We start from the raw sequence: 576,716 nt of genomic DNA, 5'->3' as shown, positions 1-576,716 counted from the left end.
AAGCGTAGAAAGGCTAGAAAGCTTAAACGCGATGAAATTGACTATAAAAATGGCTGTATCTTTTCTTTCGCAAGGCGCTTTGTCAGAAAAGAAAAAGGAAGATTCTTCAATAGCAGTGAAGCTAGCACCTCAACAAGTAATATTTCGAGCAGTGAAAGTGAGGATCCTGGCGAGGGCCCCTCTAATCAGACAACTGAGAATAGTTTTTTAAAGGCGGTCCGCCGGATAAGAATGGGAAATCGAGAGAGGGGTAGAAGATAACTTGATATAGGGGCACAAAGATGAGAAGAGGAGCCAGGGGGAAAAGGAACAACTAAACGAAAAAAACGGGGGATGCTGACAGTCTCATGGAAAAAAACAATAGGCTGTAATACTTTCTAGATGTCGAAAGAAATTGATGTGATCAATTTGTCTAATGTTGTATTGACAGCAGATATCATTTCGGTTTTGAAAAGAGGTTTAGGATTCTGTCCTATGACAGCAAATGACTGTTATGTAACAAAGGTTGACTTGTGAGACTGTTGAAACTAAAAAGTTTTTTTTGCAACAAATCCTCTTAAAACAACTCGCTGTGAGACTATACCTGAGTAACTTAACCATACAAGATGTTTATGATGCTAAGACTTTGTTATCATTAACTGAAAATGATCCACAGACTATGACCAAGCTCCTTGAGGACTTCAAATTGAGCACTGATCTGAGTACCGAAAGTCGCTTAAGAAATAAATCTAAATGGACTCCCCAACTAACATCTGGGAATAATATTGATGTTTTCTTTATCGCCATGAACCATGAAATAGATAACATCATAACCAGTAATACGACTAGAGGGGTGTATCCAGGGTGTGATAACCCTACTATAGCTGAGAGACCGGCACTGAAGAAGTTGATGAATAACCAGGATGTGATAATAAGTATGGCCGATAAAGGTGGGAACATCGTGGTAATGAACAGAACAGATTATAATGACTAGGTTCTATCTCAATTGAATGATGGCCAATACTATGGGAGATTAAACAGTAATCCTATTCGGGGACTGATGGATAAGATTAATAAGGAACTCAAGATATGGTTGTGACAGGGGCTTGATTAATCAAGATGAATACTTCTATCTGTTAGTTGACCACCCAAGGTTCCCCTGTTTATATACCTTTTTTTTTCTTTTAAAAAAACCTTTATTTAAGGTCCAACAACGTTATACATCAATGCTTACTGCCTACAACCGCTGTGCGGCTGGCATAGCGTTGTCAGTGTAATCATCGGGCAGGTTATCGATTGTGTAAGCAGGAAGGTTTGAGTACACAGCATGTCGCCTACAACCCCTCAGCGCCGGCTGCGTAGGTGGAGTGTAGCGGAGTGTGGTGGTGAATATATCTTAACATACGCTTACAGAGATGATAACGTTAAAACAACAACTAAGGCACCTGGTAAATGCAGTAATCTATTTCCTCTGGCACATTTCCCCTGTTTATATACCTTACCGAAGATTCACAAGAACCCCACTAGTCCACCAGGCAGACCAATAATATCAGGAATAGGGGGCCCCACAGAAAAATTGTCACAATTTATTGATACATTTCTGAGACCTTATCGGACTAATTTGCCATCACACATACAGGACACGAAACACATTTTAAATTTGATGAACAACGTGACCTGGGAGCTTGGCATGATCTTGGGGACTCTAGACGTCGTTTCATTGTACACCAACATACATCACCATTTAGGAATCATGGCATTAAAATAATATCTTAATAAACGGCCTGTTGAATATTTCGAGCATACTGAGATGTTATTGAATATGACAAAATTGGTACGGGAAAGCAAGTTCCTCTTTTACAATAAGTGGTATAGAAAGATACTAGGGACTGCTATGGGTTCCAGATTCACTCCGTCCTTTGCGAACCTGTTCATGGGTTGGTTTGAGGCGGAGCGTATCTGGGACCCACAAGGAGGACGTTGGATTAATAACATTTATTATTGGGGAAGGTTTATTGAAGATCGCCTATTACTATGAACCCGGACTGTTGCCGAACTTGAGGATTTTTTTTGCTTATTTCAATGATGAGTACAATTTGAGGTTTACAACACATTATGATTCACAACACATTGTTTTTCTTTTCCTTTTTTTTTTAAAGGACTTTTATTGGCATTTTCAAATGTTCTACATGTATAACATCAATGGCACCATATCAATATGACCATCAATTTACCCAGTGACCACGGTAGGGTAAGGCTATGACACACCCCATAACGGCCATAAGGCAAACTCAACAATAATATCAGCGGATATCGTACAGTCCAGAAACACAGAAGGCGTCATGCCAGCCAATACCCATCCCGTACCTGCCACCCCAAGGTTCTGTCCGTGTTCCCTAGTACATGTTTCACCAGAGTTTGTCCTCAATAATTGACATATGAGAGTGTCTACCAACATGTTGAGGTATACGTAGGAGTGTCGTAATTGTCGAAATGCTACTTCATTTGTTTAAGAACAACCATACAAACCAAAAAGAGAAAAAAATGAAGAAAAAGCAGTTCAACGTAAAAAATAACGAAGCAAAATGGTCATGTCTGAGTCATGGACAGACGATGGGTCAGGATCAGACCTGATAAAAGCTACACCCCCGGGTTACACCTGCCACACATTAAATAGGCTGGTTAAAAAGGGAGGGGGTCTAGCAGTGATATATTTACAAACACTGAAGGCAAATTTTAGCCTATCTCCTAACTTGGAATGTGTGGCATTAGACTTCAGTTTCTCGTTGTCTCACCATTCCACATTTAAAGACACATTGATTTATAGACCGCTGGGACCCAGGAACCGGTTTATATCACAAGCAGGTACCTGGCTAGAAAAAGGGATAAGCGCTAGCTCATACACCATCTTAGGGGACTTTAATTTTCACCTAGAAATGGATAACGGCGGAGACACATCCAATCTGATAGATCTAATGAATTCGTTAGACCTATATCAACTGGTCACTGAGGCCACACACATAGCTGGACACACACTTGATGGCATCTTTTCCAATAACAGCTATCTGAGGTCCACAAATACGCTCCTGGTTATCTGGTCCGATCACAGGATAGTGTTTTTTGAGGTGGCATCATTAGTTCAAGATATTTTGAAACCAGGGCTGAAACAAACAACCACCAGAGCATGGGGTCGAATAAATGCCAATAAATTACAAGATCAACTAGTCTCTACTGCCCCTCTGTTACCAGGAGACTTAGATGAGGCCACGTCGGCCCATACTACCAGGTTAGAAGCAGCGACAAACAAGCTAGCCCCAATGAAAATTGTCCATAACAAGAGGGAACGGCCAAGCTCTCCGTTGTACTCCCTGGACCTAAGAGAAAGTAAACTTCTCTGTAAACATCAAGAAAGGGTATGGAGGAAGAAGTATGCTGCCAAGGAAAAAAACAAATATTAACTCTGCCTATCAGACTATAAGAAAATACTGCATAAATCAAAACAAGATTTTTTTGTAAAGAAAATACGGTCTGCAAAACTCCACCAAAGAATTATTTAAAACAGTTACAGCCCTAGCCCACCCCCTTTAAATCCCGTTATAGCCAGTCAAGAGCTGTGCGATGAGATAGCCAACTTCTTCTTTAAGAAAGTTGAGGACATCTATGTCACATTTACAGGAGATATAAATCACACCCCTCAAATAAAGAAGGCCAATGGGGAAGAAGTTGGGAACACTATGCCTCAGCTCTGTAACTTCACACCTACTACAGCAGCAGATGTCCACACTATCCTGGTAAAAGTTAAATCAGGATCCCCAACGGACCCCTGTCCTCCCTCCATATTGAAGTTGGTACCCAAACCAATCATATCAATCTTGACAGTGATTATCAATAAGATTTTTTTAGAGGGATATTTTCCAAAAGCCTGGAAGACAGCGTTGATTCTTCCCTTGTTAAAAAAAAGTCCAAGCAGGATCCTATGGACTCAAATAATTTTAGACCAATCTGTAGATTACAGTTCCCTGCAAAAATCACTGAAAAATTAATGGACACCGAACTTAGTCGATTTCTAGAGGATGGACATATACTTGATCCCACGCAGTATGGTTTTAGAGGGAGCCATAGCACTGAGTCGGCTCTTATCAAATCTACCGAAAAAATCAGGGCCACTCTAGATCAAGGAGGGAATGGAGCCTTGATCATGTTGGACCTCTCTGCGGCGTTTGACACGGTCCATCACAATCTGTTGATGGACCGGCTGCATGAGATTGGTATCACAGGCAGGGCATGGAAACTGATCAAATCATTTTTAGCAGATAGAGTGCAGACAGTTATTTTTGGCAACTTCTCTGCAAAGTCATTTTCCCTCCCCTGTGGAGTCACGCAGGGATCATCTATGAGCCCCACTCTTTTTAATGTTTATGTCGCCCAGCTTGCCCCCCTCATTGGATCCTTTGGGATCAAGCTTACCTCGTACGCCGATGACACCCAGATTGTGTTCTCTATGCTTCCTAATGAAACTCAGGAGCCAGCACGTCGTTTCCACAACTGTATGACAGCTGTCATATGGATACTTCGTTACATATATTGCGTTAAGTTGGCATGAGTGTATTACATGTTTAAACAGCCGTTTTTCCTTTGGCTTCAGTTTTGCACACGACACCTACTTGTTGTCGCTTTCACCCTAGAAGCGGTGAGGTGGTTTATTTGGAATAATATGTTATTTCTATGCTATCAGCTTTGCCTGGTACACTTGGTACAACTGTCTGCACACTGAGAGCTGAACAGTCTAAGATTAACCTAACACAAGGTTGCTGGAAGGCCTGATCCTCGCACCACATTAGACATAATACAAATAATGTTGATGCCAACATTTTGGGCTCTACGCGGGTTTAAGATAGAGTTACACGGAATGAAACACACACTTGGTGCTGCGCATGAAGAGAGCTGGTAGCTGTTGATGTGATCTACTCCTACTGACATTTAGAGGTATGGGGCCGCCCTGCTAAAGCCCGAATGAGACCTTCATATATATAAAATAATATGATAAATAGGGTGCGCGAAATATAGGTGATATAGATTTCTATAGATTTTGCATTATAACATGCTATCACCATTTGCTTACTATGGATTAGTGACTATGCTGCTGACTCTGATTTTTATAATCTGCATTTTGGTATTATACAAGATACTGCGTTTGAGAACTTTGCATTGAATAATAAATATTTCAAACTTGCACTTGTGTTCTTTGACTCTCCGTTTTGGTTTGAAATGATTATATAACGAAAGAGTGTTCATGTGTTCCACGATTCCTGAGGTATTCTAAAGTTCATGTTCTGGTTTGTCTAAGACATGGATCATTCCATAATGAGCCATGAGACACTGTAGCTAGCTAGGTAAGGGGATTTCTGACACTGAGATGAGTTTTGGATCATCCTAACTCACTGAGGTTCTAGATCTTTATGCACAGTTCTGTGAGAGAACGGAAACCCTGCTACATGGCGCCCGTACGTTGTTGGCCTTAAACATGACACTCGAGTAGTATATCATTCAAACCTTGACACCTTCATTCCCGTTTCCGGTAAACGGTGGTGTCGGAAAAACCTACCTATTTTTTAAATAGGTCTTTTCAAGCTTGAATTCTTCTAAAAACGGTTTCTTTGAATTACTACCCAGTTGTGCTACAAAGTGTTCTTTGTCTTTTTTCTCTTCCTGTGCTACCATGGCCGTGGACATACCGCAGCATAGCCGCGTCGCGGTTCGCGACCACTTGCGGGCATATACTGTCCCTGCGGAAGGCTTGGCTGTGGTTCTAGTGGTGAGTGCGGAACATGCGTACCCGTACGAATTGTTTTATTCCTGGGTGACATTTCCGGCAGTGGACGCTAATTCGGGTGTCTTCCATTCATACACTGCCTCGGCTGTACCGGCGGCTTATGCTCCGTACAGGGCACTGGAAGTACCTATCGACGCTTGGCAGCACGGAGTTTGGTTTGGTGGCGCCCTACCCCATTCTTTAACGGCTCCGAGGTTAGGTCCTTTGTCCATTCCGGGCACAAATTGGCCCGCTTTGGGTGGATTTACTCCTCATCCTAATCGCGCCACTTGTAATGTGGGTGACCTGCGGCGTCTTCATGAAGTCGCGGTTGGAGTGATTAGGGCGCTTGTTCATTACATTGGTCGTAATGTTCATGGCACAGCCCCCGCAGGTGCGCAGCTTCGAGCGGAACAGGCTGGTTTGAAAATCAGTCCTGTCTTGGTGAATTCCGTTATGGGCAAGAAGCCCCAGGATAAGGATGATTTTCCTTACTGGCTTGCCGAGAAATTCGACCAGCTGGAGGCTGTGTTTCCTAATACGACTCCGGGTGAAAAACACCGGATTCTTACGCTCAGTTTACCGAAAGATTTAGCCCCTGAACTTGCTGACTGTGAAACTTGGGGTAAGACTTTTGCAGCGGTTTACTCGAGGTGCTATGGCACCCCGTCTGTGTCAAACCTTTCTGCGGTCCTTAAACGTGTTCAGGATGATCACGGACCGGAGTCGGCGGTTGAATTAGGTATGCGCCTGAGCGGCTCGTTTGAGACGGTTTGCGGTCTTATCCTTGCGAATGTCAAGGGGGATGCAGTGAACTTTCAGGTGGCCAATGCTCTGGCGTTAATTCCCGATGCCGAGAAACCCCGTCAGCTGGCAAGAATAATTGTGGCGGCTTATAAAATGGTTGGCCGCACTTTTAAGGGTTTAAAGGCTTTTTCTGAAAAAGAGAAGAAGCAGCCCCAGGGACAGTCTTCGGAAACGGGTGGACAACCCAAGTCCAAAAAACAAAATTGGCCTAAAAAGCAGAATCAGGGTAAGCAACAACAACAGCAGACACAGGTTTCTAGTCCTACGCCTTCGCAGCCTGCGCAGTCAGATCGAGTTTATGATTTGCGCGATCGCGCGACGATTAAATCGCCTGAGAGATTTCAGGCTTCTGACCAACGCTCTCCTCGTTCCTTTCAGGACTCATCGGCTCCGTCAACCGGTGGTGGAGGGGGCGGCAGGGGCAGGGGTGGCCAGCAAGGACGTGGCCAGCCCCGCACGCGAAGTGAAGGGGATCAGCGGGACGACTCTACGCCAAAGAGACCGCAGTTTGCCAAGAAGAAAGTCGCAGCCTTAACGGCGCATCGATATGCCCCAGATAGTGAGAACGCGGCTTCGGAATCTGACGTGGGCTCTGACCTTGCTGGACAGCGCGGCGGAGATTACCATAGTGAGAGAGGCCCTCCGTCCACTGTTGAAGGTGACAGCGACTGAAACTTTTATTGTGATTGAAACGGCTGATACACATGTTGCTCCCCCTGAAAGACTTTTTGAAATTGTCCTGTTAATTGAAGGTGACATGCAGCGAACTGTAAAAGGGGTATTTTGGGAAAATCTTTCGGATACGTATGACATTTTGCTTTCGGAGGCTGACTGGCCCCCACCTTTTGTTCTCGCAGCTGCGCGAGGGGAGGAGGTGATCCTCCCCAGTTTCGCGCACACTGTATCGAGAGTGGAAGCGCTGCATTTTGCAGAAGAGTGGGCTCTGGCGCTTGCGCCGGCTGTGTACCGAAATCAGTGTGGCTGGGATAAATTGTCCCCTAGCCATGAGATTCCTTTACGGTCACAGCCGCAGCCACAACCCCAGTATCCCATACGGCGTGAAGCTAAAGCTTCGGTCGCGGCTATCCTTGAACAATTGGAATATCAAGGTGTAATTGAAACGTGTGTGTCACCAATGAATAATCCCCTTTTTACTGTTAACAAGCCGGACGGCTCATATCGTCTGGTTTTGGATTACCGGCATTTGAACTCGCATTGCCGTAACTGTGCGGTACAGAATACTCACGGCTCTGCCCTAGTGAATAGTCTTGAGCGCAAACGGTTCAAAACCACGCTTGACATTTCCAATGGTTTTAATGCACATAGATTAGATGGTCTAAGTTCCCAATGGAACAGTTTTACGTGCGGCGGCGTACAAAAAATGTTTAAACGACTCCCAATGGGATATAAGAATAGTCCTGGAGTGTTTTCCGCCCGCATAGTCTCTCTTTTGGAGAGCTTCGATCCAGTTGCATGTTCGTATGTGGATGACATTTATCTCACAGACGACGAACTTTGGGTGCATCTGTGTCGAGTAAATAGCATAATTTGTAACTTTGCAGACATGGGTTACAAGTTTAACTTTGCAAAATCACACATTGCGGAGTACACAGTGTTGTTTCTGGGTTATGAACTTAACCACGAAGGAAAGGGGTTGGCTCCTCACTTCCTGGAGAAATGCGCGCAGTTGCGCTCTCCGACAACACTGAAAAAATTACAGTCTTTACTGGGTTTTTTAAATTTCGGGAGGACATACATTCCGGAATATGCCCAGCGTATCAAGCCTTTATATGCCTTGGTACAACCATCTTTTTCCAAATCATGCTGGCTGCCTGAGCATTCAGCCATTCTACAATCTTTGCAGGCTGATTTGCTCGCTTCTGACTACTTACAGACTCGTGATAACCAGACCAACCTGGTGATAAGAATTATCCCTGGGACGGTGGGTTTCACGTACCTGACTTTTAATGAAGGGGATACTGTACCTATTGCTTACAAGTCACACTTGTACACTTCGGCTGAACTGCGTTTTTCCACGGTGGAGAAAGTTTTAACGGCTGTGCAGATGGCAATTCTTAAGGAACGTGCCCTGTCGCAGGGAAAGCGCATGTTGGTTGTTACCCCGTGTCCTGCCTTGGAGGCGGTCACGAAAGCCAGTGTACCGAATTCTAAAGCTTTGCACCCTCGGTGGATTCAGTGGGCTACATCCTTGACATCCCAGGATGTCACGTTTATTTTTGACGCCGCTTTACGGTCGCAGGAGTATTTACAGTATGAATTTGTTCATCCTGCTCCTTTAGCGATGCGGCCGTTGGAGGATTTCCATTGTATCATTTACACTGATGGTTCGGCGCAGGTTGCGCATGGCTCTAAACATGCCTACGTTTCCGCTTGCGCCATTGTAGTCGGTGCCATGGTGAACGATGAGTTCAAGTCCAGTGTTGTGCACACGCAAACACTAGGGGACTGCACCGCACAATTAGCAGAGCTTCGTGCTCTTATGCTCGCATTGGAGTACGCTGATCCTTGTGTGACGACTTTAATCGTAAGTGATTCTTACTACTGTGTCTAGTCTTACAATGAGAACTTGTTCTTTTGGATTCAGAATGATTTTCGTGATTCCAAAGGTAGCACAATAAAACATAAAATGATCTGGGTCCGAGTGGCGGAACTTAAAGAGAAACTGCCGCTCGTGTTTGTGATTCATACTCTCGGCCACCAGCGCGTGGGGGTCCACGCTGTTGGTAATTCGCTTGCTGATGAGGCAGCGAAGTCTGCGGTATCGAAATACTTGGTTGCAGCGGTCACGAGGTCCAAAAGCAAAATAGATGATGACATCTTGGCGGCTGTTGCTGCCACGGAGAAGGGAGGTAAATATCCTGCGGGGTTCCCTTCGAAGTACACATACCACTTAAGTCCCGATAAGGTTCCTTATGTGAAAATTCCTGAAGTTGGAGAGCGTCTAGTTCCCAACTCGGATCGCAGAGCTTCTCTGATTACAGCGGCTCATGAAGGTGTGGCGTCTGCGCATGCGGGCGTCTCGGCCACTGTAACTCAGCTACAACAGAGGTTCTGGTGGCGGGGACTGTACAAACAGACGCGCGAATATGCCCTTATGTGTGACATTTGTCAGCAGATCAAGCCTTCTACTGCTGCGCGTCCGCCTCAGACACAGTTGTACATCTCTAATAAACCGCTTGGTTGCGTTTATTTGGATCACTGCGGTCCTTTTTCTTCTGATACTGCGTTTAAATACATCTTAGTAGCAGTTGACTCATGCACACGCTTTGTGTGGGTATGGCCGCATCGAAGCGCTGATTCGCGAACTGTCATTAAGGATTTGCGTGTCTTTGTGGGAATCTTTGCTTGTGGTGCTTTCCATTCGGACCAGGGTCCGGCTTTCGCCTCTAAGGCGTATAAGGATGCTATGGTTTCATTGGGAGTACAGGTGAAGTTTTCAAGTCCCTACAGGCCTGAGGGCAATTCTGTAGTAGAAAGAATGAACCGCGACTTAAAGCAATCTTTGACAGCCCGTGTTATAGGCACTGGTAGAAACTGGCTGACCCACCTCTATGGCGTGCAGCGTGCGCTTAATAATCTCCCTAGAAGGTCTCTGGGTGGGCGGACCCCGTACGAAATGCTCTTTGGTATCAAGATGTACGTCCCTGACCTCGATGGTGCAGACTGCCAGGCCCAGGCCGCGGCCTTTGACGTAGATGAACATTGCAATGTTTTACAGGATCTACAAAAGACCAGAGACAGTCTTGCAAAGGAACACTTGCCCTCCACGTCGGATGATGCGTTGCAGATCCCGGTAGTTGGCTGGCTACCCCAAGTTGGAGAACTGGTTCGAGAGAAGATCGATAACAAGAAAGAGTTTGGTCCCTCGTATCGAGCACCGGTTCGAGTTCTTGGAGTGAAGGGCACAAGAACAGTAATTTTACCACCACTTCCAGGTCGTAAAGAAAACAGATTTATTTCTATTGACAATGTCAAGACACACAGGGTGGCCGATTCTTCATAGCATGACACCGGCTGTATCCTGTCCTTCCATGGTGAGGCACTCTGTGCTGGCTATTACATCTGGTGCAGATCAGGAGGTGTCCCTCGAGATGCCTGCTATGTCCAGTCCTTTATTAAATACTATTCCTGTTACTAACATTGATGAGCTGACCTATGCAGATCCTGCTGATTTATCTATGTCCGATTTACAAGCTTGTTTGGCTAACCAGTCCAGATTCTCTTTTGATTCTGTTTCGGAACTTTCAAAGAAACCATCGAATATTGCAAAATATGCCACGTTGTTTAAAAAACATTTTTTGATTCCACCTTGGACATACGTTTGGCTGATACTATTTTCATTTTATCTTTTTATGTCAATTGGTTTTGTGTTTTATTTTTTCCGCCTGATCGATGGCCATTATGTGAAAGAAAGAACAGGAATTCGGTACCTTAATGGAACATTGGCCCCTCTTTCCTCCTCACATTCAGCACACAGACTAAAAAGAGACTTAAATACAGTAGAGATTACTGCTTGGCCTGTCCTTGATGGGATTGTGTGGGATGCGGTTAAGTTTCAGATACATGGGCCCACAGAAGTTATTAATGTTCCTAATGTGCTTAGAGTAAACATGGGAGATGTGATTAAGCAAAATATTCGTTCTGATGATTGGGATATTCAGGCCGTAGAAGCATTGTTCTCTGATTTGAAATATTATGCGGCCTTTGATGCTGAGGATTTGTACTTGGATTCTGTTAATTATGGTGATTTGTTTTGCTATCAACATTATGGAAATCATTTCTTACACAAAACAAGTTCCGGGAGGGTTCCGGTGAACTACACACAGTGGGAACATTGTCCTGCGCCTTTGCAAGGGAGCTCGAGTACATTTCTGGGAAAATACTTATATTTTACAGATTTTAATCAATCAAATCCTGAGTCGTTTTATTTTAAAGTGAAACAGAAATTCATGTCCAAAGTCAGACTTACCGATACAAAATTGCTGTATTCAAAGTCCTTTCTTGACAGGTTAGCTGTAGATGGCTATGAGTTATGGAAGGAAGCTATTGACCTTAAATCGGTTTGGGGTACCAAAGATTGGCAGGTACAAGGCACTGAGGCTTTGCATCGTGCATGTCTCATCCCGAATCACATGTTGTTTTTAAATACCACTATTTCCCAGACAACATGTTTTGGATTGGCTACATCTAAAAAATTAAATGCACCAACTATCCCTGATTTGGAAGAATATTCAGGTTGGAATAATTTCACTACATTGTCCATAAGTGAGATGCGAGACCTTTTGCACAATTCCTCCTTTAATATTTCCAGTTTTGATCCAGAGGGGTGGCTTTTGTGGCAAAGAAGCTCTGATTCTTGCCAACGTCGTTTTTTGGGTTTGTCTGAAGGTTTTAAACACATCAGGCCGGATCCCCGTTTTGAAACAGATCACACGGTTACTACTTATTCAGTAGGCAAATTGTGTCAGAACTGGTTACAACATTCCACTTTGGCTGCAGTAAAACTGCATCTGTCACGTCTGAATGAGAATATTGAACTGAATGATTTTATAAAGGGCCCAGCTAGGGGTAGATCTAAACGCTTTCTTTATGCTGTATACAATGAAATTTGGAAATTTTCACAAGTTGAGGCAGCTAAACGTCTGAGGGCTATTGATCAGGCAAATTTGGAAAAAGTGCTTGCAGTGGTCGATAACAGTATTAACATGCTTTCTTCCAGGATTTACACATTGGATAATATTGTTACTTCTGTTGTTGATATTGTACATGATGAAGTGTCCACGTTATACCATGGTCAAAATCAATTGCGTTCTGTAATGCAGTTTGCCTGGACCCTACAGACACTTAAGGCTGGTCGAGTTCCCTGGACCTCATTGAACGTTTCATCCCTTTTCGCCCCTTTTAATCTGACTGAAAAACAGCGCATGCTTTCAATGCGTGATGCTTCATTTTCTATGTTACATATTGAGAAGCTAGAATCCTTACCTTTCTCTGTTGCTGAAACCACTACTGCCACGTGGCTTATTCATGGATTAATTACATTACCATTTCCCTTATACAAATTTACTAACTGTATGCGGTATATTGCTATAGGACGTTATGAACCACTAGGCAATGCATTTCTACATGAGGCATGGTCATTACCATACACATACAGATGTCTGAAGGATGGAAAAGAAGTGAATCTTAATGGTGAGGAATGCACACAGTCACCTGACCATTCATTGATATGCAGACACATTCAGTTACACGGTTCTTGTAATCAGGACCGCCCAAATTTAGCATGTGTTTTAAAAGGCACGCCAGTTCCAGCAGTGGTTCCCACATTTACATTATTGGCTAATGGTAGTTATTTGCTTTTAAACAACGAGTTATGTTGTGGGTTATTAATTGGTGTGGCTTATGTGGTAACTGTATCAGAGCGTGTGGTGTGTTGCAAGAATGTTCTATACCCACCCACGCATGGGTCTTCAGATGTCTCCATCTGGCCACGGATTCCAACCTTGGAAGCGAAGTTCAATGGTTTAAGCAGAATAAGGGCCCTTTTGTCTCAAAAACAAGTGACCCTGAGTTCGGCCCGGGAAACTTATGTCCTTCACATAGCTAACACCCGCACAGAGGTGCAGGCGCTTTTAAATACTGATTTGCCGTTTCATTTCTGTGAGTTGGTGCACCAGATTTTTAATGCTGCTTCGACGACTGGGCTTGCACATTTTTTTAAATTGGTAAGCAGTGGCCTCGTGACTACGTTTGAAAAAGTTTTTGGTATCATTCCCACGTTTTTCCACTCTATTTTTTCGAGTTTGTTTGGTGGACTACCTGTGTTGCTGGCTGTAGCCGCTGGCATTCTGTTGGTGTTTTTCTTCATAAAACATGGATGCCCATCCTGCGCAAGAAGCCGTTCAACGCCTCCTGACACTGTGCCGTAATCGGATGCTCAATTACTATGGAACTTTGCCGCTTGCAGCATTAAGCACGGCCTATAGATTGTCATTTCGGTTCACCGACTTCACGTGTGTCCAACCTGTGTTTCACTGCCTGAGCTGCGAGTTCGATTGGGCCATTGATTTATGCCTATGCTTAAGGACTGCTCCTGACGTCGATTTTGATCAGCTAATGCGTCCCGTGGTGGCTCACGAGCTGATTTGTTCTGGCGAAAGAGTTATGGCCTTGGCAGCGATGAATGGAATATTGGGCCAATGGGAGATCTCTGCAGCGGCAAATGCCTTTCTGACACACAGCGTTCTGGTGAACCCACCGAGTTGTCCTCTGACGTTACAGGAGGATCCGATGCTGGAAGAGCACGTATGTTCTTTCCCATTGCTGAATTGGATTGCTGAACTATTTTCGGAGGATGGCAGTGATTTCTTGCTGGAGGCTGTTGCAACTTACTTTGCATATACTGTCCAATCGTGAGAGACCTGGGAGGATTGTTTTGTTATGGAATATGACTTTCCCATTGCTGAATTGGAGGAGTGAACTGTACTCAAATGATGGAGAGTTCAATCACGTGATGTCGCTGAAGATAACGTCGATATGGCACATGACTTTGGATATCGGATAAGTGCCTTGTTCTTTTCTCATACAGACATTTGAATTAATGAGCCCTGGTCCTATATTCTATGATTTTGAGACCTAGCGGATGACTTTTTGGTTCGAAAGTTTATTTTTTAATTTTTGATTTGAGGCCACTGTAGGCATTCATACATATTCATTCATACATATTTTTTAGCTTATTTTAGCTCAAAATTATTGAACTTTGCTTTCATTTTGTGTATCTTGTTTATGATTGCCTTTTCCCTTATGTTTGACGGTGCTCGGATCAATGGGGGGGTGTCATATGGATACTTCGTTACATATATTGCGTTAAGTTGGCATGAGTGTATTACATGTTTAAACAGCCGTTTTTCCTTTGGCTTCAGTTTTGCACACGACACCTACTTGTTGTTGTCGCTTTCACCCTAGAAGCGGTGAGGTGGTTTATTTGGAATAATATGTTATTTCTATGCTATCAGCTTTGCCTGGTACACTTGGTACAACTGTCTGCACACTGAGAGCTGAACAGTCTAAGATTAACCTAACACAAGGTTGCTGGAAGGCCTGATCCTCGCACCACATTAGACATAATACAAATAATGTTGATGCCAACATTTTGGGCTCCACGCGGGTTTAAGATAGAGTTACACGGAATGAAACACACACTTGGTGCTGCGCATGAAGAGAGCTGGTAGCTGTTGATGTGATCTACTCCTACTGACATTTAGAGGTATGGGGCCGCCCTGCTAAAGCCCGAATGAGACCTTCATATATATAAAATAATATGATAAATAGGGTGCGCGAAATATAGGTGATATAGATTTCTATAGATTTTGCATTATAACATGCTATCACCATTTGCTTACTATGGATTAGTGACTATGCTGCTGACTGATTTTTATAATCTGCATTTTGGTATTATACAAGATACTGCGTTTGAGAACTTTGCATTGAATAATAAATATTTCAAACTTGCACTTGTGTTCTTTGACTCTCCGTTTTGGTTTGAAATGATTATATAACGAAAGAGTGTTCATGTGTTCCACGATTCCTGAGGTATTCTAAAGTTCATGTTCTGGTTTGTCTAAGACATGGATCATTCCATAATGAGCCATGAGACACTGTAGCTAGCTAGGTAAGGGGATTTCTGACACTGAGATGAGTTTTGGATCATCCTAACTCACTGAGGTTCTAGATCTTTATGCACAGTTCTGTGAGAGAACGGAAACCCTGCTACACAGCTGTGGGTGGCTGGATGGCCCGGAATTGTTTAAAGCTCAACTCTGCCAAAACAGAGGTGATACTGTTTGGAAACAACCCCCAATTTTGGACCCCAGCATGGTGGCCAGACTCTCTGGGCCCTCTTCCAACACCAGTCAGGAAAGTGAAAAACTTAGGGTTCATAATTGATAACAAGTTGTCCCACAAAGTTCAAGTAAACTCAGTTGTTTCAAGCACCTCTTACATTTTAAAATCATGCAAAAAAATATTTGCCTATCTTCCTACAGAAAGTCAGAAGACAGTTGTCATGGCCTTAGCTATGTCCAGGTTGGACTATTGCAATGGCCTATATGTTAACGCGCAGGAAGGTCTTTTAAGGAAACTACAACTCGTACAGAATCCAGCAGCTAGACTGCTGTCAGGCACTCCAAAACATGAAATTATTTCGGCAGAAATTAGATAGCTACTTTGGCTGCCTGTTAAGAAGCGAGTTTTGTTTAAGGCCTTATGCATTACTCATAGATCACTCCATTCCACGGGTCCAAACCATCTGATCCAAAACATCAGCTGGTATGTTCCTACAAGATCCTTGCGCTCTTCAGAAGCCAGACTCATTCGCATTCCATTGGCAAAAAAAGCCAACTGGGGTGGCAGGAGTTTTTTTGTAGGCGCCGCCAAAGCATGGAATTGCCTTCCTCTCTCTCTCTGTCAGAGGCATAACAGAGTTGATTATTTTTAGGAACGCCCTGAAAACCTGGTTGTTCAACTCATAATGCTCAAAGTAACTCCGTGACCAGGCCTTAGGTGGACATCTTACATAGCGCCAGGACGCCCTTGGATAGCAGCGCGCTTTATAAATGTCATTAACATTAACATGTGCAGAGGGGTGAAGCATATCACAGTGTCCATAACTTGTGTGAAGGGGGGCATAGCATAATGTAGATCCCCAGGGGAAGGCTAGGAACACAAGGGACGCAGGGAGGTGGGGGAAAGGGGGCCTCCAAATGCAGTCAACACCGCCCCACCATAATAGCAAACTTTTGGGGTACAACCCCTATACAGTATTCAATAGTTTACGGGTCGGCTCCCAGCACCACCCAAAAGGAGCAGCGGGCATTGCAGTTTAAATCTTTTCAGGGCAAGGCCCCTGCCTAGAGTCTGAACCCGTTCCGGTAGTCACTGGCCCCTCCGGGTTCTCCCAAGTTGCCATCACCTCCCTCCATTGGCCGGCAATCGGGTGCTTTCTCATGCCCTTGGATTCCTCCCAACGGGGTGCCCTACCTTCTGCTCCAGCCCACATGATGACGTTCCAGTTCCAGGTCTCAAACACTGGTCCACTCTGGGATTTCCATTCCATTGCAATGAGACGTTTGGCCAGTCCCAGTGCAAGATCCACTAATCTGTTCCCAACTTAACACTTTGGTGGCCTGCGGAAGAGACCCAAAAGACACGTCTGCACTGTGGCAGGCAACACTCTGCCCAGCATCGCAGCAAGTTTACCGAGCACCGCCCCCCAAAAATATTGCAGGCCTGGATGAATCCCAAGTCATGTGGCCAAAATCTGCATCAGGGTATAAGCACTGGGGACAGCACAAACCTCTCCCCCATAGGACACATTAAGGCAGTGAGGTGTCATGTAAGCCATGTGAATGTAATTGAACTGTATATATTTAAGGCGTGAGTTACAGGAGATCTTCTTAGGGTAGTGCAAAACCCTACGCCATTCCGCATCCGTGAGGGCTCTATCTCCGATCCTATCCCACTTTACCCAAAGCCTGTCTAAGGTACGTATGGACGCTGATTGCAGGGCCACATAAAACCATTTCAGCAGGTGCCCGGCCATCCCGAGCGTGAACAGGGCATGCAGTACTGGATGAGTCTCCGGCTCGTCTCTCCCCTTATGCCACAGCTGGGCAAACGTACGCACCAAAGCCTCATATCACAGGAATTGACCCAGGGGTAAACCACAGTCTTCCCTCAACCCGTCGAATGGGAGCAGAGATTTATCCAGGAAGCAATCCCCAACGTTATCAAGCCCAGCCTCTGTCCAGGGGGCCAATTGTTCAGTCGTAAAGACAGACTGTGGATCGCCATGTGGCAAGCCCACAAGGGGCAACGTAGGGGTGTACTTAACAAGACGCCGGTCTCTGCCCTGGCCGTGCCTCCAGGCCTGAAAGGCAGTGTGCTGAAGAAAGGAGCAGTAGGGGGTGGGTCTCAATGGTATCAGCAATCTCTCCACTATTAAGTTAGGGAGAGAATCCGGATACAACAGGTCGAGCCATCCTCGTTCACACCCTCTATCCATTGTGCCAGTCATTGCAATTTACCACCCAACATATAATGTTCAAAATTCAGTACTCCCAGGCCACCCTCAGAAGGGGGGCGTTGCAAAGTTGTAAGAGACACCTTAGGGTGCCCGTCACCCCACACCAGGTCACGTAGCAAAGTATTCAAGGGGCGAAACCAACTGCTAGGCATGAGTACCAGCAGATTGACAAAGAAGTACAATAAGCGCTGGAGCATCACCGTTTTAGACAGGGAGACCTGGGACATCATAGGTAACTGCAATGTACGGCAAAAGTGGACACATGCACCTAACGACCACAACACTCTACCCAGGTTGCCCTCCTTTAAGTCATCGAACAAATGGAATACATTAATGCCCAGGTACTTAAACGTATTCTGAGCCCACAGTATGCCGACCCCCAACGTATCCGGCCTAGAGATATGGCCCGCAACTGGGAAAACATATGTCTTTGCTTTGTTGACCCATAGTCCCGAGGGGCCTGCAAGTAGTCCAGAATACACAGAGCCATTGAGGTGCCCTCGACTGCATCCAACAGATATAGTAAAAGGTCGTCCGCATAAAGTGAAACCTGGTGCGTTCGCCCTCCGACATCAAGTCCGATCCCTTAACCACCCTGGCGAAGCCTCTCAGCGAGAGGTTCAATTGCCAAGGCGAATAGAAGGGGAGAAAGGGGGCACCTCTGTTTAGTACCCCAGGAGACCTTATACTCTCTGGAAACTGTCCTGCCCGTTCTGACCCATGCAGTAGGCGCTGTGTACAGTAGCCACACCCACCGCACCCAAGGTTCTCCCAAACCCATGCGAATCATAACTTCGCACAGGTAGTCCCACCCTACTGTGTCAAAAGCTTTTTCCAGGTCAACGGAGAGCACTGCGGCCTGGAGTTTGGACGGGGTCTCAGTGTGGTAGAGAACTGAGTAGGGTCTGCGCAGATTATAAGAGTTGTTGCGGGATGGAATAAGCCCATTCTGATCAGAGTGTATTAACGTCTTCATGTGCGGTATCAGCCTACCTGCCAGCACTTTACTTAAAATCCATGTTGAGCATGGAAAGGGGCATATACTCTTTGACCCCACTCCTGATGTCTTAGATTTCGGAAGGGGGATCACCAAGGCTGCCTGTGTGGAACTAGGCAACTCCCAGCTTCATACGAGTCTGCATACATTCGAACCATGTGTGGCGTGAGCAATTCAGCAAAACGTTGGTAGAATTCAGCCGGAAGGCCATCCGACCCCAGGGTCTTGCCAGGCGCCAACACATGGATGGCAGCTTTAATATCCTACAGGTTTATGGGTTTCCCCAGTTCATCCTGGTCTTCCTCCTCCAATACACGCAGGGGCAGAAGCTCCAGAAATTCCCTTAACATTGATCGAGGGGCCAAAGTCGAGCCGCATATAGCTGTTCATAAAATGCAAGGAAGGCATAATTGATCGCATCCGGGTCGTACACCACCCCACCGGTGTCCAAGGTGATTTGTGTGATGGGGGATCCCCCTAGTTCTGGCTTAATTAACCGTGCCAGCAGACGGCCCGCCTTACCTTCCTCCCGCTACACCATGTCCAAGTACTCCCTGTGATTATAGCATAGTCGCCGATAGCATCATTATATTTTGCTCTCGCGTCCTGCAATGCGACCTGGGCAGCGTCCCCAGTACCCGGGGCATTATCTAGGCTGCGGATGTTCCCTTCCAGATCCAGTAGTTTCCGGCAGAGTTCTCTATAGGAACCCGCTGCCTGCCCCATGCAGTGGCCCCGCACTACCACGTTGAATGCCTCCCACTCAACCTGTACGGAGGAAGCGGTGTTGGCGTTAATGGGAAACATGTATCTAGGAGTGTGTGCAATGAGGTGCGGAAAGGATCATCCTCAAGTAATGCCGGGTTAAGCCTCCAGGTAGGAATCAGGGGGCATCGTCGCAGGGGTCGAAGGGTCATTACCAACGGGCTGCGATCTGACAGGGTACGACCTAGGTATTTAGTAGTATCAAAGGCAGGTGAACACAAAAACAGATCTAGTCAAGTATGCACTTGATGAACCGGGTAGAAGAAGGAGAACTCACGGTGGGCCCTGTGTTGCAGCCTCCACGTGTCTTCGAGTCCCCAGTGTGCGAGCCAAACGCACTAAATCCCATCGCTGTATGGCAAGTCTGAGACCCCATTAAGGGAGCGTGTGACTGGTCTGTGACAATTTCAGCCGCAGAGTTAAACTCCCCCCAAAGAATCAGGTTGCCCCTCACACTATCTGCCAATACAGATGAGAAAGAGTTGAGGAAGCAGACTTGATCCTGGTTAGGTGCATAGATGTTCCCTAGGGTGACCGCCTGTCCCTCCAGCCTCCCTACAACCAGTGCATATCGGCCTCCCGCATCCAGCCACGATCTCTCAACAGCAAAGGGGACCCCCGGCTTAACCCAGATCAACACCCCCGCAAGCAAAGGCCGAATGGGTAGTTGCGAACACCTGGCCCCTCCACCTCCGTTTTAATCTCCCAGCCTCCTCGCTACTCAAGTGTTTCTCCTGCAGGAACACTATATGAATGTCCCTGAGTCTCAGGTACAAATAAATGTTATGGCGCTTTTCCATAGACCCCATCCCCCTAATGTTCCACGTTAGGAACCATATTACACTTTGGGCCCCTGCCATTCCCACAGAATATTAGTGAGCAACACTGCGAAGGGCCCCCCCCACCCCAATGCCCTCACTTATCTCATAGGTTCCCACCCCTCTGCAAGCATAAAGGACCAAGTAATCCAACAATAATACCCTTAAGATGGTCAACTCCCCAACCCCAGGGCAGTCCGACAACGGTCAGCCACCCAAACATCATGTGAAACAATCAGCACTGGCCTTACCTATTACGGCTTTCAACGGGGGTGGGCCAAACAAATTTAGCAAGGGACGTCCCACTTGTAGGAGTGCACCAGCACCATGGGTAAGGAAGCAACTCAGTGTCTAGAACCAGCTAACCTCAATCAATAGCCCTCTAAGAGACACAACCGCCTAAACTAACCAAGTGCATCAAATAATATACTCAGTGGTATTAGACCTCACCACTGGGAGCTTCACACTGTCACTGTGGGAGTTGTCTGTTCCTCTGCCATGTGTCTCTCAGAGGAGCCGATCACCGCATTCAGGGCAGAACTCCAACTCCGCATTAGTTCCGCCACTGCCTGCAGCGCCTCCGCTCTCTCCTTCTCCGTCTGTGATGAGTACGGTTTCTTTAACGTCCCCCCACCAAGGTCGACGTCTCGTACACTTCCTGCATTCTACCACCCTCCGTTCGAGGACACCAGCACTCCTGTTCTGCGGAGTCCCACCTTTATAGGTTTTCAGCCAGTCCCATGCATCCTTACGGCAATCGAAGTAATGGGTGTTTCCCTCCAACATGATGCGCAGTCTGGAACATCAGAGTACTGGAGGCCCTCTTCTCTCAACGCCCTCTTGACCTCTAAGAGGCCCGTTTCTGCTGCACCTCCAGCGTGTTATCCGGAAAGAGAGAGACCTTGCTGTTGTCAACAGTGAAGGGGCCATCCACTTGAGCCCCTTGCGGTAGGAGGTCCCTGTCTCAGAAGTGGAGCAGACGGGCCACCACCGGGCGAGGGGGCCTCCCAGGTGCCAAAGGCTTAGTTGGCACTCTATGAGCCCTCTCCAGCGTGTAAAAGGAGGATAGGCCCTCCGTCGCCACTGTACTCCTGAGACAGCCCTCTAGAAAGGATACCATGTCGTCACCCTCCGTCTCCTCTGGCAGGCCAAGAATTCTGATGTTATTCCTTCTATTGCACCCTTTGGCATCTTCCGCTCTGCGCTAAAACCAACATCTGTTGCTCCAACACCTTGTGGGCTGGCGTCAGCTCCACAACATAAGACTCAGTCTCTTTGACCCTCTCCGACAACTTCTTATGCTCCTCTCACAGCAAGCAGAGTCCCACCGCAACATTGCTGATGTCCTGATGGAGTGTAGCTTTCGTCTCCGCTATAGCCTTAAATATTTTGCTAAGCTGCTGCTGTGCCGTATCATCCGGGGGAGGATGCAACTGTTCCTGTGCATTGTGCTCTGGAACACACAACCAGGCGTTCCAATATGAAGTCACTCTGGACCGCGTCTGTCCCTCTGTGCAGGCCCCAGCCCGACCTCCACCAAGGTGCAGCCTCCACGTAGCCCTGGCACTATCTCGTGGCAAACAGGCACCATACCAGTTGTGTACCAAGCCTTCATAAAATTGCTCCGCCAATAGTGTTCCCTTGCAGAGCCACAGTCAGATCTGGGCTCACTGCAGGTTAAAATCTCCACTGAGCACGTGTGTGGGTCCCCTCCTCTCTCTCTTTTAATGGACCCCCAGGTACGGCTCGAGGCGCAGTGGCTGACACTCACGCCAGTCAAGCCACTCCGGCCACTTAACAGGTAGGGGCCTCCCAGCAGCCCACCAGACTCACCACAGTGACCCAGCACTGGTCACTCTCCTGGGGCCCACTCGCAGGTGACCGAGGTCCGTTTGATGGGGCACAGGGCCCGGCCAGAGACGCCCCCATTCCGGCCCCCGCTACAGGCTCCACTGCTCGGGTGGGGTAGCCTCATCCAGGCCATCGGCGCTCCTCACAGCCACAATGGTTGTCACACCAATTCGGGGCTGGCAGGGCCTCCGCCGCCCTGCCCCCACGGGGCATGCCGACAGGGCTTCACAAGTCTCATAGCCCCCGGGCCCAGCCATGCACCTCAGACTGCAGCTAGCCGCCTCCGGACGGGATCCCGGTTATGTCCGCCCCACACCACAGCCGGAACACGAGCCGGGGGGGGCCACCCAGGACCAGCGAGGCACACCAGTGCGGTCGTCCAGATGAGCGCTACCCACGCCCTCTCGCCACTGTTCTCCCGTTGCTTCCACCGGTTGTGGAGAGGGGCTCACCTGGCGCGCTTCAGCCACGCCCAGGGCTCCCCTCCAGCTGCGTCTCCCTGCTCCCGGCACTGATCCCGGGGTCTCCCGTCCCCTCAATTGCCCCAGCTCCTTAGGGCATGCCAGATATCTCGGGGGGTAGCAGAAATCATCCCCTCAGGAGCCGGTTCCACATCCGGAGCGGCACCCGTGTTCTGTGGAAACCATCGCAGCCGCCATTGATGCAGCCTCAGTACCTCGCTGCACACTGCAATCCACAGCTCCCAGGTTTCTGCGCCGGCAGCCTTCGTTTCATGACCAGGTGTGCACCTCAGCACCCAGGCCCCCACGAGGGCTCCATGGACGTGCTAGTCGACCCCGGCTGCAAAGTTCAAGCGGATAAAACATACAGGCTGATGCGGAGCTCACAGCTCACGCATCCGCCATTGTCCTTGGCCAAGCCACGCCCCAACGAATTGTTTTTCTTGATGTTGAATTATATATTGTGGAGGATATGTAGCAGAATGTATTGAAAGAGTACTAGTTGTAATGCTTTACTTCATGCAGAAAGCTGTCATCCTAAATGTCAAATTAACTCTATTCGATACGGGGAAATGCTAAGGGCCCATAGAAATTGTTTTTAACAGATTGATTTGGAGGAGACTATTCGGGATATTAATATCAGATTGGAAGCGAGGGGCTATGACCATTATGTTGTGGAGAATGCTGCTAGCAAAGCACAGACGTTACACAGGAGTAATACATTGAAACCGGCTACTAAAAAGAAGCACGCATATGGCACCAATAACATCAGACTAGTAACTAATTATAGTAGTGAGTAATAAACTGTATAGGGCACTAAAAAAGCATTATTACATACTGAGGTCAGATAAATTCTTACTGCCATACCTTTCAATGGCACCGAGCATTACATTTAGAAAAGAAACAACAATTGCTAACATGGCTAGTCCAAGCTATACCCGGCCACCAGTTATGGGGAATTGGCTGAGTGATCATTTAAAGGGCTTCTACAATTGTGGACGATGCAGCACATGTATGTGGGCGATTGACAAAATTATCCCGTTTAACTATAATACTGGAGACTACTCAATAAGGATGTTCATTAACCCCGACACAAAGTTTGTGATTTATATTATTAGATGTACATGTAAAAATATTTACATTGGAAGCACAACGTGAACGAATTGCTGAGCACTTTAGGGCACTGAAAAATGGTGACACCAGATATCCAATTGTGTCCCGCATTGTACAGAATGAGGAGAACTAACAGAGTTACAAATTTAGTTTTCATGGGATTGATCATGTGAAAAATGATCCATGAGGTGGTCACAGGGAATTACAATTTAGGTGCAGAGAAGAGCTGTGGATTATGAGATTGAAAGAGGTTGAACTTGGTTTAACTGTAGATAGCGAACTACAGTAATTTCTTGGCCATTGAGTTCATGTGTACCTATGTGTTATTATTTGAACCATCTCTTGAAAGGATTTACTGTGATAATATTAATAACATTTATATGTTATAACTGTATCTGAAGATGTAATACTGATAATGATGAAATGAAGATATGAGACTGAGAAATTAATCTGTAGATATTGTATTATCTTTGCTCTAACGTGCAAACAATTTATATGGTTGTTTAATGAATTTGGTAACTGTAAGATATCTTAGATGTGACATGAGGAACTGACTTTAAAGTGGGTCATATATATAACTACAATGTATTACAATGATTTGTAGAGTCAAAGCTAGTTTGGGTAATGGTTTTAAACTTTTGCAGCAAAGATATTTCAGTGTAATTTTAGATATGCCGGTGTTCTGCCTTTTTTTTTTGATAATTAAATTTATTTGCATTTGAAAGAAACAAACAGAGGACATCATGTGGTTACACAGTACGCCAAAGTCCATCTCAGGCATACAGCAAGATTCCCAATCATGATTTAGAACTTGCAAGTTAGTCCCTTCATTCAAAAAACAATATAGCGATATAAAAGATAGAACAAGCGCAAAAATCAAGGCAGCAGATTTTGCCATTTGCCCCATATCCTGTAAAATTTCTCAGAACATCCCTGGGCCTCAAAGAGGGGTTCTTCTTGAGGCGCACACCAATCCACACCTCGTTGCCACTTTCATACGGTGGGGGGTTTGGGCTGAGCCCAGGCCGCTGCAATGTCTTGCTTGGCCACCGCCACTGCCGTGCCCAGGAACTGTTTGTCAACTCTGGAGCCGTCCAGGCCATCAAAAACTCCAAAAAGAAGGCATATGGGATCATGAGGGACAAGCCAACCCAGAGTCTGTGTAAGCTCCAGGTCCACACCCGACCAAAATGAAGCAAAGGTAGGGCATAACCATACCATGTGACAGAAGTCAGCTGGGGCTTGTCTGCCTCATGTGCATTCTAGGGAGGAGCGCAGCCCTGCCCTATATAAGCGCGCAGGAGTGAGATAAGCCATGTGAAGGTAATAGAGTTGGATGAGACATAGTTTAGAGGAAATCGTCAGAGTTTTAGGGGCCATAAGAGCCTTGCGCCAGTCCGCCTCTTCCAAGGGACCCACCCAAGCCTCCTATCGGGCACATATCGGGTCCAAGGTGGCAGGGCCATTGTTCATGAGTATATCCGGGACGCCCCTCCTCTGCCCAAGTTCCCCATCATCACCTGAGCCTCTAGCGGGCTGAACTCAGGGAGCCAAGAGATCCCCTTGGGGATGATTTGTGCGCGCTTCAAATGACCTAAATAAGAAAAAGTGCCTGGGGGATGTGCACAGTGATGGCGTGGCGGAGTTGTAGATACCTGTAAAATTGGCTGGTGTGAAGAGTGAAGCTGTTGCAGGTCGGGGAAGGCCCTAACGTGATCATTCACCCAAACGTCTCCAAGTAAAGAGATCCCAACCTGATCCCATTGGCGAAAGCCCCCGAGGGACGCTGTTTCCCGCAACCCCGTGCCGTGCCACAGAGGTGTGTGTTGGGTAAGTTTTTGGTCCCTTCTCGTGTAACGCAGGGCGGAGCGCCAGGCCTTCAGGACAGCTCTAATGACAGGTGGAATAGTTGTCGGAATGGGAACTGTATAAGTAGGCCTAGATTTGCCGGAAGTCCATCATGTGAAGCTCGGTCCAGTAGGCCTTGTCAGACCAGCCGCCAGTGAACCAATCATGGACAACAATAATCCTGGAATTGTCATGCCCATGTCTCCATTGAAGGGAGGAATCCAGCAGCGGGCTAAGGCTATGGGTGGTCTCCCTCTTCCCCACAAGAACCTGGTAAGTACCCCATCAAAGTCTTGGAACCAACTGCCCAGAAGGTGAAAGGTGACGTTCTGCAATATGTATAGGAAACGGGGAGAATCATCATTTTAAAGAGCGCCCCTCTTCCAAGAGTGTTGAGGGGGGGAGATTGCCATTGTTTGAGGTCGTTTGGCTTTCGTGATCAGGGGTGTAATGTTAAGGGCCCATTCCAAGTCCGGGAGCAGAGCCACCCAAATCCCGAGATGTTTGAAAGACTGCCTCCTTAAAGGGATGCTAGACTGCCAGTCTAAGCAAGCCCTTGAGGAATGGAGGGAATCCAAAGTGGACTTCTTCGGGTTGAGCCACAGCCCCGAGGCATTCTCAAAGGCTTGAAGCACTTCCAGGCTACGCGGACCGGAATTTTCGGGATCAGCCAGGAAAAGGAGGACATCATCCGCATACAGGGTGATCTTATCCAACTGGTGGGGGTCCCAAGACCATCCTCGGATTTGGGGATCGGTACATATGAGGCAGGCCAGGGGCTCCATTGCCAGCACGAAATGAAGCGGCGAGAGAGAACACCTCTGACGCGTGCCTTTCCGAATTGGAAATGCCTCCGAGAGGACACCGTTGGGCAAAACTCTGGCCTTGGGATCCGAGTATAGGACATGGACAAGGCTTTGGAAGTGAGGGCCAAAACCCATCATGACAAGAACATCCTCCAGAACATCCTCCAGAAGCCCGGGTGGTAAATTTAAATTACCTATACTTAATTTATGCGGTAAAGTTCAATAAGAATAACTCAGTCAAGAAAATGAGAGGCAGAGTCCGTGGCATCTGAGTTTATAAGGGTTTTATTCCTTAAAAAGGAATTGGTTCGAACCAGGTATCATGTTCCATCACCACGAGGGTTCAGGAAGGGAATCACAACGCTTTATTAACAGTACATCATATATATAGTCAATGCATTACAGTGGTGATGGGTCCAGAAGGCGTAACAGCTGAAAGAAACGATATAAGAACACACATGCGTAACAGAAGGCGTGCACGAGGGCGTACACGGAGGTGTGTGCTAGAAACGTCATAGAGAAGTGTCGCAAGTGGGCGGATCCCTAGAGGAATCCTGCAGTGTCAGCAGAATTATGTGACAGAGATGCGCGCGCAGCAGCATGACGTGTGATTGACGTGTAACTGGAGGGTGAAGGGGACTTGACATTTAGCTTTACATGTGGAGACAGAAGTCTGGCGTGTCAGAACAACCTAATCCCAATCATATCTGGTATCTTGTGTTTGAGGAACTATATTATCTAGAAGGAAAGGTCTCTCGGGCAGAGGCTATTCTATACTGACTGCTAGTGCATGCATATGTGTCTACGTGTAAAGCAAGGGGGCCATGGGCCTACCATGGTAACGGGAGCTATGAATTACTTGCACGGAGACAGAAAGGCCGGGCCCTTTGCTCTGCAGCTGGGAAGGATGTTTACCTAAACTACTAGACAGGAATGTATTTTCGAGGAGCGGAGCAGATAACTTGAAGGCAAAATACAGTCTTGGCAGGCAAGCAGGCCGAGCCAGGCACCGCTAGCCGCGCAGGGAGTAAGGTAAAGGTTATGGATACAGATGCAGGTCCAAGCTGCAGCTTCCAGAGGCAGAAAGCAGAAAAAGGCTTGAATGGCAGAAAACAGGGCCTAACTCGCCAGAGCCAGGAAAACGTGAAAAGTACACCATGTAAAGACGGTGGCAAGGCATACTTAGGAACTGAATATTCGACCCATTCATGGTGGATCTGAAAGAGGACATGTTAACGTTGGACGCAAATGTATTTGCGTCTTTATAGCTGGAAGTGGAGGGAACATACATGTACTTGAAGCACGTACATGGAGCCGTTGGGGTCTACGATAGGGGACACAATTGACCATAAAAATCCATATTACCTCATTCCCTCCTTGTCCCCTACGGACCCTTCATGATATATCAATCCTCATTAATCTATCAATTTGTTCATGTAACATCATTTGCTCTTCTTTCTTCCGACGTGATTTTGAATGTGGACTTGAATGAGGAATACATGATGTGGCGCACAAGCCGCAAATCGCTGGCCCACATTGCAGATATAGGCAACAACTGAATACTATGAGAAGGGCTATTCCTAGGAAGGATAGGACTTTCCATCCCCAGGCTGACAACGTGGTCCAGAACCAACCGGACCAAGTCCAGGTGCCTGGATTCTGGTGTATCTGACTTGCAATTTTGTGAAGACGGGTTATGGCTCTATATACTGATGGCGCGTTTTCTGGAATGAAAACACAGCAGCTCGATCCGATGACTCTACAAGCTCCGCCCCTATCGGCCAGGATGACGTCAAGGACAAGACGATTTTGAAGAACGACAAGTCTCATAGCGGACTGTTCCTCTGTTAAGTTGCCCAGGGCGGAAGTAGTTTCATTCACTACAGCTTCAAGGGTTCTGGTTAATTTACGTATCAGTTTACTATTAAAGACAGCACCTAAGTAGGGAAAGAAACCTTTATTGAAGTCTGTGTATTGCTCCCATGCTGTTTCAGTGTAGTCGACAATCGGGAGATCTCTTGGATCTGTTGTGTACTAGATGGGAATCCCTATGATATTCAGGAGGGGCTAGGAAAACAGGTGGCAGGAGGAATGCAATGTAACAAGTGCCATCCCAATCTAGAGGTAAGCGTATATATGCGGTATGACCACAAATGAAATAGGAATGTCGGGAAGCCTTGAATGTAGACTTGCCTTTATCACTGAATTCGATCACAGTAGTACATGTACTATGGCCTAGGTGTACGGAACCATTCTTTCTGACACATAATTCACCTTTAACTGGCAATACAGACATAGCGGGTAAGACTGAATCAGCTTCGGACTGGACATTCAGAATCATGAGGTTAAGTGTAAAGTTACCTAATCCATATACTTCATTTTCTAGATCAGTTCCTGTCCTTTTGGGAAGACCCTCCTTGTCAGGGAAACATACTTTATGCAGAACTGTGTTCAAATTTCCCCATACCCAGTTGCCCTGGTAAACTACGGAATTGGAATCTAAAGAGTTCATTAGACTAAACCATGCACCACAGGAACCATTGTGTGTGAACGGGTACGGAAAGAGGGGCAGAACTCCCTTGTATTTCTGATAGGGAGGGAGTCGGCCACATATCCAACAATTGGTAGCATTGCTGGTCTGATGGGAATGGTGTAACATACTAATGAATGTAGTCGGTAAGTCGGTAAGACAACTCATGCGGAGGCAGTTCACTAAAAGTGTGTTCGACAGTTTCATTGGCAGAAGAATGTGCACGTCTGAAAATAGGATAATATAAGTGTAACAGTATACTTGCAGCAATAATCAAAAGACTCAGAAAAAACATAATCAGTAACGTCACAATACAGTGACTACGCAGGGATTTACAATATTCACGTTTCTTGAGCTGTTTCTGTCTATCTCTCTCTCTATTGGGGTCTAGGGGATACATGTCAGAAACTTGTCTAACCGATTCACCTAGGGGAGGACTTAAACAATTAAACTGTCTGACTTGCTAGACCTCAATTTCAGTTTATACTCCTGAGAAGAAGTTTTCTCTACCAGGGGGAGTTTTGAGTCAGTCTGTGGAGGAGGGCCGGGCTGGGAGTCTAGATCTGGCGGCAGTCCATGGTATTTTTTGACATGACTCGAGTGAAGCCAGCCCTTGCGGCCCTCCACTTTGATTGCAGTCCTTGTAGTCAGCAGTACTAGCTTCGGCGCCTGCCAACGGGGCTCCAGCGGACTCCTCCTGTCGAAGTTCCTCACGAATACAAGGTCCCCCGGAACGACCTCATGTGGCTTCACCTCGGTGTTGTCGGGAAAGGCTGCAGCAACCTGTGAACGACATGATTGTAGTGCAGACATCAAGGAGGCAAGGTAATCTGTCAGCATATTACAATCAACATCGGTAATTTTTCTCGGCAGAGGCGTCCCCCACATATTCGGTGGCCTACCAAAGACCACCTCGTACGGGGATAGCCCTGTTCTGGATTGAGCTACCATTCTCATATAAAAGAGTGCAACTGGCAAAGCTACTATCCAGTCGACACCTTGCTCTCTACAGATCTTAGCAAGACGAATTTTCAGAGTCTGATTATGGCGTTCCACGAGACCTGCTGCCTCGGGATGTCGGACACAGTGGAACTTCCACTGATAGCCTAGCAGGAGTGATACCTGCTTCATAAGCTCGGACGAGAATGGCTGACCGTTATCTGAGTATACGATACGGGGCAAACCATACCTGGGGAAGAATTCACGAACCAGCTGCTTGGCAGTGGTCGGAGCAGTGTAATCTGGGACTGGATATGCTTCTGTCCAACGGGAGAGTGCACATACAACTACGAGGACATATTTGAATCCTCGACAGCGTTCCATCTGGATATAATCCATCTGGAGGACTTCAAAAGGGTGATCGGGAGGATGAAATCCACCTTGCTCTACAGGAATGCTTTTACCTGGATTGAACTGACAACAAATCATGCAAGTACGCACTTTCTGTTTGGCTGCTGCTCGTAAATGTTTATTGAACCGAAGATTTTGAATACTGTCTAACATGGCTTTTTCTCCTAAATGTGCTGGACTATGTACTGTGTTAATGATAACTTGAACCATAGAGTCGGGGAGAAACCATGTAGATTTTCCCTTCGTCATCCATCCCTGTTCTGTCTGGATCCCTCCTAGTTCAGTCCATTTCTTGATTTCGTCTGGTGTAGCATGTGTCTGTATGTCAATTACATCTAGGGCGGGATCCTTAATTGTCATGCAATGTGTCGGTGTCGCGACTATTGGCTTTGTCAGGTCAGTTGTGTGAGTCTGATTCTGGGCTGTATGCTTGGCTGTTCGGTCTGCCAGGTCGTTACCCTGGGAAATAGTATCTGTGACTTTCATATGTGCCTTGCACTTCATGATAGATATGGCTGTAGGCAAATGTATTGCTTCTAACAGAGCTTGAATGAGGGATCCGTGCTGAATTTTGGCACCGTGAGAAGTCAAAAAACCTCTCTCTCGCCAGAGTACTCCGAAGTCGTGTACAACTCCGAAGGCATAACGGGAATCTGTGTATATATTAACTCTCTTGTTCTTGGCTTGAATACAGGCTTGTGTCAGAGCGATGAGCTCTGCTGCTTGAGCTGACAGAGTGTCAATACAATTCGTTTCTATGACTTCAGTTTCTGTCGTGACTGCATATGCGGCCACTAACTCTCCTGTACTTGTTCTCATGCATGAACCATCCACATAAATTGTCAGGTCTGGATCTGGTAATGCGGTGTCTGTCAAGTCTTGTCTGGGTTTCGTTGTGATGGTAATGACTTCAATGCAATCATGTGCCAATGGGTCTGTTTCAGTTAATGGCAGAAGTGTAGCAGGGTTCAATGTATTGCAACGTCTGATTTCTAGGTGTGGCTGAAACAATGTCAATTCATAACCTGTCAGTCGTGCTATAGTCAAGTGTTGAGTCTGTGTTCGGTTTAAAAGAACTTCCACGGAGTGTGGAACTTGTACTGTCAATTGATGTCCTAACACTATGGAATCACTTTGTCTGATTGCTAGAGCTGTTGCTGCAACTGATTTCAAGCACGCAGGTAACGCCTGGGCTACTGGATCCAATGTACTAGAAAAGTAAGCACACGGTTTGTGTGAACCTGCTTGATCCTGAGTGAGTACTGACAATGCAGTACCTTCGCGTTCTGTGACAAAAAGCGTAAAAGGCTTGCTGTAACATGGTGTCGCTAAACCTGGTGCTTGACATAAGGCTTTCTTTAAGTCGTAAAAAGCTTGTGTATGTTCCTGAGTCCATGGGAGGACAGTCGAAGACGCTGCCTCCTGTGTTGTCAACTGTATGAGTGGCTTGGCTAGAAATGCATACTGAGGGATCCATTGTCTACAGTAAGAAGTGAGGCCTATAAAAGCCCGTACCTCCTTTTGTGTCTTGGGTGGTGACATGTTTACAATTAACTGGATGCGGTCAGGTGTTAGCTGTCTCCCCCCTTTGGACAGCAAGTGCCCAAGGTAAACCACTTGCTGAACACAGAATTGCAGCTTCGAAGGGGACACCTTGTGTCCCTTGTCAGCCAGGAAATGCAAAACCGTCAGTGATGCTTGTTCACATTCATATTCACTTCGAGCGGTGATCAATAGATCATCGACATACTGAAGTAGAGCAGTGTTGTCAGGCATGTGAATACTGTCGAGTTGTCTTTTCAGTGCTTGGCTATAGATGCTGGGGCTTTCTGTGAATCCTTGAGGTGTGCGTGCAAATTTGAAGCTTCGACCATTTAAACAGAACCCGAAGAGATATTGGCTCTCCGGATCAATTGGGACACTAAAGAAGGCGTTCTTCAGATCAATTACAGTAAAGAACGTTGCCTCAGAATCAATAGCTGTCAATAGAGATGAGATATCTGGGACCACAGGGTACTGCGGTACAATGCATTTATTCAATTCGCGCAAATCGATAACTAATCGATAAACTGGGGGTGCATTTGGATCAGTGCGTTTAAGAATTGGAATGATAGGAGAATTACATAAATTTGAGTCAGTTTCTACAACCACTCCTTGTGCAATGAGCTCGTCAATGATTTTCAGTAAAGCCACTACAGCATCTGGGGGTAACTTGTATTGTCGGATTCGTGGTAATACCACTCCTGGCTTGAGTGTGACACGATATGGAGTAATGTGCATACAACCTACATCAGTGGGGCCTTGTGCCCATAAATGTGCAGGTACATTCTGTAATCTGGGATCAATATCTCTCAACACATAGTGACCCTTGAAGTCACGTAAAAACAGTCTAACTCCTTCCGGAGAACAGCAAATGACAGCTCCTAGAGCTTTCAATGTCTTGATACCTAACAAGTTTTCTGGACATGATTTCGTTAATAACAAATCTGTAGTGCGAGACAATGGACCAACTAAAAGAGGTACTGGTTTCGATACTTCATTTACAATAGGCTTGCCTGAAAATCCAAGGGAAACATTCTGGGAGCCTGAGAGGGGTGCCCCTGGAACCTCGTCGTGACTTATCGTTGTTCTGCTTGCCCCTGTGTCAATCAAAAACTTTCTATCTTTTCCTAATACTTGACTATGAACGTAAGGACCCTCTTGATCTACAGGAACCTCAATAAGAGGCAAGCCAACTTCCCTCTCTAGACTGTTTCATGTGTATCGCTGATAATCGGGGTAATCAGTTTGGGCATACTGGTACATCTGCTGAGTTGCATGTTGTGTTGCGGCAATCGGTTGTGGCTGTGGTACCGCTACGGTCTGTACTGTCTGTTGTGAAGCCTGCATAGGCTGTGCATTCTGTGGTACTGGATGTTGGACCTGGTCCTGTCTAGGAGGACGCGGTCTTTCTTTAGTTTTACCTGTAGCTATATTGTGTTTCAAAACTGCGCAATCGTTTATATAGTGACCTGGCTGTTTACAATAGTTGCATGTCCCTTTAACAGGAGCTGCTGAATTATTGGACTGTGTCATGCCCTTTTTCTGACCGTCAGCTGGGACTGACTGAGCAACTAACATTTTCATTTTCGTGTCTTTCATACGTCTCTGTTCGTGATCATGTTCTTCTCTAATTCTGTTCTGGTGATACTGTAACATTTGTAACATTTGTGAAGGCGTATTTGCTTGCCAGGTGCTCTCGACTTTCAGTACACGATTTTTAACTTGGGGCAGGGAATTCTCGACTAACTTGGATACAAAAAGGTGTGGATATGACTCGCTGCTTGTTTTCAGGCCACTATTAATGATAAAACATTTCTCAAACCGGGAATAAAAATCACTAGTGTCTTCATCGGGTTTCTGTTTACAGGCTGAGATTGCATCCCAGTCCTCCTTTTTCGTTGCTAATAAACGTGGCAAAACTTGTACTAACAATCCTGGTAACGCTTTAGTTTTGTCCCCAAGCCCTAGGCCTGGGGTTCGAGTGTTTTCTTCGTTCTCTAATGCAGCCCAATCAATCTTTTGCTCTCCCACCTCCCAATTTTTTTTCTTTGAGTTTCTCGTAAATACCGGCAGGCAATAATACTTTCAATATTTTCATGATGTCGGGATAGGTATAATCACCCATAAGTAACATGTCTTTTATTTCACGGTGGAAACCTGCAGGGTCTTTATCGTGACTGGGCACTAGTTTCTTCATTTCCAATAGTTCCATTTTAGTTATGGGCGTGTACACAAACACGCGTCTAAAGGTATTATCATCATTCCTGACTGGATGTACTTCTCGCAAGGGATTTTGTCTGTCTATGTAAAACATTTTTCTTTCTGGGGGTGGAGCTGAAACAAACTGTGGATTCAGGAAAGCACTATATCTGTGTCGATGTTCTAGAATTACTTTAATTAAGTCGGTTCCCAGGCCCCTCCATCTATTCATGAGTAGTTCTATTAATACTTCGGGTAAGGGACCTGGATCAGAATGTTGGCTCTTATACAATATAAGGAGGTGTTGTATCATATACATACTAGCTAGTCGCTGTTCGTCTGGAGAAAGATTCAAAAAGGTCTGCGCTAATGCATCATCACTATATTTATCAGAATTGTCAGCCCATTGTACTGCTGACCTGGCTAATTCTTGTTCATCCATGGAATCGAGTACATGGTACCCCATTCGTTCTTGAAGTATTTTATCGGTAGCCTGAAATAGATGTTCAGGAGTCTTTGGGTTTGACATAGCAGAGTGAAAAAGTCTCTTGCTTTCTAGACGTATCGGTTTATTAAAGGATCTACCCTTTCCTACATATGCTATCGTTCCTCTATCTTCTGTCTCCGTCTCTGGCTCATCCTCTGAGGATTTATTCTCGTCTGATTTTGCTTCCCTTTCAGCTTTCTCTTTTGCATGGAATACTACTACTTCTTTACGAATTTTTCTGTACATGCTCTCTATACAATTTTGTTTATCATGTTTTCCGTCTGAAATATTCTGACTCCATGCAGTTAATACCTTCATCTCTTCTTCATTTACACCAGGCCGGTCTCGTTCTCTTATGAAACAGTTTATGAGGAATCTCAATAGTAGGCTCTGAATGTCTACTTTCTGATGCGCCATGGCCTCGTGAACACATTCCGGACCCTCCCCGTCTGAACAAAATGATATATCCTGTCTAGATTAGCTTTTATTCCTGGAAACAGGACTAAAAAGTCTGCAGCACGTCTTATACGTATTGAGGCTAATAACATGCAACCATCTTTGCCTGGTATGGGGTCATATCTACAGTATGTGATAAGTTCTTTCGCTTTTTCATTGGTAATCGGTTTGGGAGTACGTTGCATTGCTAGTTCTTTAGTATTTAATCGATGTACTGGTGGCGGGGTCTGGAAACCTCCTGATGCACCTCCTGAAGCGGAGGCTTGAACATGATCTGTCGGTAGGGCCGTATCAGGCCCAAAAGGGTTAAGCGGATTGATAGGGTTAATGGGGGGTGCAGGAAGTGGTGGAGGAGTGGCCTGTCGTTGGGGATGACGGTCATTAGTGGGTGGTATAGGTGCAGGTGGAACATTGGTGTATGCGGGTGCTACATCGTCTAAATAAGAAGAAAGGAAAATTTGTGCTGCGGTCTTGTGACGTAGTTTAGTCGGAACCAATGGAGGGGGCAGATCTTTCGGTATTTCCGGGGTCGCCTTGGGCAGGCCCTCGGCCAGGACTGGATACAATCCTGTCATAAGTGCACTTCTTTGTCTGTCGTGTTGTTCCATTTTGACTCGTTCTCCTTCCTCTAGTAGTTCATTTTCTCTAGCTTTTTCGGAATCCTCTCTACTCTTCTCTGCTTTTCTGAGTGCTTTCTCTGTACGTCTGTGCGATTCTTTACGCCATAGTTCAATGGCATCTTTCTGCGACTGTCTGGCTTTCTTTTTCCATAACGCTTCTTCTACTCTCATGATGCACTCGGCATCCCATGTCCCTGTAACGGGCCATCTTTGATTCTCTGCCAAATCTTTGGTGTAGTCCACCCATAAGTCGAGATATAATACGGCATCCAAGCCATGCTTGTGGTACATAAAATACCCTGGAGTGTCCCTGGGTGGGATGGGAACAGCTTCCTCGAGTATCCCTTTCCTAGTTCCTATCTGTTTCAGTTTAGAAAACAGCGGCATTTTTCAGCCGTGTTACTTGGTACTTGATACTTACTCGTATTTGGACACCACTAATACAATAGACACAGTAATGAAAATCAGACAATCACTCATACCACGACATTAAAACACATTTAAACAATTTGAAAACGAACAACAATAACTAGAATAAAACTAGCTACCTGCATACTGGATATACTGCTAAAACAGTACAGATACACCGCCAAACAGTGCAGACCGGGTCTGTGTACCCAAACCCGTCTTGACCGGACACAAACTAATGCACCCGTCTAGATGCGTCCCCAGCAACGGTACTCACCGGGAAGCACGGAAACGGAAGGCCTCAGAAACTCGACACTGGACTGGACCCTGGACTCGACTGGACTGGACTCGACTCAACTCGCGACGTAGGTACTTCGGAATTTCGGAACTGGTGGGCCTCTGAATACCTCGGACCTTGCTCTCTCGGCTGGGCTCTGGTCGGGATCCTCCGCACTCCTCACCGCCTCGTCTGGGTGTCGATCGCAGCCTCAGTCACCTCCGTTGGCCTGAGGAAGATACAGGAAATCCTGCGGGTACGCGTCGTTGTCCGTCACGGCTGTGGCAGGGGACCGGGCCTGCAACGCACCGCCGGCGCGTAAGGTGGGGGAGGGGTCCCTGTTCGGGCGCCAATTATGTGGTAAATTTAAATTACCTATACTTAATTTATGCGGTAAAGTTCAATAAGAATAACTCAGTCAAGAAAATGAGAGGCAGAGTCCGTGGCATCTGAGTTTATAAGGGTTTTATTCCTTAAAAAGGAATTGGTTCGAACCAGGTATCATGTTCCATCACCACGAGGGTTCAGGAAGGGAATCACAACGCTTTATTAACAGTACATCATATATATAGTCAATGCATTACAGTGGTGATGGGTCCAGAAGGCGTAACAGCTGAAAGAAACGAGATAAGAACACACATGCGTAACAGAAGGCGTGCACGAGGGCGTACACGGAGGTGTGTGCTAGAAACGTCATAGAGAAGTGTCGCAAGTGGGCGGATCCCTAGAGGAATCCTGCAGTGTCAGCAGAATTATGTGACAGAGATGCGCGTGCAGCAGCATGACGTGTGATTGACGTGTAACTGGAGGGTGAAGGGGACTTGACATTTAGCTTTACATGTGGAGACAGAAGTCTGGCGTGTCAGAACAACCTAATCCCAATCATATCTGGTATCTTGTGTTTGAGGAACTATATTATCTAGAAGGAAAAATCTCTCGGGCAGAGGCTATTCTATACTGACTGCTAGTGCGTGCATATGTGTCTACGTGTAAAGCAAGGGGGCCATGGGCCTACCATGGTAACGGGAGCTATGAATTACTTGCACAGAGACAGAAAGGCCGGGCCCTTTGCTCTGCAGCTGGGAAGGATGTTTACCTAAACTACTAGACAGGAATGTATTTTCGAGGAGCGGAGCAGATAACTTGAAGGCAAAATACAGTCTTGGCAGGCAAGCAGGCCGAGCCAGGCACCGCTAGCCGCGCAGGGAGTAAGGTAAAGGTTATGGATACAGATGCAGGTCCAAGCTGCAGCTTCCAGAGGCAGAAAGCAGAAAAAGGCTTGAATGGCAGAAAACAGGGCCTAACTCGCCAGAGCCAGGAAAACGTGAAAAGTACACCATGTAAAGACGGTGGCAAGGCATACTTAGGAACTGAATATTCGACCCATTCATGGTGGATCTGAAAGAGGACATGTTAACGTTGGACGCAAATGTATTTGCGTCTTTATAGCTGGAAGTGGAGGGAACATACATGTACTTGAAGCACGTACATGGAGCCGTTGGGGTCTACGATAGGGGACACAATTGACCATAAAAATCCATATTACCTCAGGAAGTCCATCATGTGAAGCTCGGTCCAGTAGGCCTTGTCAGACCAGCCGCCAGTGAACCAATCATGGACAACAATAATCCTGGAATTGTCATGCCCATGTCTCCATTGAAGGGAGGAATCCAGCAGCGGGCTAAGGCTATGGGTGGTCTCCCTCTTCCCCACAAGAACCTGGTAAGTACCCCATCAAAGTCTTGGAACCAACTGCCCAGAAGGTGAAAGGTGACGTTCTGCAATATGTATAGGAAACGGGGAGAATCATCATTTTAAAGAGCGCCCCTCTTCCAAGAGTGTTGAGGGGGGGGAGATTGCCATTGTTTGAGGTCGTTTGGCTTTCGTGATCAGGGGTGTAATGTTAAGGGCCCATTCCAAGTCCGGGAGCAGAGCCACCCAAATCCCGAGATGTTTGAAAGACTGCCTCCTTAAAGGGATGCTAGACTGCCAGTCTAAGCAAGCCCTTGAGGAATGGAGGGAATCCAAAGTGGACTTCTTTGGGTTGAGCCACAGCCCCGAGGCATTCTCAAAGGCTTGAAGCACTTCCAGGCTACGCGGACCGGAATTTTCGGGATCAGCCAGGAAAAGGAGGACATCATCCGCATACAGGGTGATCTTATCCAACTGGTGGGGGTCCCAAGACCATCCTCGGATTTGGGGATCGGTACATATGAGGCAGGCCAGGGGCTCCATTGCCAGCACGAAATGAAGCGGCGAGAGAGAACACCTCTGACGCGTGCCTTTCCGAATTGGAAATGCCTCCGAGAGGACACCGTTGGGCAAAACTCTGGCCTTGGGATCCGAGTATAGGACATGGACAAGGCTTTGGAAGTGAGGGCCAAAACCCATCATGACAAGAACATCCTCCAGAAGCCCCAATCCACCGAAATCAATAAACAGCAAGGCCAGGTACGAGGTGTGGAGGTGGCGGTGGGCCAAGACGAAGTGACGATGTTGTATACAATGCCGAGTACCTCGATCCGGCATGAAGCCACATTGGTCTGGATTAATCAAGTTTTGAAACAATGGAATGATGACAATGGGCCAGGACTGTAGCAAAGATTATCATTTCGGTGTTAATTAAAGAAATCAGACGATAGTACGCACAGGAAGAAGAGGGCGGCTGGGTCTTGGGGATGACCACTATAGTGGCCTATCGGTCTCTGAGGGGAAGGCACCTCTCTTGATCACACGCTGGAAGAGATCAACCAGGTGGGGCACCAAAAGTCTCGATATGTCGCATAGTACTCTTGTGGGAAGCCATCCGGCCCTGGCGTCTTCCCAGAGTGCAATAGAGAAATAGCTCCGTGTATCTCCTCCGGGGTAAGGGGGAGATCCAGGTCTGCCGATTCGGCTGAGCGAGGCGGGGCATCTGGACCCTAGCGGTCCAACAACCCAGCCAAAGGGGGCCAGGCAGAATAGAGCTGTGCGTAATAGGCCGCGTAAGCCTGAGCAATGGCCCAGAAAGTACAGTGATGGGTCCTGTCAGCATCTTGGATTTCAGTGATAACTCTATTAGTCTTAGGGTAGAATACCAAGTTATGAAGCAATTTCCCATTCTTGTCGCTCCATCTGTAGACACGGGCCACCGAGGAACACCATAACATCTTGGCCGACTCCAGAGAGATCTGACGGATCTCGTCCCGGAGCATCGCCAACTGCCTGGTGAGGTGAGCATCATCCGTTCCTGCGAGGATCACTTCCAGCTGCAGGGCCCGTGCCTCAAGCCGGGTCAGGTGCTCAGTCTGTGCCACCCGCTTTGCGTGCACAAGGCCTCTGGCTATGCCCCGTCAGGTAGCCTTACCGGCCTCCCATAGTGTGCCCGAGTAAGGGACCGAACCCTGGTTAGCAAGAAAGTAGTGCTGCAACTCTACTTCATTTTTGTTACAAGTATAATGTTTCAGAAGACAGTGGTCCCAAACATTAGCAAGGATAGGACAATCCAAATGAATATAGACCAAAATTGAAATCTATATTTTGCTGCCCAGTCGGACAGATTTTAATAGCATAAATAGTTATATATATCCAAGTTGTAAAGCAATTACCAAGCGGGACACAGCCTGTGTCCAGCTATCACATATGTGAAAACATATGACATACATATAAGGCAAAAGAAAGGGCAGTCTGTAAATACTTCAAAATTTATAACAGACGATGATAAAAATACACTTTTTGTGATCTTTTCAATACAATATATAAATCATCAAGTGTATATTGTCGACAGCGTTTCGATCCCTGTTTAGTATGGGATCATCATCAGGACTTATAAATGCATGCCTCGATGTAAAGCAAAAAGGACAGGGTCGTCTAAAATAACATGGTCCGGAGACTGTTTCATATGAGGACCTAATGTAGAAAAGGGGGGGTAATTAAATTCCGATCTTATTAGTGGTTTAGGCGTAACCATTACGCGTAGTGAGGCTTACCACTTGAACGTTCCGCGGATGAGGAACAGGTCCCAAAATCCGGTCTGTAGCCAGTCGGGGTAACTGATTGTACCGGCAATTTAACAGGAGTCCACCTCAATGGGGGTCTGTAAAGTTGGACGAGTCAACTCTACTTCAAGCGCGTCCCTAAAGTCCACGTCCTGCAGAAACCATGCGTTAATTCGCCAGACTGTTCGCACTCCTTCAGTGGTGCTTCTCAAGCGGAGGGAGATGGCAGAGTGGTCTGAGATACCACGTGGAGAATACAGATGTTAGAGACTTGTTGACAATCTGTGGTAGGCAGTTGGACCAATTTGATTCAAGAGTGGGTATGGTGGGCCGCTGAGGTGTGAGTGTACTGTTTAGCTTGAGGGTTTCAAACGCTCCAAGCATCGCAGAGACCAAGGGCAGCCGACCAATCGGATAGTTGCTTGGAACCGGTGCAATGCGAAGAAGAAGGATCCCCTGTTGTGTCAAGTGATGGCTGCATGACCGTGTTCAAGTCCCCTCCCACTATAGTCTGGCCATGGGGAAGGGCGGAGATTACCTCTGTAAGATGGTAGAGAGTGGAGGGAAGTGTGGCAGGGGGGATGTATGTTGATAACAGGTTCAGGACACTACCCTCAAGCTTACCGGACATGGCAACGTAGCTACCCTGCATGTCGGTCGTCACATGGATAGGGGTGAAGAGGAGACCTATCCGGGTCAATGTAGCCACCCCGCGAGAACCCCGCATGAAGCCAGAGTGCCACACCCTATCGAACCCATATCGTGCGAGGAAGGAGCAGAGGGCTCCCAGAAGATGAGTCTCCTAAAGGAGGAGCACGTCCGGCGCATTACGTTGGGCACATTTAAGGACCGCCGCACGTTTGATGCGGTCCAATAAGCCATTTACATTCCACCATAGGACGTGAAGAGATCTACCATGAGTGGGCATCTGGGTGGCTGGTGACGTAGGGGCACGGGGGACCAAGGGCGCATGGATCCCAGAGAAAGGGACACATTGCAGCTAGGGTTGAAAGATGTGGCATTGGAAGGGTGGTAGCATGTCGGTGGCGGTAGTGTGTGCAAACAGTATGCTGTCATCCAAAACATAAAACAGTGGCTCGCACGAAACCAGAACCTACGATCCGGAGGGCAACAGCCCTCCCCCCAACCCCTCCCAACTCCCCGCAACCCATACTTCCTAAATTGAAGCATCTGTCGCCCTGAAAGAGAAAAAATTAACAATAACAACAACAAAGAGTTAAGCTAAAACGTTTAGCAGGGCAGTTTGTGGCAATGATGGACCCCTCCTTATCCGGAAGTTATAGTATCAGCAACTAAAGATCAACATAGGGAACTTAAGAAGTGTCTCTCATTTCCAGAACCGTGGACTTCCACGGTCAGATTCCCGCATCATCTCCGGATCCTTGGAGCGCAGGGCTGCGAGATAAGTCAGAGTCGGATATGGCGGGGCGGAATGTCTCAGAGGACTCCGGGCTGTGATGTAGGCAATCAGAGAACTGGCTCAGCTGCGGTCCTCGAAGGCTGGAGGAATTTCAAAGATCAACAACGGAGTCCGCACCCGGTGAGCTTGATGCCCCTCTCCGCTGGTCCCCCCTCCTGCGAGACATATTGTGGCGTCGCTGTGGCTTGGGAGGAGGCGGGTGCGACCGCATAGGTCCCACTTGGATAGGGGGGAGGTGGGGCGAATCTTGAGGAAATTGCTTTACCTTGAAAAACAACTCTGAGGCGAGCCGGGAAGAGGAGACCATAGCGCACCCCTTAATTGCGGAGCTTTTGCCTGACTTCTGTATATGTACGCCATTGGGCCTGTACTTCTCTTGTATAGTCCGGGAAAAGCATAATCGTGTTATTTTGATATTTCTAGGGACCATGAGCCTGTGCCGCTCTAAGGATAGCGTCTATCTTGGAAGTTTAGGATTCTAATGACGGGACGAGGTGGAGCTCAGGGGCGTTAGGCTGGGCACCAGGGAGCGGTGGGTGTGCTCAATCACGAACCACGCAGAAAGAGCGTCCTTGGGTATCCATGACTTCACCCGTCTCCACAAAGGTGTCCGCCTGTCCCTGCTCCACTTCCTCGGGGAAACCTATGAGGTGTAGGTTGTTTCGCCTCGATCTGTTCTCCGCATCTTCGGCCCGACTATGAAGTTCCAAGGTCTGGGTCTGTAGGGGAGCCACCCGGGTCTTACTAGCCCAGTTCGTTCCTGGCCGCGGAGAGGCGCTATTCTGCCTCCGAAATCCTCGCTGTGTCGTTGCGCAGGTCTAGGTGGATAAGGGCGATATCCACGCATACTTCGCCGATCTTGCCCTCCACCGAAGCCTGGGAGGTGCCAATGCCCTGCAGGATGGTTGACAGGTCCCCTCTGGCAAGAAAGGAGCTGCCCGATGCACCTTCCATTGGATTTCGGTCAGCGGTGGTGTATTGGTCCATTTTGGTATGAGTCTGTGGAGCGGGCGTCTTCAGGGTGCAGTCTCTACAGGTCTCGTCCATGAAGACGGGGCCTGGACGTCCAGCCACAGGCGGGAGGGAACCAGCGTCCAAGCTGTCAATACTCAGGCCCGGGCACCGAACCCCCCTCCACCCGGACCCCCGACCCTGAGGAATCCTCCAGAGCAAGTCGGGGGACCTCCCTCCCTTCCATCTGAAATGACGGCCGAAGCTGGGGGGAGCTTTACTTTCCTGGCCCGAAGTGGGTGCCGCCGGGCCTGGTGGAGGAGAAGGAGCAGCGGGAGGGACCAGCCCCTGCCCCTCAATACTCGCCGGATGTGGCAGGAAACGTCTCACCCTGCGTGGACCTCGCAAGGAGCAGGGAGCCTTTGGGACAGCAAGCGGAGAGGCAGAGTAACAGGGCCCAGCGCTGCTCAATATGCGCGGCCAAAATCAGGCGACGGTCCCTAGCCTCCCAGGCAAACAAGGGTCAGGGCACAGAACAGGGAGCACCAGGGGGGTCCACAACCAGGGCCCCATGCCGCCCAACATGTGCGGCTGAGACCACCTTCCCGTCAGAGATCTGTCTAGTGCAAAGTCCCCACCCCAGGCTACGAAGAAAGGGGCACAAGTCTGTGCAGCCAGGTTCTGGAAATGGCCTCCAGCATCAAACTGCAGAAGATGTAGGCACCCCAAGGCAGAGGAGGGGGGCGACATCGCAAGCCAGGCCCCGGGCACCAAGGACCATAATGTTGGAGTGGGGCCACCATGGGACAAGGATGACTTCGTAGGCCCCGCACCCCCAGTCACATATACAGGCAGGAACCCACCTCCATGCACAGTCGTAGATCGTCAGCAGGGCCGCGGGTACTGCCAGGCGAATCAGTTGTCAGGCTGCAGGACCCCAATCAGACCAGGGTTCAGGCATCCACCAGGGCGGCCGCAGGCCCCAGAGCAGCCGATCGCCAACAAGGGGGAGGGGGCAGGAGCTCAGTTTGCGCGTCCGCAACGGGAGCCCAGCCAGCCGCAAGGCACGAGTCCAACCCCAGGGAAGTCAAATCAACAGCTTTGAGGGTAGGCCTCGGCGATCCCTCCCCTCAGTCCCCAGGCGTCAGCACTATCCAGAACTCCCAGCAACAGCCAGGTGGAGCTCACGGCAACAGGCCTAGGAGCACTCGTAGGTGGGAGGTCAGGCTTCCCGATCCAGCGCCTGAACCATCTTCCAGCGGGGCACACCTCCACAGGTCTTCCCTCTGGGTCAGCGGCGTCAGCAGGTCCAGATAGGCAGGGGGAAGCACTCCTCATGCAGGGCAGCGGGAGTGTTCGCGGGGGGCCAGGCAGATCGGAAGATTCAGGACCCTCAGCAGGCAGTGCCCCCTCACTAGGCATCACCGCATACAGAGGCCCCCCGGGACGGCACCACCATCTTAGGCCAGGACAGGCCAGGGCACTCCAGAACAAAGTGGAAGAAAAAGCCTCCGTCTGGTAGTAAATCAGCCACAATCACCCAGCCGGGTAGCGTAGATCCACGCGGAGGCCACGGAATTGAAGGAGAGGATCGGTAAAGGGCTGATGGTGGTGGATCTTGTCGCGGATGACAGAGGGGTCTTTAGCACTCTTAGAATGTGACCGCCATCTTGACACGTCAAGCCACGCCCCTGTTCTGCCTTTTTTAAGCCATAAGTTTGAAACCTACACTGTTTTAGGATGTTAGTGGCCTGTTTTTATTCTACTCTACCACACCACTTGAATGACCTATCTGATCTTTTTTCTCTATTCCTCTTTGGGTGCTTTGAATAATTAGTTTATTACTATGAGCATTACAGTGTGAAACGTTGATTCTGCTGACCTCTGGACAACGTAATAGATGAATCTGAAATTGGAATACCCAATATACTCATATTGATCTCTATTGACACTATTAGTATTTGGTTAATTATGAATCTGATGTCTGTATACTGGCTGGTATGCTAAGCGCATTTTTGTCTTGTTACTGCGTTTACGAACTAATATGTTCGAACTTCATATCCCTTTCCAAGATAGCAGGGTCTATAGTTAGATTGAGTACAAGAGCACTAAGTTAGACTGTGCACACTTTATGCTACAAGTATTTGAAGCTCGTCAATTTTATTTTTGTTAACACGATTGGGATTGAGTTTGGGGTACTTTACGATAGCGATGAGGGAAGGTCTTTTTATATGACTATATACTACACTGTTCTAAAGGATTTCCTTGAATAGATTTTTAGGCGAACAAACGTTGTTTGTTATAATAGAGCTGACCCCAAAACGAAGGGAGTACAATGTCATTCCAAGATGGCAGATACATTTTTGTTAGATAACGTGTGGAACCTTAACATGTGACTTAGTGAGTTTCGAATGGAACATACTGTAGTACGAGAGTACTAAGTTAGATTGTGAGTGCTTTACATTACGGGTGCTTGAATTTCATCCAGTTTACTTATGCTTACACAATTGTGATTTAGTCTGGGGTACTTTACATTAGCGATGTTGGAGACATGCTATATGACCATGTTGGATACCGCTCTACGGAGAGTCACTGAACACTATTTTACAGGCGAACATACGTGGTTTGTTTCAATTAAGAATAGGGTTGATACAAGAACGAAGAGAGTTCTATAGCATTTCAAGATGGCGGATACCTTTTGTGAGTAACGCGTGGAGTTTATCATGTGACTTAGTGGTTTGTAGTCAGTATAAGTAAGACTATCCCTTGGCTCAGTTAGATAGTTATTGAAGCCCAAATACTAGTCTTGGACACAAGCAGCTACAAGTACAATCATAAACATAGCAACAATATTTGTATGAAAATATAAAATATATTTTATTAAAACAATTGACAATCCAGGTTTGTGTAAGCGCAACACTTGATAAAAATAGAGTTAAACAACTCTATGCAGAAATAATAAAAACAACATCACATAAATGTATTAAAAAGCATCAATGAAACATGTATATGCAAAATTACTAACCAATTAATTGAAAAACAGACCTATTCAAGTTGTATAAAAACATATAGGACAGACATTTGGTGGGAGAGAAAATAAACAAACACAGACAGTCACAATTTGTCATTGAAGTATGCACATTAACTATTCAATCTAACTCAAACCAAAACCCGACTTCTTCTCGATGTTCTTGGGGCGAGTTTGGTAGTTTAATTATGCACTAGTATGCGTCGACGCGTTTCGATGGCCTTTTTAGATGATTGCCATCTTTATCAAGACTTGTAATCTTGTTTATGACTCTCCTACAATGGCACTGGATGGTTGCCTTTATGTATGGATCCTTAAATCATCATTCTTGAGTGGTTTGAAGCTCTAAGCATTATATATTGATGGATGGTGTTGTGAGACTGTCTTGGCCTGGATGTAGTATCCCCTTTCAAAAATGAATATCCTGATGGAACATTCTTGTTCCTGATCTGAACGATCTGCTGGCATGGATTCAATCACACCTGACGCAATGTTATCCTCAGCTTGGTATTTTTGTTCCTTTCCGCTCTGCTGTTCTGACAGGGGACACCCTCCGTTTACTTTGTGTCCTATTAATCACAGATAGAGGGTCTTAGGGATCGGGCGGTTGTGTCAGGGTACCTGGTTCCCTCTTGGAGATGCCTAGCGTACCTGTATCTCCGTGTTCGATCTCGTTCCGCCCGTCCGTGTAACTTCTGGCTTGTTCTCCGTCTGCCGTCTCCCGAGAAAATGCTTAGTGGTTTGTATACATTCCTACTCCAAGATGGTGCCCGCCAGCTGGAGACACTTCCTGAACGGTGAACTCTCACAGATACGGTAAGACGGTACACTTGCCTGTGGATAATTTTTGGCTAAATATTAGAGAGGGTTAGATGCTAATGATGGGGAAAGACCTGGTTTGTTAATATTTGGGTTTAGAAATAAAATCCCGTTGTACTCAGTATAACAAAGATTTGTCATATTCCCAATTGGAATCTTTTACCGCACTGACATGAGTAACACTGCGTCAGTGAGGTAGGGAATCTTAGATATTTAACTGGTCCATTCCACACGATGTTACATCTTCAAAATGACAAAGCAAAATAGCAATGCGTACTATTATTTCAGGGATTATAGCTACACATGCTTTTTAATAAATCAAAGCTGTTGATCTCAGGAAATCCTATCCTAGGTCATGTGTCAGAGGAGGAGGCGCACCGAGTGGCGAGAGCGGAGGCAAAGGCAGCGGACCCCGCCGGTGGACGCCCGGGGTTTTCCCGCGATTCCAGCATTTACTAGCTGGAGAGAAGTGGCCGCATCTCCGTCCGTCCGTCCGGCAGGCGAGGGAGGTGAGAGCTGTGCCAACCGATGCGTGGGCGCTCGAGGGACGGAGGCAGAGACCCGAGCGCGGCTACCGATAGAGGCAACCGCGAAGTAAGAGCCCGGGGAGTTGACCGAAGAGGCAGTCTGACTAGGTCTGATTTTCCTGCGGTCCCCCCAGTGAGCTCCGCTCGCTGCTAGTACCCCCGTGAGCTCCACTTACCGCTCATCTTGACAGTAGTTTGCAGAGCCATTGGCACCGTATCTGCCCCCACCATTGCTGTCTCATTCAAGTTCCATCCCGCTTTAGAGGCTTAGCGGCTTAGCTCCGGAGGCTTGTAGGTCCATCAATTCGCCCTATCTCTCCTGTAGCCGGCAGGAGTTACAGAAAACTACAGAAAACTACAGTCTTCAATATGCAGGTACCAAGTTCAATCTTATCGGCAAGTATGATCATACATTTGGACGTACCAGAAGGGAATGGAGGTAGCCAACAGCTTAAAGCACACTGGGGGAACGCGTTAAGTTAATTGGATCAAGCCATAAGGGCACTTAACTATAATTCTGACAAAATGAAGGTCCAAATTGACCTTGTAAACATTATTGCAGAGCACATTACAAATATTAGCTCCAAGACAGACTCCATAATGTCCTTACTGGCAAACAAAGGAAGCAAGGATCATATCCCAAACAAAGACAAACACAATTAAGGAAATACGGATCAACTCACAAAGACAAACAAAGCAACTGTGAGTGCGGGAGTATAATTGAGAAACTATCTTAAAAGACATTCTCGGAATAGTAAAGACAGCGAGCAAGCGGAAGAGTAATCAAGACTCCCCAGAGAAAAAATCCAGTAAAGATAGATCAAATGTCCCAAACCTTCAAACAAAACAAAAGTACAGCAACGAGGGGGGACGGAAAATTTGACCCAGTCGACTACAAAGAGGCTCAAAAGGCGGAAATGGTAAGCCACTAAGTTCAAATAAAAGAACATCAGGTCAAGTCTGACTCTCAGCCTCAAGACAAATTAACAAAAAGACAAAGGAAACGAGCAAGGAAGGCAAGGCCCAAATTAAAAAGTAAACAACCAACGGCTACAGAACATTTCTTCTCAATATACACGAAGAACATGAGACAAGATTCAGAAACGATAAATCATTCTCCGAACGTCTCCACTAACAGACTGGAAGTATTAGATTTGGAACGGGTAAGTTACTCTTTAGAAAAATCGATATCGATGGAACCCACTCAAGAACCAGATTCATCAACACTCGAGGGACCGAATCAGAGTCCACAACAAGCTACAGGTACAACTAACCTAAAGAGGCCAAATAAACTAACAACGACCCAGAGAACATCGGGGGGAAGGTCCCCGACAAAAACAACTAGAAAAAGATTCATCATCTCTAAGTGACACATGTGCAACCACAGAGGACGGTCAGACCCTAAAGTACTCGAGTAAAGAGAGAGCACGAAAGTACGCCCACGGGCTCTCGGACAAAAATACAAGCAAGCAAAAACATGAGAAAAAAAATCTGTGCAGCTAGCGACAGATCAGACCCCCAATTAAGATCACTAAAAACGGAAATGACCGGCGATGTATTGCACAAAGTAAAATCCGAGAACAAGCAGAAACTAAACAAAGCACTCAAGGAGGACAGGTAAAGATTAGGGAAATGAGAGAAGAGGGCCACATGGGACATGAAATAGTCAAAAACACAATCAACTCAGTAAGCAGAAATGAAGTTCTCCAACCGGTCTCTCAAGGAAATCAAAAAAACGCCCTGGACGACATCGAACCAGTACTGTCATTTATACCAGAATATGTAACAAAGGGCAGGCACGACATTTTAAACAGAGGGAATCTGACAAAACTAATTAAGGCAATACCAGAATTAACGGTAATAGTCTCTCGAGACATTGTAGCAGTGGAGTTTCTTCAAAACAAAGACAACACAGATATTAGCGGCCAAGATCTTCGCTAATAGATTATCATTCGAGAGCTGGGGAATAACCCTGAAGCAACACGTGCGCCCAAGATATCCATATCCCCTCTCGAAAAGTCCATCTTACCCAAAGGGGGAAGAACCAACAAGTCGCAAGCAAACATTGTGCCTCCGTGGAGCCCGAGCGACATCCCAGGAAAAATATCTTGGAACAATGGACAACCAAACAAAACAGACAAACAAAGGAGGGCCCCTTAGGGTTGATCAGGACTGGTCGTGGATCCCAATGGCATTAAGCCAAAAGAGCTCCTAGAACTGACACAAATTTACCATTAAGTAAAAACAACCAGGACCATTACACGGAAAAAAGTTACCTGGCAAAGATCAATATGTGTTCATGGAATATACATGGATTCAGCGGTACGGACCAGGACCATGAAACTAAATCCTTCTTTCAAAATCAAGACATAATTCTCTTACAACAAACTTGGAACTTGACTTATCCCGCAATTCCGGGATTCACCGAACACCACATACTAGCAGAGAGATTGTCCAACTATGGGCACCCACATGGAGGGCTATCAATGTATGTGTCACAAAAATTTAGCTGGCAAACAGAGGAACAGGGCTGAGTTGGGTCCAAGCAATAAAAATCACTATAAAGCCCCTGCAGCAACTGCTTATAATAAATGTTTACATTCATCCTGATCAAGTAGCTAAAAATGAAAAAATGGCCACACTCACTAAACTAATCAAAGCCTTACAAAAATCAAATATTCAATGCCCATTGATAATATCAGGGGACTTTAACTGCAATTTAATGAGTGATGGTAAGAGCAGTCATAATCGGGACAAAGGTTGAGCAGAAGGGCATAAATTTGTCTCATTGAGCAAATTAGAAACATTGGGATTAACAATTTTGAAAAACAGTAAAAAAGGCGACTCAACGCTGGTACCAACTTACACGCGTGGTAAAGTTATGTCAACTATTGACTTTACAATAATAAGTGACAGCCTAAAACATGCCATTGAGGACTACACCATAGTCCAGCGTATAGAAAGTGACAATTTTCCCCAAACTATACGAATGAACATTGCAGTAACTTGTGCTGAAAAAATAACCTCCTTGTTGCAACAACCTGAGAAATTTAACCTCCGAAAAATAAGATGGAGGGGAGGTGAAACGAAAGACATCCAGGCAACAAAGTAATTTCATGACAAAACTCGGCCACCAAAAAGACGGAGAACATGTAAAAAACTGGGAAAACCTGGTAGAGGACTTTATCTAAAAGCACTCCGCGCCCCTCCAGCAACACAACGAGGCACAAAAGTGCTGAGAGAACCCTGGTATAACCGCGACTTAAGACAAGAAAAGAGAAAAAAAGCCCGGGAGTTACGGATGCAACGGAGAAAGAAAAAACAGGGAATCAATCCAAACTATAACATCAGGAGATTCAGAAAAAATTACCGGAAAATGTTGTGGACCGCAAAGGCCAGGTACAAAGAATCTATTTGGGCAAAACTCCTATTCGCAAGTAAAAAGCAAAACTCTCTGGACTTTTGGAGCATCATTAGTAACCGAAACAAAGGTGAAGCACAGCACCAGGACCCCGGAATTGGTGGCGGCGGCGGTTGGGAAGACCACGTGAGGAACCTTTATTTAAGAAAGAAACCTCACTCAAACGAATAGATCCAAGGAACAACAAATGATGCGGAACTAAGCAATCTAGCAGCTACCCAGGTTAGTGAAACAAAGCCCTAAGACCTGGATAGCGAAAAAGGAGTTAACGAATAACCCACTTTGATTAGTTGCAACCGCTTAAAAAAATGAATACAATAGCTCAAATCAGAGGGTGCCCCAGGACCAAACGGTCTCCCTACTGCAGTATTTAAATTCAATGTGGACTTTTGGTCCAAACATCTAACAGCGCTGTTTAACCAAGTTTTCATACAAGGTCAAATGCCAGCATCTTGGAAAGGAAACACCATCCACCCGATCTACAAAAAAGGAGACAGAAGAAACCTGGGGAACTACAGGTTGATCTCTTTAATAGACGTGGAAGAAAAACTTTATGCCTCATGTCTTTTGGAGCAGATGCAAGAATGGGCGGAAAACAACAACTTAATTCCCAGTTTTCAAATTGGATTCAGACAGGGGATGGGGACAACAAATAAAAATATGACAATCCTGGCACTATTAATGGAGAATGCTGAAATTAAGAACCAACGTTTATATGGGAGCTTTGTTGACATAAAAGCAGCCTTCAACCGAGTGAGCAGGTCCAGACTATGGGGAAAGGTAAAAGAGTGGGGGTTGCCCCAGTCTTTTAAACGCAATAATAGGTTGGTACAGCGACAAACGAGCAAGGGTAAAACAAGGACAAGGGTCCAGTTTAACATCCAAAATCGAAACCTAGGAAGGCCTAAAACAAGGTTGTGTTTTAGCCCCCTGTCTATTCAACTTATATCTGGCAGACATAGGCAGAAACTTAGAAAAAATCAAAACTCACGCCCCTAAACTGGGCAACGCCTCAATTCCAATTCTGCAGTACGCAGACGACATTGTCCTATTAAGTAAAACGCCAATAGGCTTACAACGTTTAATAAACATGCTACTATCCCATTTAGACCAAGAAAAACTGGAACTGAACAAGGAAAAAGCAAAAGTGCTCCGGCTAGTGGAGCAAAAGAAAATCAAATTTAAATGGACAATTAATGAGTCAGTGCTAGAAGAACAGAAATCTTACAAGTACCTTGAAGTAACTCTCGGACAAGGTAACTCAAACAAGGAGCATACCTTGGAATCAAAAGCGAAGTCACAAACACTAATTTATGCGTATAGACAATTACAACTAAAAATGGGTGGCCTGAATTGCACTCATCTCCTAAAAGTAATGGTCGCTCAAATCCTACCAACGCTGTCATATGGCCTAGTTACGTGGCTTGGAAGAGAGGCGAAAATACTAAACGAATTACAAAATAAAATATACAAAGTGGTGTTTAAACTGCCACAACCAGCCTCTCCAGCACAAGTCTGCCTTGAATTTGTCCTACAAAACCAAAAATTTCGGTCTATGACAAGCTTCCTTAAACTATGTCACAAACTCCGCTCAGCCCCAACTGAGTCAATGGCCAACATCTGTTGGAAAGAAATAAAATATCAGGACAGTCAGCCTCCTACAAACTCGTGGGGAATCTGTTCGAGTACCGGTCTGTCCGAACTGGAAATATTAGAAGAATGGAAAAAAGTAATGGACCATGTATACTTTAGCAAAGTAGCTAACGGTGCAGCAAAAAGAAAATCACTGCTAGAGGACAAAAAAACACTGACTAAACGACGCCATGCCTGGACAGTAATCTCCTCCTACAATCAACAAAAACCGCAGGAATACTTAGTCACTCATTTTAGTCAACACTTAAAAAAGATTTATATAGACTACCAATTGGGTCAGCACTATTCTAAGGACTTAAAACCATCTTGGAAATATCAAAAAGAAAGTCCCCACTGCAGACTGTGCGGATACCACAACGAAACTAACGCACTTGCTATGTGTATGTCCGACACTTATGGTTTTAAGAAGACAGTACTTACGAGATATCTTCGTCACTCTGAACATAAACTCATGTCAGCAAGCAGTAATAAGCTAGCTGGGAGGTACTTCTTCCATCCTGGCCTGTCGGGGACTTAAATTCATGATTGAGGTAAAAAAAACAGCTGCAGGAAACTTAATGGAAAAATTGTAGTCAATGCTGAGAACAAGGTTCTGACAGTGGCCGTAATATCATTGAGGCACATATAATTGCAATAAACCTTTGACCAAGAACTTGAACTAAAAAAAAAAAGTACTGTCCATGGAGGAAATAAAGATCGCCTTTTTAAACTGTACAGGGAAGTTTAACAATGAAAGAACGGTTTTACAGTATGTAATTTTTTACTTTTTATTTCGAATGAAGATAGTAACGATTTTTATTAATCATGCAATAAAATTGAACTTAACTTGACTAACTGTTGTACTTTTCAGCAAGGCTGGGGTGTATTCCCTTAGATACGGATTATATGTGCATAGATTAGAGTATGGATTGAGTTGATATTGACACTGGTATCGTTTTCTTCTTCGTAGGTCATGAACTTGTGATCTGTTTCATATTATTTACTTCTTTACCTTGATGCTTACGATTTACACTATTCAGCATATACTTGGTGCTATGCTATGTACACCACAAGGTGAGCATACAGGCTCTAAATATAATACATCATTTATAGGTTTGAATAAATCCTGGAACTACGCAATGGCTCCTATACTAATGTTAGCCCGGGTAGCTGTATGTATATATTTTTCTCTTTTTTCTCTTAATGATAGCAAGTAGAAGACTTGATACAGTAAAAATAGTTTGAAGAGCATCATATAACTACCTTACTTGCAAGGATTAATTCAGCAAGTTAGAAGGTGATTATTTCTGTTGGATATGATATATATTTTTTGTTATAACCTTTCAATGGAACTGGATAACGGGTTGTATTTATACTTGCAGGATCTCATATACTCTTCTTTTTATTACGGCGACCTATCAAGATTGTATGGGATAATGAATTGGCAAACTTAACAGGTGATAATTTATAGACTGTCAATGGTCTCTGAGACTTGGGTACTTTATAGGCTTTTTAATTTTCCATTGATTTCCATCTTTTCTATTCCTCACCACATACTTGGTGCGATGTTTGTTCCGCTTTCTTTTTGGTCCCACCTTCTTCATGCTTTGGGTGATGAACACCTTTCGAAGTTTATTCGCGGGTGTTGGACAACCTTATTCCCTGAGATAGAAGCGTTTAGTATTTGTTTTTTTTTTTTGGGAGTTCACAGTCCTTAAGAAGTCATGGGTGTGTTACGAAACCATGAAACACGTGTTGGCTGGTTTTGTGAATGTACCATTGCAGCAAGCTGTGTTTAGAAAATACTACTTGATTGATTGACAAATTCAAGATACTTGAATATAGAATCGGAACTTGGAACAACACATAAGGACTTACTCTAATATATTGTATTAAGAACATTAATTCATTGTGTGCTCAAGGAAGAACCTTGTTTTCTATATCCCCTCTGCTGTGGGGTCTATGAGGCTGTATTGGTAACCAGCCCCTCTACACTTGGAGCACCAACAATTACAAATTCTTGCATTTTGTACATTGCCCTATATTCTAGTAGAGCGCCTGGTTTCTTGGTTTCTAGCCTGGTTACTAATCCGCATTTACAACATTTAGAATCATGGTCCTGAGTCATCGTTGGAAAGGCGTTAAGGTTGACTCTGCTGGTGGATGCCTGAACCACCATATGTTCTGGCGTATGGTGTTGGGTCAAGGAGTCAGGATCTCTTGGTGCTGGTCTCGGACAGTGAGCTACCTGCCCGTTGACTGGTAGCCCAGAGCATGCCCTTGCCTAAGCGGGTATCCGTTAACATCCTTAAATGCCAATAGAGGTTCAGTAGGCGCCTGGCTAGGATGAAGAATCTTCCCCAGAACATTTGTTTCGACCACCACTGCAGGGAAGCTGCAGGTCAAGGCCTTCAGCAGTGCGTCTCACAGCCATAGCAAAAAGGCACTCTTACTTGTGGCAAGACCAAGGGAAGAGACAAGTGCAGTGTCTGGGAAGGTGTGTCCAGACCACTGGCATCCTGAAATTCAGCTTCTCAGTTGTCTTCACATGCTCATATTGTGGGACGAATTTCTCCCCCTCATCATACTAGTTATTGTCAGAATCTGTGCCAAAGAGCGGATGTAAAATATGAGGCCTGCTGTCTAGTAAAGGCAATGTATCAGAGTCAGAAAGATTGACTACAGGCTGCATTCTGGTGGGATCGGACTTTGGCCTCAGTCGAGATGAGGGTTGAGGGTGTCTCACATTAAAAAAACACTATAGAGGGTCATCATAGGCCTTGATGTTAGGTGAACTGGAGTAGGAAGTGGTGCCAGAACCAAAGTTGGCACCGTAGCTAGTGCAAACCTCGAAGCAGGTTCAAGATGTACAGATGATGTAAAGGGCAAACTCAATGGTGGGACCCGGAGTGGAGGCCTCTGGGGATCCTTGGGCCCCAAAGGTACACCAGAGCGAGCTGGAGACATGGCAAATATGTGCAGCCTAATCTCTCTAAAGAGCTTGATCTGCTGTGAGACTCCAGAATTGGCTCATCAGGAGTTTGGGAGCGAGAACGAAAAATACATTGATACCCTTGTAGTGTTACCAAAACGTTTAGGTTTATTGGATTGTATTAAGAATTTCGGTTTGTCACTATATATCTCGTTGGTTCTAATAAACAAGCCCTAGAAACAGTAATTTTCTGTCAACAACTGCTCGACCGAATGGTCACTAATAACAGGCCCCAGGAACTACACATCAATGGGTTCCAATGTTATAACATTGTGGCTCCTACCCCTAAGTTTAGTCGCCTTTCAGGGGGCCTATCTATTTGGATCAATATAGCTGCCGCCGGCCTTATTATGGTTCTACCAACCAACAGTTGTAACTTCCAAGCCTTACTTTATAAAAGGAGAGTTTCTTTTTACTTGATTAATTTTTATAATAATGACTTTCATTCAATTCCCAATGGGAATTTTATTAAGCTTTTTGATTTTATTTCTAACTTAGACTGTCAACAAGAATCAGCTAAAACCATTGTTATCTTTTTGGGTGGTGATTTTAATGCAAAACTAATAGACATACCACATAGCATAGGGCTCCGCAATTCCGACCCAACTTGTCGTAGGGGCTCAGAGCTGGCTGCATTTTTGAACACACACAACTTCACCAATGTCATGGAAACTGGGAGTAACACACACCAATAACCACCCTGAGCCAACATTCAGAGGGAGGGGATGCTCTTCCACCATTGATTTTGTCTACTTACCCCCCCTTCTCGTAGACTAATTAATGAAAGCAGAGGTTATCGCAACGAGTTATGGAGACCATAATCTCATTAAAACAGCATTGCGATTAGCCCCCCTGCCTATGTTTATCGCTGAATGTGGGGCCAGGAATTTGATGCCATCCATCGATAATTTAAGATTTACCTGGCGGGTATCAATAATAATGAATTGTTTCAGACATTGGCAAAGGCCAATATGCATCTCATAAACTCATGTTTATCAGCCCAGGATCCACATCCCGTTATAAGGCAGAACTGTTGACATGTAAGGAACATAGCCATGGAGATGTTTTAAAAGACTGTGCAATAGTAGCCATCGTATTCAAGGGAGTCTTTAGTTCTAGCGGCCTTTAGGACCTTGTTTGCACTAGTAGTCATTGAACTTGGCCTGTAGATCCTGTGGTCTTCTCATTTCTTCTGGACGTTGTGGACTGATTCCGTGTACTCGATCAGGTTGGAGTTTTGAGATGCCTAGATCGCCACTGATGCAACAAGACCTGGCCGCGCGCACAATGTTATCCTATAGGAAAACGCTGCGCGCGGCCAGGTCTTGTCTCACTTCGTCGTCTTCAAACTGCTGAGACGCCGACAATAGTTCTCTGGCGAGAACGTGCTTTCAGCGCGTTTCTAGCCGAGACCTAAAAAGGGATTGAATGTGCTTAACTGCACCAGGCTCTTCTATGCCCTCTCTAAGGCCCCTAACATGAGATAGGAGCAGTTTTCCATATCTTTGATCTTCCATGCTGTGACGGTTTTGTGCGTGGAGGGTAGTACATTCATCTATCAGCGTTATGATTTGGGCCTGGAAGGCTTCTAATTGAGTTTCAACAACCATCACTGTAGAGCCAGCGGAGTTCACAGCTGATTGTAGAGCAGCAATTTTTATTCACCCAAATCTGATCGCAGTTGAGAGATTTCCACTTTAAGATGGTAAGCTAGACAGTAGATCCGACTTCGTGAGACCCAGTTATGATGGCCTTTCTTTGACTTGGATCCCCATGTGGGCCTTGACAGGCACCCCTTACGAAGTCTGGGCTATAGCGAAGAAGCCAGTCACCTTATTCTGTGTCTGTTTCTTGGGGGGGCATAGATTGTGCGAGTCTCATACAGGGAGGAATACAGACATCAAGGAGAAAGGGTTTGCACCGCCGGTTTGCACAAATTCAATATATCCCAATTGAGCTAACAGTGCTCTGCTCCAATAGAGCCAAAAAGAAATGAGGGGACACCAACCAGCAATTGGTTATGTCCTAGTGCCCATTCCTGATCTAGAAGTGTCTCCTCATGCAGCGAAGGCAAGTATCAGGCCCGTGGGCCGTCCCAAGTTGTTTGTGGGCACAGTGGAGGCTGATCCACCAAGTGATAGCCCACAGCTTACACTATTCATTTCTGGTGCTGCACTGCACTGAGAGGCGACCGATGCAGCCTTCCAGTCTGTTGGCCCAAGGAAGGATGGTTTTAGGTGCTTTTCAGAGGTGGGGGGAGGGGCAGGCCTTAATCAGTGGTGTGTGGGTTGACAGCTGGCAAAAACACCACTCATGCCTGTGTATGTCAGTGGCAGGGCCTCTCCGGCCGATAACACTGAGGCACTGTGGGTCTTCCACCTCATACAGGTGGCACCAAGTTGGTTTGATCTCAGGTCAGCCATGTAGCAATCCTCTACCCATTTGCTGGCCACCCACTGATGACTGGGAGTGTCAGGACAAAGTCATAATCCCAAAGTGTGTGTGTGTGTGTTGACCCGCGCTTGCCTTCGTAATCTGCTCCCACACGGGTCACTTTAGCGGAGCAGTTCCTGAGCACACCCATGTTGGGTTACGCTAAAGTTCCGCCTCCTAGTGGACATCTCTTAGGATAGGAGTTCCTCCACCGACCACCAAGAAGTCCACTGTAGTGTCCTGGGAGATCACAATGGTGTCTGACAGATTTTCACCTTGTTGGAACCTGCGTAGGCACCACTGGAGAGCCCTCATGTGCCAGTGTATGTGCATAACCAGGCAGATGCAGGAACACATAACCAGCTGGATGCAGGAAGCCCTGAAAAACGTGAATGCAAAATGGTCCAAATCCGTGTGAAAGATGAAAAGCTTAAAGTAAACTTAAAGTAAAACCCCTATGAACAAGAGGCACTGAGAGGGCTGTAGGTGTGACTTGGGCACGTAAATAGAAAAGCTCAAGTTGAAGAGAAGAGATGCTATTGCCTGCAGGTGGTACACCCTCTGTTGGGAAACTGCTTTGAAGAGCCAATCATCCAGATATGGGAAGAGATACTCCTGACCACTTGGGATGAACGACTACTGCCATTACCTTTGTACAAACTTGAGATGCTGATGTGAAACTGAATGAGGGGACCACAAACTTATAGTGAACACAACCACAAGTACCTCATGTGTGCGACTGCAGGATCAGTATGTGGACCTATGAGTCTAAGGACACTATCAATTCTCCTGCTTCCAGCATCTTGAACTTTTCCTTGTGGAGGCAAAAGTTCAAAAGGCTGAGGTCTAGGATTGGACAGAAACCTCTGGTATCCTTGGGAATGAGAAAGTACAGAGAACAGACCCCATGCCAATGTTCTGCTTTGGCACCAGTTACACAGCTGTTTCTGTGGGACGGTTGCCACCTCCTGCTGAAAGATATAAAGGTTGTTTCAGGTGGAGGGTACTATTCAGGGGTAAGGGAAGGAATTGTGGTGAGGACTGTTAGAAAGGCAAGACAGGAGAGAAGATGAGGCGGGCTGATGGCCCTTACCTTTGCCTCTGACCCTATATTGTTTAAAGAGCTGGTTCTGTTGCTGGGGATGCTGTGAGGGATGACTAAAATTAAACTCTATTGAAAATCCCCAAAATATTCCAAATTGGCTCTAAACTTGGACAGGGATTGAAGGCCTAAAGATATTTCACTGTGCACGCCTTGAAGAGTTTATGTACAGAATCCGAATGGTTTACAAAAGACCTTATCTTCAAACAGTACATACATAAAAGCTGACTAAACATCTCCAGGAACTCCAGTCAACCAGTCATGCATGCCTCCTGAGATCTACATAAAAGCCATGGCCCTGGCAACGGATTCTGTTGTATCAAGGCCTCCTCTAATGACCTGCCTAGAGGCATTCTGGCCATCCAAAACCACATCAGAGAAGTGGCCCTGGAGGTGATGAAGTAAGTTACGGACCACCATTTGAGGCATGTCCCATAAGATGTGGGGGTAACTTCCCAGCAAACAGGGTGCATCTAGAAAGTGCATGGCCAGGCTGCCCAAAGACACTCAACGAAGTACTCACCTTCAAAAAAGCAATTCTGAAGGACATTTCGGCTAACACAGCCAGGCGCCCATTTAATAACATGTCCAATGAGGAAGGGACCCTACTAAAGGCCATCACTGAAGACAACAGCATTGTCTTCAAACCAGCCGACAAAGGCGGTGCCACAGTCATCCAGGATGTGGGCACATATGATGCGGAGTGCCGCCGCCAACTTACCGACACCAAGTACTACCTGCCCTTTGAGGAAGACCCTATGCCTCGGCTGACAGCCAGGAACAAGAACCTAGTCAATGAAGCAGAAACCGAAGATTGGATCTCCTCACCGTAAGCAGCAGTTCTCATCAATGACGATCCTAGGATCCCTTACTACTACACTCTACCGAAGATCCACAAGGGGACCAACCCCCCCTCCAGGACGCCCTATTGTGTCTGGGATCGACTCACTGCTGGAACCACTAAGCAAGTTCTGCGACTTCTACCTCTGCCCAATTGTCACTAAAACTCAAACCTATCTCAGGGACACTACTGAAGTCCTTAACCTGATCGAGAACTTCAACAAACCTGAAACTATCAACTTCTTGGTCCCTCTGGATGTGGAGGCACTCTACACGAACATCCCCAAAGATGCCACTTTGGAAGTGTTGGAATCGAAACTGCAGAACATTGAACCGTGGCCCCATGAGACACCTATCTCATTCATCTGTGAATGTGCCTCCTTAGGCCTGAAAGAAAATGTATTCACCTTTCAAAAACCGCTCTACCATCAGATCAAAGGCACCAGAATGGGGAGCACCTTTGCTCCGAGTCAGGCTTGCCTGTATATGAGGTACCAAAAAGAGAGGTAGGGAGAGTATCTGACACTCTTGTTCCCCGGTCAAGTATCAATCAACAAAAAAAGGGTGTCTGGGAGAGATATGAACCAAAATTGGAGCACAATAACAACCCCACTAGGGTGTATAGGAAGGCCCTCACTCACCACCTAGTGATGACATGCTTCATCATTGGGCCCCACCAAAGAGACCGAATGTCTCTTTGGTGTGCTGCAACGCCAGAACTACTGCGGAGCTGGTTGGTGAGTTTAGGGCGTGTTGGGTGGAAATGAACAAAATAGTGAGTGATGAGGGTATTTTAAAATTGTCAGTAGTGTATCTGAAATATCTTTATTAATTGATCACTAAAGACAAAGGGTATAAAATATGTGAGGATCCAGTCCACTATAAATTGAGTGAGGGGATCCTAGAGAGTTGTCAACATGTTTCTTGCCATTGAAACGGTGTTAATTTACCTGGCAATTCTTCAGGACTGGGGTGTACTAAACCCTGGCGGTATGGGCACTCTAAGGCCCACCCTTACCTAGGGACGTGAAGTGTGAAAATTATAAAAGGTGAAAAAAGTGCAAAAAAATTAGGAATATAAAGTGATTCCTAATTACTCCTGGTTTAGGAGGCTTCTACTGACCGTTTCTGCACCTGTAAGATAAGGGACAGAGACACATAGAGGGTACAAGACAAACATTTAGAATTTTCGTTTGTAGTCATCAGTTTAGTGGTGAAATAGTGCTCCAAACGTGAAAGGCACTCTAGCTGTGGACAAAATAGCATTATATTTAACACCACCTGATAGCCCTGGGTTCGAAAGAGCTAGGGAAAGTGTGGTGTACTATTGGTGTCACAGGCTAGTAGTGACTAGGGAAAGAAAAAAGTGAAGGTCTTTAAAAAGACCATCAGTATTGCGATCAAGTTAAAATATATACACATGGTAATAAAGTTAAAATTGTCTCACTTTAGAGGTGTTGAAAATAAACACCATGGGTCTCAGGAGGGGGGTGGGAGCGTATTTGGCACACCCTAAATCATGGCATCACATAAGGAAAACAAACACCAGCGTCAGAATCATTCTTACCCCATATGGCAAGTAGAGCGCGATCGATACTTAGCTTGTGGCAGGCAAATTGCCCCTACTTACGCCCTCGACGCTCGGCACCCGTAGTGTACCTACGTCGCCCTCGAACCGGACCCTGAAGATGAATGAGCGGGTTCGGTTCGGTGTTTTAAATGTTGGGTAGCGAGGCGGCAAATACTTCCGGGTGGGCGTGGCCTGAATGACGTTGTGCAGCAACATGGAGGCGTTGCTCAGCGTGCGTGTTCCATTGGTGTTGCTGAGAAATGGTCCGCCTCGTAGGAGTGGACGCGCTGTTAAGTTACCTTGGTAACCGGGAAGCGTTCGCGTCAGCTGCGATGTGGCTGCTTCCCGGCGGGCGTTGTCAATTGGCGTTGCGTACGTCAAAGTAGCGTAGCTGCGCCAGGTCAGATTACCTTGGTAACCGGGAGGCATTGGGGTCTATTGCTTCCCGACGGGCGTTGTCAGATAGTGACTGGCACGTCCTAGGGGCGTGGCTATGCCGGGGTGTGTTTAAGGCTATGGACGGCCGAAAATGATAGTCGGAAAGCGTTTGAAGTTGCCTCGAAAATCGAAAGGCCTTGGGACAAATCGATTTGCCTTAATAGAGTATCAAGGGACTGATTTTAAACGTGATTTAGGGTTTTATATTATTATGATTAACTGACATCTGAAATAGAAAGACCTGTTATCAAACAGACTCAGACCTATTTGATCACTGTACTCCAGGGAATATCGTCATTCAAGCCTGTGAGATGGGTACCCAGTCTATACACCCACCTTTGTTCTTTTTCAAACAGGACGTTTGTAGTGTTTCTCATGCCACTTACGTGCTCAATCACAGTCCAATGCATGTCGTTGGGGGTGTGGTTATGTTCCAGAAAGTGGCGACTAAGTTTTGTAGTGAGTTTTTTGCACCTGATATTGGAGCGGTGTTCACATATTCTTTGTTTCACTTTGCGTGTCGTCATTCCTACGTAACGTAGGTCGCAGGAGCAGGTGATGAGGTAGATAACATTATCCGTATTGCAGTTTGTATGGCATTTTTGTGTCCATACTTTCCCAGGTTCAAGTTCAAGGGTTTTTGTGTGTGTGGTGAGGTGACACACACAGCAGTTGGCACAAGGAAAGTGTCCGGTAACTTGGGGGAGCCCCCACATTTCTGTGATTGATCTTTCCCCGGTCGGATTCTCAGTCCTGGGTCGTGTGTGTACAAGGGTGTCCCTCAAGCTGCGCCCTTTTCTAAAGGAGAACAGTGGTCTCTCCCAATCAGTTTTGATGCTTGAAATGATGCGCCAATTTTTGTTAATGGATTTCTTCATGTAGTTAGACATGGCATTATATGTGGTTACACAGGTCAGTGGGATGGTTTGGTTGTTGGTAACCTTGTCTTCCAGAAGGGACTCCCGTGGTTGATTGCGGGCCCGTTTGTAACCTTTGTTTAGTATTTGTGTGGGGTAGCCACGAGATTTGAGTGATCTCTGTTTTACTCAGCTCAGAGGTGAATTTAAGGTTGGTGTCTAATGTGTTTAACCAACCCAGGAACGCTTTGGACTCCGAGGAGTGGGATTATCAAACCTCCAAAACCTTTATTCTGGATTGTGCCTCCATAGCCCTCAAAGAAAACTTTTTTGCCTACAAAGACAAACTGTACCTTCAAACAACGGGGACTTCTATGGGCAGTACCTTTGCCCCCAGTGTGGCGGGTTTGTATGTCGCTGACTTTGAAGCAAGACACATAACACAACCCAACAGCCCCTGGACTTCCTCCATTAAAATATGGAGGCGGTATATTGACGACGTCCTGGTGATATGGACAGGCAGTGATGAACAATTACAAGCGTTCCTGGGTTGGTTAAACACATTAGACACCAACCTTAAATTCACCTCTGAGCTGAGTAAAACAGAGATCACCTTTCTAGACGTCAGGATCCAGATCTGTGGCTCTAAACTATCAACAAAAACCTATCAGAAACCCACAGCACGCAATAATTTACTCGAATTTACAAGTTTCCACCCGAGACCCCTGAAAGAAAACCTCCCATATGGACAATACTTGCGAATCAGGCGCAACTGTTCAGAACTCCAAGACTTCAAAACCCAGTCTGCAGATTTAACAGCCAAACTCAAATCTCGTGGCTACCCCACACAAATACTAAACAAAGGTTACAAACGGGCCCGCAATCAACCACGGGAGTCCCTTCTGGAAGACAAGGTTACCAACAACCAAACCATCCCACTGACCTGTGTAACCACATATAATGCCATGTCTAACTACATGAAGAAATCCATTAACAAAAATTGGCGCATCATTTCAAGCATCAAAACTGATTGGGAGAGACCACTGTTCTCCTTTAGAAAAGGGCGCAGCTTGAGGGACACCCTTGTACACACACGACCCAGGACTGAGAATCCGACCGGGGAAAGATCAATCACAGAAATGTGGGGGCTCCCCCAAGTTACCGGACACTTTCCTTGTGCCAACTGCTGTGTGTGTCACCTCACCACACACACAAAAACCCTTGAACTTGAACCTGGGAAAGTATGGACACAAAAATGCCATACAAACTGCAATACGGATAATGTTATCTACCTCATCACCTGCTCCTGCGACCTACGTTACGTAGGAATGACGACACGCAAAGTGAAACAAAGAATATGTGAACACCGCTCCAATATCAGGTGCAAAAAACTCACTACAAAACTTAGTCGCCACTTTCTGGAACATAACCACACCCCCAACGACATGCATTGGACTGTGATTGAGCACGTAAGTGGCATGAGAAACACTACAAACGTCCTGTTTGAAAAAGAACAAAGGTGGGTGTATAGACTGGGTACCCATCTCACAGGCTTGAATGACGATATTCCCTGGAGTACAGTGATCAAATAGGTCTGAGTCTGTTTGATAACAGGTCTTTCTATTTCAGATGTCAGTTAATCATAATAATATAAAACCCTAAATCACGTTTAAAATCAGTCCCTTGATACTCTATTAAGGCAAATCGATTTGTCCCAAGGCCTTTCGATTTTCGAGGCAACTTCAAACGCTTTCCGACTATCATTTTCGGCCGTCCATAGCCTTAAACACACCCCGGCATAGCCACGCCCCTAGGACGTGCCAGTCACTATCTGACAACGCCCGTCGGGAAGCAATAGACCCCAATGCCTCCCGGTTACCAAGGTAATCTGACCTGGCGCAGCTACGCTACTTTGACGTACGCAACGCCAATTGACAACGCCCGCCGGGAAGCAGCCACATCGCAGCTGACGCGAACGCTTCCCGGTTACCAAGGTAACTTAACAGCGCGTCCACTCCTACGAGGCGGACCATTTCTCAGCAACACCAATGGAACACGCACGCTGAGCAACGCCTCCATGTTGCTGCACAACGTCATTCAGGCCACGCCCACCCGGAAGTATTTGCCGCCTCGCTACCCAACATTTAAAACACCGAACCGAACCCGCTCATTCATCTTCAGGGTCCGGTTCGAGGGCGACGTAGGTACACTACGGGTGCCGAGCGTCGAGGGCGTAAGTAGGGGCAATTTGCCTGCCACAAGCTAAGTATCGATCGCGCTCTACTTGCCATATGGGGTAAGAATGATTCTGACGCTGGTGTTTGTTTTCCTTATGTGATGCCATGATTTAGGGTGTGCCAAATACGCTCCCACCCCCCTCCTGAGACCCATGGTGTTTATTTTCAACACCTCTAAAGTGAGACAATTTTAACTTTATTACCATGTGTATATATTTTAACTTGATCGCAATACTGATGGTCTTTTTAAAGACCTTCACTTTTTTCTTTCCCTAGTCACTACTAGCCTGTGACACCAATAGTACACCACACTTTCCCTAGCTCTTTCGAACCCAGGGCTATCAGGTGGTGTTAAATATAATGCTATTTTGTCCACAGCTAGAGTGCCTTTCACGTTTGGAGCACTATTTCACCACTAAACTGATGACTACAAACGAAAATTCTAAATGTTTGTCTTGTACCCTCTATGTGTCTCTGTCCCTTATCTTACAGGTGCAGAAACGGTCAGTAGAAGCCTCCTAAACCAGGAGTAATTAGGAATCACTTTATATTCCTAATTTTTTTGCACTTTTTTCACCTTTTATAATTTTCACACTTCACGTCCCTAGGTAAGGGTGGGCCTTAGAGTGCCCATACCGCCAGGGTTTAGTACACCCCAGTCCTGAAGAATTGCCAGGTAAATTAACACCGTTTCAATGGCAAGAAACATGTTGACAACTCTCTAGGATCCCCTCACTCAATTTATAGTGGACTGGATCCTCACATATTTTATACCCTTTGTCTTTAGTGATCAATTAATAAAGATATTTCAGATACACTACTGACAATTTTAAAATACCCTCATCACTCACTATTTTGTTCATTTCCACCCAACACGCCCTAAACTCACCAACCAGCTCCGCAGTAGTTCTGGCGTTGCAGCACACCAAAGAGACATTCGGTCTCTTTGGTGGGGCCCAATGATGAAGCATGTCATCACTAGGTGGTGAGTGAGGGCCTTCCTATACACCCTAGTGGGGTTGTTATTGTGCTCCAATTTTGGTTCATATCTCTCCCAGACACCCTTTTTTTGTTGATTGTTGCCTGTATATGGCCAACTTTGAGGATAAATGTATCTTAGGGGATAACAATCCCTTCAGGACCAACACTGTAATGTGGCGACGCTACATCGACGATATCTCCTCTTCTGGAGGGGCAACGAAGAACAGTGTGTGGCGTTCTGTGAATGGATCAATACTCTGGACCCATTTCTCAAGTTTTCCGGAACCAGATCACAAGAAAGCATCCCGTTTCTGGACCTCGGAACCTCCTTACACGAAGGGGCCCTCCAAACAACTAACTATAAAAAAACCTACAGATAAGAACAGTCTCCTTATATATGAAAGCCATCACCAGAAAGCAACAGCCATCCAATGGGACAATTTTTACACCTCCGCAGGAACTGCGACACCTTAAGTGAGTTTGAGAAACAATCTACAATTCTGTCAGCCAATCTATCCGAACAACATTATCCCAAGACAATACGTCAGGCACAGAAACGGGCTATGTACAACCATAGGGAAGCCCTCCTGGAGGTTAGACCTAAGACAGAAACAATCATATGTGTGACCACATTCACTCCTAATTCCAACACAATCCAGAAAGTGGTTAGAAAGCATTGGGGCGATGGATAGCGTTGCCTCTATCCATGGCAGGACGAATCTCATTGATAAAAAGTATACTGCTGCCCAAGTTTCTCTACCTTTTCACTAACATACCCTACAACCCGGGGAAACCCTTTTTCAGCACACTTAAAACGCAAACCATCCCTCTGGTATGGGGTGGTAAACAAGCTAGGCTTTGCTGGGAAACATTGACGCTACCTTTTTCACAGGGTGGATACAAGGTCCCGGATTTTGAACTCTACTATCACTGTGCACAGGCACACTACGCCGCATACTCGTAGGACACCCCGCGCCACACGGCCACCAGCTGTAGAGTGTGCTCCCCCGCCTGCCGCTGCCTCTCAGCCTCGCTGAGCCAGCCTGCCCGATGACCACGCCCCCCGCCGTCGCTTGCGGTGGGGTCCTGCGCTACTGTGTTTGCTTAGGTGCTTGGGCTGCCTTGTAGCCTTTTTCTATGCTTTTGCCCCCTTTTTCGGATTTCTGTGCCCTCTTGTGCCGTGTTCCCCTGCCGTTTTTCCCCTGTGCCCTCCCGCCCCGCTCCCCGCCGTGTCTAAGGACACGCCCACTTTGCCTTCTGTGCCCTCCCCGCTCCCGCCTCCCAGCTGCTCCTCCTCCCTCCCACTTCGCCATAAATGGCGACCGTGCGCACGCGCAGCGGGCGCGCCTATTGTGCGCCGAAGGTGAGCCAAAGGTAAGCCCGTCCGCGCCTGGACCGCGCCCAGCGCCAGGACCCCTGGCCCCCGCAGACACCAGCCCACCCGCCGGACCTACGACGCCACCGAGCTCAACGCACTCAACGCCGGCCGGATCTCGGGGTGCTACCGAGCCACCCCGAGACGCACCCCCGGACCTTTCTGCTGCCACTCCTGCAAGTTCACCTGCATCCGGACCTGCACTACACCAGCACCGACCAAGACTAGCACCAGCAGCAGCCACCTGAAGTGCATCCTGCTCAACACCCGCTCCGTCCACAGACACGCCGTCGAGCTCTGGAACCTGCTCGATACCACAGCCCCTGACGTCGCCTTCCTCACGGAAACCTGGATGAACGCCTCCTCAGCGCCCGACATTGCCATCGCCATCCCGGACGGTTACAAGATCATCCGGAGGGACCGCGTCAACCAGACAAGAGGAGGCATCGCCATCATCCACAGGAACACCATCCGCATCACGACCAACACCGACGACAACCTCGCACCCGCCGAACACCTGCACTTCCAGATCCACATCAACCCCAAGACCACCCTCAGAGGCACCCTCATCTACAGACCCCCGGGACCACGCACACAATTCAGCGAAGACATCGCCGACTTCATCAGCCCGCACGCCCTCCCCTTCGCTGACTGCATCCTCCTCGGGGACCTCAACTTCCACCTGGAGAACAACAACGACCGCAACACCACCACCCTGCTGGACAACCTCGCAAACCTCGGACTCAAGCAGCTGGTGACCACCCCCACCCACTACGCCGGACACACACTCGACCCCATGGTCTCATCCAGCAAGGACATCACCTTCAGCCACGCCACCGGACTCCACTGGACAGACCACAGCTGCGTCCACTTCAGCTTCAGAAGGACCACGCTCCACCACCACCAGCAACAGGTTGCACGCAGAAGCTGGAACAAGATCACAGCCGACCAGCTCGCGACTTCCCTGAGCAAGAACCCTCCCACCGGCGCAACGAACCCCAGCCAGGCGGCCACCAACCTCACTCAGTGGATCAGCAACTGCGCAGACGACCTCGCCCCTCTGAAGACCCCGCCTAGCAAACCCGGCAGCAAGAAAGCCCCATGGTTCACCGACGAACTCAAGGGCTCCAAGAGGAACTGCTGAGCCCTCGAGAAAGCCTGGCGCAGAGACCCAACACCGGACAACATGACTGCCCTCAAGCTCGCCACCCGAAAACACCACCAACTGATTCACGCCACCAAGAAAACTGCATTCAAGGAACGACTGGAAAACAACGCACACAACAGCAAGGAACTCTTCAACATCGTTAAAGAGCTCTCCAACCCCAACGCCGGAAACAACGACATCACCCCTTCACAAGACCTCTGCAACTCCCTCGCCTCCTACTTCTACAACAAGATCGCGGACATACACAACAGCTTCAACACTCAACCGACGCACGCCACGACCGAACCACCGCCCCCCACCACCACCCTCCGCGCCTGGACCCCGATCAGCACCGAAGACACCGTCCGCACGATGAACTCCATCCACTCCGGATCTCCGACCGACCCCTGCCCTCACCACATCTTCAACAAGGCCGACGCTGTCATCGCACTCCACCTGCGGGACATCATCAACACCTCCTTCGACACCGCTACCTTCCCGGAGAGCTGGAAGCACGCCAAAATCAGCGCTCTACTAAAGAAGCCATCAGCCGACCCCACCGACCTCAAGAACTACCGCCCCATCTCGCTGCTCCCGTTTCCTGCAAAAGTCATCGAGAAGACCGTCAACAAGCAGCTGGCCGCCTTCCTCGAGACGAACGGATCCCTCGACCTCTCGCAGTCTGGCTTCCGGGCCAACCACAGCACGAGACCGCCCTGATCGCAGCCACCGATGACATCCGAGCCCTGCTCGACAACGGAGAAACAGCGGCCCTCATCCTCCTAGACCTCTCCGCGGCTTTCGACACTGTCTGCCACCGTACCCTAGTGCAGCGCCTCAGCAACGTCGGAATCCAGGAGAAGGCACTGGAGTGGATCATCTGCTTCCTCGTCGGAAGGACACAGAGAGTCCGCCTCCCCCCGTTCAGATCAGAAGCCACCGAAGTCATCTGCGGCGTTCCTCAAGGCTCCTCGCTCAGCCCAACCCTCTTTAACGTCTACATGAGCCCCCTCGCAGCCACCGCACGCCAGCACAACCTCAACATCATCTCCTACGCCGACGACACCCAGCTGATCCTCTCCCTCACCAACGACCCCGCCACCGCCAGAGCCAACCTACACGAAGGGATGACAGACGTAGCCAAGTGGATGATGAACAGCCGCCTGAAACTGAACTCGGACAAGACGGAAGTCCTCATCCTGGGATCTTCTCCCTCCGCCTGGGACGACTCCTGGTGGCCCCCCGCCCTGGGCAGCGCACCCAAACCAACAGACCACGCACGCAACCTGGGCTTCATCCTGGACTCCTCCCTCTCCATGACCAGACAAATCAACGCCGTCTCCTCGTCGTGCTTCAACATCCTGCGCATGCTACGCAAGATCTTCCGGTGGATCCCCACCGAGACCAGGAAGACGGTCACCCAGGCCCTCGTCACCAGCCGTCTGGACTACGGCAACTCCCTCTACGCCGGTACCACCGCCAAACTCCAGAAGAGACTCCAGCGGATCCAGAACGCCTCAGCACGACTCATCCTGGACATCCCCCGTCGCAGCCACATCTCCGGACACCTGAGAGACCTGCACTGGCTCCCGGTCAACAAGAGAATCACCTTCCGTCTCCTCACCCACGCACACAAAGCCCTACACAACCAAGGCCCAGGATACCTCAACAGCCGCCTCAACTTCTACGCTCCCGCACGCCAGCTTCGATCGACCGGCCACGCCCTCGCCGCCGTCCCCCCCTTCCGAAGAGCCACCAGAAGGGGAAGGTCCTTCTCCTACCTGGCCGCCTAGACTTGGAACTCCCCCCCGACTCACCTCCGCCTGACCCAGGACCACCTCGCCTTCAGGAAGCAGCTCAAGACCTGGCTGTTCGAGCAGTAGCGGACCCCCCCCCCCTAGCGCCTTGAGACCCTCCGGGTGAGTAGTGCGCTATATAAATGCTTTGATTGATTGATTGATTGATACTGGTTTCACCCGCCCCCTTTCATGCCACACCTGGCAGTAGAGATGAGTTACATGGCTCCGGTCCCGCCCTCAGGCTTCCTAACAGCCCCCTCTAAGGAACGAGATCAAGACCCCACTATAGTTGCATGCACCACTACAGCTTGGAGAAAGATCGCCACTAATTAGGAAAAACAATGCTACACTCTCCCAAGTTACCGCTTCGTTTCCACCCAGAGCTTCAGGTTACTTACGAGCGGCAATGCAGATCAATGTTGGAAAAAACCCAGATTAGCTCATGGAGGACCTATATGTAGATGGGCACTTTCGTTCCAGGGAGCAATTCTTCTGTGCCATCACACCCACCTCCATGGACTTTTCATGTTTGTTCGACTTCGACAAAGCGTGAAGGTTGACACGCCGATATTTCCGCTTGAACCACCGACATTTCCGCTTGAACCACCTACACTCCCACCGCTTCAACACTCCTGCACACGAGTCGCCCCAGCACGTTACCTCACTCATTTATCACCACACACGAAAGGCAATCCCAACACACGCACTTAAGGCCCGTTCGGACTGGGAGACTGAGCTAGAAATACAACTGACGGATTAACAATGTGAGTTCTGCTGCACGCAGACAGAGGCCCTCATAGCAACTAAAGGCTAAGATTAATTCATTATAAGTTTCTACATCGGTTATACTATACCCAGGCCAAACTCTATATATTTACACTCAGGGAAGATGACAGATGAGCCAGGTGCGGCTGTGAGGGGGCCAGATTCCTCCACTTGGCAAGGCAATGCCCGTAAATGTTTGACTATTGGCAACAAGTGTTTGAGGGTATGGTACGGATGATTGACACGCCGTTACAAATATCTCCTGCTATGGCCTTACTGGGGTACACGTATGAAGTAGAAACTGTATATAAGAAATTCCTAGCGCTGGGGTTCCTGATTGCTAAGCGCAGAATCGCCTTCAGATGGAGAGGGGGTCATGCCCCAAAATTCAAGGACTGGCTGCATTACCTTACCACTTGGCAAGAACAGTCCTTCAATTATGCAGAACTTCTACCGTCTGCCTCCAGACCAAGGGACATATGGGGCCCCCTGAAGTCGTACCTCCTTTCCACGATGGCAGAAGGTACCCCAAATGGGTCAGAGTGTCGAGGTGGGGGAGGGTGAAGGCGAGTTAGGGGTCTACCCCCAATATGTGCTACTAAACAATCCTACTGCTTGGCAGGTACACTATTTCACATCTAGGATCCACTTCGGATTTCTATTTGACCCCATGCACACTGTGCATAACGTATACAGGTTCAAATTGATGAGATACCATATCCACAATTATACTACATCCCGGACCGGTACAGTAGCCTTCCGATTGAGAATATGCACCCCCCAGTTGGAGTGACTTCAAGTACCACTGCTCGTAGATGACATCTAGGGACTGTATGAGTAGGGTTTGCTATCCTATGGTCACCCCAAATTTTTGCTTTTTGCTTCACTGGTTTATGACTTAATGTGGCTGTGGGCCTGCTAATCAGACCCACAGCCTGCTGTTCTCTCTCTAAATTAATGCCAATGTACTCTAGGTGCATTACGAATTGGAACTGGTTCACCTTATAGGCCCCTGTAACCAGGGGCTGCAGCATGTATTATGCCACCCCTGGCCTGGCCTCCATATTTGACACAACTGGCTGATCAATCAGCTGGGGTAAGTTGGTGTAATCACCTCTTACTTAGATATAGTATACCTATATCTAACCTAACTGGAGACATGGTAACCTATAAGCCACTCCTATGGAAGGCCTCGACAATCCTGGAGGCAGAGTGCTTGGTTTCATGTGAGATGCTGCTCTGGCACGAGCTGAGCCCGTCTGCAGCCGTCGGGAACAACTCCCTTAGCTGTTCCGGGATATTGCCATACCATATACTCTTAAGTGTATTATAATCCTCGCGGTTACTTGCTAACTTTGGTTTGGCTTTATCAAAACATGTCGAGTAAGGTGTCATACGAATTGGGATACTACCCCCTCGCCAATTCTGGCGACGGGGGTAGCATTCCACCCTTCTAGAGGGACACGACATGTACATAACCTGAACCCCGGTTAAAGTTAAACTCGAGCCTCAGCATCACAAAATGGATGCTGCCACCACAGACACAAGTCTGACCTCCTGCTGCTGGGAGTCCTTCCAGCGAGGGAGGCTTGGACAAAGGGTTTCCTGCCTTGGGAGGTGCGAGCACCACCCCAGACAGGATTTTGTGTATTGGGTAGGACAGGGCTGAATAGAAAGAGACATGCCTGGGGCACACAAGGTGTCCCCGTGCATAAGCCAGTCCAAACCGGTGCTGGGGCTTTCCAGCCCCAGTCCTGGCACGGAGCTGGACAAAGGAAAGAGGGTGTAACCGCCCCCCTTCCTGGTCCCACCCAGAGGAGGGACCTAGCAGGTGATCCGGCCCCCAGATTGAGAATAAGAGTAGGAGCTGTGTCCCAAGACTTCAGATCATCCTGAACTCGACTTGAAACTAAGAAGAAAACTGGACTTCGACATTCTGCTGCACAGAAGACTGAAGAGCATCTCCCTTGTGGCCAAGGAGTGTCCACCCTGTGAATACAGGCACCATCCAGCAACTCGACATCTGCTTTGCCGCGCCTCCCGCCGGAGCCGGAGCCCAGAGGCCGACAAGACCCAGACTCCCAGACATCTCAGAGCCCGATCCACAGTCCCTGAAAAGAAGAGACCCGTGGAGGCACCGAGAGACGTGGGACCGGCCATCTTGAAAGACTCACGAGAAGCTGACTGCGCAGCACCCGAGGCTCCCTCGACGCTGTGCATTGGGGGTTGAGAAGCCCCACCACCGAGCAGCATCTGCACCGAAGATCAGCCCCCCAGCATCTCCACGATCTGCGTGGGGCCCTTTTGCATTTTGCCACTCGACGCGCCATCCCGGTTACTGGCCCGTTGGCTAGTGGCCATCTTGGTGACGAAATCCGAAATCAACACCGCTAGTCTGGTTGCTCCAGACTGGCCCTCGCTCCTGTAAAAAGGAGAACCCCCTCTGACCTTGCTGGTCCGAGTGAGAAGCTTGCATCGTTTCCTGCGTGGCTTGCATTAGCCAAGGCCTGTTTACTCCGATCAAGAAGCAGACACCGCCATCAGCTAGAGCCTTCATAGGGGACAGCTCGTGACCAACGCCTGGACGTCCTCGATCTCTTCGTGTCCACGTGGCTGCAGAGACAATCTTCACTTCTTCGCCTGTTTGCACCCGACATCGCCTGGTTCCAGCCTGGTTCCACGGTAGTCACTGGCTAGTGACTTTGAACATTGTCCCCTCTGCTTTCAGGTCTTCACCTCTTCAGATCCACCCTTGGATCCACCGGAACTCTCCTCGACGACCCGCCTGCAGCATCTTCATCTACAGGCTCCATAGACCAGTGCGACGAAACCCGACACACTTTGAGACATATGCACCCGCTTCCTGTGGGTGAGGTAACCCTGCCACTCCGGTGCTCCTGTGTAGCAATACACCTCTAGTGTCTATGTTCCAAGTTGCTAGGTTCTAGGTCATCCGGAAGGTTCCCTTTTCAGTAACTTTGTAACTTTTAAGCACCATTGACTTTGCATTGGTGTATTGTGTGCTTTAAGCGCTGCACCCGAGTCCCGCTGGCCTTTCCCGACTTAGTTACTGCTAGTCCTGATCAGCTCCAGCGATTCCCCAGGCTCTAGGCCTATTCCTTTCCGATTGGTGGTACTTTTACCACTATTTTAGTATATGGTTTAGGTGGCCCCTAGGGCTCATCCATATTGTGCAGCTTTTGTATATTTAAACTGTGTTTTCTTTTAACGCATTTGCTTCTGTGCTCATTAAGAGTATAGGGGATATTTGTAGTAAATAAATATATATATATTTTCAATATATATCTGTGTGGTGTCCTTTCATTTGGTATTCAAGGGGATTGTGTATGGTAAAACAGCTTGCTTCACATGCCTATACAGAGTTTAGCCTAAGACTGCTTTGTCCACGCTACTAGGATAGCTGGTCTATAAGGTTGACTTACAACCAATCATCATAAGGGTTGCTTGGCATATGGTACAAGGTGATCACTAGAACTAGTGAGCATCATATACCAGGCCAACTTCTCACAGGGACAGCCAACAATAGGCACTTTACCGCTTATTTTGAGCCCTGGGGGCACTCAGTTCTTACTTCTGTTGCCAACATAGACTAGTAACTACCTCTCCCATTCCTATGCATAACAACAGTCTCCCAGATGGTACATGGTCAATCACATAGTACTATGTACATCACACCACTAACGACTCACACCAGCTGTCATTCGATAGCGACGGCAACTTCCATCCTTTGTTACATCGGGCATAACACTACTTGCAATGAGCAGGGATACCCTCCCAATATGGCCACCACTGTTGCAGGTAAACACAGGGCAGGGCTACGTACGTTATCCACACGTACTGATCCATAAACTCAACACGCCCCTCTGAATGTAATTTCTGCCTAAGGTCCGACTCGCCTCTATATCCTGACGAGCCGGCTCCGCTCATACTACCGGCGATCCACAAGCAGAGGAACAGGTAATGGACTTCCTGAGAAGTGATTTACTATATTCATCCTCATTTCCGCTATGATTGCCGGCGAGGTCAACCATTCTAAATTGAGGGGTAGGCGGTTTCGCGTCTTTACGAGTGGTGGATGTGTTGTACAGTGTTCTATTTTTTCACCACTGAAACTGTGTATCTGATTCTACTGATACGCTCGTAACATTCAGATTAACACATGTTAAGGCTAACAGACTGCCGCGAGCACCATGGCAGCGATGCCTTGATTTTTCTGACAGTTTCTGATATCAACCTCGCAACCATGGGGTTCACTATTAAGATATTTATATATGTGGGGTGTGGCCAAGATGGCGACGGAGTGAGACGCTCTTTCGTGTCCCTCCGGCGCCAAACCCAGCTAAGCATTGCTATAGCGGCTGAAGAGGCTTGATTCTCGTCTGTTTGGGCCCTGCGTGGCCCCTGGAACTGGAATTTATGACTGAACGCTTCACCTCCATTAAAGAAGATATCTCCGAGCTGCGGGCCCAGCTGGCTTCGGATCTCCGAGAGGTACGGAGAGATGTCGATGGCATCGGGGAGAGGGTCGCAATATTGGAGGATCATGATCTGAGTGTGGCGAACGATGTCCACCAGTTGCAGCAGGACATCATCCGGCTCACGGAACAAAATCTTGACCTCCAGACTCACACGGAAGACTTGGAGAACCGTTCCCGGCGGAACAACATCCGTATTCGCGCTGTGCCGTGGGATGGTGAAGCAGGGGACCTGCGTGGATATGTCCAGGCGCTCTTCCTACAGATCTTGGATGAAGAGGAGGTGCAGGACATTCGGATGGATAGAGTGCATAGAGTCGGCCTGCCCAGGCGCGGAGGGTCCCCCCCGGACATTCTTGTCTGTGTCCATGACTTCCAATTGAAGGAACGCATCCTACGGAAGGCCAGAGCCATCCCATCCTTACAATTCAGAGAGCATCGTCCGCAACTCTACCAGGATCTGGCGGCGTCGACCCTCCAGAAGCGGCGTGAATTCCGCCCCGTGACCTCCTTCCTGCGTGAACACAATATCTCCTACTCCTGGGGTCATCCCTTCCGCATCATCTTCCGGTGGCAGAACAGGCTGGCGCAGATTCACTCCCTTCAAGTGGCAAAGGATCTTCTGGGTCTGGAGGACGACACACCAGCACAAGAGGCGAATGTTTCACAGTCGCGGAGCCGTCGCCGGTCCTCCTCATGGCATAGAGTGGGTCCATCACCGGACCGGGTGCGGCAGGACCGCACTGCCAGTCTGCAGGAGAGGGGAGATGCAGTGGCATCAGTGGCATCGGCCACGCTGGCGGACTCCCAGCAAAGCTCTGGGGCAGCCTGAGCCCTGATTCATGGTTGGTTTGGTGCCGGAGGGGCACGAGTCCTGGGATTCTTCGGGGCTGATTGTACTTTGGGAGAAGACACCCCGGATCATGGTCCTGGGGGACACCACTTCGGTCCCCCAGCCCCTTTCCCCGTCCGAGGGGATCCTTGCGGACTATGGACTACTGGTGCTGCAGTATGCAAGGTCCAGGTTCAGTGCTCTGTGTTTTTTCTTCATGTTTCTCTTGTTCTTCTGTTTACAGGGGGGGGGTGAGAGGGGGGCGACGAGGGGTGGGACTGCATGGGGGGGGGGGGGTTGGAGAGCTGGGGGGGGGGGGGGAGTTGGGTTGCTAGGTGGTGGCGTCTGGAATGATTGCGAAGTTTACCTTGAGCCATTTTCACATGTGTGGATTATATTCATGACTGCTGCGCTCCTGGGAGGGCTCATTGTCTGGATGGGTGTTGTCTTTGACCCTGGGGTTTTAGGCCAGGGGAGGTGCGGGGGGAGCGGTGAAGACTTGGTGCAAATTGGAATCTGGGGATCTTCTTGGCTGCTATTGGGGGGAGGGGAGTGTGGGCAGTTTATGAAGGGATACATGCAGGGGAGGGGTTTGATTCATTTCCATGCCAGTTAGTGTGGGGACTTGGAATGTGAAGGGCCTCAATTCACCCCAGAAACGTCAAAAAATTTGGAAATATATCGCTGATCACCACTTAAACATTGTGGGTCTCCAGGAGACTCACTTAGCACTCAAGGATGAGCTTTGGTTACGACACAGACACTTCCCGCTCATTTATAGGTCCTCAGCAGCTACTAAACATAGGGGGGTGGCACTTATGTTTAGGGCGTCCCTTCAATTCCAACCTACAGGGGTCAGCAGCGATAAGGAGGGGCATTGGTTGATGGTCAAGGGGGCACTTCATGGCACTAGTTGTACATTTGTGGTGGTGTATGTCCCTAATTCGGGGCAGAATGGATTTCTCTGGGATCTGCTGGACAGAGCGGGGGATTTTGTTGAGGGGCATATGATACTTATGGGGGATTTTAACATGGTATGGGACGAAGGCTTGGACTGTTCTGGAACTAGGAGGGCGGGCACGGGGATTTTTTCTGGGGACACTCAGGGCGCGGTTGGTGACCTTGGATTGTTTGACAGCTGGCGCTTTCTGCATCCCCACACACGGGACTACACATTTTATTCCCATGTACATCATACCTATTCCCGTCTAGACCACATCTTTGTCAGCCAGGCCCTCAAAGGGGATGTCCGCGACGCTAGCGTTTTCCCTTTGTCAGTGTCTGATCATAGCCTGCTGGTGTTGGGACTCCATTGGCCAACGGGAGGAGATGGGACGAGGAGATGGTATTTCCCGCCGGCGCTTGTCCGGGATGACACCTCCTGTAGGGCACTGCAGAAGGCAATTGGGGACTTCTTGGCTCTCAACCCGGCGTCGGATACCTCCCTTTTTAATACCTGGGATGCGTGCAAGGCCTCCTTGCGAGGCACCTGCCTAAGTCTTAATGCCAACCTCAACCGCTTGCGGAGGAAGGAGCGGGAAGACTTGGAAACGGAACTAATGGCCCTGGAACAAGCTCACAAGGTCAATCCGTCTAGGTTGACCCTCAGACCCCTGACGGCTGTAAGGGGTAAACTTAAGGCCCATTATAACAATCGTGCAGAATTTACCCTCCTTCGGCTTCGGCGTACCTCCTACTCACAATGGAATAAAATAGGCAAACACTTGGCTCGCCAACTGCGGGACAAGAGGGAGAGAGACTACATTGGGGGCATTCGGGACCCAGGGGGGACGTTACACCATAGAGATAAGGATAAAGCCGCTGTCTTTGGCCGTTTCTATGAGGCGCTATATAAGGGTGATTCCTTGGACTCAGTGGCTCAGGACCGCTTCTTAGCGGACCTCCCCATCCCACGGGTATCGAAGGAGTGGAATGACCATCTGGCTGCCCCCATCACCAGATCGGAGGTGTTGGAGGCTATTGGGGACCTGAAGCTCCACAAGGCGCCGGGACCCGATGGATACACGGCGTTGTTCTATAAATCATTCGCGTCGGAACTCTGTGACATCTTGGTGCCCCTCTTCAATGAAATGGCGACCTCGGGCCGAACGACGGGCTCCGTGGCGGAGGCGGTGATCACTGTGCTCCCAAAGCCAGGTAAGGACATGTCCCAATGCTCTTCATATCGCCCAATAGCTCTCCTCAATGTTGATGCTAAACTATACTCCACCGTTCTTGCGCGCAGGCTGCAGGACTTGATGCCGGCGATAATTCACCCGGACCAATCGGGATTTATTAAGGGCCGCCAGACCCATGACAACTTGAGAAGAGTAATACATTTTGTAGAAAAGGCCTCTCGGTTTCATATTCCGGCGGTACTGGTGGGACTGGATGCAGAGAAGGCCTTTGACCGGGTGGATTGGGGTTTCCTGTTCCGCACTCTGGAGGCATTTGGTTTTTCGCGAAAAGTTATTACCATGCTGCGTGCAAATTACAGCTCTCCTACCTCCAGGGTTGTTGTTAATGGGCACCGCTCCGCCGGCTTCGCCCATTCCCGGGGAACCAGGCAGGGCTGTCCTCTATCGCCCCTCCTCTTTGCCTTGAGCATTGAACCTCTGGCCCTGGCGGTGCGGGAGAGGGAACAGATACAGGGAATCCCCTTCACGGGGGAGCAGCATAAGATCTCCCTTTTTGCAGATGATGTTTTGTTGTCGCTAGGGGACCCGGCCCAATCCCTCCCACACGTTCAGTCATTACTTTCTGAATATGAGAAAGTAGCCGGATTCAAAGTCAATTTTGGCAAATCGTATATTCTGAACCTGACGCTCGCGCCGGTCGAGATGGAGCGATTTCGCCCACTCACGCCGTTGGCATGGGCGTCCGCCTCCCTGCTCTACCTGGGGGTGCACTTGACACCATCCATTGGGTCCTTATTCACGGCAAATTTCCCTGCTATGCTTTTGGCGGTGCGTAGAGAGTTGGAACGCTGGAAGCCGAAATACATCTCCTGGCTGGGCCGGATCCATGCCATTAAGATGGTTCTACTTCCCAAGTTCCTCTACCTTTTCCAGGCGCTCCCCATACCTATAGAGATGGACTTTTTCCGTCGCCTTAAGACCCTACTGCTGAAGTTCATCTGGCAGGGCGGACGGGCGCGCCTTTCTTATGCAACACTGCGGCGCCCGAGGGAGGAGGGGGGGGTGGGTCTCCCTGACATGCACCTGTACTATAAGGCGACACAGCTGCGGGTACTAGTGGAGTGGTCGCAACAAGAGTCGGAGAAACACTGGCTGCATATGGACAGGAGTGTGGCGGGAAGGTCAATTTGGGATCTGGCCTGGAAACCAAAAGTGGACAGACCCAGAAACGCCTATATTAGCACGCCCATGAGCACTGTCCTGAAGGTGTGGGACACAGTGACGGGGGATGATCGCTGGACGACATTCCCCTCGCCCTTTACTCCTCTGCATTTCAATCCAGCCTTTCCACCAGCGCTGCAGGAGGGGCCGTTTCGACTCTGGAGAGAGGGTGGCTGTAGAGCTCTTACACACCTGTTTCACGGCTCGGAGCCGCTCTCATTTACTAACTGCATGCGTGACTATGGCCTGCCGCCTTCGGAGCATTTTCGGTATGCCCAACTGATCCACTGGGCCACCTCGGCGGGCGTACGGGAAGCGGCAACTAGACCGCCCTCACAATTTGAGGCCTTTCTCCTACGGACGGCCACGATGAAGGGAACAATTTCCTTCATATATAAACTCTTGCTTCGTACTACGATCTCTCCTCGTCCGCGTTATATGGACCACTGGGAGGGGCTTTTGGGGCGGCACATTGCGGAGGAAGAATGGAAGGGTCTCTGACGTGACATTAAGGCTCACAATCACTCAGTGGACTTGCGGGAAGCTCACTTAAAAACTATGTTTGACTGGTACCTGTACCCCTCCAAATTACATCGCATATTCCCGGCATCATCCGATCGCTGCTGGAGGGGCTGTGGTTTGTTGGGAGATTTCAGCCACATGGTGGGACTGCCCAGTTATACGGCCCTTCTGGACAGAAATCTTGTCACATATCAAAGACATGCTGGGGTATCCGATCCCGGAGTCCATGGCCTTTGTTATCTTAGGCCTTCGGGACCCACTACTGGCATACCAGACAAAGGCGGACAAACTAATAATGTGGCTATGTCTAGGAGCGGCTAAACTTACTTTGGCTGCGGCCTGGAAGAAACCCGCGGCACCGGCACTTTCTTTGCGGCACGCAAGGCTGTGGAAGCTGATAAGCATGGAGAGATTGGCAGACATCTTCCTGGGCAATTTTAAGAACTATGTTTCGATGGGGGCCTCTGGTCCGATTCTTATCGTGAGGGTTGCCATCAGCGGTCTGCCCATCGGCCCTCCGAGCCCTTCACCTTTTTCAGATTTAAGTGACTAGAGTGTATGAGGGACTGCGAATGAGTATGTGTGGTGGCGCCACCACCTTGGGGGGAGGGACAGTTTGGGGGGATGGGAGGGGGGGAGTTTGGGGGGGGGGGGGTTCTGTATTGTTGCGGCGTTTCATAAGATGCGGGGAGCGGTAGCGTCCCCTGGGGGCTGTCGTGATTAGTGGACTCGCTGGAGTGACATTTTCCTTTGAGGAGGCGACTGAGGCTTCCGGAACCTTTGAACTATCAGCTCGTGCACTATTGCTGGACTTCCTAGCGCCAGGAAGAGCTAGTTGCTGGACATTATCATAGCAGTGGTGCCTCTCGGGGTCTGTGCCCAGACCAGCATATGCATTATTGAGCTATTGCCGCTCACTTTCTTCTCTTTCTCTCTCTATATTTCTTCCTTTTTGTTTACTATGCAATAAATAAAACTTTAAAAAAAAAAAGATATTTATATATGCATGATACTGGTCACCTCTGGCAATGTTCTGCCAATGGAGGGTGACTCTTCACCTGTGTTTGCTTCACCACACAGGTTGAAATAGCGTGCAGCACTCTGTCACAAATGAATACATGGCAGCATGTTTATAAGGGCATTTTACATACAGCATGCCCACTACAATGCCCTAGGATGTGAATTGCAATCTTTACCTCTTTCTAGTACCAGTGATTGCTGTTATTAACATGCGACTCACATGTTTGTTTGTATTTCTGTGTATCTTTTTCTTTTCTTTTATTTAATTCTTTTCACCAGTTTGGGTAATGGAACTCGATTCAGACATTCCAACTAGTGCCTAGACGCATTGATGAACAAGTTACTTACCTTCGGTAACAATAAATCTGTAAGAAACATTAGTAGTGATAGATTCCTTACCTTAGAATTAGCCCCAGGTGTCAGACTGGATCCGAAAAGTTTGTCAACAGTACCCCTGCGCGTCCGAAGGTGGCGTTGTGCGGCTCCGCGTCCGTCGTAGGCGTCGTGATCGCCGGGCTGACGTTGAAGCGCGGACATCAGTTCTGTACACGACTTTCGGAGCCAGGAACGCAGAGCCATGCAAGATACTGACCACTGGTGCCTTGAAACTAGGGCCCTGAAAGGGATGACCTTAACTCTAGAAGTCAGTTCACAGAACGGGGAGGATGGGTGGGGCAGTAAGGAATCTATCACTACTAATATTTCTTAAAGATATATAGTTACCATAGGTAAGTAACTTGTGCATCTGAAAGAAATACGTAGTGATAGATTCCTTACCTTAGAATAGATACCCCAGCAATACCAACCCCGGTGGTGGGTCTACAAACCAAAATCACACCAGAAAGTCCTGGAGAAAAGAATGGCCAAAGAAGCAGTCTCTCCGGCTTGGCTGTCCAGGCAGTAATGCTAGGTAAACGTGTGCAGCGAGGCCCACCAATGTGCCTGACAGATGTCATGCAAGGGAACTCCCCGTCCCAAAGCACTCGTGGCTGCTGTTGCCCTGGTAGAATGGGAGCGTAGCCCAACTGGAGGCTCCTTTTTAGCCAAAGAGTAACAAGCCTTGATGTACAGAATGTCCCACCGAGAGATGGTCCACTTGTGAATGGCCCAACCTCTCTTGGCACCCACGTAGCCAACAAAGAGCTGATCATCCACCCGGAATTGTGGTGTGCGGTTCAGATAGAATGAAAGCGCATGTTTTGGGTCCAGACGGTGGAGCCTCTCCTCCTCTTTTGAGGGATGCGGAGACGGAAAGAAGGAAGGCAAAGTGATGGCCTGCCCGATGTGAAAGGCAGGGACAAACTTTGGCAGAAAAGACGGACGTGTTCTTAAGACAAATTTGTCCGGATGGACAGAAAGAAAAGGAGGTTTATAAGAAAGAGCCCAGAGCTCACTCACTCACTCTTCTGGCAGAAGTGATTGCAACCAGGAAAGCAGGCTTTAAAGTGAGAAGACGAAGAGGACAGTTGTGAAGTGGCTCAAAAGGAGCACACATCAGATAAGTCAAAACACGATTCAAGTCTTACTGAGGCATCTCGAAAGGGACAGGAGGGAACATGTGCGTAATGCCTTTCAAGAATCTATTTACAACAGGGGACTTGGAAAGAGAAGGCTGATCAGGAAGCCTTAGAAAGACTGAAATGGCCGAAAGATAGCCCTTGATAGTGCCCAAAGCAGAGCCCTGCTGGGCCAAAGAAAGAAGGAACAGAAAAACCTCTGAAAAAGGGGCAGACATGGGATCCGCAGTCTTTGCTGTGCACCATGCCACAAATGTATTCCACCTGCAGGCGTATACCGTTTTAGTGGATGGACGCCTGGCTGCCAGAATGACATCACAGACTTCGGGAGGAAGGTCGAAAGACGTCAACTGCCGCCGCTCAATCTCCACACATGGAGGTAGAGGCTGGACAGGTTCATGTGGAGGACCGTCCCCTGCTGCTGCAACAGAAGATCCTCCCGAAGAGGCAGTAGGATCGGGGATTCGATGTCCATGCTGAGTAGCTCGGGATACCAGTATTTTTGTGCCCAATCCGGAGCCACAAGGATCACTTGGGCCTGGTTGCGCCTGATCTTCTTCAGCACTGGGCAGAAGTGGTATAGGCGGAAAGGCGTACAACAGACCACACCTCCACTCGTGACTAAAAGCGCAGCTGAGTGAGTGCTGCCTTGGAAATTCCAACGTGCAAAACTGCTGACATTGCGCGTTCTCTTCGGTGGCGAATAGATCTAATCAAGGCTCTCCCCATTACTGAAAGAGACCTTGTGCCTCGTTAGAGTGCAGATGCCATTCGTGATCCATCATGAACAGACGGCTGAGTTTATCCGCCCTGGTGTTTAGAGAACCTGCCAGGTGTTGAACCACCAAGGGAATGCCCTGATGTTCCAGCCATGACCAGAGGAGCAGAGCCTCCTGACATAGGGTCAGAGACCCCACCCCACCCTGTTTGTTGCAGTACCACATGGCAGTGGTGTTGTCCGTGAACACCTGCACTACACTTTCCCAGACAGAGGGAAGGAATGCCTTCAGTGCAAGTCGGATTGCCAAAGCTCCAAAAGGTTGCTGTGGAGCCGGGACTCTGCCAGAGAGCAGAGGCCTCTGATCTCTGCCTCTCCCATGTGTCCAGCCCATCCCAGAAGGGACGTGTACGTCACTACTGTGTGCTCCGGTTGGGGAAGGAGGGATCTGCCATTGACCCAATCGGAATTCGTGAGCCACCACTGCAATTGTTGTGCACTGCCCTCCGAGATCTGGACGTGATCAGACAGGTTGCACTGATGCTGTGCCCACTGGGACTTCAGGTTCCACTGAGGTGCCATCTGGCATGATTTACCAACAGGATGCAGGAGCTCATCAGGCCCAACAGCCGGAGGGTCATCCTGACCGAAACCCGGGAAGAAGGCTGAAAGATCGGAATCATAGCCTGAATATCCTGGACTCTCTGTTTGGGCAGATAAACCAGGAACTACGTTGAGTCCAGAACCGCCCCGATGAAAGGGAGCTTCTGGGAGTGAACCAGGTGCAACTTCGGCATGTTGATGGAGAACCCCAGCAAATGCAGGAGGTCTGCCGTAGTCTGGAGGTGGGAGACGACTGTCTGGGGAAAGCCCGCCTTCAACAACCAGTCGTCGAGATAGGGGAAGACTGGAACCCCTGATCTGCGCAGATGGGCTGCAACCACTGTCATCACTTTAGTGAACACCTGAGGGCAGTGATAAGGCCAAATGCTCGTGGCTTACCGTGAACCGCAGCTAACGCCGGTGGGCCGGCAGGACTGGGATGAGGAAATATGCATCCTGCAAGTCCAACGCTACCACCCAATCTCCAGGGTTGAGAGCAAATAAGACCTGAGCCAGCATCAAAATCTTGAACTTCTCCTTCTGGAGGAAGCGGTTGACATTCCTGAGGTCCAAGATAGGACGAAGGCCCTGGTCCTTCTTAGGATACCAGAAAGTAGTGGGAATAGCAACCACGACCTACTGCCGGCACAGGAATGCGTATGATGAGGGCCATAACTTCCTCTTGAAGAAGTTGCAGATGATCCCCAGACATGCTGTGGTACTGGGGTGGCATGGCTGGAGGGGTAGTCTCGAAAGGGAGGGAGTTGCCCCTTCGGACAATTTGCAGCACGCACCCGTCCGATGTGATGGTGTCAGGGCTATTATAGCTTTCTTGACAGCACAGGAGCTGAACGACGCTAGTTCCCAACTCTCCTCTTAATACATTCCTGCTAGGTTTGATTAATCCTTCACAGGTAGGTAACAAGGGGGGAAAGTGGAGTGGGATAGAGAAGAGACTGCCCGTTGATATCTTCTGTTAGCCTCTGCCTCATCTTCTTCTTTCTTCTCAAGAGACTGTTAACAAGTACATTTCTAAATAACTCTTAATATTTACAGTACAGGTATGCATAAATTAGATAACTTATCTTACCAGGAACCTTTCATGGACTTGCTTCTCTTCTAGTTTCTCTTGTGTTAGTTAACAATATTCATTGGTGAGAAGTTTTATTTATTGCTTCTTATGTCTCTTACAGGATGTGCCTGGACTCTTCTTTTGCGGTTTCTCAATACAGAGGAAGCATAAGGTAAGTCTTTATCTACGATAACATTTGTGCGAGCTCACTTATATTTAATCCTCTTCTTTAGTTCTTTAAAATGTGTAAGGACAATAGGCTATCTTATTGTAGTACAGCTGGTTCTTAACAGTAGGACCTAACTGAATCATATCTACACTAAACTATTTTTTAAATCCTTGAGTCTGTGTACAGAGTCGAGTGATAACTTCTCACACGCACTACAGCCAAGACTCGATTCCCTTGTTACTCTCTTTATACTTAGGGTTTTAATGCAAACTCTATTCCTCCGTAAACGTGCAACTTTTGGGCTTGAAGAGTTGCGTGAGGATTTTGTTCGCATTTGCCCTCTAGATACTGCTGCTGTGATTGGAACACTACTCTTGTTCCTTAACAAGGGGATCGCGGAAATACACTACGTAAAGTAAGTGTCTCAGTAGAGAAACGCTATCTTCCAAGACTTGTGCACAGCTTACAGACAAGCCGTCTGAGCATGTGTCTTCCAAAACCACTAACCTGAAGTTCAGGGTGTTTGGACAACTGACTTCGATGAACCCGACGTCCAGGAAACGCCTCCTAACTTCAACACAACTCTGGAGAGGTAAGTTTGGAACAGGGGAAAACGCTTGGTGAAGTGCGCCATAGAACATTGGTGCGCGCTTCACCTGAGCTTTACTTGCTGAGGGGAAAAAAGTAGACTGCTAAACCAGCAGGCATGCTGGCGGGCATGTTGGATGTCCAGCATCGCCAGCATACTCGCCAACTAAAGGCACAGCAAGTTTTAGGTGTGAAATGGGGGTTTGAAGGGGCAGACATAAGGGCTACAACAGGGTCACGAAGAGGAAACCTCCTGTGAACCCTGACAGACGGTGTGCCGGTGGGTGCGTAGATGGCCAATCCTGCCTCCTACTGGTGTTTGATGGGCCTGAAAGCTCAAACGAGGAAGGCTTTGAGGCGGATGCTGCAGGGGTGGTGGTGGACTGAAAAGCAGAGTCACCTGGAGCTGGGCGGTGGTGCCTGGCAACGTTCCTATCCACAGGAGCCCCTCTGGTGGGCCTGGATCAAGTGCCCATAAGAACGTCAGTTAGTGCTTCATTGAACGGCAGCAGAGGCTCCGAAGAGCTTACTGCCTGCTGGAGCACCTCAGTGTGGAGGTTAGTCCTCAGGGCCATCGTAGGGAGTTCGAGGTCAAGGGCCTCGGCTGCCCTACGCAATCCCCTTACTCTTTTGCCTAGTCCTGATCCAACTCACACTGCTGTGTGAGAGGATCCTCAGCCCCCTCCCAGTCCTCCCACCATTCCTCCATGGCCTGAGGAACAGGTTGAAAAGATGGAGGCTGAATATAGGGATAGAAATCCCCCATCTGCGTCGGAATTGGCATCGAACTAAGCCGTACTGGCGCTGTGTTAAGTTTGGTGCTGAAACCGGGGAAGACGTCGTCCGAGGGACCGGCAGACGTCACAGGCGGTACTGGGGGAGTCGACGCGGGCGGAGGAGTCGTAAGGTCAACCTGCATCGACCGGGATCCAGGCTTGGATCCTAGGGGGTCCTGCAACGTCTGGACCGAAGTCGGCTGCAGCGGCGCCGAGGCCAAAGCCGCTGGCAGCATAGAGCAAGGACCCCCAGTCGGGCCCGTGGGGCCTGAAGGCTGCCGACGGCCCAAATTGGGCAGCCATGGCTGCAAGAAAGTCTTGCACCTGGGCCGGAGTTGCTCCCGGACCTGGAAAGGTTGGGTAGGCCAGGGTCGACTGTGCAGGCTCTGCTGGAGCCACGGGGGTGGTACCGCCCGCACCCTCAGCCGCGACGGGAAGCCGGAGAACGATGACGCTTCTTCAAGGGCCTAGACTTACCTGACCCCGAGCGCAAGGAGTTGGAACCCGGAAAATGGCGATGGTGGCTCCGCGGCCGGTCCCTCGACTTCCTCCTCGACCGGGATCTTGAAGGAAACGGAGCAGACTGCCAGGCTTCCAGCAACTTTCGGGACTGCTCCCGCAAAGTTTTTTTGCACCATGGCACAACAGAGTACGAGTAACCTCACTTTTTTCACGGATTTGAGAGCAGCAGGAACACACTCATTCCTCCTCTACATTTGTTTCAAGGAGGTGTTCCCTCATTTTTTTAACCTTATCTTCCGGACCCCTGAATAAAACTTGGTTCTAGGTACTGTGAAGGTAATCTTAACTCACCCACTCACTTCTCCAGACCCACATGCACTACTGCGGCGTCTCCTTAACAGATCTCCGATAAAGAGCCCTCTCGCAAGGCCCGTGGAGGACAGCAGTGCCCCCCCACGAGGAGCAACTCCAGATGAAGCATGACACTTGTAAGGGCATGTGAGGGCACTAAGTCAAAAAGGAGGAATTCCCCCACCTTCATTCATACCCAACTTTATTGAGAGAACACCCTCACACTTTTTCTCAACCACAATAGTTTGCCTGGTCTTCTCTTTTTTAGAAACAGCTACCCCTCAGTGAGTATTGTCCAAAGAAAAGACCACTGTGCTGCCTACATTTTCTTTGACTCCCTATCCAGGAGAATTTCTGAGGATCTAGGATTCTGCATAGCACTGGAGGAGGTTTGAACAATTAAGCTCTCTGGGGATGGGTGGTCCAACAAAACTGGGCCCCTTGGTGCTGGTCTATACTATCCTATTCTGATAAGACTGGGAGATTTAGGGCTTCATTAAAAGGAAGTAAAGACTGAGAGATGTTAGAAATAGGTTGACAGACCTCTGTCCAGATGTTGGCCTTAATCTTGATGGTAGGCAAAGGAAGTTTGAGGAAATCAGCTGCTTTCCTTAGCACCGCATAAAATGATGCAAGGGGAGAGGGTCCTGAGAAGCTGTACATTACTACCTCCAGAAAGGTATCCAGACCATTAGCCTGCGGCAGGACCAAGAATGGTGCTGTAACAGATGATGAAGATGGTAGATGTTTGGCTGCCTCGTTGCTAGTGTCTGTGTTGTGCTAGCATCTGAATTGGGTCTGAGTCAGGGCCAAATAGGTCACTCATAGTCTGGGAGTACCCCTTCGGAGAAGCTTCTACCTGCTCTTCCCTGTGTCGTTGCTCCTAAGGTATGTATGACTTCCCTCCAGGTCCCTGCCATTATTGCTTTGGTCTTGGGAATAAGCTGCTCTTTAGGCGAGGGTGGAGTTAGTGCCAAGTCTCTTGTGATTGGCACTTGTATTGGAGTAATGTCAACCAGTAAATGACTTGGCTGAGATGGCACCAGAGATGTTCCGAGACGAATTAGGAGGAGAAATGGTGCAGAGGGAGAACCCACCACTACCTCGAACTGACCCAAAAGGTGTAATGGGGTGAGGCGACACTGCAGAGGGGACTGCTGCATAATTAACTAGGTCCAAGATGGAGTGCAAGAAAAAAAAGCTTCCAATGCCAGGAAGTCCGGGCAAGACTGAGGCAGCGCTGGTGTGGGACCCAGCGGTGCCAGTGCACAGCCTAGACCTTGTGGAGCTACAGGAGAATCCATGGTAGGGTCTGCCCAGGTGGAGTCATCTCTACCAATTGTGGTTCAAAGACTTTTGAGGGAACTTGCAGTTGAATTAGAGCGATGTTTTGGAGACTAGTGTCTGTCTTCTCTTCTTATGATTTATTCTCCAGCCTTTTGAAGATTTTGAAGAGGTGCAGACCTAGACTGAGACCTGGATCCAAAATCCTTGTAGCAGGTGCAAGCTATAAATAACTTGGCTTAGCACCTCTTGATGGCCTTAGGATTCATAATGAAATAAAGGTCATAGGACTTTGAGTCATGCCTCAGAACCAAGCACCACAAGCAAACCTCATGTGTTTCAGTGTTTAACATTTGTCAGTCATATTTGAGACAGGGCTTGAACCATGACCTTTTAGATAGTGACATCCATAGGCAGTGTGCTGAAATTTGGCAGAAATTCACTGAGGAAAACATTGAAAGATTTAGAGAGAGTGCTCCATCGAAGGGTGCGGAAAAAAGGGGAGTGACTGTGTCTGGATGGGTGCTTTATGGCTTTAGTGCTTCATTGCCAAATGTCAGTGTCCAACAGGATGCTGAAAAGTCTGAATCCTAATATCAGTGGCCTTGTTGACCCTACAAAGTCACGCTCTTCTCTGAGCTTCTTCTGATGATTTAGCGGTACAAAAGGGGCTGGTGATGGACGGAGCATCTGAATCAATCAAACACTCACACCCAGTCAAAAGATCTGGGTTTAATCCATCACAGTTCTTTAGCCCACTCTGCCACCCCAGTTCAGACATGGCTATATGCAAATCAGTCTGACCCTGTGCCTCATGGGAACAGTCCAGCCCGAACTGCCAAGCCATGTCTTCCCTGGACCGGAAACAAGCTTCCGAGGACCGGTTTCTGGCATTCCAGCCGTCTTCAGCCCGGCTTGCTTGAATCCAGTGGCAAAGTGAGCAAGGGACTCACGTCTGAGCATACCCTGCCACACTTATGGCGGCCAAAAGCGGTACAAAAGGGGGTGGTGATGGACAGAGCATCTGAATCAATCAAACACTCACACCCAGTCAAAAGATCTGGGTTTAATCCATCACCGTTCTTTACCCCACTCTGCCACCCCAGTTCAGACATGGCGATATGCAAATCAGTCTGACCCTGTGCCTCATGGGAACAGTCCAGCCTGAACTGCCAAGCCATGTCTTCCCTGGACCGGAAACAAGCTTCCGAGGACCGGTTTCTGGCATTCCAGCCGTCTTCAGCCCGGCTTGCTTGAATCCAGTGGCAAAGTGAGCAAGGGACTCACGTCTGAGCATACCCTGCCACACTTATGGAGGCCAAAAGCGGTACAAAAGGGGGTGGTGATGGACAGAGCATCTGAATCAATCAAACAATCACACCCAGTCAAAAGATCTGGGTTTAATCCATCACCGTTCTTTAGCCCACTCTGCCACCCCAGTTCATGAGGCACAGGGTCAAGGCTGATTTGCATATAGCCATTGTCTGACCTAGGGTGGTGTGGAGTGCAAAAAAACGATGGATTTAGGCCCAGATCTTTGTACTGGGGTGAATGTAAGACATTGTTCTGCATTCTGTCCATCAACTGTGTTTTTTGCAATTTTCACCCCGAGTGGGCTGGGTATGCTCAGACGTGAGTCCCAGGCACTCCACACTGGACTAATTAGAAATATCCTAGAGAATACGATCAACAGCAGACACTGCCCCGGTCAGTACAACAACAAGGCCATTATTACCGGACCTAACAGTGAGTATTTCCGGTAATCACTTATTTCCCTGCGGCGTTCATTGAGACGCTCGTGAGAAACCCGTTTCCGGGTGAGGACCTGAAAGGGAACTGCACTAAAATCCCGCCAGGATACGCCCACCAGAGACTTGTCCTCCAACACAACGCAGCGGACAGATAGCCTTCCATGCAAATAGAGTTGCTTGGTAGTAGCGCGCTCTCATTGGCGACCATGCCAGCCGTTTTACACCCAATCACTACTAAGCAGGGTGTATTTGAGAAGAGGCGGGTCACCACTCGCAATCTCTCATTTGAAAAACAGACACCCGTAGTGAAGCCACGCTACAGCCTAAACAGGTAAGAATCATTCGGGTAGGGAGCATTTTAATGGGCTAGACTTAAATATCCTTTACAAATTTGGTACTAATTAGGACTTAATTCTTGCCTTCTCAGGGGATACGACTATCTCAATGATCTGAAATACCCCAGGCTATAACCAAGACAAGGCAGCACACCGCGCCTTCACAAACAATCTTGAAATCGAGTTGTCCCCATATATTGGTAAGAATTCGTTAGAGACTTAACTTATGCCCATGTGTTTTTGATGTAGCACCCAAGTTAACAACATAGACCTTTAGTCTTAAATAGTTTTCGTCTATTCTCTTCTTTTATTGTAGAATGGTTTACTTAGGCTAATGCCAGAATCGGTTCAGAAGTGCAGCCCGACGCATGCTAGTCACAGCGGTCGGCTAGTCATATAAAAGTGTCCACAGATTGACGGACTTGAACCAATTCCTCAAATTGTTACTGTATAGGAATGACACTAATAATCCACAGGTAGGTTTTTTGCAAGATAGATCTAGAATCTAAAGGTTTGGAATATATGTTAACACAGAGTTAATTAAGTGGGTATATATGCTTCCCCTTGTAGATGGTAAAAATCTGACAACCTGACAACCACAGCCACTACAATTTATAGGAAGTTTCATGTACAGGAAACCTACAGGTATGCAAAGATAAATAGGTTTAAAGGAAATGATATATAGATATGAAGTTTTTCAATAATTTTCCCCACAATAGAGCTCAAATAACACCTCCAGTTTACCGATTAGATATACAACCCAAAACAGGGCACTTAATTTAAACTGAGCTCCCACAATCGGTCAAAACAAGGTTGTTTATAACTTTAATGCGGAGAGAACCTCTAAGCTCTAAGTAGAAATAAATGAAGTATTCATTCACTCCCCATAAAGCATTGTTTGTTTACATTACAGACAGATTAGAATCGCTGTACTAGACTGAGTTACCCTGTATTGAAAATTAGATATCTAATTTCATGTATATCCATTTTAGGAGATTTATGAGGATCCAACTGTATGACAGACAACGAAAATAACAGTCTTGATAAAGGTGGCACCGAATTACACGCAAACCCACCGAAACGCGTCGACGCAAGTTCAAGTACAATTCATGTCTTTCCTCCCCGATGTATATAAGATTGTGAGGTTATAACACCAGGGCTGTTTGAAACTTTTTCTGTGAATGTACGCTTTGTAATTTTCAAGTCCCATGTTTTACAATTTAGGTTTGTCTGTCTCACACTTTTGTGCAGGTCACAAAAATATAAATTTGTTTTTAATTGTGCTTTCATATTATTTTATAAGTGTACTGTATGCTATTTTAATGTTTCAATAAACTGTTATGTACTCTTAATGTTGTTTACATTTTTAACTTGAGGAGTTTAATTTTACTTTGTTATAGCTAATTTTCTAGCTTTTCTTGTACACAACCCAAGGGAATCAATTTGTCTTTGACTCCACACTGGAGTCAAGCTATCCAGGCTGAAGAAGGCTGATAGCCGGAAACCGGTCCTTGGATGCTTGATTCCGGTCTAGGAAAGACATGGCTTGGTAGTTCGGGCTGGACTGTTACCATGAGGCACAGGGTCAAGGCTGATTTGCATATAGCCATTGTCTGACCTAGGGTGGTGTGGAGTGCAAAAAAACGATGGATTTAGGCCCAGATCTTTGTACTGGGGTGAATGTAAGACATTGTTCTGCATTCTGTCCATCAACTGTGTTTTCTGATGATTTAGCAGCAGCAATCTCCGAGATAGCCCTAAACACCGTGAAGGGCATTGTCCCTTTGAGTCCTAAGCAAATCAGAGTACTTAAAAAACATTGAGGGCTTTATGGGACCAGACTCTTACAACCATTGTCTGGCCAGAGTCTCTTGCAGCGGGTGCATCTGCAGAAGAGCATCTGGTACTTTTGCAAGAATTGCTGGTAATGAATGGCAGTTTCATTATCATTCTTGCGGTCAGAGAAAATTATGTTTGTTAAAGGGGAAGTAGCCTTTGAAATGCAACACACTCTACCTAGGGTATGCTTTGTCTTTCAATGTAGCCAAAACTGGCTCCAATAAATGTTAGGGGTTGGGGTGACATTTTGGCAATGATCATGAAGCTTATTTGTAAAGAAGTGAACACTATCTGTTTGAGTGTGTGCTAGGCATTGCTGTTGACTGCACAGGTGCGTTGCAACCACTGCTTGACACTTGGGAAATAACTGCAAGGCTGTTGTGCCCAGGAAGGCAGTACTTTGAGCTGATCGTGCTTTCAACCTACCATAAATCTGAGGTACTGGTAGTGAACCGGGTGGATTGTGATGTGGAAGTAGGCACTCATTCCTGTCCAATCCCTGAAGCAGAGACGCTTGATGACCTCTTGCAGAGCAGTCATCGTTAAATGTTACGACACGATGCAGCTGTATAATGGTGCGAGATCTAGTACTGGCCACAGTGTTCCTCCCTGTTATGAATTAGGAAGTTTAGGGAATATACTCCTTGTGCCCTTAGATATAGTGGAACAATGCCTTCAGCTCCTCTTGCAACAACCTTTGAGACTACAGATAATACTATTCTAGTGAGGTGGCATGTTTGGTGGTGTGGAATGAAATTCCAAGCTGCTTCCTTGGGTGACGATGGACAAGACCCAGAAGTCTGAGATTAATGCTTCCCTCTGAGGAGAAACCAACTTATCCTTACTCCAAAAGATGTTGTGTGATTTTTGGGGATTGCGTGGGGGGTGATGGAGGGCCAGTTACTGCTCTGGGGCAGCAGGACACTCACCTTGGGCCTTTCCTAAGGCTGTTGCACCGGAATCCTACTTTATCATAGGGCTTGACCTTCCTCAAAGGCCTGTTACAGCTGAAAAGCAGGGTACTGTGGTGGGGCTAAAGTCTTTGGTTCTCGTCTTGTCCGTTGGTACCAAAGACCAGACACGCCAGATTGAGTTTGTAGTGCCCCCACAACCTTGGCTATTCTTTTTTCTTTTAATAGCATTGTGCCCACCTGCTACCCAAATAGGTTTTCTCTGTTTGAGGGGACATTTAGTAGATGCTGTTGGAATTCAAGGTAAAATCCAGACATCATGACTCCTGTGCAGGATCTCTTAACACACCTACATGGATGCACCTCAAGTGCATCAGATGTTGATACTTAGAGGATTTTCCCTTATGGTAACAACTTCCTGACTCTTCTGCCAAACTGTTGGCAGGAGTTTGCCCAGCTGTTCCATCTCTTCCTAATGCTACCTTTCTTATCCAGGCAACAGGCTCACTGAATTGGTGAGGTGGCATTGAACAGTTGCAATAAAAGCTACTGTCACCAGTTGCATACATTTTCCAGTTTCTTTTTTATTTTTATGGTGATGGGGCATTTCGGTGCCCTACGCTAAGACACACTTCCTGACAGTATGAACAAACACGGAATGTGGTGCTACATGTTCATTAACGGACAAGGGATATTATGATGCTGCCTTGTACTACTCATCTCGCTGGATGAAAACCCTTGTTTTTACTGGATCCTTAAAGTTTTCTAATGCACACTTAATCATGCTTTTTAGAACTGGAAGAAACTGGATGGAGTGTCTGTCTTTGAGAGTGTCTCCAATACAAAGTCCAAGTCCTCCTCACCACACACAGTTTTCCTTTGTGGCGGTCAGCTGCACTTTAGATAACTGCATGGGATGCAGCAGTGTCATCCAATGAGGAAGGGTTTACTTGATATGTCTCCAGAAAGAAGGTCTACTCCGGGTTTATGCTATAGTCATGCTGGGGGTAATCACTGTTGTCGGAGGTGATAATTTCTTCGGATCTATAATGTGTAAAAGGAAATGCTTATTGTTAAGAGTCCTTGTGCAGTAAACGTGCTGGTGATTGAGGCGGTGGTGGCGGGCTAGGGTCTCTAGGCAATGTCTTTTAAGAATTGGGAAAGATCAGAGTTCTAAACCAGAAACGCGGAGGTAGGGTCCACTTGGGGTCCCTGCTCCTGGTGAGGGAAGCGAGACCTTAAATAAATAGGGAACAAAAAAAGACAAGTGGATATCCCCTGCTAAAATAGATGCTTTCCTTGTGAGAGAGAAAACAACTCCCAATATCAGAAAAAACAGGGGGAAATGATTTTCCTTTTGATAGACCCTCACCCACTGTAGTAGTGGCATGCCTCATCATTGGGTCTCATCCTAAACCCGACCAACCAGCAAGAGCCTGACCATATTTCAAGGAGCATTCTGGATATTTTCACTGCAGGGGTACCTAAAAAAATAAAAATACCTCAAACCAACATTGGTTTTCCTTATTAACGGATGTTTGGGCGTGGTGACAAGAAATCTCAATTGGGGGTAAGGATTTTATGGTCCTCTTACCCCAACAACTTGTCGACATATTTCACCCCCTAAACTAAGGACACTTGGGTCCAGGGCATTCATCAGGACATCGCATACACACTGCCCAGATACACAATCACTCCACCAAAATCATGCAGCACTATCTTGAATGCAAGGTGAAATATCTCTCGTATTTCAGTAGCTGTAATAGTCTTGATTCCTATCGTAAAGCAACATATGAAGAACCAAACTCTTGCCAGCAACAAGGTACCTTTGGAAAAACAGTGAATCGTGTTTGTTCGTGATCTTTCACCAATGGTAATACTCAACAATTATATTTCACTCTGTCAATCCTTCAATAAAACTATTGTACATCCAGTCGTGCAGACATGCAATATCCGTGCAAATATTGTTCTGTGAATACCATGAGCCACACACATCTTTGTCTTGTAATAATGCTCGGTTTTACTTCTGAAACGCTTGCAACGCTTACCTTATTGAGAGATGACATAGCATTTTACATCTTAGTAGGCAAGACACAATTTGACAAATAAATTGTGCCTATGCGAAGCCTTTTTCATCATTTAATCCGTGATTCTTATAAAATGTATGTTCAGAACTCACTAAGGGCTCCGGAAAAATAGCACTGGTGAATGATTGAGATGAATCACTTAAACATAGCCCACGCACTGATTACCTTGTTTTAGTTTATTCTAAAGGTTCAGGGATTCGTGTGATTGAAAAAGTGATGGTTGAACAACCAGTCGTGTCAGTATACTTTTGTAACAGTATTTGTCACTGAAATATTGAGCTTAGTCTGTTTTTTGACAATTACAGCTTCATTATAATAGAAAGCCTTTCGAAGGCAGCATCAACACCTAAACGTGGGTTTAGTATTTTTTTTTTAAATATTACCCTTTTACATTCAAATTAGAGTACATTTTTTGAAGGCATCATCGTGTTTATTATAATACACAAAGCCTCTGCCTCATACAGTCTTATCAAGTACATGTGTTGGGCTTTGAACCAAAACGAATATACATTGCAAAATGAGACGACGAGGGACTACAATTCCCATCATGCTGCGGATGTTACTTCTGCATTGTGTATGCTCTGTGGTCCACTTCCAGAAGCGGCTGGAGAGGCAGAAATACAAGATTCCAGACACACTGGTACGGCGAGCCAGGTGAAAAGTGGGTCTTCCAAATAGGTAAAAGAGCTGCGTGTTACCTTGGACGAAGTAAGTGCGGCTCTCCCCACGTCTCGTGGAATTTTTATTCTTGAACCAGGTGATTCTGTGTTCTAATGTCTATCTCACTTTACTTTTATCTATACTACTATTATTATAAAGGAAGAACTTTGAGGCTTTGAGGCGGGTAAACTCGGGAACCACAGCGTCAATCCACACATCCGATACATCGTTGTAATCCTCAGGGTGTGCAGATGGACATAGGCTATATAAAGTTAAAAAATACGTTATATTAAAAAAATTTACATTATAAAAAAAGTAGTCCCCTCGAAGTAGCGCCGGCCGCGCCCTGATGCTGACGTCAGGAGCACGGGGAGGTGCGGTGGACATGGCGCGGGGGAGGAGCGGTAACGAGCAGCGGACATGGCGCGGAGGAGGAGGTGAGGAGCAGCGGACCGGCGGGAGGAGCGGTGACCAGCGGCGAGGAGCAGTGAACTGAGAAGCGGCAGCTGAGGTAAGGCTCCGGGGGACAATGTAGGGCAGGCGGGGGTCGGGGCAGGCGGGGGACGGGGACTTACACCAAAACAGGAGGAGCGGTGAACTGAGGAGCGGCGGCTGAGGTAAGGCTCCGGGGGACAATGTCTGGCAGGCGGGGGACAGGGACTTACACCAAAACAGAAGGATAGAATTTATATCGGCTGAGGTAAGGCTCCGGGGGACAATGACGGCAGGCGGGGCTCGGGGCAGGCGGGCGACGGGGAGTTACAACAAAACAGAAGGGTACAATTTACATGGGCTGAGGAAAGGCTCCGGGGGACAATGTCGGGGCAGGCGGGGGACGGAGACTTACAGCATCTGCCATGGAGATTTATGCAGAGCGCCTCAACACTGGGCCTTTGTGACATCCGGGGGACAATGTCGGGGCCGGTGGGGGTCAGGGCAGGCAGGGGACGGAGCAGCCGGGCTGCTGGGCAATGTCGGGGCAGGCGGGAGTCGGGGAAGCCTGATTGCTCCCGGACAAGGTCGGGACGGGCTGCTAGTCTTGCAATATTCAGTCTCCAGTACATTCTCCTGCAAATGATGCAAAACCTTTTCTAGAGTGTGACTACAGGGGTTTGTCGTAGTCTGGAGGTGGGAGACAATCGCTTGGGACGAGCCCACCTTTAACAACCAGTAGTCAAGATAGGGGAAGCCTGGAATGCCTGATCTTCGCAGATGGGCTGCGACCACCGCCATCACAATTGTGAACACCAGAGGGAAGATGATGAGGTCGAAAGGGAGCACCGCAAACTGAAAGTGCTTGTGGCCCAGAGAAAACCGCAGGTAGCAACGATGGGCAGGCAGGATGGGGATATGAAAATAGGCATCCTGCAAGTTGAGTGCTACCATCCAATCTTCCGGGTCCAGGGCAGAAAGGACCTGAGGTAGGGTGAGCATCTTGAACCTCTCCTTTTTGAGGAATTGGTTGAGGGCTCTGAGGTCGAGAATAGGACAAAGGCCTCTATTCTCCTTTGGGACCATAAAATAGTGTGAATAAGAGTCAGCCGTTTCTGGCCCGGGAATCCTCTCTATAGCGCCCTTGGCCAAAAGAGTTTTGACTTCCTCGCAGAACAAGGTAATCCTCAGTCAGTCGGTCATATACTGGAGGCATAGATGGAGGGGTAATCTCGAAGGTGAGGGAGTAGCCCCTTTAGACTATTTGCCATACCAACCTGTCTGGAGTGATATTTGGCCAGTGGTGGAGATGACGGCATATTCTGCAACCGATTGGACGTAAACGATACTGGGGGGTAAGACGTGGAAGGTTTTGCTGTGGAGAAGGGGATCGTGGCTAGGCTCGACTTCTGGCCTCCGGACCCATGGGGTCGGGGTGAACCACGTCCACTGCCCCGCAGAGGCTACTGAGCTTGCAGGGCCCTCTGGCTGGAATTAGGTTGGCACGCTTGGTAACCCCTTCTGTAGCCACGAAAGGAGTGAAAAGCAGACAGGCCGGGATGTTGTGGTGAGGCCCAAGGACTTTGCTGTAGCTCGCGAGTCCTTGAAATGCTCAAGGGTGGAATCTGTTTTGTCTCAGAAGAGACAGGAGCCATAAGGGCATGTCCATAGGGTTAGCTTTACTATCCCCTGAAAAACCAGATGTCAGCCAGGCGTGGGGAAATATGGTCACCACCGAGGAAATCGCTATGCCCAGGGAAGTCTTGTGTCCAAGCCACATCTTTTGGCAAACATTGCTGCATCTCTCCCATCTGAGGCAGCACCTACGCGACAGTGTCCCACGTCACATGGGAATAATGGCTCAAAAGGCATGCAGTGTTCAGACCACAATGCCAGAATGGTGCAAGTACAAAAATTTGTCCCAAAGCTTTCCTGTAGTTTGGAATTCCTGTCCGGGTTGTGCGGATGGGAACGCGCCATGGGGAATAGATGCTTGGACAAACACGCTTTGTGGGGTGGACGGTGAGGAAAACTGGGTCGCCCGGGGCAGAGCGATGGCAGTGGGCAATCGTCCTATTCATAGGAGCCCCTGTGCTGGGCTTGGAATAGGTGCCCAGAAGAACGTCCGTTAAGGCCTCATTGAAAGGCAGCAAGGGTTCCGGGCTGGAGAAACCAGGCTGCAGGACCTCTGTCAAGATGTTAGTCTTGACGGCCACCGTAGGGAACTACAGGTCCAAGACCTCCGCAGCCCTACGTACCACCATAGCAAACTATGCTCCCTCCAATGTAGCCAGGTTAGGTGGAGACAACATGCCAGAATATGGGGAGGTGTCCAGACCACTTGCATCACCCAGTTCCTCATACCAGTCCATGTCTTGTGGGATTTCTAAGGGATCCTTCTCCCCTTCCCAATCCTCCTCATTCATCGCTAACCCTTTTGAATAGGGCAGGTTGAACAGCATGGAGCCGTAAGGCTCAGTTGGCACCTGTCCCGGCATAGGACGCCCAACCAGCTCCATGCCATCAATGAGGATTGGGGAAGCGCAGCCGGTGGGTGGTGGCAATACTGAGGACCTTGGCAGTGGACACGGAGCCGGGGAAGGTTGCTGCAGATGTTCGACTGGCGTCCGGTCCGGGCCTGAAGAACAGGTCCAGTTGGAGGCCAAGGTCTGAGCAAAAGGTGTGGGACTCAAAGGGACGACTATCATCAGGGCCTCCTGGGCCTGAAGGCGCGCTGCAGGGTCAGGCCGCCCAAATATAGCACAAATGGCATCATAAAACTCCTTAACCTGGGTGGGGGTCGCTCCCGGACGCGGAAAGGGAACGCGGAGAAGACCAATGCACCCGCTCAGCGGAGGGGGTCCTCGGACGCTCTGGCTCCTCTGCCTTGTCACAAGACAGACAGGGCGAAGTTGAAGCATGCGTCTATTTCTTGTGGTACCTCTTATTTGACGAAGAGGACTTCGATTCACCAGAGCAGTGCTCAGACCTTCTTCTTGACCGGGATCTAGACCGACTAGGCGACCGCCGTGATGCCGGACCGCAATTAGCTTCAAGGATCGCTCTCTAAAAGCCAGCGGTACCATGGCCCGGCAATCTGAGCACGACCTCCTGTCGTGGTCGTGCTCCAGACACCAGAGACACACTAAGTGGGGGTGCATGACCGGCAAGGCACAGTGACAGGCACTGCACGGTTTGAACCCAGAGAGCTTTCCACTGGACATCCTACAGACCAAAAGGAGTCAACAAAAAGGTTGAAAAAGTCTGCCAAAAATTTACATGGGGTAGCTCTCAACGGTCCTGCACTGGCTGGCGTGGAAAGAAAAGAACAGACGTCAGCGCGCCAGAGTGGCGGTTATATTGACGAGGCAGGCATCACCATGACGACTACCACGACGCCGACAAAGTCGCACGGAGTTGACCGACGCCACCCACCAGCGCACAGGGGTGCTGCTAAGAAAAATCTTCCAGATCCATCCTGACGCCTGGAAGTTCAAAGGTAAAGAATCTGCGGCTAGATGGCTTTGTCAGAATTTTAAAATGCAACTACCACCGAGCATGGAATTCGGACAGAATTTTAGGTATGTAACAAGAAAGCACACATTATGTGGCACATGTGGCATTCACACAACAACATTTGCATAGATATTGCATGTTTGCATGACTGACTGCATATAGAATAGTTGTACTGACACAGTGAAATGTAATTGTTGATCATCATCATTGGTAAAAGATCAAGAACAAACATGATTTACTGCTTTTCCAAAGATACCTTGTATCTGACAAGAGTTGAATTCTCAATATGCTTTTTTACCATAGGAATCAAGACCTATTACGGCTCCTGAAAGGCGAGAAATATCTCACCTTGCATGCAAGATAGCGCTAATAAAAGTAGCATGGAAGCCCAAAAAACAAACTAGACTACAAATATAAATTTTCAAAATTACTACATGAACAACTAAAAGACATTTATGGTCACATGATTATGTAAACAAAAGGAAATGCATAACAAATACAATAAATAAAAAGAAAGAAATCACATTAAACCTGATTGTTACTCTGTAGTAATAATTAGAATGCCCAAAGATAGGAATTCCTCGAATATTAGTTTCCTAATAACTTTCCAACCATTTGACAAATCACCACAAACCTTTCTAGACCTAGAGGGGGTCCAAAAACGAGTTTTCTACCAATTCATTTTCCATAGAATATTGTACTCTATGTAACACGAAACGGCTGATTGGAATTAACAAGAAATTTGGCAGGAGTATACATTGTAGTGAGATTGATGCATTTTGGGTACTGCAGTTAAGTAGGGTATTTTTTAAGTTATAAGGATTTAAACGTAGCTATATCTGTCACTGCAGTACCTTCACTGAACTAAAAGAAAAATTGCGAAACTACAGCGGTACATGACAGTAAACTTATTTATGTTATGTGTTCAAATATATTAAGAAATTAAGTTACCTATTACCACTTTAATTAAGTGGTAATGGGTAGGGACCTACTACTTACCTATCTCGAAGGCCCTGACACTGAACACAGCCAAAGTAAAGTAAAATCAATATGGCTGGCTTTTCATTCTCTAAAAACAGCCATTATCCAATTATACTTGCTTGCCATTGCCATGGACCACGATACACTGCAAAGTTATTACAGTATACCACAGCCCAGAATACAACTAAGGCCTAGCTGTATTACTGAATTGTGCTACCCTTGTGTTACTCGTGGTGTTGCATGGACAATGCAGATGTACATGACAGGCCACCATGTGTGGCCCTGCATTGATTGGTAAATCTGGGGAAAAGCAAGGCAGTGCAATTCACTGTTTTGCGTTACTCTGCACGCCATAATCTACATTGTTGTTAACTTTCACATACATCCGTATGTCACGCCACTGAAGCCACTCAACTATAGGCTATTTCACTCTACACCACTCCACTAAAAGCTATTACACTGTACGACACTCCACTGGACGCTAGTTCACTATACACTATTCAACTCTACTCTATTCCACTGAATATCACTCCACTGTACGCTACTCCATTGTATGCCACACACAATGTATGTCACTCCACTCTACACTTAATTCTATGCCATTCGATTGTACCCCACTCCAATGTACACCACTCCATAGTATGCTATTACGCTCTACCCCACGCCACTTGTCTACACCACTCCACTGTATGCTACTTCACTACACACTATTACACTCTACTGAACATTCCGCTCTATGCTACTACACTGTACACAGCTCCACTCTATGCCAGTCCACTGTTCGCTATTACACTGTATGCCACTCGGCTAAATGCTACTCCAGTATAAACTATTCCACTGTCTGCCACTCCACTCTTATGCCACTCCAGTGTATGGCACGCCACTTCATTAAACTTTATTCGAGTGGACCCCACTTCAATGTACTACACTTCACTCGATGCCATTACACTCTACCCTACGCCACTGTATGCCATTCCATTATACGCCACTCGACTGTACGCTACTCCCCTATACACTATTACACTCTACGCAACTCCACTGTACAACACTCTGTTTTACACAGTTCCACTCCATGCTGTTACACTGTACACAACTCCACTCTACGCTATTACACTATATGCAACTCCACTCTACGCTACTCTAGTATATGCTATTCCACCCTACGCTATTCCATTGTATGCCCCTCCACTCTGCCCCACTTCCTTCTTCGCATTTCATTGGACACCATTCCACTATGTTATTACATTCTACCCCATTCCAAGTGTGGGCCACTCAAGTTACACCACTGCACTGTACGCAAATCCACTATACGCTATTAACTTTATGCCTCTCCATGCTACACCGTACGTAACTCCACTCCACTATTCCACTTTATGCCAGTTCAGTGTGCTCTCCTCTCCTCCACTCTACAAAACTCTACTAGACTACTCTATCCCCATACACTTCACTCTATGCCCGTACACACTATTGTACAACACCCAACAACAGTTTCCAACACTGTCCAACAGCACTCCACTCTACTGTGTGAAACACCACACCAATATATAACAGATTCCTTGATTTTACATTACGTCAATGTATGCCACCCCACTCTACATGAATCCATTGTACACTGCTACCCTATGCCACTCCACTCTTTTACCCTCCACTGTAAGCTATTCCATTTTAAGGTAATCCATTCTACACCACTACAGTCTACACCACTTCACTCTGTGCTGCTCCACTGTATAACACCATCCTCCACTCTATAAAAGTCTACCATAATTCATGGCACTTTATGACATTCTACTTCACTCTATCCCCGTACACTCCATTGTCCAACTCTATACTCTAATCTATGCCTCTACACTCCAATGTACAACACTATTCGCCATTCTACTGTACGAGACCCCACCCGAATGTATAACAGTGTATTACTTGCACTACGCAACAAAACTCCACACCACACCAATAAACTCAAATCAAAGAACTTTATTTGGTTACATTACACGAAATAACCATAAAAGTACAGTAATAAAATAGTTAATACAAATTACATTACAATAGTAAATAAAAAGACAAATTCATATCCTAAGTGAGTTGCGAGATTTAAAAATGTTTTTTAAAAAAGCAATGACAGATGCGATAGTAAAAACATTGTCTAAATTTTGTATCGCCAAAAATGCAATACGGCACCGTCTTAATTGAAATCTTTTTAAAATGGGGACGATCCACCTTTTTCTTGGTATGGAGTAAAATTTACAAAAGAACATGATCTGCATGGACGACTGGATTGAAATATCATTACATGGGCAGTTACAAAATGATCTTGACCAGTCATTTACCTCCGGAAAACTTAAAATTCTGTGCAAGATATTAAGCCTAAGGCGAGTCAACATAAATATTTCAAAGTCCTTCATAGACAACAAGATGTACGGCTGTGTGTTAACAGTAATCAAGGTAAGCTGATGTGCCACCACCAAAGGTTTGGTAATTTCACTTGTAATTCTAGACTCGCGCAGGTATGACATACATATATTTTTAAGATCATTTCTTAGCAGCCGACACATAGAAGGTGGGTGGCTAAAATATTCCTTGTGGCCTATTTGAGTGAGAAACATCTCAACATAATTTAGCCATCTTATCTTTTTTACCCCATCAATACTTGTGACATCCTTTAAAATGTGGCGGTTAAATACAGATTCTTCAGTGGTCCAGACCCTGTGCCATAACAGTACAGGCTGTATCTTAATCACATCTTCAAGATAAGGTATACCCAGTTCAGTATGGCAAATAAGTGTGGAAGTACTTTCCGGTACTGCTAGTAGGTATCTGAGGAAGATGTTTTCTGCAACTTGAAGTGAATTAACATTAACAAACCCCCAGATACCTGCCCCATAAGTAGCAATTGCCACACATTTTGCCCTATAAATATTCAACAATTCCCTTGGTGGAAGTCTACTGATTTTTCTGCTAAAATTAGTTAGTGCCATTAATGATTTACAAAATAAAAGTCTTTGCGCCTTAGTTGCTCTACACCAGGAGCCTGTCTGTTCAAATAAAAATCCTAGATCTAAAAATATGTTAGTTTTCTCAATTGGTTTTGTACCAATGAAAATAGGGCTTTTCTTCTTACTTGACCCTAGCCCGCAACTCATAGAAAAGGTTTTGGAGCAATTTATAGTTAAGTCCAGGTTTGTCATAAACTGTGTAAAGGAGGATACTACCCTTTGCAGTGCAATGGACGTACGGGCCATAAGGACTGCATCAGCTGCATAAAGGAGTGCAGGGATTGGACGTGTAGCTGCCATTGGCATATCCCTGCACTCCTTGATTAGGGTACTTTCGAGTTTGTTTATATACAACATGAATAGGAATGGGGCAAGGACACAGCCTTGCAGCACCCCTTTCATGATTGGAAAGTTTCTAGTACAGTCCCTGTCCTGTCCAAAACGGACCTTGGCCCTGGCCCCTGAATAAAGCTGCCTAAGAAATAAAACTATAGAGTCATCCACCGCCAAACCTTCCAGAATTGCCCAGAGCTTCTCATGCACAACACAATCAAAGGCAGAGGTTAGATCAACAAATGTTAAAAACAGTCTTTCCCTTTTAGCCTTTGTGTAATTTTCAAGGAGAATATGAAGGTTTAGGCCCTGGTCAATGGTACCTAAACCCTTACGGAAACCATATTGTACATCACTTATAATGGACTGGTCCTCCGTCAATGTTTGAAGTCTGTCTAAAATCACATGCCCTATAATTTTTACTGTAGAATCCAATAATGAAACAGGGCGATAGCAGGCTGGATTTGCCTTATTGCCCTTCTTAAAAATGGGTACAATATGGGATTCATACCAGGACGTTCAAAACCCTGTGGAGCAACAGGCGTTAAATAGCTGAGTTGAGAGCGGTCCCCATAAGTCTTCATTGTTTTTATACAGGTCAACCGGGACACCGTCCGGGCCCAGTGCCTTACCGCCCAGGCTAGATTGCATGGCCCTAGTCACCTCATTTATGGTGAAATCCATACTAAGTTTACATTGGGCGGGAGAAAACTCTGCCTCGACCTCAAGCCTCTCGCTTGTATGCTCAACTGCAATTGGAGTGGAATATAGTTTCGAATAATGTGACACCCACTCCTCCTCCGAAATAGCAATTTCAATAGTTGCTTTCGATTTATCTATAAAGAAAGGTGCATTGACCGCCTTCCAGAAGGCAGCAGGGTCATGATTTAATGACGCCTCATGCAAAGCGTCCCAAGCTTCCTGTTTTAGCGCATTTTTCCTTACTGCTTGTGCCCTCTTGTAGCCCCTTCTGGCGTCCCTAATAAGATCATAGTCCTTTATTTTGGCTTTTAAGGCATATTGCAGTTTGGTATGGGCTTGGTGCAAGTAGAATCAAACCACCTCTCACTACATTTGTTGTGTTTTTTTTGCTTTAATCCAGAGGGTTTGTTTAATAAAAGCTAAAATGACTTTAAAACTTTCTGCTATTGATGTGTAGTAAGAGTTCTCATCAAGACATACATGGAAACTCTGTTCACACTTCCTCACTAATTTTGTGAGGAAATGTTCTGGATTCACCCTAGTCCACTTAAATGCATACCCATTTTGGCTACTCAACTCGATATTATTTACAAATTCCCCTGTTTTACCTCTACTATTAAAGTCTTGATTAGACACCAAAATGTCAATGCTTAACTGAAAGTGGTCACTTTGGGCTATATCGTGTGTGGTAAAATTCTTAACTCTAGAACAGTGTCTACATGATATCAAGATATAATCAATTATTGAGAAGACACCTCGAACATTAAAGGTTGGGCTGAATAGGACCTCCGGTGAACAAAGGGTATTTGCAAACCCCATGTCACTGGTGAATACAATGTCATTCAAAAGATCACCCTGCAATAGGCGAGAAAAATGTGGCAAGCTACTATCTTTACCATCATTAATCCCACAGACTCCTTTATCCCCCTTGTGACATAAAAGACAATTGAAGTCCCCACCCCAGATAATAAAAACATCATTGGTGTTGACTTTGAAACCTATTCACATCCCTACCCAAATTTACAAGCAAATCCTCCATCCTTCCTGGGGGGACATTATTATAAAAATTCACTATACACAAACCTAATTCCTGCTCCACATGGATATTAACAATATGATATTAGCTATTACTGACCACAAAGTCAATTTTCATGAGTTTTAGATAATTAGAGATATAGGTACAAAGTCCCCCTTTTGCTCTACAATCGGATAACCTAATTGCAGGGGTATGAAATGTGTTATAACCACACAGAGGCAGTCCAGGTTCCTCAGTCCAGGTTTCTTGTACACAGACTCTCTCGAAAATATTCACAAAATCCACTCACACTTTGTTGGTCACTTTTGTTTTCAAACCTGCCACATTCCAGAACATAATCTCACATTTATTTTTATTTACTTCACTGGCTGTTGTACCACCAGTACCCACATTGATCCGAGAAGTAGAAATGAGTTCATTATTAAATATGGGAATCTGAACAGTAACCTCTAGTTTATTCACAAATTTATTACACGCACAGGCCAATGCCTCATGGTCAGGTTGTACGGCCATGTTACAATCAGAGCTAGATGGCAAGACTCCCTTGTGACTTAGTCAGTCTACTTCATTAAGGAGGGCTAAACTATCAAACCGATTTTGCAGGGGGATGTTAAACTGTCTCCTGCAAAGGGGAGTAGGATTTTCCCAGTTTAACCTAGGCAGATTCCAAGTTCGAGGCTGATAAAAATAACCTAAGGGAACTACGCTAATATGTGAGTTTCCTAAGAAGCTATCTCCCACTCTACTCAGGAATAGTCTTACAAAATGTGGGGTTTTAAATGACACCACCACACAATCCCCCTTCTGGTTTTTTTTTACCCTTACCTAGCCATCCCACTCTCCTTGCCATCTTTATTTATTTTGAAAGTTTTATATAGCGCGAACAAGATCTTTGCAGATATCAGATCGCTTTACAGAGCAGGGGATACAATCAGGAGAGTGAATAACAGGCCATTAGGTATAGCGTAATTGTAGGTAATAGGCACAGTAAAACAGATACATCACCAATGCAAGTAGTACAAGTAAGTGTGAGCATAGACAGTCAGGTAAGTCAACAATACAAATAATACAGATAATCGCAGGGATCGAACAGATAATACAGATCGGTGTAGAGACTTTAAAAATCCACGTTAATAGTTCAAGTGTATTTAGCCATGAGGATAGCTTTTACTTCTTTTTTAAAGAGTGTGATGGAGGAGATAAGCCTGGTTTCAGGAGGGAGTGAGTTCCAGATCCTGGGTGCCATTCCTGAGAAGGAGCGTTTATAAGTTTTTTCCTTCCGGAATCTTCAAGGTTTTAGCAGAAGATTGTTTGTGCCTCTAGTGTTTCTAGAGCCGCCAGAGATTGTCAGCTTCTGGGTGGGGTATCCTAGTACCTTAAACTCTTCAAATAGCTTCTCAGTTAGGCCAGTCCTCAAACCCAGCCACTGGAGTGATTTGTTCCTTAGATTTTCCCATGATTCTCCCGCATCATCTTCCAATTTAGGAACGTTGACTAAAATCAGTACATACGGTGTGGTAGCTGGAGGTAGATCTAAGCGTATACTACAGTCTGCCCCCTGATTCTGATCTAGAATGCTTGGGTTTGGTACAGTAGTTACAGGGTTAGCCACAGCCGGGGCGATACTAACTGAATGACCATTGGTTTTATTTATAAAAGGTTTTTCTAATGCATTAGAATGTGGGTGAATTGGAGGATAGCTAGGGATATTAGGAGTAATTCTGGTATCACCTGGATGAGTACTACCTAAGTTAGTACCTTGATAGGCTTCCTTGGTAGTATGGGATGGCAAACTCGTTCTGCCTGATACTGCCTAGACAGTCCCTAATCAAGGTGTCCATGTCATCCAGTTTTACTTTTAATTTTCCTACCTCACTCTTCATGCACATATTGGTACTATCGATTTCCCCAGTTATCGGTTTTATTCACTAAAGTAGACTTTGTCCTTTTAGCATGTTTTTTACGCCTTTTGGGTGAGAGCCTCTCTGGTACAGTGTTATCTATACCTCATCCTCAGTGGTAATGTGACATTCACTCTGGTTTCATGCACGCTTGTTTGGTGCTTAAAGCTGCAACTCAAAGTCCTGTTCGCTACAAGATAAATGATCCGATATATTAACCACACAGCCATTTTTATCCTGTTTTCTGCTCTGTACAACATAGGTATCAGAACTCACTTTCCCTATAATAGTTTCATCTGCCTCTGGTTTTAGAGCTTCTTCAGCTGTTGTAATCTGACGCTCTATCGAGCCTACGGCTCCAGTCAAATAACTAAGTAATGACTGGCGTGAATGTTCTCCATTCTTAATCGGCTTCTTAGTCTGTGCGGACATTGTTTTCCTTTTCCCCATACTTGGGCAATCTCGTACTAATCGCAGGCGCCACAAATTTTATATATGGCAGAATGAGAAATACTTATGACTATTTACGAAGCAGCAATATTAATTCTTAACAATACTTGACCTTCACAATAAGTCCAAGATACAGTCTAGGTCAATGTCAATGATACTTGGCTTCAGCGTTACATCCAGATATAAAGAAACCCTCAATATATTTCACAATATCCTTAATCCTTAGTAGCACAGTACCTTGATAGTAATTTTTAGAGATGTGGCAAGCCCGGCCTCTGTCGGTCTATGACGGGCGCAGACGGGCCCGCCCTTGGCCCGGGCGCAGCCCGGTGTCAGTGGCTCAGAGGGCGTGCGGCGCCTCCAGGCGCAAGAGCTGCTGGGAATGATAGTTCTCCCCCACGCGGCAGAATAAAGTGTTCAGTGCAAGTTTCCTGGAAGGCGACCCTTCCTCTCTTCTTCACTCCTAGGTAAATAGTGCAAGGCTCCCGCCCGCGGGACCCTGCGGCCGCTTAAGAGCGTTGTCAGGGGCACAGAGGGCATGCTGCATGTGGCGCCTCCAGGCGCAAGGGCTGCTGGGAATGGTAGTTCTCCCCCATACGGCGGAAAAACGAGCTCAGTGCTCCGTGCAAGTTTCCTGGAAGGCGACCCTTCCTCTCTCCTCCACTCCTGGGCAAATAGTGCAAGGCTTCACTCAATTGTACTTTACTTCACACTACGTTACACCACTCCACTGTCCAAGACTTTACCTCACTCTAACCTACTACACAACAATCCACTATGTAGCTCCACTGTTAAACACACTTATGTACTCTATGCAACTACTCTCTACAACACTCTACCACACTGTATGCCAATCTCCAACATTTAACTCCTGACTGTACTCCTTCACTCCACTGTACAACACTCTACGATACTCTAGTCCACTACACAACATTGTACGCAACTCTTTGTATGTAACTGCACACCTTTTTATTCCATTCTACTCCGGAACAGTGCTCCACTCTACGCCACTCAGTGCCATTGTACTATATAACACTGTGCTAATCCACTCTACCACACTCTACTATACACAACTCATTGATCATTGCCGGCAATGGGTGAGAAGATAGAGCCTTGAGGGACACCTGCTTTTGTGAAATATGGTTTAGATGAGAAAGGGGGAGTATGGATGACATTTATCTTGTTTTGAAGGTAGGATGTGATGCAGTCTCATCAACGCCAGCTTCGTAGATTCTTTAGATTAGTGTTTGTAATGTTCAGCTGTGTCGAAGGCAGTCAAGAGGTCCAAGAGAAATTGTGCAGTGACCCTGTTCTGGTCTACTGTGTTTTTAAAGTCATGGCAGATGGCGATGAGGGCATATTCTGTGCCTCTTCCTGGACGGAATCCTGCTTGGAAGTCAGAAAGTATGGAATTATCTTCAATGAACTGTGCCCAGAAAAGGTCCGTTTGCAATTGGTCTATAGTTGTTGGGGTCATGCGGGTCCAGCTTGGTTTTCTTTAATAATGGGTGTATGTAGGCCTTTTTTAAGGCTTCTGGAATGATTCCTGTATTTTAGGAATGATTGACTATTCTTAATAGTGTGGCAGCCGAGCTAGTTAACCCCTTCGCCGCTAGGCCACCCCCGTGCTAAGCCTTTTTTGGCTATTTGGGGTAGTTCGCGCTTAGACCCCTGTAACTATCTACGCCAATTTTGCAACCTTTTCTTCCAACAACCTGGGGATTCTGATGGTACCCAGGGTTTGTGGATTCCTCCAGAGGGGACCTAGAAATTAGCCAAAATACGGCTAAATTTTGTTTTTGGGGGAAAAAAGTGCTGCAAATTAAAACGTCTAGGTGTTTCCCTACAAATGGCATCAAAAAAGGGTTTGTGGGGCTGAAATCACAATTTTTCCAGCTTTTAGGGAAGGACAGACTTTTGTCAGAAAACCTAAACTTTTTACATAGTTTTGGCATTTTTCTGGGACGTAGCCTATTTTTGTGCTTTCAACCTCCTTCCAGTTAATGGTAGACATGGGTATGAAAGCAATAATGGAAACTGGAAAGCTATACATTTTTGAAAAGTAGACAAAATTCTGAATTCAGCAAGGTGTCATTTGTGTAGATCCTTCAAGGTTTTTTTTATAGAAACTAACCGTTAACTATAGAAAAAATTGAAAATTAGTTGAAAAAACAGCTTTTTTTTCACCTGTAACTTCTTCTACATAGGACAGCTCTATGAAAGCAATATACTGTTACATCCGCTGGACCTTACTGGTTGAGGGGATATATAGGAATTGTAGGTTCACCAATAACTCGACGAACCAAGAGCCAAAAACTGAGCAGCGACTTGCAATGGTTTTTTATTATGTACCGGGTATGTAGCAATTATTCTGGGAAAATGTATACATGGAAAAATTGGTATTAAAGACACCTATGTATTTCTGAAATGGGAACTAAATATAGAGTTTAGAAGCAGTAGATATTTGCACAATTCCGAAATTGGGAATACTCATACTAGCATGAGAATTATCGATCATTTTTCAAAATGACTTTTTTTTACAAATTGTCTTTCATTTGGAAGGCAGAAATGCATCGAAAGTCAATAGGTATTAACAGTTGCTTTACAAATCTGAATTACCCCAAATCTTCCGATAAAAATGGTACCTCACTTGTTTGGGTAGGCATAGTGCCCACAACAGGAAACGGCTCAAAACGCAACGTGACCACATCACATTTTCACAATGAAAAATTACCCTTTTTTGCAAAGTGCCTAGCTGTAGTTTTTTAACCCTAGCTCTGCCGGCACCTAGGGAAACCTAGCAAACCTATACATTTTTGAAAACCAGATACCCAGGGGAATCCAGAGTGGGATGACTTCACTGGCTCTCACCAGGTTCTGTTACCCAGAATCCCTTGCAAACCTAAAAAAATGTTTAAAAAACAAATTTCTCACATTTGTTTTGGAAAGTTCTGGAATCTGCGTGGATCCACATATTTCCACCCTCCCCGCGTTTCCCAAAGTCTTCTGAGAAAAATAGTACCTCTCTTGCATGGGTAGGTCGAGTGCCCGCAACAGGAAACCGCGCAAAACGCAAGGTGGACACACCACAATTTCACAGTGAAAAATGAGCACAGGGCCAAAAACCCAGGTATCCCCCCCCCCCCCTTGCAAAACTAAGTTGTTTGGTGATAGGCAATTTTGATGTCGCCTCCATACGTTTTGGGCCCTGCCTGTTGCTAGTACTTGGGCCTCCCACACGAGTGAGGCATCATTTTTATCGGGAGACCTGGGGGAACGCTGGGTGGTAGGAAATTTGTGTCAGCCCGGTGATAACACAACTTTCCCACACAAAAATGTGTGGAAAAAGTGATTTTTTTCAGATAAATTTGAGGTGTGCAGGGGATTCTGGGTAAGAAAACATTGGGGGATCCATACAAGCCATACCTCCCTGGAATCCCCCAGGTGTCTAGTTTTCAGAAATGTGTGAGTTCGGTAGATTTTCCTAGATGGCCGCCGAACCCGAGCCAAAAACTCATGGGTCCCCCCTTGAAAACCAGGTTGGTTTGTGATAAGTAATTTTGATGTCGCCTCACTAGATTTTGGGCCCTTGCCTGTTGCGTGTACTTGACCCACCCACACAAGTGAGGTACCATTTTTATCGGGAGACCTGGGGGAATGCGGTTTAGACGGAAATTTGTGGATCCACGCAGATTCCAGAACTTTCCCACAACAGAATTGAGAGGAAAATGTTTTTTTTCTTTTTACAAAGTTTGAGGTTTGCAAGGGATTCTGGGTAGCAGAACCTAGTGAGAGCCAGACAAGAGACCCCATCCTGGATTTCCCTTGGTGTCTAGTTTTTAAAAATGGTTTTCTAGGTTTCCCTACGTGCCAGCTGCGCTAGTGCCCAAAATCCACAGGTAGGCACATTGCTAAAAAAAAAGTTGGAGCCTAGTGGGATTTCTACCGCCCTGAGGGTTCGCCCAGATATGCCCCCAAGGGGGGCAGAAAGACTGTGGCTATGACAGCCCCCACCCCTAAAAAAGGCCTGCGTAATCGCTGGTGCCTATTGGGCTTTCTACCCCCCCAGGGGGAAGACCAGGGGCCACTGCCCCATCTGCCCTCCCGGGGGGCAGAACTACTTTAATTTCTCTGGGGGTGGGGGTATTGTCCTGCCCATTTTGGCCAGACCCTACACGAATAAAAAAAAATCCCTGGCATTTAGTGGGCTTTCTGTCCCCCCGGGGGCAGATTGGGGGCTACGGCCCCATCTGCCCCCCAGGGGGGGCAGAAAGGCTGTAATGGTGGCGGGCGTGGGGACATTGGCGTGCCGGTTTCGGGCAGACCCCACCCAAAATAAATTGTGCAAAAAAAATCCCTGGCGTCAAGTGGGATTTCTGCCCCTGAAGGGGCAGATTAGGGGCAATGCCCCATCAGCCCCCCCATGGGGGGGCAGAATGGCTGTAATGGTGGCAGGGGGTGGGGGCATTATCGTCCCCATTTCGGGCAGCCCCACCCTAAAAAAAATGCTGCAAAATAATCCCTGGCGTTTAGTGGGCTGAGATTGGCGTTTAGTGGGCAGTGGGCTGAGATTGCACCCTGAGCACGTATAAAGGGAAACTGAAATGAGCATCTTGGCTCATTTCAGTTTCACTGAAATGACATTGGCGCGACTATCGTCATTCCATGGAAACCAGGGGGGTTGCGACTTCGGGAGCTGGGGTAGCTGTTGCCCAGCTCCAGAGGCTCTTAGGGTGTAAAGGGAATCCCTCAGGTGCCCGCACCAGAGGGATTTTCGGGGCCATGTGTCATGACAGCCGGGAGCAGTCATGAGCACAAGCCCACCGTGTCTCATGACTAAAAGAATGCTCTTGAAGATTTATGGTGAATAAGGGTCAGAAGGGAAGTCAGCTGGTCTGCTTCCTTTGACAAGATCCATAAATTCACTTTACCATAGCTGTTTGAAGAAACACAGAGGTTACGTTAGCCTTCAATGGAGGGGATTGTTTGAAATGAGTTGGTGCTGGTGGTTTTCCTTCGTTTTAAATAGGATCCAACATGTCTGCTTTGGTTGTGAAATGATTTGCTGATTTGTCCGTAAATTCTTAAGAAATTGGAAGAGCTCCTTCTGTACATTTAGGTTTACGAAATTTGGCGAGATTCTATAAACTTGCACTTTTAGCATGTTGAATTCTGTCTGAATAAGATTTTTTTTTTTACCAGTTTTTAGGTCTCGCGACCTATCGATGTGCGCAAGCGCATCGAGCGGAGCGAGAATTCAAGTGGCGAAAACATCGTGAAACCAAAGGGCTTCAGCCCCGTGGTTTTCATGCAGTTCCCGTGTACATGCACGCGCATCGCATGCAAGCCCAGCCTCTCGCATTCCCAGGCTCTCCCGCCCCCATCCGGCATCAGGCTTCTCCTCCCCTAGCAGCACTCCTCCCACACCAGCAACTCCCCCCTCCCACACCAGCACCTCCCCTCTCTCTCCCCGCAAACACAGCCTTGCCGTAGCAGCACTCCTCCCACACCAGCACCTCCCCCTCCCACACCAGCACCTCCCCTCCCTCCCCGCAAACACAGCCTTGCCCTAGCAGCACTCCTCCCACACCAGCACCTCCCCTCTCTCTCCCCGCAACAGCACTCCTCCCACAACACAGCCTTGCCCTAGCAGCACTCCTCCCACACCAGCACCTCCCCCCTCCCACACCAGCACCTCCCCTCTCTCTCCCCGCAACAGCACTCCTCCCACACCACACGGAGGATTCAGCAGCCGCTCTCACCAGCTTGTGGCTCTTGCAGGCAGTCTCCTCTAATCAGGCCCGGCCGATGCACCACGCTCCTGATTCAGCCGTATTGCAGGCCTCACCCGGGCCTCATGTTGTCTGCCGCAGAGAGCTATCGGCACTCCGCATGTTCCACCCAATGCAGGGCGGCAGCAGATCCAGATCACCAGGGCGAGCCAGTCATCTCATCCCCAGTCCCCAGCAAACCGGTGGAGTTTCCGGGGTGCCGCACCAGGGGGCGCCCTCTCAGCCAGGCACTCAGAGTGAAGGCCAAGAGCCGGGTCGGCACTCCCAGGTTTGTGTGTGACCCCAGCCGCCGCCTCCCAAGCCACACCACACCAAGGATACAGCAGCCGCTCTCACCAGCTTGTGGCTGTTGCAGGCAGTCTCCTCTAATCAGGCCCGGCCGATGCACCACGCTCCTGATTCAGCCGTATTGCAGGCCTCACCCGGGCCTCATGTTGTCTGCCGCAGAGAGCTATCGGCACTTTGCAGGCAGTCTCCTCTAATCAGGCCCGGCCGATGCACCACGCTCCTGATTCAGCCGTAATATGTACAGTATCAAATCCCACTTTATCCAGGGTATGAATGCGCTGGTGAAATACACTGGATTTACAAGTGAAGATGCAATCACATGAGGTATCAGCTAGTAAAATGCAACTTTTCTTTACAGTGACACGCCACAAGACCCTAAAAGTAGACCGCAATCAGCTTTCACTAGAATAGTAAATTTAAAAACAAGTATGCATGATGTTATGCAAAGCAACAGAAGCAAGCACTCCGGTAGCAGTGTGCTATCCCTGGGCCTTTGCAGCAATATTAATAAAAATTAAGCAAGTGTGGGAAGCGGACATGCGGGGATCATGACGAGTGGCGAAGCAAGTGACCCAGTAATAGTCTTTCAGACACGCAACGCCACTCACACCCACGCAAGCCCACTATCACCCACGCAACGCCACTCACCCAAGCAACACCACTCACACACGCAACACAACTCACCACACGCAAACCCACTCACACGCAACGCCACTCACCCACGCAGAGCCACTCATCCACGCAACGCCACTCATCCACGCAACGCCACTCATCCACGCAACGCTACTCATCCACGCAACGCCACTCATCCATGCAACGCCACTCATCCACGCAACGCCACTCACACATGCAACGCCACTCACACACGCAACGCCACTCACACACGCAACACCACTCACGTTGCCAATAGGTCTCGCAGTAGGAAAGTTGGAGCCATTACAATTGCAAATAACAATGCCTTTTATTTTTTTTTCATTTTAAAAACATAAAGGGCTTTGTCATTTACAAAACCAATAGCTCCAACTTTCCTACTGCGAGACCTATTGGCAACGCCAGTGCTTGTTGTTTGTTGACTTGTATATTCTTTTCAGTTTCTGTACGTGAAGTTGATCTTGATTGCTGTTTGTTTCGAGTCAGGTGTGTTGCAATTTGTTGTTTGATCTTTTTTAGTTCTCCATTCCTCCTAGGTGCTGAATCCTGTTTTGTTGTTCTTAGTGGTTATAAGATAGCAAAAGTTTCCTGGAGCCACTCAAAGTATTTTAACAGAATGTATTGTGTTTAGATCGGAGTTGGGTTTTGGTTGCGTTTCCAAGTATTCAAATTTGACTTTTTTACACGGTCGGAAGGTGGATGCTTGTAAGGTGGCCTTAGGTGTGTTGATTTGTGTATTTTTTGTGCTGGAAAGCTACCGGATGGTAGTCTGACCGTGTGACTGGAGTAATTGTTTGAAAATTAACTAGTTCAGCATTTGCAAAAATTACACCTAGGATGTTTCTAGCAATGTATGTTGGTTTGTTGACGATCTGATGTAGGCGTAGTGTGTCTAGACCAGTGATGACAGTTTTTGGATGGAATATATTGGGTTTGTCAAACCATATATTTAGGTCACCAAGAATGCATAGGTTGGAGAGTAGTGTCAACGTTTGAAACGTTGTCTGGGAATGTTGCATTGCTAGGCGGTGGTCTGTAAAAGAGGAGGAAATTACATGAGAAAGTTGGTTGTTGGGTTACACATCAGGTGATGAGGGCCTCACAACCTTTGTATGAAAATATCATCATCTTTGGTAACATTTATTGTTTCCTTAAATATAACAGCTAGTCCACCTCTTTTGCTAATGCCATTTTGTGGGACAGTTTGATAGTCTGGGAAAACGGCTTCACACAACACTGGAGCCATGTCCTCTCCCAACCATGATTAAATATGAAGTGTAAGTCAGGTTGTGTGTCAGTGAGCAGGTCGTAGATGTGGTGCTTTTTTTATAGAGATATCTAGCATTTATCAGTAGGCAGTCTAGATATTGTGTTTTGGTGGTAGTGTGTTTCATAGAACAGTGGGTAATAAGGGCTCCATGAAATATGGTCAAACCCATCCTGGTTTTTAGGTACCAGGATGAGACCCAATGATGAAGCATGTTGCAACTAGAATGGGTGAGGATTATACAAAAGGAAAATTAATTTTCTCTTTTTTTCAGATATTGGCAGGGTATTTATTTCAAGGAAAGACTATTTTAAGAAAGATCAGAGTTCTTTTTTTCTTTGGCTGTCCACTGATGTTCGCTGTGGGAGACTTGCAAGTATGTGTCCTCTGACAGGATCCCATGTGACTAATAATCTAACATCGGGCAACTCATGTTTTTGTGATGGGTTAGGCTCAAGTAGGTTACAAGGTTGATTTGAAAGCCGGTTTTGAAGCAGACTTAGGCATCAACCTCTGCTACGAAAAAGGATGGCTCGAGATCTATGCCAAGGGACCGTTTCTTGGCATTGAGGCTTGACTGGCTGGTGTGAAGGCCTTTCTAGAGCAGAGATCTGTTTCCGAGGCCAAACAATCTCATGGACATCGGTTGTTGCAGACTACTAAGGTCTTTTCACAACCATCTCCGAGCTCGAAGCCCCACTATCTTGATGCCAACTCTTGCCCAGGAGTCAAGACTTCTTTTAAATTGGAACCCCCAATGGAAGATCATCAGACACTGTGGACGGTTTAGGCCCAGTATTCGGTTTGGGCTTCACGAAGGCCCTGAAGTTAGTTGTTCTACATATTATGAGTCCTCGGAGGACACGTATTCCAGAACCCACAATGTTTGGCCTCCTGGGATACTGAGTGGGCCTTCACCTCTCTCAGTTGGAATATGTACCCTCGACAACCTAGCTCAAGACAGTGGCACTGCATCTTCTAATGTACCCACTGACTTTCCTTCCTGTAACAGAAAGCTTTCTTATTTAAAGGCCTGACATTCCAAACAGCTTGAGTCCTTGTGGTCCTTTGGTAAGCAAAGGCTACAGACCCTGTGCTGGTCGGACCACAGGAACTTGCGGTTTCATTTACGGAAAAATATAAAGGACATGCTCTCCAAACTCACCTTCGAATAAGTCATTATGATAGAGCCAGATTTCAAAAGAACAGTCCTGGTCAATTCCGAAGCAGCCAACAGCAGTACAGTATCTTCTTATCGCTTAGGAGGGGATTCCAGTTCTAGGAGTCGAACGAGCTCTGAAAAAACACGCCTTAACCAAATGGCGGGGATAAAAATAATTCTAAGATGGAATCATCGTCCTGGTGTATTGTGGATTTCGGGGGTCAATCAAGAGTCGCCTGGAAGCCAAAACCTCTATTTCGAAGAAAAACAACTTGTAATATCTGATCCCAACAGGAGGAGGCAGGAGTTTGCAGAGCATGTGATCAAATAACAGCCACATATGCTGCAATTGTGTTACACCTCCTAACCTGTGTGATTTGTTAAGAGAAGCCTTCAAAGTCCAAAAATTAAAGGAATTAGAGAACTGGATACTTCATGGTGCTTTCAAAGCAAGACTGGTGTGAAACTTGATGGGCCAAAACCTTTTCTTTCACACACTTTAAAAAGGGGGAAAAAGGCAGAAGGAATGGTAAAGTTAAGAAGCAGACAGCAATAGGGTAAACTATGTACTGGCGTAGAAAGAGTAATGTAAGACGGTAGGAGAAGGAAGAAAGGCAGGAGTGAGGGGAAGGTAAGATAGGAGACTCACTGTATAGTCTTGTAATACATCTCAATGCATCTGCCGTAAATAGTCACAAAGGAAACACTTTTCTTCCCAGGGTGCCATTAGCGCTATAAACACACCCAAAACATCCCATGACAGAAATAAAATGTTTGACAAGACCGTCTTCAAGAGGAGTTTATTTCTTTCGAAAAACAATCGTAGTATGTGTTTAAGCTTCTGGTTCAAACAATTCAGAAAACAGGAAATGTAAGAAATTAATTTATTGTTTTCAAAACATACTACTTGCAGCGGTCAAATATGTTACAAGCTGTACTGCCTTGAGGACAAGGCCCTTTGAACTGTCATATGGGGCTGTTCTTTAAAATGTTATTCAAATTTTTGAATTATGGTGATAGATTTCCCTTAGAAAAGCTCTATATATTAGATGATGGTGCCAAGAAAGCTGCATACAAATCTCTTGGGATTTCTCCAGCTTGTTCTGCTTTATTCCTCGACACGTGGCAAACATGGTCTAACATTTTAGACAACATTGCAACTGCGAGCATACATCTTCACTTTTGTTTGCTGAATTAGTCGTCGTCAACTGTTGGCTTGATAGTCACTCCTCTTCTAATCTGCCCCCAACCAATTAAACTAAAAAAAAAACAAAGACAAGAAAATATGGATGAGAGCATAACTATGCATTAAATGTTACTTCAGGCAGTAATAAGGAAAATGCTACTTACCAGAATGCATCTGTTCTTGGCATGTAGGGCTGCAGAGCCACACACTAGTGTATAGATCGCCATCTGTTGGTGGGCCCGGATGATTACACTATGTTGTTGTCTTGGAAGAGTCTTTGTCTGTTGGATGGCGACTCCTGTAGATCGTAGTGCACATGGGCATCGACTTCATCATCAGATTGTTTTTCGCCATTGGGGAAATGGAGTTGTACGAGTACAGAAAAGGATGTCCATGTCTTGTGTATCTAATTAAGATATTACTGGAACAGATATAGGTAGACGAGGAGGAGGTTGGGCGTGTGTGGCTTGGCAGCCCTACATGCCAAGAACAGATGCATACTGGTAAGTAGCATTTTCCGTTCGAGGCATATGGGCTGCAGACCACACACTATTGCATTGATTGCATAGCAGTTTTTCTCCCTTGGCGGCGACCACCGGTATCTGTTGCATTAGTTTGAAATAATGTCTTGAGTACAGCCTGGCCCACACTTGCTTGTTGTTTTGCCTGCACATCTACACAATAGTGTTTTGTAAATGTGCACGTTGTAGACCATGTAGCTGCTTTTCAGATATAATCTAGGGGTATATTTCCTAGGAAGGCCATAGATGCCCCTAATAAACGGGTGGAATGAGCCCTAGGGGGAATGGATAGTGCGTTCTGCTTTTTGGTAACCGATTTGAAAGCACTTAACAACCCACCTTGCAATCCCAGATTTTGAAATGGGATTACCTTTATGTGGAGGAGAAAAGGACACAAACAATTGTTTTGTTTTACAAAATGGTTATGTCCTATCAATGTAGTAGAGGAGCGCTCTTTTTACATCTAATGTATGTAGAGCTCTTTCCGCAACTGTTTGTGGTTGAGAAAAGAATACTGGCAACTCAATAGATTGGTTGAGGTGGAACGGTGAAATGACTTTTTGAAGGAATTTCGGGTTTGTTTTAAGAACCACTTGTTGTGATGGAGTTGTATGAATGGTTCTTGAATTGATAATGCCTGGATCTCACTTACCCTTCTGAGTGAGGTAATAGCAACTAAAAAAGCAACTTTTCATGTAAGGAACTGTAATTCACACTTATGCAATGGTTCAAATGGAGGACCCATAAGTCTAGTGAGAACAATATTTAAATTCCATACTGGGGAGGGTTGTATTCTGGGAGGAATTATTCTTTTGAGTCCTTCCATAAACGCTTTGATGGCAGGTACTCTAAATAATGACAAATGTTGTCTGTTTTGAAGGTAGGCTGCTATAGCAGCAAGATGTAACCTGATTGAGGAGTACACTAAATTACATCTTTGTAGATGGAGCAGGTAGCATATGATGTTTTGGATGTAAACATCTAATGGGTCAATGTTGTTATTTGTGCAATACACAACAAACCTTTTCCACTTGGCTGCATAGCATGCTCTAGTGGTGGGGCGTCTCGCTTCTTTTATAACATTCATGTAATCAGACGGAAGATTGAGGTATCCAAATTCTAAGACCTCAGGAGCCAAATTGCTGGGTTGAGCTGCATGGGGTCTGGATTCATTATCTCTCCATGGTTCTGTGTCAGTAGTTGTGGAGGGAGTTTTTATGTTTTATGTGGTACTACTGAGAGCTCTAGTATTGTGGTGTACCACGGTTATCTTGCCCACGTTGGTGCTATGAAAATCAATGTGAGGGAATGTTGCTGTAGCTTGCGTACCACTAACGGAATTAGTGGGAGAGGTGGAAAAGCGTAGGCAAATTTGTTTGACCAACTCATCCATACCGCATTGCCTTTGGACAATGGGTGTGGGTATCTGGCGGCGAAGCTTGGGCATTTGGAGTTGCGATGTGTGGCGAACAGATCTATCTCTTGTTGGCCCCACTTGTGAAAGAAAGGTTGAAGAACTTGAGGATCAAGTTCCCACTCGTGTATCTGTTGTCTTTGATGACTTAACAGATCCGCAACTTGATTGTGAACTTCTGGTAGATCTGCTAACAAAGATTTTTTGAGGAATGGCTCACCTCCATATGCTCTGCACTAGCCGGGAGAGCTGTAAGGAGTGTGTTCCTCCCTATTTTTGGATGTAATACATGGCTGTCATATTGTCGGTGCGGACTAATACAGCCTTGCCTGATAAGTAATGTTGAAACTATTTTAGAGCTAGAAAAATTGCTAGCAACTCCAGATGATTTATGTAGAGTAGCTTTTGTTGCGGTGTTCATGTATCCTGTACCGTGTTTTTTTCCAAATGCGCTCCCCATCCTGTGAGAGATGCGTCTGTGGTTAGCACTACTTGTGGAACAGGCTCTATGAACGGCCGGCCCTTGGAAAGGTTTTTGGTGTTCCACCACTGCAGAGAGCGATGGTCCGGTCGTCCACCACCACCAGATCTGTTATTTGTTGCTGAGCCCGATTCCACTGACTTGCTAAGCACTCTTGTATGTGGCACATTTGTAGTCTTGCGTGTGGTACTATGAAAATGCAAGATGTCATCATTCCGATTAATTGCATGAACACTCGAGCTGGTAGTGAGTGTTGTGGCTGGAATTTTTGTATAAAAGCTTGCATACTTTGCATCCTTGTTGGATTGGGGGATGCAATTGCTTTGGAGGTTTCTATTGTGGCACTTAGATACTGTTGAGATAGGCACGGTTGGAGATGTGACTTCTTTTGATTTACTGTGAATCCTAGCTTGTGTAACAGGCAGATGGTCTGATGTGTGTGCTGTAAACATTGGTGGTATGATTTGGATTTTATTAGCCAGTCGTCTAGGTATGGAAGACATGAATGTTGTCCCTTCTTAAGTGTGCTGCTACTACTGCTAGACACTTTGTGAAAACTTGAGGTGCTGTAGTTACTCCGAAAGGGAGTACTTTGAATTGGTAATGTTGACCTTCTAGTACGAATTGAAGGTACTTTCTTTGAGATTGATGGATAGGAATGTGGAAGTAGGTGTCCTTGAGATCTAATGTGGCAAGGAAGTCGCCTTGTTTTAACAGTGGCAAAACCTGCTGTAATGTGACCATATGGAAGTGGTCGGATTGTGTGTAAAGGTTTAGAGGCCTTAGATCTCGTATAGGTCTGAGGGAACATTCCTTTTTGGGTATCAGAAAGTATAGGGAGTAAACGCCTGTGTTTTGATGGTGTTTTGGGACTGGTTCTATTGCATTCTTTTGCAGTAGAGATGCAACCTCTTGTTTTAGGAGTGTGGGATGCTCCTGTGACATGGGACGTTGTCTGGGTGGTATTGTTGGAGGAGTGGAAGTGAGCTCCAGGCAATAACCTGACTGAACTATTTGTCTTACCCACCTGTCTGTGGTGATGGAGTTCGAGACAGATTTATTGCTCTAGAGGCTGTGTCGGCAGCATCTAATGCACAGTGGATTGAGGTATTGGTAATAACCTTGCCTTCTTATATCAAATGGATGGTGCACCAAAATAAGAAGTAAGCAGCAGGTGTAGTAATTAGAACAAGTTCCTTTATTATTGTGAATCTTTAAAAGGCCTCAGCCAATGCGTTTCATTCCCGTAGGAACTTCGTCAGGGCTATATTATTTAGCAGCCTCCAATGGAGTAGCCAAGGAAACGCAAGTCACAAATAGCATCCACGTTGTGGGCAAGTAAACCTCTAGATCTTCTAGCTATTGAAAGAGACGTGGTCAGTCAGGTAGCAGCAAATCAAAATTGCATCAAATACGGGTAGAAGTAGTCACAGTCCGAGTAGGTGAAGAGAAATAATATTCTAAAGCAGCTAGTCATTAAATCAAGATTGCAGGTAGGTTGATCAGTGGGCCATATATTGAAGGCACAACTGCTGTATGGTAACTTGGATACTCAGCATGGACTGCGACCATATCAAACATGAAAGGATTAGAACAATAAAACAGAGGTAAGCACTGCAAATAAACATAGATCAAAGTGAGATAAGGCATGTATAACTCCTTATCACCACATCAGTAAGGTCCTCCCCGTCTTGTAGGTATTTACTAGTTTCTACGTGGTCACGTCCGGAAAAGCGGTAATTCGAATTACGATGAGGTCTGGTGTCGATGAAGAGGACTGTGCTATGACTGAGTTTGACGGTCTCTGATGGTTTTCTTGGACCGGACGAAGCGCAGGCCTTGCAATCTCGACTCTCGTGCTCCGGGGACAAGCACAGATTGCAAACCTCATGAAGATCAGTTTGAGGAAATGTGTCCACACTGAGGGCACTTCTTGAAAGGTGTTCTTTCCATGAGCTAAAGGCCCAATGGTGCAGTTGGGCCCTGACGAACGCTGGAATCGAGAAGCGCAAGCCTTCCTTCGGCGCGGGTAACTGGAATTACTGTCGAAGACGATACCGATGGTATGATGTAGGACTGGAAGTCAAAAAGTGGTCGGTAACGGGACCGAACGATAAACACATCCGAGCCTGATGGCGGAAAAAAACAATCGGACGATGGAGTCGATGCCCATGCGCACTACGATCTACAGGAGTGTTATCCAACAGACAAAGACTATTCCAAGACAACAACAAAGTGTAATCATCCGGGCCCACCACCAGATGGCGATCTATGCAATAGTGTGTGGTCTGCAGCCCATATGCTTGAACACATTATTACAAAAACAAAGCATTTTGATCTTACACTCTGTGACCTATTTCCATGTGGGAAGAAACTACAAAAAGTTTGCTTACCTATGCTTCTAAAGAGAGAGGAAAGACTTACAGCCATTAGCTAGAAAGACCTCCAAATTAGATCCTGCTAATAGTAAATGGCTGATATTTTTCCATTCAGCACCAGGAAAGAACTCAATAGGCTCTGTTGCTCGGATAAATATATCTGTTTTTTTCATTTTGAAGAATAAATTACTTACCTTTGGTAATGATATATCTGCAACAAACATTAGTTAGTGACAGATTCCTTACCTTAGAATTACCCCCCAGGCGTCAGACTGGATCTGGAAAGTTTGTCAGCAGTACCCCTGCGCGTCGATAAGCGTCATCGTGCGGCTCCGCGTACATAGCTGGCGTCATCGTCGCCGAGATTTCGCTGCTGGAGCTACTTAGATGCGCCTATGCGCACCGACGTCAGCTCTGTACACGACTTTCTGCGCCAGGAATGCAGAGCTATGCAAGATACTGACCACTTGTGTATTGAAACTAGGGCCCTAAAAGGGATGACCTTAACCCTAGAAATCATTACGCAGAACGGGGTGGATGGGTGGGGCGTGAAGGAATCTATAACTAACTAATGTTTCTTACAGATATATCATTACCGAAGGTAAGTATCTTCTTCATCTGAAAGAAACAAGTTAGTGATAGATTCCTTACCTTAGAATAGATACCCCAGCAATACCAACCCCGGTGGTGGGTCTGATAACTAAGATCACACCAGAAAGCCACAGAGAACAGAACGGCCAAAGAAGCAGTTTCTCCGGACTAGATTGTCAAGGCAATAATGCTTAGTAAAAGTGTGCAGCGAGGCCCACGTGGCTGCCTGAAAGATGTCTTGCAGGGGGACACCACGTCCCAATGCAGTAGTAGCTGCCATCGCCCTGGTAGAATGGGCAAGCAACCCCACCGGAGGTTCCTTTTTAGCCAGAGAATAACAGGCTTTGATACACAAGGCGACCCAGCGGGAGATAGTCCTCTTGTGTACAGCCCGACCTTCCTTGGCGCCTACGTAGCCAACACAGAGCTGGTCATTCACCCAGAACTGTTGTGTGCGATTTAGGTAAAATGAGAGCGCACTTTTTGGGTCCAGACGGTGGAGCCTCTCTTCCTCTCTTGAAGAGTGCGAAGGCGGAAAGAAAGTGGGCAAGGTGATAGTTTTCCCGATGGAAGGCAGTAACAACCTTTGGCAAGAAGGAAGGACAAGTGCGAAGCACAACATTGTCGGGATGAACAGAGAAAGAAGGTTACAGGAAAGAGCCTGGGTCTCACTCATGCGCCTAGCGGAGGTGATGGCAACCACGAAAGAAGTCTTCAAAGTAAATAAACGAAGAGGACAGTTTTGAAGCGGCTCAAAAGGAGCACACATCAGATAAGTAAGAACCAGATTCAAGTCCAACTGCAGCATTACAAACGGAATAGGAGGAAAAAGGTGAGTAATGTCTTTAAGAAATCTATTAACAACGGGGGACCTGAAAAGAGAGGGCTGATCAGGAACCCTGAGAAAGGCTGAAATCGCAGAAAGGTAGCCCTTAATAGTCCCCAGAGCGGAGCCCTGCTGGGCCAGAAAAAGAAGGAATAAAAGAACTTCTGAAAGAGAGGCAGAAAGGGGATCTCCAGCCTTTGCTGTGCACCATGCCACAAATTTGTTCCACCTGCAGGCGTATACCGATTTAGTGGAGGGACGACTGGCTGCCAGAATGAGATCACAGATTAAAGGAGACAAGTCAAATGAAATCAGCTGTCGCCGTTCAATCTCCACGCATGTAGGTGGAGGCTGGACAGGTTCGGGTGGAGGATTGTCCCTTGCTGCTGTGACAGAAGATCCTCCAGAGGAGGCAGACCAATCGGGGGATCCACACTCATAATGAGTAGCTCGGGGTACCAAACTCTTCGAGCCCAGTCGGGGGCCACAAGAACGACTTGGGCCCGGTCGCGCCTGATCTTCAGCACTCTTGGTAGAAGTGGTATGGGCGGAAAGGCGTACAATAGACTGCAACTCCACTCGTGACGAAAAGCAGCGCAGAGCAAGTGACGCCTTGGAAATTCCAGCGTGCAGAACTGATGACATTGCACGTTCTCTTCGGTGGCGAATAGATCTAACCAAGGCTCTCCCCACTATTGAAAGAGACCTTGCGGCACCTCCGAGTGAAGAAGCCATTCGTGATCTATCATGCACCTGTGGCTGAGTTCGTCCACTCTGGCGTTCAAAGAACCTGCCAAGTGTTGAACCATCAAGGAAATGCCTTGACGTTCCAGCCATGTCCAGAGACAAAGAGCCTCCTGGCACAGGGTCCACGACCCCACCCCGCCTTGTTTGTTGCAATACCACATGGAGGTGGTGTTGTCTGTGAACACCTGCACTACACTCCCCTTGACAGAGGGAAGGAATGCCTTCAGTGCAAGTCGGATCGCCCAGAGCTCCAGAAAGTTGATATGGAGCCTGGACTCCAACGGAGACCAGAAGCCTCTGATCTCCGCCTCTCCCATGTGGCCGCCCCATCCCAGGAGGGACATATCAGTCACCACTGTGTGTTCCGGTTAGGGAAGGGAGAGGGATCTGCTGCTGACCCAATTTTGGTTCATGAGCAACCACTGCAATTGTTGTGCAGTGCCCTCCGAGATCTGGACGAACTCGGACAGGTTACCTATATGCTACGCCCACTGGAACTTCACATCCCACTGCAGAGCCCGCACGTGCCATATGGCATGATTGGTCAGCACGATGCTGGCTGCCATGAGGCCCAGCAGCCTCAAGGTCCTCCTGATCAAAACCCAGGACAAGGGCTGAAAGATCGGAATCATAGCCCGAATGTCCTGGACTCGCAGCTCGAGAGGATAGACCCGAAACTGCACCGTGTCCAGAACCGCTCCCATGAAGAGGAGCTTCTGAGAGGGGATAATGTGTGATTGATGGAGAACCCCAGCAAATGCAGGAGGTCTGCTATAGTCTGGAGGTGGGAGACGTGCCTGGGGCAAGCCCGCCTTCAACAGCCAGTCGTCGAGATAGGGGAAGTCTGAAACTCCCCATCTGCGCAGATGAGCTGCGACCACCGCCATGACTTTCGTGAACACCCGAGGGGCGCTGGTAAAGCCAAAAGGGAGCACGGTGAACTGAATGTGCTCATGGCCTACCGTGAACCGCAGGTAACGCCAGTGGGCCGGCAGGACGGGAATATGGAAGTAAGCGTCCTGCAAGTCTAACGCTACCATCCAGTCTTACGGGTATAGGGCAGACAAGATCTGAGCAAGGGTGAGCATCTTGAACTTCTCCTTCCGGAGGAAGCGATTGACGTTCCGAAGTCCCTTGTCTTTCTTCGGAACCAGGAAGTAGTGGGAGTAACAACCACAAACTACCTCTGGCGTCAAACGCGCTCGATTGCCCCCTTGACCAAGAGGGCCGCAACTTCCTGCTGGAGAAGTGCCAAGTGATCCCCAGACATGCAGTGGTATAGAGGTGGCATGGCTGGAGGGGTAGTCTTGAAGGGGAGAGAGTAGCCCCTTTGGACTAAATGTAAAACCCACCTGTCCGAAGTGACGGTGCGCCAGTGGTGGAGGTGATGGCGAATCCTGCCACCCACTGGTGTTTAGTGGGCCTGAAACACGGGACTAGGAAGGTTTGAAGGCAGTGGCGGTAGGGGACCGACCCAACCGCTGGCCCTGCGACACACCTCTAAGGGTCTCACGTCCACGGCTGCGTTGAGACTGTTGCTGCGCAGGCCTGTGGCTCTGAAACAAAACTTGTTTGGGCACCCCGTCCTTGGCCACGAAAGGAGCGAAAAGCAGAAGTGCACGTGGCTGAAAGGTTTAAGGACTTATCCGTAGCCCGCGAGTCCTTAAAACGCTCCAAAGCAGTATCTGCCTTGTCGCTAAAAAGGCGAGTGCCAATAAAGGGCATGTCCATCAGTGTTCTGGACATCCCCGGAAAAGCCAGTTGCCCTCAGCCAGGCGTGGCGGCGTAGCGCCACCGTCGTGGAAATCGATTCCCAAACTGCTCCAGTTTCTTGGATTCCCTATCCGGTGGTGCGGAAGAGAATGCACTTGGGGACGCGGAAACTTGGACAACCAAGCTCTCAGGGGTAGGGTGTTGGGAGAGGAAAATGGGGTCGCCCGGGACCGGGCGATGGTGTCGGGCCACGTTCCTATCCACAGGAGCCCCTGTGTTGGACCTGGACCAGGTGCCCAAAAGGACATCCGAAAGTGCATCGTTGAACGGCAACAGCAGCTCCGTAGATGAAGACGCCGGCCAAAGCACCTCTGTCAGGAGGTTAGTCCGGACAGCCACCGTAGGGAGCTTGAGGTGGAGAGCCTCGGCTGCTTTACGCAACAACACAGAATATGTACCACCCTCCTCCGTAACCACAGTAGACAGTGCGCCAGGTTCTGGAGTAAAATCCAGCTCACCTGTGTCCTCCAAATCCTCTTCCCAGTTCAGGTCTAACTCGCATTGGGCTGCGAGAGGGTCTTTAGACCCCTCCTAGTCCTCCCAACCTGCCGGGCAGGCGGAAAAGAGGGAGGTGGATGAGAAAGGGATAGAAATTACCCACTGGCATCGATCGATGCCGGTCCGGTGCAGTCTCCCCATCGGGGTGGAAGCTGGAGACGGCGTCGGTCAGGGGGCCTGCCAATGCCGGTGCCGTAGACGTCGATGGTCGTATGAGGCCACGCATGGATCCATGGGGGTCTTAAGACGTCAAGACCGGAGGCGTAGATGACGTCGGGGCCGGAGCCGGCGACGAAGAAGAGGAGCGAGGACTCCCAGTCGGACCCGTGGGGCCCGAAGGCATGCAGTCGGGGCCCGATGGGCCAAAAAGGCCGGCCGTGGCTGATAGAAAGCCATGTAGCTGGGCCGGAGTCGCCGACTGACCCGGGAAGGGCGGGTAGGCCGTCGGCAACTGCACAGGCTCTGCTGGAGCCGCGGGGGTGGCACCACCCGCACCCTCAGCCGTGTTGTGCGACAACGCTTCTGCGACTTCTTGTGCTTTGCCTTACCTGACTCCGAGTGAGAAGACTTTGTCGAACGATGGTGGCAGTGTCTCCGCAACCGGTCCTTGGACCTCTCATGGGACCGGGACCTTGAATGGCGCAAGCCTCTAGCAACTTTCGGGACCGCTCCAGCAACGTTTTTGGAGTAGAGACGCTCTCTCCGGACCTGCGCTTGCTGGCGCTGAAAAAGAAAGAACAGACGTCAGTGCGCATGGGCTCGTCTAAGTAGCTCCAGCGATGATGTCTCGGCGAATACGACGCCAGAGACGTCCGCGGAGCGCACGACGACGCCTATCGATGCGCAGGAGTACTGCTGACGAAAACTGTCCGGATCCAGTCTGACGCCTGGGGTAATTCTAAGGTAAGGAATCTACCACTTACATATTTCTTTCAGATCAGGGGTGCAAAGTGACATTTTACAACACTTACCTTTAGACCACTGATAAATGAAACATGCTGGCAGAGTGTTTCCAAGGCCAATGAAGCAGTCGTCACAAAACATCTCATAGAAGGATGTTTGCAGTGGCTCCTTGTTCTTACTTAAGGCTGCATGCCAGTTCATTTTTTTTTTTTGCAAGTATAAGGTGGTGTTTTTCGAATGGTGCTGTACCAGGGAGTGGAAGGGCCATCCGGAATCAACCACCCGCTTCGGACCCAGCTTACTTCCAGTGGCAGAGCGGGTACGAGGCCAAAGTCTCAGTTAAGGAAGAATACAAAAAAGTGATTGATGGAATGTTTGAACTAATCAAACCCACTAGCAATTACTCTGGGCTATATCCCAGTCCATCGATTTTTTTTACTGTACTTGCTACCTCACATTAGATTCAGCCATATGCAAATCAATCTTGGTCCTCAGTGTGTTGCTTTAAGTACGACTGGTATGTTAAGATGTGGCTCCCATGCTCACTGTACCAATGGAACCAAGCTAAAACTGACCCAATTTGGTGGAAATTATTCTTGGGTTGCTTGTATTCCTGTACACAGAGGACCTTGCTTGGCAGTTCGGGCTGAACTGTTTCTATGGAGCAGGGCCAAGACTGTTTTGCATATGGCTGGGTCTAAAGCAAGGTGGCATGGTGTGGAAAATGACAGTGGACTGGGATGCGACATGAGTAATTACCAGTAGCTGAGATTACATTAAAGCATTTCGTTCATCACTTTGCTTTCCTGGTTACTATTTAGGACACAATGGATGAGCCACTGGATCAGAGAATCTGGAGTGGAGCTAATTTTATCCAGATTGTCCCCACATTTCCTGGCAGACACCATTTAATGACATTGCACTCTACATCAGCGCATATCTACTCACTTGTATGCTCAGCAGTAAAACTATGTTACCAAAGGTCAGGAAATGGGGGCGGGAGCACCCTGCTTGTCATCTCAGCGCTGTTAGACCCTGTTTCATCTTGGTAAACGCAGTAAATTCGCACATTCAAGTCGCTGTAGTTTTCAACCATTGTTGGTTCTGGCAGTGCAGATATCTCTGGACACTAGTGTTTCAGGGTTTAGCCCATCGTCAGTAGAGAGCATATATTATTTCAGAAGCATGGAAAAAGTCTTTGGGGGTTGCTGAGAAGGAGCCCAGGTCGTCGCAGGTCACAGTACCTATCCAAGGCACACAGGTGCTACACCGGAGAGCTCGTCAACTCAAAGCCGAAGAAAACAGGAAATGGGGGCGGGAGCACCCTGCTTGTCATCTCAGCTCTGTTAGACCCCGTTGCATCTTGGTAAACGCAGTAAATTCGCACATTCAAGTCACTGTAGTTTTCAACCATTGTTGGTTCTGGCAGTGCAGATATCTCTAGAGACTAGTGTTTCAGGGATTAGCCCATCGTCAGTAGAGAGCAACCCCCAAAGACTTTTTCCATGTTTCTATAATATAGCATGATTATGGAAAATGAAATTAAAATACAGCTCAACCTTTTGTTTTGAGAACCGTATTTTTTTATGCTACCTCTCTGTCTGCAAGTGTACAAATGTCTATTGAGTGATCAGATCACAAAAGGAGCGGTGGTGGCAGAGATGGGAGAAAACGAAATGGTTACTCACCAGTAGAAGTAGTTTTGCAGCCTGAAGAGTTTTCTGGATTCACATGCTGTGCAATTATTCTGCCATATAGTGGTTGGGTCCCTAATCATGTTTTGTCCTAATCCTGTTTTTTTTCTTTATGGGAGTCCATCCCATGTTTGACGTCAGATGACCCCACACCCCCCCCGCCCGAAGTTCCTGAGAGTCAACGCCATTTCAGGTTCTTTTTTTTCCTTTCCTTGAAACTCCTCTTTACTAGTCTATTCGCTTTTCCCTCTTTCTGGGTAGGTGTGAAATTTGCTTGTAAATCCAGAAAACTATCCAGGTTGCAAAACTACTCCTACTGGTAAGTAACTATTTGGTTATGCAGCACAAAACGTTTTATGGATTCACATGCTGTGCATCTGATTACGTAGCAGTGTTTGGTTCTCTAGGAAGGATAGGTTGCAAAGAGAATGGATTGGCAAACAGGTGTCGTAGTACTCTCCGTCCCACCTGTGCTTCCTTGTTCAGATGGATGTCCACAGAGTAGTGTTTTGCGAAGGTGTGTGGAGATTCCCCGTTGCAGCCGTGCAGATGTCGGCCAACAGTACTTTTTGCCAGGAACGTTAGGGTTGCGCCCTTCTTCCTGATTAAGTGTGCCCTAGGACATGTGGGTGAGGTCGTCCCTGCCCTTGCATAGCATATTTTTAGTCTCCACTATCCAACGTGCAATTGTCACTATGGTTACTGGTGTACCAAGGCTAGCCCCAGCGAAGGAAATGAGAGTTGTTTCCCCTTACAGATGTATAGATGTATAGGCATTTATATAGCGCACTACTTACCCGGAGGGTCCCAAGGCGCTTCGACCGCTGCGAAACCCTTCCTGGCTTCCCTGAGAGATGGTCCCTTAATGGGTATCTCCAGGGTGAGACCAGGCATCCCCGGCGGTCTGGTGGGGCCGTTAGTGAAGATGAGGCAAGCTAATGCCCAGAGTTGCCGAGTGTGATCGCTGATCAGAGTGGGCACCGAGGCGAGAGAATTATCGAGTCCGCTGACCCTGGTCCAGAAACCTGCCGCGCCGGGAATCGAACCCTGGTCCCGGGCCGTCCTCTGCTCTCGGGTCTGCCGCCTCTAACCAGTGAGCGGCAGACACTACTACTTACAGATTGTTCTAGTCTCTTGTAGGTAGCACATGGGTGCCTCTGCACATCCATGTATGAAATGCCTCTCAGCTTGAGTCCTTGGGTCCTGAAAAAAGGTTGGCAGTTGGGTACTATGGTTGACATGGAAAAGTCATACCACTTTTGGTAGTAACCGTGAATTCGTTCTCAGGATAACCTTCACCTTTTCTGCTGCTCTGTTTTCTTGCCTCTCTCTGAATTTCCATTGTACCAAGGGGGCTGTTGAAGATGCCAAATTTCTAGGTCAAGGGCCTGGGAAAATGTTTGAAGCCCATGTTCTAGGTATTCAGGAGCCTCGCCACTATGTTGCGTGTGGCTGGCTCCAGGTGGAACACTTTTCCGTTTTGCATAGTTAACAGGCCCTGAGTTGCCTTGATTAGCATGATTTGTCCCTTGGACATCTTTTATAGATCCGAGTGCCATGTTTGTCATTTGTATGAGTAACGTTTCTTGTTGTCTGGTCTTGTCCAGAACTCTTGAGATCAGGGGAATCTGTGTAAAGGCGTGGGCAAATCTCCTTGACCTATTTATGGACAGGGCATTCCCCTCGGACTAGTGAAGAAGAAACCTGGACGCAAAATGCAGACATTTTGTATTTTTCAGAGTTGCGAACAGGTCTATGCTTGGTGTTCCCCTCTGCTTGAACACACTGTCCAGCACTTCCTGCTTCATCTCCCATTCGCGGGAGGTGTTCTCTTGTCTGCTCAGTCTGTCCGCTTCTGTGTTCTGCTACCTGTGAAAGTGTATTGTTACTAGGGTCTTGTTCTGTTGAAAAGCCCACTTCCATATTTCCTGCACTAGTTGTGATGGCGGGAGCAACTTTGTTCCTCTCGGTTGTTGAGATAAAACACATTAGTTGTATTGTCAGTCTGTATAAGCACTGTCTGACCCTCACATGCACCTAAAACGCCTTCAGCGCTAGGAAGACCGTATTCTGTACCAGGTGGTTTGGTAGACGTGGGTCCTGTGCTCACTACACCACTATATTCAAGCAGGCCTGGCTGAGGAAGGGTGATGCCCTGAAACTGGTCCCAGGATGCTTGTTCCGGTCCAGGGAGGACCTGGCTTGGCAGATCGGGCTGGACTGTTCCCATAAGAACAGGGTTAAGACTGATTTGCATATGGCTGGGTCCAAGCCGAGGTGGTGTGGCGAGCAAAAGAATGATGGATTAAACCCAGATCCTTGTGACTGGGGGTGAATGTTTGCATTGTCCAGCATTCTGTCCATCAATTGTTTCTTTTGCCTTTTCTCCATTATGACATACTCTGCACTTATGCATAAACATTTATTTAACAGATAAAGACTCTGCAATTCATCTGGCTATACAAACTGAAAATGTATTCATGCTCTGGATATCGCCTCGTGAAAATTGCAGTTGGCAGTAATTTGGCTAAGCAGTGGTGCCATATGAGGGAGAATTGTTACTCGGTGCAAACAGATTTAGTCAAACATCAGAATCCATCTAATTGTAACATACAAAATACAGAAACCCAAATAATTTCTCAAGCATAGGCTATGAATGGGTTACTGTTCGAAGACTTCAATCAAACAATATGTGGCGCAGGAAGGGAGGCTATGATTTTGCCTTTCAGCCAATCAAAACAAAAAATAAAATTCTGCCCACGAAAGGGAAACAGTAGAAGTGTGCACTGTATAAATAGGGGTGTAGGACAGGAGAAGCAGAAGCGCAAGTTCTTTCTTGAAAGGTGAAAAGATGTGGTACGGGTACATATTAGGACTGTAGTGCTAGAAGGATACAGATTTTTTTTCATACCCAAGTATTATGAAATTGTGTTAGCAAGAGCAAAAATAATTTTAAGTTACAGAAAAAACAGAAAATGCATTTTTCAGTCTGCCATAAAATAGATAAGATTTGGCAGGCAATAACACTTTTAAAGCATATTAGTGGTTTATTGTTCATATATTTGAATTCCTATTTCTTGGCTGATTAAGTACTATTGACACATCTGCATTGTCAAGGCTTTTAAGAGCAAGAAAAAAAAGAAAACAAAAAAAAACAGTCACTTGGTTACTAATTAACTATCAGGTCACTTACCGCCAGTGTTTCTCAACCCTTCGACTAAGGGCAATTTTTTCACCAACTTCTGTGCACACAGGGTTTGTCAGCACTATTTTGCCCAAATCGGCTTTCACTGCACTTACTCTTCCTCCAGTTGACAAAGAACCTATATTTACCATCAGGACCTCATTTTTAGATAGCTTTTGCACCTGAAAGACAATTGAATTATGGTATCAATACACAAATAACATTAGTCATGGAATATATATTTTTCATAACAAAAGCTATAACTATCTAGCATTGAGTGAAATCATGCATCACCTCCCAAGTTTGCTGAGGAAGGAAGCATGGCATTCTAAGGTTGAAGACTTTAGAAAAGCAAAACTTACCTTCTTGATAACTCTGATACTCTTAGCTCTGGCTCTACCATCTTTTATACTTGGCTGGATCCAATGATCAATGCTTATAAAAACAAGCATTTGCAATGCAATAGGTCTCGGATTATTAAAGTTTGAGCTATTGGCATTGCTAAATAATGCAACACCAATAGCTCAACCTTTAATAATGCGAGACCTATTGTATTGCAAATTCTTGTTTGACTTGCAATAGAGATAGAATAATTATTGAAATGATGACCAGTTTGGAATGCCTTGGTATTTTTTGAGAATTTCTTGTATATTTGTTGTATCTTTTCAAATTAATTTATTTTTGCAGGGGTGGCTAAGCTGGGAACTTCTGATTATTGTGAAGGGTTACCCGCAAAGGTCAATAATTTGGATAAGTGCCCTAGGATGGTTTACAGGCACATTGATCAGTCTTTTGAAGTAGTTATCCTTAGCAAGTAGAGCTTACTCATTGAGAATTTTTCTTTGCCTTTTTATTGGCTTGTTGAGTTTGTGTTGTTTTCCTCATCTTTTCTAATGCTCTCATTGCCCTTTTACTAGTATGGTTTTCTCTGGTATGCCAAGGGGCACAGTTCAATAAGGATTTCTACTGACTTGTTACAGCATTTGGAGATGAGGAGTATCATGGTTACGGCTACTGCTTGAGGTCTTAAGAGTTACTGGCTAGAGATATTTTTTAGTCTTCTTCTTATGAACAAAAACGTTTCAAAATGTTCTTTATTGTAGACTTCTAACTAAGTAGTGTGTCCCTGTATAGCAAAATGATCCAACCAGTCAGGAATAAAGGGTTTAATAGGGTGATGATACTGGAAGGGGCGATTAGGAAGCTCAAAGTGTTACTGTGTGTGTTAGAAAAGTGAGAGGGCTCATTCCATAAATATATTTCTGTAATTTATATGGCATCATGATTCGTTGATGTTCCACAGGATACTGATTCTCTTTGAGAATGTTGGCATAGTACGTTTTCATTGAAGTGAGAAATTTCTTACGTTTTCCAGAAATTATGTCAGTACAAGAAATGCAATAGGATTTATTTCGTGTTGAACTGATTAGACCCGAGGAGGGGAGGATAGCTTGGATAAATCTAGGTGAAAGGAGTCCACCTGCACACAAGTGTAGCCCATATGTGGCCAATGGTTAGGGAAGGGCCATGAACGGATTTGTGAAACGGGTGGGGTTATTATAAAGGTGGGCAGTGATCTGCCTCCACCCCATATGCAAGACACAGCACCATACTCTTCTTACAGCAACTCTGCCTTTAAGCTCAAGTTTAGATAGTTGGTGCATTTTGCTCCATAAAGTAGACCTCTCTAAGGTTAAATACCTTTAAAATATTTAAATTCTGGGCGGATCACTAATAATAATAATAGAGAATCTTATAAAGCGCCAGGTTACGCCATAACGGCGTCTCCCCGTGCTAGAATGAGTGAGAGGCAGAACCACCAAACCTAGAGCAACGACAGAGCAAACCTATTAGTGTGAGAGAACAGGTAGGTTTTAAGATCCCTCCTAAACTTCATTTCATATGATTCCAACCGGAGCTCAGGAGGGAGTTTATTCCAGCTCTGGGCCGCCAGAAGCCGAAAGGACCTACCACCCATCCTGGCCTTCTTAACCTTGGGGACTAACAGGCCAGTCCCACTAGATCTAAGAGGCCGTATAGGAGGTAAGTAGACTCCGCAGGTACACAGGGACAGTGCCCTTGATGATGTGGTGGCACGTACAAAGAGCCTTGAACATCACTCTCTTCATAACTGGAAGCCAGTGTAGGGTGTTCAAGGCACTTTTGGAGGCAGCCCTCCTGGGTTGCATGAGGACCAGCCGTGCCGCTGCATTTTGCAGAACCTGAAGTCTGTTTAAACATTTAGCAGTGGCGCACAAATATAGTATGTTGCCATATTCTAAACGAGAAGTAACAAGTGCATGCACTAGCGTCTTCCTGGCCTCTATAGGGAGGAGATCCATAGCTTTCCGTAGGCCCTTAAGGACACCAAAACACGTCCCTACTACACGTCTAGTGTGAGGTTCAAACGTGAGATTAGAATCCACCCCTACCCCCAGGTTCTTCGCCTGGGTGCATGGTATAGGAATGGAACCCAGGCTTGACGGCCACCATGCCAATGACCACACTGACGGACCCCCTCCTACCACAAGCACCTGTTTTACTTCCGTTAAGTTTCAGGCAGTTGTTTACCATCCAGGAGGCAAGCTCCTGCATGCATGCCCTGAAATTGAAAGCAGCCGAATCTGGTACCTGTAATAGCGAGATCACCAGTTGAGTGTCGTCGGCGTACGACAACCCTGATTCCAAAGCCCTCCACTATTACTGTCAAAGAGGATACGTACAGATTAAATAGGGTGGAACTCAGGGCAGATCCCGGAGGCCCACCCTGTTCCAATTTAATAGCCTTGGAATAAAAGGCGCCCTGCATGACCTGAAAACTACGCTCTACCATGAAGGATTGTAGCCATTTTAGAGCCGGACCTGAGACACCGCCCATGTTCAGACACTGCAGTAAGGTGTAATGAGCCACAGTATCAAAAGCGGCGCTCAGGTCCAGGAGAATTAGAGCCATTGTTTGTCCATCATCTACTCCCTGTCTGATGGTCTCCGTGGCCATAAGTAGAGCTGACTCTGTAGAATGTAGAGCCCAGAATCCAAATTGAGAGGGATGCAGGAGACCGGCTTCCTCCACATATGTCATAAGCTGTTGATTTACTACCTTCTCTGCCACTTTCGCCAGGTTCCTATGTGGTTGGAAATGGCTGGGACGAGATAGCTTTCCAGAAGGTTATTCAATATAATTCAATTCGGAGTCATCATCTGTCCCACGCTGGTCATGGAGGTGCGTGGCTAAACTCACCGACCCGGTGGTATCTAATCTGCACCGTGGTGTCCGCCTTGCTCTGACGGCAGCCGCTGGAAGTCTGAGCTCACCGGGTCCCAGCCATTTCCAACCACATAGGAACCAAGGAAGGTCCTATCGATACGGCCATTGATCTGGCCGCATGTAAAGCGCTCCTGCTTCTTTCGTGTCCTGAGGAAGACCCCACCATGAGGTTCCCAACAACCATAACCACAGGGGTCGAAACGTAGACAATTAGCCCATGGCATTTATCTGAGCATAGGAACAATCAATGGATAAGTACAGATCCTGTGCTTAAGACCTATACGGAACCACCGATCTAACCCAGACTGTAAAGGCTATATTGAATCTCACTGTGATTGTCTGCAAGTCACAACACCTTTACCCGGTCCCCACCTTTATCCATCACACCCATCCCCTCTAACTAATCCTTTTCCTGTTCACCTATGAGCGCGTTGATATACCATAATGTAAATGACTATTATTGAAGAGCACATTTGTTTCTCTTAATTTGCATTTTTTAATCTCTCCTTGACCTAATGAAGCAATTGATTTGTTTTGAGTGTTGATTTTTTCATACCTCACCATTTAGAGATTGATCCCCAGTATTCTATGATGTGCTTAAATAAAATATGCACTGCACTTATGGACTCTTAACTGTATAGTTTTGAAATGTGATATTTATTGACATTTGTTGTCTATGAAAGCAATCGACTCTGGCCACTTCCATATGTACCTGTTTGACTGACCCCGGTCAGAGAGTTCTTAGGGTTTACCCCGTTAGAACTCATTCCCCTGGAAACAGGCCATGGTCAAAGCCCTCCTTAAAAAATCCAACTTAGATCCAAACAACCAAGGAAATTACCGACCAATCTCCCTACTATCCTGGCTAAGCAAGATCCTTGAGAAACACGTCAACAAGGCGCTGATGGAGTTCCTAGAGATCAAACACCTGCTCGACCCCTCCCAGACAGGATTACGACCCATGCATGGGACTGAGTCCGCCCTCGTTGCTGTGACAGAGGAGGCAAGGAAGATCATGGATCAAGGAGGCACTGCAGCTATTATACTCCTTGACCTAAGTGCCGCCTTCAACACTGTAAATCAGAACATCTTACTGCAAAGACTTACCAATCTAGGAGTCTCAACGAAAGCAATCACCTGGTTTGAGTCTTTCTTGTCTGATCGCTCCTTCCAAGTCTCTGAGGGCAAAATCACCTCCCCCAGCAAACCTCTTGGCTGCGGTGTGCCGCAGGGCTCTTCTTTGAGCCCTACGCTCTTCAATATTTACATGAGCCCCCTAGCTGAGATTGTTCGCCCCTTCGGGATAAAAATCATCACCTATGCAGACGATACTCAGCTAGTGGTGGCTCTAAACCAACTTCACACCGAGCCCACTAACCTGAGGGATTGCTTAGAAACGGTGACCTCATGGATGAAATCGTCTTGTCTCAAGTTAAACGGAGACAAGACCGAGCTGATGCTCCCAGGTAACTCCCCTAATCCTACTATTGACTCCCTGTGGCCTATTGTCTTGGGCCCGCCACCATACTCAAGGACATAATTAAGAGCCTAGCCATCTGGCTGGACAAGTCTTTTAATTTTAACTACCAAGCAAGTAAACTTTCAGCCACCTGCTTCGGTATACTTAGGCTTGTCCGGAAAATCCTTCCCTTACTACCCTTCAAGGCTAGGCAGATTATGATTCAGGGTCTCATTCTGTCTCGCTTGGACTTTGGGAATGCCCTTTACCTAGGGGCCACCCTACGCAAGCTCCAGGTCATCCAGAACTTTGCAGCACGAACCCTCCTTCAGATCCCTCGCCGCCTCCCTGTCAAAACCAAACTTAAGAATCTTCATTGGCCCCCAGTCAGGGAACGAATTGAATTCAAGGGCCTGTGTATCGCTCACCGAGCCTTCTGGAAAACGGGCGCCACTAATTATCATTCTCTGATCACCCCTTACCACCCCAATAGACTGCTCTGATCAGCCTCTTCCTTCCTTGTTACAGTACCCAGGATCATGAGAGCCAGATGTGGGGGCCGTTCGTTCTCCTATAACTCGGCCAAACTCAAGAACTCCCTTCCCCTCCACCTGCGATCAAAGCACAATCTACTGTCTTTCCGCAAACAGTTAAAAATTCTGCTGTATAACAAATCATACTAGGTTCCAACTGTTCATCCACATGCGCTTGTCCGCAGCGGTAGGACGTCTCAGGGTAGCTATCGCGCTATACAAATGATCTTTTCATTTCATTTTATTTCATTTGGGTTCACGCGGTGCTGAAAGAATGAGTACATTTCAGCTGCAGGAAAGGATAGTGTTGGGTGGTGGAAGGGCGTGTAAGAACAAGAATAAATGTTTCTAAAATGTCAACTCTGGAGCATTGACAAGAGAGGACGACCTGAACAATCAATCTAGGGTGTCAAACGACTCACGGTGCAAAATAATTTAATACAAAAACAGAATCGAAAACGCCCAAGCTAATCAACTAACCCTTGCCTATGATATCACGGCACGCTAAAAAAGATACTTTATAATTTATGAAAATTGAGCCTATAAAATGCAGAGAAGGAGACACGTGTTCCCAGAATATCCAGCTATGAAGGATAGGAGGAAAGGGCTGCCAAGTTTAGCAATGGGTCACACTGCAATCAGTTTCAAAGTTGTCAAGATGCTGCAGCTTGACTTGTTGACCAAAGGGGGTTCATCTATCTAACACTAATATGACTATACTGGATCATTGTCGGAAACGTGTTGCGTTATAACGGAAGTGGCAGGAGGTTTATCATTTGGCAATTACAAAACACTAATTCATTTATTGATTTCTGGGGCAACGCAGCACAGGACAAAGGAGGCAAGACAGGCAAAGAATAATGTGTAAATGGTGTTTTATAACAACAGCAGGGCAGAGTGTCATTAATCCGAGAAGTCTGCTCCAGAGCTAAAGTTCTGAAACAGAGGAATAACACGGAAGTGTAATGAATTCTGAGGTAAGAGGGCTAGCAACAATGGTTGCAGTCAAAAATGCCTCTGGGAATATAACGACTACATTTTTTTTTATAGAAAAGTTGGGTTGTTTGTCAGCTTTTTTGTGGGTCAGCCAGCCATAAATTTGCCCAGATTCATATTCAGCCTCTGTGTGTAGGGTCTATTAGCAGATAACCAATTAGTATTCCAGGTGCGTTCTACCCCTTCTGGAGCAATTAAATCTGGTTTTCACATGGCACGATAAATGACGCAGTGCATGTAGCAATCAATTCGAAATCCAGCTCCTGAAACGATTTTGAAAATGTAACGGACCTTAAAACTTTGATCTTAAATCTCAGCAGCTTTCAAACTGAATGAATGGAACAATACAAAATCCCATAACAAGCACGTGGTCAAAATGAGTCGTTCGCTACGAAGGGGCACAATGATGCTTACAATGAATGTACCTGGCAACAGTCACTTTCACGTGAAAAAATAACCACTTAGCGTTATCTGACCTGTGCTAATTAACACGTCGCTGGTGAATCAGTCAAACGCTACAGCGTTTATAACGACCCCTAAAATCAAGAACCACACTTTGCAGAAATAAAGCAAATTTCTTCCCTTCTATACGACTTTTTTCACTTTTGAAAGAGTGACATGTTTTAAGTACAATAACATGCCCTTATAATTGGACTAACTTGAGATATCAATAACGCTAATGTACGTGACAAACACAACAAGCGGCACTGAAAGTGATCGCGAAAGCGATCGCTATTGTAAAAAAAAAAACTAAAAAAAAACCACACCCGCGAGTGGTGCTCGAGCGCCACTGCGAGCCATATGTTTTCAATTATCGCACCCGTGTCTGGGTAAGATAATTGAAACATATGGGCTTTGGTGCGTGTAACAGATACCAATAGGCCATGGGCGGAGCAATGCGCTCGCCTTTGGCCTACTGCGTGCTCTGTTTTAAAAAAACACGCACAGAAAGCCCAATAGCGGAACCTAAAAGGAAAAGCACAAGCGTGTGCGATTCCGGGGTCCGTTTTCAAACCCGGGACAAAAGGGCTCTCGCCTGCGCGTGCAATGCTACGCACTGCAACGCAGGGCGCGAGCCCTAAAAAGTACATTGAGGGTGGCCAAACAGCTAGCCAAAACATTTCAAATTCTTTAAGTCAGTAAATGTTGTGTTAAAGCTAGTGATGCTGAATTACCTCTGGTATAATGAGTTTGAAGTCCTGGAGATAGGTGAACTACTTGTGTCCTAATCTTTAATATCATTCATGTCACATTCATAGTAGTTGCAGCTTTGCTGACACAAGTGAGGCCGATCACAAGTTATGAAAAGATAGTATAACTTTCAAAGAGGAAAATCTCATGGGCATTGGAAACAATCAGGTTATGTGGCACTTACTTATCCTCATAGACCACGACGCTGCCTGAACCATAGTTTCGGGGCACCATTCGTAAGTTACATAACACACTGCACCGGCCCACACCGCAACCTTGGCCTACGGACGCCATTGACTGGTTCGTCCGCAGACTAAAGCACTTCCGCAGCGATGACGCCGGCCTTTCACCGTGACCTGCCAGCACTGTGACGCACCGCAGCCCTGGTCTCACCAACGCCGCTGGACGACCGTCATCGAGCTGTCTGTATCGTGACCTGGGGGAACCGCACGCTGTACTGCTGCACTTCATTGCAGCCCCGATGTCGGAGCTCCCGACTTCTACCACACGAAGTTCGATGTACAATGCTTGTGACTTAAAGAGCCTGACGACTCCTGCACCCCTTCGGAACCCAATTCGGAGCTCACTGTGAGGTCCCCAACACCCTACATCTCCAAAGGTATTGTTTTGTGGGTCTTTACGACACTGTAGCTCACCCATGATGCCACGATCAGCCAGAATGGTTTGGATTTGTGTGTTCACAACGCCGTGATAGCCCCGGACGGAGTAATCGACTTCAAGAAACTGTGTTTTAAGTCTACTCTTGCTTACTGATATTCCTAAGAACTATATAGTGGATTGTTACTGTTTTTGGGCTTGATTGCACTGATAAATATTGGATATTTTTCTAAATCTATTGTGGTGTCATTTTGTAGTGTTTTCATTGTATTACAGCTGGTTATGTGCAAATGCTTTACACACTGCCTCGGAGATCAGCCTGACTGCTCGTACCAAACTACCAAAGGGGTGAGCAGGGGTTATTTTAGAAGTGTATCCCCTAACCCGGACTAGATGGAAGGGTCCCTACTTGGACAAAGGTGCCAACCACTGCCAACTAGAGGGCCCCCATTTCGAACACTTCCCATTTATCTCACAAGGAAAATTGAGAGGTGGTACGTGGTCAACTTGCCAAACCGTCAGAGGCCAAATTATAGAAGACCTAAGAAAGAGGCAGACCTTATTTATTCAATGGCTAGGACCAAACCAAGTCTTAAAAATAAAAGTCCTAATATACCTTTTCTAGTCGCTGCATGTTCTGATCCCCCATCGCCGCTACTCTATTTCCAGGATAGAATAATTACGTTAATATGGGCTAAAAGAAAAGCAAGGGTCAAGTAAAAGGTTCTAATAGCACTAAACGAGAGAAAAGACTTGGCAAGCCCCGACATCAGACAGCACATTTCCAGGATGATGCGGAGCAGGCATTATAGGGAAACTTATAAAAGACACATCATAATGGATCAGGCAGTTGGTTGGAAAAACTTTATGGGACCTGGCATGACTGGAGCGGGGGCTTTGGTGAATAGTTTGCAAGCCTGGTAAAACTATTAAGGAGAATTGGGATAGGGCATCTAAATGAAGAGGCCACACATTCTTCCCACACCCAACACACCCCACCCTTATAAACCATGCCTTAATCCCAGCATTGCTCAAACAAGAGAAGCCTTCACAAAGTGGAAGAACAGGGAATGCACAATGCTTTCAGATCTCTATTTGCAGGGCCAGATCAGGTGAATCGAAGAATGTAAGTCTGACTTTGGTGTAAAAGAATTTATAAGAATGCAATACATATAGACACTATCATCAACAAACAGGGAAACAAGCAAATATTCATAACGCAGTTTGAGATGCTTTCGAAAGTATGATGTCCCTTCAGGCTTTACATCAAAAATACAATATTCTGCAAGACTCAGCCAGAGGAGATATATATATATATATATATAGATATATATATATATATATATATATATATATATAGCCTCACAACTTGCCTCGTCGCAGGGGGAGCACTCAGGAGCTGGTGCCATCGCCGGGATCAAGGCAGTATCCCGTTTCAATATAACACACAGGTTCGAATTTCGAAATTGATGGCACTCCACTCAGGGAATTTTCAACAGCGTTTTATTTCACAACTGTGATCGCCTACGCGTTTCGAACGTAGCGTTCTTGATCACGGCAAGTTTTCAAACAGTAAGTCCCTCTTCACTTTTGCATTATATACACATGCGACACACTTTGCATTATGGTCATTGTAGTTAAATTCATATCATTTAACCAAGGTGCATTTGCAAACATTTTCTATAATGTACATTGTTATGTGTCGATTATATCGAAATAAATGCATCAATACAGTTTGGAGATCAATACTGATCAGTGTTAACCGGACTTAGTGCCCTTTGGTTGCCAAGCATGTGGTGTCTATGTTATGAGTCTAAGTGTAAGTGAGGGTCATTACTTCCAGTTTTGTTGTGGTAGAGCGGTGGTGAGCAGTCCCCTCCACGCTTATTTGTCTATGTGCAATGTTATATATGAACAGAGGTTCCGTGTTTGTGACATAACTACAACAATGATTTATCTTGTTTGAAATACTTTGTGATAGGCGCTATATCGCCCCTCAAAAGGAGGCGACAGGGAATCACTTCTAAGACAGCTGGAAACCAAGATGATCCTAGAGCTCGATACACGTTGGCCGAATGGTTTGAACAATATTGATGAGATGCATCACTTTTTGTAATATATTGTTCTTATGCCATAATAGTGAATACATCATTTAGACCCAGACTATTATGTTCCCTCCCTCTTAGTTAGGTTCCCTATTTCGAGGTTGAGGTCGGGTCTCATTTCTGTTGCTCACTCATATATCCATCTTAATCGGTTGCGTGATATAGTATATATTGGTTGAAGCATAACTACTTCGACGTGTGTATATATATATTTATTGGTTATTCTATTTGATGTCATTCTTGCATTTTTTCCTTGATGTAGAGTGGTGTGTATATAGACATTTATAATTTTATATATGTATCTATGTGCATCTCTATTTTTCTACACGGTTTTCTACTTTTGTACTTTGACGGACGTCAAATTTATTCACATGAATTGTCATATTAATTATTGGTTTTATTGTTCATACTGAGTGTATATATATGCAATTATATATCTATTTGTATATATTTGTACACGCATACCACAAGTTTAGGTGTATTTATTGGATTTTATAATACTATTTTTTATTGAGTGACAAATCATTTTCATGAATTTTGAGATATTTACTCGTTTCCAGGGATCTGTGAAACTTATATATGCCATGATATTTTCCGTCTCTTGCTTAATGAATGGTATTGCACAGAACTTCCTAGCTCTCTCTTGTACTTTCTCTTTCTTTGCACTTTATTTCACTCTCACATAGCACTTTATTAGCTGCCCCTGTTAGAAGATCAGACCAGCTTTATGAACAATACATTGAATGTATGAATGTCTCTAAGGCAGACAAGTAATCTGTATTTATACAGGTAGACTGTGTTCTTATGTTAAACGTTTAATTGTGATAAGTTTATTTACCTTCAGTATTGCACATACAAGAACCTGGGATTTATCCAGTTACTGATTGTTTGTTTGTACAAAAAATGATTAACTGCGGCAGTATGTTTTCACTGTTTGTCACATGACACATCACGTCACTGTGAGGGGGTGTTCCCTTTGAACTTTGCATTTAAAAAAAGCATTATGTCTTTAGTACATGTTGCAGCGTGATCAAGGGCATACCTTGCCAGAAACGCGTATCTCCCTTCTGTTTGATATATATATATATATATATATATATATATATATATATATATATATATATATATATATATATATATATATATATATATATATTTTACCTACTGGCGATAGCCAGTAGGTATATATAGTTAGGATTTTTTCTCTATGGAACTTTTGAAAATTCTATGTCTAATAACTTTGGCGTTTGTGGACGGAATCGGCTGACATATTCAGGAAAATGGCACATTTTGTTTCTGAGCAGCCCCTGAAAATTTGGGGGGGGTTCCGTCAAGGGGGGGCCGAGAAAAAAGGGGGGTCCCAAAACGCGTTTTTCCCATTCATTTTTCCATAGGGCCTTTGGCCTCACTTTTAGCTCGAACGGCTGAATGGATTTACACGAAACTTGGCAAAATTATAGGGACTGTTAGCCCGATGTGCCTTTGCTGGGTCTCAATAAATGTGCTCCAGTGGATTTTGAGAAATTAACGTTTAAAAAAACAGATATATCTGTGACAGCGTCCCAGATAGCGCACCAGATCGCGTACTTTTCGCGTAACGGAGCTTTGCGTAGCGAAGCTGATTGGCTCTCCGGTGTCTGTCAACATTCTAAACAGTCCGGTGCGGCCGCCATCTTGTCTCTCGGTAGGATCGAGAGACAAGAGGAGGAGAAAAACGAAGGGGGAATTTAATGAAAGGGGGCAAGGTAGATCCCTCTTGACCCCCTAGGAATGATGTTGGGGTTATTAAAGGGTCCCGTGGGGCAAATAATAAAAATTTGATTTTTCGCGGTAGAAGCGCTTCTCGGTTCGCGAACCGGGTCGCAAACTGGTAGCGAAACGTGAATTCGCCATTTTGTGTTTCGATTTAATTAAATTACTAGGTATAAGGAGGTACGGGAGACGTAGCCTGACCCCTTATGTTTTCTGAGGGTGGCTGAGGAGGCTCATATATGTTGATACATGTCTTCCAGCGGCTGTGCGTGAGCGTTTTTTTTTTTTTTTGCTGCGTGACGTCTGTTAACGTTCGATTCGATGGAAATCAGGAACTGTTGACCGCCATTTTGTCACTGCGAGTAAATATTTTGTTAAAAATAATTGTTATAAATTAATCCTTATTGATAAACATTGTCTGCGCCATCTTGCCTTTTTTGCAATGCCACACTTTTGTTGAGCACGGCAGCCATTTTAGATGCCTTGACCAGACCCACTCTCTGCACGCCGCCGATCCTCAGCATGGCTCCCCACCCTCACAAGCATCTCCCCCACGCACTGGTCACCCCCGCTCTCTCTCTCATGCATGGGCCAGAAACCTCCTCCCATCTGCGCTGTTCTTCTCTGAGAATCACACCCTGTGCCCGCCCGACACCTCCCTTTCACCCTATTCACTACCGCACCCTCTGACACTCTTCTTCCTCTGTGTCCAATTGTCCAGGCCGGTCCCAGGCTATCACCTAGCCCTGCAGATGTAGTTTATGGCCCCAGCTGTATAGAATCACCCCTCTTCAAAGGAGTTACAGTAGATCAAGGCCCCCACCCGATGAGATCCGTCACACCACACGCGTTCCTACTATCTGATAACCATCCTGTATTGTGCTTGGGGAGGGGATTCTCACTGTGAGGGTGTGTGGGTCCGAGCCTGAAGCGGAAGATTCCAGGGATGCCTCTTTGTACATCAAAGTTTTTACAATTATGTGTCACATTAAAAATATATAGCACTCCAACAAAGTAGTAGGATTATAACACTTTAATAACTTATAAATATATACAACGCAACAAAAACAGTAAATACATTTAAACATTTTTTTTAAAAAAGAAGCAACAATGGTCAGTAGCTGTGTTTTGTGCGAATAGTCCCAAGGCAGCACAACGTGCTGAGTTCTGGACGGCACCCAGGTGATGTTACCTGGGTGCCGCACTGGTTTTTGGTATCCTACAATGCAGCTCCGAAAAACGGCGTGGGGCGTCCCGGGGGGTGCGGGTGGAGGCCTCGTCAGTAGCGGTCTGTTGTGCGAATAGTCCCAAGGCAGCAGAACGCGCTGAGATGTGGATGGCACCCAGGTGATGTCCAGTAAGTTGCCGCACTGGTTTTGGCATCCTACAATGCTGCTCCGAAAAACGGCGTGGGGCGCCCCGGGGGGGGGGGGGGGGGGGGGGTAACTGGCGTGAACGGGCCTCCCCAGGTGGAGGCTCGTCTGCTGTACTGGGGCGCCCCTTTACCGTTTCAGTTGCCATTCCGCCCGCTTTTGCTACACTGTGCCTCATCCTCCATTCAGCTGTTTATCACCCGCTCTTGCGGCTACAGCGTCTCGCTCACCATGTAGTTGAGTTGCGCCCACTCTTGCGGTGCAACGATAGGCGGCTGCCACAGGACTCTTAAAATGGCGGACGGCTCTTCGGATTTGGGCCTGGTCCACTAAAATGGCCCTGGGACACCTTGGAACTCGGGTGTCCCCTGAGCCTTGAAGATTTTACAAAAGTCTTTGGGGCCCCCGACTCCTGCAGGCTTCCGGTGGGGAGCGGCTGCCATGATTGCTCGCGGAATTACCACGACGGAGCCACGAGATGGTGGTGCTCTCATGCTGACGCCAGCTTCAGTCTGAAACATCCAGAAACAAGGTGGGGCTTTCATCGTTTGGGAAAAAAAAAATGTTTTAATCCAATGAAAAGTGTTATTTTTAGGTCATATGATCAAGCCTTCCATCATTAGGAAACCAAAAGTAAAATGAACCAATGAAAAGTTTTATAAACAAGTCACATGACCTGTTACGCTTACGTTACGCGCTGCTATAAAAAGCGTAGAAAATCCGTTGGCATGTGAGGCGGCGTCAGTAGCGGACCGATGTGCGAATAGGCCGAAGGCAGCACAACGCGCCAAGATCCGGATGGCACCGAGGTGGTGTTCAGCAAGTTGCCGCACTGGTGTGGCCATCCTACCATGCTGCGCCGAAAGTCGGCGTGGGGCGCCCCGTTGACCTGTGAGGTCGCGTCAGTCAGTGGGGGCTGTTTGAGGATCTGACTGCATTGGAAAGCAATGTGATGCTGTGCGTCGCCCCCAAGATGGAGGCTCCTCGGCTGCAGTGGGGCGCCCCTTGGTGTTTCACTCGCTATCCAGCTGAGTTGCGTCCGCACTTGCGGCTACAGTAGGCCGAAGGCAGCACAACGCGCCGAGATCTGGATGGCACCGAGGTGGTGTCTAGCAAGTTGCCGCACTGGTGTGGCCATCCTACAATGCTGCGCCGAAAGTCGGCGTGGGGTGCCCCGTTGGCCTATGAGGTGGTGTCAGTAGCGGACCGATGTGTGAATAGGCCGGAACCAGCACAAGGCGCCAAGATCCGGATGGCACGGAGGTGGTGTCATAGTTGAGAGTTCTGAGCAGCGCTTGTAACACTGTCTGAAGATTATTTGCACCTGCTGCAGCTTCACTATTGCCCTGGTGTGGCCAAAGATCGCCCATGACATAGGCGGCCGGCTCCCGGGGTCCGGCGGAACTTTTTTCCTTTTCCTTTCTGCATCTTGTCTCACAATCCGTTTCACCTGAAGACACGACCAGGTCCCTGAATGTGTGCAGGGGGACGCTATTGATTGAATCAAAATGGCGGCTTCACACAAAGCTGACTCAAGCGTTGCTGCTGATGCTATACAGACAAAAACTGGTTTTCAGTTTGTACATTCTTCAGGATTTTTCCATCCAAGGCTGGTTGAGAGTTTGTAGAACAATGGCTTCAGATCTTGCCCTCCCCTCTTTTGACTGATGGTTCTTGTTGCCTATCTCTTCTGTTGTCATTTAACGGAACCTTTTTTGACTGCCGAAAGGGGTTCTGGTCCGACCGCTGGTTGGTGGAGACATTTTGACTATATCCTGGACCTGCCCGGCCTCGCCCAAAATGGCGCCGGTATAAATGGGACTCGTAACTCCTTGTTGTGTACTGGTTGCTCAACCTTGATATCACGAGATACGTATGCAGTTTTGAAGCACATGGCGGGCGGGGACGAGAATTGATTGAATATTTCGACATCCTTATTGATATTAAGTTCTGATGTGTTATTGATTACTGTACTATTGAAAGTTCGAATTAACGTCACCCATGGTACTTGCCCGCAAATGTATATCTAGAAAATTTTATTGTAAGTGGCCCGGTCGTATTTTAATTACAAAATGTACGTCCACCGATTCCGCAACTGTTAGACACCTTAGTTCTTGCAACCTAATGGCCCGCTCGTTACGTTCCTCTACAGTGTAAATGTCTCCTCATCATATACGATTCCAGTTTGCTCCGAGGCCGGCCCACGTGGTTATAGGCCCGTATTTGTATACTGACATTTTCTCAATAAAGGTTTTTAAAACAAAACATGGTAGTAGTATTTACATTGGTAAAGTTTTTAATTTTAGTCACTGTTTTCGAATCAGTAAAAGGCAAGTGAAATAAAGCAGTCCAATTACATGACGGATAAAAGGTATAATACGCAGGAACGCAGTAAAGATAAATGGTCTAGGGCTGTTGTGTTTTCTACTCCTGCAACATAAAGTGATCGATAAGAATCTGATATTCAGGCGTATCGGCGACTAAGACAGCAGGCCGAGCATCTTTTGCTCAACGGCTCCGTCATGGGACGAAGAAACGCCCTTTTGCTAGAAAAAGGAATATATTTTACTTGCAGGACAGTTGTAAATTTTACGGGAAAGTACATTAGCCTGGAACATTATAACATATATGTTTAAGAAAAAATAATGTTCGAAAGCAATAAAAAGCGTAATTTTTAGGTCATATGACCAAGCCTTTCATCATTAGAATAACAAAAGTAAAATGAACCAATGAAAAGTTTTATTAACAAGTCACATGACCTGTTATGCTTACGTTACGCGCTGCGCGCCGCGCCCCGCATCGCTTCCGGGAAGCTGCGCTTCGCACACCGGAGCACTTCCGGGTGCGCTAACGCGGCGTGTCATATAACGCATTACGCGACAACGTAGGTCCAGAATATAGTCAAAATGTCTCCACCAACCAGCGGTCGGAACACAACCCCTTTCAGCAGTCTAAAAAGTTCTGTTAAATGACAACAGAAGGGACAGGCAACAAGAACCATCAGTCAAAGAGGGGAGGGCAAGTTCTTCCCTACCGGGTCACGTTGGGGCGCTACCGGAACTGATCGAATTGGTAGTCTACAGTGTTTCTGGATGTTTCAGACTGAAGCTGGCGTCAGCATGTTGTAACTGTTATAATTGCTATTATGCACAGCATGAGAGCACCATCATCTCGTAGCTCAGTCGTGGCCATTCCACGAGCAATCATGGCAGCCGCTCCCCACCAGAAGCCTGCGGGAGTCGGGGGCCCCCAAGACTTTTGTAGAATCTTCAAGGCTCAGTGGACGCTTTCGAGAATGGGGCCCAAGCCCTAGCAGACAAGCGTCCGAGTTCCAAGGTGTCCCAGGGCCATTTTAGTGGACCAGGCCCAAATCTGAAGAGCCGGCCGCCATTTTGAGACTCCTGTGGCAGCCGCCTATCGCTGCATCGCAAGAGCGGGAGCAACTCAACTACATGGTGAGCGAGACGCTGTAGTCGCAAGAGCGGGCGGTAAACAGCTGAATGGCGGAAGAGGCACAGTGTAGCAAAAGCGGGCGGAATGCCAACTGAAACGGTAAAGGGGCGCCCCTACTACAGCGTGTCTTCAGGTCAAACGGATTGTGGGACAAGGTCCAAAATGGAAGAGTCATCAAAAGGCAAAAAGTTCCGCCGGACCCCGGGAGTCGGCCGCCTATGTCGGGGGCGATCTTAGGCCACACCAGGGCAACATGACTTGGGGAGGGGGCAGGAGCCAAGCGCCCCCTCCCAGTCGGCGCCACCACACCGTATGTTGAAAATCTGAAGCCATCGTTCTACAAACTCTCAACCAGCCTTGGATGGAAAAATCTTGAAGAATGTACAAACTGAAAACCAGTTTTTGTCTGCATAGCATCAGCAGCAACGCTTGCTATCAGAGTGCATGAGTTTCATGCTCGATCAATTGAGCTAGCCGGATCAGGCAACAAAAAGTATAAAATAGTTATGTAAATAGTTATTTAATAAAATGTTTTACCCTGTTACTTTGCTGGTGTGTTGTATATATTTATAATATTTGCATAGAGTTTATCGTTATTTTGGGCGGGGTGGGTGGCGGAGCCGAGCTGTCTTGCAGCCATCATGGTGTGGAGCTCAGTTCATCTCACTAGTTTCGTATTTCTCATGAAGGGTTGTTCCTAATGTTTCTATTTTAGCGAGGTCAAAAAGAGATCCCATTAGTGGCCTACTGATTTTGCTCGATTACTTTTGTTTTTTTACACGATTTTTCACTATCTGCAAAGACTAAACAGAGTATTGCGACTTTGTGCTGGTTTGTAAATAGAGAATGAACCAAAGAGAATCAATTCTAAAACAGTAAATGCTTGGATAACAATCAATCAAATGGAGAGACAAGCAGGCACGACGGATTACAACGGGGGCAAAGGCCTGCGTTAACTACCCTTCACTATCTGCAAAGAGAGAGTACTACTAAGAGAAAAGAGGGGGGGGGGGGGCAGCGTTCAAAGCACATCAGCGTGCATAAACACGAAAATGTTTTTACCTATCACGTACTTGACATTTGACAGCTTTTGATATTTGCTATTAAAAAACCATTGAAATTCACTGAAAAAACATCGGTTTTAGCCCATATATAGTTAGGGATTAGCATTTACAAAACCTTCATTTACTCGCACAAAACCATAGAAATTCGCATATATAGTTAGATGCAATAACTATATATCGCGCACCCGCAACCCACTGCTGATGATGTCACATATTACATCATTCATGACATGGTCAGTGACATCACTGATGACATCTCAAATGACATCACTGATGACATCTCAAATGACATCACTGATGACATCTCAAATGACAACATCCAGCGACTGTATGTTTCTGTAAAGTTAAAATATGTCTTACATATTGAAGAATGAGTGGATGTATAAGTGTTTGGATGAAGGATTTAGTAGGTGCATGACTGACTGTATGAGAGAATGATTAAATGTGTCTCAATGAGTGTATGGGTTAGTGACTAAACTGTCTTAATTTGTGCATCATTATTACTGTAGTTCTGTAAACTGCTGCATGTGTTGATCAGTAGCTATATGAGTAACTATATGGGTTATTGATTGGTTGCCCATATATTTGTATGGGAGAGTGAGTGTGTGTGTGGGGGTGGCTGGGAGGTGTGTGACTCTGTGCATAGATGTGTGAGCAGTTGATTCAGTAGATGTATGGGTTCAAAAGTGCATGTGGAAACAGCTGTATGGGCGGTTGACTATCTGCATGAGTGCATTGGTGAGTAATTGGATTTCCCAGTGCTACATGTCAAAGTAAGTACATATGTAAAACACAGTACATGTAAGAGTTGACATATATAAATAACTGTGCATAAGAGCCAGTGAATGTGTGAGTGGCTGTATGGATCATTGTGAACTTGTATCAGGGATTGTATAAGAGAGTAAATATGTGTTAGTATATGTTTGATTAAGTAAGGTGTGTATAACTGTATAGTTGAGGAAATGGAGGTGTGATTGATTCTTTGCATGACTGACTAGGTGTGTGAGTAACTCCATGGATGAGTGACAGTCTGTGAGAGTCTGTTTACACTGATTGTATCTAAGGGTATATTAGAGTCTGAAGAGGTTGATCGTATTATCACATGAATGATATCATCAGTGATGTGATCAGTAATGACAAATGAGATGTTATCAGTGATTTTATCAGTGATGTCATTTGAGATGTCATTTGAGATGTCATCAGTGATGTCATTTGAGATGTCATCAGTGATGTCACTGACCATGTCATGAATGATGTAATATGTGACATCATCAGCAGTGGGTTGCGGGTGCGCGATATATAGTTATTGCATCTAACTATATATGCGAATTTCTATGGTTTTGTGCGAGTAAATTAAGGTTTTGTAAATGCTAATCCCTAACTATATATGGGCTAAAACCTATGGTTTTTCCAGTGAATATATATATATATATATATATATATATATATATATATATATATATATATATATATATATATATATATATATATATATATATACATTGGGAGATACCCTAAAGAAGTCACCAGCTGAGAAGAAATTCTTCTCTTTGTGCATCTATTCAGACTTTCTGGAAAGAGGTGTTTAGAGGAATCAAGGGAGTCATTGGCTTCCAGATGCTACAGTATCCGTAGATTAGACTGCTGGGGATAAAGGCTCCCCAATTAGAGAACATGAGTAGGTCAGACTGGGCAATGCTCGTGCAGATGTTATATGCAGCAAGGATAACAATCGCCCTCCATGGATAAATGCAGAAATGCCAGGGATCCACAGACTCTGACAGAGGCTAGGAATGGAAACAATTCAACACAAGTTGCCAGGATCAATGATTATGGAATGTCTTCAACCTTTATTGTGCAAAACTTCAATAAACAGAATTTACAATACAAAAGCGTGCTTTTGGAGTGAAGTTCTACTTGCATGCCAAGTTTTGTTTTTTTGCTTTAGCAGGAGTAACATTTACGATGGGTACTTTAATTTCAAGTTCATGTTTTTACACCCCTGTCGCTTCTATCTTTTCTTTCCCTGTTTGGATCCGCATGAAAACTGCCATGCTGAATCTTGGTTGGGGTGAGAAAGTCTCTTGACATTCTCAGCCCGCCACTTTTGGTCTGGAAAATAATGTGGGTTCAATTGTAGTGAACAGGGTCCCTGCCAACCAGGTTCCCTGTGCCAGTGCTTTTTCCCTAAAACTACAACATGATTGTTAACTTCAGCACCCCTGGTAAGTCCCTAGTAAATGGTACCCCCATTACCTAGGGCAAAGGAACTGAAGAGGTGTAGGTAAGTCACCCCTCTAGCAGGCCTTACAAGCCCTAAAGCATGGTACACTATATTTCAGGTGTGGGCAGATCTGCATCAGTGTGTATGCCCCACCACTATTTACGTACATTCCTTAATATTAAGTGCCAGGGAAGCCATAGGGAGTATATGGACTGTAAACTTGACAACTCGAGTTCCCCAGCACCACTGAGCCCAGAAGTGTTTGGTACCAAACAATTCCTCCTAATAAACCCACACTGTGTTGGGCACATCCTGGGCAGAGTACTCCAGAGGGAAGTTTCAAAGGCCTGACACCTTTTTAATGCGACCCCAGCCTCTGCTGCTAGCTGCAGATGGCAGCCTCTGGTTCAAACCTCCACTTTTGGCTGGAGAACCGATGGGAACATTTAGGAAGAATTGGGCCCCCCCTCCCTTTCCCCCGCCAACTTCACCCCTCAGGTGCTGGAGGAAAAGTATAGCACATTTATTTTGCCCCAATCATCTTGAAGATGGTGGGACTTATCCAATCACAGCTATGCCCTCCCCCAACAGAGGGGGGTATAATTGTGGGAGTAGCACTCAAGGTAAGGAACCCATTGGTCCCTACTGGTTACTCTCCTAAATCTAGTATTGAGGTGGCTCCTCCAGGCTCTTCACTCAGATCTACGACGGCCTAAGAAGCCTGGACACTGAAGAACCGCACCAGCACGAGAAAGGACCAGTGACTGACTCTGCGACAGCCCTGTCTGTCTGCTCTCTGCCTTTCACCTCTGCTACAAAAAGAAGACTCTTCCTGCAGGCCCAGCAAACTCCATAGCCCAGGGAGGACTCCATGCCTTCGATAAAGACTCTAAATTTTGTGTAGAAAACAGAGCTGTCCAGAAGAAACCATCTACAAAGAAGAGAACTCTGCCCTGAGGAACCATGAATTCACCTCCTGATCCACCTTTGCACCAGACGCCCACAGCCCGAGTCCAAGTGGCCCACTGGTCCGGTGAAGGTTCCCCTGCACTTCTGAGCATTAGTCCACCATGGGCTGAACCCTGCCAGACTCCATCTCAATGCCTGCAGCCTCAACTCGAAGACTCCCCCTGACCACGACCTGCCCAGTAAGCTGTTTCCGACATTTAAGGACACCCCTGCACACAAAGCCCCTGGGCCTTGGGGATGAAGACCGATGGTGTCCCTACGTCTTCTAGCATCTCTACTTATCTGCACCGTTGTGAGTTTACTTCATCCGGCCTCCTGGCCCGGGCATACAGCTTCTTTCTACAACCTTGATCTCCCCCTCATTGAATTGTATTGGGCCCCCAATGCTGTGTTGGCACTCTGACCTGGCCGTCCCTGTGCTGCTGAGGGTGTAGGTTTGGTGCTCCCTTGTGCCCCCCCTGTACTTACCTTAACTACAGGAGATCGAACCCTTACACTGCTTCACTCACCTGTGAGCAGTGCATCTTCAAGAACCCCAAGTCTCTAATGATTATCACTGGGTAGACCCTGAATCAGACATCTGCACCTGGCCATCCATGTGCCGCTGGTTGTGCAGTTTTGGTGCCAATATGAACCTTGCCTGGAGTCGACCTGAAACCCCAAAGACTAGAAGTGTAAGTAATGTACTTACCTGAAAAAACACATTCTTGTTTTCCTCTATAGGAAAACATTGCAAACCTTGAAAATAGCAGTGTCCACTTTTTAAAGTATTTTTCCTGAAAAAAGTACTTACTCTTTTGCGAACATCATGGTCTTAAAACGAATCTTGAAAGAAGCTGGTTTAAAAAAAAAATTGTGTGGACCTCCCTTTTGAGCCGTATGTCAATTAATCACTGTGTGCATAACAAATGTCTTACACTTCTCTGTGTTAGGCCTACGCCTGCTCACCCACAGTACCACAAACAGGTTTACATTGGGCCTTGTATACTTCTGGGGCAATCTCTGGACTCTGCACAGTAGAACCACTTTGTGGTATACCATATACAGAGCCATCTTCCTACAGTTGGTTTTGCCAATGGCATGTAAAATCCAGTGCAGATTCCTTAAATGGCATCACAGTTATTAGCATTAAAAAAATATTTGTGTATGGAAAGTGTGACAATCATACCAATAGAGTCGCTATCGCGGACTGTAATGAATTCACAGAATAAACAACAAATTTAAAGTTGATCCATGGTTCTGACTCTAAATTGAGTCGCCCACCAAGTCGTTCTCTTGAAATATCTAGTTTCTGTGCTAAGAAATTGGGTGTTGTACACGTGATGCTTGGCAAGAGTTATGACGCATGTTGTATACTTGATTACCAAATCGGGCAAATTTCAGTAGTTTAACACAATTAAGCCAGAACCGTAACTCTTTTTAACTGTGGTGTTTGAGTGAATTTTGTAGCTTTTTAAAAAATTATGTATTTAATTTCCAGTCCCTGGTGCACACGGCCAGAGGCAGAGGCTGTGGGCAGTGCGGTTGGGCACAGGGCAGTCTGTGGCCTGGTCCTGTACCAACACCCGAAGCACAATGCCTCTGGTTGTGCTTAGTGGGAGGTAGGCGAAGTCCTGGCCAGCAGAGGCTGGCTGTAAGGTCTGTCCTTTGCCTAACCTGCCATTAACCAGCTCTGTATAGCCTAGGTTGGGCACTGAGACTACCTCTCCTTTGCTCTCCTGCCGTCAATCCCACAAAACACAACCAGGCTCCACATCCACCCACTCAGACACTCACAGGGGCCTTTTCACAAACTGCATTTTGTAGGACGTATCAAGGTACTACTCATGTTTTATAAAAAAAGCAGTTTACAATCTAATTGCGGAGATCTCTGCCTTGCCTATTTTTTCTATGCAGTGATTTCCTCCCAGACCGCTGAGAACTTCACATACTCCAGTCTACATTTTAGTATCAAAAGTGGGTAAGCCAAAGAGTCATAGCTAGAAAATCGGGAATACGAACTATTAAATGAGATGGATTTATGGAGGAGTAAGAAGGGGGTTAAGGAAGACCAATATGAGCTTAGGGAGGGATAGACACCCGTCCACAAAAGAATAAGCACATTTGTATGCACAAACTGCACTTCTAAAACTATTATAGCCAAAAAGGTCCCAAAACAGTTGTAAGTGTACTCCAGCTTCTACCTGGTTTAAGTCCAGCAGCATAGTCAACCACTGGAACTGCACCAGTATTGCAATAGAAAATAATGGACGCAGGGACTTGAAATAAAACCCCACAGTAAATAATTCTAAAATAAATTGACTTAGTAGACTTTAAAAAAATATAAAGATTTTACTCAATGTTAGAGCGTTCGATATAACTAAATCTAAATGTTATTATAATTTTTAAATAAGCTCTTAAAATGTAAAAATGTCAACATAATTCAGTGAAAAGAAATAATTAAAAGCTCTATACATAAATAATGTTTAATACATAAAAAATATTTTACTGCAGGTGGAATTTGTTTTAAATATACCTTGAAATAATTATACATTAATTAAAAAAAATATTTTTCGAAATACTTAAGATAATAGTGGAGTACCCTTTTTCTAGTTTTAAAAATATGTATCCAAATATTTAAATTTAATATTAAAATATGTATATATATATATATATATATATATATATATATATATATATATATATATATATATATATATATATATATATATATATATATATATATATATATTTTTTATACGTTTAATAAATCTTTCCTATACTTTACCAGAGGGAGATTTCCGCATCAGTGGCAGGGACTCCGCTTCAGGTGGAAAGTTATTAGTAGTAACTTTACACTCCTAAATTAGGCTCTATTGTCTAGTTTTACACGGTGGGAACATGCAAGTCTATCCTTCGAAATGTTGCATATCCTGAAGGAATAAAGTTACTCCAATTGTAAGAAAAAATGTACAGTAGTGTCTAGCTTTGTTAGGGCTTTTTTTGAACATGCCAAAAACTTGCGAGTACAGAAGCAATTCACTAGTCTCTCGCAAAATGTAAGTAGATTCCAGCACCTAAGTCACAAGTTACTACTTGTGTAACGATATATCTGTAAGAGACATTATTTAGTGATAGATTCCTTATCTTAGAATATCCCCAGGCGTCAGACTTGATCCGGAAAGTTTGTCAGCAGTAACCCTGCTCGTCAGAAGGTGGCGTCGTGCGGCTCTGTGTCTATCGCTGGCGTCGTAGGCACCGAGATGACGTCACAGAGACTACTTAGGCGCCACCCATGCGCGCTGACGTCAGTTCTGTACATGACTTTCTGCGCCAGGAACGCAGAGCCATGCAAGAAACTGACCACTGGTGCCATGAAACAAAGGCCCTGAAAGGGATGACCTTAACCCTAGAAATCAGTTCGCAGAATGGTGGAGGATAGGTGGGGCGGTTAAAGGAAGCTATCACTAACTAATGTCCCTTACAGATATATCGTTACTCAAGTAGTAACTTGTGCATCTGAAAGACACATTAGTGATAGATTCCTTATCTTAGAATAAATACCTCAGCAATACCAACCCCGGTGGAGGGTCTGCGAACAAGACTATACCAGAAAGTCACGGAGAACAGAACGGCCAAAGAAGCAGTCTCTCCGGACTTGACTGTCAAGGATATAATGCTTTGTAAACGTGTGCAGCGAGGCCCACGTAGCTGCCTGACAAATGTTCTGCGAGGGTACGCCGCGTCCCAAGGCAGTAGCGGCTGCCGTTGCCCTGATAGAATGGGCAACCAGCTTCACAGGAGGCTCCTTCTTAGCCAAAGAGTAACATGCTGTGATGTATAGAACGACCCACCGTGAGATGGTTCGTTTGTGCACGGTACGACCTTTTTTGGCGCACCGGTAGCGAACAAAAAGTTGGTCATCCACAGGAAACTGTTGTGTGTGCTTCAGATAGAACGAGAGCGCATGTTTTGGGTCCAGACGGTGGAGCCTCTCTTCCTCTTTAGAAGGATGCAGAGGCAGAAAGGAGATGGGCAAAGTGATGGTCTGCCCGATGTGTAAGGGCATGACAACCTTCGGCAAGAAAGAATGACGAGTCCTTTAAACCACCTTGTCCTGATGAAGAGAAAGGAGGTAAAGAAGAAAGAGCCTGGAGCTCACTCACTCTTCTGGCAGAGGCGATAGCTACTCCTAAAAGCCGTCTTGAAAGTGAGAAGACGTAAGGGACAGTTATGAATGGGCTCAAAGGGAGCGCACATCAGATAGGTCAAGACAAGATTTAAGTCTCATTGAGGCATTATGAAAGGCATGGGAAGAAACATGTGTGTAATGCCTTTGAGGAAGCGATTAACAACGCGGGACTTTAAAAGAGAAGGCTGATCAGGAAGCCTCAGAAAGGCAGAGATGGCCGAAAGATAGCCCTTGATAGTGCCCAGAGCAGAGCCATGCTGGATCAAAGAAAGAAGGAACAGAAGAACCTCCGAAAGAGGGGCATAAAGAGGATCCGCAGCCTTTCCTGTGCACCATGCCACAAATTTATTCCACCTGCAGGCGTATACTGTTTTAGTGAAGGGACGCCTGGCTGCCAGAATGACATCACAGACTTCGGGAGGAAGGTCGAAAGACGCCAACAGCCGCCGCTCAATCTCTACGCATGGAGGTGGAGGCTGGACAGGTTTGGGTGGAGGACTGTCCCCTGCTGCTGCGACAGAAGATCCTCCCGAAGAGGCAGTCGGATTGGAGGATCAATGGTCATGCTGAGTAGCTCGGTATGTGTTGTAAAGACACGGGTGAACCCAGCAAGTCCCTGGGACCTGGGTGAATGGTTAGTGCAGACAAAATGGTCCCAGAAAGTAAGATAAGCAAAATTACTTCAATGAATTCAATGAAAGTTATAGCAACATTGTTTTTTAATCACAACGTGTCATATAAAATTGTTCATAAAAGTAGATACACAATTCAATCATATACAATGCCCCTAGAGGGTAGGACAGGGAAGGGTAGTGGTGGGATAGTGAAGATATAGGAATTATAATACAAGTCAATTGGATCTAAATAAACCAAACATCATAATTGGTGAACACAATAGCAACAAATTCATCAGTCAGTTAAATGAACATGCCTCAAAAACACTAAAATCACAAATGATATATCTGGGAAGAGGCTGAACAAAGGAGGGAGTGTCGACGTTTCGACCCAAATGGATGCAGGTGTGATTTTAACCTTGCTAGAGGGTCTTCATCAGGACGGTGGAACGAAGAGGATGGGGCAAGGAAACTGGGATTAAATAAACAGGCGTCTTGATCGGGTGGGGTTCCGGTGCAAGAGTCACTGGCAGTAAAGCGTTGCCGTGGCGGAATGAATCGGCAGACGTAATGCGGAAGGGTCTGTTAGTGCTAAAGTAAATGAAGTGGCTGAGAGCGGGAGTCCTCAGTGAGGGCAGACGCCATACACAGTGTATGGCGTCTGCCCTCACTGAGGACTCCCGCTCTCAGCCACTTCATTTACTTTAGCACTAACAGACCCTTCCGCATTACGTCTGCCGATTCATTCAGCCACGGCAACGCTTTACTGCCAGTGACTCTTGCACCGGAACCCCACCCGATCAAGACGCCTGTTTATTTAATCCCAGTTTCCTTGCCCCATCCTCTTCGTTCCACCGTCCTGATGAAGACCCTCTAGCAAGGTCAAAATCACACCTGCATCCATTTGGGTCGAAACGTCGACACTCCCTCCTTTGTTCAGCCTCTTCCCAGATATATCATTTGTGATTTTAGTGTTTTTGAGGCATGTTCATTTAACTGACTGATGAATTTGTTGCTATTGTGTTCACCAATTATGATGTTTGGTTTATTTAGATCCAATTGACTTGTATTATAATTCCTATATCTTCACTATCCCACCACTACCCTTCCCTGTCCTACCCTCTAGGGGCATTGTATATGATTGAATTGAGTATCTACTTTTATGAACAATTTTATATGACACGTTGTGATTAAAAAACAATGTTGCTATAACTTTCATTGAATTCATTGAAGTAATTTTGCTTATCTTACTTTCTGGGACCATTTTGTCTGCACTAAGAGTAGCTCGGTATACCAGTATCTTCGTGCTCAAACCGGAGCCACAAGGATGACTTGGGCCTGGTCGCGCCTGATCTTCTTTCGCACTCTGGGCAGAAGTGGTATAGGCGGAAAGGCGTACAACAGACAGCAACTCGACTTGAGACGAAAAGCGTCACTGAGAGAGTGTTGCCTTGGAAATTCCAACATGCAGAACTGATGACATTGTGTGTTCTCTTTGGTGGCGAATAGATCTGACCAAGGCTCTCCCCACTGTTGAAAGAGACCTTGCGCCACCTCTGAGTGAAGACGCCATTCGTAATCCATCATGCACCAGCGGCTGAGTTTACTCGCCCTGGCGTTCAAAGAACCTGCCAAGTGTTGAACCATCAAGGAAATGCCTTGACGTTCCAGCCAGAGCCAGACGCTGAGCCTTCTGACACAGGGTCCACGACCCCACCCTGCCTTGTTTGTTGCAATACCACATGGAGGTGATGTTGTCTGTGAACACCTGCACTACACCCCCCTTGATAGAGGTAACAAATGCCTTCAGTGCAAGTCGGATCGCCCAAAGCTCCAAAAGGTTTATGGTGGGCCAGGAGTCCGCCGGAGACCAGAGGCCTCTGATCTCCGCCTCTCCCATGTGGCCACCCCATCCCAGAAGGGACGCATCCATCACTACTGTGTGCTCCGGTTGGGTAAAGGAGAGGGATCTGCCGTTGACCCAATCGCGAATCGTGAGTCACCACTGCAATTGTCGTGCAGTGCCCTTCGAGATCTGGACGTGATCGGACAGGTTGCCCTGATGCAGAGTCCACTGGGACTTAAGGTCCCACTCCAGAGCCAGCGCATGCCATCTGGCATGATTTACCAACAGGATGCAGGAGGCCATGAGGCCCAACAGCCGGAGGGTCATCCTGACCGAAACTCAGGATAGAGGCTGAAAGATCTGAATCATAGTCTGAATACCCCGGACTCGCTGTTCGGCAGGATAAACCCGAAACTGTGTAGAGTCCAGAACAGCCGGATGAAAGGGAGCTTCTGGGAGGGAACCAGATGCGACTTCGGCACGTTGATGGAGAACCCCAGCAAATGCAGTAGGTCAGCGGTAGTCTGGAGGTGGGAGACGACTGTCTGGGGCGAGCCCGCTTTAACAACCAGTCGTCGAGATAGGGGAAGACTGGAACCCCTGATCTGTGCAGATGGGCTGCGACCACCGCCATCACTTTCGTGATCACCAGAGGGGCACTGATTAGGCCAAAGAAGAGAATGGTTAACTGAAAATGCTCGTGGCCTACCGTGAACCGTAGGTAACGCCGGTGGGCCGGCAGGACGGGGCTTGGTAAATATGCGTTCACAAAGTCCAACACTACCATCCAGTCTCCAGGGTCGAGAGCAGATAAGACCTGAGCCAGCGTCAACATCTTGAACTTCTCCTTCCGGAGGAAGCGGTTAATGTTCCTGAGGTCCAAGATAGGACACAAGCCCTTGTCCTTTTTGGGTACCAGAAAGTAGTGGGAATAGCAACCACATCCTACTTCCGGCACAGGAACGCGCTCAATGGCCCAATTGCCCAAGAGGGCCGTAACTGATGGAGTTGCAGATGATCTTCCGACATGCGGTGGTACTTGGGTGGCATGGCTGGAGGGGTAGCCTGGAAGGGGGAGGAGTAGCCCCTTCGGACAATTTGCAGCACCTACCTGTCCGATGTGAAGGTGCGCCAGTGGGGGAGGTGATGGCGAATCCTGCCGCCCACTGGCATTTGATGGGCCTAAAAGCTTGGACTAGGAAGGCTTGGAGGCGGATGCTGCAGGGTGGAGGTGGACTGACCCGCCCTCTGGCCCCCGCCCGGCCATGGCAGGGCCCACGTCCGTGGCTGCCTCTAGGTTGGGTCTGCGTCTTGTGGCTGAACGAACGTGTCGGGGCACCCCTTCCGTGGCCACGTAAGGGACGAAAAGGTGAAGTGGCCGTGCGCTTAGTGGAAAGGCCCAAGCACTTGGCTGAGCCCGGGAGTCCTTAACGCACTCCAGTGCATGATCTGCTTTGTCGCCAAAAAGGCAACAGCCATCAAAAGGCATGTCCATAAGGGAGTTTTGGACATCCCACAAAAAGCCAGTGGACCGCAGCCAGGCGTGGTGGTGGAGCGCCACCATCGTGGAAATCACTCTGCCCAGCCAGTCCGTGGTATCCAGTCCACCTAGTATGGCAAACTTTGCTGCATCCCTCCCCTCAGCAATAGCCTGGGAGAGCAGTGTCCGGGCCTCCTGCGGACACTGAGGCAGCACTTGCGCAAGCGTATCCCACACAGAGTGAGAATAACAGCCCAAGAGGCATGCGGTGTTCACTGACCCCAGCGCTAAGCTGGCAGATGAAAACAGTTTATCACCAAACTGCTCCAGCTTCTTGTATTACCTATCCCGAGGGGCGGTAGGGAATGCGCTCTGGGAAGTAGATTCTTGGATAACCAGACTCTCTGGGGTGGGGTGGATGCACGGAAAAGCAGGGTCGCCGGGCGGTGGCGTCTGGCCACGTTCCTATCCACAGGAGCCCCTGTGGTGGGCCTGGACCAAGTGCCCATATGAACTTCAGTTAGTGCTTCATTGACGGCAGCAGAGGCTCCGAAGAGCTTACTTCCTGCTGGAACACCTCAGTGAGGATGTTAGTCCTCAGGGGCACCGTAGGGAGTTCGAGGTCAAGGGCTTCGGCTGCCCAACGCAAAACCACACTAAGTCTCTCCCTCCTCCGAAGCCACCGAGGGAGGGGACATGAAGCCAAGGTCAGGCAATTGATCAAGACCACTGTGTAAGAAAGTAGCTCTGTATATACTGGACCAAAGTAAAGTACAGTGTGTACAGAGGTTTGGCAGAGGCTAAAGTTAGATATAACCTTACTCTCTAAAGTGGTAGCTTGGTCGAGCAGTAAAGCAGTATCAGAGGACAGTGTAAAGCATTTGCTGTACACACTCAGTCAGCAAATGGTCTCACACACTCAAGAACTGAACTTTAGGCCAATTGTTTTATATCAAAATATATATTTGTTTTATTTTAGAACCACAAGGTATCAAAATATACTTTCTCAGAACTTTTTGATTACAATAGTTACAGTCTTTGCAAGAGGCAACAATTTCAAACACAATGCAACATTGAGCTCAATTGGAATTTCTAGATAAATGCAATTAGTTACTTTATGGATTACGTTTCTAACCACAGGACTGGATCATAGATTCAGTCCTGGGACATCTCCTGAAAACAGTTAAGTAAAAGTGTTTTGGTTACAGTACTGATTTTTAAGGAATATTATTGTATTTTAAAAGTTGACAAACTTTTTCAAATAGAATCAACAACCAATGTTATCCTATGGGATGAAATTCACTTAGCAGGCAAGTAGTGTTATTACTTTTTAGGTCTCGCCTGTCGATGCGCATGCGCATCGAGCAAGGCAAGAGTATTGGCACTTATCCGCTCTTTATCCACACTGCAAGGAATCGTGGCGATTCCTTGCAGTGCACGAGAAATTTAAGCTCAATGCGCATGCGCATTGAGCTTAAATGCGCGTGCACATGCCCCCAGCCGCCTGCCTTGCCTACTCTCTTCCACAGCCTCCCCCAGCTCCGCCCCCTCACTACTTGATTGCACGGCCGCTAGGCCGTGCCTCCCCTACTCTCCTCCCCCCTCCTCCTCTCCTCCCCTGCCTGCCTGCCGCTAGCCTTGCCTCCCCTACTCTCCTCCCCCTCCTCCTCCTACTCTCCTCCCCTGCCTGCCTGCCGTGTCGCACCTCTCCCCTCTCCGCCCCCTCCCCTGCCCGCCGTGTTACGGTGAAAGCACATGGTTATTGGTGTGTCTAGGCTCTAAAACAAACATGGTCCGCTGAAGGCATTTTTTTAAAACACAAAGGCATTCACTTTTCCTTTTAATTTTCAATGGGGAGAGCTGATACCGAGAACCCGTCCACACTCTGTTAATACTGAACAGGAAGGTATTAGAGACTAGATGCAGCTTTCCATTGTCACCGCTAGCTTCAGCCTCCCCTTTTGCGCTCCTCCTCCCTCAGATTCATTTGCTCCAGAGCCAAAACACCGGCCAGGAAAGCAGATCACCACTTCCTGGAGAAGTCCTGGCTCCAGCATTCAGAGTCCCCTCCCACCGAAGCTAGTTCTCCCTCCCATTGTTTGACTGGCTTTGGGCTTCTCCAGAGCGCCCTTCCTGCAGCTCCAATGAAGGTAGGCATGGTATAAGCAGCTGCCTTAAAGTCACAACAATGCACTGCAAAAAAGGGCGCACATAGAGCCAGGAACACATATACTCCAGCCTGACCGGAGGAACCATGTGCTGCACGCAAACACACTGTGTAGAGCGCCTCGCCAGCCGCCCAATAATCATTACCAGCAGTGCAGCGCGTGAGTCAGAGTTGAGGGGTTGGTGTGTTGTATTTTATTGTTATCGTTGATTTGGAGTGAGTTGTTCGGCACTCTTCTTAAGGGCAGCTTCTAAGTCACAGGTATGCTTAGCTGACTAGAGAGTCGGCTTTTTGTGGCAGGTGATATCTGTATGTTTAAACTATTCTGTGTTTTTAGTCGGTTTTCACATGATGTTTACTTCTTTTTCTATGTTTTCTATGTACCTGAGCTCGAGTGGAAGCTATTGAAGGATTTTACAAAAGCAACACTTATATAATAGAAGGGCACGTTCATTTTGCTTTAGGCACGGGGAAATTAAGTGACTTGCCCAGAATCTCAGGTTTTGAACAGACGCAAGGACTAAAGCCTGGTTCCACAGTTCCAAAAAACGGCAGCTGTAGCCCTTCCTACAACTGCTCAATACGTCAGTTGCAGCATCTCACCCTCACATTATCCAGTGCAGCATCTCACCCTCCCATTATCCAGTACATGATCTCACCCTCACGTTACTCTTTCTACGTGTTCTTCACCCATCACCTATGTTCCTTCCCCCTCCCGTGCCCTCATATGGTTTTACAAAATGCCGTCTCTGATTCCTTACAACCCCCACATTGTTATTGCTCTCTCCTCCCGCTCCACAGTTTTGTTTTTCTATACCAGTCAAACTCAAACCAGCAAGCAAAATCTTTTTTATTTAAAACTGCCTGTGTGTAGGTGCATGCATGCTTGGTGCTTGCGCCTACAAATTACAAAGCCGACTGCTTGTACCCTTTTTCCTGTTATAAAAAAAAAAAGCAGCGCTGTACAAAATCGGGATGCTGTACGACAGGGCTTACAATCTTAGCAACGTCAATTGGGGCAAGGGCGAGATATATTGACTTTGCCAAGAGCGGTTTTTGTACTAATATCCCCTTCTCTGACATCTCAGACATGCCCAATAATCCCTATAAAATCTCTCACTTATCAGCAAATCTCATGTTGAGGCGATTACTATTAGGTCTTCTCTCTGGGACTTTGCTTATCACACATGTTGGTGTTACAGAGAGAGCCTTCAGTGTCTCTGTTTCACTTTACAGTTGTTTTCACTTCACCCTGTGATGTTTTTTCACATGTTCATACTGGGGACCCAAATGTTTGGGTTATGCTTTACAAGGGTTTCACTACGCTCTGATTAGTTGTTTTTTTAAAATAATTAACAGACGTTTTTACTATCTCATGTGTTTTATTTAACATGTTCACATTGGGGATTTTGGGAATTCCACTTTAAAAAGGTTTACTACACCTTAAGGTCTTAATACTCCTTATGATGTGTTTAACCTACTTGTTTTTGTGCAACTGCGGATTCCAGTCCTTACATTTTACATTTTAGAGGTTTTGTTTCGCACCCACCACTGTCAACAAAATGCGTCTGTCTTCTATTTCTGCAAATCGCAATGCCGAGAGCATTTCCCAGCCGGCCGACTTACTGCTTCCTTCCTTTCCATTTCTTTTCACGGTTTCTTTCATTCGCCCATCTCTCACTTTTTAATTAGTGCTCTGTTTTCTTCATTATTTTTCTTTATTTTAATATTTCCCTTTAAATTACCTTTCTTCTCTCTGATCCTCATTGTAACCTCTATTCGCTCTGTGTGTCGTCCCTTTCGCAGGAATCCCACCCCCTCCCTCTCCAGCGCCTGCCTTCTCTCTGCCCACGCATCACTCTCTCACGTTCCATTATTCTCCAGCTGCCTCAGTCTGCCTCGTCTTCCTCATCCTCCCTATGACAGTCCTTCTCTCACTTCAGGGCTTACTTCTTCTTTCCCTGTACTCCACAGTTTCCTTCTCTCAATGCGTAATTCTTTTTCTTCCTTCTTTTTTCCCTTTAAATTACCTTTCTTACGACTCTGAAACAACGCACAAGGAACAGTCGCACGGGCAATTGTTTAACTCACAATCACCACAAGAAGCCTTCCATCCGTTTCTAAAAAACACGAAAGACCCAAAACTGTAGCAAATGCAGACATACCGAATTTGTGTACTAAACTCACCAACAAACATTGACATGCGTATAAAACAATACAAGACAACACTGAAGGATTAAAGAAGAAAGTTAATCCACCCGAAAACTAACTGACAATCAGAAACATAACTAAACGTGCGACACTGGTTATAGCAGTGTATATTGAACTAAATGCAGAAAAACAGCCTACACTTTAACTGTAATAATACTAAGAAAATAGAGACTAATTTATTTTATATGTGCACATAAACCCAGCTGCTCATTTTATCGACCGCAGAAACATGAGAGGCTGCGTCGGCCCTAAGGGTCTCCAGCGTGTTAACTGCATATCACAGGTAGATCGGTCGTCAGCGCTTTAACCCTCTGAGCTAGCTTTATTAATCCAGCTATCAGCAAACAACAAATTGCACATTCATGAACTGTACATATATTGTGGGAGTAACCCAACATCATTTCTTGGCCTTTCATCATGTATAATTTACGTGTAATCTGGGGTCATTTGAGCACGAACACTAGTACAGATGAGTGGAAATAAATAAAAAAGCCCTCTGCTTGCATGCTACTTTCGCGGCTCCTTTGATGTGCGTCCATTTGCCACCAGCCACTTAGCCACTTAGCCAATTTGTGTGCAGGCGCCGCCTCTGCTGGCGCGCGCCGCCTCTGCTGCCAGGCTTCAGCACACCAGGCTGCACACCCCTCACCCCCCAGTCACTTCATCCGCGCCCACTTCACACGCGCTCTGCAGGTCATAAACAGGACCATCTGCTCCACTCCCAGCACTGCATGACCATCTTCAAAGCAAGCTTGTAACACGAGCTGCCCTCAGACGTTCCAAGACACACACTTTTAATGCTTCTGAGGTCGATAACATGAGCCCCGTTGCATTGACACACACTGCCCTCACACACACAAGTTACTGTCACACACACACCCTCAACCCCTCACCCTCACTCACCCTCAACACCTCACCCTCACTCACCCTCAACCCCTCACTCACCCTCACTCTCACTCATCCTCACTCACCCTCAACCCCTCACCCTCACTCACCCTCAACCCCTCACCCTCAACCCCTCACCCTCACTCACCCTCGACCCCTCCCCCTCGACCCCTCCCCCTCCCTCACTCACCCTCACTCACCCCCTCACCCTCACTCACCCCCTCACCCTCACCCTCACTCACCCTCAACCCCTCAACCCCTCACCCTCAACCCCTCACCCTCACTCACCCTCACTCACCCTCAACCCCTCACCCTCACTCACCCTCAACCCCTCACCCACCCTCAACCCCTCACCCTCACTCACCCTCAACCCCTCACCCTCACTCACCCTCAACCCCTCACTCACCCTCAACCCCTCACCCTCAACCCCTCACCCTCAACCCCTCACTCACCCTCACTCACCCTCAACCCCTCACCCTCACTCACCCTCAACCCCTCACCCTCACTCACCCTCAACCCCTCACCCTCACTCACCCTCAACCCCTCACCCTCACTCACCCTCAACCCCTCACCCTCACTCACCCTCAACCCCTTACCCTCCCTCACCCTCAACCCCTCACCCTCACTCACCCTCAACCCCTCTCCCTCACTCACCATCAACCACTCACCCTCAACCCCTCACCCTCAACCCCTCACCCTCACTCACCATCAACCACTCACCCTCAACCCCTCACCCTCAACCCCTCACCCTCAACCCCTCACCCTCACTCACCCTCAACCCCTCACCCTCACTCACCCTCAACCCCTCACCCTCACTCACCCTCAACCCCTCACCCTCACTCACCCTCAACCTCACTCACCCTCAACCCCCAACCCCTCACCCTCAACCCCTCACCCTCAACCCCTCACTCACCCTCACTCTCACTCACCCTCACCCCCACTCACCCTCACTCACTCACCCTCACTCACCCTCACTCACCCTCAACCCCTCACTCACCCTCAACCCCTCACCCTCACTCACCCTCAACCCCTCACCCTCACTCACCCTCAACCCCTCACCCTCAACCCCTCACCCTCACTCACCCTCAACCCCTCACCCTCACTCACCCTCAACCCCTCACCCTCACTCACCCTCAACCCCTCACTCACCCTCAACCCCTTACCCTCCCTCACCCTCAACCCCTTACCCTCCCTCACCCTCAACCCCTCACCCTCAACCCCTCACCCTCACTCTCACTCTCCCTCACTCACCCTCAACACCTCACTCACCCTCAACACCTCACCCTCAACCTCAACCCCTCACCCTCACTCACCCTCACCCTCCCTCACCCTCAACCCCTCACTCACCCTCACTCAACCCCTCACCCTCACTCACCCTCACTCAACCCCTCACCCTCACTCACCCTCACTCACCCTCACCCTCACTCACCCTCAACCACTCACCCTCAACCACTCACCCTCAACCACTCACCCTCAACCACTCACCCTCAACCACTCACCCTCAACCACTCACCCTCAACCACTCACCCTCACCCACCCTTACCCTCACCCACCCTTACCCTCCCTCACCCTCCCTCACCCTCACTCACCCTCCCTCACCCTCAACCCCTCACCCTCACTCACACTCAACCCCTCACCCTCACTCACCCTCAACCCCTCACCCTCACTCACCCTCACACAGTGCAATAGGTCTCAGACCATTTCAGTTACAGCTTTAAGAAATGTTTATGGCTTTTTTTATTTGTAATTCTTTAGCATTGGCTACAGGAAACAAAAATGCTAAACATTTACAAAAAAAACCCATAAACAATTCTAAAAGCACTAACTCTAATGGTGCGAGACCTATTGCATTTCCAATGCTTGTTCTTACTCAGGGTTTGATCCTAGATCCAGCTCTGGTGCACCTACTGTAAACAATTGAAAGAATGCGTTTAAGTCATACAGGCGATTTTTAAGGAACATTTGTAGTTTTTGAAAATCGACACTTAGAATCTTTTCTGGTGAAAACCATACAATGGATTCCTATGGAAGGAAATTCAAGTTACTGGTAAGTACGGTTAACCTCTTAAGTGCTTCGAACGTTCGGCGGCCGACGGCACCACTACCTCAGGAGTGCTGCCGTCGGCCGTTGAATTCGAACCTCATAGCTGAAATGGAACGTCCAGCACTGGAGCTGGACGTTCCATAGCCGTTATGAGGCTAAAATTAATTTTCAGGGTCAGCGCTGGGCTACAAGATGCAGCTCTCTCCTGATAACAGGTGAGTAAATTGGAATTTGTTGTTCAGCTGATTTTAGATGAATATTTTAAAGTTTAAAAACTCCACACTTCGAAGAATTTCCAAGTGAAACCAGTCAATGTTACCCTATGGAAGAAAAGTGAGTTATCGGCTTTTGGGTAAGTACTCGGCTGGCAGAGTTGAGCTTCTGGGCATAGACTCGGGGGTCTCCCAGAGTCAGGTAGGTACAGTTGGTACACCCTCAGCGGCAGAGGGGCAGCCGGGTGCGGAGGTAGTTAGGCCCAATGTTATACAATGAGAGGCAGGGGGCCTTCCGTTGGTGGCTGCTGGCAAGCAGGCCACACGGCTGTGGGAGCTGGGCTCCTGGTCACTTGCTCAGGGCAAATGGGGGAGTAGATTAAGACAAAGGTTGCACTGCCAGGGGCACTCGGGCGGCTGGGTGCAGGGTACTTTTGAGGCGTTAGGCGCTCAATGTTATTCAATAGAGATCTGGGGAGATTAACAAAGGCTGCAGGCTCAGGGACGGAGATTCTTCAGGAGCGACCAACACTTCGAGAGGTAAGTTGGGATCTTGGAGGATAGGTAGGCACCCAGGAGTTGGGCACAGGGGGCCATGGGGCGCTGTGGTGTCTTTTGACGTCGGAAAATCTTACCCTCTGCTGGTCGCGGTTGGAGGGGTCCCTTGCTGTGAGGCTGCAGGCGTCGTCTGGGTTGTCGAGGAGGGTCCTTGGAGACTGGATTCCAGGTCACAATTGCCAGGAGGATGTCCTTAGGATCTTTGTCCACTCAGGCACAGGCGGGGCTCGGCAGGTGCAGAGTTCTGGATTCGCGGTTTCTGGCTGGCACAAGGAGTATTGCTGTTTGAGCATAACCACTGCTCATGGGAGTCCCAGTCTTTAAGAGGTTCAAGGCAGGCAGGTCCTCCGGGGTGTTCAAGGTTGCTGTCCGCAGGAGACGCCGGGATTTAGCAGGAGCAGGTTCAAGGATCAACAGGCCTGTTGGGCTGGGGACAAGACAGTTAGTGTCGTCCTCTTGTTTACAGCTGCACAGCAGGTCTTGATCTTCTTGATCTTCTTTCTTGTTTTCAAATCGGGAACTGAGGAAGGAAGGTTCAGGGTGCCCCTAAATACTACATTTAGGGGTGTTACAGGTAGGGTAAGGGCAGGGACTAATGGGTCCCTGTCCTGTGGTGAGTCCACCCCCTATTCTGCTCCTCTCCTGTGGGAGGGGGGCAGGAGCCTATCTCTGATTGGGTATGGCTCCCCATCTTCAAGATGGCGAGAGCCCGGAGATGTGATTCGCCTCGCCTCCCCTACCTGAGGGGCGGGTTTGGCAGAGGCTGGCACACCCCGTACCTCCCTTAAGGTTTCCCGCCAGAGTGGGGGTCAGAACCGGTGGGGGTCAGTTGCTGAGTACAGCAAGTGGCCTGGAGAAGCTCACAAAGGCGGCATGCCTTTGAAGCTTCCCCCTGTCCATCCTGGGGGAGGAGATCTAACACCTCGCCCAGGATGGGCATTGTTGCAGGCCCAGGAGAGCAGAGGGCTCTCTACCCAGGGGTCCAGCAACATATCTGCAGTGTGGCAGCCTAGGCATCCTCTCAGACAAGAACTGGATTGTAGGTTAGGTTTCAGGGGGCTTCTCCAAGATGCCCTCTGTAGTGCATTTTACATTAAATCCCACATTGGCATCAGTGTGGGTTTAATGTGCTGAGAAGTTGAATATCAAACTTTTCAGTCTTCAGTGTAGCCATCATGGTGCTGTTGAGTTTGTAATTACAACCTCCCAGCACCATACACTCATTGGCATCACTGCACTTTGTGTCCAGGAATGGCTCTGGGTACTGTAGCGAAACAACAAAACTGGGTCCTGGCTCTTAACCAGCAAGGCTAAGCCAAATACAACTAAACTAACAACACAACTGCCAGTACTGGGCTCACTTAATTTTTAATGGCCAGAGATCTGTTATGAACAAAACATATCAGTCTGATGTAACATTTTTTACTGGTTTATTTAAATCATTTTTTCTGATTATTTTTCATTTTTTCAAAAAACCTTTCTTGTGCATATACAAAATATATACAAAATATGTACAAATAGATACAGATTTTACAAAACAGATCATACAACACTAAGCGACACATCCACACTGAATCATTCTCACTACAGACAGACCATTCACATTCACTAGAACAAAACAACATATACCTCTGAGGTATAGGTCCGTGTCAATATGAACATTTCATTAAGCCAAAAAGATAAAATACAGTCTACATTGTCATTTATGATTTTGAAAACATCAAATTCAATCAGAATAGATCGTATTTTGTCTTAGGTAAGTTTTTTTTTATTTTTATGGCTGACACTGGACCTACAGGGTCGACGCGTTTCGAACCCCCTATTGCGGAGTTCTTCTCAGGACCAAAAGAGATTTCTACAAAACAAAAAACACAATTGTGCCAGATTAAATAACTACCCTATCTGAAAACATGTTTGAGTTTACACACAGCCACCATCCGGCTTAGAACCGCCTACCTTAGTTCTCCTGTGTGAGATGCCACAAAAAGACAGGTGTGAGGTATTTTCATTAGTCTACACAGTGAAAAAATAAAATTAAAAACAATGACGCACATGACATGCTATTTTTGCCACTAACCATCATTTGGTGTAGAAAAAAGCTCACCTTCCCACTCTGTGGTGTTGTCTTGGTGTGCCTAAACAAGAAAATAGGAATGGAAGATCTTTTGTTGGATTCACATTAAACTAAGTTTAACTTGTAAAGGCAATCTAGCTCTTAAATGCTTACCCAGTCTTAGCGTGATATTAGCTTAGCCGGGCTTTCTATGTGTGTGGCGAAGGACGAGTCCTTGCTTCAGCTGTCACATTAATCAAAGGTGCCCTCGGTTGAGCTGCAGGAAGAATGTAAAATTACTCGTACTGCATTTGCCCTGTTCGTGTGCAATTGCACAGGAATATTTAGTTCTTGGAAAGCAGACTTACTTCATCTTCCAAACGTTTTCTTGCAAAGGCAGGGCAGCGCGTTGCCGGTCTTTCAAATGAGCTTACTTCCTGAATCTTACAAAAGTCATGTGATAACGCAAATTTAAAGTGACATGCGCCTTTAGAATATCTCAAAAACTTTTTAGGATCGTTCCATTCACATAAAGCCAAATAGACATCGATCTGGCAGTAGACAAGGGTTTCATATTAATTTAGACTGCCAGAAAAACTGAAATGGGTAATTGCTTCCAAAATGGTCATAGAGGTAGCTACTGCTTGCGCAAAGCATTGTGGTTGTAACAGTCCCCACTTCTTATGCCTGGCTTAATGTAATTAAAGTCCAGGTATACCAAATGATGGACCCTGCGGGGGTAGACCAGATATTTAGTAAAGAGGGAGGATTTTTCAACACTTTAACCAAGAGTCCCTTTGTAAATTTCTGAGATTTCATTCAGCCCTGATATGGCAGTGTTATATTTCATTATGAGAAATGCTTCCCGCTGTGCTAGTTTTAATTCCATATCTCCTCCTCGTAGGTCATGTTCAATTTTGGAAATGATCGTCCAGCGTAGGTCACTTTCTTTGTGTTCATGTGAACTCCAATGTTGGACCAGAGGTGCATTCGGTACTTGTTTTCTGATTCTTGACTTATGCTGGGTAATTCTCTGACTTGCCTCCTGCGTAGTTTTTCCAATATATAATTTTGGACATGGGCACCAAATCCCATAGACTACGTTTTTTGTTAGGCAATTGGTGAAAGTCAAATGTTTCCAGTATATTCTGTCAAAGCTGAAGACTGTGCCTTCCTCCGTTGATTCACAACAGGAACAGTTCCCGCATCTGTGGTGTCCAACCACTGGGGGTAATCCCATCATTCCTCTTAGGGTCAACTTCGGTTCACGTGGTAAAGCTGCCCTCACAATATGATTCGCCACGCTTTTCTCTTCTTTGTATGCAAAAAGATGGTGGTCCAGTAACTCGCAGTGTAGGTTTTTTACCAAATGCCAAGTTTGCAAGACCAACCTACGTAGTTGGTGTGTGTTGGAACCGAAAGTTGTCACACAAACAATCCTTTTCAATTCCTGTCGTGTTTTCTTTTCCAACAAAGTCTCTCTCGGGACCCACCATGCCCTTCTTAAGGAGTGTTTTAAGAGTTTTTGGTGGGTACCCTCTTTCGAGTAGCCGTTCCATTAACCCATTAGCATGTGTGAAATATTCCTCCTTACTGGAATAATTTCTCTGAATTCTTAAAAACTGTCCGAAGGGTAAGTTTTGTTTGATGCTCCTAGGGTGGTGGCTGGTAAAATGTAATGCTTTATTTCTGTCAGTGGGTTTCCGAAATAAAGTTGTCCCGAGTGTGCCCTCTGTTGCATACACTTGGACATCCAAAAACGTGATGTTCTTATTAGATGCAGTGTGGCTAAATTTAATGTCCTCTGTTCTCATGTTGAGCCATGTCATGAATTCAGTTAATTTATCCTGTGTTCCCGACCAGATGAAAACAAATTCGTCAATATACCGCATATATTTTGTCTGGGTACTGTAGGGCACAGGGCTCATGCACATGTGCCCTCACCACTGGCATAGTGCACCCAGCTAGAGGGGTGACTGATATATGCCAGGGCAGTGTGTTTGTGGGCATCCTCTCAGACAAGACCTGGATTGTAGGTTAGGTTTCAGGGGGCATCTCTAAGATGCCCTCTGTAGTGCATTTTACATTAAATCCCACATTGGCATCAGTGTGGGTTTAATGTGCTGAGAAGTTGAATATCAAACTTTTCAGTCTTCAGTGTAGCCATCATGGTGCTGTGGAGTTTGTAAATACAACCTCCAGCACCATACACTCTTAATGGCATTACTGCACTTCGTGTCCAGGAATGGCTCTGGGTACTGTAGGGCACAGGGCTCATGCACATGTGCCCTCACCACTGGCATAGTGCACCCAGCTAGAGGGGTGACTGAGGTATGCCAGGGCAGTGTGTTTGTGGGCATGGCACACAGGGATGTGTGCCATGTCGACTCTGTTTAGTTCTGCACCAGGAAATTTAGCCTGCAAGGGCAGTGTGTGAGTATCAGGGTACAGGGCCCCTAAGGGTGGCACAATAAGTGCTGCAGCCCTTAGGGGTCTTCTCTGGTCACAATGCCCTGGGTAACTAGGATACCATTTACCAGGGACTGACAGGTGGCCAGAGATGCCAATGGGGTTTTAGTTCAACACAGTTTTAGGGAAGGAACACACACCCTGGGCAACTGATTAGCAGGAGCCCAGGGCACACTCAGTCAAAGCACATCAGCAAAAAGTGGGGGCATACCATGCAAGAAAGACGGCACTTTCTCACACAACACCCCCCCAAACGAAAGGTGATGAGACTAACCTTGGCCTAGGGAGTCTTCATTGTGGAAGAACCTGGAAAGTACATCTGCATTGGGTTCGAAATGGATGAGGGACATCCCGGGGGCTGACGGGAAGGGTTGGCTTTCTTGTGTTCGGCCTTTTCATGCCTGGTCTGAGCTGATAAAGCACCGAGCTGAGTAGTAAAAGGATAATTATGTACTGAAACCACAGTGTCCTGGATACGATATGGCAAAGATATGAACCAGGAAAGGATTTGGGCAGTAGAAAGAGAAGCTTTGCAGGTAGGATGCAAATCACTGGGCAGCATTTACAGTTTTGGGCCCGTATCCGGATATCCTGCCCCCAGAAAAGAATAAAGGTGCTAATACTTTGCAGAGGAGAGATACCAGGTTAGTACAAGATGTGTGGCTCAAATAAATAAAACACTTGCAAGGTCTCATACCGGTTTGAATAAATCAGGGTTGGGATATGTGTCAGTCTAGAAGGGCCGATCCATGAAAAACATTCAGGACATCCATCTTGGCTGGGCTTAACCACATTCAATCTGATCGGAAGTTCTACGTAATACATATAAAGTAAAGCCTCTGCCCTCCTGGGCCGAGGCTGGACATCCCGGTCATAAAATCTCAAAAGGATAACCCAGTAAAAATAGGACTTTAACAGGGAAGGTGTGCTACTAAACCTTGAGAAAGAGTGAGTACCCACTTCCCCATTCTGTAAGCTCTTGTGGGTGAAAGCAGTATGCGATGAAGAGAGCTCACCCAAAGCCCCTCTACGTTGTAGGTGTATGGGTATATTCTTCTAATTGTGTATTTTTTGTTCGGATCTGGCTTGTGAAATAACTAAAGTTGTCTCCAGACCATAATCCGAATTCCCCAAACAGAGCTCCAAATCAGGAGTAGTGCATTAGCCCAACTCGCACAGGTGCTATTTCAGGTTAGCAGAAACGGCGGTTCTTTGAAACTGCAGAACGCTGCGTTGTTGATTTATCGGGATCAAACCTTTTAGGTGACTACCGGTTTAATATCCATTGCTCGGGACTGTGGAACACGGAAAATATACAGTGTACCATATAGGACGGACCCGTACTCTTAAGATCTTTACAACTAGATAAAGAATTGCTTTGAAACTAACTGGGTCTAAGCAAAATGATTAATATGCGAGTTGGGCTAATGCACTACTCCTGATTTGGAGCTCTGTTTGGGGAATTCAGATTATAAGGAACAAAAAGGATTATAAGGATACAAAGGACATTCCCCTCTATGTGACTGGATATTATCGTGCTTTGGAACAACCATTTCGCCCTGAAGAAGTTCTGTTCTCAGAACGAAACGCGTTGGCTGTTTTTTTTCCCTAAAACGGATCATTAAACAAGCATTGAAAATTTATACCAAGACTCAGCGTCTGTATATGAAGACACTAAGAGAGTTGTCTAGTTTTTTCCACTTGGATTGGATTGATTTACAAAGCAGTGCTTTTTTCAAATTGGACAAAAAACTTAAAACAGTTTGCGTGATGTCCTGGAGTGAGTGCCCCCCCTCCCTCACTCCCGCCCACCCTCCCCACCAAACACCCAGCGACTGACCCGTCTATTCATTTATGAATTAGAAAAGAAATCAGAGGCGGAGGGAAACTGACAGTTTGAGGATGTGGTGTGAAGAGGCGGGAGGAGAAATACACACACAATTTACAACGCACCTAGCATTTCCATTGCGGAAAACTGTTATAATGAACACGCGTTTCCGTGTGTAACAACTTTCAGCCCCGAAGACTTCACAACCCCGTCCTGTCCAGCCAGCAATAGAAAACAAGGATAAACCAAGAGTAGTGCACTTAAGATCAGCAGAGCTGAGCATATTATAATGGTTCAGACTGGTGGAAAATTTACAGTAGCCCCCACCACCCACAGCCATCTCTCCCATCCTCCCTCTTGCATAGTAGGATTGCTACGGAAACGTGTTAAGGAGCCCCGAGAAGACACCCCTAGCTAACTGCCCGGCTTCGGTCACTACGCCGACTACGTATGCAGGGCGCAACGGTAAAGTCCAAACAAGTCACAAACAATTCTCGCGCTACTGTACAATCAACTGACACCATTCCCCTTACCTAGTGCCGATCCAGAAAGTCGCAACAGAAAAAACAAGCATGCTGCCTTCCGTGAAGCCGGCCAGGAAGAGAGCAGTCATCGGCGCGCGGCGGAGACACTGGTGCCGTGAGAGTGCACGCGACCAAATCCGCGCGTGGCCAGCTCTTGTCGCCCCCTCTCCCATAGAGAATGCTGGGCGCATGCACAGCAGTTGTCTCGTTTGCTGGCAGAAACGATTGCAATAGTTCTCTGCCGAGAACGCGCGTCTCTAGGCCGAGACCTAAAAATCGTACCAAATACTGAAACGTAAATACTTACCTGTCTTAAGTAGAAGTCCCAGTGCTTAACCTAGGAGTCCAGCGCGCATTACAATAAAATATGTCAGAAATGACTTTAAAATCGGCAGCCCTAATGCTATTGCCAACCGTGTGGATTAATGAGAAAGTAAGCTTTAATAGAGAGGTTATAGAGTACTGTCTGAACTACGAGCATGGCCACACAATCCCATGGTTTAACCATATCAGGCAGTTGGCTATTAAACTTGAAAGACCCACTTTGTTTCCAGAGTCCACAAAATACTAAGAATCATAACAAGCACTGGCGTTGCCAATAGGTCTCGCAGTAGGAAAGTTGGAGCTATTACAATTGCAAATAACAATGCCTTTTATTTTTGTTTTCATTTTAAAAACATAAAGGCCTTTGTCATTTACAAAACCAATAGCTCCAACTTTCCTACTGCAAGACCTATTGTGCACTGCACAGTGTGGGTGAAAGTGGCACTGCGTGTGTGTGAGTGGCTTTGAGTGAGTGACGTTGCGTGTGTGAGAGTGGGCTTGCGTGGGTGTGAGTGGCATTGTGTGTCTGAAAGTGGCGTTGCGCGGGTGAGTGGCGTTGTGTGTCTGAAAGTGGCGTTGCGCGGGTGAGTGGCGTTGCGTGGGTGAGTGGCGTTGCGCGGGTGAGTGGCGATGCGCGGGTGAGTGGCGATGCGCGGGTGAGTGGCGATGCGCGGGTGAGTGGCGATGCGCGGGTGAGTGGCGTTGCGCGGGTGAGTGGCGTTGCGCGGGTGAGTGGCGTTGCGCGGGTGAGTGGCGTTGCGTGGGTGAGTGGCGTTGCGTGGGTGAGTGGCGTTGCGTGGGTGAGTGGCGTTGCGTGGGTGAGTGGCGTTGCGTGGGTGAGTGGCGTTGCGTGGGTGAGTGGCGTTGCGTGGGTGAGTGGCGTTGCGTGGGTGAGTGGCGTTGCGTGGGTGAGTGGCGTTGCGTGGGTGAGTGGTGTTGCTTGGGTGAGTGGTGTTGCTTGGGTGAGTGGTGTTGCTTGGGTGAGTGGTGTTGCTTGGGTGAGTGGTGTTGCTTGGGTGAGTGTGGCATTGCGTGGGTGATAGTGGGCTTGCGTGGGTGTGAGTGGCGTTGCGTGTCTGAAAGCGGTGCTGTGTGGGTGTGAGTGGCTTTGCGTGAGTGAGTGAGTGAGTGGCGTTGCGTTGGTGAGTGTGGTGTTGCGTGGATGATAGTTGGCTTGCGTGGGTGTGAGTGGCGCTGCGTGTCTGTAAGTGTTGCTGTGTGGGTGAAAGTGGCACAGAGCCTTTGATGTGGCCTGGCGCAGGAGAAATGCTGCTGCTGCTAATTATATATAAAAAGTGTTTAGGGACTCACGGCTGCCGAGAATAACAAGGCAGTGCTGGGAGGGGGGCTGCACACCAACTGAAGTGCTCTGGTTGCATGGCCTGCGGCCGGCCGTGTGAAGTGATAAGCCTTTGAAGTACACAGGCATGCTGTGACGGAGGTGTGAGAGGTCTGGCAGGGAACAGATGGCCTGGCTGTGAAGCAGGGGGTGGGGCAGCACTGGGGAAGCCTGTGGGAGGGTGATTGATGCCTTTGATGTGGGGAGGGAGGAGAGCCTTTTGCAAGCCTGCAGGAGAAATGCTGCCGATGCGCGTGCATGTTTAATGACGTGATTCACGTGAACTTAAAGAAAACCGCAGCTGAAAGCCCGTGGTTTGAAGTGGATTTTGCCGACTTGAATTCTCCCCATTTCCCATTCCTGTGGAATGGTAAAGGCGAGACCTAAAAATGAGTAAAGAAACCATACTGGGGGAAAGGTGGTGAAGGTAGGAGAAAATGTTGAACTGATGCATACTGGTAAGTAGCATTTTCCGTTCGAGGTATGTGAGCTGCAGATTACACACTGTTGCATAGATTATACAGCAGTACCCCCACTTAGCGGCGACCACCAGTATGTGTTGCAGTAGTTTGAAATAATGTCTTGAGTACAGGCTGGCCCACAGTAGCTTGTTGTTTAGTTTGCACATATACACAATAGTGTTTTATGAATGTGTGCGGTGTAGACCATGTAGCTGCTTTGCAGATGTCATCTAAGGGAATGCTCCCTAAAAATGCCATTGAAGCCCAATCTTTTTTGTAGAGTGGGCTTTAGGAGGAACAGATATGGTACGTTTAGTTTTCTGGTAGCAAATTTGTATACATTTGACAATCCATCTAGCAAACCCAGATTTTGATATAGGGTTGCCTTTGTGTGATGGTGAGAAAGACACGAAAAGTTGTTTGGTGTTACGAAAAGGTTGTGTTATTTCAATGTAGTATACCAATGCTCTTTTGACATCTAAAGTATGACTAGCTCTTTCTGCGACTGTTTGTGGCTGCGAGAAAAAAACGGGCAGTTCCACAGACTGATTGAGGTGGAAGGGAGAAAGGACTTTTGGAAGGAATTTAGGATTAGTACGGAGAACAGCCTTATTGTGATGCATCTGCAAGAAAGGTTCTTGAATGGTTAGTGCTTGTAGTTCACTAACAACCCACAGAGAAGTAATAGCTACTAAGAACGCAACCTTCCAGGTTAAGAATTGTAGTTCACATTTATGTAAAGGTTCGAAGGGAGGTTCCATTAGCCATGTGAGAACAATGTTTAAGTTCCACACCGGTGAAGGTGGTGGTCTGGGAGGAATTATTCTTGTAAGTCCTTCCATAAAGGCTTTTATAGCAGGCACTCTAAAGATTGATAGATGCCGTCTATTTTGTAGGTATGCCGCTATGGCAGCAAGATGCAGTCTAATAGACGTGTAAGCTAAGTTACATCTTTGGAGGTGTAATAAGGAGCCTATGATGTGTTGAATAGACACATCTAGAGGATTGATATTGTTGTTGCGACAATATATTACAAAATGTTTCCACTTAGCAGCATAGCATGCTCTAGTGGTTGGGCATCTAGCTTCTTTAATGACGTTCATACAGTCAGGAGGAAGGTTATGGTAACCGAATTCTAGGACCTCAGGAGCCAGATCGCAAGGTTGAGCTGAGCTGGGTCCGGGTGTCTGATCTCTCCATGGTTCTGGGTTAAGAGGCTTGGAGATAGGTATAATTTTTGGTGTGGTACTACAGAAAGTTCCAGCAGTGTGGTGTACCACGGTTGTCTGGCCCACCCTGGAGCAACTAGAATGAGGGTTAGAGAATGCTGCTGCAGTTTACGTACTACTAGTGGCATGAGTGGGAGAGATGGAAAAACATACGCAAATCTGCCTGACCAGTTCATCCATTTCGCATTGCCTTTGGACAGTGGGTGTGGACATCTGGTCGCGAAGCTTGGGCATTTGGCGTTTTCGTGGGTGGCAAAGAAGTCTGAGGTTGGCCACACATCTGAAAGAATGGTTGAAGAACTTGTGGATGAAGTTCCCACTAGTGGATCTGTTGTGTTTGACGGCTCAACAGATCTGCCATGGTGTTCTGTACCCCTGGAACATGTTGGGCTAAGAGGAATATGTTTTGAGGTATAGCCCACTGCCATATGTTTTGTGCTAGTTGAGAGTTGCAGGGAGTGTGTTCTGCCCTGTTTCTGTATGTAATACATGGCGGTCATGTTGTTCGTGCGGACTAATACAGTCTTGCCTGATGTTTGCTTTTGGAATGCTTTTAAGGCTAGGAATATGGCTAGTAACTCCAGGTGGTTGATGTGGAGTAACTTTTGTTGTGGTGTTCACCTGCCCTGCATGGTCTGTTGCAGAAGGTGAGCTCCCCAGCAGGACAGCGATGCGTCCGCTGTCAAGAATATCTGAGGAACTGGCTCGAGGAACGGTCACCCTTTGCAAAGGTTTTTGGTGTTCCACCACTGCAGAGAGTGACGAGTACGACCGTCCGCCAACACTAGATCTGTCAACTGACCTTGAGCCTGGTTCCATTGGCGTGCTAAGCACTCTTGAAGAGGACCCATTTGTAGTCTTGCATGGGGCACAATAAAAATGCAAGAGGCCATCATCCCTATGAGCTGCATGAACACTCGGGCTGGAAGGGAGTGTTCTGGTTGAAATTTTGTGAGAAGAGCTTGCATGTTTGCTATTCTGAAAGGAGAGGGATAGGCTAGTGCTTATGATGTGTCTATTGTGGCACTGAGGTATTGTTGTATGTGGGACGGTTGCAGATGGGACTTGGTGTGGTTTATTGTGAACCCCAAGTTGTGAAGTAGCTGGATAGTGGCGTGAGTGTGTTGTACATATGGTTGTAAGAGCTGGCTTTTATAAGCCAGTCATCCAGATATGGGAAGACGTGAATGTGCTGTCTTCTTAAGTGCGCTGTCACTATTGCTAAGCATTTAGTGAACACCCTTGGTGCTGTTGTGACTCCGAATGGGAGTACTTTGAATTGATAATGCTGACCGTCTATTACAAATCTGAGATATTTTCTGTGAGCGGTGTGAATAGGAATGGGGAAGTAGGCATCCTTGAGATCTAGAGTAGCAAGGAAGTTGTTTTGTGAAAGAAGAGAAAGGACCTGCTGGAGTGTGACCATGTGGAAATGGTCTGACTGTATGTATATGTTTAGGGGTCTGAGGTCTAGAATAGGCATTAGAAAGCTGTCCTTCTTTGGGATAAGAAAGTACAGGAAGTAAACTCCCTTGTTCTGTTGGTGCAGAGGAACTGGTTCTATTGCACTTTTTCTAGGAGGGATATTACCTCTTGCTTTAGCAGTAATAGATGCTCTTGTGACATTGGACGCTGTCTGGGTGGTATGTTTGGGGGGTAGATGTTAGTTCGAGACAGTAGCCTGATTGAATAATTTGTCGCACCCACCTGTCTGATGTGATTTTGGTCCAGACAGGAAGGAATTGTTGTACTCCCCCCCCCCCCCCCCCCCCACTGGAGTGGAATGGTGAGGGGGAAGTGGAGGAAAGTCATTGGGTAGGGGTGGAGGCAGAGCGGGATTTGTTAGTTTTGCCACTACCTTTGTTATTGTTACCCCTGTAATCCCCTCTTTGGTAGCCCCTAGCGAAGGTGGATTGGCTAGGGGTTTTGTAAGAAGTAGAGGGGCTATCCGAGGAGTAGCCTTTGATGTTGCCTCTGTAGGATGAGCGACGAAAGGAGCGTCTGGGAGCTTGCGACTGAAAGCCTCCCATAGACTTAGCTGTGTCGTATCCCTTAAAAGGATGAAAAAGGATACCATCAACATTAGGGCCAAAAAGGTGATTCTCATCGAATGGTTGATTGAGAATGGAACTCTGGAATTCAGGTTTGAAACCTGAAATACATAGCCAGGCATGCCTACGTAAAAAGGACGCTGGTGTTAATTGCCCTTGAAGCAGTATCTGCCACATCTAGGGCACAACGGATGGAGGTATTAGTGATAGTTTTACCTTCTTGAATTAGTTCATTGACCCTATTTTTATATTTATCTGGGAGATGCTGGATTATAGATTCCAGCTCATCATAATGTGCCCAGTCGTACCTTGCTAACAGCGCTTGGGTATTGGCGATACGCCACATGTTCGCTGCCTGTGACGTCGTTCGTTTAACAGAGGCGTCAAGGAGTTTAGACTCCTTATTTGGTGGTGGGGCCTCACCTGATCTTTGGGAATTGGCCCTTTTCCGTGCATTTGAGACTACAAGGAAGTTTAAAGGTGCAGGGCCCCTAATATAGACTGGATCTGTAGGGGCAGCCTTATATTTCTCAATTCGGGGGTTGAGGACCCGGGCCCTGACTGGATCTTTAAATATCTCTGGTGCATGCTTAATGACCCTCTTAAGCATGGGTAGAAATGAAGTGGACCTTTGTGTGGTGTCGAAAGTGTCCATTAAGAAATCTTCCTCCGCAGTGTCTGTGTGTAGGTCAACCCCATGGTATCGTGCAGCCCTATAGACAAGTAGGTTAAAGCCTATAGTGTCCTCTGGGGGGAAGGTCTGGAGGAATAGATATCATCTTGGGGAATATAAGGGACGTCCGAGGTGTTATAAACATCCCATGGGTTAGGGGAGTGAGGAGGACTAGTATTCCCTAATTTATCATCCGCACCCCCCCCGTATCATCATCAGAATCTGTATCCACATCATCATCACGTCCTACTTGGGTAGGGGATGGTGTAGAAGAGTGATGTGGTGGGGGAGGAGGTGGAGGAGGAGGTGAAGAAGGGATCCTTAATGGAGATGTTGCAATGTCTCTCTTTTTAGGAGGAGGAGCCGGTGAAGGCGCATCTAGTGGTCGCTTCTTGGAGCTAAGAGCCAATTGACCAGTTTTAGGATTCTTTACAAGAGTCTTTTGAGTAGGATCTGGTGTAAAAAGATCCTCTGTTAAGGCAGATTCTTCGGTGTCGAAGTTCTCGGTTCTGGAGGCTTTTTCGGCACCGATTCGGTAGCTGTTCTAAGTTCTTTTGGCTTGGAACCGTGACCTTTTGGAATGTCCTTGGCCGGCGGAACTTGTATTTTTCAGTTCCAAGGCCTTTTTCGGCTCCGACGCATGGGAGTCGGCCCTTAGGTGGCAGTTTTTTGCTCGGCTCTGAGTGCGGTTTCGGCGTCGATGAGTCGGTGCCAGTCTTCGGCGCAGAGTGCTTGGATGTGGAAGCAGCGGTCGGCGTAGATGAGGAAGAAGATGACTTCTTTTCGGTGTCGGTTGTGTGTCGGCACTGGAAGTAGGCTGACTCGAGCCCGAGTCGCCTGAAGTCTTAGTAGGCTTCTTTGTCGAGCCCGAAGGTGGGTCATGGGAAGCAGTCTCTCGGTGTGCACCCGGGCCCTAAGACGAGGGTCTGACCGAAGCCTTTTTGGAGGCTGTTGAGGAAGGGTCGGGGCCAACGTATGTACTTACGACCCGCTGTGCTGGAGGGATGTCCTCGACATCTGAGTGTTCGGAGTAGCTGGCGCTTTCTTCGGCCCGCAGCGGTTCTGGCACATCGACGCCTTCTTCAAAGATGTCGTCAGGGATAGAAGCTGACGAGCGAGCCATTCTCCTTCTGGCTCGTCGGTCCTGAATTGTCTTCTTGGAGAGGAAAGAGGCACAAGCTGAACAGTCCCTGGCCTCGTGCTCTGGTGAGAAGCAAAGGTTGCACACCTCATGGAGATCGGTGTGGGGAAACTTCGACCCACATTGAGGACACTTCTTGAATGACGTCCTTTCCATGAGCGAGAACATAAGGTCTAGGTAGGCCCGAAGGCCTTTGTCTATGACCGGAATCAATAGCTTTGAAATTGTCCAGACTCGCGTTGAGATGGGAAGCACGTTCAAGACAATACCATCGGAAACGGGTGAGGGATTGCGTGCCGAAAACAACTTGGTTCCAAACCGGAGCGCTGGAAACACATCCGAGCCCGATGGCGGAAAAAAACGATCTGAGGATGGAGCCGATGCCCATGCGCAATGTGATCCAAAGGAGGAGTCACCTATCTCGTGACTTCCAAAGAACTTTTCAGGACAAAAACAAGTGCAAACATCCGGGCCCAACACTAGATGGCGATCTATGCAACAGTGTGTAATCTGCAGCTCATATGCCTTGAACATAAGATTCCTCTGTGGTTTAATTTGCGCATGTGACAAAGTTTCAACTCAAACAGTACTGCACTTTGTTTTCTTTTGTGGATATGATAAACAATTTACATTATGTTATTTGGTACTAGTGTTGAAATGGTATGGATTTTATAAATGTAGGCCAGCCCTCTTTTTAAGTCTTGGAGACCTAGTGCTGGAGTCTAGGTCTGCAAGATCATCAATACGCTTTCCGAAGGGGACTTGAAGCCCGCTCATCTTTTTGATTGGGTAGCGTCATCCTCCATGCTAAACGCTGGCTTCTGATTGAAAAGGAGGCTTCTTAGTCCCTCCTTGTTACCGTCCTGTCCAGTTTTTGCCCCGCCCACCCGGACTGGATCTTTTACTTGCGGCGTAGACAGTGTCTTAATTAGTGGATAAGCACTTTTTTATTCCATTCCGCAGCTGCAGACGGGAGGCAGTGTGTTTGAGTACACTAGTTTTTCTTTACTATTGCACAGTGCTTTCAGTTTCACATTTATTTCCTCGTTCTTACAGCACTCCATCCATATTCCTCATGCCGAGTACTGGGGAACATATTTTACTGTAAGATTACTGCACAATCCGTCTTTTATGCTGAGACAATAGTTCAAATATCCTGTTCAACTGAAAGCTTCAAGTAGTGTAGTGGTTCGTGCAAGGTAAGTTTCACTGGAGTTCATGTCGCTTTACTTGTCTCACTTGCTGTGCCTTACCTAGCAAAATTTCAGGACGCTGTCTCATACCTGCCAGCTGTCCCTATTAAGGGTAATTTCAGAGGTGACATTTACACCAATAGGAGTCACATTCCTAGAAAATTCTATAGGTCGCTCTGCGGTGGGAGGGGGTTCTCTGGAGACCTGTTTCTGAAGCTCGGTGGCAGCCCACCTGTCCCATTCCCTCCAGCTTCCCGAGATTTACGTCAACAACTGGCTCAGTGTAAGAAGAGAAAGAGAGAATCATTGGAAACAGCGAGGTTATCAGCACTGCTTTCGCTTCTAAGAAACCTGCTTTTATGCGCAACCCGGAAACAGCTGTTGTCCTTGGGGAAAAAAACATGCCGTGGGTCGGACGTTACTATCACGTGATTAGAGTGCAACGCTGGAACCGCCTAAACGATTGTCTACGCCAGCAGTTGCTGTATTCCTAGATGTGTCCACACTGCTTGATCTTGAAAGGTGCAAGACACAGGACTACAGGAACTTTCTTTAATTCTAATGCCTGTTACATGTTTTAGCCCTATGGGCACGCTATCACTTGAAGTGAGGTGAGCCAGTGGGCAAAGGGAGGTGACTCGGAGGAGCTACGACACCAACCAAGATGGCTGCATAGTCTCCCGGCTCCGCTGACCTCCGTCCTTCACTCTATTATCCTGTTGCTTATCCTGCTTACCTGCACCGGATCCGTGTGTGTGATCCGACCCGCATTCCAGGGGAGCAATCCCGGAGTTTCTCCGCCGTTGTGGAGCGGAGCTACGTCGAGTGTCGCATTGAGGCCTAATCCAGCAGGGAAGCCGGGGTCTCGAGTGCTGGCTCTGCCGGGTCCGAGTTGAATAACAACGGAATGCTGAATGTGGTTGGGTCCGGTCTCTGGAGCACTTAGACTTTTTTGATTGTTTCGCTACCATCAGCTGCCTGGTGCCCTACAGTAGGTGAGGTGACGAGTGACACACGGTGCTGTGTGGGGGGTCCCTGACCGGGGGCTCGGCATTTACATCGCCGATTCCCCCGGGTCGGTGCCTCGCTGCGTACTACTGCTCGCTAACCGTCAGTCCCTCATGGCTTACTCCTGCTCCGCCTAATTTTGCCCCGGAGAAGGCGCCTCTCCTTGGGGACCACCATGTTGGAGGATGAAAGGCATCTAGCGGAGCAGGCTCGAACTGGCCCGTCTCTGCGAACGGTGCTGGAGGCACTCATGGCACTTAAGGGGACTATATAAGTCCAGACTTGCAGTTTGTTGTTTGCGACGGATGGACTCACAAGCCTGAGACCGGATCCTGACTCGACACCCGCGACCCGGCAGCCAGCCCGCTTTTCAATAGACGTTTCAGAGACGTATCTTGACCCGGCGCTGGAAGCAGAGTTTGCCCCTATTGTATTGGATCTACCTGAATGTACTGTGCCTGGTCACCCAATGGAACCGTTGGAACCCCCGATTGTGTATCCCTCAGAACATTTACATGTCGTCCCCATTTTGGAACTTTCCACTTTCTATCTTTTGCTGTTTCGGACCGTGTCGACTCCCCTCCCCTGTCGGTCCTTCAAGATGGCGGATAGGGTAAAGCTTGGCTTCGAAGGCAGGGAGGGGCAACATTGGCACCAGCCATCTGCATCGGGACCTGCCGTTCTTTTCTCATCTGTGTACTCCTGTTTTGTAGACTTTTGCAGTATTTTGTGGAAAGGGCTTTCCTTAATTGACGACTTCAGTGAATTTGATCGACGGGGCCAGGGTTGAGATTTTTATCTGGGTCTCTCATTGTGGCACTATGTTTAACGGGATCGTTTTTATTGACCTAACTGAGTCCGGGGCGGGGCTGGCTATGACGGGGGAAGGAGACCGGAAGTCTGTAGAAATATGCCCTCCTCCGCTTTCCCTCATCGGGTGGAGTTCTTTGCCTTTTCTTCTCTTTCCCTTTCTTCTATATTTCGGGTTCTGGTTACTGGGCGACATAACGCTGCGAGGGGGGTGGCCGAAGTCATCAGCAGGGGTGCAGGGTGGGGGGGTGGGGGGATGGGTGTTCGTTATTATTTTTGTTCTATGGCCTCTTTTTCCTTCTCTTCCCTTGTCTTTTCTTCTTTTTCCTTTTCCGGGTTAGTGTAGTGGGTTCGGCTTTCTTACATCCTTGTTTCTACATCTGTACCTTGCCCTTTTTTGAGGTTTTGGTGCTATGGTGCGGACGATAATGATGGCGTAGACGAACAATAATGTGCTAGTTTATCCTGAGGCCGTATGTCTTAACGCCGTTGACTTACATTATAGCGAGATTATTTTGGTCACGTTGTTCTTTTGCTCTCCCCCCTTTGTAATCCGAGACACTGTACGATACCTGATCCTTTCTACTTACTATTGTAAAATGAAAACCTCCTATCCTGTTTTCGAATTGAACAGCTTTTGCAACTGATGCGCTTTGTGGATGGGGTTCCTATGCTCCCCAGGGAGGCGGGTTCGAAGTTGGATTATAATAACGTACTGAAACGCTAGCGCCAACCCTGGGGGTTGTAGGCCCTTGTCTGTATTTGATTGCAAATGTTAAATAAAGGTTTTCACAAAAAAAAAAAAAAAAAAGGGAGGTGACTCATTGTTCCATGTTCCACTATAGTGGGAGGAAAACTATTTAAGACAATTTAACAGACTAATGAATAAAGTCTTCTGTCCAAAGGCCACTATATATAAGTATGTATAATTTTATTTTATTTTTTAAAAACACTAGTCTGGCGATTGTGGCGAGAAAACTAAAGATGAGGTTAAGAGATTTGCTGAAGCTGCTGTCCTGAACTACCTATATAGATGCTGTTTTGATGTCATCATGCCACCCTCAAATTCTGCAACAGATTAAGGAGAGAAACGTTTAGCGCAACACTTTGAATTCCTCACAGCAATATGGACATATGTCCTGATGTTACTTGCCCATACATATTATAACAATATCTCAGTAACTGATGCATCATTTCTTTTCTCGGTCTGCTCTAAAATGCTAGTCTTTTGTTTCCTAAAAATGCCATTTATTTAACATATTTATTTGGCGATCTCTCCATCAGATTAGCATGAAGGCACTTTACAGAGAACATTAACATAACCTTGTTTTGTTTGAAAATTTGCCAGCACACAAATTATATTTTCTATCATATTTCTCCACCTCTTACTTTAACCACTAACTATATTAAGAATAGTTTTCCTTCTCTGTGTAATTCCCTAGTTGTCCTTCTGATGCACTCCAATCCAAATCCATCCACTTCACCCAACACTAATCTGCCAAAGTCCACCCCAGAACAATACAATCCACCCCACTGCAATCCAGACCACTCAACCCAATCCATATAATTAAACTCCCTAGAATGCAATTCCAATCCACATAATCCCAGTACACTCAATACCACCACATAATTACTATCCACATAATTCCACTGCATATCATGCCACATAATTCCACTACACAAATCCACTCCATACCACACAATTCCACAACTAACATTTACAATCCAACCCACATAATTCGACTACACACATACACTCCATAACACATAGGTAAAGGACATTGTCATTTACAGTGCCAATAGCTCTAACTCAAGCAATTGCAAGACCTATTGCATTTCCAATGCTTGTTTTTCTTTAAGGCTGTCCTCAAAGAACAGGTTTGTTACACCGCTGGCTGTTTTGTAAAGTCATCTGTTTGATATCAGAAAACAATGATGTTTTACCTTTTGTTTTTTATGAAAGTCTGTTAAATGCTTTTATATGGCAGGCACTGATATTTAATGTTTTAATTTATTTAATGTACTTTTATGGCTAGTTATGTTTAGCCTTCCGAGAGATTGTTTGGAATCTAAAGCGCTAAAACAAAGGGCCAATACGTATGATAAATATCCTCACTAAATATTTAAGCATACTGTAGGAAACTAGTGACCCTAAAACAAACGCATGCTTCTTCCAGGAAAAATTCCTCCTCCAAGCAGATCAGCTCAGAACATGCCCCGGCTCTACTTTAAGGAGTATTGTTCCACACTGAACACTACGATGGCCGGAGAAGGGATTACAGTGAAATATGTTTCTCAAATTTGCCGCAAAACAGATGAAGCTGCATGGTAGCAAATGGGAGGGCACATCCTATTGCGGACAACTATGTAATTGACCAAAACACATTAAAAGCATGATATATGACAAACATTTTCAAATTATCTGTACTCAACAACCCCACAGAGGGCATGTCAAATCCAATGTATACAATTTATTGGATACATAATAGTCTATTGCTGTAACTGAGTGGCAGCATTACAAGTTGTATGTGCCAATTTTAAAGCATTTACAGTCAATATAATAGTACTATATGGGTCTTTTATACTAGATTTTAACTCCAACGTTCAGCATTTAATTCTTAAAATTCAATGTCCCCCAACTAATATTGTAAGGAGCGGTATTTGAAAAGTAGTACCCAAACTGTAAATATTTATTGAAATTATGCAGAGGAAGATCTTATTTTCTAGCAAAATCTGTGCAAGCAACAATACCAGTGAGAAAAGCTGTTTGGCACAACATATATACTCCATTACATCTACCCTTTACCTACAGAACCATAACACACTTCAGGTAAAAATGCACTGAACAGCAGAGCATACCAATTGATTACAAAAACATTGAACAGTTTGCTCCAAGCAAACTAAAAGGAATTAACTGTTTTGACAACCCTGGAATGTATCTGTTGGGTACCATGGTTTTTTATTTAATCTTTTTTTTAAAAACATTTTATTGTTTTCACCACAGCAGTACTTTGTATCAACATAACATACGGCAATTTTGGAACATTTCTCAACTCAATATTGCATAGTTCTGCAAAACATATAGACATCCTATTCTTCCAAATCGTAGATGGCAACATTCCATCTCCCCCCCACCTCCCTCCACCCCTCATTCCCCGTCCTCATCTGAGTCATCGCTTTCATGTTCTACAGGCGGCTCACAAATACCCCCCCTATAATCGGTCCACGCTCCCCAAATTTTAGACCACTTACTGGGGCATCCTCTATTGACAAACACTGCCCGTTCAGTTATCCATATTTATGCTCCATGCTGAGAGGGAAGGCACCTCCACCCGCCCCACTCTGCTCTATGTTCCTTTTCGCTATCACTATGCCAATCGTGACCCAAGTTTGTCCGTGACTCGTAAGGTCATTGGGTTCCCATATGTTTAATAAACATCTACGTAGATCAGGTGCCAGCGATACCTTCTGCACCTGAGATATAGTGCGCATCACCCGGGTCCAGTATGTTATTTTTCTGGGACATACCCAGATAGTGTGGTAGAACGTACCTTCCTCCCCACACCCCCTGAGACAAAAGGGGTGGTCTATTTGACGCATCTTGTGTAGGACTTTTCTGGTGTAATACGAACAGTGCAACATTTTTAATTGTACTAATCGAAGGCGTGATGGGATTCCCGCTTCCCTCAGGGATGCCAACGCTTCCTGCCATTCAGACTCATCCATCTCCCCTATGTCCTGTACCCATTTATCTTTAAGCGAGCTCGTGGGGTCTGGTAGGTTATTTATCAATTTCCGATACGTGAGCGATGTGGCCTTTTTATGCATAAAAACTGTCAATAGCCTATCCTCCATAGGTGACACCTCTGGAACATCAGAGCCTGGAGGGATCACCGACATCAGAGCATGTCTAATTTATACATATCTGTAGCGTTCAGAGGGCGCCATGTCGTGCACTTGCTGGAGATGTTCAAACGACACTACGTCTCCAACCCGCCACAGGTCACCAACTGTAGATATTCCTATGTCATCCCAGTGGTTAAAACCCTTACTGTGTCGAAGCTTTCCCAGTTTTTTGTTATCCCATAATGGAGTGAGTTGTGTCATGACCCCCCTCCACCCCAATTTTGTCTGTGCAGCATGCCAAAGTAGCAGCGTATGCCTTAGAGGGCCGAACTTCGTCAATGTCAGATTCCTATCATAGAGGGGAGAGAGCATGGTGCAGGTGCCGAGTTGTGCCCGGTCTGCCTTATACGCCGGGTCGGAGTGCGGGACATGTAGCCAGTGGTTGATTACCTTAGTCTGTGCTGCCCAGTAAAAGAGCTGCACATCAGGAAGTGCTATTCCACAGTCGTACCATCCCTTTATCAGCTTGGCCTGAGCTATGCGCGGTGGCTTGTTACCCCATAGAAGATTAGAAACCTGTGCTTTGATAGCTTTAAAGTAGGGAGGGTGTACTTGATATGGTGTGTTCTCCAGAACATAGAGGAAGCGAAGTAGTGCCATCATCTTGAAAAGTGCCGCCTTCCCCAACAAAGTGAGTGGCAGCTGCTCCCAGTGGCGCACATCCCTTTTATGTTGTTCTAACGGGGACTACAGGTTTTTGATGTAAAATTCCCCATCATCGGCGGTGACATGAATCCCCAAATATTTGAATGAGCTGCCGGCTATCTTGAGCGGACAGTCATCAGGGAGGAGCGGCGGAGGGCCTTTAAGTACGTAAAGTGTGGATTTCGACCAGTTTATGGTATACCCAGAGGCCTCACCATACGCCGCACATACATTTAGGAGGGTCAATATGGAGCGTCTCGGGTTGGTAAAATAAAGTAGCAGGTCATCGGCATAGAGGAACACTCGGTCCTCCCAGTCGTCCGTCCATTTAAGGCCCTTGATCATGGGCTCCCACCGGAGCCACGCCGCCAGCGGCTCAAGTACTAGTGCGAAAAGTAGCGGTGACAGTGGGCAGCCCTGTCGCGTGCCCCGCGCCAGGAGGAAGTCATGCGATATGTGACCGTTAGCGGTGACATGTGCCAACGGCTTGGAGTAGAGGAGTCGGACCCAGGATATAAAGTTGGGGCCAAACCCCAAGTGTTTTAATACCGCGAACAAGAACGGCCACTCAGGCTTACCGGGTTTTCAAATTGCTACAATCGTAGCGGTGCGTTGGTCCAGGGGTAATTCACCCCTTTCCAGACGGTCAAGGAACATATTTAGCATATGAGGGGCCAGGTGCTCTGCTGCATTTTTATATAATTCGATTGGGATTCCATTCGGTCCCACAGCCTTACCCGACTGCAGTGCCCCAATGGCCTCCGTCACTTCACTTAATGTCAGGTCGCCCTCCAATTCGTCAGTTGCTTTTGGTGTCAGTTTAGGCATACGTAGGTCCTGGATACAAGTTAATGCCTCTTCTTCGGTCATGTCGGAGTCAGAAGAATAAATTGCCTGGAAGTGGTGCGCCAATATGCTCACTACTGCGCGTGGGTCAGTTGTGACCTCCCCATCTGCAGTACAGAGTTGTGTTATCCATCTGTCACTTTTTTCCCTCCTGTCTAACCAGGCTAACAACTTCCCTGCTTTGTCCCCTACCTCATATACCTTGCGTCGCGTGGCTTGCAGTTGTTGTAGACAGGGAGGTGAGATGTTCCTTATGTTGGAGCTGTCGGCGTCTGAGTTCAGTAGCTGTGTCAGGGCTGGGGTTTCTAGCGTGAGAGTCTTCTGCTGTACTTAGTTCGGATTCCAAGCTGTGTAATTCCGCCTGACCCTCCTTTTTATGTGTCGCTATGGAAGAGATGGCTCTACCCCTCAACACTGTTTTGAATGCCTCCCAGAGGCGATTCCACTAAGCCCACGTTCTCATGAAAACATGGTCAATCCCTTTTTTATGCTCCCTCCTAATGCGGGGCACTCGTAAATAACCAGGGCGAATTGGATACACCCTGCAGCGTGTATGTTGAAAATATGTGTACTGAAGGAAGAGTGGGGAATGGTCGGAGATGCCCCGGGCTCTGATTTCTATATTGTGTATATTCTGTAAGCTACCTACTGATCCCAGGAAGAAGTCAATCCTAGTGAGGCTGTTGTGTACCCCAGAATGATACATATATTGGCGTTCTGTAGGATGGGTTCGTCGCCAAAGATCTAACAGGCCTAGTGCATCCAGAAAGCTCTGCAGGCGTGATCCTCCAGATGCACCCACTCTCTCCGGGATTCTATCCATTGTATCATGCAAGGTCGCATTAAAATCCGCACCAATAAGAAGTTCACCCTTGGGAAGGCTAAGTAGGAAGTAACTAAGGTCCGGAAAAGCTACATTATGCAGCGCCGGGGGAATATAGACTGATACAATATTAAGGGGACGACCCTCCCACTGGGCAGTGATCGCTGCAAATCTTCCGTGCGCATCCGTTTTAGTACTAATCACTATTAGCTGAAATTGCTTTTTCATTAATATGTCTACCCCACGGGAGCCCGATGTAAATGCAGAGTGTACTACGATTTTGTATCCCCATCTATCCATTGCTTTAGTGACTACCTGTGAGGTGTGTTTCTTGCAGCAATATCACCGCTGCACCCGTCCTCTTGATACTCTGCAAGACTATCCCCCTCTTTATTTTGTCTCCCAGTCCTCTCACATTCCATATTATCAGTGAGAGAGTAGGCCGCAGCGCACTAGTGTCCCTCAAAGGCTCAGTCCGCAGTACACTCTCCATTGACCGACCCACCTTTTCCACCCTCACTGACGCCATCAAGTAGGAGAAAATAAGAATCACGCTCCATGAACGGTGTTACAACATTGCTGTCCGTGTGTGAATATTTAAGAAAATCCCTGCAGAAAGAAACATAGAACATTCCCACCCTCCCTAAACCCCTCCCTGCCCTGCGGACCCAAAACTGCCTGCCTCCCCAACTGAGCAGAGTGCTTATCACCCAACCCTGAGAACAGTACTTGCGCTTTCAGGAGCGGGAAGTCCAGGGAGGATATCAGCTTCCCTCGCCCCAAAGTCTGCTTCAGCTATAATACATCGTCCTTGAAGCGCAAAGAGGTGTCGGAGTTAATTTTTCAGCCCACCGCGTCGCCCATCCTCTCCTGCGTGTGGGTGTCGTCGTCTTGATTACGTTCATCTTGCTCCGGACTTTCAGGTCTACCATGAGGTTGTCTACTTTTAGGTGTCTTGCCGTCCTTTCCCGCCACTCTCCAACCCTCTAGCCAGTCATGGGCTTCCTCCGGTGATTCAAAGAACCATGTCTTGCCGTCTGCTGCAACCCGTAACTTAGCTGGGAACAATATGGTGTACGGCAGCTCACGATCTCTCAGTGCCTTCATTACCTCCAGGAAGCTCTTGCGCTTTGCCGCAACCGCTGCAGTGTAATTGGAAAGAAGGATACGATGGAGTTTTGGACCTTAACTGTAATATGGCGTGCCTATCCCTAAAGTTGAAAATGCGGGCCAACACAGGTCGCGGAGGCGCCCCAGGTTTTGGACGCCTACCCTGCACTATGTGTGCCCGCTCCACTGAGAAAAAGGCGGAGAAGCCTTTCGGTTGTAAGCGTGATTTAATGAGGTCCTCAACATATGGATCCATTACAGGGCCACCTTCCGATTCCGGTATCCCCGTAATTCGGACGTTGTTGCGGCGGGAGCGTCCTTCCTGGTCGTCGAGCTTCATCGCCATCCGTTTGTTTTCCTCCTCCAAGCGCTGGACCTTCCGGATTAGGAGTGCGGAGTCCTTTGAGAGGGGTGTAGTCACTTGCTCAACCTCTGTGATTCTGGCCGACGTTTTGTGGAAGTCAGTGTGCAGGAAGGTAATGTCTGATGATATTGTGCCTACCGTCGTCTGAACGCTATTTAAGGCCACCATAATGTCTTCCAGCGTTACCTTGGGACCCCCCTGCGCCACTGCGTCCTTCTTTGGTTGGTCTACCTTGCCCGAGAGCGGCGGGAAATCCTACGTGTAGGCATATTGGTCCAACTTGCCCTGCTGGTTCGCACGTGAACCTCTACTACTCATCCCGCTGGTGACCGTAAATCCAACACCAAGGTCTGCAGGTACAATTAAGTCTTCTCGCAGGTGGCACGCAAACGGCCAGTATACTATGCACTCTACTGCTCAGGTATAGTCAAACACTCCTGTACTATGGAGGGGGAAAGGGGATCAGGTTAGTCCAAGGCCAGCCTTGTAGGAGTGCCTTTTGTACTCTAGCAGTCCCAAAGTCCGGCCGTCACCCTGGTCTCTGGCAACACACGCTCCGAACGCCCGCCGAGGCCCCAAAACCTATGTCGATGTGGCAGTGTGTCCAAATTGCTGCTGTGAATCTAGGCTTCAGGGACAGATCAGAACTGGATAACATGGGGCATTGTTGTTTAACCTTGAACATCATATGCAGACTAAACCTCAGAGCACAGCAAATAACCTGCAAAGCAAACAGTTCTCATTTGTAAAAGGGGCACAAATCATGGCAGCGAAGCTCATGACAATTTAGCAATTGTCGACAATGGACCTATAAGCCTTACTCGTTCTCAGTCTACAGCGAAGCTACCAATGATTAGACAACCCAGAACACGTAACCCTATCTTGGGAATAGCGGGAGCCAGACTCCTTTCCAGAGAGAAGACCCCTGTTTGTCCTGCAATGTGAACATTGCATCTAGGCCGTGAGGTATAGGGGTCTGCTGACAAAGCCCAGAGGTAGTCTGTTTTATAATAAACTATTTCTTGTCACAGGGAGGGTGGTTAGGTCGTTCAGTCAGATAGGGGGGTGGGTAGCTTGGAAGAGAGCATGGAGCTCGCTAACTCTGCGAGCAGAGGTAATGGCAATGAGGAAAGCTGTCTTAAGCGCTAGAAGCCTTAGAGGGCAATTATGAAGAGGCCCGAAGGGAGAACACACAAAAAATGTCAAAACCAAATTGAAATTACTATGGGGCATTATGAAAGGAGACGGAGGAAACAAATCTGTAATATCCTTAAGAAACTTATTCACAATGGGAGATTTGAACAAAGGCTGAAATGAAAGTCTCAAAGTCCGAGATAACCGAAAGATAACCTTTAAGGGTTCCCAAGCCGAGCCCTGCTGGGCCAAAGAAAGTATGTTCAACTGAACCTCCAAAAGAGGAGCAGAAAGCTGATCAACAGCCTTTGTTGTGAACCATGCCACAAATATGTTTCATCTACAGGCGTATACAGTTTTAGTGAGAGATGGGGGAGAGGGAGCCGGACTGCCAAGATATTATCGCAGACTTCAGGTAGAAGAAGGTCGAAAGCGGTCAACTGTCGCAGCTTAACCTCCATGCAAGGAGGTGGAGACTGGACAAGTTTGGGTGAAGAACCATCCCCTGCTGTAGCGACAAAAGATCCTCCTGAAGCGGCAGTCTGATCTAAGGATCGATGGCCATGCTCAGAAGAGCGGAATACCAGACTTTGTGCCCAATCCAGAACCACAAGAATGACTTGAGGAGGTCGTGCTTGATCTTCCTGAGCACTCTGGGCAGAAGTGGTATAGGCGGAAAGTTGTAGAGGAGGCCGAAGCTCCACTTGCGACAATAAGAGTCACTGAGCGAGCACTGCCTTGGAAATTCCAACATGCAACACTACTGACATTGCGCGTTCTCTTCGGAGGCAAACCGATCTAACCAAGGCTTTCCCCAGCGCTGAAAGAGATCTTGCGCCACCTCCAGAAGGAAACTGCATTTGTGATCTACAAGGCACCGACTGCTGAATTCGTCTGCTCTGGCATTCAGAGAACCCGCTAGGCGATGAACCACCAGGGATATGCCCTGATGTTCCAGTCATGTCCAGAGGCAGAGAGCCTTTTGACAAAGGGTCCATGACCTCACCCTGACCTCTTTGTTGAAGTACATCATGGCGGTCGTGTAGGTGAACGTGAGAAGGTGGCCTGGTACATGCTGTCCACTACTTAAAGTGGGCACCCTGTACCAGTCCACATGACCCTTATGATGTACGAGGTCAAAGATAACCTTTAAAAAGCTATCCTAGTGGTAGCTGTGGAGAGCAGCCATCAGGCTTAATCTTGAAGGAATGAAAAGCAGCTTGTTTTACCAGAATATCACCTCCTGAATGACTAAATGAAAGGAGAACGACACAGTAGTTATATAAACATATGTATTTAATATTTAACATGGTCTATTAATCCCTACACAAGTTTAGAACATAAAGCACACCTTACTAAATTAATAGAACATTCGTAAGTAGCAAAATATATAGCGGGTTCAGGGGAAGACCGAACCATATACTAAAAAGATGGTATAACAACCACGACTTCACTGGACAGTGCCTAGAGCACATAGAATCGCTGGGACCCAAAGGAACCACCCAGAGGAGTGACACAGGGAGCCCACGGAGGACGGGTGCAGTGAGAAAACACGACCGCGGGCTCCGTACAACTATGGGAAAGTCGCGGTTGCAAAGTTAAAGTTTAAGGACACTTCTATGAGGACTTCGCGCAAACCCTTTGGAACATAGGAAGTTGTAAGGTCAACCCACCAGTGAGTAGAAGTACCAGTGTTACCTATCCCAGAGAAACCGGGTGCATAGAGGTCAAGTGGTATCGGAAACCTTTGTCGTTTTGAATGGAGAGTTGCAAAGAAGTACTGCTGCCAGGAAGGCGAAGAGTGGCTGATGGAATCCAAGCCTGGATTATAGGTGAGAAGAACCTGAAAGCAGAGGGGACAGAGTCTGGGTCACTTCAGGTGACCAGGGGCTCAGTAGTCGAATGCCCACCGATGTAGAGTGCTTCAGGTGTGAAGATGGGTTGCTTCACCCTACAGCCACGGTGACCAGGAGACGTCGAGGATGACCAGGATCCGGAGGTGAGTTGTCCCACGAAGGATGTTGAGCGCTGAGGAGTAGATGTCTGGCTGAAGCACCAACAAGCTTTGGCAAATGCAAACCACGCGGTCAGAGTACAGGTTACGGTGTCGACCAGCATGGTCCAGGGGACTCCCCAAGCAATGGAGAGTCAGGGCACGTCTGGCGCAACTAGGTAAGCCCAAGAACAAATAAGGTGACCCTCGCCAGGACCTACAGGTCAACGGACCAGGGATTGCGAGGAGACCTCAAGCGAGTTGCAAAGCACCGGCCCACAGAGCACTTGGTGAGTGCAGGCAGGATATCTTCGGTGCAAATGTTGCTCTGGGTCAGGACTACACGGAGTCCAATGCACACGCTCTGGAATTGCCACCAAGCATATGCACTTGCAAATGTGCGCAGGGGTTCAGGTTGCTCGGCCCCCACAAGGGATACTGGTCTCAGAATCGCTGAGAGGTCAGATCTACCTCAGGGACCTTCGGGAACCCACCTCCTGTGTTGCTGAAATCTGCAGAGTCCTCAGGAGCTTGGGAGAAGCAAACCAGTCAGATGCGTTTAGGTGCCTGCTCCTGCAGGGGAGTAACTCCTTTACTCCAAGGGAGATTCTTCAGTCGTCCAGCGTCGTGCAGACAGTCGAAGTACTCGGTTTCTTCTTACCAGAATCTTGTCCAGGTAAAATCTAAAGTCCTGTAGACAGGTAACCCCCTTTATACCCATGGGAAGGGGTTGGCAAGATTCTAGGGACCCCGCCTAGGAGAGGGGCAGGACAGAGGGATGGCTGCACCCATGTCCAGTTTCACGCCAGAGCAGGAGTTAATAGCTTTCAGAACTGGTTTGAGCTGGACTATGCACAGGGACACCAAATATGCCCCCAGTGCAGAATTTCTGGCGCTCTGAGTGCCCCCACCCAGCCCCAAAACACTAAACCCCGTCTGAGAGGTGGTCACACCTCCCTGGGACAGGATGCCTATTGTCATGCCTTCCTCTGCTCAAGCTTGGCTCCGCAGCAGGAGAGCAGAATCGTGTCTGTGGCTGGCAGCGTCCACTTTGTGCTTCCCGGGTCGAGAAAGCTGGTACCGGGAAGACCGGAGACCCACACATGTCCCTCTGGAAGGGTGGAATCATACCTCCCACACCAGTTAATGATGTAGAGGTATGATTCCATGGTGTTTGACACCAAACACAACATGTTTCTAAGCAGCCGTTTTAAAGTTGGCATTTACCGCAGGGTTATAATGCACTTAGACCTATACGTCGGGCTGCATCACAGATAACCCCGGAGAATGGTCTCCGAAGGCTGCAGAGGGGTCCTCCTCGTGCAGGGGCACCCTCTCACGTAAAACCCAGCACCCTGCTTTCAGGATTGATATTGACAGCCATAGGGGTGACTGGTAGGTTTTTAAGTGTAGTGATTTAGAGAGATATAGTGCACCTATATCTAAGTAAGTGGTGCAAGCACAAGCTTACACAGGTTGCTGTAGCAGACCTGTGGTGTCATTTTGAATGGCATCTCATGGGTGGCATAATACATGCTTCAGCCCATGAGAGGCCTCTGGGGTACCAATGCCATGGGTACATGGTGTACCATATACTAGGGACTGATAAGGGTACCCCGTATCCAATCTGGAGTGTACTTAAGTACATGCATAGCAATTTAAGGGAGAAAGCAGATAGACTGGGGTCCTGGATCAGACTAGTCGATAAACAGTGTAACAGCAAAAAGTGAGGGTAACCATAGGAAGCAGATACTACTTTCCTACAGTGAACACCTGCACCACTTTTTCTTTGAGAGAGGGAAGGAATGTCTTCAGTGCCAGTCTGACTGCAGGAGCTCCAAAAGGTTGACATGGAGACCGGAGACTCTGCCAGAGACCGGACGCCTCTGATCTCCGCTTCTCCCAGGTGGCTGCACCATCCAGGTAGTGACATGTACATCACCACCATCAGATCTGGTTGGGGAAGGGAAGAGGGATCTGCTCCTGACCCAATCTTCAAAAGGTTGATATGGAGACCGGAGACTCGGCCAGAGATCGGAGACTCTGCCAGAGACCGGACGCCTCTGATCTCCACTTCTCCCAGGTGGCTGTGCCATCCCAGCTGGGACGCATCCATCACCACCATCAGATCGGGATGGGGAAGGGAAGAGGGATCTGCTCCAGACCCAATCTTGGTTCATTAGACACCACTGCAGTTGGTACGCAGTTACCTCTGAGATCTGGACGTAGTCTGAAAGATTCCCCTGATGATGCGCTTGCTGGAACTTCAGGTCCCACTGCAGAGCCCACATATGCCATCTGGCATGATCCACCAGCAGGATGTCATGAGGCCCAGCAGCCTCAGTCATTCTTACCAAAATCCGGGATAGAGGCTGAAATATCGTTATCATGACCCAAATATCCTGGACTCGCTGTTCGGAAGGATAATCCAGAAACTGGGCTGTATCCAGAATTGTCCTGATGAAAGGGAGCGTTTAAGAGTGAGTCAGGTGTGCCTCCGGTACGTTGATAGTAAACCCCAGCGAATGGGGGAGGTCTGCCGTAGTCTGGAAGTGGGAGACAACTGCCTGGGGCGAGCCTACCTTCAACAGCTAGTCGTCGGGATAGGGGAAGACTGGTACACCTGATATGCGCAAATGAGCTGCACCCATCACAAGGACTTTCATGAGCGCCCGAGGGGGGCTGATAAGGCAAAAGGGGAGCACAGTCAACTGAAAGTGCTTGTGGCCCACCGTGAACTGTAAGTAACGCCTGTGAGCAGGCAGGACGGGAATATGGAAATAAGCGTCCTGCAATTGACATGCTACCATCCAATCTCATTGGTCGAGGGTAGAAAAGACCTGGGCCAAAGTGAGCATTTTGAACTTCTGCTTCCGAAGGAAGAAGTTGAGGGTCCGAAGGTCCAGGATAGGATGCAGGCCTTTGTCCTTTTAGGGCACTAGAAAGTAGGGGGAATAACTACCACATCCTACTTCTGGCACAAGGACCCTCTATATGACCCCCTTGACCAAGAGAGCGTTAACTTATTTGTGGAGAAGCGCCAAATGATACTCCGACATACGGTCGTAGGAGGGTGGCATGGATGAAGGGGTAGTCTCAAAAGGGAGGGAGTAGCCCCTTTGGACTATCTGCAGAACTTACCCGTCTGGCGTGATGGACTGCCAGCAAAGGAGGTGATGACAAATCCTGCTTCCTACTGGCCGATGATGGGCCTGAAATGGCAGACTAGGAAGGTAGCAGAGGGGAAAAGGGTGGACTGGCTCGATTGCCTGCTCCCTGACCCACGAGGACGCTGGGTCCCACGCCCACCGCCAAGCAGAGGCTAGATAGCTTGCATGATTTGGTGACTGGTCAGGACAGGACGAGGCTGGGCACTAAAAGTTAAACAGAGGGGGATAAGTCGGAGCAGTGAGGCCCAAGGATCTGACAGGAGCCCAAGATTCCTTGTAGTGCTCAAGCGCAGAGCCTGCCTTTTCACCAAAAAAGGCTAGTGCCATCAAAGGGCATGTCTATCGGGGTGAACTGGGCATTCCCCATTAAGCCAGAAGTTCCCAACCAGGCGTAGCGTCATAATGCTACTGACACGGCAACAGTTCTGCCCAGTGAGCCGGTGTTGTCCAGTGCACAACGAATGGTGAATTTCGCTGCGTCTCTTCTGTCCGCAACTGCCTGGGATATAACGGGCCCGGCATCCTCTGGGCACTAAGGCAGCACCTGTGCAAGCGTATCCCAGATAGTATGGGAGTATCGACTGAAGAGGCAAGCGGTATTCACCGACCGCAATACGTAGCTTGAGGAAGAAAACGTCATCTTCTCAAGATGGTGCAGCTTATTGAATTGGAGCAGAAGGAAATACGCCTTTAAAAGATGAGGCTTGGACAACCAAGCTCTCAGGGGAGGGATGTTGCTTAAGGTCGCCCAGAGCAGGGCGATGGGCGATTGTCCAGTCCACAGGAGCCCCTGGTCTGGACTTGGACAAAGTGCCCAGAAGGACATCAGTGAGGGCTTCATTTAACAGCAAGTGGTTCAGAGGCAGAGACATAGGCTGAAGCACCTCTGTCAGGAGGTTAGTCCTGATTGTCACCGAAGGGAGCTTCTCAGTAAATGGCTAACCAACTGTCCAAACTACACAGATCCCACCATAAACAAGACCTACAAAACCAAACGACCGAGCTGGTACACAAATCACCTCAAGGGGTCCAAGCGCTACTACAAACATCTTGAGAGAAATTAAGACAAAACAAAAACACTACAGCAAAATCCAAATACAAAGCTGCCCTCAAACTCTACATTAACTACGAGGTGCAAAGAAAAAGGTCCCCACCCTCCAAATTGAAGCCAGCTATATCAACAGCAAAGAACTCTTCACCATCGACAAGGAGTTCTCCAATCCCACAGCTGCGATCGACGACCTCCCATCCCAAGCACTCTGCAGCAACCTCTCAAACTTCTTTGAACCGAAGATTGCCAAGATCTAAAACACATTCAACACACAGCATATCGATACAAACTCCCCCAACCAGCTGGACAACTCTTTCATCGCCAAACAGCAGCTAAGCAACTGGAAGCCCTTCTCAAACAAAGAAACTACAACCCTGATGAATACCATTCACTTAGGAGCCCTCTAAGACATATGCCCCCACTTCATATACAACCTTGGAAAAACCATCATCTCCTACAGACTCCACGCTATCATCAACGCCTCCATAACCACCTCCACCTTCCTGTCTTGCTGGAAAAATGCATAAGTCAATGCCCTATTGAAGAAACAAACAGCAGACCCCCAACACCCTCAGCAGCTACAGACCCATCTCACTCCTGCCCTTTTCAGCTAAAGTAACTGGGAGATTACCTAGATCTCCAACTCCTAGAATGCTTTTAATCAAGCTTTCGCACCAACCACAGCATGGAGACAGCCCTCACTGCGGCCACCAATGACATCATAAGCAACCTCGAACAAGGAAGCAACCTCGACCAAGGAGACACAGCCACACTCATCAACCTCTCTGCAGCTTTAGATATGGTCTCCCACAAGATACTCATCAGAAAGCTAGAGCACGTGGGTATCTGTGAGCCAACCCTCAAGTGGATATCCTCCTTCCTAATGGACAGACCGTAACAAGTTACTTACCCCATACATCTCAGAACCCAAGAAACTCATCTGCGGAGTCCCTCATGAATGGTCGCTCAACCCACCACTCTTCAACGCCTACATGGCGCCCCTTGCAGACATCACCAGAACCCACAGCATCAATATTGTATCCTACGTGGATGCAATCAACTCATCCTCTCCCTTACAGATTGAACCAGCACTGCCAAAGCAAACTTCACCAACTGCATGTGCACGTCGCTTCTTGGATGAAAAACTGCCTCTAGCTCAACACAGACAATACCAAAGTCCTTATCTTCAGCAATAACCACTCTTTTGGGAGCCGCTTGGTGGCCCCTCCAAACTTGGCACCTCACCCACCCCTGTGGACAATACCAAGAACTCTGGATTATCCTGGACACAAACCTCTCCATGAACAGAGAGATCAACGTAGTCTACTCATCATACTTCCACTACCTACCCGTGCAACACAAGATTTTCAAGCGAATCAAACTGAACATCAGTCGACTGGCAACCCAGGCTCTTATCACAAGTAGACTTGATTACGGTATGCACTCTACATCGGAATCCCAGCCCTGGTCCTACGCCAACTCCAAACCACCTAGAACGCTGCGGCCAGACTCATCCTGAACATCCAGTGAAATAACCACATCTCTCCACATCTCAACAATCTCCACTGGCTCCCAGTTCAGGAAAGATGTAAATTTAAGCTTCTCACCCACGTCTACCAAGCTCTTCACAACACCAGTCCAGCTTACCTCAACCACCACCTCAATTTATACCAACCCACCAGACACCTTACATCTGCCTCCCAGGCAAGAGCACACCTCAAGGACACCAGAAGTGGAGGCCGCTCATTCAGATACCTCGCAGCCAAGATCTAGAACAACCTCCCAAAACACCTCATAACCTATCCCTCGCTCACAGACTTCCGAAGGGACCTCAAGATATGGCTCTTCCAAACAAAACAGTGATTAGTTGCGCTCTACAAACTGACTTAACATATACAGACTCCCTCAGTTACTTTTCAAGACTTCCCACTCCTAAAGCGTGAAGGAAATGAGAGGATAAGAGGTGAGGTAAGGAATCTGAAGCTAGATAGATTCTCTACCAGATAAGGCATTTATGAAGGTATGTAACTTGTTTATCTAATCGAGATTTCTAGCCGCAGATTCCTTACCCTAGAAGAGATACCCTAGCAATACATCCTGGGATTTGGGTCTGCAAACAAATTTACACCACAAAGTTGTACAAGACAGAACAGGTGAAATGCCCATCTTGACGGACCTGACCATTCAAGGCAGTAGTGCTTAGTTAAGGTATACAAGGATACCCATACTGCTGCCTGGAAGACAGGACTCCGGTAGCTAACGCAGGTGTTGTAACCTTTGCTCTGGAAGAAGGAGCATGCAAGGCCTCGAGGGGTTGCTGCGAGCAAAATGTGTAGCAGATCTTTATGTAGAGCACTATCTACCGTGAGATATGTTTCTGCACTGATTTCCATTTCTTGGCACCCACATATCCTACAAAAGTTGATAATCTGGCCCGAACTCTCGTGGACGGTAAATGTGGAATGACTATACTATTTTTTAGCCCAGACGGTGGAGCCCTTCTCTTCTTTGAACGGTTGAGCCGCAGTAAAGGCATTCATGAAGGGGTGTGACAATCTTTGGTAGGAAAGTGGGACAAGTCCGCAGAGCCAGCTTCTTTGGAAAGCAGGAGTTATAAGGAGGTTGGACAGAGAGGGCCTGCAGTTCGCAAACCCTCCTCACTGATGTTATGGCAACTAGAAAAGCTGTTCTGAGAGTCAATAATTGAAGTAGGCAGTTATGTAATGGCTCAAAGCGAGCACCCATGAGGAAATCAAGGACCAGGTTAAGAGCCCTTTGGGGTATAATTAACAACCTAGTGAAAAACAAATGCTTAGCCCTTTCAGGAACCTAGTCACAACGGGTGACTTGAACAAAGAAGGTTGATTTGGCAACTGCAAAAATGCTGAGTTGGCAGACAAGTTACTTTTAACAGTGCCCAGAGCAGAGCCCAGCTGGTCCAAAGAAAGAGCAAACAGTAGAACCCGAGATATGGGTGAAGAAAGGAGGTCAATCTGTCTGGATGCACGCCATGTCACAAATTTGTCCCAACGGCAGGCATATACTGTCTTGGTGGGTGGCCGCCTGGCTGTCAAGATAATCTCACAGACTTACGGAGGGAGGTAGAGAGCTGTAAACTGTTGCTGCTCAATCTCCAAGCATGAAAGCCGACGGTGCGCGGTTTGGTGCAAGACACTATCCTGTTACTGCCACAGATGTCCTCCCAAAGAGGCAGCCTGACAGGAGAACCGATGCTCATACTGAAAAGTTTTAGATTCAGACCCTCCTTGCTCTACCCGGGGCCACAAAAATGACTTGGCCCGGGTCGTTCTTGGTCTTCTTGATATCAGTGGGCAGGAGCGGTATAGGTGGAGAGGCATAGAGGAGGCAGGAGCTCCACTTGAAGTAAAAAGCGCCTCAGAGCAAGACCCACCTTGGAAACTCCAGCATACAAAACTGCTGACATTGCACGTTCTCAGAAGTGGCAAAGAGATATAACCAAGGCTCTCCCCACTCTTGAAAGAGACCTTGCGCCACCTCAGGATGGAGACGCCATTCGTGATCTGCTAGTAATCGAGGGCTGAGTGAGTTAGCCCTGGTGTTCTAGAGATACCGCCAGGTGTTGAACCACCAGGGAAATGTCCAGAGACGCAGGGCCTTTTGACACAGGGTCCACAACCTCACCTCGCCCATTTTGTTGCAGTACACATGGCAGTGGGGTTGTCCAAAAACAACTGCACCAGCCTTCCTCTTATCAAAGAAGGAAAGGCCTTTCAATGCCAACCGGATTGCTTGGAGCTCAAACAGATTGATGTGAAGCCCGGACTCCGCAGGAGACTAGAGAGCTATATCTCCACCGCTCCCAGATGGCTGCCCCAAACCAGGAGTGATGCATCTGTCACTAGTGAAACATGGCTGCGGAATGAAGGGGTCTGTCCCTAACCCAACTGCGGTTCATCTGTCAACACTGCAGGTCTATTGTAGTTTACTCTGAGATATGAACGATGTTGGAATGATTCCTCTGACACTTTGCCACCTGGAACTTCAGGTCCCACTGCAGAGCCCTCCTACGTCAATGGGCATGTGTCACCAGAAGCATGCAGGAGGACATGAGCCTCAGGCAGTCACACCAAAATCCAGGAAAGGTGCTGAAACATCAGTATCACAGCTTGAATATCTTGAACTTGTGGTTTGGGAGGATAGACTCAAAACTGCACTATGTCCAGAACAGCTCCAATGAAAGGGAGCATCTGAGAGGGAGACAGGTGAGACTAAGGCACATTGGTATTGAATCTCCAGCGAATGCAGGTGTCCGCTGCAGTCTAAAGGTTTGGCGACGACCGCTAGGGTGAGCTAGCCTTTTACAGCCAATTGTCAAGGTAGGGGGAAGACTGGAACCTCTACAGATGTGCTGCAACCACCACCATCACCTAGGTGAACACCAGAGAGGCGCTCGTAAGGCCAAACGGGAACACAACAAACTACAAGTGCTCTAGGCCCACTGTGATCCTTAGGTAACATTTGCTGGAAGGCAGGACGGGGAAATATGCGTTCTGCAAGTCCAATGCTTCCATCCAGTCCCCAGGGTAGACAGGACCAGAGTTAAGGTGAACATACTGAACTATTTTCAGGAGAAGTTGAGATGGCGCAGGTGTAGGATAGGATGAAGGCCTTGGTCGTTCTTTGCCACCAAAAAGTTGTGGGACTAGTAACTACAACCTACTTCTGAAGCCAACACCCTCTCGATGGCTCCCATAGCCAAGAGAGCCAACACTTTTTGACGAGATGGTCCTCCATCAGCCGATCGTAAGGGGGTGACATGGGTGGAGGGGGGTCCAGAAAGGTGACGTGGTAGCCCCTTTGAACTATCTGTAAAACCCACTTGTTGGATGTAATCGACTGCCAGTGGTGCAGGTGATGGCGTATCTGGACCTCTTCTGGATGTCCATTGTGTTATGAAGGAAAACTACAGGGGTATGGAGGCTGTGGCTACCAGCCCATAGCCACAAACGTGGCTGAAGGAGGACTGGGGTTGGCAAGGTGCCAAGGATAAGCCCAAGTACTGGCTGTAGCTCTACTATCCTGGAAGCGCTCCGGTGTTGAGTCCACCTTCTCACCAAAAAGGTGAGAGCCATAAAAAGGAATACCCATGAACAAGGTTTGGACAGCCCTTAAGAAGCCAGTTGTTCTGAGCCAGGCATGACGGCCAAGGGCCACAGACATTGAGAGCAATCTGCAGAGCGAGTCGGTTGTGTCAAGTCAACATAGAATGATTAACTTTGTGGCATCTCTCCTTTCAGCAAATATCTTGGGCGAGTATGGCTGGGGCCTCATCCGACCCCATAGGCAGGACTTGCGCGACAGATTCCCACACAGTGTGCTGGTATCAGCCGAAAAGGCAAGCAGTGATCACAGACTGCAGTGCCAGGCTGCTGGAACATACAAACCTCTTTCCGAAAGTATCCAGCCTCCTCTATTTCCTATCTGGTGGAGAGGAAGGGAATGTGCAGAGCTCGATTCTGGAAGTGGAGGCTCGCACAACAAAGCTCTCCGGCATTGGGTGAGGAAACTGGGGTTCCCAAGAGCGGGGCAATGGCAGCAGGCAATTGTCCTGAGCTCAGGAGCCCATGTGGAGGGCTTTAACAAGGCCTCAAGTAGGACATCCGTAGGGGCTTCGTTAAATGGGACTAAGAGTTTGGAGAGGGCAACTCCAGACTGAAGCAAATCCGTTAAGACGTTCGTCTTGATTGCTACTGAGGACAACTGAAGGTCCAGGACCTCGGCTGCCTTCCGCACCACGATTACGAATGAGGCACCCTCCTCCATAGCTATTGTGGAATAGAGACCAGGCCAATGTATGTGAGGTGCCCAAACCACTGGCATCCACTAGATACTTGCACCAGTTGTCCTCTGTTGTTTAGGGGATGCTGGCAACCCTAAGGGTCCTCCGACCCTCCCAATCATCACCCTCTTCAGGCCCGCCAAATGAAAAAGGCACTGGCTCAGAATCAGGAAGCATTGGTACGGTCAGTGCCAGAATCATTCAACGTCGATCCAGCTCTGCATTAGAGTTGGGTATAAAATGGGGCCCACAGCTGCTGTGGTGCGTCAGGAGTGGGCGGTGGGGAAGGTCGCTGTCTTGCGAGTGGCACCACTACGGAACCAGCCCCGGATCTTAGGGGCTCGACTACACCAAGGGCAAACCCACCGGCATTGAACTCATGGGTGTCTCTCCAGTACCCATGGGACCCAAAGATGCACCCGAGGTATCGGACTGCCCAAATATGGGGTGCATAGCCTCATGAAAATTCATGAATTGGGCAGAGGTCCCTCCACCTCAAGGAAGTTCTGGGAGGAATGGAGCAGTCCCTGGCATAGGCTCTACCACAGAGCAAGGCCTGGAGTGCCGACAAGTCTAAATCGGCTTGGAAGTCAATCAATCATTCAGGATTTATAAAGCGCAGCAAATCATCAATGAGGGTCCCAAGGCACTGGAGTTGCTAGCTGCTCCACATAGAAAGCAGAGAAAAATGAGGCAAAAGCAGGAGAGGCACTCAGAAAAATGGTGAAAGGACAGAGAAAGCAGAGAAAAATGAGGCAGAAGCAGGAGAAAGCATTCAGAAAAGCGGGTCAGAGGATGGAGAAAGTAGTAAAAAAATCAAGTGCAGGAGCAGGAGAAAGCACTTCGAAAAACAAGGGGGGGGGGGAGTATGGAGAGAGCAGTTAAAAATAAGGTAAAATAAGGCAAAAGCAGGAGAAAGCCCTAAAACAAGTTGTGTGTGTGTGTGTGTGTGGGGGGGGGGGGGGGGGGGGGGGGGAAGCAGTGAAAAACTAGTGTCTGGGGCACTTTACTATCTACATTTCCGGGTGGTAACCTAAAATTTTAGTGACTGCTTCTGTCAAATTGATAGACCTCCTACGGCTCTCCTTGAACTAGATGGTTGCACTGCGGGGGAGTGACCGCAATATCTATTATGCTGAATCTCAAAAAACGACCCAGGTCTCCTGTTTTGCAAAGGTAAGAAGTGATTTTGAAGTGGGACAGTGCTTTCAATCGTGAAAGCTGAAGGTCAATTGTAGTTAGAAGATACATCTGACCGAGACAAAAGCAGGTTTATACTTAAAGCAAGGAGGAAATACCAGAATGTCACTAGCTCCACCAGAAAGTCTGCAGACACAGGAAAGCAAGTGACTGACCACGTATGTAAGGACTTTTTAAATTCATTAGAATAGTGTCACCTAAATATTTTTGGGCAAATCCAATTCACTATACCACCTCACAAAGATAATTTACTCATAACTGGCTAGGCTACGGTAAAGCCGTTTATTGAACCAATGGGTAGCCTTGTTCTTAGGTTTTGTTGGCTTCTCGGTTACCTCATCTAATGAAGGAAAGTTAGCCAGAGTAAGAATGTACAATTAGGCTTCAGTGGGTAGGTTTATTATAGGTAACCACTGGTCTTGTGAAAGGCATTATATCGGAGACTACATCCCTCGCAAGGCACAGTGTTTGCACATGGGTCTGAATCCGCATCTGATATACTAGTGGTTAATATGGAAGTAGGTTTACTCTTTGGAATGGCCATTCCTATTCACGACACTCCACCAATATGGTTTGGGGCACGCAGGGCAGTGCCATAGCATGTGGAGGTCCACTCCAAACTCAGCACACAAAGGGCAATTTGCGTTTATCTGATGGAAATAACGGTTTATTTGGCAGGTGTTAGGTTATGCTCTGTGTATGATGTAAAACTTTATGAGTTGAAATTTCGCATTCTGTGTAATGTAAGTGGGTCCTGCTAATATTGATGTCCATTCCCTATCTGTCCAGGGACCTATCTCCCACTTGGCACGCAAGGGCATGAGTGTGAGTGTTGAGTGCGTCAGTAATAATGCTTTTTAGGGGACGTGGTCTGGTCACGAGGGAGAAGGCCGCTGAGAGAAGAGCTCCGCTCCGGGACGGCACCCATCCAGAGGCAGTCTCATTTACAGTGAGCTTGGGGCTAATAATTAGACATTTTCCAGAAGGTGAAATTATCTGGTCATGAACAGTGTGTTTTGTTCTGACTGGTGATCTTTTTTTGGAGGGCTTTTCTCAAGCTGAAGAATACCCGAGGAGAAAAGCGCAGCCGGGCCTTTGACCTCATGACCTATTTGGAATCCCCGGCCTCGAGTAATGAGGAAGGCCTGAGGAGAGGAGCACTTGCCGGTGTACTATCAATAGACCCACCCCATCTGTCTTTACACCCCCCGCGTTTCCACGCATGCACAAATTTATGCGCATGCGTGGAAAGCCCATGTCTTGGCTGCGTGTATTTTTAAGCTCCCCACTCTCCTGGCCGTTTAGTGCGCATGCGTGTGGTTGCACGCATGCGCTTTCAAGATCCAGCGGCGCACACTACTCCTGCTTGAGCAGTGTAACCACAGCTGCCGGGGTTTCAAGTTGCTGTGCGTGACATTTTTATAATTTAAGTGTCATTATGAGAGCAAAGTCACGCAATGAAGGCAAGGGAAACATAAGATTACATCCATTTGAGCAACTAGAAACTGTACAAAGTCACTGAACTAAAGTAAAACTGTAGCGTTTCAAACGTATCTTGTGGTGATCATTGCACTGTACTCTCTATGTACACCCTGCGGCGCGTGCGGTGAAAGGCAAACTGAACCCCTCTCCTCGCCTCACAGGATGCAGAACCAGCACCTCTCTTCTCTGGTACAATTCCCAGGAGAAAGAGAGCCCTGTGACCGACGTATGTGCTTAAATGACCCACCGTATCTCCCTGCCGAATTCCTAACATGAAATGTATTACTTAGCTGACCCCGTGCTGTGGCTCCTTCCCTGCCTCCATTCCCTATCACTACCCCCCCCCCCCCAGGGAATGGGGGGCTGAACCAAGGGGCATCTTTGAGCAGCGTTAACCCCCGTATACCATGGAGAGGCCCCTGCCTTGCGCTGAGGCCCGCGGGGAAGGGTGGGCAGCGCCTGCTGCCCTGTTAACAAAATTAGCCTGGGGAAAAATAAAAGAAAATTCTTCAGATAGTCACAGAAAAACACGCAGCTGTTTGTCTGTGTACCATCTCTCTTACATCATCAGGAAACAGTCACCGAAACAAGCATGCGCAAAGTGACTGACAAGTGTAGGGTGTGCACAGCCAGACGGAGAAGCACGAATAGACAGGCAGAACCTGCATGTATCGGCACCCCTCTGACGTAGGGGGTGTACAAAACGACGGGGGTGCGAATTTAGTTAGAACACCGGGCTTTGCCTAATGCACAGGCCTGCCTTCCTGTGAACACTTGAACTTGACAGCATAGATATGGGAGGCAGACAATTCTCTGGTTTCCAAGTTTGACCTTTATCTGTGAAGACCCACTTCACATTTCAGTGTCAAAGTTGTTATTCACAGAGTATATGAAAGACTTCCTAGTCATGGGAGCTGTTCTTGAATTGAGGCGCTTCTGAATTTAAAAAGAAGATAAATAAGCTCAGACATTATTGCAGCCACACTTGTGGCTGCATTTCAGACTCGAATAACCCTTTTTTAGGGTTAACTGACTGGAAAACATTTGCATATACCGGAAACAGGTCTGCACTCTACTGGGCTCTAATAATTTCATGCCCGTAAGAACTGTCTTTGCCTTTCTACACTGTGGCTGAATCCTGTGACTGAATGACCCTTTCTGGGGTTAATTATAACTAAAATTATTATTTCATTGGCATTTTGAAAACCGAAGCACAGCGGAGTAGCTGAAGCACCTCACACGCTGCCTTTCTGCACTGCCATGAACATATGAATTGACAGCGCTTTTAACTCTGATTTACAACCTCTCTAATAGTCATCTGGAAACCTTTACAAGAACATTAAAGAGCAGCTTTCCACGTGAACCAATACTTCCTGTATTTGTGGGGAACAATTATTTTCAGAATGTCACCAGCTAGATCAACAGCTTTCTAAAATAATTTACCACAGAATCTCTTCAATTGTCATTTGGAAACCTCGTTAAGGGAAAGTCACAGAACAGCGCTTCCAAATGTATTAATACTACCAGTATCCCTGGAAGGCCTTTATTTTTCAAAATGTAATAAGTAAGACTGGCGCAGTGGTTTGAACATACATATTATCTCAACATTATGAAGTTTATAGTTGCAATCATTAGTCATTGCTCGTTTATAATGTTTTCCTGAAATTTTATGAGGAGCTTCATTTGGCTGTGACTATTTTGATGTTGATATGAGGTGAATTTCTACATGTTTCTTCTCATTCCATGGCAATTCTGTTATTACGGACTTTTGCTATATAATGTGAGAGGGAATTTTTGGCAACGCACCACACGACTCATTATTTCAAGAGGCTTTTCATACATCTGAAAACAATGTAGTAAACAAGCAAAACTCTCTCATAGCTATGATTTATTAATCATATGTGTTGATATTGTTTTACTAGCATTTGACATATAATGTGAGGGAGAAATTTCTACTTTCAGTTATTCAAGAGGACTTTTCATGATATTGTATGCAATATTATGTGTCATCTTTGAGGAATGGTACGTGGTTTTTTATTGCTATTCTGCAGAATGTTGCGTCAGCTAAGACAGTAGCTTTATATCCCTCGCAAACTATTGTTCTGCTTACACCTCTTTAAGTAGATAACGCCTTTCTACCTGATCTTAGCCTTTCACCATATCAGTTTGTACGGACCATCTATTAGATTGCTTCATCACCTCATCAGCTAAAAAGAGTTTATATGTTCGTCACTCTGTCAACGCAACATAATATTAAGTAAATACAAACTACTTCATCTTTGACAACTTTGCCCGCTATTGTTCTTTACATCTTTAAATATTTGAGGCGACGCTCTATTTTCCTCAGAATGTATTTTTTATGAAATGTTATTATTGCCTTCACCTATGATGTATATAACTTGCTCAGTTTGAGATATTGCATTATATGTTGCATTGCTATTTTCTGCTTATTGTTGTCAATTGTGAATTTGTTTTCATAATTGTTTCTCACCATGTTACCACATCAATACGTTACTGTAGAGCACCTATGAAACACAATATACAAATGTCCACTAATAGGAATGGGCGTAAAATACCTAAACAACCACTCTTTACAGAAGTTTTGAAACAATCTACTGCTATGCCAACGAAAGGGAACTCGTCCTCTTCAACGAATATGCCCCAAGCTGCGCCCTCTCATGGTGACCAGACTTTAACAGACACCATGCAACATATATTGCAGGAGCTTTCTGGGGTCAATCGTCGATTGGAAGGGATGGATATCACAATTACATCTCTGGCTGAAAAAACTAAATCGATTAGAGCAGACCTTACAACTTTTCATACTAGAATTGAAAGACTTGACTCTAAAATAATGGCCAGGGAGAGTCGCCTTGATACAGTCCAAAGCTCAGACCAAGATCTTCTCTTTTTGCACAGCAAAATCATTGACTTAGAAGATCGCAGTAGAAGAGACAATCTCCGCTTCTTTAGCTTTCCGGAAAATATTGAAGGACACAACACGAAAATATTCCTCTGTGATACCCTTCCAATAATGACTGGAATTTCCTTTACTCCACCCTCTTGAAATTCAACGAGCTCACAGAATTGGCCATCTACGCACAGACCCTGCTGCGCGCTCGAGGCCAATTATTGCCTGTTTTCTTTGTCATGAGCAAACCCGACAAATATTGACTGCAGCTTGCTCACAAGGCTCTTTTCTTTTTAAGGGTCATAATATTCACGTAGCAGCAGATTTTTCTAAAGACGAATGAAAGACGGAAGGCGTTTCTTGCCATGCGGCCTCAACTACGTCAGTTAGACATTAAATATGGGTTGTGTGAGCCTACACGCTTCCGTATTACCAATAATTGAGAAACCAAGGACTTCTATGACCCTGAACTTCTACAAAAATTCTTAGATGACATCAAATCTCAGGACATGGATACACAGTCCTCCCATTGTGAACAGTTCCAACCGTCTTCTTCCTTTTCCCCACAACTGCCGGTGCAAAGCCCACGAGCATCTAGTAACTCCAGACAACGGGGTAGAGACTTGAATAGAGTCAATTGTTCCCAGGAAGATAAAGTCCCAGCTTTGCATTCTGTCTCTACACTTGCAAAGGAGCAGCAGAGAGACAAATCTAGATCACCTCTTAAAACTCCTTCAGATGCTGACTGAATAGTTTACTATTATTTAACTGTCTGTTTCTGTGCTTTGTTGTACTTTTGCCATATCTTGTATTCAATTCTGATTTTCTTCATCAATATTAATATTAGAGAACTTATATTCAGTATTATTTTTCTGCAATGAGATGTTTATCTACCTATTATTAAATTGCCTGTTATATGCTTAGACATAGTTCTTAGTAAATTGCATGTTTTATCTTCATCCTCAATCCCTGTTCGGGGTATTGGACTTACTTTATCTTTTTCTGCACGTTTTATCATTCCTATGTTGCTCAATGGATTAAGGTAGGTATTGGTATTCCCTTTCTTTATATGTCCAAATTCTATGATTATGCATATTCCCCCCCCCCCCCGAATTTTATTCTATAGTGCAACACGTTACCCTTCATTACAGTATATCATTATAATATGTATTTCTCTAGCTTTAGCTTGGATATTAAGTGCTAATATCCTATGCGCCTTTTGAGTTCTTTTAATTATGAGTGCTCATTTTATCGGTCATTCATATTTTGTTAAAAGCTGCTGTTATTTGAATTCCTCATAATTTTGCCATCATTTATGTCACTCGTCCCATACTGTATTCTTACTGTTTTACCATGTTAAGGTTCTGTTTGTTGATATTTCGTTAATAAGCTGTAACAAGATACTGCAGGGCATAATCTAAGATAGTCATTCTAGTATTTGGCTGATTAATTACTACCTAAGGCATTCTTAAATTGTTTTCCTCACTCCTCTATCATATTCTACTGTATCTATATCTCTTTGTTAATTCATTCCCCAGGGCTCCTTAACTTACACTATCATCTACTGCGCTGATCCATACTTTTTCTTTTCCTAGATGGGGTCCTGTCCCGCGGCGGTGCTCTAATGTGCCCAGGCCTGCGGTTCACAGTCTAGGTTTCTTAACTTTTCTTCATATCTTGTTCTCACATCCACTTCTTCTAATCTCCCTTTCCCCTACTTTTTTCTATTTCTATTTATTCTTTCAAATACATAACATCTGCCTCATTTCTACTTGACTACTCACATACCTCTATCCTGTTTGATTCCGTCCTTTCTCTGCACTATTATCTTATAAGTTTTTGATACTATCACCTCTTTTCTTACTTAATAACCAGAGTAACTCCTTCTCCTATTCTGCCCTACCCCCCCTATTCCTCTTCTTTATTATTTCTTTGAATATTTTCCACTATGACTCAAGCTCATCCTTTATCTGTTGTTACATGGAATGTACATGGTCTCACCCATTACATTAAAAGAAAGAAAGTTCTTTCATATTTGCAGTCCAAACATGTGGACATAGCTTTATTGCAGGAAACGCACCTGGATGAAATTGAATCTAACAAACTCAGTAGAGACTGGGTTGGGAAGGTCATTCATAGCAGCATACGTAGGAATGACCCCACCAACCCTAATCCTGTCCGTAAATGTGGAGTGGCTATTCTTATCCGGCGATCGCTTCCCATTACAATTTCCAAGACATGGTCAGATCCTGATGGTCGCTATGTCTTCGCTAAATTACGAATTGGGAATTCTTCAATTTGTCGTGGATCCATTTATGCTCCGATTGGTACTAAAAACAATTTTTCCTCCAATTGAATTGTCTTCTTACTGAGATCAATGCTTCCCAATATCTCATCGGAGGGGACTGGAATTTGGTTCAAGATCCTATCCTCGACAAAACTGGTCAGTTTGACAGGGTTAATGCAGCAGATAAGGACATCTTACAAGACATACTTTCAGATAATGGTTTGGTTGACCATTGGCGTCTCAGTCATCCACATGATAAGGAATATACATTCTTTTCTTCCTTGCATGGCACATTTTCCCGTTTGGATTATTTTCTGTTATCTCATAAAGCGGTTCAATTGGTCACAGATTCTAACGTTTTGGAAGCTGCTTTATCTGATCACTCTCCTGTTCTTATATCTCTTGATTTAGGTTTATCTAAACCAGGGCGCAAACCATGGCGAATGAGTTTACAGAAATATAGGACACATGGGGGTAAGCTTTTGCAATCTCATTTCCAAGATGATCTCACTATTAATGAGGACTCTGTCTCTTCTACTCTTCTAAGAGAACAATTTGGGCAGCAGCAAAAGCCCCTATTAGAGGGTAGTTAATGCAGGATGCTGCTCTTATCAACAAGAATAATATTGCAAAACAAACCGAACTAGAACGAGACATTCAACATTACTCTAAACTATATATATATATCGAACCCTACTTTACAGAATCGCAAATTGTTGGAACAAACACGCATGTCTCTTAATGGTCTCTTTACAACTAAGGCTGAGTATGCATTGCAGAAGATGAAAGGGAGACATTACGAACAAGGAGAAAAGGCTGGCCGATAATTGGCTGCACAACTGCGTCATAGAGAAGCTGCTATGGCTATTCCAGCTATTAAGTCGACCCAGGGTGAAATACTCACCAGACCTCAGGAAATAGTTAATGAATTCACCTCCTTTTATAGATCTCTATATACCCCAAGTAATCAGCTTGATTTGGATAAAATGTCAACTTTTCTAGAGAAGGTGAATCTTCCGCAGCTTTCGGATGATGGCAGAGCCTTACTTGAAGGTAATATCACGAGAGACAAGATTTCTTCGGCTATCACTCCTCTGCCATATCATAAAGCCCCTGGAGAGGACTGTTTCCCCGCCAAATTTTATAGATGGACTGGTCAGAATATGATAGATACTTTGCATGCTGCGTTTCTAGAGGCTGACAAAGAATTCTCCTTTGGCCCCCTTTCTAATAAAGCAATTATAGCTGTTCTACCCAAGCCAGGCAAAGACCCTCTTTTATGCGGAAGTTATCGCCCTATATCCCTCTTAAATTCGGATATTAAGATTCTAGCTAGTATTCTTGCGTCCCGTGTTCGCAAAGTCTTACCCTCCTTGATATAGAATTCCCAAGTGGGTTTTGTCCCAGGCCGTTCTTCCCGAAATCATCTTCGTACATTGTCTCACACGTTATGGACTGCTAAACATCTTCCAGAAGATGCCTTGGCTCTCTCACTTGATGCTGTTTTGTCCCAGGCCGTTCTTCCCGAAATCATCTTCGTACATTGTCTCACACGTTATGGACTGCTAAACATCTTTCAGAAGATGCCTTGGCTCTCTCACTTGATGCTGAGAAAGCATTTGATTGCATTGAATGGGAATATCTCTTTACAATAATGCATAGATTTGGTTTGGGTGACCAATTTATTAATAAAGTACGTTTATTATACGATAGCCCATTAGCTCAAGCCAACTGTGGAGGTTTCTTATCTACCCCATTTCCATTTCGCAGAGGTACACGCCCGGGTTGTCCATTGTCCCCTCTTCTTTTTCTCTTAGCAATGGAACCTCTTCCTGCTGTAATTCGCCAGGCTGATGATATTACAGGTATCCCCCTTCCAATTGGCCCTTCTAAAATGTATTTATATGCAGATGACATTCTTCTTACTCTTACTAACCTCCCCGATCTCTCACAGCCCTTCTTCAAATTATTAATGATTTTTCCTCCTTTTCTGGTTATAAAATAAATTGGGACAAAAGTGAAGCGTTACCTATTTCAGTTGGCACTACAAAATCAGCAATTTCTGGATTTCCTTTTCACTGGCAATCTTCACACCTTAAGTATCTCGGGATTCTGATTAATAGAGGTTTGGAAAATATGGTTGCGGATAATTTAGCTCCTTTATTTTCTCAAATGCAGAGGGATTTTGATAAGTGGAAAGCTCTAGGATTATCTTTATGGGGTAGAGTTCAAGCTATTAGGATGGTTACTTTACCAAGATTCATTTAAGTTTTGGGTATGCTCCCCCCTCCAAATTCCTTTAGTTACTCTTAGATCAATCGACTCCAAGATAAAGCTCTTTATTTGGGGCACAGCTAAACCGCGCCTTGCTGCTGCTAAATTAAAGGCCCATCAGTTATATGGAGGCATGGGTCTTCCATCCATTAAACATTATTCACTTGCCCTACACATTTCTCAACTCTCATATTTTCTAAACTAATCTAAAGACATTCCACAATGTGTATCAATTGAACATGATTTCTATCTCAGGATTCAGGACTATCCCTTTTATACGGTACTGGTACTTGTTCTTAGGATCCTAAAAATCCTATCTTATCAGCCATGCATAGATCTTGGCAGAGGGGTCATCGCATATTAAGTTCGAATCCGCAAATTCACATTAAAGCTCCCTTGTGGAATAATTCAGCTATTCGTATCAATGGTCGTACTTTATCCTGGCTTTTGTGGAGAGAAGCCAGCATTTCTTCTCTGGATCAACTCTTACATGATGGAGATTTTAAAACATTTCCCCAACTTTGTGAGGAATTTAATCTTCCACTCCTACATTCCTCTAAATAGGTTCAACTTCAACCATGTCTTAAAAAACAATTAGGCTCTACACTTTGGTTGCTTCAGGTTTCTCCAATATTATCTTATCTGCAACTATGGGGGAAGTTTAAGGGGGTGACCTCTGGTCTTCATAAAACCTTTTTGCTCCCTCTTTTTTCACAACCGCTCTCACATACTCTTCGGACTAAATGGCAATCTTGCTTATCTTATGTATCCAATGCTCAATGGGATCAAGTTCGGGAGGGGTTGCACAAAGGCGTTCGAGAAGTGCGTCTCAAATTCTGTATCTTTATAATTCTTCATGATTGTCACTGGTTAAACTACATCAAGCTCGGTTATTATCGCATACTTCTTGCTGGAGATGTTCTAATCCTGGTTGTGACATATCATATCATTTGCTAATGTCCACGCACCAGACCCTTCTGGATCTTTGTTGGCAAAACTTTGAACTCTACAATGGCATTAATTTTAACACTGACATCTCCCACCATTATTTTACATGACTTCCGTGGTTTTCCAAAACTTTCTAAGCCACAGACTCGTCTTCTTCACACTGCTTTGGCTACAGCCAAAATTTGCATTTTACGCCATTGGAAGTCTTCATTTGCTCCTTCTCAGGAAGAATGGTTGGTGTCAATGATGCAGACAGCCTTACATGAACGCACAATTTACAATCTTCAGGACCAAGCGGACATCTTTCTTCAAACTTGGTCCCGCTTTTTGGAAACCACATTGGATGACTATTTTAACCCAACTCCCTCTTCTAATGTACATCCTTTACCTACTTAATTTTATTATCTCATATGCTTTTCCTGTACTATTTCATTCTCTTTATCCTTTCTCTTTCCTTCCCTCTCCCTCCCACCCCCCCCCCCCCCCCATTACTCTGGCAACCTTTTTTTTTCTTTCTTCTATTTTTCTTTTTTTCCCCTTCTTTCTTTTAATCTTGATTATATTTATTTAGTCATTCCGTTACTTACATATAAGATACATTCATACCTTTTGTGTTATTTTATAACAGATTGTAGAGTATGTACTGTTAACTTTTTCCTTATCTCTATTACTAGGAGTACATTTCATAATCTATCAATTCATTCTTTTCATATATTTTGCAAATATGGTTTTCTTATTTACCTTATTCACGTTGATATTTACTATGTATTTTATTGCATAATTCAATAAAAAATTTCAACACAGTAATGATGCTGTTAACCAGTGCACTATATGGCTCCCCGTCCCCAGGACCTGTATATATTGTACTACTAGATGGGATTGCGGTTCATTTGTCAGGTCACCCCATGCTTTCCACTGAACTTTTCTGAATCACCCTAGTGTTGATGGCAGATGAAAGAGGGGTGGCCCAGCCACTTTTGGATGCAGACGTGCATGCTCTTTACCCAAGTGCATTCTGCGCAGCAGGAGATGGTGTTTATTTTTTAGAGTCTCCTGCTCCTCGCGAGTCCTACAACACACTGGTCCTGGTAGTCCTGGCAGGGTGCAAGCTGAGTGAAGAGAATGTCCGCCCTCAAAAGTGCCTATTTCAGAAACTGAGCCCCTCATATTAATTTGCTTACTCAAAATCACCATGTGTTTTTGGGTACCTACATTGTATGATCATAATAAGAAAAATCAAGATTTATTCCAGAAACTGTATTATGTTTTCTATTTTTGTTTTTAAACTGGCACCACCATATCCTGGCTAGAGAAGGCAGTTGGTACTCCCAAATGAGCATTCATTGTGGGTTTCACTCTTTTAGGAGTTCAGCTCAGATGTCAACAAAAAAGTACAGTGAAAGGGAGAATCTCCAGTTGGTCTTGCATGCTTTTCAAGCTCAAGGGAGTAAAACACACAAACTGTCGAGAAATGCACAAGAGAAGATCAGTACAGTTTAACCAAAGCTATAGAGAGGACTTCAACCCCAAAATAGACTACCCATGGACAACCAATTTCAGTCCCAACTTTTTAAGGAAATTCTGTTGATGTTACCGCCTCCACCTGTGCTAGGAAAAAAAACGATGGTGCTATTCTCTATGCAGACTCACTATATATAGATTGTCCCAACCATAACTAATGACTTTACTTGGTGATTTTCAACATTTACCTTTTACACATGCACAGGCTTAAGTTGACATCCCCTCTAACAACAGAGTGTTCTGGCAGGAAAAAGTACAAACAATCATTTTAATATAGGGAGGATAATATGCTTGTGATCAACGAATATCAAGGAAAGTCTCTTATAGTGAAAACCAAAATAAGTGTTTTCTGGCTCACTAAAAGATTACAGATTTGCATTACAAACTCACTATGCAAACAACTTTTCAGCCGGAGGTTAATGCAAGATCAAATAATTCACACTAATAGCACTAACCTTTGCAGCCTTTTTGTCTCCTTCAGTGCGGACTCCTAAAAGCCGTCTAAGTAGGAAATATGAAATCTCGAGCTCTGTAAAGATTTCAGGGAGTGCTCCGACAGCACCAAGGACCTGCCCCACCATTCGGTCAGCCCGGCAAAGTGTGGGATCTATTTTTGTGCCAACACCTAGAGAAGTGGGAAAATTGTGTTCTAAATGTCATATATGCCAATTGCAAAGCAAACATTTATGCAAAATGCAGAAATTATGTCAAGATCAACACAGCAAACACCCTGCTCCTTTTTAATTCTCATAGATACCAGTTGATTCATGACTGACAAATTCAATAGGTTTGTTTTTCATAGTTCTAGCTTTGAATGAGATGTTCCTGTGTTAGCCATTTTCAGGACCACTGTAATGAAGTGCAATCTGTGGTTTGTAGGTATTGCAGTCAGCATTTTGTGATGATGCTGGTGTAGTGGTGAAAGTGTTGATGCAGCCGCAACTACTATGTTGGGTTATGCAGTATTGCTAATGATGTATATGTTAACCTAAGAAGATTCATAATTCTAAAACTTCTTTTCAAGCTACTGGTTGATCCAGAAACATTTAGCAACACAATCTCACTGGTGGCATGTAATAAGGCACCAGATACAAATCCACATTACATCACCACCAATGACTCTAAAGGTCCATTAAGGCGACCCCATTACTAGTGTTGCTATTTACCAACATTTTTCCTATCCCCAAAAAGTCTGGATGAAATCAAAGAGAACCTAAGTAATAAGTAAAAAGAAAAAAGGCTGCTAAAAAGTTTAAGCTAATGAGCTGAAGTAGGCAAGATAGCAATGTGGAACCTGCAGGAAGATGACAATCAGAAAGAACACTACCAGTGATATGTAACTAACACGTCTATTGAATACTCCTTCCACAGATTGTTCATGCTAAATGACTCTGAAAGCAGGATCACAGGAGGATAATGGGGTGAGGCCACAGAATGTGACCAACAAGCACTAGGCCACCTCTTTATGAAAGTGAATCTCACTTCTAGAATCAAAATCAATGATTAACAGAGGTTTATCACTGTACCTGCTCAGCAAAGTCAACAGTGCTAGTTTACTTCTTGTTGAACAACTTAAAAGCCCTTAGGAGGGCACTTTTGCACCAGTTCATAGCATTCTTTATTGCACAACATTACGCATCTAGAAATAACTTGTTTTGCTTAGCATACAAACCGAGAATGCAAATTTAGGTTTACCAGGAAGTCTGTAATCCCTATTGTAGGAAGGTGGATATCGGACTATGGTTACCCCAGATTGTTTTGCCTAGTGTTTAGCTGGTTTTCGACTTAGTTTGCCTGGGACCCTGCTAATCAGGGCCCCAGGCTATCTGCTCTCTCTGAAAAATGGACTCCATGTACCCTAGGTACATCTCCAATTGGGTATTGGGTCACCTTATCAGCCCCTGTACAGTACTATAGGTACCCAGGAAATAGGTGCATCCAAGGCCTACAAGGGGCTGCAGCATATCTTTTGCCACCCCTGGCTGGCTATCCAAACTGACAACTGGCTGATCACTCAGCTGGGGCAGGGTGGTGTATTCACCCCTTGCTTGGATATAGTATACCTATATCTACACTTATATCTGGACACATATGCACCTATAAGTCACTCCTATGGCAGGCCTTAACAATCCTGGAGGCAGAGTGCTTGGTTTTATGTGAGAAGGTGCTCTAGCATGAGCTGAGCCTGTCTGCAGCTGTCGGGACCAACTCCCTTAGCTGTTCCAGGATATTGCCATACCATATACTCTTAAGTGCATTATAATCCTCGCGGTTACTTGCTAACTTTGGTTTGGCTTTATCAAAACATGTTGTGTAAGGTGTCATACTCTTTGGAATACTAACCCCTCACCAGTCCTGGCGACGGGGGTAGCATTCCACCCTTCTAGAAGGAGAAGACATGTTACTTTGCTTAAACGCAGTTAAATCTAACCAAAGCCCCAGCATCACAAAATGGATGCTGCTGCCACAGACACAAGTCTGGCCTCCTGCTGCTGACCGAAACTCCGGCAGGGGAGGCCTGGACAAATGGTATCCTGTCACACGGAGGTGTTACACCACCCCAGACAGGAGATAGTGGATTGTAGCAGGGAGGGTTGAATGAAACTAGACATTGCCTGGGAAGCACAAGGCTTCCCATGCATAGTCCAGTTCAAACCGGTGCTGGGACACTCCAGTCCCAGCTCTGGCACGAAACTGGACAAAGGGAAAGGGGTGTAACCCCCCCTTCCTGGGTCCCACCCATAGGAGGGACCTAGCAGGTAATCCAGCCCCTTGATTTGGAATAAAGGTAGGAGCTGTACCCAGGAGCATTAGATTATTCTGAACGAAACTTTGATACAGAACTCTGGACCCTTCGACATCCCACTCGACGTGGAAGACTGAAGAATCTCCCTTGTGGTCAAGGAGTGACCACCCTGTGCAAACAGGCACCATCCAGCGCCCAACGTTTGCTTTGTTGCAGTTCCCGCTGAAACTCGAGCGACAGATCGACAAGACCCAGCTTCCCTGACTTCTAACAGCCCGATCCACAGTCCCAGCGAATCTGAGACCCGTGGAGGAGACGTGAAGCGTGGAGCCGGCCATCTTGAAAAGACTGCGAAGTGCTGACCGTGAAGCTTCCGAGGCACCCTCGAAGCTGTGCATTGGGGTTTGAGAAGCCCCAGTCACGAGCAGCTTGTGCACCGAAGATCTCCCCTCCACACTCATCGAGTGCTGCATGGGGCCCTTTTGCATTTTCCTGCTCGACGCGTTGGTCCGGTCGCTTGCCCGTTGGCTAGTGGCCCCAGAACCGACAAACCTTTAAATTTACACTGCTAGTCTGGTTGCTCCAGACTGGCCCTCGCTCCCCTGAAAAGGAGCCACCGCTCTGACCTTGCTGGTCCGAGTAAGAAGCGATCTTCAAATCCTGCGTGGGTTGCACTTGCCAAGGCTTATTAACTCCGATCCGGAAGCCGACACCGCCGACAGCGAGAGCCTTCGTGGGACAGCTCGTGCTCCACTCCTGGTCATCGTCGATGCCCCAGAGTCCACGTGGCAGCGGAGACAAGCTTCACGACAACCACCTGATTGCGCCCAACATCGCCAGGTCACTTCCTGGTTCCATCCTGGTCACTGGCTAGTGACCCAGACTCTGTACCCCTGCTTTCAGGTACTCTACATCTTCGATCCACCCTTGGATTCAACCGGAATCTTCATCTGCAGGCTCCATAGATCTCCACGACGAAACCAGACACACTTTGGCACCTATGCACCCGCTTCCTGTGGGTGAGGTAACGACCTAACACCGGTGCTCCTGTAGTGGTTTACACCTCTAGTGTCCTAGTTTAAAGTGGGATAATTCTATTCCAGTCGGAAGACTTCCAAAACAGTAACTCAATAACTTTTACGCGCCATTGACTTTGCATTGGTGCATGCGTGTGCTTTAGGCCTTGCACCCGTGTCCCGCGGGCCTCTCCCAACTTCATCACTGCTAGTCCCGAGTAGTCCCAGCGATTCACAACGCCCTAGGCCTTACCATTGTTCGAGAGGTGGTACTTGTACCACTATTTTAGTATGTGGTTTGAGTGGCCACCAGGCCTATCCAAAATTGTGCAACTTTTAAATGTTTAATTGTGCTTTTGTTTAAACGCTTGTGCCTCTGCACTTATGAAGAGTACAGAGGATTATTCTAGTAATAAATACATATATTTTTATAATGTATAACTTGTGTGGTGTCCTTTCATTTGATATTACAAGATTGCATATGGTAAAACAGCTGGCTTAATACCAGCGAGGTGTAGGGGATTCCCACACTGAATCCTGTAGGTGCTCCTGTAGAGGTGAAACAAGCCTCTAGTTTTTTCAAAATGTCTCTGGTTCAAAGATCCAAGTAGTTCATCAAGGTTTTATTCAAAAAAGTCATATCATGATCATATTGACTCAGATGATAATGTTCACTTTTTATCCATCACAAACATATCAAGATGCAAAAATCCCTATGCATTTCGGGACATATGTCCCTTCATCAGGGGACTCAAATTTATCTGTAAGGAAAACAAACACTGTTTCAGGAAGGGGACTTTACCCTCAGAGTAAACAAGATGTGGCTGGAAAATAGGAACAAAGTGTGATGGGTGACGCTGGAGCAAAACGAAGTGAAGCCAATTGCTGTAAAATTGTGAACACCAAATAATATGACTGAGTAAAAACGAAAGCCCAAACTGGAAGTGAAAAGGATATATGCGGGGATTGTGCCTGCATGCATGCTGGAAGATAAACGATAGAAAGATATCTAAAATACGAGTAGAAATCCCCGATAAAACACCTGACTTGTGCGCATAACATAAATGGCAGGAAACGGTCTGAAAACCGAGACTCGAGTATACAATTCTTACCCAAACGTTCGAGATGCCGCATTCAGTAGCGGATACCAGCGGGAAGCGTTGTGTGTGGAGGAGAGGGTGTGTTATTAGAGCGGGTAGTGCGACATAGAAAACGGACCGTAGGGGACAAACAGCATAAAAGAAGGACTGTTATATAAACAGAGCATCGCGAGTGAAAGGTTTAAAAGGTGTCAAAAGACCCCGGGACTCCATGGGAAGTAGCAAATATGAATGACCAATGTAAACTCAAATAAAATTACATACAAGGTAAACAACAGTAGTACATGTACGTGATAATCAGAGGAACACAGCAGGTGTCGGCCATCTTGGATAGGGAAGGCTTTTAGAAAGAAAGGTTAGGAACAGTTAAGTAAGATCAGTAGGTTAGGAGTAATAACTCGAGATTCAAGAAAACTAGACAATTATCATCAACAAATATTTAAGAGGAAGGTCATAGGAGGTGAAGGGGAAACAGGAGATGTGGAAAAAAGCAGAGAAATAGATTGAAAAATGAGTCAGAAAAATGGGTTCAAGAAAAGGAAAATAGAGACAGAGTGGAAGACCTTAGAACAGAGAGTAGAGAAAGTAGAAAACATTAAGATGAAAGATCGTCATCCCAAAGAGGAGAAATATAGTAGAAAGAGGATAGAAACAAATACAGAACAGAAATCAAGAGGCATGTTCAAAGGAAGCTTATATAGTTGCTTCCTTTGAACATGCCTCTTGATTTCTGTTCTGTATTTGTTTATATCCTCTTTCTACTATATTTCTCCTCTTTGGGATGACTATCTTTCATCTTAATGTTTTCTACTTCCCACTCTCTCTATATTTTCACACCACCACATCACACTGGGAAACCACCACATCACACTGGGACACCACCACATCACTCGGGGACACCACCACATCACTCGGGGACACCACCACATCACTCGGGGACACCACCACATCACTCGGGGACACCACCACATCACTCGGGGACACCACCGCATCACTCGGGGACACCACCGCATCACTCGGGGACACCACCGCATCACTCGGGGACACCACAGCATCACTCGGGGACACCACAGCATCACTCGGGGACACCACAGCATCACTCGGCACCACAACAGCATCACTCGGCACCACAACAGCATCACTCGGCACCACAACAGCATCACTCGGCACCACAACAGCATCACTCGGCACCACAACAGCATCACTCGGCACCACAACAGCATCACTCGGCACCACAACAGCATCACTCGGCACCACAACAGCATCACTCGGCACCACAACAGCATCACTCGGCACCACAACAGCATCACTCGGCACCACAACAGCATCACTCGGCACCACAACAGCATCACTCGGCACCACAACAGCATCACTCGGCACCACAACAGCATCACTCGGCACCACAACAGCATCACTCGGCACCACAACAGCATCACTCGGCACCACAACAGCATCACTCGGCACCACAACAGCATCACTCGGCACCACAACAGCATCACTCGGCACCACAACAGCATCACTCGGCACCACAACAGCATCACTCAGCACCACAACAGCATCACTCAGCACCACAACAGCACTGTCCTTGCTTGCTACCAACAAGCATTGCCATAGCCAATAGGACTCGCATTTGGAAAGTGTAAGCTATTGTCTTTGTGAATAACAATGCTATTAATTTATATATTTTCAAAGCCAACACATATTTAAAAAAATTATCATTTACAATACCAATAGCTCACACTTTCCTAATGCGAGACCTATTGCATTGCAAATGCTTGTTACTATTACAGTAGACTCACATGATCGGGAATTCATGCATGGCACTGAATAGGAAGGGTTACCGGATGATTGTACACTGTAGATTTACCACATGCTCTAGAGGGGTTGAGGTGCTCCTGCGCAAGGGCTGTCCTTACGTGGTAAAAAACACCTGGACAGACGTGCAGGGTAGGTATGCAGCAAGCACGGGTATAGGGAAGGTAGAATAATCAATGTGGTTTCAGTTTACGCCCCACCTGGACTGCAGCGTCTAACATTGCAAGACGCGGGGGCGTTGACGTTGGCCGTGCCAGTAGGATCCCTAGTACTGGGGGGTGACTTTAATATGATTATGAAGGCCTCAGTGACCGACTTCCGCCTAGACCTGACCCAACGCATGGCTCACCACTGCAGGGATTCACAGATGCTCTGGGGGTGGTGGATGTATGGAGGTGGTCACATCCTCACCAGACACATTAAACACATCAGTCGAGTGTCCATGGCAGTCAATCACGGATCGATTATCTGTTTACTCATGCCCACGACACACAAGATTTCACTGAATCCACAAATCTGGTGCGAGGTATATCAGACTACTCCCCTGTTTTGGCGGTCTTTGACGTCCAACCCGCTAGGCGTCCCGACCCAATTAGGACACAGACGTGGCCACTAAAGATACCCCACGTTAGGGAAGGCCTCCGGCAAGACACAGATTACTATTTCAACAAAAACGTGGGATCGGTCACGTCGGCGGTTACACTGTGGGGGGCATATGGAGTGGTAATCAAGGACAGGGCACTGTCCCCGATGATAGGCAACAAAACTGAGCGTAACAAGAGGGTGGTCGAACTAGAAAGGGGCATTTTGCAACTGGAAAGGGACTTCTCTCAGGATCCTAATCCCGCCACACAACACAGGATTAAAATAAAGAGGCAAGATTATAGACAACTTCTGCTGGAGGAAGCTACTATGCACTCCCTAGACACGTGTCATCAGATATACGAACAGGGCGAGCGTACGTGTAAATTCCTGGCGTGGTTGGAACGTAAGGAACAGGCAGCAAGGTGGGTGCGAGCAATAACTGACCCTGACAGCCTACTGATAACGGACCCCCAAGGGATCGCAGAAGCTTTTGCGTCTTACTTTGAGGAGGTGTATCGGGTCCCACAGACTTCGCAAGCCTCAATGGCTGCTGACCTCCTTGCCACTATTGACGTAGTGTGCCTCTCGCATCAGGATAGAGAGGTACTGGAAGCGGATTTATCGGTGGAAGAGGTCCTAAAAGCAATATTGGATGTTCGGTCGGGTAAAGTGATTAGCCCTAAAGAAATACCCATCGAGCTTCTTAAACCAATGGCTATGAAGCTAGCGCGCCACTTGTTAAACTTATATAACGAATGCTATGACTCCGGGTTGCTACCGGCGGATATCTATAACGTTGCCATTGTAGGCATCCATAAGCCTGGTAAACCAGCGGAGGATTGCAAATTGTACCGCCTATCTCGCTGCTTACTGTGGAAGCGAAAATTCTGGCCAAACTCCTGGCCAATCGTTTAGTCCCATATCTTAATGATTTAATCCATGTAGATCAGTCGCGATTCATGCCCGGAAGAGATATGGCTAGAAATCTACACAGGGTAATGGGGTGCCTAGACACTGTAGAGGAGGAAGCGATATTGCTATCACTTGATGCCACCATGGCATTCAATACGGTCTTTTTGCTGTCCTGGACCGCATGGGGTTTGGACCCAAACTGATTGGATGGATCAGGCTACTGTATACGCAACCCACAGTGCACATCACAGTTAACAATCATTGCTCCACCTCTCTTCCCCTCCGTCCGGGCAGGAGGAAGGGCTGCCCGCTGTCACGGCTTCTTTTTGCCATAGTATTGGAGCCGCTGGCTGTCTGGATCAAGGGGGGATCCGGGTATAAGGGGCATTAAATGGATCAGCGAACATGAGGACCGAATATCTCTGTACGCGGACGATATTTTGCTATATATGGCCTCTCCAGCACGCTCGTTAAGACAGGTATTACACATCTTTCACATCTTTGGTGCGCACTCTGGTATCCGATAAATTGGTCCAAATCCCAGATGTACGGACTCTGGGGGAACCACCATATAGCCCTAGAGGTTATGCCATACCAGTGGCAGCACAAGGTTTTTGATATCTGGGCATTTTTATAAAATCCAAAGGTAATCTTGTTTATGAGCGTAATCTGAAGGTGCCCCTGCAGTGCTTGAAGTCGGATGTTACGCATTGGAGGTTATTACCCCTTACTCTTTTGGGACGTGCCTCCCTGTTTAAAATGCTCGCGGTCCCGCGCTTTCTTTATGCTTTGGAAAATGCTCCTAATCCTGTTCCTGATTCCTATTTTTCGCAAATTGAGGAGATGGTGCAGGGGTTGCTTTGGGAGGGTCGGCCTCCACGGATTGCCATAAACAAACTCACCATGGGGTGGTATGACGGAGGTATAGGGCTGCCGGATTTTTGCACCTTTACTACCAGGCATCGCAGTTGACTGCCATTAATAGATGGGTGTTTGGACCACACGATGATCCTAATTTCAGAACGGACCATTGGCTTATGGGGAAGGGGGGTTATAACAGGGTACTTTATACAAATCATCGTAAGTTACAGTTGACCGGTCCCACGGTGAGTGTGGCTCCGAGTCCAGCGTAAGCTAGGGTGGCATAACCGTCTAACTAAGGCAACTCCGCTGTGGGTACCGGATATATTGAGGCCCCTCAGCACATCTCAAGGGTTTGACAAATGGGACTTGATGCACAAGTTACTACTTGTGTAACGATATATCTGCAAGAGACATTAGTTAGTGATAGATTACTTACCTTAGAATATCCCCAGGCGTCAGACTGGATCCGGAAACTTTTGCGTAGCAGTACCCTTGCGCGTCGGTAGGCGTCGTCTGCGGCTCTGCGTCCGTCGTCGGCGCCGTGATGACGTCGGAGTACTTAGACGCCGCCTCCGCGTGCTGACGTAAGTTCTTAGACACAGCTTTTCCGCTCCAGGAACGCAAAGCTATGCCAAAAACCAACACTGGTGCCATGAAACTAGGGCCCTGAAAGTGGATGACCTTAACCCTAGATATCGGTTCGCAGAACGGGGAGGATGGGTAGGTCGGTAAGGAATCTATCACTAACTAGTGTCTCTTACAGATATATCGTTACACAAGTAGTAACTTGAGCATCTGAAAGAGACACGTTAGTGATAGATTCCTTACCTTACAATAGATACCCCAGCAATACCAACCCCGTGGTGGTGGGTCTGCGAACCAATAATCACACCAGAAAGTCCTGGAGGATGGCGTCTTGCAAACGTGTGCAACAAGGCCCACGTAGCCGCCTGGCAAACGTCCTGCAAGGGCACACCTCGGCCCAAGGCAGTTGTAGTCGCTGTGGCTCGAGTGGAATGAGCCCTTAGCCCCACAGGGGGTTCCTTCTTAGCTAAGGAGTAACACGCCTGGATAAACAAGATGATCCACCGCGAGATGGTCCGCTTGTGCACCGCTTTCCCCTTATTAGCGCCCACGTAACCAACAAAGAGTTGGTCATCCACCCGGAACTGGCGTGTGCGATCCAAATAGAACGTCTCTTCCTCTCTCGAGGGTTGCGGAGGCGGAAAGAAGGTGGGCCAGGTGATAGATTGCCCAATATGGAAGGCCGTGACTACCTTGGGTAGGAACGAGGGCCTTGTCCGTAACACAACCTTGTCCGGATGGACTGAAAGGAAAGGAGGTTTACAAGACAGAGCCTGGAGCTCACTCACTCTCCAGCCAGAGGTGATGGCTACCAGGAAGGCAGTCTTCAAAGTGAGAAGGCGAAGAGGACAGTTGTGAAGTGGCTCAAAGGGAGCGCACATCAGAAAAATTAGAACCAAGTTCAAGTCCCCCTGAGGCATCACAAAAGGAACAGGAGGGAACGTATGTGTGATGCCTTTCAGGAATCGATTAACGATAGGGGACTTGAACAAAGAAGGTTGATCAGGTAGCCTCAAAAAGGCTGAAAGAGCAGAAAGGTAGCCCTTGAAAGTGCCCAGAGCAGAGCCCTGCTGGGCAAGAGAAAGAAGAAAGAGAAGAACCTCAGAAAGAGGGGCATTGAGGGGATCCACAGCCTTTGCTGTGCACCATGCCACAAATCTGTTCCACCTGCAGGCGTATACCGACTTTGTGGAGGGACGCCTGGCTGCCAGAATGATGTTACAGACTTCAGGAGGCAAGTCAAATGGCCTCAACTGTCGCCGCTCAATCTCCAAGCATGGAGGTGGAGACTGGACAGGTTCGGGTGGAGGACCGTCCCCTGCTGCTGCGACAGAAGGTCCTCCTGAAGAGGCAGACGAACCGGGGGATCGACCGACATACTGAGTAGCTCGGGATACCAGTACCTTCGTGCCCAGTCCGGAGCCACAAGGATGACTTGTGCCCGGTGTAGGAGAGTAGGGTCTGCAATCCTATGATCACCCAGATTTTTTGCTTTTGTTTCACTGGTTTACGACTTTCTCTGGCTGTGGGCCTGCCAATCAGACCCACAGCCTGGCTGTTCTCTTTCTAAATTACCTCATGTACCCTAGGTGCATCTACCAATTGGTACTGGGCCACCTTATCAGACCCTGTAACTCAGGGCATAGGTGTACCCAGGGCTGCCAGGGGCTGCAGCATGTATTATGCCACCCCTGGCTGGCCTCCTAAATTTGACACAACTGGCTGCATGACAGCTGGGGCAAAGTCGTGTAATCACCCTTTGCTGTAGGTGTAGTATACCTATACCTAACCCTAAAATGGACACACAGATTCCTATCAGTCACTCCTATGGCAGGCCTTGACAATCCTGAAGGCAGAGTGCTTGGAATCGTGTGAGATGGTGCTCTGGCATGAGCTGAGCCTGTCTGCAGCTTGCGGAATCAAGTCCTAATAGCTGTTCCATGATATCGCATACCATATACTCTTAAGTGCATTATAATCCTCGCGGTTAAATGCTATCTTTGGTATTGCTTTATCAAAACATGTCGAGTAAGGTGTCATACGAATTGGAATACTAACCCCTCGCCAATTCTGGCGACGGGGTTAGCATTCCACCCTTCTAGAGGGACACGACATGTATGTAACTGTGAACCCCGGTTAAAGTTAACTGAAGCCTCAGCTCCACAAAATGGATGCTGCCACCACAGACACGAGTCTGACCCCCTGCAGCTGGGAGTCCTTCCAGCGAGGGGAGCCTGGACAAAGGGTTTCCTGTCAGGGGCGGTGCTAGCACCGTCCCAGACATGGTTTTGTGTATCCTGGGTAGGCAGGGCTTTACAGGAAGGTGACTGCTGAGTGGCACCCCGGTGCTCACTACGCATAGGCCGGTCTGAACCAGTTCCAGGGGCACACCAGCCCCTGGCCTGGGGAAGTCCGGCATGGCTGAGGGGTGTAACCACCCCCCACCTAGTCCCACCCATAGGCAGGACCTAGTCACCGGGTCAGCCCCCTTTTTTAGTATAAAGATGGGAGCGGGGCCCCTGTTAAAATTAGATCATCTTTGGAATCAAGATACCACTTTCTTCGAAAGGACTTCACGATTTCTTCTTCAAGATTCTCCCTTGTGGCTAAGGAGTAGTCACCCTGCATCAAGCGGGCACCATCCTAAAGAACACTGCGGTCTGCTGCAAGTCCTTCATCACGAATCCGACGACCCAGCTCGACGAGACCCGGCTTCCCTGGCACCTCTGACCTCTACTCACCTCTACAGCCAAGCTGAGAACCGTGAGTGCGACGAGACCTCAAGGGACCGACGATCGCCAAGACTGCACGACATCTTTACTGCAAGCCCACCGTGTCCTCCACTGGTGAGTGCTTTGGGGTCCGAGAAGCCCCGACCCTGCGCAGCTCCAGCACCCAAGATCAGCCTCCCTACATCTCCACGATCGGCGTGGGGCCCTTCTGCTGTTTGCTGTGCACCGCGTTGTTTGGCTACTAGCCGGCTGGCTTGTGGCCTTCTGAACGACGCCCAACGACTTCACGACTGCTGGTCTGGTTGCTCCAGGCTGGCCCTTGCTTCCTTGTTCAAGAGAAGCACCCCGGACCCTCCTGGTCCACTCCAGACGCCATTTTAGGTCCACCGCGTGGGCTTGAATTTGCCAAGGCTTTGTTGCCCAATCCTGGGTCCAGCGACGCCGACAGCTTCCATCTTCGTGGGACAGCTCGATCCTCCATCCTGGTCGCCGACAACGCCTCCTGGTCCGTGAGATCTTCGAGTCAAGCGTCACCCACTCACCTTGTCGAGGTGGCTACCATCCGGTGCCCTCCTGGTGCCCACTGACTACTGGCTAGTAGTCTCGAACTTGGTCCCCTCTGCTTTCAGGTGTCATCTATCTTCGAGATCCAGGCTTGGATCCAACTGAACTTTCTTCACTGGTCACCGGCCAGCATCTTTTCTTCCGGCTCCTGGTCCGTCTACGAGGATTCCCGACGTCTTTTCAGACCTATGCAGCTGCAGCCCCTGGGCTAGGTAACTTCGGCATTTCGGTGCCCCAGCATAGCCTCACTATCCAAGGGTCAGAATCTACTTTCGTTTTCTCCCTACCAGGTCGGGTTCGCCCGAGAACACTAACTTTCTATTTCCTAGCTACCATAGACTTTTGTCCCGCATCTCGCGTGAGAGTGCACACACTGCACCCGAGTCCCCTAGGCCTCCTAGAAGTAATCTAACGATTCCCTAGTCAAGTCCTAGCGATTCCAAAAGCTATTAGTACTGTACTTACCTGCTAGGAATTTCGCATTCCACTTTCAGAGTATATGGTTTTCCGTGCCCCTCGGGCATTTGTATATACTGTGCTAACTTAAGTATTTTTGTAAGAGTTTTGGTTTGTGCTTAGTACCCTGTCCTCATAAAGAGTACAGGGCTGTTGTGATCTTTAAATAAATAACTGTTTATTTTCATAACACTTGTGTGGTGTCCTTTCACTTGGTATTCAAGGGGTATATGTGTGGTAAACAGCTGGCTTAACACGCCCTCTCGAGTCTTTAGCCTTAGACTGCTCGTATCCACGCTACTAGGATAGCTGGTCTATAAGGTTGACTTACAACCAATCATCAATAAGGGTTGCTGGACTGATACATAGTGTTCACTAGAATAGTGAGCACTGCATATCAGGCCACCTTCTCACACCCGGTTGCGCCTGATCATCTTCAGCACTCTGGGCAGAAGTGGTATAGGCGGAAAGGCGTACAACAGACCGCAACTCCACTCGCGACGAAAAGCGTCTCCGAGCGAGTGCCGCCTTGGATATTCCAACGCGCAGAACTGATGACAGTGCGCGTTCTCTTCGGTGGCGAATAGATCTAACCAAGGCTCTCCCCACTGCAGAAAGAGACCTTGCGCCACGTCCGAGTTCAGACGCCATTCGTGATCCATCATGCACCGGCGGCTGAGTTCGTCCGCCCTGGCGTTCCGAGAACCTGCCAGGTGATGAACCATCAGAGTCACGCCCTGATGTTCCAGCCATTGCCAGAGGCGCAGTGCCTCCTGGCAGAGGGTCCACGACCCCACCCCGCCCTGTTTGTTGCAGTACCACATGGCGGTGGTGTTGTCCGTGAACACCTGCACTACACTCCCTCGGACAGAGGGGAGGAATACCTTCAGTGCTAGACGAATCGCCCGCAGCTCCAAAAGGTTGATATGGAGCCGGGACTCCGCCGGAGACCAGAGGCCTCTGATCTCCGCCTCTCCCATGTGGCCTCCCCAGCCCTGGAGGGACTCGTCCGTCACAACTACGTGCTCCGGTTGGGGAAGGGAGAGGGATCTGCCGCTGACCCAATCGCGGTCCGTGAGCCACCACTGCAGCTGTCTCGCAGTGCCCTCCGAGATCAGGACATGGTCGGACAGGTTGCCCTGATGCTGGGCCCACTGAAACTTCAGGTCCCACTGCAGAGCCCGCATCCGCCACCGGGCGTGATGCACCAGAAGGATGCAGGAAGCCATCAGCCCCAGAAGCCGCAGCGTCAACCTGACCGAAACTCGGGATAAAGGCTGGAAGATTGGAATCAGAGCCTGTATATCCCGAACCCGCTGTTCGGGTGGGTAAACCCGAAACTGCGGCGAGTTGAGAACCGCTCAGATGAAAAGGAGCTTCTGAGAGGGGCACAGGTGTGACTTCGGCACATTGATGGAGAACCCCAGCTGGTGCAAGAGCTCTGCCGTTGTCTGGAGGTAGTTGACGACTGTCTGGGGCGAGCCCGCTTTCAACAAACCAGTCGTTGAGGTAGGGGAAGACGGAAACCCCTAACCTGCGCAGATGAGCTGCGACCACCGCCATCACCTTCGTGAACACCCGTGGGGCGCTTGTAAGGCCGAAGGAGAGCACGGTAAACTGAAAATGCTTGTGGCCTACCGTGAACCGCAGGTAACGCCGGTGGGCCGGCAGGACGGGGATGTGGAAATACCCGTCCTGCAAGTCCAACGCTACCATCCAGTCTCCTGGGTCCAGAGCAGCTAAGACCTGAGCCAGAGTCAGCATCTTGAACTTCTCCTTCCAGAGGAAGCCGTTGACGTTCCGTAGGTCCAAGATAGGGCGTAGGCCCTCTTTGCCCTTCTTGGGTACCAGAAAGTAGTGGCAGTAGCAACCACGTCCTACTTCTGGCCCAGGAACGCGCTCAATGGCCCCCTTGGCCAAGAGGGCCGAAACTTCCTCCTGCAGAAGCCACAAGTGATCCCCCGATATGCGGTGGCATGGCTTGAGGGGTCGTCTCAAAGGGGAGGGAGTAGCCCCTCGGGACGATCTGCAGCACCCACCTGTATGAAGTGACAGTGCGCCAGTGAGAGTGGTGATGGCGAACCCTGCCCCCGACTGGCGTCACATGGGCCGAAAAGCACGGACTAGGAGGGTTTAGAGGCGGCTGCTGCGGTGGAAAGTGTGGACTGACCTCGCCGTTGTCCCCGACCTCCTCCACGGCGATTTCCACGGCCGCCACCGCGCTGGATGTTAGTCTGCGGTGAGTGGCTGGCGGCACGTGTGGGGGCGCCCCTTCCTTGGCCACGAAAGGAGCAAAAGGCACCAGTTTGCTGGCGCGGGCCGAGAGGCCCAAGGACTTGGCCGTAGCCCTGGAGTCATTAAAGCGCTCAAGCGCGTGGTCTGCCTTGTCGCCAAAAAGGCGACGGCCATCGAACGGCATGTCCATCAGAGTGTTCTGGACATCTGCCGAAAAGTTAGCGGACCTCAGCCAGGCGTGGCGTCTCACCACCACCGTCGTTGCCATTGCTCTGCCCAGCGAGTCGGTGGTATCCAACCCACACCGGATAGAATACTTGGCTGCATCTCGGCCCTCCACAAGGGCTTGGCCGAGTTTGGCCCGTACCTTTAACGGACACTCTGGCAGCACTTCCGCCACCGTCTCCCACAGAGAGTGGGTGTAGCGGCCCAAGAGGCATGCAGTGTTGGAAGACCGCAGTCCCAAACTAAGGGAGGAGAATATTTTCTTTCCTTAATTCTCATAACTCTTGGATTCCCTGTCCGGCGGAGCCGACGGGAATGCGGTCTGGGAATTGGGAGGCCTGGATGACCAGACTCTCGAGGGTGGGGTGGGTTGACAGGAAACATGGGTCGCCCGGGGCCGGGCGATGGCGTCTGGCCACGTTCCTATCTATGGGAGAACCCGTAGCGGGCCTGGACCAGGTGCCCAAAAGAACGTCGGTCAAGGCCTCATTAAAGGGCAGCAGAGGCTCGGCCAAGCTTTTCTGCGGTTTAAGGACCTCAGTGAGGAGGTTAGTCCTCACGGCCGCGACGGGGAGCTCAAGGCCCAAGGCCTTGGCAGCCCTCATCAACACCACACTATAGGTTGCCCCCACCTCCGAAGCCACGGTAGGAGGGGAGACAAAACCAGTGTTTGGAGAGGTGTCCAGGCCACTGGCCTCCCCAAGGTCTCCTGCCCAGTCCTTTTGAGACTGACACTCCCTGGTCAGAGGGTCCTCAGACCCCTCCCAATCCTCATCACCCATCTCCTGATACTCAGGGTTGTCAATCAATGGGGCCGGTTCGTAGAAGTGGAAATCTCCAAACGGCGTCGGATGCGGCGCCCAGCGGCGCCGCTCCGACGTCGGAACCGGCGCCCAGCGGCACCGCTCCGACGTCGGAACCGGAGCAAAGGAGGAATCGGGGGCGGCGCCGCCCGAGGACGGCGCCGGAGGCGACACCTGACGGACCGACACCGGGGGGGGGGGGTCGTAAGGTCCACCGGTGACGATCCAGAGCCCGAGGAAGGTCCAGCGGTGTCCTGTGGCACCGGGCCCGAAGGCGCCGGCGGCGCCGGGGCCGCTTGACCTTGCGGCGCCGGGCCCGAAGGCACCGGTGGGGTCTGGACTGTGGGGCCCTGCGGCGCCAGGCCCGAAGGCGCCGGGGCCGAAGCATCCGAAGGCGTCGGGCCGAAGCCCCCGACCCGCTAGGGGCCCCAGACGGGTCCGCTGGGCCCGAAGGCGCCGCGGAGCCGGGACTTCATGGCCATGAGGAAGCGCTCAATCTCATCCGGCTTCGCGTCTCGCCCAGGGACCGGAGGGTGTGGGGCGGAACGTGACGCCCGCAACTCCGAAGGAGCCGCGTGGGCGGTGTCACCGAAACCCCGGGCCGCGTCGCGCGAGCGTCGGGGGGAGTCAGAAGAGCGATGACGCCTCTTCGACTTCTTGTGCTTCTTACCTGGCGACAACTTCGACCCGGAGGAGTGATGCCGACTCCAGGAGCTGTGGTGGCTCCGTCCCCGCGACCTGTCCCTCGACCTCCCGTGGGACCGGGACCACATGCGGCACGGGGCCGAATGCCGGAGTTCTAGTTGCCTGCGGGACCGCTCCCGCCTGGCTTTCGAAGAGAGGGCCCGGCAGTCGGAGCAGGCCTTGTCGTCGTGGTCGACGCCCAGATAAGTTAGGCACAGGTGGTGAGGATCCGTGACCGACATCGTGCGGTCGCAATCCTCACAGTGCTTGAAACCAGGCATCCCTACGGCACCGATCGGAGTCGCAAGACTTCGAGAAGGATCAAAAATGATCTGAAAAAGTTAGTCAAAAATGGACTGGGATTACTGCTTTTTCCAGATCTGCGCTCGCTGGCGCGAAAAAAAAAACTGACGTCAGCACGCGGAAGCGGCGTCTAAGTACTCCGACGACATCACGGCGCCCACGATGCCGACGACGGACTCTGAGCCGCAGACGACGCCTACCAACGCGCAAGGGTACTGCTACGCAAAAGTTTCCGGATCCAGTCTGACGCCGGGGATATTCTAAGGTAAGGAATCTATCACTAACGTGTCTCTTTCAGATCGGAATTTCTATGGTAGGGGACCTGTGGGTGAAGGGGAAAAGGGCCACATTTGCTGATCTCCAAGCAAAATACCACCTTGCAAAGTTGGAGACTTTCAAGTATCTACAAATTAGCCATGCCATTGACTCGCCCCTCCCTAGGGGTACACCCCTTCCGGACTCCTCCCCGCTGGAGGACCGACTATTGTTAGATCCAATGGACCGTAAATCCATCTCATTAACATATAAAAATTAGTGAATAACCGAGCTGAACCAATGTTAAAACTACGGTCAAGCTAGGAACATGATCTGGGGGAGATAGAAGATGAGGACTGGATGGAGGCGCTCGCTTCTCCCAGAGAGGTGGCGATTCCTATGAGACTACGACTGGTCCAGCTCCAAGTGCTCCACAGGGTCTATTTTGATGCAAAATTATTGTTTAGGTTGGGTAGGAGAGTGGACCCGCTCTGCCTCCGACGATGTAACCAGACTGGCACATTCACACACAATCTGGGACTGCCCTCGCATACAACAGTATTGGGCAGACATCACCCAGCAACTAACCAGGGCATGTGGCAAATCTATTCAACCATCCCCCAAACTATGTCTCCTCAATATCTGGGAGGCAATTGACCTCTCACAGGCAGAGCAATCGTGGGACATCATGGGATGGGCCATAGCCAAACAAAATATTGCCCAAAAGTGGGGGTTGAACATGACGCCACTGGTAAGGGACTGGGCGAATGACATGGACTATGCCATGATTGCTGAAAAAACAGTGTTCAAGGGGAGAGGTTGCCCCCAAAAATGGTGAAAGTGGAATAAATATAGGGGTGATATTTGCATTTCTCCCACGTGGAACTGAGGAGGCAAAGATGAACTTTGATGAACAGGCTGGGAGGGACTGCGGAGATCCCCACACAGGGTAGCCAATAATAGGACGTCTCTGTAATTGGACCAAATACCTGTTTCCGCATATTATCTACCCTGTAATGATGTTGTACATTAAACAGATTGAATACTCTCCGGGGTTAGAGGAATTATGTACCCTTGATCCTGAATAAGTTGCAAAGCACTGTCTTGATTTTGTTTTGCCTTGCCAAAGTTGAATGTACACTGCCTTGAACAGATGCTTTTTATTATCAATAAAAACTGTTAAAAAAAGAAGAAAGTTAAATAGAGGCAGTTGCCAGAAAAATAAAAATAAAAGTCCCCAAGTAAAAAACAAAACAAAAAAACATGGGAAGCATGTGTATCAGACACAATTGCTTTACTGAACCATTTGGCAGAAGGAGGACAAAGGGTCACCCTCCAAATTAAAATACTGTAGACAGGAAGTTCAGTATTTAGGTCATAAGATTGAACAAGCACTGGCGTTGCCAATAGGTTTCGCATTTGGAAAGTTGGAGCTATTGGTTTTGTAAATGACATTTTATATTTATATATTGTTATTGACAATGCCAATAACGATATATAAATATAAAATGTCATTTACAAAACCAATAGCTCCAACTTTCCAAATGCGAAACCTATTGGCAACGGCAGTGCTTGTTTTGCTTAAGGCCTTTTTGGATTCCCACAGAAATCTAAGTGGCCCAGAGACTGGCGAAGAAGTCAAGACTGCCTCTCGCCTGCACCACAGGCCGGGCAGGAGCTCCCGGGAGGGGATGTGGAGCGTGTCAGAGCATTCTTGTAGGGGAGGGGTCGAGGGGAGTGGTGGTTCTAGTGTGTAAAGCGTACTCCAAGGCCCCGCCCGTGAAATGTCAATAATATAATTATGTGCCTGCTTTCTGGGGCCGCCCCGATGATGAAACCTGAGCCAGTGATGTTTGACTGGTTGTTGATTAGCATCTCAAACGGGAATGCGCTATAGCGCTTTGATTTTGCCACGCACCTTGTCGCACATTTCAGTACATAACAAGTAAACAGATGAGGTGCTGCCCGTTGTGGTTAAAAGTTCCTGCGTTAAGCAACGGCGGCATGTGACATCATGCTACTCAAGTAGTAAGCTCCTGTTTTCATGTCATTGGCCTTCTCCGAAGGGTGTTCCCCCTGTTACCTGATACCACCAGGAAAACCTTAGTTCAGTCGCTCGTGCTGAGTAGACTGGATTACTGTAATGGTTTGCTGCTAGCCGCCAATGAGGGGGTCATCGCCAGACTTCAAGTTGTGCAGAACACGGCTGCACGCCTTGTGCTCAATGCCCCGGCCCGGACTCCTTCAAAGCCCCTTCTTAAAAAACTCCACTGGCTCACGGTAAAACAAAGAGTGATGTTCAAAACTTGTTGCATCATCCACAAGTGCCTTTCCGGCAGAGGCCCGGATTATCTAAGAAATTCATCCCATACATCCCGGCAAGATCCCTGAGATCTGGAGACCATGAATTGCTATGCGTCCCCAGATTCTGGAAGACACGACAAGGTGGAAGAGCTTGGTCAGTGGCAGGCCCGAAACTTTGGAATGAACTCCCATTCGAAATCAGAGCATGCAGGGAACATTTTCCCTTCAGGAAAAAATTAAAAACTTTCCTGTTTAACTACTGATTTTGGTTGAATATTAAATAAACACATGACAGGGCTATTTGCTTTTTGATGACGCCAAAGGCGCGGAGATACTCCCCAGGGAGTCGATTCCCAGCGCGGTACAAGTATGCAAATAAATGTGGTGATGCAGTCGGCCACTGCCGCACATTTCAAATACTGTTCCATTGGACTTGATGGCAAGGTAAACGTTCCTAGAGAACGGACTGCATTACAAGTCCTTTAGTAACCGTAATCAGGAGTCCCGCAGTCCCGCATCTGCGAGAGTGTGGGGTTACACCCGCGGTGCCTGGGGGCTTCACTGGGCGGGCATGCGTAGAATCCAATATGTTAACGGAGTACGACTGTGCCAGGCGAAGCGTGTGCAACCCCTAGCTCCAGTGAGAAACAGATGCAAACATAGATAGAAATGAGGAAGTCGCAGTACTATTTCTGTGTGGGTGGGAGTGCATAGGCAGTTTAAGAGAGATTACTAACTGCAAACTGATACGTATTGTAGCAATAGGAGTTTACATTGTCAAGCTGCGGGCGGGGGAGAGCTCCTGGCAAATGGCCTCGCAATGCTGGCAAATGGCCGGAGGGAAGCCGGATGGGGGCGGGAGAGCCTGGTGGGGGGGGGGGGCGGGAATGCGAGCGAGGGGAGGAGAAGTGTGGCAGGCGGATTAGGGAGATGCGTGGAGGGAAGCCGGATGGGGGCGGGAGAGCCTGGTGGGGGTGCGGGAATGCGAGCGAGGGGAGGAGAAGTGTGGCAGGTGGATTAGGGAGATGCGCGTGCTTGTGTGGTCACGTGACCCGCTTTTGTGGTCACGTGACTCACATGCACTGTGAAAAAACCGCAGTGGTTTGACGAGTCGATGGAGCACTTGAATTCTCGCCTATTACATTCGCAAGCGAATGATAATAGGCGAAACCTAAAAAGGGGTCAGAAAGGTGACGCCAGAGAGAATCAGTGTGATCAAGAAAATTAATCCACCCAGAAATCAAAAAGAAGTGCGAATGTTCTTGGGAATGGTTGGATACTGCAGACAGTGTATCTGTGGTTTCTCATTGATTGCAAAACCTCTACAGAGGTTGACATGAAAGGATGTGAAAGATCCAATTGTGTAGGACAAAGAGAGTATGGAATCTTTCTCCAGATTGCGAAAAATGTCTTTGTCAAGCACCTGCTTTGGGAATGCCAGATTAGTCTAAAGAATTTGCATTGTACTGTTGGGAGAGAGATGGATGTGCACTTGCAGTTTTAACTCAGAAACACGGAATGGCAAGACGTCCAGTGGCATATTTTTCTGCTACCCTGGATTCAGTGGCTGCAGCATTACCAGGCTGTTTAAAAGCAGTAGCTGCCACTTGTGTAAGTCTGGAACAGAGTTAAGCTATTCTGTTGGGTTACCCAGTAAAAGTGTATGTACCACATTCTGTTGAGATCCTTCTAACTCGCATTCCGACTTACCACATGACCTCCAATCCGCTGACTAAATATGAGAGAGTCATTCTAGTTGCTGAAAATGTGACAGTGGTGAGGTGCACTACTGTGAACCCTGCTACGTTGTCACTAAATTCAAGATGTAAAGAGGTGAAAGAGGAAGCAAAACATGATTGTTTGGAAGTGATAGAACTCTGCACTAAGCCCTGTCCATATATAGAGGATAAACCTTTGGAAGAATCAGATTGTGAGCTGTTTATGGATGGATCTTGTTTGAGAAATGAAAAGGGTGAACTGTGTGCTGGTTATGCTGTCTGCACTTTAGCAGGAGCACTAGAAGAATCCTGTTATAAGGAGGTCAACTCCGCTCAGGTTGCAGAGTTGAGTGCTCGGACCAGAGAATGCAAATTGGCAAAAGGTCTAAAAGTAACAACTTTCACCAACAGTCAGTACGGATTTGGCGTCATACACGACTTTAGTCAGCTATGGATGCAAAGAGGATTTTTAACTTCCTCAGGGTCCCCAATTTGGAATGGGAAAACTGCAAAGGAATTATTGGATGCTTTGCAGTTACCAAAAAGAATTCCAGTTGTAAAATGTGCTGCACATCAATCAGTAGATGATGTGACAAAAGGCAATAGATAAGCAGATCAATTAGCGCGTTTCTGTACTCAAAATAAGATGGCCATAAACAGATCAATTGAAAGCGGAAATACCGAATGCCACCTTATACTCACAACCACATTCGAGACTTGGGATGAAATAAGGCACATGCAGGAAGAGGCCAGTGATGAGGAGAAAGAAGAGTCGAGTAGAACAGGTTGTAGGAAAAATGAAGAAGATGTGGTATAATTACGATGGAAGACCAGTATTACCAAATTCATTACTTTCTCACATGGCCAGGATGTACCATTGGTTGACACAAGTTGGAAAAGACGCCATGGTAAGACTGTTCAAGCAGACATGGTACAATCCAAAGTTCAGGGACATCGCAGAAATTTTATGTGAAAGGTGTGCCATATGCTAAAAACAAAACCCAGGAAGAAAGACAGTTGTAGGGGTGTAATTGGGAAAGCAGGAGGTCCTTTTACTAGACTTCAGATTGACTTTATAGAGGTGCCACCATGTACATCCTTGTCATTGTCTGTTTTCTCGCTGGGTAGAGGCCTATCCGACGAAAAAGAATGACAGTCTCACCGTGGCTAAACTGTTGTTGAGAGAACTGATCCCTAGGTTTGGTTTTCCAGTCACTTTGGAATCAAATAGAGGATTGCATTTTAATAATGAAATAATTTGGATGATTTGTGCAGCATTACAAATTGAACAGAAACTGCATTGTGCCTATCTACCAGAAGCATCTGGTATTGTTGAGCAGACAAATGGCACAATAAAATCAAGATTAGGGAAGGTATGGGCATCCACAACTCTGAAATGACCTGACGCTTTACCCTTTATACTGATGAGTCTTAAAAGCATTCATGACAAAAGGACTGGATTAAGCCCCCATGAAGTGTAAATGGGAAGAGCCATGAGACAAGCATACATACCTGCGAACAAACTAATGAATATTTCTGATGAACGTGTGCTAGATTATTGTAAGGGACTGGCTGACCTGGTGCGTGACCTGGTGCGTTCTGTGTCCCGCCAGGTTGGAGGAGCTGCCACACAGGCACAGCGGAACCAAGCACATGATTTGAATCCTGGTGAGTGGGTTCTAGTCAAGAAGCACGTGAGGAAGACGTGCCTAGAACCCAGCTGGAGCAGCCCTTATCAGATCATATTGGTGGCGACCACAGAGGTGAAGTATTTTGGCTTACCAAACTGGATACATGCAAGCCATACCTCCATAGTCCCAAGTCCAATTAAAAGACATGAAGAACAGCAACTGGTAAATCAAAATCAAAAACCAGTACTTGAAGTGTGCGAAGCTGAAGAGCCTGGAGTGACGGATTCTGATGAACATTTGGATGATGAACAGCCAAGCACAAGTCAAGTAAAATGAACACCAGATACTGGGACAGAAAAAACTGCTGTTGAGTTAGAAGAAGTGGAGGTTGCCGTACAGCCAGAGAAAAGTGACACAGCTGTCGAGACAGAAGAAAGGGAAACAGCTGATGAAACAGAAGCAGAGGAAGGGGAAGCCACAAAGGAGCTCGAAGGTGAACTCACTGATGAATCAGAAAAGAGTGAAGAACCTACAGAGATTAATTTACAGGAAAATAGAGGAAAACAGAAAGGAGATTAAAAAAAAAGAAATGGTACCAAAACACAGAAGGTGAAAGTGTAGTACAGAAAAAGAGACCTAGAAAAGGGGACAATTGCCCAAGTGGAGCAAGAAGACTAAAGTATAAAATAGTAAGGAGAAGATTGAGGAAAAGGCCAGAGCAAAGTAACGAAGTCTCAAGTCAAACAGAACAAGAAAACTCAAGAAGAAAAACCCGAAAATATAAAAGAGCAAGAATTCCATGTAGGAAGTACAAAGCTCTAGAATGGACCTACATCATATTAGAAGAATTTGAAAGTTTAGGTTTAAGCGAAGAACACAACAGTAGTGACATTGAAAAGGAGGACGAGAACACATTTTGACCACCTTAAAAGGAACTGTAAAGCGAATAAGGTGAAAACTTGTCAGATTAACTAGAATCAAAGACTCGAGAGAGACCAAAAGGACTAAAAATAAAAGAAAGGGATGAAGAAAAAAGTCATTAAGTGTAGGATTACACAAAATCTTTTTTTTAAATGTAGAATAGAGTTCATATAGATTTTTCACGATTTTTAGGTTGTAGACTAAGAGATTGCTAGATTTTTGTATTTTTGTAGTATATCAAAATGGCAGAAACAGAAGTGACTAAACAACCAAAATCTAGTCTAAAACGTAGATGTATTAAAACCTGCTTATGTAGTGTTTTTCTATTAACAATTATATGGGTCCTGTTAGTTGTTGCCACACCCACTTTTAATGTGAATAATGTTGGAAATAATACTAATGATGTGTCAATTGAGGGAATAAAAGATATACCTAAACAACCTGAGAATACTAATAAAGAACAATTGGATGTAAGCATTCTCCATCATGACAAATCATTTTGTGACTTTTCGCTAAATGTTTTTACTAAGTTGTTGTATGAGTATACTAATACTATTAATGTGAGTGATTGTTATGTCTGCATGAAATTACCTTGGCTGTTTCTGAAGGTATAACATACCATCACCTTTCACTAACATATGGTGTGTCATGTAGTGTCCTTAGTAGCCTATTTTACATGACAGGTAAGCTGGAGTATCAATATACTGATATAGATTTGGTATTTTCAGAAGTACCAATTGTAAGGGAAATCAATGAAGTAGTAAGAGGATAAAATGCACACAATATCGGAGAATTTTTCCATATCACTAAACCAGTAGATGTAGAACATGCCTACAAAAACAATCTAACATGTGGCTTGCATATTGAAGAGAAGCTATTTCTGGACATGGTAGAAAATAGAAGGGTAAGTTTCCAGAAGACATGGCTGACATCCTTTGTTCAATATGATTATGAATCATTTGAATCTTGTCAAGAAGATCTTTTGAACATAAACATACAAAGCTGTTTTCAAAAAGAGGATCTGAAATGTTTTCCTTCTACCCACTTCTCTCGAATACAATGGAGGAGTACTAACTCACAAAACTGTCCTGCATGAACTCCTTTTGAGGCCTAAGAGGTCCTGGGCTTCGAGTAAACCCTCCTCCGCAACTAACTTATGAAGACTGACATCCTTTGTTCAATACGATTCTGAATCATTTGAATCTTGTCAAGAAGATCTTTTGAAAATAAACATACAAAGCTGTTTTCAACAAGCATTTGCAATGCAATAGGTCTCGCATTAGGAAAGTTTGAGCTATTGGTATTGTAAAAGACACATTTTTTATTAATGTTTTGATTTTGCAAATAGCTAAATTATTAGCTTTGTCATTTACAATGCAATAGTTATAACTTTGGCAAATGTGACACCTATAACATTTGTAATGCAATATGTGTTGTATTTACGTGACTTAAATGTATTGTTATTACAAATAACAATGGCTTTTAATTTTTTTAATAATTAATACTTAAATAAAAGTTATTGTAAATTATAATGGGGATAGCTTAAACTTTTGTAAATAACTTTTGTGAAGATTATGTTCAGTGTCATTTATTGTGACCAAAATCCAAGAACAGAAGTGAAATATTAACATCTTTTTGTGACATTTGTAATAAAGCTTGAAACATTGAGAGAACATATTTGAACCAGTTGTTGAATGGTTGCACAGATTGATGCTATGTTGGCGCTGAGTGATGTTGTGGTGGCGAACGAGTGATGCTGTGGCGTTCAGTGATGCTGTGGTAGCGCATAGTGATGTTGTGGTGCCCCTGAGTGATGCTGTGGTCGTGCTGAGTGATGCTATATGCTATGCTATGTTTTGTTTTGCTCTATGTTTTGTTATGCTATGCTATGTTTTGTTTTGTTTTGTCATGCTATGTTTTGTTATGCTATGCTGTTTTGTTTTGTTGTGTTTTATTATGCTATGTTTTGTTTTGCTATGCTATGTTTTGTTTTGTTTTGTTATGCTATGCTATGTTTTGTTGTGTTTGGTATGCTATGCTATGTTTTGCTATGCTATTATATGTTTTGTTTTGCTATGCTATGTTTTGTTAAGCTATGATATGTTTTCTTATGGTATGTTTTGTTATGTTATGCTATATTTTGTTATGCTATGCTATGTTTTGCTATCCTATCCTTTGTTTTGCTATCCTATCCTTTGTTTTGTTATGCTATGCTATGTTTAGTTATGCTATGTTTAGTTTTGCTATCCTATGCTTTGTTTTGTTATGCTATGCTGTTTTGGTGTGTTTTGCTATGCTATGTTTTGTTGTGTTTTGCTATGCTATGTTTTGTTGTGCTATGCTATGTTTTGTTATATTTTATCATGCTATGCTATGTTTTGTTATGCTATGCTGTTTTATGTTTTATTATGCTATGCTTTGTTTTGCTATGCTATGTTTTGCTATGCTATGCTCTGTTATGCTAGGTTTTGTTGTTTTTTGCTATGCTATGTTTTGTTATGCTATGTTTTGTTTTGCTATCCTAGGCTTTGTTTTGTTATGCTATGCTATGCTTTGCTATCCTTTGCTTTTTTTGTTATGCTAATCTATGCTGTGTTTTGTTATGCTATGTTTTGCTATGAGGGTGAGTGAGTGAGGGTGAGTGAGGGTGAGTGAGGGTGAGTGAGGGTGAGTGAGGGTGAGTGAGGGTGAGTGAGGGTGAGTGAGGGTGAGTGAGGGTGAGTGAGGGTGAGTGAGGGTGAGTGAGGGTGAGTGAGGGTGAGTGAGCGAGGGTGAGTGAGCGAGGGTGAGTGAGCGAGGGTGAGTGAGCGAGGGTGAGTGAGCGAGGGTGAGTGAGCGAGGGTGAGTGAGCGAGGGTGAGTGAGCGAGGGTGAGTGAGCGAGGGTGAGTGAGCGAGGGTGAGTGAGCGAGGGTGAGTGAGCGAGGGTGAGTGAGCGAGGGTGAGTGAGCGAGGGTGAGTGAGCGAGGGTGAGTGAGCGAGGGTGAGTGAGTGAGGGTGAGTGAGGGGGTGGGAGGGTGTGTGAGGTGAGAAGGGGTGAGGAGTGAGGGTGTGAGAGTGAGGGTGTGAGGGTGTGAGTGTGAGAGGGTGAGGGTGTGTGAGGGGGTGAGGGTGTGAGGATGAGCGAGGGTGTGAGGATGAGCGAGGGTGTGAGGATGAGAGAGGGTGTGAGGATGAGAGAGGGTGTGAGGATGAGAGAGGGTGTGAGGATGAGAGAGGGTGTGAGGATGAGAGAGGGTGTGAGGATAGTCCTCCCTGGGGGACCGCCGTGTAGGGGATTAATTTCAGGCCGGGGGAGGGATGCCCGGCTCTCCCCGGGCTGTGAGCTGCCACTCGCCTGAGGGAGGGATGCCCGGCCTCTTGCATTTGTTTCCTGCGTCTTGTGTTAAGCTCTGATTCGGTATAAGCCACAGCTTTCTGATGCAGATTTCCTTTTAACAGCTTCTAAACAAAAGCAAATGAGGGCATCGCATTGCAATATCAACACTCGTTCATTAAAAGCAAATGGGAGGGAGGAGGGGGCGAGACAGCGGAGAAGGGGGAGGGCGGGGGGTTAGCCAGTCAGCGGATGTTGGCGAGGCAGACCGAGCGAGAAAAACTGGAGAGGGGACGAGTGGCACAGTAAGAGAGCAGAAGGGGAGAGAGAGAGAGAAGGGGAGAGCGTGATATTCAAGAGGAAGTCTGAGGAGGAGACAGAAGCGGGGAAGCAAAAGGCGATATTAAGAGGGTGAGAAAAGGGGGATGACACCAAATGGGATTGGAGAAGGAGGAAAAGAGGGCGAAAGGGAGCGGTTGAAAGGACATTAGGGACACAGAAGGAGGGAACGATAAGAGAAGGGGGAGAGAAGGAAAGGAGACGGGAGACAACGAGAAATTACGAAGACAGAAGGTTAGGACTGGAAGAGCGTGTGGGGAGAAACAAGAAAACAACAGACTGAAATACAGCTGGAGTAGGAAGTTGGTGTGGCAATAGAGATGTAGTCTGCGGTGGGGGGTGGGGGGGGGCACAGGCACCTTTTCTGCCGGGGGACATGGTGGAGGGTTGGGGGTGGAAGGGGGGGGGGGGGGTCGATGTGTGTTCAAGGCTGATCGTTGAAAATTATATTGGGAACAGAGGAAGGAAGAAATAGAGTAGGGAGCATGTAGGGGAAACATTTGCATTAGGAAGAGAGGAGAGTTGGGGAGATGAAAGGAGAGAGTGCAAGGGGGTATCTGTGAGGGAGGGCACGGTTAGAGCCTCAGAGAAGGTGAACGGTAAATGTATTTGGAAGACAGGAAGGAGGAATGGGAGAGAGAGGGAAAATAGTAAGAGGGATTACTGAAGAGGGAGAAAGATGGAGGTATGAGAGCAGAAGTTGGGTGCAGAAAGAGATACAGAGAGAAGGGAGTGCAGATGTTATACTGTAAAGCGTTCTTATACCGTTGGGTAATGTCCATGTTACATATGAATGTATATATAAATAAACAAGAGTGCACGGACAGAGAACATGAGAGGGAGAAGACAGAGCAAGCAAGTGGGGCACTGGAGCAGAAGAATGAGGCGGGAACAGGAGGGTGCGTGAGGGGGAGAAATGTAAGGAAGAGAAATGAGGGTACAGTGTGTGCGTTAAATGTTATTGGGGAGACTAAATAGGGAGAGAAGAGCAGAAAGGTGGAGCGAGAGAACCAGAAAGCCATGAAAAGTGGTATTAGGAATAAAATGATGGAAAGCTGGAAAGACAAGAGCGAGAGAAAATGAAAGCGTGAAGAGGTACTCGAAGAGAGCAGGGTCCTAAGTAGATAATGTCAATTGATGGTGGATGAAGGGTGAGTTGTGTTCTACATACATTATGTAGAGAAAGTGTCCTATTGAGAGTCTTGACTATCAGCCGGACAACTGCTGAGGTGCACAGAATAAAGCGTCCTGCTGGTTGGTGTTCTGGCCTTTATTGTTTACATTGGAAGGCCTTATGCACCAACTTGGGAAACCAGCTGGTTGAAGGCTAGGGGATCAAGGTGGCAGGGCCATGCTTTGGACTAAACTTAATGGAATTAAGAAGTGGTGTGCAAAATCTGTAATTTAGACAGGGGGTGTAGATGAAGAGCCTGTGATGTAATTCAAATGAAGCTGAAAAAGAGACACGGCCTCGCAGCCGTGAAAGTGTAAGCACGGCCGTGAGACGGATTCCTCTGAAGTCTTTTGAGGCGGCAGATGCGAGTGGAGCACATTCCAATGAAGTCTGGTGCGAGGCGGCGGGGGAGCAGGCATGAATAAAGTGTCCTGCTGGTTGGTGTTCTGGCCTTTATTGTTTACATTGGAAGGCCTTATGCATCAACTTGGGAAACCCGCTGGTGGAAAGCTAGGGGATCAAGGTGGTGGGGCCATGCTTTAGACTAAACTTAATGGAATTAAGAAGTGGTGTGCAAAATCTGTAATTTAGACAGGGGGTGTAAATGAAGAGCCCCGTGATGTAATGCAAATGAAGCTGAAAAAGAGACACGGCCTCGTGGCCGTGAAAGTGAAAGCACGGCCGTGAGACGAATTCCTCTGAAGTCTTACGAGGCAGCAGATGTGAGTGGAGCGCATTCCAATGACGTCTGGTGCGAGGCGTGGGGGGAGGGGGAGCAGGCATATGGTGTGTGAGTGAGGCAAAGCGCGCGCCTGGGGAAGCTTCCTTCACGCTCCAGTACACAACATGCATTGTGAGAAATCCGCTTGGTCAAGAGAGTTTGTTCAAACACAATAGTTTTGAGTAATAAATTACTCGACCTAAAAAGAGGATATGAAATATTTTCCTTCTACCCAGTTCTCTCGAATACAATGGAGGAGTACTAATGCAAATGCTACTTACCAATATGCATCTGTTCTTGGCATGTAGGGCTGCTGACATTCATATCTGTGCATAGATCGCCGCCTAGTGTTGGGTCCGGATGATTGCACATTGTTGTCCTGGAAGAGTCTTCGAAGTATCACGAGATAGGTGGCTCCTCCCCTGGACTACAGTGCGCATGGGCATCGCCTCCATCCCCAGATTGTTTCTAGCCATTGGCAGAGATGGAGTGAAGTATGTGAGTGATGACCATGCTAAGAGCATATAAATATATGAATACTGCAGCTGCTACAGGCGCCGGGGAGGAGGGTGGGCGATATGAATGTCAGCAGCCCTACATGCCAAGAACAGATGCATACTGGTAAGTAGCATTTGCAGTTCGAGGCATGTGGGCTGCTGAATTCATATCTGTGCATAGAATATATAGCAGTCCCTCCATTAGCGGCGGCCGCCCGTGCCAGCTGCAGCAGTCTGAAAAAGTGTTTTGAGAACAGCCTGACCAACAGCTGCCTGCTGTTTGGAGTGCACGTCTACACAGTAATGTTTAGTGAAAGTATGTGTGGTAGACCATGTGGCAGCTCTACAAATATCTTCTAAGGGAATGTTACCTAGGAAAGCCATAGAGGCCACCAACTTCCTGGTGGAGTGGGCTCTTGGTGGGATAGTGAGAGTGCGTTTAGCTTTAGCGTAACAGATTTGAATGCATTTCACGATCCACCCAGCGATCCCAGCCTTGGAGATAGCGTTTCCCTTGTGGTGTGTGGCAAAAGCAACGAAAAGCTGCTTGGTTTTGCGAAAATCTTTTGTCCTGTCCACGTAGTACATCAAGGCTCATTTAACATCAAGGGTGTGGAGCATCCGCTCCACCAGCGTCTCTGGGTTTTGGAAAAACACCGGCAACTCAATTGTCTGGTTCATGTGGAATTGAGATACAACCTTGGGTAAGAATTTAGGGTTAGTGCGGAGCACAACCCTGTTAGCATGTACTTGGAAGAAAGGTTCCTGGATGGTGAGCGCCTGCAACTCGCTAACCCTCCGTAGCGATGTAATTGCTACTAAGAAAGCAACCTTCCAAGTCAGAAACTGAAGCTCACAAGAGTGCAGTGGCTCGAAGGGAGGACCCATCAGTCTTGTAAGAACCACATTGAGGTTCCATTCTGGAGCTGGTGGGGTCCTTGGCGGAATGACTCTCTTGAGTCCTTCCAGAAAAGCCTTGATAGCAGGGACCTTAAAAAGTGACAGGTGTTGCCTATTTTGGAGGTATGCTGCCATAGCAGACAGGTGAATGCGGATGGAAGAGTACGCCAAATTGCATTGATACAGGTGGAACAGGTAACAAATGATGTTTTGGATGGAAGCATCTAGCGGGTCAATATCGTGGTTAACACAGTAAATGACAAACCTCTTCCATTTAGCCGCATAACAAGCTCTAGTAGTGGGCTTTCTTGCCTCCCGAATGATGTTCATGCAATCGGGAGGAAGATTGAGGTAGCCAAACTCTAGGACTTCAGGAGCCAGATCGCCAGGTTGAGCTGTTGCGGATCTGGGTGCTGAATGTCGCCATGGCTCTGCGTCAGAAGGCTGGGAGTGAGATGAAGCCTTTGATGCGGTACCACGGAGAGTTCCAGAAACGTGGTGTACCACGGTTGGCGAGCCCACGTTGGAGCAACCAGGATGAGAGTCATCGAGTGCTGCCTGAGCTTGCGTGCCACCAGCGGTATCAGAGGTGCTGGGGGAAAAGCGTACGCAAATCTGCCTGACCAGTTCATCCACATCGCATTGCCCTGTGATTGCGGGTGTGGGAACCTGGCGGCGAAGCTTTGGCATTTTGCGTTCTCCTTTGTGGCGAACAGGTCTATCTCTGGATGACCCCACCTTTGGAAGTACGGTTGGAGTACTGATGGATGTATCTCCCACTCGTGCATTTGATGGCTGTGCCTGCTGAGCAGGTCCGCCATCTGGTTGTCCTTGCCCGGGAGATGCTCTGCCATGAGGAAGATGTTCCTCTGAATGGCCCACTTCCACATGCTCTGAGCCAGATGAGACAGCTGCGGAGAGTGTGTGCCTCCCTGCTTCTGAATGTAGTACATGGCTGTCATGTTGTCCGTCCGGATCAACACAACCTTGCTGCACAGATGTACTTTGAACGCCTTCAAGGCCATGAAGATTGCCATCAGTTCCAACACATTGATGTGCATCTTCCTTTGCTGTAGTGTCCATAGTCCCTGCACTGTGTAGTGGAGTACATGCGCTCCCCATCCCTGGAGAGGAGCGTCCGTTGTCAGGATAATCTGTGGCACAGGCTCTTGGAATGGTCGGCCCTTGCAAAGGTTTTGTGGATTCCACCAATGCAGAGAGTTGTATGCCCGACCGCTCACCAACACTAGGTCTGTCAGTTGCCCATGAGCCTGAGTCCACTGACGTGCTAGGCACTCCTGGAGCGGACGCATATGTAGTCTCGCGTGCGGGACAATGGAGATGCAGGAGGCCATCATGCCTATCAACTGCATGAACACCTTCGCTGGAAGCGAGTGTTGGGGTCTGAAACGTTGGATCAGCGCCTGGATACTGGCGATTCTCACTGAATTTGGCTGCGCAGTGGCTGCCAGAGTGTTGATTGTCGCGCCCAGATACTGTCGCACGTGGGCGGGCTGGAGATGGGACTTTGGGTAGTTCAGAGAGAATCCCAGATCGTGCAGGAGATGAATGGTGCGTGACACATGGTCGACGCACTGCTGCTCTGTCTTTGCTTGAATGAGCCAGTCGTCCAGGTAGGGGTAGACGTGGACGTTCTGGCGACGGAGATGCGCCGCCACAGTCGCTAGGCACTTTGTAAATACCCTTGGCGCCGTGGTGACCCCGAACGGCAGAACCCTGAACTGGTAATGCTGGTCTTGAATCGTGAATCTGAGATACTTCCTGTGGGAAGGATGCAGGGGGATATGAAAATATGCATCTTTCAGATCCAGCGTAGCCAGGAAGTCCCCCTGCTGAAGCAGAGGGAGCACTTGCTGTAACGTGAGCATATGGAAGTGCTCCGAGAGAATGTACCAGTTGAGGGGACTGAGGTCCAGGATGGGCCTGAGGGATCCGTCCTTTTTGGGGATTAGAAAATACAGGGAGTAAACCCCTGTTCCCCTTTCCTGCAATGGAACGAGCTCTATTGCCCCTTTTTGCAGCATGACTAGAACTTCCTGCTGCAACAAGGTCAAGTGCTCGCCGGACATAGGACGGCTCCTTGGGGGTATGTTTGGTGGAATGGAAGTAAGTTCCAGACAGTAACCGTACTGGATAAGAGACTTGACCCACCTGTCCGTGGTGATGGATCTCCACGCGGGCAGGAACTGCTGGAGTCTCCCCCCGACCGGTGTTGTATGGTCGGGGGGCAGTGACAAGACGTCACTGCTTGTTGGCGGTGGTGGACCTGGAGCTGTTGTTTCCACGTCCCCTGCCCTTGACGTTATTGCCTCTGTAGCCACCTCTACCCTTGTTGTTGTATGAGGTTTGGGTGTTACTTTTGTAATACTGTGTGGACTGCGATGCATGACCCCTTGAGGTGCCTCTGGAATTGGAGCGGCGAAAGGAACCACTCCGAAACTGTTGAGACTGGAGGGCCCCCATAGACTTGGCAGTGTCTATCTTTTTTCATTTTTTCCAGCGTCGCATCCACCTCAGGGCCAAACAGGTGGTCAGGATTAACTGTTTGGTTCAGTATTGTCGTTTGAATATCGGGCTTGAACCCTGAAATTCTAAGCCAAGCATGCCGTCTAAGCAACACACTGGTGTTGATTGCCCTGGAGGCTGTATCGGCCACATCCAGCGCACATTTTATGGATGCGTTTGTGATGAGCTTTCCCTCCTGAATCAGCATTTCCCCTGCCTCCTTGTACTGGTCAGGCAAGTGTTGCAGTAGTGATTCTAAGGTGTCATAGTGAGCCCTATCGTAGCGTGCAAGCAGGGCCTGTGTGTAGGAGATCCTCCAAATATTAGCTGCCTGTGCAGCAATCCGTTTCCCTGAGGCCTCAAATATTTTGGACTCTTTGTCTGGGGGAGGAGCGTCACCAGTGGTCTGCGAGTTCGCCCTCTTCCGAGCGTTGGATACAACCAACGAGTCCAGTGGCAAGTGTCCCTTGATGTATGAAGGATCCGAGGGCGCTGCCTTATATTTCTTGTCAATGCGAGGGTTGACGACACGCGCCCTGGTGGGCTCCTTGAAGACCACCGTTGCGTGTTTGAGCACCCCCTTAAGCATTGGCAGTGTTTTGACTGACTTTTCAGCCACTGAGAAAGTGTCAAATAAGTCTACATCCACAGGGTCCGAGTGCAGCTCGACATCGTGGTTAGCCGCAGCTCTCTCAATCAGAGCGTTGAAGGCCGCTGAGTCCTCCGTCGGTGACGTCTTGGTCGCAAAAAGTTGCGTGTCCTGGCCCGACTGCGGGTCCTCTGGGTCGCCTCCGGCCGACCAAGGTTCGTGCTCCTCCTCCGGATCCGAGTACGCCGGATAGTTGTACTCGGCGTCCTCCTCGTCAGCATCGCCTGCGGCGGAACGCGTTGGCGAGTGTCTTAGGGCTTGTGGAGACATAGGTTCTATCGGGGCCGAAGTGTCCGCAGAGTCCCTCTTATTCTTGAAAGGGATCCGAAAATGTTCCAACACCGGCTCAGTGGTGATTTTTCTTTTGAGGAGAGACAGTTTCCCAGTATTTGCGTCGATGATGACCTCTCGACGCTCCTCTTCAGCAAGTGGCTGGAGCCGAAGCTTCGACACCACTAAGGCGGCTTTGGGTGTCAATACCTCCTTCGAGGGCCCGCCATGTTTCGACGCGAAAGCCTTCGGCGTCGACTTTGGCGGCAGGGTAAAGCGGATAGGCGTTTGCGCCTTCGCAGGCTTCGGCGTGTGCTTAGGCACCACGGAGTCCGGATCGGGAACCACATCGTCCTTCCGTATCCGCTGCAGGGATTCCGCTACCTTCTTTGTTAAGGCAGGAGAGGGCTTGACCGGCTCGAGCGATCTCCCCGAGTTGGGAGTCGGGTCGATGGCAGGCACCTTCTTCGGGGCCGACACCTCACGCGCCTTGTCCCCAAGGGCCGGCGCCGGCTGAGTCCGGGTCGCGTCGCCCTGACGCTTCTTCGGAGCCGTCTTCGGGTCCTCGACCCCGACCATCTTCGGCGCCGACGCAGCCGCGTCGGTCGACTTCGCCTTCGGCGCCGACCCCGAGGGCTTCGGGTCGGCCATTTTGGAGTGGCTCTTCAAGTCGGCCATCTTGAATTTTTTGGAAGTTGACACCTCCAGAACCTTCTGCCCCAGCGCAACTTTCACTTTCGGTTTCGAAACCGAGGGAGCGTGACCCAATGGCTTCACTTTCGTTTTCTTCAACGGGAGTGGCGCCTCTGAAATGTCCGTGACCGGGCCCGGAGGCGGGGACGTTGGACTTATAACGAGGTCTTGGGTAAGGCCCAAAGGCGATCCCTCGACCTGGGCCGTATGAAGGGGATTGACCCCCGAGTCTGGTTGGGGATGCTCCTCCTCTGAGCTATCCCCTACGGTGGCAATAGCCCGATCGTCGTCCCCTACCTCGTCGGCGACTTCGTCAAAGTCCTCATCACCCGCGTCGTAGGCCTCCCCTTCGGACGCGGGACTAGAGTCCGAAACTTGTACGTCGTCGTCGTCTCCAACAGATTCTTCGAATAGGTCGTCTGGTGGGGGCGCCGTGGTAGCCGATAACTTGGCCTGGAGCCTAGCGGCCCAACAAATCTTGAGAGTTTTCTTGCACCGGAATTTCGAACACGCCATGCAGCTGTCTTCGTCATGGTCCGGTGACAAGCATTTATTGCACACGGGGTGCACGTCGAGGTGTGGATATTTGGAGTTACACACCGGACACTTCTTGAACGGAGTCCGCTCCATAGCAGAAGCGTAGTGTAGGCCCGTCCGCGCCGAGAGCACGCGGAAGGGTAGCAAGAGTTCGGAGCTGAGAGTCAGACAAGAAACCCGAACGAAACTATACCGACGCTCAGCCTAAAGACCTTTTGGTCTCGATTAGAAAAGTTGAACAACTATCGGTTCCGACAGAGGGAACCGAAACACATCCGAACCCAATGGCGGAAAAAAACAATCTGGGGATGGAGGCGATGCCCATGCGCACTGTAGTCCAGGGGAGGAGCCACCTATCTTGTGATACTTCGAAGACTCTTCCAGGACAACAATGTGCAATCATCCGGACCCAACACTAGGCGGCGATCTATGCACAGATATGAATTCAGCAGCCCACATGCCTCGAACCTCACAAAACTGTCCTTCATGAACTCCTTTTGAGGCCGCAACTAACTTATGCTTACAACTGGGCAATGCTATCCAGTACTGGGATCCTAGGACTTCCCCAATTTCACAATAAGTTTCCAGAAGAAGGCTGATGAACAGAAATCACAGGCACCACTTTGGGCATTTAGAGAGGGAGATTATAAAAGGGTGAGACATACGCTGCAATGTCCCTGGACTGGTCACAGAAAGGGAAGCTATGTTTATTTAGATCAAAGACTAACTATAATAATTATTTCATTGGCACTAGTGGATGTGAGCATACTTTCCAAATTACTGGAGGATGGGGATTAAAGGGTGGAACAGATCCTGTATTCCCTGGGATATATTATGTGTGCGCCAAGAAAGCCTGTTATAGGTTACCTGCACATCGGTACGGGAGCTTTTATTTTGGGATTGGTTTTCCAAAAATGTATCATGTAGACTATGAGGACAATAGTGTCAATGAATAAAACAAGGGCTAATACGTAGTGAGAGAGAGCAAGGTTTTCAGAAATAGTAGGTGATATCTTTTGTGCACTAATCCCCTCAGTTGGAGTGGTTTTAAATTCACACAAAATTCGAGATTTGTCCACAGTGGTTGATCGTTTGTCAACAGATACTACTGGTGGTTTCTTGATGATTGATACCGAAATGGTGGCAATCAGATCAATGGTTTTGCAAATTCGACTTGCCCTTGATATTCTTTTGGCAAAAGAGGGTGGAGTTTGTGGCATTTTGAAAATTCAACACTGCTGTACTTATATCCTGGATAAAAGTAAAGGGATAGAAGGATATATTAGAAAATTTGACTATTACATAAAGATTTAACCCAACTGGAGGTTGACTGTGTTTAGGAGAGACTTGGTAAGAGTTTCTATGCGGTAAGTAGGTGGTTTTCTACCTTGGGAAGTAGTTTATTAGGAAAAATAATAGTCCCAATACTTTCAGTAGCAATGGTAGCTCTAGTGATCTTAACAGCATATAAGTGTTGCAAATGCATAAAATAAAGAAACGATGTAACAGACAAAAAGAATAAAAGAAAGGGAATAAAAAGAAAGGGAATAAAAAGAAAGTGAGAACAAATAAATGAATAAGATGATGTGATGAAAAATCTAGATGAGAGTGCCATAAAAGAAGAGAAAGTAAGTAGGATCTAGATACATTGAAAGGTGCCATTCGGTATGGTTGAGTATTTATGATGGCTCCTAAAAGCCATCAGAGGGGGGACTAATGGAGCAAGATTTCGCGAAAGAAACCTGCTCAATTGAACACCCCTATAATACGTACTAACAGGAAGTAGTGTTAGAATAATTAATGTGCACAATTACACTACACGTGGGAAGCTTGCTTTACAAAATGCATGAACTAATCCAAATTAATGCATAAATAACAAGAAATGTAATAATCTTGTGTATAGGATGAATTAAGAAGGTTTGCATGGCAAGGCCGCACGAGTATGTAGTAAAAAGCATAAAGTGTATTGCTTTACTCTAATAAATAATGCCGCTTTCCTGCTTATGCTAGGCTAACTGATAACATAAAAAAGAGTTAACGTGGGCTGTAAACAGTGAAAATGCTTTATCACATAATTAATAAATGTTTGTTTTCCGTTCTTTTAGTAATGGACGAGTCCTTCATGCCTTTAAGTTAGCCTTATTTTTTGGGTGGGTGAAATAGTACGCAAGCTTGAATCATGTGACTGAAATACTGAGCAAGCCTAACCTGGTGAATGACAGAACATTTGACAAGCGGCCAACGCCAGTGTCATCATAGTGACATCCCACCTCCAGAACTCAACCAATCCCTTAGCCAGAAATTGTGAATTTAGCAACTATAGTGGGACAGATGTAATTTTAGGGTATAAGAATAGGTGCTTTAGGGGTGCGGTTTAGCTGCTGCAGGTTGCATAGCGTAAGGTGTCCAGAGTGAGGGGTGCGCCACTGGAGCTGTTCTTGTCCTGATTCCGGAGTCTTTGATCCCTGACTCTTGGTCCAGGGCTCCCCCACTACTACCTTGTCCAGGGTGGTAGTTTTCACCTTACAGATCCTTTGGGTTTGTATTTGATCTAATTAGTATTGCAGAGTTATTTTTGCAGTCATATTTCTTGACTCTGTACCTTTTATTTCTTCACCTATCCCTCCGAATTGACAGTTTAAATTGATATATTTTACTTGAACCTGATGTCTTTTCATCTGCCTACTCTTTGCAACGTATATTTTAAATTATTTTTCTGTTACTACTATGACTAGATTTTTCTCTCTCTCATGAGGTTTCCAGTATTTGAATTTATGAAGTAATCTATATGAGCATTTATTATTACTAAATAAAATATTTTAAATCTCACGAGAGTCAGTTGTTATTTTAGTCAGTTTTATTGATTAAATCTTTTCTTTAGAATTTCCATTGCCATCAACTCTTCAACTAATTGGTCCATCAACCAAGTCGATGAAAAGTTGATTATTATTTGTTCAGATAACGCAAATATACAGTATGTTGAAAGTTTTAACCTGAATAGTGAGAGTAAAAGTTTAGGCAAAGTTAACTAACTTGACCCGAGTGCATCAGGGATTTGGGTGAATGAGTATGGGCCATAGTACGTGATTTATTGAATATTCATCCCTGATCAATTTATTGGGTTTGCGCTGGATCAAATGCACACCAAGAAGTCAGTGAAGAAACTAACAAGAGGCAGCAGCTTAGACTTAAAATGCACGTCCTTTCTAGCACACGCTAGACACCAGAGAGAGAAGAAGGTCAGACCTTATTAGCCTAAAGACAAAAGCAGCGCCATGAAGGCATTTTGCATTGTTGCCAAATGAAAGAAACAGAGGCTTTGAAGGGTATGCCAAAGGTTCAAGGACTGGGCAATCAACCCAAGAATCCCAACTGCTTGATAACACGGTCATTCTTGTGGCACTAGTTTCTGCAACATGGGAATAGGTTCAGAAGAGGAACACGTATTGTTCCTCTTATTCTGGTGCTTACAAAATTGTCCTTGATGCAAAGATAATCTATTATGTTTCTTATGGTGTCAGTAACGTGGTTTGGGGATTTTTCTTTAAGGGGTAATCAATCAGCAAAGTAGAAGAGCCAGCCTTGGGGGAGGACTTTAGAGTTAGATTGGGACATCACCACCTGAAAAGAATATATATATATATATATATATATATATATATATATATATATATATATATATATATATATATATATATATATATATATATATATATATATATATATATATATATATATATATATATATATATATATATATATATATATATATATATATATATATATATATATATATATATATATATATATATATATATATATATATATATATATATATATATATATATATATATATATATATATATATATATATATATATATATATATATATATATATATATATATATATATATATATATATATATATATATATATATATATATATATATATATATATATATATATATATATATATATATATATATATATATATATATATATATATATATATATCCAGAAAGAATTGCCCAAGTTAGGAAGCCACACTCGAGAGGGTTAACACACACTTGCTGCAGGTGGTAGTGTGACAGCGTCGCCCACACCAGACCCTCTGACTTGCCAGACGCGTTTCGGGCATAGGTTCCGCCCTTTATCAATGGCTGCACAAAAGAAGGACAAGGCTTCATTACACGCACCTGTTTTTATTCCATATTAACATGTCCCGCCCATGTGGGCTGTGGCAAGGCATGCTGGTAGTTGTAGTGCCTGCCCACGAACATTGCATGGTGCCAAACCGCTGTGGGTGTCCTCGTTCTCCCAATGTTCAAATGTCTACCCCAGTGGGTGGGATGGTATGAACAAAACGTCGCCACACATCCAATATGTACCTGCAGCTCAGGCCCCTCTCGCTCGAACCACCGCTCTGAATGCTGAGCAGTGTTGATCCGCCAGGAGCAGCGGCGGGGCTTCCCAGCGACCGGACTAGCCGCATTAAATCCAGAAAGAGTTGCCCAAGTTAGGAAGCCACACTCGAGAGGGTTAACACACACTTGCTGCAGGTGGTAGTGTGACAGCGTCGCCCACACCAGACCCTCTGACTTGCCAGACGCGTTTCGGGCATAGGTTCCGCCCTTTATCAATGGCTGCACAAAAGAAGGACAAGGCTTCATTACACGCACCTGTTTTTATTCCATATTAACATGTCCCGCCCATGTGGGCTGTGGCAAGGCATGCTGGTAGTTGTAGTGCCTGCCCACGAACATTGCATGGTGCCAAACCGCTGTGGGTGTCCTCGTTCTCCCAATGTTCAAATGTCTACCCCAGTGGGTGGGATGGTATGAACAAAACGTCGCCACACGTCCAATATGTACCTGCAGCTCAGGCCCCTCTCGCACGAACCACCGCTCTGAATGCTGAGCAGTGTTGATCCGCCAGGAGCAGCGGCGGGGCTTCCCAGCGACCGGACTAGCCGCATTAAATCCAGAAAGAATTGCCCAAGTTAGGAAGCCACACTCGAGAGGGTTAACACACACTTGCTGCAGGTGGTAGTGTGACAGCGTCGCCCACACCAGACCCTCTGACTTGCCAGACGCGTTTCGGGCATAGGTTCCGCCCTTTATCAATGGCTGCACAAAAGAAGGACAAGGCTTCATTACACGCACCTGTTTTTATTCCATATTAACATGTCCCGCCCATGTGGGCTGTGGCAAGGCATGCTGGTAGTTGTAGTGCCTGCCCACGAACATTGCATGGTGCCAAACCGCTGTGGGTGTCCTCGTTCTCCCAATGTTCAAACAGAATCACAGGGGCACCCACTGGGGTTATGCACGGAGTTGGCGGCATTGAGAACAGCAAATACCAGAATGCTTTGCCACAGCCCATTGGGGCGGGACTCGAATAATCAATCAAATAAACACGTGCATGTAATTCAGCTGACTGTTTTCCTGTTTGTGCAGCCAGTGAACAAGGGCGCAGGGACGCTCGAAACGCGTATGGCACCAGAGGAGATTGAATGGTCTCACTGCGAAGCTGCTGCCGGTGGACCGTGTGTGTGAACCCCCTCATGTGTGGCATTCCTACGAGGGCAACCTTTTCTTTGATATATATATATATATATATATATATACACACACACACACACACACACACACTATTTTAAGTCATAACTGTTTTTTTAAGAATGTAAATCTTTTAGCATGGGAGGATCATTGACTTGTTGATTAGCAATTATGCAGTTTTGCACATTTAAGCTTTAGTATTTGTTTAATATCTTTTAAGTCAAATTCTGAACAATGACGCACATAGCACTTTACCCAAGAATTTGTGCTACAGTGATGACAGTCAAGGCAGTCAATCAGGTACATCGTACCTAATAATTGCTGAGTGTACATACAATTCAGCATTTGTGTTAATTTATGCTTTAATCTTTTCAATGGGTACTGCTAATGATTCTTTTATAAATTCTATGAAATAAGCAATTTAGCTGCTGTTGCCATGGGTCACACTCGTCATTTCAATGCTGCTACTTGGACAGAGATTATAACGAATATGCTACTTACCAGTATGCATCTGTTCTTGGCATGTAGGGCTCCTGACATTCATATCTGTGCATAGATCGCCGCCTAGTGTTGGGTCCGGATGATTGCACATTGTTGTCCTGGTAGAGTCTTCGATGTATCACGAGATAGGTGGCTCCTCCCTGGACTACAGTGCGCATGGGCATCCCCTCCATCCTCCGATTGTTTTTCGCCATTGTGGCAGAAATGGAGTGTAATACAGTGAGTGATGTCCATGCTACAGAGTAATTCTGAATGCTACAGCTGCTACAGGCACCGGGGAGGAGGGTGGGCGATATGAATGTCAGCAGCCCTACATGCCAATAACAGATGCATACTGGTAAGTAGCATATTCGGTTCGAGGCATGTGGGCTGCTGAATTCATATCTGTGCATAGATTACATAGCCTTCCCTCCTGTTAGCGGCGGCTGCCCGTGCCAGCTGCAGCAGTCTGAAAAAGAGTTTTGAGAACAGCCTGTCCTACAGCTGCCTGCTGTTTAGAATGCACATCTACGCAGTAGTGTTTCGTAAATGTATGTGTGGTGGACCATGTGGCTGCCTTACATATCTCTTCTAAAGGAATATTCCCTAGGAAAGCCATGGACGCTCCTAACTTACGTGTGGAGTGTGCTCTTGGTGGAATGGTTAGTGTGCGTTTAGCTTTAGCATAGCAAATCTATACACGTAACGATCCACCTGTCTAACCCTGCTTTGGAAATGGGGTTGCCTTTGTGTTGCGGAGAAAAGGCAACAAAAAGCCGTTTTGTTTTTCTAAAATCCTTTGTCCTGTCTATATAGTACATTAGAGCCCTTTTGACATTAACGTGTGTAGAGATCTCTCTGCGACATTTTCTGGATTAGGAAAGAAAACTGGCAGTTCTATGGTCTGGTTCATGTGGAACTGCGAAATCACCTTAGGCATAAATGTAGGGTTGGTGCGTAGTACAACTCTAATTGCGTGGACCTGTATGAACGGCTCTTGAATGGTTAGTGCCTGGAGTTCACTATTTCTCCTTAGCGAGGTAATGGCTACTAGGAAAGCAACTTTCCAGGTCAGAAATTGAATCTCACAAGAGTGTAGAGGTTCAAAAGGTGGTCCCATCAATCTGGTGAGGACCACATTTAGGTTCCAGACTGGTGAAGGCGGGTGTCTGGGAGGGATCACTCTTTTAAGTCCCTCCAGAAAAGCTTTAATGGCAGGCACTCTGAATAGTGAGAGGTGCTGCCTGTTTTGGAGATAAGCTGCTATGGCGGATAAATGTATACGAATGGAACTGTACGCTAGATTACATCTGTATAAATGCAACAAATAACAGATAATGTTTTGAATAGATCATCTAGTGGGTTAACGTCATTGTTGTTACAATATATGACAAACCGTTTCCATTTAGCCGCATAGCATGCTCTGGTTGTTGGCCGTCTTGCCTCCTTGATGATATTCATACATTCTGGTGGCAAGTTGAGGTAGCCAAATTCTAGGACTTCAGGAGCCAGATCGCCAGGTTGAGCTGTTGCGGATCTGGATGCTGAATGTCGCCATGGCTCTGCGTCAAAAGCCTGGGTGTGAGGTGTAGCCTTTGATGCGGTACCACGGATAGTTCCAGAAACTTGGTGTACCATGGTTGGCGTGCCCACGTTGGAGCAACCAGGATGAGTGTCATAGAGTGTTGCCTCAGTTTGCGTGCCACTAGCGGTATTAGAGGTGCTGGTGGAAAAGCGTACGCAAATTTGCCTGACCAGTTCATCCATATCGCATTGCCCTGCGACTGTGGATGTGGGAACCTGCTGGCGAAGCTTTGGCATTTTGCGTTTTCCCTTGTGGCGAACAGGTCTATCTGTGGATGACCCCACTGCTGGATGTACGGTTGGAGTACTGATGAATGTATCTCCCACTCGTGCATCTGGTGGCTGTGTCTGCTGAGCAGATCCGCCATCTGGTTGTTTTTGCCCGGGAGGTGTTCCGCCATGAGGAAGATGTTTCTCTGAATGGCCCACTTCCACATGCTTTGAGCCAGATGAGACAACTGTGGAGAGTGCGTTCCTCCCTGCTTCTGTATGTAGTACATGGCAGTCATGTTGTCCGTCCGGATCAACACGACCTTGTTGCACAAGTGTACCTTGAAAGCTTTCATCACCATGAAGATTGCCATCAGTTCCAGAAGGTTGATGTGCATCTTCTTTTGCTGTGCTGTCCATAGTCCCTGCACTGTGTAGTGGAGTACATGAGCTTCCCATCCCTGGAGAGACGCGTCCGCCGTCAGTACAATCTGTGGAACAGGCTCTTGGAACGGTCGGCGCTTGCAAAGGTTTCGTGGGTTCCACCAATGCAGAGAGTTGAATGCCCGACCGCTCACCAACACTAGGTCCTTTAACTGTCCTTGAGCCTGATTCCACTGACGTGCTAAGCACTCCTGAAGGGACGCATATGTAGTCTCGCGTGCGGGACTATGAAGATGCAGGAGGCCATCATGCCTATCAATTGCATGAAAACTTTCGCTGGAAGCGAGCGATGAGGTCTGAATTTTTGAATCAGCAATTGCATGCTGTTTATTCTCACTGAATTTGGCTGTGCTTTGGTTGCCAGCGTGTCTATCGTCGCACCCAGGCACCGTCGCACGTGGGCGGGCTGAAGGTGTGACTTTGGGTAATTCCGTGAGAATCCCAGACTGTGTAGAAGATGAATGGTGTGGGACATGTGGCTGGCACACTGCAGGGTCGACTTCGCTTGAATAAGCCAGTCGTCCAGATAAGGGTAGACATGTATGTGCTGTCTCCTGAGGTGTGCTGCCACTGTTGCCAGGCACTTCGTGAACACCCTGGGTGCCGTTGTTACTCCGAAAGGGAGGACTTTGAACTGATAATGTTGAATAGTGAACCTGAGATACTGTCTGTGTGATGGGTGTATGGGTAAATGGAAATACGCATCCTTTAGATCTAGCGTTGCGAGGAAGTCTCCCTGACTGAGTAACGGCAGAACCTGTTGCAAGGTGAGCATATGAAAATGCTCTGACAGAATGTAACTGTTTAGAGGCCTGAGGTCTAGTATAGGTCTGAGCGACCCGTCCTTTTTGGGTATTAGAAAGTAGAGAGAGTACACCCCCGACCCCTGTTCTTCTACAGGCACGAGCTCTATGGCCCCTTTTTGCAGCATGCTGACGACCTCCTGCTGCAATAAGTGTAAGTGCTCGGCGGACATAGGACGGTGTCTTGGTGGGATGTTGGGTGGAGTGGACATTAATTCCAGACAATACCCGTACTGCACAATGTCTCTCACCCACCTGTCTGTGGTGATGGATTTCCAGACCGGCAGGAACTGTTGTAGTCTCCCCCGACAGGTGTTAAGTGGTCGGGGGGCAGTGACAGGGCATCACTGTTTGGTATTGGCAAAGGATCTGGAACTGTTGTTTCCTCTGCCCCTGATGTCGGTTCCTCGATATCCACCACGGTTGTTCTTATTGTAGGTGGATTGTGTACCTCCCTTATTGTGTTTGTTGCCTTGACTGGCCTCTTGAGGGGCCTCTAGTACTGGAGCGACGAAAAGAGCCACCCCGAAACTGCTGGAACTGCAGAGCCCCCATAGACTTTGCAGTCTCTGTGTCCTTTTTAAGTTTCTCAAGTGTGGTGTCAAGCTCAGGTCCGAATAAGAAGTCTGGGTTAACTGGCTGATTGAGGATAGAAGTTTGAATTTCAGGCTTGAAACCTGAAATCCTCAACCAGGCGTGTCGTCTTAGCATAACACTAGTGTTGATGGCCCTGGCTGCAGTGTCAGCTGCGTCAAGAGCACACTTGATGGAAGCATTGGTTATGAGTTTCCCCTCCTGTATAAGTAGCTCTGCCCCCTCCTTGTACTGATCAGGTAGGTGTTGTAATAGTGTTTCAAGGGTATCATAATGTGCCCTGTCATATCTTGCCAAGAGAGCCTGAGTGTTAGCAATGTGCCAGACGTTAGGCGCCTGCGCAGCTACTCTTTTCCCTGAAGTTTCCATGACCTTTGACTCTTTGTCCGGAGGAGGAGCATCACCTGTAGTCTGGGAGTTCGCTCTTTTACGTGCATTGGAAACAACCAATGAATCCAATGGCAACTGTCCCTTTATATAAGGAGGGTCCACAGGGGCCGGCCGATATTTCTTTTCAATCCTTGTGTTTAACACCCTGGCTCTAGTGGTATCTTTAAAACTATCAGCAGCATGCTTGAGGACCCCTTTGAGCATGGGTAGGGTTTTGACTGCCCTTTCGGAAGTTGAAAAAGTGTCTACCAGAAAGTCCTCGTCCACAGGTTCAGCATGTAGCTCAACGTCATGATTACTGGCCGCCCTCTCAATAAGGGCGTTAAAAGCAGTTGTGTCCTCCGTAGGAGATGTTTTCACACTGTACACATGAGTGTCCGGGCCAGTCTGTGGATCCCTTGAGTCAGCAGGGTCCGTCCATTGTTGGTCTTGATCATCAGTATCAGTGTCCACATGATAGAGGTCATCCTCATTGTAATTATCCCCAGTCTCAACATCTGAGTATGTTGGGGAAAAATTTTGTGGTTCCTGTTCATAGTGATGGAGGGGTTCCACAAGAGCTGGAGAAGTTTCAGAAAATCTTTTTTTCTTCAAGGGAATCTTGTATGATTCCATGGGAGTTTCAGGCATCAACTTTCGTTTGTATATGGACAGTCTCCCAGTGTCCGCGTCGATGAGTTGTCTTGATTCTTGCTCTTCAGGCTCCTCAATAGCCTCAAATTCTGTCGACACGCGTTTAGCGGCGCCGATAGATTTTCTCGGCTCGAACATCTTTGGACGCACCGAGGGCGGCAACCCAAACTTAATCGGTGCCGACGCGGTCTGAACTTGTCCGACAAGCTTTGGCATCGGGGCCTTCTTCGGTCCGCCCGATGTACCCTTCTCCCTGATGCGTTGGAGCGACTCCGACACTTCTTTGACTATAAACGGACTGGGCTGCGTCGACTCGACCGGGCCTTGTCCGTAGGCCTCGACCGAGGATCGATCCAGTCTTTTGGTGCGGGCCTTTTGTGCGAATCGACACCCTTCGGCGTCGGCTTCGATGGCTCGACGACCTTGACCTTCGTCTTAGGAGCCCCAACCATTGGTTCGATGACCTTCTTAAGCTTTCCGGCATCGACGGCCATTTTAGTTTTCTTCGGCTCCGAGGGGTTCGAGGCCTTGGAGCCGACGAGAGGCATAAGCACTTTCGGTTTCGGTTTCTGCGAAGATGCTGTCGGTTTCGATTTCTTTGTATCGACTGATGGCGGTTTCGAAACTGTAGGCTCTTTAGAAATGTTCGAAGCCGGGCCTTAATGCGGGGCTGTAGAACAAGATTGTGGATCTTGGGTAAGGCCTAGTGGCGATCCCTCGACCTGAGCCTTACTGAGTGCGTCATCTTTGGCCTCAGTGTGGCCGGGTTGGCCTAGCTCTTCACCTGAGCTATCTTCTCCGGCCCCAAGGGCCTCCATGTCGTCTCCTACCTTATCGACGACGTTTTCCTCTTCGTCCTGTACCTCCTCGTCTTCGGCGTCCTACTCGGATTCATGTCCCGAAGCCGGATCGGAGCATTGTTCCTGATCCTCCAGATCAACAACCTCCTCGTCTTCGGTCCCGAAGATGTTCTCGGGAACAGGCGCTGACTTCTTTGTCGAGCCGCGTGTCGAATCTTGAGGGTTTTCTTCGACCTGAACCGGGCACAGGCCATACAGTTGGCTTCGTGATGGTCTGGGGACAGGCACTTGTTGCACACCGGGTGGACATCGATGTGCAGGTATTTTGCATTGCAAAGGGGGCACCGCTTGAATGGACTTCTTTCCATTTTAGATCGAAGATCGAGTAGAGTGTGGAAAGAAAAAACCAGTAGAGTCCTCGATGTCCACTAAGCAAAGGCACTGATACCGAACGAAACGATACAGACACTATCGAAAGCCTTTTGGCTTTATAGAAAGTTTTCCTAACTTGGGCTAAGATAGTAACATCTGAACCCAATGGCGGAAAAAAACAATGTGAGGATGGAGGGGATGCCCATGCGCACTGTAGTCCAGGGGAGGAGCCACCTATCTTCTCGTGATACTTCGAAGACTCTTCCAGGGCAACAATGTACAGTCATCCGGACCCAACACTAGGCGGCGATCTATGCACAGATATGAATTCAGCAGCCCACATGCCTCGAACATGTATATGTATATATATATATATATATATATATATATATATATATATATATATATTCTGCTAATTGAAAGGCCATTTTATCTCTTGCCGTTCATTCTAGGATTTCTTGAGGGAGTCTCCTCTTAAATAACATGGGAACATGCACTTAATATTGTTATTGCTATTTGCACAAGTATATCTGAGCAACCATACTTACCTTCATCTATATGCACTTTATTTTAAACATAATTGGGGAATGGCCAAAGATCGACGTTACAATTTACAAAATATGTATGCAAGAAAGTGAGTTTCTGTTGCAGTACCCCCCCCCCCCCACACTTTTTGCCTGATACCTGATGCACTTTTCCTTGGTGTGCTCTGGGTCCCTGCCTATCAGGTACCCAGGGCCTGTGTTCCTTCCCTAAAAACTGTACTTAAGCCCTAACCCAATTGGCATCTCTGGTCACAGGTCAGCCCCTAGTAAATGGTACCCTAGATACCCAGGTCATTGTGACCAGAGAAGACCCCTAAGGGCTGCAGCACTTATTGTGCCACCCTTAGGGGCCCCCTACCATGACACACATGCTGCCTTTGCAGGCTGAGTGTCCTGGTGCAGAACTAAACAAAGAGTCGACATGGCACACAACCCGGTGTGCCATTCCCACAAACCCACTGCCCTAGCATACATCAGCCACCCCTCTAGCTGGGTGCCCTATGCCTGTGGTGTGCCCCTACAGTACCCAGGGCCATTCCTGGGCACTGTAAGTGCAGTGATGCCATTAAGAGTATATGGTGGTGGGAGGTTATCATCACGAACTCCACAACACCATAATGGCTAAACTGAAGGCTGACAAGTTTGATACCAAACTTCTCAGCACATTAAACTCACACTGATGCCAGTGTGGGATTTAATGTAAAATGCACTACAGAGGGCATCTTAGAGATGCCCTTGTCTGAGAGACTGCCTAGGCTTGCACACAGCAGACATGTTGCTGGACCCCTGGGCGGAGAGCCCCGCTCTCCTGGGCCTGCAACAATGCACATCCTGGGACAAGGTGCCAAGCCTCCTCCCCCAGGATGGGAAGGGGGAAGGTTCATAGGCATTCCGCCTTTGTGAGCTTCTCCAGACCACTTGTTGACCCCCACCAGTTCGGACCCCCACCAGTTCGGACCCCCACTCTGGCGGAAAGACTGGGGGGAAAAACTACGTCAGGAAGGGGGGGGGCCATCCTGTGCCAACCCCACCCCTAAGGTGGGGGAGAAGAGGCAAAGCATGACCCTGGGCCCCCGCCATCTTAAAGATGGGGAGCCCTGCCCAATCACAGGTAGGCTCCTGCCCCCCTCCCACAGGAGAGGAGCAAGCTAGGGGGGTACCCACCCCAGCACAGGGACCCATTGGTCCCTGCCCTTGCCCTACCTGTAACGCCCCTAAATTTTGTATTTAGGGGCACCCTGAACGGACCTTCCTTCCTTAGATCCAGATTCGAAAACAATAAAGAAGAACAAGGAACAAGAAGACCTGCTGTGCAGCCGCTAAAAAGAGTAAGACACCAACTGATTTGGCCCCAGCCCAACCAGCCTGTCGACCCTCGAACCTGCTCCTGCTAAACCCCTTCTAAACCCCTGCTCCGGCTAAACCCCTGCTCCTGCTAAACCCCCCCCCCCCGCGACCAGCTGTGGGTTAGATTTCCCGATGCCAAAACACACCCCTGCACCCGGCGCCCCATGGCCTCCTGTACCAAACTCCTAGGTGTCCACCCCTCCTCCAGCTTCCCAACTTACCTCTCGAAGTGGTGGTCGCACCTGAAGAATCTCCGTCCCCAAGCCTGCAGCCTTTGTCCACTTTCCAAGATCTTCATTAAATAACGTTGAGCGCCTGACGGCTCAAAAGCACCCTGCACCCAGCCGCCTGAGTGCCCATGGGAGTGTAACCTCTATCCTATCTCCCTCCCCACTTGCCCTGAGTAAGTTACCAGTCGCTCAGCTCCCACAGCCACGTGGCCTGCTACCCAGCAGCCACCAACCAAGGGCCCCCTGCCTTCCATAGGATAACTTTGGGCCTAACTACCTCTGCACCCGGTCACCCCTGTGCCGGTGAGAGTAACAACTGTATTCAGCTGACCCTGGGAGACCCCTGCGTCTATGCACAGAACCTTAACTCTGCCAGTCAAGTACTTACCCAAAAGCGATAACTCACTTTTCTTCCCTAGGGTAACATGGACTGGTTTCACTTGAAAATTCTTCTAAGAGTGGAGTTTTGAAACTTTAAAATATTTGTCTAAAAAAGCCGAACAACGAAATCCGATGTAATCACCTGCTAGCAGGAGAGACCCCAGTGCTGGATCGTGGTGCCCCGCACTGAGCCTGAAAAGTAACTAAAACCGTACTTACCGCTAACTCAATTTTCTTCCATGGGAAACCATTGACTGTTTTTCTGTGAAATTTCTTCCAATTGCCGATTTTTGCAAAATACAAATATTCCTTAACAATCGTTCAAACTACAAAAACGTAATTACTTACCTGTAAGATAGATGTCCCAGTGCTGGACCTAGGAGCCCTTGCGGCGTTTCTCTCAAGAAAGAGGTTAATAAGAAAAGAATTGCTCTTTCCAATGAAATAAAGATTATTGATGAATCAGGACATAGACTGACCAGTGGCTTTTTTGTTCGTACAAGGTGTTTTGAATAACTATCAGTACCGGTATTTCTGGTTGTTTTGATGTTTACAGGCTCAGCCCTACTGGTTAGAGCCATACCGATTGTTGTTTTTGCACGTATTGGCGGGTGCTGACCCGCGAGGTATTTATTCTTCAAATTAATTTGGAGACGGTGGAGATAGTTACTCCTCAATAATTTCAATAGATTCATTCGCTAGTTTTTTATTCACTTGTTTTTAGGTCTCGCCTGTCGATGCGCATGCGCATCGAGCAAGCGAGACTATGGGGGCTCATCCACTCTTTATCCAACTTGCAAGGAATCGTGGCGATTCCTTGCAGTGCCCGTGACTTTTAAGCTCAATGCGCATGCGCATTGAGCTTAAAAGCGCGTGCACATCAGTTCCCTCAGCCGCACTATGCCCCCGCTCCGCCCCCTCCCCTGCCCGCCGTGTCGCATTTCTCCTCCCCCCTCCCCTTATCTGCCTTCCCTCCGTCTGTTCCCTCTCCCCGCTCCGCCCCTCCCCTGCCCGCCGTGTCGCATTTCTCCTCCCCCTCCCCTTATCAGCCTTTGCTCCATCTGTTCCCTCTCCCGCTTCGCCCCCTCCCCTGCCAAATGCTTATTTTTCTTGCATGCGGTTACTTATTTTTGCTTCACCCATTATGCATGCTAGATTCGGATGAGTTACACAGGTCGGCCATATGAAGTCTTTAGAACTCTGTTCTATGCCCTGTCAAACCAAGCACACTCTTTGCTATTGGCTAGAAAAGCCAGTATCGCAGGTGAGAGGACAGCGGCGCAATCCCCTCTTTTCGGAGTCTGCCGGACAGATTGTCAATAAGCAGCGCCTGGCTCGCGATGAGAGGCTGGACACCGCAAGAAGTTATTTTCATGACGTGTTGCATTATTCAGCAGTGGAAATACAAGTTATCTCTTTATTGTGAGGTCATGTGTTATGCACTACAATATAATATATACAGCGCTGTGATGTCTTCAGCCAGAGCCCCTTTTTTCTGGAACCCAATATGTGAAGACTGCTTCCTGAACGTGAAGCGCCGCTTCCGGAGCTCAGATCCGTGCATCCGGGCTATGCCCGCGCCGCGTTCTATATTTAGAAGTGACTCGGGCGCTTTCCTCTTAATATTCATTTACATTTTCTTTTGTAGCTGTACCTATATATTGTTCGTTGTCTGCATGATGAAGCATTGCCTCACAAGTAAGCGCTTGTGTGAATGGTTTGTATGTTTTGCACATTTTGTTTACTCTGTGTCTTTCCTTTGTTGTCTTTTGCTGCACACACAAACGCCTGCACTTTCCTCTTCCTTATGCACAAAGAGGAGCAGGGCTGTGCATAAACCCTGGCTAGCGGCATTATCCAAAGGTATTTATTTATTTATTGGGGCTGCAACGAGCTTTTGATGTAGCCTTATTTACGCGAATGAATGAAGTCTTGCTGATTATTTTTATTATTATATTTTTTTACTATTTACTATTAGTTACAACTTGCACTGACTGGAATGTCTTACCTTCTTACTTTTTTTGCGTTTTAATAGGGCCTGCCGAATGCACGGCTTGTCAGACCCTTGTGGGCTTTCGTGATAATTAGTACGCAGGCAAAATGAAACAAAGCCTGGTACCCTTCGTCCCCTGATAATTGTAAGATTCTCTTTGCCTTTGTAAAGTGCAGCCGATAGCAGACCCGCTGGTTTCTGTATGGCGTTAACCATCGTTTCACTAAACCAAAGTATTTTCAAATAATTTGAGTCTTCTTAAGTCAAGTGGAGAGGCGTTTGGGTGCCTGTAATTTTTGTTGTGGCGAGGTTAAACTACAATAGTATGAAATAAAAGCACCAAGATGCAATACATGATCTGAAAATTGTATCAGAAATCTAGAAAAGGGCATAAAACTTTCACAGAGATAAAATAGACAGTCTTAAATTTGGAACAGCCGGTTTACGGTTTACTTTACTGTTCCAAAACTGCATGCAACATACTGCAAGGCCTTTATCAACTATACTGAAATAATACAGTATACATGTTGAGTGGCTCTAGACTTGACACGCATCGGTGATAGAAGACAGGCTATTTTTTGTAAATTGTTTTGCACCATTTTCTAACCCCTTTGCTTACAGCTCCACATGTGCCAGTTTTGCAGTAGTCCCATAAATTGGACCAGGCTACTGAAATAAATATCCTTAATTTCACCTCAACCTGTGACATAGGAAGCTAATCAAAGTCAACATCTGCAAACTCCCTGCAGAGGGAGCATTTGAGTTAGAGCTTTTAGAAATGTTTATGGCTTTTTTTTATTTGTAATTCTTTAGCATTGGCTACAGGAAACAAAAATGCTAAAGATTTACAACAAAAAACCCATAAACAATTCTAAAAGCACTAACTCTAATGCTGCGAGACCTATTGCATTTCCAATGCTTGTTATTTTTTTAACCACACCCAGCCTCTTCCTTTTTCTTTATTTAAAATTTCAACTTCTAACTACCATTCCACTTCCAGAACCGATCGGAGGACGACTACAAATCCCTTGAAAATGAAGGTCTGGCTAATAGGACACAGTTATATTCACTGGAGTGAAAAATATGCAGTAAGCAGACGAATTTGCAACCTCAGCTTACCAAATGTACACATAACCTGGATTTCCAAAAGAGGATTGAAATGTCACCAATTAATTCCATTGGTGAAAACTTTTATGCATCTCCCAGAACCAGACCTTATAATTGTGCACTGTGGTGGGAACGATCTAGGCACAATCACTGGGGTAGGTCTGGAAATGCTTCTAAAAGACACCTTTCGACAATTGATGACACTTTTTCCTCGATCTGCCTTGGTATATTCCAATATATGCCAAAGACAGAAATGGAATTGGTCCAATCACCATTGTGCACAATTTGAGAAAGCAAGGAGACATGTAAATAAATCTGTTTCTGCATTCCTCAGAGATTATAGCATGGGTTCTATTTACCACAACAACTTGCGATACCACATGCAAGACGTCTATAGGAGAGACGGTGTTCATTTCACGAATGAGGGAAACAGAATCTTCCTCTGCAACATCAGGCTCTGCATCGGTACTTACTTATAAATGCAGAAAACACTCAATTAACACAAGGGCTCTTTTCAGAGCCACCTTATATCTAAGCACTCAAACTTCTGATTTACCTCCATTTTCACACTCTTGTAAATAGGTGTGCGCGACCGGGTGCGCGCACCCCGTATTTTTTTTCGGGGAAAAATTATATCTTTTCGCGTTTAAGGGCCTTACTGCACACCCCGAGAAAAGCTACGCAGCAAGACAATCTCTACCTTCTCCCCTTTCCATGTTTCAACGCTTTGAAATGAATATATTTACTCGCAGTGACAAAATGACGGACAAAACTTCCTGATTTCCTTCGAATCGAACGTTAACAGACGTCACGCAGCCAAAAAAAATACCGCTCACGCGCAGCCGCTTGGGTGCGCGCACCCAGATATATAATTGACTTTAACTTTAATTTTCTCAACAACTACTGAACGGATTTATACCATTCCAAAAAAAGCGTAATCTGCGAACAAGACTCTACAGTTTTGGCAAATTTCTTATAAATTCATTCACCCATTTGAACTGTAGCCGAGTCTAAAGGTCCTATGGAAAATAACATGGAGAAAACACGTTTTGGGACCCCCCTTATATCTCAGCCCCCACTTGACCAATCCCCCCTAAACTTTCAGGGAAGGAGTGCAGCGGACCTAGCCATCTTCTTTGAGAAATTCGCAAAGACTCATCCACCAGGGCCAAAGTTATTCCAAATAGAATGTTGAGGATTTCCTATGGAAAACAATCCTAACTATAACTACCTACTGGCGACCGCCAGTAGGTAATATATATAACTCAATTCAGTTCATCGGCCCGTGCCTCTTAATGGCGGTGGGCTGTGGTGGCACAAAATCTTTGGAACAGATTTTAATGCTGTTTAAATTGCTTATGTGTTATACATTGACGTCGCCACAATATTAACTGCAATCAATATGATGACAACATTGAGTATGTATTTGGTAACATGTCAGTTATCTGTAATGAAATGAGTCTGTTTACACTGTTTAGTATACAGCCATATCATGTAATGTTTATTTAAAATCGCAGCGCGCTGCAACTACGCTAACTGCGATCAAGGAGACTTGTTCTCTGAAACGCGTTGGGGTGAACGGACTGAATAAACCTGCTTGTAAGCATTAAGGGGCTGTGGTATGTTGTTTTGGATAACAAAGGAGACGACATCCATTCATTCCAGAAGAACCTCCTCTTGGCGCAAAACACTTGCTCACCGCCTCTATGTAGGTAACATTCCATACAGCACGAAGCTCACTATAGTGCCCTCCACAATCCTGCAAGCTGACCTCACCATCACCCTCTATAAAAACAGCATTGTCCTCATCCAAGCTACAACTAAAAACCTTCACAAATTTGCGGACCTCTTTACCCTCCTCAGAAATCATGTGCAAGACTCTCGCAGGGTATCTAACTAACACCGGCCCCGTCGACCCTACAACCAGCCAGTCTAACGTGCCCAACCACCCTCAAACCAACCCCCAAGGTATTGCAACACAGATCATCCCAACCCCTCTAGGACGCCGCCCGGGCTTGCCAGTAGTATCGTCGCTAGCCCTCGTTTCTCCTCCCCGCTAGTTCCCCATTCTGTCCTTGAGACTGATACTCATCCAAGGACCTATGACACAAATCGAGCTAGCCCCTCTACCCCTTCTCCGACATGCCGATAGAACTACCCCTGAACCACTGCCCACCAGCCCTCAAGCATTTCCCTCGTATTTGGATATCGAAATTCTGTACTCCAGAGCAACCAAATTAACGCAGAGCATCTATAACTCCATTCTTGACCTAAAGAACCTCCTTCACCTCGCTAAACTCTACTTCGCTAAGCTCAAGCCCCCGCAGGACTCATCCCCACCCTATACCACCAAGCACCCTCAACTGCTAGCCCTGAGACACCTTCGCCCCCGCAAGCAACCATGCCCCCTCTCGGAGGAGGATATCCTAGCTTTCATCCGCTCTTACAACTGTACTACTATCCTGGCCACCCCATGCCTACCATACCTCACTGAAGAAGACAGTCTAGCCATCCCCCTTGATTACAACCCTGCCAACCCATGCCCACAAGACCTCACTGAAGAAGACAGTCTAGCCATCCCCCCTGATTACAACCCTGCCCCAGTATCCCCCTGTCCACCGGATGTGAAGGGCGACCTTGCCATCTGCATGGTCGCTATCAACCCCAACAGATCAGCTACCCTCCGTAACAGAAGCGTGGTCAATAGCAATCTAGCACCCGTACCCCTGTCCGCCAGACTCCCATCTCTCCCTTTGACCCCCCCCATGGGTTCCACATAACCTTAACTGTAGTCACTGAGAACCTTATTTATGAAGACCTTCCGCCGCCAGTGCCTCATTTTTTAAAATGGGAAAAAGTAACGCACCGGTGGCGCAAGGCCTTCATAAATAAAGTCCTGAATATTTTCTTTTCTCGACCTCACTTACTGATACTAGAACCTGCAAGCCAAATACGGCCCGTGAACTCTTTCGTAGTAGGTCGAGCACCGTAAAGACAGTTATACCACTGTTAACATTTTTTTTTTACTGTTACTAAGCACCGACACAGTTCCGCTTCACTCAGAGTTAATCACTGCTCCCACGCTTCTACAGGCCAGACGCTATGTCGTATTTCTCTCCTTATCACCCTTTCATCTCCACAATAACAAACAGTTGTCCGCCAGCCACCAGAGAACAGACTCAGATGCAGAGGCACCAAAGAGTGAACCCATCACCAACTGCCATCTCCGGCTGTTTCCATGGTTACACCTCATTCTGCACCTTGTTGAAGGCAGAGGTCAAAAGTTCATGTCTCAACGTTCTACAGCAAACTAAGAACACTGTTTTCCCTCCAGAAACACCTGCCAATCCACAACTCTGTTACATGTCTTGTTTTTTCACACCCAATAGTACTTTTCGTTTAACATAAACATTGACCTGTTCACTCTCCACTTGTTACAATCAACCAATCATTTTTTATTTTTTTAACCACACCCAGCCTCTTCCTTTTTCTTTATTTAAAATTTCAACTTCTAACTACCATTTCACTTCCAGAACCGATCGGAGGACGACTACAAATCCCTTGAAAATGAAGGTCTGGCTAATAGGACACAGTTATATTCACTGGAGTGAAAAATATGCAGTAAGCAGACGAATTTGCAACCTCAGCTTACCAAATGTACACATAACCTGGATTTCCAAAAGAGGATTGAAATGTCACCAATTAATTCCATTGGTGAAAACTTTTATGCATCTCCCAGAACCAGACCTTATAATTGTGCACTGTGGTGGGAACGATCTAGGCACAATCACTGGGGTAGGTCTGGAAATGCTTCTAAAAGACACCTTTCGACAATTGATGACACTTTTTCCTCGATCTGCCTTGGTATATTCCAATATATGCCAAAGACAGAAATGGAATTGGTCCAATCACCATTGTGCACAATTTGAGAAAGCAAGGAGACATGTAAATAAATCTGTTTCTGCATTCCTCAGAGATTATAGCATGGGTTCTATTTACCACAACAACTTGCGATACCACATGCAAGACGTCTATAGGAGAGACAGTGTTCATTTCACGAAAGAGGGAAACAGAATCTTCCTCTGCAACATCAGGCTCTGCATCGGTACTTACTTATAAATGCAGAAAACACTCAATTAACACAAGGGCTCTTTTCAGAGCCACCTTATATCTAAGCACTCAAACTTCTGATTTACCTCCATTTTCACACTCTTGTAAATAGGTGTGCGCGACCGGGTGCGCGCACCCCGTATTTTTTTTCGGGGAAAAATTATATCTTTTCGCGTTTAAGGGCCTTACTGCACACCCCGAGAAAAGCTACGCAGCAAGACAATCTCTACCTTCTCCCCTTTCCATGTTTCAACGCTTTGAAATGAACAATATATTTACTCGCAGTGACAAAATGGCGGACAAAACTGGCCTTTTAATCAACTGCCGTTCGGATGTCAGGTTTGCTGCTGCTATCGTTTATCTCATCCTGAACAAAAACCTTGAATTAGCGATCATGACCTTATCGTGGTTCAACGAATCCTCATCTCCATGCCTGGACCTCCTAGTCCCTCCCAACTATACCATTGCTAGGCTGGATAGGCAATCCAGCAAAAAAGGAGGAGGCATCGCCTGCATCTACCGCTCTACCCTCATTATCACGGAACTTCTAGCAGACACCTCAGAATTCTGCGAATACCTGGCCCTTTCCATTTGCAGCAATTCCACCCAACTGTGCAATCTGCACATCTTTTACCAACCCCCCAGGCACCAACAACACCTTCACTGACCGACTCATGGAAATCATCACAGCCAAGATTTCCTTTAAAGTTAATGACATTTTCCTTGGGGATTTCAACCTGCAACCTAAGGATCCTCATGTCAATGCCATCAAAGACCTCCTGGTCGATCAAGCCCTGACCCAAGCCTGCACCCTCCCTACACACTCGAAAGGGGCCACCCTTGACTGGATCATCTCCAAGGAGTCAACAGTTAAATTTAGCTCTATAGACCGATGCGACTGGTCAGACCACCATACTATCTCCTTCCAATTACCTGGCACTCACAAAACAAGGGCACCACAACCGGTGAATCCAAAATGCTGGGTCAGAGACACCAAAAACTTGGACCTCGGGGAACTGAAGGCTCACTGCAATTCTGACCTCCCCCCTCCTCGCATATCACAACAGCCAGTGACCTTAATGACCACTATTCTGCAACTATAACTAACATTCTAGATGACCTAGGCCCGCTAAAACTAAAAAGAACCCAAATTAAAGACAGGAACGAATAGTTTCTTACCTGTCGGTGTAGTTTTGCAGCTTGAAGATCTTTCTGGATTCACTATGCTGTGCATTATTCCGCGGTCTAGTGGTTGGGTCCGGAATCTAAGTCTTTTTTTTTTTTGTAGCCCAGGTGGGCGTCGACGTCCTACCTTTTGGTGTCCATCCTGTGACGTTGGCAGGCTTATTGCGGAAGCTCCCACCCGTGGGCGCCATTTTCGGATTCTTTTTTTCTCGTTTGTGTTCGGTTTCTGAATCCATGGCAATGTTCAAGGAAGTTATTTACCAGCTTTGACTTTTAAGTAGTCTGTTTCAGCATTGTCCTTGTTTTTACCACCTGTTTCTACAGCCTCATCTTTCTGGCAGAGGTGGGTGTGTTCGCTAGTGAATCAAGAAAGACCTTCAAGCTGCAAAACTACACCGACAGGCTTTTGTGGCGGCTGGGTGGAAGATGAGCGTTGGCTGTTGAATATATGTTGAAGCACTTTCTGTCCTACTTGTGCTTCCTTGTTCATTTGTATATCCACACAGTAGTGCTTTGTGAAGGTGTGCACTGAAGCCCATGTTGCCGGCTGGCTTATGTCTTGAATGGGTGTGTTAGCCAGGAAGGCTATAGTAGCTCCCTTTTTCCTGATGGAGTGGGCTTGTGGCCCCTCTGCTAGTTTCTGTCCTGCCTGCTTGTGGCAGAATTGTATGGTTTGCGCGATCCATCGTGCAATGGTTCCCTTAGTTACTGGTTTTCCCATGAAACTGTTTGCCAAGGACACAAAGAACTGTTTTGTTTTCCTGTGTTCCTTAGTTCTTTCTATGTAGTGCATGACTGCCCTTCTGGCTTCCAGAGTGTGCAGTGCCCTTTCTGCGCTTGTTGCTGGTTTCTGGAAGAAACTTGGAATTTGTATCGTCTGGTTGATGTGGAACCCTGACACCACCTTAGCATAAAGTGTGGGTCCGTTCTCATCACCACCCTATCATTGAGAATTTGGATGTAGGGTTCTTGTAGCGTTAGCGCTTGTAGTTCGCTCACCCTGCGCAGCGAGGTGATTGCCACTAAGAATGATGTTTTCATAGTTAGCATTTGTAGGGAGGCCTTATGAATTGGTTCAAAAGGCGCTTTCATGAGTTTCGTTAGGACTAAATTAAGGTTCCATGCAGGTGGTGGCAATCTCTTTGGCGGTGCGATCCTCTTTGCCCCTTCCAGGAATCTCTATACTATCAGTGATGTAAAGAAGCTCTTTCCTGTTTCTCCTCTAGTGTAAGAGACTATCGCTGCAAAGTGTACTCTTAGCGAGGATGAGCTCAATTTTGATTCGAGCAGGTGCGTGAGGTATTTAAGCACTGTTGATTCCTTATTCATCTTTTTCTGTAGCTTTTTCTTTCTTCACCATAGTGTGAACCAATTCCATTTTGCCACATAGCACCTTCGTGTGCTGGGCCTTCCTGCCTCTCGTAGTACCCTTAGGGTGCTCTCCGGTAGTTTTAGATGTGCAAATTTTATGTCTTCAGGAGCCATGCTGCTAGGCTGAGGCTCTCTGGTTCTGGGTGCAGCACCTCTCAGTTTTGCATGGAGAGTAGATCTTTTCTTTTCCAGAATTTGTGGGGTGTACTCTGTCATCTCCATGATCTGCAAGTACCATGTCTGCCTGGCCATTGGGCTGTGACCAGTATCAGGGTCATGTTGCTGGTTCTGCACTTGCTGAGTACTTTGTGTATCAGAGGAATCGGCGGCAAATCGCAAGCAAATGTCTTCGACCAGCTTAACCATAGGGCATTCCCCAGGGACCCTTCCTCTGGTTACCTGCATGCAAAGTTTCAGCATTTTGCATTCTGGCGTGTTGCAAACAGGTTTATTGACGGTGTTCCCCACCTGCCGAACAGCTTCCTTGTTTCCTGTGAATTGAGCTCCCATTCGTGGGATGCCGATGTTTGTCTGCTGAGCCAGTCTGCTTCCACATTGTCCTTCCCTGGTAGGTGTATGGCTAGCAGGTCTATTTTGAGTGGGATGGCCCATCTCCATATTTCCTGTGCTAGTTTCGATAACAGAGCTGATTGTGTTCCTCCCTGCTTGTTGATGTAGAACATCGCTGTTGTGTTGTCTGTTTGGATCAACATGCTTTTGTCGTACAGCTTCGTCTGGAAGGCTTTTATTGCGAGGAGAACGGTCTTCAGTTCCAGGTAGTTGATGTGTTTGACCGCATCCGCTGGTGTCCACAGACTCCTCACTGAGTTTTTTCATGTGTGCTCCCATCCGTTCTGGGATGCGTCTGTGGTGATGGTCACCGTTGGGGTCGGTGGTGTTAGAGGCCTCCCTTCTGTTATGTTCCCCTCGTTCCAGCATGATATCTCTTCTTGCACTGAGTGCGTTACAACCACTAGATTTTCCCAACGACCTGTACCTTGTGACCATTGGTCCTGTAGCCATTCCGGGAATGGTCTCATGTGGAGCCGTACGTTTGGCACTAGATGTATCCATGAGGCCATCATACCCATTATTTTGCTCGCCGTCCTCACTGTCAGAGCTCGCCCCTTCTGGTGGAGGCGCATCTCCTTCACCAGTGCCAATGTTCTCTTTTCGCTGGGGAACACCTTGCTCTGTAAGGTGTTGATCTGTGCTCCCAGGAAGATTTTTACTTGTTCTGGTTTCACTAAGGATTTCCCCAAGTGGATGGAGAATCCAAGGGCCATTAGTGTGCATGTCACTCGCTGTGTGCGTGCTGTTTGCATGTCTTGTATGAACTTGCTTTTTTTAGCCAATCGTCCAGGTAAGGGTAAATGTGGATCCCTTCCCTCCTTAGGTGCGCTGAGACTGCTGCGAGGCACTTTGTGAAGACCCTTGGGGTGGATTTTAGTCCGAAGGCTAGGGTCGTGAACTGGTAGTGATCTTTGTTGATGGTAAATCTCAGCAGATGTTTGTGTCCCCTGTTCATTGGGATGTGGAGGTAGGCATCCTTGAGGTCTATGGTGACCATGAAGTCTCCGTTTTGTATCTGAGGAAGTACCTCTTGTAGGGACGTCATCTTGAATTTTTTGTTTTTATGTATTTGTTTCGGAACCTTAGGTCCAGGATGGGTCTCATTGTTTCGTCCACCTTTGGTACCAGGAAGTAAGTTGAGTACACTCCCCTGTTTCTTTCTCTGTAAGGTACTGGTTCGATAGTCTCCTTTTTCAGGAGTTCCTTTGCTTCCTTTTGAAGTAGTTCTAGCTCCTTCTTTGGCAGCACCCTCCCTTTTGGTCTTTTGTTTGGCGGTGTTCTTTCCAACTCTATGCAGTAGCCGAACTGAATGATGTGGAGGATCCATTTGTCTGTGGTTATTTTCTTCCACTCCTGGAAGAAAAGGTTTATTCTTCCTCCCACCGGTGTTACATGCTCGCAGATGTTTAGTCCGTGCAACTCCTTGTTGTTTTAGCTGTGCTACCCCCTGTGAGTTTTTGCATGGGTGTGCACCTGTTGCGTGGGAGTCACTTAGAGGTGGGTTGTTGTCCCCCTCTTCTATTCTGTCCACGTCCATTCGCCCTCCGGCGAAAGGACTGGCCCCTTTGCTGGTATTTATTTATTTATTTGTATGCTTATATAGCACTGGACTCGACCCCCGAAGGGGTATCTCCGCGCTTGGTTCACCATATGTGCATAAAGCAAGTTTTACGAATGCACAGGAGATTATGCTGTCAAACAAAAATGTCTTTAGTATTTTCCTAAAGACAAGGTAGTTGGTGTTTTGTCTCAGACTGGGGGGAAGTTTATTCCAGAGGGTGGGGCCCAAGTATGAAAGAGCTCGACCACCCTGCCTTGCCTTTCTAATTGAGGGAACCTGTAACAGTAATTGGTTACTGGAGCGAAGGGGACGTCCAGGATTGTAGATACTGAATTTTTCAGCCAGGTATTGAGGACCTGAGCCGAAAATACTTTTGTGTATGACGCAACAGATTTTAAACTTAACCCGTTGTCGAATGGGCAGCCAGTGGAGTTTTTCCAGGAGGGGGCGCAAGGGTGTTTTAGGCGGGACATTAAGAACCAATCTTGCCGCGGTGTTTTGAGCCACTTGCAGTCTGCAAAGCAGACTTTCATTAGCAGATATAAGAAGGCCGTTGCAGTAGTCCAACCGGCTAACTACAAGGGCCTGGACAAGGGTCTTTCTGAAGATATCTGACAAGAAAGGGAACACGCGTCTCAGGAGTCCAATTACTTGAAAACAGGACCCAGTCACATGATTTGCGTGTTCCCTTAGCGATAGTCCCTGGTCCAATCGCACGCCTAGATTCTTCACTGTCTCTTTAGAACAGGGGACAGGCCCCAAGTCCAGTGGCCACCAGTCCGGTGACCATAAGAGAGGAGCCTCCCCAAAAAGCATGACCTCAGTTTTACCCACATTGCATTGTAGGAAATCGAAGCCATCCAGCAAGACACCTCTCTCATTCCTTCGGCAAAAGTGTTTAATTGCAGGAGTGAGGGCCTGGAATGGAAACAGAAGCTGGGTGTCGTCAGCGTACGACACTGGAATAAATCAGTGTGCTCTCACAATGTCAGCTAGGGGGGGCCACATACACATTAAATAGTGTGGGGCTTAGGCACGAGCCTTGAGGAACCCCCTTAGTGAGCTCTATAGAAGTGGAACAATAGGAGCCCAGTCTGACACTTTGTGAGCGGACTGAGAGAAAACTCTCTAGTCAGGCCAGAGCCAAACCTCCTATCACCACCTTCTACAGACGGCCGAGAAGAATATCATGCGATACCGTGTCGAAGGCTGCGGACAGATCCAACACCACCAGAATCATAGAGCCCCCTCTATCCTGTGACATCCTGATGGTATCCGTCACAGAGAGGAGCGCTGATTCGGTGCTGTAGTTGGGTTTGAAACTCGATTGGGGGTGATCTAAACCTCCCGATGAAATTAGACAGATGGGTATTTACATGATTCTCGGTCATCTTGCTCAAATACGGCAGAAGGGAAATGGGGCGGAGGTTGGATAGATCTGTCCATGGTAAGGCAGAATTCTTACGAATGGGATTTACTACAGCTCTTTTCCATTCTTGGGGCACCCGTCCTTCCTTAAGAGAAAGATTCATTAATGTCTGAATCATAGGGCAAAGTAAGTTGCCTAAAGAAGCAACCATTTTAGCCGGTAAAAAATCCAGAGGGAACCCTGTTTTCATATGGCCTATCAGTGAATTAATATAACATTGATTCACCTCCGGAAAGGCAGTAAGTATTGCCAGGGTTGTAAGGGTATTGCCAGGGTTGCTTCTGTTGCCCTTGTTGTGTTTGGGTGTCGCCCTGGTGGGACTGCTGGAATGCCTGGTGCAACGTGCCTGGCTGGTTTCCCCCTCTCCAGTTAGGTCTCCGTGACGGAGTGCCCCTCCTTGCTCCTCTGAATTGCAAGGCCCCCATGGATCTTGCAGTTTCGTTCTCTTTTTTTCAGTTGGGTGAGCTTTTCATCCACTGGCGCCCTGAACAGTGTCTCTCTATTGAACGGGGTGATCAAAATGTTGTGTTGCACCTCCGCTTGAAGCCTGAGATCTTGACCCAGGCTTGTCTTCTCTCGGTGATGCCCAGCATCATTAGCCTGCTGGACGTGTCAGCTCCCTCCAAGGCAGTTTTGAATCAAGAATTCGTGACATTCTTCCCCTCCTCCACAAGGTGTGAAGCCCTTTGTTGGTATTCTTGTGGGAGGTGCTTAAGTAACTGGCCCAGCTCGTCCAGGATATGGTACTGGTGCCTGTTCAGCAGAGCGTTGGAATTCGCCATGCGCCAGTGCATTGCGGCATTCCTCTCAATTTTTCTGCCCGTCCGGTACATCCTTCTGCTTTCCTTGTCTGGGGTGGCCCTGAAGTAGTTGGCACATTGGCCCTCTTCCTTGCGGTCGACACAATGATGGAGTCTGCAGTGACCGATCCCTGAATGTAGGGTGGGTCCTTGGAGGAGTGCTTTTACTCTCCGTTCTGGGAGTGACGGACTTGCAAGTTGCAGGCTCATTGAAAGCCTCTCTCCCCTGTGCCTTGATGCTTTCGAGCATGGGCGGATACTGGCTCCTACTTTGTGTTGGCAGCAGTGCTTCCAGGAGGAAATCCGCCTTAGGTTTTCCTCGTCGAGTTTCACCCTGAAATGTAAATGTAAATGTAAATGTAATATACTTGTAAAGCGCACAGCTGCCCCAGCAGCGGGGCGTCCCGGCGCTGTATAACGCTGTAGAACCCTTCATGGCTCTCTCTGTGAGATGCCCCTCCAGGGCACCCCCAAGGTGAAGCCAGGCATCCCAGCGTTGTAGGGGCCGTTGTGGAGATTAAGCAAGCTATTGCCCAGAGTTGCAGCGTGGGACCCATGATTAGAGTAGGCGCCGAGGCGAGAGAATTATCTAGTCCGCGGACATTAAGCCCAAGACCCTGCCGCGTCGGGAATTGAACCCTGGTCCCAGGCTGGATCTCTGCTTCAGGGTCTGCCGCTTCTAACCAGTGAGCCACACTTCTCCACGAAAGCTGTTGCTGCATTTCTGATGACTGCATTGTATATTCCAATGTCATCAGGCGGCGAGGGCTTAGACGGATACGTGTCGACGCCTTCCTCTGGACTCTCGGTGTCGAGGTCCTGCCCCTCCAGGTCCTGTGTCTCCGAGGATGCCGAGCAGAGTGTTGTCCTCTGGTCGTCATCTGCCTCCTCCTCGTAGTAGGGGGCTTCCTCTTCTCGATCTTCCAGTGGTTCTGGGGTTTCCGACGCTCCTTCGACGTTGTATTCCTCTTCCTCGTCCATCTCGAGGACCAATGGCTTTGGTTTCGACCAAATTACAAAGCTCTCCATCCTTTCGTAGAATTCTCTCTTTCGCTGCAGGATGTTCTCCATCTCTTCCACGAGCAGTCTCTTCTTCTTCTCCATTTGGACGGCCTGTTCGGCGTCAAATGGTTCTGCTGTTTTCTTCGGTGGATACGTCGGCGCCGAGATGGGCTTCGGCACCGAGACGGGCTTCGGGTCTTTTATCGGCGCCGAAGTGTTCTTCGGGTACTTTTCTTTCGGCGTCGAAAGTTCCCCTTCGGGGATGCTTTTCGACTACCTTGGCTGTTCGCCGGTCTTCGGCGCCTGGGAGTCCTTCTCGGAGGATCCGCTGGGCCTGGGTGCGTACGCCGAAGCTTTCGGCGCCGGTGCTTTTGAGGGCTTGCCCTCGTGTTTTCGAGAGTCTGGTTTAGACTGTCAAGAGTCTTTCGGGGCTTTAGGGGCCGTCGAGTCTCCTACCTTTTTAGGAGTCTTCTTATCGGTCTCTACGACCGTGTAGTCGGCGTCCTCTCCGGTGACGTTGTCTTCCTAGTCGGTCGAGAGCTCCAGGTCTCTAAGGGACGGTGGCTGGCCCTTGCCCTGCATGCTAAAGTTAGCTCTTCGCTGGCACTCTCTAGCCTGGAGAGTCTTCAGCGTGAAGGCGGAGCAGGTGTTGCAGTCCTTGCTCTCGTGGTCGACCGGTAGGCAGAGGTTGCAAACCGGGTGCTGGTCCTTCTGCGCGTATTTGTGGTGGGAGTTACGGCAGAATTTAAACGGAGTGTTGTCCAGGTCTTGCATTCAGGGGGCCCCCTGAGCGAGCATTCTCCGTCGGGTATTGAAGTTCTTCTCCTTTGTCGTCCCCTTCGATGGTGTAGTCTCTCGTCGTCTTCACAACCCTCTTCGTCCAAAAACTGGCTTTTGGCTTCTTCTTTTCTCCAAAACTCTGGAGCCCTCTCGGGAACGATCCAGACCCAACGGCGGAAAAAGAATCTGAAGATGGCGCCCAAGGGTGGGAGCTTCCGCAAGAAGCGTGCCGACGTCACAGGAAGGACACCAAAAGGTGGGACGCCAACGCCCACCTGGGCTACAAAAAACAAACAAAAAAAAAAAGACTACGATTCCGGACCCAACCACTAGACCGCGGAATAATGCACAGCATAGTGAATCCAGAAATATTCATGCTGCAAAATTCCTGGTTCTCTCGCTCCTCCAGTAACGAGAGGAGATCCCTCTGACAATCCGAAAGCACATGGAGACAGCACCCCTCAGCAGCACATTTAAAACGTCTCCGCCAGGCCAGAAACGCCTACAACAGGTACATTCTCAATGCAAAAAAATAATTCTTCAGATCAGAGCTGGAGAACGCCAAGAACAGACCACGCAAGCTCTTCGAACTGGTCGATCACCAATCTAATAAACTGGCCAAAACTTCGAAAGAAACCCCTAAGTCGCTAATATCATCTGAGGATTTCTCAGATGATATGGAGTGGTGTGGCTCACTGGTTAGAGGCGGCAGACCCGTAAGCAGAGAACGGCCCGGGACCAGGGTTCAATTCCCGACGCGGCAGGGTCGTGGACCAGGGTCAAAAACCGACTCGATAAAATTCTCGCCTCAGTGCCTACTCTAACCAGGGAACACACTCGCAACTCTGGGCATTAAGCTTGCCTCATCTAACGGCCCCCCACAGACGCCGGGGATGCCTGGTTTCACCTTGGAGATACCCAGAAAGGGACCATCTCACAGGGAAAACCAGGACGGGTTTCCCAGCTGTCTTCAGCGCCAGGATACTCCATGGAGTCGCAGTGCGCTTTACAAGTACACCCACATTTACATTTACATTTCTCCTCCTTTTTCTACGACAAAATCACAGCCTTAGGAAATTAACTCAGCGCTGCCACAAACTCTCAACCCTTTCCGGATCTGCCCCCTCCTTTCACATTGCCCCCACAGGCTTCACCCAAAAACCAAGCACGCTGGTCTAACTTCAAGCTCTATGATGAAGACTGTCTCAAAAATCCTATGAACCTTAAACCCGAACAACCACTTCAATGACCCACTCCCCTCCAACTGCCTAGCTGCCACCGCCCAATCCATCATTCCTAGCTGGACTGCAATAATCAACGCCTCTCTCAGGCAGGGATCGATACCAGACTCTCTGAAAGCCAGCCAAATTATCCCCATCTTGAAAAAGCCGTCTCTGGATCCAGCTTCCCCTGACAACTTCAGACCGATCGCCAATATCCATCTTTTAGCCAAAGTGTTGGAGAAGTGTGTGCAACAGCAGCTAAGCCATCACATCAACAACTTTCATCTACTGGACTACTTCCAATCAGGATTCAGACCCGGGCACAGTACTGAAACCACCATGCTCCACATCGTAGACGATGCCCTCCACCAAGGCAAAACTTGCATCCTAATCATCCTGGATCTATCCTCGGCCTTCGACACAGTCAACCATGGAAAATTACTCGAACGCCTCAAATTTAGGATGGGATTGGATAGTTCTGTTCTAGACTGGTTTAGGTCCTTCCTCCAAAATCGAACACAAAGATTCCTAATTAACGGTAACCTGTCTGCCCCCTCCCCGGTCAGAGTCCCTCAAGGTTCAACCCTGTCCCCCACCCTCTTCAAACTTTACCTGGAACCGCTTGCCAAAGTATTACGCTCCGCGAACATCTCTTACCACATGTATACTGACGACACCCAGATCTATATCAAAACTTCATCCCTCGAGGAGATTCTATCCCTAAAAGAGGCCTTGAAAATGACGGTCCAATGGCTCGCCTCCAATCAACTCAAACTCAACGCAAAGAAAACTGAATTTCTCCTAATTTCCACACCAAAAACTAACCCCGAGATAAAGACCTGGATTAAGGCTATCACAGCCATAAACTGCCCACCGACCATTGTTGACTCTGCCAAATCTTTGGGCATAACCCTTGACTGCAACTTTAACATGCAAGACCACATCAACTCTATGGCCAAAGCAGCCAGATTCCACCTGAGCTACTTCTGGAAACTGAAACCTTTCTTCGACGTTAGAGACCTAAAAATGGCGGTCCAGGCACTAGTCATGTCTAAACTGGAATATGGCCGTTCTACCCTCTCAGGGCTACCCAAGATCTCCCTCGCACCTTTAAAAGCCTCTCTCATCACTGCCGCCAGACTTCTTACTGGCAATAGAAAATTCAATCACATTTTACCTCATCTGAAAGCTCTGAATTGGCTTCCTCTCGAGGCCAGAATTCTACTCAAACCTGTGTGCATCACGCACAAGGCACTATACTTAAACTCCCCTGCATATCTTGCACAGAAACTCGTGTTATCTGGAGGAATCAGAAACTCCAGGTCCGCCAGAGACCTCTTGCTCCAACCTGCGTGCCTGCGGAAAAAAAAAACTACAATCGGGCCGCACCAAGAGTATGGAACTCTCCCGCCCGCCATCAGAAGAATCCCCTCACTGGCACGCTTCAAAAAGAATGCCAAAACCTTCTTTATGGGCAAATTCCTCGCTTAATTTTCGCCTCAACCCCCCAGACATCTGAGGCGCTCGCCACGAGTAAATGTATAATGCAAAATTTACCTACGTAGCCTCTATCCCTTATGTACCCAGCACCCCATCCCTTCCTATACTATTGTGTACTTTTGTGACTTCAAACCTATAGTATACTGTTTTGTTCCTGTAAAGCGCTCGGATACCCTAACGGGTCAAGTTCGCGCTCTATAAAACACTAAAATAAATAAAATAGACATGATATATATATATATATGCTGCTTTCCACCTAAACTTGATGACAACTACCCAGAGTTCTATGCTTCTGTTTAGCATAATTTATGAGTCACTCTATGCCTGAAAGGGTAAAATAGGCTGGCCCGCGTCTCGCCACGCCATGGTTGAGAGTTGCTTCGCTCCTCCCCCCACGAGGATGATGGCAGCAGTTAGCTGGCGTCCTGACGGCTCTTGTTCTTCGTGAAACGGATTGCGTGTTTTCGGCATCTGGGAGCACTAAAGCGGCAAAAAGTTTTAAAGCGGCTGCGAGGGAAAATCTTCATAACGGAAAAAAAACCCCCCACCATTTTGAGGATACTTGGCAGACTGCGGCGAGGGCAGTAAAGCTGTGGAGCGTCGATCGCCGTGCCTGCCCTGCCTTGAGCCCTGCAGACCTACTGATATACAGGGCTCGTGGATGAGAGACTGCTCGGCCTTCAGACTTTTAGGCTTCCTGCCCCAAACGACTTTCACTCTTGTTTGTTTGGCGTTTTGAGTGAGTCCTTTCTCACGTTGATAGAATTCCTGGGAGCCTGCCGAGTTTGCTGTTCGGCATTTCTGAAGGGATTTCGGACTTCGGAAGATTACTGCAGACCACTGCGGGGGCTCACGGAGATGGGACTCACGGAGGTGATAACGGAGCCTCTCTCTTACTGCGAGGTGAGCGGAAACCACATCAGCTGCCAGGACGGGTGATTTTCGGACCCCTACCTGCTTCTTGGTGGGTTTCTACAGCTTGTTGGTGCCCTCCGTTCCCCTTCCGCAGAATTCCAGCTTGCGGCCGCAGTGGGGGGGGGGAACTACATCCCCAGACTCCTTTGCCGGCAGCACCGCGCCCGGAGGCGCTTCATAACGGAGGGCAGCCCCAGTGGAGCGGGGGCTGCCAGGACACTTGGGCGGGTGATTTTCGGACCCCCTACCTGCTTCTTGGGGAGTTTCTACAGCCTGTTATTGCCTTCCGTTCCCCCCTCGCCGCTGCAGAGTTCCAGCAGAACTACATCCCCCAGACTTCTTTGCCGGCAGCACCACGCCCGGAGGCGCTTCATAGGGGAGGGCAGCCCCCGCGTCGCGGGCTAAGAGAGGCCAGAAGAGGCTGGGACGGGGCACGATTCTTGGATTACCGAAGAACCAAGGTAGGATCTTCACAGTGCATTGTCCAGAGCCTACCAACCCTCTCCCGGACACAAAAAGGAAGTAGTCTAATAAACTGTCTGTTCACTTGCATGGGTGTGTGAATTTAGCTGCCCCATGACAACTAAAGTACTCTACAATCAAACTCCTGCCCAGGGTGGATCCCTGAAAGGGGCACTGGACCTGTACCTAACCATGGTGACTTCGGCCATTGCTACTATCGAACACAGCCTTCCCAAAGATGTCACATGCTGTGAAGGATCCCCCTCAACTTCACTTGATTCGCCGAACACTGTATTGTTGAAAGAGCTTAATGGGATTTGTAACACTAAGTATAACATTATATCACAGGAAGATGAACAGACTGGTCCCTATTCATGCCCTGTGAATTCTGGAAGTCCTAAGCCCAGAAAACCGCAGCAAGTTATTAACAGTTCCCTGGTAAACCCGGATGTTGCTTTAGTAGAAATTCCCACCGCCCAACCGATAGAATGTCCACAGGTTCTTGCTCAGGGTATTAAACGTAAAAGTGTAGCTTGCAACGGGAGACACTCGAAACACCCAAAAACCACCTTAAATCCACTTATGGTTACAGATGCCATCACCCCTGAGAGCCCCAATCAACTACAGGAAAACCCTGTACCCCTCCTTCCAGCCACCCTGCTAGCTAGCTTAGAAGAACTGCTTAAAAACCTGCTTGTCCCGATAATCGACAGGATAGAGAGAATTGGGGTAAAGCTCGCAGAACTAGAGGTAAACAACCTGACAAACAACCAACCTCAGAGCATAGCTGCTTTAAATACCCATGACACCGTTGTCAATCATAAAACCCCCCTGGGTCAACCATCGGACCCTGAATTCCGAGCACCCAAAAGAAAGGAGCCTTTTAATAAATGCATTACAGCCAACAGCTCTATCTTTAGAGCACGGCCGTCCCAACTAGGTAAGCTTCCCGAGGGTCTAGTAAAAATCAACAACTGCACACATTTACCACCAGAGGCAGGACCCTATGTGTGCGTCCTATCGGGAGTGCCGGAGCTCACTGTTGGGAAAACTGAAAGCCAACAGGGCCTTAAAAACAAAGTTCAGTATTAGCTGACGAAAAACAGACCACTCCCAACTAGTATCAATGGCAGAATTTTGAGTGTGAGAAGGGTGGGGTGGATAGGGTTTCGGCCTAGGAACATGGCAGGTGATTTGGTAATTGTCAATTTTAAGGATAGACAGGTCGTTCCATATTTGCGCAGCTGAGAGCCACAAACAGGAGATGGGCAAATAAAAACACGAGAATTGTATCACTTCTACCCCCGTACCGCATATACGTTGAACTCTGTTTATGATCATTAACTAAGGACAGAACGCTATAGCCATGATGCAGTCTATTTGCCCCACTTCTCCCGTTTATAACCGGTTAATGTACTTTTGTTCTTGTTTTTAATTGTAAAAATCTTTCTTAACGTAATATCTTTTGCGCAATCTTGTGTATATTTTAATGTAATGAATTTTGTATTCTGTATGCTTTCATGGTTATCGATTGTAACCGAATAAAGTACCTTTGACTTGGGTAAAATATCTATATCCTTCAAATGCTTTACGGCTCTGAGCTCAAAACATGCATATCTCCTTATAGAGGCCCAGTCACCAGGGGTGCAGATAATTTTCTGATACAACATGGTTTAAATCAAATAATTTGACAGTGGCAGTGTACAAAACACCACTGAAAATGTTTTTGAATGAGGAAAATGAAGACAGAAAGGAAGAAAATCTACTAATCCTTGACTCTCTAAAGCAAGAAAAAAAACAGGTCTTCAGCACCTTGTAAAATATATCTATGACTTCATGTGGATTGGCAGGGTTAGGGAAGGAGACCCAGGGCCCCCCTCCCTCAATCTCCAAGCATGAAGGTTGAGATTGCAAAGGTTCAAGTGTGGAACCAGTCCTGCAGCAGATGCTCTAGTCCAGGAGTTCTGAATACCATATTCTCCGTGGCCAAACCTTGAGCACAGTCGTCCTGATCTTCTTGAGAACTTGGGCAGGAGTAGTATCAGTGAAAAGACATACACGAGTCGCACTTGAGTTGGAACACATCTTCGAGCAAGAGACGCCTTGGAAACCCCAAAGAGCGCAAGTGCTGACATTGTGTGCTCTCAGTGAAGGAGAAAAGATTGAGCAAAGGTTCTCACAACTCACAGAAGAGGCCTTGCGCCACCTTGGGAGGCAATTGCCACTTATGATGCACTGAGTGCAGATGACGGAGATATCTGCCCTGGCATTCAACGATCCTGCTAGGTGCTTCACCACTGAGAAAATGTGTTGGAGGTCCAGCCTTTACCAGAGGTGCAGGGTCTCCTCGAACAGGGTCCATGACCCCACTCACTCTCCTTGTTGCAGTACTACATGGCGGTGGTGGGGTCAGTGAGTACCTGCACCAGCCTACCCTGGAAGGAATGCTTTCAATGCCAAGCGGATGGCCCTCAGCTTCAGAAGGTTGATAAGGCCTCTGATCCCAACCTCTCCCAGATTGCCCCCTCAACCGAGAAGCAATGCATCGGTAACCACTGTCCGCTCTGGGTGAAGGAGAGGTGTCTGTCGCTGACCCAAACACGGTAACTACCACTGCAGATCTTTTGCAGCTCCTTTCAAAATCTGAACGTGGTTGTAGAGGTCCCCTTAATGTTGGGCCCACTGAGACTTCAGATCCCACTACACAGCCAGCATATTCTACTTGGAGTTATTGACCAGGAGGATGCAGAAGGCCATTAGTCCCAACATTTTCAGAGTCGACCTCACAGAAACCCAGGACAGGGACTGAAAGAGTGGGATCATAGCTGGAGTGTCATGGACTTTCTTTCCCGGGGTAAAGGCACGAAACAGACAAGTGTCCAGTCCAGAATGACTCCAGGGAAGGGGGAGCATCTGTGAAGGAGTCAGGTGTGATTTCGGCACGTTGCTAGTGAACTCTAAAGATGACAGGTGGTTTGTCATAGTCTGGAGGTGGTAAATGACTGACTGAGGTGAGCCCCCCTTCAACAGCCAGTTGTCGATATAGGAGAAGACTACTGTCCATGACCGCCGAAGGTCAGAGGCCACCACTGCCATCACTTTCAGCACTCACGGTGCACTGGTGAGACCAAACACAAGCTTAGCAAACTGAATATTTTCCTGGCCCACTACAAAACACAGGTAGGGCTAATGGTCCTTTAGGATGGGTATATGGAAATAATGCCTTCTGCAGGTCAGTCACAATTCAGTCCCCAGGGTCGAAGGCAGATATCCCTGCAAACAATCTGTAGGACCCACCTGTCTGATGTTATGGCCAGCAAACCTGACAAGAATTGTCGAATCCTGCCTTCCACCATAAGGATGTGCTGTGTTAAGGGCATGCTAAAGGGGTTTGGTAGGTGGGACTGTGGGGTGGGAGGGATGGGGGGAGTAGTGGGCTGCCCGTTGGCCTTGAGTGCGGGTCCAGTGGTCATCACAGTCTCAACCAGTAAACTGCTGGATGCTTTGTGGAGGTTGGATTGGCTGGCGATATGAGGCATCCCTGCCAAAGCAGCGAAGTAGGTGTTAAAGCTGATGCAGCTGGTGAGGTGCCGAAGATGAGCCCAAGTAGCATGCAGCGGCCCTGCACTCCTTGAACCGCTAGATAGTGTAATCTACTTTGTCCACAAACAGGTGAGTCCCGTCAAATGGCATGTCGTAGAGGAAAGACTGGATATTGTCTGAAAAATATGGGGAACCACAGCCAAGCATGGTAAAACTGGTGTCAATGGCTCGCCTGATGGATTCAGTGGTGTTCAAACCACAATTAATTGGGAATTTGGATGCATCATTTCCGTCCTTTATAGCCTGCGCCAGGCCAAGTTAGATAGCTTCTCCCTAGTGAGTGGGTGTCTTTTTAAACAGTAGGAATAATTGTTCCCTTCCTACTCACTAGGAGGCATAGAGAGACAATTAACGATGAACGTAAATGGGTTCCCTCTCTTCTCTTTCGTTTATTGCCTTGGATGTGGAGGGATCCCACTCAAAACAAGCATTTGCAATGCAATAGGTCTCGCATTAGGAAAGTGTGAGGTATTGGTATTGTAAATGACAAAATGCTTTAATATGTGTTGGCTTTGAAAATATATAAATAGCATTGTTATTCACAAATCCAATAGCTTAGACTTTCCTAATGCGAGTACTAATGGCTATGGCACTGCATGTTGGTAGCAAGCAAGGACAGTGCTGTTGTGGTGCTGAGTGATGTGGTGGTGCCCCTGAGCGGTGCTCCCGAGTGATGTGTTGGTGTCCCCGAGTGATGTGGTGGTGCCCCTGAGTGGCGCTCCTGGGTGGTGCCCCCGAGTGGCGCTCCTGAGTGATGTGGTGGTGCCCCCGAGTGATGTGGTGGTGCCCCCGAGTGATGTGGTGGTGCCCCCGAGTGATGTGGTGGTGCCCCCGAGTGATGTGGTGGTGCCCCCGAGTGATGTGGTGGTGCCCCCGAGTGATGTGGTGGTGCCCCCGAGTGATGTGGTGGTGTCCCAGAGTGATGTGGTGGTGTCCCCGATTGATGTGGTGGTGTCCCCGATTGATGTGGTGGTGTCTCCGATTGATGTGGTGGTGTCTCCGATTGATGTGGTGGTGTCCCCGATTGATGTGGTGGTGTCCCCGATTGATGTGGTGGTGTCCCCGATTGATGTGGTGGTGTCCCCGATTGATGTGGTGGTGTCCCCGATATTTCCAAGGAAAGCCATTGAGGCCCCCAACTTTCTGGTGGAGTGGGCCCTTGGTGGAATGGTGAAAGTACGTTTGGCTTTCAGATAGCACATCTGAATACATTTAACTATCCACCTAGCTATACCAGCTTTGGAAATGGGGTTACCTTTGTGTTGTGGAGCAAAGGCAACAAAGAGTTGTTTAGTTTTCCTAAAATCCTTGGTCCTATCAATGTAATACATCAGGGCCCTTTTGACGTCAAGGGTGTGGAGCATTCTCTCCGCCAATGACTCAGGATTTTGGAAGAACACAGGTAATTCAATAGTTTGGTTAATATGGAATTGAGATACTACTTTAGGAAGGAATTTAGGGTTAGTGCGAAGCACCACCCTGTTGGAATGAATTTGAATAAATGGCTCTTGGATAGTTAGTGCCTGGAGCTCACTAACTCGTCGCAGCGATGTAATCGCTATAAGGAAAGCTACTTTCCATGTCAAGAATTGAATCTCGCAGGAATGCAGCGGTTCAAAAGGGGGACCCATCAGCCTGGCGAGGACCACATTGAGGTTCCACTCCGGAGCTGGCGGAGTCCGCGGAGGAATGACTCGCTTGAGCCCTTCTAGAAAGGCTTTAATGGCAGGCACCCTGAAATGAGAGGTGCTGCCTGTTTTGGAGATAAGCAGCCATTGCAGATAGATGTATGCGAATGGAAGCATAGGCCAAATTACATGTGTACAGATGGAAAAGATAACAAATGATGTTTTGAATAGATGCATCTAGTGGGTTAATGTCGTGGTCTGCACAGTAAATGACAAACCGCTTCCACTTCGCCGCATAGCATGCTCTTGTGGTGGGCTTTCTCGCCTCCCGGATGATGTCCATGCAGTCAGGAGGCAAGTTTAGGTAGCGAAACTCTAAGACCTCAGGAGCCAGATCGCCAGGTTGAGCTGTTGCGGATCTGGATGCTGAATGTCACCATGGCTCTGCGTCAGAAGGCTGGGTGTGAGGCGTAGCCTTTGATGCGGTACCACGGACAGGTCTAGAAACGTGGTGTACCATGGTTGGCGAGCCCACGTTGGAGCAACCAGGATGAGAGTCATTGAGTGCTGCCTGAGTTTGCTTGCCACCAGCGGTATCAGAGGTGCTGGGGGAAAAGCGTACGCAAATCTGCCTGACCAGTTCATCCATATTGCATTGCCCTGCGACTGTGGGTGTGGAAACCTGGCGGCGAAGCTTTGGCATTTTGCGTTCTCCCTTGTGGCGAACAGGTCTATCTCTGGATGAACCCACTTTTGGAAGTACGGGTGGAGTACTGATGGATGTATCTCCCACTCGTGCATTTGGTGGCTGTACCTGCTGAGCAGGTCCGCCATCTGATTCTCTTTGCCCGGGAGGTGTTCTGCCATGAGGAAGATGTTCCTCTGAATGGCCCACTTCCACATGCTCTGGGCCAGATGAGACAGCTGCGGAGAGTGGGTACCTCCCTGTTTCTGAATGTAGTACATGGCAGTCATGTTGTCCGTCCGGATAAACACGACCTTGTTGCAAAGATGTACTTTGAAAGCCTTCAGTGCCATGAAGACTGCCATCAGTTCCAGAACATTGATGTGCATCCTCCGTTGCTGTTGCGTCCATAGTCCCTGCACAGTGTAATGGAGTACATGAGCTCCCCATCCCTGGAGAGAAGCGTCCGTTGTCAGGATGATCTGTGGCACAGGCTCTTGGAACGGTCGTCCCTTGCAAAAGTTTCGTGGATTCCACCAATGCAGAGAGTTGTATGCCCGACCGGTCACCAACACTAGGTCTTTCAACTGCCCTTGAGCCGGAGTCCACTGACGTGCTAGGCACTCCTGAAGCGGACGCATATGTAGTCTCGCGTGCGGAACTATGGAGATGCAGGAGGCCATCATGCCTATCAACTGCATGAACACTCTCGCTGGAAGCGAGTGTTGGGGTTTGAATCGTTGTATCAGCGATTGAATGGTGCTGACCCTCACTGAATTTAGCTGTGCTGTGGCTGCCAGAGTGTTTATTGTCGCACCCAGATACTGCCGTATGTGGGCGGGCTGGAGGTGGGACTTTGGGTAATTCAGTGAGAATCCCAGGTCGTGAAGGAGGTGAATGGTGTGGGACACGTGAGCGGCACACTGCCGGGCTGACTTCGCCTGGATGAGCCAGTCGTCCAGATAAGGGTAGACGTGAATGTTCCGTCTCCTTAGGTGCGCCGCCACTGTCGCAAGGCACTTTGTAAACACCCTGGGTGCCGTGGTGACTCCGAAAGGCAAAACCTTGAACTGGTAGTGCTGGTTTTGGATGGTGAACGGGAGGTATTTTCTGTGTGACGGGTGCAGTGGAATATGAAAATACACATCTTTTAGGTCTAAAGTTGCGAGAAAATCCCCCTGACTGAGCAACGGGAGCACTTGCTGCAGGGTCAGCATATGGAAGTGCTCCGATAGGATGTACTTGTTGAGGGGCCTGAGGTCCAGTATGGGCCTGAGGGACCCGTCCTTTTTTGGTATCAAGAAGTACAGGGAGTAGACTCCTGTGCCTCTTTCCTGCACAGGCACGAGCTCTATCGCCCCTTTTTGCAGCTTGACGAGGACCTCCTGCTGCAATAAGTGCAAATGCTCGGCAGACATAGGACGGTGTCTTGGGGGTATGTTGGGTGGAGTGGATGTTAACTCCAGACAATAACCGTACTGTATAAGTTGTCTGACCCACCTGTCTGTGGTGATGGTTCTCCAGACCGGCAGGAACTGCTGAAGTCTCCCCCCGACCGGTGTTGTGTGGTCGGGGGGCAGTGACAAGGCGTCACTGTTTGCTGGTGGCAGAGGATCTGGAGTTGTTGTTTCCACGATCCCTGCCCTTGGCGCTGTTTCCACGATATCCACCTCGACTTTTGTTGGTGTATGTGGACTGTGTGTTGCCTTTGTAGTACTACGTGGTTTGGGAGAGCTGGCCTCTGGAAACGCCTCTAGTGCTTGAGCGACAAAAAGACCCACCCCTGAACTGCTGGGACTGTAAGGCACCCATGGATTTAGCAGTTTTAGTGTCCTTCTTAATCTTTTCCAAGGTGGTGTCAACCTCTGGGCCAAACAGGTGATCTGGATTCACTGTTTGATTAAGGATGGTGGTCTGTATCTCCGGCTTAAATCCGGAGATTCTCAGCCAGGTATGTCGTCTCAGCATAACACTAGTGTTGACAGCCCTGGCTGCGGTGTCAGCCGCGTCCAGTGCACACTTAATTGAAGCATTAGAGATCAGCTTCCCCTCTTGAATAAGCATCTCAGCTGCCTCCTTGTATTCATCTGACAGGTGTTGCAACAGGGTCTCCAGTGTGTCATAGTGTGCCCTGTCATACCTCGCTAGAAGCGCTTGTGTATTGGAAATGCGCCAGACGTTGGCCGCTTGTGCTGCCACCCTTTTCCCTGATGCCTCAAAGACTTTAGATTCCTTGTCTGGGGGAGGAGCATCACCCGTTGTCTGAGAATTAGCCCTCTTCCGGGCATTCGAGACGACAAGAGAGTCCAGAAGCAACTGTCCTTTAATGTAGGTAGAATCAGTAGGCGCTGGCTTATACTTTTTCTCAATCCTAGGGTTTATCACCCTTGCTCTGGTAGGTTCTTTAAAGATCTCTCCAGCATGTTTTAAGACACCTTTTAACATAGGTAGAGTTTTGACAGTCCTCTCCGAGACTGAAAAGGTATCAAAAAGGAAATGGACGTCAATAGGGTCAGCATGGAGCTGGACGTTGTGATTTTTAGCCGCTCGTTCAATGAGGGCATTGAATGCTGCAGAATCCTCTGTGGAGATGTCTTCACAGAATAGAGTTGAGTGTCTTGTCCAGAATGAGGATCACCTGGGTCAGCACCAGCAGCCCAGGGCATCAGGGTCAGTATTGACAGGATAGCTGTACTCATCCTCATCATCGCCCTCCCCAGCGTCCACATCCGAGTAAGTGGGCGAGACATCACGAGTCTGTGGAGAAATTGGTTCCACAAGGACAGGAGTGGAAGCAGAGTCCTTCTTTCTCTTTAGGGGAATCTTGTAGGACTCCATTGGTTGTCCGGGGCAATTTTCCGCTTGTGGAGGGAAAGTCTGCCCGTTTCGGCATCAATAAAATGTTCATGTTGTTCGTCCACCGAAGATTGTCGATGCTTCAAGGTGTACACCACCGTCGACGCCTTCGGCACCGAGGACACCTTCTCGGGGACGCTGGCGACCGCTTTAGGGGTGAAAGCCTTCGGCGCCACCTTCGGCGGCAACGTGAAGTGAATGGGCGTCGACACCTTGTGAGGTTTCTCGACCGGCTTCGGAGGTGGAGGATCTGTTGGTCCGACCGCCGAGGCCTTCTCCCTGATGCTCTGTAGGGAGTCCGTCACCTTCTTGGTGAACGCGGCGGACGGGCGCGCAGAGTCGACGAGATCCTTCGAGGCCCCACTAGGAGTGGACTCTCGGGGTGCGCCGCTCTTGGCCTTGTCCTGTTGACGCGGAGTCTCGAGAACCTTCGGGTCGCCGAGTCCTTTCTTCGGGTCACCGAGACCTTTGTTGGTGTCGACCGCCTTCGGCACCGACTTAATCGGCTCGACCACCTTGACTTTAGTCTTCGGCGCGGCAGACTTCGTCTCGACGCCCTTGACTTGAGCCTTCGTCTCGACAACACCCTTTTGCTTCTTCGGCGCCGAGGGCTCCGAAGCCTTGGATCCGACCAAAGTAATACGCACTTTCGGTTTCGAGGCGGGCACCTGCGCTGTTTCTTGTGTCGAGACCGCAGGTTTCACTTTCGGTTTCGATTTTCCAGGGTGCGGCTCAATAGCAATGTCCGTGGCCGAGTCCGGATGCAGGGCCGTAGAACCCATCGTAAGATCTTGGGTAAGGCCTAGTGGCGATCCCTCGACCTGAGCCTTATGAATCGGTACGACCCCAGTGTCAGAGCGAGGTCGCTCTTCGTCCGAGCTATCCTCCATGGCCCCGAAGGCCCCATCGTCGTCCCCTACCTTGTCGACTACTTCTTCAGCTTCGAACATTTCTGCGTCCGAATCGTAGTCGTAGTCGACGTCCGACGCGGGATTCGACAGGTTGTCACCGATGTACCCGGTAACTTCTTCCTCTACATCCCCGGCATCGAAAATGTCCGCAGGCGCCGGTGCAGTGAGCCGGGCCTCCTGGCGCGCAGCGCGTCGATGCTTAAGCGTCTTCTTGGACCTGAAGCGGGAACAAGCCATGCAACTGGCTTCATCATGGTCCGGCGACAGACACTTGTTGCACACCGGGTGGACGTCGATGTGGGGATACTTTGAGTTGCAGACGGGACATCTTTTGAACGGACTTCGGTCCATGATAAACAGTCGATAGGGTCTGAGGCGTCGACTGGGCCCTCCGCATCGAAAGCACGCGGGTGATGGAATCCGGCTCGGAACGGAGCTGGAAGAGTTAGGCACCGAACGCAAGACAATACCGACGTGGAACTAAAGACCTTTTGGTCTTAAGAAAAGTTTTTGGTTTTTTTTTTCGATTCAGACTAGAGGGAACCAATATACATCCGAACCCAATGGCGGAAAAAAACAATCTGAGGATGGAGTCGATGCCCATGCGCACTGTAGTCCAGGGGAGGAGCCACCTATCTTGTGATACTTCGAAGACTCTTCCAGGACAACAATGTGCGATCATCCGGACCCAACACTAGGCGGCGATCTATGCACAGATATGAATTCAGCAGCCCACATGCCTCGAACCGTGAAGTACAAACATGTTTTACATGGACGTCATATGTGCTGCATGTGCCAGGGTGTTAAACTAGAAAAGTAAACACATTGAAAAGAAAGACAGACAGCACCATGTTAAAAGCTGCCCAGCTTGCAATGATGTAAAGGCGTCGGGCGGGCGCCTTTCTTTTCTATTTAATCACGTTCAGACATGCATACAAGGGGATAAGGGGAGAGAGTGAAAAAGCACCTTTTGGCCTGGTCGTCACCCTGGCTGGCTGCTCGGAAGCTGAGCGGTGCATGTTGCCCTCGCCTTGCATGCCGCCTGCTGTGAACGCCCCCAGGACTGTTATGCGCTAAGTTGATGCCCTCACACTGTGCTCAGCTGGCTTCCGCATATGTGTTAATGTTAAGAGAACAGCGTCAACATGACCATGTAGAGAAAGCGGCCGAAAATGTTAGGCACAGGCGCCATTGTTAAAGCACTGCATTTTGCCTCATTTGAAAAGGAAAAAACTATTTTTAAAAGTTGATTTATGCGAGCAGCAAGCAGCATAAAAGACAGGCGTGCCATGTTAAGTCTAGTGCAAAAAGTATTTAGGTACAATTTATATCTAAAAGGCAAAAGTAAAAGGAGGAGCACATTAGTATATAGTACTACTGTCTTTTTAAATGTTTTTTAAACAGTATTGTAGATTTGCAACAACCTTTATGGAACAGCAAATATTGGGTCGCTCTTAGAAGGTTGTAAATGCAAAACATCAAATAGAACAGGCACATGCACTGTAGGCGCCTTCCGGTCTGGCTGTTTTTTTCCTGCTCGCAATTGTAATGGAAGCTTTTAAGGGGATGGGTAAAAGTGCAGCATGTGGTTTACGAACCATAGCGTCTAATTGATGAGGCAGAAAAGATGGTGTTGAAGATTAGCCTAAGGAATTTGCCTCCTAGCCAGTAAACAGGTTTGTAGGGCACACGTGTGTTCTGTAAAAGTATGTTGCTAGATAAAGGTATATCAGGTGGTGCATTAGATGTTAGGGGTACACCACAAATAAGTATAAATAAAAATAAAGAAAATAACTGGCGTGCCAAAAGCAAAAGCTAACCACAACGTTTGATTTATTTAACTAGGGGGCGTACAATTGTTTATGCGAGACAAAAGATCCTACAATTAGGCTCGGAGACAGCAGAGAAACTGCTGAAAGATGTGTGCTCTTACATCTATACGGCGGCTAACATTAATGCACAACTAAAAAAGAAAGGACTAACAGGAATAGGCGGTGTTAGAAAAAAAAGTAAACAAGTGAGGAATACAAAAATTACAGTATGAAAGAATAGCGGCATGTATTACAGTAGAAAGGACCTGCTAGAGACGAGCTGGGAGGGAGCGTGTAAATAAAATGTGCAATGTAGTAAGGTGTTTGACAAATTAGAGTGCAGAGCAAACAAAAAGCGTAATAAACAGTATGTGCGTAGGCATGCAGTAATGGAAAAGCGAACACATAATAAAAGCAAACTAGGCCTGATGGGAGTCAGAAAACACGCATTGCGGATGACAACTAGCAAATAAAAGTGGCATGTGATAAAGGAAAAGGGATGTTATAGAGACAGGGAGGAAATCAATGAACGAGTAGCAGTTAGGTGATAGCAAGACATCATTGTGATAAATGTAAGTGCGGCGTGCCGCACTGCTTAAAAATCTCTCGGCATTGCTGTGGCGGGCGGAAAGCGGGGATAAAAAAAAAAACAGAGTAAGTGGCGGTGGAGCAGGGGAGCGGCGTTCCTTTGAAGTCAGAAGGGTGGGAGGGAACGAGCATATGGGGTGTGAGCGAGAAGTGAGGCCGAGCGCACGCTGGCGAAGCTTCGCGCTTGAATGCCTCACATTCACTGGGCGTAATCCGCACTCCAAAATCTCTTGGTAGGATTTACTGGTGGCCCTCTATATGTCTCGCCAGCAATGCGCAAGAGCATTGGCAAGCTGAGACCTAAAACCCTTTAGCCGCCCCAACAGACCTCAAACAGCAAACGCAAAGAAATACATTAAAAAGTATGTGAGAACAGTCAGCAAAATGTAAAGGATGGGCAGAATATGTTTTAGAAAGGTAGCAACTCTGGTGGTGAATGGGGCATCGGAGGGGGCGAATTTTCACTTTACGTTTTGCATTGCCATGTTGGGGTGACAGGCACTCTGAGTATAAGGGTGAAGTACAGCTCTGAAACGGTGGTACAGATTGAAAATAAGGTAGGGTGGAAGAGTATTAAGTGGACTTTTTTTTGTTTGAATATATTTTATTAACATTTCTTAATCAATGGCAGTTGTATTCAGTACATATAATGACAATAATCAGGTGGAGAGACAGTACAGCTGTTTCCAAGTTTCAGGGAAGCAGCCTCACCTGTGCGTGCTGGGTTTGTAATTATGATTCGCTGCACTCCCTGCCAACTCTGCTGCCATATGGATACGCATGTCATGTCGTGTAACTAGCCGCAGGCGGTGAGGGAGGTGTGGGGTATATGAAGAATCCAGCGATTCCCATGTCTGCGGTCCAGTCCGAGAGTGTGTCTTATTTCAGGTGATCCCTTGCGCTAGACTAGCTTGCTGGAAGGACTTCAGTGCAGCATCCCAGGTGTGCAATAGGGAATTTTCGCAGTCCCATTGTTTCCTCTCGGCGCAACACTGTGCCCTCCGCCCCCGCCCAATTAGTGAAAGAGGCGTACCAGTGTCGAATATGCGGGGGTTCGCTGTGTTTCCATCGTTTGGTGAGTAGACTTTTGGCCGAGACAAGTCCCAGATCCCAGAACCGTGCCGGTACTTTGTTGAGTTTAGTCCTTTTGTAAAGCCCCAAGATGCAGGCCTCCCATGTGTGCGGTATGTCTTCGTCTGTGCATTGTGTCAGAAGTGTTGTGATCGTGTTCCAGTACGACTGGACGCTGGGGCACAGCCAGAGCATATGTAACAGGTCTGCTCCAACCAAGGAGCATCTCTGGCATGCAGTGTTGGTGACTGAGAAGTATCTGTTAATTTTATCAGGCGACAGGTACGTACGGTGTAAAATATAGCATTGTATAATTTTGAAACGAGAGTTACATGGGACATTGACTGGGCTATACAGCACCATTGCCCATTCTTTCTGTGTCCAGGCCCTCCCTCTGTCCACTTCCCATTTGTCTCTTAGTTGTCGGGTGGAGTGCTGCGTATGTACCAAGAGAGCTTGTGCCAGCCAGTGTACCACATGGGTGCCGTTGCCCATGACATGCATACATTGCATGAATTGATGCATTGGCGGCTCCTCAGAGAGATCGCCCCAGGCATTCGCTAGTGTTCTCACCAGGGAGGCATGAGTCAGAAATTGACCAGCTGGTAAGCCTGTGTCCGCTGCAAGCTCAGCAAAGGTGAGTAATGTTCCGTCGGCATAGAGGTCCCCTAATGTCTCCACTCCCGCCTGCGTCCATCTCCCCTGCATGGCCTCCGTTACTATTCCATCTCCTCTGGGAGTGCCCAGTAAGGGGAGCACTGGGGCGTACGGCTTTAAGCATCGCAGGAAGCACTTGTGCACCACCGTTGTGTGGGGCGCGGGCCTTTAGCCAGGGGGTGGAACAACGTGCAAATTTATGTGTGTGTCCAGTGATTGGTATCCGTGGCAGTGTTTACCAAGTTTTTGCCAATTAGCCATCTCGATACCCACTGCAATTGTGCTGCCAGATAGTACAATTCCAGAATGGGGACCGCCAGGCCCCCGCCTCAGTGGTCATATACATCTTCGCCAGCGCTACACGGGGTCTACCCGTGTTCCAGATTAGGTCGCGAAGTAGGGTTCCCAAGTCACGGAACACTTTGGTAGGGACGTAGTTCGGGATGTTGGCATAGTAGTACAATAGTCGTGGAAGGACTATCATTTTCGTTAGCGCCACTCGTCTTGGCACATTCAGGGGAAGGGTTTTCCAGAAAGCCACCTGTGTGCGCAATGAGGAGATCGCTCTCGTCAGGTTCCCATCCAGTACGTCCGACGGGTTCCTATATATGTATATTCCCAGATATCGGAACGTCGTGGGATACCAATAGAGTCTCTCGCCCCCGAATCTAATTTTGCATGCAGGTGTTTCCGGGCTAAATGACTAGGCGCCCGACTTGGTCCAGTTGACTCGTAAGCCTGACATGTCCTCAAAGGTCTGGAATATTGCAGCCAGAGATCTCGGGATGTTGGTCAAATCCTTGACGTATAGAAGCAGGTCGTCTGCATAGAGCGAGACTGCATGTATACCATCCGCCATCGGGATTCCCCACTCCTCCCCTCGTGCTCGCAATATCGTGGCCAGAGGCTCCATAGCTATAGAAAACAACAGTGGGGACAGGGGGCAGCCCTGTCTGGTGCCTCTTCGCACTCGAAAGGCATCCGAAAGGAGTCTGCCCGTTCGTACAGTTTAACCATATCTGTGTAACCGTCCCCTAAGTCGTATTTTCCCATCACTGCTGCTAGATATGGCCACTCCACCAAGTCAAAGGCCTTTTTGAGGTCCAGTACTAGGCACCCCGACCGTGGCCATTGGCGAGTAGCGCATTTCTGTATGCGAAACAGTCTGCGTATATTATGTGAGGTGCTATGTGTGGGAACAAAGCCGCTTTGGTCTTGGTGTACCAACCCTGGAACCAAGGGGGCCAGCCTCTGGGCTAAGGTGGAGGCAAGTATTTTGTAATCCGTATTTAAGAGCGCCAACGGGCGATAGGAGCCCATGTGTGTAGCGTCTTTGCCAGACTTGAGGACGGAGATAAGGTTAGCTTTGTCCAGTGTGGGAGGAAGGGAGGTGTCCTCCGTGGCCGCTGCATATACTTTTAGTAATGCAGGAATAAGGACGTCTGAGCAGGCCTTGTAAAACTAGGCGGGTATCCCGCCCGGGCCGTGGGATTTGCCGTAAGACAAGTTAATAACAAGCATTGGAAATGCAATAGGTCTCGCAGCATTAGAGTTAGTGCTTTTAGAATTGTTTATGGGTTTTTTTTGTAAATCTTTAGCATTTTTGTTTCCTGTAGCCAATGCTAAAGAATTACAAATAAAAAAAGCCATAAACAATTCTAAAAGCTCTAACTCAAATGCTCCGAGACCTATTGCACTGTGTGAGGGTGAGGGGTTGAGGGTGAGTGAGGCTGAGGGTGGGTGAGGGTGAGTGAGGGTGAGTGAGGGTGAGTGAGGGTGGTTGAGAGTGAGGGCGAGGGAGGGCGAGTGAGGGTGAGTGAGGGTGAGGGTGAGTGAGGGTGAGTGAGGGTGAGTGTGAGTTAGGGTGAGGGGTTGAGGGTGGGTGAGGGTGAGGGGTTGAGGGTGAGTGAGGATGAGTGAGGGTGAGTGAGGGTGAGTGAGGGTGAGTGAGGGGTTGAGGGTGAGTGAGGGGTTGAGGGTGAGTGAGGGTGAGTGAGGGTGAGTGAGGGTGAGTGAGGGTGAGGGGGTGAGTGCCTAGTACCAATATTCCGCCACAGTTTGCCCGAGGTATCGGCAGACGCTGTAGGTAATAATTATAAAATAGCCTGCTTTCGGGTGTTCAGAAAGGGGGGGGGGATTTTGCAATCGGGTATAGCAAAGAGATGGCGGGGATGTAAAGGGCTTGACTGGAACTATGCCAATAGTATGCTACACGTTAAACGCGCTGCTGTCAGACGCTGAAGGTAACGAAAATAGGGTGCATTCAGGTGTTTAGGGGGGGTTGTGTAAATAGAGCATAGCAAAGCGGTGGCAGGGAAGGCAAAGATGGATATGTAGAAGAATCCTAGGACTACTGCAAGACAATCACTGGCAAAACTAAACTGTCTCGGCTGCCAAATGCTCGAGTACAACTCGGAAATCAGTTTTTTTTTTTAAACACATGCAGTGCCTGAGCGTTACAATCACTGGCAAAGCTAAACCGTCTCGGCTGCCAAATGCTCGAGTACAACTCGGAAATCAGTTTTTTTTTTAAACACATGCAGTGCCTGAGCATGTCACCACTGAGGGTGCATGGGGAGGGGGGAGGAGGGAGGAGAAATGCGTCTCGGCCGGAGCAGGGGGCGTAGCAGGGAGAGCGGGCTGTGAAATGCACTTCACACGGCCGGCCGGTCGTGAAACTGAAAGCATGGCCGGCCGGCCGTGAAAGCCTTTGATGCCGCAGGGGGTGGAGCGGCACCAGCTGGGAGAGTAGGGGTGGGGGGGGGGGGGGGGGGGGGGTTATTTTACCCAACATAAATCACTATCTGAGTGAATAATGCGTTTAAAAAATGTATAAACATACAACGTAAAATGGTTTAAGCATGGATACCTTTTCTCGAAGTTTACCAAAGCAATGCAAGTTAAAAAGCACAGTCTGAACCGGTGACTCCTCACATACTTTGTAAATAACCCTAGTGTGCTTTTTTAACGTGTCTAACATGCCTGCCACTTCTAGGTACATCTAGCAGTAGCCTTACGTCGCTTTCCGGCGGACATGACCTCTGAAGGAGTGTTCTTCGCTGGAGCCAAACACTTTACTTCCCGTAACCCACAGATCCCTGGGGAAATAATTGTCAGCGACGGAGAATGACGCTGGGCATTCTGCCATATGTCTGCTCTGCTGGTATCTCCCTTGGATCAAGGGTAAAGTGGAGAAAGCAAAGTACTTGGCTCGAAACACCAAGGGCGTCTCTCGCATACAAGGGTGTAGGCATGTCTCAGGACGAACTGACGAAGCATTTAGCATTAGTAATTTTACCAAGCCAATCACTCTCGAATGCACCACAAGTTCAGGCCAGAACCCCTTCACTGCTATGATGTGTAAACAAACCGTGGCGTTTAATGAACACTAAGCCCTTTCCAACTCACCGGCTCCTGGCGCTTTGTCTGGATGTCCACTACATACAGGCAGGTCAAAGTGCCGGCACTTATTTAATTTGGAAGGGAGAGTACTTGCACGTTTCATCACGGATGTAATACGTATAATGTTTAACTACTGTACAGAATTTAACGGCAAACCCGTCACAAAGGTACAAAACAAAAACCTGCAAAGGTACAAAGCAGGTACCTACAAGAGCGAGAAAGCAGTGAACGTCTGGTAGTCGAGTTAAGACTACCAGCCTGTGTATGCGTCGACGTTTAAGTGCACCGGACGCCAACTTGTGACCACAGTTTCGGGCACCGGCACTCCCCCGTACACAAATTAAGCACTGCCAGTACTCAATAGCAGCCAGGGACAGTAAGAACCTGCAGTTTTATTGTTCAATTTCAATCACTGCGTATGGGTTAAGTAACGGGGTAGTTTTTTATCGCTGGGTGGTCCTTATACCGGGAAAGTACTCAATCTGCAGTGGGTAATACAGATCAGTAAGTATCAGTCCGTGGGCGACGCGTTGTGTACAGCCCGGCAGTAATATATGCAATGGGCTACACAGCCCAACAATCTCTATTGTTGACTAAATCAACTGGGCTGTAAAGTGTGTACGAAAGAGCAGGGAATATGTACATCAATCAGATACCAACAATCACAAATCTCTGATGCCGAGAAAAGTCTGTGGGTAATAATTGCATAAAGAAGGACATCGAGTATTCCCTTTCTGTAAAATACTCCAAGCACTGTCAGATCTAACTGCTGCTACATTGAGGAGAAGAACCGGTCTGCATCACATCGCCACTATCAAAACTCAAGAATATCTATCTTACGATGTCGTATTTCAGCGGGGGTAACAGTCTGCAGGCATCAAAGAATAACGAGGGGGGTGGGGACGAAGTTTCCCTGTTTCCGTCTTTCGCGTGTTGCAGCAAAGACAGGAAAGGCATCCAAACAGGAAAGGCATTTAACACCAGCGTGTCATGATCTGAAGTCTATAAGGGAGTATGGGTTATGCTGTGGACGGCAGGAAGGGCTGTGCCCGCGGCCAGCCACCGCCGCCTAGTATTCCCTGCCCAGTCTACCTCCTACGCTATGCGTAGAGCGATATCTCGCCTAAAATACTGGGGCAAGACAGGAGGTAATTAAGCTGCTCAGCGCGCTGAAATATGCAGTTTTACCAAGTCCTTCTGTGAATAAGCAGCCCTTTTCCTACATAGCGGCACCCTGGTTTCTCCGCAATATGCAGTAAGAAGGGTCGTTGTGGACGCAGATGTTTCTATAGCAATGCATTTATCAACAGCGGGGTAGAGACATGACCTGTCCGGAGCGGGGGAGAGGGTGTTAAGCAGCAGGGCTGCCTGATAGAGTGGAGAGCGGGCGGGCAGAGAGAGTGAGGGGGCGGAGCGGGGGTGTGGGAGGAGTGCGGGAACAGACGGGAGGGGAGGAGAGTAGGAGGAGGAGTAGGGGAGGCACGGCCTAGCGGCCGTGCAATCAAGAAGTGAGGGGGCGGGAGAGTAGGCAAGGCAGGCGGCTGGGGCTTGTGCACGCGCTTTTAAGCTCAATGCGCATGCGCATTGAGCTTAAATTTCTCGTGCACTGCAAGGAATCGCCACGATTCCTTGCAGTGTGGATAAAGAGCGGATAAGTGCCAATACTCTCGCCTTGCTCGATGCGCATGCGCATCGACAGGCGAGACCTAAAAATGGCTGCGCGGAGCTCCTCAGATGTGATCGGTGCCCCGAGGTCATCCTGTTGTGCAGCAGTCAACTGTGGCAGTTGTAAGTCGGAGAGGTATTCTACTATATCTGCGCGGGGGACTCACAGATGGGAGTTATATAGCAATTGGTAGTGTCTTGTGAAAGCTTCATGTATTTTTTTCTGTGTATAGGCCACCCCACCCTCATCAGTGTTGATCGCTGACACCGGCTGCGCACGATCCTCCTGGTTGATGAGCCAAGCTAGTAATTTGCCCGGTTTGTCGCTGAGGTGATGTGTGCGTGCTGAGTGGGCTGCGTAATTAAGGTTACGAAGTCGATCCATCAGCCGCGTGTGTTCCGCACGTGCCGTCAGTAGAGCGCAGTCAGCGTCATTAATTGCATCCTGCTCCCGTTGGAGCAGATCAGACTCCACGTGTGTCAAGTCGCTCTCTAGTTGTTTCCGCATGTGTCCTTGTGTGCCTAAGCAGTGTCCTCGGATTACGACCTTGAAGGCATCCCACTATCTGGGGGGAGGATGCCGTGCCTGCATTTTCCTCGAAATACTGCGCTGTTTGCGTGAGGACGGAGTGTCGGAATGCTGCATCTTGCAGCAGGGCCGGTTGGAGCCTCCAGGTGGGGATGGGAGGGTGTGGGAGTTCCCATGCTATATCTAATATGTGTGGATTGTGGTCAGAGTGGGTGCGGCCCATGTATCGTGTGTCGGTGGCAAGGGGCAGCAGGTCAGTTGATACCATGTATCTAACTAGCCGCACGTGCAGGTCATGTGCTCCCGAGTAGTATGAATATACCTTAGCAGTGGGATTGTGAGTGCGCCATGCGTCATGTAGGCCCCATTGCGTGGCCCAGGTAGTTAACGCTTTCATGGCCCCGTGTCCAGGCGTGCCGTGTTGAGGTGGGGAAGAGCGATCTAGCTGTGCATCCAGGATGCAGTTATAATCGCCCCCTAAGATCCACGGGACGCCATGCCAAGGTGCCAATGTCAGTGAGAGCCGTGCAAAGAAACCTCCTTGCTCAGTGTTTGGAGAATATAAGGAGCCTAGTACCACTGGCTGCCCATCCAGCCTGCCCTGAATCACCACGAACCTACCATCAGGGTCGACATGTGTTTGTGACACAGTCAGAGGGGTCCCAGGCTGAACCCATAGCAGTGTTCCGCGGGCAAATGAAGAGTATTCTATGGCATATAGTTGCCCACGCCACCTGCGGTGTAATGTGCGTAGTTCAGTTTTGTTCAGATGTGTCTCTTGTAAGAGTGCAAAATGTATCCGGTGTCGTTTTAGATAGGAGTATATTTGATATCTACATGATGGCGTGTGCATGCCTCTGACATTCCAGGTACAATTTTTTATCTCAGCCATGTCTGTTGCCTAGGTGTTTCCTATTCCCCCCCCCGTCCGCCCCCGGCCCGCCCCACGCAGCCCCCCACATCTCCCCCTGTCCCACATACAAACATAGGTGTAGTGTCACAAGCAAGTAGTCCTCATTAATGCAACTTGGGTATAAACACATTAACACAACAGACCAGGATAGGTCTAAACAGTAAATAATACCAAAAGGTCGGTTGCGGAACATGCTGCCGTCTAAAGTCTCAAAAGAGACAATAAATCTTACAGTTCTAGGGGGTGTTAGGCGTTAAGCGCAAGACTGATAATCAATGATATCAGGTATACAGGGGGGTGTTTCATTCCCCACCCCGGGCTACAGTGAAGAGGTCACAGCCCGCAGGCAGGTCCGAGGGCATCCTGGACGAGTTCTATAGAAGTGAGTCCACCCGGTGCAAGGCTTCAAAGGAAGGGTCGTGCGGGGGCACATGTCTCTGGCAGATCCATGCCTCTGATAGCCAGAATCCAGCTGGCGTGGGTGGGGGGAGATTGGCAGGAGTAAGGTGCAGCAGCAGTGTTCAATGTAATGGATTGTTACTCACTGCGTCTCGTTGTCGCCATCTTCCTGTGTCAAAGGCGTCCCGCATCGGTCATCGGCCCATCTCACCCACACTGAAGCAAGCACTGTACATGCAGGGGAGACAACGCCTGCCATATAGCCATAGGGGGGACCTTGTTGCTCTTGTCAGTTGAGTAAATCTGCTGACTGTTGCGTGACATCGGGTGGGTCCGTAGATAACGGAGTCTGATATTCCGTAGATGGCTTCATCATCGCTCGGGAACGCACTCGGGCTGGCGTTGAGGGCAAAGGACGGCGTCGGGGAGCTACTGATCTCCGTAACTTTGCGGAGTGCATCTTGTTGTTCCTGTAAGACCAGTTCTGTAGTTGGGGAATGAGAAATCACCTCCTGTATTTGATGGGGCTTGGGCGATTTGCGTCTGGGGCATCGTCGCGCCCCACGGGACCGCAATATATTAACTGTCCCCTGCGTCCGCCGGGGCGCCTCGCTCACACCACCGTCCAGCCAAGCCTCAACTTCCTCTGGGCAAGTGAAGAAGTGTGTCTTGTCTTGCGCCACCACTCTCAATTTGGCGGGGAAGAGTAGTGAGTACTTGAGATCCGCCTGACGCAGTCGCCGTTTAACATCCAGGAAGGAGTGTCTCTGTCGTTGCACTTGGACTATATAGTCAGGGAAGAACATTATTTTGGCGTTCTCAATTTGGATTGTGTCGAGTTTCCTTGCTTCCCGTAAAATTGCATCTCGGTCTCTAATTAAGGACGCGGAGGAGCAGTGGCCTGGAATTGAATCCCGATGGAAGTGGTCTTGTAGGTACGCGGTGTGCTCGTTTCACCACGAAATGTGGTGACAGCGTACCTTCTGGGAGAATAGCTCTCAGCCACTCTTCTACACGTTGCGTGGGGTCTGCCCCTTCCCATTTCTCCGGCACACCTACAAGTCTGATGTTGTTTCTTCGTGCCTGTCCCTCCGCGTCCTCAGCACGATCCTCTTGAAACTCAACCCTATTCAGGAGATCTTGGATGTGTTTGTCCGCTTGGTGCACCCGGGGTCCCAAGTCTGCCACCGTTCCCTCCAGTGATTTGGTGCGGTCCGCCAATTTTTTGTGGTCGGCTCTGAGGTGGTTGAGATCAATCGCCACACTGTCGATTTTAGTCTCTAGTGAGGTACGAGTCTGTTGGAGGGACTCTTCCAGGCATTCCATAACAGCCAGCACATGGTCTAGTTTCGTCGTCACTTGGTCAGTATTCATTTTTGTGGATGATTTGCCCAATTTCCCCTTCGCCAATGCACCTCCAGTGCCAGTGCGCGTCTTCACGCCCCCAGACATGGGCAAGATGGTGGGCAACAGCAGCCTTCGCAGCTTAGCAGGTTCGAACTGTCGGGGAACGCTTCGGCTTGTAGGCTAGGCAGTTGGGTTAATAGGATTCGAGCACTGTGAGCTGCAGTAAGGACAGTCAGTGTGTCGGGCGTGGGCGCCGTCAGTTCACTTCTCCCCCAGCACTTCACGGGGGTGATGAGCAGCGGGTGCAGTCGATCGGGCAAGGATCACTAGATAGGGTAGCCAGTTAGGGTGTGTAGTTGGTGTTGTGAAGTCCCCGCGTGTCGGTGCGGCGTTTGGCGCGCTCCACTAGGATCCCCTTAACTCCGCCGCCTCGGCGGAGCCAGCACCGGTTGTAGAGTACGCGACCCCTGCCACTCCTGGGCGGGCGGGGAGTGGCCTGTGCTCTCCCATCCCCCTCCTTACCCTCCAGTCGTTGTCCGCCGCGATGGGGTCTCCGAGATCGCCAATCCGGGGGTCCCTTCACGTGATCGGCGGCAGGTTCCTGGCGTGTCTTGGTACTGGCGCGCCCGGATCGCGGTTCGGTTTCCCAGTGACCCGCTGTCAGGGGTGCTAGCGGCTCGTGCTGCAAGGATCCGTCGCTGGTTCCTGTCTCTGCGTAGGATCCCCAGGTATATCAGGTGCAGTCTCCGTGTCTAAGTTGTTTGAGTCCAGCTACGATGCAGTGGTGGTCGGTTGTGCCCCCCACAGCGGACCTTTGTGAATGGCGCCCTCGCGGCGTACCTCGCAGCTCGGTTCTCGGGAAGGTCTCGTGTCCGCTCGTCGTCTACATTGTACAGTGTGGCCGGGTGGACTGTGTCTCTCCCTCAAGCACGTCTCGCCGTCCCAGCCCGTTCTCGCCACCAGGTGTTCAGAGCTCCGTTCTTCCCCGGCCTCCACTCGGGTCCTACGCAGGGGTGGGTGCGAGTGGGTTTTGTGGGTCGCTGTGCCTCAGGGTCGCGGGGGTGCAGGAACTGCCTATCAGGTTCGATTGCCGATCATCGGGCGGTTCACTTGCACACAGTGTAGGCCGCGTTATGAGGCCTAGTGATTAAGTTGAGACCACGTCCTCGCATGATCTCCTCCGCCGGATCAGCAGTGTCCGACACGGCAGCAGTCTGTCAAGCAGCGCCAGAGCGGTCCCAAAGCAGCGATCAGCTGCAAACTTGGCCTACCTGTGAAGGAGGGTTATCTGGTACTCCGCCTGCAGTTGTGGTCCATTCAGGATAAGAGGGACGGACAATCGGCCCGGGGTAGGGGAGCTCGGATCAGAGCTCTACCCTGTTGCTTCCTTCGCCATTGCGTGCCTAGCCACGCCCCCGAGTATTAAGTGGACTTTTACTTTGCTTGTGGGTGCTGCCCACATAAAGCAGATTTGGAACAGGGCCTTGCTACACGCGGTGAATGTAGGAAGCAGCCTACTGCCTTATGAAAGCTCTGCGGCCAACCACCTGCGCACATTCGAAGACCCTGGATTGGAGGGGTTGGCCGCACTTTGCAAGTTGAAACGTCTGCACGAAGATTTATATTTATTATTTCATCCGATTCATTAATGGTAAGGTCAAAAGTATTCCATTTGGTAGGCAAGTTTGGTTTGCATGTCTGTTGAGCGATTCATGGATTGTAGCCCTAATCAAGACTTGAAGATTTCAATGGTTTTAATTTGTAACCATAACTGCACTTTAATCGTGCATTGTGGTCTTTATGTAAATATAGATATGTAGGCACAATATTTTTTATCACTAGTTTTAATTACCAGGAACAAAATTCTGAAACTTCTTTAAAGTTACAGCAATGACTCGACATTGATGTGGAGTTCTATTTATTGTGCCATACTCTGCGTAAGTCTTAACTGGTCACTCTCCTTATTAGCGAGACAATCACCCAAAGGTAGTTAACATGATTATCAGCTGTAGTGCACACCAGTACCCAAGAAAGATACTGCCCAGTATCCACTGACTTCCCAAGGACCACAAAAAAAAGTCTCACAACCATAAACTCTCCTTTGAAAGGCAAATCGATAACGAACACAGATCTTGCAACATTCCCCCTTGGGTTAGCACAAACACCTTACCATTTCCGGCACCAAGACCATATGCCTAATTCATCAGCGCCATCATCGTCCTTCCTCAGGAGTATGAAAAACTCTTACAATGCCAATTCCCAAAAAGACTAATCAGGATGGGGAAGCGAAAATAATTTATTTAGACATTGACTCTTACCAATGAGGCCTCCAGGAGCAGCATATTGCAGATCATTATGCTCAGCAAAAAGGGAGACAATTTTGGAGAAAATTGGCTTGCACATGAGTTTTCCCTCACTGTCCTTCGAAACAATGCCAGGCCGAACCTCCAACTCTTGACCAACCTAAAGAAAGAGGATCTGTTAGTAGAGCACTCCTTTAAACTAAAAAAGAATGTTGATTTTGAAAAAAGATTTTTTTAGAAAGATTGTTTGCATGTTTCACTCTTCGCTTTACAGATGTCCTGTCACGTACTGAATCCAGGGTGCATAATCCTTTAAAAGTATAATCTATTCTCTATTAAGGGCAACTCCAGATTTCTCAGCAAAGTTAAAGGTTTTATTTTTTTTTTCATTTTAAAAATGTTTATTTTCAAGTCCGAAAGCAATATCATAAAACAAATTAATGTTATTTAGAAGTGTGAGATAAAAACGAAAAATATGTAAGTATCAAATCTCTACCCTATGGCCTCATGCTTATTTAGTTCACCAATTCGATTGGAAGCAGAGGCTAGGCCTCACTTTTGCCATCCCTTCTTTGTATGGAAGGCAGAGGAGTCAAATTGTTCCAACTAAGAGCAACAGCTGAACCAATTCTAATATTACACTATCCGAATCAATTCACATAATTTCTGAGACAGATAACAGGTGAGACAGTGCTTATAATTTCAAAGAATGGTGGGAAGAGCATTTAAAACAAGCACTGGCGTTGCCAATAGGTCTCGCAGTAGGAAAGTTGGAGCTATTACAATTGCAAATAACAATGCTTTTTAATTTTGTTTTCATTTTAAAAACATAAAGGGCTTTGTTATTTGCAATTGTAATAGCTCCAACTTTCCTACTGCGAGACCTATTGGCAACGGCAGTGCTTGTTTTAGTTCAAAACATTTATGTTGCCACTGACACATTCACATCACTTTAAGTTTTTTTTCCCAGAGAATTTGAGGTTTTTTTTTTTTTAACAAAAACAGATATTTTTATCACACTTACTAAAACGTTACATTAAGCTTTGTGTGTGTGTTAGTGTTATTTGCAAGATTCCAGCAGATGCGTTTTTGGTAGCTCTTTGTATTCACCCGAGCTAAACCTTTATCATTTGTAATGCTTCTAAAGCTGACCGCGTTTTTTTAAATGTAATATTCTTTCAGTGTTTGCTCCTTTTAAAAAATTTTTGTATTTTACTTTCCCTTGTAAACGCCTTTCTTGTTAATCAAGACACTCTTTTAATGAGAGTACACATCGCTCAGAATGAGGTATCCCATGAACAGTAAAGTAGTTGTCATAGAGAGTCTTCCCCTTCATAGTATTAACTAGAGCTGTTTTGAACTAGACTTCAAAACAGATTCTATGGCCTTGACGAGTATTCGATGGGCGGTCACCAATGTTTTTTATGTGCGCGACTAAGATCTTCATCCATAGTGAGCATGTTGGTTAGCAAGTTTTATTTCAGCTTATGACGTGAGAAGAGCTTTCTAGGAGGCAAGTGTCGTAGCAGGTTATTATTTTAAATGGAAAATAGGGCATGGATAGACAAACAGCTTTTAATTTACTGTGCAATATGGATTCCTTTTAGAAAGTCTATGCCGGAGTATGCTTGCCTCTCGAGCATCGCCAGTGTTGTTAAACAGAGCTGCCGTAAGTTGGCAGATGGTTGGCTTCTTGCTGAAAGCTCTTGAAGGGAAGAGGTGGAAACAGCTGTTCTTTTTTGACTTATCTGAATTTTCAGGAAGGCTTGTGTTTTTCCCCCTAACACTTTCTTTCAGAATAGACAAGAATGTGGGAATCCTGCATGCGTTCCGGCTAATGCGTGGACGTATCCCCTGCTGTGAGCGGTGCTCACTTCCCCGGTGTCCCGTGACCGGAAGCTGGGCACAGGGCCTGTTGTGTCTTTATGGAGCGCTAGATCATAGACAAGCGTATAACAGTGGAAGCTTTGTGCTTGGCTTTATTGCCCTTTACTGATAACTGTGCTCCAAACCCGTGTACCTGTAAAAGATGTAGTGTCACGTAGAGGAAGCTAAAAGACTAAGGGTGCGTTTATGTGTAAAGATACAAACATATTCCGGCAAATAAAATCAAAATTACAATCTGTTGTGACAGTAGCATATGGCGAGACAACTATTTACTTTTTAAGAAACAACGGATCGCTCAGTTTTACATATAAATGATTCATCCAACATTTTTGTTAACTGATGTATCACGTTAACCAGAGAGCAGTCACCAGGAAGAGGCGTGAGGTGGGCCGAGTGGAGCATGGAGTGGAGGGGGTGAGAATACTGGGTAAGTTGAGGGCGAGAGAGGAGGAGCATGGGTCAACGGGAGTCGGCTTGATAGAGGGCAGAAGGGGACTGAAGAGTATGAGAGGAAAACATGGGCAGAATGCAGGAAAAAGCGAGGTGTAGCAAGAGAGTGAGTTTGTTTAGGGGAAAAAAGGAAATAGGTTTGGCAGGACAGAGGAGAGTAAGACATTAAAAAACAAGGCAGAGAAGGGGAGGGGGGAGGAGAAATCCGACACAGCGGGCATGGGAGGGGGCCGAGCGGCAATGAGGGTGTGAAGCAGCAGGGGCCTGGGGGAAGCTGGCTGGGGAGGGGGAGGAGAAATGAACTGATGTCCGTGAGGTGTGGGAGGAGTGCCTGATGCCGGATGGGGGCGGGAGAGCCTGGGAATGCGAGGCAATGAGGGTGTGAAGCAGCAGGGGCCTGGGGGAAGCTGGCTGGGGAGGGGGAGGAGAAATGAACTGATGTCCGTGAGGTGTGGGAGGAGTGCCTGATGCCGGATGGGGGCGGGAGAGCCTGGGAATGCGAGAGGCTGGGCTTGCATGCGATGCGCGTGCATGTTTGCTCACGTGATACACGTGAACTGCAAGAAAACCGCGGGGCTGAAAGCCCTTTGGTTTGACTTGTGTTTTGCCGACATGAATTCTCGCTCCGCTCGATGCGCTTGCGCGCATCGATAGGTCGCGAGACCTAAAAACATACAAGCAGGTAAAAGAACGTAAGCAAGATCGGGGTGTCTTAAAAGTGCAAGGCTTGAACTGAACCAATCTGGATTTTTCGTATTTAGCCTCAAATTCTCGCATTATTGCAAATATTCTTTTTAATACAGTAAACTGCTTTCTGGATATTTCCAGCTACACAAAACCAAGCATTTCATCTGGTTGTACATGCATCTTTAATGTACAGATGTTTATAAGCTTAAGTGCGAACAGCAACCCCCAATGGTCTCACTGTCACAGATTTGTATTCAAGAAAAAAAAGTTCTTATTAACAGTTCTGAAAAGGGTATTTGTTTCTCTTCACTAAATTCGTAACATTAGATAATCTCTTCCCTTGCAAACTATCGGAAATAATTTCCTCTAATTATACAAACACAAAGACAACATAAAGGCAACTTGTTTTATCTTTCTTAATATTCTAATAAAACAACTCTATCCATAAAAACCACACCAGAAACAGAAAAATGCGATTAAAAACATGGAGCAGCATTGCTAGCAAAATCCTTAATTTTCTCTCCGTGCAAGAGAAAACAAGCATTGGCACAGACAACTGATCTCATCTTTGAGACCTATTGGCTCTGCCACAACCTTCAATTCATGATGTACAGCATGAAAAAAGGGAAGGGGGTGGGAGGCCCAATGACGTAGGTGCCCTTTTTTTATTATTATTTACCCACCTTTGATGGATAGGTAAATGGAGAAGAAAATAATTTAAATGAAGTAGCATGAAAGCATTTATTTGGAACCTGGAAGGACGAGCAGCAATTTACTGTCCAGCACTCCCAAAACAAGCATTTACAATGCAATGGTTTTGCCTTTGTTAAAGTTAGAGCTATTGGCATTGCTCTTGACATTATTTTTATTTGTTTTTTTTAAACATAAATAAATGGCATTGTCATTTACAATGCCAATAGCTTAATCTCTCGCAAATGACACACACAAAAACCCACAGAGAGCCCCCCCCACACACACACATACCCCCCCCCCACACACATACCCACACAGAGCCCCCCCACACACACCCACACAGAGCCACACCCACCCAGAGCCCCACACACACCCACATACCCAGAGCCACACACACACCCACACACCCAGAGCCACACACACCCAGAGCCACACACCCAGAGTCACACACACCCACACACACACCCAGAGCCACACACACCCAGAACAACCAAGGTCAGCCTCTTGTGCTAAAGAAATGGCCAGGAAGGACACAATTTCAGATTCTCGCGTTTGAAACTCATTTACAGAGGTCCCATTTGCTGTGTTTACTTATCATGTCTTCACCTTCTGTTTTGTGACAAGCAAGTGGCAGATTAAATGATTATTAATGGTCCTTCTTAACTTTAATCAGTCTGGCGCCAGCACGCTCAAGCTGGTACAGTTGGTACTTCACTACACTCCTGTCATCACATGCTAGATCAACCAGGTACAAAGGAAATCTATTACTAGAAGTTAAAACACTTGCTAAAAGGCAGTCTTCACATGCTTAATTCTAAAGATGCTTCCCACTATGATCAGAAGGGGCACGTGCCTGCAAAAATGCAGAGGTTTAGGCAGAACTGCATCACAACCATATTACACGAACAGATGGAGAGTACGGGTGGCACTGAATGCTTCATGTTATTCCTTATTAGGAGAGCCTGCAACAGGATGTGCCACCCTTCTTCGTATATATAGTAACCTACTGCATCCAAAAAACTTCATGTTGAGGGTCACAGTTTTCGGGAGACTGCACCTTACGGTCGTAAAATGTATAAATGGACTAAGTACACACAAAACCTTCATATACAATGAATGACTGCACCAGGTAGGGCTTTTGACATCCTGAAAATTAAACTCAATTTAAGTAGTCTGTATCACAAAATGTGCACGTGTCACCTTTTCTCATTAAGTATGTGTTCTATGAATCAAAAGCACGCCAAAGAAGCCATTCTAGGGAAATCAAGATATGTATTTTCAAAGGAATGTAAATATTGTTCATATGTTGCCTTCACAGATACGTTCCAAGGGTCTACCCAAGTGGCTCACGACACAATAAGACACCTCATTTTGTACCTTTAATCGCCTGAAGAGAAAGTTACACAGGAGGTGATGAGGTTTGGTTACTATACTGTATAAAACATGAACTCTGGTATAATGAGGTAACGGAGGACCATTAAGTTGCATAACCGTCAATTCGTCCTCGTCTGGGTGGTATCATCTGCTTTTCAATTATATTCGCCGTCCTAAAAGTGAACTTTTTCTCGTGAACGCCAATAGGAAAAAGATTTTAGCAAATCTGTCAAATGTAAAAAATGGCTTATGCTTCATTTAAACTATTAGGGCCACCCTGTTAATTAAAAACTTTACCCTCATTCACGAACCAGCAGGTTTAGGGTTATGAAGCTGGCAAACAGTAGAAGTCACTACATTGCCTAGAAGAAACAAGCTTCACTTACACACAGCACAGGCAGCTGCATTGCAAGCTTCACTTACATACAGTCAACACAGGCAGCAGTAGTGCAAGATTAACTTACACACACAGGCGGCAGAGGCAAGAGCAGTGCAAGCATCACTTACACAACGGAGGCATAGGCAGCAGCAGTGCAAGTTTAAATAACACGTGCCGACCGGAGAGTCAGCAGCTGCAGCGTACACCTGAATTACAAACACAGAACACTTACAGCAGGAGCCAGAGAAGTGAAAGGTTACACTAAAAATCATTTGCTGCCTTGATATGATACATACACAGTAGCGACCCCTAAAACACAGATTTACCTTTATAAAGCATGCACTAGGATCACTCTGCCATCAGCGAGGAGGATAAAACTATCACCGAATGACGAACAGGAACTATTCAGAGAAGTACATTCGAATCACGTACTGTACCCGGCTCCCACGCCCAAAATGATTGGACTCAGAATGTAGGAGACATATTCAACATTGAATGCATGGAAAGCTAACTTCTGTACATAGTGCGCAGTAGTGTCTGACGTAGGCACTGTTTGAAATGTGTGCTTATATAACATTCTCTCTGAGATGCACTCCCTGTCCACAATGCATACTGAATGGATAACAAATGCTTACATTAAATGGAACATCATCCGTCTATTCGGTGTTTGTTGTAGCATAAAATAAGCACTTACTCATTGCTATATGCATAGCTGTCAAGGTTTCAGATTGCTATGTGTGACATTTCCATAATTTCAGAGTAATTATGAGTGACATTTCACCGACTATGAGTGACACTTTTTCTCACGGTAAAAATCAAGCAGATAAAATGAGGGAAACAAATATCTGAAATTGCACCAATTTGAGAAACGTGACTGCGCGAGCAAAAAGAAATTTTCATAGCATAGCAAGTCAGTGCAACAGTAGATCTTGACTAACACACTCTTCCTGTACTGGGCAACGTAGGTCTGAGACTGGCCAGATTCACCAAAGCACAGTAAGTAACTGTATGTGTTAGAATCTGACACACTGTAGAACCAGCACCCACTGACTGCAGGCAGCTACCTGATCATGGTCTGCCAAAAAGGAATTTGCGAATTAACACACACGCACGCACGAAAAGTCCAGAGCCGGCAGATTTGTGAGAGAGTCGAGGGATGACGGAGAAGGCAGCCCGGCGGGGTGCAACAGCAGCATAAGGAGTCTGGAGGACTCACAGGCGCTTTCCAAATTAATATAATTTGAACAACCTGCTCAGCTCAAGAGCCACAGAGTTTGCTGGGAACTGTATACTAGGGTGCTTGGACGTTCGTTCCGAGCTTCGCTCCCCTACAGCAACTTTACTTGATTGATCCTACTTACAACAGGAAAAAAATAACATTTTCACAGAAACAGTACCCTTCAGAGAAAGCAGTGCAATGGCAGTTTCTGCTAACACCTTGCAAAACGTAGGTTCAGAGAAGACATTCGCAAGCCTCGAAGATAATTAACACTTCCTTGTTTTGGAAGTTAGTCATCACACTGCGTTTCAGTTGATAAATTAGGAACACGCACTGGAAGCACTTCTTTTCAGCTGTAACACGCCCTCTGGTAGTCAGTGCCCACATCTGACTCTACCAGGCGGCCCCGCCCACGACAACATGGTTTCTCTGCATGATTTAAAACTACGGACTGCTGGTGTGCACTGTAGAGGCTGAGGCAGGCTGCAGCGGAGGATGAACCACTCCAGCGGCCAGGTTCACTCTGCTGCCTGTGTGGGTTCGACTCGGGTTATTAAATTTCCCCCAAAGGTGCGAGCGCCAAAACTTTTCTCTGGAACTGTGCTGACTGCACCTCAGGTGGCAGACGGGAGGACCCGACCCGCCTTAAAGTTGTATGCGAAATCCCGAGGTGCGTGCAGAAAAAAACAAACACTCACCTGGACAGCTTCATAAAACCCTCCGACTGCCCAGGGTTCTCATTGTCTAGGGGAAAGCACTACCCTGAAGACAAACCATCACATTATCGAGGACCTTACAACTGTATAGGAGACAAGGACTATCCACGGTCCACAACTCTGCCGTTGGTCAGTGAGCATGCACCCTCCACTATCCATAAAAGTAAGATTAAGGGAGGCACCTTCCACTATTGAAACTCCTACCACTGTGCACATGACAGGAGCCACCTACTGTTAAGATTATCCTTCCACTGTCCACGGTGTATGTACCTCTGACTAACCAGGAGCAAACCAATGTCCATGGGAGAGGCACCTTCTACCTCCCAGGAAACTACCACTCCTAAATGACAAGCACCTCTCACTATAGGAAGCCATCACTCCTATCGTTGAAGAATCTGCTGGTCTCAAAAAGCATTGCCTTTCCGCTCTGGACCTTCTCACTCATATGTGCCAAGAGCAAAGAGGGACATTTTGAGACAGAAAAATTCAGGACGGCGTGGCATATTATCCACCTGCTTACACTATATAAATTCACAACAAAATACAATGAAAAATTGCAGACTGGACCCAAGTTATAATAAATCTATATAACGCATTTCAAACCGATAGCCCTCTCTGTAAAATGTCGATCGTTTCAAACACGTCCTAAGGAGCGAAGGGCCACCCTTATTCCTGGACCCTCAAACCCTTCCACTGCCCAAGGTCCCCAAAATACCACCGAATGCCCTGAGCCTTAAAAAGTTTCCATGAGCCAAAACAAATAGCGTCGGGAGGGAGCTACCACTGTTGCAGGGTGTGACTCACCTTGGCAGCTTCATTCACTACCTGCTGCTGCTGAGGGAAATGTCAGCTCTGGGTGTGCGTGTCATACCGGCAGGACAATGTCCACATAAACTCAAAGCTCCGCCATTCCGCAGACCGAACCAATCACAGCTGCCCTTCCTACAAGTCACCGTTCAATCGTCTGTGCGACCTTACTTCCGCCTTATCCTACTCATTGTTGATTGGTTCAAATGTAGTTCTTGGGAGTGTGCCTGTTTCGACAGAAATTGGAACCATCGAAAATAAATCATGTTTTAGCAGGCTGCACAGCGGATGAGCAGGCATAGGCCAGGGTGAGGAGTCGTACGGGTAAGGAAGTCACTCATAATTTAACCTGTGTGGGTTCGACTCGGGTTATTAAATTTCCCCTAAAGGTGCGAGCGCCAAAACTTTTCTCTGGAACTGTGCTGACTGCACCTCGGGTGGCAGACGGGAGGACCCGACCCGCCTTAAAGTTGTATGCGAAATCCCGAGGTGCGTGCAGAAAAAAACAAACACTCACCTGGACAGCTTCCCGCAGATCTCTTGCTTCCCGCTCTCCACTCCTCTTCCCGATGACGCGGCGGAGGCTTGGCCGGCTGGGCCAATCCCAATCCCTGGCTGGAGGCGGACGGCTGCTTCCTTCTGTGGAACTCTGCTTCGGGGGCCGCGGCGGGGAAACAAAGTGACACTGCCGGGTGGGCACCGGCTTTAGAGGTCAGCAAAAGCGCTCCACGCGCTCTAAGCGAGGCTCCTTCTCACGGCCCGAGCAGGAAGGCGGGTGCCGGCAATGCCGGACCAGATTCGGGGGCGTTCCCGAGATCGGCTTTCGGCTGACGTAGCGTGACGTAGCCAAAAGCCAAAAAATCTCGGGAACGCCCCCGAATCTGGTCCGGCATTGACGGACAGATGTGTCTTCCAATGGCTAGCCTCCATTTATGGAGCTAGCCAATGGAAGACAGGGGCGGATTCCCAGCTCCATACTATACTCATTAGGTTTTTCCTAGCACATGCGTACTTCGTACGCATTGGCTAGGCAAAACCTAAAAAAGGGCGCAAGGATGGGGTCACTGGAGGAGTAGATGGAGGCAACAGGCAAGTGTGCATTTGGGGAGCGGGATGGAAGCAACGAACTAGGAAGAGCAACACGGGGAAGGAGACAAAAAGTACACAAGAGAGAAACAGAGCACAAGTAGGGAAGAGAAGCACAAAGGCAACATAGAGCAACACAGAGGAACAAGAGAGCAACCAGGAGCAAGTGGGGGTGGGGAGAGAAGCGCATGAGGGAGAAAACTGGAAGATGTGCACTTCTTGTGGAGTGCTTAAGCAAAAATACAAAAATAGTTCCCTAACAAGGAATAGCGCAAGGATACAAATAAAGAGATTATGCTCGAGGGTAGGGATAAATACAAGATGGACAAGACAAGCCACTGAATGAAAAGCAAGCAAATAAGAGGCATATCAAACCAATTGTAAGCAACGAGCAGGCCTTAAGCTCACTGTAAATGTTTGGTAAGCCCACAATAGGTCTTTTTCAACCGGAAAACTTTAACTGTGTAGTAGGCTACACCTATAAATACATTAGGCTGCCTTTGTCTTTTTACTTTTACAGTACGTGTGTTTGAATTAAAACAGAATAAAACCTCAATACGGGTGGTGTGATTAAATCCCTGTGGTGCCTTTTCCCTTGCCCGTTTTTTGGGCGAGGGGTTCTATTGAATAACGAAATGGTTACTTACCAGTAGGAGTAGTTTTGCAGCTTGAAGAGTTTTCTGGATTCTCATGCTGTGCATTATTCCGCCATCTATTGATTGGGTCTGGAATTGTCTTTTTCTTTTCTTGTTTTGGTCGCTGTCGACCACCATTTGGTGCCAGGTACGTCTCCTGGGTGAGTCAGACGGTATATCCTGGAGGTCGACGTGTGTGGTGGTCATCTTCGGATTCTTTTTTCCGTTTTTCTTTGGTTTGTAATCCTTGAGCTGGTTTTAATGAACACTGATGTAGCCTTTTAGTTCCCCACCTGTTTGTTGTCCTTGTAGTTGAAGGCTGGGTGGGTCGCATGTGAATCCAGAAAATTCTTCAAGCTACAAAAGTACTCCTACTGGTAAGTAACCATTTTGTTTTGCAGCGTGAATCCTTTTATGGATTCATATGCTGTGCATTATATTATGTAGCTATTTCTCCTGTCTTGGGGAGGCTGTGGTGAAAGGAAGACTTTGCAAACAGGTGCTGGATCACCCTCTGTCCAATCTGAGCTTCCATATTCATCTGTATGTCCATACAATAATGATTTGTGAAGGTGTTAGGTGAAGCCCACATTGCTGCTGCTCAGGTGACATCAATGGGTACATTGGCCACGAATGCTAGTGGAATGCGCTGTCAGGTGCATTGTTAGTTCCTTTTTGGCCTTGTTCTAACATACCTGGATAGTGTGAACTATCCATCTTGCAATGGTTGCTTTTGTGATTGCAGATCCTGTGTTGGTATAAGAGTATGCAAGAAACAATTGTTTAGTTTTCCTTATTTCTTCTGTTTTCTGCAAATAATACAGTAGAGCTCTTCTTACATCCAGGCTATGGAGGTTTCTTTCTGCATTGGTTTCTGGGTTTTGGAAGAACACCCGCAGTACGATATTTTGATTTAACCGATACTGAGATACCACTTTCGGCAGAAAATGTGGGTTGGTTTTCAAGATTACTTTATCCTGTGTATTTGTAAGTAAGATTCTTGTATTGTTAAAGCCTGTAATTCACTTACTCTGCGTAGGGATGTTATCGCAATGAGAAAGACCGTCTTTAGGGTAATATGTATGATATCTGCTGCATGCATGGGCTCAAAGGGCTTTTTCATCATTTGAGAAAGCACTATAAGTTCCATGTTGGTACAGGTGCAGCTCTTGGTGAGGCTATTCTTTTGGCTCCCTCTAGGAATCTTTTTATGACTGGTCTAGTAAAAAAGGGTGTGCATGAATTTCCTCTTGTGTATGCCACTATGGCAGCCAGGTGCACCTTGAGGCTTGAAAAATGTATATTGTTGTCCAAGAGTTAAGTGAGATATGTGATAACTGTTTGTGTATTTGTGTATTTGTGGCACTTGGTTTGTTGTTTGTGGTGCACCATTTGGTATATTGTTTCCATTTTGCTGTATAGTATTTCCTTGTGGATTGTTTTCTTGCCTCTTTAAGTACTTCCGTGGTTCTTAACGGTAGATTGAGAGAACCAAATTTTGTGTATTCAGGCGCCAGGATGCTAGTTGTAGCGTCACGGGTTTCGGGTGAAAGATTTGGGCCAGTTGCCTTGTCAACAGGTCTTTTTCTGCTCTGATACTGATCATTTCTCCCTTGGATAGTTCTAGGAGAGTTGAGTACCATGTTTGCCTTGGGCAATGAGAATCATATTTGTTCCTGGCTCTTTTGCAGTACCCTTTGTATTAGGGGTATCGGTGGAAAGGCATGAACAAATGTCTGAGACCAATTTAGTAAAAGCGCATTTCAATTTGACAGGTGGTATCCGAGAGAATTTGGCCTGATATATGATGTCTCCAATTCTGGGGGCACCTTGCATCAGTCCAAACAACCCTTATGGTGTCTGGTTGTAAGTCAACCTTATAGACAAGCTATCCTAATGGTAGCATGGACTAAGCAGCCTTAAAGGCTTAACTTAAGAGGTCGTGTTAAGCGAGCTGTTTTACCAATCACAATCCTGTAATATCAAATGAAAGGACACCACACAAGTTATATATTATAAAAATATATGTATTTATTACTAGAATAATCCTCTGTACTCTTTAGGAGTGGAGAGGCACAAGCGTTTAAACAAAAGCACAGTTAAATATATGAAAGTTGCACAATTATGGATGAGGGCGGGTGGCCACTCAAACCATATATTAAGAAAGTGGTATAAGAGATACCAATCGAACAGTGGTTAAGCCTAGGGAATCGCTGGGAGCAGTCGGGACTAGCAATGTTGAAGTCGGGAAAAGCCCGCGGGATTCGGTGCAGCGCTTAAAGCACAGGCATGCACCCATGCAAAGTCAATGGTAAATGTAAATGTATAGGCATTTATATAGCGCACTACTTACCCGTAGGGTCCCAAGGCGCTTCGACCGCTGCGAAACCCTTCCTGGCTTCCCTGAGAGATGGTCCCTTAATGGGTTTCTCCAGGGTGAGACCAGGCATCCCCGGCGGTCTGGTGGGGCCGTTAGTGAAGATGAGGCAAGCTAATGCCCAGAGTTGCCGAGTGTGATCGCTGTTCAGAGTGGGCACCGAGGCGAGAGAATTATCGAGTCCGCTGACCCTGGTCCAGAAACCTGCCGTGCCGGGAATCGAACCCTGGTCCCGGGCCGTCCTCTGCTCTCGGGTCTGCCGCCTCTAACCAGTGAGCCACACTACTTCACTACTTTATGCGTAAAAGTTATAAAGTTATAGTTTAAGGATACTTCCGCTCAACCTAGAAGGACGAAACTTAAGACACATACACTAGAGGTGTATACCAGTGTGGGAACACCGGCGTTGCAGAGTTACCTCACCCACAAGAAGCGGGTGCACAGGTGCGAAGTAGTGTCTGGTTTTGTCACGCAGGTTGCTGGTGCTTGGAGCTGAAGATGCTGCAGGCGTCGAGACGAGAAGTGTCCGGTGTGATCCAAAGGTGGATCGAAGTTAAAGATGATCTGAAAGCAGAGGGGACAGAGTCTGGGTCACTCAGCAGTGACCAGGGTGGAACCAGGAAGGAACCAAGCAATGTTGGGCGCTTTCAGGTCGCTGACGGGTCGCTTCTCTCTGCTGCCACGTGGACTCTGGGGCACCGAGGATGTCCAGGAGTGGATCACGAGCTGTCCCACGCAGGCTCTCGCTGTCGGCGGTGTCGGCTTCCGGATTGGAGCAAACAACCCTTGGCAAGGGCAACCCACGCAGGATTCGAAGATGGCGTTGCACTCGGACCAGGAGGGTCAGAGCGGGTGCTCCTTTTCAGGGGAGCGAGGGCAAGTCTGGAGCAACCAGAATCACAAGTTAGTTTTCAAGGTTCGTCGGCAAGGGGCCACAAGCCAACGGGCAAGTGACCGGGCCAACGCGTTGAGCCAAAAGATGCAGAAGGGTCCCACGCAGCACTCTGTGTGTGGAGGGTGGAGCTTCGGTGCAAGAGAGGCTCAGGGCTGGGGCTTCTCAAACCCCAATGCACAGCTTCGAGGGTCACTCGGGGGCTGCACGGTCAGCGTCTCGTGGGCTTTCCAAGATGGCGGGCCCCACGCTTCAGGTCGCCTCCACGGGTCTCAGCTCTGCAGGGACTGTGGATCGGGCTGTAAGAAGGCAGGCACGCTTGGTCTTGTCGAACTCTGTCGCTCGAGTTCCGGCGGGAACTGCAACAAAGCAAACGTCGAGGTGCTGGAAGGTGCCTGTTTGCACAGGGTGGTCACTCCTTGACCACAAGGGAGATTCTTCAGTCTTCTACGTCGAGTAGGATGTCGAAGGGTCCAGAGTTTCGTTTCATAAGTTTCAGTCAGGATAATCTGAGTGCTTTGGCACTGCTCCCATTCTTATACCAATCTAGGGGGCAGGATTACCTGCTAGGTCCCCTCCTATGGGTGGGACCCAGGTAGGGGGTGGATACACCCCTTTCCCTTTGTCCAGGGTCACGCTGGGACGGGGGCTGGTGTGCCCCAGAACCGGTTTGACCGGATTATGCAAGGGGAAGCCTTGTGCTCCCCAGGCACTGTCTGGTTTCTTTCAAACCTCCCTGCTACAATCCACTATCTCCTGTCTGGGGTGGTGTGACACCTCCCTGTGACAGGAAAGCCTTTGTCCAGGCCTCCTCGGCTGAGTTTTGGTCAGCAGCAGGAGGTCAGACTCGTGTCTGTGGCAGAAGCGTCCATTTTGTGATGCGGAGGCTCTTTTAAAATCAACTGCGTTTACGCAAAGTAACATGTCTTCTCCCTCTAGAGGGGTGAAATGCTATCCCCGTCGACAGGACTTTCGAGGGGATAGTATTCCAAATCGTATGACACCTTACACGACATGTTTTGATAAAGCCAAACCAAAGTTAGCACATAACCACAATGGATTATAATGCACTTAAGAGTATATGGTATGGCATTATCCCGGAACAGCTTAAGGAGTTGTTCCCGACAGCTGCAGACAGGCTCAGCTCATGCTAGAGCACCATCTCACGTTAAACCACGCACTCTGCCTCCAGGATTGATAAGGCCTGCCATAGGAGTGACTCACAGGTTTATATGTGTCCAGATATAGGTTTAGATATAGGTATACTATATCTAAGCAAGAGGTGATTACACCAACTTGCCCCAGCTGAGTGATCAGCCAGTTGTGTCAATTTAAGAACCAGCCAGGGGTGGCAAAAGCTATGCTGCAGCCCCTGGTAGGCCTTGGATGCACCTATGCCCTTGGAACCTATAGTGCACTATATAGGGGCTGACAAGGTGTCCAGTACCAATCAGGTTATGCACCTAGGGTGCATGGAGTCCATTTTAAGGAGTGAGCAGAGAGCCTGGGGCCCTGATTAGCAGGGAACCAGGCCAACTAAGTCGAAAACCACAGCGAGAGCCTTCGTGGGACAGCTCGTGCTCCAATCCTGGTCGTCCTCGATGCCCCAGAGTCCACGTGGCAGCGGAGACAAGCTTCACAACAACCACCTGATTGCGCCCGACATCACCTGGTTCCTTCCTGGAACCATCCTGGTCACTGGCTAGTGACCAAGACTCTGTCCCCTCTGCTTTCAGGTACTCTACATCTTCGATCCACCCTTGGATCCAACCGGACCCTTCTCTCCTGGACGCCTGCAGCATCTTCATCTCCAGGCTCCATAGATCTCCAAGCCGAAACCCGAAACACTTTGGCAACTATGCCCCCGCTTCCTGTGGGTGAGGTAACAAACTAACACTGGTGCTCCTGTAGTGGTTTACACCTCTAGTGTCCTAGTTTAAAGTGGGGTAATTCTATGCCAGTCGGAAGACTTCCAAAACAGTAACTCGATAACTTTTACGCGCCATTGACTTTGCATTGGTGCATGCGTGTGCTTTAGGCACTGCACCCGTGTCCCGCGGGCCTCTCCCGACTTCATCACTGCTAGTCCCGAGTAGTCCCAGCGACTCACAACGCCCTAGGCCTTACCATTGTTAGAGAGGTGGTACTTGTACCACTATTTTAGTATATGGTTTGAGTGGCCACCGGGCCTATCCAAGATTGTGCAACTTTTGAATGTTTAACAGTGCTTTTGTTTAAACGCTTGTGCGTCTGCACTCATAAGAGTACAGAGGATTATTCTAGTAATAAATACATATTTTTTATAATTTGAATTGTGCACGTTATGCAGCGCTCCCAGTCACTTTGCCCCAACGCCACTGAAGAAAGGTTGAATCCTGAAACGCGTCTGGCGTTTAATGAAGACTGCTGTTCCTTGATGCTTCCTGCTGGGAAGCTGTCCTTTCAATAAAGCGAGTCAAAACTTACCTCCGTGTGACGTCTCTCCAAAGGGTTTCCTGTCTGTGTTGGATATAATTAGCGGCTGTCCCGGTCGCGGAGAGAAGACCACTGCTGTTGCGGATCGACGGCAGCATCACAGTGTGTTGCTACAGGATTTACGAACGGAGGCTGGCTGGTGCCCTTGCAGGGGGGAGACCGGCTCGAAGACTCAGAGAGGCGGCTGCAAAGCAGGGCAGGACCCGTCCAGGACTTTTTAGCAACTCACTTAACGGGCCATTTTAAGACAGAGAGAGGCACCCACTTGGTATTCAACACATTGCACTACATCACCCAGAAGGCTACGAGATGGCCACGCCCACTGGGGTCAGGTGGTGAAACTTGAATTGTGCACGTTATGCAGCGCTCCCAGTCACTTTGCCCCAACGCCACTGAAGAAAGGTTGAATCCTGAAACGTGTCTGGCGGTTAATGAAGACTGCTGTTCCTTGATGCTTCCTGCTGGCAGGCTGTCCTTTCAATAAAGCGAGTCAAAACTTACCTCAGTGTGACGTCTCTCCAAAGGGTTTCCTGTCTGTGTTGGATATATTTTTTATAATATATAACTTGTGTGGTGTCCTTTCATTTGATATTACAGGATTGCATATGGTAAAACAGCTGACTTCACATGCCCTCTTGAGTTTAGCCTAAGACTGCTTAGTCCATGCTACCCCTAGGATAGCTTGTCTATAAGGTTGACTTTACAACCACCACCATAAGGGATTGTTTGGACTGATACAGGGTGCCCACAAAACTGTGGACATCATACATCAGGCCAACTTCTCACAACCCTTGTGTGGAACAACCACTAGATCCTCACAACATCCTGTGGCTTGTGACCAGCTGTTGAGTCATTCCTGAAATGGGCGCATGTGTAGGCGAGTGGGATACATGAGGCGATCATGCCCATTAGCTTCATTACCTTCCTCACTGTCAGACTGTCCCCTATGGTAGAGGACTGTTTAGTTGTGGCTAGCCTGTATCCTGTTCTGTGTGGGGTAATCCCTTTCATCCTTTGTATTTAGTCTTGCTCCCAAAGGTCTTTTCTTTCTCTGGGGTTGTTGATTGTTTGTGGTTTATTGAAATCCCCAGGCTTTGTAGCGTTTAAATTGTCTTTTGAACATGATAGTGGCATATCTGTTCTGTGCGACCCTTTATTAGCCAATCGTCCAGGTATGGGTATACGTGGATTTTTTTCTTTCCTTTGGTGTGCCGCGGCCAGTCACTTTGTGAACACCCGTGGAGATGATGTTATTCCGAAAGGGAGTACTTTGAATTGGTAGTGTGTTCCGTTGTGTAGGAATCTTAGGTACTTTGTGTCTCTTGTCCATTGGGATGTGTAGATATGAGTCTGAGGCCTATTGTTGCCAGAATCACAAGTTACTTACCTTCGGTAACAATATGTCTGTAAAAAACATTAGTAGTGATAAGATTCCTTACCTTAGAATTACCGCCAGGTGTCAGACTGGATCCGGAAAGTTTTTTCGTCAGCAGTACCACTGCGCGTCGTGAGGCTCTGCGTGAGTCGTTGGCGCCGGGATGACGCCCCTGGAGCAATGCGAGCGGACGTCCGTTCTGTACACAACTTTCCGTGCCAGGAACGCAGAGCCATGCAAGAAGCTGACCACTGTTGCCATGAAACTAGGGCCCTGAAAGGTATGACAGTAACCCTAAAAATAAGTTCGCAGAACGGGGAGGATGGGTAGGGCGGTAAGGAATTTATCACTACTAATGTTTCTTACAGATATATCGTTACCGAAGGTACGTAACTTGTGCATCTGAAAGAAACAGTTAGTGATAGATTCCTTACCTTAGAATAGATACCCCAGAAATACCAACCCGGGTGGTGGGTCTGCGAACCAAGATCACACCAGAAAGTCCTGGAAAACAGAACGGCCAAAGAAGCCATCTCTCCGGACTTGGCTGTCCAGGAAGTAGTGCTTAGTAAACGTGTGCAGCGAGGCCCACGTAGCTGCCTGACAGATGTCATGCAAGGGAACTCCCCGTCCGAGAGCAGTAGTGGCTGCCGTCCCCCTGGTAGAGTGGGCGCGCAACCCCTCCACAGGCTCCTTTTTAGTCAAGGGGTGACAAGCCTTTATGCACAGAACGACCCACCGAGAGATGGTCCGCTTGTGCACAGCCCGACCTTTCTTGGCGCCCACGTAGCCAACAAAGAGCTGACCATCCACCCGGAACTGTTGTGTGCGGTCCAGATAGAAAGGGTGCGCACATTTTGGGTCCAGAAGGTGAAGCCTCTCTTCCTCTTTCGAGGGATGCAGAGGCGGAAAGAAGGAGGGCAAAGTGATGGTCTGCTCGATGTGAAAGGCAGTGACAACCTTTGGCAGAAAAGAAAGACGAGTCCTTAGAACAGGGGGTCGCCAACCTTTTCTATAATGAGAGCTACTTCTGGTCAGCGAAAAATTTCGTGAGCTACTTAAGGCCAAGCAACTCACGCATTGATCGCTTTTTTTAACAATGTGCTTGTTATCTTGTATGTTTTTGCTGATGATGTTTTAAGAATCGTCCATGTTGTCAGCACATCATAAAGTATTGATAATAAGACTTTTACTGTATGTCATCCATGTCAAATGCCCAGCACAGGGCGCCATTTTGATTTCACAGTTGCTGAAAGATGGATTGCTGCGACAGTACAGACAGGGCTTATTCTCATTATCAAGAACTTAAAGTTCAAGTGATGAGAAATAAACCAGATTCGGTGGGTTCAATATGTTTCCAAATGATCACAAACTGTTCTTCATGCAGGCCCCTAATCTGAAAGTTTACACATCAACTTGGGGGGGACGTCACCTAAAAAAAGGCCTAAATGCTAGAACATTGTTGACCGGCTACTAAATTGAGACCTTATCGACGAAAGCTACGCATGGGGCCTCGGCGAGCTACTGGTAGCTCCTGATCGACCGGTTGGAGAACCCTACCTTAGAACAACTTTGTCCGAATGGACAAAGAGAAAAGGAGGCTTAGAAGAAAGAGCCTGGAACTCACTCACTCTTCAGGCAGAGGCGATGGCAACCAGGAAAGCAGTCTTTAGAGTGAGGAGACTAAGAGGGCAACTGTGAAGTGGCTCAAAGGGAGCACACATCAGAAAAGTAAGAACTAGATTAAAGTCCCACTGAGGCATCATGAAAGGAACAGGAGGAAACGTGCGTGATGCCTGTCAAGAATCTTTACAACAGGGGACTTGAAAAGGGAAGGCTGATCTGGAAGCCTTAAAAAGGCGGAAATGGCCGAGAGATAGCCCTTGATAATGACCAGAGCAGGGCCCTGCTGGGCCAAAGAGAATAAAAAGAAGAACCTCTGAAGGAGGTGTAGGAGAGTAGGGTCTGCAATCCTATGGTCACCCCCGATTTTTGCTTTTTTGCTTCACTGGTTTACGACTTTCCCTGGCTGTGGGCCTGCTAATCAGACCCACAGCCTAGCTGTTCTCTCTCTAAATTGACAAGCATGTACCTTAGGTGCATTTACCAATTGGTACTGGGTCACCTTATCAGTCCCTGTACAGTGTACTATAGGTACCCAGGGCATAGGTGTACCCAGGGCCTACCAGGGGCTGAAGCATGTATTATGCCACCCCTGGCTGGCCATCTAAACAGACACAACTGGCTACACGACAGCTGGGGCATGGTGGTGTAATCACCCTTTGCTTTAGATATAGTATCCCTATATCTAACCCTAAAATGGACACATATATTCCAATCAGTCACTCCTATGGCAGGCCTTATCAATCCTGAAGGCAGAGTGCTCGGAATTATGTGAGATGGTGCTCTGGCATGAGCTGAGCCCGTTTGCAGCTTGCGGAACCAAGTCCTAATAGCTGTTCCATGATAACGCTATACCATATACTCTTAAGTGCATTATGAACCTCGCGGTCAAATGCTAACTTTGGTATAGCATTATCAAAACATGTCGAGTAAGGTGTCATACGAATTGGAATACTACCCCCTCGCCAATTCTGGCGACGGGGGTAGCATTCCACCCTTCTAGAGGGACACGACATGTATGTAACTGTGATCCCAGGTTAAAGTTAACTCGAGCCTCAGCATCACAAAATGGATGCTGCCACCACAGACACAAGTCTGACCTCCTGTTGCTGGGAGTCCTTCCAGCGAGGGAGGCTTGGACAAAGGGTTTCCTGCCTTGGGAGGTGCTAGCACCACCCCAGACAGGATTTTGTGTATTAGGTAGGACAGGGCTGAAAGGAATGAGACATGCCTGGGGCACACAAGGTGTCCCTGTGCATACACCGGTCAGAACCAGTTCCTGGGGCACTCCAGCCCTAGAGCTGGCGCAAGACCGGACAAAGGAAAGGGGGTGTAACCACCCCCCTTCCTGGTCCCACCCAGAGGAGGGACCTAGTCGTAGTGCAGCCCCCTTTAGCTGAATAAAGGTAGGAGCTGGTCCCATTCCAGATTAGATTACTCTTGACAACTTCTACGAAGAACTCTTGACCTTCTCCCTCCTGAACCATCAGAAGACTGAAGAATCTCCCCTATGGTCAGGGAGTGACCATCCTGCTTCGCAGGCACCATCAAGCTCCTGTGCGGTTTGCTGCAACGTCCTTCCATCCCGGAATTCGACGACCCAGCTCGACAAGACCCGGACCTCCAGACCTCTCTGACCTCTACCCACATCCACAGCACAGCTGGGACCCGTGGGTGCGAAGAGCAACGTGGAGACGGCCATCTTGAGAAACCTGCACAGCGCTTCCAGCACGACCGCCGAGGGATCCTCGAGTGAGTGCATTGGGGTTTGAGAAGCCCCACACCGACGCAGCTCCTGCACCAAAGACCAGCCCCCCAGCATCCACGAGATCTGCGTGGGTCCCTTTTGCCTGGTTGCTGCTTTTCCTGTTGTCTGGTCACTTGCCGGCTGGCTCGTGACCTCTTTGACGACGACCCGAAGATTTCACCACTGCTGGTCTGGTCCCCCAGACTGGCCCTTGCTTCCTTGTAAAGGAGAAGCACCCCGGACCCTCCTGGTCTGCACCAGACGCCATCTTTGTTCCACCGCGTGGCTTGCATTAGCCAAGGCCTGTTGTCCCGATCGACGATCCGACACCACCAACAGCAGCAGACTACGTGGGACAGCTCGTGCCTCCAGCCTGGTCGTGAAGAACAGCTCCTGGTCCACGCAGCTACAGAGAGAAGCAACCCTTCCTTAACCTGGCTGCGGCGACAGCATCTGGTTCCCTCCTGGTTCCAGCACCGTTACTGGCTAGTGACCGAGACTCTGTCCCCTTCCCTTTCAGGACTTCTTCTTCTAAGTTCCATCCTTGGAACCACCGGACTCCTCCATCTGGCTGCCTGCCAGCAACTCCTTGTTTCAGGCATCACCAGGATCAACGCAGCAAACCCGACGCAACTTCAGCCCTATGCACCCGCAGCCTGTGGGTTAGGTAACTAAAGCTTCTAGGTGCTGAAATCTGTGTAATTTAATTTAATTTAATAACGATTTCTAAAGCGCCTGGTGACCCAAGGGCATCCCCGCGCTATGAGATTTGTGATCCTGTTGAGGGGGAAGAGAGGGAGGGGAGACCGACAAGGGGACTTCATTTAGGGAACAAATGAGTCTTTAATTTCTTGCGGAATACCAGGTAGTTAGGTTCAAGTCTGAGGGAGCGGGGAAGAGCGTTCCATCCCGTAGCTGCTGCTGTGTACACTATCCTAGTGTCCAGGTCCACTGTTGCTTTCCCTCCATCCAGCCGGGTTCGTCCGGAATCCGTAACTTTCTAAACTGTAAGACCCATAGACGTTGGTACGCATCGCGCGTGAGAGTTTCCACTCTGCACGTGAGTCCCGTGGGCCTCCTGCTCCTTACTTACCTAGTTTGTAGCGTAGTCATCACAGCGATCTTCCAGCCTCTGGATCCTCTTACAGTACTTTCCTTTCTCGCATTCCATTGTATTGAGTATATGGTTTGTCGTGCCCCTAAGGCTCTCGGGTAAATATTGTGCGAACTCGTATTTCTTTCATAGTATTGTCATGAGCTTAGCCCTCTAACCTCATAAAGAGTTCAGAGGTGTATGTTAGTTAATAAATATCTGTTTATTTTCATAACAACCTGTGTGGTGTCCTTTCATGTGGTATTCAAGGGGTTATATGTGGTAAAACAGCTGACTTCACATGCCAAAAGAGTTTAGCCTAAAGACTGCTCTTGTCCACGCTACTAGGAAGGCTGGTCTATAAGGTTGACTTTACAATCAATCACCATAAGGGTTGTTTGGACTGATACAAGGTGATCACTAGAACTAGTGAGCATCATATATCAGGCCAACTTCTCACAAGAGGCAGAAATGGGATCCACATCCTTTGCTGTGCACCATGCCACAAACTTATTCCACCTGCAGGCGTATACCGTCTTAGTGGAGGGACGCCTGGCTGCCAAGATAACATTACAGACTTTGGGAGGCAGATCGAAAGACGTCAACTGCTTTCGCTCAATCTCCACGCAAGGAGGTGGAGACTGGACCGTTTCGGGTGGAAGACCGTCCCCTGCTGCTGGGCAGATGATCCTCCCGAAGAGGCAGACGGATCGGGGGATGGATGCTCATACTGAGTAGCTCGCGATACCATACTCTTCTAGCCTAGTCCGGAGCCACAAGGATGACTTGTGCCCGGTCGCGCCTGATCTTCAGCACTCTGGGCAGAAGTGGTATAGGCGGAAAGGCATACAACAGACCACAACTCCACTCGCGAGAGAAAGCGTTGCCAAGCAAGTGCCGCCTTGGAAATTCCAACACACAGAAATGATGACATTGCGCGTTCTCTTCAGTGGCAAATAGATCTAACCAAGGCTCTTCCCCACTATTGAAAGAGACCGTGCACCACGTCCGAGTTCAGACACCATTCGTGATCCATCATGCATCGGCGGCTGAGTTTGTCCGCCCTAGCGTTCAAAGAACCTGCCAGGTGTTGAACCACCAGGGACATTCTCTGATGTTCCAGCCAAGCCCAGAGGCGCAGAGCCTCTTGTCAAAGGGTCCACGACCCCACCCTGCTCTGTTTGTTGCAGTACCAAATGGCGGTGGTGTTGTAGGTGAACACCTGCACTACTCTCCCCATGACAGAAGGAAGGAATGCCTTCAGTGCAAGTCAGATCGCTTGATGCTCCAGATGGTTGATGTGGAGCTTGGACTCCGCCGGAGACCAGAGGCCTCTGATCTCCGCCTTCCTCATGAAGCAAAAGACACACAATAATGGATGGAATGCAGAACAAATCAAAACATTCACCCCCAGTCAGGAGACCTGGGTTAAATCCATCATATTATTGCTCACCTTGCCACCCCAGTTTAGACCTGGCCATATGCAAATCAGTCTTGACCCTGTGCCTCATGGGAACAGTCCAGCCCGAACTGCCAAGCCAGGTCCTACCTGGACCGGAAACAAGCATCCTAGGACCGGTTTCGGGGTGTCACCCTTCTTCAGCCAGGATAGTGTGATTCCAGTGGGACACAGTGAGCCCAGGACCCACGTCTGGGCATACCTGGCGCACTTCGGACGAGAAAGCAAAAGACACACAATTGATGGACAGAATGCAGAACAAATCAAAACATTCACTCCCAGTCAAGAGATCAGAGTTAAATCCATCATTCTTTTGCTCACCATACCACCCAAGTTTAGACCTGGCCATATGCAAATCAGTCTTGACCCTGTGCCTCATGGGAACAGTCCAGCCCAAACTGCTAAGCCAGGTCCTCCCTGGACCAGAAACAAGCATCCTAGGACCGATTTTGATGGATCACCCCTCTTCAGCCAGGATAGCTTGATTCCAGCGGCACAGTGAGCCCAGGACCAGGGAGGACCTGGCTTGGCAGTTCGGGCTGGACTGTTCATATGAGGCACAGGGTCAAGACTGATTTGCATATGGCTGGGTTCAAACTGGAATGGAATGTGAGCAAAGAAACAATGGATTTAGGCCCAGATCTCTGTACTGGGGCGAATGTATGCCATTGTTCTGCATTCTGTCCATCAACTATTCTTTTTGCATTTGTCCCACATGTGGCCGCCCCATCCCAGAAGGGATGCGTCCGTCACAACTGTATGTTCCAGTAGGGGGAAGGAAGAGGGATCTGCCATTGACCCAATCGCTATTCGTGAGCCACCACTGCAATTGCCGTGCAGTGCCCTCCAAGATTTAAACGTGATCCGAAAGGTTACCCTGATGCTGTGACCACTGGAACTTCAGGTCCCACTGCAGAGCCTGCATATACCATCTGGCATGATCCACCAGCAGGATGCAGGAGGCCATCAGACCCAGTAGTCGAAGGGTCATCCTGGACCCGGGACAGAGGCTGAAAGATCGGAATCATAGCCTGAATGTCCCGGACTCACTGCTCGGGAGGATAAACCAGAAGCTGAACCGAGTCCAGACCGCTCCGATGAAAAGGAGCTTCTGTGAGGGAATCGGGTGCGACTTCGGCCCGTTTATGGAGAACCCCAGCAAATGCAGGAGGTCGGCCGTGGTCTGGAGGTGAGAGACAACTGCCTGAGGCGAGCCCGCCTTCAACAGCCAGTTGTCGAGATAGGGGAAGACTGAAACCCCTGATCTGCGCAGATGAGCTGCGACCACCGCCATCACTTTCATGAACAGCCGAGGAGCACTGGTAAGGCAAAAAGGGGGCCTGGTGAACTGAAAGTGCTTGTGGCCTACCGTGAATCCCAGGTAGTGCCTGTGGGCAGGCAGGACGGGAATATGAAAATAGGCGTCCAGCAAGTCCAACGCCACCATCCAGTCTTGCGAGTCCAGGGCAGACAAGACCTGAGCAAGTGTGAGCATCTTGAACTTATCCTTTATGAGGAAGCAATTGATGTTCAGAAGGTCTAAGATAAGACGCAGGCCCTTGTCCTTCTTTGGAACCAGAACGTTGTGTGAATAACAACCACTTTTTTTTTTAAGTGTTTTTATTGCAGACAAATAAATGACATATAAACATTTGTTCCGAGTGCCATGGCTCTCCGGTATGGTCCGCACCATTTGTAAAGTAAACTTCACACAGCCTTTTAGCCCACATCCAGAGTGCTAAACTAGAACTCACAAAAAGAGACCATGACATTTGCTCGGCAAAATTATCCTGCATCTGCTTTCCTTTTTCTTCCCAACCCCTAATCCCAACACTTAAATGGCACTAATGCTCGCACGACAGGGTGAGCAGTACTATGAGAAGCATGTGGCTCACCTCCCGCCTACTAGCCTCCTTGCGTAATTGCCTCATAGAAACATACCCATGTGTACTTCCTTTGAAGCTCGGGGGCTACCCCTATCAGTCCTCCATCCTGAATATCACTTCTGCAACCTGCTACGCCCAGTCCCCCTACGTGCTAATACCAGTGCCCTTAGTTACCCCACCCATACCCTCCCCCTGCTAACTTCTGGTGTGGGCCCAATGTCAGTATTTCTACTCTTAACTGAAAGAGACTTGTAGGATCATTACTCGTCTACTCTTGTATCACCTGGAACTGCATTCGATGCTTGCCCTCCCTCGTCCTCTTCGGCTTCCAGATAATTGCGTAACATGCGTACTAATTCTTCCCATGCTTGTGCCATGGCCATACTCTTATCATTAGCTGTGCGGGCTGCCTGTCGAAGTCTAACTGCACCCTCACTACGGGCCCATTTAAATAATTTGTTCGCCCACCGTTTGTGAGAAGGACCCTCTCTCGATTTCCAATGCCAGGTTATTTCCCTCTGGGCTAAGATTAGACCCAGATCAGTGAATTTGCTAGTTATTTTGTTCCTTTTCGTATGAGGGAACCACAGCAACAAACAAGTCGCCTTATCATACTCCATCTGCTGATCTGTGATCTCAGTAAGAAGTGCGCCTACCTTCGACCAATAGTCCCCTAAACGCGGACAGTCCCAGAACATATGCTCTAGTTCCACGTCAGGCAACGAGCATCTAGGGCACGCTGCATCCTGCGCCTGGAAATATCTCTGTATCTTCCCCGGTGTAAGGTAGGCTCTGTGCACTATGAAAAAATGCACTTGTTGGAACCGGGCATTCCTACACCCCTTCCATGTTAGTTGTAGAATATGCCCCCATGTTGCTTCCGGTATAGGTTTTCCCACACTCGCCTCCTACTTTTGTTTTAGGACCGTCAGTGGTTCCAGCCCCTCGTGCAACATCCGAGAATGCAAGCACGTGACCGCCTTGACGGTGCCTGCCGCCATCACCACATATTGGCAAGCCATTGTGGTCTTCGGCTTCGCTTGCCCAGACTTCCAGTGCTTCCTGTTCGCTGTTGTAATAGCCATGTGCAGGAGGAAGCTCCCATCGGGGATGCCGAACTGGTCCTGTATCGCCCGGAAGGCAGTAACTCTCCTTCAGAGTATAAGTCTCCTACCATAAGAAGTCCCATTGCTTCCCATTCCGCGAGCGGAGACCAGTCCGCACCGTGCGGTAAGGCTGTTAACATGCCCAGCGGGATTTTTGGTGCGTAAGGGTGCAACACTCCCGCTCTCCTCAGGCTTTTTTTCCAGCACAACCTCAGTGTCTTTTCCTCTAGGGTCAGGTCCTGTAGCGCAAGCTGTTGTTGCATGATATACGAGAGAACATGCCTCTGCACTCCTTCCCCTCGGGCATGGCATGGGCCCCTAAATTCCCTAGCAACATTCAGTGTTAGGATCTGCAGCTGCGCCACTATGTAGTAAAGTTCGAAGTTAGGAACTGCCAGTCCCCCCTCCGACTTTGGCCTCAACAGCGTATTTAGTGCCACACGCCGCCGTCCATGCCCCCACAGGAAGTCGATGGTTAGCGTCCGCAATTCCTTGAAGAAACGCGGAGGTACCCATATTGTGGGCTGCTGAATTCATATCTGTGCATAGAATAAATAGCAGTTACCTCCTTAGCGGCGGTTGCCAGTGCCAGCTGCAGCAGTCTGAAAGAGAGTTCTGAAAACAGCCTGTCCTACAGCGGCTTGCTGCTTGGAGTGTACATCTACGCAGTAGTGTTTGGTAAATGTATGTATGGTGGACCATGTGGCTGCCCTACATATATCCTCTAGAGGAATGTTACCTAGGAAAGCCATGGATGCCCCTAGCTTGTGTGTGGAATGCACTCTTGGGGGAACTGTTAAAGTGTGTTTAGCTTTTTGATAACAGATTTGTATGCACTTAACAATCCATCTGGCTATACCTGATTTGGAAATAGAGTTGCCTTTGTGTTGTGGAGAGAAGGCAACAAACAGTTGTTTAGTCTTTCTAAAGTCTTGTGTCCTGTCGATGTAATACAGGAGAGCTCGTTTAACATCTAAGGTGTGCAGTGCCCGGTCTGCCACTGAATCTGGGTTTGGAAAGAAAACTGGCAGTTCTATGGTTTGATTAATGTGGAACTGCGAGACCACCTTAGGCAGGAATTTGGGGTTGGTGCGCAGCACTACCCTATTAGCATGAATTTGCAGGAAGGGCTCTTGAATTGTTAGGGCTTGAAGCTCACTAACTCTTCCTAGCGATGTGATGGCTATCAGAAAGGCCACTTTCCATGTAAGAAACTGTATCTCACAAGAATGAAGAGGCTCAAAGGGTGGTCCCCATGAGCCGGGTGAGAACGATGTTTAGATTCCAGACAGGTGAAGGAGGGTGTCTGGGAGGGATCACTCTTTTGAGTCCTTCCAAGAAGGCTTTAATGGCCGGCACTTTGAAGAGGGAAAGATGCTGCCTGTTTTGAAGATAAGCTGCTATGGCGGCCAAATGTATCCTAATGGAACTATACGCCAGATTGCATCGATATAGATGCAGCAAATAGCATACGATGTTTTGCGTGGACGCATCTAGCGGATTAATGTCATTATTGGAACAGTAGATGACAAATCGTTACCATTGTGCTGCATAGCACGCCCTAGTTGTAGGTCGCCTTGCCTCCTTGATGATGTTCATACAGTCAGGGGGCAAGTTGAGGTAGCCAAACTATGACCTCAGGAGCCAAATCGCAAGGCTCAACTGTTGCGGATCTGGATGCTGTATGTCTCCATGGCTCTGAGTGAGGAGACTGGGCATAAGGCGTAGCCGCTGGTGAGGCACCACTGAAAGTTCCAGGAACGTGGTGTACCAAGCCTGTCGTGCCCACGTTGGAGCAACCAGGATGAGCGTCATGGAGTGCTGCCGCAGTTTGCGCGCCACTAGCGGTATGAGCGGAGCTGGGTGAAAAGCGTACGCAAATCTGCCTGACCAGTTCATCCATATCGCATTGCCCTGAGACTGCGGGTGTGGGAACCTGGCGGCAAAGTTTTGGCATTTTGCGTTCTCCTTTGTGGCGAAGAGGTCTATCTCTGGATGACCCCACTGCTGGAAATATGGTTGGAGCACTGAGGGGTGAATCTCCCACTCGTGCATTTGATGACTGTGCCTGCTGAGCAGGTCCTCCATCTGGTTGTCCTTGCCCGGGAGATGTTCCGCCATGAGGAAGATGTTCCGCCATGAGGAAGATGTTCCTTTGGATGGCCCACTTCCACATGCTCTGGGCTAGATGAGATAGCTGCGGGGAGTGTGTGCCTCCCTGCTTCTGGATGTAATACATGGCAGTCATGTTGTCCGTCCGGATCAACACGACTTTGTTGCACAGGTGCAATTTGAACGCTTTCATTGCCATGAAGATTGCCATCAGCTCCAAAAGATTGATATGCATCTTTTGCTGCTGTGACGTCCATAGTCCCTGCATAGTGTAATGGAGGACATGAGCTCCCCAGCCCTGGAGAGATGCGTCCGTCGTCAGCACTTCTTGTGGGACAGGCTCGTGGAACGGTCGTCCACTGCACAGGTTGTGTGTGTTCCAACAATGCAGAGAGTTGTATGCACGACCGGTCACCAACACTAGGTCTTTTAAATGCCCATGAGCCTGGTTCCACTGTCGTGCTAAGCATTCTTGAAGGGGACGCATGTGTAGCCTCGCGTGCGGGACTATGAATATGCAGGATGCCATCATACCGATCAGCTGCATGAATACTTGCGCTGGGAGCGATTGCTGGGGCCTGAATTTCTGAATCAGCAGCTGCATGCTGTTGACTCTGGCAGAGTTTGGCTGTGCTGTTGCCGTCAGAGTGTTTATTGTTGCCCCTAGGTACTGTTGAACATGAGCGGGCTGAAGGTACGACTTTTGGTAGTTTAGTGAGAATCCTAGACTGTGTAGTAGGTGAATTGTACGTGACATGTGGCTGGCACACTGCTGGGCGCACTTTGCTTGAACAAGCCAGTCGTCCAGGTAGGGGTAGACATGGATGTGCTGTCTCCGAAGGTGCGCAGCCACAGTTGCTAAGCACTTGGTGAACACCCTGGGGGCAGTGGTGACCCCGAAAGGCAGGACCTTGAATTGGTAATGCTGATCGTTGATGGTGAATCTGAGATATTTCCTGTGACTTGGGTGAATGGGAATGTGGAAATATGCATCCTTGAGGTCCAGGGTTGCTAGGAAGTCGCCCTGGCTGAGCAATGGTAGGACCTGCTGTAAGGTTAACATATGAAAGTGTTCTGACAGTATGTATTGGTTGAGGGGTCTGAGGTCTAGAATGGGCCGCAGGGAACCGTCCTTTTTTGGGATTAAGAAGTACAGAGAGTACACCCCTGTACCTTGCTCTTTTACAGGCACGAGTTCTATTGCCCCTTTTTGCAGCATGGAGAGTACTTCTTGCTGCAATAAGTGCGTGAGCTCTGCGGACATAGGACGGTGCCTTGGGGGTAGGTTTGGGAGAGTGGTGGTTAGTTCTAGACAATAGCCGTATCGGATATGTTGTCTCACCCACCTGTCTGTGGTAATGCCTTCCCAGACTGGCAGGAACTGCTGGAGTCTTCCCCCGACTGGTGTTAAATGGTCGGGGGGCAGTGACAAGGCGTCACTGTTTGTTGGGAGTGGAGGATCTGGCATTGTTATTTCCACGTCCTCTGCCCTTGGTGCTGTTCCCACGATATCCACCCCTGTTATTCTTTGTATAGGTGGTTTGCGTGCTACCCTTGTTGTACTGGGCTTGCTGTAAAGCTTGTCCTTTAGAGGCTCCCCTATTACTGGAGCGACAAAAGGAACTGCCTCGAAACTGCTGTGACTGCAGAGCCCCCATGGATTTTGCCGTCAGTGTCCTTTTTAATTTTCTCGAGGGTCGTGTCTACATCGGGACCAAAAAGGAAGTCAGGGTTAACTGGCTGGTTGACCAAAGTTGTTTGAATCTCTGGTTTAAACCCAGAGATGCGGAGCCAGGCGTGACGTCTCAACATTACACTAGTGTTAATGGCCCTAGCTGCCGTGTGTGCAGCATCCAGTGCACATTTGATGGATGCATTAGAAATTAACTACCCCTCCTGTATGATCATTTCTGCTCCCTCTTTGTAAACATCAGGCAGGTGTTGCAACAGCTGTTCTAATGTGTCGTAGTGAGCCCTATCGTATCTAGCCAATAGGGCCTGTGTATTTGAAATCCTCCAAATATTAGCAGCCTGTGCTGCCACCCGATTTCCTGAAGCCTCCAAGATCTTGGATTCTTTGTCCGGAGGAGGAGCATCACCACTAGTTTGCGAGTTTGCCCTCTTGCGAGCATTGGCCACTACGAGGGAGTCCAATGGGAGTTGGCCCTTGATGTAGGTAGGGTCCACTGGCGCAGGTCTATATTTCTTTTCAATCTTTGTGTTTACAACCCTTGCGCCTTTGTGGGCTCTTTGAAAATGTCCGTAGCATGTTTGAGGACTCTTTTGAGCATAGGCAATGTTTTTGCCGATTTTTCAGAGGTGGAGAAAGTATCAAACAGGAAATCTTCTTCCACTGGTTCTGCGTGCATTTCCTCGTCATGGTTGAGGGCAGCCCTTTCAATTAAAGCGTTAAACACCGCCGTGTCTTCAGTAGGCGAGGTTTTGACATTGTAAGACTGAATGTCTGGTGCAGCTTGTGGATCATCAGGGTCTGCAGCATCAGTCCATTGCTGAGGTTCCTCCTGGTCAGTGTCAGTAGGATAAGTGAAGGCCATCTGACCGTACTCATCACCCACGTCCTCCTCGCTTTGCGCTGGAGAATATGCAACTTGTTGTGAATAACTCTCAACACGTTCAAAGAGAACTGTTGAGGAGGTTGAGTCTTTTTTCCTTTTAAGAGGGATTTTGTAGGCCTCCATGTTGTTCTGGTGCGATTTTCCGTTTATGGATGGTGAGCCTGCCAGATTCCGAGTCGATGAAGAGCTTCGACTGGTTGTCATACGAGGGTTCTTGGAACATAACCCCCTCAGGATTAGACTTCGAAGGCGCGGACACCCTTTTGGATGTGTCAGTGCTTTTGTGCTGCTCGATATGTTTGGGTCGAGCTGTTGGTGGCAGACCGTATTTAACTGGAGGTTGACCTGTGGACGAGCCGACCTTTTTAGAGCTTGCCGTAGTCTTCGACCCGAGCTGCTTCGTCAGCTCACTAGCATGCTTGCTTCCTTGCGTCGACTCGAGCTCACGGTGCGTATCATGTACGGCCTTGGGCGTCGATGCAACCTGCTGTTTCGGGTCGGGTTTGGTCTTCGACTCGAGAGCTTTGCTCAGTAGCGGTTTAAACGCTGAAATTGTCGGTTCGACAGTCTTTTTGGGCAGGAGACTTTTAGTCTTGTCGTTATGCTTGGGCGTCGACGTCGACTGCGTCGAGGTGACGTGCTTGACTGTAGAGACTGGCTTCGGCGCCCCGGTCTTCGAGGCGGCGCCCCCTTGTGACCCCGAAGGGTTGCCGACAGTCTTCGACTTGACTGGCGTCGATGAGTCTGATGGCGTCGATCCGATGACTACTTTCAGTAGTTTCGGTTTTGGCTCTGTAGGTTTCAGTTTCGATTTTGATGGATCGACCGATGGCTCCTTTGAAGTATTCTTAGCCGGGCCTGGACGCGGGGGCTATAGAATGTGGAGTAAGATCTTGGCTAAGGCCTTCCGGCGATGCCTCGACCTGAGCCGTAAGGAGCGTATTGTCATTATTAGGCCCCGCTACTGCGGTTTGGCCTGGCTCATCGCTGGAGTCGTCATCGATGGCCCCGATGGCCTCTGCGTCGTCCCCTACCTCGACGACGTCTTCTTCATGGACGTAGTCCTCGTCTTCTTCGTCCACATCGAAGTTGGAGTCATGGTCCGACTGCTGGTCTGGATCTTCTTCGTCGGCGCCTTGCTAGTCACCGGCCTCGAAGATGTTGTCCGGCTCGGGCGCCGACTTCTGCGCCGACTGTCTTGCTGCGCGTCGAACTCGAAGCGTTTTCTTCGACCGGAACTTTGAGCAGGCCATACAGCTGGCCTCGTCGTGGTCCGGGGATAAACATTTATAGCACACTGGGTGCACATCAATGTGAGGGTATTTAGAGTTGCAGACGGGGCATCGTTTGAACGGGCTCCGTTCCATCGTCGTCGTAGTTTGGGCCTTTAGTGTCGAAGTCAAAAACTGCCTTCGACGTCCTGTTCGAAGAAATGGAGAAAGATAGGCACCGAACGAGACAATACCGACGCCCAGAAGGCCTTTTGGCCTTAACAAAGAGTTAAAATAAAGTTTCCGAACTGGAGTTGAGAAAGTACATCCGAACCCAATGGCGGAAAAAAACAATCTGGGGATGGAGAGGATGCCCATGCGCACTGTAGTCCAGGGGAGGAGCCAACTATCTCGTGATACTTCAAAGACTCTTCCAGGACAACAATGTGCAATCATCTGGACCCAACACTAGGCGGCGATCTATGCACAGATATGAATTCAGCAGCCCACATGCCTCAAACACACTTTTTCGCCAAGGTGGCCGAAGTTCCGGACCCTGGTTAGAGAATCTAGCAATAGCTGCTTGTTAAAAAATACCTAGAGCTTTTTCTGTCAGCCAAGAGGTCCTCTTCTGCCCCAAAAGGTGACAATCAAATAACAGATCTTTATGTGGTGCTTCTGGCATCAAGGATGACACGAGAACAGTTTCAGCACTAGACCAGCAACTACCAAAGGCATAAAAGAGCACTACAGAGAGGGCACTGAGATTAAAACTTAAAATAATGAAGGGGGCTGGGTGACTTTGAAATCAAAGCGGTCAAAAGCCGCCTTCTTCAATATCCCGTTCTAAGCTTGGCCATCCACTTAAAGTATTACTTAGGCCACACACACATAAATAAACAATAGTTTTGGCTTCCTTTATCCAACAGGTGCTAGTGAGGACTTCACTGCCACATTCAACAGTCTGATCTTGGCAGATCTGCATTCTAGAGTAGGAGGAGTGTTGTGTGCCAACAGTGCGATCAGCTGAAACCAGGCTGCTAGGTGGGAGCTGAAGTGCTTTTCTCAGCTCTGAGTGCTGCTGTATGCAGTGGATGATATTGGCTCCTCATTACGCAGCGATCTGGCTCTCAGAGCCGCTTTGAGAAGATGAGTGGGCCAAAACAAGATGGCGGCAGCACTGAGGGAGAAGACTCAGTGTGGCACGGTACAGACCGTTTATGAAGGCCGCGATCTACCACGAAAGGGCAACGTACCCCCCAAACCTGATATTCCTGCTTGAAGCCAGTCTCATCATTTGACCTCTAATGTTCCCAAGTGGAGAGATGTGGTGCTGCAGACAAGAAATACTTAGTGTACAAAGTGCAGTGTTTACTAATCATAGATAACTTCCAGGATCCTAGCACACTCCTAGCAGGCTACCATCTGACGCCAAGATGTTCCACTTTATGAGGAAGTAATGGTGTAGGTGTCTTGCACCAGATGGCCATGATGTCTAAGGGACTAGGAGTTTAAACCACTTACAGCTTTTGGTTTGTACTTGTAACATACAGCAAGGATCATGTAGAGACTCATCTCCGGAAATTCCGAAAGACGCGATAAACGTGACGGTCAACAGCTACACAGGTCCCCCTGAGGCACTCATGAGGCTTACAGCTCGGAATGTGGATGGAGCCTCTTTTTCATGCACAAGGAATCCAGAGCCTTCATGCACGATCTGCTCCAAGTCAGTTACCCGATCGCAGAGGCCCCACGCTACTTTTTGTAGGCACAGGAGGCATGTTTTAAAGTTGTTGTGAATGGTCACTACTTCTTTCAAAAACTGCTGGAGGAAGCCTTGGGAAAAAGTTTCTTAAGGGGAAGCTTCAAGTGCCTGCAATTATGAATGAACACCTGAAATGTATAACTTTTAACTTAAATAAAACGGGAGCACATACAAATTTGTAACTTGTATAATGCAAAAGCACTCCAGTAAATAACACAGGTACCAGCCAGAGTTCCTGAAACAGGAATGCGCAACTGTATTTTGGTAGTAAAACTACATTCAGAATATTACCTCACACATAAAACAGAACAGTTTTAATATTCCCGCTAATTAAATTTGAAATAAAAGCAAATTAAGTCATAGCATGTCAGAATTTTGCAAGTCGCCAATAAAACGGCACTAAACACTACAAAAGTGAGGAAAATGTGTACCTTTAATACGCCTTTCAGAATGCTTCCTCCTGCTACACCTCCCTTGAGGTCATCTACTTCACAGCCAGGTTTGTTCACATCAAAGGATCGAATTACTAAAAAAACAAATTATCTTGTTATATTTTGTAAAGCGTAACATCCCCGATCTAGAGAGATAGGAGAACGACAATTCAGAAGGGGTGCCAGTATGTTATATAGAAATTACAAAGCTTAATATCACATTTGTTTTCTTTTCAGAACAGTCTTTCTATTTCCTAGTCACAACAACTGCATCGATAACGTAAACGCATTTTAAAGCACGTCAGACTTATTTTTTCAGATACCACAGGAGTCCCCATCCACCTAACAATTTTGTCCAAAAGAGTAAACTGAAAGATGCAAATGTAAAACTTTGGACTAGATTCAACAGGTTCAAGCAAATTCAATGTGTTAATGTTAATGCCATTTATAGCATGCTGAAATCACACAAGGGGTATCTTGGCGCGGCCAGGCAGCCAAGCAGCATGGCGCGACCAGGCAGTCAAGCAGCATGGCGCAACCAGCTCAAAACAAAACTGTCTTCAGTAGTTTCCTGAAGCGAAAATGATCCGTACAGGTCCTAATATAGTGTGGTAGCTTATTCCAATACAAAGGGGGCAAATAGGAAAAGGACCTGCCGCTACAGCGGACCTTCTTGACGTGTGGGATACTTAGCAGTGATTTGTCACTTGATCTCAACAGTCTAGGTGGATGGTACTGTCTAAGGTTGGTGGCTAAGTAAGCAGAACCACGACCAGTCAAGCCTTTGTGTGTAAGAGAGCACAGTTTGTAGAACATTCTCTTCTGAACTGGAAGCCAATGGAGGGTTTGAATGAGGGGTGCAGAGGCGGTCATAGCAAGCAGATTACAAATAGGGTGAGCCGCAGTATTCTGCACCACCTGCAGCTTAGAGAGCAACGTCTAATTAGCAGAAGCCAGCAACATGTTGCAGTAATCCAGGCGACTAATCACCAGGGCCTGGACAACTGTTTTTGTAGCAGAGAATGGGATGAAGGGGAAGAGCTCTTCTCAGCAGGAGCACAATATGGAAGCAGGAGCTAAAGGTAGATCTCACCTGTTCTTTCATTGAAAGAGGTTGGCCATGCGTACTCATAGGTTATTAACCCCCAACTTAGGTGAGGGAGCAGTTCCAAGTTCAGCTGGCCACCAGTCAGCAGACCATATTTGTAACACCCTGCCAAATAACAATCTCAGTTTTTTCCACGTTAGGCAGGAGACAGCTATCTGTCATCCATGAGGTAATTGCCGTCAGTCCATCTAAAAAGCATTATTTTGTTTTAACTAGGTCTTTATCGAAGGAGGTTACGGAGTATTGTCAGTATTAGTAATGCTCTTAAAACCGAAAGCTCTTACAATCTTAGCAGGAGGGGCCACATATATATTAAAGAGCACCAGGCTAAGATATGAGTCCTGGGGAACCCCTTTTTCGAATGGTACAGTGCAGGATTTAAAAGAACCAATGATGATGGTTTGGGTTCTGTTGGACAGAAAATCTCCGAGCCAATATAGGGCTGTCACATGAATGCCAATCTCCTGTAGCCTATGTAATAATTTAGAATGGGACACAGTGTCAAACGCCTCTGACAGATCAAGTAATATTAGCAAAGCTGGAATATTGGCGTCTAACGAGCCTCTGATATGGTCAGCGACCACAACCAAGGGAGTCTCAGTACTATGGGATGGTCTTAAACCTGATTGAGGGTAGTCTAAGCTGTTATTAGACTCAAGGAACTCCAAGTTGTAAATTAATTAGTCCTTCCAAGAGCCTGCTCAATAAAGGAAGCAATGAGATTGGACAATAATTAGAGAGGTTCGACTGGGATGTACGAGTTACTTACCTTCGTAACAATGCACCTGGTAGAGACTATCCTAGCCGCAGACTCCTTAACGTAGAATTATCCCCAGGCGTGAGACTGGATCCGGAAAACTTTTTGCCACAGCATCCCTTCGCGCCGGGGGGACGGCACTACGTGACTCCACCCTGACGTCGTCCGCGTCCTTGACTGCAGTGAGGATACATAAGTGCCACCCTGGCGTGCCTCTGTCAGTTTTCTTCTGAAACCTTTTCCGCACCACAACGCCGAGCCATCACTAACAAAACTGTGAGAATACTAGAAGAGTGCGCGGAAAGGGCCCGCTAAACAGAAGGGAAATAAACAATGGTGAGGAACAGAACCATCCAGAATAGAACCAGGTACTGAGGCACCAAGATCTGGAATGAAAGAACAGGGCACCGCTACTGGAAAGCAATCCTGCAAAACAAATACAACAGATTCACAGGGGCAGAAGCATGTGAAAAATACACAGCAGACCAAGTAGTCTGCAGTCACCGCCCTGAACAGAAAGGGACACCAAGGACAGAACGGAGAGCAATGACCAGTCAACCTCAGACAATACCAGCAGGGAGAAAGTCTCCAGAACGCCAAAGTCGAGACCAGCCAAGGCACCTCAACCCAAAGGACTGCCAAAGACAGAAGTACAAGCAACAAAGGGAAGAATAAGCACGAGCGAACCCCACACTGGAGATCAGGGTACAGGGGCGCAGAAGTGCCTATAAGTCAAGAATGGAACAACAACAAGGCAAGCATCCCCCGAAGGAGGGAGTAAGAAAAGGCACTCACAAAAGGCAACCAATCTGAGGCAGGCGACTGCAGAAGACCCAGAGGGCCCTCGCAGAACGGGGGGAAGGGAGGGTCGTGAAGGAATCTACGGCTAGAATCGTCTCTACCAGATACATAGTTACCAAAGGTAAGTAACTCATACATCTGATAGAGACTACTAGCCGCAGATTCCTTAACGTAGAATAGATACCCTGGCCATACCCAAAGGGAAGGAGGGTCTTCAAGAGGACGTCCCCAGCTCAGGCAAACCCAAGACCCCGACAGGGGACAAAATCGCGGAGACAGGGAAATAACCCAGTCCTCCCCAACAGGGGATGAGCCACAGGGACAGAGGAATGAGCCCAGCCCCCCCCCCCCGACTAGAACTGCAGTGTCGCCGAGAACACCACTCCACAGGGGATGTGTCACAATGACAAGTGGCAGCCCCGCCCTCACCAAGCAGGAGAAGGAAGGGCAATACAAAAGGAGGCCATCAGCCAAGGTACCAGGGACCTCCACCGGAAGCCCCAGGTACAGGCAATACGAAAGGAGACAAGTAGCCAATATACCAGGGACCTACATCAGAAGCCCCAGGTACAGGCAATAGTAAAGGAGGTCAGCAGCCAATGTACCAAGGACCTCCACTGGAAGCCCCAGGTACAGGCAATGCAAAAGGAGGCCAGCAGCTAATGTACCAGGGACCTCCACCAAAAGCCCCAGGTACAGGCAACGCAGGGTAGTACCAAGGAAGAAGAGCAACCCAGAGATTCCAAGGAGAAGAGCAGGAACTAGGGCAAGAGCCCTCAACCGGGAACACACCCAGTGAAGAGGGCGGACAAACTCATCACAGCTGGACGTCAACAGGCCAGACAGAACAGCACCTCCGTAATAAGGCAGATAGAATAGAAAAACAGTCCGATAAGGCTCCCGAAAAACCAGAAGCAGGGGTGCCAGGCCTCACTCCAAGGCCCCTGGCAGTGGACCAGAAGAACCGGCGGGCGCAGCTGGGTGCCAACTAGCCGGAAAACAAGAGGAGAAACAAGTAGGACGAACCAAGTCGTCAACACAGGAAAATAACCTTTCTGGACACCAGACAGAAGACCAGGCCAAACGGCAGACAAAATGCAAACACCGCAGCACAACGCCGCAGCTGCCCAAGAAAATGCATACAGCAACACCAGGAAGTGCAAGGAACCCGCAAGGGGGAGTCCACACCTTCCCAGTGTAAGACAGGACTATCCAATAGCTCCAAATACCCCACATAGGGTAGGAAACAGCCCAAGAGGTATGGAAACCACTCTTGGGGAAGAAATCCTGCATCAGAGAACAAATTAGAAAACCTGCGGCAGAAACCCCAGAAGGCTTAGTAAGCAGCCAAATAGAACACTTCGCCAAAAGGGGCTGAAGCAGCAGACAACCGAAGAGGTAGGCCAACTCAGGACCCCGAGGGCACAGTATCCCTCACAGAAAGTGTAACGTTCACCCCAACACCAGATTCCAGGAGCAGTGGGATAACACCTACAACTAAGACCCGGAGGATCAACAAAACCACCTACTGAGGAGGATGACGGAGCCCCGCAAGAAGATGCTGAATGGCGGAGCCGCATGAGTGTTAAACAGAAAGACCCCATCAAAGGGTAGATCAACCAGACGTTCCCTGATATTTTCAGGAAAAACAGCATCACGCAGCCAGGCATGGCGACGTAGAACCACAGAAGTGGCCATAGCACGGCCTAGAGCATCGGCACCATCCAACACAAGGCTCCGTAAGTCAGCATGGGTATCCTCATGAGAGACATGAGAACGAAGGTACTCCACAGAGTCCCACAGACTGGAAGTAGCCCTGGTCAATACAAACAAAGTGTTAAGTGCCCGCAAGGCAGCGCTAGAAGGAAAGACATTAAGCCCCCATGAATCCAACCACCGGGCCTCCTGAGACGGAGGAAACAACACCACAGACAAACATGGAAAGGCATTCCGCAGAAGAGAGCCTTGAGTAGAAGCGTCCTGTGGAGCAGGGCGATGACGATGCAAAAGTGCCTGAGGCACCGGATCACCCGTGGCAGGGCGCCCCCATAAGAAAATTGTGGAGCGACGCTTCAAAGGGAAGGAACAAAGACCGTCCACCAGAACCCTGGTGGAGAACTTCAAAAAGGTTGTCCGTAGGAAACGGAGTGACAGGTTAACCCATCCGCAGAATACCAGCGGCTGTTGAAATGGCCGGAACAAAGGCAACACTAGCCTCCGTAGCACGCAGCGGAGGAGAAAGTAATTCCTCCGTGGGAGACGTCTGCAGGCTGAGCCGCCCGTCCCCATGTCCAGGCGAAGAGGCCAGCCCCGGAATAGTGGGGGATCCACAGATGAATGAGGAACCTGAGAAGCCCCAGGAGGCGGAGAGGCTGGGGAAAAAGCCATCCGCGAGCCACGGAAAGAAAGGTTCGATATTTTAGGCAGTAGGGACGGTGAGGAGCCATCCCTGAAAAATGCGAGTGAAAAGGCAACAATAGGGCGCCATGTCTACGGTGAAGAACACCAACAGATGGCCGACCTCCGGAGAAGAAGGGACCTCAGGGGACGAATCCAGAACTAGACGCTGGCGCGGCTCCGTGGAGTCCGCCACCGGCACCTGATCGGTGTCAATCAGCGCTGGAGTGGGCACTCGTGGCACCGGCCCGACTCCTGCCACCACGTGTTCACCATGATGGTGGGGAGAGGTCAACGCCAAAAAGGCGCCAGCTCTGCCTCAGACGGGGCAGCTGCCCGCGCCGAGGGGGACTCGGGTAAAACACCCCAGGTCCCTGCCTCCACCCGTGACTCCACCGGAGCCGGGGAGGAAGGCTCCTGGCGCCGAAAACGGCACCGGCTCTACCTCTGGTGAGGCACTTCCTGCTCAGAGGACCGAGGGGGACTCGGGGTAAGCTTGGATTCTCAGCGGTCTTCTGCAACGCCACAGGAAGCCCCGTAGGGATTCGCGACGAGGCAGAGACGCCAGGCGCCGAAGAGGGGAGCCCCGAAGGACAGCACCTCGACGACACCACCCTCCTACGACCAGGAGCTGAAAACTCCAGGACCGGAGCCGCTGGCGTCTCCCTGTAAGGCCCCGCGCGGGGAAAGGGATCTGCGGACGTCTCAGGAGGTGGAGGAAGGGCCAAAGAAGCTTGCAGCGCCGCCGCTTAGGCTGTCATTTGGTCCATAGTTGCCTCTACACCCGGAAACGGAGGGACCCATGTCCCGGGGGAGCAGGCGCCCACTGAGAAAGGAGGACAAGGCCTCAGAGATAAACTGAAGGACCTACCAGCCGGCAAACCACGCCCTCGGGGCCACGGCGAAAGACAATGTCGCAGACGAAACCGGTGGTTCCTTGCTTCCGAGGTAGGGGACGGATGCTGGGATGACACCAACCTGGACAAGCACGCCGACAGCAACTTCATTTATTTATTTATTTATTTAATGATATTTATAGAGCGCGTGCAAATACCCGTGGGCGTCTCGGCGCTGGTATGCAATGCTGTGTATCCCTGATCAGCAGATTGGTATCTGGGTTTACTGGTTGAATAACCACGTCTTCAGTTTCTTTCTGAACTGGAGGAGCGTGGAACTTATTTTAATGTGGTTCGGTAAGGAGTTCCAGATTTTAGGGGCTGCGATAGAAAAGCGGCGATCACCCCATGAGACTGTTCTACTTCGTTGAACCACAAGTTGGTTCAGTGAGGAGGACCGAAGTGTTCTAGACGGGTTATAAGGAATTAGTAGTTTTTTGAGGAAGCGCGGTCCTTGATCTTGCAGGGTCTTATAAACTATGCATAATGCTTTGAATTTAGCCCTATTTTGAATGGTTAGCCAGTGGTAATCTTTCAGGGTGTCCGAGATGGGAGTAAACTTGGGTTTTTTGGATAGCACGCGTGCCGCTGCGTTCTGCACAGTCTGAAGCTTTTTCGTGACTCTGCTTTGTGCATTAAGCAGAAGACCGTTGCAGTAGTCCAACGATGTCAGGACCAAGGAGGTGACTAACGTCTTGGCTGCTGAATCTGGTAAGTAAGGAATGATCTTTTTTATTACTTTGAGCTTAAAATGGGCGTTAGCTGCCACCTTGTTTGCATGGGCCATGAAACATAGCTTGTCATCAAATGTCACTCCTAGGTTTCTAACCTTAGCGGTGGGGGTAGGAGGGACACCAAGAACCGATGGCCACCAAGCTGCCGACCAGGCTGGCTGAAGGTTACCAAAGATGACCACTTCCGTTTTATCGGAATTGAGCTTCAGGCAATTTCTTGCCATCCACTCACCGATAGCAATCATCCCCCTTTGGAATCTTTCTGCTACCTCCTGTCCATCGCCCTTTATGGCCAAGACCAGCTGGGTGTCGTTAGCGTATGAGGTGAGGCTCATCCCGTGTGCTTTGATGACACTAGCAAGGTCCGACACATAGATATTAAATAGTGTCGGACTGAGGGATGAGCCTTGAGGGACCCCACACGGCAACGACAGTTCCGCTGATTGGAAAAGGCCCATGGTGACTGCCTGGGTTCTGTTGGCCAGAAAAGAGGCAAGAAGATCCTTGGCAGTTAGCTGAATACCCATCCTTTCGACACGGTCGACCAAGATCTTATGGTCGACCGTGTCGAAGGCAGCTGAAAGATCCAGAAGGACAAGCAATGCTGTACCTCCCTGATCACGGATGGTTCTTATGTCGTCAGCTGCCTTGATGAGAGCGGTTTCCGTTCCGTGGTGTTTGCGGAAACCGAACTGTGTATCATCCAGCAGATTGTGACTCTCAATGAATTCCGAGAGTTGCTGGTTCATGGCCTTTTCGGTGACTTTTGCTAGAAAAGGGAGGCTTGCGATAGGGCGATAGTTTTTTTATTCACCTTTATCTAGACCAGGCTTTTTTAGCAGGGGTTTTATCAGTGTGTTTTTTAATGAAGCAGGATAGATTCCAGATGTCAGTATAGTATTACAGACATGTGTGATAATGGGAATGACTGTGTATGGTATGGTTGCAATTACCGAGGTTGGGCAGGGATCCAGAGCTGACCCAGCTTTGATCGATTTTACTATACCCTTAATTTGGTCGGTGGTGAGGGGTTTAAAATTGGTCATGGTGTTTTTCGGTGTGATCATTGAGGACGTGGCAGGACTGCTGGCGGGGTCTGAATTAAAAGCTTGGTAAATGTCATTGACCTTCGTGAAAAAGAACTTAGATAAGGCATCACATAGTACTTGTGATGGGGGGGGGTTGAGATCTGGGGTATTTCCAGAAAGGGTTTTAGCAATATTATATAGCTGTCTGCTGGAATTTTTCGCAGTCTCTATATTGGTGGTGAAATAGTGTTTTTTTGCAGCTACTATCATAGCTTTATAGGAAGCAAGAGCTTGTTTATATTTTTCCTTATTTTCGCTATCATAAGTTCTTCGCCAATGCCGTTCTCTATTCCTAGTTAATTGTTTTTGAATTTTCAGTTCTTTAGTATACCACTGAGCTTTAGGCAAATTTCTGTTTTTTGACAGAGATTTGGTAGGTGCCAGCTGAGTGGTGGCTTCAGCCAACCATGTCTGAAATTGGTTGGTGGCAGTATTGGGATCAGTGGATAGATCCGGGATGGTGTTGTTTAACAGCATCGTAAGGTCATTGGAGTGGATGTCCTTCCATGCTTTAAAAGTGCCACTATTCATGTGAGCAGCCTTTTTTCTCGACGAGGCTTTAATAGTAAGGTGGCTAAGAATGACTGAGTGATCAGTCCATGTCATGGGGAGAACTGAGGCTATGCACAAACCTTCCACGTTAGAAAAAATTCCATCTAGCGTATGGCCTGCTTGATGGGTGGGGGTCGTGACCAATTGGCTGAGGCCCATTATTTCTAGGTCGGATATAAGGGAGATAGTGTCCTTATCGCTGCTTTGCTCCAGATAGAAGTTGAAGTCCCCTAAGATTGTGGTAGACTCTTCTGTCACTATAGACTCAGTGAAATTACTAAGATTATCAAGGAACGCAGTTCTGTTCCCAGGGGGCCTATAGAGGAGCACTCCCTTGAAGTTGTAAGTCGGGGACAGCTTTATATTAAAATGCATGGCTTCGCATGAGGTAGTGGGTATAGGCGCGAAGCGAACTTCCAAATGGTCTCGCGCAATGATGGCTAGCCCACCACCTTTCCCTTTGGGCCTGTCCTGGCGATAGGCACGAAAGCCCGCCGTGACTTAGGCTTACGGTGCTGGTAGGCGTCGCAGCTCTCCGAGTTGCAGTGCTCACACAGGCACCACATGCAAATTGGGTGAGGGTCCGTCGCCGACATGGGACGCGCACAGGAGGACACGTCTGGAAGCCCGAAGCCATCCGCACACTGTTCCACTTAACGGCAAAAGCCTGTTAAAGAATAGAAGGCCCTTAAACAGACCAGGACACAATCTGGATTCGCGTAGCACGCGTAACAGAGAAAAAACTTACGTATGCGCGCCTGGGTGGGACTTATGTATCCCCACTGACGTCACGGACGACGTCAGTGCAGAGTCACGTGGTGCCATACTCCCGGCGCATATGGATGCTGTGGCAAACAGTTTTCCGGATCCAGTCTCACACCTGGGGATAATTCTACGGTAAGGAATCTGCGGCTAGTAGTCTCCATCAGATAGATTAGGTTTCTTTAGAGTTGGCCTAACCGGGGCATCCTTCCAGTAGGCTGGGATTTTTCCAGAATTAACTGAAAGATTGAATATCAAACCTATGGCAAGAGCCAGTTGATGGGAGAGGGCGGCTGTGTATTGGGGGGACAAATATCCAGAGGAGAGCCTGATTTGACTGAGACAAGAGCCCTCTGGATTTCTTCCAAGGAGAATTCTTTGAACTTTCCCATGCTAGGGGGTGCCATGAGAGGGGGGAAAAGACAAGCATTAAAAATGCAATAGGTCTCGCCTTTCATAAAGCCATTTGCTTTGCTAGACAATACCATTAGCAAAGCAAATGGCTTTAAACTAATAAAAGGCGATACCTATGGCATTTTCAATGCTTGTTAAAGGAGGCCTCAAAACGGGTCTCTATCGGGCTCTGTTTTGTGCCTTGGCACAGTAGGTCAGCTTTTTCCGGACTGCAGTGACAGCAGGAACATCATGTGTGCTGCTAACTTCTCACTAGTGGAGAAGTTACGGCATGACGTCATGGCAGGTGAGCGTTGTTGTGTAAGGAAAATCAATTAAAGGGTCATTTTCTCTCTGGATTTCCCTTCTATTTTTGAAACCCAGGAGCAGCAACATTGTTGTGGTGTCACCAGGGCTTTAATTGGAAGCTTTTTCAATATTATATACAAGCCATAGTTGCTGCTTATTATCTTATGCAACTGGCAACTACCGACAAAACCAATAGTCCTGACTTGTTGTAGGTATGATGTTACTTGTATCATATATCTGGGTGCAATGACTGTGAGAAGTTAGCCTGGTATATGATGTCCACTATTTTAGTGGGCACCTTGCACCAGTCTAAACGACCCTTATGATGGTGGTAGTAAAGTCAACCTTATAGACCAGCTATCCTAGTGGTAGCATCAACAAGCAGTCTTAGGCTAAAACTTCAGAGAGCATGTGAAGCAAGCTGTTTTACCAATTATAATTCCTTGAATATCAAATGAAAGGACACCACACAAGGTATATATAATATATATATATATTTATTACTAACACAACCCCTCTGAACTCTTTATGAGGTCAGAGATCGAGATACAGTAAAAGTTACTCAATAAGCATGCTTGCCTACTTTAAGTTGCACAAATACAATTCTGCCCTAGGGGTCTCACGAACCATATACCAAGTAAGTGGTATAAGAACCATTTCAGGAATAGTGAATAGGCCTAGAGCCTAGGGAATCGCTGGGGATACACTGAACAACCAAGGGATTGGAAGTAGGAGGCCCACAGGAGACGTGTGCAGTGTCTAAACACACACGCGAGTTACCATGGAGTTATAATGGGAACGTAAAAGTTACAAAGTAGTAGATTAAGGACACTTCCGGATGGACTACGGTAAAACCCCTTTAAACTAGGACACTTCGAGAGTCAACACCCACAGGAGCACCGGAGTACTCTAGTTATCTCACCCAGGGAAGCCGGGTGCATAGGTGTTTGTCGTGTCGGGTTTCGTCGCTGTTTCCTATGGAGAGCTGCAAGAAAGTGCTGCAGGCGACCAGGAGAAAAGTGTCCGGATGGATCCAAGGGTGGATCGGAGTAGTGAAGAACCTGAAAGCAGAGGGGACAGAGTCTGGGTCACTAGCTAGTGACCAGGAAGGAAGCAGGAGATGTTGAGGCGCAATCAGGTGAAGAGGTGAAGCTTATCTCTGCAGCCACGAGGACCAGGAGGAGTCGACTACTACCAGGAGCTGGATTCGAGCTGTCCCACAAAGGATCTTGTTGACTGCGGTGTCGGTGTCCGGATTGGACCCAACAAGCCTTGGCAAGCGCAATCCACGCAGAATGGGAAGATTAACTTCAGTTCAGACCAGCAAGGTCTGGGGAGCTTCTCCTTTGCAGGGAAGCTTGAGCAAGCCCGGAGCAACCAGGCGAGCGGTGTAGTTTCACAAAGAAGTCTTCGGAGGGCTCACGAGCCAACGGGCTAGCAACCGGGAAGACGTGTTGAGCTGAAATGCAGGCGCAGGCCCTACGCAGCACTCGTGGAGTGTGGAGGGCTGAGCTTCGGTGCAAATGCTGCTCGGGTCTGGGGCTTCTCAAACCCCAATGCACAACTTCGAGGGTACCCCAGAAGCTGCACGGTTAGCAAAGAGCAGGTAGTCCAGGGTGTCCGGTCCCACGTCTCTCGTGTCCGCCACGGATCTCAGCTTTGCTGTGGATCCGAGTTGGAGAAGTCTGGAAGTCCAGTTCCTGAGTCGCTGAGTCTTCGGGTTCCGGTGGCAGCATCGACAAAGCAAACCGGCAAGTTACTGGTGGTGCCTGTTTGCACAGGGTGGTCACTCCTTGACCACGAGGGAGATGTCTTCAGTCTTCTAGTCTGAATATAACGTCGAAGGTCCAAGAGATTCATTTCAGAGTTTCAGTCCAGGATAATCTAATGTCTCTAGACACAGCTCCTATCTTTAAACTAAACTAAGGGGCTGGATTACCTGCTAGGTCCCTCCTATGGGTGGAACCTGGGAAGGGGGTGGTTACACCCCTTTCCCTTTGTCCAATTTCGCGCCAGAGCTGGGGCTGGAGTGCCCCAGCAACTGGTTTGAATCAGGCTGTGCATTGAGCAGCTTGTGTATCCCAGGCAGTGTCTGGAAAAGCATCTTTCCATTGAACCCACCCTGCCCCAATACACTACAGGCTGTCTGAGGAGGTGCTAGCACCTCCCTCGACAGGAAACCTATTGTCCAGGCCTCCCTTGCCGGAGTTTCGTCCAGCTGCAGGAGGCCAGACTTGTGTCTGTGGCAGCAGCATCCATTTTGGGATGCTGAGGCTCTGTCAAACTTTAACCGGGTAAAGCAGTAACTACATGTCTTCTCCCTCTAGAAGGGTGGAATGCTACCCCCGCCGCCAGAACGGGGGGGGGGGGGGGGGGGGGGGGGGGGAGGGGGGAAGTACTCCAAAGTGTGACACCTTACACAACATGTTTTGATAAAGCCAAACCAAAGTTTGCATTAACCGCGAGGATTATAATGCAATTAAGAGTATATGGTATGGCTATATCATAGAACAGCTATAAGTCCATGATGACATATTCTCCCGGAGCCTGCACCTGTATTGTTTCTCCCACGCCCCCCTCTCCTATGTATTGATTTGAATACGGAGGATATTTCAATTAATCACCAGCAAGAAAGAATTGCATTTTTTGCTAAATTAACATCTAGGGCAGGCTCATGTCCACCACTCTAAGGACTCAAACCTTAAGCGTGGTTTAAAGAACTCTACTGTATTTTATCTTTTCACTGACCTCTTCGGTCGCTTTTTCACACACGAGCACGTACTTTTATTCTCATCTGTGCACGCCCTTTGTGACAAATGAACCCCTTTTTGTAAAAAATTGTGTTTTCTTACGTTGTACAAAATTCAATGCGTTTTGTAAATGTATAGTAAATAAGAGAATATCCCAGTCTTTGGGAAAAATGTCTTGTTTCAGGTGTGGTCTTCTTGCTTTAACAAAGTATCTCGGGCGAACATGGTGTTTTTTTGTTATGAACCATAATGGATTTAATCAGATGGTAATCAAAAGTGAAGTGAATATTTAATTTATTTTGACATAGGACCATTTTTTGTCTATAACATTTGATACCCAGGTCCTTTTGACTCCTATTGGGTTACCCCTTGTTAATAATGGTTCCAAAAGCTGTAGAAGGGCTCAGCTCATGCTAGAGCACCCTCTCACATAAAACCAAGCACTCTGCCTTCAGGATTGTCAAGGCCTTCCATGGGAGTGACTTATAGGTATATATGTGTCTATATATGAGGTTAGATATAGGTATACTATATCTAAGCAAGGGTGATTACACCACCTTGCCCAAGCTGAGTGATCAGTCTGTGGTGTCAGTTTGGATGGCCAGCCAGGGGTGGCATAATAGATGCTGCAGATACTGGTAGGCCTTGGATGCACCTATGCCCTGGGTACCTATGGTACACTATACAGGGGCTCACAAAGGTGACCCAATCCCCAATTAGGTATGTACCTAAAGTACATGGAGTCCATTTTACAGAGAGAGCAGATAGCCTGGGGCCCTGAATAGCAGGATCACAGGCCAACTAAGTCAAAAACCAGCTAAACACTTAGGAAAAAGTTGGGGTAACCATATAGTCAGATATCCACCTTCCTGCAATGACAGAAACAGCAAAATAGAAGTCGGGGACACACAATGCTAAGGACAGATTTTTAAGCTTAGTGTTTTAAAGACACACCCTTAATTTCATTGGCCACGCCCCTTTGAGTTACACCCCAGGTTTTTCATCCCACTTAAAGCCCTGAGTAGGTCACATTCATAATTTGAGGCAGGGTAGATCACGTGATTTGCCCAGAATCACAGGATGGTAATCCCATGCCAAGACTCGACCTGGCTCCCCCAGGCTGCTAATTACAAACACAAGCAGCTACATGGTCACGGTAAGCAGCTCTGACTGGAATGCTACACCCTGGGTAGAGGGAAGATGCCAGGCAGAATCCATCCACCTCTAGGGGGCCGTCAAAGCATTTTCCGACTGAGAGTCGACACAAACCTTAAAAGATAAAATGAAATGTAGCAGACTGCTCAACAGGAGCTCGGGCATGGCAGAACATCAATTTACTAAGGAGAATTCCAAACTCTGGGAACCAATGACCAGGCATACGCCGGTGAACACAGGCCAGTGAACGTAGCTGGCTCTCGCAGGCTGCAGATAGTAAACTCATACAGCAACAGGCTCAGAGTTGGGAGCTGTGGCCGAAACTAAACATCCTGAGTGGAGCGAAGGTGACAGGCAGAATCCACTTGACAGCTCGGCTCGTTATGGGCTTGAGGTTCTCTCAGGACTCAGAGCCTGGCTCGAGCTTTCAGTAGCACGCCCATCTGTAGCTCAATCACGGAGATGCGATTGAGCCCGGCTTCCGCATGTTTGGGAGTTATTAAAACTGAAGCGGATGTAGCGTATGCCACCCAGTGGGCTGCCCTACTGAGAATGCTGGTGCAAGACTCAGATTCCACAGTTTCCATGCATAGAAGAAGCAGTATTCAGAAAACAAGGGTAAAGCTGGGGACCGTCTATTTAATAAGGTGCGCTAGTAGCAAGAACTCAAGCTGCAAAAATCATATGCAAACGTGTAAAAAAAATGCATTAGGGCTGCAAAAGCTTTATGTCAATCTGGAGTCCACCAAGTAGTTTTCAACAAAGTGAAAGGGATATGTGAAGTTGGCTCAGTCCCAGAAGTGGTTGGTCTTCTGCAGAGTTGACATGTTTTTTTTGTCCACGGATGAGCTGTCTTACATGAGACGAAAGTTTGCATCTGCAGCTCAGTTTGTATCTGCCGAATGCCTGTGCGCCGTGGCTCGTCTGCTTCACAGCTGTCGTGGAGACATTTCTTATCTGCTCGTTAAATAAACAAGCAGATAAGAAAAGTCTTCACAACAGCCGTGAAGCAGGCGAGCCACTCCGGGTGGGCTGTCCCAAAAGGAGAAAGGCAACACAGCAGCCTCATTTTCAAAGGGAAGCCACAGTTTACCATAAATGGTGACGCTACCCAATGAAAATGAGGGGCGGGGCTTCAAGCCCCCTTCTGAAATATACGCACCCACATTATGTCTCGCAGCGCATGCGTGCTGCGACGCAGGTCTGTGAGACCTAAAAAACCCCAGTTCATTCCAGGTGGCTGGGAAAGCTCCGATTGTGTTTATTTTTTCCTCGAAGTGGTTAACCAACGAATCCCAGAGCGACAGATGTCGGGATAGCTGGAGAGCTTGCTTGAGGATTAAAGTAATTTAGAACTCAAAATTGTTTTTTAGAGGAGTTCTGCATGGGTATACAGTCAATACAAGAGATGTATGCTTCTTGCATGGGCAGTTCAGAACATATGACATACAGAACATCTAATATCAGTTTATAACAAACAAGTTATGACTAAAGAAAGATAGGTGGTTAAAAAAATTGAATTTTTATAACTCACAAAAATGAGTATGGAAAAAATCAAATTCATTTATACTTATATACAAGCTTTCTATAGACAATGCAAAATGTAAACAATGCGGAATGTGTGTCAGTTTTTTTGGTTGCAGTTTTATATAGCGCAAACTCGACCCGAAGGTATTGGAGAGCTCTACATGAGCACCAGTTATGTTACACAAGGACACATTCATTTTTTGGTAGGCGTGGGGAGATTAAGACATTTGCCCAGAATCACAGGATGCTGTGCCGACACCGAGGATATAACCCATTTCCCCAATTCCAAAGAAGGCAGCTCTAACCGTAATGCTCCATCCTCTCCCCGCACAGTTAACACAATCACAGCAAAACAATTTGACAAGAGTAGTCATTCTGTAACAGACAGTATATTTAAAAAGATGTATAACAATTAACATAAAGACAGTGTGCAAATTTAAAAAAAAACTACATGAACCACTCATCAATAGTCGATATGTCGATCTCCTTCATGGTATCTTTCAGGACCATCATCAGGGCATGGGTGAATTCCAAATAAGTTACTCCTCAAAGGTTTTTCATTCTTAATATTCACCAAGAAACAGGATGATTCATCTCTAACAAATAGATCCAAACAACTAATCGCCACAGACTAATTCTCCAAGCACGAAAGCTTACACAGGTGCTATATATTATCACTGCCAGTGGAAGGAAAACTACCAAGAGGCAATGCACTATTTATTGTTGAGTGTTTTTCGCCAGTAGGGAAATGATGGAGCTTGGCAAGAAAAAGGAAAGATGTCCATGTAAGTTGTATCTAATTAAGATAATACTGGAACAGATAAAGGTAGCTGGGGAAGCGGGTGGGCGTGTGCAACTCTGCAGCTCTACATGCCAAAAACAGATGCATACTGGTAAGTAGCATTTTCCGTTCGAGGCATATGAGCTGCAGATTATACACTGTTGCATAGATTATACAGCAGTACCCCATTTTAGCAGCGACCACCAGTATCTGTTGCAGTAATGTGAAATAGTGTTTTGAGTACAGCCTGGCCCACAGTAGCTTGTTGTTTAATTTGCACATCTGCACAATAGTATTTTGTGAATGTGTGTAGTGTAGACCATGTGGCTGCTTTGCAGATGTCATCTAAGGGAATGTTTCCTAAACATGCCATTAAAGCCCCTATCTTTCTTGTACAGTGGGCACTAGGAGGAACAGATAATGTACGTTTAGCTTTCTGGTAGCAAATTTGTATACATTTGACAATCCACCTAGCTATCCCAGATTTTGATATAGGTTGCCTTTGTGTGGTGGTGAGAAAGACACAAAAAGTTGTTTGGTCTTACGAAAGGGTTGTGTTCTCTCAATGTAGTGTAGCAATGCTTTTTTGACATCTAAGGTATGAAGCACTCTTTCTGTGACTGTTTGTGGATGCGAGAAAAAGACGGGCAGTTCCACAGACTGATTGAGGTGGAAGGGAGAAATTACTTTAGGAAGGAATTTAGGATCAGTACAGAAAACAACCTTATTAGGATGCATTTGCAGGAAAGGTTCTTGAATGGTTAGTGCTTGTAGTTCACTAACTCTCAGTAGAGAAGTAATAGCTACTAGGAACGCAACCTTCCAATTAAGAATTGTAATTTACATTTATTTAAAGGTTCAAAGGGAGGTCCTATTAGCCACGTGAGAACAATGTTTAAATTCCACACATGTGAAGGTGGTGTTCAGGGAGGAATTATTCTTTTAAGGCCTTCCATAAAGGCTTTTATAGCAGGTACTCTGAAAAGTGATAGATGCTGTCTATTTTGTAGATATGCTGCCATGGCAGCAAGATGCAGTCTAATAGACGTGTAGGCTAAGTTACATCTTTGGAGGTGTAGTAAGTAGCCTATGATGTGTTGAATAGACATATCTAGGGGATTGATGATGTTGTTATGCCACTTGGCTGCATAGCATGCTCTAGTGGTTGGACGTCTAGCTTCTTTAATGACGTTCATGCAGTCAGGCGGAAGGTTAAGGTAATCGAATTCTAGGACCTCAGGAGCCAGATAGCAAGGTTGAGCTGAGCTGGGTTTGGGTGTCTGATCTCTCCATGGTTCTGGGTCAAGAGGCGTGGAGATAGGTACAGTATTTGGTGCGGTACTACAGAAAGTTCCAGCAGTGTGGTGTACCACGGTTGTCTGGCCCACGTTGGAGTAACTAGAATGAGGATTAGAGAATGTTGCGGTTGTTTGCGCACTACTAGTGGCATGAGTGGGAGATGCGGAAAAGCGTACGCAAATCTGCCTGACCAGTTCATGCATATCGCATTTGGACAGTGGGTGTGGATATCTGGCGGTGAAGCTTGGGCATTTGGTGTTTTCGTGGGTGGCAAAGAGGTCTATCGGAGGTTGTCCCCACATCTGCAAGAACGGTTGAAGAACTTGTGGATGAAGTTCCCACTCGTGGATCTGTTGTGTCCGACGTCTCAACAGATCTGCCATGGTGTTTTGTAACCCTGGAACATGTGGGGCTAAGAGGAATATGTTCGGAGGTATAGCACACTGCCATATGTTCTGAGAGAGTTGGAGAGTGTGGGCCGCCCTGTTTTTGTATGTAATACATGGCTGTCATGTTGTCCGTGCGGACTAATACAGTCTTGCCGATATTTGCTTTTGGAAGGCTTTTAAGGCTAGAAATATGGCTAGTAACTCCAGGTGGTTGATGTGGAGTAACTTTTGTTGTGGTGTCCACCTGCCCTGCATGGTGTGTTGCAGTAGGTGAGCTCCCCAGCCGGAGAGCGATGCGTCCGCTGTCAAGACTATATGAGGAACTGGCTCTAGGAACGGTCGCCCTTTGGAAAGGTTTTTGGTGTTCCACCACTGCAGAGAGTGAGGAGTACGACCTTCCACCACACTAGATCTGTGAACTGCCTTGAGCTTGGTTCCATTGGCGTGCTAAGCACTCTTGAAAGGGACACATTTGTAGTCTTGCATGGGGCACAATAAAAATGCAAGAGGCCATCATCCCTATGAGCTGCATAAACACTCGAGCTGGAAGGGAGTGTTCTGGTTTAAATTTTGTGAGAAGAGCTTGCATGTTTGCTATTCTGATGTTTGGGAATTGACCCTTTTCCGTGCATTGGAGACTAGTGGTGTGGGGCACCTAATATAGACTGGATCTGTAGGGCAGCCTTATATTTTTTCTCGATTCGGAGGTTGAGGACTCGAGCCCTGACTGGATCTTTAAATACGCCTGCTGCGTGCTTAATGACCTCATTAAGCATGGGTAGAACTGAAGTGGACCTTTGTGTGGTGTCGAAAGTGTCCATTAGAAAATGTTCCTCCACGGTGTCAGTGTGTAGGTCAACCCCATGGTAATGGGCAGCTCTATGGACAAGTTGGTTAAAGGAGGGATATATATCATCCTGGGGAACATTAGGGAAGTCCGGGGTGCTATAATCATCCCATGGGTTAGGGGAGTCAGGAGGACTAGGGTTCCCTAATGGATCATCCGCACCTCCCCCTGTATCATCAGAGATGCTAGCCACATCATCATCATCATCATCACGTCCTACTGGAGTAGGGGATGGTGTAGGAGAGTGATGTGGTGGGGGTAGAGAAGGAGGAGGAAGAGGGATCCTTAATGGAGAAGTTGCAATGTCTCTTTTTAAGAGGAGGAGTTGGTGCAGGTGCATCTAGTGGTCGCTTCTTGGAGCTAAGAGCCGATTGGCCAGTCTTAGGATCTTTCACAAGAGTCTTTTGGGTAGAATTTGGTCGAAAAAGTTCCTCTGTATATGGCAGATCCTTCAGTGTCGAAGCCTTTGGTTCCAGAGGCTTTTTCATCACAGACTCGGTAGCTGTTCTAGGTTCTTTTGGCTACGAACCGTGACCTTTTGCAGTGTCTTTGGCTGGAGGAACGTGTTGTTTTTTCGGTTCTGAGGCCTTTTTCGGCTCCGAAGCATGGGAGTCGGGCACTTAGGTGGCAGTTTTTGGTCAGCTCAGAGTGCGTTTTCTGCGTCGATGAACAAGTGCCAGTCTTCGGCACTGGTAGCTTGGATGTCGAAGCAGCGGTCGGCGTGGATGAAGAGATGGCTTCTTTTCGGTGCCAGTAGGTGTGTGTCGGAACCGGGGGTAGGCTGACTCGAGCCAGAGTCGCCTGAAGGCTTAAGTAGGCTTCTTTACCGATGCAAAACAACAATTGATGGACGGAATGTTGCACAATGGCAAAACATTCACCACCAGTCACAGATCTGGGTTTAATCCATCGTTATTTTGCTCACCACACCACCCCAGTTCAGACATGGCCATATGCAAATCAGTCTTGACCTTGTGCCTCATGGGAACAGTCCAGCCCGAACTGCCAAGCCACGTCTTCCCTGGACCGGAATCAAGCATCCTAGGACTGGTTTCTGGCTATCAGTCTTCATCAGCCAAGATAGCTTGATTCCAGTGGCATGGAGAGCACGGGACTCACGTCTGAGCATACCCGTCCCACTCTGGTGACAAATGCAAATTAACAAGCCCGAAGGCGGGGCATGGGAAGCAGTCTATCAATATGTACCCAGCCCGAAGGCAAGGGTGTGACCGCAGCCTTTTTGGAGGGTGTTGAGGAAGGGTCGGCATCGACGTGTGTACTTACGACCCGCTGTGCCGGAGTGATGTCCTCGACGTCTGAGTCCTCGGCTTCGAAGTAGCTGACTACTTCTTCGGCCCGCTGCACTTCAGAAAGGAAGTTAAAACATGGCTTTTCGCTAAACAGCTCTAGTCCTACATCTTTAATGAGCCAGTGGTATATCTCAGCGCCAAGACGCCTTCGGGCAATCGCGCGCTATACAAATAGATAAATCAAATCAAATAGAACGTCAACGCCTTCTTGAAAGAGGTCGTCGGGGATGGAAGCGGATGATCGAGCCATGGTCCTTCGAGCTCGTCAGTCCCGAATCGTCTTTTTGGAGCGGAAGGAGGCGCAAGCTGAACAGTCTCTGGCCGCGTGCTCTGGTGAGAGGCAAAGGTTGCACACCTCACGGAGATCGGTGTGGGGAAACTTCGACCCACATTGAGGACACTTCTTGAATGGCGCCCTTTCCATGAGCCAGAAGATAAGGCCTAGGTAGCCCCAAAGGCCTTCATCGACGACTGGAATTGAAGACTTCTAAGTTGTCGAGACTCGCGTCGAGAGGGAAACGCGTTCGAGACAATACCCTCGAAACGGGTGAAGGATTGCGCGACGAAAGTAAACTCTGTTAGAGCACTCTCAACACCAGCGACACTCTAAATCTGCTCACCTCAAATGTCTTTTTTTTTGTTTTTTGTTTTATTTTTTATTTTTGTGAGTGAGAGTCGCTGGTGTTGAGAGTGCTCTAACAGGGGCTGCTTTCCACCTAAACTTGAGAACAACCCAGAGTTCTCTCCTTTTTTGCATAATTTATGCGTCACTCTATGCCTGAAAGGGTTTTGTTTTGACTTAATACTGGGTGCTCCCTTGTGTCTGTACAAAGCTATACCTCTCTGAAGAGCTCTAATTAGAGCGAAACACTGTCAGGGGTTGCTTTTACTCATTTCAGGTTGGCTTGAGTTGGTATTTCACTAATTCAAAGCTGTAATATTGTGCCTGGAGTGATAAATGGCTTTTGTAATTTTACAGCTCGGCAAGGACAGCACTGTACTAGTCCTATGCTTAAAAACTTTGATAGAAAAACAGACATTTGAGGTGAGCAGATCTAGAGTGTCGCTGGTGTTGAGAGTGCTCTAACAGGGGCTGCTTTCCACCTAAACTTGAGAACTACCCAGAGTTCTCTCCTTATTTGTGTGTGTGTGTGTATATATATATATATATATATATCTCTCTATATATATATCAAACAATTTCCTTCACAAGAAATCAGAGGCAGGTTCAGAGAGACAGCTCGCTTTATTCATCAGATGTCAGTGGCGGCGGATGCATTTCGCCGGGTGAGCCTTCGTCAGCGCCTCACAACTGCAAATGTCTTTCACTTCTAGACCCCGCCTGCCTTCCAATAAGTGCTTGCAACCAAGACTCCTCCCTCTGTTGCTGTAGGCACACCTGTGCCGGTTCCCACTGAGTCCTAGGAACTGCACTGGCCAGAATGCACTGTGGCGGCAAAAACTGGGTTGATGGTATGGGGGAGGAGTGTCAGAACCATCAATTCGTGCAAGCTGCCGGCGGGTAGTGAAAGGAACCATCCATCCGAATGAAGTCCACGGATGTTCCCCTTTGCTCCCTCGCACTGCCACAACCGATTGCCTCAGGTAGGTGAATGGGAAGGGACTAGCAGATCTAGAGTGTCGCTGGTGTTGAGTGCTCTAACAGGGGCTGCTTTTCCACCCAAACTTGAGAACTACCCAGAGTTCGCTCCTTTTTTGTATATATATATATATATATATATATATATATATATATATATATATATATATATATATATATATATATATATATATATATATATATATATAATCAGACAACTGCAATCTCCCGAGCTCCGACCACGCGGATCCAGTAAGTATAAGCACAGTTCTTTATTTAAAAGCTGAACCAGGCAATCTGACGCATTTCGGGCATCCGCCCTTGCTCACAGATAACTATATAAAACAGCTCACTATATAAAAGTTTCCCATTACATTTTGTTGAAGGAGTTTGCATAACCACTTATACCATAGAATATGTGCATAATTGTGTCAAACAATATTTATTAATACAATTAAACACAAAATGACCTTATGTGTGACTCCTTTAAGCCTAGTTTGTATGTTATTCCCCCACCCCATCATTAATGTGTGGAATCAGAAACAGTTTTTAAAATGGTATACATTTTTGAGCTTTGTTTGGTACAATTACATATGGACATTTATCAGGAGGCAAATTGACCCACATTGAGTTTGCTTCATTGGCCAGAGCTGCCCCCACTATCTTGGATACACCTACACAAGCCCAACCTCCCTTCACCCATATCCAACCCAATGGAATAAGTTTGGCTCTCATCTGCACAAACAAGGCCACACTCGGTTGATTTGCAAGCATACCATTTAGTAGACTGTTTCCTGCCGACGCAGCAGAAGTGGACTCTGGTATAGTGGGCAAAGTGCTAGAAATAGTATCCATAAAATGGGGTTAACTGGTCAAGGAAGGCGCGCAGAGGAGGGGTTTTAAAGCGCCTGTCCCCAAATCTGAATAGGCAGATGGATCTCTTGTATTGGCAGTTGACCACACTGGTGAAGCCAGACGTGCATGGGGAAATATAACATGAGGTGAAGAATGTGACAAACTACATTCAGCTAACTCATTTCTTTATTAATAATTCCTACTGCCCTCTTTAGATACCCATCAAGAGAGGTGCTGGTACGGCTTAAGGATGACTTTCACAGGCTTGTGCTTTCCCATTTTAGAGACATAGCACACATTTTAAAATAACTAACATACATATCTAGAGTAAATATGTAAGCAAGTTAGCCTGCTCTCTTTGAAGAAATCAGTAAAATTAAGGCTATGCAGAATCCACCTAAAATTATAGCATGTGTTACTTTGCATGGTACAAAACACATTTCCTGGCCGCCTTACCAATAAGTCGTGGCTCTGACGTGAAATCTCTGAGAGGCACAGGAATTTTTTTCACAATATATTCACAGACTACTTCAATGTTGTACTTCAGCTGAGCAGAGATTGGAATAATTGGAGCTCCTTCTGCCACAGTGCCTGTTAAATACGAAGCAAAAAAATGATAATGTTGGAATGCAAAATCCCTTGTCCCGGCAGCTAGGATATCACACACATAATAACACAATGTATACCTTTAATATGCAGTTTAGTGTTCTGAAACCTTTGGACATTCAACAAAATTTGGGGTATTTTTCTAGGTCTACATACACCAGACATTTAGAAGTTTTTGTAGGAGAGGAGTAGAGCTACCGTTTTGAAATGAAAAGTCTGTCCCTGTTCATAGTAATAAAGTGTGAGCTCTTTTATTGGTCAAGCCAATTTTGCCAGGACCGCAAACAGTGGTGGATTTTGAGCTGTTCCAGATTAATTTTAGTTATGTTACAAATTTGTATTCATCAATTTCTCTTACATTCATAATTCCAAGCAATTAAATGCTTCATACTGCACGGAGTAAATCATCCAACCACCATGCGCAAAGGAGAAAAATACTAAGTACGTTTAACAATAATCATGTGTGTTTTCATTGATAATCATTAATAGCTTACTGCCGTTTTTGTGGGAGAAGGTTTTCCTCAAAGAAATAAGCATTACATTTTTAAGACGCACAAAAACAACAGTAAAATTCCCAAACTAAATTTCATAAAAATTAAAAATGAGAAAAATAACCCCAAAATAGTCAAAATCATATTGGAGAAACCAACGTTTTCAGCGTTTAAAGTGTTAAATAAAAAAAGACCTAAAAATGCAAAGTGATAATGTAAGTCTAGGAGCAAAAGCAGCCACCAGAAGTCACACTTGCAAGAAAAACAAACCGCGATTAATAGCCATCTTGCCTGTCTTCCACATGCTATAAGGCTTGGGGTAGGGTTAGCTGACTTGCTGGCTGGTGCACGTAAATGTTTCCAAACCTCTCAGGTTAGTGAATTAGTTCTGGTCATTTCAAAGAGCCAGAAGACTTTGACATACCACAGATAGTAGTGGTAGGCAAGATTGACCACTCATTACTGCTCTTCTTTGACTTGCCTGTCCCGAAGGCCATAGGAAGCAAAATGTTCTAACCCTGCACAATCATTTCCGGTGCTTCTATACAAGTGAGAAGCAGGTCAAACCTTAGTCTTACCCTTGGGCGAGCGAACGCGAACACATACAAACACACAAACGAACAAACAGACACACACACACATACACACGATTCTCCTATGCCCACAAGTGGTGAGCCTATTAAAATTAGAATCCTTCCTCTCTCTACCAGTGGAAATTACGTTCAGTCAGAATCTTTGTCGTCAGGGCCGTCTTTACACCATATCATTATACACATGTATCCTTGGATTTTGAGGTCTATTTTTCCATCTTCTGTTTCTATTCACTCCTCTTGTTACACTTTCAGTAATTTATTATTCAAGGCATAACTGCCAGGGACCGTCTTGAAAAGCCTGGGTGGAGCCCTGAGCCAGGCTCCAAGATGACCGCCACTCTGACGCTCTACCAGCCATAGATTATGAATCCCTTGCTGGGTCCAGCGTCCAATCCCAAAATCCTGTCCCTGTGTGGGTAGATGGAAGAGAGGGAGTGTGAGGAGAAATGACTAGCTCAGGAGGGTGGTTGTTCCCTGAGTGTAGTGTGTGTGTCTGGATTCCCCAGTGTGGTAGGATCCAGTGGTGGCAGCTTAAATGTGTCCAGTGTGTTAATTCCCATTCCCCGCTCCCAGAGTTTGGTACCTGCGTCACGTGTGGTCAGGTTGAGTGATCAGGGGTGGTAGAAACTGCCTTACCAGTCCGAGGGGGGGTGGGGGGGGGGGGGGGGGGGGGGGGGAATGTGCGAATGAATGATGTGCTGAACTGGAGGAGTTGGTGTGAGTTTTCTTTTTGTTAAAGAGCTTGCATGAGAGGTGTACCTCTGGTGGTGTGCAGGAGGTCCTGCAGAGGCACTGGACAGGAAGGTGGATGTCTGGCGGTGTGCTAGATGTCTTGCAGAGGCATTAGGGAGTGATTCTAAAAGGAGTGGCTTGTGTATCTGATGATCCTGTGAAGGGGAAGAGGTTCATGTGTAACCCAGCTAGGTCCCAGTAGTATGGTAGGGGTGTAGGGGCTCACGCCCTGTCTCAGTGGAGGCAGAGTGAGTGTGGGACGGTGTGTCACACGTTGGCCTGAAACCCTATCTCAAGGCCTGGAGGGTTCCCTAAAGGAGCACCAGGTCAGGGGCCTAAGCTGTACATAGGTCATTTGAGGAGGATCTTCCTGTGTTTAGAGGACGGGGAGTGTCTGTAACCAGAACTCCGGCGGTCTTAGAGTTGGGCAGTACCGCTCCTAGTGGAGGGTGCAGAAGTCCTGGCTCGCTGAGCATTTGACCGTCTAGAGTGCTTGACCATTTGTGGGGCCTCTGGAGGTCGTTCCCCGAGGAGGGGGGAAAGCCAGGTTGGGGTTGTGGCCTGACCTGGGATGAGTACTGGAGGAAAGTGTGTCGCTGATACGCCGCTGGCGTGTGCTCTGTCTAGCCTTGGACATACTGAGAATCACCCTGTGATAGGGAGTACTGGAGGAGTGTGTGTCGCTGATACGCCGCTGGCGTGTGCTCTGTCTAGCCGGATACATACTGGAACTGGAAGGGGGTGCAGAGGGACGGTGTCCTTACTTCTGACCCCGGTGCAACCTGAGGATTTAGATCTTAGGTTGGGAGATTAGGAAACTTCTAGGTCAAGAGGAATCTCCGCCAAAGTGGATCAGCTGAAGAGACTGAGGGGGCTGCCCTTGCTGTGTGTTCCCGGGGCTCACCTGCAGTTTGTTGTTTCCACCAAGGTAGAGGAAAGGGGACTTTGCTGTGTGCTGGGTCCCCCCCACCTGCTTGAAGAGGGACTGTGCTGTGTGCTTTGTACCTCAGAAGTGAAATAGTTTCCAGGTGGTAGACCAGTGATGGAGTGAGGTCCTGATCTGGTAGGAGAATTGTGTTCTGGTGAGTGCTCCTCTGTGAGGGTGCGGAAACTCAGAAGTAGAGGTAGGGTGGGGCATTCTTGCCCGTGACCTCTGGTCAGCCTGAGGGTATGGTCCCTAGGTTGTTGGATCAGTGGTAGTTGTAGCTACACTGAGAGAGAGAGAGAGTGGAGACTGGCTATTGTGTGCCAGGGGTTACTACCCCCCACTCTGTGGATTAGTTAGGACCTGTGATTTGGATGGCCTATGGCCTGGTCTTGGCTGTCGATGACTAGGGAGTACCAGTGTGGTATCCTAGTTGTGTCAGAGAGTTATTGTTGGAGGTAACCAGGTGAGTTCAGAGTGGCGTAAAACCGGAAGGTGTCCCTGCCATGCGGGTCCGTGTCCGTGTTTTTGTCGCCGAAAGCAAGGAAGCCCATCAGTGGAGTGATTGGTCTACCCTGCGCTTTGGCTGGAAGGGGGTTGTGTTGGACCCGGCCCGTTGGGCAGGTTCACCCCTAGACTTTTTGCTTTTTCCTAGCCTGTTTATGGAACCTGGTGTTGGTGATTTTAGGCCTCTGCGCACTTTTTCACTGTGGTACAGTGTAAAGTGCTTGAGCTCTCTGTATGTGTGGTGAGTGACCTGCCCTCCCATAGGAATGAATGGGGAATATGTATGCCCATGGTAGTTCCTGATGCGTGGGGAGTGCAGGGGCGAGTTTGGTATGAGCGAACTCATGAGAATGAATGCTGCAAAATGATGTATGCGGCATGACTGTGTCTAGTCTAGAAGTACTACTTTTGGAAGTTGGCATATTTGTGTAAGTTGTTGCTGGCGTGTGATTGGCTGGTGAGCCTGGCCCAGAGTGCCTGGGCCTGCTTGTGGATTGACTGTCTGGTTTGAGGATGACAGGGGCTGGAGAGCCCAGATGGTTGTCTGAGTCAGCCCGTGGATGAAAGGCAGCATCTGCTGCCAAGGAAGTGGGAGGAGATTAGCACCTGATAGTGAAGGGCTGTTCCTGTGTGACTACAAAGCTGGCTCCACCTCCCGCTGGGTGACTGTCACCTCTGTCCCTGATACTGACAGGACTTCCCTCTAAACCAATCTAGCTGGTTCTCACACTGCCTGCTTCAAAGGACTTCAAAAGACTTCAAAGGCTTTTCTATGTATAAGAAGGGGCTGTGTCTCCTTCCAACTTGTTCTCGTTTTCAACTTGAATCTGCCAGGGGCATGCTGCTGCTGGGGCTCAGGGGAATCCCTGGGCCCTGCCCAGCTCCTGGACACCTGATGGACTTTCCCTGGGGGACCCTTTTGCCTGTGGTCCCCTGCTGCAGACTACTGGGGACTTTTTTGCTTGCTTTTGCCAAGGCTTATTCTAGCCTGGAAGTGCCTGGAGGACTTTGCTGCTGAGTGCGCCTGGGAGCGCTTTATTTTTAAACCCTTCTTGGTCATTGTAGCACTGGGGGAGTGCTGGATGTTGTCTCTAGCGCTTAAGAGCGCTTCATATTGCTGTAGCGCTTGGAACGCGCTGTATTTGGATTATAGCGCTTAAGAGCGCTTCCGCGGACTTGCCGCTTATTTGCCCTCCGCTATTTGAAGCCGGAGCCCACCCGGCATTACCTTCGTGGAATCACCGCCGCCGGCCCGGCGATCCGAGGCGCTGCGCCCGCCTCCCCACTGAGGGCCGCGCTGCCATTGGCGGCCCTCGAAACCGGAAGTCAGGCAGGCCCGGCCGTGATGAAGGCGGGGCCTGCCATGGGGCGGAAGTGAGGCGATGAAGGAGCATGGCGGTGCCGGTGTAAGCAGGACTCCCGTGTCTTGGGGTGGATGATGTTGCCGGTCTCCCGTGATTGAGAGGGAGACCGGAGAAGAGGAGAGCCCCGACGCGAAGGCAGAGAGCAGCTGAGCTTGCAGGTGGGGCTCCGTGGTGGAAGAGGAGCCCCGCGCTGCACAGAAGAAGAAGCCGCCGCCCGGAGGAGCCCCGCACAGGAGAGCCCGGTGAGTCGAAGGGCTGGGGGGCTCCGTGTGGGCCACTGTGAGTGCCTGCTGAAGGTACAGTGACGGCGAAGAGCGGCCCCACTTGGCAGCGGGCCGCTCCAGCATCTGGGGGCATTTTGTGAAGTGGGGCAGAAGAGAGGAGGGGCGCCGGGACACGTTGTCGGTGTCCGCCCCTCCAGAAGCGCAAGCTCGCGCTCCTTGTTCGTGGGGGGGGACCACGAGAGCTTCAAGGGCGGCCCCAGCTGGCAGTGGGTCGCCCCAACATGTATGAGCCCAGAAAGGCTCAGAGGGGCCCTAATTTGTTTGAGAGCCTGTTTGGCTCCAGAGAGGGCCACATTAGATAGAGGGGGCGTTGGGGCATATTGCCGGTGCCCGCCCCCTCCTGCCTCAGAGTGTGAGGGTTAGAGTCCGGTGAGGCTCATGGGGGCACCCTTGTTTTTAGAGCCTGAGAGCTCCAACGTTGGGCTATTTACAGTAGCAGAGCCTGTGTGGCTCCAACGTCTGGGGCATGTGTGATATGCCCAGAGCCTGTGTGGCTCCAGCAGTGGCGCAGTTGGCGCCTAAGGGCCAGTGAGGGCCTTGGCGCAGTTTTGTTATTTCCCAGCTGTCCAGCACTTTGTGGGCAGCTGCCACAATTAGGCTTTTTGTACTCTGTGACTGGCGCTGCATGGCAGGGCACCCTGACATTGGACTCAGGGCATCTTTGCCCCACAAGGCCAGTTGGCCTAGGGACTGCCACCGGTGGTGGCTTATGTAAGTTATGCGCAATGTGATTCCTATGTTTTTAATAGTGATTGCCTACTGTGTGTTTTTGCGATATTGTGTTGTGCTGGCACCTCTGAATGTTTAGGCATCATGTGTCTTTCTTTCCATGCGCTGCACCTCTGAATGTTTAGTCATCATGTGTCTTCTTGCGCTGCACCCCTGAATGTATTTCATTGCATCATGTGCTTTATTTATTACTCCTCTGAATGTAGGTTATTGCATCATGGGTAATGTGTTCTTTTCCTAGACCCCTAAACGCTGAGTGATACTTAGGTGGTTGTCTTTTCTACTCCTCTGAATGTAGGTTTATTGCATCGTGAGTAATTTATTCTTTCTTAGACCCCTAAATGCTGTGTGATACTTAGGTGGTTGTTCTTTTTAGTACAGGTGGTCCTAGTAAGGTCCTGGTTCCTATTACCAGTGGTTACTGGTTGTTATCTTTGATTATTATTTTATGTTACATTTATTCTAGAAGTGATTTTATATTCTACATTTTATCTAGAAGTACTATATCTGATTCTGACAGGCGCCCAGGTGGCCCTGTCTGGTGTACATAATCCCTGTGAATATTGCCCGTGCCAGTTGGTACAATGTATATGTGTGATTTTATCTGATATGTTTTTACAATACAAACGTTATTTTTATAATAACCTTGTGTGGAGTCTCTTCTGTGGTGTGCCTAGTATGTTGTTGCTGTTGTGCGCGGGCGCAAATGCTTTACACATTGCCTCCGAGTTTAGCCTTACTGCTTGAGCCAAGCTACCAAGGGGGTGAGCAGAGGTTATCTTGGCGTGTGACTTCCTTGCCCCGACTAGAATGGTGGTTTCTGCCTGGCTTTGGCGTCAGCCTTAGCCTACCAGAAATAGCCAGTTCTAACAGTGGGCTAATGGATTGAACGTGGCTCTCCCGCTTGCACCGCTGTAAAAGCACTCCAAGGCCTATTTGAACTCCCAGCTGAGCATCGGTGGGAGCCCCACCCCCATTTTCCTGGAAACCCCCCTTCTTTTCGGGGGTCGCACCTTCATCTGGGCCTGCAGGTGTACCCAGTGACTCTGGGTTATGGTGGTGCTGCTCCTGACCACTTCTTCTGCGGCCGGAGAGTCTTTTTCGGGGTCGCAGCATGGGACTTATTGACCCGGGAGCGCCGCGGCCCCCTGATTTAACCTTCAGCATGGAGAGGACAGACAAGCAACACACTAAATTGTCATTTGACAAGAAACTGCCTACTAGGCTGAGGATGAGCTGGAAGAGAGCTGGTGACCTGCCGATGCATAAGAAGCCTCGAGAGAGGACATCAAAGTCCTGGAGCTCCATGCAAATTCCAAAACCGGACTCAAAACTATCGATTCCAAGATAGATGCGCTCACCACTTGACTGGATTGCAAGAGCCATAGCCTGGAGAAACATGATGATCGCCTAGAGCAATTGGAGCAGCGAGCATTGGAGGCTTGCACAGCGACCAATAATGAGCCTCTCCTTCAGATGCACAAAGCCCTTGCGATCATCAAGGGGAAAAATTACAACCTAGAGAAACGATCCAGAAGAAACAGCATTTGAGTCTTGGGACTACCGGAGATTACCCCCATGACTGCTGTTGAGAACTACATGGAAACAAGTCTCCGTAATCTTTTCAGCAACCAGCTGAATGCGATCTTCTCTGAAGAAAGGGCTCACTGGCACAGCACATCATAGCTTTCCTACTGCACTAACAGGACTGCAACACAATCCTATGCATCGCTCGAGAATAGGGGAATCCATTATCAAGGTAATAAATGGTCTTTCTACCCCAACTTTCCCCAGACTGGACAAGCTGCCCGCCGAGAGTTCCTCCCTGTTAAGCCCCACCTGGCAAAAGCTGACTTAACATACGCCCTCCTTTATCCAGCCAAACTTCACACCCATCTAAATTGTAAGGAACACTACTTTACTGACCTCAAGCTTGCCATGAAATTCAGCAGCAAAGAAGCCCAGAGGTTGGACGCCCATTTCTCACAGGCAGAAACAAAGTTCAGCAGTCCTCTCTGCAACAATGATTTAATCTCGATCTGCTCATTTATAACTAAAACCCACACTGGGCCCATCACCCCTTTCATGGACTGGAGAGAGAGAGACCAGTCTTGCCATGCTGACCCCAGGATCGATTCTACCTACTTATCTTTTTGTTGATTTCCTTGGGGATTAGGGGGATGAGGTTAATCAGCAAGTTGGGAATGCTGCAGTCACTCCTAGCTGATCAAGACCTAATTGCTATGTGGCGTGCCAGGCACTCCTGTCAAGGAGGTAACAAGTTTCACAGCCTCGATGGGCATGTGGTCACGTATAGATTAATGGCTAGTCACCAAAGAAATTTGTTCGAAAACATGGACTGTCAGAAATTGTGCGAAACCACTGATGGGCCATGCACCTGTGGCCCTATAGTTTACTGCGATCAGGGCACAAGCTGTGCCTTTGCGTGGAGGCTACACCCCCTTCGCCCCCATCATTTCTAAGGGACACCCTGCGCAGATCAGAAATAGGTAACGATATTGCTTACTCCTATAAGCAGAACTCTAGCTCGTTTTCTTCTCCTGGAGTCCTCTGGGAGGCATTTAAGGACATTTAGGGACAGCATACGAGGTATTAGCATATCCAAATAGGCTGGGATACTCCTTCATATACGCAGGTGACTGCGAGAGCTAGAGGGTGAATTGCGAGATCTTGAACTTTAATACTTCCCTCACACCTCTGATGAGGTGGACAATGCACATCCGTGTCGCTCATGACCAATCTGCCAGAAGTCCACTTCCCCAGGAGATTCTGTTGACAGTCCAGGTCACCGTCATCAAAGAGCAGGAAGGTGCTGCCTCTACTCCGTTGAACTGCCACTTGCCAAAACGTTGATACTGTCTCCAACCACGAAAAATGGCATTATGCCAGCTGACGACCCCTAAGCTGTGGAAGGTAAGTTACTTACCTGTAACTGCAGTTATCCAATATTTGAATCTTTCATAGATTCACATGCTTGAATAATTTCCCGTTGTCAAAGTGGGTGTCCCACGGTATATTTAATAAAGCAGTAATTAATAACTTCAATAGGCTATTCTGGAGGGAACCATGTATTCAATATAGCCTAACAACCTCCTTTTATAAAAAAAACCAAACAAAGTACGAGTTACTTACCTTTGGTAACGATTTATCTGGTAGAGACGATTCCAGCCGCAGATTCCTTAACGTAGAATTATCCCTAGGGTAAGAATGGATCCCGAAAAAAAAATCCTCAGCATCTCTGCGCACCAAGGGGCAGTACCACGTGACTCCACATTAACGTCGTCCGAGGGCAGGACGTCAGCAAGGTCACATAAGCCTCACCCCGGCGCGCCAACGTCAGTTTTCTTCGGAGCACTTTTCCGCGCCACAACGCGGAGCCATCACAAACAATGCGAGAAGATAGGAACAGTGTGCGAAAAAATCAGATAAACAGAAAGGAAAAAAGCAAATGGTAAGGAACAGCACCATTCAGGAGAGTGCCAGGCACTGTGGCACCTAAAGTCATAGAAGGGAAGAGCAGAGCACAGCTACTGCTTAGCAATCCTGCAAGCAAATACAACATCCACCCTGAGGGTAGATAAGTATGTGAAAAATGTCACAGCAGACGAAGAGGTCTACAATCACAGTCCATAAACATTGAAGGACAACAAGGCCAGAACAGAAGAGTAACAACAAATTACCCCAAGACAACCCCAGCAAGGAGAAGCGCATCCCATGTAAGAGCTAAGGGCCGAGGCACAGCCAAGAGACCCTAACTCAGAGGACTACAGAGGAGTCAGAAATTCAAGCAAGGAAAAGGGGAAGAGCGTGAGTCGGCCCCACATTAGAAGACCAGGGTGCGGGGACACAGAAGTACCCAGGAACCCACCAACCAATCACCAGAAAGGAAGGAGTGGATCAAACAAACAGAACGAAGCATCCCACTAGGGAGGAAGTGAATGAGAGGGCACTCGCAGAAGGCAAAACCACCCGGAAGCAGGCGAGTGCAGAATACCAAGCTGAAGGTCCTCGCAGCCCGGGGAGGAAGGGCTGGTCGTGAAGAAATATGCGGCTAGAATAGTCTCTACCAGAAACATCGTTACCAAAGGTAAGTGACTTGTACATCTGATAGAGACTACTAGCCGCAGATTCCTTAACGTAGAATAGATATCCTAGCCATACCCAGAAGGGAGGAGGGCCTGCGAGAGAGCCGAAACACAGGGCCACGGCAGGGGATGTGTAATGGGGACAAGAAGGGCGGCCCAGCCCACACCAAGCAGAAGGAAGCAAGGACGAGGCGAAGGGAGGCCAGGACACCCCAAGCCCAGCCAAGGTACCAGTGACATCCGCCAGAAAGCCCCGGAGGGACAGTCAACGGCAGAGGAGTACCAAGGAAGAAAGAATCACCCAAAGGCTCCAAGGAGAAGAGGTAGAAATGGAGACAAAGCCTCCAACAGGAAAACACACACAGTGAAGGGGACGGCTGAACCGGCACAGCCTCGAGTCAGTGGTCAAGGCAGAAACGTCTACACAGTCAAGAAAAGCAGGCGTGAGAAGAAAGACGAAGTCTCGCAAGGCTCCAGCAGAACAAGAGGCAGGAGCACAAGGGTCCACGCCAAGGCCCCCGGACGTGGACCAGAAGAGCAGGCGGGCGCAGCCGGCAAGTACCATGAAACCGAGCACCCAGACCAAGCCAAGCGCCAGGCGAAGGCAAAGGCTAGGGAAATCCAGAACAACCCCTAAAAGGAGACCGCTCCGGACATAAACCGACCCACAAACAGAAGTGAGACCAACCAGAAAAGAAGAGGAGAAATACGTAGGACGGACTAAAGCCGTCAGCCAGAACACAGGAAAATACCAGGAATCCTATTCCCCCTGGAACACCAGACAGAGGACCAGGCCAAAATGCCGGACAAAAGAGAGCGGAAGCACCACAGCACAAAGCCGCAGACGGCATGCCAAACCTGTGGGGCCTACTCACGCTCTTCCCCTTTTCCTTGCTTAAATTTCTGACTCCTCTGTAGTCCTCCGAGTTGGGGTCTATTGGATGTGCCTCTGCCCTTAGCTCTTACAGGGGATGCACCTCTCCTTGCTGGGGTTGTCTTGGGGTAATTTGTCGTTACTCTTCTGGCCTTATGAGAAGACACACCTGTGCACCTCAAAGATAGTCTCTTTCATCCCTTAGCTTATTTAGCGTTGCATCTGTAATCCATATCCTTGGTCAAACAGTCAATTTCATCACACCAGACGTTGTAAAGAATTCAAGTCTTTATTTTTCAAACTTTATGGTCCACAGCCGACGCGAGTTTCGCCCCCTTTCGGCTTTCTCAAGGCTTTGTAAATTGTAGAAAAGACTTTCAATTCCGATACGTGATTATAAGTTTTGAGGATGCAATTCATATATATTTGTCCAACCAATCTTGAAAGCGGCAGCCGGGTTGCAGGGACGGCGTACACAGTGGACTAGGACTGGTGTGAAGATTGTGGAACGTAGCATGGCTCCACAACTATAACCTGAATTGAGAAAAATTGATATCACAATTGGAAGAATCAATAGTATCCTGCATCAGTACTCATGATTGCTCTCAAGATTGCAGGCATCTTCGTCTGCTGTGAAATTGTTCACATACTTTTCTGCCCTCAGGGTGGATGTTGTATTGGCTTGCAGGGTTGCTTCGCAGTAGCTGTGCTCTGCTCTTCCCTTCTATGACTTTAGATGCCACAGTGCCTGGCACTCTCCCGAATTGTGCTGTTCCTTACCATTTGCTTTTTTCCTTTTTGTTTATCTGATTTTTTCGCACACTGTTCCTATCTTCTCTCAGTTTTTGTTTGTGATGGCTCCGCGTTGTGGCGCGGTAAAGTTCTCAGAAGAAAACTGACGTTGGCGCGCCGGGGTGGGGCTTATGTGACCTTGCTGACGTCACGCCCGCGGACGACGTCATGGTGGAGTCACGTGGTGCTGCCCGCGTAGAGATGCTGTGGAAGAAAATTTTCCAGATGCAGTCTTACGCCTGGGGATAATTCTACGTTAAGGAATCTGCGGCTAGAATCGTCTCTACCACATACATTGTTACCGAAGGTAAGTACCTCGTACTTTAAGTTTGGTCTTTTTTTTATAAAAGGAGGTCGATAGGCTATATTGAATACATGGTTCCCTCGATGATAGCCTACTGAAGTTATTAATTACTGCCTTATTAAATGTACCGTGGGACTCCCACTTCGACGACGGGAAATTATTCAAGCATGTGAATCTATGAAAGATACCAATATTGGATAACAAATAACAAGTAACTTACCTTCCACAGCCCAGGGGTTGTCAGCTGGCGTATTGCCTTTTTTTCCTGGTAGGAGACAGTATCAGCGTTTTGGCAAGTGGCAGGTCAACGGAATAGAGGCAGCACCTGCCTGCTCTTTGGTGACCGTGACCTTCACTGTGTCAACAGAATCTCATGGGGAAGTTAACTTCTGGCAGATTGGTCATGAGCGACACGGCTGTGCATTGTCCACCTCATCAGAGGTGTGGGGGAAGTATTGAAGTTCAAGAGCTCACAATTCAACCTCTAGCTCTCGCAGTCACCTGCGTATATGGAGGAGTACCCCAGCCTATATGGATATGCTAATACCTTGCATGCCTTCCCTAAATGTCTTAAATGCCTCCCAGAGGTCTCCAGGAGAAGAAAATGAGCCAGAGTTCTTCTTATAGGAGTAAGCAATATCGTTACCTATTTCTGCTCTGCACAGGGTATCCCTTAGAAACGATGGGGGCGAAGGGGGTGTAGCCTCCACGCAAAGGCACGGCTTGGGCCCGGATCGCAGTAAACTTTAGGGCCACAGGTGCATGGTCCATCAGTGGGTGCGCACAATGTTTGACAGTCCATGTTTTCGATCAAATTTCTTTGGTGACTAGCCATTAATCTATACGTGACCACATGCCCATCGAGGGTGTGAAACTTGTTACCTCCCTGACAGGAGTGCCTGGCACGCCACATAGCAATTAGGTCTTGATCAGCTATGAGTGACTGCAGCATTCCCAACTTGCTGATTAACCTCATCCCCCTAGTCCCCAAGGAGATCAACAAAAAGATAAGCAGGTAGAATAGATCCTAGGGTCAGCATGGCAAGACTGGTCTCTCTCTCCAGTCCATGAAAGGTGTGAAGGGCCCCGTGTGGGTCTTAGTTATAAGTGAGCAGATCAAGATTAAATCATAGTTACTTAGAGGACTGCTGAACTTTGTTTCTGCCTGTGAGAAATGGGCGCCCAACCTCTGGACTTGTTTGCTGCTGAATTTCATGGCAAGCTTGAGGTCAGTAAAGTAGTGTTCCTTACAATTTAGCAGGGTGTGAAGTTTGGCTGGATAAAGGAGGGCATATGTTAAGTCAGCTTTTGCCAGGTGGGGCTTAACAGGGATGAACTCTCTGCAGGCAGCTTGTCTAGTCTGGGGAAAGTTAGGGTAGAAAGACAATTTATTACCTTGATAATGGATTCCCCTATTCTCGAGCGATTCGTAGGATCGTGTTGCAATCCTGTTCGTGCAGTAGGCAAGCTATGATGTGCAGCGCTAGTGAGCCCTTTCTACAGAGAAAATCGCATTCAGCTGGCTGATGAAAAGATTACGGAGACGTGTTTCCATTTAGTTCTCAACAGCAGTCATGGGGGGTGATCTCGGGGAGTCCCAAGACTCAAATTCTCAGGAGGAGGAGGAGGGGGGGGGCAAAGAAGCCTGCAGAGTCGCAGCGTAGGCTTTCATTTGGGCCCTAGTTACCCCGACGCTGGGAAACAGCGGGTAAGGTGGCGGCTGCGCACGTCCAGAGGGGAATCCACACCCTCCACCGAACAGGACAAGGCCTCGGAGACAAGCTGCAGGACCTACCAGCTGGCGAGCGACGCCCTTGGTGCCATGGTGCACGGCGATGCCACAGACTGAATCGGCGGTTCCTGGCTTCAGAGGTACGGGACGGATGCTGGGACGACACCGACCTTGACAAGCGGGCAGCAGCAATTTCATCCGGCACTCCCGCCGGAACTTCGGTTTGAGGTGCTGACAAGCTTCGCAGTCCGTAGAGTTATGGTGCTCGTCCAAACACCGCACGCAGATAGGTTAATGGTCTGCCGCCGACATCTTGCTTGCACAATCAGTACACGTCTTGAAGCCCAAAGGGGTTCGCACACTGTTCCTAAAAGCAAAGCGTGAAATGGAGGCCTGAAAACAGGCCAGGACACAATCCGGATCCGCGTTGCACGCGGAAAAGAGAAACAAGCATTGGAAATGCAATAGGTCTCGCATTAGGAAAGTTTGAGCTATTGGTCTTATAAATGACTTTTTTAATTTATTTGTTGTTTGTTAAAATAGCTAAATTAATAGCTTTGTCATTTACAATGCCAATAGTTATAACTTTCGCAAATGTGACACCTATAGCATTTGTAATGCAACATGTTTTGTATTTACGTGACTTAGATGTATTGATATTACAAATAACAATGGCTTTTATTTAAAAAAAAAAAATTGTTAAATAATGTATTTAATTTGTAATGGCAATAGCTTAAACTTTTGTGAAGATTATAATAAGTGTTTTTTATTGTGACGAAAATCCAAGAACAGAAGTGAAATATTAACATCTTTTTGTGATTTGTAATAAAGCTTGAAAGCTTAAAAACAGCTTGAAACATGGAAAGAACATATTTGAACCAGTGATGATGTGGTGGTGCTGAGTGATGATGTGGTGATGCTGAGTGGTGCCGTGGTGGTGCTGAGTGATGATGTAGTGATGCTGGGGTGGTGCTGAGTGATGCTGGGGTGGTGCTGACTGATGCTGTGGTGTTGCTGACTGATGCTGGGGTGGTGCTGAGTGATACTGTGGTGATGCTGGGGTGGCACTGAGTGATGCTGGGGTGGCACTGAGTGATGCTGGGGTGGCACTGAGTGATGCTGGGGTGGCACTGAGTGATGCTGGGGTGGCACTGAGTGATGCTGGGGTGGCACTGAGTGATGCTGGGGTGGCACTGAGTGATGCTGGGGTGGCACTGAGTGATGCTGGGGTGGCACTGAGTGATGCTGGGGTGGCACTGAGTGATGCTGGGGTGGCACTGAGTGATGCTGGGGTGGCACTGAGTGATGCTGGGGTGGCACTGAGTGATGCTGGGGTGGCACTGAGTGATGCTGGGGTGGCACTGAGTGATGCTGGGGTGGCACTGAGTGATGCTGGAGTGGCGCTGAGTGATGCTGGGGTGGCGCTGAGTGATGCTGGGGTGGCGCTGAGTAATAATGTGGTGGAGCTGAGTAATAATGTGGTGGAGCTGAGTAATAATGTGGTGGTGCTGAGTGATGCTGGGGTGATGCTGATTGATGATGGTGAGTGATGCTGAGTGATGCTGTGGTGTTACTGAGTGATGCTGTGGTGTTGCTGAGTGGTGCTGTGGTGGTGTGGTGGTGCTGAGTGGTGCTGTGGTTGTTCTTTGGTGGCGCTGAGTGGTGCTGGGGTGGTGCTGAGTGGTGCTGGACTGGTGCTGAGTGATGCTGTGGTGGTGCTGAGTGGTGCTGTGCTGGTGCTTAGTGGGAGATTGGGAGAGGGTAAAGGGAGAGAGAGAGGGGGGAGAGAGAGGGGAGCGAGAGGGGGAGAGAGGAGAGAGACGGAGACGGGGAGACAGGGGGAGGGAAGTGAGGGAAAGGGAGAGAGGGAAAGGGAGAGAGGGTAGAGGGAGAGAGGGAGGGTAAGAAGAGAGGGGGAGGACAAGAGCGAAGGACGGAGGGGAGAGAGAGGGGGGAGAGAGAGGAGAGCAGGCAGAGGGGGAGATGGGGAGAGGGAGAACAAGCATTAGAGCGATTTAATCTATACAAACACAGCACAGCGGATGTCACGAAGCAGCACTTCACTGCAGTTCCTCCTCCTTAACCCAGACATAGAGAAGTACTCTGCAGTACAAGAGAACACACAGTGCCCAAGAAAACATTCAGATAGAGGGGGGTGCGTCGGCAATCACTAGTGTGCCGGTCTATCTCACCAAGGGACAGACTGAAAATCAGCAAAACAAGCCTGCACTCTTAAACAAGCATTTGCAATGCAATAGGTCTCGCATTAGGAAAGTTTGAGCTGTTGGTATTGTAAATGACAAATTTTATATTTATCTGTTGGTTTTGAAAATAGCGAAATTAATAGCTTTGTCATTTACAATGCCAATAGTTTTAACTTTCGCAAATGTGACACCTAAAGCATTTGTAATGCAATATGTGTTGTATTTACGTGACTTAGATGTATTGATATTACTAATAACAATGTAGCATAATTGTGTGGCAATGAGTGGTATTGTGTGGAGTGTGTTGCATTCGGTAGAGTAAATATGTGGCGTGTAATTATGTTGCACTGAGTGGTATTTGGAGTGTATGTTGCATTGAGTGCAGTGTAATTATGTGGCGTGTAAATATGTGGCACTGAGTGGTATTTTGAGTATGTTGCATTGAGTGCAGTGTAATTATGTGGCACTGAGTGGTATTTGGAGCGTATGTTGCATTGAGCGCAGTCTAATTATTTAACATATAATTATGTGACACTGAGTGGTATTGTCTGGAGTGTATTTTGTATTCAGTAGAGTCTAAATATGTGGCATGTAATTATGTGGCACTGAGTGGTATTGTTTGGAGTGTATGTTGCATTGAGTGCAGTGTAGTTATGAAGCATAATTATGTGGCACTGAGTGGTATTGTGTGGAGTGTGTTGCATTCAGTAGAGTAATTATGTGGCGTGTAATTATGTGGCACTGAGTGGTATTTTGAGTGTATTTTGCATCGAGTGCAATGTAATTATGTGGCGTGTAATTATGTGGCACTGAGTGGTATTCGGAGTGTATGTTGCATTGAGTGCAATGTAGTTATGAAGCATAATTATGTGGCACTGAGTGGTATTGTGTGGAGTTTGTTGCATTCAGTAGAGTGTAATTATGTGGCGTGTAATTATGTGACACAGTGGTATTTGGAGTGTATGTTGCGTTGAGTGCAGTGTAATTATTTGGCTTGTAATGTGGCACAGAGTGGTATTTGGAGTGTACGTTGCATTGAGTGCAGTGTAATTATGTGGCGTGTAATTATGTGGCACTGAGTGGTATTTGAAGTGTATGTTGCGTTGAGCGCAGTGTAATTATGTAGCATATAATTATGTGGAGTGTATGTTGTATTTAGTAGAGTGTACTTATGTGGCGTGCAATTATGTGGCACTGAGTGGTATTGTTTGGAGTGTATGTTGCATTGAGTGCAGTGTAATTATGTAGCATATAATTGTGGCACTGAGTGGTATTGTGTGGAGTGTGTGTTGCATTCAGTAGAGTGTAATTATGTGGCGTGTAATTATGTGGCACTGAGTGGTATTTGGAGTGTATTTTGCATTGAGTGCAATGTAATTATGTGGCGTGTAATTATGTGGCACTGAGTGGTATTTGGAGTGTATGTTGCATTGAGTGCAGTGTAATTATGTGGCACTGAGTGGTATTTGGAATGTATGTTGCATTGAGTGCAGTGTAATTATGTGACGTGTAATTATGTGGTGCGGAGTGGTATTTGGAGTGTATGTTGCGTTGAGCGCAGTGGAATTACGTAGCATATAATTATGTGGAGTGTATGTTGTATTCAGTAGAGTGTAATTGAGTGGCGTGTAATTATGTGTTGGTCGGACTTGTTACAACCATGGCAAATCTAACCAGTCTTGTCTTTGGGAACTATTAGTTTTGCTACTGGGTTTTAGCCATGCTGCACAGTATGCATGGTGCTGTGTAGCATGGCTAAAGAATTTATAAAAAAAATATGATACGAATGGCAGTGTCATTTTAAAGGCACACACACGTGCCTACAAAATTATGCCAGTGGTTTTTGTTTTTTTAGTTACTAAAAAGGAACAAGGTATTACGCTATATTTTCAAATTCGCATTCCTTTTCGAGAAGCCTTCGCTTTATTATTTAACAAAGTGTCAAGAACGAAATATGCGCTTTTAAACATACTAAGGGCGCCGGTGATCAAGTGCTATGTTAAATAATAGAAACAATCCAACTACTAAAGCGAATGTGTTTATAGTAAAAATCCGATCATTGGTAATCGACTGTAGCCGAGTACTCACGGCAGCGATTGTTGGCCTGCGAGGTCCATTGGATGCGGGAATCTTAGGCCCTGTTCTTCGCGTGGTGCGGGGCTGGAGGGGATTCCACTCGCGGGGAGAAGCTATGATACAGCTGCGGGGTCTTCAAGTCTGGCGGCTCTGGCACCACAGGGATGGACAGGTTCAGGGTCCCGCCCCCAGTATTTCAATGAGGGGTGCAGAGGACACGGAGCGCTTCTCGCCTCACGCTCTCCGCCCGCAGAGTAGGAAGTGGGAACCACGGCTGTGTCTGGAGTAGATCGGGTTCCCCTTGTCACCATGGACACTGCTTTGAACCATCCCATTGGCTGACCAGGCATTCTAAGCTTTAAAGGAGCATTATACAAGCATATTCGCCGACACAGGATCACTATTTGATGACACTGAGCGCTGGATAGCGTGCGCCTTGAAATACATTTTCAAGTATCTCCCCGCGTTGCTGTTATTCGAATAAAAGAATCATTTCAGAAGAGTGAAAGCTGTGTCACCTTTGGATGACTTGAATATGTAGCCTTCAGTGTACCTAACTTAAAACCAGTAGCGATTACCTAAAGCCAGATGCATAATAAAAATCTGTTTTCTTTTTTTCAATTCAATGATGAATGGCACTTGAAGAGGAAGCCTCCTTCTCATAAGATGGCCTGAGTCTCTGTGCGCTCGAGGCCCCCGCCTACCCTTCCTGCAGTTTTTCTTGCACTTTCTCCGCCGCACCAGTCCCTTTTCTATGTCGTCGCTGCACTGAAGGACACAGTCAGCGACTGGATCTGACGTCACCTCCCCGGGCGCCGCAGCTTGCAGCGTTAGTGTGAGCACCGGGGCAGGGCCACAAACTTGGTGCCACGTCAGGGCTAAAGCTGGGGCGGCGGAACACCGACATGAACCCGGCACACCACGAGCATCCGTGAGAGCAGCAGCCGCAGCCATGGAAGCCCGCTGCAATCTGAAGAGCCCCGGTAAGGATAAGCAAAGCCCCTCCCTCTCGCTCATTGTGAGCCTGGCAGAGGGCAGCTGCCCGTGTCACCCAACCACCGTGTGTGTGTGTGTGTGTGTGTGTGTGTGTGTGTGTGTGTGTGTGTGTGTGTGTGTGTGTGTGTGTGTGTGTGTGTGTGTGTGTGTGGGGGGGGGGGTGGGGGGCGGCAGCGTGTGCATGTATGCGTGCGACTGTGTGTGTGTGTGTGTGTGTGTGCGTGAATGCAGAGGGGAGGGGGCTGGCTGTGTCTGTGTGTGTGCGCCGTTAATGCATGCGAGCGGAGCGAAGCGAAAGCAGGGGCTGTGAGTTCGTCTGCGCAAGCGCGGCTCAGACGCGCGCTCCTGCGGTCAAAACTGAGACTGCAAAAGCGCGCGTCTGAGTCGTGTCCACATTCCCAAATACGGATGACAATAGTTGTCGAAGCGGACAGCAATCAATGCTTCGCATTGAATGCAGGTCGTGCTTCGACCTGCAATCAATGCTTCGCATTGAATGCAGGTCGTGCTTCGACCTAAAAACAATGAGACGGTTGAACAAAGAGGAGATTGCTTTTCATTAGATGTAGACCAGTATGTAAAATGACCTGAAAGTCTTGCAGACGAAATTGACAAATCAAGAATGACTTAGGAAATGTAATGATGTAGGGTGATAATTAATGATTAATTATCAGAGGGGAATTGTACATGAGTTTTAATTTGCTAGGAAATTAATAATTTAGGTGTGCTTCAGTTAGCATAACCAGGCCGTATCGACAATCATTCATAAAATGCTGCAGAAAAGTGCATGCTTATTTTAGGTGTACAAGCTTTCCACATTCATGTGTCTTTATCTCAGAAAAGTATTTTAACTGTGCTGCAAACCATGGTTTCTGCCTCGTTGCAACAAAATAACGTTTCATTATCTTCAACAGGAGATAATGAAATGGAACTAACTCTTTAAGGCCACTCAGCTGAGCCTCCGTTAATGTGTCAATTATGTGCAAAAGCAGCTTGTTTTTTCATTAACAAAATGCATGCTTTTCTCTCTCCCACAAGATGCGTGTGCACCGTTAGCCAACGTGAGTACGTTATTTGAAAATAATGTGATTGGTGCTGTGAAGGTAACATTCAGTACTGCACATTTACGTAATGTCAAGCTATGAAAAATTTAATCCTTTCTTTATCTAAAACATTTTAAAGGACAACCAACTTATACTAATTTTACTTTTAGCTACATAATGTACAGTTATCGTCCGGGCTTTTCTTTAGAGACGGACTTGTCACTTTTTGCAGCTCTATTTACATATGTTGATTAACTATTTGTTGCTTAATTCAAGCTCCCGAACTCAGAATACCATGTGAATGGGTGCCTTTAGAAACGGGCTGCACTTACCACTAATGCCGCAAAGGTTTATCATGCCGGGTGGAGGGCCGTGGGCACAAATATTGCAGTAACAGAGTGCGGATCTAACCACTGCCACTTACACCCAAGGTCAGTAAATGCTACACAGATACCTAGTAAGCGTTCGAGAACGCCCACCGCGTGCCTGGGCTACCCAAATTGCGTCCCATATGACAGCTAACTAACGGGCCTGCTGTCTAAAGGAAACGGATAACTCCAACCACACGCGGAGGCCCTGACGGGTCCAACCAGCGTTCCCCTCCACGGATCCTTCATGCTGTCACGGGGTCACCCCCAAACCCCGGGTTAGCTTCCAAATTCGAAGGCGGGCAGCCCTATTCGGCTGAGACGGGCTATCATCACTCGCTTCCTGACCATACGCCTGAGGGTGCGCTCCAACTGGGAGCACCAGTTACCAGACGATAGGCGTGAACCGGAGGGCGGCTCGACCAATACACGTGCAGACACCACAGCGAATCAGTACTAAGAAATTCTGGGCAGCGCACTAGGATTGGCTGCAGTGATACATCCGTTGGCCCGCCCTCTCTCAGACGACTCGCCAATTACGTTTTACCTAGAGGTCGGTTGTTTGGTGACCGGGAAATTGTGTTGCTTCAGTGACCTGCTAGAGCAGGGGTTTTTGGCTGTCTATGTATCCTTACGACGCTGGAGTGAGACTGTGAAACGTTTGAACCTCCGAGCTAGTTCGTTAACCCCGCAGCTTGCAGCGTTAGTGTGAGCACCGGGGCAGGGCCACGAACTTGGTGCCACCTCAGGGCTAAAGCTGGGGCGGCGGAACACCGACATGAACCCGGCACACCACGAGCATCCGTGAGAGCAGCAGCCGCAGCCGCAGCCGCAGCCATGGAAGCCCGCTACAATCTGAAGAGCCCCGGTAAGGATAAGCAAAGCCCCTCCCTCTCGCTCATTGTGAGCCTGGCAGAGGGCAGCTGCCCGTGTCACCCAACCACCGTGTGTGTGTGTGGGGGAGGGGGGGGGGGGGCAGAGGGCGGCGGCGTGTGTATGCGTGCGTGTCTTTGTGTGTGCAGGGGGGCGGCAGCGTGTGTATGTGTGTGCGCGCCTGTGTGTGTGTGTGTGTGTGTGTGTGTGTGTGTGTGTGTGTGTGTGTGTGCGCGTGCATGCATGCAGAGGGGTGGGGGCTGGCTGTGTGCGTGTGTGCGCCGTTAATGCATGCGAGCGGAGCGAAGCGAAAGCAGGGGCTGTGAGTTTGTCTGCGCAAGCGCGGCTCAGACGCGCGCTCCCGCGGTCAAAACTGAGACTGCAAAACGCGCGTCTGAGTCGTGTCCACATTCCCAAAAAAGGATGACAATAGTTGTCGAAGCTGACAGCAATCAATGCTTCGCATTGAATGCAGGTCGTGCTTCGACCCAAAAACACTGACAGAGCCAATAGTTCTCGTCTTGCTGTGAAACATGGCTTAATGTGTGTGTGCGGGGTGGTCAGGATGGGGAGTTTGCGTCTCGGACAGTGGTACGTGTAGACAGATGAGGGACAACTACTCCCAGACAGGGATACTACACTACCTACAGCAACTGAATATACATTCAACCCAAATATATTTCATTTCAAACATTTTAAAATTCAAAAAACAAACCCCTCATTTATAGCAAGAAATCGCACAACTTTTGAGGCAACTTGGCTTCCGTCAATGATGCAAAAAAAGATGACACCAACAATTCGAGTTGTAAAATTTTTTGCACGTATCAAGCACATGCTTGGCTCACCAGACCATGCTAAACGAACAGGAAAAGGCATAACCAAATCTAGTAGTCGACAATTAAACGAAACAAGACGGAGGGCATTGCTGTAGGGAGGGGGGAGGAGAAATGCGACACGGCCTGCAGCAGGGGGCGGAGCGGGGAGAGCGGTGATGAGGGAGAGACACGGCCTGGCGGCCGTGAATAGTGTGAAGCAGCAGGGGCCTTTGAAGTGAAGCTAAGCTTCACTTCAAAAGGTGTGGGAGGAGTGCGGCTAAGGCAGAGCGCACGCTGGGGGAAGCTTGTGGGGCGGAGCGGGAAGAGCTGCTGGGGAACAGATGGCTGGCGATTTGATGCTGTGCACGCGCATTTTAGGTCAATGCGCTTGTGCATTGACCTAAAAGCGCACGGGCACAGCATCAAATCGCCAGTCTATGTAAACCTCTGTTTAAGCCCCTATAGTCTCGCTCCGCTCAATGCGCATGCGCATTGAGAGGCGAGACCAAAAAACGAATGTCGGCGCACCGGGGTGGGGCTTATGTGACCTTGCTGACGTCACGCCTGTGGACGACGACAGGGCGGAGTCATGTGGTACCACCCCCGGCGCGCATAGATGCTGTAGCAAAGAACATATTCTGGGGATAATTCTACCTTACGGAATCTGCGGCTAGTAGTCTCATCAGGTACATGACCAATCAGCAACCAGCACCCTCTAGAACCCTCCCACGAGAGGCTGAATCCCTTAGATTTTCCAGCCCAAGTGTAGTTAGTAGTACTGTAATGCCAGAGGAGCCTCTCAGGGGAGGAGGGTGGGTTGTATGTGAATCTATGGAAGATACCAACACTGGATAACTGCAGTTACAGGTAAGTAACTTATTCCTTATCCAGTATTGGGGTATCTTTCAAAGATTCACATGCTTGAATCAGTAAAGTTATATAATCCCAGTAAGCACGTTAAGTGGACGGTGGGTAGTGCTAGTAATATCCTTCAATGTATTTACAAAATGGTTTGTTTTGTAGAAGTGCTGGTGCAGAGATAATGCAAATAACAATATTTATGATATAGACCATTATGTTTGTTATCAGCATATTAATCAACTATATGACTTTACAAACCACAACCACACATATACATCCCTTGCTTGTATTCTTTTTGGTAAAAAAAAAAAATATATATAGATATATATTCTATTTAAAGAGGCCTACCTTATTTAAATATGTTTCGTAGCACTGCCTGACCCACGGCTGCGTCAACCCTCTGCCTTCATTCCAGGCAGTAATGCTGCATTAACGTGTGTGTTTTTTTCCACATTGCAGCTCTGCAGATCTTTTCTAGTGGTACTCCGGCAAACAGCAGCTGATATGGAAACTGCCCGAGTGAAGTGCGCCTTCACAGTCCTTGACAATGGTTTGCCAGCTTTGTCGTGACAAAATTGGATTGTGTTCGCTATCCATCTGGCGATAGTAGCTTTAGAAACTGCATCACCCTGGCAGTCTGGTCAGTAGACTACGTGTAGCTGACCTGACTTGCGTACAAGCTTTAGTGCTTTGTAAGTAGAATTTAAGTCCTCATTTGACGTATAAAGAGTGAAGCGTTCTTTCTGCAGGAGTAGGTGGATTCGGGAAGAAAGTTCTTAGAATGACTGATTTGTTCAAATGGAACGGAGATAGAACCATAGGGATGAATTAAGGATTTGTCCAGAGAATTACCATTTTGTCCGTGAAGCGCAGGAATGGATGCGCTATGGTAAAAGCTTGTATTTCACTAACCCTTCTTGTTGATGGGAGGGATAATAGGAGAGCTACTTTCCATGTTAAATATTTTATATCTGCCTTATGGATGGGCTCAAAGGCTTGTTTCAGTAGTTGTGATCGAACTACATTTAAATGCGACTCTGGTTTGAGCTCGGACAAGTGGGAAAGTTCAAAACAGTCTTTTCATAAATTGTTTCATGATTCTTGACAAGCATAAGGATGGGTATTTAGATGAGTGTCTATTTCTCGATATAGCAGTGAGGTGAACTTTTACGGTAGAGTTTGCCAATCCAGATTTTGCTATGGATGGCAAATAAGGTAATATTCTTCTGAAGCAGAGAGAAATTGATGTACTTTATTATGCAGACACCATAGACAAAATTGCTTCCATTTTAGTCTGTATGACTTATTGGTGCTGTCTGCACAGGATCTAGCAGTTATGTATTTCCATTCCTGTGAAATGGTCAGATCCTTAAATTCGAAGAATTCATGAGCCACGCATGAAACTGCAGAGTCGCTGGCGCCAGATGACATATCTGACCCTGGTTCCAGGTCAATAGCGTTGGTAGAAGGCGGATGGGCTGAGCTTCCGAGAAGAGGAGAAGTTCTGTGTACCAATGCTGTCAAGGCCACCTGGCGGCTATTTGAAGAAGGGGACAGTCTTCCTATTTCATTTTCGTGAGGACCCTAGGTATCAGAGGAATGGGGGGAAAAGCGTATGCATAGATTCCTGACCAGGGCATTGAAAGAGCATTACCCCGAGAGTTTGGAAGAGAGAATCTGCTTGCGAAGAATCAGCATTTGGCGTTGACTTGGGTAGCAAACAGATTTAATGCTGGCTTTCCCCAGACTGCAAATATCCTGTCTAGTTGGTTCTGTTCTAGTTACCACTCATAGCAACTGTCTTTGGTTCTGCTCAAAGCGTCTGCCAAGGTGTTCCAAAGTCGTGGAACATGCTCCACTGTTGAGATACTCTGTGAAGAGTCAACCAGCTCCATAGTTGCTGGACATCTTGAGAGAGACCGGGATTTGATTCTCCCTTGCTTATTGATGTAAAACATGCTTGCAGTGTGGTCCGTGCAAATCAACACCGATGAGCCCTGTATTCAAGGGAGAAAAGTCTGAAGGGAGAGAAAAATGGCTTACAACTCCAACCTGTTTATATGCGTTTGACGTTGGGGCGAGGACCACTTTCCTTGAATCTGCAGGTCTTGCAGATGCCTTCCTCAATCTTCCATAGCAGCATCCGTTGTCACTATGTATTTTGGAATCACTGGTAGAAATAAGAGGCCCTGGAAAAGATGTGATTCAAGTGTCCACCATTCGAATGCCTCTTTCATGTGTGGGGTGATAAGTACCACGTCGTCAAAAAAGATCCTGTGGTTTGAACCCATTGACATTGAAGTTCTTCTTGGAGAGGCCTCATATGTAGACGAGCTAGTGGTAGCTAGTCGATTGGTGAGGAGAGCATTCATAGTAGCGACTTGAATATTCTCAAATAAGCATACTTTTTTCTGGAAAGTTTGAGGGCCAACGCTGGTCACCGCGGTTGTCTTTCCTGGGAGAGGAAAGCGTTGTTCTGAATGGTGTCCAAGTTGGCCCCAGGAACGTAATTGTCTGACTTGGGGAGATTGATGATTTTTGATGATTTATCGAGAGTCCTAATTTGAGGAGCAGTTCTAAACAATCGTCTGTTGCGGCCTTTGCTAGACGAGCTGAGAGGGCTTTCAGCCGCTAATCGTCTAAGTATGGAAATACTTGATGACACTTGTTGCGTAGGGCTGCTGCCAGAGGAGCCAGTAACTTTGTAAAAATAAGAGGAGCCGATTTGAGGCCAGAGGGAAGGACTCTGAATTGATAGTGGGTACCAGCCACTGTGAATCGGAGGAATTTTCTGTGCTTTGGATGTATAGGAACATGAAAATACGCGTCCTCTAGATCCAATGAAATCTCCGCTGTTGAGGCATCGCAGGATGTCGGAGAGTGTGACCATCCTGAATGTTTGACTTTTGAGGAATTTGCTTAATTTCCTGAGGTCTAAGATAGGTCTCCACCCTCCAGATTTTCTGCGAATAAGGAGGAAGCAGGAGTAAAAACCTTTCCTTCTCTGAAGAAATGGGATTTTCGCTATTGCCCCTTTTCTGGAGCATAATCTCTGCTTCTTTCTTGAGTTAGGGAAGACGAGGGGGTGCAATACCCTAGGTGGACTGTTTGGAGGGATTTGGGTAAATTCCAAAGTGTGGCCATAAGAGGTGAGATCCAGTACCCACTTGTCTGATGTGATATTGCGCCACTGATGGATATGGTTGGAAATCTTCTCACCAGCTGGGAAGGGGGGGGATACGTACCTGGTACCCTGTTGAGATCAATGCTTGCAACCGGAGTTGCGGGCTTGCGACACAGGCTTTCGTCTGGAGCCCTGTCTGGAGAAACCAGCTGTTGCTGGTTGGCGGTAGGATTGTTCTTGATATCCTTGGCGATATTGTGGTTGGTAGGATTGGTAAGTCTGGGTACGTTGGTAGTTCACTCTGTATCCAGAGAAACCACGGCCTCAAGCTCCCCGAAAGGGCAATTTAAGGTACTGAAGGGTACATAGCGATTTGGCAGTGTCCGTATCTTTCTTTATTGTTGTAAGAGCTTCATCTATGTGACTGCCGAATAGGCTATCGCCATCGTATGCTATGACTAGCATTTTTGACTGTACGTCTGGGCGAAATGATGTTGCCCCTAGCCACCCCTGGAGTCTTAAAACAGCTGCACCAGGTAGTTGGCGAAAGCTTGTGGTGGCTATATCCATAGCGCAGTCTCTGATTTTGGCTGCTGGGCGTTCTCCCTCTGCAAGGACCTTATTAAACTCTTCCTTATATTCCTCTGGAATAAGGTCTCTCATTGTTCCCATATCGGACCACATTTGCCGATCATAGAGGCCCAGGACAGCAAATGCATTACAAGCTCTGACAGATTGCCGCCAGTGAGGAAAATCTTTTTCCAATGGAGTCTAAACGGTAACCGTCTTTTTCAGTGACGTTATGATGGGAGTAGATGGTTTTTTTGCTCTCCTTTGGGCTGCCTGTGCGATAACAGAGTCCGGTTTGGGGTGACCTGTAAGACATGCAGGGTAATCCTCAGGTGTCCTGTATTTTTTGTCCAGTCTTGGTAGCACTGAAACCAGAGCGGCTGGGTCTTTATTACCTTAATACCCTCTTGCCAAATATAATCTATGATAGGTATTGACCTGACTGACTGCAATCTGATTGTTTTACCACTGTAGGCAAGTGGAATCTGGCTGTAGCTCTGTCCATTATATTATAGAAACCTCCAATATCCTCCGGAGGGAAGTCTAAAGGACGAGGAGGAGGAGGGGACAGTGTTGGTACTACATTCATCCGTATGCAGAGGAGTATCATGGATTTCTCCCTCCTCAGGCTCTTCCGAAGTGGTAGGATCCTCTCTAGGAGGCAGAGGAATAATGGAATGTGGCGTCAGTCTGGGTGTGGCCGGAGGTAGTGGTGGTGTCAGGGGAGCCACCGGTGAAGGGGGTGGCACTGTGACTCGGTCCTCTAGAGGAGGAATCCTCCTATTGTAATCTGCCAACATACTCTGTGAATCCACTAATAGGGATGGAGGCAGTTGAGCAGGTTGCTGCTTCAGCTGTTCACAGTATCCGAATTGATGATATGGTGTATGAGGGACTGGATACTGTTGATAGTATTGCTCCTCATTGTAACAGTCTTCATCCTCTTCCTGACACTTTACATTTAGTTTGGAAGGACTATGCGCAGTCCTAAATGGGCCATCATCATTATCAGTGTCATCCACATCTAACAGATGACTTGGAGGTAGTGTAGATTGCAAAAATTGAGTTTATGGGCCTGTAGACGAAATTGGAATCATAGTCGACGATGCTGTCGTCCAGGCCATCGACAGTGGAATTATCGTCTACGACGGCTGGATTGCAGTCGAGGGTGGAGTTGCCGTTGACGATGTAGCTTTCGCAGACGATGAAGGAGCCGCTGATGAAGTAACCATAGACGATGGAGTCGTCGTCAATGCTGGGGTCTTTGTCGACGAAGTTTTCGTCAACGATGAAGTCTTCGTCGACAGTCTTGTTGATGATGGAGTCTTTGTCGACGGTGGTGTCTTCGTCAATGGAGTCGTCGTAGAAGATAGATTTAATGTCAACGGTATGGAACCTGTAGTACTCGCCGAAGTAGTCAGCGCGTCGATGGTCTTGATGATAGAGTTGTCGTTGTCTGTGTTGTTGAAGTAGTAGGCGTTGACGGTGAGGACTTGTGACTGATTTTGTGTCTGGAATGACTTGGAAGATTCCTGTTTTTCCTTAGATGTCCCAGAAGAATGAGGGAAACTTATTTCTGAGGAGAGTTTTGGCTGCTTCTCCTTTGTTAGAGATTCTCTGGTCAGATGAGACTGTAGAATGTTTCCTGCTCTCTTTAGGCTGACTCTCAGGTGACCTGGGCCTCTTATGAGTCTTAGGAGGGAGTCTTAGAGGATGTGTCGCTCTGAATATTTGATGAAGCCCCCTGCTTCTTCAGCCACAGCATAAGTCCGCCCTCCTTGTCTTTAAGGGTCTTTGTTGAAAAAGTGCGGCATATTTTACACTGTCTTGTCTCATGATGGGGATAGAGGCAATCCTTATGGGCATCATCAACATGCACTCTTCTTTCCGCAGAATTTACAAGGTCTAAATAATCCTTTATTAGACATTTATATATACACACACACACACACACACACACACACACACACCCACATATATATATATTAAGTATGGGCGAAAAATCTGTTCCGCTCGCAGAATTAGCGGATATTCGACAATTTTGCAATCAGCGAATCTCGCGAAATTGTCGACAAATCCGCTCGCTGATTTTTTTTTTAGAAGCCCCGCTCCTTGGTCCCGCCACACACACTAGTGTTGTGCACCGTTTTCCCGCCCTGAGCCACTATGATGGACAGCTCAGTCAAGGGACGCCGGCGCTGGGCAGGTGTGCTTTCTCCCCGTATCTACCGTTTAAAAGTAGCTGCGATGCCTGATGGAGGCCTCTGCATCCTGGACTTTCACGAGTGCAGTTCCCGTGACCAGGAGCTTCTTTCTCCTGGTCTGCTGCTCGGATCGGTCTCTGACCTTTTATACACACGAGAGGCATGTGAACTCGCATAGAAGCCCCGCCGCACACTCTAGCGGTGTGCAGCATTTTCCTGCCCTGACCCACTATGATGGACAGCTCACTCAAGGGACCCAGGCGCTGGGCAGGTGTGCTTTCTCCCAGTATCTGCCGTTGATGCAGTATCTGCTGTGATGCTTGATTGAGGCCTCTGCATCCTAGACTTTCACGAGTGCAATTCCCGTGTAGTTCCTGTGACCAGGAGCTTGCTTCTTCTCGTCTGCTGCTCTGATCGGTCTCTGACCTTTTATACACAAAAGAGGCATGTGAACTCGCATAGAAGCCCGCCTGTTTGGCCCCGCCCACGCACTAGCAGTGTGCACCGTCTTCCTGCCATTTACCCACTATGATGCACAGCTCACTCAAGGGACCCCTGCGCCCTTCGGCGCGATGGCATAGTAACACACACATGGTCACTGGAGACAACTCTTCTGACCCTTTCCGCAGCTGCAGTGTAGGAAAAGCACTATACATTTACCCAACGAGGTAGCACTTACTGATTAGCCAGTAGAAGTATAGAAAGTCCCGTCTATTTGTGCAAAACTGCAAATCCGCGAGTTCGCGAATTTTTTCGCGAACTTGCGGATTTCTTTTGCAATTTCGCACTAATTTGCGGACCGCAAATCCACAAAATTCACCCATACTATATATTCACTGAAAAAACCATAGGTTTCACACACGTTATAGTTAGCTGGACATTTCACTCATACAAAACCATTGAAATTCCCCCGTTCTAGTTAGTTCAGCTAACTAACTCGCGTGCCCACAATGCACTGCTGATGACGTCACATTACATCACTCATGACATGGTCATGGTTTTCTATTTTTAGTTTTCTATTTTTTTTGTGTTTTTCCAACAATTTTTTTTTAAAACAAAAAAATGAAACTGGAACCCAAAAAGTGTCCAAAAGGAATAAAAGAATGAAGAAAAAAAACTAATGTCAAGCACAGCGATTCTCCTGCTTCCTGCGTTTTATCAGGTCGATAAACTTTTGTGTTATGGAGAACAGTCTATCGCAATAAATGCATAGAATTTTAACTTCACCAAAATCAGCATCAATTTGTGGGTGTAGACTGCTTGCTGAGAAGGCTGCTGCAGCAGTTGATGTGCTTGGTGCAGTAGCAGGTGGTTTGTCCTGCAACCTCCGCCTTGCAGCTCAAGCAAAGTTGTTGGGGTGCAAATTCTTCACGTGTCACCATATTTGCTGTGCCAAAGGAGTATTTTTTAGATGGATCACCCCTTGAAAGAATTGTTTGGCAAATTTTACAGGTTACTTTTGGAGCATTAACCTTTTTTTGCCCTTCAGGAAAAGTAAAAAAACTTCCAAATTAGAGCTTCTTTCCTCTTCTTTGGAGGTTCTTCAGGAATGAAATCTCCCTCTGAAGAATGACTGGAAGATGAGTCCATTGCTGTTATTATGGTGATCTTCCTTCTATTTGACAGGATTCTCAGAAAAGATGCTTCTTCTTAGTAAGTCAAAATAGAATGATTAAAATGGGACAGAACTTTCAATACTTGGAATAGGAAGTGTTATGAACCAATCAAATCTCTTCTTTTAAAGTCACATGGCTTTGCGTACACTTACGGTGTGCTTACGGTGTGCTTACGGTGCTCTTACGATGCTCTTACGATGAGAGTACGATGTGAGTACGCATGACGATCCGCCGAGATTTGTGTAATTGTTTTTAAAAGTAATATAAGATTGTTAAAAGTTTTAAAAAAGTGTTTTCATAATTATCCCAGATAATTTCTACCCTTAGTATGTACATTGAGTACAAAAATATATGTTTTTAAACAATTAAGAACATTGGCGCCTTTCGTGTACCGGGCGCCGTACATGACGTCCCACGGAAGCTTTGATGCAACCCGTAACGTCAAAGCGTATTCGTAGCGTATGTGCGGGTACGCGCGGAGTATCATTAGCAGTACAAAGTACGGTGCGATCACCCCCTCAGTGTCAAATCAGAGCACAGGGCACGCTACGAGAATGATTACAAGTGGTCACTCATTGGATATCTGATTCTGGCCCTGCCTCTGCGCAAATGATAAACCCAACCCCGTCTCTCTCTGCTATTAATTGTTGGTGCACACACTCACACTTGCACATGCACGGTGCACGTCCGCCCACAACCCCCAGATGTCACCACCTAGCTTTCTTGCTATTACTAAGCCTGGAAGCCAATACTTTAGCCATCATTCTTGTAGAGCGTGAAAATGCTACCAATGACGGCCCTGGGCTTGGTTTGGTCAGCCCCCGCGGTTCCCATATAATGCGGGCACTGACGTGAGCACGCTCGCTTTTGCCTACCTGTGCTGCGATGATAGACAGTCGTCGTCTGTACTACGAACTGTTTGCTCGAACGAAGGAGGACTTGTGACACTCGACGTGGTGTCACTGCTGCTGCCGCCCAGCCAGGCCACCACAGGCGCGGTGGTGGCGGCGCCCGCGCCCAGCCCACCCTAGGCCCTGCCAAAGCCCCAACCTTTGAAGACAAGACAAGAGACGACAGAAGCAAAGGTAAGAGAAGCCGTCACAACATCAGCCTCTGCTGTCAATTGTACCTGCATGATAGTATTTTTTTTACTGCGTCATGGGGCCCTCTCAGCTCTGTTTTGCTTTATGTTTGTGCGCAACATGCTTTGTGCTTCATCGTATTTGCTCCCTCCTAATCCTCACGTGACTTTTAAAATGTATTGCTACCTCACGTGGCCTTCCCAGGCCTCTATTCTTATTGATCCTATATTGCTGATCGGAATATTTCCAACTGCGTCACGGGGCCCTTCTAGGCCTTTTTTAAATAAATTGTGCGTGCATGAATTTCTGTGTCGTATTTTTGAACTGTGTCACGTGATTTAGCCTGTATTGTTATAAATTGAGAGTTCATAATAGTATTATTTTTTTACTGCGTCACATGCCCCTCCCAGCTCTGATTTTCTTTATTTTTGTGCGCAACATGCTTTGTGCTTCTTCGCATTTGCTCCCTCCTAATCCTCTCGTGACTTTTAATATTTATTACTGCCTCATGTGGCCTTCCCAGGCCTCTATTCTAATTGATCGTATATGGTTGAACGTAAAGCTTGCTTCAGAAACAACAAGTTAAATGTCAAAGGAGAGAATATGTAGTATGCAGCAGGCGTGCAATACCCATTAGGCTAACGGGGCTTCAGCCCCCCACCCATCGTTTGTGTCTCTTCCACGTTTTAATGTCCTTTTATCTCTCTCTTTCTTATGGTCTCTCACATCGTTTTTTTTCTTTTTTACAGTTATGGACGCTGCTGTCCCCACTGTGCCGTATAAAACCTTACCCAAGTTTAAGTGGTGAACTCTTTTGGCTACAGTGAAGCCTGCTTCAACCCTCTTTTCATCAGGTCTATGGCACTAGGTGAGCAAACAAACTTGTTTCCGAAACAACAACAAATTATCTTTGAAACGAGAGAGTCGATAGTGTGCCAGCAGCTTGACTGTGTAGAAAGGTATATTTACCACAGAGCAGTGACAATAGATAGGTTACAACAGTCTGAGGAACAGATCTACAAGCTTATTGTGCCACTTTTGTGTCTCTTTTAACATGGGAAAAGTGGCGCAAGGAGCTTGTAAATCTGCGTCTAACTTTTTTTAAAAAACTCTCAACTCTAGACTCTGCGAGACAGTTTTAATGTTGTTTTCTCAATCTTTCTCTCTCTCACTCTCTGTGACATAATTTCACTTTCTCTATTAAAGTTATAGACACTGCTGTCTACTTTGACGTGCAGAAGCAGAGTTGAATTGAAGTTGTGAACTCTGGTGGCCGCAATGTTTATACAAGGTAAGCACAGCGGCCTAGATATACAATGCTCCATTGCAATGCATTAGAAATAAATAGGCGTATTTTCAATCACGTTGTGCCTCTTGTGTCAGTAACACAATAGGCACATCCATATAGACACCACTTGAACGTGGGACTATAACAGAAGTGAAATTTACTAGCCACAATGCACTCGTAAAATCGTAGTGTTACCTTGACTTGTAATGTTTCACTTCATTTACTCCCATCTACATAATTTTAAACTCTAATTTTCTTTTTTGTTTTGCAGATTACCTATTGTACGTCTTTTGGAGTCCACATCACAATTTGTTTATAATGTTCTATTAAAGTTATTTTTGTACTTGTTTATTATATTATCATTAAGTTATGTTTACAGTTATTGTTGTTTTAATAAAAGTTAATAAAAAAACAACATACTTCTTTTTTTGGGGGGAGGGGGGGGGGACGGTCCACAGTAAAAATAAAATTTATAATTTGAATTACTATAGTAAAATGTTCAAGAGTAGGGTTGAAAAGTACTAACTGTACAATAAGTTATTTTTCTCTGGATGGACTACAACATAGAAAAGAAATCAAACGAAAACAAAACAATGTGTACCACATTTACAAACCTCTTGCGACATTTTCCTGTGCAAACCTACCCTCCTACAAAATTAAGTGTGTGGGCCTCAAAAACTCCCTTCAAAACACAGAAACAATCAACCCCAAAAGATTTCTATATTGTATGAGAGGGGCTGCTTGGCCCTCTGCACAGTGCCCTGGAGTCCATGACGCCCAGACCCGGTTGCTGCAGTGTCCATTGGGGGGAAACAGCCATTACAACGTGGTCATAAGTGTGATCGTCACCACAAAGCCATTAGCACGCATATGGCTTTACCACGCATGCTTTTACAACTAGTATACATTTACCACCTGTGATAAATGCATAAGCATGATAATGGCTTTCTGGTGACGGACACGCGTTGTAATGGCTGTGGCTTACGTGCTTCAAATTAGTTTTTAGGTATGCGTTTGACCAAGTCTGATGACATCGGAGGCCAAGGACAAACACCGTGGTGTCTGTGGCAGGAAATCTCATTGATCACAGAAAAGATAGGCAGAGGGTAAAATGAAAGTAACAGTTATAATAAAAATAACGGAGGAAAATGACTAAAATGGTGCACGGAGTACATAATCAACGTTTGGCGCCTCGGCAATACGTTTCAAATAAATGTAGATAGAAAATAATTAATATATTACAAAAGTATAGCAACGAATGACACACAGCCCGTGAAAAGAAAGCAGCAAATTTAATACCTGAAATGAGGACAGCTTTGCTTGGTGAACTTGAAGAAAAAGAAAGAAACATGTGCTTGGAAAAGAGGCTGCTCATGCTTCGAGAGTACAACTGGTGCACAAAAAAAAGTGGAAAGTTTCAGATATTATCATAGAAATATAGCTCTTTTTTTCACCAGTAAAGTTAGTTCACAAAAATAACTGGTTTTTTTAGCCCCAATACCGCCACGATCCCAGACATCTCCCCGCGTCCTTCGATAGCCGGCATTGCTTTGTCAGAGAGAGCAGCTTACATGCTGCTCTCTCTAACGAAAAGCAATCTGCTTTCCGTCTTGAAAGAGAGCAGATTAAATTGCTCTCTCTTTCAAATAGGAAAGCGGTTTGCTGTGGTAAAGTGGGAACCGCGACACTCCCGCCCTACCATAGCAAACAGCAATGTCCCGGCGGTAGGTACCCAAATACACTGCAGGAGCCGGCCCTGGGAGGCGGTGGGCCCCAGGGCCATCAAGGTCTCCGGGGAGTGAGGGAGGGGGGGGGGGGGGGGTGGGGGGGGTGCAGGTCCCCGGGCCTGAAAGGTCATTTTACATATTACTGCCCCAGGAAGGTGGCGGTCCCCGGGGCGTGTACGGGGGGAGGAGCTGAAAACATACTTTAAAAAAAAAACTAAAAAAAACGGGCTTGGCGGTCCTTGGGGCTGCGGAGGGGCTTAAAAGCCCCCAATTATGGAAAGAAATTGCCCCCGGGGGCTAATTAAGAATAAAACGGACTTCTAGTTTTTTTTCCCACCACGCACGCGTACTATACGCGTACCCCGCGATTAATTATTAAAACAAAAAAAATTATCCATGTGGGACCCCCTGAGCAGGCCTAGAAGGTCAGGAAGTTTTTACACTGCCCCTTTCCTTATTTTTCAACGTTTTACTGTTTTCTTGTGACTCGGTTCTACTGAGGCACAAGATGGCTGCCAACACTTCCTGGTTTCGAGTGTTGACAGACAGTTGACATCCAATCAGCATGCAGCACGTGCTCGTAATTGTACGAATTTCCGTACACATGCAGTACTTCGACTACTGAAAGGATTTACACCATTTAACAAAAAGCACAATCTGCGAACCGAACTCTACCTCTCTACCAAATTTGGTGTAATTCCGTTTAGCCATTCGGACTGTAGGCCTGGCTAAAGGTCCTATGGAAAATTGCATGGGGAAAACACGTTTTGGGACCCCCCTTTTTTCTCGGCCCCTACTTGACGAATCACCCCCAAACTTTCAGGGAAGGAGCGGAGCGGGCCATTTTCTTGAAGAAATTTGCTAAGATTCGTCCACCTGCGCAAAAGTTATTCCAAATAGAATGTTGTTGTGGATTTCCTATGGAAAGTAGGTCCTAACTATAACTACCTACTGGCGACCTCCAGTAGGTAATATATATTGTAACTCTTGTAAACAGTATCCCCTATGGGGAACTATTAAGAATTAAAAGAAACAGTTCTATGGAGAAGGACTTTGAGGAGGCAGCAGATAAAAGCATTAAACGCTTTAAATCACTTGGCCATTCACAGAAGGTACTCCAACATGCCAAAAATAAGGTTGACATAACAGACAGACGAACATTACTAAGAGATGGACAGGGTCGAACTTCCAAGGAAGGAACAGGCACTGTAAGGCTCATCACTAATTATTCAGTGGCAGCGAATAAGGTGAGAGCGATAATGTGCAGAAATTGGAATATCTAGAAGTCAGATATAGTGATTGGGAAGAACTCTCGAACCATCCTCAAATTACTTTCAGAAAGACGAGGTCTCTGAAAGACAAGCTAGTACAGAGCCATCTAGCTAAGGAGAGATGTAACACGGGACTGCAGGCTATGCATGGCTCGTATCCATGCGGAAATGCAAGGCATGCAGCTAGAGTAAAAGAGTCCTATCCTACCAAGTGCCAGGAAGGAATTCACGCACCAAGATTTCCAAATTCATGACCTGTTCCACGACCCATGTGATATATTGCCTAGAATGCCCCTGTAACTACCGCTACATAGGGAGTACGGTAAACGCGGTTAAGTTACGCGTATTGGAGCACCAAAGGGCTATTTCCACCAAAGATGAAAACTACCCGGGGGCCAGGCACTTTGCCACTTATCATAGCGACAGAAACCTCCTACCCTTCTTCTGTCTTAACTGTATCCCATTGGACATCAGGAGGGGGGGACGGGGGGGAACTACAAGAAAAGATTAAGACGCTTGGAGTCCAGGTATATTATCGAACTCCAAACGAAAATGCCAAAGGGACTGAATGCGGGTGAGGAACTCACAACTCACCTATAGCCCAATTATTTAAGACGGAGCAGCACTAATGTCAGGGAAGGAACCACCAGTTGCTATAAGTATAACTCTCTCCTGAGGCGGAAGCCGGGAGATTTTATGCTGCACTTTTGATTGTATTCACTCTGTGTTTTAAATAATACTTGAAATCACGTGCCTTTCGCTACGAGCACTCTACCGCCCAGCCGACTAAATGCTGACGCGGACCAGGGTTGCCATAGCAACGCTGCCCTTCGGCAACCGGCCACGCCTATCCGCGCTGACCACGCCCCCCGCGACCCCCATCTCACCACTATTTACAATGCACCGGATCCGGAAGCGCAGCGGACGAGCGCAGCAGGCACGACGAATGCGCGCCGAAGGCGCGCACAAGGCAAGATCTTCTGCGCGCGTCCGCGCCGAGGACGGGCCTAGGGCCACCCCCCTGTATCACTATATCCCTGGCCCACTCAAAACTCGTCGCCACTAACCTACACCTCTGCCCAAATCCTAAGCATCAGACCGATAGCAGAAGCAGCCCACACTACCTCACTTCAGCTATGTTAACCCATGTATAGGACCACTCAAATGTCCCAACTGCACTGAGAATTTGACTGCTCCTCCCATAACCTCTTCCCATCAAGTGTTAGCAGCACTCATTAATGTACGGTCCCTGCTGAAACACAAATTTGAAATTGCCGATTTCATAGACTCACATAAACTAGATATATTATTTGTTACTGAGACATGGGGGGACGAGTCCTCCGGTCCTGATTTCAGAGATGCTACGCCCAGCAACTACTGCGTATGCAAGCTAGACAGACCAAAAAGGAAAGGTGGAGGAATAGCTATTATTTATAAAGACCATTTCAAAATAACTACAACTGAGTTAAACTACTCTGAGTGCGAGGCACTCCTCTTTACTATAGGCCTCTCTAGCAGATCATCATTAAAAGTCATGTTAATCTACCGCCCTCCAGGATCCAGATCCAAATTTCTCTCGTTCTTAGACAACATCATTGAGGCTTCAATAGGATCCCCACACTTCACCATCTTGGGTGACTTCAATTTTCACCTAGAAGCCACGGACGACCCCGATACCGCAACACTAATCAATGACCTAGAGGCAGCTGGTCTCTTACAAATTGTTAAACAGCCCACCCATAAAGCGGGACACACTTTGGACGGACTCTTCACCAACAACCCAAAAATCTTTATCACCAGGGTCATCCCTCTAGTTTGGACAGATCATGTTGCCATATGTTTTTCCATCCCAACCAACTCCAGTACCCCCCATCCTACACCTCCGTCGCCTACTAATTTTAGAGATTGGAAAAATATTAATCTGGACCATCTCACACAGATAATGCGGGAGAGCTCAATACCAAATGAACAGGATCCCATAGCAGCCTCTGCTAACTACCTGAATAATCTAAATGCAGCTTGTAATAAGCTAGCACCCATCAAAACCTCTCACCGGAGCAGAAAACTCCCCTCTGCTCCTTGGTTCACCGAACCGCTCCGACTACAGAGACAATACTGCAGGAACCTAGAAAGGCAGTGGCGCCGCCATTTCAATCCCCCTGACAAAATCACATACAAAAACGCTTTATCTAACTACAAAAAACTTATAACAGCAGAGAAAACCATTTACTTCACCAACCAAATCAATCAGGCCAAAAACTCCACAGGTAAACTATTTCAGGTGGTCAGTTACCTATCCAACCCCCTTGCACCTCGCCCAGAATGATCACAGGCTCTTTCAGACGCTCTGGCCAAATTCTTTGAAGATAAAGTCAGAGCCATTTTCACCACTTTCTCCCCTGACACTTCTCCCACTTCCACTCTGCAATCTACCGCCGACAATGCCCCAACCTTTCTAGCCTTTAAACCACCACGCAAGAACTCATCCAACCCTTGATCGTCCGAACCAAATCAGGTTCACCTTTTGATCCTTGCCCTCCTGGCAAGCTTAACCTCATCCCTGAATCCATTGCCCCGTCACTATCCACCATCTGTAATGCAATGTTCACAACTGGCATCTACCCTTCTGTCTGGAAGGAAGCTATTATTAAACCTCTTCTAAAAAAGCCTACCCTAGACCCTCTCCTTCCTGCCAGCTACAGGCCCATCGCATGTCTCCCGTTCCCTGCCAAGATCTTTGGAAAAATCATTAACACCCAGCTGTCAACCTACATACATGATAATAACCTGCTGGATGACACCCAGTTTGGGTTCCGACAGGGCCATGGAACAGAGACTGCGCTCTTAAAAGCAGCGGATGAGATAAGGTCCACAATGGATAACGGAGGCTCTGCGATTCTGATACTTTTAGATCTCTCTGCGGCCTTCGACACGGTCGTTCATGTTACTTTGATCGACCGTGTCGCGGCCATAGGAATAAAAGACAAAGCTAAAGATCTTCTTGCTTCATTTTTGTCTAACCGCCCGCAAACAGTGAAAATAGGCAACTACATCTCTCAGACCTTCTCTCTGCCTTGTGGAGTACCGCAGGGATCCTCGCTAAGCCCGACACTTTTCAACATATATGTGTCTGACTTGGCGAGGGTCATAAAATCCTACGGAATCTCCCTCACTACATACGCTGACGACACCCAACTGGTATTGTCCGTATACAACGGCGGCACCTCTGTGGCAGCTAACTTCCAAAATGAAATGAAGGCAATAAGCTCCTGGATGTCATCCAACTGTCTTAAACTGAATTCTGATAAGACAGAAGTGATGACATTCGGGAGGCTGCAACCTACTTGGTCCCCGCAATGGTGGCCACCTCAGATGGGACAACCTCCTGAACCAGCAACCAAGGTACGAAACCTAGGTGTCATCTTCGATAACAAGATGTCCTTCCAGCAGCATGCTAATTCGGTAGTTTCCTCTTCCTTCCACGTTTTAAAAAGGATCAAAAAACTAATCCCTTACCTACCTCTATCCGCAGGCAAAACCTTAGTCAGCACACTAGTCTTCTCCAAAACAGACTACTGTAATGCCTTGCTACTAAACGCACAACAAAAGGTCCTCAACAAATTACAGACAGTGCAAAATGCAGCAGCCAGGACCCTGCTATCCATCCCTAAATTAGCATCCATCTCCCCTTACATCCGACAGTTACACTGGCTGCCGGTGAGGAGTCGGATCAAGTTCAAGGCTTTATGTATTGCATATAAAGCTATCCACAACCGAGGTCCTCTATTTTTAAAACAAGCCTTCTGCCCGCTCGAACACCCAAGAACATTACGTTCATCCTCAGCTCAATTACTAAGAGTACCTCGAACAAGAAGAGCTAATTGGGGCGACAAACGCTTCTCTGTCGCCACATCCAAATTGTGAACACGCTCCCCCTCCACATCAAATCTGCCCCGACTCTGCTTAATTTCAGAAAAAAACGAAAAACTTGGTTGTTCCCAGCCTAAATCTCCCCTATCCACTTGAGAGTTCTGCAACTATAGCGCCGAGACACCCTTGGGTATTTGCGCGCTCTAAAAATCGCTCAAATAAATAAGTAACTATAGGGCCATAACTTAATAATGATTAGAGGATCCAAGATTTACATACAGTGCTATGGTTGAACTGGTCAGTGATAGAGTAGGAAACAATATATTTGAGAAATTGTCACTGCCAGCCCATCCAGGGATCAATCAAGAAACAATATAAATTTGTATATATTGGATCATTTAGTATTTAATTTGAGTAATGTTGAATTATGTGGTTATTTAATTTCTATCAACACACACGAGAATATGATGACGGAGATGTAATTTTGATGAAATTCATAGTTGTAAGGAACCGCAATAATCAACTATACCCATACAGGGTTTAATAATTATGAAATAACGTGAAATGTTTTTTCAATTACCTCCGTGCAGATACATTGTGTGAGATTTGAATTATGACAGCAGGTCTCTGCGAGCAAAAGATGAATGTATATACCTTTTTTTTTGTTACTGTGTTATGATTTAGCCACTCTAAGATGGCGACCAATGTGGGACGATAAGTCCACTGTTTATGTAACATTTTTGCCAATATCAACTTCCGCCTCGCCGACGTCAGCTGACACTGACTAAGGCAAAGGCTGAAACGAGTCTGTTTATATTGTTTGCGCAATAAACCCAAGTGGGGTTTAGTCTAACATGAGTGCTGGTCCGGTCATGTGGATGTGGATATGGATGTGGATATGGATATGGATATATTTTTTTTTCTTCAAAGAACTCCGTTTCTTTTACCATCTGAAGTGTTTTCAGAAAAACGAACAAGGACCCAAGCAGGTAATTTGTAGAGTTTTTAATTTCTGCGCAACACAATCTCCGCCATGACGCGTTTCGGGCCCTGTGAACCCTTGATCACATAACGTTGTATGGCAAGCCCCACATCTATAAAGTGCAAATACAGGTCATCTGACCACAGGGCCTAAGGACATAAACAACAGACTTCCGCCTAATTCCAGCATAACTTTTCCGAGTGGTTTTTGTTAATTACAGTATAAAATACTTTCAACAATATCCCCTCTGTAAAATCACCATTTCAATCAATTCACACATTGTAGGTGGATATCTGACTATGGTTACCCCAAACTTTTTTTGCCTGGTGTTTAGCTGGTTTTTGACTTAGTTGGTCTGGGATCCTGCTATTCAGGGCTCCAGGCTAATGCTCTCTCCTTAAAATGGACTCCATGTACCTTAGGTACATACACAATTGGAACTGGTTCACCTTATAGGCCCCTGTAACGGTGTACCCTAGGTAACCAGGGCATAGGTGTTTCCAAGGCCTACCAGGGGCTGCAGCATGTATTATGCCACCCTTGGCCTGGCCTCCATATTTGACACAACTGGCTGATCAATCAGCTGGGGTAAGTTGGTGTAATCACCTCAAACTTAGATATAGTATATCTATATCTAACATATTTGGACACATGGTAAACTATAAGTCACTCCTATGGCAGGCCTTAACAATCCTGGAGGCAGAGTGCTTGCTTCCATGTGAGATGGTGCTCTGGCATGAGCTGAGCCTGTCTTTCGGAACAACGTCCTTTAGCTGTTTCATGATATTGCCATACCATATACTCTTAAGTGCATTATGAACCTCGCGGTTCAATGCTAACTTTGGTTTGGATTTATCAAAACATGTTGAGTAAGGTGTCATACGAATTGGAATACTACCCCCTCGCCAATTCTGGCGACGGGGGTAGCATTCCACTCTTCTAGAGGGACACGACATGTACATAACCTGAACCCCGGTTAAAGTTAACTCGAGCCTCAGCATCACAAAATGGATGCTGCCACCACAGACACAAGTCTGACATCCTGCTGCTGGGAGTCCTTCCAGCGAGGGAGGCTTGGACAAAGGGTTTCCTGCCTTGGGAGGTGCTAGCACCACCCCAGACAGGATTTTGTGTATTAGGTAGGACAGGGCTGAATAGAATGAGACATGCCTGGGGCACACAAGGTGTCCCTGTGCATAAGCCAGTCCAAACCGGTGCTGGGGCTTTCCAGCCCCAGTCCTGGCGCGGACCTGGACAAAGGAAAGGGGGTGTAACCACCCCCCTTCCTGGTCCCACCCAGAGGAGGGATCTAGCAGGTGACCCGGCCCTTAGATTTGGAATAAGAGTAGGAGCTGTGTCCCAAGACTTCAGATCATCCTGAACTCGACTTGAAACTAAGAAGAAAACTGGACTTCGACATTCTGCTGCACAGAAGACTGAAGAGCATCTCCCTTGTGGCCAAGGAGTGACCACCCTGTGAATACAGGCACCATCCAGCAACTCGGCGTCTGCTTTGCCGCCGCCTCCCGCCGGAGCCCAAGCTCAGAGCCCGACAAGACCTGGATTCCCAGACATCTCAGAGCCCGATCCACAGTCCCTGAAAAGAAGAGACCCATGGAGGCACCGAGAGACGTGGGACCGGCCATCTTCGAAGATTCACGAGAAGCTGACTGCGCAGCACCCGAGCCACCCTCGAAGCTGTGCTTTGGGGTTTGAGAAGCCCCACCACCGAGCAGCATCTGCATCGAAGATCAGCCCCCTAGCATCTCCACGATCTGCATGGGGCCCTTTTGCATTTTGCCACTCGACGAGTCATCCCGGTTACTGGCCAGTTGGCTAGTGCCCATCTTGGCAACGAAATCCGAAATCAACACCGCTGGTCTGGTTGCTCCAGACTGGCCCTCGCTCCTGTAAAAAGGAGCGGCCCCTATGACCTTGCTGGTCCGAGTGAGAAGCTTGCATCGTTTTCTGCGTGGCTTGCATTAGCCAAGGCCTGTTTGCTCCAATCAAGAAGCCGACACCACCATCAGCTAGAGCCTTCGTGGGACAGCTCGTGATCGACTCCTGGACCTCTTCGTGTCCATGTGGCTGCATAGACAATCTTCACTTCTTCGCCTGTTTGCACCAGACATCACCTGGTTCCCTCCTGGTTCCACGGTAGTCACTGGCTAGTGGCTTTGAACATTGTCCCCTCTGCTTTCAGGTCTTCACCTCTTCAGATCCACACTTGGATCCACCGGAACTCTCCTCAACGACCCGCCTGCAGCATCTTCATCTACAGGCTCCATAGACCAGCGCGACGAAACCAGACACACTTTGAGACCTATGCACCCGCTTCCTGTGGGTGAGGTAAACCTGGCACTCCGGTGCTCCTGTGTAGCAATACACCTCTAGTGTCTATGTCCCAAGTTGCTAGGTTCTAGGTCATCCGGAAGGTTCCCTTTTCAGTAACTTAGTACTTTTTACGCACCATTGACTTTGCATTGGTGCATGCGTGTGCTTTGAGCGCTGCACCAGAGTCCTGCGTGCCTTTCCCGACTTCATCACTGCTAGTCCCGAATAGCTCCAGCGATTCCCAAGGCCCTAGGCCTACTTCTTCTTCGATTAGTGATACTTGTACCACTATTTTAGTATATGATTTGAGTGGCCCCTAGGGCCTATCCATATTGTGCAACTTTTGTATATTCAAACAGTGTTTTGTTTTAACGCATTTGCTTTTGTGCTCATAAAGAGTATAGGGGATTACTTGTAGTAAATATATATATATATTTTCAATATATATCCGTGTGGTGTCCTTTCATTTGGTATTCAAGGGGATTGTATATGGTAAAACAGCTTGCTTCACATGCCTTTACAGAGTTTAGCCTAAGACTGCTTTGTCCACGCTACCTCTAGGATAGCTAGTCTATAAGGTTGACTTACAACCAATCATCATAAGGGTTGCTTGGCATGGTACAAGGTGATCACTAGAACTAGTGAGCATCATATACCAGGCCAACTTCTCACACACATTAATTTGCGTTGATTATACTGTGCAAACTTTTAGCATGTGCAACATTCCGCAGATATACAAGTATAAAAATATGGAATAAATAAATAAATCTGTATAAATATGCATCTATATACACAATATTCTATATACAAATATACACATCTACAAATTCATATTACTCAATTTCCTGTGCAAATCTGCTTTTGAATGTGCAAAATAATGCTAAAGTAGTGCAAATTCCGCAAACATTACAGGTGTCATCGATCTTAAGCAATTGGCTATCCTCTCTACCTACTCCTGACCACTACCTAGGATTTGGCTGTCCCTAGTTCATTTACTCTCTGACGCCCTTCAAGTGCAGTGATTTTAACATGTTCTTGATTGAAATATTGGTGACATAATCCTGCCCCAGTGGGCTTGTTTTCCCTGAAATTACTGCGTCCCAACTGCCCTTCTAATGTAGTTACTTGATACTGTGCACCCCTCTAAGTGAAAGAAAAAAAAAACATAAAATCAATGTGCAGGTCGCCTGACCCACCCTGGTGTACTGATACAAAATGCAAACTAATATTAAATGTCGAATTTTTCTTATGTGAAGTCTTATGTTTGATTGATTCATACTCTCAGTTAAGGCACACCTCTACTGCAACTCCCTACTAATGTCATTACAGTGATGTCACATTTACCCGGGCCCCTAGAGACATGTATACATATCCTCGCTCGCGTTTAACCCGTTAGGTGTTTTAGAGTCCAACTCAAGGATGTAGCGTGTCTCTAATAGTCTCAACTGGGCCTCCCGGTCACCCCCTCTACGCAACTGAGGGACCATGTCTATAGCAAAATAGCTAAGACAACCCAAATCATTACCATGGCAAGAATTCATGTGCCGCGCCACCGGGTATGCTTTATCTCTATTGCTGATAGCTCGCATGTGCTGGAGTATGCGTTTGTGGACCTGAAACTTGGTACTACCCACATATTGCAGGCCACATGCACACTCCAGCACATATACAGCAAAATCCCATTTGCACGTTAATTTTATTTAGAGATGGGCACTGGCACATCACTGAATGGGGTGGTGTAAAACTTCCTATTCTTCCCCAGCTTGCAAGCCTAACAAGTGGCACATTTGATAAATCCTTTGGTGGTCTGTAGCCAGGAGTTGTTACTGGCTACTTCCGGGCTGCTCTTTAGGAGCATATCACTCATCGATCGTGCTCGGCTGAATGTTATTGCCAGAGTTTTGGAAAGAGTTCTACCAATGATCGGGTCTCCCTGAACAATCACCCAGTTCTTACGAATGATGGCCCGTAATTGTTTGTATTGCTTGCTATATGTAGTGATGAGCCTCGGTTGATCTGAAGCCGGTTTAACAGTGACAGATCCTGTCAATAGGCCTTCCCTTTGGGTCAAATGATCTTGGCTTTGGTTTGCTTTAATGATGGCTTTGTCTATCACTGCCCCTGAGTACCCTCTGGTTAGGAATCTCTCTCTACTTCTCATTTGGCCCGGTCTACACTCCGTGTCTGTACTGCAGATTCGTCTGATTCTCAGCATCTCCCCGCAGGGGATGCTGCAAACCAGATGACTCGGGTGGTGACTCTTTGCATGCAGGACTGTGTTCCCTGCTGTGTCTTTGCGATGTAACCTGGTCTCTATCCTGCCATTCTAAATGTAAACCTCCACATCAAGGAAGTTAACTGAGGACCTGCTTATATGACAAGTGAACTTCAGATTTAAATTGTTCACATTCATACTCTCAATGAATGTCTCCGCACTTAATTCTGAGCCCTTCCAGATTATAAAGAGGTCGTCTATAAAACTATACCATGCAATGATGTTATTCGACATGGTTTCTTCAAATGTGGTTCTGAGGACCTGCTCCTCCCACAGCCCAATGTGCAAGCACGCGTAGCTGGGAGAGAAGCAGGCCCCCATTGCCACACCCCTCAATTGCTGAAAAATCTGATTCTGGAAGAGAAAGTAGTTGTTATTGAGACATACTTGAATCATGTCACTGATCATTCTATTATGGTTTAATATGATAGCAGGTTTAGTTCTCAGGAAATATTCCACCGCCCGTACACCATCCAGATGATTGATGCTGGTGTACAGGGCAGTCACATCAAGGGTAATCAGCAGGAAGTCCTGCTGCCACACTATTGGTCTAATTTTCTCCCAAAAATCCCCAGTGTCCCGCAGATACGAAGGCAGGCCTCTTACATGTTCTTGAAGGAAATAGTCAATATATCGAGAAGCGTTCTCAAAAATACTGCGTTTAGCCGAAATAATCGGTCTCCCCGGGGGTTTTGCAGGGTCTTTGTGCACTTTTGGGATCAAATAAAAGACCGGAATTACAGGGTAGTTGGTCTTTAAAAACCTAAAATCATCACCACTGATCAATCCCGCACTCTTCCAAGATAATAATTTGGAATTGAAGTTATTCCAAGCTGTTTTCTCCGTGGGCCAATCACTCCGGCCATAACATGGTCTGTCACTTAGATGTTTCATGGCCTCCTCCATATACATGTTTTTAGGCCACAGAACAATGTTTGTACCTTTGTCTGATTGTCTTATTATTACATTGTCATTTTCGCATACGGCTCCCATATGCGCCATTTTTTTTTGTTTTGGTCACTAATTCATTAAAGACCTCTATGTTGTCATGTACGAGAACAGGATTGAAGGTGGATTTGGGTTTGAAGTGAGTTGACCCTGGGGCATTGATGATATATATTTATATATATATATATATATATATATATATATATATATATATATATCTGAGAAAGTTGAAGAACTGAGACTGAGCAGAGCTCAGGGAGACTCCCTTACACACGACGTGCTGTGAAAATCTGAGGGATTCCGCCTCTCTTGAGAAGGTTCTAGAGGGTGCGGGTTGCTGATTGGTCATGGTTTAAGTTTGGTCCTTTTTAGGTCTCGCCTGAGCCAGTGTGCTTGCGCATTGCTCCGGCGAGATTATAGTAAGGGGAAAAGAACAGTCTACCAAAACGGCGAATTAGACACAGTTCATGTGATCTATGAGCATGCACAGCGCCAGCCACGTCACACACCACCATTTGTCTGTGCCTCGCATCAGACTTCAAAGGCTGCCGCTCCCCCCCCAATCAGACTTCAAAGGCTGCTGCTCCCCAGCCCCCGCATCAGACTTCAAAGGAATGCGCTCCCACTCCCCCGCCCCAATTGCCACAGCAATGCCGAGAGCTTGTTTTGCTTGCTACTCCTTGTCCTCTGGTCTCCGCCTGCTCTCCCGTGTGCTTGCATCTTCCTTCCTTGGCCCTGGGTGTTTTCCGTGTTCTCCCATTCAGTGCCTTCTCGACCCCGTACCTGATTGCTGTCCAAGCCCCAGCCCTCGCTGCCTCTATCATTATACACTCTCCCTGCGTTTTCCTGTTTCCCCTTGCTTTTTCCCGGCTCCATCATTCTGTGCTTTGATAAACTGAACGCGCTTTGTAGCACTCAACCCTGCGTGTTCTTAGCTTCAGTCTCTGTGCTGCTGCACCACATCACTCAGAGGCACCACCGCATCCCTCGGGGACACCACCGCATCCCTCGGGGACACCACCGCATCCCTCGGGGACACCACCGCATCCCTCGGGGACACCACCGCACCCCTCGGGGACACCACCGCACCACTCGGGGACACCACCGCACCACTCGGGGACACCACCGCACCACTCGGGGACACCACCGCACCACTCGGGGACACCACCGCACCACTCGGGGACACCACCGCATCACTCGGGGACACCACCGCATCACTCGGGGACACCACCGCATCACTCGGGGGCACCACCGCATCACTCGGGGGCACCACCGCATCACTCGGGGGCACCACCGCATCACTCGGGGGCACCACCACATCCCCCGGGGGCACCACCACATCCCCCGGGGACACCCGGGGGCACCACCACATCCCCCGGGGACACCACCACATCCCTCGGGGACACCACCACATCCCTCGGGGACACCACCACATCCCTCTGGGACACCACCACATCCCTCTGGGACACCACCACATCCCTCTGGGACACCACCACATCACTCTAGGACACCACCACATCACTCTAGGACACCACCACATCACTCTAGGACACCACCACATCACTCTAGGACACCACCACATCACTCTAGGACACCACCACATCACTCTAGGACACCACCACATCACTCAGCCCAACCACATCATCTCTCAGCACCACAACAGCACTGTCCTTGCTTGCTACCAATAAGCATTGTCATAGCCAATAGGACTTGCATTAGGAAAGTGTAAGCTATTGGCTTTGTGAATAACAATGCTATTTATATATTTTCAAAGCCAAAAATGTAATTTACAATACCAATAGCTCACACTTTCCTAATGTGAGACCTATTGCATTGCAAATGCTTGTTATAAAAGGAGGTCGATAGGCTAATGAATATATGTTTGTCTCCATGGTAGCCTATTGAAGTTATTAATCACTGCTTTATTAAATGTACTGTGGGACTTCCACTTCGACGACGGGGAATGATTCGAGCCTGTGAATCTATGAACAATACCCCAATACTGGATAAACTGGGCGACCCATACCCTGAGGGAGAACTCCTATCACTTTGAAAGGTGCTGGCCACAGCAACATGCATGTCCCTGGAGGTTTGCCTCTATTATCGAATGTGCAGCACCTGCAAAAATGCACACCCTTCTTTTCCACAAGATCCAGACCCATTTCATGCCCTACACACTATGCTTGCCTCCCCAGCTAGCTAAAAACTAATTGCACACCTACATGCCCCGATGCAAGACAAGGCTCTTATGATGGACCCTAATGCACTGAATAGGTAGCGGGTTGACCTACCTGAGGAACTAACCAAGGAGAAATGCGAATGCTGCTGCTCGCCGACAGCCCTGCTCTCACCCAACTATAGACTACAACTTATTCATGTCAAGTTTCTCCATACAGTGCACCACTCACCGCTTGGCCTCTTCAGAATGGGCCATCTCCCAGTCTCTCACTGCTCAAGATGCAGGTGTATAAATGCTGATTTCTTACACCTTGCCTGGAATTATGCTGTAATTTAAGACCACTAGACCAGAAAATTGACCACTTGTCACTCCCCTCAAATACGCAACAGATATCCCAGCTACCGTTCACAATCGAATAGCCATGCACTAGGGTCGCCACATCAGCCTGCGGGTGACAGACTGGCTGACAGATGTATCACACTGGTAAGAAAAACTTGAAAACTACTGGGAAATTATGTTGAAAAAAAAAACGTCTGCCTAGATCTGCTAGGCAATACGTAGGGAAATGCATCCACAACTAACTGAGCCCTCGCCCGGTTGGTCAGGCCACAACTGCTTGGTGTGGGACTATGCTAGAGTCCAAGGGAGGCCCAAATTGAGCGTTATATTGATAGTCTAACACCATTAATGTACACTGAATCTATTGTGTATGTCAAATTGGAAAGGTTGTTGTATAACATACTTTTTATATTTTTCAACTGCATTAATAAAATAAATACATAAAATATAATACCTCCCAGAAAGCCCAGACAAACGGAAAAAATTACTGTACAGTCTTTTCAAAAAATCATCTAGGTAGTTTATCAAAAACAAAATGGTTACTTATCTTTAGAAGTAGCTTTGAAGCTTGGAGAATTTTCTGGATTCACATGCTGTGCATTATTCTGCCCTTTAGTTGTTGTGTTGGGAATTCCCCTCTATTAGTACTTTTTCTCTTTGTTTTTGTTGTTGGGCAGCGCCAACAACCGCTTGATGTCCTTGTCTTTCCTGCTGTCAGACGCATCAGAATCTATTTATCCCTTTCATGGTTGATTATTTTCTCCAGTTGAGGCTTCACTACAATCATCTTTTTGTCCTCTCCTCCAGGTTTGGAGATGCTCATTTTCAGGGTGGTGGGAGCGTCTTCAAGTTGCAAAACTACTCCTACAGGTAATTATTAGGATTATATGATTATGTAGCTGTATCATATGCCTCGCCTGCTCCCAACCCCAGAGACTGATTTAAAATGAGTTTGAGGAAGAAAAGAGGTGTTTCAGGAATTTTTGGACGATCTGAATTTACTTCAATGTCCATGCAGCAATGCCTTGTGAACTTGTGTACCAAGGGGCAGCCATGCAGATATCTTTGATGAAAACATTGTCTATAACGGTCAGTGTGGCTCTCTTTTCACTCATAGAACATGAAAACAAGTTACTTACCTGTAACTTTGGTTCCCCAGTATTGGTAACTTTCATAGATTCCCATGCTTTGTATCATTCCCAGTCGTCGGAATGGGAGCCTCGGTAAATAGAAAATACCTTAGTAGTAAGCACAAAGTGAAAAAATAGGCCTAGGCCTCATCTCATTTTGTAGCTTATCCACCTCTTTTTGTAAAAGAGACCAAATTCTTGCAGTAGCAAATCAGAGCAGCCTCACCCCATAGAACCTTCCTGAGAGAACCTCAGAGCCTCAGATTTTCGTAGCCGCTGTGAACAGCAACATCACAAGACAATAAGGCCGAGCTATCCCAGGGGAGGCGGGTGGGCGCATGGGAATCTATGAAAGTTACCAATACTGGGGAACCAAAGTTACAGGTAAGTAACTTGTTTTCTTGCCCCAGTATTGGAACTTTCATAGATTCCCATGCTTTGTATCAGAATAGCTAGCAGTAAAGAGAAAAGCATATTTTGTAATATGTGCTCCTGAAAATGTCATATATAATTCTGATAAGAAAAACCAGATACACATTAGCATCACAAAGCAAAAATAATAACAAGTAATACAAAATATGCAAACAGGAAGGCGGGATAGAAGGAAAGCTCACCGACCTATTGGAAAAGGTTCCTCAAAACCGCCTGGCCCACTGCCGCATCCTCTTTAACAGAAGAATCCAAGCAGTAGTGGCGAGTGAAGGTGTGGACACTGCTCCATGTCGCCGCTCTACATATGTCCTTGATCGGGACACCTGCGAATAGAGCCGCCGATGAAGCCATTGATCTCATAGAATGAGCACGAACTGCTCGCTGAAGTGGTTTCCCCGCTGCTTGATGGCAAAAATGTATAGCACTGGAAATCCAGCGGGAAATGCAGGGTTTAGAAACTGGACACCCCTTTCGAGGAGCGCTGAATGAAACAAAAAGCTGGGAAGACTTTCTGAACTGTTTTGTTTCTCCAAGTAGAATTTAAGACATCTGTGAATGTCCAGAGAGTGCAAAGCCCTTTCAGCTGGTGTGGAAGGCTGCGGAAAGAAAGATTTTAAGACCACCAGCTCATTCAGATGAAATTCTGAGGGTACCTTCGGAATAAATTTAGGATTTGTCCTTAGGATGAGAACATTATTTTTGAACTGTAGAAAAGGTTCCTCAATTGTGAAAGCCTGGAGCTCACTAACTCTTCTAGCCGATGTCAGGGCCAAGAGAAGAGCCAGTTTCCACGAGAGAAACTTAAGGTCCGCCCTATGAATAGGCTCAAATGGGGCCTTCATTAGATGTGACAAGACCAAATTCAGATGCCAGGCTGGTGGTGGAGGCCGGACTGGTGGAAAAAACCCTGAATAAACCTTTCAGGAATTGTTTAATAATCCTTGCAGACTACAGGGAAGGACCTGATGATGAACGTCTGAATCTAGAAATGGCCGCTAGATGTACCTTTACAGAAGAAGGAGCCAATCCAGATTTCGCCAGAGAAAGGATGTAAGGTAAGAGTTGGTGCGGTGCAGAAGTATATGGATGTAGACCTTCTTTCCGACACCAAAAACAGAATCTCTTCCACTTAGCCCGATAAGTTTTGTTCGTACTAGGCGCTCGGGCCTGGGCCAAAATGTCTTTACATTCTCCTGAGAGATTTAAACCCTGGAACTCTCTGAACTCAGGAGCCACGCTGTCAATCGTAGTGACTTCAAGTCCGGATGTAGAACCTGTCCGTGAGCCATTGTCAACAGTGACGGAACAGGACGCAGGAGAATTGGCTGATTCTGGGAGAGGAGGAGAAGTTCTGTGTACCAAAACTGCCTGGGCCATGCTGGTGCGATCAGGTTCATCCTGCACGGCTCTACCTTGAGCTTGCGGATCAGTCTCGGAATCAGCGAAATGGGAGGAAAAGCGTAAACAAATGCGCCGGACCAGGCTATCAAAAGCGCATTCCCCAAGGATTCCCGATGGTGAACCCTGCTTGCGAAGGACTGGCATTTGGCGTTCTGGGGAGTTGCAAACAGATCGATGCTTGGGGTCCCCCAACGTGCAAACAGTTCCTCTAGAATGGCCTGATGCAGTTCCCATTCGTGGCGGATAGTCTTTTGGCGACTCAAAGCGTCCGCTGTGGCATTGAGTGTTCCCGCCAGATGTTCCGCTGAAAGGGTGATGTTGTGTTGGATCACCCAATTCCAAAGCCTCTGTGCTTCCTTCGAGAGGGTGGAAGATCTCGTTCCGCCTTGCTTGTTTATGTAGTACATGGCTGTGGTGTTGTCTGTACGAACCAGCACTGCACGTCGCGGATTCGCGGAAGGAAGGCTTGTAAGGCCAGACGAATGGCGATAAGTTCCAGTAGATTGATGTGGAACTTGACTTGGACTGGGCTCCAATGGCCACTGACCTTCAGTTCTTGGAGGACCGCTCCCCATCCTTCCATGGAAGCATCTGTCGTCAATACCATGGGAGATGGTGGAAGTTGGAACGGTAAACCCCTGGAAAGATTGTCTTTTAGCAACCACCAGCTGCTTGCCTTCCTCATTTCCGGAGTAATGACAATCCAATCGTCGAAGGAGCCTGTGACTTGACGCCATTGTTTGTCCAACTGTTCTTGCAGTGGACACATTCGCAGCCTGCAGTGTGGAACCAATGGTATGCAGGATGAAATCGATCCGAGAAGCGATTTGTACTCGCGAACTGACAGAAACTTCTGTGTCTGAAAAAGGCGAGCTGAAAGAATCAGCTTGTTTTGGCGTTCTTCCGAATGAATAGCCAGGCAGCACTCTGTGTCCAGGATAGCCCCTAGAAACTTCGCTGTTTAGGAGGGGCGCAAAACTGATTTTTCTCTGCTGAGCCGAAGACCCAGTTGCTCAACAGCTGTCTGCAGCTCGTGACTGCCCTGGACGCCTCTTGGAAAGAAGGAGCCTTCAGCAGCCAATCGTCCAGATAAGGGAAGACTTCTAAAAACTGCTTCCTGAGAAAGGCTGCCACCGGAGCTAGTACCTTTGTAAAGATCCGCGGAGCGGATCGGAGACCAAAAGGCAGCACTTAGAATTGAAAATGGCTCTTGCCTACTGTAAACCGAAGGTATTGCCTGTGAGCTGGAACAATGGGTACGTGGAAGTAAGCGTCTTCCAAATCTAGCGTCGCCATGTAGTCCCCTGGATTGAGAAGGCGGAGGATGTCCTGAAGAGTGATCATCCTGAAGGACAACTTGATGAGATAAGTGTTGAGCTGCCGTAAATCTAAGATCGGACGCCACTTGTCCCTCGTCTTCCGAACCAGGAAGAACTTGGAATAGAACCCTTTCCCCTTTTGGGAGAGGGGTACAGGTTCTATTGCCCCCTTGGTGGAGAGTTGGTGGGCCTCGAGATGAAGGAGTTTTGAGATGTTTGGGTGGAAAGGCGTCTGGAGCTCTTGTTGGAGGAAGATCTTGGAACTCCAACGTGTTGATGATCTGTAGGACCCACTGGTCTGTTATGACCATCCAGTTGTTGAGGCAATGGGCAATCCTGCCCCCCACTGGTGTTAATGAGGGCACAGGAACAGTGGAAAGAGCCACCTGGCCACTATGGTTTCCTGGTATTGTCTCTCCTTTGTTGCCCTTGTCGCCCTCTCGGCTGTTGGCGAGAGAAAGAACCCCTCAGAGTATTGGGGTTTGTATGTTTGGCTAGGTTGTGAGCCGGAAGAGTAGCGGTGCTGATTGCCGCCTCTATAGGTGGAGAATCCTCTACCTCTTGCTCCTCTGAAGGGTACTTTGCGATATTGTAAAGTTCCTAAGGATTTGGCCGTATCAGTATCTTTTTTTTATGCCCTGTAGGGCGTCATCCACGTGTTTGCCAAATAGCATCTCTGCATCGTATGGCAGATCAAGAATCTTATTCTGCACCTCCTGTCTGAACCACGTGGCTCTCAACCATCCTTGGCGTCTCAGAACCGCCGAGCCGGCTAGCGCTCGAAATGCTGTGGTTGCTATATCCATAGCGCAGTCGATCACCTCCGAAGAGGCTCGCTCTCCCTCCAGCAGTATCTTCTTTACCTCTTCCTTAGAGGAATCCTGCAGTTCTTCCACAAACGGAGAGAGGTCGCACCACATCTGGCGATCGTAACGCCCCAGAATCGCCAAAGCATTAGCCGCTCTAACGAGAAGACGGGCCATTGTGGAGAATCTTTTACCCACATTGTCTAAACGCCTGCCCTCTTTATCCGGAGGCGTAGTTAGTGGCGTGGATGGGTTTTTTGATTTGCTCTGTGCGGCCTGAGAAATGACAGAGTCCGGTTTTGGTTGACCCAGTAGACACGCCGGGCTGCCATCTGGTGCCTTATACTTTTTCTCCAGTCTTGGAAGCACCGGGAAGACTGTGGCTGGATTTTGCATAGCCTTCAGACCAAACATGTTCAATGATGGGGATTGAACGTACGGATTTCCTGAATGGTTCTTTGAAATCGTACAAAAAACATTCGGACTGAACCGTGGTAACTGGGAGACCAAACCTCTTGGAAGCCTGTTCCATCAAGTTGTGATAATCTCCAACATCCGCTGGAGGAGAGGTAGCATTATCAGGCTCTGTGATGTCCGGATCACGAGGGTCATCTGGATTCCAATCCAAGTTCTGGTCTTGGTCAGGGTCCACTTGTTGGTCCGCATCTGACGAGGTAGTATCATCATCTGTATCATGAACAGGCACTACCTCTTGTGGATGTTCTGCAGGCTCAGTTTCACGCCCCCTCGAAGGCAAAGAGTGTCCTGCCACAGGCTGTGATAGCGGAGGCGGAGGTGTCGGCGGGCGCACCTGTTGAACCTCCTGAGGAGTAGGAAATTGCCTTCGGTAGTCCTGCAACATAAGTTGTAGATCCGAGATGAGAGTGAATGGCATCGCCACCATCTCTTGTTGAGATTGACGCGAAGGCTTCTGCAAAGGCATTTGCATGCTAGGCATTTCCTGTCGTCCATAATAATCGTCTGGAACATATTGTCGGTGTTCCATCTCTCCTTCCTCAGAACTGATATCCTGAACTTTAACTTGTAGGTCAGAAGGGCTATAAGCTTGGCCAAATTCGCTATAAGCGTCTTCATCAGAATCCTCGTCCAACAGTAGGTTAGGTGGAAATTTTTGAACCTGTCGCGGAGACGTCATCTCTGGTGTTATTTGCCTCCTTCTGCGTGAAAAAACTGTTATTTCAGTTGTCGACGACATCGTCGACGGGGTCGTCGTCGACGGTAATGCCTTTATGGATTGTGTCGTCGACGGAAGCGCCGACGAAGAAACTGCGCTCGTCGTCAAGGATTGTGCAATCGACGAGGAGAAGCTCATCGTTGGCGATGGATGGAGCGTCGACGGGATAGTCTACGAACTCGTCGTCAGCAGCAAGGTTACAGGAGTCGTCGACACGGTCGTCGTCGCCGTTGTCGTCGCCGAAGCGATTCTTGTCATCATCATAGTCGTCGACGTGGATAAAAGTGATTTTCGTCGACGACGAACAGGTATCAGGTGTCTTGAACACCGTCGACGGCGCAGGTGCCGTCGTCGCAGCCGTCGTCGAGCCCGTCGACGAGGCTCATTTCACAGATAAGTCCTTTTTTACAGAAATCGTCGGCGTACCTGTGGTTTTCACCGTCGACGAACGCTGTTTTTTGTCAGAAACAACCTCCTGAGTTGCAGTTGAAGGCTTTTTCACCCCTCTATCCCTTTCAGAGGGTGGTGAAGTGACAGGAGCAACTTTCTTCGCCTTCTTAGAGGGTTGCGACTCCTCAGGCTTTCCCTGCCTCTCCTTTTCGCCGTGGTGAGGAGATTTTTGGGAAGCAGGCCTGTCAGACCTATCAGAGGTCCCTGGTAAGGCCTTGACAAGGGGCTCGTCAGAAGTAGAAGGGGGGAGACCTACCCCTCTCTTCTTAGACTTCTTAGATGACACCATCGACGAGGAGCCCTCACTGTCTGAAGACATAAGTTCCTTGAGGTCCTTCATCTTTTGAAGCCATGTGAGGAGACGTCCTTCCCTGTCCCTCAAGGTCTTGGTGGAGAAGGTTCTGTAAATCTTGCAGTCCGTGGCTTTATGGTCCGGATATAGGCAGTATATGCAGTCCTCATGTTTGTCCTCGACAAACAATCTCTTCTTTGAGCAAGTAGCACAGGCTCTGAAAAGTGCTTTCTTCTCCTTGTCAGACATGACAAAAAAGAGATACAAGTTGAAGAAAAAATAGCTTGGAATTGAAGAAAATGAGCAGAGCTCAATGGAGACTCCCTTGCACAACGTGCAGTAGAAAATCTGAGGTTCTCTCAGGAAGGTTCTATGGGGTGAGGCTGCTCTGATTGGCTACTGCAAAAATTTGGTCTCTTTTACAAAAAGAGGTGGATAAGCTACAAAATGAGATTAGGCCTAGGCCTATTTTTTCACTTTGTGCTTACTACTAAGGTATTTTCTATTTACCGAGGCTCCCATTCCGACGACGGGGAATGATACAAAGCATGGGAATCGATGAAAGTTCCAATACTGGGGCAAGTTCTTGATCTCTGTGGCAGCTGGGTACCTACTGATTTGTAGCATGTTTGGATAGTTTGTACTATCCATGTGATAGTCGCTTTTGTGACCGGCGCACCCGTTGTTCTTAGAGTATCATACAAAGTACTGACTAGTTTCCCAGATGTCGCTTGTATTGTGCAAGTAGTACATAACTGCCCTTCTTACATTTAGGGTGGGCAAAACTCTTTCGGCCAGTGTATTCAGTATCTGAAAGAATACTGATAGCTGGTTTGGTTAACACTGAATTGGGAAATTACCTTTGGCAGGAACAATGGGGTTTTCTCATCACCCCTATGTCCTAATGGATCTGCGAATACGGCTCATGTGGGGCAAGTACATGTAACTCACTAACTCTACTTAGGGAGGTGAGGGCTATTCAAACCACTTTGATGTCTGTGTTCTATTTTGAGCATTGGTTCAAGTGGACTAGCCATTTGTTGAGACAAAATCAGGTTCATGTTCCACAGCGGTGCAGGCACATCTCTTGGTGGGGCGATCAGCTTTCACCTTTCCTTTAATATTTTTATGATTTGTACTGTAAAAAAAGCATGTGCCTGTGATCCCTCTGGTGTAGGAGACTATGGTGAAGAGGTGCACCTTTAGAGAAGCGTATAACAGACCCTTATCTAGGAGTTCAGGGAGATACTTGATCACCGTGGTCTTGTGTCCAGTCATCACAGTTTTTCCTACACCAGAGTATAAAGCTATTTCACTTCACCGGATAGCACTTCCTTGTGCTAACTCTCCTGGCCTCCTTGAGTATCTCCATTAGTCTTTGTGGTAGTTTAAGGTGCCTCAATTCTATGTCCTCAGGAACCATGCTGTTAGGCTGAGTGTGCTCTGCTTTTAGCTCATTTTAAAAACTGTTGTAACTGTGTTAATTACCTGATTTGGGCGCGCTTACTCCCCGGTCCACCGCAGCAACCAGTGCTGTTTGTTGTGGAGGGAGGCAAGCGGCACCACTTCCTGGTTGCTCCATCTGAGGCGGCCATCTTCGGTGGGTTGACGCGCTAGTCTCCCACTCTGCCTAACCTTTTTCAGCACGCACTTGTCCGCGCAGCGGTGACGCGCAGCGGTAGCGCCGTAGACGCGCCAGAGAGGCGCCAGAGAGAAGCCAGTCTGCGCCAGTCCGCGTTCAGACGCTTCCCGCTGACCGGTGCCTAGTCTCGATCACCATGGTAGGCCCTCCGCTGTCTTATGACGTAACATCGCTTCATGCCCTTTGTCCTTCATTTAATCCGACATGTGCCCATACTTACCTTCCTCATCATACTGATTACGTCTGCAAATACTGCAACTGGCGCCCTTCCATCCCTTCTACTCGCCCATCACATCCACTCAGGAATGGAAAATGTTCCTCTTGAATTGCAGGTCCGTCTATAAACACCATACTGAGCTACACTCTTTGATTGAAGACCTTAATTCTCACGCACTTTTCCTAACGGAAACGTGGCTCCATATGGACAATGATCCAGCTATCGTCTGGGCCATCCCTCAAGGATTTACACTAAAGAGACTAGATCGCCAGATTGGAAGAGGTGGAGGAGTGGCTATTGTCTATCCTTACAGTTAAAAATGCCGAATTACTCCCACAACCATGCCAACTTGCGAAAGTTTACACTTTTCGCTTGATTTCTCCCCCACCACTACCTTCTCTGGCATCCTAGCCTACCGTCCTGGTGCTCTCAACAATTTTATTACTAATATTACGGATCTTGCTGCAGGTATTGTGTTATCCTCACCCAACTTTACTTTGTTGGGAGATCTTAACTTGCATTTAGATGACCCCCACGATACTGCTGCCAATACCCTCTGTTCCAATCTTCACGCGCTGGATTTACACCAAAAGGGATTTCTTGCAACCCACAATAGAGGTCACTTGCTGGACCACATTTACAGCAATATTGGTGATCTCTTGGTCGATCGAACCCCTTGTCCCATTACCCTGGACGGACCACTTTTTAATACCCTTCATTTGGCGCACCAATCTTTCTCCCTCCACTTGCGGCCTAGTTAAACGTCCAGGTAGGAAATGGTCCTCACTTCCCCTCCCCCCCTGGGAAGCCGCCCTGGTTAAAGATATACCCGGGAAGGTGCTGAATCCCACTACAGCAGCCAACAATTTTGATGACTGGATCTCCTCCACACTCGACACGGTCCTTCCTGTACAGGCCAGCAACCTCACGAAAAGACCTAGAGCTGCCCCATGGTTTACTCCCACTCTCAAGACCATGAAATTAGCCTGTCGCAAATATGAAAGAGCTTGGAGACAGGACTACTCTAAGTCCAGGAAGGATGATTATAGAGCTGCCATCAGGCTCTATAAACAGGAGATAAAGACAGCACAGACCTCCTTCTACGGCAGCAAAATTAATGCAGCCGCTAACGCCCCAAGGGAAATTTTTAAAATTGTCAAGTCACTCATCTCACCCCCTGCGGAATGCCCCCCTGCTGATGGTGCACAAAACCGCTGCAATGAACTGGCTGATTTTTTCTCTGGAAAAATACAGACTATATACTCCTCTTTTGGGGATATTAATAATGACTTGGAACCCCTTATTTCCCCCACCTCCGATATCCCTGTCCCGTGTAGGCTTGACACAATCCCACCCTTAGACATTCCGGCTCTAGATAGACTCAGCCTCAAAGTCACTTAAGGCTCCCCTAACGATTCAGCACCCCCTCAGACCCTTATTAAGGCCATGGACATAATTCGCCCGGTCATATTGGACGTTCTCAACACTTCCATCTGCTCTAAATCCGTACCTCCCTCCTGGAAGTGCGCGATGGTGAGGGCCTTGTTGAAGAAGCCCAATCTCGACCAATCCAACTTGGCGAATTATCGTCCTATTTACCTCCTCCCTTGGCTGAGTAAACTGCTTGAGAGGCACGTAAATAACACCCTGATGAACTATTTGGAGTCAAATAGCCTTCTACGTGCCTCTCAGACAGGGTTTCGCCCCCTACATGGGACCGAAACCGCCCTCCTAGCGGTAACAGAGGAAGCAAGAGCAGTGTTAGACCAGGGTGGCAAAGTTGCCATCATCTTATTAGACCTCAGTGCCGCGTTCGACACGGTCAACCATGTCACGCTATTACAACGACTGGCGGACATGGGTGTGTCGGGCCCGGCTCTGGACTGGCTGACATCCTTCCTGACGGACCGCTTCTTCCAGGTCTTTGAGGGCGAGGCAGTGTCGCCTAAACATCCTCTCAGGTGCGGGGTTCCTCAGGGTTCTTCCCTGAGCCCCACCCTGTTTAACACCTACATGGAACCCCTAGACAGGATTGTCCAACCCTTCGGTGTGCGTATTATCACCTACGCGGACGATACCCAACAGGTGGTCTCTTTAGACCACTCGGAGGTATCGTCCAACACCCTAGGCCCCTGTCTAGAGGCTGTTGCCAGATGGATGCAATCTTCCTGTTTAAAACTTAACGGGGAGAAGACAGATGTCATCTTATTGGGTAACCCCTCCCCCTCTGTCTTTGCTTCCATCTGGCCACCATGTTTGGGCTCGCCCCCAGCTCCCAAGACCCAAATAAAAAGCTTGGGGATTTGGTTTGACACAGCCTTGAACTTCTCAGCCCAAGCCACAAAGACCGCAGCCACCTGTTTTGGATTGATGAGGATGCTGCGGAAGGTGCTCCCTCTGCTTCCATTTCAGGCAAGGAGGATCCTAGTCCAGGCTCTCATACTATCTCGCCTGGACTATGGGAACGTCCTCTACATGGGAGCCCCCTCCTTTGTCATCCAGAAGCTCCAAGTCACCCAAAACAGTGCAGCCCGCCTGCTCTACAACCTCCCTCGCTGGCAGTCAGCAAGGAATGCCCTAAGGGAACTTCACTGGCTCCCCATAGCGGCCAGAGTACAATTCAAGGCTATGTGCACTCTTCACAAAGCCTTTCATCACCTGGGCCCTGCAATTTTACAGCCTTTTGTCACTCCTTATGTTCCGTCACGCCCCCTCCGTTCCGGTACCCTCCAGCTGGCCTCCTCCACCAGAGTCAGGAAAGCCCGCTGGGGAGGCCGCTCCTTTTCACACACTGCGGCTAAATTCTGGAACACTCTTCCTTTAACCCTTAGAGGAACTACCAATCATCTTTCCTTCAGGAAAGCCCTGAAAACTCACCTGTTTGCTAAATCCTGCTGATCTACCCGAGCCCGCGCTAAATAAGTCTCTAGTCATAAGCGCTACGAGGCCTCCGGGTAGATAGCGCTATACAAGTGCAGTTTCAATTCAATTCAGTGTTGCTGGTTCTGGGCGGTATATTTGGCCTTCCTTCATGGTCAGTAGGTATGGTTAGGAGGGCATCCTTGCTACTCTGCCCTGAGTCATTCTCACTCTTTCTGAAAACCAGATCCAGGTCCATATGGCGCTTAGTATGAGAGTCATGCGGGCTTGCTTGTATCTGCTCAGTATCACTGGATTGGTGCAAAAGAGTAGGCACATTTCCTTGACCAGTCTATTGATAGGGCATTACCATCTGACTCCTAGTGCAGGTACGAGAATGGAAAGCTTTGGCTTTTTGCATTTATTATCATTCCATGGTATTCCTCACTTTTGGAAGAAGTTCTTGAGAATTTGATGTTTCAGTTTCCATTCGTAAAAGGCATTCTCTTGCTTGCTCAGTCAGTCTTGTTTTGCGTTTTGTACCTTGGGGTAAGTGTGTGGCCACCAGTGTTATCCTCCTCTGGATGGCCCAACTCCAGATGTACAGCGCCAGGTGAGACAATGGTTATCTTGTTCCCAATGTTTGTTAAGGTAGAACATTGTGGTTGTGTTGTCCGTTCTGATGTGGATTAACTGTCCCTTGGCGTATCTTTGGAAAGCCTTCAATGCCAGGCAGATCAGTCTTTAGTTCCTAGATACTAATTTCGTTCACTGCCTCCTCTGGGTTTCCAGAGGCTTTTGGTATTCAGCTTCCCCATCAGTGCTCTCCACTCTTTGTGGGATGCACCGTTTGTGATGGTCACAGAGAGTTAGGTTCTTGAAAGGTCTGACCAATGTGACGTTCTATGTGTTCTACCACTCCATCTCCTTCTGCACCTTTCAGTTACAACCACTAGATCGTCCCAACTTCTGACCGTTGCGCTTGTAATCACTCCTGTATGTGTTTCATGTGCAGCCATCCATGTGGTACACCCCCATTCTCTCCACAGTCCTTGCCATCCGTGACCGTCCCTTCTGGAAAAGACAAGTATGCTATGTCAGTGTGTAGGAAGCCGGCTCTGTATATACTATACCACTGTATAGTGTGCACAGAGTCCAGTGGATCCCCAAAGGGTTACCGAGGTAAAAGTAGATAATACTTTACTCTCTATTTGTAGTAGTGTGGGCAAGCAGTAAGGCTTTATCAGAGGGTAGTGTTAAGCATTTATTGTACACACTCAGGCAATAATTGATTTCACACACTCAAAGACTGAACTCAGACCAATTGTTTTGCCTAAAAATATTTATTTATTGAATTTTATTTTTAATACCAAGCCAGACCTGGTGCAGATGAATGTAGATACAGGTAGGTCAAATGTTCAGAAACAGTAGAAATTACTCTTCAAAAGTAATCTAAAAAGTTACTTGAAAATTACTTTTTAGATTACTTTTCAGATTACCTTTTCTACTCAGTGTGATATACCTAGATATCACACTGGGACATTTCCTAAATAAAATCTAAGTAAGTCAGTTTTTGTAAAAACAGTTTCCTAAGTTCTCATACTATTTCCAACTCCACACTTTTTTCACAGAAAAGCAGACTATGCAATCCTATGGGAGGAAATGAAGTTATCGGCTTAAAGGTAAGTACTTGGTTGTGGGAGTTGGGTTTCCAGGGTTAGAACCAGGGTTCACCCACAGAACACCCTCAGATGCACTAGGGCGGCCAGGTGCAGAGTGTTGGGGTACAATGTTATCCAATGGGGGATAGGGGCCTCAGGTTGGTGGCTTTTCACAGGCACGTCACTTGGATGTGGGAGCAAAGGTCCCGTGGTTTAGCTCAGGGGCAAAGGGGGATCCAAGATAGAATACAAGGTGCACCCACAGTGGTACGGGGCGGCCGGGTGCAGGATTGACGTCGGGAGCCCTGTTGGTTTCCATGGGGAAGCACCGGTCAGGTCAAACACTGAAGGCTCAGGCACGAAGACCTTCTGGAGGCAACTACCGTTTGGAGAGGTACTTTGGGATGTTGTGGGATGCCGGGACACCGGGACACCGTCGGGCTGGGCTACTCAAGGCAGTGGTGCGTTGGGTGCAGGGGTGTCTTTTGGCATTGGGTTTTCCTTTAAGGCTGCGGTCGGGGGGATCCTCCAGATAGGGGCTGCAGGAGTCAATGGGAGACTTGAGGTAGTTCAGGGATCATGGAGAAGGTTGGATAATCACTTGGAGAACTGAACACTCGAGTGATTATGACCTGATGATGACATTATCCACTGATCACACATGCAGAGAAAACATATAATGCACAATGTGTGGTTAAGGATCTCCTGTACAACCCATGTGACACTAGGGTTCTTCGCCACTAGTGATTAATTCCCCTTTGTTTATTAACTAGTAGGTCAGGGATCACCAGATCCTAGGTCAGGATCGCCGGGGAGACCACCTCGTGGTGCAGGGCCACTCGGGACGTGGGAGTCGGGTGCAGAGTGGTGCAGACTTGCGGATTTGGCCGGAGCCAGAGTCTGTTGGTGAACAAATCCGGTGCTCACAGGAGACAAAGTCTTCTTGGGGAAGGCAAAGCAGGTCCTCTGGGTTCTGGGGGGCTGCTGGCTGTAATACACACTATGATTCTGCCGGAGCAAGTCGAGGTCGGGACAGGCCGGTAGGGCTGGGGCTAAGTCAATTTGCATCCTCTTCTTCCTTTAGCATAGCTCTTCAGTACTTAGTCTTCTTTCTTCTTGTCTAAGGAGGTACGGTTCGGGGTTACCCCTAAACACTAAATGTACACACTGCGCCGTATGTAAATTGTCCACAAACGGACCGCGCTAGGTATCAGTGCCTCAGGAAAAGCAGGCGAGTGCACCGGGAGCGGAGAAATAGAGGTGGCACCCAGGTAGAGCGAACGTAGAAAGCGGAGCTCACCAGGGACTGAGAGGGCGGTGGTTGGCCTGCTGATTGCTCCGCTGATTGCCATTGCTGATTGCTACCAGAAGCGGAGACTGATTGGCGGTCTGGGCAGTGACAGAAGCAAATCAGCTGAGGAGCTCAGTAGAGGCCTTAGTGACACTGGGTATGTGCCCTGGAGACATCAAAGAGCAGAGGGAAAAATGTACGGCTGCATGAGTGGCTGACACAGGCCAAGGAGACACTGATGCACAAAACAAATAACAAATACCCTGAGGGGGGCCTTGATAATTAGTTACTACTAAACTTGTTAGTACTAAACCTGTACGGCATGGGGTTGAATAACCAGTGGCTGAATAGCCAGATTGAAGTGGCTAACCCAAGGAAAGAAAAGAAGGTGTTCCCACATACCTTTTCCCACAGCCAGGCATAGCCTGAAGATAATTCAGTAGCTTCCCTTGGAGGACTGGGAAAAAAAACAGATCTGCCGACAGAAGGTTTGAGGAGGAGGGGGATTACACCTTCCATCGTCCCTCGCACGCAGGCTGCACTCAAAGCGAAGCGCTGACCAGTGACGGGCGAAGCCCGTCCACACCTGGAGGAGGCTGGCCCCGCCCTATGATGCCCAATATCCCCAAGGTAATGTGTTCAATTCTGTCAATTCTGTTACTTATTACTGTTACTACCATTACTCCCAGTATTATCTACTACTATCTACTATCACGGGCCCACCGCATTTGACAACACCCAAGCAGAGGGATAAGCAAACAAGAGGGCCTGAGCGCACAAGTGGGCGGTAGCATTGTGGGGACACTGGACTCTTCTTTTAACTAGGGCAACATCAGTCTTCGAGCATGAGATCGAACTGACGGAACGTCTTCTATCATTGGAACCTTTAAACTACAAAAGATCCTCATGGGGGGGGGGGGGGGGGGGGGGGCGGCTATCTCACAAAGAGCTTCCACCAGGGTGGCGGCCATGAAAAAAACCTATGGGAAACAGCACTGAGAATGTGGCAAAGAGAAAGAGGATGGGAGGGCTCCCAAAGACCGAATCCAGCGAAAGCCCCGAGATCAAACAAATATGTGGGGAGACAATAACAGAATGAGCAGATTGTGATCCAAGGGGTTCGGAAACACAAAATATTTCCCCATGCCCCAGACGAACAGGGCTATGTGACAGAGACTAGAAACGATGGTTTCCACTGTTCTTAACCCTGTTGTTTTAAGACTAAGCCAAATAGAGGAGAGATTAACTGGCCTAGAAGCCCAGGCAAAAGATAATTTGTACGCACTAGAGGCCATAGTAACCAAGATTGGCCCACTGATCACCCCATTGATCACTCCAAAGTCCCCAATTCATCCGGAGAGACCTAGACCTGATCTCGCTTTAATGGCACCAAATATGCTCCCTACTACTTCATATACGGCTCAACACCTCAGTGAAACCGGACGAGAGCAACTCCCAATGTAACTACAAATATACCTAGTAATTCTGTTTGCAGTATAGTAATTCTGTTTGCAGTAAGCAGATTCGAGAAAGGGCCAATCCTTTCACAGCTTCTAAAGGCCACGAAGGAATACTGAAAGAAGGGGACAACCAATATGACATTCAGAGGGAAGCGAGATAGGCCTGGAGTACCCTAGGGAATGGCCACTAGACTACATCTCCCTCCAGAAGCTGCCCCCTTGGCCCTAGTGTTGGGAAATGTTCCACCATTGCGGGAGAGACCAGCAGAATCAACAGCTCAATGTCCAAAGCTCTACATTGGTTAACTCAATATCTAAATAAGGTGGGGGCCGTGGGTAGAAATATCTCAAGCCAGATTATTATGGCAAGAAGAGTATCTTGAGTGGGCCCTGCTAGGAAAGAAATGTTGGGAGAATGTGTGGTACTGAACTTTATAAAAGTGAACTTGTGGTTGGTTTTCTCCTGACACAACTAGGGAATGCTCCCATTAGAAGTACTCCGATTACTGTCTTACCGCTGGGTTTCTTCTGTAGACCTGTGGCACTGCCGAGAAGGGAGGGTTTTCTATCGCCTAGGGAGAGACAGACTGGGGAACCATCTTGGGGCAGACCAGGGCTATATGAATGGGGATTTGAGAATAGATTTGCCCCTTTGTCTGCTCTCGAAGCCTGTGACTGACTACAGTCAGTGCAGGCGAGCCCTGAAATGAATTGTGAAAGGCAATCCACGCAGACTAGGGCCAGAAGAGAGACTGTACTGTTAACACTAAGAAATCAGGAGCCACAAAAAATAGTACTAAAATAGCATTGTGGAATGTGGCTCGCATCTCCCTTAAATTGAATGATCTTAATTGGATAAAGATATGGGAGGGCCATGAAATAGTATGTTTTCAGGAGCCATGGGCCACGGAACGAGTTTTTATAAATGGCTATCTATCCTTTCATACCCAAGCTAATCCATCTACCTCGGGGAAGGCGAAGGGGGGCATCCTGACATTTATCCAGAATACCTTACCTGTAAAAGTAAAGATGAATGCCCAACTAAATCTAAACTTTCACATTATGACGCTGGAGGTATAACCGGAAGGGACATGGATATTAATAAACTATTATAATAACAGATTTGGTCCAAATATGCATTCAATCGTGGGGGAGGTCGATAAAGCAATTGCAGACAGTGCGTAACATTAAGAATGCGAATATATGAGGCATGGCACAAGCTTCCGTTGTCCCCTCTCGGACGAGCGGCATTATTCAAGATGATCTCGCTACCCCGGTTCTTATATGCGTTACAGAATACATTTGACACTATCCCAGCAAGCTACTTTCGAGAGGTGGAATGTCTACAGAGACAACTGATATTGGGCGGGCGATCCCATATTGCCCTTGCCAAATTGACACTCCCGTGGTACGATGGTGGAATCTCACTCCCGGACATTAGGCGCTACTATTGGGCCTCCCAGCTTGGGGCGATTGATCATGGTACGTATGGTCCCACGTCGAATCCCGCGTTCGAAACGGACAAGTGGCTGTTGCCTGGTGGGGAATACAACAGGGCGCTCTATACAAAATCTGCCGGGAAGATGCTCACGGGTCCAACCAAGATAGCGGTGCAAGTATGGTATCGTGCAAATGCTGCAATGGGATGGAAGGATAGATTGACACGAGCGACTCCACTTTACGCATCCGAGAGACTGGGCTCCCTGTGGAAGACGAAAGGCTTCGACAGGTGGGACGTGATTGGTATATGCAGGGTGAATGATGTATGCACCAAGGGCAGGATCAAGACTTTTGAGGAGTTGAAGGTGGAGTATGATTTGAGTGACAGAGTTTTTCTGTTGTGCGCAGGTTCAGCACGCACGGACATCGATTTTTCCATCGGGCACTACTATCCCGGAGGCATCCCCACTTGAAGATCGGGTACTGGACGGGTACGTCCCCGACAGTACGATCTCGCTAATCTACAAAAAACTGATCAATAATAGGGTTGACCTCCTACATCGTCTCAGAGAGGCCTGGACCAGTGATGGTCTGGAGTTGGACGACGAGGACTGGCAGTCGGCGGTATCCTCGCCGAAAGAGGTTGCAATTCCGGCCTGTCTCCGGTTTGTGCAACTCAAAATCCTTCACCGGATCTACGTGACTGGTCCTCGCCTGGTTAGCATGGGATATTCCTCGGCGGGATGTGTAGGCGTGGGTGCGGCTTCTTTGGCACTTTTCTTCACATACTCTGGGAGTACCCGGCCGTTGTGCATTTCTGGAATAGAGTGCATAAAGTCATGGAAGAGGTCACAGGTGTTGCGTTGTTGCCTGAAGCTAGGAGATGCTTGTTGAATGTTTGGGAGCCGACTGACTATGATGTGGCGCAGACCCAGTGGGTGACCCTCGGGAATATGATTGAATATGATTGCCAAGAGAGATATAGCGCAATTATGGGGATCCCAGAGGCCGCCCACCGTTCTGGCATGGAAGGAAAATATGGACTGGTGCATGTTTAGAGAGAAGACGGTATATGTTGCACGTGGCAGGCCTCGAAAATGGGGGAAGTCTGGGGCCAGTGGAACTCCTACCGAGGTGAAATATGTACACCTCCCTTCGCACATGTAGTGACTACCCCACCTTCCCCATGACCCGCATTCCTACTGCTGTTTCAGCTAAAATGCCTCCTGACTTGCAATTCCCCTCGCTTTCCCCCATCCCGTACCGTTTGTTGATCGTATCAAAATTGTATGCTTTCCTCCGTCACAGGACGCTTCACCATTTGAATGATTGTATTGCCTTGTTTCTTTACTGTTGATGTTTTAAATTTCAATAAAAAGAAATATAAAAAAAAAAGAATGAGAAGATAAACCTTATATGGCTAGGTGATTTTAATATACACCCGTGCAAACATAACACACTGCCTGTCTGTGGAATTGAGGATAAAGGTCGGGAAATTCAATACACCTTTTCACACACAGTGAGTATGGCAATTACCTAAATAAGCTAATGGCCTCCCTAAACATGGAAGTAATTTGGGACCCAGATCCCGCAACAGATACTCTGCCGAAAACCTTCTACCAAAATGGGGCTGAAACCACAATGGATTACATACTTTTAACCCCCCTCTTAGTATAAGAGTTACCAAGATAGGAAACTCCTTTACGACTTTTAGTGATCACGCTATAGGTTCAGTAGAGTTGAAAATATCAACATGGGAGAAACAAAGGCACACCACTGTTGAAACACCAATTGTGGCAAGGAAAACGGGGTTCAGTTAAAATGGGCACACAGACAAAATCAAGAGGATTCCAGAAATCTTATCAAATACACAAGATAACATACAAGTGTGTTTAGATCCAGAAGCGGATGCAGGGGAGGTTGTCAGAGCTTTCTGCTATATCCTAGGTAATATAAAAATTGTCCCTAACCAAAACAAAAGCGCAAAATAAATAAAAAGGTAGAGACTGGTTTGATTTACGGTGTACAAAAAGCACGAAAGGCTCTGTTATACGCCCTAAAGGCCAGACCGAGAAGCCAGGATCAGATCAGAACATTGCGGGCCTCATATAAACTAGAGCGCAAAAGTAGAGAAAAGGAAATTAGGGAGGATTTATGGGTCAACCTAGATAAGGCAGCTAACTCAGGCAATAGCCGCAAATTCTGGAAGCTAGTAAATGTACCTTTTTTTTAAAACTACTAGTGACCCAAGTACAGATACTAATGTCGAAGAGGAGGCTTGGGTCTCCCAGTTTAAGAATATCTTTTCCTCTAATTCTGATATTTCATCCCAACAGGTGCCAGCACCGGAAATACGCCCAGTGTCTTGATTATTCTTTTTTAGAAGTTAAAACAGGGCTGGATTCATGTAGTCTGGGAAGGCTCCGGGACCGGACGGTGTCCAAATTGACTTTTTCCGCGAAAACCCAGACTTATGGATACCCCTCTTGACGAACGTCCTGAACAGTTTAGCCCTGGTAGGTCCGCCTCCCTCATGGTCATCAGGGTCATTGTACCCATTCACAAAAAAGGTGATAGGGCCAACCCAAAGAACTATAGACCAATCTCCTTGCTGGATACAACATTAACGCTTATGGGTCGCCTTCTCCTATCTAGACTAGAGGGATGGGCAAAGGAGAACAACATCTTAATTCAGGCCAAATATGGATTCCAGCAGGGAAGGGGCACTGTGGATCAATGCTTGAATTTAGCACTAGCACTGACCACAGAAAAGTATACTAGAATGAAGGATGGGAAAATCTACATGGCATTCAGGGACCCGAGCGCTGCGTTTGATTGCGTGGTCCATGATAAGCTATGGAATATAATGGAGATGATGGGGGTAGACTCAGCAATATTAAATGTTATCAGGCAGTCGTATGTAAATGCGACTGCTTCTGAGCGCTACGCCAAAAATGGAGACTGTACTTGTTCTTTTAAAATCTCCAAAGGAGTAAGGCAGGGATGCGTATTGGCCCCATTTCTCTTCTCCATTGCACGAATGGAGTTGAGGAAGCACTTACCATGGCCACGCGGGAGGCCCCTATTTTCGAAAATCATATGCTACCATTACTGGCTTATGCGGACGACGTGGTGCTAATTGCCAGAACAGGCCTTGGGTTACAAAGGCTGATAACTGCGTCACATTTATGGACGCACTTGATTTGAAAGTGAATTAAACAAAGTCTTTTATAATAGTAGCCGGGACAACAAAGAGACAAAATCCCGCAATTCCATGCAGAAGCGGAAAAAAGAGAGGTAGTGGATTCTTTCCCATATCTGGGGATTCTATTCGATAAAGATCTGACATGGGAGAAACTGATGGAAGGAAGAAAGATGGTGATGGAGAGGGGTATTAATGCTGTAAAATTCTTTCTTAGAAAACTAGGTGCTAAACCCCTATTACCGATAAAAAATATCTACCAGGCAAGAGTAAAGTCAGCAGCGACCTATGGAGCCGATGTTTGGGGCGTGGTGGCACCAACACCACTACAAACGATTGAAAATAAATGCTTTAAATCCATTGTGGGCCTCCCTTCATCTATTGCAAATAGTATCCTGCACACAGAACTAGGTTTGCCCTGTATTTCAGATTAAATACAACTAGCCCCACTCCTTCTTTGGCACTCAATATGGAGAAGAGATACAGTGCCACTTACTCAATAATAAGGAGTTGCTTAACCATGGATAACTGGAAAAGGTCTAGGTGGCTTAGTTATGTGGAGATAGCGCTAAGGGAGATTGGCCTCCATGAATTATTTAAAGACGCATTGACATGTAAGAAGGTCTCTAAGCAGAAGGTTGCCAACATGTTCATGCTAATGTCGGAGTACAAGCGAGGGCGTGGCCTGCTGCACAGCGGAATGGCCACTCTGAGTGTGCTCCACCGGCCGGGATAAAATCCTGTTAAAATCCTGTACTCCAGCTTGACCTCGTATTGCCCAGACCTACTATAGGGACGGCGGATGGTGAGGGGCAGATATGTGCGAAATTTCGTGGCCCCCTGTGCACTAAGGAGCTAAGATACAGGTGCGGCGAAGTGAGCACTGGAGGGCTGCAGAGCATCACAACGGCAGGCCAGCTGAGTGAGCAGTAAATAGAGCCCGTGGCCACCCAGGATCCTAAGGCCCCTGGTTGTGTCGGAGAAAATAACAGCCACAGAGAGCCGTACCGCGGAGGGGACGTGGACAACTACGTGGACCCTGCCGGGCATCCGAAAGGAGTGAGCGGAGGGTGGTGTCTTTGAGCTGGTGGACCCTAATTGTGTGAGCCCTGCCGATACGCTTTCGGCAGGACCATCGCGGACCGGGAGTGAGAACAGCCGATCCGGAGAAGCCGATGCTGGCCCGCTGTGGCGTGATTGTGGCAGCGGGCTGAGGCGGCCAGCAATAGCGCATCGCCCTGATGAGACTGGTATATCGGCGCACACAGAGCCCTACGGATACTCGGGCGAGGTAGCCCAGAGGACGCCATTTTGTGGCACACTGCGTTGTGGGCAGAGATATCGCACCAGGACACTGCTCGTGAGTACCCGCAGACCGCGATTGATGTGAGGGGCGCGCACATAGCCCTGATTGCAGTGCAGATCTAAAGGAGACCGCAGTTTCATTGCATGGTGAGCCCATAGACGCCATTTTGTGCCATCCTCCGCTTTAGCCCCAGAATTGCTGCTGCATTGGAGGGATTGCTTGGCCTGCACTCACCTGAGGGCCTGAAAAAGGATTAGTGGGCGTGAAGTGGAAGGCCTTGGCTGCGCTGGGGTACTTTTCATTAGTCCGTGGTGGCAGACTGGGACCAGGGGGAGACGCAAGCAAACGCTGTAGCCGAAGCTGCCACATACAGACGCAGCACGCCTGAGTGATTGCCCGCCCAGTTGAAAACTGGTACAGCATGGCACTTGTGGGGGCATAGCTGTGCCTGAATTAATAACTTGCAGCGAGAACACTGATCCGCCAGAAGCTGCTGTGGCCTGCGAAGTGGCTTGCATTCCATCACTGCTGTTAAAAAACCTGGTGGGGTCCGGTCTATCTGCGTGTACGACACCGGAAAGCTAACTTACATGTGTGAGGCCCACTCTGGCTCAGGTAGGCTCTAAACTATCTACATCGCAGAACGTAAGAGGAAGGTTGTACGCGAGAGTGTATCTGGAACTAGAGGAAGTGGGAGTTGACTCGCTGTGGTGCTCCCACGAACCTTCGTCGGAGGTGCATAGACTGCCTCCCTTTGCTGATCCTCCAACATACTAGCCGCTATGGGTAAACAAGATGCCAAGCAGCCGAAACTGACATTTGAGCATAAACGCTCCACCAGGCACACAGACTCTGAGCCGGAGACACAGGCGGAGGGTCATCGAGACTCCGCTGCGGAAGACCAGGGTGAGGATCTAAGAACACATGCTGGAGATGCGCTTCAGTCTCAGAAACATTGACACTAAACTGGACACCTTGACTTCGCAGCTGGACTGTCAAATCGCAGGTGTCTACGCACGAGACTCGGCTTGACGCTCTTGAAACTGCCACACTGAGTTCCATGAATTCTAAGTAGAGACCAAGGAGCAGCTTCTGCACATGGACAAACTACTAGGGGTCATCAGAGCTAAAAACGATGACTTGGAGGCCAGATCGCGAAGCAACAATCTACACATCACCGGAATTCCGGAGACAACCGCTATATCTAAAATGGAGACCTACATGGCCGACCTGTTGCATCAGCTATTTGACCCCACCTCTCCGCGGTCTTTGCGGTGGAAAGAGGCAGGGATGCCCCCTCTCCCCGCTGCTATTTGCAATAGCGATGGAGCCGCTGGCGGCTCGAATTAGACAACACCACACGGCGCGGGCCATAGGGTTCAGTTCCAGGAGCCTTTTGAGATCACTATACGCAGACGACGTGACCCTTTACCTTATTGACCTAGAGGAAAATCTAGACCCAGTGTTGCACAAATTTATTCGATTTGGGGGCCTGGCCGGTGTTTCCATCAATTGGTCAAAGTCCGTAATTTTTCCCCTAACGGACAGCACCCCGCAGGTATTTTCTGAATATCCCTTGAAATGGGAGGCGGAGGAGGTCAAATACCTGGGTATATGGATCAATAGGGATCTTCAAGAAATTTGGAATTTGAACTACGGGAGAGCGGTCATGTGTTTGGAGGAGAAGGTAAAGCTATGGATATGGTTACCTCTGTCGCTTACTGGGAGGATTGCTTTGGCTAAAATGGTCATATTACCCAAATTCCTGTATTTTTTTACCAACATTCCGATCCCACTTACATCGTATTTTTTTGCCACGTTAAAAATCGCACCTCGTCACATTGGCACGGGCTGGCGGACAGGCAAGGGCCTCTTGGGACTTACTGACATTACCTCTGAAACAAGGTGGGCTTGGCGCCACAGACATGCACCTCTATGCGGTCTGCGCTCAAGCCCAATTTTTACATTTCTGGGTTCAACCAACCCCTTTTCAACCCCATGTAGAGGTTGAACAAGATGCTGTTGCGCCGGTCCCGCTGAAGGTGGCCATTTGTGTGAAGGCGTGTCGCCCTGGGGGGGGGATGTAGAGTCTGCTGAGACACTGCGTTGGGTGTGGGAGGAGTTGCTCAAAAGGGCGGGAGTCCCGCTGTTGAATGCCCCTTCGTTATCACTGGCACAAAACCCATTGCTACCATGCATTGCAGGTGGGATTAATAAACCTCTGGAGTAGAAGCTACACCTTCATACATTTGCTGATCTGTTCCCTGATAACGAGGTTATGCCCCCACCGGTGGCGGATGAGGTACAGGCTGTGCTATTCTCTGAGCTGTTTTTATACCACAGGCTAAAGACGGCTTGCTGAGCGCTCAGTAGAGATTTCCCGTCGGCACCCCTGACCCTCCCCGCGCTAGAAAATTTGGTAAGCTCCCCGTCTCCTCGAAGATTGGTCACTAGATTGTATAGGCAAATGCAAAATACATCTCCAGTAGTCAAGCCTAAATCCCTGCAACATTGGAATGATGATCTTCCTTCTCCACTAACAGAAGAACAATGGAAATTCTGCTGTGGGCAACTCACAGAACTCTCACCTAATTATAGGTTATGTTTAATACATTTCAAATACTTACACAGATTCTATAGGGCACTGATCAGCCTACACAGAATGGGACTGAGGGAGGAGGATAGATGTTGGAGATGCGGGTACTCCCCTGCATCGTTTTTATCATGGTCCTGCCCTCTGCTTGAGGATTATTGGTCTAAGATCTTTACCTCGGTGTATCAGATTGCAGGGCGGTCGGACACCCCATCCCCTGAACTGGGTATATTAGGTTTTGTTAAGGATACCCCGCCCAAGCCAAGAAAATTGCATGCTCTACTCTTCCTTTTCGCTAAAAGACAGGTGACTATATATTGGGGCAGACAATGAGCGCCATCAATAAAGGGTTGGCTTGCAGATGTCACTTATGGACACACACAGTTGGAAACATTTTGAGAACTCATGCCACCAAATTCCAGACCTCGGGACATCTGGGAGCCGTTAATACAATGGGTGAAGAGGCGACAAAATGAAGATGGGGCCGACAGTGCGGCGAATGTGTGACTACTGGGATGGAGAAAATTGGTATGTGATTATTAAGAGTAGCGGAATAAGCCATTACTGCTGTAGCCCTGAAGTAGGACGGAGTGTATGGGATGGCTATATATAAGATTACATGCCACTGTAATAACCCCCCAAAGGTTTTCCGCTACTGAAATTGTGTGTAACTATACTGCCACTGCGAGCCCCTAGAGCCTGAACAGCTGTCTAAATGTGTGTACCTTTATTGCTGTGTTGCCATGACCACATGTTGAATTCCTGTACTATTATGAGACACGTGTTTGCACCATGACTCGTAACAGATGTGGCAAATAACTGGCTTGTTGTGTTGTTTGTATTTGATCAAAATGCTGATAAAAAGATTTTTTTTTTTTAAATGTCTGAGTACAAGCGTAGAGAACAACAAAAAGAGAAATACACCATCCGAATATACAGCCTCAATCCACCATTAATAGAAGGGGGGTTCTCTTATATAGCGAATGTAAACAGGACCCAACACAGATTTATATTACTCAGGTTCCGCACTAACCTGATCCCTCTTATGCTAGGGTATCCGGAAAAAACATATAATCACTCCGAGCTTAGTGCATGCCCATGTGATAACCTTTCATCCCAAACTGAATTGCATTTAGTTTTATTCTGCAGGCTACATAAGAATGAAAGAAATGACTACTTAAAACCAATTTTAAAAGAAAGGGAATTTTAAGCAGTGTCGGGTGGCACTTTACTTTTTAAAATCATTACCTGACCCTTTGGTTTGCTACTCAGTAGCGTCATTCTTACGGGCCTGTACGAGGAAGAGGTTTACGTGTATATGAAATGATTTCTGTTTTTAAAGATTTTAATGAGTCTATGTTTGTTTTCTAGAATTATGTTGAAGTGTATGTAATTTTTTTTTTTTTTCATAACAGTATTTATTAGAAGTTCAAGCAGATCAAGTGTACAGTCCTCCAAGAACAGGAGAACACATCAGCAGGCAAAATACAGTAGAATATACGTATAGCTCAAACTTCTGTCTAGCCCCCACCCGCCCCATTATCCCCCCCCACAACTGTAACATTTCCCACTACCCACCCCTTATCCCGCCCTAACCCGATGCACGTGATCACAATCAGCTGCAGTATACATAAGAAAACACGACTAAGTGTCTTGGAGCTATCCAGGCCCTGAGATCTCAATCAGTGGATAGACCATCTTCTGTTTCAGCGGGAGGTTCCAATGTCAGGTCTCTATAGTCCGCCCACCGCTTCCAGATCTTGTAATGTTTCCGAGGGCAGCCCCTGGCCTCAAACACCGGCAATTCCAGCCCCATGAGGAAGTCCAAGCCCGCCTTCCATGCGCAAAGTGGGGGGGCGCAGTCACTCTTCTAGGCCCTCGCCAGATCCCTCTTGGCTACAACAAGGCCTAATAGAAGGAGATGGCGCTTATAGATGTTCCCACCCACTTGATCTAGGACATGAAGAAGACCCAACCTAGGTGTACGAGGTAGGTCCCATTCCAGCACCTCAGATAGGCAGTCCCACACCCCACCCCAGAACCGGACCAGGCTCACACACGACCACACAGTATGCACCAACGTGCCTCTCTCGGCCCCGCAGCGCAGGCAGTCTGGGGAAGCAATAAGGCCCGCCCTCCACAGTCTCTCTCTGGTGTAATAAGCCCGATGCAAGTATTTATATTGTATGAATCGCAACCTCACTGCTATAGCCGTGCCTCGGGGGGACTCCAGCGCCTCCCGCCAGTCATCCTCATCCAACGGACCAACATCCACCTCCCAAGAGGCCTTCAACGACACCAGGGAAGAGGAGCAGTGAGTGATCAGTGTTTGGTAGATTTTTGAGACTTTTTGATCCCCTAGGTCTCCCATGAAAAGCTTAGCTTCCACGGGGCTAAAGTCCGGAAGCTGGTCCAGCTCCACCAGACTCGGCGCCAGAGCATGACGAAGCTGTAGATATTTAAAAAACTGGGTCTTGGGCATGTCAAACTCAGCGCCGAGCGCTTTAAAGGATTTAAGGGTAGTCCCGGTAAGTACATGACCAAGCGACGAGATCCCTATGGACTCCCAGCCTCCAAACCCCTGCAATGAGGCCAGCGCAGGGAGCCGTCCGTTGTTCCACAGCGGAGTTTCGGCCGTCAGTCGTCCCCACCAGCCCATGCGACGCAGCGCCTGCCTCCAAATCAGGAAGACCACTTGCGTCACATGTGGCAGTATCTTCCGCCGCCCTGCCGAATACAAGAGTGTATGGAGCGTGGCATCACCCATCAGAAAATGTTCTAGGGCATACGCTGGATCGTCACGGCCACCGTACCACCACTCATTCAAGACTAACAAGTGAGAGGCTTGGTAGTACGACAAGATATCGGACGTCGCGAGACCACCACAGTACGTGGACAAAAAGCAGGTCCGCAGTGCTACCCTAGAAGCACCCCCAGCCCATAAAAACCGGCCTAGCAAGGAATTTACACGCCGGAACCACTGCGGGTCCACTCTGTACGGATGATTTTGCAGCTGGTAGAGCAGTCTAGGGAGGGCAACCATCTTAAAAATAGCAGATCTGCCATAGATATTAAGAGGCATGCGTGACCACGTTTTGACGTCGGATTGAACCCTGTCCCATACCGGTTGTATGTTACGCTCCCACGCAATAGCGGCAGATTCCGACAGGAAGACTCCTAGATATTTCAGGCCACCAATCGCCACCTGTAGATCCGCTGCCCAAGGAGACACCTCGCGCCGGCCCCCCAGCACCCAGAGAGTCGATTTGCGCGGGTTGAGGTAGAGTCCCGAGACGTCACCGAAAATGCGTAATATCTCCAAAATACGCGGGCCCGAACGATCAAGGTCCGTCAGAAAGAAAAGGACGTCATCTGCATACAGTGCGATCCTATCAGTGAGGCTCGCACTCCATACAAAGCCCCTAAGCTGCGCGTCTATGCGCACCCAGGCAGCCAGCGGCTCCATGACTAGCGCAAAGAGATACGGGGACAGGGGGCACCCTTGCCGGGTCCCCCTAGCAACCGGGAATCTCTCCGAGATGGCTCCCGAGACACGTACCGAGGCCGTGATGCCAGTGTACAACAGTTTGACATATGAGACAAAAACTGGACCCAAGTTGAGGCGCGGTAAGAGAGCAAAGAGGTAAGTCCAGCTGACAGAATCAAACGCTCTGTCAATGTCCGCCAGTAGGAGCGCCGCCCGCTCTTCAGTCGCCCCCATCGCACCCACCGCTACCTGCGCCCGTCTGATGTTGTGCCTTGTCGCTCTGCCCGGCATAAAGCCCGCCTGATCCGGGTGGACCAGATCCGCCACGTATGGGAGAAGACGATTCGCCAACGCCTTAGCCAACAATTTGGCTTCGAAATTAATGAGAGATATCGGGCGATACGACTCGTGTCTGTCAGGGGGCCTGCCCGGTTTCTGGAACACCACAATCTCAGCTTGACGCCAGTCCATCGGCAAGCAACCACACTCCCGATCTGCCTCCAAAGCCTGCCGATAGCGTGGCCCCAGCTGCAAATGAAATTTTTTGTAAAATTCACTGGGAAAGCCACTTGGTCCGGGCGCCTTACCCGTGTTAAGTTGTCCCAGCGCGTCGCCCAGTTCCTCCGCCGACAGGGGAAGGTCTAGAGCTGCCCTGGCCTCATCTGATACCACCCGGGGGGGAAGGTCAGCTATGAATTTGTCAATTGCCTCCGGTGGGAGACAATCCCGTGAAGCGTATTGTACCTTATAGTAGTCAGCAAAATTCGCCGCAAGCGCAGCAGGGTCCGTTATGGCAACCCCTTCCCCGTCCGTCAGGCCCGGCAGAGAGATCGGCTGCAGAGTTTGCTGACACAACCGGTGGAGCATAGTGCATGATTTGTCGCCCCATTGGTACACCCTACTCCGCGTGGCCAGCCAGGCTTGGCGAGCCTCGTCCAGTAGGATCGAAGCATATGTTCGCTGTGCCTGTAGGAGTAGCCTGAGCGCCACATCGCCTGCACCTCCTTTACACTGCCCCTCCAAAGCTCTCACCTGTGCCGCGGCTGCTACAGTGGCCTCCTGACGCTTCCGACGGGCGGCAGCACACCAGGCGATGTCCACCCCACGCAGCGTGGGCTTCATGGCTTCCCAGACCGTCACACTATCCATGCCCTCTGTCGAATTCTCCCTCCAATACTGGGCAATCGCTCCGCGCATGTGTGTCGTATAATCTGCCCGTTGGAGATGCCACGAAGACATCCGCCAACGGAACGGCTGATGCGGTTTACGCAGTGCAATCCGTACTGCAACCGGGGAGTGGTCCGACAGACCCCTAGGTTGAATCACGGCCTGCTTCACCCTATCGAGGAAGGCCCCGGGTACAAACACACAGTCCAAACGGGAGAAAGAGCCATGTACTGCGGACACATACGTGTACTCACGCGACCTGGCATGCAAATGTCGCCATGTATCTACCCAGCCCAACCCATCGATCATTGCTTTCAGACGCGTAGGGGTAGGTGCCACCGCGGCCCCCTGCATTCTCTGCCTGTCCAGACCCAAATCCACCACGTCGTTCCAGTCACCCCCTATCACAGCCAGGCATTCCGGGACGTCGGCCCACAATTCAAACAGGCGCTCCGCCAAAGACCATTGCAGGGGAGGGGGAGCATACACACTGCCGAACACCACAGGTTCCACACCAATCATGCCCCTGACAAACACAAACCGACCCTGGGGATCAAGCCAATGGCGTTCATGAGTATAAGACAGTCGTCGGTGAATAAGGACAGCTACCCCTCTCGACCCCCTGGTAAAGCCTGCATGGAACACCTGGGTATAGCCAAATCGTTGTAAACTCAGAACTTTCGTTCCTAACATATGCGTTTCCTGCAACAACATGACATCCGCCGAGTCTCTCTTACCCCAGCGCAGTACCGCTCCCCGTTTAATTTTGTCCAGCATCCCCCTGACATTCCAACTAAGTATTTTCATGGAGCCACTAACAGGCGCCTTCACCGGGGAATCACCCATAGTCTCGGTGGGAGAGCATCTGGAAACCCTTGGACCCAGCCCAAGCACCTTGCATTACAAAAATCACAGCAGCAAAGATCACGTGCATCTCTACCCAACTACCCCGCACCCCCCCCTCCCCGTTCCCCAATACAACATCCCCAACTACCAAACCCCCGCCTATCCCCCCTCCCCCACCCCTATACCTCATGGAACAGTGAAGTACCTGTCGCGGCATGAAGAGCCTCAGGCCCAAAACAGAGCGCCCAAAGCCCCCCGCGCCAATGGATCCCCCCACACTCCCCAACTAACAGTACCTCCCCTTAGGGCCCCCCTCGAACATGAGAGGAGTAGGCCGCCCATGGGTCAGCACCCCGAACCCCATTAAGCAAAGTGTATGTAATTTTTAACAAACAAAAATCTGTACAGTTTTATGATGAAGTATTTATTTGTACTTTTATGATCATTTTTAACATGATCGAATAAAGAAATGAAAATGAAAGAAGAAAAAAAAAAAAAAAGACTTCAGTGTTGTCTAGAAAAATCTTTTCCCTTTGTGGTTTGGTTGTGATTTATTCCCATTTACGAAGAAACCTAGGTTGTGTTGTGTATGTATGACCTTTATATTCACATTGCAGTGTGCAAATGATCTTGCTTTTACCAGCCTTTAATTCAGATAAGGGTAGTCGTGGATTTCTTGTCTCGATAGGAGGGCTGCGATCACGACGAGACACTTAGTGAATACTATTGCTGCTGATTTTATCCTGAAAGGGAGCACTGTAAACTGGTAGTGTGGTCTTTCGACAATTAACTGCAGAAATTTGTGTTTGATGTTACTGGAACGTGGAGGTCAATGGTTGACATGGAGTCACTTTGCTGCAGGCTTGGCATTGCTTCCATTTTACCATCTTGAACTTTTGTGTCTTCATGAGCATGTTTGAAGTGCGTAGAACAAGGATCGGTTAGAGGGTGTCATCCAGTTTTCGTACCAGGAAATATGTTGAGTAGGATCAGTGGCGGCTGGCTTGCAACTGAGGGTGGAAGGAGGGAGAGGCAGTCTAGGGACACACAAAAATAATGAAATAAATTCACTTACCTTTGCAGCGCAACGTCCCCTCGGGTGTCTTCCAGGAAGCTCCTGATGTGGGAAACTGCACTACCCAATCCTGGTGCTGCTTTCCCCGCATGAACTCAGTGCCAGAATAAGAAACAGCAGGCGCTCCTAAGAGCAATGGAGGCCCGCACTTTCTCTAATCCAGCTAAGACAACTAGGATAAAGAACTTTGAAATGTGCATGTATGGCTGGCCCTCCCAAGAAGGCTGGCCAAAGAGACATGCGCATTTTAAAGCACATTGATCTGTGCTGCTGCCACTCGACAGAGTAATAATGGGACTGTACCTCCTTTAATAGATGAGCTTTTAACTCCTTGTTGCAAGGTCTTGTCCTTGGTGTTATGTTGGAGGTGGTCTTACCAATTCTATGCAGTATCCTTGTATTTTGTTTAGGATCCATTAGTGAGAGGCCATCTTTTTCCATTTCTTTAAGAAGCTTCTGATTCTGCCCCAGTGTTGTGTTTAAAATGTTCGCGACATGGATTTTGTTTTTGTAGGAGTGTGTCTCACTCCTCTTCGTGAGGTGCCTCTCCCTATGGTCCAGCCCCGAATGGTCTTTCTGCGCTGGGGCGTAAAGCTGGTATGAGGGGTTATTTGGTTGTGATAACACCCATTAGGTTGGTCTCCTTCGTGCTGGCCCCCTTGGGAGGCCTATCGAACTGGAGACCCCATGGCCTTTGCTATGCCACCGTCTCTTTTTCTTGTAGGGTCTCATCTGCTGCAAAGAGTTTGTCGCCTGCAAGGAGCATATTCAGTACCAACACCTGTGCCTCCTGTTTGAAACAGATCCACAATCAAGCATGCCTCCTCAGTGTTTCTTTCACAAAGATGTCTACTAACGGTCTCACCAGGGTATAGGGCTTATTTTAGGCAGGTTTTAGTGATTCTCTGATCTTCCTGTGTTGAGGTGCTAGGCCTTCCCTGATATTGCTGTGGGAGATGCCACATGAACTCCTCCACCTCTTACCAATGCTTGTGCTGGAAGCAGTTGAGAAGAGCATTTAAGTTGGCAACGCACCACTTTATGGTCACATATCTCTCTGCCTTTTAGCCCACCATCTCCATACTCCTGCTCTCTGTCCAGTGGGGTACTGTAGTAGTTTGGGTGTCCATTCTCCTGCGTGCTATTGCATGATGCAGCCAGCACATACATTATCCCTGATGTATGGTGGGTCTTTAGGAAAGGGCTTATATTTGTTTCCGCTTGCTGTGGAACAGTCTTTCCAGAAGCTTATCTCTTGAAGGCCTCTCCGCCCTGATCCAGCATGCAGGCAACATGGGTAGGAACTTTTCCCTTCTCTGCGTCCGAAGAATGAAACAAAATGGTTACTTACCAGGAGTAGTTTGCGGCCTAAAGAGTAATCTGGATTCACATGGTGTGCATCTATTCCGCCATCTTGTGGTTGTGTCGGGAAACATATTTGTCCTTATCTTTTTTTAGGGCTCGCCTGCTGTGCGCATGCGCATAGCTGGCGAAGCTCTATAGGGGCTTAAATAAGCTTTACCTAGACTGGCGATTGACTGGCGATTTGATGCTGTGCCCGTCGCTTTTAGGTCAATGCGCAAGCGCATTGACCTAAAATGCGCGTGCACATCATCAAATCGCCAGTCAATCGCCAGTAGCACTCCTCCCCTGCTGCTTCACACCCTCATGCCGCTCTCCCGGCTCCGCCCCCTCCCCTGCCCGCCGTGTCGCATTTCTCCTCCCCCCTCCCCACAGCAATGCCCTCCGCCGGCCGTACTTTCACTTCTCTCGTGTTTCTCCTTCTTTCGCTCTGTCCCTCATACTTCTTTTGCTCCCTTCTAAATACTCCAGCCATCTTCCCGTCACTTCAGCTCGGACTCGGGGCTTCGTTTACATTTGGCGCTATGAAGTGGGCAACAATAACTGGTGCAAAATATATTTTGCATTCATTTTAACACTAGGATCCCCTAGGTTTTAAACTTTCATTTATCATCACCTATACGTTGGTAATACATTGGTGCGTAGATCGGGCACATTATCCATGCAAAAAATCCGTTCTGACTCTTGTCCTAAAATTAGTAGCGTTAAATGCGGTGGTAAACATGTTTGCAAATGGAATTGTACGGCAATTTGCGCGCACTTTGCTGAACGAGGACCTTCGCCGAGCTGCGTTACCCTTTGTTAGATGCTCTGCGTTCGAGTTCAGGGTGTACGATGGTGATCCACCGCCTACACGACGCTTGCATACAGAACACTATGCACGTGGACACACAAGCCTAAATGCACAATTCCCCGCAGTACCCTATTCACACAGGCGTCCTTAGAACTCACTGTTGCGTTCATCCAGGCCCTGGTGCCCCTGCACATGCTGCGCTATTGGTAGCCACGCCCCTGCCCCAGGGGTTGCATTTTTACTGTCTCGGCACTATCTAGCACACAACGTGTTTTTTTCCCGGGCCCGGCTTTCACCTTTGAAATGTGGGGCCCGTGGACCCGCTGGTAGACGGGGAGCGAGGGGGTGCGGGGCCTAGCGCTTAGATGGGCATCTCGTTCTACCCAGCTACACCCTTTCTACCCGTCAGGGTGCCGTTGTTGTGATGATTGTACCAATGCTTTTATATATCAACAGGTCTCGCCCCCTACGGCTCTGTACGCCTGGCTTTACATTTCAAAATATTAATCTGTAACTCAGGGAGCTGTTGATGTAGTGATGCGTCTACTGTTTATAAACGTATGCATACACCTGGTGCTCGTTGTACCAAAGGGAGAACCTATTTGCACACATTCGTGAAATATATAATACATATAATGCGGTGGTAAACATGTTTGCAAATGGAATTGTACGGCAATTTGCGCGCACTTTGCTGAACGAGGACCTTCGCCGAGCTGCGTTACCCTTTGTTAGATGCTCTGCGTTCGAGTTCAGGGTGTACGATGGTGATCCACCGCCTACACGACGCTTGCATACAGAACACTATGCACGTGGACACACAAGCCTAAATGCACAATTCCCCGCAGTACCCTATTCACACAGGCGTCCTTAGAACTCACTGTTGCGTTCATCCAGGCCCTGGTGCCCCTGCACATGCTGCGCTATTGGTAGCCACGCCCCTGCCCCAGGGATTGCATTTTTACTGTCTCGGCGCTATCTAGCACACAACGTGTTTTTTTCCCGGGCCCGGCTTTCACCTTTGAAATGTGGGGCACGTGGACCCGCTGGTAGACGGGGAGCGAGGGGGTGCGGGGCCTAGTGCTTAGATGGGCATCTCGTTCTACCCAGCTACACCCTTTCTACCCGTCAGGGTGCCGTTGTTGTGATGATTGTACCAATGCTTTTATATATCAACAGGTCTCGCCCCCTACGGCTCTGTACGCCTGGCTTTACATTTCAAAATATTAATCTGTAACTCAGGGAGCTGTTGATGTAGTGATGCGTCTACTGTTTATAAACGTATGCATACACCTGGTGCTCGTTGTACCAAAGGGAGAACCTATTTGCACGCATTCGTGAAATATATAATACATATAATGCGGTGGTAAACATGTTTGCAAATGGAATTGTACGGCAATTTTCGCGCACTTTGCTGAACGAGGACCTTCGCCGAGCTGCGTTACTCTTTGTTAGATGCTCTGCGTTCGAGTTCAGGGTGTACGATGGGGATCTGCAGCACAGGAAACAGGACAGCAACTCACTAGAACGTGCACGTTTTTCTTATAGCTACTGTTTTTATTTGTACATTATATTATAGTATAATTTCTATTTTTATTATTACAAGATTTATTTGGTTTATCACAAACCATGGACAGCATTAGTATAAAACGCTTATAGTTAAACAGTCAGTTGCATCCTCCGGATATTCAGTTCCTCCGGTCAGTAGGGCTAAGCCCAAAAACTTCTCCCCCACCCCCAACCCTTCACGATCTCTTCATCTGTGTACATTATCCAAAACCATTGCATTGCATATACTGTGGGAGCATCTACTCCTTCCTAGCTATGTTTCGAGGGTTTGTTTTACCTTTAGATCACCTACAAGCTAATACATCAAAAGTAGAAGGTTGACTCAGTCATTGAAGAAGGGTGTTAGTAACTTTTCGCTGTTTTCCAGGCTTGTAAATTTCAGTGGAGTAATATTTCTGGTTACATAAACATGCACTCGCATCATAAAAAGTATAGATATTTATTAAGTAAGAAAAGCACACCTGAATATCATAAATAGTAGAGCTGCCCCTCAAGATACAAAGAGCTACCCTCGGGTTGCACCAGCCCGCTCGCATTATGGACAGCAGACCACCGAACTGTTCCTTGGGTTACCAAGACACTATAGGCCCCATCAGACATCAGCACAGTTCCTTAGGTCCAATAAAGACAGCAGAACTGTCACCCAGGTTACTTAGACACTCTAGGCTCCCATCAGTTATCAGCACAGCTCTTTAGGTCATAGACACTAAAGGCTCCCATCAGTTATCAGCGCAGCTCTTTAGGTCATAGACACTAAAGGCTTCCATCAGTTATCAGCGCAGCTCTTTAGGTCATAGACACTAAAGGCTCCCATCAGTTATCAGCACAGCTCTTTAGGTCATAGACACTAGGCTTCCATCAGTTATCAGCGCAGCTCTTTAGGTCATAGACACTAAAGGCTTCCATCAGTTATCAGCGCAGCTCTTTAGGTCATAGACACTAAAGGCTCCCATCAGTTATCAGCGCAGCTCTTTAGGTCATAGACACTAAAGGCTTCCATCAGACATCAGCGCAGTTCTTTAGGTCATAGACACTATAGGCTCCATCAGACATCAGCGCAGTTCTTTAGGTCATAGACACTATAGGCTCCATCAGACATCAGCGCAGTTCTTTAGGTCATAGACACTAAAGGCTGCCATCAGCCACCACATCCACCACCACATCCACCACCACCACCACATCCACCACCACATCCACCATCACCTCCACATCCACCACCACCACATCCACCACCACCACCGCATCCACCACCACCACCACCGCATCCACCACCACCACCACCGCATCCACCACCACCACCACCGCATCCACCACCACCACCACCACCACCGCATCCACCACCACCACCACCGCATCCACCACCACCACCACCACCACCACCGCATCCACCACCACCACCGCATCCAACACCACCACCACCGCATCCACCACCACCACCACCACATCATCCACCACCACCACCACCACATCATCCACCACCACCACATCCACCACCACCACCACATCCACCACCACCACCACATCCACCACATCCACCACCACCACCACATCCACCACCACCACATCCACCACCACATCCACCACCACATCCACCACCACATCCACCAACACATCCACCAACACATCCACCAACACATCCACCAACACATCCACCAACACATCCACCAACACATCCACCAACACATCCACCAACACATCCACCATCACCTCCACATCCACCATCACCTCCACATCCACCATCACCTCCACATCCACATCCACCATCACCTCCACCGCCACAGCCACCACCGCATCCACCACCACCGCATCCACCACCACCGCATCCACCACCACCGCATCCACCACCACCACCACCACTACATCCACCACCACCACTACATCCACCACCACATCCACTACAACCACCACCACATCCACTACAACCACCACCATCAACACCACATCCACCATCACATCGACCAACACATCCACCATCACATCGACCAACACATCCACCATCACATCGACCAACACATCCACCATCACCTCCACAATGACATCCACCGCCACAGCCACCACCACCACCACATCCACGACCACCACATCCACGACCACCGCATCCACCACCACCGCATCCACCACCACCGCATCCACCACCACCGCATCCACCACCACCGCATCCACCACCACCGCATCCACCACCACCACCACACCCACCACCACACCCACCACATCCACCACCACTTCACCACCGCATCCACCACCACATCCACCACCACCACCACCACCACATCCACCACCACCACATCCACCACCACCACATCCACCACCACCGCATCCACCACCACCGCATCCACCACCACCGCATCCACCACCACCGCATCCACCACCACCGCATCCACCACCACCGCATCCACCACCACCGCATCCACCACCACCGCATCCACCACCACCTCATCCACCACCACCTCATCCACCACCACCTCATCCACCACCACCTCATCCACCACCGCATGCACCACCTCATCCACCACCTCATCCACCACCTCATCCACCACCTCATCCACCACCTCATCCACCACCTCATCCACCACCTCATCCACCACCTCATCCACCACCTCATCCACCACCTCATCCACCACCTCATCCACCACCTCATCCACCACCTCATCCACCACCTCATCCACCACCTCATCCACCACCTCATCCACCACCTCATCCACCACCTCATCCACCACAACCACCAAATCCACAACCACCACATCCACCACCACCACATCCACCACAACACCACCACATCCACCATCACATCCACCACATCCACCATCACATCCATCACCTTCACATCCACCATGACATCCACCACCACATCCACCACCACATACACCACTTCCACCGCATCCACCACCACATACACCACTTCCACCACATCCACCACCACCACCACATCCATCACCGCATCCACCACCACCTCATCCACCACCACCTCATCCACCACCACCGCATCCACCACCACCACATCCACCACCACATCCACCACACCCACCACCATCACTTCCACCACCATCACTTCCACCACCACTTTCACCACATCTACAACCACCACATCCACCACCACCACATCCACCACATCAACACCACATCGACCACCTCCACCACCACCACCACATCCACCACCACCACCACCACCACCACCACCTCCACCACCACCACCACATCCACCACCACCACCACATCCACCCCCACATCCACCCCCACATCCACCGCCATCACCACCACATCCACCACCACATCCACCACCACATCCACCACCACCACCACATCCACCACCACATCCACCACCACCATATCCCCCAGATCCACCACCACCACATCTACATGTGTGTGGCTCTGTGTGTGTAGGTGCAAATGCAATGTTCTTGGATTGTCGTCACAATAAAATACACTGAACATAATCTTCACAAAAGTTATTTAGAAACGTTTAAGCTATTGCCATTATAAATTACAATAACTTATTAAAGTATTCATTATTTACAAAATTAAAAGCCATTGTTATTTGTAATATCAATACATCTAAGTCACGTAAATACAACACACATTGCATTACAAATGCTATAGGTGTCACATTTGCAAAAGTTAAAACTATTGACATTGTAACTGACAAAGCTATTAATTTTGCTACTTTCAAAACCAACACATAAATAAAAAAAGTGTCATTTACAATACCAATAGCTCAAACTTTCCTAATGCGAGACCTATTGCATTTCCAATGCTTGTTTGTTGTGGGAGTTGTTGCCCACCATTTGTTGTTAAGTTTATTCCCTGTGTGACTTCAGACGGTGCCCCGGAAATTGATGTGTATGGTAGTCCAATTCCGTTTTCCTTTTTTTTCTGGACTGGTTTAGAATTTCTCTTGCCTTGCAGTGTTCTCACCTCGCCTTTTAGCTTCTTCCCCCATTTTCATGGACGCTTATGCTTCGCATGTGAATCCAGAAAAGTCTTTGGGCTGCCAAATTGTTCTTACTGGTAAGTAACCATTTTGTTTTGAAGCATGAATTCTTTTCTGGATTCACATGCTGCGCATCTGATTACCTGGCAGTATTTAGTTCTTTGGGTGAGGTGTCCAACCTGTGCTTCCTTGTTTATCTGAATGTCCACACAGTAGTGTTTCGTGAAGGTGTGTGGGTATGACCAAGTCACAGCATAGAGGTGTCTCCAATGAGTACATTTGCTAGGGAACACTTGGGTTGCACCATTCTTCCTGGTTAAGTGTGCCCTGGGGCATGTGGGTAGAGCCTTTCCCACCCTTGTGTAGCAGGTCTGTATAGTCTCTGCTATCCATTGTGCGAACATCCTCATGGTCCCAGACGTTCCCTTGCTTGCCCTATCAAAGGAGACGAAAAGTTGGTCCTTTTTCCACATTGTCTTCGTTTCTTGTAGAAAGTACAGCTCTTCGGATGTCCAATGTGTGTAGAGCCTTCTGAGCCTGTGACTTTAGCTCCTGAAAAAGGTGGGTAGTTGGATGCTTTGGTTGATGTTGAATTGTGACACCACCTTTATCAAGAACTGTGGGTTTGTTCGTAGGACGTCCTTGTGAATTTGAAGGTATGGTTATAGCTTGTAGCTCATTGACTCTGCGCAAAGATGTGAAGCTATTAGGAAAGCGGTCTTTAGGGTCAAAAACTTCAACTCCGATTTGTGCATTGGTTCAAATGGTTCCGTCATCAGTTCTGGGAGTACAGTGTTCAAGTTCTACATTGGTGTTGGTGCTCCCCTTGGTGGTGCTACTCTTTTCGATTCTTCAAGGAATCTTTCCATTACCAGGATTGTGAAGAAACTGTTCCTTGTTGTACCTCTGGTGTAGGCCACTAATGAAGTTAGGTGGACCTTTAGTGAAGCGTAGGTCAGAACGCTGTCCAATAGGTGGGTGAGGTATGTTAACACCATACCATGCTCCATCCTTGCTTCCATCATCTTATCCCTGAACTAGTGAATGTAGCTGCTCCACTTCGCCAAGAAGCACTTCCTAGTGCTTGGCTGTCTAGCCTACTTCAGGATTTCCTTTGTCCTGAGGGTTAGCCGCAGGTGCCCAAATTCTAGGTATTCAGGAGCCACGCTGCTGGTTTGAGTGAGGTTGGTTCTGGGTGGCACACACTTCCGTTTTGCCTTGTTAAGAGTCTTGTGTTGCTTTAATTGGAACCATCTGTACTCTGGACATCTCCAGTAGGTCTGAATACCATGTCAGTCTGGCCCACTGCTGGGATAGGAGTATGAGTGACGTCCCCGGTAGTCTAGCTTTGTCCAGTACCCTTAGGATCAGAGGAATTGGCAGAAAGGCATACGCAAACATCCCTCACCGATCTATTGACAGGGCATTCCCCATGGATTGGTGGTGTTGGAATCCGAACGCGAAGTCTCGTCATTTTGCGTTTTCTGGACTTGCAAATAGGTCTATGCTCGGTTTGCCCCACCAACTTCTGAACATGCTGTCCAATAAAAACAGTTTTATCTCGCATTCGTAAGAGGGGGTTTCTTATATGCTTAGTCTGTCTGCCTCTGTGCTCTGCTTCACCACAAAGTGTATTCTTACCAGGGTTGTGTTCCTGTGGATTACCCATTTCTCAATCTCCTGCGCTAGTCTTAACAGTGGGAAGAACATTGCTCCACCCTGCGTTGTGAAGGTACAACATCTTTGTTGTGTTGTTCGTCTGGAGCAGTACTGTCTGCCCCTTTACACAACCTTGGAATGCTTTTAATGCAAGGAAAACTGCCTTTAGTTGCAGATAGTTTGCGTGTTTCACGTTGTCTATAGGACTCCAGTCCTGACCTTCAGGTTGTCCATGTAATTTGCCCAGCCTTTGTGGGATCAGTCCGTTGGTATGGTCACTGTAGGGGCTGGTTGCTTGAGAGGGTTCCATATCCTCACATTTGTCGGATTCCACCATTCTATTTCCTTTTGCACCCCTGCTGTGACAACCATTAGATCCTTCGAGCGGTTTGTGACGGTTTGGTGCAGATCCAACCCTGTATGGTGTGCCTGTGCAGTCTCACATGTAGCATGCAGGGAATTCTTGATGCAATCAATTTCATGACAGTATACACTGTCAAAGAAAGCCCCTTCTTGGAGAGGCAAATTTGCTCTGCAATTGCTGTCATTCTCCTGGGGACGGAGTATGCCCTTGCCGTTCTGGAATCCAGAGTTGCTCCCAGGAATACTTTCACCTGTTCAGTGTGGTAATGGTTTCTCGTGGCTTTGTAGTGTGCAGATTACTGCTTGCATGTCTTGATGGCATTTTTGCTTCAACTTGGTCTTTACTAGCCAATTGTCTAGGTATGGGTAGATCCTGTCCTCAAGTGTGCTGCCATAGCCGCTAGACATTTTGTAAACACATTTGGTGCAGATTTTATGCCAAATGGTAGTGCTATGAATTGGTAGTGTACCCTGCTCAAGGCGAATCTGAGATACCTCTTGCGATTCTGGTTTATTGGTATGTGCAGGTGTAGGAGTAGTATTACCTCTTGTAGCGCTGTCATTTTGAAGTCTTAGGTCAGTATGAAATTGTTTAGATACGAAGGTATAGGATTGGCTTCAGTGTCAAGTTTTGTTTTAGTACTAGGAAGTACATGGAGTAAATCCCTTGGAGGAACCCTCTCTATGGCTCGTTTTTGGAGGAGTAATTTGACGAAGTTTGAAAACTGTGCTAGTTCCTGTACCTTTAAGGTTTTTTCCCTCTTGCGGCAGTGGCCTGACGAGTTCTATCCAGTACTCATGTCTTATTAAGTTTAAAATCCAGTTGTTGGAGGTAATTGGCCTTCACCCCTCGAGGAGCCCTCCTATTCTCCCTCCCACTAGTTTCATGTGGTGGGGCAAGTGAGTGCTTGTTGATTCCCCTCGCATAGGGACTGGCCACCTCTTCCTGGCCACCTTCGCAAGGGCTGCCTTGCTGGGTGTGGCCACTGTTGGTGTGTCGGCTGCTGTGTCACCTGCTGATCAAAGCTTTGCTGCTGTTGCTGGGGTTGTTGGTTGACTGGAAAGTCTGCCCTGCCTGTTGATCTGGCATCTGCGCCTCCTCTTTTAGAGAATCCTTTGTACTGCAGTGCCTCCATGGACTTCGCTGCGTCATTGTCCTTTATTTGTTGACGTATTTATTCACTGCCTGTCCAAATGAACTTCACCCGTGGAAGGCATATTGATCACCAAAGCCTGTATCTCCAATTTGAAGTCTGAGACCCTCAGACAGGGGTGTCTCCTGAGTGTGGTTCATGTCACATCTGTCTGCAGGCTGTGTCCGCCGTATCCAGCGTACATTTGAGGCTGAAGTTAATGATGATTTTTTCCTGCTGCACAACTGCTTTGGCTCGGTTCCTGTACTCCTCTGGAAGGTGTTGCATCGGCCCTTCGATCTTGTCCCACTGTAAGTGCCAGAGCAGTTGAGGAGCGCATTGGAGTTCACTATCCTTCGTTGTGTGGCAGCCTCTCTTGCCATCCTCCTGCCCATCAGATCCAGTCTCTTAAGTTCCTTCTCTAGTGGTGTTCCCACTAATGTGGAAGCGTTGGTTCCTTTTCCTTGCGGCCGCCAGGATCATGAAATCCACTGGGACATTCCCCTTGATGTATTGGAGGTACGGATTGGAATGTTTCCACCTGAGATGTTATAGCTCTTGCTGTGGCTGGTCCTCTGAAAGTTTCTTACCTTGGTCAAGAATGCTGGGGAGTATGGACAGATAAAGATTTGCTCTCTGGGAGGGCTTCAGGATTTCCAGATGGAAGAAAGTCTTCCTTCCATTCCTACAATTGAACACCATGTGTCTGCTGCCCTTTGGAGTCAATTGTACAAGGAAAGGTTGTCCGAGGGTAAAGGCTGCAATGGGCATTGTGAGGAAATGGGGCGTATTATATGGTATGGTTGTGCGACCTTACTGTGTAGTATAGTTACCAACACGTTAAGGTCCATTAGGTTTCGCCTGTAAAACTCTCAGCTCAACCCTGGGTAGCTATTGCACTGTATACCGAGGCCTACACAAAGTAACAAGTGTTAAACATTTAAATAGAACCAAAACACTTGAAGAAATCGACATGACCCTTAAGAAATCCAACACCAATTTATAAAAAAATCAACTGTATTTTTATAAGAACTTCGCCACAAGACCAGTAAAGATTCACCGGATGGTTCCTGAGATACAGATTTTACAAGCAATAAAAAATTCATACAAATGTCACTCAACCACGAACAACCCTTTGGAAAGTCAATGAACTGGACACTTAGAAACGTTTTCAAAGAAAACTAAGGCAATTGTCAATGTAGTCAGTTACAAGTACTTGGGGCGACCAACCCCGGTCAGGGTGGCCAGCAAGGTCCTCAAGAAGTGTCATCTTCACAAGAGAATCAGTACATCAACAGTTTCAGGCACTTTATCCACACTGAAATGGATTCCTATGGATTGGTCCTGATTCAAGGGATGAAGAATGCTGAAGATGCTCTGGATGCGACCTGGTCGGTGGAAGTCTTCCACAAAGGTGATCAGGGGCTTCTCGTTGCAGGGTCAACATTCCACAAAGTTCTTATGAGTCTGGCAGAAGTCCAGTAGCCGCATCTCTCGAGCAGTCTCTTGGAGCAGGCTCCATGTGTGCCCAGGAAAGCACAGGAGTTTTAAAGGCAACAAAGTTGCAGCTTTGCTAAAGATGAGCACTGCAACAAGTTACATTAATTACAAAGCGAGAAACCAGTTGGGCTTAATGTAAGGAGTTATTGGACACCTTGGAGTGCCCACTTTGGTCGCAACATTCAGGAGTTGGCACAGCTGAGGGATTAGCGTGTACTTCTGTACTCGCCAACTAAGCAACCAAGTATTTCCATAGCAAAAATGGTTGGGTCATGTTTTACTGTCTGGGAATGTAAAGTACATATACTGCCTGTGTCCTATGTTGCCCCTTGCCTTTAGTGCTCGGTAGACCTGCCAGAGGGATGACTTGCACAGATATCCAAGGGAAGTGGTGGCTTTGCCACTGCTTTCAAAGGCAAAGTCGGGCTAGTACTCCACAACTGCTCTGCCAGTCTGCAGTGGCAGACTGAGGAGCTTGTTTTACATAGGGGACCTCCAGGGCAGAACCATCAGTGCTGCAAGCCCTGAGGCAACTCTTTAACTTGCCCTGTGTATAAGGGTATCATTTACTAGTGACTTACAGGTAAGCTGGTTATCTCCAATTGGGTATAGCTAATTTGACACTTTAGGGTCGGGCACTAGCACTGAGATCTGGTTAGCAGGCCTCAGTGCACTCGAGCATCAGTTGAAACAAGCACTGGCGTTGCCAATAGGTCTCGCAGTAGGAAAGTTTGAGCTATTGGTTTTCTTAATGACATTTTATTTTTTTGTTTTGTGATTTACAATGCCCATACTTTTAACTTTTCGCATTAGGAAAGTTTGAGCGATTGGTATTGTAAATGACACTTTTTTAATTTATGTGTTGGTTTTGAAAATAGCAAAATGAATAGCTTTGTCAGTTACAATGTCAATAGTTTTAACTTACGCAAATGTGACACCTATAGCATTTGTAATGCAATGTGTGTTGTATTTATGTGACTTAGATGTATTGATATTACAAATAACAATGGCTTTTAATTTTGTAAGTAATTAATACTTAAATAAAAGTTATTGTAATTTATAATGGCAATAGCTTAAACGTTTGTAAATAAATTTTGTGAAGATTATGTTCAGTGTATTTTATTGTGACGAAAATCCAAGAAAATTGCATTTGCACTTACACACACATATGTGTTGTAGCACTGAGTGGTGTGAGGGGGTGAGGGGGGGGGGTGAGGGTGAGTGGGTGTGTGAGTGTGTGAGTGTGTGAGTGTGTGATGGTGAGTGAGGGGTGTGAGGGTGAGAGTGTGTGAGGGTGAAGGTGTGAGGCTGAGTGAGGGTGTGAGGCTGAGTGAGGGTGTGAGGCTGAGTGAGGGTGAGAGGGTTGTGAGGGGGGGTGAGGATGAGGGGGTGAGAGGGTGTGAGGGTGAGGGGGTGTGAGGGTGGGTGAGGGGGTGTGAGGGTGGGTGAGGGGGTGTGAGGGTGTGACGGTGGGTGAGGGTGAGGGTTTGTAAGGGTGAGAGGATGTGAGGGTGTGTGATGAATAAAAAATATATAAAATAAAATACATTTGTATGCGCTTGCACAATGGCAATACAAAAATGCTCAATGCATAATGGCACGTTTGCATAAAGCAGAAAGTAAAGTCAGATATCAGCGAAGTAGCCATCTTTAAAGACAAAAGTATAGCCTTCTGATAAACGTAGTAACAACCAAAACATGCAGTTTTAGGAGGAGGCCTGTAGGTCTACCCAACCTGAGCACAGTATGGACACACATAGCAGAGAATTTAGAATTTGTCAGCGGACCACATGCCAATGATATGAGAGTGCTTTTATATAATCTCCTTCTGCGAATAGTGCGGTGTTAACATCCTGCCTGTGTATCAGTCTATGTAAATCACATGCTACAAACATGTTGTCCTTGGGGTGACCTACGTGTTTGCTTTCCATAACCACAGGCCAGGTGCACATGAGGAACCTTACACAGGCTGTGAGGTTGCCCGCAGAGTGTGTGTGGTTGCTTGACATAAGTATGTCTATGTGCCTTGCTGCACTAAGCACGTGAGACACACAGTGATGTGTTTACACTAGCGTCATGATACTAATAGATAAGCTGCGTTTCTTCTAACATGATGCAATAACAATGCTGCGTGTGTTCGTCTACGTCAATCCCTGCAGTCACATGATTCTTACAAGGGAACGATTTTCACTCTGTGAGGCTGACTTCCCTATGTCTTTATATCTGCATTGCTGCACTAAGCACATTACACAAATAGTACAGTGTGAAACTGTGTGTGATGAGGCTGCACGAAGCACTTATGCAAAACAGAGTGTTGCAAGTCGGCCTGGGTGCCTGCTGTGCAAGCACCTAACACAACGTGCAAACGGTTGAAGTGTTAAAACAATCACACCCAAAAGGTTTAATAGTAATACATGCTCGCTATTGATTCAATCTACACGCACTGTTGCCAAATACAACAAGACTGGAGACACCTAGTCTGCAGCAAAACATCTAGCGCCGGAAGCATCTGGATCAAGTACCACAGAGAAGCTCTATTGCAAGACAACGTTCCACATAGCGCACGGGCTGTGAGGGAGCGTTCTGAGGGTTTACACATACACACAGAGCCTGGCGCTGATAGTGCACATTGATAGCCCTTCCTTCTCGTTGACGAATTCACTAGGAGACACATGAGGAGGAGGAAGGAAGGAAGGAATCTGCAGGCCTCAAGGCTGGTTTCACATCGAGGGGAAGTTAAATAGCTGATAACAGATGGTGTTTTCGAGGAGCCATATTGGAGTAACTGACATTAGGCACAGACACACACACACACACACACACACACACACACACTATATGAGGAAATCGTAAAACACCGACACCACACCCAGAAGGATTAAAAGACATTGACAACGCACAAAAGCACACACAAGCATTTGGAGATGTAGGATGCATGAATCCACCCATGCACACACACACACATACAAGAATAGAGACACTGACAATGCACAGACAGTAAAAAAAACTATTACACCCTGGTAATCGTACACACGACACCGACAACGCATGCACACCTACATAAAAGAAGATTATGAAAGATTATATGCGAACACACAACATTTTACAAACTTGTAAAATGTCATAACCCTCCCCAAGAAAATATGGGCAAGCAACAACCACCTAGAACTTAAAAAACAATAAAAACATTGCTTCTCCCATAAACTTCACAATGCCACACTCCTGGCTTTGCATACAGTGAGTTAAGGGTGCTCCCTGAACCAGCAGCACAAGCGTAGTGAGATAGTGTCACTCTGGACTGCACGGTTCAACGAACTACTGGGAAGATCTCAGTGTGACGATGGGTTCCTGCGACAAGACCCTGAGAGACCACACTCAGTGGGTGGTCTTCCTCTTACTTGCGTGTTGGAAGGCGGTGACCCCAGGGGTCAAGCTGACTCTCCTAACCACCCGGGACCTCCTCTCCCACAATTACTGCCGAGTCTTATCGAGGGGGAAGTCCCCGCCGGGGAGGACTGATCGTGCACACTGTCGACACACCACACTTATGAACGGACACCACACCGTGATTCTTTATCAAGAAAGACTTTATCAAGACTAAAAGTAAGGAGCAATACACAGCGATCGAGGGATCGCGAAAGTCTCGTAACGAGGGATCGGGGAAGCGGGACAGTCTTAGGAGGCCAGCTGGCACGCCACGCACCCTGCGCACAGTTCTCAATCCTCGAACTGGGGGGTACGGGGGCTGGCGATGGGACTTGCTGTCCTACTCACTTCTGGTTCAAGATGATCGTGAGGGTAGCGTCGATGGTCCAGCCGGACCAGAGAGTTCGTCAAGCCGCGACGAGGTCAGCAGGGCTTGGGCAGGAGTACTCCGTCGTACTCGTAAGCAGGTGGAGCCGCGACAGCGTCAGCAGGACTCCGATGTTCAGGTCTTGTGCTGCAGGGGGAGCCGCGACAGCGTCAACAGGGCTCCGATGGTTCAGGTCTTGCTCTTTGAGAGGGAGCCGCGACAGCGTCAGCAGGGCTCCGGTGGTTCCGTTCCGTAGGTTCTAGGATGAGCCGCAACGACGTCAGCAGGGCTCGGTGGGTCAGAGTCTGTTCTCCTCAAAGTCAGCCGCAATCAGATCAGCAGGGCTTTCTCGTCCAAGATACAACTGCCGATTAGATGGAAGGCAGGCTGTCTTATAGTCGTCGAGCTCTTTGATGTCCGGACCCTCATAGGCAGGAGGCCGGAGGTCCGAGGGCCAGGCGCCTGATTGTCTGGGTATTTGGTTCTTTGATGCTTTGGACCATGCGCCCAGGGAATCCCAGACGCCCATCAGGGCCTGGAGCCAGCTCACTAGGAGGCCCGAGGTGCAATCAAAACCAGCCCCCAGGGATAGTTCAGAGGTGTGAGGGAAACCAGTTCCTCGGAAGGGGGCCGGAGGTGTGATGGAAGTCTTGGTTTCGGGTACTTGGTGAGTCGTTCGCCCCTCGGGCAGATCTTGGCGCGCCGGACGCGCAGGCTCAGCTGCAGCCAGGGCTGCCGAAAGGAAAGAAGGCGGCCAAACATGGAGTCTGATGGTCACGTGCACGGGTGCAGGCACGCGGGCTGGGGATCGTCTCAGGTCCGGGGTAGGAGTGTCATGTACAGTTCAGGGTGGACAGGAATCGGTTCCACCCGTAGATTTGGAGCTCAGCGAGGACCACGCCACGAGGCCGGGTCCAACATTGCGCATCCCTGCACTACCAACTAATGGCTCAAGCTGTGCAACACACAAACCCCACCAACAGCACGTGCGTGGATGTGTCTATCCTTACAGGACTGCACAACCTTTATGCTTACGAGCCAAGAAGCTCGTTCAACACTTCTAGACGCCGGCATGCATTTCATCTACCTTTTCTATACACGTATAAGTACATCTAACGCCGGGGCTTTAAGTCGGACCAAAAAAAACTGTGGGTCTCACAAAGGGACGTGGCCGATGTAAGTAGGGCGTGGCTTAAAACATGCAAGCTTAAAATCTGTGCTCAGCATATTGTGCCGCCCGACTGGTATTTTGCTGCTCTTGCCATTACATCCAGGTATATCACACAAATAACATTACACCTACAGAAAAACAGTAATATTTGTTTTGCCTATGGTTGTTAGTTGCATAAGATAAATAGGCAACAACTTTATAATAAAATATTGGAAATGCTTCAGCGATGAAATTGTGAGACTGTGAAATAACTAACGGTCTCTTTGAAGTTACATTGAAAGGTAGTGAAGGGTGGTACTGCAGCAGAGTTAAGATTTTCCTCAATCAATCAATTTAAACTTTATTTCGGTCTTTTAGACCATAAAAGCACATGTTAAAAAACATTTCCATTATACATTTTGTCGAACAGTTGAGTTTAGCACATGATGAGGGATTTAGACAACTACATGATCCTTTTTAAATACACAATTTAAGGAAGCTAAGTAGCTACATAAATACAATAAAAAGTTTTTTTTACTAAAGTTAAAAGTAGGCAAAGTAAAACCTATTAAAATTCTCCGGTCGCCATCCTTACAATTAACATCCAAGTTATTTGATATCTCCACCGGGTATTAAAAAGAGAAAACTTCATCACTGGGTTGTCACAATTTAAGTGTAAGTGCAAGATAAGGTATTTACTAAACAGTTGCATACTATACTATTACAATTTCAGACCATTTTTATTAACTCTTATGGTATTCACATCAAATAGAAATCTGCTTACACCAAAAACCAATTGTGTGGCGTCTGTCCTCAATATAAGCTCAGCCTCTCTGCAATGTCTAATGTTCAAATTGTTGCAGAGAGGTTTGATCCATTTTTTCCTCGGGATGCCGTATAGTAGGCAAAAAAATAATAATTAAGATTTTCCTTTCACCCCAGGGTGAAGACAAAAATGGAGAGTTCATAGGGACCAGTCTCAGGACCTGCTTTTTGGAACTGCTGGTGCTGAGCACTGACAGGACCCGGCCCAGTTAAAGCCCTGTCGAACGCCCTTCAACGAAGCACCCCGGGCGCTCAAGAATGTACTTAAGTCGGAGCGTTCAGGTTATCTTCCGGAGCTACGAGGCGCTATATTCACAAGAAATCTGGAGGAGGCTCTCAACAATGCAAAACGCGCCTTAGGCCTCTTAAGAGTAATAGAGAGCGCTATATCTAGAACAATAACCACAATGCGATACAAAACAGACACACACTTTATGCGACACCGACAATGCACACACAGACATGGAAACGAGCATTATGGAACGCTGTTAATGCACGCGCACCCAGCATTTTGACAACTTGACAGTATACACATATCACGACAAGAATAGTCAGTCCTTCCCCCACCCCTCTCCATCTCCATCTCCGTCTCTGCCCACCCCCCAGCAAACAGGTTGAGCTTGATTTGCATCTGAAGGGGCCACCGATACTTAAGGGTTCTAGCACCTGGTTTACTGTATCGGACATTTACCCATAACAAGAGAGGAACAAACAAAGCAGAGACAGGAGGAAGAGAAAGAGAGAAAACCCGTCAAAGACGGGGAAAGTAGGACCAACAAGAGAGACAACATGGCAGGGAGGGCCTTCGTGGATTAAAGAGGCCGGGTTCAGACTATGCAGTTTAGTATTCAGCGCATCGACATTTAGACCAGAAACAATACATTCAATACACAAGACCATAAGACTTCTCTAGTCCAACAGCCTGTAAGACCCATGCTCTGCACAAGGCTTTTTTTTAAAACGCCTGCGGGTATGTTCGAACAGTAGTGGCCTGTGCGTTAACTTAACGTATTTAACTCTTTCGAAATTAACCAATGTTAGTAATTAATAGCTCCAAGCGGTATTACCAATGAAACAAGACAGAGGGAAGGCAGAGAAGGGGAGGAGGGAGGAGAAATGAGACACGGCATGCAGGGGAGGGGGCCGAGCGGCGATGAGTTAAAATACAACGCCCAGCAAAATTGCTGCCTACCCCCTTGACTCCATGCTGCAATAAGTCGAAACAATGGGGACATTGGGAGCTGGAAAGGCTTTGTTGCTGGCTGTGAGAACAGTTTGGAGGCAATTGGCGTACTACTCAGGTTGCTAATATACACCAGATAATCAGACTTGATATTTTCATAAAGTAATTCTACAGCCTTCGAAAATGAATAAACAGCACACACCAGAAATGTTTTTTTTTTTTTTAAATGTATACAGGTATGAAATTGCTATAGAATCACTCGGGATATACAGAGATGTATGTGATGTCAGTTTCTTCATCCGATTAGCTTTCCTTAATGAACTTTCCAGACCTAAATAGCAGCAAAGGGAAGAAAATGCAACAAGATGGAGGGAAGGCAGAGAAGGGGAGGGGGGAGGAGAAATGCGACACGGCAGGCAGGGGAGGGGGCCGAGCGGGGAGAGCTGCGATGAGGATGTGAAGCAGCAGGGGGCCTTTGAAGTGAAGCTAAGCTTCACTTTAAAGGTGTGGGAGGAGTGCTGCTACGGCCTGGGGGAAGCTGGCTGGGGAAGGGGAGGAGAAATGCAAGTTTATGGCCCAAAAGCGCGTGCCTGTGCCCACGTGAACTCGATGAAAACCGCACGAAAAAACCTGTGGTTTCACGAGTATTTTGAGCACTTGAATTCTCGCCATTTCCCATTCTTTCGGAATGGAAAAGGCGAGACCTAAAAAGTGGGTGTGACAATACAAAAGGAAGCATTTCCTTATAGGTATTTATCCGTACCCTCCTTACAGGACTCAGCATCAAGTCATTCCATGTGTCCTCAAATTGCCCGTGTTTCTTGAACGTTGCAGCCTCATCGTCCTTGATCTCTAAGAACTCCTACAGTGGCTCCAAGGTAGAGAGGGCCTTGAGGTCTGCCTGGTCGTCCTCTACAGATCCTGAATGTCTTGATGGGATGCAAAACTTCCTTAGGAATTTGTCACACTCCTTCCTCATCTGGAAATGGGCTGCCATTTTGGCACTGAAACTCTTTTTTGTGCTCAGCCTCCAGCGTCCTTTGACTGGCATGGAGTAGGGGTGGGGGTGTCTTCCTTTCAGCATCAGCGGCTGCCTTGCCTTCATGCATTTACTGTCTTCCTTTGCTTCATCTTGAGTATCTGCTTCCGTCGAGGATTCGTTGAAGGCCGCCCATCGGTGTACCTGGGTCAGGACCCATGTGGTTCCTTATGGTTGTGCTTCAGGCGTCAGGCGTTTTAACGCTGAGACTACTTTCAAGGACTTGGAGACCTGGTGGTTGACTGGTTTGCCAGTTTTGTGGCGTATTGTCCTCAACTTTGTCATTGTCTCTGATGGGGTTTCTTCTGTTTTCTGTACTTTTTCATACAAAACTCAATGGAAAAAAACGTTGATTTAAAATAAAAAAATAAAAGAATTTACATCTTCGCCCAGCTTCCAGACTCAATGCTCAATGGTGGAAAAGACAACATGAAGATGGTGATCCGCCCCTTCTATAAAAAATAGTTATGAAGAAAAGCAAAGAAACTAAAGAAAAGTTTGTAAATTTCGCAAAATTGAGAATCAGAAGCACTATCAGCAATCAATGCTATTGTTTATGCTTTTAGTGTCTCTAACCAAGCACTGGCAAAGCCAATACTTCGCCTATATAAGAGATGGGCTTTGTAAATGTGTTTGAGCTTTTAGCCATGGTGTACACCAGAGTGGCTGCTGTTGGGGGAGGCCGAGGGTGGAGTCCGGCGGGGAGGCCGAGGATGGAGTCTGGCGGGGAGGCCGGAGGGGGGGGGGGGAGGGAGTCTGGCGGGGAGGCCAAGGGGGGAGTCCGGCGGGGAGGCCAAGGGGGGAGTCCGGCGGGGAGGCCAAGGGGGGAGTCCGGCGGGGAGGCCAGGGGGGGAGTCCGGCGGGGAGGCCAGGGGGGGGGGGGGGGGGGGGGGGGGGGAGTCCGGCGGGGAGGCCAGGGGGGGGGGGGGGAGTCCGGCGGGGAGGCCAAGGGGGGGAGTCCGGCGGGGAGGCCAAAGGGGGGGAGTCCGGCGGGGAGGCCAAGGGGGGGAGTCCGGCGGGGAGGAGTCCGGCGGGGAGGCCAAGGGGGGGGGAGTCCGGCGGGGAGGCCAAGGGGGGAGTCCGGCGGGGAGGCCAAGGGGGGAGTCCGGCGGGGAGGCCAAGGGGGGAGTCCGGCGGGGAGGCCAAGGGGGGAGTCCGGCGGGGAGGCCAAGGGGGGAGCCCGGCGGGGAGGCCAAGGGGGGAGTCCGGCGGGGAGGCCAAGGGGGGAGTCCGGTGGGGAGGCCAAGGGTGGAGTCCGGCGGGGAGGCCAAGGGTGGAGTCCGGCGGGGAGGCCTAGGGTGGAGTAAAGTAGAACGGCGCAGAGTAAAGTAGCGCAGTGGCGTGACGCAGAGTGTAAGTATTCATGATGTGGCAGTGTACTACCATTAGACAACACATTTTCATTTGATATCGCGTTTTAATGATATTCTGTGTAAATGGCATCCCTTAATGATTTGTTTTGGTCTTAATAAAATATTTGTTTTCACCACACTTCATAATTACAATATAATGTGCTTCTTTTTTCCTTCAACCTTTCTGATATATTCTGAAATATTTGTAGTTCTATACAGACATTTACATTTCATGTGCTAGAAAAAAAGCCTTTCCTTTCACACCGCCAGATGGTCAGATAAATCCTCTCACTTTGAAATTAGAGAAAGAGAATTAAACACCAAGCTCCTCCGAAAACAAAGCATGACATTGTGTTTGAACGCACAGTAAATGTGACAAGATAACAAAATGTAAAGGCCTGTTTACATAAAGGAAGTACTAGTGGAAGAATTCAGTAAACTAGCTATGCTTCACAGGAGAGCCAAATAAATTTGACAGCCTAAAACAAATAAAGCTGGCAAATACAAAGCAAGGATTGTGAGTTACATACCACAAGCCAATGGTAAGCATAGTAGGAATGCATTCCCATGGAATATTTCAGAATGTCCCTAAAGTCTTTGCAAGCCAGTGGGCCTCAACCTAAAAGGATAGTTTCTTACTAAATAAAATATCATTGAAATATAAGGTTACAACCCAGTATAATCAGCAATGGAACGAATACTAATCAATGAAATGGCAAATAAATATAGGTGGATGCCCAGTTCTAGCTATGTTACACCAGTCTCCAACGTAAAGTGGAGACAAAAAATATTGAATCAATAAACACATACATTGCTAGAAAAAGTGTCTTTTACAGTCTTGGTGAAGAACAAATTGTCCACAGTGAATCAAGATGAACACTTGTTCTGGGGGTTTCTACATAAATAGCCATCCGCCATGATCTCCTGAGCCTCAAATGTATCACGACTTGTAACTACAAAGTAGGCATTATGGATTTGGACACTGTGACTACCATTACAAGGATTGTGAGCTGGAGTACTACTAGCTATTTCAATAAAACAGTTTGCCACAGATTTCTGTCACAGAGCTCATATAAGGCCAAAGCGAGTATATTTGACCAAGAGAAGTGAACACAGTGATTGGGTTTTACTTCTGATTCTTTTCTTCCTCAAATGGATCCTTTACAGAAACATCCCACCTCATTCCAAGCATCAGAAATACACCTGGCTTGTTTTTATTATATGCCTTGGATATTAAATCACATTATCTTTAAGATAAATCCACATATCTGGGGAAAGAGAATAGGATGAACATTGTACTCTTCTTCTACGTTTTGGTACACATTCCTTATAATATTAGAAGTGGTTTCACATGCTATAATGTCAATATATCAGTCATCGATGAAACTTGCTAGTGGATTCACTTTTTTCACTGGTTTTACTTTTGACATCAGCTCTGAAATATTTCCCTAAGATCAATCTGAACAAGGATCTGGAAATATTATGGGTTTTGGTCCGTTTGTAGGGTGGTCTACACAAGCTTTTTTTTTTTGTTTTTCACTATCATACCATTTCGCACGTTTTAGTCACAGGAACTTCGGCAAGCTAGCACCAAATGCAATCAATTATTAATCAACAGCTTTCCGCCAGACAGAATCTCAATAACTAATACTGGTTACAGTAAACAAAAGTTAGAGCTGTACAAGAGATAGCTACATATCTTACCTTGGACAAATGCCAGGATCTGTTCATACTGTTCCTTTGCCTGACTTTCCTTGACAAGATCAATTTTGTTTTGTAGGATTAAAATGTGTTTCAATTTCATGATTTCTATGGCAGCTAGATGTTCAGAAGTCTGGGGCTGCGGACAGGACTCATTTCCAGCTAAAAGAGATACATTCAAACAAAATAAAATTAAAGAAGGACATGCATCTTTTTAATCTCATGTAACAAAATCAAAGTTTTTTTTTAAGGCTACAGTTTTGCTACAAATTCACAATACAGCCTCTATGGTCAATAGGCAGCACACAAGAGCCCTTAGTGCAATTCCATTATGAGAGATTTACCTAAATCACTGCTTAGCTTAAGTTGTTTGGCTCCTCCTCCAAAAGACTTTGAGGCTACTCTAGTAAACAACTCACCCAATACCTTGAAACATTGGCAACAATGAAGTTACCAAATGGCAAAAATTGGCACAGACAACCACAGTGATCTGGGCCTAAAGATTTATGTGACAAAGAAACGAGCACACAAGCAAAACAAAACATATTAAATGTACCTATAAGCAAAAGAGCTGCATCCATGACTGCTGCACCGTTCAACATGGTAGCCATCAAAATGTCGTGGCCTGGGCAATCTACAAAGGAGACATGACTGGAAAAGGGAGAAAAACATTACGGAACTATGATTTAGCAGCCAATCCTCAAATGAGGGTATAAACAATTGAGAGCAATTTGTGGGAATACTAATTCTTCAATAATGTTCTCATCACATGCTAGCACAGTCTCTCACTCCCAGCCTCAGCTTACTCTGCATACTACTGCTGTTCCCCTTTCCAACCTACTTTAACTAGGTCTAGTCAATCTCACTTTCTCGACCCTCCTTCCCTTTCAAGTTTATTCTGCTGCCCATAGTGTCTGTGCCCGTCTCCATCTTTATATGCACCCCTTATCTATCTTGCAGTTTCTCAATGCCTGTCTTAATCTATCCCTGTATAATTACTTTCTCTCTGCGCCTGTGTTTTTCTCTTTCCACACCCATGTTTCCTTTCTCTGTGCCTGTCGCCCTCTCTGTGTCGGCCCTCTCTCTCTCTCTGTGTGTGTGTGGGCCCTCTCTCTCTCGCTCTCTCTCTGTGTGTCGGCCCTCTCTCTCTCTCTCTCTGTGTGTCTGCGTTTGTCTGCCCTCTCTCTCTCTCTCTCTCTCCCTATGTCGGCCCTCTCTCTCTCTCTCTGTGTGTGTCTGCGTTTGTCTGCCCTCTCTCTCTCTCTGTGTGTCGGCCCTCTCTCTCTCTGTGTGTCGGCCCTCTCTCTCTCTCTCTCTGTGTCGGCCCTCTCTCTCTCTATGTGTGTGTGTGTCGGCCCTCTCTCTCTCTCTCTCTGTGTGTCGGCCCTCTCTCTCTCTCAGTGTGTGTGTCGGCCCTCTCTCTCTCTCCCTATGTCGGGGGGGGGGGGGGGGTGTGGTGTGTGTGTGTGTGTGTGTGTGTGTGTGTGTGTGTGTGTGTGTGTGTGTGTGTGTGTGTGTGTGTGTGTGTGTGTGTGTGTGGGCCCTCTCTCTCTCTGTGTCGGCCCTCTCTCTCTCTCTCTCTGTGTGTCGGCGCTCTCTCTCTCTCTCTCTCTCTCTCTCTCTCTCTCTCTCTCTCTCTCTCTCTCTCTCTCTCTCTCTGTCTGTGTGTGTGTCGGCCCTCTTTCTCTCTCTCTCTCTCTCTCTCTCTCTCTCTCTCTCTCTCTGTGTGTTTGTCGGCCCTCTCGCTCTCTCTTGCTCTCTCCGTCGCCCTCCCTCTCTCCGTCGCCCTCCCTCTCTCCGTCGCCCTTCCCTCTCTCTCTGCCTCGTGACTGACTGGTCTCCTGTTCACAGCACAGGGACACAACGTTGAATAAGTCTGCTGGGGCAAGTTGTAGCCCAAAGTCTTCAAGCCACTACCACTGCCGGCATGCAGCACCTTGGAAAAAAATCCAATGCACAAAGTTGCACCAGAGTTCGCTGAGCCCGTGAGTGCTATTGGGAGATTTGCTGCGACCCTCAGAATGCAAGTTATCCACCCAGGAAGGATTTGCCTGTAATGCAAACGGGTGACTGGTAGTCCAGTGGTGACTAGACTTCAGACAGACCGGAGGGGACTTCGTGGGACATCGACCTTGCAACCAGGATCTCTCACCATCTTCATTGACTAAGGACAACCTGTAGGAAGACCGCAATTGACCGCGGTGCATCCACAGCACCCTTAGAGCATCTTCAGCATCCTTCTTCCCCAGCATCAGTACTAATCCATAGGAGTCCATTGCTATCACCTCTCGCTCTGCCTGCCTCCTTGGGGCCACCTGCCCCTCTGCCTCCGTGGGACCACCTGTCCCTCTGCCTTCCTGCGACCACCTGTCCCTCCGCCCCCGTGCGACCACCCGTCCCTCCGCCCCCGTGCGACCACCCGTCCCTCCGCCCCCCGTGCGACCACCCGTCCCTCCGCCCCCCCGTGCGACCACCCGTCCCTCCGCGACCACCCGTCCCTCCGCCCCGTGAGACCACCCGTCCCTCCGCCCCCGTGCGACCACCCGTCCCTCTGCCCCGTGCGACCACCCGTCCCTCTGCCCCCGTGCGACCACCCGTCCCTCTGCCCCCGTGCGACCACCCGTCCCTCCGCCCCCGGGCGACCACCCGTCCCTCCGCCCCCGTGCGACCACCCGTCCCTCCGCCCCCGTGCGACCACCCGTCCCTCCGCCCCCGTGCGACCACCCGTCCCTCGGCCCCCGTGCGACCACCCGTCCCTCCGCCTCCGTGCGACCACCCGTCCCTCCGCCTCCGTGCGACCACCCGTCCCTCCGCCTCCGTGCGACCACCCGTCCCTCCGCCTCCGTGCGACCACCAGTCCCTCCCCCTCCGTGCGACCACCAGTCCCTTTCCCTCCGTGCGACCACCCGTCACTCTCCCTCCGTGCGACCACCCGTCACTCTCCCTCCGTGCGACCACCCGTCACTCTCCCTCCGTGCGACCACCCGTCACTCTCCCTCCGTGCGACCACCCGTCACTCTCCCTCCGTGCGACCACCCGTCACTCTCCCTCCGTGCGACCACCCGTCACTCTCCCTCCGTGCGACCACCCGTCACTCTCCCTCCGTGCGACCACCCGTCACTCTCCCTCCGTGCGACCACCCGTCACTCTCCCTCCGTGCGACCACCCGTCACTCTCCCTCCGTGCGACCACCCGTCACTCTCCCTCCGTGCGACCACCCGTCACTCTCCCTCCGTGCGACCACCCGTCACTCTCCCTCCGTGCGACCACCCGTCACTCTCCCTCCGTGCGACCACCCGTCACTCTACTCCCGTGCGACCACCCGTCACTCTACTCCCGTGCGACCACCCGTCACTCTACTCCCACGCGACCACCTGTCACTCTACTCCCGTGCGACCACCTGTCACTCTACTCCTGTGCGACCACCTGGCACTCTACTCCCATGCGACCACTTCTTTCTCCTTCCATATGCTCGACTCTCCCGCTTTGATCCCACTTCACTTTCTCCCCTTCCTTGAACCCCTCTAATCTCTTGCTGCCTCTGTATCTGCCTTTCTTTACGTGCCACTGCCTCAACCTCCTGCAAATCTGTGAGCTCTCCTGCTTTAATCTGCATGCCCGCCTCTGGCTTCCTCCAAGCACTCCCTCGGCCTCCATCTGCACCAGTCTCCTTTTCTGCATCAATACACCCATTTATCACCATCTCTGTGCCATTTCTTGTCTTTGTGATCTTACACATTTTCTCTACCTGTCTGTGCGCCCCCTGGCTGGTTTCCCTCTGAGCGCCTGTGCCCATCTGGGTGTATGTGCCTTAGCCAATCTGTGTCCGAGGACCCTCGTCATCCTTATTTCTTGCTCTGAGCGCCTAGCTGCATCTACCTAGCTCTCTGTGTCTACCTCACCCATCAGCTGGTCTGGCTTTTTGTGTCAATGTCTGTATCTGAGCTCATAGCTGTGTCCCCTCGTTTGTGACTAAGCTGGTCTCTTACCCTCAAATGCATCTGCCTCCACCTGCAGGTACCACTCTCTGCAGCTGTGCCTCTTCTCCGTTATTCTAGGTTTATTTCACTATTTCCATTTCGCTCAGACTATCCATCTCACATTCTGTCCATCCAGACTGGCCATTGTGTCATTCTGGCATTTACCTTGTAAGCTACATGCCAAGAGGGAGTTTTCATAGCAGGATGGACTGCGACGACCAAACAGTGTGCTTATGATTCTATTCTAGTTACAGACCTCTGAAGGGCATCTAGTTCGAACATTTTCCCAGGGTAAATTTTGGTTTCCAGCCCTGCATCTGTCACCGCCAAAAAATCAGCTACTTTCTTTCAGTCTGAAATCTTCTCTCCGGCTCTAAACACAGTTTCCCTCTCACTTCCATGTGGATCTTCCATTCCCTCTAATCCAGCCTCTCGCTCAACATATAGAATGATCTTATCCTGCCCACCCTCTCTGGCTTTATAGCAGTCTATATGCCCAACTTCAATTTCAACGCATATTATTTGTAACTTGCACATCCCCATTCATTTTAGCACATCTTTTTAGGGCAACACAGTTCCTTGCTTCATTTACTACTCCCGCATCCAATCTAGCTTCATTCATCCCTTTCGGCCTTCACTACAGGCCCATCTCTCCCCTCTCCCGGCTAAGATTTTCCCACCTGTTTCCACCTCGATTCCTATCTTCCATTGGCCTGCAAGCAAAAAATGCCTTCCCTGTCAAACCTCAACATATTTTCACTCAAACCTAATCCAGTATTATTGCCTCTCTAGCACCATGCATCTGCCACTTGGTCTTTCTACATCAGTCTGTTATCCTCTAGCCTTGCCCTCTCCTTCGATCAGTATCATTCAGACCAATTACCGGATGAGCTTGAAATTTCCCTTGGTACCAGGAATATCTGTTGGAAACTCATCTGGAGTGCTGCTTCCACATGACCTGTAGCACTCTGGCCGAGAACAACTGGGGTCGTCAAGTTTGTAAATCTGAAAATAGAATGGGGTGTAGAGAAATTATTCAATCATGACTCAATTTTAAAGGGCAATCTAGCACAAACAGCTTATGACAGAATTTTGAAATCACCTTAGCATTGGCATAACCTAGCTTGATCGTGATATTCCTTTCCAGTTCATTTTTAAACCGCACAGTATGAACTCCAGAAATTGCTTTCACTACTGTTGATTTTCCATGTGCCACGTGGCCAATAGTACCTTAAAAAAAAAAGAATACAAATTACTGAAACGGAATCAACACCTTTGTGTGCCTACTGCAATTGAAAACACAATTAAAATATCCTTTACCCAGGGTCATACTGCTCATTTCACTGAAACATCAAATTACCAAAAAATGGAAATCTCAAATACTCATGGAAGCACTGGCCTCTTAATTTGAAGAGTGTGCCATTTACCAGATTTTAATGCTAAACAATCTACTTTTTAAGGGCAACTCTCGGAGGCCAGACATTGTATACCCCAAAATGTGGGCTGCATGTTCTGCACTCCATCAGAGTATTGGGTAGATGCTGAGGTGGAGACCCCAACTCCACCAAGTGGACCTACCCCCAAATAAATGGCATTAGTACAACACGGTAATGTTCACTACGGGAAGATCAGGTAAGCGCTCGCAACATATAATAGTTGTCCATGGGCCTTTTACAAGACAGATTAATTATTAACAGTTTGAAAAGTGGCTCACAGATAAGATGGTCCATTATGGTCCATTATGAAGACCAAGCACAGTAAGGCTTAACAGACATAGCAGTGGTCCCCGGAGAAGGGAAATATGCAAACAATAAATATAGACTCAGTCGTTACTATATTAAGTGGACATGTCCAGCCGGACGGGGGTTTGATATTCACTTGTTAGGAAATGAAAACAAAAATCACAAAACAAGACAAAGTGGGACACAAGCTTGTGCAGAAGAATACCGCTATTGAGCCACTGCTTACTCTATGGGACCGGCGACCGTGCCGTTTGAGGACGTTATTACAACTCCACTCAAGTGATATCGGAAAGTTACTTTTAACGGGAATAGCCACTGCTCACCCAACTGCGCCGAAGTAATTCCCTTCTGTACCAATTAAGAACAGGACTTATCCCCTACGAAGCCATCTTGTACGTACCTCTGGCGTCTCCACATCCTAGCTACCAACTTCGCCTTCCACGGCAAATGAGGCTCGAAATTATTAGGCATACATTCTATGTCCTGATGATGATCCGCGTATTCTTTTGCTGGATCGAAACGCCGTCGACACTTTAAAACACCTTATACACCACAAACTTTTGTTTACTAAACTGTAAAGGTGTATTATGCGATTTGTTCTTTTTGTCACTGCTTATTCCTTATGTACAACAAAGCTTTGCCTGAGCCCCCTGTCTGTCCTTCCTCCCCCTTGTTTTGTATTCTATTGGTTAAGTAGGGCACAGGCTTGTGTCCCACTTTATGTATTGTTTTGTGATTTTTTTCATTTCCTAACAAGTAAATATCAGACCTCTGTCCGGCTGGACATGTCCACTTAATATAGTAACAACTGAGTCTATAGTCATTGTTTGTATATTTCCCTTCTCCGGGGACCACTGTTGTTTAAAAGAATTAACTCCCAAGGTCCCTGGTCGACTTCTTTGGGTTCCCTTGTTGCTTTAAAATATATTTAACAGACATAGCAGCACAAAACTCTCCAAAGTGTATGATAAAGACAAGCACCCCCCAGGAAAATTAAGTAAACTACTAGGTACATTCACAAAGACAAATCTCTCTTTACATTTGAAACATATTAATAAATACACTTCTCTATTTAAACAAAGCGTGCGTACAAGCAAAGTTCTAAACCATCAAGTAGGAAATGCGCCTTTTCTGTGAGCTCATCCTGGATTTTTTACCTGTTGCTAGACCCTATTTTTTTGCTTTCTTTAGAACCCTGAGCACTTTACACCTGCTACCCCGTAGTAAAGTAGCTGTGCTTCCCCTTTAAACAGGATTGAACTGGCATTCTCCCAAGTGGCATATTTAATTTGCCTATGAGCCCCTAGGATATGGTACAACATGTACTCAAGGGAGTGAAAGATAAATGCCACAAGTGGACTGCAGCACCTGTTAGCCCATTCACTATACTGGGCCTTTAAATATGGCTTCAGGCCTACCACTGTAGATGGACTGTAACACTGAAAAAAATGCACTGTGACCTGTCAAAAGAAACCCTTTTTGACAGGTAAAAGACTTCCTTTCATTAGTCACTCCTATATAGACATTGTAGGCAAGAAGGTAGGGAGCTTGGTATTTAAAAGTAGGACACAGACATTTAATGGCACTATGTCCTGACAGTGCTAGCACCCTAACGTGATTTTCCGTGTGGCAGCCCTAGCTGTAGAAACTCAGAGTACAGATTAATATACTAATACAGTATCTCAAGAGAGAGACCAGCTGGAGGAATAATTAAAAACTATTTTAATAGAAATTAAAAATCCCACCCAAGTTTGATTTTAGAGAAATATTACTAAAAGTAACCGTTGGAAAGTTAACCTTTACCTGTCTGAACTGTCAGAAAGCTAATTAACATAAACCAGGAATTAACCTTAAATTGGTGTGAAACGCCTCCCAGGAGCAAGCAACAGACTGACCAGAATGAGCAGATAGGACTCCTCTGACCTCCACAGACTTTTTAGGGTGCGGCGCTGGGCATCCTCTTAGACACTACAGTGTAAAAACCTGCTTGAGTGTCAAATCCTCCTTGACTGATCTGCTGGGTTTATATGCAACTCTTGGGGCACACTTGAAAGCGGAAAAAAGGAATGCCAAGACAGTAACTGTGGATCCACGGTCTGAAAGATACTGCTTTTATTTTACCAGACTTCTGTGTATTGGTTTATTGTGGGTACAATAGCTGCCTCATACTGCATTTTAGTGTTAGATGTGGGAGAACATTAGGATTCCCATAGTAAATTCCCCACACACACTTTCAGCCCTGAGAGCCCAAGTTCAGTGTGACAGAAGACTCTGCCATCTTGAAAATGCCCAAAGCGGCTAGGGTTGGACCCAGGAACTTTTATTCCACTGGCTAGGGCGTGCTCAGGAGTCCTTTCTGGCCACTAACTAGTGCAGTCATAAAAGTGGCGACTTAAGACACACGGAAACTGTGGAAGATCAGAAGAGGACTTGACCTACAGTATGTAACCTGAGATGAGCACTGAAGGACTGGACCTGCTCCCTTTTTTACCTAAGACAAAAAAGTGGTCTCCATGGGTAATATGGCTGACCTCCTGTTCAAGCTACAGGGATACAACAAACAAGAGGCCTTTCCTGCAACTGCCCTGCTGACCAGTGGCAACTAGACTTAGCTACTGCCGCTGCCTGACACTTGGAGAGTCGAAATGCTTCCACTGAGGACCTGGAGTGTTTAAGAAGCGTGCTCATGTGGTGGATAGGGACCTAAAGGATTGGGTAAGAAAGTAAAATCTTTGACCAAGAATCTGGTTGGTGTATCCCACCCATGCTACATCGCGGTACTGGTCTACAGCGACGATTAACAATCATTGGTGATTTGTGCTGTTTGGCGCTATTTCGACTTAAAACTTTGAAAATTCATATCTTTGGTCCCACTATTGGATTTTTTCATCTTCATGTCATTTTGTTTCTTAAACTTCACTTTTCTATTTCAGTTTGGGACTTTATGTTCGCATTGTGACTTGATTACTGTCTTGGTGCTACATAAATACTTTACACATGGCACCAAGTTAAACATGCCTACGCTGTGCCATTGGCACTAGGGGGTTGAGCCCCGGTTAATTTAGTGACTTAGAGTGTTTATTAGGACAAGGGTGACAACTGTTCTTTGAGGTGGCTAGTCCCTGACCACAATTAATAATTCAATTTCTTACACATCAGATATGGAAAAAGTTACTTCCCTCGAAAGACAGTTTTGCAACTTGAAGCTATTCTCGACTCATATGCTGTGCAATGCTTAACATCTAGTAACTGGGTCATAACATATCCAATTTTCTTCCTTTTTTTAGCACCTTTTGGGCGTTGTATACAAAGCAGGGACCCTATTGCCCCTCTAGAACGTTGAGCGTAAGCCCACAAGGCCCCAGTACTCCGTTGATATCTTTAGATTCTTTTTGGTGACAATTGTAATGTATTACTTCACTTCTTTAGAGGATCCTCCCTTTTTCCACGATCCCTCTCCACCCCTCTTTCTATAGGGTAAGTGGGAAAATCGTATGTAAATCTAAATAGCTTTAAGGGGCAAAATCTTTGTCTATTCCCCAAATCTCGGCTTCCCTACTTTGTTTCTGAAGCCAACTGCGGAAAGATAAATCAACAGATGGTGACCAAGTACTGGGGCGTTGTGGGCTTAGGTTTAACGTCACTGGAGGCCAATAGGGCTGGTCAATGGACAGAGGTGGGAGAAAAGGAAGAACACGGAATGTTCCAGACCCAGCCACTGTATTGTTTAAATACACAGCATGCTAATGCTGATCAAGAAGGGATTCCCAGTGCAAATAAAATGGTCACACTATAGTAAGTTATTTTAGAATAACACAATGTTCGCCATGTAACTGTAAACAGACATCCATCAGATGCTTTTAGGAAAGGAGTAAGGGTTTGTGTTAAGCTGTTGGGTTGGTCTGGCTTTCAAATGCAATGCAAATGAGTTCTATGAGACTAGTCTTCAGTCTGTGTTCACATTAGTGTCCAATTTAATACATAAGCTCCCTGCGCCGGTAAGTTTCAAGGTCCCCCTTGGCTCGTGATGTACAAGGTCTACTTATCTCAGTGTGCGTTTCTGCAATCCATTCACCAATGATGCAACATTGTCGTCATCTTGAAAGCATACTAAATAATTCCTATACTTTTAAGATGGCTGACACGTAGTATAGCACATCATGGCTGCCACCTTTAAAGTACAGGAAAAACACTTTAAAGATGGTCTGGGGCCACTACTAGCTGTGCCAATGCTGGATCAACTTTAAAAAGAATACAGCTTTGGCAAATCCTCTCATGGCAGGCAACCTGAAGCAGCTGGGGGTGCATGGCAGAAGGGCAGTGGTAGGAGAGAAAGCTCGGAGAGGGATGAGAGACACTGGTGTGGGAGGAGGAGAGGGGTGTCCTGGTAGGCCAGAGTATCCAGCTTGCTCTCACTTGCCCTAGTCCTATGTCACCATACGGGAATTATTCTATGAGCAAATGCAAAGGGATGGTGGAGATGTCAAATAACATACAAGGAATATCATATGTTGTAAGCAGCTTAGAGTTTGCTGCTAGTCCCAGAAATAAGACAATCATGCCAGACCACAACATATCTCAAAAGCAATCTTTGATGCAATGCGCAAGTGGTTGGATATTTTGGTGCCTGTTGCAAGCAAGAGTCTGGAGCCAGTTTGTAAGTGTCAAGGGTGGGAGTCAACATTAGGAAAATAACTGTGACACTATTATGCTTCGGTAGGATATGGATTTTTTATTTTAATATTGGCAATACAAATTCTGATCCCTGGACACACCCCATCTAGAGAATTGGACTACAATACTGTTTGTAAGGCATGGTTACTGAGTTTACAGATGAACAGTGTACAGGATCCATGACAAACGTTGTCTAAGATGAGACTTCTATGTGAAAGGAGATTGCACCATTCTGCCCTAAATATTCTGAACCTGTGGTTTTAAAACACAATTTAGCTTTGTGATTTTAAAAAGCTATGGAACTAGCACAGAAATCGATTAACAATTTTCCAGTCTCTTGTGAGTTAACTAGGGGCTATGAATGATTCAAGGAAGCACAAAAAACATTACCGGTAGGTATGAATGGCTGTAATGCAAACAGAACGTCGGGGATTTGTTTAAGTAAAGGATCCAAAAGATTAGGTTTAAGACGTCACTAATTCCAGAATAAAAAGTGGGCTGATAAATGAGCATTACCAGCGAAAGGTAATCTAGTCCGATTCTGGTAAAGATGTATTACTTCTATTTAATGCAGACTTTGGAAATGGAATGAACAAAATAGTTAACTTATTTTGAGGTCTTCTCATTCCAGATCTCTTTCCCTGCAGTAGCCTCCCTAATTCCCACATTCATTTGGCCACTCTGAACGTCTGTTCTTTCAAAACAAATGGTCAGTCCTGCCAGAAGGTTGGTTTATGGAGTGCATTTCTCTTGGGAAATTTGGCAGGTGAACAGGAGGAAAAGATGGATAGGTAGAGGTAAAAGGCACTGTAGGGGAGAGAGCCTGCAACACCGAACACAGCAGTCCTCTGCATTGGACAGACAGAGGGAGTATGCAAAGAAAGACTGGGTGAGGAGGTGTTTGGATTTCAAGGCAGAGAGCACAAGAACATTCTTTATGTACGGAGGAAAGAGTGTGAGGAAGAAGCAGAAATGACTCCGGTGGAGTGCGGATTCACAAATAAAGAAAATATTCACAGATGTCAACAGTGGAAGGGTAGAACTCAGCCAATCAAAAGTGAGGTACCAGCAAAGGAGTTCAGCCCCATGTATGGGGTATAAAGAATCCAAACATTCAGGTCATGGTACGGCAAAAATAAAAGACAAGTTGATAAAAAGCAGGCTCACAAATGTTAAAATAATTCTCAGTAGATCAATGAGCCAATAAGCCAAGTATGCCTGGCTCTCGTTTGTCTTGTTCTTCCAGACCAGAAGGGGTGCAAAGATCACCCAAATCCTATGCGAGCCTTGATCCTGAAGCAGTCATTCAGCTGGACTGTGTGTTAATATTCCAGCAGTAACTTCTTGTTTGAAAGACAGTCCTTCTCAGTCTATACATCAAGGTACAAGAAGCACCCAGGAGCTAACTCTAGTAGGTACAAAGAACAAAGACAAGGGAGGAGAAAACTCCCCACTCACTCCACCCCTCTCCCCCCACAGGTAAGTCTGGCTTGAAGGAAAAGGGACAGCCAGCAGGGAGATAATCATCTTGAGCACCTATGTACGTGGCGCCACTAAAAGACAACATCCACACAAGCTATACTCACAAGTGGCACACAAGAACAGAAGCAAGGACCATAGGTGCAGTGGACTCGACGGATCTTCAATATGGAGAATGATTTAGAAGATACTCGATGGGTTGGGTCGAGGTAAAAAAACCTTCATATGGAATTTCCTTATACAGCCAACAATCTCCTCCACGTATTCTACTCTCCACTACATTGTAAATTGAAACGTTCTGTTAAGATTAAGGGTGGGCGTAGTTCGCGAAGTAGCGCTACGCGAAGCTACGCGAAGCTACGCGAAGTGCACTTCGCACTACGCGAACTTCACGTAGCACTACGCGAGCTGCGTAGTAGCATGTTCGCACTGTGCAAGATGCGTTGTCAATGATTGCACAGTGCGGACAAGCATCCGGCATTGTGCAATCATTGAAAACTGCATCTTGCACAGTGCAAGCTGTTGTTTTCTGCTGCTCGAGTAGATTATTACTCGAGCTGCAGCTTTCTCATCGCGAACTGGTAGTTTCTCATTGAGAGCGGTCGCGAGCATGCGCAACCACTCACAAAGAGAAACCTTTACCTCCCCGCGTTGAGAATCTCGCTGTGATGTCATTTTGCTTGCTCGCGGTCGCAAACATGACGTTCAGGACCGCGAACAAGCAAAAAATGAGCGCTGCACTACGCTACGCGTGTTCGCACTGTGCTGATGACGGAGCGGTTCCGTCATGGCCCGCCTGCTCAATAGAACGCTCAGCGCAGGCGCGGAATTCGCACCGCGCATGAGCGGCGGGCGGGCCATGACGGAACCGCTCCGTCATCAGCACAGCGCCACCGCAGCTGATGACGGAGCGGTTCCGTCATCAGCACTTAAGGGGTTAAAAAGCAAAAAGCTTAGCTGCCATAATATCAAGGGGGAGCCAGTTGTAACTGCTTTCAGCATCTAATCCACTGTCGATACCTACAGAGAAGGAAAACTCTCTAAGCAGGATCCTTCTCCCTGAGATATGTATAATGTAAGGCAGTAATATCCTGTATGTTAGAATCTCTGGGAAATTTATCATATTTTATTTATCTTTTCTTCAAAATAGTTTGCAATATTGTCACAATACGAGAGGGAGATCGGATTAATACAGGCAGTAAGTTTGGTAAAAGATTTAAGAACTTTATACAGTTCCTTGGTAGAGTTACCTGCCTGACAATCTAGAGGTAATGTAGACTATGAAAGTGGAAAGAGAATGGGAAGTGTTGATGCACGAGTGGAAGAGAGAACAATTTTACATCCTTGAAGCCAACTTATCCAATTTGTGTCCTTTGTCTACCTCAGTGTAGAGAAGATACTTGGTGGACACCAGCTGCAATGACAGGTGTTGGGAGGGTGGGTGCAAAAGCGAGTAGGAGTTTCAAATGAATGTGAATCGTTCCCAACCTTCATTGAGGCATGCTGAGCTGGGAGGATGCCAACCACCATGATAGCGAGTCCCCGCCCCATCCATGAGAGACTTAAGTAAAGTGGCTTCCAATACTTAGCAGAACTAATGTCTTAACTTTGCATTGGTGACTATCTCAGCAATGACTATGGGACTACTAGCACACAATTGCGACAGTTGAATGAAAGTCATAGCCAAGTGGATAGGAGCAAGTGATAACTAAACAAAAGCAACATCTTTTCCCACAGCCCCTGAACATGGAGCGCAAACGTCATTCCATTGCAAATTAAACTTAGCTTCATTATCACTGTTTTAGTGCTCGTGGAGCTAGCTCAGCCCCCGAGCACCAAAACACATGGGAGAGGTATCATTGGAAAGGGGAGAATCTCCCCTTTCCAATGGTGCCCCTTCCCTGTTGGATCCCTGTTTGGGAATCGCTGCAGGAGTGTGATCCTCAAGCAGGGATCTACCCACTAAACACCAAGGGGGTGGGGGGGGGGGGAGCGGCCCCTTGGGCAAGGGCCTTTGCTCCCCCATTTCAAATGAGCGCACTGTCTCTCTGTCACCCCCCCCACCCACCCTGGACACCAGGGATTTTTTTATTGATCAGGGGTGAGGGATACCCAGAATTGGCATGCCAATGCCCCCACACTCCCCCCCGTAGAAAATGCCAACGTTTCTCAGCCCCTACCCCACAGGAGGCAGATGGGGGCACTATCCTACTAGGCACCAGGTATTAGTTTTTTTTAATAAGTGGGGGCAGCCCAGAATGGGCATGCCAATACCCGAACCGCCCCAAAAATTGCCAACGTCTTTCTGCCCCCACCCCCCGGGAGGCAGATGGGGGCAATAGCTCCTTATATGCCCCAACCGCAGAAATCCCACTAGGCACCAGGGATTCATTTTTTCAAAGTTCAGGGGTGGGGGCTGCCCAGAAAGTGCAAGCGACAGGAAACGTCCTGAAACGCAACATGGACTCATCACATTTTTTCCACTGAAACTGACTTTTTTTTTTGCAATGTGCCTACATATGGTATTTGGACCCTAGCTCAGCCGGCACCTAGGGATACCTAGAAAACCTTTGCATTTATTAAAAACTAGAGTCCCAGAGGAATCCAGGTGATGGAAAGTTCTGGAATCTGTAGTGAGCCTCAAATGTACACCCACCCAGCATTCTCCCAAATCTCCCAATAAAAACAGTACCTCATTTGTGTGGGTAGGCCTAGTGCCCGCGATAGTAAACGGCCCAAAACATACTGTGGAGACTTCAAAATTATAGATTACAAAACGACCTGGATTTGTAAGGGGGGCACTTGTGTTTTTGGTCCCCAGCTTGCCATCTAGGCAAACCTACCAATCCCAGACATTTCTGAAACCTAGACATCCAGGGAGTTTTGACTAGCGTGGATCCCCCAACATTTTCCTACCCAGAATCCCCTACAAACCTCAAATTTAGCTGAAATAAATACAACATTTCTCCATTTCTGTGTGGGAAAGTTGTGGGATCACCAGTCTGACACAAACTTCCTCCCAACACAAGTGAGGTAATATTTTTATGAGGAGACTTAGGGGAACACAGAATAGTATAACACGTGTTCTTAACAATTGACTTTCTTTGCATTTCTGCCTTCCAAATGTAAGGCAATATGTAAAAAAGAATTCATTTTTAAAAATGTCCTCTAATTCACATGCTTGTATGGGTACCCACAATTTCGGAGATTTGCAAATAATCAATGCTTCTAAACTCTCTATTCTGTTCCCACTTCAGAAATATATAGGTTTCCTTAGTACCTATTTTTCACTCTCTATATTTTACCAAATGAATTGCCATATACCAGGAACACAATGAAAAACCATTTAAAGAACCAACTCTGTTATTGACTCTACCTCGGGTTTTTGGTGAAACTACAAGTCCTATATATCCCTGCAAACATAAGTGTCCGACTGACTTAACGGTATTGCTTTCAAACATCTGCCATACTTAGAAGAAGTTACAGGTGAAAAGGTTGGCACAAATGGCTGTTTTTTTCAAATCCATTTCAATTTTTTTTTAAATTTTAATTATAGGTTTCTACAGAAAAACCTTGAAGGATCTACACAAATGACCCCTTGATGAATTCAGAATTTTGGCTGATTTTGTCGTTCTTCGGGATCCATTATTGGTTTTACACCCATTACTCCCGCTAACTGGAAAGAGATTTAAAGTACAAAAAAATAGGCTGTGCCCCCAGTAAAATGCTAAAACTTTGTCGAAAATTTGGGTTTTCTGTCAAAAGTCTGCCTGTTCCTGAAAGCTGGGAAGATGATTAATTTAACACCATAAACCCTTTGTTGATACCTTTTGCAGGGAAAAAACAGACGCCTGGGGATTCCACAAACACTGGGTATCTTTACAATCTAATCAAAAAACAGGGGGAGGTAGAGGTTAAGGTTAGGTTCACCCTCCTACTGACTGCAGTTCCACAACATCCGGAATACCGGAATTAGAAACTTAACCATAGGAAGAACAGGGATTCCACTCAACATGTGTAAAAAACCCTCTTTCCAGAAAGATTATTTTTTTCTAGAGTCTCCTCACCAACCAGGGTTACCCCTTGGTGGCATGCGTCATGACTGGGGTCCTCTCAAGTCGTAGCGGATTGAGGCGTGCTGCGACTTGCGAACTACGTAGGAGCACTTCGTTTTGGAAAATGTGTGGTGCAGTGATGTGGAGTGGGAAAAAATAGGTTAAAAATACCTAGCTAGTGAGCTAATATTTTATTCCGGCTCCTAATCAGTATGTTTTAAAATCAGGGGTTAATACTAGGAAAGACCTAACTGTAATGAGTATGGTGTCCCTAGTAATGGGTCAACATGTTTCGAGCTTCCCCTAAAGCTCTTATTCAGGACCCCACGAGGGCCAGCCTCGTGCGCACCACTCCTAAAGAATCCTGTGAATAGGAAACAATGGGGTGCACACATAGGGGCCGATTAGGATCGCGGACGGACCTGAGTCCGTCCGCGATCACAGAGGATGAGGGAACGTCTGCAAGGGCTGCGGCGTTCCCTCCTGTGCAATTAGGATGTGACCGCCACCCACTATCCTCTATTTTTAACATTGCTGCGGGTGCGGCTTCAAGCTGCACCCACAGCAATGTTAAAAATGCACGCATTGCATTTGTATGTAGAAAGTGGCAGGCACCGCGCGGTGCCTGCCGCTTTCTGCATACAAATGCAGGGGGGTACCAGAGGTACCCCCCATGTGCACCCCCCACCCCCCCTTCACCTAGGGGGCCGGCAACGGGCCCCCGCAGTGAAGATCCGTATGCTTTTCCACGGCGGAAAACCCGCCGCGGAAAAGCATGGGATTCCCTCCATCCTAATATGGCTGGCGATGTCTGATAGACACCGCAAGCCATGTTAGTGCTTTTCCGCCGCGGTCGGAAGGCGACCGCGGTGGAAAAGCTGCAGACGGAATTCAAGACCCACCAGCCATCCTAATTTGGCGGTGGGTCTTTGGAGGCTCCGCAGCGGTTTTCCCGCATCCTCCGCCGGGCCGGCAGTGTTCACGGTTGTACACTGACACGCTGTATTTGTAGGAAATAAAGCAAAAGGAAAATTAAAAAGCTTGCCTACCAGCCAAGCTGGCAGGCCCTTTATATATGCGACATCGTATCTTGGGCAATGTACTCCTCTATAGTGGGTGTTTTTAACAGCTATTTTGTGCAATCATATGTGGTGGAAGAAATCAATCACACACAATGTCTTTGTGAAGAAAAGTGGTTATGTACAAATTGCAGTTTAACCCTTTCGATGCTGATGACGAGCTCAGCTCGTCATCACCCACGGGTGTCGTGTGCTGATGACGAGCTGAGCTCGTCATGGTGCCACTAAAATGGCATTTTCCAGCACAGGGGGGGGAAAACGCCCAGCAGCCATGTGGTTAAAAGCACTGTTTCACTCCAGAACGGATTAACAGAATATACACAGGCGCCAGCCTGAATTGTCCTAAATGTCATGATAACACAGCTGGATCCAAACATATGTGGGAGTGCCCAAATCTACTTGACTACCATAACAAGGTCACCGCCATGCTATGAATTACAACAGAAAGTAAGGATTTGTTTTTCTGTGAAAAGTTGTTTCCTGGGACACGTCCGATGAAGTGGAAACCATTTAGCCACCCACAATGATGGCGACTTGGCGACTTTAAGATGAGAGGAGGTAGAAAGCATAGCTCTTCAAAAGGAAGGAGGCCATAGGCCTCAGGAAAAATGTAATAGCTGGCCAATGGGATGACCCTTTGTGGCGAGATGGAATCAGAGATGACAGACTCTGCCCCCTCCTTTCCCCAACATTTTTAACAAACACCCTGGGAATAATACTGCAACATGGTACATAACCAGGGGTGTGGAATTTAATAAAATACCTACTTGTCCATGAGGCAGGTTGCATCATAAAGCTACTTGTCCTGTAACAAAATCCACTTGTCCCTTTGGTGCCATGTAGCATGGTGACAAATTAAGGCAATAATCTCATAAATAAGAGCTCTGATATAGCCTCACTCATTATGCCAGGGCTCATACCATAGTAGTGTTTGAATACTTGCAATCCCCTTATGTTGCCATGTTTCCGCAGATCTACCATACTGGGGCTGAAGCTAGTGGTAATCAATAGTTCCAGAGTTAGAATGTCCTTTTGAGTCTGTGCAAACCTACTAACTTGCATGTTTTAACGGTTTACAACAACTCTTCTGTAATCTTTTCCCATACTGAGAAATGTTGGAAATTTACTCCTGACAATGGCAGAAGTAAACCTTTTTCCAGAGTTGGGACAAAAGTGATTGGAGGGAACTTGCAAACACTCAGATTTTTCGAGCAAGCAAGTCCACACATGCATATTTGCTCATGCTAAAATGCAGTTCCCATATATTTTCTAGGAGGACTATTTCTTGTCCTACTTCTGTAAATTATTGGGAATTAATATCTCTCTCTCTGCTTCACTGTGAGTGACAGTATTCTGCTCTTTGACATGGAGCATATCGGCAAGCAACGTTGTTTTGTTCAGTGCCAGTAACTACTGTGGCAGTGTGTTTTTTGAGACCAAAAACAATTGTTGCTTTCGCCAATGCTGATTAGAATGGTGAGGGCCCGTCATCTTCCACACCAATAAGGTTTTACAAAAATCATGCTAAAACAAGTCACACATTGACAAAACTAAAAATCTGACTACCAATTTTAGACAATCTTGATTTGCCAATTCTTGTTTATTCTTATTTCCCATCATCTTATTGAAACTGGTTACATTGATTTTCTATTATGAATATGTTTGGGAAATACTAGCATGCATCTACATGTTACTAAATTATGCTGCAAAGAAATGATACCTGAACTTTTACAATAGTTTAGCTAAATGTTTTTTTCTTGCTTTCATTTTTTTAATGAACATTTTATTTTGAAAGCAAAGAATCATCAACCTTGCTTTCAAGCTTCTGCAAATATTAGCCATCAAATCAGAGCATTCTGGGAGCATTATGCAGGGCCTCTTAATGCTAAACTTAGAAAACCTGTGTACACATTTTGTATACTGAAAACACGGTCAGTAGTGCAGTCGGAGCTTACAGCATGTACTGAGAGAGCTCACCCTAATATTAAAGGCTTTCAATTGATAAAGCATGTATACAAGTTTGAACATCATTCACATATGGACAAAAATATTACCCTAGCTGCAGACAGTGCCCTTTCCTGGTCCATAATGTGATACTGCAAACTGGCAGCCAAAGGGTTTGTGCTGCAGGGGGCTGAGCCTACTTGTCCCAAGGACAAAGTACACATAAAAACGTGTTGGCCTTGACCCCAAACAATATGTCATGGGCGTTAGGCTATAGGATTCCACATCCCTGATAACAGAGTACATCTGCAATGCATGCAATTACTACAGTCAAAATCAGAACAGTACACTTCCCAGATGGTAGTTCAATTACCCATAACATCTTTTCTTATAATAGAACACCTCAGTCTGCAGGCACAACTCCAACCCTTTCAGCCCAAATACATAATTCAAGAGATGCTGCATTTTGATTCTCATTTTTGCAGTACCGAAGTGTAGAAACCAAAAAATTATTATCATGGTTCGTTGTTCCTACATTTCCAAATATAATTATACTACTATGTTGAATTGTCTCTTTTAATCTACATGTTCATGATAAAATTACTTGGTATGGGACAGGCATGAATTCTTTCACATGTTACAGCAGTTCTGATGGGTTGATTATAGAGATTCTATAAACTAAAAACCATTAAAAAATATCAGAAGAGTGACAAGGAATACCTTGGTCTAGTCCCACATAGAATATTAATTGTGTCAGTTGATACATTTCCCAATGCAAATTAAGCACTTGCTCCCTGATAAAGTTGCATAATAGTCTTGCTGATCTGAGCAGGGAAACTCAGCTTTCAGAAGCCTCCTCTAATATACCCAGCTCACTAGGTTTAATGACCTTTTCATCTAAAATCAGACCGCTAAGAGGATCTTCAGGATTTCTGCATATTTAATAGCTTCCCAGAATTAATGAATATTTAATGCCAACTTGGCGACATGAATCCTGTCAGGTTCCGATCAACCAGTTTATGAATGCAACTCAACAAACAAATTAGAAGAGTCTTCATAAATAGTTTACAGGCAAGATTTAAAAGGTTATATGACTTTCAACCTACAGTATTTTGAGGCTTTATGTGGTTTAAGAAAACTCATTAACCTAGCATTTCTAACCAATCAGGGTTGTCCTTCTCCAGCAAGAGTTGAATCAAAATCTATTTCCAATTAAGGAATTCAAAATGCCTTAAACATTTATATTAATTAGTTATTGTTCCCTACATTTGCCGTAACAAATAGATTAAAATGCATACAAAATGGATTAAAACATAGTACAATACCTTAATAAACATTTGAAACATCACAAGGTACTTATGACACTCTACAATTAAAATCAGTTACTATCCCATTTCCCAGCCTAAATTAAAGAACATAGAAACTGCATCAAACAATTTCTGGATAATCAGTTCTGTAACAAAGAGCTAAAGTATACAGTTAGTTGGGAACGTTATAACTGAAATAAAGAAACAAGTTATTTCATGCACACACTTTACATTTGGACAAAATAGCATGAAGTGGGTAACAATCTCAATTTCACCACGAGCACAATCACATATTACCGCGGGTCCCCTTGGGCTTGCTCCATTTAGCTACATAAGCCCTCAATAGAATGGAAAGGGGCGACCACTCGGTCCCCCCGAACGTATGGCGGAGTACCTCGATCCCCCCGGGAAGACATTTTGGGCGGGAGACGCGTCTCGGCTGGTATGCCCGAAGCGGCGTAGCCGGGGCGCGCTTTTTCCCGCCCTAGAGTGGGCTGGCCTAGACACTGACGCAGCCAGCCACGCCCTCGGGGCAGGCAGGGGCGGGTTTTCGCCCGCCCTGAAGACGGATAAAAAGGGACGCAAGACCAGAAGACGTCCTCTTGTTCTTGTGCTCTGAAGCTGCACCTCCTCGCTACACGTGAGCTCGGGACAGAACGAAGAGCCAATTTTGAGCGTTTTGATCTTTTTTCTTTGTCTTCTAGATACTTCGTTGGAGAGATGCCCAAGAAAGGCGCAAAAAGAATGACGACTGATCAGATGGTTCGGGTCCTCTTTAAGGAAATGTCCGACATAAAGAAGAAGCTGGCGGAGCGAGACGGGGAGGACGGATCGGGGCATCCACCGGCTGGAGGGAGACCAAAGAGGCCAAGAAGGGTTCCAGCCGGGGGAGACGTCCCGGTTCCCTCTGCCCCGCTCGAGGCGCCGACCCCGGTACCGATGGAGGGGAATCCGATCCCCGTTGTCGTCACCCCGACATCCAATGAGGATATGCCCCCCGAGCTGGCAGCACAGCTAGCAGCGTGGTTGGGTGATAGTAGTGAGGGCGCCACGGCAGCCGAGGCACAGGCGCTGATGAAACAGTTGCGGGAAAAAAGAGAGGCAGCCAAAGTGCCCGCACCGGCTGCGGTGATAAACAAGCCACAAGTGGCGGAAACAGCGTCCAGTTCAGGTAAGCGGCCATTGCCGATCGCAAGGGATGAGTCAGTACCCTCTCGTAGAGAGAAATTGGGGCAACATGTTCCTTTGGCAGTAAAGGAAAAGATTTGGGCGGGGGAATATGTGAATATTTTCTCCTTGCTTGTCGATCATTATGAAATAGAGCATGTTAAGAGTCAGAAGGACCTAATGCATCCGAGTGTTTGGCGCGCAAAAATGGCCGCCTTTAAAGTAAATGAGAATATTGGCAACTGGGGCAATGCGTGGGGAATTTTTACATCCATTTTGGGGGAACGTAGGCCCGAGTTGCTTCCCGAGTTTCCAATTTACCAGTCACGAATTATGGGTTACTCAACAGCGTATCAAGGTAATCATTGGTTCTGTTATGACAACCTTTTCAGGAAAGAGAAGGAGCATAACAAGAGTTTAACGTGGGACTGTTATGATTCTTTGACATGGGATAAAATGAAAGAGTCAGGAATGTTAAAAATGCCGTTAGTAGGTAGCAATGTTGTTGAATACTCCCGCCAAAATGCGGGGACGCCCTTTCGGTCAGGTACGAGCACCGACGATTACTCGAGACCTGCCGGCAATACAGGGAAAAGGGGTTTCTGTTTCAATTTCAACAAGGGTAAATGTACCAGGCCTCCGGGATCGTGTAAATTTAAACATGAATGCAGTACCTGCGGGTCGTCCCATCCTGAGTCCTCGTGCAGAGCCAGGACGGGTGAGAATGGGGGTAGAGGAGGCGCCAAACAGGTCTAATTTGGTCCGAGGGGCGCCTTTACCGACCCCGATTGATACCTTGGCAATGATTCCCTGGCTCAGTGAATACCCAGATCGTACTTCTGCTGGGGTGCTGCGGAACGGTTTTACATATGGTTTCCGCATCCCGGTAGGGGGCTTTCAGGGTGTCGGGACGTGCAAGAATCAACTTTCCGTCTTGCAGCATACATGTGTAGTACGAGAAAAAATTCAGAAAGAGGTTAGCAGGGGACGGGTCGACGGCCCGTATAGTGTACCCCCAGTTCCGTATTTTGTCTGCTCTCCGTTAGGGGTGGTCCCCAAAAAGGACCCAGGTGAGTTTCGATTAATTCATAATCTGTCAGCTCCACATGGTCTTTCGGTGAACGATGCAATTGATCCAGAGGTATGTTCGGTGCGATACGCATCATTTGATGAAGCAGTGGCCATTTTGAATCGCCTGGGGCCTGGGACGTTGATGGCGAAATCAGATATCGAGTCAGCGTTCCGGTTGCTCCCGGTACACCCAGACGACCAGCGTCTTCTGGGATTCATGTTTCAGGGATCGTATTACATGGATAGGTGTATGCCAATGGGATGCTCTATATCCTGTGCATATTTCGAGAAATTCAGTTCGTTTCTGCAATGGGTATTCTCGAAGAAAACGGGATTCCGAAATGTAATGCATTACCTTGACGACTTTCTGTTCCTTGGGCCCGCAGGAAATCACGAATGCGGCCAGGCCTTGTCTGAATTTTGTGTGTTAATGGGTCAATTTGGCGTGCCATTGGCACCAGGTAAAACTGTGGGTCCCACGACTTGTCTCGAGTTTCTGGGGATCGAGTTGGACTCTAGTAAGGGTTGTTTTCGTTTACCAGCTGCCAAAGTGTCGAAATTCAGGGCAGCCCTGCAAGTATGTATAAATGCATCTAAAGTTACGCTGAATCAATTGCAACAATTGGTGGGGAAGTTGAATTTTGCGCTGAGGGTGATCCCAATGGCCCGCCCCTTTTCCCGTTCAATTGCACAAGCGATGGTTGGCCTGAAGGAGGGTCATCATCGCACGAGATTATCGGCCGAGGTCCGCCAAGACATGCGTATTTGGTTAGCATTTTTGGCGGACTTCAATGGTCGAGTCGTCTGGAACAAACCAGCCGTGTCCTCTGAAGAGCTGGGTCTATGGACAGATTCAGCAGGAAGCATGGGCTTTGGTGCCATTTTTGGCACAAAATGGTCGGCACAAAGGTGGCCCACATGGTGGCATGAAGGGGGGCTGACGAGTAATATCGCTTTCCTTGAGCTGTTTCCCATCCTGGTGGCCCTCAGAACCTGGCCCAAAGGGTTCGAAGATCATTCTGTCGTGTTTTGGTCTGACAATATGACCGTTGTAGAATGCATCAATAGTCAGGCAGCACGTTGTAAGCTGATTTTAAGGTTGCTCAAAGAAATTGTCTTACTGTGTATGCAACTGAACGTGATATTCAGAGCAAAACATGTTCCAGGGGTGATGAATCAGGCGGCTGACGCACTGTCTCGTTTTCAAATGCAGGCTTTCTGGGGTTTCCTTCCCTCAGCGGACCCAGAGCCGGCACCCTTCCCCGAAGCTCTCTGGTCTCTCGGTGCCCCGAACTTCGTCACCTCGTGGGAGAGAGTCTAGCACCAAGGACGAGGAAGGCATATGAAGGGGCGTTCCGGGCCTATTTAGCCTTTTTGGGGTGTGAGAGAGAAGGGCTTTGGGGTCAGGAGGAATGGGTAGTACATTTTCTGATGGCCTTGCGTAGGGCTGGGAAGTCGGTGGCAACGGCCCAGAGGCATCGTGCTGCCATTTCCTTCGTTGCCAGGGCCCATAATATCCAGGACCCGACAGCGTCTTTTGTGGTGCAAAAGGCGCTGCGTGGGTGGCAACGCCTTGAGGGTCGCAAAGTAGATGAAAGGCGCCCGATAGGTCTGGATAGATTGTCCCAGTTGCTGGCCACACTCCCTACCACATGCTCGTCTCAGTTCGAGACGTGTTTGTTCCGAGCTGCTTTTACGCTGGCATTTCACGGGGCGATGAGGATAAGTGAGCTGGTTGCAAGGAACAAACAGGATGTCGCGGGGGGTTTGTGCCGGGAACACGTTCAGATCAGGGGTGAAGCGATGATTGTCTCCTTTGTCAGGTCCAAGACCGATCAAGATGGGATGGGAGACTGCACGATCATTCGCAGAATTCCCGGGTCCTCCATGTGCCCGGTACAGTGTTTAGAGGAGTACCTAGCACGAAGGGTGGCATCATGGGGAGGGACATTGTTGAGACACGCGGACGCCACCCCACTGACGAAATTTCAGTTTCAGCGGGTGCTCGCGATGTCAATTACCGCAGCGGGCTTAGACCCGGGCGAATTCGGGACCCATTCCTTTCGTATAGGGGCTGCCACTGAAGCTACAGCCAGGGGTCTTGATGTTGAACATGTAAAACGAGTGGGGCGTTGGTCCTCCAATTGTTATAAGAGATATGTGCGGTTGCACATGTTGTGAGGCTGTAATAGTTTACTCACGCTGTTTGTCTTTTGTTTGGTTTTCAGTTGCGCAAGCCTACGAGGCAGGGCGGACTATGCAGTCGACCCAACACCAGGCCAGCGGTCAGACATCACCGGCTGTGAGAAAGGAGGTGTGGGTCGTGGGCCACTCATACGTGAGGCGTGCCGCAGACGTATTCGAAGCAGGTGACATGATTCACGTAGCTGGGGAATACGGGTACAGGGTGTCCTTCTACGGAAGAGGCGGCCTCTGTATTGACCAGTTTCAGGTATTCTTTGAGGGTTTGTTAGGGCGGACGAGGTCACCGCCGTCTATAGTCATAGTACATTTAGGGGGCAATGATTTGGTCACCACCGGTAGACGACTTCTCCTAGAGGCAATGCTTTCCACTGTAAGTTGGTTGGCAAGGAGAGTTCCGGGGTGCATAATTGCGTGGTCTCATATAATCCCACGAAAAGTGTGGCGGGGGGCTATCTCGATTCCCGCTTTGAACCATTCTGTTAGGAAACTTAATAACAAAGTGAGTAGGCTGTTTCGATCCAAGACATTGCATTCTATCTCGCATGGTTGTATTAACGATGACAGTATGTATTTGGGGGATGGGGTGCATTTGTCGCGGGTGGGAAATGAGTTACTCATAGGAGACTTCTTAGCATGGTTAAAGACGTTAAAACATGACCTTTAGGTAGAAGTTTTGTGGGGGGTCCGGATAGCCGGTCAACTATCCGGACCTGTGGCGGTAAGGTCATGATCGGTGAGCACTAATTAGAAGATCCCTATGAGTGGGCGTCACCCAACACGGATGGGAGCGCTCGGGTGAGGTGGCCATTGGCCCCTCAATGGGGAGGCGGTCCCTTCTAAGGATGGGTCGCCGGAAGTAAAGGAAAGGCGGTCAAGGCCCCTTCCTGTGTAGGAGGGGTTACAGCCCCCTCCTGGGGAATTTCCCGGGGCCAGTGACATCTGCGACGGCAGATGCGGTAAGTTGTGTGGGGTTGGGGGGAGGTCTACGATACCTTCTAGATACCTCACACGAGTCTTCGTACGACCTTTAAATGGCGTCGAGTTCTTAAGTGCCCCCGTCAAGTCAAGGGAAATTGGTGTAGTTGCACTTGAGGTAAGCCTCCGTGCTGTCGCCCCTCCCAAGTGGGAAGGGTAAGTCTGGTTAGGGATCTTGACACCGGTTATGACCTTGCCGTTGGCCCTTAAACGTTAGGATGTACAATTTCAATATTTCTAGAGAATGTTTTGTAGGATGCTAGTTCGGCTAGGAGAACCTCTGTATTAGAGAATATGTTAAGGTTAGCCAAACATCGCAATGTGGTAATGAAATTGTACATAACATGAAACGTTTAATGTTTTTAAATTTTGTTTTTAATAAATACGGCCGGGAGGGTCACTCCCTCCCACTTCCAAAAACTTCAAGAACTGTTTCCGGTTTCCCTCCTTTTTGGGATTGTGTTGAGAGGGGGTGGCGGGTATCTCAGCCATATGGAAAGGGGCGACCACTCGGTCCCCCCGAACGTATGGCGGAGTACCTCGATCCCCCCGGGAAGACATTTTGGGCGGGAGACGCGTCTCGGCTGGTATGCCCGAAGCGGCGTAGCCGGGGCGCGCTTTTTCCCGCCCTAGAGTGGGCTGGCCTAGACACTGACGCAGCCAGCCACGCCCTCGGGGCAGGCAGGGGCGGGTTTTCGCCCGCCCTGAAGACGGATAAAAAGGGACGCAAGACCAGAAGACGTCCTCTTGTTCTTGTGCTCTGAAGCTGCACCTCCTCGCTACACGTGAGCTCGGGACAGAACGAAGAGCCAATTTTGACCCACCCACCAGCCCCTGAGGACAGCCAGTTGTTTGTAATAAAGTTGATTTATATTCCGTTTTCGTTTACAGGTTGTGATAATATCATGTTGATTATAATAAAGAATGGTGTATGTGGTGTAGTTTTTGCGATTACTGTGATTCAGATATAGTGTTGAATTTTAAATATGCTCTTTCGGTCGTAGTGACCAATGTTTTCTTAGGTTTTATTAGCATTGTCGTATTTATTGTTGGTAGGCGGTAAGGTCATGATCGGTGAGCACTAATTAGAAGATCCCTATGAGTGGGCGTCACCCAACACGGATGGGAGCGCTCGGGTGAGGTGGCCATTGGCCCCTCAATGGGGAGGCGGTCCCTTCTAAGGATGGGTCGCCGGAAGTAAAGGAAAGGCGGTCAAGGCCCCTTCCTGTGAAGGAGGGGTTACAGCCCCCTCCTGGGGAATTTCCCGGGGCCAGTGACATCTGCGACGGCAGATGCGGTAAGTTGTGTGGGGTTGGGGGGAGGTCTACGATACCTTCTAGATACCTCACACGAGTCTTCGTACGACCTTTAAATGGCGTCGAGTTCTTAAGTGCCCCCGTCAAGTCAAGGGAAATTGGTGTAGTTGCACTTGAGGTAAGCCTCCGTGCTGTCGCCCCTCCCAAGTGGGAAGGGTAAGTCTGGTTAGGGATCTTGACACCGGTTATGACCTTGCCGTTGGCCCTTAAACGTTAGGATGTACAATTTCAATATTTCTAGAGAATGTTTTGTAGGATGCTAGTTCGGCTAGGAGAACCTCTGTATTAGAGAATATGTTAAGGTTAGCCAAACATCGCAATGTGGTAATGAAATTGTACATAACATGAAACGTTTAATGTTTTTAAATTTTGTTTTTAATAAATACGGCCGGGAGGGTCACTCCCTCCCACTTCCAAAAACTTCAAGAACTGTTTCCGGTTTCCCTCCTTTTTGGGATTGTGTTGAGAGGGGGTGGCGGGTATCTCAGCCATAGGATCCCATGCAGACTTTTATGCAAAAAGAACATCATGTTTCAGGGTAGATGTCATTCAAATAGGGTTAAAAATCAACATTAAATCTATACTTTAGATCCTACTAAATCAGGACCATCTTCCTACTTGGCTCAAATATCATTTGAATCTTATATTGCCAATAAGCATCCTTTACAAATAAGGTCCAGATCCAGCTGCTTTAAGGTACTGCCAACATAGTACCTTAAAGGCATTCTAGGCAGGCAGGACAATGGACCACCTCCCTTAGAATGGCCAAATATATGCCCACTAAACAATTTTTCTGTAGGTGTAACCTTTAAATTGCTAGGGCAATAACAACTGAAATATGTCTGATGCCCAGTCCCAAATATAGTGGTGCTTAAGGCGTACACTGCCCCAGCCGCAACAGTGCACTCAGGAACCGGTTCTCAAATTTGTGAAGTACACAAGAATCAGTGTAGCCCTAAATTCCAGCTCCACATATCACAGTTGTAACAGCTTTTGCTCTATACACATGTAATAATGAGCTCAGACTGCCCCCCTATATTTTTGCCTGCACCTTATTAGTGTAGCCTGCCTTAGAATTGCGGCCGTTCTTTCTCTATGCGGTTTCTATGAAATTCTATTATCGGACCAGATTCCTTAGTAATCAAAAGAGTTTACTTGTTCTAAGTTATTGTTTCTGACCGAGAAGGAGCAATTTAAAGCAGTTCTAGGTTCTGGTATCATAAATTTGGTCTCGGAAAACATTAACAGTTAAATGTTTCACGTCACAATAATCTAGAAAGCCCTTAAGTTTATGCATGAAAAGTTTGGTAAGAGAGAGCAACACAGCGAAATCGGCATACAAGACAGGGGTACGTGCAATACCAACCTTTAGGCAATCTAAGGTCAAGCCCCCAAGATATGGGCCAACATCATTCAAAAATAGGGAAAAGAGCAAAGGGGAGAAAACACCCCCTGCTGCACACCAGTAGTTATCAAAAAGATCTCTGTACAGAGATATTTTTGCCCAAGTGCTCTGTGGGTCGAGGGGAGAATGTACAGTCTGCAAAGCTGTGATCAAATACTGATGCAGACCCTGCTGTTGTAACGCTAGCCACAGTAAGTCCCTGTCTACTAAATCAAAAGCGGATTTCAAGTCTACAAACGTTAAAAACAATGGGACCTTCCTTGGCCTCGTATATTTAATACATATAGAGTAAAGAAGCAGGACCTGTTCCACTGTTCCAAAACTCCTTCTGAAGCCTGCTAAACTTTTTCCACCTTTAACCGAATTGTGAATGCCACTGGAGAGAACCCTCCTATAGATCTTGCCCAGCCCATCCCCTCCAATAATGAAATTGGGCGGGAATTGGAAGTGTAAAATAATTGCCATGAATCACTAATGGAGCTGCAGATTCACAAAAGCCATATCATCTGAAGTGAGTAATGTCAATGGCGGAATCAAATAGAAAATATTCAATAAGCAAGCACTATTCAGCGGAGAAAATCTCTCAAAATCCAAAACAAGAATGTCACATTTAGTTGAGATTTCCATACGGACTTCTTGCCGTGCAACATTTTTCCTGTCTTCATCATAATTCACAGATCCAGCCACTGACCAAATCAGATCTGCACAAAAGGCTGATGGGGCTCCAACAGTGGATTCAACAAGCCAGTCCCCCAGGTGAGCACCCAATTAACGTCACTGGGGGTAGGCAAACCAGTTTGGGATGCTGAGGAGCACGAAGAGACAGAGCGGGGACACCCCCGCCCCCAACTCCACCCTGGGTGAGGGAGCGAACAAACAACCATATGACCTGGGATCTAAAACCAGACCTCTTTTCACCCTTATTTTCTACTTTCTGGCTTGCAAAACACACTATGATGACCCTTTCTTGAGATCTTCCTCTGCTTTTGCTCTGCTTCTCTACTAAACATTATCTGTAATTTACCTGCTGCAAAAAAACATTTGGAGGATGGCATTCTAGGCAAAGAACCTACTTTACTCCCAATCTCTTCTATTGTCAATGATTCTGTAAGTTCTACCTGCTCTGCCAACACCAATTTTTTCAGGCTGACCATCTAAAAAAAAGAAAACTATCCCTTCACCTGACCGTATTACAGATCCATCATACATGTCTTAATAATTAAAAATAAACTTAGATATTAGTTCTGTATTAGTCTCAACTATCGAAATGGTTACTTACCAGTAGGAGTAGTTTTGCAGCATGAAACGTTTTCTGGATTCACATGCTGTGCATCTATCCTGCCATCTAGTAGCTGGGCCTGGAATCATTTGCCCTTCCGCTTTTCTCTTTTTTTTTTTGTGTATGGGCGACAACCATTATTTGATGTGAAGTCCATCCCTTGTGGGACGTCAGATCGCATCCCGAAAGTTCCTGTTCGTGGATGCCATCTTCACATTATTTTATTTTCCGGGCATTTGCTATTCTTCAAACTTCCCTTTGTCTTGAATTGCTTTCATCCTCGCCAGTTTGCTTTGCCTCCCATTTTAAGGGGAGGCAGTAAGGTTGCATGTGAATCCAGAAAGCTCTTCAGGCTGCAAAACTACTCCAACTGGTAAGCAACCATTTCTTGTTGCAGCATGAATTATTTTCTGGATTCACAAGCTGCGCATCTGATTACGTAGCAGTATTTAGTTCCTTGGGAAGGATGGGTTGAAATGTGGAAGGATTAGTCAACCGGTGTCATAGTACTTTCTGTCCCACATGCGTTTCCTTGTTAAAATGGATGTCCACACAATAGTGTTCTGTAAAGGTGTAGAGATCCCAAGTTGCAGCCATGCAGATGTTGCCAATGGGCAAGTTTGCCAGGAACTCTAGGACTGCGCCCTTCTTCCTGGTTTAATGTGTCCTGGGGCGTGTGGGTAGTCTTCCCCACCTTTGCATAGCATGTTTGAAACGTTTCCACTATTTCTCATGGGGTTGATCCTTTAGTCACCGGTGTGCATCTGCTTGTCCTGGCAAAGGAGACAAGCAGCTGGTTCCAAATTGCTTATGATTCCTGCAAGTGGTACATGAGTGGTCTTCGCACGTCCAAGGTATGAAGTGCCCGCTCTGCCATTGTCTTTAGGTCCTGAAAGAAGGAAGGCAGTTAGATGCTTTGGTCGACGTGAAAATGTGATACTACCTTTGGTAGGTACTATGGGTTTTTTAGTAGAACAACTTTGTCTTTGTGGATTTGAAGTTGTGGTTCTTGGATTGTGCGTGCTTGACCCTGCAGAGTGACATGATGCCTATTAGGAACGCTGTCTTTACGGTTAAAAACTTCAACTCTGTCTTGTGGATTAGTACAAATAGTTCTGCCATGAGCTGTACGAGTACTGAGTTCAGGTTTTACATGGTCATTGGTGCTGCCCTTGGTGGAGCCACTCTTTGACCCTTGCAGGAAACGTTTCATTACTAGTAGTGTCAAGAGGCTGATTCCTTTTATTCTTCTGGAGTGACTATGGCGTCCAGATGAACCTTTAGTGATGCGTAGGTCAGTCCGCTGTTTAGTAGGCGGGTAAGATTTGTTAGCATCATACCATGCTCTGTCCTTGCATCTAGTGTTTTTAGTCTCTGCACCATTGGGTGTATCTGATCCACTTTACAGGGTAGCACTTTCTATTGCTTGGTTTTCTTGCCTACTTTAGAATTTCCATTGTCCTGAGGGGCAGTTTAAGGTTCAAATTCTAGGTATGGATTTAATCATAAGTGAAAAGGGACACTTGTTACACTTCTCGACCATTCGTTAAAGGAGATTAGGAAACCCTCAAAAACTCAATGTTGTATGGAATGCGGTATATTTGGTTCATCCGCCCCACATTGAAGTTATGGCAGTTATCATAGGGTATTCCTGATTGTGTTGGTTGCCAGCCTCATCCAGAGGCACCTCTGATCTCAAGTGCAGTGTCCAGAGATAGAGGGTTTTACCCACAAGTTAAGTATAAACCATTCACACTCATAGGTATGTTAAAATTGGGAAAAAAACACCCAGTTACTTTATTGGGGGGTGAGTTTCCACTAGTATAAAATCAGGTTTATACTCTCTAGGGACCAAGTTACCAGGCCCTTTAGTATTAATCAAAAGTTGTCGACATGTTTCAGCTCCTTAGGCCCGAGGGGTCTGTGGAGCTTTCGTCAGGACTTACAAACATATACAGTTACTCACACCACTTGTGCGGTATTCTTACTCCAAAGTATTTACTTCTTGAAGAAATTCCACTCTCCAGAATCTGCAATTAGTAATATACAAAATATGTACATCTGTCGAATTATATTGGTGGGCAAAAATTCAAAAATTCAGTAAGCTTTATGTTACTCTATTTGTGCTGAAAGGTTATAAACGTATAGTGGAAATTGCTACTATGTATCTATGATGTGATATCTCTCATAGTATATATTGTAATGATGATTACTTGTGTGGGCTAGGGGTGGTTACTCACAACATCCCAATTTAGTGGTTGTATTCAAAAGCATATAGTTTATAGTACAATGTGCTTTATATACCTCTCCTGTGAGGTAGTAGTAGTATCAAATGGATAGAAATCCTATTGTATAATACCCAGGAAATGATGTTACAATTCGATATAACATTTGAATCGTTTGAGGTGTTATAAATGATTATAAATAATTGCTTGGCCGATCGAAAATTGGGTCAGCACTAAGAGGAAGTAATTTTGGTCTAAATGACTCTCCCAGCATCCTGAACGTCTATAGGTGTTCATTCGAAGTCTAAACTGCCGTTATGATTGTAAAGAGGTTAGCGTATTTGAGCAAATTTAAGATATGTTACTCGTAGCTACGCTATGTTATATATATAAATTCTAGGTAGACTGGAGCCACGCTGCTAGGGTGAGTGTGGCTGGTTCTGGCATACTCACTCCTCCATTGTGCGTAGTTAACAGGTCTTGAGTTGCTTTGATTGGTATGATTTGGACATCTCTAGTAGATTCTTAAAACCATGTCTGTCTCCAAGTCGTGAGAGGCGTTCTCTTGCCTGCTCAACCTTTTTGCTTTTGTGTTCTGCTTCCCAGGAAGGTGTATTGTTATGAGGGCCATACTCCTTTGGATTGCCCACTTCGAATTCTCTTGTGCTAGTTTGGACAGTGGGATTGACTTTGTTCCCCATCGCTTGTTGAGATAAAACATAGTTGCAGTGTTGTTCGTCTGTATAAACACGGTCTGTCCTTTCATATGCACCGGAAAGGCCCTTGGCGCTAAGAAGACCACCTTTAGATCCAGATAGTTTATGTATTTCATGGCTTCCATAGGGCTTTAGAGACCTCTAACCTTCAGATTCCCTGTGTGCGTGCCCCAGCCCTGGGACACATCAGTTATGGTCATGGTGGGAGTTGGTACCTTGAAAGATCTCCCTACACTCACATTTGTTAGGTTCCACAATTCTATCTACTTCTGAACCCTTGATGTGCCAACCACTATATCCTCCCAGCTCCCCATGGCTTGTGACCATCTGCTGCAGATACATCCCTGTATGGGTCACATGTGCAGTATCGCATGTGGTTGGAAGGGATTGCAGGATGTCATCATGCCCATCAGCTTCATGACAGTCCTCAATGTCGGAGACTGCCGCTTCCTGTAAAAGAATGTTTGCTCTGCTATTGTGGATGCTCTCTTGGGGACTGGGTATGCTTGGGTCCATGGGCAGGAACCGCGCTTCCCAGGCCAGTGGGCCCTCAACTCAAATGAAAATGGACCAATTTACCAAGCCTGACCGGAATCCGGCAGTCGGGGCTGCGACGACACCTGGGGCGACCGGAGGAGACTTCTCCACTATCCTGCAGGCAATCAGTGCATCGCAGGCCTCTGTCGAAACCAAGCTCGGGGAAGTGCGGGTTGACTTGGCCTTGATCCGGCAAGACCTCTGTGATGCCACGGCCCGTATTACAGAGGCGGAGTCCCGTCTCTCCGCGGTGGAAGATGAAATTGGCACGCTTAAATCCCAGATGGCCCGCCTGCAGGCCCAGACCACGGAGTTACATCGCAGGGCCGAGGACACCGAAAATAGGGCCCGGAGAAACAAGCTACGCCTCCTGGGGTTTCCGGAGGGAGTTGAGCAGGGAGGCACTGACATCTTCATCGAGACTTGGATCCGGTCCTGGGTCCCCACGGAAAAGCTCTCCCCCCTGGTTCGCGGTGGAGCGAGCTCACCGCTCTCTTGCTCCTAAGCCCCCTCCTGGGGCTCCGTCCCGCCCCATCATTCTTTGAGTCTTCAACTTCAGGGACAGGGACGCGATTCTGCAGGCCGCAAGGGTGCATGGTCCAGTGCACTTCCAAAATTCCAGGATCATGATCTTTCCGGACTACTCTAGGGAAGTTCAGACACAGGCCGGTCTTACGATGAGGGCGAGCAGAAACTCGGAGCCATGGGCCTCCACTATGGGCTTCTCCTCCCGGCCTGCCTTAAGGTTTTCTTTCAGCAAAAGACCTTCTTTGACACTCCACAGGCGGCATGGACCTGGCTTACCTGGTACGCCCATCCCCCCCCCCCCTCGACCCGGCCGGGAGGTGCCCAAGGCGCGGCAGCGCCACACGGGATCCAGGCGACGGGGCAACAGAAGGGGTGGGTGCTCTCAATCGCCGGGGGCAAGACCCCGGGGCTCCCAGAGTCCAGCCTTGAGCCAGAGGGCCTCCTCCCCCACCCTGGTGTCCTCCCTTATCGACATGGGTAGCGCCCCGCGCTCAGATGTAGCCCGCCGGAGGGCCATGTCAGACTCAGACCTGTCGGGCAGCCCCGTGATCCGTGGCTCTGGCAGGGAGGAGGGGGTGTGACCGGGGGTACAGGGTGTATGCCTGCATTCTTTACCCTTCAGGGCCGGACATGCTGCACCTACCTTTGGCCCCACGACGGGGCTCTCCCTTGGCTCCGCTGGAAAATCCAGGCGAGGTTCACCATCTTACTGCCATCCTGAACTTAACTCATCCTGAGACTTATGGTTATTCACTCCATGTTCTTTATTGTGGGCATGCATCCGTATATATGGAGGGGGGTCCAATCTAGTCATGCTCATGACTGATTGTGTGCTAACCGTTTTAGAGTAGCGAGTCACCTTTAGGGGTGTAGTTAGTAGTTGGGGTTCTGGGCGACAGAGGCTTCTACTTCAGAAGTGTAGGGTGGGGGAGTTGGGGGGGTTGGGAGGGATGGGGGACCGTTGTTCCTCGCTTGTTTGTTTTGTTATGCCGCCTACTGGCCGCCGGTTGCAGTTCTCCTTGATACCCATGTTTCTCTAACTGCTCCGCAGTTGACACGCAGCTCACATCTTCCATCAGTTTATTGTTTTTGGCCGCCTATGGGCCGCCATCGGATTCACCCCTTTGTAGTCATGTTCCCCCCCTCCTTCGCGCTCCACAGCTGACAGGCAGATCACCCCGCTTCTGGGCACGGGCTCGGGTGGGTGTTCCCCTCCGGATGGGTAGGGTCCCAAGTAGCTATCCGCCCCTCCACAGTCCTCTCCTCAGATGACTTACACCCTCACTAGGCCTATCCACCTCCTCTCATGGAACGTCAATGGCCTCTTGGACCGCATTAAGCGCACGGCGGTCCTCCGCGCTGCTCACCGCCACGCGCCGGACATCATCTTCCTCCAAGAGAAGCACCTCCTGGGTACACAGTGAAACTTCCTAGCGTGCTACGGCTTTGACAGGGTCTGGCACTCTGGTTTTACACAGGGATCCCGAGGGGTGGCTATTTTACTTAGGAAAGGGTTTCCCTTTACACTGGCGAGAGCTGAGACCGACATGCTGGGTCGCTATGTAGTCATCTAAGGAACCATCGAGGGGCGCCCCCTGAGCCTCTTGTGTCTCTACATCCCCCCCCCACCTCCTGCCCTTGACACTTCATCACCCAACACAAGTTATCTCCTCCCTCCCGCAGGGTCTTGCGGTGGTAGGAGGAGATGTTAACGCCGTTCTGCAGCCCCGGCATGATACAACAGTGACTCCATCCAGAACCTGGGTCGCCTCCGCGAAGCTCCTATCCAGCTGGTCCTCAGCCCTTGGCCTCTGCGACGTCTGGCGGGTCTGGAACCCCCGGGAGGATCAGTACACCCACACGTCGGCTGCCCACCACACTCATTCCCGAATCGACCTCTTCTTGATGTCGGCCACAGACTACCAACTAGTTTCTGGGGCTACGATACTGCCCAGGGGGATCTCGGCTCACTCTCCCCTCTCCCTCTGTCTTGGCTCCCCAGCGTTGGGCCCCCGAGCGGTTTGGCGGCTCAACGCCTGGTTTTTGCAGGATTTAGCGATTGTGGAGTCCCTTGGACAGGAACTGCGTTCCTTTTTTTCCACCAACACCGGCTCGGTCTCCTCGCCGGGAACATTGTGGGAGGCAGGCAAGGCCGTGATCCGGGGAGTGGCCAGGGTACTGGTCCACGCGAAGCGGTCGGAACAAATGGCTCAACTTGCTCAGTTGGAATCCCGGGCAGCACAACTTGAAGCAGCCCAATCCACTAGTGACGCAAGGGATTCCTCTCACCAACTGGCCGTTGTACGCGAGGAGATCCGTCGGATCTTGTTGGAATCGGCTAAGACGCTATGGCGCTCCTCGGTTGCCCGTATTTATGGGTGGGGTGATGAGAATTGCAAACTCCTCCACAATCTTGTGTCTTATCCCAAAGTCAACCAAATCATTCGGGAGATCCGTTTGAGCACCGGGACTCTCCACGTGCGTTCCTCGGCCATCACGCAAACCTTTACTGCTTACTACGCGGCACTCTATGCCCCCGCTCCCCGGAGGCCTCGCTGACAGACTTGCTGGAAGGGTCTGGTACCCAGCTGCTGTGTCTCCCTCGGGAGACTGTGGAAGCCTTGGACCGACCCTTCAACCTGGAGGAAGTCCAGGACGCCATCTCGCTCTTACACCCCTGTAAAACGCCAGGTCCCGATGGGTACCCTCAGAAGTACTATGCGGCCTTCCGTGATATCCTGGCCCCCATCTGGTGGATCTCTTCCACCACGTGGCGGAGACGGGGTCATTCCTGTCCGAGTCGGATGTCGTCACGATCGTGGTTATTCCGAAGACGCTGCCGCCCTCCCTGAGCAGTGCAGATTACCGTCCAATCTCACTGATCAATACAGAGATCAAGATCTTCGCCACGGTCCTGGCTCAGAGGCTTCGCCCCCTTCTGCAGGACCTTGTCCATCCCGACCAATGCGGGTTCATGCCGGCCAGAGGTACTAGTCACTTCATTAGTCGGCTTCACCTGGCTCTGGCCCACCGGGAGCACCTAACCCCGTATTTGGCTCTACTCAGACTTTGAGAAGGACTTCAATACAGTGAATTGGGAGTGCCTGCAGGATGTGCTGGACAGGATGGGTTTCGGTCCCTCGTTCCGCCATCTGGTCAGAGTCTTATACACCAATCCCAGAGCCCAAGTACTCATTAATGGGGAGCTTTCTGAGGTATTCCCGATCCACCGCGGTGCGCGTCAGGGGTGTCCGCTCTCTCCACTCTTATTTGCATTGGCAATGGAGCCTCTGGCTGCCCTTATCCGGCAAGATCCACTTATTCGAGGCTGGGCATGGGACTCGAGCCAGGTGGATAAAATAGCCCTATATGCAGACGGCTTTCTGCTTTACCTGGCCAACCCGGATAGCTCGGGCTCCCGATGCCTAGCGGCCTTGGTTGCTTTTGAGCGGGTCTCCGGACTCCGTCTTAATCCGGCAAAGTCAACTCTGGTCCCCCTACACCCCTCCAGGGACTGCTTTGTCTGGCAGTCGGACATTCTCCTTAGAAGAAACTTGGTTAAGTACCTGGGCGTCTGGGTAACCCTTCTACCAGACCTCGAATGGGCTTTAAACGTCAAGCCCCTGGTCATCCGGATGTAGGCGGATCTCAAAAGGTGGCAGGCCCTATACTCAACACTATAAATATCTACAACTTAGACACACCCTTCACGCCCATGTATCGCCGCCTGTCTCCCTCCCAGACTTCAGCCCGCTGGAGGCTCAGGTGATGATGGGAAATTGGGGGAGAGGGGTAGCCATCGGTTCCTGGTGCACAATGGTTGCGCTTCCCTGGATCGGCTCAGGGCTCGCCGGGAGGGTTGGTTGGGCCCCCTGGAGGAGGCGGATTGGAGTGATGCCCTTATGGCGCCCAAAACCCTGACCACATCCTCCAAGTTGCGCCTAGTTCAACTTTATTACCTCCACGCGGCTTACCTCACCAGACATGTTTATTCCAGGCCCGGTTAAGACCCTCCCCAGCATGTACCCTCATCGCCCACCCCACCGGTCTCCCAACCCACCCCTCCACCCCTTCCTCAACTGACAGTTGACTCATTCCTCTCATCCACCTATCCACAACTGGCAGGGGTCGCCTCCCACGCATCCCCCCAGCCCACCCCTCCTACCAACTCTACTCCCATCACCTCACCACCAGCACACATTCTGTTTCACAGCACAGCGGAGCCAGCTTTCGTCCCCTCTCAGGATTCCGAACCCAATCCCTCCCTGACATTGGGGCGATACCCCTCACCCACCTATCCACAACTGGAAGTGGACGCCTCCCACTCATCCCCTAGCCCACCCCTCCTAACAACTCTACTCCCATCACCACAACACCCTCACACACTGCATCACAGCACAGCTGAGCCAGCTTTCGCCCCCTCTCAGGATACCGAACCCAATCCCTCTCTGACACTGGCGCGCAATGTCAAATTATCTCCACACCATTCCTCCTCTCCCATAACTTCCCACCCCCACCCTCCTCAGCTTTGCCCCTGATCCCACCTACCGACAATCACACACAGCGACTCCGGTGTTCACTACCAACCGGATCCCCATGCAAACAACGACATGCTTCACACAACCTACCCCAATCTCTTCGCTCACACCCTCTCTCGCAACAGGCTCACCAATCTCACACTCACTGACACACGAACTCACACCCATCCCCACCACCTCGCAGCCCCTCACATACACAACACACCCACCAAACGCACCTGACCCACGACTTAATGAGATTCTGATCACACTACAATAAATCAAACAGGAACTACAAGCCTTCAAGGAGGTTTTATTGGGACAGGCGTGGCGCACCACCCCCTCCAGAACCCCCCTCTCTAATGCTCGTCTGAAGCCCCCCATAGCCACCGCAAAACCTACTCTCCCCAAGTGGAAAACAGTCCCTTCAGGCAACAACCCAACTCGCCCAGTGCGTAGTACCAATTCGCTCTCGGAGAGAGATCTCATCTTTCTACTACACTCTTACGAACCCACTAAGATGTTTCCCTTAATACCCACTCAGATGTCCATATCCACTATCCCCTCTAACCCGCTCAGGCCCTCTACCCAGAACAATAGAAGTATCAACGACACTAACCTAAGAAGAGCACCCCTCACCCAGGACCTCACCCTCCCTTCCTGAATCTCTCCCCGCCTCAAATGCACACTCCTAAACTGTCGATCCGCAGCTAGACATGCAGCAGATATAGGCAAACTCACCATCTCGCAGGAGCTAGACTTGATAATTCTTACCGAAATATGGATAACGGATTCCTCCACCCCACTCATTGACATTCTTGTGCCTCCTAACTAAAACATCAGACTGGACAGGTCGGAGAAGATAGGGGGAGGGATCGCCTGTATTCATCGAAGTAACATTACGGTAAACAGAGCCACTTCCCCCGTTTTCCACTCCTGTGAGTACACATGCCTCGACAAATGAAGCAACAGCAAAGCTGTCTGCACTCTTCACATCATCTATCATCCACCGGGAGAAAACCTCTTATTCACCGAACACCTCATGGATATCGTTACAACTAATGCAGGAAGATGAAATCTCCAGATTTTCCTTGGGGACTTCAATCTCCATTGGAACGACCTCAACAATGCAGTCGTCAATAGCCTCAAACACTTCCTTGATGACCTAGCCCTCATTCAGATCTGCAACAGCCCCACACACAAAAAAGGAGCAATAATAGACTTAATTATCTCCAAAAGCAACGTCACTCAGCTGGACTCGATCCAACCATGTGATTGGTCAGACCAGTATATTATCAACTTTTATAACGAGACAGTGAAACGCAATTCAGCTCAATCCACTAAACCTAAAATCTGTAAAAGAGACCTGAAACATCTCAACCCCAGCGCACTTCCCTCTTCCTGTTACAACCTTCTTCGCCCTCCGCCAGGATCCTCCGATGTCCACAATCTCACCAACCACTACCTCAACTCCATAACATCGATAATTAACGAGGCTGCCCCACTTCAACTAAAGAGAGTAACCACTAAAAACTCTAAGCCCTGGTATAACGGAATACTTAACGAGGACCGACGATCCCTCAGATCACATGAACGCATTTGGAGATCAGCACCTTCTGCTAAGCACCTAAAGACATTAAGGAAAAAGAGAAACGCTTACCATAGAAAGATCAAATGCACGAAAGCCGACTTCTTTAGCCACCAACTGGACCAGGCGAGAAACCGCCCCAAAAAACTTGACCTTATCCGTACTCAAGCGAAGGATGCTCCCCAACGTTTACAAGACACATCCCGCCCGCAACCAAACTGCGAAGAGTTCTCGGCCTTTTTCAACCTGAAGACTGACCGCATCAAAAAGGATCTCCTTGAGGACCAATTACTTCACTCAGGCCTCGTTCTAACACCACACCGTCATGCTCAACCTCACCGTTACAAACCCCCCGACAAGCCGATCTTGAAAAACGAAGCAGCCTGGTCATCCTTTGCTACATATACCGAAGAAGCCCTATGCAGGATTTTTAATACCCTGAAGCCGGCCAACCACCTAGCTGATCCCCTCCAGGCAAACGCTGTTAAAGACCTATCCCCTCTTCTTCTACCCCTATGGACTAAGATCATTAACAGCTCCCTCCAACAAGGCTGCATCCCAGACAGCCTCAAAGTCGGACAGGTAACACCCATCCTAAAGAAACCCACAGCCGACCCTACAGACTTAATTAACTACAGGCCTATCTCCAACATCCTTACCTTGGCCAAACTTTGCGAAATGCGTACACACCCAACTGACTAATCACATTGATCGCTTTGACCTGCTGAACAGACACAAATCGGGGTTTAGAGCAGGTCACAGCACTGAATCAGCCATGACCCACATCACGGATGATGCTCTTCAAATACTCGACCAGAACGGATCAGGTCTTCTCATGCTACTTGACCTATCCTCTGCCTTTGATACGGTCAAACACGACAATCTACTAGAGCTTCTGAAACATAGGATGGGTCTCTCCGGATCAGTACTTAAGTGGTTCTCTTCGTATCTCTATAACCGTACGCAAATATTCAAGATCAACAGCAGTCTCTCCAAATCCGTACCAGTGTCACTAGGGGTACCGAAAGGTTTGTCACTTTCGCCGACACTATTCAACCTGTTCCTGGAACCCCTCATTGAAATACTACAAGCATCCAACGTGCAATACCATATGTACGCAGACGTTACGCAACTGTACCTCAAGATCAACACTCTGGACGACATCAAAGCGCTCAATTCAATGCTCAGAAACACCCAGACATGGCTGGTAGAAAACCACCTCAAATTGAACACTCTAAAGACCGAATTCCTCCTTACTGCGCCCCCCCCCCCCGCCAAAGCCCCCATGAAACAGGAATGGATCAAACTTATCACTGCACTCAACATTCAACCAACTATCTTAGACTCAGCGAAATCCCTGGGAATCACTCTTGACAGCAGCCTCACCATGCAGAAGCACATCAGCAACGCAACTAAGGGAGCAAACTTTCAAATAAATACACTTAGGAAGCTGAAACTATACCTCCCAGCCAACGACTTAAAGCTAGCTGTGCAATGCATTAGTCATCCGTCGCGTGGACTACGGGAGTATCACTCTATGTGGCCTCCCAAAATCAACCACGGCACCACTAAGAGCCTCAATAAATGCGGACGCGAGACTTATCACTGGATCGAAAAGAAGCGACCATATCGCGCCAGACTTAAAAGCTCTTAACTGGCTACCGCTGGGAGCTAGAATCCACCTTAAAATAGCATGCATGACGCACAAGGCCATACATCACAAGACTCCCATTTACCTCGCACAGAAGCCAACGGTATCCGGGGATCCAGAGCCTCGAGAAGTGCGGAAAACCTTCTCCTGAAACCTCAAAGATTCAACAGGATGAAAACATATAAACGATCCTTCTCCGGTATGGCTCCCAGGATATGGAACACACTACCCCCAGAAACCTGACGGATTGTCTCTAGCGCATTGTTCAAAAAAGAAGTTAAGGCGATTCTCATGGCTAAATTCACCTGAGTGTACTATGATGAGGATTCTACCTGACTCACAAGAAACTTTATGAGACTGCAACCTGCTGTAATGGCACTATTAGTTATTTTTGTGTCTCATGTGCTTCCCCCCACATGAGTTCCCTGTATTTTAGACCTTTATGCATCTTATCCTATTTGATCTATTGTAAAGCACTCTGATATCCGCAAGGATCTTGTTCGCCCTCGATAAAACCTTCTAAATAAATAAATAAATAAATAAAGATATAGCGGCGCACTGGTCCCAGGCTAAGGTGCCTTCTGTCAGGGGTTGGAGAAGAGGGGTGAGCTGGTGCGGGACACAAGAGGAGGCCTTATTCGAGCCAGAGGGTGCCGGCAATTCTTCAATAAGGTGTGGGGTAAATGGTTCAACATGCTCCCACCCTGATGGTCTGCCTGTATTTGATTTATTCAATGTATACCTGTCTCTACCGTTTGGACTGCCGGGTTGTGCTCGGAGGGAATCGCCTGTCTGTACGGTCACGCCTATCCTGTTGATTAATGAACTGCAACCAATGAATTTGTTTGTTATGCACAAAACTTCAATAAAATTATCCCAAAAAAAGGTTTAAAAAAAAAAAACAGACCGAGCACGAAACGTCTCTCAACGCAAGTCATCCATTTGATTTGATGAGCTCGATCTAACTTCAAGCAATCTAAAATAATGGTCTTATTGAGAGATTAAATGCTCAATAGCCACACCAATAACTATATGAGAAGAGGCCGGAAGGCGAGGACAGAGACATACCTTGTCCCCTATATAAGCCGATGTGCACTGGTGAAGAGACCGGACAAGTCTGTAAAAAGAAATCGCTATGGTTTGTAAGTTCGATGTGCCCTCTTAACTTCTAATACCACTCCCATACGCCCCAGCAGAGAGGCACTTGAAATATTTGGATCAAAGTGGGAAGTGGCTTATTGCCCAGTCTGGCGGCAAAATCGCAAAAGGAGGAGATAGACCTGGTCATTGAAAGTTTAAGAGATAAAGCAGTATACCAAGAGCCCTTTCTGTCAAAGTGAACCCCTAGGTACAGAAACCCAGAAACTTTCAAGATTTCCTTGTCAGCAATACAATACTGGCAATTATAATATAAGGTCTGCAGAATTATATAAATAGGTCCAGATTGGTCATAAAAGCTTCTAAAGAGTGTAGTAGATGCTATAGGCCAATGGCTGTGCTTTGTAACAAGACTGCGTTGTCCGCATAAATTAGTGCCAGGATTGGTCTACCACCAGCTGTGGGCAGATTTCTAGCACCCTGAAGAAGGGCAGATTCAAGCAGATTAACTATGTAGAGTAAATAAAAAAGGGGCTAAAATACAGCCATGTTGGGCCCTCCTTTTAACCTCAAAACTCGTTGTGAACTGCCCATTCATTCCATATCTTACGACAGCAGCCATGTCCTTGTGAGGGTCTCTTTGAAAAAGGGAAATGTCAGCATCCATTCCAATTTAGATCACTAGAGAACAGAATTTGGCTCTGCTGGACATGGTAAAATGTGCATGAAAGATTCATGAAGGCCATGTGTTAGGGACCCCCCCGCCCGCTTTGCTACCACACATATGTTAAATAATAAATGTAAATTCAAGCATTTTTTAAGAGACCTCCATTCAGGTCTATAAAATAATAAATAATACTATTGCTTTCCGCCCAGGAAAGTAAGTACAGTCAAAACCACCTGACCCACACCCTTCACTACTGAGTCGATTAAAGAGATGGGGCAATAGAAGCAAGGGCACCTTTTATCTCGCTTTTTTAAAATGGGAACACTAACATATGAGACCATGAGCTGGGCAAACCATGTCAAACTGCAGTATTAACCTGTGTAAGCAATGAGTCCCATAAATTGGGTTCTAACTGAAACAATCAGCAGGCACACCATCAGGTCTCCGAGGCTTGCTCTTAGTGAGGCTGAAAAAGGCCACCTACACTTCGTCCCCACGAAACACTATATTAGAAACATCATCGAGAGGACCCAAGTTCTGCTCAGTGGAGGGCAAGTAGCCTTTGTTGCAGACCCACTCAAAGTGCTTGCCCAGCATGCGGGGAGGAATTATGAGCAGCCAGAATTCCCATTGTTTTAATGCAAACACAGACAATTCATAATTACCCACAAAACAGTGTTCTGGGATAGGACACAAGCCTGCAAGTGCTGACCCCAGATGTCCTCTCACAAGAACTTCTACCTACCCTTTAGGGCCTTCCTGTAAGATAGTCAAAACAGGACAATGGAAGCTTTATCCCTGGGTTGAGTTAGAAGTGTTTTCTCTAAATTACTATGCGTATAGGAGCACCCATTATCCAAACAGCGTGGGAGCAGGTGAGAGTTTAACTGTTAGGACAGTACTCACTGAGTGACAAAGTGATTGGAATTCCAAGGTTCATAAAACTTAAATTCTTGAGAAGTGTCTCCAGGATAACTCTCACACGCTTCAGCTTATGGCCCTGAGCTTAATGGCTACCTTACGGAGATTAGAAATACAAAGATCAGTATCTCTAAACTCAAAGTTAGAATAAGCCCAGCTTTATGGGCCCATATGCTATAAACGGTAAAGTTTTTAATAAGTGCCACAATACAATAGAACACAAAAATAGAATCTATTGTTGTGGCCAACCCTTCCCAATGAAAGTGGGTCGATGTACTGAGGACTTGTTCCTTGGTTAACAGCTAAGCGTAGGGTGACAATTGAACTCATTTTGAAACGGGAATGCCCGCTCCATACTGTCTGTCCGGAGCGCCACTCCCGATCTTTCCTGATTAACACTGCTGCTACCAGCCCGACTCCCTCCCAGATGCCGGGATGTGCTTACGGGGCCCAGTGCAGATTGTAGTCAATTTGGTGGTTATCGTTGAGACTCGGTCTCGGGAGCTCCGGAACCCGAGCTCTTCTAATTGTCTCAGCCGGCGACGGAGCAAGGCCGGACGGCCTGAGAATTAGGCTAGGCAGCGGCCTATATTGACGGAGCAGCCGGCAATTACGGGGGAGACATCCCCGGCAGAGACTTCCGGTCCGGGGCTCCGGCGGGGGCTGTGAGCTCCCCCCTGATGGTCCGGTGAGTGGTGGGGACCCGGAGTGGAGTGCAGTGACCCCCAGGGGGGGGCAGGGGTGCGCACCAGGAACGAAGCGCGCATTTAAGCCTGATATGGCCCAGAGACTGCTCAGTTGACTGCGGAAAGGCACGGCTGGCTGAGGAATGCACAAGGGTGCCCACGCTCTTCCAGATCGGTGCTGCAGCACGCTGTGGGCCCAGTGACTGAGGGAGATCTACGTTCTGCGGGAAGACCAAGTACTGTGACATTGCATCGTGCCGAGGGTGTTAACGAGGTGACTGCCGGCCACATAGCTGCTGTGGGGGAAACAAATTTCACTGGACTCACGCTGGCAGGGGCTCGTGATACCCTGTGTGAGGAGTTGGCATGCCGTTCTACTGACGGGGGCTGGCCAGCGTGGGTTAACCCTGGCCTCGGTGAGACACAGTAGAAAACAAGCATTTACAATGCAATGGTTTTGCCTTTGTTAAAGTTTGAGCTATTGGCAATGCTCTTGACATTTTTATTTATGTTTTTTTTTTTTACATAAATAAATGGCATTGTCATTTGCAATGCCACTAGCTTTATCTTTCGCAAATGACACCCACAAACACCTACAGAGAGCCCCCCAACACACACCCACACACCCACACAGAGCCCCCCCACACACTGCGAGCCCCCCCACACACTGCAAGTAGTTTCACACTCCACGTATACCCACACGCACATACATATAGTTCTAGGAGTCGGTGCGTGCTGGCAGAGGGCGACAACAGGGAGTGTGTGTGATGTGCATGGAGTGGTATCCTGATGTGTGCGTGGAGGCATGCCAGGCACATCGTGGTATAGTTTGTGTGATGTGTTTGGCAAAGTGTGACGGGACTCGGAGTGCACCATGTCTTGGGGTGCGCGCGCGAAGAAGCTACCTTGAGTAGAGTGAGGTATGTGTGTACCGGCTGCTGAGTAGTCTGCTAGGACCGGATGTGTGAGGGTGTGCTGTAAAGAGTTATGTGTCGGTTGCTAGGTTACATTTTGTGTTCCGATGTTATTGATTTTGAATGTTAGGTGAATGTAAGTGTGTTCATTGCTTGGTGTCAGAGGATGGACGGGCATTGCGCTTTGGGGATGCGCTATGCATGGAGCAGGAAGGTGTGTGGTGAGGGAGGGATAGGTGTTGTTTGGTCTCCAAAGGTGTGCTTGCAAAGTAACAACGCTCGGTGTGAAGTTACCTCAAATCGTGTGTTTGGATTAGTTGTATGAGGGTATGCTGATTCTGGGCCTACTGTGTTCTGGTGTGGTTTGTAAGGGCAGGCGTCCCCGTGTGCCAGAGCCTTGCATGAACACCCCCCCACGCCATGTGCAGCGGAAGGAGGCCGCCCCTTCGCTCGGCGCTCGGGGAAAGGAGGTCAGTGCAATTAAACACGAGTATTGAATTTGGCTGGGGGCTGGGGTAAGCAGATGACCGCTGCTTCTTTAGACCCGCTCCCGTCATTCAAGTAACCTCCGAGGCGTCCCCTTCTAACGCTCTCCTCCCAGCCCGTCTCTGACTCACCCCGGAGGGGGGGGCGGGGGTGATCGTGCCCGGAGACAAACTGAGGAGAATAATCACCCATCATTAGAGCAGCGGCCCCCGAAGTGAGCCCCCGCCCGATCGATTAACACGGCGAGGTGCCAGTCACCTCCTAATGCCGCGCAGACCCCTGGGCTGACAGCTCTGGGGCTAATTGCATGTCACACTCTGCCTGTCTGGGCTGGCTTCCAACGCCCCCTCTCTCCTCTCCGCCCCCCGCAGAGCGCCCGGAGCTCAAACTCCTCTGCTACAGATTTCTAGCCGCAGAGCACCTCGTGCAGCTCCCGCGGCGCCGGGCTGCTCCCTCGGGTCTGTTTGCGGAGGGGGAGGGGAGGTAGGGCAGGGAGGGAGGGGCGCCCCCGTCTGCCGGAGGATCCCCCGGAGGCAGGCGTCTCGCTTCACTCCGACAGCCGCTCGAGTGACAGGCTGCGCATTACCGCTCCCCTCCCCGGGCCGCCCGCCTCCTCGCCGTCCCCACGCACACTTCACAAATAGACACACAGACACATAGTGACATTCCCGTGACCTCAGGGAAGGGGTATAGGGGGTCCCGAGTCGTGTCCAAAGAGTAGAAGTACAGGCATGTAGCATTGGTCAAGGCAGGGAGCACGGGACCACGACAGCGAGTGAAGTGCACCCACGCTTGATGACGCCCATGCTGTCTAACACTCTTCAGTATACACTCACGACCCCGCCTAATTACAATGGTGGGCACATAGTTAGAACGAGAGTGCTGTGTCGTGCGCACAAGAGCAAAAGGGTACAACATAGCACAGTGGGACCGCGACCCCCTCCAGACACGGTGGTCGCCAGCCCTCATGGGGCGTTGTGTCTGGATGAGCGTCGCAACCCACGGTATGCTTAGTGCCGAGGATACATGTGCAGGTAGCGCAATTACACGTTAGCTGGAATGTCATTGGCATGCCATAACCCGTTCACCAGCTCTCACACGCTTACCCTCTGTCAAAGTCCAGTTTCCGGAGGCTATGCGGCGCTGGTCGTGCAAGCATCCAGGAATACTGGGAAAAAGAGGAATCATTATCTAATACATTTGCAGCCCCAACTAGAGTCCGTGATACCACGCATTCGTCCCCCTAATGGGGGAGTTTTACTCATGGTTCTAGCAGGATGCTCGTGCTTCTGCACCTACCCCTTCCAGTGGCTGCCTTATATTGACGGTGTTCGGCCTTCTATAAGTATGCCGCAAATCTCGTGGCGCCGGGTGTGGTGTGCTCCATTTCCGGGATCGCACTGGAGAGTCTGCGCATGCGTTAGTAAGTTGTGAGCAGTGTTCAGTGTCTGCATGCAACGCAAGTCGTGAAGGAGACGCTGCGCATGCGCAGTATCGTTCCATCAAATGAAAAAATTAAAGAATGACTGACTGCCTGCCTCTATACCGGGTGAAGGAAAAACGCCGGACTAATGTGCCTTAATAAAGAAGGTATCTGACTGAACACATAACCCCACAAGACGGGTATACTCCAACGAGGCAGCGGGAGGGAGGTGGGAACGGGGCCAGAGACACGGAGAGCGAGGCAGCGGGAGGGGTGCGGGAACGGGGCCAGAGACACTGAGAGCGAGGCAGCGGGAGTGGGCGGGAACGGGCAAAAAAAAAAAAAAAAGCAAGCACTCACCTGGACTTCTCTCCGGGTGCCGTCAATGCCGGACCAGATTCGGGGGCTTTCCCGAGAACAGGCTTTTGGCTGACGTCGCCAAAAGCCAAAAATTCTCGGGAACGCCCCCGAATCTGGTCCTGCATTGACGGACAAACGTGTCTTCCAATGGCTAGCCTCCATTTATGGAGCTAGCCAATGGAAGACGGGGCGGATTCCAAGCCCCATATACTATACTCATTAGGTTTTTTCCTAGCACATGCGTACTTCGTACGCATTGTGCTAGGCAAAACCTAAAAAAGGGGGATCCCTTGGCGGATCTAAATATCACAACCAGATGGTAAAGTGGTTGTCTATATTCTAGCCCGTATATCAGAAGTGAATGTCATAAATCAATATAGTTAAAATTATTCTTTTATTTTCAGTTTAAAAAAAGGGGTTTTTGCTTAAAGATTTCTTTAAAAACAATACATTACATTCAAAGTATACATCAAAATACATTTCATGCTTAAATCATTTTAACCATAAAAAGAGTTGATCCTGAAAAGGGAAAAGACAAAGGAGAGAACAAAAAACAGACAATCCTATTTGTCATACAAATACATATCAGGGAGTTCAAATAAAAGAGACTAATCCAGGACACGTTCTACTTTTGATGTCTACGGAAATAGCTCTGTCCCTTGATTATGTGATATCAGGCGTTTTTTTTTTGGTTTTTTTAAGCCCTGTGCGTGGCCTGACCCATTGATGCTGCACCGGACCTGGTGGCAGGTGGAAGGAGACTGGTGGGGCAGAGTGAATCGAGCCACTTGCTGCTGAGGCCCCAGGACCCTGTAGTCACGATTGTGGGACCATACACTATCGACAGCAGGTTTCACCAGCTCAGACTGCACCTGCCTAGACAGTCTTGTACTGGACAAGGAGGTGGCGTTGGGGTACGGGTGCGCATGGGGTGCTTGGAATAGCTGCTCCCCGCCCAGGAAGCCCTTGACCGGTGGAAGCGGACTGTCTGCCAGCGCCAGCAAGGAGTGCCGCAACTACTAAGTGGCTCATGTGGTGGATGTGTGTTGATCTCCATGGGACAACCCATAGCTGGGTCGAAGACACGTGTTGACCCCCTGTACGGCGACCACTACTGGGCGGCCCCAAACGGATATCTGTCTGTGTGAGCTGCCTCCTGCGAAAGCAGACATGCCGGGTGAAGAATTTCACAGCAGGCGGCGGGGAGTAGCGGGGGCGCCCCGAGCAGTGGAAGTATCCTTGTGGAAACCTCATGGTGGCGTCCGGCCGTTCGAATCGGGGGACGACCCAGTCCGAATGGAGAAATTCCCCTGGCAGACAAAAAAAAATGAAGACTGAACGGAGGCGGTGCCACCAGGTGAGACAGCAGAACCCTCAAATAAGGATCTACTGGAGGCCATAACAGCGATACGGACCTCGCTCGAAGTACGGATTGATAAAGTCGCCACGGATGTGGCATTGATTCAAGAGAACATGAAGAAGATAACAGAGAGGGTTGGTACTGTCGAGAACACCACTAAGGAGTTGGTTGCGGATACCACCCTGCTCCAGAAGGAAATCAAAGACCTCCGCTCCTCTCATGAGGTGATGGCCCTATAGCTGGACGATTACGAAGGACGCATGCGACGGAACAAAGTCCGCATTATTGGTGTACCGGAGCGGGCGGGGGGCAGGCGCGGATCTCTTTGTGGAGGAATTGGTCCTGAAGCATCTCAAACTCAGAGGACTGTCCAAGTGCTTCACGATTGAAAGAGCCCACCGGGTGCCAGGGCGACGCCCGGAGCTCCTCCGAGACCTTTATTGGCAAGGGTCTTCAACTTTCGAGATAGTGATGTCATCCTACAGACTGCAAGGGCAGCCCCGCCACTTACCTTGTAGAACAGTAAGATCATGTTTTTCCCAGACTTCACGATGAGAGTCCAGAAACAACGACGGAGTTTCTTGGAGGAGAAAAAGGCTCTCAGACCAAGAAATCAAGTACGCAATGATGCTCCCTGCCAAGCTTCGTGTGGAAGCCAATATTAAATCCTGGTTTTTCACCCGTCCAGAAGAAGCTTAGGAGTGGCTTGATGAATGGCGCACAGTCGAACAGAAAGGCAAGAAGGCATTCTCTGCAGCGGTGGAGAACACTGACTGGCTCCAGCAGAGAAGATCCCCCGCATTCTGATACCGACTCTCAGAGACACGCAGGAGGGCGCTGAGGTGGTGATTGATAGGAATGTTTGAGACTAGCACGGGGTTTTTGTCCTTCCTGCAGCCTCATGGTCTCGGCGACATGGCCTCCCGAAGATGCCTATCTACGTGGACTAAGAGGGGGGAGACGTAGAGGTGAATAGCTGGTACCTGGTCATCGAGACTGTCCATTCTTGGGTTTCATCCTGGAGCTGGTTGTGGGGTCCGTGATGCCTTTTGATATATTTTTTTGGCAGCTCGGGCGGTCCGGGTTTGGGGCACGTCTGTTCTTATACTGTCACTGCTAAACTGGGTGCAGTGGGATACTCAGCGGGGATGGACCTGGGCTTCTGTGTAGTGTAATACATTGGCGAGGGGTTGGGCCGGGGAGCGAGGAATTGTCTTGTAACAATGTGCTAACCGGGAGTGGGGTTTCCCGCGTTCCCTACAATTGTCTATAGGTGGGCGACAGGCACTCTGCATGTTGGGGGCGGCGGGCGGTTCTAGTCTCGCTGGGCAGGGAAGATTTTGAGTTTACGTTTTCTGGGGGCTGTTGTGGGCGGCAATGTCTCGAGGGAGTTGGGTGGGTTCAGGATACTGTCGAGTTTCAATGTGTGGGACGTTGCTTTGGGGGGGTATTATGCAGCAGGACAAAGTGATTGCCTAGACATGTACAGCTTGGTTGATTGTTGTGTTCGCAGGGCGACAGCGACGGTTCACTACTATGAGATACTCATTGATACTCTGGGGGTCGCACAAGTGGATGCGGGGAAGCACCTGAGATGCACCTGGGGTCTCCACAGCAACCATTTTACTGAACTTTGTGATAAATGACAAAGGGTCATGGACTTGGGATCACCACCTGGAATGTTAACGGGTTGGGGGACAAAATTAAGAGAGGTATTGTGACGTAGTATATTCACTGGCATGGCCTTGACTTGATATTATTACAAGAAACCCACCTGATTGGTAACTCGTGTAAGGCCCTCGACAGAAAGGGGTACTGTATGATTGTGCATTCAGGCTTTACCACTGGCTCCAGGGGGGTGGGGGTCCTCCGTCGGAAAGGTTGTCCATACGCGAGACAGGACACTTGGATGGATCCACAGGGCAGGTATGCGCATGCACAGGTATGTGAGAGGGCAGGGTTCTAAACGTAGTTACTCTGTATGCTCCTCCAGGTCTACAAAGGCTGGCATTGACTGCTGTTGGTACTCTTTTGCTTAATCTTCCAGTTGGTTCCCTAGTCCTGGGGGTCAACTAGACAAATCTCCGCCCAGACAGGACCCACAACAAGGCTCCCAATTACGGGACTTTGTCGACGCCCTGGGGATGGTAGACATCTGGAGGTGGTCGCACCCTCACGACTCACACTATACGTTTCACTCTAGGGTGCACGGCAGTCAATTCCGCATAGATTATTTGTTTACGCATGCACAACATATACATGATTTCTCTGACCCGGGATGTTTGGCGCGGGGAGTGTCGGATAACTCTCCAGTGCTGGCGACGCTTGGAGTAAAACGCCCGCTGCAACCTGGTCCGATACGGATCAAACCTTGGGCGCTAAAAGTCCCGCATATTAAAGACACCAGGCGCAGGGACACAGAGTAATATTTTCAAGAAAATATTGGCTCGGTCCAGTTGGCCATCACGCTTTGGGGGGCCTACGGTGCAGTAATCAAGGGGAGTGCGCTATAATTGATGGCTGGTCACAGAGCCGAGCGTCAACGGAGGGTGTTAGAACTGGAGGCCGAGATCCTACGCCTAGACGCTGATATCTCTCGGGCCCCAAACCCAGACACTCGGCACAGACATGACGTTAAACGACAGGATTACAAACAACTGCTCTTAGAAGACGCTAACAGACATGCTCTGGCCACCCGACATCATATATATGAACTTGGGGGACGCACTGGTAAGCTACTGGCGTGGCTGGAACGGAAGGAGCAATCTGCGCAATGGGTGATCTGAGAGTGTTCTCATTACGGACCCTCGGGGCATCGCTGAGGCTTTCGTGAGCCACTATACGGCAGTATATGATTGCCCACAAGATTCCCAAGCTCAGAATGCGGCAGACCTCCTGGCCGCTATTAGGGTGACTGGCCTCTCGGAGCAAGATAGGGAGGCATTGGAAGCGGATGTCAGTGGAGGAAATACGGAAGGCAAGCGATATACGGGCAGGTAAGGCGATGGGCCCGAATAGTCTCCCGATCTAACTATTTAAACCCATGGCTTCCAAACTAGCACCACATCTACTGAGCCTATACAATGAAAGTTATAAGAATGCTCTCCTCCTGACTGATATCCGCGAGGACACCATTGTGGTCATCCACAAACCCGGTAAGCCGGTAGAGGAGTGTGCTCATATAGGCCCATTACCTTGATTACAGCAGAAGCCAAAATATTCGCCAAACTTTTGGCAAACCGCCTACTCCCCTATGTCACTGACCTGGTCCATCGGCATCAGTCAGGATTCATGCCAGAGTGGAATTTTATTTCAAAGTTTTATATAGCACCAACAAGATCTTTGCAGATATCAGAGCGCTTTACAGAAAACAAGGGCTAGGGGAAACAAGAGGGTGATTAAACAAACTATTGGGTACAATATAGTAGTCGGTAGTAAGTGAATAGCCCAATCGGATAGCAATCAGATAAAAACATAATGCAAAAAGGATAGCAATCAGATATAAACATAATACAAAAAGATAATCAGAATAACCAGTAATACAAAAAAAAAACGAAGCAAGGTCTTCGGTCCAGTAAATGTAGCGTTCAGGTGAATTTAGCCATCAGGATGGCTTTTACCTCTTTCTTAAAAAATGCCGTGGAGGAGATAAGTCTGGTTTCATCCAGATCCTGGGTGCCATTCCCGAGAAGGAGCGTTTGTATGTTTTTTCCTTCCGGAATCTTCGAGGTTTCAGGAGGAGATTTTTTGTGCTTCTGTTGGATCTAGAGCCTCCTGATATAGTCAGCTTTTGAGTGAGGTAGTCGGGTGACTTGTGGTGTACGGCCAAGTGTGTCATGCAGGCGATTTTCAGCTATATTCTGGCTTCAAATGGCAGCCAGTTCAGTGATTTTAAGTCAGGGGATATATGCGAATGTTTCCTTGATCCGGTGATAAGTCTCGCTGCAGTGTTCAAGGAGGCTCTTAGGGGTGCAGTTGTAGATAGGGGGAGTCCGCTGAGAGCCACTATTCCGTAGTCTATGCGTGTTATGACTAGGGCTTGTACAGCAGTTTGGAAGTCCTTAGATGGGAGGAAGGGTTTAAGTTTCCTCAAAGTGTTGATTCGAAAATTAGCTCCTTTAGTTGCTTTACTAATATGCTGCTGCATGTTGAGATTGGCGTCAAGTGTGATGCCTAAGGATTTCGCGGAGTCCACGATGGTGGGTTGGACATTGAGTGCAGTAAGGTGCTTGAGCCAGGTTTGGGAGATGGCGAGTTTCGCCGGAGGTGCGATCAGAAGGAACTCAGTTTTCAGGGCATTTAGTTTGAGGTGATTGTCAGCCAACCATGATTGGGTGTTTCTGAGCGTGGAGTTCAGAAGTTTGATGTCTTCCGGGGATTGGAGTTTGAGGTAGAGTTGAGTGTCATCGGCGTACATGTGAAAGTGTACATTAGATGCTTGAAGCAATGTGGTGAGTGGTTCCATGACCAGGTTGAACAAAGTGGGGGATAGGGAAGATCCTTGTGGGACGCCTAATGTTACAGGCACAGATGAGGACAACACGTTGTTGATCTTGAACTTCTGAGACCAGTTATGTAGGAAGGAAGTGAACCATCTGAGAACAGTTCCGGATAAACCCATTCTGGTGTTTAACAGCTCCAGCAGATTCTCATGTTTGACAGTGTCAAATGCTGAAGAGAGATTAAGTAGGATAAGGAGGCAGGAATCGTTGTGATCAAGGATTTGGAGGGCATCAATTATGTGCGTCATGGCCGTTTCCGTACTGTGTCTTGCTCTGAAGCCTGATTGATGAGGGTTGAGGAGGTCAAACCGATCAATGCGTTTTGTCAGTTGGAGTTGTACGCATTTTTCCAGCAGTTTGGCCAGGGTGGGGATATTGGTGATAGCGCGGTAATTGTTTGGGTCAGCAGGGTCAGCTGTAGGTTTCTTGAGTATAGGCGTGACTTGCCCCACCTTGAGGGAGTCCGGGATGAGCCCTTGTTGCAGGGAGCTGTTAATGATTTTTGTCCAGAGTGGGAGGAGCAGGGGGGTGAAGTCTTTTACAGCATTAGCAGGTAAGGGGTCTGTGAGGTGATTAGAGGGTTTCAGGGTGCCGAGCAGTTTGTTAATTTCTTCTTCAGAGTAGATGTCGAAGGACGACCATGCCGCGTTGTTTTTAGGTTGAGTGTTAGTTATGCTGATGGGGCTGGAGTATCGGCTTATATCATTGAGGAGATGACTTCTTAGATTGTCAGTCTTTAGCTTAAAGAAAGCAGAAAAGTCTTCACTAGATGGTATAACGCTTGTTGTGCTGTTTGAATGTAGAGGTTGTTCCTTGGTTTGAGTTTTGACTAGTTCGAACAGTTTTCTTGGTCTGTTTTTTGCTTGATCGAGCTGGAGGCTGAAGAAGTCAGATTTTGAGCGCTTGATTTTCCTAAAGTAGGAATTTCTCTTATTCTTAAGAGTTTTAAGGTGCAGTGCTGAGGGGTCTGACCTCCAGGTGCGCTCTGCCATTCGCATGGCACGCCTGTCTTCATTGAGTCTACCATCATACCATGGGTTCGAGTTCTTGGTGGAGACTCTCTTCCGTTGTAGGGGGGCGGCTTCGTTGATTATTGAGGTCATAGAGTCGAGGTAGTGGTCGGTCAGAGATTGTACGTCAGAGGCGCCCGAGGGGGGAAGGAGGAGACTGCAGGTGTGGGAAGGCAAGGATTTGGGGTTAAGTTTCTTCAGGTCCCTTTTCCATATCTTGGATTTGGTGGGTTGAGCCGGGTTAAGTTTAACTTTTTCGTTGATGAAGAATGTGATAATGTGGTGGTCTGACCAGTCACAGCGTTGGATTGCTCCCAGTTGGGTAGAGTCCTCTTTGGCGATGATGAGGTCGAGGATAGAGCCTTAGTCATGTGTTGGGCTGTTGCAGATTTGGGTGAGGTCAAGCGCATTAAGGAAAGTTTTGAGACTGTTCACCACTGCGTCATTATGATCGTTCCAGTGGAGATTGAAGTCACCCAGGTAGATTAGAGTGTTCTGCCGTCCGGCATTGAATGAAATCGTGTCCATGAGTAGTTGGGTGAAGGTGAGGTTGTCCCCGGGCAGGTGGTAAATGACATGTAAAGAGCATACAGGTTTGCCCTCGCTGGTGATATCGAGGCAGATGAGTTCACAGGAGGTGAGGGAGGGGGAGGTGACTTTAGTAACAGAGAGATTGCTCTTAAAAATGCATGTGATTCCCCCGCCCGTCTTGCCTGTCCTGTCGAGTCTAATGATGTGGTAGTTGGGGGGGGGGGAACGGGACTAGAATGTCCATTATAGGTGTAGAGGATTCAGTTAGCCAGGTTTCAGTCAGAATGGCTAGGTCAAGGTCCATTGTTATGATGAGATCCGCGATGTCGGATGAGTGTCTAGGGGCCGATCTGCAGTTGAGTAGGATGCATTTGAGTCTGGGGGTGAGGAGGGTGGTCGAGTGTTCTAGAGAGAGGGTGACTTTTCTGAGATTATTGGAGACGGAACTTCTGTTGCTTTGTGTGGGGGGCCTAAGGGGATTTGAGAGAATCATGGGTATGGGGAGGTGTGTGGTGGTTGAGTGGTTTATGGGACCTGGGGCAAATGAGCGGAGGAGGGTGTATATGTCGTGGTCCGAAAGGGTATTGAGGGCGCGTCGGGGGTGGTTGGTGTGATTGCGAGCGGGTATAGAGGGCCAATGAGGGGAGTATTGAGTGAGAGGGTCTGTGTGGAGGGTGGGGGACTTGTTGGGCGAGGAAGTGGTGGTGGGTAGGGGGTGTCTGGGGTGTATGAAGAGAAGTTCTTTGATGGTGTGCAGATCTTTTTTGAGTTGGAGGAGGGTGCTCATAATCGTGTCCAGAGTTGGATTGGGGATGGTGTTGGGGATGAGAGCCATGGGCTGGTTGAACAGAGAGCTGGAGTGGGGGGGCAGGGTGCGCTAGCGTTAGTGCAGGGCTCTGCGGTAAAAGTAAGTGGGATGGCATTCGGAAGGTGAGAGAGTTTAGGGGTGCAGGGTGTGGATGAGGTAGGGGGCAGGTTGGTGGCATAGGTGGGGGTGTTGGTGGGAGGCAGCGAAGGTGATTTGGGAGTGAGTGTAGGCAGGAGACGGTGGGAGTGCAGGTAGGGTAGTGGGGGCTGAGCAAGGGGGGGGGAGAGCGGAGGAGGGGATAAGGTAAGGGAGGTGGTGTGTCCTGAGGACCTAGTTGGGAGAGTGGGGTAATGGGGAGTGAGAGTGGGGGGGGGGGATAGAGTGGGAGATGGTCCTGCCACCACAGGGAGGGGGAGATAAGTTCAGGGAGGTGGTGTGTTCTGCGAGATTCCTAGGAGGTGTGAAGTGGGGGGTAGAGGGGGTGGGGGTGTGGAGGATGTGTGAAGGGGAGTGATCTACGCCTGTGATTGAGGGGTGTGATGAAGTTACCGCGGGTGGGTGAATGACTAGAGCACTGGGGGGAGGGGAGAGGTGCGTGTCGTTCAGATGCTGTGCTGGGTTAGGAGTGTTAGATAGATGGTAGGAGGTAGAGGGTGTTGTGTAGTCTTGGGTGTTAGGAGTGGAGGTACGACGGTTGGAGATATGTTCTAAGAGGGTGGGGAACAGGTTGTCGAGTAGGTCAAGGTTCCCGTCTGTGGATTGAGATAGGATGATCTCCTTGTTGTAGATAGTGATGGTGGCTCTGCCTGAGAAGAGTTGGGATGGTGTGATAGAAAGTGTTAGACCATGAGCAGATTTTCTGGTGGTGGAGATAGGGAGAGGAGCGCTATCCTCCATTGTGCTCTACGTATAGTGTAGAAAATGATATCGGTGCTCGTGGCTCGATTGGTCAGTGAGAAGTAGGTGTCCACAAACAGGGTTTCAGGGTGGGCCTTGAGGAAGTTGTGTTTGAAGCGTTTGGCGTTTTTTTTGGTGAGTTTGGGTGGGTAGTTAATTTTGTAAGTGTGCTTGCCCATGCGTTCCATGTTGGGAGAGATGGTGTAGATAGATGAGGGGGTAGATGAGGGGGGGGAGTGTGTGGGTGGGTGAAGTTACAGGGCTATAAGAGTGAGAATAAATAACAAGAAAAATTGCGAATGAGAAGGTGTAGGTAGATGAGGGGGTGGAAGAAGGGGGTGTGTGTGGGTGGGTGAGATTACAGGGCTATAGGAAAGAAAAGAAAATAAATAAAAGATTAAAAGAAAAATTGCGAATAGTCTAGGGTATGGTCAGTTAACGAGAAAGACTAGTCTAAGATGGCCACCAGAGTGGAGGACTATTCTAAGATGGCCACCAAATAGGATAGAGAGAGTCAAGAACAGTAGTCCTCTGTCTGCTGTTGTTAGGGTTTAGAGAGTTTAGTTTCCCTTTCTACTCTGGGGCAAGTCGAGTTAGTCCAGCTTCTGGGTTGCTTGGAGGAGACAGTCTTATCTCTGTTTTGGTGACCCCTAGTCGAGTGCATGGGGCACTGGGCCGGGGGCACTGGGCCGGGTACACACACTGGAAGACGACGAGATTCTTTTGGCTTTGGACTCCAAAATGGCATTTGACACTATAGCATGGGATTACTTGCTCCCAGCTCTTGGCCATTTCCGATTTGGGCTCAAATTCACGGGATGGGTTAAATTGCTTTACACACAACCCCTGGCCAATGTATCGGGAAACAATCATCGCTCCTCTCCATTCGCCCTGTGTCGTGGCACAAGGCAAGGTTCCGCGCTGTCGCCACTCCTATTTGCTATGGTGCTAGAGGCACTGGCGGTTTGGATAAGGGGCGACCCGGGTATTAGAGGCATTCGGTGGACAAATGACCATGAAGATCGTATATCGTTGTAAGTTGACGATATTTTACTCTACATCGCTTCGCCGGCGCGCCCCCTGCACCGTGTGCTCCACATGTTTCACATATTCGGTGCGCACTCTGGGTACCAAATTAACTGGTCTAAATATCAGATGTATCCCCTATGGGGAGAGCCATCACGGAGTCCAAGGGGTTACGATATTCCGGTGGCTTCACTGGGCTTCCGCTATCTAGGGATCTTTATTACTATCGACCCCACACTTTTCTTTGATAGAAACCTGCTCGAACCGCTACAGAGGTTTCGCTCGGATGTCATACATTGGAAAAAGCTTCCCCTTACCTTGCTAGGACGTGCATCCTTATTTAAAATGCTTGCTCTACCGCGGTTCCTGTATGCGTTACAGAACACGCCCAACCAGATACCGGATTCCTATTTCTCACAGATTGATGCTACGATACGAGATGTATTGTGGGACAACAGGCCTCCCCGCATTGCCATGGCCAAGCTTACTATGGGATGGTACGACGGAGGGATAGGTCTACCGGATGTGCGCCTCTACTATCAGGCCTCACAACTGATGGCCATCAACCAGTGGGTATTTGGGCGCCATGATGACCCCAGCTATCGCACTGGCTATTGGGGAAAGGGGGCTTCAATAGAGCACTGTATACGAACCACAGGAAATTGTGTCTGACCGGTCCTCCGGCGCGTACGGTAGAGGTGCGGCATGGAGCGCAGAGGCGTATGGGATGGCAGGGCCGCCTTACAAAAGCTACCCCCCTATGGGAACCGGATATTCTGGGTCGACTCAGTACCTGTGCTGGCTTTGGTAAGTGGGATGTGATAGGGAGCTCCACGCTGGGCGATTTATGGGTTAAGGGCAAGGCAACGTTCTACGACCTTCAAACTAAATACCAGTTAGAGCAGACCGAGATTTCGCTACCTTCAGATCAGTCACGCCATTGACTCCGCCCTTCCTAAAGATACTCCCCTCCCAGACAACACACGCCTGGAAGACAGGCTCTTGTTGGATCCTATGCCCCGCAAGGCCATCTCCCTCACATACAAAAAATGTAATAATAACCAAGCCGATCCCATGGTCAAACTGCGGCCGTCCTGGGAGGCTGAGCTGGGGGATCTACCCGACGAAGACTGGCTGGAGGCGCTGTCTTCGCCCCGAGATGTGGCCATCCCGATGCAGCTTCGCCTGGTGCAACTTAAAATTCTTCACAGAGTATATTTTGATGCCACACTACTACACAGGCGATCTGATGATCACTGCCTCCGACACTGTAACCAGAAAGGGACGTTCCTGCATATTATATGGGAATGCCCACAAATACAACACTACTGGACGGAAGTCACCAGACAGTTGACTAGGACCTGTGACAAACCTATCCTCACAACTCCTTCACTGTGTCTCCTCAATATTTGGGAAGCAACGGACCTTACACAAGCCGAACAGTCATGGGCCACGGTGGCGTGGAGTATAGCGAAACAAAACATTGCTCAGAAATGGGGTGTGGACACCGTGCAGCTGCTAAGGGATTGGGCTATAGATATGGACCACGCCATGATTGCCGAAAAAACAGTCTATACAGGAAGGGTTGCCACGTAAATGGGATCACAAGTGGGGGCGCTGGAACAAATATAGAGGGGAGATATGCGTCTCGGCGACAATAGAACTAAGGAGAGAAAGACTCGAGACTAGAAATGGAGGTGGATGAGATATTGACACAAGCGGAGGGTGATTAGAGATGGATGGGCATGGCTGACGTTTCCCCGACCCGAAAACATGTGAGCGGCCCACCAGTAGTTTATTCTGTCATTATTGGAATGTGCTGTCCTGTATCTTTGTCGGATTGACGATGAGTGTATAATGTTGTTATCTATTGAACACCTGTATACAAGCTGCTAATGCCATGTCCTTGCTGCTGCTTTTGTTTCAATAAGTTTTTAAAAGAAAATTTGAACTCATTAAAAAAGAGTGATCAGAAAATTCCCTTATATGGGGGAAAATATGTAGAGCATCCAAAAGATCAGAATTGCTCTCCAAACCAAATGGGCAACCCTGCTTGTCACAGGTGTGCATATTAAAGTTACCAACTTTGATCACATGAATAAATACAGAAAGAACCTCTATATTAGGTGTTAAAAAAGCTTGAAGTGCCGTCAGATGTTCAGTCCTAACACAGGACGAGAGAGAATATAAATTGACGACCAGTAGTTTATTCATTTTGGAAAATTGTAGACGAATAGCAAAAATATGTGGCGAGCTCGTGATTAGTTGTGAAATTTCACAGCTCAGTTCCAAACACACCAGAGTGATTAGGCCCCATTTTGTTCTGCCAGATAAAGAGGCAGTAGTAGGTGAGAAGAAAGAAGTAAAACATTTAAATAGAAAAAAGTAAAACCATTTAAATAAAAGGAACTATCAAGGGCCCAAGTTTCTTGAATACAGATAATACTAACATGCTTAATAAAAATTTGCCGAAAACTATTGTGTTTCTTTGAGTTAAGCCTGCGATGTTCTACCTGAGGATACAAATGGTAAAACCAGAAAACCCTCTTACATTAGGCACAGGAAGCTGGTGAGAACAGAGAGAGCTTAGATGGGAGGGTAGTCAATCCTCACAGTCCAATGAGCTTGGGGGCTCAAACAAATTAAAATAAGAGATAATAAAAACCTGTCTGGAGTTTTGATCTAAAAGTGGCCAGAGCCCCAGCCTCAAGGGGAATAAGGTAAGTGCATGCACGGATGGTGGATCTAAAAAAAACCTAATGGGCACACAAATAGACGAACGAGTAGCACTGATACCCGAAAGACATGAGCAAAATAACAGCTCTCACTATGCACTTTATAATGGCCTGTCCCATTCCAATTTTATGTCATGTGATTTTACCACTGTGACCTGGTTATGATCAATCCATTCAATCGGAATTGCATCTTTTGTTTTTCTGTAAATATTGTTTCTCTTAAACGCTGCTCATTGCTGCCTAATCTGACAGATGTGAATCCTAGGCAGGGTAAGGAAGCCATGGTCTATATACATCATTATCATCAATGTACATATGCTGGGCTGTCGCAAATATTTTACAATGTGCTAATAATTTATGTTTAAAGTATTTTATTCATCATGACACACCAAGACAAATACATATCTCCATAAAGTTCCCAGCAGCTCTTGAGGATTAGATAAGTACAAAAGCCAACAATCACGGGTCGTGGCGGTAGTCCAACCAGATAAGTGAAGGAGTGCATAAATCCGGTGTGACACAACATTTCCAAAAAAAAAAAAAAAACACTCCCCCCCCCCCCCCCCCACCCCCAACTGTCCCAACTCAACTCACCCCCACCCTCCCCACCCGACGTCCAGTGCATCACCCTCTCCCCACATGTATCACAAAATCAAAAGTCTCAAGGAAGGGGGGGACCTCCCAACAACTCATCAGTCTGCTATCAGGGGATTTGTGAGCCGCAGGAGGCGAAGATACCTGGGGCAGGTAAGTTCTCTAAACTCCGTAAGCAACAGAGCGTGGAACGGTTGCCAGAGCTCGTTGAATTGGGCTATGTCCCCAGCCACCATAAGGGACATCTTTTCCATACCCAGCACATGCCACAATCTATGAAGCCAACCTGTAACAGTGGGCTGTGTGGTCGTGTGCCAGTGAATCAAAATATTCTGGACCGCAGAGCCTAAGGCTATAGCGATCTGTCTACCCCTCCTGGACTTCAGGGGATACATCAAGTCGTTCGGGAGCCCCAGGAGGGTATACGCAGGGAAGCGCGGAAGGTCGGTATTGAAGTGAGAGTCTATTGCATCCAGCACTTCTTTCCAATAGGCAGCTAAAAGAGGGCAGTCCCATAAGATGTGTGTGAGAGTACCACGATGGCCACACCCCCGCCAGCATGTGTCTGCTTTAGTGCGATCAAATTCGTGAATACGCTCCGGCGTGTAATACCAGTAGGTAGTGATTTTAGTAAAGGTGTCAGTGAGGCCCACATGATATGCTGAGTGGCGCGCCCTGTAGTAAATCTGGTCCCACTCCTTAGGGCTCAGCGTCCTCCCAAGTTCCCTCTCCCACCTCTCCCTCCCCGGGTAGTAAAAGTGTGTGGGGGGTAGCTGCAGAAACCTGTATAAATCCGTGATTAGTTTTGAATCAGACGCGCGGGACATCAGCCACCTCTCACATGGCGAGAAAATCCTATCTGTCGCTTCTCTAACCTGTGGCTGAAGGGCCCAGTGTCGGGCTTGCATATACCGGTGCCTCTCAGTCTCGGGAAGAGAAAACTCCTGACGGAACTGCGTGAAGGGAATAACCCCCTCAGGACCATACAAGTGGCACAAAGCCCTACAACCAGCTAGCCGCCAGTGTGCGAAGGCACCCTTCTCCATTCCGGGAGTAAAAGCCGGATTATCGACCAATGGGGAAAGAGGCGACGGGAACGAGGTAAGATCATATTTAAGGCAAGTAGCGTCCCAAACCCGCAAAGGCACCCTAGTGATGAAGGAAGCATATAAGTTCTTAGGCCGATGGGAGCGGTGCAAAAACGGAATCTCCTGCAGAGGCCTACCCGCCACCGCCTGGTCCTGGAAAAGCCAGTGCTTATCCGATTCCCATCTGCACCACTCCACCAGGTACCGCAGCTGCGCCGCCTGGAAGTACTTACGAAAATCCGGGATGCCCAACCCCCCTGCCTCAGGAGACAAAAGAGACAAGGCCCTGCGCATCCTGGGCTTCTTCCCCTGCCAAATGAAGCGGGCCACATCAGACTGCAGCTGCGAAATCCACCCAACGGGCGGTTGAAGCGGCAATGCCCTGAACAGATAGAGAACCTGGGGCAAGATAGTCATTTTAACTGCAGCAATCCGTCCTAACCATGAGAGGATCCCGCGGTTCCAGCGGGATAGCTCTTCCCTGATCTTCGCTCCCATGGCCGAATAATTCGCCAAAACCATAGCCTGCAACGTGGGCGCTATCTTAATCCCCAGATACGGCACCGCCTCCGAAGACCAAAGCAGGGGGAACCCGCCCTGTAGATATTCCCTGGTGGCAGGGTCTAGAGAGATGTCCAAAGCCACCGATTTCCCTACATTCATCTTAAAGCCGGAGACTGCGCCAAAAGCGGCGAGTTCCTGCACACAAGCCGGTAGGGTGGTCCGGGGTGTATCTATTGTGAAAATGACATCAGCATAAAGGCTGATCGCATGAGTGAATCCCCCCATTCGTATCCCAACCACTGCCGGGTTATCCCGGACTCGCTGGGCCAACGGCTCCATATATAAAGCAAAGAGCAGGGGCGAAAGTGGGCAGCCCTGCCTAGTGCCTCTCTCAATAGTGAAGGCCGTGGAGGTATAACCATTCACACGGACTACAGCCGTCGGTTCCTTGTAGCAGTTGAGGACCATAGTGCGAAACTTCTCCCCGATGCCAGCCTTCACTAATACCTGTTCCAGGAAGGGCCAATGTACTCGGTCGAACGCTTTCTCCGCGTCCACCGCCAGCATCATCCTCTCCCCAGGGATCCTGGAAGCCTTCTCCAGCAGATGGACCACCCTTTTTGTGTTATCAACAGTCTGCCTCCCCGGGACAAAGCCAGCCTGATCCGGATCGATCAAACCGGGCAGGTGAAGCGCAAGTCGACTGGCCAGAATCCCGGTGTAGAGTTTCAGGTCCACATTCAAGAGGGATATCGGTCGATAGGATCCACAATGTGTGGGGTCCTTTCCAGGCTTAAGAATAACCGCGATGGAAGCCCCGAGGAGATCAGGTGGGATGGCACCAGGTTCCGCAAAGGAGTTAAAAAGGCGGGTGAGGACAGGAGCTAAGGTCGTGCAAAACGTCTTATAGAACAGGGCGGAGTAACCGTCCGGGCCGGCGCTTTACCGTGTTTGAGTTTGGCAATGGCCGAGACCACCTCCTCTATTCCGATGTCCCTATTCAAGTGCTCGGCTTGCAGGGTGTCTAAAGATGGCAGGGTGATTGAATCCAGGTAGAAAGATACGGCCGTCGCATCCGGCGGGTCCCCGGCGTAGAGGTTTTCATAGAATCCTCGGAACACCTCCGAGATGCGGGCATCCTCCGTCTCCACATTTCCACCGGGGTCGAGGATCTCCCTCACCGACTGGTTCTGCCGCGCGGCCCGAAGCCGATTGGCCAGCAGCTTACCGCAGCGGTCCCCCCCTGTGTAAAAGGCATGACGCAGCCGGAGGGCTGCGTATTCTGCCCTATCCATGTCCAAGGCTGCCAGAAGCTTCCTCGCCTCTTTCAGCTGCCGCCAAATCCTCGGAGCCCCGGTCCTTCTATGAATCAACTCAAGTTCCCGAACCCTCCCGGTAAGCTCCTCCCTCTTGGCCTGCCGCTCTTTGTTTTCGGCCACGGAGACCGACATGAATTCCCCCCTGAGAACGGCTTTAAACGCCGCCCACTGTGTGGCCCGGGTGGTATCGTCATTGTCATTGTGCGCCAGGTAGTCGCGCGCAACCTTCTCGATGCGGTCCACTACCACCTTCCGATGCAAAAGGGTATCCCTAAGGCGCCAGGTTCTCGAGGGATGGGCGGTAGGGGGCAGGCACAACGAGGCCTCAACTGGGGCATGGTCCGACAAGGATAACACTTCCATGTCAGCCGATGAGACCAACGTTTTCACCGGGGTTGTAACCAAAAGGTGATCAAGCCGTGCGTAAGTCTTGTGTGCGTGAGAGTAGTATGAATAGTCTCTATCTGTGGGGTGTAGATGACGCCAGAGGTCAAGGAGGTCCACTTCCGCAAGCCGTGCCTTACAGCCAGCCGAGAATTCCCCGACCTGTGGAGAGCGCTGCGCTGACCTATCTACTGCGGAATCAAAAACCATATTAAAATCCCCACCAAGGATGATATGTCGGTCTGGCGAAGCGGTGACATCCTCCACAGCCGACTGTAGGAAGCGCTCCTGTTTGTCATTAGGGCTGTAAATGGAGCCAATCGTGAAATTGAGGCCCCCAACTCGGAACCTATGCGCCAGCAGCCTCCCCTTTTGTTCAGCGAGTTTGTGAAGATGCACCCCCTGAAAGTGCCTAGCCACTAGAATCGCCACCCCTGCAGTCTTCGTGTTACAAGTGGAGAAAAACTGCAGTGGGAACTTGTGAGATCGCAGCCTATGTGTGTCCCGCGCCAGCAAATGTGTTTCCTGAAGAAGGCAAATGTCTGCATGAGCATTTTCCAACAGTGAGAGCACCGCCCGCCGCTTGACAGGGTTGTTCAATCCCCTAACATTCAGAGTTAGGACCTTAAAAACATAGGGAGGCATAGTGGGCAAGGTGCAAGCAAGCGTATGTACGGTGTGTGGAGGCCTTTAGAGGTGTGTGTACCCTCCACCTCCCCAGAAACCAGGTGAAGGACAAGAACCCACGCATGCGCCCCCAGCCCCCCCGTCCCAACAGACCCCAACATATTGCTGACTCCAGTGTGTCCGCTGGCGGCCCAAAGCGGTGACTGCCCCCCTTTCCTAGTTCCAACATCCGCACTGCATCCCCCAACGTCAAAACCAACAGAAAAAGAAGCATCAGAGATATTCAACCCCCGTGCCATGCACTGGACGACCCCCCCTGCACACCCAACACCTGTCCCCCCCCCCATTCGCCACACCCCAACAGAACTGTCTCCGCTCCCGCGACCCCAACCTCCCCCTCCGCAAACTGAGTGAAAAAGAACCATGGTCCATGTCCGGCCTATAAAGGCAAGTCTATGGAAAATCAACAAAGTGGACGTCCAGCCACCATGCAACTCCCGCTCTCCCCCCTCCCCCAGGCCCCCAAACCTGCAATGTCAGTCAAGCGATGTCGATCTCCCCCTGGAGAATTCCTCAAGCGGTCAACGCCACCTCTTCCGCAGCCGTCTCTCTGGCAACGTCTCGTACCGCGCTGTCCATTTCAGCCCGGATAGTGGGTGAATCAGGCCTCGCCGAGGAAGCGGAGTGTCGGCGACCAGGGACGGTCTCCCATCCGTCTCTGGTGATCCGCCTACGGCGAGGAGTAGGGGCCTCCTCATCAGTCGCCGTGATGCCCAGTACTGCACAAGTGTCCTGGAGGGAACGTAGCTGATGAAGTGTGCCATTTCATCGAAAAATAAGACGGAACGGATGACCCCAAGAGTATTGAGTACCGTGCTCCCGCAAGAAGTCAGTGGCAATTTTGAAGGACTTGCGCTTCTGCAGAGTGACCACCGAAAGATCCTGGAAGAGTGACACGCGGTGGCCCCTGAACTCAAGAGAAGGTCTAGTGCGAGCCGCCCGGAGGATCCTTTCCTTTAAGAGGTAGTCCGGCAGATAGGCTAGGAGGTCAGGAGGGGGCGCCGATGATCTACGTCGTGGACCTACCCTATGCGCTCTATCAATCCTGATAAGGAAGTCGGTCGGCTCCTCCAAAACGTATCTGAACAGGTCCTGCAGGTAGTCCGCCGCATTCTCCCCCTCCTCTGCAAGCGGAACACCCCGGACCCGGATGTTGTTCCTCCTGGAGCGGTTTTCAAGATCCTCCACATGCGACTGAAGATCGATTTGCTGGTCGTGAAGTCTGATCACCTCCTGTTGAAGCTGTGCGAGCTCTTCGGCCTGAGCATTTCCCGCCTCCTCCACCGAGGCCACTCGCTCTCCCAGGCCGTCAACCTCTCTCCGGACCTCTCGCACCTCCCCCGCCACCTCCTGCTTCAGCGCCTGGAAGTCCTCTCGGAGAGTGCCAAAGAGAGATTCAAGAAAGGATCTGGTGACTGGTGGCTCCCCTCCGCTCGCCCCTTGTGAGTTGCTCCGTTGTCCCGGGGAATGCTGTCCCCTGTCCTGCCTCGCAGCGCTCCTGTTCAGCATTTCCGGCAGGGTCCGATCCCTTTTCTTGCTTCCTTTGTTACCGGCCATCTCGAGCGGCAGACCAAACTCTCCAGGCTCCACCAAGGACGAGAAAGACTGCCACCTCACCAGGCCGCCTGCCAGTCGGCCCAACCAGCTGTCCTGGGCCTCCTACTCCCTTTTGCTAATGTCCGCCTACGAGGCACTCCCGCGCCGGTCGTTCTCCAAGGGGGCAACTCCGAAAGCTAGATCCACCCCTGCCAGAGGCCGCGAGCAAAAAACTGTTCACCCGGGGCAAGGCGACCCCTCCGGGCCCTCCCAGTCGAGTTTGTGCCCCACCGGCCTCCTCAAGATCACCTCGATGCCGTCCACTTCGGCGGCCGGGAGCAGCGCCTCGCCGGTCGCGGGTAGCGCAATCCAGGGTCCACACGCACTCCGCACTAGGGCCTCCCGTCGTACCCCAACCTTCAGCCCAACCGGCCTCTCAGGCGGCCCGCCCTCAGGCCTGCAGCCTCCTACAGTCTGCACGAAGGGATGGTCGGCAACACGCCTCACCACCTCCACCAGGCCCGGTACAATACTTGCAGCTTATGGCTCCCCAGTGGCAGCTGTGTCGCCCTGTCAGGTCCCCCGCCGAAGGCCCACTTGTCCATATGACCCCCAGCCACTGTCCACATCACACTCCCATCTGGGGCACCAGGGTGGGGGAAGGAGTCCCGACTTCCGCCCAGGCCGTCTCACTCCCGCTGCCGGTGACTCACCAACCGTCTCAGCCAGCTTCCCAGGCTCTACCCGGCACCATGCGGTCTCCGCTCCAGGCCCCCCCGGACCGACCGATTAGGTCCGGGCTCCGACAGCTGCAACAGTCTATGTGCCCAACCAGGGCCCGCGGCCGTGCCGTCCCGGGCCGGGCCCAGTGCAGGGGAAGCCGGGGCCTCGCGTGGGCCGACTGCAAGTGGGGATGTGTCCCGGAGGCCGGACCTTGCCTCGCGCACCAGTACCAGTCCTCCGCCGGACCTCCGAGGGGGGGGACTGCCGCAGATTCGGCCTCCCGGCCAGACAGGATGGGGGCGCAGCCTAGCGCCACACCGAGCCTTCCTCACGGCTCTTCACCCGGCTCCGCTCCGCCTCTCGGACCGGCCTCTCTCCCGGTGCCGATCACCCCTAGTCCTGGTAGTCTCAACCCAGAGCTCGCGGAGGCAGCAGCCAGGCCCGGCCCAGACCCCGCACAGATACAGGACGGGCCTCCTCCTTCCCCACCTCCACCGGGTCCGATCCTCTCTGCAACGCCAGCCAGGGTCCACTTCCGGCCGGAGCCTCGGCCCACACCAGCTCGGCGTCAGGGGCTCGCCAAACACTCCTCCGGCTCCACAAGTGCCTCAGGATGCAACTCCGGGGCCCCCCGCTCCTTCCGCCGCCTGCCACTAGCGACGAGGGGGGAGATCAAGGCCAGTGAAGACGGTCAGGGGCCCGGGCTCAGAGGAGATCGCGAGGAGAGCGACCACTCACTCCGCCATCTTGGCCACGCCTGCTAATAATTTAAAGGACCATACTGAGCTAATCCTTTCCTGACTTATCATGCTTTGACATTATCTATTACTATCCAGTTGTTTCTATGCACTTTAGGACTGTCAATGAATTTGTGTGTTTATTGAACTTTTATGGTTCATATAAACAACTGAAAAAAGTACGTTGATAATAAACGACTTGAAGATTTTAACCCCCTCCTCTCATTCTCCCAGGAACAAACAGACTATACCCCAGCATCCTCACACTGTGCTCCAAATACAGTAGTTTTGATGAAGATTTCATACAATATGGCATTCCCAGGTGACCACCGAATTCCGATCAGGGATTAGTGGGCCTAATGTTGTTACATTTTCTTTTTAAAAACTAAAAAGGTTATTGATCTTACCATGCCGCTAGCTAAGCGCTTGAAATCACTAAAATGGAACTCACAAGTCCCGGTCAGTTGAAAGATTTATCAACATGTGCAGAAACTGAAAACAGCATACTTGAGAGCAAAACGAAGAGGGGGGTAAAGGCAACAGAAAGACAAAATTGGGAAGTTGAATGGGAGAAAATCAAAGGACAGACCAACAAAAACATGGACAGTGATAAAAAGTAGTTGCAAACAAAATAATACCCAGTCTTCTGAAAAATGCACAGTTAGGCTTAAAAACAGGAGGTATACAAAAAGAGTCAGTCTTGGTGCCAGAATGTAAACTGTTAACACAATAATCGAATAATCGGTTACCAATTATCAGATACACACACCCTTATCTGCAGATTAAATGGAATGTTAACCCTTGGTAACTGAAGTGAAACAAAGATTTGTTTAAGACAAACTCAAAATCATAGGGTCGTTTTTCTTCCCCTGCTGTTCATAGTATGCACATTTTTAACAAGACTAAAGTATACTGAACATAATGTCACTGTTCAACTGGACAACGTGCAACATAATTAAACTAACCTTAACAAATTTATAATAATGAGTGATGAAGAATTACTGATTACCTTCAGGGATAATTGTATGCCCGTGTCCAGGGCCAGACTGGGAACTCAAAGCAGTCCTGCATATTTTGTCAAACCACCCCCTGCATTACCCCCTACAGTTAACACTTAACACCTCAACTTACTGACATACCTGGTCTTCATAATGCAAAATTTTAGAAGTTTAGACCTTGTAACGTTAAACGGTAGATTCCCAGAGGACTCCCCCGCTGCCTATACCTTCCGGGGAGCATACGGTCACTGCCTAATTGATTATATGGTAGTTTCTCTTCAACTATTTAATGTATGTACACAATTTAAGGCATCTGCCACAAAAATGAGTAACTATAGTATTTTAGCTGTAAAAATAGACATAGAAATTGAGAAGCCTGAACTTTGGAATCAGAGGGATGAAAAGGTCTCATATAACCATAATAATACTTATGTACTTGCTGGTCAAATAATTTGCTTCCAAATTTCAAGAGGGTCTTTGAAAATACTGCCTTTATTTCCATCCAAGAAACCCCGGTTCAGAGGTTTGAGAGAGTCTTGGCTGCAATCAGAACTTTTAGAAGAAAGAAGCAAGTCATTAGTTTTATTCCATTAGTAATAATACCATTGGAAATTAAAAAAACTGAATCGGGAAATTAATGGTTTAATTAGAGACCAATTTAGGAAGCCCACAATACAAAAAAAAGAGAGAAATAAGGAGACTGAAACAGGCACGGAAAAAGAAAATAACATCGGATCGTAGGAGGGCTGAAGACAAAAAATGGGTTAGACTTCGAGAGGCGGCTCTTTCTGGGGACACTAGGAAGTACTGGGCATGGATAGCAAAATTTTGTGATGGGAGAGAGAAGTCAAAACCTATTTTAATCCCCGAAGAAGAATGGTCCACGTACATTTCCCAGCTTTATGCTTCAAATCTCGCAGTTGGACAGAATCAAGAGGTTAGCATTACCCAGACTGCGGGGAGGGCTATGATGCACCGTCATGCTTGGAGATGGAGGGTTATATTAGAGGCAAGATATTCCAGCGCAATGGGCCCAGATGATGTACCAATAACCATAAAAGAACAGGATTGTGAAGAGTGGGCGAAATTTCTGCATCCGTTGTTCGTCCATTGCTATATCCGTGGTGATATTCCACCATCCTGGAAGGTAAGTATATTAGTTCCACTTTATAAAAAGGGTCCAAAAAATTCCCCTGCCAGTTTTAGACAGATGTCTCTCTTGGATGCAACCGGGAAATTGTTTGCAAAGAGTATTCTCACTCATTTTCAAGAGTGGGCATTTGAAAATAATGTTATCCCTTTGGAACAAACAGGATTTCGTAAAAATAGTGGCACCCTGGATAATATCACCATTTTGCAAACTTTAACTGAAAAATATCCAGTAAGTCAGGGTGTGCCGTTATATTCGGCTTTTATAGATTTCTCCACAGCATTCGACAGGGTAGATCGGGGAAAGCTGTGGAGGAAATTGGAAATCTTTTACGATTAATAATTGCTCTTCACTCCTCCATTTGGACTCAGGTTTTATTGGGGAGAACACAAGGCCTCTCGAAGAAAATAGTAACCAATAAGGAGTTCAAACTGGGGTGCCTTTGGGCCCCTTAACTTTATCTATTTAATGATTTGCCAAGAAGAGTGGGGCTCAGTAAAGGGGATCCCCCTAGATTAGGAAACTTACAGCTGAGTTGTCTGCTATATGCAGATGCGGCCATAAAAATGGATTTAACCCCAATCAGACTACAAAGACGACTTGCTGAGCTAATTAGGTACACAGAAGAGTATTATCTAAAAATAAATATTTTAAAGAGTAAATTCATGATTTTTAGTTATTAAGGATGTAAGGTCAGAAAAAGATTTGAATTGGTTCTTCGGAAAAGAGAAATTGGAAGTAGTAAAAAATTATCATACTTAGGAAAAATATTTACAAATAGGTGCTCAGCTAAGGCAAAGCAATCTCACAAGCCTTTGTAATTAACCGTCTGTACACACACTGTGGGAAAAGACATTATTCTCACATTATATTGGTCTATAAAATAAAGATCCCACCAACTCTGAGCTACGCCAGTAAAACAATAGATGCACAAGAGTGGGACAAATTCAAGAAAGTGGAGGGGCAAATCTGGCGCCAAATATGCAATTTGAATCACGTGGCACCTATTGCAGTGCTAAGGCTCGAATTTGGTTTACTTTCCACGTATGTGCTATTAATGGACGCATGCTTAAGATGGTGCAATGCATTGTTAAATAGTTCTGAGAACCTGCTACGGGTAGCACTGTACAGAGAAATATTTGTAAATATTAAAGAAAAGTGCCTTTTTTAGGAATAATTTAAAAGCATTAACAAGGTTTGGTTTAGATAAGGATGGGGCGGCGGTTCTTTGTAAAAGGGCGTTGAAAACTATAATTAAGAAAATCTACAGGCTCTCGTGAAAGAGATATTAAAATGTGCTCAGAGAATAGAAATATTGATTGTATTGTGGGCAGCAGTATGGCCAAACAACCCCAACAGTATTTTTTATGGAATCTTAAACATGGAGTACGCAGGGTGATTCTGCTACTGAGATTGAATTTACTCCCCCTAAGAATTGTAACAGGAGCCAGGAAGGGTATTGCTAGACACAAAAGGTATTTTCATTTATGTAATTCCTGTATAACAAGACCTGATTCATATTTTATTTGTTTGTCCCGCATTACAATCAACACGTCGTAGATATTTAAGGAATTGTTTTTTAAAGCATAATATCACCACAGAAGAGACCCGAAATTGTCTGTCTACCCCATCGGAACCTATGTGTTTCAAAATTTTTAGTTTTTTTAAGCAATGTTTAAATATTTACTAAAGTTGTAAGGATCTTCTCAATATGTATGCAATGAGCACTTGCACTTTCTCGACCCTTCGGTCCCTTAGGCCGATATACTATGTTTACAATCAATGTTTTTGCTGCTAGTTACTCATTATGTAAGATCTCAAACACCTTACTAAATCCTTTTTTTTCTGCTACTGTGTACTACATGCTGAAAAAGGCGAGTCTATAGCATTTGTGAGAAGTTAGCCTGGCATATGATGTCCACTAGTTCTAGTGGGCACCTTGCACCAGTCTAATCGACCCTTATTGATGGTGGTTGTAAAGTCAACCTTATAGAAAGCTATCCTAGTGGTAGCATGGGCCAGCAGCCATCAGGCTAAGACTTCAGAGAGTGTATTAAGTACGTTGTTTTACCAATTGTAATCCCTTGAGAACCAAATGAAAGGACAACACACAAGGTATATATCAAATATATATGTATTTATTCTAAACACAACCCCTCTGCACTCTTTATGAGGTCAGAGGTAAAAGTACAATAGAAGAATCTCAATTAGCATACTATAAGTAGCACAGTATACGTTTTGCCCTAGGGGCCTCACAAACCATATACTAAAATAGTGGTATAAGACCCACGTGAGGATTAGAAAGCAGGCCTGGGGCCTGTGGAATCGCTGGGGCTACTCTAAACGACAAAAGGTTAGGAAGCAGGAGGCACACGGGAGTCGCGTGCAGTGTCTAGACACAGCCGCGGGTTACCATTGGCTTTCTATGGGAAACGAACAAGTTACAAATTTACAGTTTAAGGATACTTCCAGATGGACTACGATTAAACCCTTTCAGACTTAGACACTAGGAAGGCCAATACCCTCGAGACTACCAGAGTACTCATGTTACCTCACCTACGGAAGCCGGGTGCATAGGTGTCTTTTGATGTCGGGTTTCGACGTCTATTTCAATGGAGAGCTGCAAAGAAGAGCTGCAAAGACGTGCTGCAGGCGACCAGAGGAAAAGTGCCTAGGTGGATCCAAGGGTGGATCGAAGATCTGAAGAACCTGAAAGCAGAGGGGACAGAGTCTGGGTCACTTGCCAGTGACCAGGATGGCGATGGAAAACTGCCAGCCAATGTCGGGTGATTTCAGGTGAAAAGGTGAAGTTTGTCTCTTCAGTCACGAGGACCAGGAGGCGTCGATGACTACCAGGAGCTGGTTTCGAGCTGTCCCACAAAGGATCTAGTTGACTGCGGTGTCGGTATCCGGACTGGACCCAACAAGCCTTGGGAAACGCACCCCACGCAGGATGTCGAGATTGACTTTGTTGCAGACCAGCAAGGTCTGTAGAGCTTCTCCTTTGCAGGGAAGCTGGAGCAAGCCTGGAGCAACCTGGAAAGCAAGTTAGATTCGAAATGGAATCTTCAGGGGGCTCACTAGCCAACGGACTAGGAACCGAGAAGACGCGTTGAGCTGAAATGCAAGAGCGGGCACCACGGGACACTCGTGGAGTGTGGAGGCCTGAGTTTCGGTGCAAATGGTGCTCGGGTCTGGGACTTCTTGTACCCCAATGCAAAACTGCAAGATACCTCGTGAGTCGATGCAGTTTGCAAAATGCAGGATGTCCAGGAGTTCCGGTCGCACGTCTCTCGTGTCCGCCACGGGTCTCAGCCTTGCTGTGATCGAAGGTCGGGGTCAGAGATGTCTGGATGTCCGTGTCCTGTGTCGCAGAGTCTTCGGGATCCGGCGGGAGCCTCGAATATGCGACCGGCAAAGTTGCTGTTGGTGCCTGATTGAACAGGGTGGTCACTCCTTGACCACAAGGGAGACGTCTTCTGTCTTCCAGTCGAAATGGAATGTCGAAGGTCCAGGATTTCTATTTCAGAGTTTCGTCCAGGGTAATCTAAAGTCCTAAGAACTGGGTTCCTATACTTATCCTAAGTTTAGGAGCTGGACTACCTTTAAGGTCCCTCCTATGGGTGGACCTGAGAAGGGGGTGGTTACACCACTTTCCCTTTGTCCGGTTTCACGCCAGAGCTGGGGCAGAGTGTGCCAGAGCTGGGGCAGAGTGCCCCAGCAACCGGTTTGAACTCGGAAATGCATGGAGCACCTAGTGTGCCCCAGGCAGTATCTGGAAAGCATTCACTGAATGCAGCCCTCCCTGCCCCAATACACAAAACCCTGTCTGGGGAGGTGCCAGCAGATGTTTGACACCTTACACAACATGTTTTGATAAAGCTAAACCAAAGTTAGCATTAACCGCAAGGATTATAATGCACTTAAGAGTATATGATAACGCTATATCATAGAACAGCTATAAGGAGATGGTTCCAAAAGCTGCAGAGGGGCTCAGCTCATGCTCTCACATAAAACCAAGCACTCTAACTCCAGGATTGTCGAGGTCTGCCTTAGGAGTGGCTTATAGGTGTATATGTGTGTATATAGATATAGGTGTACTATATCTAAGTAAGGAGTGATTACACCACCTTACCCAGGCTGTGAGAACAGACCTGTGGTGTCAGTTTGGAAGGCAAACCAAGGGTGGCACAATACATGCTGCAGCCCCTGGTAGACCTAGGGTGCACCTATGGCCTGGGTAGCTAGGATACACTACACAGGGGCTCACAAGGGTGACCCAGTAACCAATCTGGTATGTACCTAAAGTATATGGAGTCCATTTTATAAAGAAAGCAGATAGAATGGGGCCTTGAATAGCAGGGTCCCAGGCCAACTAAGTAGAAAACGAGCAAAACACCAGGCAAAAAGTTGGGGTAACCATATAGTCCGATATCCACTTTCCTACAGTATTGAACTACTTTGCACTTTCATTATGCTCTTGGTTATTGTGAGAAGTTGGCCTGATATATGTCTCCAATTCTGGGGCACCTTGTATCAGTCCAAACAACCCTTATGGTGTCTGGTTGTAAGTCAACCTTCTAGACAAGCTATCCTAATTGTAGGATGGACTAAGCAGCCTTAAAGACTTAACTTAAGAGGTCGTGTTGAGCGAGCTGTTTTACCAATCACAATCCTATAATATCAAACGAAAGGACAATACACAAGTTATATAATCCTCTGTACTCTTTATGAGGGCAGAGGCACGAGCGTTTAAACAAAAGCACAGTAAAACATATGAAAGTTGCACAATTATGGATGAGGGCGGGTGGCCACTCAAACCATATAATAAGAAAGTGGTATAAGAGATACCAATCGAACAGTGGTTAGGCCTAGGGCCTAGGGAATCGCTGGGAGCAGTCGGGACTAGCAATGCTGAAGTCGGGAAAAGCCAGCGGGATTCGGGTGCAGCGCAAAGTCAATGGTGCGTAAAAGTTATAAAGTTACAGTTTAAGAATACTTCCGCTCAACCTAGAAGGACGAAACTTAAGACACACACACTAGAGGTGTGTACCAGTGTGGGAACACCGGCTTTGCTGAGTTACCTCACCCACAGGAAGCGGGTGCACAGGTACGAAGTAGTGTCGGGTTTTGTCACGCAGGTTGCTGGTGCTTGGAGCTGAAGATGCTGCAGGCGTCGAGACGAGAACTGTCCGGTGTGATCCAAGGGTGGATCGAAGTTAAAGATGATCTGAAAGCAGAGGGGACAGAGTCTGGGTCACTCAGCAGTGACCAGGGTGGAACCAGGAAGGAACCAGGCAATGTCGGGCGCTTTCAGGTCGTTGACGGGTCGCTTTTCTCCGCTGCCACGTGGACTCTGGGGCACCGAGGATGTCCAGGAGTGGATCACGAGCTGTCCCACGCAGGCTCTCGCTGTCGGAGGTGTTGGCTTCCGGATTGGAGCAAACAACCCTTGGCAAGGGCAACCCACGCAGGATTCGAAGATGGCGTTACACTCGGACCAGGAGGGTCAGAGCGAGTGCTCCTTTTCAGGGGAGCGAGTGCAAGTCTGCAGCAACCAGATTCACAAGTTAGGTTTCAAGGTTCGTCGGCACAGGGGCCACAAGCCAACGGGCAAGTGACCGGGCTAACGCGTTAAGCCAAAAGATGCAGAAGGGCCCCACGCAGCACTCGGTGAGTGTGGAGGGGTGAGCTTCGGTGCAAGAGAGGCTCAGGGCTGGGGCTTCTCAAACTCCAATGCACAGCTTCGAGGGTCACTCGGGGGCTGCACGGTCAGCGTCTCATGGGCTTTCCAAGATGGCGGGCCCCACGCTTCAGGTCGCCTCCACGGGTCTCAGCTCTGCAGGGACTGTGGATCGGGCTGTTAGAAGGCAGGCACGCTTGGTCTTGTCGAAATCTGTCGCTCGAGTTCCGGCGGGAACTGCAACAAAGCAAACATCGAGGTGCTGGATGGTGCCTCTTTGTACAGGGTGGTCACTCCTTGACCACAAGGGAGATTCTTCAGTCTTCTACGTCGAGTAGGATGTCGAAGGGTCCAGAGTTTCGTTTCATAAGTTTCAGTCAGGATAATCTGAGTGCTTTGGCACTGCTCCCATTCTTATACCAATCTAGGGGGCTGGATTACCTGCTAGGTCCCTCCTATGGGTGAGACCCAGGAAGGGGGTGGATGCACCCCTTTCCCTTTGTCCAGGGTCGCGCTGGGACTGGGGCTGGTGTGCCCCAGAACCGGTTTGACCAGATTATGCAAGGGGAAGCCTTGTGCGCCCCAGGCACTGTCTGGTTTCTTTCAAACCTCCCTGCTACAATCCACTATCTCCTGTCTGGGGTGGTGCGACACCTCCCCGCGACAGGAAAGCCTTTGTCCAGGCCTCCTCGGCTGAGTTTCGGTCTGCAGCAGGAGGTCAGACTCGTGTCTGTGGCAGAAGCGCCCATTTTGTGATGCTGAGGCTCTTTTAAAATCAACCGCGTTTCAGTAAAGTAACATGTCTTCTCCCTCTAGAGGGGTGGAATGCTATCCCCGTCGACAGGACTGTCGAGGGGATAGTATTCCAAATCGTATGACACCTTACAGGACATGTTTTGATAAAGCCAAACCAAAGTCAACATATAACCTTGATGGATTATAATGCACTTAATAGTATATGGTATGGCATTATCCCGGAACAGCTTAGGGAGTTGTTCCAGACAGCTGCAGACAGGCTCAGCTCATGCTCGAGCACTATCTCACGTTAAACCACGCACTCTGCCTCCATGATTGATAAGGCCTTCCATAGGAGTGACTCACAGGTTTATATGTGTCCAGATATAGGTATACTATATCTAAGCAAGAGGTGATTACACCAACTTGCCCCAGCTGAGGGATCAGCCAGTTGTGTCAATTTAAGAACCAGCCAGGGGTGGCAAAAGCTATGCTGCAGCCCCTGGTAGACCTTGGTGGCACCTATGCCCTGAGCACCTATAGTGCATGGTACAGGGGCTGACAAGGAGTCCAGTTCCAATTGGGTTATGTACCTATAGTACATGTATGTGAATTTAGAGAGAGAACAGCAGGCTGGGGGTCTGATTAGCAGGCCCACAGCCACATTAAGTCGAAAACCAGTGAAGCAAAAAGCAAAAATTGGTGTGACCATAGGATAGCAGACCCTACTCTCCTACAGTTATACAGTACAGTTTAGTGAATAGACAAATTATTGTTTTTTATTACATGGTTATTTCGTTCATTATCTAGTACTGTATAGCAGATTTTAAATCTTTGCAGTTTACAATAATTTTTAACTCTGAATGATTTATGATAGTGTTAGAGTATAAGTCTGCATAAGTCTGTAGAATACATGTATGGTAATCAAACTAATCATGGTTCATACCTTCTGGCACTGGAAAACCTCTAGAATGGCTGCTACTGATTTTGTCATTTGTGTTTTTAGATTAACTGACAAAATGAATTTAGATTGGCAATTTGTAAGGAATGTAATGTTGATTTGTAAGATGTATTTTTATGTGGAATTCTTCGGAATTCCAAATCATAATGAATAACAATTGTACTGTTTTATAAAAAAAAAAATGACATACCTGGTCTTTATAATGATCTCCACTTGGAGAAAGTAGCTGTGGCTGCTAGGGAAGCACAATTAGGCACAGGGGAGTGAGTCCATGAAGGCACGGGTGCATAAAATCAAGACGAATCATACTGGGCTGGACAACAGGGGTCGATTTAGCATGAACACATAAGGCTTAATTCAGCCAAATATTTGTAGTTAGCTAAGACGCAGTGAAATGTGATCAAGAACACTGCCAACTTCAGCTTTCTCACCTTCCCAATTTCAAGCCCGATTTTCACTTCTTGCTATCTAAATGAAGTAAGTTCGAGGAGACAAACTGCTCATATAGGACACTATTTCCCACTGGACACCTACAATTATCTAGCTCCTCTCACTGCAGGGTATACACATTACATTTAAGGAAACTGCATGGAATACCAATTTACTCCTCAAGGAGAGTCCTGTTGGCATACATGTTTCCGTTACCTCATTGAGAAGATAATGAAAGTTGTGTTTTTGGCTTTTACAACAAAATAGTCACACGCTGGACCAGTCTCAAACTATTCAGCAGCGATTAGCCACAACACTCTGGCCAAGTCTCCTCAGAAACTGGCAAAGATTTCTGCACATCAGCTACATTGCTCATTTTGGTTTCAAACAATGCATCATTCACAAAACGATATCAAACGCTTCATGCCCAACTTGTGTCAAGTTGTTGTGATCTCCAAGTACTCTATTCCAGGCCTCTTTTCGTATTCTGCGTGCCTTTCGAGCAGATCGCATCAATTGTTGAGGGTTAACAAACAAATGTAGATAGGTTTAAAATAGGCATTTAATACTGGCAAATACACTTCCAATCATCCAACAGATCACTTTGTGAAAATATAAACAGTAAACTTGTTTTCTTACCTATATTGATTGTGGCTTGTCTGCTGATAATTTCTCGTGAAAGAGGAGTCAGCTTACTAACATCCTGGAGGGACAAATTTCAAAGTTACACACTACGCATAAACAGAAACAGCAAACAGAAACGTGAACACCTACAGCACATTATATAAATAAAAGTTACCACATTGCAGCTGATAATATCAAAGGAATTTACGAATTGTTCACTGCTCCTTTTTTAATGAACAGCATCAAAAACCACACAAATTTGTCATGAACATTTATGCTTCAATTTGCCACTCACTAGCTTGGAACTCAATAGCTTGGAACTCAATAGCTTGGAACAGAACTCCACCATGGCCACTAGCAAGAAGAGAGAATCAAATATAGAAATAACTCCAAACATATGAATGGGTATTAGAACCACTCAAACGGAAGCAGATACAAATTCCTCTTAAATAAAATGAAATGTAGGCTTCAGCAATGGAAATGCCTGCGTTCCGGTATTTTCTGAGAACAATGGGCACAAAGGAGCTGTGAAATACTGCACTGCCAGATGAAAAATAAATGGCAGGCATACGAGTACCCCCCTGCAACCGCTGAAAATTGATTTGGGTAGATTTACCTTTGTGTAAAAAGCTCAGTTCTGCCCCCTGCTCTTTTTGCTATGTATAACAAGCACTGGCGTTGCCAATAGGTTTCGCATTTGGAAAGTTGGAGCTATTGGTTTTGTAAATTACATTTTATATTTATATATTGTTATTGACAATGCCAATAACGATATATAAATATAAAATGTCATTTACAAAACCAATAGCTCCAACTTTCCAAATGCGAAACCTATTGGCAACGCCAGTGCTTGTTTTTTAAGGCACAGTAGCTAAGAATACGTGGATACAACCAAGAAGTTTCTAACTTTTCTTTAATTACCTAATGAGTGCGAAAAATGCACATGTTGTTATAAACATCTTATTACTTAACAATGTAGAGGTAGAAAAATCAACGTAGAAGAAAGAAAAGGCAGGTTTTGCTTTCTAATCCTTTAAACAGCAGCTATAATTATGTTGTGACCTGCCCTGCCTTCGCCCTAGGCTGCTGGCTCCAGTAGCAGGGATAGGACGTCAGAATACAACTATAGACATATTGTTATATATATTACAGCGGAGTTCGGTCCTCTTTTCTGTATAATAGGCGACTGAGTGAGTCACAGGTCACATATAAAGAAATTAGAAAATGGGTTTTCCCCATGGGTTGTAGAACCCCGTGTATTAATGGAATAGCAATTGCAACATGTTCTGGACACAAAGTCACGACGTGCAGAGGACAGATTTACGCTGGATAAATAAGAGAGCAAAGGTGCATCTGAACCGGCGCCTACAACCCAGCCCTGTAGTATCTCCAATCCTATTCGCGTACTTGCCAACATTTGGGAACAGACGAGACGGATGTATGAAAAAATTCAGAGAATTAGTTTCCCCACAACCTTATAGATCTATGAACAACACTGTAAGCGGGAAAAAGCTACAAGAAGAAAACGTTCATTTACAACGCGCAGACATACCGAAAGATTTTAATGAGGCAGAACCTCGCAGACTTTTATGCAGATATGAAGACGTAAGCTTAACATACCTCAGTATTAACAATTTTCTGCCATCCGACAGACCCCTGGTGCAAGTCATACGCTAACATGTGGCGGTGACCTGGCATTCAATGTGAACGCCCTGTTGAATGCAGCCGCATCAGCGCTGAGCAACTTGTCTACTTCCCTTTTCACTGAGAGGACACGAGGCTACACGCGTCATCTGCATACGCATGCTCGCTACGCTGTAAACAAAGAAAATCGACGAGCCACTAGACTGCGCATTTGAAACACATTTTTTGCACTGACCACCATGGCTGCGTGTTAATCCTTCCCTGGTTTTAGGGGAGGTAGGGCTCCCCCCCCTCCACCAGCCAGCTGATTCTGGTGAAGTTACCTACACGTGAACATGAACCTAGGTCACTTTTCTACGGTTGTGCTAAGTTTGAGGTGGTATCACAATGCTACATGTGACTAATAGAAAATTGATATGCTGCCAAACCTAGACAGTCAAATGGCTTGAAGCAGTCTGTCTTTCAGATTCGTTGAGTTAACACAATATCATATTGAATATGTGCGTTTTAGATTTAAATTAGAGTTTTTTCTCGACCAGGACAGGAGCGAGACACTAGCATTAGAGAATGACAATGTATGTCAATAGAATAGAGCTCAAACAGGAGACATAAACGGCTTGTCCTCCTTTTATGCTCCCTAAACTAGCCCGCCGAGCCCGAAAGAGCTATACCTTGCAGTGCGCATGCTCTGAGAATGATTGCGGAAGCGACTGGATCACGTGAAGTGAAGTGCAGGGGAGAGGGGCGGGGAGTTGCTGAGACAGCGGCTGAGTGCTGAGGTGAGGGTCGCACTAGGCGGGGGAAGGGGTGTGGGGTCTGGACACTAAGGGTTGCGACTCTGATCCAACTCTCATGGAAATGTGACTGGTAAAAGTACTGAGCCGCGCTCTTAAGGAAGGAACTGCATTTGAGAAAGTCCCAGTAGGTGACACGCCAGGGAACAGGACGCACACTGTGTTAACTATATATAATCGTATTAATGCTTAGCATTTTAAAGTAACAGAACGCCACCCACGCGAGTGACAAGCTTTCTTTGGAAAAAGGAAAGTTGGATGGGCAGAGTAGATTTTACAATGATGAGGGGTTACTGACAGATATTTAACCGATGGCCGTAGAGATACCTACACAAGGGAAGGGGGGCTCGAAAGATCAGATGCGCGTGCTTGTGTGGTCACGTGACCCGCTTTTGTGGTCATGTGACTCACATGCACTGTGGAAAAACCGCAGTGGTTTGACGAGTCGAATGGAGCACTTGAATTTTCGCCTATTACATTCGCAAGCGAATGATAATAGGCGAAACCTAAAAACAACCCCCGAGCTACAACCATATGCTGCTGCTCTGGACGAAGTCTATGCGCTAGATGGCTACAAGAAAATTGGCTGTGGCCCTCTGCTGGGGGCCACTGCAACGGCAGCCTACGGATTTCCCCAGCGCCACGGGACAACCCTTTTGAAAGTAAGGAGAGGGTGCAGGGAGGGGGCGAACTCCTGAGTTGTCCTAAAAAAACTTGCAGCACTATTGGCAGTCGTGGGGGAAAAGGAAAAGGAAAAAGACGAGTTAAGAGCACCAAAGTAGACACCTGCTATAGCCTCAAGGCGCACACCTGAGCAAGGTCCTGAGTACGAACTAGGCTCGGAGGGGGAAGGTGAGCCAGAGAGCGAAGCAGGGGGTGAGGCTGTGGCTTCCGAGGGTAAAATTCAAAGGTCCAACATAAGGGAGGGCTCTGCCAACCTTACAATAAACGCCTGCGCCAGCTCAGGAACCCAGCTAAGGGAAAGTAAATCTAAAGGTGCCTGCAAGAGTGCGGCACGGATTACCCCATCACTGAGTTCCTATTTTAAAGTGTTGCCCCAAGTCATTGACATACAGCATAACATAGAGGTGGTTGGGGATAATTGTGAAAGGAACATGAGTGCCACTAACACTAAAGCGCAGGAGGGAGAGTCCCTCGCATTAGCCAGCACTGATGTGGCGCTCAAGTCAGCGACAGTAGTAGATCCTGGGGCACCCATCTCTGTTGTTCCCACCATTAGCATAGAAAGTGGGGGCAATTCGGTAGAGGCTCTTCTAACAGCTATGAGGGATGAGATCAAAAATGGCTTTGCTGAATCTAAGATGAACCAAACCGAGATTAGAGCAGCATGTGAGACCCTGGAAAAAAAAGTGGACGGCCTTTTTGAAAGAACAGAGAGCTTGGAAGGGTCAGTGGAAGAGTTAAAAGCCAGCTTGGGAGTCTGCAGAGACCAAAATTCAAGGCCTTCGAAGAGAAGGAGACGCAATGAAGGACAGGGTCGAGTCCTTGGAAAATTACTCACGAAGGAATAACTTTAGACTCTTAAAGATCCCAGAGGGGGAAGAGGGGGCCGACATCAAGGCATACGTGGTGTCATTATTGAAGAATGCCCTCAGCCTAGAACAAACAACGGAGGATCTAGAGAAAGACATTCAGAGGATCCACAGAAACCCTTTCCGCCTTAACCCAGGGAGAGTGAAACCGAGGAAGATCTTGGTGAACTTTCTCACTTATACTATAAAAGAAAAAATGTTAAATATCGCACTAAAAGCAAAATCGCTAAAGGCTCCTGATTTTTCCTTTGAAGTCCGCTCAGACCTGTCAAAAGTTACACTAGACAGACAGTGGGAGCTGGGCCAGAAAATGGAGAGTTTTAGGGCCTTGGGGGCTACTGTACAGATGAGATTCCCTGCCTTCTTAAGGGTTATGTATAATAATAAAATGCATTACATCCGTTCCCCTTTAGAAGCTGACGAGTTGCTAGCATCCATCAGTTACCACTCGGGGGGGGGGGGGGGGTCACTAAGGTCCTCTACTCCTAGATTAAACACCCATACAGAGGGCTTGGAAAAGGTCAATTAAAAGTAAAAAAAAAAAAAAGAGAGCAGTGTACTTTAATATAAAATAAAAGAGAGATGACAGGAAACTTGCTTTAAAAAAAAAAAGCTGAACAAACAAAATATAAATAAAAAAATTTAAAAAGTGGGAATATAAAAACGCAACAATAAAATATCCTGTTCATGCTTATACACTGGCTATACTAGGTCTTGAATTCTGTTAAAAATGGGGAAGGTGGTGGGTACGCCATCCTGTTAAACGGACGCCTGCTTAATAAATATGCAAGAAAATTGGCTGGATAACTAGGGTGAAATCACAGTTGTCCACTCTAGGGATGGAAGGCATTTGGGATACCAACACCCCAGAATCTCTACCAACGAAACCCCAACTTAAGAAAAGTTACTGGGACTGGGTAGCGCAGTCCCATATCTTCCATCCAACCAGATGACGCTTGACTCTCGATTTTATGGAGTTCAAACTGGAAGGCGCTTTTGAGCAATATCCGGAGGTTATTACAAATGCCCAGGACAGGAAACTCATTATGCAATTCAGATTTGGTTCCCTCCCTCTTAACACTTTTCTTGCCTCCTGGTCCCAGCACCTTTCTACATCTGTGATCTGTACCGGTTGCTCTCTTGCAGCTGAGTCATTCAGTCACATACTCTTTGCTTGCCCTAGGTACCACCATTTGAGATCCAGTTGGATAGCTCCCATCTGTAAACAGCTAGGCACGCGTCATTGCGACGCGTTACGCATCTTAAAATCGGACTCCAGCAGGCCAATTGTCTGTGCAGTTGCAACACTTCTAGGCAAAATGTGGATAAGTAGAAGGCATGCATTGACTATGCAACTGACGTAATTCCCTTGCTTTTTATCACTTTTTAACCAATTTTATATATGTATTTATTTATAAACTAAGTATTGTATCAAACATGGAATTGTACTGCATGTAGGGTCATGCCGTTAACTCTTACGGCATATACTTTTGCAGCTACACCTCCTGGATCTGATTTTAACAGTTTTTATCACCTTCCTTTTTTAACTTATTATTGTATTAGAACATTGAACCAAACTAGCTCTTTAATCTCTGTACTGAATCTCTAGTCCCTTATGCACTTTCAAGGTCCCTATTTATCAACTGGGGGTTGGGCAGACTCTACTATTCCAAGGCTCCTGCAAGATTAATTTATTACACCTTCTGCACATGCACTTTTGTGGCTTCCTTTTTCCCCCTGATGTTTTAGGAAGTCGGGACTCCAAGAAGAAAAAGCCTTTGCCATTAGGATCTGTTTTTACAATTGATGGTCTACTATGTCTGTACTGTATTGTATGCATGTGACACTTTTATGGCCGCAATGGCCGAAATAAAGTTATTGACTGACTGAATGCGTATTAGAACCAAGCAAACGGAAGCAGATACAAATTGCTCTTAAATAAATATAAAAGTAGGCTTCAGCAACAGAAATGTTTGTGTTCCGGTATTTGCAGAGAACAATGGGCACAAAGCAGCTGTGAAATACTGCTCTGCCAGATGAAAAATAAATGGTAGGCTCAGCATGCCTGATTTTAGGCAACACCTGTCAAACTAGGGATTAGTTATAAAGGCTAAAGCAGTGTGCAACTGTGCATAATCAAACCCACAAGAGTGTACTACAGTTAATTATTTAAGCTCACAACAACCAATTTAGATGCAACATTGTGAACTCGTGGAAGACTGAAACCGGTGAGTTGCCATAGTACTAGACATGTCTCAGAGAACAACTGAAATACTGTACTGAGTCTCCAGGTAAGAGATGTTGGGGTCCACCCAGGGAAACTAACATGGATAAATGACTTGACATCGAGAAAGGCGTATGGAGACTACTCCATTGGTGGGTACAAGGGGGTACTGACTTGATGAGCCTTCTTGAAACATAGGGTTTAGCGAAGGGGGTGGAGAATGGGGTAGGTAAGAGATGAAGCCCCACTCTCCTCTTTCTCTCACGTAAAGTAGCTGACCCACTCTCCTCTTTCTCTCACGTAAAGTAGCTGACCCAAAGCACTATGTGTATATGTTCATGTATAGATTAATATGTATAAATTTTATGATCTTTACACAGAAGCCTGGCAGACAACTAAACCTACTCGGCCTCCTAAAACGGTCAAGGAAGAATTAACACAGTGAAAAATGTCCTACACCCCAGGGATCGTCAAAGGTTGTAACGTAGACCAAAACGCATAACTACTCAAATAATCTCAGAGGTTCCATGCAATAAAATACCTGCCTGCAGTGTAAAAAAACTAACCTTTACATGCCTATTGGTTTTAACATTTTTTTTAATTATCAAAACGTCAGGCCTACTGCCTTTTTGATAACTTTTCATATTAAACAGCTCAGACCTATGGCATCTGACATAACCAATCAATTAAACCTATAAGGAACTTTAACAAAGACCACTGTATTGCGCATAAGTCTGCAACCATCAGGCATACATTAAGAAAACTACAAAGATGTGCAAAATTACATGAGGCAAAACAAAATCCAGCCCTTATCAAAAGGATCTAACAAGGTTTAGCACATTGTAAATCTTTAAACCAGGTAAGCAACAGCAAACCCCTTGCTAACCACGATTATCTGGGAGATTTCATATAGCAAAATGCCTCCCTAAAGTCTTTAACAGTTTAACAATAATCCACCATTGACAGTCTATTGGCTTTAAAAACTGATTTTCGCAATAAATTAGTCCAGGTTACTGCCTTGGTAATATCGTTTTTTGTTAAACGTTAAGAACTATAGTCTTTAACATACCTTTTCCAAATGAACCAATCAAGCCTGTAGCCTTCACCAAGGACTTGTCACCATAAGTGATAAGTCCGTGGCTTACCATATTGTGCACAAGCTTTCAACCATCAGGCATAAAGGCAAGACAGCAAATATATACTAGACAATACACAACCGTCTTAAGAGGGCCTAGCAAAGATTACCACGGTGCAAATATATCCACAGATTTTTGTATGGGTAAAATACACCAACCCTTGCCTACTATAGTAATCTATGAGATACCATGTAAAAATTCGACTGTCTAAAGCTTTTAACAGTGTAAAAACAATCTGCCATTGAATGCCTATTAGCTGTAACAAATGCTTTCCATAATGATTACGTTGGGTCTACCCCCTCCGTTGAAACTTTTCATAATACACTGATTAGGTCGTTCTTTGATCGTTTGCTTGTAATCATAACCAACTCAGCCCTGCTGTATTGAGAATAAGTTTACCCACAAGGCAAAAAGTGTAGCATAGCTACTCTTTGGGCAGAAGCACACAGCTGCTGCAGGATCAAATGTAGTACCAAATGTAATCAACTTGCGAATGCATCCAAAGTCCTTCGCAGCAGTGCTCCTAAAAAGCTCTTTTTCTGTTGATGAAATAAGGTAAGGACAGCTTGGCTATCAAGCCAGACCTAACAAGCATTTACAATGCAATGGTTTCGCCTTTGGAAAAGTTAGAGCTATTGGCATTGTAAATGACAAAATTTGTATTTATGTGTTGGTTTTAAAAACAGATATATAAATGGCATTGTCATTTACATTGCCATTAGCTTAATCTCTCGCAATTAATGCATTAATACACGAAGCAATGTTTTTTTTTCTACAAAAGTAGACTGTGCAGATACCTCGTGTGGCTGAATAATGCCAACTGAAAACCTAGGCTCAAATCCCAGCGTCCACGTTTACCCAAATTGTATGATCCTGGGCAGACCACCCTGCAGCGTAGTGCCTCGTGTTTCTTCACTGGCAAATTTGGGAACAAGAGGTGATTCTCTTCATGTTATGCACTGTAAAAACGTTATTCATATGTGTTTAAAGATATTATGATGTTTTTCAGTATCTAACGAGGCCAGATTGTAGGCTGGGTTTGGCCAGGGACTATGGTGTGCATGTGATTTTTCTAAATTGCCCCACTGTATTTGCACTGTTGTATTTCTAGCACTATGGAAACGTGTCTCTGCCCCTCTCACATCTCTCTGCTTCATGCCATAATACTGCCCACAGACACCCAATAAAACACAGATTGTACCAATCAAGCACAAAAGGATTTAGCTGTTTACTCAATTCCCTAGAAAGCGCTCCGAAGCCTCGTTCGTCATAGAAAGCGCTATTGAAAATAAAATGCTAACATGGAATGATAATACTGCACTCACCTCTGCACCCTCATGCAGCGCCCAGCACCAGCACACGGCGAGAAGCATGAGTTCCCCCTACATCAGCAACCGGGTGGCGAGCCCCCGTATCCGCCCGCACCCCTCCATCCTCTGTGGACACCGGGTCTGGCCAGTAGGAGGCAGTCCTGCTTACACCCAGTTCCAGCACCTCGCTGGAGTTGTGCATGTTGCCGATTACTGAGCAGTGTGACTATGTGGAGCGCCTCGACCTGTACTTCTTGGCAGCGGGAGGGTGAGGTGGGGGAAGGCAGGACAGCAAGCATTAAAAATACTCCTCACAAGCCTGGTGAGCTGGGAGTCTGTTTTCTTTACCAACAAGCGCAGTAAGTATGCTGAACTTTGAAGTGAGATGGGGATTTTACAGTAAATGGTTGTTTTTTCTCACTAAGAGGTTTCTAGAATACGTTGTACTTGGGATTGTGCGATCAGTGCGTGTTGCTTATTATGTACTTTAACCAGCCCTACACGGACATTGGAATAGTAACTGTTGACTAAGAAAGACGTGATTCAACTTGTGTTGCGTTTCTTCATGTATAGAAGCCGAAGGGCCTTCAATGTTTCATCACATTCCTTCTCCCTGCGCTGGAGGCGGGTGGAAAGATATCGGCTTTGTTGCTGTCTGAGAGCTGGGAGGGGGGGGCGGGGAGTATCAGGGAAGTCTCTCTTTAGAGTGCGAGGATGGTCAGGTTTTGTTTACTCGCCGAGTGCTTATGGGAACATTCTTTGCAACACCACGCAGCCATGACGCCCCCTGCGGCAACCAGCCATGACGCCCCCTGCGGCAACCAGCCATGACGCCCCCTGCGGCAACCAGCCATGACGCCCCCTGCGGCAACCAGCCATGACGCCCCCTGCAGCAACCAGCCATGACGCCCCCTGCAGCAACCAGCCATGACGCCCCCTACTCCGGCCCTTTTACTTAAAAACCAAACCGCGTCCGCCATATTTGTCAGGGCACCTTCACCATGTGGGTGCATTACCTTAGCAGCAGGTAGGGAGCTTTCCTCAAAGCCTGCCCTGCACCTCGAGCTGGTCATCAGAGGGCTCATAAATAGTTTAACAAAGGAAGGGCAGCACCGTTGAGTAATACAGGCACCTAAATCATTAATGCGAGCAACATTCCCCGGCGAAGCCATCAAAAAGAAAAATACACAGTCCAGCTGCGTGATGATTACAGAAAAACAAAAAATGAAAATCTAACAAACCAAGCGTATGCTATAGCATGGTGTAGTGCCTTGCCCTGTGCGTGTGCACATGCGTGATGCAAAGCAAAGCACTGTTTGCAAGAGATACACAAACGTGTGCGTAGGATGTACTGCTTGTTCTACGAAATTTTTAGCAAAGTAAGGAATAGTCCAGTGTCGGAGAAATTGTATATGCGTGTGGGTGCCTGAGAACTAGATGGTTATATGACCTAGCTGAGGAAATATAAATTTTATGGTCAAGTAATGTTACCTAACGTGTACCCCACCGTCTCCATGTACCAGCTTAAAGTGCATGTAACTTCCCTCCTGTGCCAGCTATGAAGACGCAAATGTATTTGCGTCCAACGTTAACATGTCCTCTTTCAGACCCACCCTGAATGGGTTGAATATTCCGTTCCTAAGTATGCTATGCCAACGTCTTTTTGTGGTGTACTTTACACGTTTTTCAGCTCTGGCGAAGTAGGCCCTGAATTCTGCCATCGAGCCTTTCCTGCCTTCTAACTCTGAACGCCTCAGCCTGGGCTGTCTCTGTACCCGTGACCTCTGCCTTACTCCCTGTGCGGCTAACGGCGCTTAGCTCAGCCTGCTGCCTGCCAAGACTGAATTCAACCTTCGAATTATCTGTTCCGCTCCTCGAAAATGCATTCCTACCTACTAGTTTAAGTAAACATCCCCCCAGCTGCAGAGCAAAGGGCCCGGCCTCACTGTCTCCGTGCAAGTAATTCATAGCCTCTGTTACCATGGTAGGCCCATGCCCCCTCGCATCTCATGCAGACACTTAGACGCTTATACACGCACTCACAGTCAGTATAGAGTAGCTTCTGCCCCAGAGACCTTTTCCTTCTAGATAATATGGTTCCTAAACATCAGATACCAGATATGATAGAGGTACGAGTTGATCTGACATGCCAGACTTCTGTCTCTTTCCGCCAGTGTAAATGTCAAGTCCCCTGCACCCTCCAGTTTCACGTCAATCACACGTCATGCAGCTGCGCGCGCATCCAGACCTCAGATTTCTGCTGACATTGCAAGATTCTGCTAAGTACCCACCTACTCGTGACACTTACATGTGACGTTTCTAGCACACCCCTCTATGTTCACGCCCAGTTCACGCCTTTTAATTACGTATCACTACCACGTGTGTGCTCTTATCTTGTTTCTCTCAGCTGTTACGCCTACTGTATTGGTATTCATTCTATGATTTAAGTATATAAGCTATGTATTGTCAATAAAATATTGCTCTATCCCTTCCTGCACCCCAGTGGTGGCAGGAACCCGATATCCGATCTGGTACCATGACCATTCCTTTTTAAGGAATAAAACCCCTAAGAACTCTAACACCACGGACTCTGCCTCTTTCTTTCCGATTGAGTTATTTTTGTTAAGTACTTACCTGCATAGAAATTAGGACGGTAAATCAAATATTTACCACATAGCGTGTAAGATCCTAAGCACATTACAGTTACACAACACCAGGCTCCGAAGCTCACACGTCCAAAATGGCCAAAACATCACGGGGGAAAAAGAAGGAAAAAAAAACACCCGCCCACCGCCGCAATGACGTGCTAAAAGGGGCAGGATGAGATAAAATCGCCGGAACGCCCACGAATCGCCTCGCACAATGACGGACGCCTCTCTTTTCCAATGGCTAGCCTCCTTTTATGGAACTAGCCAATGAAAGACAGAGGCGGGACAAAGCCCACATACTATTCTCATAAGATTTCGCCTGCTCGAAACGCTGCTGCGCAGCTTTCGACAGGTGAAACCGAAAAAGGGAACTTCGAAAAAGTCAACCCACTGGGAAAATACTAATAAAAACAAAAAAGCCATTGTGAGGGAGCCTCACAACCAGCGCAGGATCTATACGTCTCTATTTACATGAAAACAATGATGGCGGCATAATTAAACTCCTTCAAATTAAAGCATACCACAAAGACACCATGAAATAAAATAAGTGGTGCAAAGGTTGTTGGACCACTTATTAGGGTGACCAACTCATTCCAGGTCATCACAAACACTGTCTCCAGTCATGGACCTTTTTAGGTCTCGACTACAGCATTGCATTAGCAATGCTTGTTTGTCGAGATTATAGTAAGGCTTTCAAAAGTCTACCCAAAACTGCGGATTGGGTACAGTTCATGTGAGCCAGGCGCATGCACATCGCCAGCCACATCGCACATTGCACACCACCATTTGTCTGAGCCTCGGCATCAGACTTCAAAGGAATCCACTCCCCCGCCACCCAATGCCGCTCCCCAGCCCCCCACCACGCAATGCAGAGAGATTGTTTTTTAACTTCAGCGCAAGGCGTGCACTGTTTTTTTTTTTAGATCCTTTATCTGCATTATAGAAAGAAATGGAACTCCGGCACCCTCTTGTGGCAACATGGGCGTGCTTGCTTGGACTAAAGGATGCACGTGTCATCTGTTCTGACCAATTTGTTTTCAAATCCTGCTAATCCCCATTTCCGCTCATGCGCAGTGCAGGGTCTGCACCTATCTGTTTGCAGCTGCTCGTTTGCTGCTATTTTCAATCCACTTTGTCTCCGTTGCCAGTGTTCGCCTCTAATGTGTGAACCGAGGGTGAAGGCCTTAGGCTGTAGGGCGACTGTGGAGCATGGAAGGCGGGTGAAAAAACAGCGAACAAACAACTTTGTTTATACAAATAGACAAAAAAGGACAGTTTCTCTTATAACAGATGCAGTCTAGAATTAATTGAACGGCAGCCATGCGAAAAGTAAGATTTCAACCTGGGGGCGCTAGACGGCGTGCAAACAGAATGGCCGCCTTACGGTGAGGCTCCTGTATCCTGGGGCAATTATCCTGCCATAATCCTTGTTAACTGGAAGCTATCGGACCCAAACGCTACTCTTTGTGTAGCTTATGTGACCCCTCAGACTCTGTCCGACTTTGGTGCGGCTGCAACACTCGGTGCCCGAGTGAGAGACTGAGATGGATTTCCCCGAGGCTGGCGACAGAGCTGCCGAGGTGAGGGAGTGCGGCCGCTGACGCTGGGACAGCCCGGCAATCGCCACGAGGCGGTAGGCCCAAGCTGCCGGCCTAAGCCACCGATGCTGTGACACCCGACCCTGCGGACCTGAGGAGATCGCCGCATTCCCCCCTCTGCTGCAATACACAGTACCAAGAACCCCTGCTGTGTGCAGACAGATAAAGACCGGGGTTGCCACTACTATCGCTGTGCCAGCAGCTGCAGAGGCCCGAGAAAGGTTGGCGGGCCCTGATGGCGAGGTGGGTGCTCAAGCGCTAGACCCGCTGCGCACCAGAGGAACAGTGGGCGCCATTGCATAACCAGCGTTTATCGAGTACTGCGCTGCGGGTGTCCAGGCATATCGGTCTGCGATGCGGCAGAGCAGGTGGAGAGTACGGGCCTGCATAAATACCGTGAGGCGCTGGAGGCGGTAATACATCCTTTCTGCCGCACCATGAGTTTGAGTTTGAGTTTTAAATTATTTGTAAAGCGTGCATACACCAGCGGTTTCTTGGCGCTACAGCTAACAAAGATCCGGGGCCAGAAGACAGGGGGACTGCGGGGGTTTTAGTCAAAGGACTTCATGAACAGATGGGCCTTGAGGTGTTTCCGGAATTGTGGGTACAGGGTGAGGGTTCGGAGTTCAAGGGGGAGGGAGTTCCAAAGGAGCGGGGCAAGAGTGGCAAATTTCGAGCCTCCCCACTTCTTTCTCCGGTAGCGTGGGATGGTGAGGAGGGACTGGGAAGACGAGCGTAGTTCCCTGGTGGGAACGTAAGGGATGATCCCAGAAGAGATGAACGCCGGTGCCAAGCCCAGGCGAGCCAAGAAGGTGATGGAGGCGAGCTTAAATTGGACCCGGGCTCGCACAGGGAGCCAGTGTAAAGACTTCAAGAGGGGGGTGGAGTGATGGAATTTCGGGAGTTTGAAGACCAGGCGGGCCGCCTGGTTTTGTATCTGTTGCAGGATATACCTGCATATAGGGCGTTGCCGTAATCCAGGCGGGACACCACCATGGCCAAGATGATAAGTTTGAGAGCGGTGAAAGTAAAGAAACGGGACACCCTGCGTATAGTGCGCAGTGAAAGGAAAGAGGAAGAGACCACAGAACTGACCTGGGAGTGAAGGGTGAGTTGAGAATTAAGTTTGATGCCTAGAGTTTTGACTGAGGTGGAGGGGACCGGAGAAGGGCCAAGAGGGGGGGGCCAGAACAGAGAGGACCAGGGGCTGGATGAACCACCCGTCAACACCAACTCGGTCTTATCGGTGTTGAGTTTCAAGTGGTTGTGGTTCATCCAGTCCCGGATATGGAGCATGATAGATTGGAAGTTAAGAGCAGAAGAGGGGGAAGAGGACAGATTGAAAACAAGCTGGAGGTCATCCGCATAATTAAATACGGCGACCTCCATTTGTTGCAGAGAAAAGATAAGAGGGGCGATATAAAGATTCAACAGAAGGGGGGAGAGGGAAGAGCCTTGGGGGACCCCGCACTGAACTTTCCGGACGTCCGCTGTGAAATCACCCAGGCGGACGGCCTGGGTGCGGTCGCTCAGGAAGGAGGATAGCCAGACCAAAGCGGTCCCCCCAATCCCCGCCGCCCTGACACGGGAAAGCAAGATGGTATGATCCACCGTGTCAAAAGCGGCTGAGAGATCGAGGAGCACCAGGGCCTGGTGCGGGTTGGTATCCATACCCTCCCTGAGGTTGTCCAGGACCGAGATGACAACGGACTCCGTAGAGTGTACGGGCGGAAGCCGGCCTGGCGGGGGGCAAGAGCTCCTTGCATCTCCACAAAGGAGCTCAGAGCGCAGGTGACATGGCGCTCGAGCACCTTTGCCAGAAAAGGCAAGAGGGAGATGGGGCGGAAATTAGCAGGGATAGAGGGGTCCGCACCGGGTTTTTTTTAGGATAGGCACAATAACCGCAGATTTCAGAGGGTTCGGTACCACGCCTTGAGCAAGAGAGCTATTGAGGAAGTTGAAGGGGGGGGGTCTGGACAGGTGACAAAAATGTGGCGGAGAATGTGGGCAGGACAGGGGTCGAGTGGAGAGCCAGATTTGACCAAAGGTACTAAGGAGGTCAGAGATTCCTCAGTTATGGGGGGGAGGTTAGCGAGATCTCCCTTAGGGGGGGGACATTGGGGGTCAACAAAGGAGGGAGAAGGGGGAGGAATGTTGGCTTTAATGGTAGCAATTTTGTGAATAAAGTAATTGTTGAGGGAGTGCCAGAGTTCTTCGGACGGAGCAGGCTTAAGGGTTGTTCTATCCGAGAACGCCAGGTTATGAACGATCGCGAATATTTCCTTAGACTGGTTTTCTGCAGCAAGGATTTTGTAGGAGAAGTAGGTGGTTTTGGCCTCCAAGATGTCTTTTTTATACTGGGTCAGGGTGTTGATATACTCCAGTCGTAAAGTGGGGCAGTAATTTCTCCTCCAAGTCCGCTCCGGGCGACGTACTGCTAATTTGGTGGCCTTGAGCTCTTCGTTGCACGACCGGTTGGCGTCCTTCTCACGCTTGGAAGTAATACGTTTGAGCGGGGCAACAGATTCGCAGCCTGAGGAGAGCCACTGTTCTATGGCCTTAACCTGGGAGAGGGTGGATAGGCCCTGCAGGGAAGGGAGGGAGGTGGTGAGAAAGGAAGAGAGATCTTCCAGGTTAACTCGGCCCCAGGCTCGAACCCAGGTGTTTTTGGGGCGAGGGGGCTTGGCAGGGGGGGTGAATGGGAAGGGAGAATGAGATCAAGTGGTGGTCAGACCAAGAGCAAGGCGAAATTGAGAGGGATTCCACAGGACAGTTCAGGGACCAGATCTGGTCTAACGTGTGACCTTTGATGTGGGTAGGGGAATGAACATGGGGTGTGAAGTTGAGGGATTGGAGGGTTTCAGAAAATTCCTTTGAGGAATCAGAGGGCCAGAAGTTGAAGTCGCCAAGAAGGAGAATAGAGGAATTGTTAACTGTAATAGTAGCCATGACTTCCAGGAAGTCAGGGAGAAACTGTAAAGGGGATTGAGGAGGACGGTAGGTAAGAAAACAGGTCAGAGGGGGAGTGGTGGAGGTGGTGCGGATAACCAGATACTCGGTGGTCGCGATGTCTGGCAGGGACAGGGTTTGAAAGGGAAGGTCGGTACGTGCGATGACCGCCACGCCGCCCCCGGCTCTGCCAGTAGGGCGATCTGCCCGAAGGGCATAGTATGGGGCCGGTAAGGTGGCTAGTAGGGCAGGGAGGGAGTCATCGCAGAACCAGGTCTCCGTTAGGAAGAGGAGATCTGGGGCATGAAGGTCCAGCAGGACCGAGAGTTCATGCGCATGGGCGACTGCGGACCGGGTATTAAGATAGAGTGCCGTGAGGGCTTTGGAGGTAGTTGGAAGAGCATTGTCTCTAGGCGAGAGAGAGGTGCCAACTATAGGAGGGGGGATATGAGGGGGGGGCGGCAGGGAAAAGACCGAGGGAGGAAATATGAGAGCAGATGGCGGTTGAGATGGGCCAAGGTCCCTGGAGGCGGTGTAGTTGGTCGGGGGTATGGGTGATATGCGGGGCAGAATGACGTGCCCCTAGCCCCGGACAGTCGCGGACGGGCGCAGACTGGCTTGCCTTAGGCGCGCCTTCGGCGCGCAATCGTCGCGTCCGCTGCGCCCGTCCGCTGCGCCTCCGGCCCAAGCACATCCTTTTATGCGGGGATCAGAGGGAGAGAGGGAAAGGAAGGGGGCGTGGCCTGCAAAGTGGGCGGAGCTTACTCGCTCGCGGTGGATGGCGGCAGCGAGGGAGGAATCCCCAAGGCAGCGCCCAAATCGGCTGTCTGGGACCTCTGAAGCAGGCAAGGATATTGGCAAGATGCCGGTAAGATTTTAAACACACAGCAGTGAAAAAATACAGTTTTTAAAAGCAAGTAAAATGAGCAGCGCTCCCGGCTTTCCGCCTCAGGAGTTTTGTTAGAAGGACGCGCTAGTGATCAGCGCGCCCTTTTAACAGATGGAAGGGGGCGTGGCCTGCAAAGTGGGCGGAGCTTACTCGCTCGCGGTGGATGGCGGCAGCGAGGGAGGAATCCCCAAGGCAGCGCCCAAATCGGCTGTCTGGGACCTCTGAAGCAGGCAAGGATCTTGGCAAGATGCCGGTAAGTCGGCAGCGAAGTCGGCAATAGCGGCATCTGCTACCTGGCAGCGGAGATACTAATCTGCGGCAGCCCATGCACTAGAAGGATACTTTCGCCGATCTGCACTATCAACCTAGGTGCACTGCAGACTCATCCGAATGGAACGTGAGATTTATTGTGTTCCCTGCTAAGCGCGTTACATTGAGCTGCATGGTGAGGCGAATGAAGTGAAGCCACGGCGTGCTGTCCCAGAGGGCGAGGTGTGACAGATTATCCAAGAGCGCAGTGCTCCATGTTCTTGAAATTGTGCTGCAGGACAGCAACAAGGTGTATGCAGACGCTGGATGCCGCTGGGCAAAGTGGCATAGCTGCTTTATTGCATACTGCGCAATGAGAGTGGGACACAATCGACTTGAGTGAAGATTTAAGTCTGACCTGTGCACTAGACTACTTTTCCTGGAGATCTTGCCTGAGGCTAGGAGAAAGTGGGCATTGCAGCACTATCGGTTGACTGCGGAGAGACGAGTCTGCACCACAGGCCTTGGCTACACTGCACGACATCAGTGGTGTGAGAGGTGCGAGCTAATTCAGAGGGTAGTGCAGCACTAGCTGTAAAGAGACACAATGGTGAGACAAGATAGTCGTCAACCAAAACTCAACTTTGATACTGCCAAGAAAGGGCCGAAGATATCTGCGGTGGAACCAAACATGAGTGGAGCAAGCGCGGAGAGTAGTGATTTCCCCCCTGCAGGATCAGACAGACAACAAATTTTACAGGAGATGCGTCAGGGGTTTGCCACGGTGGTGGACAAAGTTGACAGGATGTCCTCAAGGATGGATGCCCTGGTACACAAGGTGGACCAACATGAAGAGCGGATAAAGGCGACGAACAAAGCATATCAGACAATGATGATGCTTCTGCCTCCCACACGACCCTGCTTGCCCGGATGGACAACCTGCTGCGGGTCATAGTGGCGAAGAATGAGGATTTGGAGGCCCGCAACAGACACAATAACATCCGCGTCGTGGGAATTCCAGAGTCCACAGACACGGGCAGGATGGAGCTCTATGTGGAAAAACTACTCCAGACTTCTATTGGTGAGGACGCCTTCTCAACGCAGTTCATTGTAGAAAGGGCGCACAGATCCCTGGGTCCCATGCCCAGGCCTGGTACTCCGCCGCGGCCCATTATAGCACGCCTGTTGAACTATCGCGATCGCGATGTGGCCCTGAGGGCAGCCCGCACTAAGCAAAATACAATGGCATTACCTTTTCAATTTACCCAGATTTCACCCTACTTGTGCAGGAGGAAAGGCGCAAGTTCCTTGATGTTAAAAAAAAATTACGTGCTGCACAAATAGACTATGCGTTGCTATACCCGGCGAAGCTTCGGGTAACACACCAGGGAAAGCAACGCTTCTTTACAAACCCGCAAAAAGTGGAGAAATATTTAAAAGCTGTCAAGAAAGCGCAGAGGGGAGACCATGGTTGAGGCGCTGAGCACGGAGATAATCAGTCAGATGTTGATGAGGACGCTTGAACTGGCTGCAATACATTGAGCACCGGTGGTGCACTCTGCTCATAGACTCTGAGGGGGGACTAAGATCTACAGACATGATGCACTTCAAGAGTTGGGATTCGTAAGCCCATTCCAGTGGTAATGTATTCCAGGGACCACTATCCTTCCTCAGCCGAATAAGAGGGCGGTACAGGTACTACGGCTAGGGTAGGGAGAAGTGGTTGTGCGCTCTTTGTCATTTCCCAAACGGGTGTACCCCTTCTATGGAACTTGCACTTCAGGGACTTTTGGACCTTAAGGGAGGGTAGGAGGGAGGCGGGTGGGTGGTTTCTTCTGGCATGTTGGGGTTGCTTCAGTGGGTGGGAAGGGTGGGGGGGGAGGGATGGGTGGCTGCTGGCATGATTGGGATGCAGTAGTGGGAGGGGGGGGAGATGTAATTCTGTTGGGGGGTTTATCTTCACAGGGGGTGCGGGCAGCTGGGGATCTGCTTCATTGGAGGAGAGACCGTGCTGAGAACGCATCCATGGCACATCACAATTATACATTGTTCTTCGTGATATGGTAGGGATAGTGACGGATTCACAACTGAGATGTATGTCCTGGAATATCAGAGGACTTAATGATGCACGGAAGGGTCGAAATGTACTGGCATATTTAGAGTGCCATTAGGTACATATTGCTATGCTGCAAGAAACGCACTTGGCACCACAATCACGCGCGACATTTGCCAGCAAATGGGCTACTGCTCGATTCTTCTCTTCTTACTCCACATATGCTAGAGGGGTTGCCATTTTGATTAAGGGTACTGTGCCGTTCCGGGTGATCGGCGAGATCCTTGATACTGCTGGTCGATATGTCATAATATGGGGTCGCCTTGGGAGGGATACTGTTACATTGGTGAATTATTATGCCCCCAATGTTGATACACCAACCTTCTTCACAATGTTATGGGGAAGGATTGTGGATATAGGTTCCCAGCACATTAGGAGACTTCAATGTAGCACGGATACCTGCACAAGACAGGGCGGATGGGGTTGCGCTATACAAGCCTAGATCAAGGGAGGACTTGATGGGGATAATGGAGGAAGGGGATATAGTGGATAGTTGGCGACATCACTACCCTCACCGACCGGAAGGCACCCACTTTACATTTTTGACAGGCACATGGGCTCGACTGGATTACTTTTTGTTGACCAGGGGTCTGGTTGCTGGGCTGTCGAGTGCAGCACATTTACCCAGAACATACTCTGACCACAGCCCGGTCCTGGTCAATTTGTGCGTGCCAGGATGGGACAACCCCAGGCCACAATGGCGACTGCAACCCACGGCCTTGTTAGATGAAGTATTCCGTACGGAACTTGGGGAGGAAATTGCTGACTTTTTTCCTCAAAATAAGGGTACAGTGAACACTGTTGAGACTATCTGGGAGGCCTTCAAGGTCACGATCAGGGGATATTGCATATCAAAGAGTGTTGGCGTCTTACGCGATATACAAAGAACATTGCGCACCCTGGACCGCGAAATGAAGGGACTGGAGAATCAGATGGTGGTGGGCGAATGGACACAAGCGCATGCTGAGTTTAGGGACAAGTTGACAAAATATGAGGAAGAGGCTGTGAGAGAAGCCAAATTCAAGGGGAAATACTGGACGGTGAGGAAGTACTGTGAGGGCGGCAGGCCTGGAAAGGCCCTAGCGGTTTTAACTCTTAATCCACAGCTTAATAATACGATTCTCGAAATTACTGATGGGGAAGGTCAGGCCGTCAGGGATCCTGAGTGCATCTTAAAAGTATTTACATCGCATTATAGTACCTTATATACCACTGCCACTTCAGGTGTTCTGCAGTATGACTTCCTTGGGGATGTAGCTCTCTGTTGGCTTAGCGAAGTTCATAGGACAGTCCTGGGCGCTCCCTTCGAGCTGGACGAAATAAGGGAAGCCATAATGTCACTAAAAACGGTAAAGCTCCGGGCCTGGATGGGCTCCCTGCTGAGTTCTACAAGGCATATATAGACACAATGGCCCCCGTTCTGCGTGAAGTCTTCGAAGAATCCTTGGGCGACGGGATTCTCCCCTGCTCAATGTGGGAGGTCATGATAACATCTCTATTAAAGCCTGGTTAAAAACTGCTTATCACTGGATGATACCCAAGCCCTTTATGCCTCAGCTAGCGGCCGAGGACTGGGTGGCAAATCCTCTTCCTCTGAGTGGCCTTATACACTGCCCTGTGGCGGCCATAGAGACGCCATTCACGACGGTCACGTGTACGATTGACGCGTGGCGGCGCATAGCCAAGATGCTGTGCTGTGACCGGTTATATTCGGCGCGTATGCCTCTGATGTATCACCCCAGATTGGCGGTCTTACAGGAAAAGGGTTTTCAACTGTTGTGTCAGCGACTGAAAGTGAATATATGGGACGATCGGTTTACTGATGGTCAATTTAACGCCATGGATTTGTTTTTTAAAGCTCATAGGCCCACTCCACTTGACATTTTTTATTATATACGGCTACGCCAGGGGATTAAAGATTTTGCCGGAATTCCCTAAGGAACCTGAAGTCTTGACTCCCATACATTTTATGCTATGCTCACAAGATGGCTCACACCTGGTATCAGGCATGTATGGCCAAGTTAGGGATCTGCCCGTTCACATTGGAGTGATGACTTGGCGCTGGAGATCACTGATGAGCAGTGGTTCTACTGCTGTAACATTACGGCTAGAAGCTCAGCCAGCTGCAGGCTATAGGCCAGGACACTTTATGTCTCTTTCCGTACACTTTGATACCTGCATGTACTTGAGAAAATTTGTCGCCTTGCTATGTATTCTTTGTGATCTTTGATGAAGCAGCTGATGTAATGCCCCATTATGACTGTTTTCTTATTCTGAAAATGTTACAAATAAAGTTAAAAAAA

The 576,716-nt window shown here is 47.7% G+C and overlaps 1 protein-coding gene across 1 annotated transcript; it reads right to left on the bottom strand.

Annotated features, from left to right (window-relative positions):
• Positions 1 to 118,198: 118,198 nt before the first annotated feature.
• Positions 118,199 to 556,986, bottom strand: EIF2S3 (eukaryotic translation initiation factor 2 subunit gamma). The gene is made up of 12 exons (XM_086936140.1): positions 556,927 to 556,986; positions 555,322 to 555,385; positions 481,373 to 481,500; positions 481,154 to 481,275; positions 476,847 to 476,941; positions 476,294 to 476,452; positions 373,045 to 373,179; positions 350,279 to 350,373; positions 316,233 to 316,377; positions 221,849 to 222,018; positions 133,621 to 133,793; positions 118,199 to 118,673 (listed from the first exon to the last, which is right to left on the bottom strand). The coding sequence occupies exons 1-12, from the start codon at positions 556,984 to 556,986 to the stop codon at positions 118,610 to 118,612; spliced, it is 1,410 nt and encodes a 469-aa protein (XP_086792266.1). The 3' UTR covers positions 118,199 to 118,609.
• Between the last annotated feature and the right edge of the window lie 19,730 nt (positions 556,987 to 576,716).

This window comes from Lissotriton vulgaris, chromosome 8 (genome assembly GCF_964263255.1).
Source record: "Lissotriton vulgaris chromosome 8, aLisVul1.2, whole genome shotgun sequence".
Lineage (NCBI taxonomy): Eukaryota > Metazoa > Chordata > Amphibia > Caudata > Salamandridae > Lissotriton > Lissotriton vulgaris.
Note: the sequence above shows the minus strand (reverse complement) of the source record. Positions and strands in the feature narration are given on the sequence as shown.

Excerpts from the sequence above, each read along its gene's own strand:
- EIF2S3 (XM_086936140.1), bottom strand. The coding sequence starts at position 556,986 with ATGTTAGCGTATGACTTGCACCAGGGGTCTGTCGGATGGCAGAAAATT. Across the intron at positions 481,276-481,372 it reads TAGGTTATGCCAATGCTAAG|ATTTACAAACTTGACGACCC; the intron begins GTGATTTCAAAA and ends TTCTATTTTCAG. Across the intron at positions 133,794-221,848 it reads GAGACAAAAAGGCTGCAAAG|GTGCAAAAGCTATCTAAAAA; the intron begins GTTAGTGCTATT and ends ATTGTCTTTCAG.